General features: G+C 42.0%; 4 protein-coding genes across 4 annotated transcripts; 3 read left to right on the top strand and 1 right to left on the bottom strand.

Annotated features, from left to right (window-relative positions):
* Nucleotides 1-84,070: 84,070 nt before the first annotated feature.
* Slc35g1 (solute carrier family 35 member G1) lies at nt 84,071-94,907 on the top strand. The gene is made up of 3 exons (XM_045141938.1): nt 84,071-84,275; nt 89,063-89,243; nt 91,638-94,907. Exons 1-3 carry the CDS (start codon nt 84,071-84,073, stop codon nt 92,374-92,376), a joined length of 1,125 nt encoding a protein of 374 aa, XP_044997873.1. The 3' UTR covers nt 92,377-94,907.
* A 3,205-nt stretch (nt 94,908-98,112) lies between these two features.
* Nucleotides 98,113-103,116, top strand: LOC123460756 (graves disease carrier protein-like). The gene is made up of 3 exons (XM_045149785.1): nt 98,113-98,254; nt 100,049-100,101; nt 102,139-103,116. Exons 1-3 carry the CDS (start codon nt 98,113-98,115, stop codon nt 103,114-103,116), a joined length of 1,173 nt encoding a protein of 390 aa, XP_045005720.1.
* Nucleotides 103,117-177,423: 74,307 nt separating this feature from the next.
* Nucleotides 177,424-178,131, bottom strand: LOC123460750 (translation initiation factor IF-2-like). Its single transcript, XM_045149685.1, has one exon. It carries the CDS (start codon nt 178,129-178,131, stop codon nt 177,424-177,426), a length of 708 nt encoding a protein of 235 aa, XP_045005620.1.
* Nucleotides 178,132-223,082: 44,951 nt separating this feature from the next.
* On the top strand, nt 223,083-551,675 carry Plce1 (phospholipase C epsilon 1). The gene is made up of 32 exons (XM_045149602.1): nt 223,083-224,543; nt 342,607-342,892; nt 370,139-370,455; nt 445,595-445,740; nt 452,539-452,797; nt 454,442-454,647; nt 464,268-464,943; nt 466,054-466,236; nt 467,772-467,889; nt 469,282-469,438; nt 472,556-472,678; nt 473,025-473,161; nt 475,781-476,019; nt 478,384-478,445; nt 478,531-478,696; nt 482,614-482,721; nt 483,443-483,559; nt 485,395-485,553; nt 494,688-494,817; nt 498,973-499,094; nt 500,008-500,125; nt 503,763-503,894; nt 504,886-505,176; nt 510,012-510,175; nt 512,323-512,584; nt 515,590-515,708; nt 517,435-517,563; nt 523,408-523,617; nt 531,971-532,129; nt 534,230-534,448; nt 534,943-535,152; nt 550,758-551,675. Exons 1-31 carry the CDS (start codon nt 223,401-223,403, stop codon nt 535,126-535,128), a joined length of 6,843 nt encoding a protein of 2,280 aa, XP_045005537.1. The 5' UTR covers nt 223,083-223,400; the 3' UTR covers nt 535,129-535,152; nt 550,758-551,675.
* Nucleotides 551,676-554,827: the final 3,152 nt, after the last annotated feature.

The following is a 554,827-nucleotide window of genomic DNA, read 5'->3' as shown; positions in this document are numbered from 1 at the left end:
AGAGGTTTACTGTATTCTAGCTATGTGCCTTTGGCTATGTATCCTAGACTAACTTATGTTATTCACAAGGAGAAATTCTCCAGTGAGGAAAACACACTCCTCCTTCCTGTCATCAAACCCAGTCCAGTCTTGGGAGTGTAGCAAAATTATCAGCATTATCCCACATGCACATGACTATTTCTCAATCCCAGATTCTGATCCCAAGGAGTCATGATGGGCAAGGTTCTGTTGGTTGGAAGTTACTGAAACCTGACTAAGCTATGTGAAACGTGAAATACATCTAGCTTAGAGACACCTGAACCAGATACTCAGAAGCTATTTTCATAAATCTGTTATTCTCTGACCTTGACTATTTGCCTCTACACTATACTGGCTAAATCGTCTTCCTTCTGTGGTGAAGAGACACTCATAAGCAACCTGGCATATTAGCCCTGCCAATTTAGCCATGCCCAGCAGAAAGACTAGGAACTGTGTTTTCCCAGTAGTTCTGGCAAAAGCTCAGGGCTAATGTTCATTGGCACACTGCCTATCTCTGAGAAAACCATCCTGGCTAATGATAAAATGCCCTGATTGGCCAAGTGTCAGCCATGTGGTTTTCCTGGAATTCATGGACAAGAAACATGTGGACTGAAAGTGAGGTAAGGGTGATTCCCTAAAGTAAAATTAAAGTGCTGTTAAAAAGAAAGGAGGAATGCTAGGCGGACAAAACAACACACATCATCTGTGGGAGGTCTGCTTTCTTCTGACAACTGCTACCAGAGCTAGGCTTGCTCAAGTTGGGCCACGCCCTCTGATGTGTCAAAAATCTCTTCACTAAGGAATTGCAAGATCTCTTCCAGCTACCATAGTGTGAAATGTGACAACATAAAATAGCTCATTGTCTATTATTCATGCTGACTCACTGTCGCATTTTCTATATACATTTTAAGATTGTGTTCTCTCAAATATTGTTTTTAAATATTCAAACTGATAATTCTTTATTTCCAAATGATGTTCTCCCAAGTGAATTTAAGCTTCCAAAGCTGCTTGAGTGGATGTTCAGCCCTGGGAGGGGAGCGCCAGTGTTCCTAGATCACAGTCTGTTCCTGGCTCTGCTTCCATTTCAGATCAATCTTCCCTTGGCAACAGCAATGCCATCTGCCTTCACTCTTTATCCTGAGGTGGTCTTGGTCGCTTCATGGTCCTTGCCTTCTCCTAACGTAGCTGCCTGCAGGTAGCTAGTTGTGGCTGGGAATGATCATAAACCAGTGTCAGCAGGGAAGACTACCAACACTGACTTCTGAGAATGTGTTGAGATGTGTGCTATGAAGCCGAGGAAGATCACAACTTCCTGTTGACTGGGGCCTGCTGGGTTAAGGATCTGCAAGCAGCATTTGGTATGTTGCTGTTCAATTAATTTCACTCACCAAATGGAGACAGGATATTCTTAGCACAGAATTAACCCTGAGCAGAGGGTGGACATCACCCCCTGGCCAACATAAGGTGGACAATAGGAACAAGAGAGGGTGCCAAACACTGGCATGGGGAAACTGGCTATAACACCCTCAAACCCACCCCCAACAATACACTGCCTCTGGGAGGCTTTGATTTCCAATCTCCATCAGCTGGGAATCTAACATTCAGAACACCTAAGTTTATGGGGGACACCTGAATCAAACCACCACAATAGTATTGTGTTATCTCACACTTTAGCCATGTGGAAGGAAGAAATTGGCAAGGGAGGCCTAGAAGATACTGTGAAAGAAAGTTATGTCACCCAGCCTAATAATAAATCAACAGATGCATATCTAGAACAGACAATGCTAGGAATTTTAGCCCATGCAAATTCCTGCATTTAGAACACAGAGGTAGGTATCATTAGAAACAGCCAGAGCAGCTGCAAGCATCTGTCTCTGCAGGAGAATAGAGGGGGTGGGGCAGGGACCTGTTGTTGCTGTGGGGATTCCTTTGTTTGGTTTTTAAAGCAATTCTCATAGCACGCTTGGATAATGTTTTTAGGGGAAATTTTCCCCACAACAGAGATGAAAAGGGAGTAGATTCTCAACTCACCCCAGCTCAACCATCTCTTAGAAATCACGGTTGGTTTGATGAGGGATTTCCTGTCCTATGCACCTAATTGGAGGCCAGTATGCCTTGCCGTTTGCAATGATGTGGGCCAAATGTTCACATTTGTAATATTTACACTCGTGCATGCCACATCCAGACCACTTACAGCACATCTATCTGCTAGGAGGCTCCTGGTGGCAAAGACAAGCTCATCCACCCAGAAGCCACCTGAGAGCCCAGGCTGCCAGCCTGCATCAGACTCCCAAGTCATTGCTGGGCGTGGTGGTGCACGCCTTTAATACCAGTACTCGGGAGGCAGGGGCAGGAGGATTACTGTGAGTTTGAGGCCACCGTGAGATTACATAGTGAATTCCAGGTCAGTCTGAGCTAGAGCAAGTCCCTACCTCAAAAAAAAAAAAGAAGAAGAAGAAAAAGAGAGAGAGAGATAGTCATTATAGAATTTAATTTGACATGTATTACTGCAACAGGGTGTTAGGGGTCCAGGAAAGTCCTTGAATCCAAAACTGTAGGTTTGTTTCTAATTTTAATCAAGGAATTGAATTTAAAAAACAGAATAATTATTAAATTTTTATATAATGACTCAGAAGGCATCATGGTGCTGGAAAGAAGTGACAGAGGAGTGCTCAGCACTGCAATATCTGTATCACACCTTCCAAGGCTCAGGGTCCATGGCGGAAGAGGTGGCAGAAAGAATGTAAGAGCCAAAGGAAGGGTAGGACTCCTTACAAAGTGCTCCCTCCAGACATAAAATGGCCTGGATATCCATGACCTCACAGTGCCTGACACTACCTACACAAGACCACAATAATAGGAGGAAAAGATCATGACATCAAAATAAAAGTGAGACTGATTGAGAGGGGGAGGGGATATGATGATGAATGGAGTTTCAAAGGGAAAGTTGGGGGAGGGAGGGCGTTACCATGGGATAGTGTTTATAATCATGGAAGTTGTTAATAAAAAACTAAATTTTTTAATTTTTATATATACTGAGGGAAGTACAGAGCCAAGAAAAGCAACCCACATGACTAGAGATCCTATGTGGAAGGCCTGGAGAAAAGCATGGAAAGAAAAGAGAAAAGCCCGGAGTAGTGGCACATGCCTTTAATCCCAGCACTTGGGAGGCAGAGGTAGGAGGATGGCCAAGAGTTCGAGGCCACCCTGAGACTACATAGTGAATTCCAGGTCAGCCTGAGCTAGAGTGAGACCTTACCTCGAAAACCCCCCAAAAAAAAGAAAGAAAAGAAAAGAGAAAAAAGTTCAAAGAGCTCCTGCCACGTGAGGAGAGGAGGGGATGAAGAACCCCTGTGGAGAGTAAGGCGCAGCCCTCCCAGCTGGGCCTGAGTCTGGGCATGCACAGAGCCAGCCCAGGCCCAGCAGAGGGGAAAATCACCCACAGCTGGAAGTTCCCAAGTGGTCCAAGAACCTGCCCTCTCCTTCCAAAGATATTTATAACCTTTTAGTGGAGGTGGAATATCTTTAGGCTCAGGTGAACCAGAGGGACAGGGCTAGGGGCTGCCTCAGGAAGAAGTTAGCCCTGGCACCAAGTTCTGGGGACTGAACTTGACCAACCACAGTGCTTAAATCCTATAAAAGACCTCCCTCCCAGGAGAGGGTCCTGATTGTGGAAAAACAGGTCTAGGGAACTGGGCAAGACATAAGTCAAAACATCTTTGATTTCTAGCAAGTGAAGACTTTCCTGCCTTTTTACCTTCTGGGGTTTAGTCACCCTAACTGTACCCCCTTCTCATTACTTATCTGTCATAACCCAGCACGTTGGTCTATCTAAATTCAGTCTCCATTATGTCCAAGTTACCATATTTCACTCACTCCTTTTAGCATCTTTCAAACCTTTCCCCTTTAACTTTCAACTGAAAAAGATCAGCTTTATGCTGACAATTGAGATTTCTGAAATTCTCAACGACCACTTCAAGGATGTTCTCTAGCAGGTGAATCATAAGAAAACTAATAACAGCTATTATTATGTTATAGCAAGTTGCTTTGTATTTATAAGGCCCTTAAATTGGAACTACCATAAAAAGTAGGAACAAGGTCGAAAGATATCATTGACAACCAATTGAATGATAACCAGACATAGTTGGTGATCTCAGACATTTTCTGACCATGTTTCAGGGCAGAAACAAACCATTATCTGCCATAAGTGCCAGAATCATGGTAGATACCTCTACCTCGAGGCTACATTATGGCTTCATGCCGTGCTTCTTCAGAATGGGAGTCTGGTGCCTGCTAAGAAATCTGAGGACAATAAGCTGGACAGAGAGAACCATGGTCTGCTATGGAAGGGGCTATGAACCATAGTTAACGGGCAGCACAGGTCCACTGTGTCGAGCAGAGCAGTAGTACCAGCCTTCTCTGTTGGTGGCCACAGTGACCATGTGCCAGTTGCTATAGAAATCCACGCTCCAGGAAACCGAGACCACAAAAGGTGGAACCCGGAAAAGACTTGTCTCACACGGGCAGAGATGCAAGGGAAGATAGTTCTTTACCAGAGTGGTCACCAGATCTGTTATGGAAATTCCAAAAATAGGCTCCAATGCCACCAAGACTCAAGAATTGGAATGAAGTTAATTTGGCTGAATAATGTTTGCCAAGGTCCTGCGTCTGCCAAGTAGATAAGAAGAACAGTCAGAGGCACAGGAAAAGTAACATTAAGCAAAAATGCTTATAGAGGGCTGGAGAGATGGCTTAGTGGTTAAGGCGCTTTCCTGGAAAGCCAAAGGACCTTGGTTCGATTCCCCAGGACCCACAGGGTGGCACATGCGTCTGGAGTTTGTTTGCAATGGCTGGAGATCCTGGCATGCAATTCTTTCTCTCTCTCTCTCTTTCTCTCTCTTCCTCTGCCTGTTTTCTCTCTTAAATAAATAAATTTAAATTTAAATTTAAAAATAATGCCAGGCATGGTGGCACATGCCTTTAATCCCAGCACTTGGGAGGCAGAAGTAGGAGAATCATCATGAATCCAGGGCCACCCTAAGACTACATAGTGAATTTCAGGTCAGCCTGGACTAGACTGAGACCCTACCTCAAAAAAAACCAAAAAATAAAAATAAATTTAAAAAATTTTAAATACATAAAGAGCAACTTGCTTTGACATTCTTTGTTTGTTTGTTTTAACTTTTTTAAGATAGGGTCTTGCTCTAGCCCAGGCTGATCTAGAATTCACTATGTAGTCTCAGGCTGGTCTTGAACTCACAATGATCCTCTTACCTTACACACTGGGATTAAAGGTGCATGCCACCATGCCGGGCTTGCTTTGACATTCTAAAACACCCACATTCAATCCCTCTGGAAATATGTCCTTCACTGAAACCCACCCACTGGCCTGTCTTTTGAGAGATTAGTCCTCTAGACCCTGGTCATTTCCAGAGGAACCTTGCGAGTGACCATTCCAATCAGGCAAAGCTGATGGTTGTAACATAGACTCGTGTAAAGGTTTCTTTTGCATTTCCATGACCACATTATCCAAAGAAACAACTGAAGGGAAATTTTTACTGACAGAGTCAGAGGCGCTTGCTCCATCATGGGAGCTAGGCACAGCGGGCAGCTTAGTTCATGGCAATGGGAGCGAGTGCAGAGACTGCTCATATCACAGTGGACCAAAACAGAGGGTGGCTGTCATCTTTAAAGGCACTCACCTCATGAACTACTTCTGCCAGACAGGCCCCACCTCCAAACTAACTGTTCCAGAGCCTCCCAAAAGAAAGCCTCCAGCTGGGAAGCCAGCATTTAATACATGAATCTGTGGAGGATAGATAGATAGATGATAGATAGATAGATAGATAGATAGATAGATAGATAGATAGAGATAGATAGATATTTTTTTTTTGGTTTTTTTTTGTTTGTTTGTTTTCCAATGTAGGGTCTCACTCTGGCCCAGGCAGACCTGCAATTCACTATGGAGTCTCAGGGAGGCCTCGAACTCATGGCGATTCTCCTACCTCTGCCTCCTGAGTGCTGGGATTAAAGGCGTGCGCCACCACGCCCGGCTGTGGAGGATATTTTTGATTCCAATCATAAAACTCATGAGGTTTCAATCAGGTTACAAATAATTAAATTCATCCTGAAACAATTACTCAGTTTTCCCTACATGTCACAGCCAATTTATCACGGCATTGTCAGGATCACCCACCTGTCTACTTCATGCACCATGAAAGAGGGAATCACAGAAACGCTTTCTCTCTGCCTCTCACCCCCTTATCAGAACACTGTTCTCTCTCGGGTGATAGTGAGAGTGCTGGCTTCCTAGATAAGTATAAATTGCCTCTCTCCTTTGATTAAGGGCACAGAGACCGAATGTGGTTAAATTTACAACAGAATTCATGCAGCCTCAAGGGCAGCGAGTTACTGCTAAAAGGTTATGACTAGTTAGGTGTCTGGCCAATGCAGCCTGGACAGATGTTCTTCCGTTCCCAAGAGCTGTTTTGGGGACTCCTGTGAAGTAGAGTTGAGAAAGACAGAAGAAAATAGCACACAGTAAGGAAAGGCTGGAGGAGGGCTCAGTATTGTTTTGCAAGGGAGAGACCCAGAAAGAGCTTTGCAAGAGGAGACAATGGGCGGGGACCAGGGGTGAATTTTAGGAGTGCTGCAGCCTTTATGCCATTTTGAAATGTGTGGCTGGGCTGTGTACATCAGATGCAAGTCTCCTTTGAGAATAGACCCTATGATTCATAGATTCCACAGAATTATAGAAGAGATGAGCATTATCCTGCTGCTTCCTTTGAATGAGCTTGCGTAATTTGAGCAGGTTATCTTGCACCTCAAGAGAAGCATGGAAAATTACCTAGCTCACAGAATCTTCAGTTGCCAGAAAGCTAACAAACCAAATCAAAACACTGCTGTTTCTGATCTTCCCATCTATGTGATTGTACCCAAAGCTTTCCAGAATCATCTTTGCTGTTTAAAAATCCTTAAAAATGTTTCCTCTCCATCTCTCTGGGAAAGTTTCTTACCCTGGTGGCTTTGGTTTTAATGCCTTGTTGCAAGACTCTAGGCTGTCCTCCAAGAGGGCTCCCTGTGACCTAGACTGGCTTGGTTGACATTTGTTGACATCTCTCCCATGTGACAAGAAGTGTTCTTAGTTCAGTTCATTATTCTGTCATAAAGGGATCCTTTAAACTTCCAAATTGAAAATATTTTAAAAATAGAGTTACCTAGTGTTATTGCAGCCGCACGGCCAAGGTTAGTTAATAAGTATTAAAAGTAGATTTAGGTTTATAGCCCAGTAAGAGGCTCTGAAGCAGCCCTCCTCATAAAGAATGAAAACAAAACAGAACAAAGAGAAAACAGCTGTAGAAAGTCTCCTGATAACAGAAAGAATTGTGGTATCTGAGCTGCAAGGATCTCTCTCTCCCTTTCTTTCTCTCTCTCCTCTCCCCGGTTTTTTTTTTTTTTTCATTGAAAGAGATTAAAACAGAGATAAGTGAGAGCAGTTGGAATTCACTGGGGAAATTACCAGAAGCACACTATAGAACAGGTCCCCACGTAACCATAGTGACAGAGCTGGGGAAGGGTGGGAGGTGTAGGGAGAGGAAGCCAAGAGCAGTGCCCGCAGAGGACCAGAGACTCTGCGCAGGGGAGGGGAGCCAGCCAGGCCCGTGGTGAGGGTCAGGAGCTGTGAGCAGCTAAAGCCAAATTCGGGTTCTTAAAGGAGAACTAATAACTGCAACTCATCAGGGAGGTGGGCCACACATGATAGTACGGATTGCTTTCACATTTGACTGTTGAAATGTTTCTGCAGAACTCTGATTGAAGCAAGGGCAGGAGCAACCGAGGGGATGCCCAAGGAATTGCAGGACAAGGTGGTCAGAGCACCTGCCCGCAGTCTCTAAGGAGGCCCTAGTATCCGTGACCACGGCACAGGGCTGCCCTCTGGTGGCCACAGGAGATGCTGAGGCTGCAGTGGCAAAACCACAGCCAGGGGTGAGGGGCTGGACAGACAAGGCCTGCAAAGGCAGGGTGCTCTGATAAATGCAGATGCCAGGTAAGGGGCAAGTCACACATTGGTATGTGTTTGTTTCTTAGCAACCCTAGAAGGAGGCACACACAATGATTGCATTTCTTTTTGCTGCCTCATCCTCTGGATATTAAAAAAAAAAAAAAAAAAAAAGAGGGAGGGAAGGGGAAAAGTAAAGGAGGGAAGAACAGCCATGAGTTCCAAATGGTTACTTTCAGTAATTTTCCATCCACACCACATCTCTCAATTTCTCTCTCTCTCTCTCTCTTTCTCTCTCTGTTCTCTCTTTCCTCTCCTCTCTCACCTCTCTCCCTCTCTGCCATTTTAGGGACTCTTTATAACTATTCCCAACAATATGTTGCCAAAAAGTGGTACACAGCTCAAAACAAGAGAGGAGGTAGGCTTTAACCCTGCCCTGGACTGTAAAATTCTTGAAGGTCAGACTTGTGTGGATCTTCACCTGTATTTTGGGGACTGCCAAGGATGTCTGGCACACTCAACAGGCCCACACTACCTGGATGGCTCCTGTGAGGCTCCTGTCCACGGAATCCCCAGGCGGTCTCCTGCCTTGCCCTTCCTGCAGGATCTGATCCTGGCTCCTAGTCACGGGCCTGTAAACTATAGCTTCTTGCTCTTCCATCTCCACCTCCATGTTCCGTCTCTCCAAACTGTTGCCACATGTCCCCTGTTGTCAATAATGGTCCCATGATACAGAAGCCATCCCTGGCACCTGTGGCCCCAACATGAATCAGCGACTTTGTGGCATTCTTGATAATAATTACAAGAGTGAGCCAAAGTTCCCAGGAAGAAGCCACACGGCATGGAACACCCTGCCAGGCTGGCTGGCAGAAACTCACTGATACCAGAGGGCTGGGAACGTTGCAAAACATCTTGGGCTACTTTAGCCTCATCCTCAGCCATTTTTTGCCCAACTCTGGGTATGACCTATCATCCCGTGACTGTTAGGTAAGGTCTTTAGGATGCACTAATAGACTCCTAGCTTTCACCAACCCAAAAGCTAAGAATGTCATCAGACAGCATCTGAGACCTAGAGCCCAGGTCTAGAGGCATCCTTTCCTATGGCACACCTGTCTGATTGTAACAAGATGATAAGGGTCCAGGAAAGTCCGTGCACCCCAAGCCCTAGGTTCATTTCTAATGTTAGTCAAAGAATTGAATAAAAAAGCAAACTAAGAAGGATAATTATTAAATTATTATATTTGTTGAGGGAAGTACAGCCAAGGAAAGCATCCACATGGCTAGAGATCCCATGTGGAGGACCTGAGGGGAAAAAAGCGTGGAAAGAAAAGAGAAAAGAAAGTTCAAGGAGGTCGGGCCATGTGGGGAGCTGGAGGGATAAAAAAACCCATGTGAAGAGTAAGGGCTATGAAGGCCTTCCCGGCTGGGCCTGCTAAAGGGTTCAGCCCAGGCCCAGCGGAGGGAAAAACTCACCCACAGCTGGAAGTTCCCCAGGGATCAGAGAGCAAGAGCCTGCCCTCCCCTTGCTGTGGTATTTAAGATTAGGGTGATGGGCTGTGTTTTGGCCCAGATGAACCAGAGGGCCAGCTGATTGGTTAGGGCTAGGGGGTCTCAGGAAGAGATTAGCTCTGGCACCCAAGTTCCAGGGGCTGAACTTGACCAACCACAATGTTTAAATCCTATGAAAGACCTCCTTCCTAGGAGGGGTCCTGACTGTTTGCAGAAAAACAGTTCCATGGAGCTAGGCAAAAAATAAGAAGTCAGATCATCTTAGATTTCTGGCAAGTGCAAACTTTCCTGCCCTTTTTACCTTTAGGGATCCAGTCACCCTAACTACACCCCCCTTCATGATGAAGCCACAAATATGTATTTGAGAAGTGTTTAATTTCTTCCTTTGCTTTGATAACATAACAAATTAGGGAAGCTGTGACCACGTTAGAACATGATATTTGGGATAACCTGAATCTGTGTTTCCAGGCCATGGTTACTCATATTTGGCTGCAGAATAAATTATCTCTTGAGGTGAGAACTGTGTTTTTTGCATGTCTATCTTACAATTTATTCTTTTGTCACTTATCTTTTTGTTGACATATTTATTAAGATTTCTTCCATTATAAAAACAACTTTTAAGCCAGGCATGGTGACACATGCCTTTAATCCCAGCATTTGGGAGGCAGAGGTAGGAGGATTGCAGTGAGTTCAAGGCCACCCTGAGACTCCATAGTGAATTCCAGGTCAGCCTGGGCTAGAGTGAGACCCTACCTCAGAAAACCAAAAAAAAAGCCTTTCACACATAACATAAAATTTGAAAACTAAAGATGCAACAAACAATTTGATAAAGTAAAAAAAAATGTCCAAGACATAACCATTTTTAGCATTCTTATGTGGTTTCTTTTTTTTTTTTCATATGTGGTTTCTGTTCATTCTTTTTATGCTTTTCAAAAAGCACAGTTATATGAAGCAACAACAACAAAAAAATGATGTTTGCCTAGCATGTATAAGGCACTGGATTTTATTCCAGCATTTTAAAAAAGAAAAAAATGTTTCGAAGTTTCTTCTCTTTCATTATAACAAGGATTTTATATTATGCTTTTCCTCAAGTTATTTTAGTAGCTATAAAATATTACAATGAGTGGTTATAATCACTAAATATTTCTCTATTGGAAGTATATCCAGAACTTTATCATGAAACCTAAGATTTACATGAACATCTTTGTTTTTGAAAGCTTCTTTTCCCACAACTTGGATTGATTCCTCAAATAAGATTTCTAGAAGCAAAATTACTGGATCAAAGAACATGTTTTAAAGTTCAGACTGTCATTCTTAATTTTTTTTAAGGCTTGAAGAACTCAGGATAAGGTCATCTCATAAAATGCATTCGTAATCTTTTTTCCTATGTTCTAAGTTCTTAGGAATAAGAAGCAAGACATGTATGTGTTCACATATTTCTCCCAAAACGTATGGAAATTTCAGTGGCTCACAACTGAGAGTAAAACTTAATAAGCAAAGTGTAAAGGCACAGGGACAGATGGTAGGACAGGAGCCAGGGACACAGGTTAAACCTCAGTGCTCCCTGAGGAAAGACTGGATGCTCCTCCCCAAAATGGGAAGTCCTCCCTGGCTCAGAACACTGACCATAGAAACTCTAGAAATAAGCAGATGCCCATCCTGTTCTACAGAGCTGAGTCTGCCCCTTGTGCTGGGAAGAAAGTTTTCTTTCCTGCTTTTAAGTTCAGAGACTAAGATCCTGAGAACTTAAACTGACAAAGGACAGATCAGCACGAGAAGATTGTATTGGCTTGCAACAGGAGTATTCAGAGGTGCTTCCTTGAAGGGGTAATTAGATCTGGGGCCAAGGAAAGAAGAGAAAGGGTGCCCTTAGGCAAGACAAATGGGTTTTAAGAAAACAAATAGGAGATAAGATAAAGTTTGTAATTGTGTGTGGGGGGTGACTTTGAGAAGTACAGAGCATATCTCAGCTATTAGTTGGGCCTTTAACTTGGTACTTAGGGCGCCAGACATTCCCCATTACACAAAAAAATCTCTGAGCCAGCCGTGGTGGCACACGCCTTTAATCCCAGCACTTGAGAGGCAGAAGTAGGAGGAGTGCTGTGAGTTCAAAGCCAGCCTGGGATTACAGAGTGAGTTCTAGTTGTCATCCTGGGCTACAGTGAGGCTTTGAAACAACAAACAAACAAAACAACCTTCTTCTGAGTCAGTAGCTTTCAGGTTCTTGCCTTGTGAATTTGAGGAATAAAATCCACAGACCATAGAGGGTGAGGTTTTGAAAGATTTTATTATGGGGCTTAAGAGGAGGAAAGAAGGCAGACCTTCCGTATAGCAGGACAGGTCCCCAGAAATGGGACACAATTGAAAGTTACTGTCTTGCTGGGCATGATGGCGCCTACCTTTAATCCCAGCACTGAGGTAAGAGGATCTCTGTGAGTTCGAGGCCACCCTGAGTGAGACCCTCCCTCAAAAAAGAAAGAAAGAGGAAGGGAAAGAAAGAAAGAAGAAAGTTACTGTCTTGGCATCAAAAGCTTTACTGGATGAGGGTAGGGGAAGGGTGGACCGGTCAGTCCAGTTTCCATGCCAGGTGTCAAGAACACCTTATAATCTAGTTATCTTTTCAAGTTTGGTGTTTTTTTTTTGTTTTTGTTTTTTTTTTTTTGAGAGCGACAGACACAGAGAGAAAGACAGATAGAGGGGGAGAGAGAATGGGCGTGCCAGGGCTTCCAGCCTCTGCAAACGAACGCCAGACGCATGCGCCCCCTTGTGCATCTGGCTAACGTGGGACCTGGGGAACTGAGCCTCGAACCGGGGTCCTTAGGCTTCACAGGCAAGCGCTTAACCGCTAAGCCATCTCTCCAGCCCAAGTTTGGTTTTTTTTTAAGGGAAGAGAAACTGCTTTAGGGGAAAAGATAAGGAAAAGCCAGACTTTCCCTTTGGCATTTATAGCCTTCAGCAAGGTGGAGGCTAGAGGATTTCCTTAGGGAAAAAGAGATAAGGGATAAAAACTAGACCTCCAAGCCCCTTACAGGCTCAAGGACATTCCCACTGTTAACCAAGAGAAAAACAAAATATGTTTTGTTCAATTTGGGAGCCCTTTTCCCTTAAACTGACAATTTCTATCCCCTGTTCTTCATTAGAGTTCTCACCCTAGAATGATGAACTCTAAGAAAGCTGACAATAAGGACATAGGTTTGAGGGTGGGTCAGGTTAGGCAGTGGCCCCTGAAAGTCAAAAGGCAGAAAAGTCTGCACTTGCTAGGGATCAAAGGATGATCCTACTTATATCTTCCCTAGATCTGGTTTTCCACAAACAACTTGGGCCTCTCTTGGGAGGGTGGTGTCTCCTAGCTAGTATTTAAATCTAATCCTAACATTGTAGTTGGTCAATCTTAGGCCCCAAAATTTAGCTGGCCTCTTCCTGACACAGTCCCTAGCCCAAACCACTCAGCTGTTCCTCAGCTCACCTCAGCCCGCCACCATAAGGTTATGAAGAAGTATGTTTGTGGAGGGATGGCAAGGCCTCTGCGCTGCCTGACCTCTCCTGAACCTCCAGCTGCTGGTGGGTTACTCCTTGGCTCAGCTGGACTGGGCCTAGCCACGGGGAGAGCCCCCTAGCCCTTACTTTCCACCTGAGCTCTTTCTGCACATGCAGGAGCTTTTTGAACTTTCTTTACTGTCCTTTCCATGTTTTCTCCAGGCCCTTGGTTCAGTACTTCCCTAAATTACAATAATATCCTTCTCAGTCTTATTTATTCATTTTTTTGTTTTGTTTAAAATTAGACATGAACTTAGGATTTGGGGTTCAAGGACATTGCTAAACCTCTAGCACCCCACTAAAGGTTGATTCTACACTTCCCTTAAAACCAAAACTAAAACAGCCAAAGCCAGAAAGTGCCTCTCAGGTTAGGGAAGTGTGAGGAAGTCCAAACACTAAGCTTTCCAGCAAACAGTAAAAAACAAAGAGCTGGGCTGGAAAGGTGGCTTAGAGGTTAAGCACTTGCCTATGAAGTCTAAGGACCCAGGTTTGATTCTCCAGGACCCATTTAAGCCAGATACACTCGGGAGCACATGCATCTGGAGTTTTTTTTGGTTTTTTTTTTGCAGTGACTAGAGTCCCTGGTGCGCCCATTATCTCTTTCTCTCTTTCTCTCTATCTGCCTCTTTCTCTTTCCCTCCCTCTCTCTAATAAGTAAATAAAATAAAATATTTTATTTAAAAAAAGACGGTCTGGAAAGAGGGCTTAGTAGTTAAGGCGTTTGCCTGCAAGGCCAAAGGATCCCGGTTCAATTCTCCAAGACCCACATAAGCCAGATGTACAAGGGGATGAACATGTCCGGAGTTTGTTTGCAGTGGGTGGAGACCCTGGTGCACCCATTCTCTCTCTATATATATATCTGCCTCTGTCTCTCACTTGCTCTCTCAAAATGGATAAAAATAAAATAAAAAATAAAAGGGCTTTTGCCTTTTATCCCAGCACGTGGGAGGCAGAGAGGTAAGAGGATTGCCCTGAGTTCAATGTCACACTGAGACTACAGAGTGAATTCCAGGTCAGCCTGGGCTACAGCAAACTTTACCTCAAAAAAAAAAAAAAAAGAAAGAAAGAAAGCTGAGTTAAGCAGTAGGGTTATAGGCCACCACACCCTAGTACTTAAAAGACAGTCAGGAGGATCATTTCAACCTTGAGATCACTGGTCTGTATAATGAGACACTATCTTTAAAAATTAAGCAAATCAGACAGCAAGCCTATAGAATGGAGGCAAAAATTTTTTCAAGCTACTCCTCAGACAGGTCATCGATATCTATAATATATAGAGAACTACAAAAACTAAACAAAGAAATAAAACTGCTAATCAATAAATGGAATATAATTAAATGGACAGACAAACCTCAAAAGAAGAAAAAATATGGGTGGATATTTAATTAACTATCCATTTCACCCTAAGATAGTATCCATCTTTTATGGAAAGGTGAGTCTCTTATATTTAATTAAATATGAATGAATATTTAATACTATTTAATGAAATGTTCACCATCCTTAGCCATCAGGGAAATGCAAATTAAAACTATTTTGGGGATGGAGAGAGGGTTTAGCTGTTAAGGTACTTGCCTGCAAAGCCTAAGGACTCATGTTCGACTCTCCAGATCCCATGTAAGCCAGGTACACAAAGGTGAGGCAAGCACAAGGTCACAGATGCCCACTAGGTGGCTCAAGTATCTGGAGTTCAATTGCAGTGGCCAAGGCCCTGGTGCACCAATATTCTCTCTCTCTCTCTAAAATAAAAAATAAATAAATAAACTATACTGATATTTCATCTCATCCCAGTCAAAATGGACATCATCAAGAAAACTAGTGACAACAAATGCTGATGAGATTGTTGGGGGCTAGGAATCCTTACTTATTATTGGTAGGAATGCACACTGGTACATTCACTATGGAAATAAGTGTTCAAGGATTTTTTAAAAATCTGAAAACTCAGCTAGAGAATGGCTTACCAGTTAACACACTTGCCAGCAAAACCAAAGGAACTAGCTTTGATTCTCCAGTAACCACATAAGCCAGATGCACAAGGTGGCACATGCATTTGGAGTTCATTTGCAGTAGCTAGAGTCCCTGGTGCACCTATTTTCTCTCTCTCTCTCTCTCTCTCTCTCTCTTTTATCTGCATCTGTCTCTCTTTCTCTCTCTCTCAAAAGGTAGTTGATACAAGAGAATAAAAGGAAAAGCAGGAAGAACCACAAAACAAGAAAAAAATGGCAAGAATAAATACATACCTTTCAATAATAACTCTTTTTTTGATGTTAATAACTCTTATGGCCTCAATACCCCAACCAAAAGACACAGGCTTGCAGATTGGGTTAAAAGGCAGGGTTCTTCTATCTGTTGCCTACAAGAAACTCCATAAAAGATGGACACTATCTTAGGGTGAAAGGATGGAAAATGGTATTTCAAGCAAATAGGACTAGGAAACAAGCAGGTGTTACTATCCTAATATCTGACAGGATAGACTTCAAACCAACATTAGTTATGAAAGATAAAGAAGGTTACTTTATATTATTACAGCATCAGTCCAGCAAGAGGACATTACAATTCTAAATATATATGCACCTAACATGGGCTCCCAATTTCATCCAACAAACATTATTAGACTTAGGTCTAATGATAACATAATAATAATAAGATAACACCAAACACAATAGTAGTGGGTGACTTAAATACTCCACTCTCATCAATTGACAGGTCATCCCAGCAAAAAATAGAGAAGCATCTGGATTAAATGAGGTCATAGAACAAATGGACCTAACAGATATCCATATAACGTTCTATCCAAATGCTACAGAATACACATTCTTTTCAGCAGCATGTGGAACATTCTCTAAAATAGACCATATATTAGGACACAAAAAAATATTAACAAATACAGAAAAATTGAAATAATTCCTTGCACTTTATCTGATCATAATGGAATTAAACTACAAATCAACAGCAAGAAAAGCTATAGAGCATACAAAAAATCATGGAACTAAGCAATATAGTACTAAATGCTGAATAGGTCAATAAAGAAATTAAAAAATTCATAGAATCACATGATAATAAGAACAAAACATACCAAAACATTTGGGACACAATAAAGGAAGTCCTAAGAAAAAAGTTTATGGTTTTAAGGGCCTATATTAAAAAATTAGAAAGGTTGCAAGTAAACAACTTAAGACTTCACCACAAGGCCTTGAAAGAAGAACAAGGCAAACCAAAAATCAATAAATGGGAAGAAATAATAAAGGTTGGGCAGAAATTAATGAACTAGAAACCAAAAAATAAAAACAATACAAAGAATAAATGTAACAAAAGAGTTCATTCTTTGAAAGGATAAACAAAATTGATAAACCTTTAGCAAAACAGCCCAAAAGAAAGAGAGAATATACACAAATCAATAAAATTAGAGATAAAAAAGACACCATTACAACAGATATCAATGAAATTCAGAATATCATGAGGACATACTTTAAGAACATATACTCCTCTAAATTTGAAAATCTGAAAAAAATGGACAATTTCCTTGATTTATATGACTTACCAAAATTAAATCAAGATGAGACATACCAGTTAAATAGAACTATAACAAGTAAGAAAATCCAAGAAATTATTAAAAAAAAAAATCTCCCAACTAAAAATGTCCAAGCCCAGATGGATTCATGGTGAATTTTGCCAGACCTTCACAGAAGAACTAGCACCCAATGTGTCTCAAATTTTCCATAAAATAAAAAATAAAGGAATTCTACCAAATTCCTTCTACAAAGCTAGCATCACCTTCATACCAAAATCAAACAAAGACAGAGCAAAAAAAAAAAAAGAAATGGAAAAAAGAAAGTAAAAAAATTATAGACCAATCTCCTTCACAACCATAGATGTAAAAATTCTCAACAAAATATTGATGAACAGAATACAAGAATATATCAAAAAGATTATTCACCCTGACCATGCAGGCTTTATCCCAGAGATGAGGAATGGTTCAACACATGCACATTGATAAATGTAATATACTAGATGAATGGACTAAAAGACAAAAAATCACATGGTCATCTCAATAGATGCAGAAAAGGTATTTAACAAAATGCAACATCCCTTCATGATAAAAGAGCTGGGTAAAAAAATAAAAGATCTGGGTGTGGTGATGCATGCCTTTAATCCCAGCACTCAGGAGGCAGAGGTCAGAGGATCAACATGAGTTCAAGGCCACCATGAAATTACATAGTGAATTCCAGGTCAGCCTGGACCAGAGTGAGACCCTACCTTGAAACCCCCCAACAACAACGAAAAAATTCTAAAGAAACTGGGAATAGAAGGAATATATCTCAATATAAGAAAGGCTGTTTACGACAAAAGTACACCCAACGTAATACTAAATAGGGAAAATCTTGAAGCTTTTCTACTAAAATCATGAACAAGAAAAGGGTGTCCACTCCCTACTTTTATTTAATATACTACTGGAAGTGTTAGCTATAGAAATACGGCAAGACACACAAATAAAAGGGATACATATTAGAAGGAAGGAGATCAAATTATCATTATTTGCAGATGATATGATTCTATACAAAAAGGATTCTAAACACTCTACCAGCAAACTGTTAGAGCTGATAAACACTTTTAGCAATGTAGCATGATACAAAATAAACACACAAAAATCAGTAGACTTCCTATATACTAACAACAAGCATGCGGAGGCGAAATCATGGAATCACTCTCATTCCCAATTGCCTCAAAATAATAGGAATAATAATAAAGTACCTTGGGATAAACATAACCAAGGAAGTGAAGGATCTCTACAATGAAAACTTTAAAACACTCAAGAGTGAAATTACAGAAGACACTAAGAAATGGAAAGACATCCCATATTCTTAGATTAGAATCAATATTGTGAAAATTTCAATCTTACTAAAAGCTATGTATACATTTTATGCAATCCCCGTCAAAATTCCAATGGCATTCTTCACAGAAATAAAAAACAATCATAAAATTCATCTGGAAGCACAAAAAATGTCAAATAGCCAAAGCAATTTTGAGATGAATGAAAAAAGGTTGGCAGTATCCCCATACTTTTAAAACCGTATTACAGACCCATAGTAATAAAAGCAGCATGGTACTGGCACAAAATAGACATGTAGATCAATGGAACAGAATAGAGAAACCAAATGTAAAGTCCAGGTAGCTACAACCATCTCATTTTCAAGAAAAATGCCAAAAGTATTCATTGGAGAAGAGACAGCCTCTTTAACAAATGGTTCTGGAAAAGTGGTTATCTATATGTAAAAGGATGAAAATAAATCCTTATCCCTCTCCATGCACAAGAATCAAGTCTAAATGAATCAAAGACCTTAGTATCAGACCTGAAACTCTGAAACTGCTAGAGGAACAAGTAGGTGAAAACTTCAACATACTGGCATAGAAAATGACTTTCTGAATATAACCCCAGTTGCTCAGGAACTGAAACCACTAATCAACTACTGGGACCTCATAAAATTGTAAAGCTGTTGTACAGCAAAGGACACTGTGAATAGAGCAAAGAGGCAGCCTACAGAATGGGAGGAAATACTTGTCAGCTATGCATCTGACAGAAGATTACTGTCCATAATATACAAATAATATACATACATAATATACAAAGAACTCAAAAAACTCAATAATAAGAAATCAAACAACCCAATTAAAAATGGGCTATGGAACAGAGTTCTCAAAAGAAAAAATACAGATGACATATAAACATATAGAACATCCTTAGTCATCAGTGAAATGAAAATTAAAACTGCTTTGAGATCCCATCTCACTCCTGTCATAATGGCTATCATTAAGAAAACAAACAACAATAATTGCTCATGAAGAGGCAGAAAAAGAGGAACACTTTTACATTGTTGGTAGGAATGCAAACTGGTACAGCCATTATGGAAATCAGCATGGAGGTTCATAAGAAGCTAAAAATAGATTTACCACATGATCCAGGTATACCACTCATTGGCAAATATCTTAAGGACTTGACTCACAATGCAAGAGATGCTTACACATCCATGTTTATTGCCACTCTAATCACAATAGCTAGGAAATGGAATCAGTCTAAATGTTCCTCAACTGATGAATGAATAATGAAGATGTGGTACTTTTATACAATGGAGTTCTATTTAGCAGTAAAGAAAAATGAAATTTTCAGGGAAATTGATGGATCTGGAAAAGATTGTACTAAGTGAGGTAACCCAGACCCAGAAAGCCAAATGCTGCATGTTCTCATTCTTATGTGGATACTAGCTGCAAATGTTTAGACTTGTATGTGAGAGGAAAAAGTGGTAGCAGAGACTAGTAAGCTAGAAAGGGGCTGTAAGTGGGGGAGGAGTGGGGAGGACTTAATGGAATGATATTGTATATATGTAAGTAGATGAACAGATTACTGGGGGTATAAGGGCCTAAATGAGGTCATGGGAAGAGACTGAGTAAAGGAAGGGGAGGGGGAGGGTTAATTAAAATTATGACTAAGCCATATGGAAACCAACTTTTTTGGACAATGGCACAGAAGCCATAGATTGTTACTAGAAAAATTTCAATGCCAAGGATCAGATATCTTACAGTAAATTATTGACCAAAGAGGTCCCTGATGCCCCCAAAACATTACAGACCATTGCCAAGGTTCTTGGTTTCCCCTCAGAAATAGATGGCAAGACCCTATTGCTAAAGACTCCACATGCTTGGGTTGCAAGGTCACTGAGAAATCAAGCTAGAAGTGAGCTGAAAACCTCCTCCCTATACCAGCTAACAGAAAGCTGGAAAAAGCTGCACCACATGCAACCATGTGGGACACAGAGGTCTCAGCAGTGATAAACAACAGTGGACACTGCAAGGCTTACATTTGGCCAGCCAGGCCAAATGACCCAATGGGTGCAATAGTGGCATGTCTGTTATATGGGAAACCAACTGCTCTCTAATTAGACTGCAGGCCTGCTCCACAAGAGAGAATGCATGCCTGATACTGAAACCTAGTCAAAAGCCTATGACATGAGAGGTCATGAGATTTAGGGATGTAACACCTGCTGTTGTCTGGCTAAATGCATTTTTATGCTCACCAAACTGCCCTATAAGCACTTTTCTTTTTTTTAATATTTTTTTAAATTTTATTTATTTATTTGAGAGCGACAGACACAGAGAGAAAGACAGATAGAGGGAGAGAGAGAGAATGGGCGTGCCAGGGCTTCCAGCCTCTGCAAACGAACTCCAGATGCGTGCGCCCCCTTGTGCATCTGGCTAACGTGGGACCTGGGGAACCGAGCCTCGAACCAGGGTCCTTAGGCTTCACAGGCAAGCGCTTAACCACTAGGCCATCTCTCCAGCCCATAAGTACTTTTCTTAACTTTCATACCCATATATTAATGATGCTCTCACTTTTGGTTAGAAAAGCTCCCCTTTTCAGATGGTGGTGACCTCTGGGATGACTCAAAAGGTAACATAGAATTGAGAGGAAGAGACAAAGGAGTGTTCAAGACTAAAAGATCTCTATCCCACCTTCTAAGACTTAGGGTCCATTGTGAAAGAAGTGGCAGAAAGAATGTAAGAGTCTTAGGAAGAGTACAACTGCTTACAATGCAACCTTTCATGCACAAAATGGCCTGGATACTCATGACCTCACAGTGTCTGGTACTATCGATATAAGACCCTCATAATAGGATGAAAAGATGATAACACCAAAATAAAAGAGAGACTAATTGAGAGGGGGGGATATGTTGGACAGTATGTTTGTGAGTGGAAAGTGGGAGAGGGAAGGGAATCATCATGGTTTATTGTCTATAATTGTGAAGTTAATAAAAATAAGACAAAAAAGTGCTCTCCTATATACCACAGAGACACTTGCTCAACCATTTTTTATTTAAATATTTTATTTTATTTAGAGAAAGAGTGGAGAGAGAGAAAGAGAGAGAGAAAATGGGCACACCAGAGCCTCCAGCCTCTGCTAGTGAATTCCAGATGCATGCACCACCTTTTGCATTTGGATTACATGAGTTCTAAGGAATTGAACCTGGATCCGTTGGCTTTTCAGGCAAGTGCCTTAACTGTTAAGCCATTTCTCTAGTCCTACTCAACCATTTTTATTGCTGCTCTGTTCATAAAAGCCAGGAACAAGTGTTTTATAAAAAAAAACAAAAACTGTTTTGTTAAAAGAAAATTAAGACAGTAAAAAAATTCCACCTTACAACTTAAAACAAATAAAAGAAGCTATCCCTTCAGGGACTGCACTTCACTACACTGACAGAAGAGGGTGATCTTGAACTAGAAATGGTAATTACTCTAGACACAGTAATGCAGTGAAAAGCATCCTGAAGCCATACAAAGCCATCCACCCTAAGGGGGAAAGAGAGCCAAAACATGTGAACTAGCAAAATTCTTCCTCCAAACAACCACAACATAACACAAAACACAAATTCAAATGGAATTGATATTTTTCAAACAAACGTTTGGAACTATGAAAAACCAACTTGGAACAGACATTCAAAAATCAAGAAAAAAAATAGTCAAAGCAACTGATAAGTAAATAAATTGATTGATTAAAACTCAGGGAAGGGGCTGGAGAGATGGCTTAGCTGTTAAGGCGCTTGCCTGCAAAGCCAGAGGACCTAGGTTCTATTCCCCAGGACCCACATAAGCCAGATGCATAAGGTGGTGCATGTGTCTGGAGCTCATTTGTAGTGGCTAGAGGCCCTGGCCACCCATTCTCTCTCTAACTGACTCTCTCAAATAAATAAATAAAAATAAAATATTTAAAAAAAAAAACTCAGGGAAGGGAGAAACAAAATCAACTTCCAATGAAGGCTAACTTACAAATAGACTCAACAAAATTTTAATTGGGGAGAGGGAAGAAAAGGAAAATGAACTGAAAGAATTAAAAAGACTCACCCAGCATGGTAGTGCACACCTTTAATCCCAGCACTCTAGAGGCATAAGTAGGAGGATTGATGTGATTTTGAGACCAACCTGAGACTACATAGTGAATTCCAGGTCAGCCTTTGCTAGAGCAAGACCCGACCTTGAAAACAAAAACAAACAAACAAAAAGAATTAATAAGATTCATAGAAAAAGTGGTTAACTTGAAATCTGACCAAAGAAAATCAAAGGTGCGGATCACTAGAGTCCTTAAGGGAGACCTAAAATAACAGGACATTTGAACCTATCAGCACCATGGAGAGATGTACCATGTTTAGCTACCAGAAGACTCTATTGTGAGATCAATTCCTCCCAAGTTAAGCTATAAATTTAACTCATTTCCTATCAAAAGCAAATAAGCAATACTGTGCAAATTGGTAAACTATTTATAAAATATACATAGAAATATAAAGATCCTAGAAGAACCAAAACACCTTTGAAGAACATTGAATGACTTGCATTACTTGATTTAAAGAGTTACTGTAAAATGAACAATAATCAGGAAAGTGTGGTATGGCAAAAGGACTGCTTACTGGTGAAGAGACCCACACATATATCCATCATTTTTTGTAATTGTCAAGATAATTGAGTAGTCTTTCAACAAAAGGTGTTATTGTCCTAATCAAATATCCATATGAAAACAATGAACCCCAACTCAACTTTAATTTACTTTTATTTAAGACAAAGAGGGAGAGAGAGCAAGGCAGAAATAAAGAGAGAGAATGTGCGCATGCCAGTGCCTTTAGTCCCTGTAAACAAACTCCAGATGTATGTGCCACCTTGTGCATCTGGCTTATGTGGGTACTGGGGAATCGAACCTAGGTCCTTTGGTTTCACAGGCAAATGACTTAACTACTAAGCAATCTTTCCCCAATTCAACTTTCTATCACATAAAAAATTTACTTAAAATAAATTAGCTGGGCATGGTGTAACACACCTTTAACCCCAACACTCAGGAGTAAAAGGTAGGAGAATCGCTGCAAGTTCATGGCCAGCCTGATTCCACAGAGTGAGTTCCAGGGCAGCCTGGGTTAGAGTGAGACTCTCTTCAAAAAAAAGAAAGAAAGAAAAAGAAAAATAATAATAAAATAAATCATAAACCTAAAGATAGTATTTAAACACATAAAACTTATAGAAAAAACATAGCAACAAATATTTATGAACCTGGAGCAGGCAAAGATTTCTTTTTCTTTTTTTCCAAGTTTATGTATTTATTTATGACAGTGAGAGACAGAGAGAATGGATGAGACAGGGCCTCTGGCCACTGCAAATTAACTCCAGACACATTCACCATTTTATGCATCTAGCTTTACATGGGTACTGGGAGATCAAACCCAGGTCATTAGGCTTTGCAGGTAAGCACCTTAACCACTGAACAATCGCTCCAGCCAGCAAAGCTTTTTTAAACATTTTTAAAGTTTATTTATTTATTTATTTGAGAGAGTCAGAGAGACAGACAGAGAGAATGGGCACCCCAGGGCATCCAGCCACTGCAAACAAACTCCAGATGCATGTGTTACCTTGTGCATCTGGCTTATGTGGGTCCTAGGGAATCAAACCTGGGTCCTTTGCCTTTGCAGTCAAACACCTTAACTGCTAAGCCATTCTTCCAGCCCAACAATTTATTTGTTTGTTTGTTTATTTATTTATTTATTTAAGAGCAACAGATAAACAAAGAGGCAGATAGAGAGAGAATTGGTGTGCCAGGGCCTCCAGCCACTGCAAACAAGCTCCAGATACATACGCCACCTTGTGCATCTGGCTTATGTGGGTCGCGGGGAATTAAGCCTCAAAGTGGGGTCCTTAAGCTTCACAGGCAAGTGCTAGGCAAAGATTTCTCAAATGAGTCTCAAAAGGCACAAAATAAAAAAATTGAATAGCAGGGCATGATGGCCCCTACCTGTCATCGTAGTGTGGGGGGCAGAGGCAGGAGGATCACAGCAAGTTTGGGACCAGCCTGGGCTACATAGTGACACCCTGCCTCAAGAAATTTGATAAATTGAATTCCAAAATTATAAGCTACTCTTTCAAATACACCATGTAAGAAGGAATAATCCAGCCATATAAAATCGAACAACAATTCACAATACGTATGTGAACTGAAAGGTTTGTATGCAAACAAATGAGTGTTCTTGTAACAAATAAGACGGGGTACCCAATGTTAGAGATTGGTGATGTCTCAATACCTTGCAAAAGAAGATATAGCAGATGTCCCAAACAGACTCATGAAAAGATACTAACCATTGTTGGCTATTAAGGTAACATGAGATACAAATACAATAAGATATCATTGCACTAGAACGGCTAAAATTTGCAAAGCTGATGATACTATTGACAAGCTCTGAAGCCACTAGAACTCTCATGTATTGATGTTGAAAATGTAAAATGGTATGAAAATAGTCTGTTCTTGCAAAGTTAAGCACATACTTATGATACAATACAGCAGTTACATTCCTGTGTTTCATCTAAGAAAGGTGAAAAATTGTGTCCATACAGACTTAGATATAAATGCTTAGAGAAGTTTATTCATAATACTAAAAACCTAGAAACTCAATGGCTATCAAAAGTTAATGGAGGGGCTGGAGAGATGGCTTAGTGGTTTAGCACTTGCCTGTGAAACCTAAGAAGCCTGGTTTGAGGCTCGACTCCCCAGGACCCACGTAAACCAGATACACAAGGTGGTACATATATCTGGAGTTCATTTTCAGTGGCTGGAGGCCCTGGTGCACCCATTCTCTCTCTCTCTCTCTCCCTCTCGCGTGCACGCACGCGCTTTCAAATAAAAAAAAAATAAGCTTTAAAAAAAAAAAGTTTAATGGAAGCTGGGCATGGTGGCGCACACCTTTAAATCCAGCACTCGGGAAGCAGAGGAAGGACAGTCATCACTACAGAGTGAATTCCAGGTCATCCTGAACTAGAGTGAGACCCTCCCTCGAAAAACCAAAAAAAAGTTAATGGAGGCATAGTGGCACATGCCTTTAATTCCAGCACTCAGGAGGCAGAGGTAGAAGGATCGCTGTGAGTTCGAGGCCACCCTAGGACTACAGAGTTCCAGATCAGTCTGGGCTAGAGTGAGACCCTACTTTGAAAAACAACAACCACCCAAAAAAAAAAAAAAAAAAGCAAATGGAGGCTATATAGCTCCGTGGTTAAAGGCACTTACTTGAAAAATATGATGGCCTGGGTTCAATTCCCTGGTACTCAGAAAAAGGCAGATACAGAGTCATGCATGCATCTATGATCCCAAAGAGCCTGTGACAATGGGACGCAGAGCCAGAAGAATGGGGAGCTCCCGAGCCAGTTATCTGACAGTGAGCAAAATAGCAAGAGATCCTGTCTCAAAGGGAGGCACAGACACCCCTGATCTCCACACATGTACCATAGTACACAAGCCCCCCACACACAATTAGTATTTTTTAAATGAATTGATAAACAAACTGAGCCATATCTCATCAATAAAGCATAATGAAAAGCTGGTGCTTGCAACAGCAAGGAGGAACCTCACCAAGCCTCATTCTGTGTCAGAGATGCCAGATACAAACAAGTACATACTGTATGATTGCATTTGTATTAAGTCCTTAATAAAGCACATCTAGGGCTGGAGAGATGGAGTAGCGGTTAAGGTGCTTGCCTGCGAAGCATAAGGTCCCAGGTTCAATTCTCCAGATCTCAAATAAGCCAGATGCACATGGTGGCACATGCATGTGGAGTTCGTTTGCAGTGGCTAGAGGCCCTAGCTCAGCCATTCTCTCTCTCTCAAATAAATAAATTAAATTAAAGAAAATCTAGGGCTGGAGAGATTGGATTGGCGGTTAAGGAACTTGCCTGCAAAGCCAAAGAACTGAGGTTAGATTCCCCAGAACCAGTGAAAGCCAGATGCACAAGGTGGTGCATGTGTCTGGAGTTCATTTGCAGCAGCTGAAGGCCCTGGAGTGCCCATTCTTTCTCCCTCCCTCTCTCTCTCTTTCATAAATAAAAGCAAATCTAATCTTCAGTGTGAAGGCTACCAGGGATTACTTGGATAGGAGAATGGTGTCAAAAAAGAAGTAAAGAATTTTTTTGCTTGTGTGTGTACATGTGTGTGTGTGTGTGTGTGTGGTATAGGCACATGTATGTGCCCATGTTGTACCTCGTGCACTGTGCCACACAGGATGTGCTCACCTGCAGTGGCCAGAGGGGAATGTCAAGTGTTCCACCTCATTGCTACAGCAGGAGGCTGGTTACATAACAGCCCCAGCAAAAAATGATGAGGTTTGGTGTTACTGGTGATAGCGAAAACCAAAGAAAGAAGGGAGAATGCAGACATTCTGAGCCACTGTTGGGAAGAAAATGCAGGGTTTTTTTTAATTAATATTTTATTTTTATTCATTTATTTGAGTGAGAGAAAGAGGCAGAGAGGAGAGAGAGAGAATGAGAATGGGCATGCCAGGACCTCTATCTAGCCACTGCAAATGAACTCCAGACGCATGCACAACTTGATGCATCTGGCTTGCGTGGGTCCTGGGGAATTGAACCTGGATCCTTTTATATGCATCAGAAGATGGACAGAAACAACCACTAAATTGATGAAGTCACATTTAATGTTTTGCAGGCAAGCACCTTAAACACAAAGCCATGGGTTTATGATTGTCAGGTCAGGACAGGCTCCTAAAACTGGAGTCACCAAGGACAGCAGGATAGTGACAGAGACTTACCCACATTCCTCAAGAAACCATCCAGCCATTATCTCTTCCTTACCTAACAATTCCCCCCCCCCCCCACCACGCCAGGTAATCATTTCCTTCCCCCTTATTTCCTAAGTCGACTGCTCACTGTTCTGGTCTCATACCCTAGCTATTTGAAATGGCTAATGTAAAGAACAAAGGAGTTATTTTCCCTTCCTCATCTTCCTCCAACTGAAGAGCCCTATAAAGCCCACTATCTGGAATCTCAGGTTGGCTGTGCTCCACTCCTGAGATCAGTCCTGGCAGCTCGTGTTTTTCCCAAATAAAAGTTTTCATCTTTGCCTCAGGCTCCTCAGGAGTGGTCTTGGTCACTCCCAGACCTCACTGCAATATAGTTACATCTTACATGACCTAGAGTGTTACACAGAGACTAGTAAACAGAATGCCAGGCTCTAGCTGTTTCACAAAGAAGGTTGGCATCTTGTTTTCCTCTGTAAAATGACATGCATCAGAAGATGGACAGAAACAACCACTGAATTGATGAAGTCACATTTAAAGTTTGGCATTGGCACATGTGCTTCACAACCTGCTAGCTCAGAAAGGGAATTTAAGTTCCCCAAAAGTGCTCCATGTACCTCAAACAGGGCTGAGTGAGACTCTGATGATCACACAAAAACAGAATGTGGCAGAATCAAAGCCAAATCACCTCGGGCTGCCTTTAGCCCCTTACTAGCGCCTCGGTGGCTCACCTATAATCCTTAGGGTTATCGGGTAAGCAGCTGAGACCTTTTTGGAATATACTTATGTACCACCAGCTTCCACCAACCCCAAAGCTGAGAGTGTGTTCAGAGCATCTGAGCCTACACCAGACAGTTCTCTGCTTTGCTGTAACCTGCCTACCTGATGCTTCCACCAATTTATTTGGGGAAAAAAGAAAATGCCTTGGCTTACAACCTTCTTTCTTTCTGTAACTATAAACCTTTCATGAAATTGTTAACATGTTGGAACCTGGAATTTGGGATAAACTAAACCTGTGTTCATAGGCCACATCTCATTTGAGGTGAGAGCTGTGTGTTTTGTGTCAATAAGAGTATTAGTTACATGACGTCAGTCTTCACTCCTTAGAACACCAGGATGCCTCTTTTTAATATGTTCAACATATATTATATTATTTATTTATTTGAGAGAGAGAGAGAGAGAGAGAGAGAGAGAGGAGAGAGAATGGGTGCTCCAGGGCCTCTAGCTACTGCAAATGAATTCCAGACACATGTGTCTCCTTCTGCATCTGGCTTACGTGGGTCCTGGGGAATGAAACCTGGGTCCTTCAGCTTCCCAGGCAAGCACCTTAAGTACTAAGCAATCTCTCCAGCCCTCAGTATGTACTTTAACTCTCTTCATTCCTGTTTATTTCAAATTCTTTCTGGTTCAGTGTGAGTCAACTAGAAGCAGATGTTAAAAAGAACCAGCCACACAAGATAATAATGAAGGGACAGAAGAAGGTTGAGGTTTCCAGCTGAGATACAGACCTGAGGAAGGAGTGAAGAGGAAGGGAGAGGGAGGAGGAGGTGGATTGTGACAATCCAGCTCAGCTCATCCCCTGTAGTCAAGTTCTCAAGTCAAATCTCCCTTGTCCTTTGCAGTGCCCAGCATTGGAGGGAGTAACCCATGGGGCGTGACCTTAACTGTCATGGAGGTGAATCCAGAGGGCCAGAACTCAACCAGTCAGGCAACTTTGCTCTTCATGAAAGAGAATCTGAGGGGTACATTTTCATGCACACCCTCCCCTCCCTTCATCTCTGGTATTTTTTTAGCTTTTGATCTCTCAAGTATCAATTTCTGTAAGTCTATATTCCTTCTCTGGAAATCAGATTAATATTTGATCCTTAAGTGTGCTCCTACATCTCAGAAAAATGAAGTACTTCAACCTTGTGCCCCAAGAAGCCCTCTGGAAACTTTTTTTTTTAACTTTTTTTTTTTTTTTAATTTATTTGAGAGTGACAGACACAGAGAGAAAGACAGATAGAGGGAGAGAGAGAATGGGCACGCCAGGACTTCCAGCCACTGCAAACGAACTCCAGATGCGTGCGCCCCCTTGTGCATCTGGCTAACGTGGGTCCTGGAGAACCGAGCCTTGAACCGGGGTCCTTAGGCTTCACAGGCAAGCGCTCAACCACTAAGCCATCTCTCCAGCCCCCTCTGGAAACTTTTTAAAGACAAGGTCTCACTGTGCAGCCTTGGATGGCCTGGTACTCACTATGTAATTCATGATGCTCTACACTCACCGCAATTCTCCTGCCTCCGCCCTGTGAGTGCTGAGATGACAGGTGGAGTCACTGTGCCTGGCTGCAACCTCCTGAAACGTTCTTGCAGAAAAATATTATTCTCTTTGTTGCTATAGCTGCCTCCTTTTCTCTAGCCCTGCATCACCTAGCAGAGTGCTCTGTTCACGTCTCTCAATGATTCTGTCCATTTCTACACTATGATAAGGTGTTAGTGTGCACAAAGCCCAGCAATGCACCAGCAGGCAACTAACGTGTGTGCCTGTGTGTGTATGTGTGTGTATGCATGCGTATGTATGTGTGTATGTATGAATGTGGGAGTACATGTATATTTATGTGTGAGGGAGTTTGTGTTTACTCAGTCTTGCTGTTTAGCTTTTAAATGTTCTAAGCAGCTTTCTTTTTCCTTAGAACACCTAGCGATTCTATGATAAATAGTCTCTGAACATCCCTCTGGTCTAGCTGAGTGGTGAACCTTTGAAGTTGCTATGGGAACCAGTGGATTTTTAATAAATTATTGATGTAGAGGAAAGAGAAGCTGGGTGCCTGTCTCAAGGAAAAGTAAATGAGGTATGAAAAGATGAAGAGATTTTTTTTAAAGAATCTAAATATATTAAGAATAGCTTTTTCATCTTCACTCAAGCTATACAGTAGAAAACTCTCAGAAATCTTATGTGAGAAATAAGAGCTCTTATCCTCTGCCAGTTAGTACTTGTGTGAATAATTAATGAGTGAATGAAAAATGGGAGACAGGGTAATCCTGTGGAAGTGTTAGGTAAATGGTCCTGGTCAATTAAGGGTGTTTTTTCACCTTCATGATCAGCCAGAAATCCTAGCTTCTCATCAGCTTGATTCCTTCAACTTTGCAAGACTTCCCTGTGAATCACTCTCGGATTTCTATTTTCTGGATTGTGGGGGTGTGAACATTAGTATCTACAAAAATACTCCACTGTGAACCAGCTCAGATGAGCCCTGGTAACGCGTGACTGTCAGCCAGGGTATTCCTGCCAAAGCAGTGTCCCGGCCATGTCCATTTACTGAGCTCTCTCAAGCATACCAGAAGATGCATTCATTGTTTATGTCTGGAACCCATGCACACTTCATTTCTAGGTCTCTGACTCTTAGGGTGGACACAGAATTTCTCCACCTTCAAGGAAGAGGGATCCCTTGCCAGGAAGGCCTTGCTTGGCTACTGAGTGTACCGTCAGCAGAACTTCCGTGGGGCTTCAGATGTAGAGGGGTACCTCACTTGAGGACTCTCCCACCCCAACACATTCCAGGGACAGTTTACACCAAGAGCAGATGGAAGCCAGGTATAAAGTTCTGGCCATGCCAGCATGAATTTTAGCCCTCCACCTCAGATTGCATCTTCCTCAGCCTGAGCTGACTTTTTCTCCTGCCGCACACGTGCACATCTCCAGAGTGCTTCCTTAGAAACATCCTGTCCTTGACCTTCATCTCATGGTCACAAGCTCCACCTGCAGCAACTTCCCCATTGATGTCAGCTGTCGCTGCAAGGTGATGCACACTGCCCAGATAAATTTGAGTTTCAGAAAATAATTCATCATTTTAGAATAAGTATGCTCCAACTATTTTGATGATTGTGCTCTCTAAACCCCATAAAGTGTTTGGTTTAAATAAACATTCTGGGATGCATGAGAACTTTATGTTCTCATCTTAAAATAGGGCAAATATTATGAGGAAGATGTAGGTAGACAATTGCCACATCTTTCAGCATTATCCCAATTACCTGAGCTTGTTTGTGACCGACACTGATCCCAGGGACTCATCAGATTTAGTTACAGTCCCAGTGCTGGGACAAAATAACTGAAAAAATTCAGTTTAAGGAAGAAAGAATTTATTTCAGCTTCCAGTTCCTAGCTATAGTCGTTAATGCAGGGAAGGCAGGAGCTGGTCACAGTCAGTCCAACAGCGAGAAAGCAGAACAGAGTGGTGAATGCCCGTGCCCATTCAGCTCCCTCCTTTAAAAAAAAAAAAAAAGTACTTATTTATTTGCAAGCAAGGAGAGATAGAGAGACAGGCAGAGAAAACAGGCACACCAGGGCTTCCAGCCACTGCAAACGAACTCCCAGATGCATGTGCCACTTTGTGTACCTGGCTTTATGTAGGTACTGGGGAATCAAACCTGGGTTGTTGGGCTTTGCAGGCTAGTGCCTTAACCCCCGAGCCATCCCTCCAGCCCCAGATCTTTCCTTTTTATGTAGTCCAGAACCCCAGCCCATGGAATAGTGCTGCCCACAGCTTAGGTGGGTCATCCAACCTTTATTAACCACATCAAAATAATCACTCACAGACATACTCGGAATTTAACTGAATCCACATAACCATTCATTGGTGATTCTAGGTCCTATCAAATTGGCCATCAATATAACCCATCACACACATCGTTAACATTTATTAAGCACCTGAGACATGTAACCATCAATGCTCAATGCTTGCACCATTCTTCAGAGTCCATGCCTCTGGGCTCCTGAAATACCGTGGGAAAGCTACTGGCCTATATAAAAATTATATTTGTAAAAAATACAGAAGTTGAGCTTTTATAAACTGTTGATGGCACTGTGGCAGACTTCTGATTTAACACAGAGAAAGACAGCATGTCATTTATAAATCCAAGACCTTTGAACATGAAGAAACTCATAATACTGATGTGTGGTTTTCTCTTCAAGTTTATTTTATTTCAGAACAAACAAACTGAAGTGAGCATTCTAATGAATAAAAACTCATTTTCATAAACCTAAATAAGCCAGGCATGGTGACCCATGCTCACATTCCCAACACCTGAGGGGATCTCTGTGAGTTTGGGGACAGCCTATTTGTTAAGCCAGTTTAAAACCAGCCAGGGTCACATAGTGAGAGCCTGTCTAAAAACATATAAACAAACAAACTAAATAAAACATGAGACAATCTGATGTCCAGTGGAAATTTTTGTTAAAGGTTAAATGGGGAAGAAATCAAATATAATTGACCACTCAAAGCTCAGAGTTGGGCTGGAGGGATGGCTTAGCAGTTAAGCGCTTGCCTGTGAAGCCTAAGGACCCCGTTAGATGCTCGATTCTCCAGGACCCACGTTAGCCAGATGCACAAGGGGGCGCACACATCTGGAGTTCGTTTGCAGTGGCTGGAAGCCCTGGCACGCCCAGTCTCTCTCTCACTCTCTCTATCTGCCTCTTTCTCTCTCTGTCACTCTCAAATAAATAAATAAAAATGAACAACAACAAAAAAAAAAAAAAGCTCAGAGTTCAGTCAATGATAAAATTGACTTTCAAAATCTCCCATGCAGAGAAATGAAGCTTCCAAAATGATGATAATATTCCACATTTTATTTACTGTGCCCCTGGGTTTAATTCTCCCATGTTTTAAACATCACAAAGGATTTTTTTCAGACCTGAGAACTGTAGATTTTTTTTCAAAAACAGGCAACTAGAACTTGTAAAAATTCACCAACCTGCTCTGTGTGTCTATAATTACAGCTAAAGTGTCTACACTCTTCAAAGAAATGTTCAGAAGGGTGAATGATGCCACCTTTAGAAGATGGTTAACTAGCCTGTTACAGGGCATTAGGTCCCTGTTATTTTACCTATTCGTTTGTTCTTTCATTAGTTTACTTTTTTTTTATTTATGAGAGAGAAGAGAGAGAAAATATGGGTGCTCCAGGACCCCCAACCATACAAATGAACTCCAGACACATGCATCACCTTGTGTATCTGGTTTATGTGGGTTCTGGGGAATTGAACCTGGGTCCTTGGGCTTCACAGGTAAATGCTTTAAGTGCTAAGCCATTTCTCTAGCACCAAATCATTAGTTTACTTTTTTAAAAGTATTTTTATTTATTTATTACAGAGAGAGTGAGAGAAAGACACACAGAGCAAGATGGGGGATGGGGGAGAATGGGGATACCAGGACTTCTAGCTGCTGCATATAAACTCCAGATGCATGCGCCACCTTGTGCATCTGACTTTACATGGGTACTGAGCAATTGAACTTGGGTCCTTAGGCTTTGCAGGTAAGCATCTTAACCACTGAGCCATTTCTCCAGCCTTCATTAGTTTACTTTTTTTTTTAAATTTTTTATTTATTTGAGAGCGACAGACACAGAGAGAAAGACAGATGGAGGGAGAGAGAGAGAATGGGCGTGCCAGGGCTTCCAGCCTCTGCAAACGAACTCCAGACATGTGCGCCCCCTTGTGCATCTGGCTAACGTGGGACCTGGGGAATCGAGCCTCGAACCGGGGTTCTTAGGCTTCACAGGCAAGCGCTTAACCACTAAGCCATCTCTCCAGCCCATTAGTTTACTTTTAATGCTATTTGAGTTGTGAGTCTTTTGCCCATCACTGGATAATATCATGTTCCTCAAATTCAGAGCCTCTGAATTCCTAGCAAATCCTAGTATTGTGTGTATTCAGGAAATACTTTGTTGCTCTGATCGAGGCACTGTAGCAACAAATGCCTTCAGAATGGAGCTTGCTTGCTAGGTAGGAAACAGACACTAAATAATAAGAATTAGTAAAATACATGTTCTGTGTCTTGTTATGACAAAATACCCCAGGCTGGGTCACTTATAAAGAAGAGAGGCTTATTTGGCTGACAGTTCTGAAGGCTGGGAAGTCCCAGAGCATGGTACCAGTTCCTGCCTTATACCTGGTGAGGGACTTCATAAGTTTTCCAGACCAAAGCAAATGTGCTATCTCAGATGTCCCTCTTCCTAGGTAGCCACAGATATCCCCATGGGACCCCACCCTCAGGGCCTCATGTAATCCTGGCCACCTTCCAAAGGCTCTGCTTCCAAATACCACTAACATTTAAGTTTGGGGAATTAGTTTCCAAACACAAACTTTTTGTGGACACATTGAAATGATAGCACTTACTCTGCGAGACTGGGAAGGGTTCATAGGAAACATATATATATGGGTAGGGAAGAAGATTTTAGGTAGTCTGGTGTTGTGGTTTGATTCCATTATCCCCTATAAACTTGTGTTCTGAATGCTTAGGTCCCCAGCTGGTGGCAAGTTGGAAATTGAAGCTTCCTGAAAGTGATGTATTGCTGGGTGTGGGCTTATGGGTGTTATAGCCAGCTTCCCCCTTGCCAGTGTTTGGCACACTGTTCTGGTGCTATTGTCCACCTTATGTTGGTCAGGAGGTGATGTCCACCCTCTGCTCATGCCATCGTTTCCCCTGATATGGAGCTTCCCAAGTCTGTAAGCCAAAATAAACATTTCCTCCCACAAGCTGCTCTTGCTCCAGTGTTTTTTGACAGCAATTCGAAGCTGACTGCAACATATGGCTAGAAAAGACCTCAGGGCAAGAAGATACCTCTTGAGTAAAGAAGGGAAGAAAGAGTTAGGCGTGGTGGCACACACCTTTAGTCCCAGTGCTCGAGAAGCAGAGGCAGGAGTATTGCTGGGAGTTCGAGGCCACCCTGAGACTACATAGTGAGTTCCAGGTCAGCCAGGGCTAGAGTGAGGCCCTACCTCAAAAAAAAGAGGGAGGGGGAACAAAGAAGGGCATGCCAAGTCTATGATACAATCTTTACATATTACATATGTGTTGACTAACTGAGCAATGGCTGATGGGTTCTGAAGTCTGTAGTCTCCATTGTGGGGACTGAAATGTTTATTTGTAAGAGGCCATCCCTTCCCATAACTTTTCAGTATTGTCTTTATTCACAGTGGGCTGTAGTTACCTTCTCATTACTGGGACCCAACCAAAACCAGCCAAAGGGAGTTAAAAAAAGAGAAGCTTCAGGCTGGAGAGATGGCTCAGCAGATAAAGCACTTGCCTGTGAAGCCTAAGGACCCAAGTTCAATTCCCCAGTACTCAAGTGGGCCAGAAGCACATGGCGGTGCATGTGTTTGGAGTTTATTTGCAATGGCTAGAAGCTGTGGTGTGCTCAGTCTCCTCACCATCCCTGCCCGTAATAAATAAATTCAAAATAAAAAAAGAGAAGCTTCAAAATAGCAGGAAAAGTTGGTAGGGCAGCAGCTGGACATCTAGCCACAGCAGGTAGAAGCTAGCAACAAGAGAGGAGCTGAGTGCTGGCAAGGGAAGCTGACCATAGCATCCCAACCCTGTCCCCAGGAACATACCTCCTCCAGCAAGTGTCCACCTTGGAACAAAGCATCCAGAACACATGAGTTTTGGGGAACAGAACATCTGATTCAGCCTCCACATGGTCTACACCTAACAGATAGTACTCCTACATGTAGCTGATGTTCATCTCCACACCCTCAAGAATGAACGAGTCTGCGCTGTCAGAACTTCGATGGACGGGTCGAGAAAAGGGAAGAAGAAACACCATCCACAGTTGTAGGATAAGTGATAGTGACACACATAAACAGAGAAAACGGAATGGAAGGAGTCTATGAATTCAAAAGACAAGGCAAAAACCACAGGTCTTGCTCCAGAGAATGAAGGGGAGTTGTGTTGTGTCGTGTTGTGTTGTGTTGTGTTGTGTTGTTTTGCTTTGTTTTGTTTTGAAGCACAGTCTCACAATGTAGCCCAGGTAAGCCAAACTGTTGGTCCTGGTGCCTCAACTTTCTGAGAGCTGGCATCACAGGTATGAGCCACCACAGCTGGCAGAAGCTTAGCTTTTATCACCCCCAAACAGTGATTCAGAACCAACGTGCAAGCTCTGAACTATGAGCTACGGCCCCACCCCTGGCATGAGGCAGGCTCCTCTTCTGTTGGCTCTTCTCCAGCCTCCTCTGTTGGTCAAAGGGGAGCCTTGGGCTATTCTTGTGACAAACAGATGCCACAGGCACTTTTATGCGCTTTGTACATTCTGCGCATTCCTGACCTTTGGCCTCCTGGCCATTCTTCCAAGAGCCAATTCAATATTTCACTTGTTCTATCAAAACTTCCTGAATTCAGGCTGGGGAAATGGCTTAAGGGTTAAGACATTTGCCTGCGATGCCCAAGGACCCCGGTTCGATTCCCCAGGACCCACGTAAGCCAGATGCACAAAGGGGCACATGCATCTGGAGTCCATTTGTAGTGGAGCAGTGGCTGGAGGCTCTGGCATGCCCATTTTCTTCTTCTCTGAGTCTCTTCCTCTCTCTCTCTTAATTAAATAAATAAATAACTTATTTTTTAAAACTTCCTGAATTCTAATAACTAAAATTGATGCATGCATCTAGAGACACGTTATAGCACACACACAAAAAATAAAAGTTATAAAAGAAAAACCTATTTCCTCTGAGAATCCTTCCTGCTGCCATCTCCCACCCACCTCCACCTCGCAGGGTTCCTATCAAGCTTGGCAGTTCCAGAGTCTGGGGGTGACCTTCTTAGTGAATCAAGGGATGTTAGTTCTGTCAACAGCAGGGAAACCCTTCCAGCCCCTTGGGCTTTTGTTCACTAATACTATTGACTTATCAGCAGCTAAACATAAATTTAAATTTTGCTTAATCTTACTCCCTCTGGGAGCACTAATTCAAACTTTGCATTCTAGTTCTGATATGTCCAACCCATTCATCTATTTTTTTTTTATTTTTACTTGTTGGATACAAGATCTTATTTTGTAGCCCAGGCTAGCCTGGAACCCACCATCCTTCTGCCTCAGACTCCTGAGTGCTGTAAACACAGGCGTGTGCCATCACACCTGGTTCCATCTATTTATTTATTTATCCACACACAACACACAGCCTCCAAATCCCAGCTGCCTAGGTTGAAATTGTGGCTTCATAATTTACCAAACTACACTGGCCACGTTACTTAACAATCCAAATCTCAATTTCTCATGGTGGGATATAGATAATCTATATTTCGTAGAATTTCTAGGAGACTGAAATTAGTTAATGCATTTAAAATACAGAGGCGATACCCAGTATATAGTGAAAATGCAATAAATGTTATTGTTAACTGCTCCTTAATCATTCATTAACCATTCACTGCACTGAGCTTTGATACCATGGAGAAATAAATTAATCAGATGGGGACCCTAACCTTAAGGAGCTGAGCGTCTGATGGTAAATAGGCTGGCCTATGGGCAAACACTAAATAGCTTGGAGCTGTGATGAGACAAGTCCAAGTGCCTGAAGGGCCCACTGAGTGCTTGACTCTCGTGGGAGATCCTTCAGTGAAGCCCCCTCCCTGCACTGGAGGTCGGGAAAGTTGAACCACATCCCTCATTCTGGCCCTTTCTGTTTGCTCCCTCAACTTCACCATCATGCTGACATCTTTGTCTCTGACCCAACTTTTCTGCTTGCTGCTCTGGAGCGACATCTGGTCTTAGGCATTTGATGTCCTAGATCCCCTGTGACTCTGTAGGGACCAAGCCTCTTCTCTCAAGAGTGGGCTAATAAGACCGCTGCTATAGTAACAGGACAAGAAATATTCTAGTTCCCATATCATTCAAAAGTAAAAGCAAAGGTCACTTCTCTGACCCCTCCCTGCTCCAGCCCATAAATCTGCACGGCTTATCCTTCCACCTCTGAATCTTTGTTCACATGTCCACTTCCTGCTGACTCCTACCTGCAATGCTCCTCCATAAAGCCTGGCCAACAATGACTGTTACACTTAGGAGGAAGACGTTCTGGTGTGCTATTGCACAGTAGAATGACTTTAGGTAACAACAATGTGCTAAGACATTTTGAAAAGCAAGAGAAAAGGATTTTGAATGTTTTCACAAAAAAAAAAAATGATAGGTGATAGATGGTGGAGGTCGTAGATATATTTAAGTTGATTTAAACATTAAAGAATGTATACATGTAGGGAAATGTCCAATGGTACTCCATTAATACGCATTACTTTTTGTTTGTTTGCAAGAAGTAGGGTCTCACTCTGGCCCAGACTGATCTGGAATTAACTATGTAGTCTCAGGAATATGCATAATTTTTGTTTTGGTTTATCATTTTAAATTTTTAAATTTTTTTTCCCAGGTATTGTGGTAAACGCCTTTAGTCCAGGCACTTTACAAGCTGAGACAGGAGAACCAAAAGTTTCAAGTCTACCTGGGCTACATAACTAGATCTTGTTTTAAAGAACAAACAAATAATTTTTTTCTTTTTTTATATTTTTAAAAAAATTTTTGTTCACTTTTATTTATTTGAAAGTGACAGACAGAGAGAGAAAGAGGCAGAGAGAGAGAGAGAGAATGGGTGCACCAGGGCCTCCAGCCACTGCAAATGAACTCCAGACACATGTGCCCCCTTGCACATCTGGCTAACGTGGGTTCTGGGGAATGGAGCCTTGAACCAGGGTCCTTAGGCTTCACAGACAAGCACTTAACCGCTAAGCCCTCTCTCCAACCCCAAACAAGTAATTGTAATTTAAATTAGTAAATAACCAAAGGACTCCATCTGAACTCCCCTCAACCCTTGTGCTATACTTTGGACCTTCAGTGTCTCCCAAGGGCCCATGTGTTAACGTCCTGGTCTCCAGCCTGAGGTACTATTTTGAGATGTGTGGAACCTTTAGGAGGTGGGACCTAGTGGGAGGAAGTTCAGTTATTGGGGGTGTGAGCTAAAGTTCCCTCCAAGCCCTGTATCTACCTCGAACTAAAGGCTAAATGAACTGATATAACTCCTGTGGTCCCAGAGATGGAATGTAGTGGGATCCTCTGATTACCTTTGGCTACCATTAGCTCATTAGTAGCCATTTATTGTCTACCTGAGTCTGACCTAACATCCTGGTGATTATTAGTTGATCAGGTGAAACCTTTTCAGAATGTACAAGCTTCCACCAACCCAAAGGCTCAGAATGTCAGCAGATGGCATCTGAAGCCTATAGCTTTGCTGTAACCTACCTATCTGATGTTTCCACCAATGCACTTGAAAAGTGCCTTCATTTATGCCTCTTTTGTTCCATAACTATACAAGGTTCATGAAATTGTTAATATGCAGGAACATGGGGATTTGGGGCAACTGTGCTCTTTGTTGGCCATGGTCACTCATAATACATTCAGGATCAACCATTTGTCATCCTCTTTGAGGTGACAGCTGTATGATTTGCAACTACAGGGAACCCTTGGGGAAGGTATTCTGAACCTGGCCCCTCCTCTTTCTTTGCTTCTCAGCAGCCATGAAGTAGACAGGCCTCCTCAGTCATCACTTCCACCATGGCACACCGCCCCACCACAGGCCCAGAGGGACAGGGCTTAGAACTGTGGACTGAAAAATCTGAAACCACTAGCCAAAACAAACTTCTCCTTGGAAGCTGGTTTATCTTGGCAACGTTGTACGCTAAAGGAAGCGTGACTACAACTCCTTCCTCACTAGACTGAGCTGCAGAAGAGAGACATGTGCTTGTTCTAACCACTGAACTGCCCACGCCAGCGCAAACACATTGTGGGTACTCAAATACTTAGTAAGAAAGAAGAGATGTAAAGGGAAGAGAAAGGAAGGGAGGAGGGTACTTAATAGGTTGATATTGTATATATGTAAATACAATGATTGTTAAGGGGAGGTAATATGATGGAGAATGGAATTTCAAAGGAGAAAGTGGGGGGGGGAGGGAGGGAATTAACACGGGATTTTTTTTATAATCATGGAAAATGCTAATAAAAATTAAAAAAAGAAAGAAAGAAGATATGCAGCCAGGTGTGGTGGCACACATCTGTCGCCCAGAACTCAGAAGAGACAGAAGGATCATGAATTTGAGGATAGCCTAGGCAACGTGAGACCTTGTCTCAGAAAAGAAAAAAGAAAAAAAAAAACATAAGAAAAAGTGAAACACTGCTGGAGACGGCCTTCTGGGTAGGTAGATTCGAAAAGAGCCCCTGGGAAATTAAGATGGTGAAGGCAAATGGCTCTCCTTCCTCCGGGCCTTGAAGACTATTCCCCACGCTGGCTTGGCGGGCACCGGTGGCCTCCTGAGACCTGCTCAGGACTGCGTGCGGAGTGAACCAATCAGCCCCTCGCACCGTCACTCAAGCCAGCCAATCACATACTCAGGATGGGCGGAAGCTCAGTTCCTATGGAAACTGCAGGTTCTCAGAGCTCCGGAAGCCCCTCCCCTCTGAGGAGTCTGCTTCCTTTCCCTTTCTTACCCTCTTACTCTAAAATAAACTTTATTCTTTTAAAATAGGTTCCTGCCTCTTAATTCTCTCTTTTTTTGGCTTTTCGAGGTAGGGTCTCACTCCAGTCCAGGCTGACCTGGGATTCACTTTGTAGTCTCAGGCTGGTCTTGAACCCTTACTGATCCTCCTACCTGTGCCTCCCCGAATGCTGGGATTAAAGGCGTACGTCACCACACTTGGCCCTTTTAATTCTTTAACTGGCAGAGCATATGAACCCTGAGCACCTCTAGACACTCCCTAGATATCAGCATATGGGCGTTAGCAATCCTACAGAAAGTTCATCTGAAGCTTCACTCGTTAGAAAGCACAGACAATCTCTCTTTGCCTTTTAATTATTAAGCCACACAAGTGTAGAAACTCATTTTCATTCCACCCTTCAGTCAACAAAGCAGTAAAGGTCCTTGAACTTGCTTAATGAGTGCATGAGAATGATGGCTAATTAAGGTCTAGCTGCCCTGCTGCTTCTGGCTCATACCACCCAGGGACTCAGAAGTGGAGTAGGCCACTCTTGATTCCACGTGCATCTGCTTACCTGTCTGTCCAAGACGTGAGGGTATCTGAGGTCTTCCAAGGAGAACAGAGCCAGGTTCTACCAGATCCCAGATGTTCTCTTGCCTATGTAAAGGGGCTGTAACTGCTACTTTCAGTCTAAGATCCTGGTCCCAGGCTCTGGTTTACTGGATTCCTCAAATACTGCCCATGGAACTGTTTAACTGGAACTCAGTCCTGTGGTTCCATCACAGGCTCACAGGTCAACTCAGTTTGGAACTGGCTGTCTGGCGCCTTCCCTTTGCTTGGTTTTTCTGACTAAAGAATATTGTTTCTCTGTTTACAGAAACTGGTATTCTGGCCACAAATCTAGAATGGATTGCAACAGTCAATCTGGGTCTGCTACTTACTGCCTGATTGACCTTGGATGTTATTCAACCTTATGACAACCTTGAATTTTACATGAGCCCAGAGAAAATAGCAAGAGTTAAGAAATCTCCCCCACCTTTTTGTATTCCTCAGAACAGTAAAGGACCTAAGCCCTCACCTGGGTCTTGTCTCCAGTCTTCCTCAGAACTGCTGTAAGGCTCATGCTACCTCTTTACAACCCTGGGCCTTTGACATTCTCAGAGATGATCCTCACAAAGGAATGTTCTCCCTGTTTCAGTAACTTGACTATAACTCTCTGAAATGTCCAAGGCATTCATTTTGTCTTTCATAGGTTGCGCATGTGTGTGTTTATGTGTGTGTGTGTGTCATTCATATGCATGTGGTGCACATGTATGTGTGGAGGCACATATACATATATATACACGCATGTGGAGAGCAGAAATTGATGTTAGTGTCTTCCTCTATCACTTTCCATCTTATTTTTATGAGACCAAGTCTCTCACCGAACCTGGAACACACCAATTCAATTAGGCAAGCTAGCCAGCAAGCTTTGGGGATCCTCCTGTCCCTGCATGTCCAGTAGCAGCACTACAGGCATGTGCCACCATGCCCAGCACTTTACATGGTGCTTGGCTTCCAAACTCAGGTCCTTACGCTTCCAAAAATCAAGCACTTTATCCACCAAGCCACCTCCCCAGATCCCATGTCTTTCATACTTTAAGCCTCAGTTTTCAAAGTAATTAAAGAGGTGCTCACAGCTACTTCACAAAGCTACTTTTCACAGAGCTACTTATTAAGATTAACTAATTAATGTGAAATATAATGAACCATTTACAATAAAACATTTTGATGGACTTATTTCTGTAGTTAATTTTTTCCAGCCCAGTTCTACCTGGCTCTGGTCCTTATGATCTTCTATGCTACATGCCTGAAGGAAGTACACATTTTCCTTTATTGACAGAACTTCTCAAGTAGTTTCTATTGGGGTTTAATCACATCTAGTGAACTTAACTACTATCAACCACAAACATGTTCTAATAGCATGTGCCCAAAACAGTGCCTCAGCAGTCTCTCTTCCTTCATAAATGGGAGAACTGAATCATTGCCTCAGCCTGTCCACATGTTTGTTCTGCAAGATCTGGCTCTACTTCCCCTTTGAATTTGATTCTTGGTAGTTTTTCCTTCTTTTCTTTTCTTTTTTTTTTTTTTTTTTTCTTCAAGGTAGTAGCCCATGCTGACCTGGAATTCACTATGTAGTCTCTGGCTGGCTTCAAACTCACAGTGATCCTCTTACTTCTGCCTTCCAAGTACTGGGATTAAAGGCGTATGTCATCACGCCTGGCAGTTTTCCTTATTTTTGAGAACTGCTCCTTACCTATCAGTGGAGGGTAGAGGACCATATTGATTTGGGGAACTGCTAGAACCAAGCATATCTGAACTGTTCTTCTGCAGAAACTTAACACTCCTTGGGACTGGCATCTCCTGGGAAACCTTTTAATGACACTTTTGGTATCCAGCAAACTCTCCAGACCTACTAACGGAGAGACCTGCCTGCCTTTCCTATTAGATCAAAGTTCTCAACCTTTAATCCAGGAGTAGAAAATCTGTAACCAGAACATATTAAGAATCACTCGTGGGCTAGAGAGATGGCTTAGTGCTTAAAGGCAAGCCCAATGACCCAGGTTTGATCCCCAGTGCTCATGTAAAGTTAGGCGCACAAAGTGGCACAGGTTTTGTAGTGTCGGGAGGACCTGATGTGCTGGTGCTTTCTCTCTCTGTGTCTCTCTCTTTCTCTCTCTCAAATAAATAAAAGAATTATTCATCTCTAATCATCTTGGGAACCAGATCTGTGTCTTAACTACTGTAACTATAATGCAGGATTTTAGGGTTCATTGAGGGCCTGTGAAACCCAACTTTTGAATCCTTATTCTATAAGCAAAGAATTGATGAAATAGACTCTGAGAAGGGTAAAATATGAATTATGAGGTTTATTGTAGCAGAATTAAGATCCAGGGGGAGGCTGGTTGAAAGACCCAAAGAAGAGAATTTTCCATCACAGAGAAATCTCTGGGAGTAAAAGGGCTCGTGGAGGGGTGCACACACATGTGGCAAAGCACATGAGCCAAAAAATCCCCTTCGCATAACAGACCAGAGCGAATTCAGAAATAGTGAAGGACTTGAGGATCAAAGTAAGATCATATATGTAAGAAAGCACCCCAAAGCAAGACACACCTTGGAGGCAAGCAGGAAAATGCCCAGGCTGTGCCTATGTCCCAGCTGGAAGGGGAGAGAGTCTTACACACTGGTGTTCAGGTGGAACCACAGGGAGAGGGCTTACACACGTGGTTAGGCTACCTTATATGGCTCAGACATCCACTTAGGATGAGCCTTATTGTCAGACTCAGGTGTATGAGGAAAGACCTGATAATGATAGGAAGGGAAACATCACAATTACCCCTCCATAGGATTTTTTTTTAAATTTTGGTTTATTTTTATTTATTTATTTGAGAGCTACAGACAGAGAGAGAAAGAGGCAGAGAGAGAGAGAGAATGGGCATGCCAGGGCCTCCAGACACTGCAAACGAACTCCAGTCGCGTGTGCCTCCTTGTGCATCTGGCTAATGTGGGTCCTGGGGAATCGAGCCTTGAACCAGGGTCAAGCATTTAACCACTAAGCCATCTCTCCAGCCCCTCCATAGGATTTTTCAAATACCATTTGAAAGGGAAGAGCTACTTGCTTCTGACTAGATGAACAAAGACCTCTGCTCCTAGGTAGAGCTTGTCAATCACTCACCTGGTCACGAGACCACCCTTCACCTACAAACATGCTGGTTGAGTGGGGGAGGAATAGATATCACTTTAAAGAGACAGTGTACTATGCTCCGAGAGCCTCCTCCTTTGGAGCAGTTGCTCACAGACCTTCATAGATCCTGCCAACTTTTATAAATTCTAACTCAAAAAGCAAAACTCCTCCCTTTTCCACCTTTCTTTCTCTTCTTTGGATGCCAGCCAAAATCCTAAGCATGCTGGGCCTGACACTTTGGGGCTCTCCACCTTTTTCTCAGTAAATCTCCTTTCCTCATGCCTCATTGTCCATGTGTCTAATTGTTCATGCTTACTAGACAAAGATTCCAACAACATGAAAATCTTCAACGATACCGTTACCATTTTCCTCACCAGAATTTAAGAGCATAGAGCAGATTATCTCTTGCAATACCAACAGTGTCATAAAACTAAAGTAAAGCACCAAGAGGTTTACTAATGATGGAGAAATAGGAGAAAGCTAAATTCTTTTAGGCAGTTTTAGTTAGAAACATGCCCAGAGAGAACCATGCCAGTGCACCCTGGCATGAACAGAACTTTTGGCAGGAATGGAAGTCATTTCTGATCAAAACTCAGCTACAGTGCCCTCTACTGCGTACATACTATCTACATAAGCTGCCCTCTGGCATCCATCCCTCAAATCTACAAACTAAAGAATCTACTTACAAACATATGTAGGGTCCTGTCTGTGCTGTTTTCCAATCTCTATCCCTCTCTGTATTCTCTCATCTCTGCTTGGAGACATGTGAGTGGCTTTGCCTCTCATCCAGCCTGGCCGTGTGTGTGAGGGCTCAGCAGAATACTGCTTCTTGGTCTGGGTGGTTTTTCTGCTCGCCTCTGCTTTATAGTTTGAGGTAAGTTCTCACTTTAATTATGTGTATGATTCTCCACTGGTCTCTGAATCTACCTCATGCATGTTTCCATTACACTCCAGATGGACCACATGGGTACTTTCTCTAATTCCAGTCCAATTACCTGTGTAATTTCTCTACACTCAGGGTAACCATAGGTATGCCTCTTTACTACTCTTTGCTCATCTGCATGTCTTTGTCTCTGCTTTGATATTTTTTCTCTGCTATTCTTCCTTAAGCCCTCACCATTTGCCCTATGAACCATACACTGTTTTCCACATGACAGCGTGTTTCCTACTTCCCATGTGTTTATGACTCTGCTGTAGATCCCAATTTCCCTTAAATAACCCCCACAATTTGTGATTTCTCCCTAAGCAAGCTTAATAATTCATAATTTATCCTTCTTGAGTTCATTTTTATCAATTCTTTGTTAAAAACAGAACAGGACCCAAAATTGGGATTCATAAACTTGAGGGACCCCTCCTTAGCCCCCAAATCCTGCATCAATTCAAGCTACAAAGAGTCTCCTTCCCAAAGGAGTTCATTAATTCAAGGATCACAGCAGGGGAGAATTGAGAATGAAGTAAAAGGGGAATTTGGCTGAGGGCTGTAAGAGCAACTGGGCCCAAGAAACCAAGGTTCACAAAGGGACTGTGGGATGCTTGTTAGCTCTTAAGTGGTTTAGACCAATTTATTTCTTGCCTCAATGTTTTCTTTCCTCAAATCAAGAGCCCTAATGCATCTCAATAGCCATGTGCCTTCATTTCAAAGAGCAGCCATTTGCCACCTGCAGGTTTGTAGTAACATAAACTATGCAGATAGCATTTTTTGTTCCATGGAGAAAAAAAAAGCAGGCTTTTTAGCTTAAGACAATCAGACATTGTGCTTAAGAAAGGCAGAATTAATTAACTGTGGAAAATAAACTGACATTCTGCTCCAACAGAACTGCTGAAGAGAAGTAATCTTGAATGGAATTGTAACTGGTTCATTTACACAATTTTTATTGTTTTAGAAGATTCAGTAAGCTCTTCAAGGTCAGAGGCTGCAGGAGGAGATGTGAAACATCCTCACAAATGTACAGCATCCTTATCCTTGTTTGGTGCTCACTACATTCATGGTACTGCTGATGATTCCTTAAGGGGCACCAAACTATTAACCTTCAAGCATTATTTTCACATTTCCAAAGCATTTTCTTAATTACCTCTTATCAGAAACTTAATTTTTTTATTTTTTCATTTATTTATGAGAGATAGAAAGTGAGAGAAGGAGGCAGATAGAGAATGGGCACGTTAGGGTCTCCAGCCACTGCAAATGAACTACAGATACATGCACCCTCTTGTGCATCTGGCTTACATGGGTCCTGGGGAGTTAAGCCTGGGTCCTTTGGCCTTGCAGGCAAACACCTTACCCACTAAACCATCTCTCCAGCCCAACAGAACCTTTTTGTACTTGACCTTCATCAACCCACTGGCAATGGGGAAGATTTCAAAGAAAACCCATGTTTAAACAGACTCTTGGATTCCAGTCTACTTGGTTGTTGGCTTGACAAAAGCCTAGATGGTCTGATAGAGACAGTAACAGTGTTACTGGAGTTACTAGGATCAAAGCCTGGGCTCTGGCAGCCTAAATAACCTAAGCTCTGTTATGGGGTCCGGTGTTGCACAAGGAAGACCATCGACTCACAGAATGTGAGGCAAAAAGTTTTGTTGGGTAAAAAAGAAAGAAAAGAAAAAGAAGAAAGTCTGGTATATCATATCTGCACCCCAGAGGTCGGAATCTCAGGGTGCAGCCCCAAACTGTCCAGAGTGCCAGCTTTTATAGGAAATAACCACATGATGTTTATAGAAAAAAAGAAACACAGGGCTGGAGTTAAACCATAAATCACAATTCACATGTGACGGTTAAAGCCATGAAAGTAATTTTAAACATAGTGGGGAATTCTTAGAAGATGATAGGGAAGAAAGAAAAAAAAAGGAACTTGTAAATAGGTGTGCTGGTCAGTTACAGGAAGCACTTGAGGGTTGTGAAGTAGGCCTGGGACCAGGAGTCTCCTGCTTATCTGCTCTTAAGGAGTTTTTGCTTAACAATGCAAGGCCTGGGTAAGGCTATTCAGACCAGCAGAGCCTCCTGTTTATCTACCATCTGCTTAAACAAGTGTTTCATTCCAGTCTTTTATGAGCTCCACCAAGGAAGTGACTTCTATTTTTTTCTCTAAACTAGGTACAAAGACATGTAGAGAAATATAACATTTTGCTCACTTTACAGCTCCCAAGCCATCCTAAATAGGTCAATTAAAATGATGGGAGAGCCAGATGTGGTGGCACATGCCTTTAATCCCAGCACTTGGGAGGCAGATGTAGGAGGATTGCTGTGAGTTCAAAGTCACCCTGAGACTGCAAGTGAATTTCAGGTCAGTCTGGGCTAGAGTGAGACCCTGCCTCAAAAAAAAAAAAGATGATGATAAATACTGAAAAACAGAGAAAGGAGATCTATTAAATGTGGTCACATAAGAAAGAGAAACAGGAACCCAGTGGCTCCAGTCCCACCCTCTGCCCATCTCTGGAGTCCTGATATGAAGTTGAGATTTAAGTAGAAGGCAAGAGGTGCTAATAAAGAAAGAACAGGAGCAAGATTATTGTAGAAATTTGGATTTTTATGCCTTTCCTGGCTGTGCTCAGGGTACAGAGACCCTGGGCAAAAATCATTCACAGCCTCAGGCTTGTGAGACTCACACACACACACACACACACACACATCACAGTGCCTCTCCCCTTATATTCACAAGTTCGGGTCTCTCTGCTAGTACTACAATGCCTCCCCTTTTCTTGGTATACCTTCAGATTTGGAGTGACCCAGTAGGAAGAGTATACCTTTCTCTCCTACCTGGAGGCGGGACCTAGCTGCAGGATGATGGCTAGAACTCCCATAGGACCTTACAAGAGGGGGCAAAGCTCTTCTTCCACTTGAGACATGGGACTTAACAAGAGATTGTCAGCATCCTCTCCAACCTATTGGGAAAGGTCCTAGCCTACTATGCAGGGCCTTGCCTTGTCTTGAAGTGCTGCCTTGAGTTGTGAATTGGTCCATCTCTCTGGAATCTGCTTGGATGAGGGCCACATGAACCAGGAGAGCTTTGGTTCTGAAGAAGCCCCTTATAATCCCTGGGCACAGCTGCCTCCTTCATCCCTGGAGCTCTTCCTGCTCTGATGTGGACTCCCACCGGCCCAGGAGCTACCAGGACTCAAATGGTTGTCATTCCCACGGCGCACCGCAATCTGTGTCATACAGTATCAAGAATGTTGCAGAAATTTGGGGTTGAGTCAGAAAGAAAGCCAAATGCCACTCAGAAAGGACTGGAAAACTCACAAATTTGTTATTACGCTGGCAGCCTGGAGAGAAGAAGCTTTTGCTTCAAAAATATCTCCAGTACCCAAAACATGGCCACTGTATGTTTTTTTAGTTGGCTTTACAGAGCTAATGACCTAAGGACACATATGGAACAGTGGACAATAAGCTTGTAAAGTGGGGAGGGAGCTGTGTGACCTTTGATAAAGTGTACACAATTGCATGAGGAGGAAGATAGCCTGTTCCTAGAATTTAGTTCTTTTCCCTAGAATTTAATTCTCCCTAAAATAAACCTCATAATTTATAATTTACCTTTTACAGTGTCCATTTTTTCAACCCTTTGCTAAGTTGGGTAAGAACCCAAAAGTTGGGGTTCATAGACCTGGGATCTCCTACATCTTTATGGAATCCCTCCCTAGACCCAAAACTCCTGCATCATTAGAACATGAATGTGGTCATTTTAAGAGGCCTTTCTGGGTCAGCACAACCTTGAATTATAACTCTATGAAACTCTATTATTGAGTACATTCCTATGAGCAGGAGCAATGCAACAGGGCAGCAGACAGACCCCTCCTTCCTTAGAGTCCTTGAAGAGCTAGCGGCCTTATTTATCTCCCAGTCTCCATTGCTTCTCTGAGCTCTGTTACACAGCCTATTATTGTAGGTAGGAGGACATTAGATTTGGAGGTCATTGAAAGAATGATCTCACTCTATTTCCCTGGGAACATTTGGAAGGAAAGAACCACTTCACCCTAAGCAGAGCAACAAAGTCCTTTGTTCCTAGGTGAAGCCCATTTAAAGGATAAGACATATCTATTTTCTATGCTTCAGATGTGGCCTGTGCTGCCACAGGATAACTAAACTTAAAGGTTGGACAAAATGACTTTAAGCTATGTGCCATTCTTTTTTTTTTTAATTTTTTATTACTTATTCTTTTTTTTTGTTTGTTTGTTTTTGAGGTAGGGTCTCACTCTAGCCCAGGCTGACCTGGAATTCACTATGTAGTCTCAGGTTGGCCTCGAACTCTCAGCAATCCACCTACCTCTGCCTCCCAAGTGCTGGGATTAAAGGTATGCACCACCACGCCTGGGGCTCTTGTGCCATTCTTTAACTAGACCTGTTTCAGTAATCAAATGTGATATATATATATATATATATATCTCCATCAAGGTTAGCATAACTTCCTTTCAAAGTGTTATAATAACCTATGTAGAAGCCAAAATCAGTTGGATTCACCAGAGTTGAAAAAGAAAAAGAACAATATTTTGGCCCCTGCTCCCAGGTCATGAGGTCACTAGAGATGATGGGACATTTCTATACTGTCCCCCTAGTAAGTCACCTATCTTCCTGATCAGGGAAGAAAAAAAGCAAACAAACAAACAAAAAAAATCAGTGTGCAGTCTGAAACAGGTGAGTCACAACTGAGGAAAAATTAGTCCTCCTGGCCAGCATGGCCCTGACGCATCCTAACAGACAACCCCAATACTGGAGAAACCATAGAACTCCTCCCGGGTCCCTAAATCTCCTTTGGAATACCATTAGTGACCTCCAAAATTAGTCCTTGATTAAATTTTTGGTACCCACTTGGTCTTAAATACTCAGAGAGAAATGTATAACAAAAGAAGAAGGGATACCTCAAATACTATATGAATGGCCTATTAGGTCTACCAAAAATAAAAAGAGATACAACAAGCACTTTCCAAAGGGGGAAAAAGTAAGGCCTAAGGCATGGTGCCCCCACCCCTCTCTAATACTTGTAATTCTACAATAAGAGAAAATGACCATAGATGTTGAAATGGTTATTTTCAAATCTAAAATCAATATATGGATGATCAAGGATTGCTTAGTTCAAAAGACTTCCTTACACTGGGAACAATGGTGAGTCCTTTCAAACTTGTGTCAGAACATCATTTTACTCCAACCATAAAGATGATTTGCAACTAAATAAGTCCTAAGGCCAAAAGTACACCAGATAGCCCCTAATAATACCTATTGGCTCTATGGTACCAACTGCTGGTACCAACCCTGGCTACCCCAAGGACAAATTAAAATGGGTACACTCTGGGAGGCTATTATACAAAGTATGGTATATTCACCATTATCAAAGTTAAATGTTATGTATATGCTCCTAATAACTCTTCTAATATCTCATCTGTTTTACAAGCCATACAGGAACAGATTCAGACTATGTCAGATACTACTGTGCAATTCAGTGAGTGGTTCAGGGAGGGAATCTCAGCCAGCTCATGCTCAGATATTCCTGAAACAACCCAACTCCATCTACCTGGGTTCTCTAGAATGCTGTCCAAGGCCTAGAAGACCACAAAAATGGAAACTCTAAAGGTGACCAGTTTGCTGTGTGTCCACCCCCCCCGACTCCTTTCTTTTATTCTTTCTCCCCAACATTTTCTTCCAATATTATCTTCCTTCCCTCCAACAATACACTTTCAGGGTCATTTAGAATAGTTCCCCTCTCTGGGAGAAACTCTCTAACTGCCATATTTCTATACCCCGGTTCAGTTCGAAGCAGCTAAACACATCCTCTTTTGTCTAAGAGCAGTTAGAGCATCTTCTCAGGAGGGCTGGGGGAAGATGAGCCTGGTCAGGTAGCTCTTTTTGGCAGTTAGAGTAACTGGAACCCTGAAAGTATCCTTGCAGAGAGATCATGGCATACTATGACTTTTTATCTCTTTCCCCAGATCTGTTTTTCCACAAACAACCAGAACCCTCCTGGATTCCTAGGATTTAAACATTGTGGTTGGTCAAATTCAGCCATGAGAACTTGGTGTCATGACTAGCCTCTTCCTGAAACAGCCTCTAGCCCTAACCAAGCAGCTGTCCCTATGGTTCACCTGAGCCAGAATGTAAAGCCCACCACCATAAGATTATAAATGTTTGGGAAAGGTGTGCTCTCTAAGTACCTGACCACTTGGGAACCTCCAGCTGCTGGTGAGTTTACCCTTGGCTTGGCCCAGGCCCAGCTGAGCCAAGCTGAGGGGAAGGCCTCTTAGCCCTTACTCTCCACGAGGGCTCTTTTCCTCCTCCAGCTCCTCACATAGCAGATGCTCTTTGAACTTTCTTTTCTTTCTTTTCTCTTCATGGTTTTCCTAGGCCCTCCATATGGGCTCTCAAGTCACGTGGGTATCTTTACTTGACTCTGTACGTCCCTCAATAACTGTAATAATTATCCTTCCCAGTGTTATTTTATTCAATTTTTTGATTAAAAGTAGACACAGGGGCTGGAGAGATGGCTTAGTGGTTAAGCGCTTGCCTGTGAAGCCTAAGGACTCCAGTTCGAGGCTTGATTCCTCAGGACCCACGTTAGCCAGATGCACAAGAGGGCACAGGCATCTGGAGTTCATTTGCAGTGGCTGGAAGCCCTGGTGCGCCCATTCTCTCTCTCTCTCTCTGTCACTCTCAAATAAATAAATAAAAATGAACAAAAAAGTTTAAAAACAAAAAAGTAGACATGGATCTAGGGTTTCAGGCTCAAGGACTTTCCTGAACTCTTAGCACCCCATTACATTCCTTCTTTGGGCTTCTGTCCCTGACTACCTGAAAATAAAACTGCCTTACTTCTGTTTCTTTTTCACTAGGCACCAGCATTTTCCTTCTCCCAACATGAGATTCCCAGGAAAAATTCCAATTCCTTGGGGATTATTGTTTCAGTAGTCTGATGACCAAAGGGAGGGGCACAAATTTCTCCTTAGAACATCTTTATTTCTGCCATGAAAAGTATAATTGGGAGCCTGGGTTTAACAGAGCTGGGCTACTACAAGCTTAAGTTTGTGTGGGCAGGACTAATCAGTTAATTTATGGCTGACATGGAGAAGAAAGACAAAGTGGGCACACCAGGGCCTCCAGCCACTGCAAATGAACTCCAGATGCATGTGTCCCTTGTGCATCTGGCTTACATGGGTCCTGGGGAATCAAACCTGGATCCTTTGGCTTCACAGGCAAACACCTTAACCGCTAAGCCATCTCTCCAGCCCCCTATCCTTCTATCCTTAGGTTTTATAATGAAAACAACAACGTCTTGCTCTGCTAGTTGTAGAGATACATGTAAATAAACGTTTCACATTGTAAACATGATAAAAAGTGAGATTTCATATTTGATAAAGTAAAGCCAAGGGAGAGAGACTGAGCCTGAAACAAACTATGCGCAGAAATAGAACTTTAAGCACAACCTGCCCAGGAAACCTTCCCTTGTCTACAGTAAGCAGCTTAGGAAATCCGCCTGCTGTAAGTCAGACTTGCCAGATTACTATGACTTGTCACAGGGCAGGAAGCTGAGCAGTAGCTTCTGAATCATCTGCCCAAAGGGTCCAGAACTTGACTCATAACTGATACGTCCCTAGTCCCTGATTTCAACTTAGGATCGACAAGTGACGCTAAGTTAAATGGATGTTCCTAACCAAGTACATAGGACACCTCACTTCAAGGTAGCCCACCTACAGCTACCCCATGCCATAGCCTCCATTCAGGCCGTACCTCTCCCACCATTTCAAGCTTTCCTGCTCTTGTGAGCAAGCACAGGCTGGTAGCTCGCCCTTTTAGTTCAGCAGCTCTGAAGAAGCAGCTTTTGCTTTCCCCACTCGGTTGCCCTTCATTTATTTTCATATTGATATTTCTTCTGCAGGCCCTTGGTCCACAGGAAACTGAATGGGGCTTTCACTGTCGTCTTGGAATTGCCAAGTTTGAAGCAAAAACTGAGTACTTAGGTGTTGAATTCATTCACAGAATTGACCAAGAAGCAGCCCAGCAAGTCCTGTTGCTAGGCCAGGAATCCCTCCAACCCTGAAGAACAACAGTGGATGTAGCCCCAGCATGGTAGAATTGTCCCAGAGGAACATGCCAACATTTCTCAAGCAAGAATATTTGAATTTCCTGCGATGTGGCTGAGCTTCACAAAGCTCCACAAGTTCAAGCAGAGCTCAAGCCTTCCCACTAGCACCCCGAGAGTGGGCAGCTGCCTTTTAGGTGAGAGGACCCAACACGTAGGGATCCAAGGTGGCGGTCAGAAATGTCATTCCCCCTCTGGTGCGTGACCATTCAGAATAACAGTTACATTTCCTACCCACTGCTCTTTGCACTCAAGTGTGCAAGTTCTGGCCAATGGATTTGCAAAATCTGAGTAACTCAAATCTCTGGCAGGGCCTCCTTTCCTACTTAGGCTTTTTGCTCCTTCTTTAATCCCCGCCCTCACCTATTTGTTGTTGTTTGAGACTGAGTCTCACATAGCTCCCGATATAGCTGAGGCTGGCCTTAAGCTCCTAATTCTCCTGCCCCACTTCCCAAGTATGGGGTTATAAGCATGCATAACCATGTCCAGCACAGGCTATACTTTTAAACCTGAGGTGCCTAGGAAGTTGTGAGATCTAACCTGTCATTAAGGAACAGAAAACAGGTGCTTGTATGCCCCAGCCAGTGGGGAGTTAAACAAGGACCCGAGGGGAAATTAACCTGGATGGGAGACAAGAAAAGAAGGAGACCAAGTCTATATTCTGATCAAGGTCTCAGATTTATTCAGGCAAGCACAAGCTTATATACAGAAAATAAAACTTTCTAGACAGTGCCTACGTGCCTAAAGTCTGCTCCACAGATGCCGCTGGGTCTGAAGACTGTTTGCCAAGGCGGTACGATAAGGCCTCTGTGCCTGGAGATCCAAAAACAGCTTCAGTTCTCATGGTCAAAGAGCAGCTACAGCTCCCAATACTTATAGGATACTGATTCAATGACACTGTGCAGTTTAGTACATTGATGTTCATATGTTACGTTTCTTCTTATTTATTTACTTATTTATTTATTTTTAAGATAGAGAGAATGGGCACACCACGGCCTCAGACCTGTGAACCAACTCCAGACGTGTTCGCCCCCTTGTGGTGCATATGCAGCATTACTTGCTTGCATCTGGCTATGTAGGACCTGGAGATTCAAACATGAGTTCTTAGGCTTAACCATTAAGCCATCTCTCCAGCCCCATATGCTACATTTCTTAAGAATGAGAGTATAATTTGACATTGCACAAAATATAGGTTGGGAAAACACCAGAATTAAAATAAACATACACCCAATAAAGGCATCATTAGCCAAAAATGCCTCATTTTAACCTTAAGAATGCAAGATTGGGCTAGGGATATAGCTCAGTGGTAACAACACAAAAAAGGCCAGAAAAGCAAAGAGCATGCATGATCATATCCTATACTGCATTGACTTATTCAATCTTGCTGTGTCTTCAAAGAATGCAAAATAATATTGATAAAAATTGATGTAATAGTAAATGAACAATTTTATATAAAATAACTTTCCTAAAGCTTTTTCATCTAGTAGGCACTTTTTACCTCCAAACTTTTCTCCTAATTTTTAAAGACTTGGACTGTAGTTTCTGAACATATACCCAGTAAGATGTAAAGTTAGAAATAAGTATCAATAAATAAAATAAATAAATTATAAATAAATAAATTAATTAGAAATAAGTATCAATAAATAAAATAAATAAATAAAACTGAATTTGCTTAATGTTAATTTCAGTCTTTGAGTTTAAGCAATAGCTCATGTTGTAATACATGCTGACACCTACTGGCCAAACTTAATATTAAATGTTTAATAAATACCTTTTGGCCATGTTTCTAGTTCTCAGGGGCATTTGGGGTTTACAGGAACAAAGGCAGGAGCAAGGGCAGAAGGAAGTGAGGGTATCTTGGCTGCTGGAGTTCAAGTCCAGTACAACCAGACACTGAGAGTCTCCAGATTTTCCAATTCCACCTCTCTAGCTGGACAGAGTAGCCAGGGAACACTTCCATCCCAGGCCAACAGTGCACTCCATGGTAGCCCGTGCATAGCCCTAGTATATCCAAAACATCTTTGGGTCTCCATACAAACAATGGCGCGCCAGGGCTTCCAGCCTCTGCAAACGAACTCCAGACGCGTGAGCCCCCTTGTGCATCTGGCTAACGTGGGACCTGGGGAACCAAGCCTCAAACCAAGGTCCTTAGGCTTCACAGGCAAGCGCTTAACTGCTAAGCCATCTCTCTAGCCCCACTCCATTATTTTAATGTAAAGTAGTTGGGCCATCTTCCTAAAGATTGCTAATGTGTTGACAATAGCAACTTCCATAACCTAAAACCAGTCTCAGTGCCTATAATTTTAATAATTTTAACTGGCTTGAGGTTTTCCCACTTAAAATCTTAAATCTTTCAGTCCAATTTCTTTAGCCAAGAACATCAGACCATTACAAATTAAACCTTGATCAAACTCTCTGGACCTCAGCAGCAGAACACAGCCAGCCCTTATGCCAGTAGCCCAGTTCCAAGAAAGTCCTAAGCAGTCTTTGCTTCCCCTTTGAAAGCTCATAAGCCAAACTTCAAAGTTCAATACTGTTTGCACTGAGCATTTCCAAACTCTCATCAGAATAGCCCATAAAACTTAACTTACCACTCCAGAAGGCATCTTCAGTTGCAAGCACCAAGTCTGTGCCTGTTGCTCCAAAAAAAAAAAAGTTCTAAAAGACCAAAATCCACATGGCCAGGTTCATCTCACCCCACTTCTGGTACCAATTTCTGTAACAGACAGCTTCAGGTTTGCCTAGATGAAATTCCAGACCAGGCACAGTTATGGAAGGAAAAGACTTATTGAAGGTTATAGATCCAGTTCCGTAATGACAGAAGAAGTTGGCTGCCTCTTAAAGGAGCAAGCAGAGAGAGAGAAGCCCCAAGCCAAAAGCCATACTTCACACTTCAGGAACGCCAGGCAGGAACTAGGCATTTTGCATATCTTTAGATTGGAATCTCAAATATACCACTACACCTTAGGGCTGGACCCTAAGATCCACCTCCTCCAGTCAGTTGGCTGCAAATCCAAACTACAAACTACTAAAACACTGAATATATTGGGGGCATCTATCCAAACTACCACATCCTCCTCCCTCTGCCTCCTGAGTGCTAGGAATAAAAGTGTGTACCACCATGTTGGCTGCTTCAAGTAGTGGAAAACTTGGTGGCTTAAGTTTCTTGTTTCTTCTCTCTAGTGTAATGAATATAATAAGTGACCCAGAAGTGAGTGGCTGCTGAAATGAGTTCATGGCTCAGTGATGTCAGGACAGAGCTCTGTAGGCCTTTTCTTCATGCCCCAGTCCAGGTGTCAATGCCTTCAGCAAAATCAAGAGCAGGGGAGTCTCTCTCTCTTTCTCACCTACACACTTACTCACCCCACCCCTCATGTAACTTAAGCCTATCTTCAAACTATTTATGCATCAAGGATGACCTCAGATTCTGGATCCTTCTGTCTACACCCTGCATGCTGGAATTAGAGTCATGTGCCACTGTGCCTGTTCATGCAGCACTGGCATTGAACCCAAGGCTTCATGAAAGGGGAGCATTCTGCCAACTGAGCTACCTCCACAGGCTCCACTTACTGGTATTCATGAACACCTCCCCTTGGATTCTTCAGGCCTGGCAGTAGTACTAGTAGTAGTAGTGGCTTTGTACTTTTGGCAATGCTTGAGAATGTCATCACTTTGTGTTAATTCTCTTAAACTCACCATGATATCTTAACATACCATCTATTTCCTGTCAGGATCCTAGCTGATGCTGACACCTTACAGTTAAACAGTGTCTAGCAATATGCTTTATATGCACTCTTCAGGGCTTTTGTTCTGTTAAGATTTATCCCTATAGTTTTGCCCCCACTTTGGGTACCACAGATTCTTAAGAAGTTACACTCCTTCATACAGGCATGGCCACACTGCTTTAGAAGGGGGAAATTTTTATTTATTTATTTATTTTCAAGGCAGGGTCTCACTCTGGCCCAAGGTGATCTGGAACTCAATTTGTAGACCAAGCTGGTCTTGCCCTCACTGTGATCCTCTTACCTCAGTTTCCCAAATGCCAGGATTGAAGGTATATGCCACCATTTGCAGCCCAGAATGAAGAAAGTTTGCATTCACAAAGCACATGAATTATGCGTTCAAGGCTTCCATTGATAGCTAAGCTCAGCATGGTTTCGTTTATAGTATCTGATTCTCAGATGTTCTATCTACCAAGATAGTTCAAGTTTGTCTGAGTCCCAGTTCTTGGTCAAGTGTATCTGACCAGAAGTCTCTCTGTCCTCTACTTTTATTCCATTTTGTTTGTCCCAGTATAACTCTTGAAAGTCTCACTTTCTTCATCTGTCTGGGTGAAATTTCCCTGGCATCTCCTCTTCTTAACTGTTTCCCTCCTTCCCCATTTTCTGTTCCTGCTCCTTTCTTGCACCTGGAATGAGTCACCTCTATAAACCCTCTTTGCTTACAAATCATTTCATATCATGGAGTACAAAAGAAATAATATACTTTTAGATTTTATTTGTAAGTACTTACATGTTAACATGATGAGTCTTAAGTAAAGAAAATGTTACTGAATTCTAAAAGAGCAGCCATGTGAACAGGAGGCTATTCTGCTCATTCATAGCCATTTTATTGTGATAAAATATACATATGACTGATCACTTCATCCAATGTTAAGTGAATAGTTCACTGGTGTTCAGTACATTCACATCATCATGTAACCATCACCACTATCCATTTCCAGAACTTTTTCACCTTCCCTAACTGGACCCCTGAACCATTAAATATTAACTTCTCATTCTACCCTCTCACCAATCCTGGCAACTACCCAAGTACTTTCCCATTCTATATTTTGACAGAGTAGCCTTCTTTCGGGCTATTCAGAAGAACATGCTTAGATGAGCTACAAATGCTACACAATGCCCTGTGTCCGTGGGCAGGTAAACCCATACATACATGGGTGGACAGTGAGCAGCCTGCTTATAGCTATGGTGTGATAAGCCATCTGTAAAAATGCCAAAGAGGAGAAGCTGTATTAGATGACATTCGTACCTTCATACCCACAAGCTCTCTCCTGACTTGTTAAGTCTTTACTCTCATGAAAAGGAAACTTAGGGCTGGAGAGATGGCTTAGTGGTTAAGTGCTTGCCTGTGAAGCCTAAGGACCCCAGTTCAAGGCTCGGTTCCCCAGGTCCTATGTTAGCCAGATGCACAAGGGGGCGCACGTGTCTGGAGTTCGTTTGCAGTGGCTGGAAGCCCTGGCGCACCCATTCTCTCTCTCTCCCTCTATCTGTCTTTCTCCCTGTGTCTGTCACTCTCAAATAAATAAATAAATAAAAAGAAAAGGAAACTTAAACTGATGAATATGAAATGTATTTATTGAAAACACTTTGGGTAAGCTATTGTAGTCAGCCTGTCCATGCATAAGTTACTGAGAGTTAAATCCAAGTTCAAGGATAATAGTGTTGTTAAAACATAGCTTTTAGGGGCTGGAGAGATAGCTCTGCAGTTAAAGGCACTTGCTTGCAAAACCTGGTGGGCTGGGCTCAAGTCCCTACTACTTACATAAAGGCACACAAAATGGTACATGTGTGTGGAGTTCATTTGTAGTGTCGGGAAGTGCTGGTGCATTTCTCTCTCCTTAAAATAAATAAATAAAAATATTTTTAAAAACATAGCCTTTTGATTAAATCCCAAGCCTAGTAAAAGCAGGAATGATCAATGTAGGATTGTGGTGAGGGTGTGTAGTATTCTCTATGGAAAAATTCACAGACAGAAAACCTGTAGGCCAGACTCTGCTCATACTTGTCTTGTTTGGCCTGCATGAGGTATTTTTAAATGTAATTAGCTGGCAGATTTTAAAATCTAATTTCTGGTTTCACATGAAAAATCTGGCAACACTGGCCTGGAGTCCTGCCTGGTAAAAGAAAGTGCCACACTCATTTCCATACATCCTGGCCCCAGGGGCACTTAGGTTTTCAGATTCCAGAGCCATCTTCTAGGGCACACTTAAAACACCAATATAAGCCGGGCACACATCTTTAATCCCAGCATTTGGGAGGCAGAGGTAGGAGGATCGCCGTCAGTTCGAGGCCACCTTGAGACTCCATAATGAATTCCAGGTCATCCTGGGCTAGAGTGAAACCCTACCTTGAAAAACAAAAAACAAACAAACAAACCATATATATATATATATATATATATATATATATATATATATATATACACACACACACACACACAGCTTTAAGATAAGATAATTTTTAAACAAATAGAGGAAATCCTTGAAAATGAATAGATACTATGGGTTTTTCAAAAAGAAAGACTAAACTTCATCAAGCAAATTTTAAAATCTGTATTTTGGGAGTACTTGTAACACCTCTCCCACCCCCAGGGTATTCAATCTAAACTTTATTTTCCCATAAAACTTATCACCATTTTGTTTTCATTATCAATTATGTTTTAATATGCTACCCATTATAGAATAATAAATATTATATCTTAGAGTTAGTTGCTCACAACAATTGATTTTTTCTTTTGGCTCCACTAGCTTACCAAGAGTCAACTTCTTTCATCTGTTTTATTTATAGTTGTATTTCCATAGCTGAGGATAGTTCATGACACAATAGCAGATATCCAATAACTATGTTAAGTAGACAAATTAATAAATCTAGTATACACAACATAGTATTGAACCAGACATTGTAGGGATTCAGGATGCATAAGCCCCCATCCTTATAGTTAGAGAACTCAATCTAATTAGAAAAATAAGATGTAACGACAACAGACAGTAATAATAAGGTTTATATATAATTAACAGATTATTAGAGCAAGAAAAATACCTCAATAGTCTCAGAGAAGAGATTGTTTGGTTTGGGGTGAATGCTCAGGAAAATCTTATAAAGAAGGTAGATTTAATACAAAATTGGAAGAGAAGATGAGAATTGTGGGGCAGTAGCCAGAAGCCCACTCAGAACAGATGGAGGGAATCCATGCTGGAAAAAAATTAGCAACAAAATATTGTTGGATAATATATTTTTTCTATCATTCTGTACTCAGAACAAGTTTTTAATAAGCATGTATTCTATTAGAATAAGTCATTGTGCTTTAGACAGTTCAGCTTCATAGCTGTGTAAAAGGTGAATTCATAGGACATCGTAGTTGGGGCTTGCAGAGCAATGAAAAAAAGTGGAGATTTTACAGCTTAATAGCTAGAAGTATCACCAACAGAAATGGGGAAGTCTGGGAAGGGGAGGAAGCTGCTCAGGATTTTGATCACAAGTAATGGAAATACAGTTTGAACTCCTATGAGCAAAAGAGAGGGTTTATTGGCTCATAAAAGAAAACTGCAGAGAGAGTAGGTGTGACAGATACTCTTGGCAGCAAAACCCAAAGTTCGTCACATTCTCCATAGACATCTCTTTGCTGTTTTGCTTTGGGTTAACTTCCTTTATGAAGCTGAACTATTTCTGCCAGCACCTCCCAGGCTCACAAACTCCTCCCTGACCCCAGGCAATAGAACTTGCTTGCTTAGTGCTAAATAGAAGTCATATGTTTTGGTTTGTTTTGATGTTTTAAAGTTAAGTAAAAAGAACAAATATGCAGTATGGAATCATGTAATCTCAGAGAGTCATAAAATCATCCGATCCTACAATCTTATCCAGTGTATTAATCATTTTGGGTAATATTTCCAACAAGTATCTTCCATCCCTGAGCACTCTATCCCACTGTAAAAATGTTCCTAGTTGTCAAAGAATTGTTCCTTACAATTAGGTAAAATCTGCCACTGTGGACCTTCCACCAGCCAATGATGGCTTCCATAAACCTCTACCATTTTGCACACAATAGTTCAGCAAATATTTGAGAAGTGATTATGTGCTCCAATGAGTCTTTTTGTTTGTTTGTTTTGTTTTTCGAGGTACGGTCTCACTCTAGCCCAGGCTGACCTGGAATTCACTATGGAGTGTCAGGGGCCTCGAACTGATGGCGATCCTCCTACCTCTGCCTCCCAAGTGCTGGGATTAAAGTCGTGTGCCACCACACCCGGCTTTCAATGAGTCTTTTTTATGCTAAACTTCAATTTAATTTCATTATTTCTCATGTGGCGTAGGGTTTAAATCCCCTTGGGCCTTTCCGGTGAATTCTTCCAACATTTAACAAGTATTTATTGTACACTTGCTTTGTAGGAAGGAGGTAACTAGATATTAGGAAAACAATATTAAGAAAAACAGATTCTTTAACATCGGCTGATGTCTGGAAAAATGTATATACTATGCTTAGCAAACTGCCCAGTAAGCACTTCTCTTAACATTCATACCCTTGTATTAACACTACTCTCACTTTGGGTAGAGAATCTTCTCTTTTCAGATGGCAGTGACCTTGGGATGACTCAGAAGGTATCATGGTGCTGGAAAGAAGTGACTGGAGTACTGAGTAACATCTCGATCACACCTTCCAAGGCTCAGGGTCTAATGTGAAAGAGGTGGTGGAAAGAATGTAAGAGCCAAAGAAAGGGTAGGACTTCTTACAACATGCTCCTCCAGACACATAATGGCCTGGATATCCATGACCTCACAGTGCCTGACACTACCTATACAAGACCATCATAAGAGGAGGAAAAGATCATGACATCAAAATAAAAGATAGACTGACTGAGATGGGGAGGGAATATGATGGAGAATGGAATTTCAAAGGGGAAAGTGGAGGGGGGAGGGAGGCTCTTACCATGGGAAATTTTTTATAATCATGGAAAATGTTAATAAAAATTGAGAAAAAAATTTAAAAAATAGAAAAACATTCTTAGCCAAGTGCAGTATCTCATGCCTTTAATTCCAGCACTTGAGGGACCAAGGTTGGAAAATCACCATGAGTTTGAGACTAGCCTGGGCTACAGAGTAAATTCTAGGACAGCCTGGACTACAGTGAGACACTGCCTCAAACAGCCAATCATCATCATCATAGTAATAATAATAACAAAATAAAATAAAAAAGAAAGAAAAATAGGGTCTTGACCTGAAATAGCATGTGTTCCAGGAGAAGAGATAGCTATCATATATGTAGTCCCCCAAGAGGGTTATTTACATGTGTCTCCTTAAATTTCAGTGGCACTATTGCATACACAATATAAATATACACAATATAAATAGTGGTCTGGGTCTGGAATGTCTTTCAAAGGCTCATGTGTTGAGGCTTGGTTCCCAGCTGATGGCACTATTTTGAGGAGGTGTAAACCTTAGAAGGTAAAGCCTAGTTAGAGAAAGTAAGAATATATTGGGAACCTGTTTCTCTCTCTCTCTCTCTTTCCCTCCCTACTTTCTACATGCTATAAAATGAGCACTTTTCTCTACCATGACTTCTGTCATAGTGTTCTGCCTTACCTCAGGCATCCCAGGCCCAGAAACAAAGGAGCCAGCCGAGCCGACCACAGGCTAACCTCTGAGACCATGAGCCAAAAGAAATATAACCTCCTTTAAGTTGGTTTTCTCGGGTATTTTGTCATGGCAATGGCAAACTGACTCACACACATGCCAAGGGGAATAATGGGTTGGTAAAATACTCTGCAATTTCTTTGATGCAGCTTTCAAAAGGTGAAGTGGAGATCTTCTCTTTGTGTTTATCTTTTCATGATTATCTTTTAGCAAATGGAGCAGGGGAATGTAAGTGACAGAATACAACCTCACAAATATCCTACGGGCCTCTCTTTCTGACTAGCATGAACAATCCTAACCAGAAGGGAACCTGAGAAATCAGGTATTTGGCTTTTTTAGACTCTCAGCCAATACAGAGAACAGCTGGGAAACCTGATTGAGTTAGTACTTAAGTGAAAGCATGAATCAAAGATGAATATATAGTCCAGACTAGCCAATAAGCACATTTTAATCTCAAGTCGCAGGATGAGTGTGTGGATGAACAATTCATCTAAAGTCAGAAGTACTGTAGCTGGGCTGGACAGATTGCTCAGTGGTTAAAGACACTTATAAAGTCTGATGGCCTATTGCAGTCAGGTTCACATTCCTGGCAGAAATCACATGTACAAGAGCAGCTTGTAGGAACAAAGACTTATTCTGGCTAAAGACTCAAGGGGAAGCTCCACAATGGCAGGGGGAAATGATGGTATAAACAGAGGAGGCGTTAATTCCCAAATCTCCATCAGCTGGGAACCTGCCATTCAGAATATCTAAGTTTATGGGGGACACCTGAATCAAACTACCACATTCCATCCCTAACCACCATAAACTGATAACCATTCATGATGTAGAATGCAATGCATTCAATTCAACTTTAAGAGTCCCCATAGTTTTTATCAATCCCAATGATGTTTAAACATCCCTACAATCCAAGGTCTTTTAACTGAGTCATAATATCAAAAAATCACCCCCCAAAAAACCCATAATGGCACAGAATAAACATTCACCCTGCAAAATATGGCATTGGGCATAGCAAAGAAATATTAAAACAATACAAGATTTAAACAGGGCAAACATCAAACTCTGTAGCTCCAAGTCCAACAACTCTAGTCAATGACAAATCTCCAAGTCCGATAATTCTAACCAGCAACAAGTCTCTGGAGTTCTAATTCTGCCCCTCCAGCTAGGCTACTCAAAGTCCTGGAAAACTTCATCTGGACCTAGAAGCTCTCCTCAGCAACCATCTTCACAGTCCAGGCATCTCTACTTGGTCTCCACTGCATCCCACGGTTCATCCTCACGGCTCCATCAGATCTCCATGTAAGCATCCAGCAAACCTGCTTCACACTGTCCATGGCTATTTCCAAAATACAAGACGATGTTACAAATTCAATGATCCTCTCTTTCTTGCATTTCTTATGCTCCATGATATCAGGTAGGGTGAAAATTTGTTAATCCAGGGGGGAATAAAGCAGACTTTGCAGAATAGGATACTCCTTGATCATTCAGACTCCTTCAAAAGACTGCATTCTTTCTGTTGTCCCAATGCAGGTCGTCTGGCCCAATCTCAGTGGTTGTAATCTCTCACACAATTGCAGCTGAACAGGCAGCAGTTTGGGCCCAAAGATTTCATTTTTTTCTGTGCCATATCCCTTTGTTCACACCAGTCCATTTCTACACAAAGAACCCCTGCATAAGTTCTCAGGACACAGGCATAACAGCAAGCTTCTCACACAAACTACTTGTAGCCCAGTCCAGGCAAAGCTCTTTCTCACCCTCATATGCCAAACTTCACAGTCCATAGTTCTTACTGCATTCAGGTCTTTCAACTCTGACCAGAATAGTCCATCAGGCTGTACTTACAGCACTGCAAGGCATCTCTTAGGCCAAAGTTTCAAATCCTTCCACATTCCTCTTGAAAATCAACTCCAAAAGGCCAAAGCCACACAGTCAGGTGTCTAGCAGCAATTGACACGACTCCTAGGTACCAACATTACTGTTGCAGTCAGGTTTGCATTGCTGGCAGAAATCACCCAACCAAGAGCAGCTTTTGGTGAAAAAAGGTTTATTTTGGCTTACAGAATCAAGGGGAAGCTCCACATTGGCAAGGAAAAACGATGGCATGAGCAGAGGGTGGACATCACCTCCTGGCCAACATCTGGAGGACAACAGGAACAGGAGAGTGTGCCAAACACTGGAAAGGGGAAACTGGCTGTAAATCCCATAAACCAGCCCCCAACAATACACTGACTCCAGGAGGTGTTAATTCCCAAATCTCCAATAGCTGGGAACCTAGCATTCAGAACACCTGTGCTTATGGGGACACCTGAATCAAACTACCACATGGCCCAAGTTCAATTCCCCAGTACCTACGTAAAGCCATGTGCACAAAGTGGTTCATGAGTCTGGCGCTGGCTTGTAGTGGCAGGAGGTCCTGATGTGCCCATTCTCTCTCCCTCACCTCTCTCTCTCTCTCTCTCTCAAATTAATAAATAAATAACAATATTAATAATAGAAGTACTATAGCTGTCTTGCCACACTCAACAAGAAGCTTATCTGGGAATGGTGTCAGCACAGAGGGAGCAGCAGTGAGAAGCTAAGGGAAATTTTGTCCTGTTGACCTTACTTCGTCACTGATGTGCTTAAGCCAGTTCTTCTACTTGGAGTTGCCAGAAATGTGAACACATAAAATCTCTAGTCCAGTGTGGTTACAACACTATTTCAGCAAATGCCAAGGAAACATGCCTCCTGGTACACATACCACGTTTGAGTCTGGACTGGTCTTTTGCCTCATCATAACCAATAAACTGTAGTGAAATTAAGCTCTTCATATTCCAGGAATAATCCTTAGGGTCCAAGTTATTCTACTTTCCGGAAGCAGCCACTGTAGTTACCTGAAACTACTGCTATAATAAGGGAGCCCATGTGAACTACATGGGAAAGTCAGATGAAGGATAACTGTCTGGAACTCAACTAGCAGCAGGAACCGAGGCTCCCAGCTGAGAGTCAGCACAAAGGTGCCAGCCAGGGGAGGCAGCCAGCTTGGAAGTGGGTACTCTGGCCATAGCTTTCTCCACTGGGCTCTTCTCGTTGCAAATAAATACAATGGTAATTATTATTTTTTTATTTTTTCAAAAATTATTTATTTGAGAGACACATAGAAAGAAAGAGGCAGATAGAGAAAGAGAGAATGGGTGCACCAGGGCCTCCAGCCACTGCAAACAAACTCCAGATGCATGTGCCACCTTGTGCATCTGGCTTATGTGTGTCTTGGGGAATTGAACCTTGGTCCTTTGGCTTTGCAGGCAAGTGGCTTAACCACTAAGCCTACAATGCCTCTTCAGCCCTACAATGGTAATTATTTTAAGCTATGAAGTAATGCTTTCTACAGCAATTGATGGTTTAAAAACTCAGTAAGTAGGAGAGGTTTTAGTGAGAACACCAGACATGGCACCTCAGAGCAAGGGTCATATCTGTCTGCAATTCAGTCTTTCCAGTTATGACAGGGCTGTAGTTGACATTCAGTATATGTCTACATTTTGTTTTTCCCTATTCATTGAGCTGTTTTAGGAGGAAATGAAATAATGCATGTAAAAGTAACTGATAATTCTTTTTACTGATTCCAGATAGCCACTATTTCCCCCCCACCCCCATGTTTGGCTAAACTCCAGTAACACTCTTGTCTTGTTCATCCAGCTTCATGATTCATCACACAAAAGACAGGGTTAGTTTAGTGAGTGAATTATTTATTTTATCCCCAAGGTAGGGTTTCACTCTAGCCCAGGCTGACCTGCAATTCACTATGTAATCTCAGGGTGGCCTCAAACTCACAGCAATCCTCTTACCTCTGCCTCCCAAGTGCTGGGATTAAAGGCCTGCGCCACCACGCCTGGCTCAGTGAGTGAATTCTTGCTGACTCCCAATGACCACTGCTTTCCCACTGGTAAAAGATTCATTAAATGGGTCTTTCTGGAGAATGGCCAAACAGAGAAAGCCTGTGCATGAAACCTTCAAAGCTCATTTTGTTCACTCTTGCCTTGTTTCTGTGTTTCTTCCTGTTCCCTCACTTCTCTACTTCCTGTCCTATCCTACCACCTTCTACCCTCAGACTGGAGTTTCTCTGACCTCGATTAGTGAATACATTGTTCTGATTGGTTTAAAGAGAAAAATACTTCATCATGCTTCTTCCCTGGGCAGTCACAGTATGAAGTTGGGAAATAGCCGAAAATCTACGTAGGTTTTAAAAGTTATTTATTTATTTATTTGCAAGGTAGGGAAAGAAAGAGAGAAAGAGAAAGAGTAAATTTTCTCCCCAAAAATAACCATACAGTGGCTACTGCTCAAATCAGAATGTGTGCTCATAACAGAAATAAAGTTTATACAAAGCTAACCTTCCATAATCTGCGTGCTTGAGCTTCTGCATCAAACTAAGAGCTGAAAAAAGCAAAAATTAAACATTAGCACAATGCAAAAGGAAAGGAAGGAACTGTAGACAAAGAGAGAAGCATGTGTCATTTTGTTTTCAAGAAATTGTGCCAATTGTCTTAAATGAAGTCCTATCTAAAAGAAGTTGGTTGTCTACATTTAAAGGCTACTAAAGGGACAACTCAAAATCCATCAAGGAGCTGAGGAAATTGTCATTGGTTAAAGGCACTTGCTTACAGGGCCTGATAGCCTGGGTTAAATTCCCTATGACCCACATAAAGCCAGATGCACAGAGTGGCGCATGTGTCTGGAGTCTGTCTGAAGCAGCAGTCCCTTCTCATTCTCTCTTTCTGTCTGCCTCTTTCCCTCTGTCTGTGTCTCTCACAGATAAATAAATAAGAGTATTTTTTTAAGTCTATCGAAACAGGTCATTTCTGGGTAGCTAAGAATAACTCAATATCGTTTATGTAAATAATAACCAAAGGCAGATTCTTCAAATAATATTTGCTGTTTGAGGGAATAGCAAAGCAGTGGAACACTATATGAATGCTGTAGTATGAAATAGGCATGTTCGAAGAGGATGGAACAAGGGGAAAAGCATAAAGGCAGAAAGGAAGAAAATTATGTAAATTACTTGAATACTAACTTGGATACCAAGTTTATTGGTTTTGGTCTCAGGCAGAGATTGGCGTAAGGTCAATGGAAGTACCATTGCTGGGCCGCAAGTAACCCGCCCAGGCCCTTGGCCCCTGAGATTCATCGTGTGTGTGCTTACCCTCTCCCCACTTTTCCTCTCTGACGCTAGTTCAGTGAATCGCCTCACTGGGCAATGAAAGGGTTCAACCATGAATGCTTGTATGCTGTTGCTTTCCAGTGGGGCAGCCAGTAGCTGCAACATGCCAGAGCAGGAATGTTGCAATCTCCACTTAAGAGTATCCCCATTTCAACGGGTCTGCTGTGACTCAGCAGTTTTCTTCTCAGACTTTTCAGCAAAGTCCTGGGAAATCTCAGAAAACTCTCTTCGGTTCCCAGTAAATTATGTTGGCCACTTCTGTAATTTCAGGGCACACACAATTGAGTAAGTCATCTAACACACAAAGATTCAGTGATGAAGACAGGCCAAGTCTCTACTTGCCTAGGGTTGCTAGCTATTGGGAAACACAGGCCATTAAACAAAGAATCATAATTCCCTGGACTGGAGTGATGGCTTAGCAGTTAAGGCGCTTGCCTGCAAAGCCTAAGGACTCATGTTCAACCCTCCAGGTCCCACTTAAGCCACACAAGCACACAAAGTCGCATATGTGCCAACGGGGGGACACGTGTCTGCAGTTTGATTGCAGTGGCTAGAGAACCTGGTATGCCGATTCTCCCTCTCTATCTCTCATAAAAAAGCAATCACAATTTCCTTAAATGCTGTTTAGACCTAGAAGAGACATTATATCACACAGGCACAAGGTAGGTGGGCTTCTAGTGAGGGAAGGGTCACACAGCAGTGGAACAAGTGACTTGTCAAGAGGGAACACAATCCTGAAACAGAGTCATCACCTATGCAGTGTTTGCTGTATACTATACAAAATGTTCTAAGCATTTGACATATACAAGCTACTTAATCCTTATAAGTCTTAGTACTATATTGTAAGTGTACTTGTGGATACATACACAAGCAGTAGTCAGTGAAGCTGGGATAAAAAAAACAGAGAGTTGGTCAATGGGTATTTATTCATTGATTGATCGCACAGCTACAGTCTGGACAAAGTATATAATGCTGGTCTTCCCTCGCACTCCATTGTTATTTCCAAAGTGTAAATGTCTTTAGGCTTTGAAATATGTATGCAGAGTCAATGTCAAGACACATAAGAAGATCATGTGTAGACAACTCTGCCATGTTATTACACCCTAGAAAATACTGAATAGCCACCTCACTATTATCTGTAATGACCTCTACACCTCAGGGAGTAGGGAAAGCAAAAAGGGCCATATCAAGGTTGCACCAGCTGCCAGCTGAAATCACCCCATTGCAGGGAGCTCCAGAGGAGGGTTGCTGAGGGACAGAAAATGGTTTTTTTTTACATGCAGTTATCTTTTTTGATAAAATCCCTTCATGCAGATTTTTATTTTAATATTTTTAAGGTTGTTTATGTCATTTTGCCAGAAAGTGCATATTTAGTTCATTTACCTAACAAAATGTACAGCTGCAGTTACTTGTAAAGCTGTCATAACTTCCAGCTCAGAAGTGTAATTACTGGAGTTTGGCTGGCATTTGACTACACTGTATTTTTCACTAAGAGAAAGAAAGATAGGAAGGAAGGAAGGGAGAGAGGGAGGGAGGGAGGGAGGGAGGGAGGAAGGAAGGAAGGAAGGAAGGAAGGAAGGAAGGAAGGAAGGAAGGAAGAAAGGAAGAAAGGAAGAAAGGAAGAAAGGGAAGAAGAAAGAGAGAGAGAGAGCGAGAGAAGGAAAGGAAAGAAAGAGAGAAAGAGAAAGAGTAACTTTTCTCCCCAAAGCAACATGTTTGCATGTTTTTCAAGTACATTTAGGATTAATTTATAATGTATAATTAATTTTGTGTATTTAAGATAAAATTTTCCTATGTAGCCCAGGATGGCCTCAAATTTAGAATCCTCTGGCCTCAGCCTTCTGCAGGCTGGAATTACAGGTGTATTATAACATAGTCAGCTGAAAGCTGTTTTGTTTTTTTTTTTTTCCCTGTATTTTCTTTCCTCTTGGCCTTTTCCTTTCTCATCTCTTTTGTCTCACATCTGTGCCACTATCAGTGATTCTGTGTGTTCCCTTCTGGAAATGTTCTAGTATTTAAGAGATAGTAGCCCAATTTGTGCATATGGACTCAGAGGGATGATGGGTTTGTTTTGATTTGATCTCTCATCTTTCTTGATATTAACTATGTAATAGTCATGAGTATCCAGCACTTTTCTTTCTGACACATCACAAAACTGTGTCTCTCCCCTCTCTTGAAGCTGCACATGGTCATGTTACTTTAGTCGATAAAATATGAGGAATGATGTGAATATATCAAGAATATATGTAGGTTCTACTAATAATGACAATAATTCCTTCTTCTTGTTTTTTTGTTTGTTTTTGTTTTAGTTTTGTTTTTTGAGGTAGGGTCTTGCTCTAGCCCAGGCTAACCTAGAATTTACTATGTAGTCTCAGGCTGGCTTCAAGTTCATAGCAGCTGGTTCCTACCTCTGCCTCCCAAGAGCTGGGTTTAAAGGCGTGTGCCACCATGCCTGGCCGACAACAACTTCTTAATGGAAAATAATGGGTGGTGATGAAAATGTGGAGAATCTAGAACCTTCACATATTGCTGGAGGCAATATAAAATGGTGAGGTCACTGTGGAAAACACTTTCATTGTTTCTCAACAGATCATTCATAGAATTGCCATATGACTCAGCAATTCCACTTCTAGATATATGCTTGAAAAGTGTTCAAACAAACATTTGTACACACGTTATAGCAGCTCAGCTCATCATAGCCAAATATAGAAAAAAAATACCTTTTGTCAACTAATGAATGGATATATAAAATGTAATATTACTTATCCATAAATGGGAATGAAGTACTGATATGTACTACAACATAGATGAAACTTAAGAACATGCTAAATGAAAGAAGCTAAACACACAAGGGCACATAATGTATGATTTCATTTGTATGAAATGTCTAGAATAGGCAAAGCAGATTATGATTGCCAGGAGTTGGGGAAAGTGGGCATAGAATGTGACTGCATAATAAGGAGTATGTTCCTATTTGGGGTTCTGAAAATTTTCTAGATATAGATAGCAGTGATGGTTTCCTGTCATTGTGAATATAATTGATGCTACTAAATTATATCCTGTATAATATGATAAAGTATGTTATATGCACTATATCATCACATATTAAAAACAATACATACAAACACATAAGCACACATAATTCTCCAGAATGATTACAGGAATATGATTTGATGAGGAACATTCATCATCATGATTAACACTAGCCTGACTAGGAAATAGAGCTTTTTTGTTAAGTCACTTACCTAGCAGCATAACCTAGCCCATTTTAATTATAGATTATTATATTGCTGTTGGTTCATCTAACCTTTTCCTATACCTCCTCTGTGTCAGTAAAACAATTACCAAAAAAGCCTCAAACAGCTTGCAAACTAGCAAAGGAAATAAGCATGTAAACTAAAAGATGCCATTCTGTATGATCATAACATATGTTCACAACATAATCAAGGTGTATTATAAGTTACAGGGAAAGCACAGAATGTTGATTACAAGTTACAACAAAAGCATATATAGAAGTAGGGCTGGATAGATGGCTTAGCAGTTAATCGCTTGCCTGTGAAGCCTAAGGACCCCGGTTCGAGGCTCGATTCCCCAGGACTCACGTTAGCCAGATGCACAAGGGGGCATATGCATCTGGAGTCCGTTTGCAGTGGCTGGAGGCCCTGGCGTGCCCATTCTCTCTTTCTCTCTCTCTCTCCCTCTCTCTCTCTAATGGCCTCTTTCTCTCTTTGTCTGTCACTCAAATAAATAAATATACAAAAAAGCACATATAGAAGTAGATTATACGCTACCGAGGAGGTACTTAACAGAGGAGATCATGAGTTGCAGTGAAAGTACATATGACAGCCAGACTGTGAATTTCAGTGGCTGCAATGGTCAGTTTCATCCTAAAAACTCAGAGACAGCTACCCAAGAAGACAATGCTTGTACTAAAATTCAAAATATGTGTAGAGATTTGCCAGGTAGAAGAAAGGAGTTCATTTCAGGCTTATTGCCTTTATACAGCAATAAAGGCAATAAAACAATAAAGGTTTCTAATAGCTTGACATGCAATTAGAAATGTCAATACTAGAAGAAAGGTATAAAATGATGAGGGCTGCTGACGGGAACAGAGAAATTGTCAAGCAACTGGAATTTGGACTAAATCATGTGGCAAGTCCTTTCTAATCCTTCTATTCATTCCACACTAAGTAAAACAAAATGTAAACTATACTCAGGACTCCAACACACTTGGCCATACCTGACACATCTGAGTTCATGGCCACACAATTAGGGGCTGCATTTTGGGAAAGTACTACCATACATAAAGGAGAGACATGGATAGAACATAAGCTAAGAAATAATATGATAGGGCTGAAGAGATGGCTTAGTGGTTAAGGCATTTGCCTGTATACCATAATGACCAGAGTTCAATTCCCCAGTACCTCATAAAGCCAGATGCACAGAGTGGTGCATATATCTGGTGTTTGTTTGCAGTGGCTGGAGGCCTGGGCACACCCATTCTCCCTGTCTCTTCTCTCTCTCTCTCTCTCTCTCTCTGTGTGTGTGTGTGTGTGTGTGTGTGTGTGTGTGTGTCTATAAATAAAAATATTTTTATTAAAAATTAGAAAAGAAACAATATGATCATATCCTCCTTCTAAGTCATAGCTTATAAAACTAATAAGTATCACAAATAAAGAGTGAAGTCAGAAAGATCTGGAAAAAGACCATGGAAATAGCCCATGGTGAGATGACAGGGGCCTAAGTCAGAAGAGTGGCCATGAAATTTTGAGGTGACCAAGCTGAAGATGTGGTTGGTTATAACATATGGTCAACATGTCTGATTGATGGGTTTGATATAGATGGGAGAGAAGAATTTAAAATGGTCCCAGCCTGTGTGATTGGTAAGGCTTCTGCTGGGACTGAAGAGAAAGGAAAGTTTGGTTATGGATGCTTACATCAGAGTAAATATGAACTCAGGGAGAGGGCTGGACTAGAGTTAAAGATGGGGGTAGGGGCTGGACTGAAACAAGAGATAGTTAAAGCACAGAGAATGCATGAGCAAGCTGAATGAAGATGTAAGTAAGAAATTAAAAGAGTATTTAAGGGGAACAGAGGGAGGGAAGCCTACGGGAAATAACATTGGCATTTCTTTGATGCCTAACGGGATCTTCTCAATTGACTGAACATTGAGACCTTTGAAAAGACTGACTCTTTAATCTTTCTAAATCTGATTAAATGATCCATAAAGGTACCCCTGGGAATTCCAGAGATTGGTCCCCTAATACAGGCTGAGACCTTTTCATGAAATTAGAATGTTTAAAAAAATAGACAATTTAAAGTAATTTTAACAAAGCCATACTTACAGTTATCACAAACACTTTAGTATATTGTTCTTAGCTCCTTATATTTCTGACCCTTTGCAGGAGGCTGTGCAATTAATTCTCAAAGGCCTTTTGTCCCAGTAGCTGGCACAGTACCTGGTACGCAGTACACAGCTGGCATATATTTGTGAATGAATGTAAGTTTTAGAGTTCAATACCAAAAGAATATAAGTTTTTTCTATACCTCAGGTCCAACAGTCTCTCCAAGGTTGAGCAATGTTAAGTGGACAAAAGGGAATAGTTCTAAATTTAGCAGTGCCCTTCAGAATAGTCAACAGAGAATGAATCAACTAAAACCTTACAATTCCACAGATGACTATCACAAATACTAGTGCAAGAAGGCATTAAAAGAATGATGTCTTAATCCATCTTGTGCTGCTATAAAATAAATGAGACTGGATGTGGTGGTTTGATTCAGGTGTCCCCATAAACTTAGGTGTTCTGAATGCTAGATTCCCACGTAGGGGAGATTTGGGAATTAATGCCTCCTGGAGGCAGTGTGTAGTTGGGGGCAGAGTTATGGGTATTATAGCCAGTGTAGTGTCCCCCTTGCCAGTGTTTGGCACACTCTTCTGTTCCTATTGTCCACCTTATGTGGGGCAGAGGGTGATGTGCACCCTTTGCTCTTGCCATCATTTTCCCTGCCATCATATCGCTTTCACTTGAGTCTATAAGCCAAAATAAACCTTTTTTCCCCACAAGCTGCTCTTGGTTGGGTGATTTCTGCCAGCAATGTGAACCTGACTGCAACAGTAATGTTGGTATCAGGAATGGGGTCATTTGCTGTTAGACACTAGACTGTGTGATTTCAGCCTTTTGGAGCTGATTAAGAGCAATGTGGAAGGATTTGAAACTTTGGCCTAAGAGATGACTTGTAGTGCTGTAAGTACAGCTTGATGGACTATTCTGGTCAGAGCTAAAAGGCCTGAATGCAGTAAGAACTAAGCACTATGAGGTTTGGCTTCTGAGAGTGAGAAAGAGCTTTACTTGGACTGGGCTAGAAGCAGCTTGTGTGAGAAGCTTGCTGCTATGCCTGTGTCCTGAGAATTTGTGCAGGGGTGCTTTGCATAGAAATGGACTGGTGTGAGCAGAGGGATGTGGCACAGAAAAAGTTAAAATCTTTGAGTGAACTGCTGCCTGTTCAACTGCAATTGAGAGATTACAACCTTTGAGATTGGGCCAGATGACCTGCATTGGGGCAACAGGAAGAATGTAGACTCTTTTGAAGGAGACTGAGTGCTCAAGAAGTATCCTGTTCAAAGTCCGCTTATTCCCCCTGTATTAACAAATTGACACCCTACCTGGTATTATGGAGTATAAGAAATGCAGGAAATAGAGGGTCATTGAATTTTCAACATGGTCTTATGTTTTAGAAATGGCCATGGGCGGTGTGTAGCAGGTTTGCTGGATTGCCTGCATGGAGACCTGATGGAACAGTGAGGATGAACCATGGGTTGCAGTGTAGACCTAGTGGAGGTGCCAGGACTACAAGATGGCTGCTAAGGAAAGCTGCTGGCCCCAGATGATGTTTTCCAGGACTGTGAGTAGCCTAGCTGGAGGGGCAGAATTAGAACTCCAGAGACTTGTTACTGGTTAGAATTATCAGACTTGGAGATTTGTCACTGGCTAGAGTTGTTGGACTTGGAGCTAGTTTGATGTTTAAATCTTGTTTTGTTTGAATATTTCTTTGCTATGCCCAATGCCATCTTTTGCAGGGTGAATGTTTATTCTGTGCCATTATGGGTTTTTTTGGGGGGGGAATTTTTGGTATTATGACTCAGTTAAAAGACCTTGGATTATGGGGAGTTTTGAATCATTGGGATTGATAGGGATTGTGGGGACCTTTAAAGTTGGACTGAATACATTGCATTTTACATCATGCATGTTTGTCAGTTTAAAGGGACCAGGGGCAGAATGGGGTGGTTTGATTCAGGTGTCCCCCATAAACTTAGGAGTTCTGAATGCTAGGTTCCCAGATGATGGAGATTTGGGAATTAACACCTCCTGGAGGGAGTGTATTGTTGGGGGCGGGCTTATGGGTGTTCTAGCCAGCTCCCCCTTGCCAGTGTTTGCCACACTCTCCTGTTCCTGTTGTTCACCTTACGTGGGCCAGGGGGTGATGCCCACCCTCTGCTCATACCATTGTTTTCCCTGCCATTGTGAGCTTCCCCCTCGATTCAGTAAGCCAAAATAAGCCTTTTTCCACAAGCTGCTCTTAGTTGGGTGATCTCTGCCAGCAATGTGAGCCTGACTGCAACACTGGATAGCTTATGAAGAATAGCAATGTCTTTCTAATAGCTCCAGAGGCTGGAAATTCAAGATCAAGGGCTAATATTTGGTGAGGACCTTCTTGCCATCCCATCCCATGAGAGGAGTCAGAAATGTTGCAGTCAGGTTCACATTGCTGGCAAAATTCACCTGACCAAGAGCAGCTTTTGGGGAAAAAGTGTTTATTTTGGTTTACAGACTCGAGGGAAAGCTCCATGATGGCATGAGCAGAGGGAGGACATCAATCCCTGGCCAACATCAGGTGAACAACAGGAACAGGAGAGTGTGCCAAACACTGGCATGGGGAAACTGGCTATAAAACCCATAAGGCCACCCCCAGTAATACACTGCCTCCAAGAGGCTTTAATTTCCAATTGCCATCAGCTGGGGAGACTAGCATTCAGAACACCTAAGTTTATGTGAGACACCTGAGTCAAACCACCACAATAGGATAGGAGGACACATGCACTAGAGACAGGGAAGGAAGATGAACTCATCTTTATCTGGAACCCAATTTTCTAATAACTGTCTCACTCTATAATAATGGCAGGGAACCAGTCAAAGAGAGCAGATCTCTCAGGGATGGATCACTTCTGATGGGTGACCTCTCAACACTGCTGCATTGAGAATTCAGTTTCCAACATGAAATTCAGGGGACACATTCAAAGTATAGCTAAATACTGCATCTAAAATACTCATTATATGAAGTTTAAAAACAAGCAAAATGAAGGTAGAGCTTTAGAAGTCTGAAGCACACTGTGCTCATGTTTGGTGGTTGTAGTAATGGGACAGATACATGAGATGGACTTTTAAGAAACTGTATTTCATTTTTTTTTAATTTAATTAATTTATTTATTTGACAGAGAGAAAGAGGGATAGAGAAAGAAAAAATGGGCATTCCAGGCCCTCCAGCCACTGCAAACAAACTCCAGATACATGTGCCACCTTGTGCATCTGGCTAACGTGGGTCCTGGGGAATCAAACCTGGGTCCTTTGGCTTTGTAGGTAAATGCCTTAACTGCCAAGCCACCCCTCCAGCCCATCTTTTAATTTTTTAAACTATATTATATATTTGCAGAGAGAAAGCCATACATGGATGGAAGAAAGGAAGGAATGAAGGGAGGGAAGGAGGAAGAAAAGAAGGGAGGGAAGGAGAGAGGGAGGGAGGGAGGGAGGGAGGAAGGAAGGAAGAAAGGAAGGAAGGAAGGAAGGAAGGAAGGAAGGAAGGAAGGAAGGCAGGCAGGCAGGAAGGGGGGAAGGAAGGAAGGAAGGAAGGAAGGAATGGATCACTGAAAACAAACTCCAGGTACCTGCACCATTTTGTGCATCTGGCTTTACATGGGTACTGGGGAATCAAACCTGGGTCATTAGGCTTTCCAGGCAAGCACCTTAACCACTGAGCTATATCTCCAGCCCTGTATTTTATTTCTTGATGATCATGCTCAATGTGTGGCCATTCATATAACTGCGCATTTATAATTTCTACATTTTCCTGCATGAGTGATACATTTCCATAGCATTTTACAAAATAATTGTGGTACATGATGCTCTAAAATATATCAGTGGGTTTCAGAAAGAATGGTAAACTTGGGTGATTTATAGGATAAACACTCAGTGGTTGCTGAGAATACAGCTCAATGATAGAACATTTGACTCGAATACTTGAGGCCCTGGGTTCAATCCACAACACTAAAAAAATAGATAAAGGGATAGGTTTAAGGGTCTTCTGGTAGCTGTGATTTCTGTCGGAAATTATGAATCCTGTTAATGTCATTATAAAATAAATTTTCTTCTGTATTTCATAGTATTTGATTTCAAGAAGGTTCAGAGGTTAGAGCACAAACCACACAGAACCACTGTCACAGTAAAGCTGGCTCAGTGTTGCCAGCACAGTGAGTCAAAGCACAATACCAGGTGGAGAAAACAGCTCTAATGAAGTGCTCTCAGAAGCCAAAGAACCTGGTCATTAGATGCTTTGCCTGAGTAGTAATGCAGAGAAGTCAAGGCCACTCACCTGGGTGTCGAACAGTCCTGGGATCCAATTCTATCTCTGCCCTTCCCCATTACTGTGACTTTGGCCAAGTTGTTCCTCATCTCTGAGCTTCACGTTCCTCATCTGTAATAAAAGGATGATAAAATGCATACTCAAGAGTGCATTTGCTATTGGGTGCTCTGCATGTATTATCTCATCCTCACAGCAGCTAGATACTGTTATTATTCTGTTTTATAGATGCAAAAGAAAAATGCTGAGAGAGAGAGAGAGAGAGATCAATTTGAGTAAAATCAAAGAACTGGTAAGTGGTGCAGCCAAAATGGAGCCATGGGTGGTCAGACTCCTGAGCCCTGCTTTTAGCACTTATGCTGAACTGCCTGGTAGACTTCACCTGAGGATTAAATGAACCGACACACCTAACAGTGTGTGACAAATCTGGGGTATTTCATAAATGTTAATTATTAAAACAAGAACTGAGTGGAATCCAGAAACCAAACCATAACAAATCTGAGGTTCTCATGAACTACATAGTATCATCTAGGTCTAAGTTGAAAGCTCAGGCTTACTAAAGTCTCAGGGAATCTATAAACAAAGAATGGAGGTTCCCCAGAGGTCAAGAATAATTAATATACACAGGAGTTACTTTTGTAGTGTGGGAACAGAGCAGAGGGGAGGAAAATGAGAACTGCAGAAATTGCCAACGTGGAGGAAGATTGCTGGCAAAGCCCACAGGGTGCCCCTCCCCCCATCAGCGACTCCAGGGGAGGCAGCCCTGTGACTTCAGAGCTGAGGACATGGAGATCAGATGAGTACCCTGGCAACCATCAAGAGCTTCCAGCCACACAGACCCAGCACCCTGACTCCCAAGCCAGTCTGTCAGACTATCAGAGAACAGAAAGCAAGAGCTAAATGGATACTTAGATGGAAAACATTGAAAAGCTTGGAAGGCTCTAGACCACATTTCCTTTCTACTCCTATTATTTCTTTCATAATCTTCCTCTCCTCTGTAATTATGACCCAGAACTGAAGGGAGATTAAGACTGGCACTAAGGAAAATGTATTGCAAGTCCCCAAAGAAATACAAATCCAGGTTAAGGACAACTTTTAGCTGCTTCTTTCAATTTCTCTCTCTCTCTCTCTCTCTCTCTCTCTCTCTCTCTCTCTCTCTCTCTCTCTCTGTGTGTGTGTGTGTTTGGTTTTTTGAGGTAAGGTCTCACTTTAGCCCAGGCTGACCTGGAATTCACTATGGAGTCTCAGGGTGGCCTCAAACTCAAGGCAATCCTCCTACCTCTACCTCCCAAGTGTTGGGATTAAAGGTGTGCACCACCACGCCTGGCTTTACTTTTGTTTTTTGAGATAGAGTTTCCTAATGTAATCCAGGCTGCTCTTAATCTCCCCACCCTCTTGTCTCAGCCTCCCCAGAATGGCATGTAATGTGGAATACTATACTACATTGAGAGTTTGTTAGTTGTCTGCTGTACAACCTCAGAAGTTTTAAAATTAATTAATTAATTAATGTACTTATTTATTTAAGAGAGGGAGAAAGAGGCAGAGAGAGAGAATGGTCACACTAGGGCCTCTAGCCACTGCAAATAAACTCCAGTCACATGTGTCACCTTGTGCATCTGGCTTACATGGGTACTGGGGAATTGAATCTGGGTCTTTAGGCTTCTCAGGCAAGCACTTTAACCATTAAGTCATCTCTTCAGCCCTCAGAAGTTTTTTATTCCTGAGAATTTTTAACCTCTTAAAATTATTTTGGGGATGTAACACATATGGGTGTGAAACCCTGGTTCCATTCCTAGCACTACATAAAATTAGGCATTGTGGTACACATTTGTAATCCCAGGATTTGGAAGACAGAAGCAAGAGAATCATAGGTTCAAGGAAACCCTTGGTTCAATAGCAAAGCTAGCCTGGATTACATTAGACCCTGTCTCCAAAGTAAATTAATAAATTGAATAAAATGTACATTATCATTTTAACCCTTTTAAAAATATACACTTCACTAGCATTAGTGTGTTCATATTGTTATCCAGTATGTCTGTCCACAGAACTACTTTGTCCACCCAAACTGGAACTCTATGCCCATTGAATACCAATTCCCTGTTCCTCACCCTAACTCCTAGCAGCCACCATTTTATTTTCTATCTCTATGAACTTGATTATGCTAGGCCCCTCTACCAAGTAGATAATGTTGTCCCTTATGTTTTATTTCATTTGCATGATATCTTCAAGGCTTATCCATGCTGTATCTTGGGTTATAATTTATTTCCATCATAAGGCTGAATAATATTTCAGTGTATGGTATATGCCACATTTCATTTATGTATTTATTCATTAATATGCCACTAAATTGTATTCATATCTTGGCTTTGTGAATAATGCTTCTATGAATATAAGATTAAAAATATTTGGGCTGTAGAGATGGCTTAGCAGTTACAACACTTGTCTACAAAGCTTAAGGACTCGGGTTTGATTCCCTAGTATCCACATAAGCCATATGCACAAGGTGGTGCATGCATCTGGAGTTCATAAGTAGCTAGAGGCCTTGGTATACCCAACTTCATTTTCTCCCTCTCTCTCTGCCAGGCGTAGTGGAGCACGCCTTTAGTCCCAACACTTGGGAGACAGAGGTAGGAGGATTGCTGTGAGTTCGAGGCCACCCTGAGACTCCACAGTGAATTTCAGGTCAGCTTGGTCTAGGGCGAGACCCTACTTTGAAAAATCAAAAAAAAAAAAAAAAAGAAAGAAAAAGTTATTTTGAAACATGATCATATGTTCCACTGTATTGTTTTGTTTTGTTTTTTCCAAAGCATAAACATTAGGCTTCACTCTTTGGAACAAATTGCCATTTTCCAGGTCATGGATAAGAATCTACACTTTAGGAAAAAGGGGAGCAGTCTTTCAAATCAGTATTAAGATACTAGTATAGCCTGGCATAGTGCAGCATGCCTGGAATCCCATCTACCAAGAAGGCTGATGGGGGACAACTGCTTCAGTACATGAGCATTAGACCACCCTGGGCAATACAGTGAGACCCTGTCCCTCTTCCATCCAAAACCAAACAAAGACACCAGCCTGATATGCTTTGGGTGACTTACTAGAACAATATATTTCCTAATATAGACACACATCACTCTTGTGAACACCCTTGATGTGAAAGTGTAGTGGAGCAGGATTATAGCTCCTGCAGTTCCAAAGTCATTTGCTGCCCCAGAATGGGTGGATGGTAGACCTTTTGTTGTTGATGGGGTCAGGCAGAACCTACTTTTCCTCCACTTCATATTCCTTCTTGTCACTAGAGCTGTGGATACCACCCCCCCCCACACACACACACACACTCTGTTTACTGACATCACCCCAGAGCTCCTTTTCTCTCTGGAAGATTCTGGGCTGGGAGGACGATTCCTTCAGGCAAAGAACAGTTCTTATTGGAACACTGCAGAATTTGGCAGACAGAAGCACTGCTCTTTCACTTCTAGTCAGCAACCCTGTCTGCTATATCTCCTGGTGGAGGTCACCCCTTCCTCCGCCTCCTCTAGCTGGGATCAGAAGTTTATTTGGGCTGTAGTAGTGGGCGCAGAGATGGTTTCCAACCATCCATCACACTATAGGGGGAGGGATCCACTTCTCACCAGCTCAGTACATTTGTCACCAAAACCATGAAATAACACAGCTCAATAGTCCATGCCTGTCCTGATGGCACTGCAGCTCAGCCAGGTGCACACTATCAATTGCCGTTTACACCTCCATGACTTTTGTTTGTATGGTGTGGTGGTTTGATTCAGGTGTCCCCCATAAACTTAGGTGTTCTGAATGCTAGATTCCCAGCTGACGGAGATTTGGAAATTAACGCCACCTGGAGGGAGTGTATTGTTGGGGGCAGGCTTAGGGGTGTTATAGCCAGTTTTTCTATGCCTGTATTTGGCACACCTCTCTTGTTATTGCCCACCTAATGTTGGCCAAGGTATGATGTCCACCCTCTGCTCAGGCCATCATTTTCCTTTGCCATCGTGGAGCTTCTCCTCGCCAAAATAAACCTTTTTTCCCCAGAAGCTGCTCTTGGTTGGGTGACTTCTACCAGCAATGCAAACTTGACTGCAACATATGGCTAAGATAGGAGAATGAATATGATTAATACCATATACACACCAAGGCCAGCAGTGTGGTGGGGGGAGGAGAGAAAGTTAAAGGGAACAAACTGCAAGCCTGAAACCATCCCTTACTCATTCATCAACATCTGTGTGGTACCCATTTACTTCCCTTAAGCTTTTCGCTTTTTGAGGATGGTATTGTAAGTGGAATAGCCAGGGTACTTCTCCAACCATCACATTTCCTTCTTCCTGACCATACTAACTACATCTCCACATTTGCAGAGGGGACTCTTCAAACCCTCCCCACATCTAAATCCCAGAATGCAATTGTAAAACTGCACTTCTCTTTCTGGATGTGTGGAGAAGCTTCTTGGTTTTACTGCATAACCGTCCATTTAGATTTTTTTGCTGCACCCAACTGTTGGCTTTGTGAATAATGCATTTATGAAGTCAGAACATATAATACTTGCTCTGTTTCCTGCTTAGTGATAATTCCAGACTAGATGTGAAACAGCATTGCTTCCATATGCCCCATCAACAGGAATTCTTCTGGACTGAAGGGATTCCATTTTCTTTTTTTAAAACTTTTCTGATTTATTTACTAAGTTAGAGACAGAGAGAGGGTCAGAGAAAGAGAGAATAAGAAATGGGCATGCCAGGGACTCTAGCCATTGCAAATGAACTCCAGATGCATGTACCACCATGTGCATCTGGCTTACATGGGACCTTGAAAATCGAACCTGGGTCCTTAGGCTTTGTAGGCAAGTGCCTTAACTACCAAGCCATCTCTCCAGCCCGGGATTCCATTTTCTAGGGAGAACAAAAGTTCTGGTTCTGATCTATGATCTTCACCATCCCTTCCTGACATGTCCTCATGGAAACAACAACAAAAGCTCTTGTACATATATTTGTAAGCAGCCTTCAATTCCTTCTCAGACAAGGCAAAGGTATGCTCATCAAGTAATAATTCAGGTGATCACTTGTCCTGTAATGGGAGTTTGGGGGGGTTCCTTGCCAATACACCAATATGCTAGTGCACTAATAAACTGAAGGTACCCTAGACCCTTGTCTTGTGAATTTAAAGAATTAGAATCCATAGACCAGGGGGTAAGACTCAGATAGACTTTAGTAGATTAAGAGAAGGAAAGTCCAGAGAGCTCCTGCCATGTGGAAGGCAGGAGGGAGTAGAGAGCCCGCGTAGGAGTAGCAATCTCCCCATCTCAGCCCAGCCAGGCTGAGATGAAGGGGGGCTTACCAGAGCAGAAACCTAAAGGTTCCGGATAGAGGCTGGGTCCAAATGATAAGCATCTATTTATAATCTTATTGTGGTGGACTTTACCCTCAGGTTCAGGTGAGTTTGGGAAAGAGCTGATTGGTCTGGACTCAGGGATCTGGCTCAGGAAGAAGTGAGCAGAGAGGTCAAGTTTGAGCATAACCAATCACAATGCCAGGATCAGATTTAAACCTTAACTCTAGGAAAGGGAAATTTCTTTTTAGGGAGAGACTGAGGTTGTTTATGGAGAAACAGATCTAGGTAACTCCTTCAGTCAAGAGATAGGAAAAGAGACTATGTGGCAACTGCAAGGGCAGGCCCAAGGACATACCCGCTTTTTTACTTTTAGGACCTAGTCACCATAAACTGAGTCAGTCCCAGTTTGCTTTTAAGAGTTCCCCCTCATGATCTTAACATAAAGAAGGTTCTATTTGAGTATGTATCCTAGGTCCACCCGAGGTAAAATACTTATTGGTTTTCCATGCTCTTGCTCACATCCTTGCTTTCCATTTGCCTACTCTCTGCAAAGTAGGAAGACAGCATTTTGCCTCCATTCAGTGAAGAAGGTAATGGAGGCATTATGAGGTACAGTGATGAATGAGGTCTTGCAGTCAGGCCAGATACCTAGGACTCCTGACTTCAAGACCAATGCTGTTTTTTATTATGAACCCATATGTGCCAATGTGTATGCAGAGGTTAACCTCGCTTGCTTGTTTGGTCACTTGCTTGGGGACTGGACCTAGAACAGTTTAGAGAAGCTCATCATTGCTCAGAACCCAGGCAAGCCTTAAAGCAAGCAAAAGGCTGGGGAAAACAAAGGGAATGTAAACATAAAGAGCCAACACTGGGGAGGAATGGCTTAAACAGATTTTGAATTTTACCAAATCCACCAGATTGTTTGAATCTTACCTCTAATAATAAGTGGGGAGGGGTGGAAAGGGAGAGGAGGTGAGAGAGAGGATGAGAGAATATGAATGCATGCCTAGTACTGTAAAGAATACAGAGGTAGGCCGGGCGTGGTGGCGCACGCTTTTAATCCAGCACTTGGGAGGCAGAGGTAAGAGGATCACCTTGAGTTCGAGGCCACCCTGAGAGTACACAGTGAATTCCAGGTCAGCCTGAGCTAGAGTGAAACCCTACCTCAAAAAACAAACAAAAAAAAAAAAAATACAGAGGTTAAGTTCTGCCCCGTTTTAGAGACAGATTTTTTTTTCCTATGACAACTACTTAACTTTTCTGATTTTATAAGGCTTTTATTTATCTCCTTGGTCAAATAGAAATGAGAAAACACTTTTAATTCGCTGAAGAAGGGGGAAAAAAAAAGACACAATGCTATGTAGTCTCCAGGTATCCCACAGGTGCTGAACACAGAGCCACATCAATAAGTAAAAATAAACACACACACACACACACACACTTTCGCTCTCCCTCTCTGTCTCTCTGAAAGTCAGCAGAAGGCCACAGGACCCGTGGCGCCGGGGCACCTCCCATTCTGCAAAGACACAGGGAGGTCCAGTGTGCCTGTCTGTCGCGACCGCAGCCGAGCAAGCAGCCCAGGGACGGTCGCCGGGCAGCCGGAGCGCAGGGCGGAGGTGGCACCGCTGGGCGCCGCAGGCGAGGGCGGCAGAGGACGGGCGCCGGGTGCCCGGGCGGGGGCGAGGCGAGCGCGCGCGCATGCGCACGGGCCCGCGCGGCCGGAAGCGCTGGGCAGCCCCGCGGCTGCTGCCGGCGCCAGACGGCGCGCGGCTGCGGGCAGAGCGCGGGCCGCGACATGGGGCCGCAGAAGAGCGCGGCGGAGCCCGCCGGCGAGTCGGTGGAGCTGCGGGATCCCGAGCTGCCGCTGGCGGAGCCCGCGCCCCCCGACGACGACGACGACGGAGGGGAGCCCGCCGCGGACGCCGAGGCTCCGGGCGCCCCCGGCCGCGGCAGGTGCTGGCGGTGCCGAGGCTCGCCGTGCGGCGCGCGCGCGGAGCCGGGTGAGTGGCCGGCGGACCCCGCGCGGGGCGCCCCCGGGCGGCCTCTGGACTGCAGGGATGCCCTGCCTCCGTCCCCAGGCTGCCTGCGCCAGGGAAGACCCGCGAGCTCTCTGTCACCCCGGGGTGGGAGCTGCTGCCGAGCGCAAGGCCCCCTGCGCCCCTGAAGACCTGAGAAAGTTTCCGGGTGCTTGCAACCTTTTTGGGGGGTGGGGGTTAAGGTTGTCCCTGTAACGAATGCTGCGGACAGGAACTGGGAGTCAAATTGCAATGTGCTGTGCCCGCCAGAGGTCGAAGGCGAGAGGTCACCTGGCCCAGGTTAGGAGAAAGCTGACCCTGGAAACTCATCTCGTGGGCAGAGGAACCCCCGAAGAGAAGTGGGAAAGTGTGTGTTCCAGAGTCTTAGCACCTCTTGGAGAGGCGGAGTTGAGTGGGACCACTAATACTTACTCTTTGGTAGCAAAGACCTTTTGGCAACATGCACAAGGCATTCCTTCTTAGGAGCTCTCCATCCTGTCCTCAAAGCCAGGGACCCCTTGTGAAGAACACGATCTGTTCAGACCCTTCCTGACAAGCAGAGGGAGGTCCTGGGAGGTGAGAATGAGAACTCCGAGTTCTTAAGTTTGTTTTGGCCCAAGTGTGGCTGTGTTGGTGAGATACAGTGGAGCTGGAGGGTACTAGGGTAGGGATCTGTTTGGGATCCTGTCCATCGAAACGGTTTTCTAGAAGGAAGCATAGGGACCACTCCTTTGAGGACCAAGTTACACTTTTTGAATGTCTCAACCCCTGGGTCTCCCTCACCCCCACCCTAGTAAGGCCTGGGGTTTCTGTGCTTAGACCAGCTTAATTTTCCCTCCTTCTGGGTGTAGGGAGCAAAGCCTAAGGAAGATGATTCTCTCTCCATTTCTATCCTAAATGCTTTTGATCATTTCTGCATGGGCTGGTGCCTCCAGAAACCGCAGTTAGCCCCTGCTGGGCTCAAAAGATAGGTGCCCTTAGAAAAGGCCTGTGTGTCTCATCCTAAGGCTGAATGTCAGCCATTGCGGCTTAATGTTGAGTTAGTCCTTGCAGAGTATCCAGTTTTCCACTTGTGACTCTGTGACAGTGTGCAGTAGCACATGGCAAAACGGCACAGCTGTCTTAGTGCATCTGATAACCAACTTCAGAGAAAGTGTCTGACTCGGTCATTGTTATTCTGGGGGGAAAAAAAAGTCACAACCTACTTTAAAACCCTGCACTTTTATCACTGAACTTTAGGACAGTCTTGTTTTGGACAATTTTTGTTTTGTTTTGGTATTGGGGAGGGCAGGGTCTTAAGGTTTGGTTCCAAACTCAGGTTCCTCTTGCCTAAGCTTTCTGAGAGCTTCCATAACCAGCACTCAACAATGCCTGGCCTTGAGACACTAAGTGATTATCGTAACAAAGGTCATTTTCAAGTTCAGATTGGAACTGTTCATTAACATTCTTGGATGACCTTAGCGGTGTACATTTGTCCTAAAATACCTATTTGTGATCTCTCTCTTTTGACTTATTTGCTTCCTTCAACAACAGTGTAGAAGTTATCTTTGTCCTGTGCCTCACATCCTCCTGGCGGCAATGAACTTTTTGGTTCAACCTACTTTTCCTGTTCCAGATGTTCTGTTTCAGTAGTCTGGGTGGGCCTTTCGAAATTGAATTTTTTTTAATTTTAAATATTTTTTATTCATTTATTTGAGAGGGGGAGAGAGGAAGAGTCAGATCGGGAGAGAGAGGAAGAAGCAGATCGAGAGAGAGAGAGAGAGAGAGAGAGAGAGAGAGAGAGAGAGAGAGAGGGAGGAAGAGAATAGGCATTCTAGGACCCCAGCCACTGCAAAGAATGTGGGCCACCTTGTGCATCTGACTTACATAGGTCCTGGGGAATAGAACCTGGGTCCTTAGGCTTCACAGGCAAGTACCTTAACTACTAAGCCATCTCTCCAGCCCAGAAATTGAATTTTTAAGTTACTCAGGTAATTCAGATTTCCACCCAGCTTGGGAACCATTGGTTTAAAGCAGACCAGAGTAGCTGTGTGAATTTTCACTTTCCTTCAGGAAGTTTCCTGGTGACCACTTTATTGGAATTTTGACCTTTAAAACTTTCCTTGTGAGCTTGGCGTGGTGGCACACGCCTTTAATCTCAGCACTCGGGGAGGCAGAGGTAGGAGGATTGCTGTGAGTTCAAGGCCACCCTGAGACTACATATTTAATTCCAGGTCAGCCTGGACCAGAGTGAGACCCTATCTTGAAAAACGGAAAAAAAAAAAAAAAAAAACTTGTTTAGAGTTGTCACATGATCAGATATGCATACAGTGCAGTATGAACATGGGAATGCATTGCATGAGCAAATGGATTACCCTCTCCCCTGCTCATCATCCCTGAGCTCTTCCTTGCCCTCACAAATTATCAAGTGTAGCTACAAATTATCAAGTGTAGATAGACCCTCTGTCATCTGTCCTGTCCCAGTCAGGAATCACAGGACTTCACTGTTGATAGGCCATAAAAGAAAAATAAAGAGTGTATGTGTTTTAAAGGAAAAGGTCATTGGGACCAAAGGTACAGAAATATATTTTAAAAGAGTTAAAATATTACATTAAGTTGAAATTCCTGAAGAAAAAGTAATATGTTTAAGTTGGAGACGATCCTTGAATTAGTAGACCAGGAAGATGTTTTCATAGGACTTCTCATTCCGTTCTGTCTGAGGGTGGAGGTTCTGTGTGTGGGTTGGGTTTGTTTTAAGAAAACTTGTTTTGTTTGGACCTGAATTTCATAATTCCAGAAGCCAAACTCGAAGGCTCACCACAGCCAAGGCATGCATTCAGTGGTGCTTCACTGGGAAGTATTCAAAGTTTCCTCCTGGTGGCCTGAATGAGTGCGTGCAGCCTATTTCTGTAGTGTCTGAGCCTGTGGGCACAAGGCAGCAGGACTGTGTGGGGGGTTCCTGTACCTGCCCTGGAGTAACAGACCCCAGCTGTAGAGCAAGCTGTCCAGGAACAAGAAGGGGAAAGTCTCCCAGGAGCATGGTATCTTCCTACAAAGGTCAGGCTGGGTCTGAATAACTGTTTCATCATGCTTTGGTCATGATTGTAGTCACTGTTGGGCAAAGGTATCTAACTAAGGTGAGTATGTAGAAATATAGTGCCTGGTGTAATTATCAGAGTAGGGCATTATTAAACAAAATAGAATTATGCAATACTGTTCCATAGCTGAGTAACACTGTGAACAGTCCCAGATTGGAATGATAACCCTCATTTCCCAGTACATTGCCCATGTTCACATAGGCTCCGTCTCCACTCAACTCTTTTTTAAAAAAAAAATATTTTGTTATTTATATGACAGAGAAGAGAGAGAGAGAGAGAATGGGCATACCAGGGCCTTCAGCCACTGTAAAGGAACTTCAGACGCGTGCGCCCCCCTGTGCATCTGGCTAACGTGGGTCCTGGGGAATCAAACCTGAGTCCTTTGGCTTTGCAAGCAAACACCTTAACTGCTGAGCCATCCCTCCCACCCTCAACTCTTAAATGACATGAGACAGTTGTGTTTCTTTCTTATCCTCTTCTGCTTTTGAGTTAAGGTTATACTCTTGTGTGCAGTGCATGGCCTGTCTTCTCAGGAGGTCTCTGTCTGCTGCGCTTTGCCCTGTTGTTACTGACAGCGGATTGAGGTTGAAGCAGGCTCTGCCTCCATGGTAGGAATAACACCACAGGCAGATTCTAAACAAAAGATAATGACTCACAGATCAACAGTAATGGATTGAAAATTAATTTTTTTTTTTTTTTGAGGCAGGATCTTGCTCTATCCCTGGCTAACTTGCTAATAACTCTGTAGGCCAGACTGGACTTAAACTCACTGAGAGTCCCCCTATTTCCAGTGTTCAGATTATAGGTGTGAGCCACCACACCCAGCTTGGATTGAACTCTTGTTTTTTTGAGGTAGGGTCCCACTCTAGCCTAGGCTGACTTGGAACTCACTCTGTAGCCCAGGCTGGCCTAGACTTTCTGGCGATTCTCCTTTGTCAGCCTCCCAAGTGCTGGAAGTAAAGGTGGGCATTGAGTGCTGGATGGTATACTGGAAGCACGAGTTCCCTGGTTCAGATGAAGGCAGGAAGTAAAGACGTGTGATGCAAGATTAGCAGTTCATATCCAGCAGAGCACCAACACAGGTTATGTTGTTGCCAGCAGTATTAGACTCTTAAGTCTTTCTGTGAGGCTCTGGCACCTTCTTTCCTTCTCCACATATTTATTTAGGTCTTCCGCGTGCTAAGCATGAACAACATAGTGGAGGTCCCAGCCCTGGAGGAGTTCACCAGCTATGGGGAAGTCAGATAGACAACAGATGGCCAGATAACACTGCTGTGAACTGCTTTTTGGGAAGGAGGGTGTCTTCCTTTCCTAAAGCCAGCCTGTGCAGCATGGTAGGAGATGTTATTGCGAAGTGTGTTTCACTTCCATCTTGTCATGGGTTTCTTGACGATTTCCCTTGCCATCTTGGCAAGATTTCTACTTTGACTTGTCAAGTGAGGGATGATTCTCCAGTGAGCCAAAGGAAATCCATTTTAAAGGGTGGAACAGTGTTTTTGAGACACAGGTTTAAATTGTTGCCCTTGTCTGTGGCTTCTTCATAATGGACAGGGAAGACAGCCCCGGAGCATGCAGTGGATATGACATGTTTGGAGTCTATTAGCCTTGATATGGTTCATTTTTCTGAATTTCTAAGTGAGAGTGATGAAACGTGTACTTGGAAGCAAGGACTAACCAGCATTTCATCTTTTTCAGAAGCCAAGAAGAAAGCGCCCTGTCCTGGACTTGGCTTGTTTTACACACTGCTGTCTGCCTTCCTTTTCTCAGTGGCCTCTTTATTTGTTAAGAAAGTGCAAGACATCCATGCCGTAGAAATTAGTGCATTTCGATGTGTGTTCCAAATGCTAGTTATTATCCCTTGCCTAATATACAGAAAGTAAGTATTTCTTAACACAAAGTAGAAGATACTAGCAAATGTGTGCAAATATTTTGAACTGTCTCGTTTTCTCTACAGTAACGAATCTATCATAGGACTAATTTCTGTCCCACTTGCTTCTGATGAATGGCATGTCACAAAGTTCTAGTTGATTCTACCATAAGCATATACCACATGCACAACAAAAGAGAAGAAAGACATTTAGGTACTTACCACCTCCAGTTTTGTTTTTTTTTTTAAATTTAATTTATTAATTTTCTTTTCAGTAAATACAGGCAGTTTGGTACCATTATTTAGGCTCATCTGTGATCTACCCCTTCCCATTAGACCCTCCTTGTTAATGAAAATGGGTCGTGCATTGTGGAGTTAGCCCCCAGTTATTAGTATGATAAATGTCTCTGCAATCATGACCCAACATGTGACTCTGACATTCTTTCCGCCCCCTCTTCTGCAAAATTTCCCTGAGCCATGTTGGGTTCATTTTTGGTCTGCTTCAGTGCTGACCACCTCCAGTTTTGAAAACCCAGCCTTCTTTGGATAATTCCAGTTATCTTATCCCACTCCTTTCTTTCCTTTTGCATGACTAGTATTTAGAAGACAAAAAAGTAGATGAAAGGGAATCATAGTGTCTCCTAGTGCTGAAGGTTTCTTTTTTGTTGTTGTTTTGTTTTTCGAGGTAGGGTCTCACTCTAGCTCAGGCTGACCTGGAATTCACTATGGAGTCTCAGGGTGGCCTCAAACTCAGGGCAATCCTCCTACCTCTGCCTCCCGAATGCTGGGATTAAAGGCATGTGCCACCACGCCCAGCTCCAAAGGTTTCTTTAAGTGGAACAACCTGTTCCCTTGTTAGGATAGTCAGAGGATGGTGGCAGTTAAAGGTTAGGTGTTCCCTGGAAGGAGACAAGGCACAAGGTTTTTGACTTGCTGTCTGTTCAGTTTTCTCCCGTGTAAACTGGTGGAGGTAATACTCTTAAGTTTGTGCCCCAGAATGGGTTGCCAGGGTCAAATAGGAATTATTGTAGGTCCTGGTGCTTTCTGTAGAACATAACAATATGTAAGCACCATATTCACTGCTCACTACTCTTCCCTCTACCCTTTCTCCCTCTTGTTCCCTGTGGAATCTACCATTCTCCCTGGGGTTAAAATTATGCCTCCACCCCTACATTATAACCTAACTAAGCACACCACACCTCAGTGTACTTTGAACACGGGAGGAGACGTCAACTGGATCCCTTCTGCCTTTCTGGCTCTGTTTTTTGGGAAAGACCACTTAAACTTCAAATCAGATGCTTCACTTGCTTGCTGCCAAAGTCTCCTTATACCTGATAATATGACACAGATCCACTTAATATAGTCTCTCGATATCCCGAGAAACAGGATGAAAAGTAAAAGTTTGCTGTGGTTTATAATGTCAGAAATTTCTGTGTAAATGTGTACAAGCCACAGCACTTTAGGAAATGGTAAGACTTCAGAAATTCCTAAAGTTGTCAATAGAACACTGAGGCTAATATCACCATCATCTCCACTTTGGAATAAAAATATACTCAGGACACTAGACAGGATTTTCTTCAAATCCTTGGCCTTCATCTGTTTTGATACAGTTATGTTTCACTATCATGAAAGAATGATGGCTTTTCAACATATGGGCCAAAGATGACCTTGCTTTCATTTATGACTCCAGATATCCAGGGTGTCTATGGCTGCCCTGGTGAAGCCTGGCCCTAGCCCAGCTCAGCACATTGTACTTAACCAAAAATGTATGGAGTAGATTCTCAGCCAATATTTACTTGAAAAGATTTTACTTAGCAACAATTACTTACATCCAACTACTACATAGTTCAGTGTGTTTTAACTCCTCATGAGAAAGTGAAAAGTTATCTCACATTCATTAGCTAAAGTGAGTTTTAACAGTGCTTCAGGCTTTATAGAAAATCTCATGGGATTGAGAGTGCACACTAGTCAGGTTTCTTCATATGGTGACACTAATACTGAAATTTATTAAAATTTTTTATTATTTTTAAAAATTTTTTCATTAGAGAACTTGAGGTATATAAGGAAGGAAAATTATGTGAGTCTACCCATTAAGACATAATAGCTACAATTAATATCTAGTCTATCTCCCTTTATAAAGTATGTACATATATAGGGAAAATGATATCTATCCATATTTACTAACTTACGTTTTTTATGAAGTTCTTGTGTGCTGTTTTTGCTCATGCTTTGAACACTTTGAAATGTTATTACTCTCTTTAATTGTATAATCAGCTGTAGTCATGATGAACTATTCCCTGATTTTTTTATATTTAATACTTTGGAAATAATGCCTTTTAAACATTTTATTTAAAAATAAATGCCAAGTTCATTTAAAATGCATTTCTTCATTTAAATTTGCAGAACTGGGTTTTTAGGCCCAAAAGGTCAACGAGTTTTCCTCATTCTCAGAGGAGTCTTTGGTTCTACTGCCATGATCCTTATATATTATGCTTACCAGATGATGCCCCTCGCAGATGCCACAGTGATTGCGTTTAGCTGCCCAGTGTTTACGTCAATATTTGCTTGGATATTTCTCAAAGAAAAGTATAGCCTTTGGGATGCTTTCTTCACCTTGTTCGCAATCACTGGAGTGATCCTTATCGTGAAACCACCATTTTTGTTTGGTTCCGGCACTTCGGGGATGAACGAAGGCTATTCCGTACACCTTAAGGGAACGTTCGCAGCAATTGGACATGCCATGTTAGCTGCAATGACGCTAGTCATCCTAAGAAAAATGGGGAAGTCTGTGGACTACTTCCTGAGCATTTGGTATTATGTCATACTTGGCCTTCCTGAAAGCATCATTATCCTCTTTATCATAGGAGAGTGGAGTCTGCCCTACTGTGGCTTGGACAGGCTCTTTCTCATCCTCATTGGGCTGTTTGGTTTGGGGGGTCAGATACTTATCACAAAAGCACTTCAAGTAGAAAAAGCAGGACCTGTAGCCCTAATGAAGACAATGGATATAGTCTTCGCATTTATTTTTCAGATTGCTTTCTTTAACAGGGTGCCAACCTGGTGGACAGTGGGTGGTGCCCTCTGTGTAGTAGCCAGTAGTACCGGAGCAACCATTCGCAAATGGGTTCAGAGTTCCAAGTGAACGTCTTTCTGAAAGCTGCATACTTTTTCAAGTACACTATCACCCAACTCGGACCTAGCCCACACATGCATGCACACCCACACCTGGGACATCTGTTTTCTTCATAGATTGTATTTAATAAATTTCATAAAGTACCATTTTTGAATATGGTATGTCTTTAAGATTAGCTAGTCTGGTCTAGCACATTTTTTTTGGTAGCTTTTATTCTTGCTTTTTTTTTTTATTTGTATTGGTGAGGGGTGCTCATTTGAAGAAATATTACAGACATTTTTATGACTATAATTTTTTAAATATATTTTTGGCACAGATGGGATATGGATAGGGTAATTTTTAGATACTCAGTTAGCAGTGTAGAGCCTAAGAAACTTAATACTGATAATGCTTCTGCAATAGTACTATGTTGTTATTTCATTTGCAATATCATTCCACTCAGGGTGCCAAAGCTGGAATAGTGCAGGTGCCTACTTGCTGGGATTAATAGTGCAAATGAGTTGGCCTTATTTTTAAGGATTTTATTAATGACTGTCAATACTTTAAGTCCTGTTTGTGCCTTTTCATTTTAATGATGGAATATTTGTATGTAACCTTGAAAAGTCTTTAAGTTACCATTTATGGTCAGTAGCTTTCTCTTTCAGGTGACATTTGCAATTGTAGTTACTTTATCATTTTTTGAAGGGCAGGTTAAGAAAGGTTTATTTTAGTAAGGAAAGAAAAACAGAGAGCTTCCAGGTTAAAGGCATCCCTAGCAGGTAATCCCTCATTTTGTAAATTTAATTGTTCTCTGTTTTATTGAAACTGCACTATTTTTTTTTAACATTCCAAGATTTCAAATCTCTAAGTCTTAAGATAGAAATCTTGGCATGGCCAGTGTGCACATTTCTCTCCTGAGGTGTTTCCTCCTCACTTGAAATGTGATGAGTTTCTATAAATTCTCCTTGAATTTATAGTGTGATGCCAAATAAAATTTTCTCAGGATCTTATTAAGGTTGAACTATATGAAATTGCCCAGATTTTATCATTTTAATTTACAAAACTCATAGTTCCATAAGGTTCACCCTAATAGATACTCTCTTTACCCACTAAACCAGATACTTAGTGGACTTTGGACTGTATATTTTAAAACTAAGTTTTTAAAAGTACAGTTCTTCTGTTAGACTTTTTCCACTATGGAACTTACATGTAATAACGCTTGTGTTATATATTCAATGTAAAAACTTGTTAACCCATAGTTGATTGACTTTCATAGTTGCTTGCATGGAAAAATAAATCACCGATGAATGTAGTTTGTCAGCATGGTTTTGACCGTCAAACTGTATCATGACAGCAGTGGGAATTCAGACAACGCATTCTGTACCCAGAGTACCATCAGGCCAATGCCCTGCTGCAGAACAATGTGATGTCTAGGAAGTGTGGGAGGTTGGCCGGGATCTCAGGAACACATGCACATGACTCTGGTTCACAGGGCACCCTTTAGGGTGAGGCCATTACTAATGGCCTTCAACTCTTACTCAGTCTGACCCTGCATCTACCAGTATTTTAAACAGTAGAGTTGAAAGGCTATATCAACTCTTCCTACCTTCATAATTCAAGGAAAGGAACTTGGCTCCTGGGACTTAGGCTTTGTGAAGAAGAAATATTTTCTAATAGTTCCAGGGAGAACTTTGAGCTTACTGGATTTAAATAATGCTCCTCACATGATAAAACCCCAAATGAGCCGGGCGTGGTGGTGCACGCCTTTAATCCCAGCACTTGGGAGGCAGAGGTAGGAGGATTGCCGTGAGTTCGAGGCCACCCTGAGACTACATAGTTAATTCCAGGTCAGCCTGTACCAGAGTGAGACCCTACCTTGAAAAACAAAAAAAACAACAACAAAAAAAAAACCCAAATGAAAAAATTTATGGTGATTCATCCCAGTTACACTTTGAGCCGACTCATATTACTGGAATTTAGATTTGTAAAAGCACCATTCAGTAAGCATCTTGGACAATGACAGAATCAAGAGCATGTTAGAGCTCAAAAGTATCTTAATAGTGATCATCTTGTAGGAGCCATGCTCCACAGATGGCGAGGACAGGAAGGAGACCTTCACAAATGGGCTTTCCACGGCCTCCCGTCCCCCCCCTCCCCCCCCCCCGCCTTAGCTCCATGATACGTCAACCACTCCTGGAGCTACCTAAGGCGGATTAATTTTCCTGTTTTTTACCTTATGCAATAAATGAGACTCTAGGACCTTGAAGGTTAAATCCCTTTGGATCTATGTAGTAAAGACATGTTTATTTCAATAGTGGCTTAAGAGCTTGAATGTCACGACATGTGACTAATGTTGAAGACAGTGTTTCTTCTCCCAACTTTCACAGGGTATGTTTCTTAAACACTTACAATGTCCAAACTGTATACAAGACTATGTATTGTAACAATTATGGGTGTGTATATTTTGCAAAGATTGTAGTTACTATATCTTGAAAAGGGAAATATTTTCGTAAGTTGTTTTTATTTTATAAGCAGTAATAAAAACATACAAGAAAGCTGTATGTTGGTTTTTATGATAATAGAAATAAATAACATTTCCATCCATGTGCTTCAAAATTCACTTACTGAAGATAAACCACTAGTCATTCAGCTAGGCTGTAATGTCGGGTTTCACACTGTAATCCATTCCTTTTATACTGTGACATCAAGTCGAACATTTCCAAAGTAAAGCGACTCATCTTTCATTCCTGGAAAGGCCATCATTCTTTTAGACCCTCAGAACATGGAGGACCTTGATCTGTGCTTATCCTTTTTATTTTATTTCATTATTTGAGAGAGAGAGGCAAAGAATGCCAGGGCCTCTAGCCACTGCAAACTCCAGACACATGCACCACCTTGTGCATCTGGCTTACTTGGGTACCGGGGAATCAAACCTATGTCCTTAGGCTTTGTAGGCAAGCTTCTTAACCACTAAGCTATCTCCAGCCTCCTGTGCTTGTTTTTGTTTTTGTTTTTTTGTTTTGTTTGGCTAATCTGTGACTAAATCCTAGTGTCCTCTCACTGTCTTACGAATTCATTATTTCCTCACAATTTCTGCTGTTGTTACTTGGTTCCAAGATTTCCCACCTCACACTGGGTTTATTACAACTGTATTCTGAATGAACGGCTTCTAGATATCCACTTCCAATGTGACCCATGTCAGTGTCAGTGCCAGGTTCATCTTCCCACAGCCCTGCTGCTGTTGTTACTCGGGTTCTCACAGAGTCCCAGTGCTTGCTGATCACACACCATCATGCCCACATGATGCGTCTGGTCCTTCTCCCACTCAACCTTGTTTCTCATATTCCAACACGAATGGGGCACTTGGATCAGTCTTTCATTGTTTCCCACCTTTTCCCATAAAGTCCTTTTCTTATTTTCCCTTTTTCCCTGCCTTCTTTTATTTGCCTTGTGGCAGAGCTGGAATTTTTCTTCCACTGCCTGTAGCTTCTCATCCTCATCCTCTGCTTGGAGAAGTGGGCAAAGTAGGGGGGTGGGAATCTGAAGGTCTGAGTGGTTTTGTCAGTTTGCAGTGATTCAGATGTAATGTACCTGGGCTATGACAAAACATTACCCAAATTCATCCAACAGTGCCACAGTTAAGTGCCACAGATATGCACAAAGCAAGTTAAGTATTGAACTGTAATTAATGCCATAGAGTTAGGTACTCACTATCCCTCTCGTCCTGATGCCTACCCCAGGATCATAAGAACTGGGGGTACACATCCTTCAAAATACGCACCCTACTGGCCCCTCTTCTATGCACAAAACTGAATTAGACAGCTTTCCTATTCTGACTGATCTGTCAACAGAGGACTGCCAAGAGTCACCATTCCTTTTATCTTATGCGTCAGTGTTGCCATCTTTTCAGTTGGCTTTAGTGCTGGTCCTCAGTGGGTATGATGCCTGGCTCTGATTTGGGAAATGGGCCTGGTTCTCCATGTTCCCCATGCACTATCACTATTAAGCAGGACTCCTCTAACCTTGTTTACCCACGGCACATCATGGGTCTCTTGAGGGTCACCTAGAGGTGCATTTCCACGGTAGCTCCTGGTTTTTGGTCTAGGTGTGTGCGCATTCATAGTCAGCAGTTGGTATTAGAACTGGGTTATTATTGGCATCATTTGGACATGTCAAGCCTGGGTACTAACCCAAGCATATTTGGTGGGGGGGACTTTTGGTATAGTTTTGGTGTATATAATTTAGCCCCCTAACCCAGTACTTTGTCCACTCTTTCAAGTCTAGTATCACCCAGAATTTTGCAGGATGTCTTCTTGCCTGTGTCACACAAGGAAATAACTCATCCACATTTTAGCTGATTTGAAAACTATGGAGTTGGGTTTGGAAAACTTCACAGGAGGCTTATGGGTTGTTTTTTTTTTTAATCTCCCAGAAATTGGGGGTTGGAGCTTCATAGCAAGAGAATAAAAGGACAAACAGATCATATCAAGCCTGGGCAGGAAAGGTTCTAACACCACAGTCCCGTCCACAGGAAGAGGTTCCACTGAGTTCAGGAAATACCACTCCTAGGGAAAAGAACCTAAGTCTTTTCTACTAACCTTTTATGACTAATAACCATTCAAGATTAATCCCAGCAGGCATAGCCATCGGGCAAAGAAAGTGCCCCATATTTGTGACGACTTGCCAGGCTGATGTCAAGAAAGCATAGATCAACACTTGAGAAAGGAAAACACAAACGGCAGAAAATGTGTTTAGGTAAATAGCACAAAAGCAAGGTATGACACCAAGGTCAGATGCAGATAGAAAGGCCAGGGCTAGTCAGAAGGTCTGTTTCTGAGAATGGGAAATAAACACCTAGCCATTCTTCAAGGTATTCTAGTGTGCCTGATCCTGATTTGAAGGTGGAAGTATATGTACCAAAAACATACAGATGAACTATATATTTTTCTTTTCTATACTAGGTGTTACCATGTTAACATTTGAATTAAAATCAAAGCATATGGGTTTCAAAATGGACTAACCTTTTCTCTCATGTGATGCTCCCCTTGGGCCTAGCCACACTGCTGCAAGGAAGCCAGGGCTATGTGAAGAGGAATGAGGTTTCCAGCCCTCAGGCCCATCTGCCCTTCAGGTGACAGCTCATATCAGCTTGCCAGACACGTGAGTATGCAGTTGTGGGCGGATCCTTCAGTCTGAGGTGAATAACGCCAGCTGATAATGGGTGGGACAGACAAGCCTTTTCCTGCTTCCTGAGTTCTACTCAAATTACAAATTTGTGAGGGGAGAACATGTTGTTTTAAACTGCTACAAATAAAAAAATAACTATTTTGAGGATGTACATACCCAGTTATGCATGATCATAATTTCATAAAGTAACTCACTTGAATTTGAAACACAAGATCAATAAGAAGGAAGAACAATTCAACAGGCCTCTCAGCCTGCGATAAAACTGGCAAAAGCTAAATATATAGGGAGTAAACATAATGAAGGACAATAAAGTTATCTAAACTGACTAATCCAATGCCAAAACGATTTTACTATTAATACTGAAAATACTAGTCTGTTCCACACTTTTTCACGAGTGTAGCAAGTTTTCTAGAGGCTACAAAACATTGATGTTGTAACAGGTATGTTGTAGGAAAACAGATAGGAGATGCTAACTCTCTTCTATTAGCTAACTTTGCAACATATACACACACACACAAAAAAAAAAAACAGTGCCATATTGGAGAGATGGGTCAGTGGTTATGCACTTTCAGTACCAATATGAGTCTTGAGGAGGCCTGCAACAAGCCGAGTTCAAATCCCTATTTCCCATCTAACAATAGCGGGACATGGCCACACTCACTCCAGTCCTGCAAGGAAGCAGAGAACAAGAACCAAAGAGGCCTTGCAAGCTTTGGAAACGGTAAGTGGAGACTCAAATTAGACCAAGCGGAAGAGTAGCATAGTGGAGCATCCCTGGTTCCACTCTGGCCACCATAGGCAAGTGACCCTGTCCACAGGCAAGCATACAGGGTGCCTGAAGGGACATACATATGATGCTGCACACACATCACAGTACATTCCACATACCACACACTATGTCACACACACACATACACAAATTAAAAAAAAAAAACTGTTATTGTCCTTACTTTTTTGGAATAATAATTATTTTAATAAAAATAATCTAACATGAAATTGAGTTGTTTTATTTGTTTGTGTGCAGTGTTGAGTAGCCAAACCTAGGATCTTGTGTGCTCTACCACTGAGCTATATCACCAGCCCTGTAATGAAGTTTTTTCATCTTTGCTTTCAAGTACAACAAATGATATTTATGTAGCCCACATAAACAAACAAAAACTCTTTGGAGTCTCCAGTAATATTTGAGAAAAAAAGGATCCAAGAACTAAAAAATGAAAACAGTACATTTAACAGACAACTTAGTGATAGGGTGCTTGTCTAGCATGTGCAAAGTCCTGGGTTTGATCCCCAGCACTGAAAAAAAATCACTAAATTTGAACCCTTAAAAAATAAAGCTTAAGCCAGGCATGGTAGTGCACACCTTTAATGCCAGCACTTGGGAGGCTAAGATAAGAGGATCACTATGAATTCAAGGCCACCAATGAATTCCAGATCAACTTGGGCTACAGTGAGACCCTACCTTGAACCCCACCACCACCACAAAAAGAAAGAAAGAAAGATTAAACCTATCACCAAGCCTTCTGACTGCTTCATAGTCCTCTGAATGTATGAAACACCAATAACAGAAAAATCTGTAGTATGATGTTCCATTTTGGAATTATGAATTTAAATCTACAGAAGCATTCCAGATTATCCATTCCAAAGAGACTGAAGGAAGAACAAAAGGCCAGCTGGCCTGTGGCCACAGGATGACAGATGTTTCTGTTGTTTCATATTTTGTGCTTTGATTCCTTTGTATATATTGTTTTAAAAAATCAAGACTTTGCAGGATGTGTGTCTTGGTGCAACTTCCATGAAATAGTTTGTCAACATCTGTTAAATTTACACATGCACATACATTTTTACTCAGAAATTTCATTTAAGTATAGACTTCCTATGTGCAAAACATGTACAAAGTTACTCACTGCAGCTTGATTTGTTTTTCTTTTGTTTTTCGAGGTAAGGTCTGACCTGGAATTCACTAAATAGTCAGGGTGGCCTCGAACTCACGGCAATCCTCCTACCACTGCCTCCCAAGTGCTGGGATTAAAGACATGCACACCATCATGCCCAGCTTCAGTGCAGCTTGAATTGTAATAGCAGAAAATGGAATCAGCTCGAATGTTCTGGAGGGCACTGGTGGGATAAGCCATGGTACCTATACAAAATAAACTGTCATGCAACTTAAAATAAGTTAAGACCAAGGAAACATTTCATGCATGGATATGGAAATCTCCAAGATTGCTAAGTGAAAAAAGCAAACAAGGGTTATATCATAGCAGTGTGTGCTCATCTCTATATTCAAAAAGGGACTATTTCAGGAAAATACACCAGAAAGTGTTGCTTTGTAATTTAACATTGACTTCTTTGGGAACTTGCCAGCTAAAGGACTGAGAGGACATCACTGAATCCCCACTTTTACCTTGCCCCTTGAGCTATTTGCTATATAACTATGTCAAAATAATTAATACAACAAAAATAAAGAGATGTGGAGATAAAGACATGCACAGCAATTTCTGTGGTTTACTGCTTTAAGGTGTTGTCCTGCCCACCTTTCTGGTTCCTGCCTGCTCTCCTCCGTCTCAGCTGGTCTGTGGGCTCAGCTTTACCCCATGCGCTCCAGGCCTGAAGGACAACACTGAACTGAGCTTTTTCAAAGGAATAGATCTTGCACGATACCAGAAAGCATTGCCTAGCCCTGAGCCAGGTATCTGTTTTCCTATAGAGCTAAAATATTATATTTTCTTGGACAGGAAACTAACATTTATTAAGTCCCATCCATGCCAGGAGTGTCACGACCTTTCATCACTTAGAATCCTCAGAGTCTAGAGAGTAGGTCTATTGGGAAACTGAAGTTCAAAAGATAAGTTTCCAGTCCCCTCACTTAAATCAATATATTTTAGGCAGACCGCCTGACCCAGAAATCTCACCCTCTCCAGTACTCATAGCAACTTGAGATAAAATGCAAGCTAGGAAGTCACTGTGGTCCCAGGATTATTTCTTTGTGATTTGGGGGTATGTTCTCCCACCTCCATCCTTCTCACATGGGAGGATATGGAACAATGAAAAGGATGACCATACACCTATGTTAATTTTGATCTGGAGTGATAGCTTAGTGGTTAAGGCACTTGCCTGCAAAGCCTAAAGACCCAGGTTCAGTTCCCCAGTACCTACATAAGCCAGATGCACAAGGTGGCACATGTGTCTGGAGTTAATTTGCAGTAGCTGGATGCCCTGATGTGTCTATTCTATCTGCTGATCTCTCTCTCAAATAAGTAGATAAATATTTAAAAAGATATTAGGGCTGGAGAGATGGCTTAGTGGTTAAGCGCTTGCTGGTGAAGCCTAAGGACCCCGGTTCGAGGCTCGGTTCCCCAGGTCCCATGTTAGCCAGATGCATAAGGGTGCGCATGCATCTGGAGTTTGTTTGCAAAGGCTGGAAGCCCTGGCGCGCCCATTCTCTCTCTCTCCCTCTATCTGTCTTTCTCTCTGTGTCTGTAACTCTCAAATAAATAAATAAAACATTAAAAAAATATTTTAAAAAAATAAAAAAATATTAATTTCATTTCTCCCAGTCTACTGGTGAATAAATAGCTGGGCAGTAACCATATACACTCAGCCAATGTAAGGATGTTCCAAATGCTGCCAAGCCCTGAAATCAGCCACACCTACAAGGGAACATGGCCTGTTTGCACGGTGTAGCATGCATGGACTGCAGTAAGATGTTGCTGCACATCTAGATCAGGGGTGGCCTTTTCAAGCAGGAAAGACTGAAACTGTGCAGTCACAAAGCACATCAGTGAACCCAAAGGAACCCAGGTACAGCCAGTCACCACCTACCTAGATACTCTAAGAACACTGCCAAAGATGCAAAGCAGAGAAGCCATCATGTTAGGAAGTGTAAAGGGACAGCTGTGGCCGATATGGACCCACTGTAGAGAAGAGATGCATCAAGACAGGGAGACCCAGTTCTCCCTGCTGGAGGCAGAGCAGTCACCACAGCCTTTCCTACTCTGGCTCCTTGGGCCCTTGCAACAATTCTCTCTCTCTCATTTTCTTGTTGAGGACGTAGAGACTAGGAGGAGTTAGTAACTTGGCTAAGGACACATGGCTAGTATAGATCAGAACTTAGTCTCCCAGCCCTGGCATGGCAAGCTCTGAGCCTGCGTTCTGATTCTGCTATTAAACCACTTGTACTTAGCCTAAAGCTACATGCTTCAAGCTCAAGAGTTCCCCAAGGCTTCACGTTTGTTTTGTCAGTTCATGGAATGCTTAGCAGTCTGCCTAATACACACATCTCTGTGCTTCAGTGTAAAGAAACTATTTTTGATGACTAATTAAAGGTACTTAGCCTACTATTAGCCAAACCATTTGGTATACTATGAAGGCAGGTCATGTTTATTCCCTATCTTAAGGAACTTTGAACTCCATTTGAAGGTCCATGGCCCAGTGATTTATTAGGTCCTTCAACTGAACATTGCAATTATAAAATTAATGCCCCTTGGGTTTTTGTATCTTGTTATCTTCATGTTATTAAGAAACTATGGGGCGTCCCCGCCCCGCCCCCGCGGCGGCCGGTCCCTGTCACCGCCCGCCCCAGCCATGGTCCTGCCCCGCGCTCCGTAGGTCGGGCAGCCGCGGCCTGGGACGCGGCCCTCGTCCGGATGGCTGCGGCGGCCGAGCCCGCGGTGTCGCCGGCGGGTAGCGGGGGGCCCCGCGTCGCGCCGCGACTTTTACTGGCTGCGCTACTTCCTGGCTGGAGGTATTGCTGGTTGCTGTGCCAAAACAACAGTTGCTCCTTTGGATCGAGTGAAGGTTTTGTTACAAGCACACAGTGAGCATTACAAACACTTAGGAGTGTTTTCTACATTGCGAGCTGTTCCCCAGAAGGAAGGGTACCTAGGATTGTACAAAGGCAATGGTGCAATGATGATTCGAATCTTTCCCTATGGGGCAATCCAGTTCATGACATTTGAACATTACAAAACATTCATTATTACAAAGCTGGGAATTTCTGGTCATGTGCACAGATTAATGGCTGGATCCATGGCAGGCATGACGGCGGTCATCTGTACTTACCCTCTTGACATGGTTCGAGTGCGCTTAGCATTCCAGGTGAAAGGGGAGCACACCTACACAGGAATTATTCATGCTTCTAAGACCATTTACGCAAAGGAAGGTGGTTTCCTTGGATTTTACAGAGGTTTGATACCCACTATCCTAGGAATGGCTCCATATGCAGGTGTTTCATTTTTTACTTTCGGTACCTTAAAGAGTGTTGGGCTTTCCCATGCTCCTACCCTTCTTGGCAGACCTTCATCAGACAATCCTAATGTCTTAGTTTTGAAAACTCACATTAACTTACTTTGTGGTGGTGTTGCTGGCGCAATAGCACAGACAATATCCTACCCTTTTGATGTAACTCGTCGGCGAATGCAGTTAGGAACTATTCTGCCAGAATTTGAGAAGGGCCTTTTGCTCTACCTGGGGATTGAACCTATGACTTTGTACATGCCAGGCGAGTGCTATACCACTGAGCTGTACCCTCCAGCTCTCTTTTTGTTAACAAAATTAATGTGGTATTTAAAAGCAGAAACTCCATAAATGAAGAAGTATCAGGTTTTTCTCACATGTTATTTCCAAGTACTTTGATCTGAGTTTTAAAAAAGTTATTGTATTTCCCAAAGGCAGTAATAATGAATATTGAATATCCTTGCTCTCAAAAGCAAAATAGTACTATATGTATGTTTTTCTTTGATGATTGGGTATGTAGTAGAAAACTGATTAAAGTGGACCATAAAATATTCATGTAGCTTTGAGTATCACAGGTTTCTGAGGAGTTATGTTGACACTAGTTCTTCCAGGTGAAGTGACTGTACTGTATTGTAAGTTCAAGTAAAATTATACAATATGATTTGATTGTGATCCTTTGTGTTGAGGTCATTTAAAATGTGGGAACTCAAATCATTGAATTTAGAGACTTTCTATGTTCTCCGTGCACATGACAAGTGAAAGGAGACAGTTAAAGTTCCATCTGTAGCAATAGTCATTTGTAGAATTGAGGTGACTTTTCAAATGTTAAAAACTAAGTTGCAAGTGTTAGTTCTGCATCAATTTTGATTTTTTTGCATATCTTGGTAAAAATTTGATGTACTGGTTTCATCTTAAAAAATCTTTATTTGAAAAATAAATATGTGTCTTTTTATGATTTGTAAGTGTACCGGGATATAGAAATACATGTGTTTATAAAACTATTTTGTATATTTTCACTTCTCAATGACAATGTAGCTAACTATTGTCATTCAATCTTAAGATAAGTTAAATGTATCTCTTATGTTGTCAATAAAGGAGAGCTTAAAATTTTTAAAATAAAAATTTACATTCTAAAAAAAAAAAAAGAAACTATGGGATTTTAATTTGGTTTCTTATATATATCAGTACAGATAAGAGTGAACTAATGGGAAAAAATGGATACCTGGTTCTCTTACCTGTTAGATTTTTTTAGTTATATATTAATAACAAATGTATTATACCATAATTGGATTCTCTGATTATTGTGACTCTTCCTATAGAGATAGAATGTATTTCCTTTGTACCCTTTTTTTTTTTCCCCTGGAATAGTGTCCCTGCATTGGTCAGAGTAATTACTAGCTGCTGCTACAACAGAAAACACCCCAAATCTCAGAGGCTTAAAAACTAAAGCTTTATTATTTATTTATTTATTTATTTTTGGTTTTTTGAGGTAGGGTCTCACTCTGGACCAGGCTGATCTAGAATTAACTATGTAGTCTCAGGGTGGCCTTGAACTCATGGTGATCCTCCTACCTCTGCCTCCCAAGTGCTGGGGTTAAAGGCGTGCGCCACCACACCCGGCTTAAAGCTTTATTTCTTATTTTTATCCCATTCTGATGTAAGTTGCCATCTTTTATGAGTTGAATGTGAAATGTCCCCACCCACCCGTGTGTTTGAATCCTTGGTCCCCAGCTGATGGTGCTGTTTACAAGGTTGTGGAAACTTTGGGATGAGAGGCATGAGTGGCAAGGATGAGTATTGGGGGGCTGGCCTTTGAAGGTTATAGCCTGGTTTCACTTCTGGCTTGCTTGCTATCTCTCTCTTTCGCTCTGTCTCTCATTCTGCTTCCTGATCTTCCAAGATGTAAAGAAGGTGGTCTGCAAGCTTCTTCTGTGCCTTTGCTGTCATGAACTTCTTCCGTTGAGTTGCTTCTGTCATGTCCCAGTGATGATAGAAGTAACCAGAGTACCATCTGTCTTCTCTTACCCTTAAGTGGTGACTTGGGATTCCAGCTACCTCCTATCTCATGATTCAGACTTCCTGACATGTAGCTACCAAGCTTGCCTATATATGATGTCTACAGGGCTTGGGAATGGGCATGGAGAAACATTTCCACCTACATCCCTTTGATTTTTAATCTAACAGAAAAGAAGGCGGGAAATAAAGTTTTAGTTCATGCTTGGGGACAGGAAAAGGAAATATTTTGGTCTTGATAAATCATTGCATTGTTTCTTCCATATATCCTTCCCCTGGGGAACTGTCCAAGCTAATTCTCTATAGTTCTGGTGGGGCTGGTGATACAAATGCCACGTGTGAGTTGGTTTCTTGTGATGTGAGCTTAGTCAGATGCATCTCTCTTCGCATGGCAGAGGATGCACCACCTAGTGTTCAGTGACGGCACCCAAAGAGATGGGCCTTCAGTGCTGGCTGGGCTGGGCTGCGCTGAAGTCTGTCCGTCCTCATGCCCCTATCATCTTGCTCTTCTGTCAAGACTATGAGACCTTGCTTGCCTTCCCATTTATCCCCTACTTGTGATTCAGTTAGAATTCGTTTGTGTTACTTGTACCAAATATTTGCCACCTATATGCTGACCCCCCCCACACACACATGATTTGACCCTGAGCTGTGCTCACCAACGCTATGTGTCTCCTGCTGGATTTCATGGCAGTATTAAGCAGCCTTTTTCAGATGGCTGCTCATTTTACCTGATGCCCTTAACCTTCTAAGCACATGGAAAAGCAAGCAGCTTTTTACATAAAGCAGGTGTTTTACGCCGAGTGAGTGGCAAAGACGTGGCACCCTCAAGTGGAAGTCAGGCAGGCGATGGAATCGTTTTCAGGAATGATCTCTAAAGGAAGATCCCAGGCAACAGCCTGCCAGCTTGTTTCAGGATTCTCCAATACAGTGCTATACAGTAGAAGAAATATATATAATGTAAACGAGATGTGAAAATTTTGAATTTCCTGGAAGCCATATTAATGTATAAACACATGAAATTTTTAATATTTACTTAACCCAATGTATCCAAAATATTGTCCATTGCAACATGCAATCACAGTAAATTATTCATGAATTGCTATTTATGCTTTTAGTTACTCAATGTCTGGGGTGTATTTTATAGTGACTACATGTGTCCCTTAGGACTAGCCACATTCCAGTGCTGAGTGACCACATGGAGTACAGGGAAGAAAGGAACATCTTGCAGGTACCGTCTCCCAAGCCTGTATGTGCTAGCACGTGCCAAGCTCTGTGGGTACCTCTCCTGTTGCATCCTGGGAAAAACCTTTGCTGGTGGTTATTTTCCCTGTGTCCAATGAGAAGGATGCTAGCTAGCAAAGAACAGAGAAGAGAGTAGATCATACATGAGTCTGTTTGATCCAAAGCATTTTCCAGTTCTTAGCAGAGATATGAGAAGAATTGCCTGGGACTTCTCCTGGGAGACTGCAGGTCAGGAAGGGTCTAAGCAAAGCTCCCAGGAAGCATGGAGCCAAGCCAGCCATCCCCTGTGAAGGCAGGTGGCACCTAACACACAAACCAGAGAAACAGAAGCAGGTGCTGATGAGTTCCCCAACCCGAACAAACCTGAGACACACTGGTGAGGAGATGACCAAGGCAAAAACCAAACTCATTGGGAAGTGATAAATGAGTTTGAACATTAACAAAGGCAGAGTGGGTGATATAACATGTGATAAACTTGGTAAATAACCAGGTTCAATAAAGTGAGTGAAGGTGGATATGCCACAGGTGCCACCTATGAGGTCGCCCTTGGGAGGAGATACCAGGAGCTTGGAGCCAGGGCAAGGTGGGCAGCTAGGATCAACAATAAGGACAAAGGGAAGTGCTGAGGAAAACCAAGGCCAACACGGAGAAGGTGGGATTGGGCACTGAGAGGTCTGCATGGCCTGCCAGGGGATACAACTGCTCAGCCAGGACCAACCTGGAAAGCTTGAGCCTACAAAAGTTCTCAATGATGAGAACATCATGGCAAATTTATTAAATGCTTCTAATATGCCTCTTCTGTATGTAGTGTTTGTCCTTTATGACGTGATGGTGATAGTGGATAGCCATTAACTGGGTGCCTTTTTATTTCTTCCCTTGGCAAATACAAAATTTATCAACCTGTGACATTTTTATATTAATTCTCTGGTTTTATAACTTTTTTGGAAAAACTTTATTGACAACTTCCATACATATGTGCAACATGATAGTCCCTTCCCACCACCCTTCTTTTCTCCCTCTCAAATCCCCGCTCCACTTCTTCTGCCTCCCGAGTGCTAAGATTAAAGGCGTGCACCACCATGCCTGGCTCCTACTATTTTAAATACAAATCAAACAAACCCTTCCCTGACTCTAATTCTTGTTCTTAGCCTACTTTGTCCCATCAAGCTAGAGTCCTATGCCTGCCTTGCTTTCTTCCCCTATCACTCTTTGATTTTAGTGCATCCTATTGGCTACTTACCCAAATCCACCCTCTCTCCATTTCCTTGCTTAAATAACTCCAGTTTTATTCCCAGGCCATGTTTAGGGAAGGTAACTCCAATGCCGCCTTGTGTAGAGGTGCTGCTCAGAACTACTGCTGTGTCATTGTGACCATAGGCTTCTAGATAAAGGAATCCCCAATGATAAAATAAAGCACCCTACAGAGACGGTGAACAGTTTACAAGGCAACAGCCAGTGATTAGAGAATTAAATAGCTATTTCTCTCCTTGAACTCAAGTCAAAAATATATTGTTCAGGGCTGGAGAGATTGTTTAGTGGTTAAGGACCTTGTCAGCAAGGCCAAAAGACCTAGGTTCGATTTCCCAGGACCCATGTAAAGCCAGATGCACAAGGTGGTGCATGCATCTGGAGTGTGCCCTGACACTCCCATTCTCTTTCTCTGTCTGCCTCTTTCCCAAATAAATTACATATATAAATGTATAATATATATAATGTGTAATATATATATATATTTATTTATACATTACAACTTTAAAAATATATTGTTGCAGGGCTGGAGAGATGGCTTAGTGGTGAAGGCACTTGCCTGCAAAGCCAAAGGACCCAAGTTCAATTCCCCAGGACCCATGTAAGCCAGAGGCACAAGGGGGCGTGCGTATCTGGAGTTCGTTTGCAGTGGCTGGAGTACCCATTCTCTCCCTCCCCCCCCACCTGCCTATTTCTATCTCTCTCAAAATAAATAAAATATTTTTTAAAATAATCTATTGTTGGGCTGAAGAGATGGCTCAGTGGTTAAAGGTGCTTGCTTGAAAGACTGACAGTCTGGGTTTAATTCCCCAGTACCCACATAAGGACAATGCACAAAGTGTTACTTGCATCTGGAGTTTGTTTGCAAGGGTATTCGCCCTTGGTGCACCCATTCTCCCTTCTATCTCTCTCTGCAAATTAATAGATGAAGTATGTTTTTAAAATCTACTGTTGGAAGCATTCACTTTCCAATTTTAAAAAAATTTCACTTACTAATGCTACAAAGCATTCTTATTCTTTTAGTTCTCATTTACAAATACACAATATTTCAACTATGTTGTATAAAATGACCTTTGATGGATACTTTAAGAATTTAATCACTTGAATGCCACATTAGACAAAAATTCTGAACATTCATATAAATTAACTTCTGTTTATTTGGTTTTATTTTCTGAGACAGTAGCTCATGTATCCCAGTATGGCCTCAAACTCACTGTGTATGAAGTTGAACTGTTGATACTCCTGCCTCAACCTCCTGAGTGCTGGGATGACAATTGTGTGCCATTACATCTGGCTCATAAATTAACTTTTAAATAATAATTTGTGAGCTGAAATGGTGTGGAAGTCACTAGTGCATGACAATGTTTTTTCACTCATGGCTCACAACCATTCCATTACATGTAACTTAGTTTACCTGCAGGTTCCACACACTGCCTCACAATGAGCCTTTGAAAGGGCTGCCTGGCAGCTCCCTCCGTCAATGACTTCCCTGCAAAGATAACACTATTTTTTCAACCAGAAAAGCTTTTAGGATTCAGAAATCATTAACAAGGAAGTGAATTTAATACAGTGGCTTAATGCTGCTTATTATCAAAGAACGCTGATTTGGACATTTGCCTGAACTAAGCTTGGCAAGAAAAGTCGTCCTGATACCCATTGCTCATAATTCCGTCAGTTAAATTTAATTCTACCAGTAGATGTCGCTGCAGTCAGGCATTATTTTAGACAAACTGAAAACTCAGGAGTATTTAAAGGACATGGGGAGGGAGCAAATAAGTTCTTATATCTAAACAACACATGCTTTTCTTTTTTTAAGAAAACATAATAGGCATCTAGTAAATATTTGCTGTGTTAATTAATGAAAACTCAATGTATATGGATTATTCTTGATATTGTGATTGAGAGTTCTGTTCTAATATGAATATCAGAGGAAAATCTGCACCCTATTGGCAATGCACCTGATCCTGCACCTGATCCTGCAGGCACCAAGGTCTACTAGACACAGAGGGAGGTGTAGTGCTCAGAGCTCCGTGGGGAAGAGGCAGGAGACTGCTGTGTTCTCCAACAGTGGGATGGAGGACAGGGACAATTTTCTGGTTCCACAGACAGACAACAGTTCTAAAATCAGGTGGAAACAGTCAAGAGACAAACCCACCAGCTCTTTTTCAACATCTACTTTCCTTTTCTCCTTTTCACACAAAGGAACTAGCAATACAGGTTGCTGCTGTGGCAGCTTATTCAGAGGGTTGCTACGCTGAATAAATGTGACAGTCTACCAGCACTACCTTGGGCACTTAAGCGACACATTAAGTGCCAAGTCCCTTCTCTTATTTAACTCTCCCACAAGCTCTACGAAGCAGTTTTTATTATCCTCATTTTAAAGTATGACAGGTTAAATGACTCATCCAAGACTATCCAGCTAATGAGTGATGAAGACCAGGGTCAAAGTGAGGGCTACTGGAGGCACTCTGTCTTGCTGGTTCTTAGTCCCTTAGACAGGGCAACAGGCTCAGTCCAAGAAAACCAGATAAAATCTGGAATCTATATTGTTTAAATTAATTTTGCGAGCTGGAGAGATGGCTTATCGGTTAAGCACTTGCCTGTGAAGTCTAAAGACACCAGTTCAAGGCTCAATTCTCCAAGATCTATGTTAGCCAGATGCACAAGGGGGCACACATGTCTGGAGTTCGTTTGCAGTGGCTGGAAGCCCTGGCATGCCCATTCTCTCTCTCTCTCTCTTTCTCTCTCTGTCTGTCACTCAAATAAACAAAAATTTAAAAATATATTTGCTTAAGTTAATTTTGCCCCATTGACTTTTTTTTTTTTTTTTAATCTGGGGTTATTAGAGAGATGGCTCAGTAGGCAAAATGTTTGCCATGCAAACCTGAGGACCTGAGTTTGGATGCCATATGAAGTGGCAGATGTGTTGGCACACGCCTGTAATCTCAGTACTGGGGAAACAGAGGTAGGAGGATCCTTAGGGCTTGCTGGCTGGCTTGTCTAGCCTAACCGGTGAGCTCTGGGTTTAGTGGGAGACCCTGTTTAGCAAAGTAAGGCAGAGAGCAGTTGAATAGGATGCCTGACATCAACTTCTGGCCTATACACACACACACACACACACACACACACACACCCCTTCACACATGTGCCCACTCATATGTACACATTCATGACACACATACACATGCACAAAAAAACCTCAGTGAACTTTTCCTATGAACGAGGCACTCTTCTTTGTACTGGGAGAAGGGTAAGCAATATAAAGGGAAGAAACTTGGCTCTTTTAAAAGAACTTATAATTGACTAGAAGGGGTGGGGCAGTCCCAGATGATGACGAAGGTCCCCAGAGTCTTTCTGTCTCTTTTGTCTATAACTTAAGAGGGTTTGGAGAAAGTGAGAAAAGTTTAGAACAGTGGCTTGATGAATATGCTAAGTTCAAGAATATATCTGGAGAAGAGAGGGCTATCTAAGAATTCTTCTGTCCATGTCTGAGAGTCAATGGTGCTGATTTTCTCCAATTTTCCAAAATAAAGTTAGTCTTTAGCTAGAACTCAAGCTTAAAGAATCACTACAGAATTTATTCTCATTTCTTTTTTTTTTTTTTTTTTTTTTTTTTTGGTTTTTCAAGGTAGGGTCTCACTGTAGCCCAGGCTGACCTGGAATTCACTATGGAGTCTCAGGGTGGCCTCGAACTCATGGCAATCCTACCTCTGCCTCCCGAGTGCTGGGATTAAAGGCGTGCGCCACCACGCCCGGCTTATTCTCATTTCTTAAAAACCTGTCAGCCCTTACATTCATGTTTTTATCACAAACAGTGATAAAATGATCACACCACCTAAAGAGGCTGAAATGCTGGCTTGCCTTTCAGCGTTGATTATCTATGCAGTTTGCTTTCTCTTAATGTCACTGTGTCTGGAAGAGGAAAACAATCAAGGAAGAAATATTTTTAAAACTACAATTTAAATCTTGAGACAAATGTTACCTTAGGGATGTCTGTGCTTGTTAATGTCTCCAGTGTCCATGGGTTGTACTGCCCGGACCCTTGCATTCATTTTACCCAATGTCATCTGCCTACGTTGTGTTTCTTCATAAGTCTGTGGGCATTTTCAGGCTCCACCAGCATGTTTTTGTTTCTGCTATACTCCACTTAAAATATTTTGTTAAATTATCTCATTTCATTTTATCCTTAGAAGTCCTGTCTTTGAGGCATTCCATCTCATCCCTGGTGTGGGAGGCAAAGCTAGTTGGGTGTTAATTACTAATGGAATTTCTGTGGACTCAAATCTGCCTCCTACACTTTGGCACAGTGAAGATGCTACTTGGTAGAAATTGCAGGACAAATGTCTCCAAATTAAGGGCTCTCACTAAGTTCATATTCACTGTAATATTTTTCCAGTATTGCTGTCAAAAACTGTTATTAAAGCCATAAAAGGGGGGTGGGTGCTAGAGCAATGGCTTAGCAGTTAAGGCTTGCCTGCAAAGCCAAAGGACCTAGGTTCAATTCCCTAGAATCCACATAAAGCCAGATGCACAAGGTGGCACATGCATCTGGAGTTCATTTGCCATGGCTAGAGGCCCTGGTGTGCCCGTTCCCCCCACCCCCACCATTTTTTCCTCACTTTCTCTCTCAAGTAAATAAATAAAATAATATAAATAAATTACAAAAAAACAAGAAAACACCCCCAAACAGGAAACAAAATGACTAGTAAGTGTATGAAACAATTCAGCTCTATTATAAAGAAAAGTAAAGTAATGGAGCAATGAGTTCTTTTTTCCTTAAGTAGAATTTAATAGGGCGGGGTGTTTGAATAATATTGGCAGGAGAGTTCCAACTACCAGCAGGCACTGTGACTAGAAATATAAATTGTTTGAGTCTTTATGAACATAAATTAGTTATATTTGTCATATTCTATGGCCCAAGAACTCCACTTTCAGATTTTTTTGTTGTTGTTGTTGTTTTTGTTTTTGTTTTTCTAGGTAGGGTCTCACTGTAGCCCAGGCTGACCTGGAATTCACTATGGAGTCTCACGGTGGCCTCGAACTCACAATTCTCCCACCTCTGCCTCCCGAGTGCTGGGATTAAAGGTGTGCGCCACCACGCCCGGCAACTTTCAGATTTGTTTGTTTGTTTGTTTGGCTGACCTGGAATTTACTATGTTGTCTCAGGGTAGCCTTGAACTCACAGTAATCCCCCTACCTCTGCCTCCCAAAGGCTGGGATTAAAGGTATGTACCACCACACCCGATCTAGATTTTCTTTTTAATTAAAAAAAAGAAAAAAAAGAAAAAAGAAAGGGCTAAAGAGATGGCTCAGCAGTTTAGGTGTTTAGGTACAATGCCTAAAGGCCCAGGTTCAATTCCCCAGGACCCACATAAGCCCAGATACAGAGCAGCGCATGCATCTGGAGTTCATTTGCAGTACAGGAGGCCCTGGAGTAACCGTTCTCTCTCTCTCTTTCTCCCTCTCTCTCTGCTTGAAAATAAATAAATAAATAGCAGGGGGCTGGAGAGATGGCTCAGAGGTTAAGGCCCTTGCCTACAAAGCCTAATGACCTGGGTTCAATTCCCCAGGACACACATAAAGCCAAATGCATAAAGTGGTCCATGTATCTGGAGTTCGTTTGCAGTGGCTGGAGGCTCTTGGGTGCCCATCCAATTCATTTTTTCTCTTTCTCTCTCTCCTTGCAAATAAATAAGTAAAAAAATAATTTTTAAAAGTGAAAAAAAAGTGGCTGGGTATGGTAGCGCACGTCTTTAATCCCCAGCACTCAGGATGGAGAGGTAGGAGGATCGCTGTGAGTTCGAGGCCACCCTGAGACTACATAGTGAATTCCAGGTCAACTTGAGCTAGAGTGAACGAACCCCTGTCTTGAAAAACCAAAAAAAAAAAAAACAAGTAAAAAGGGAATGGAGGTTGAGTCTTCATCAATAGCTTAGAGGTCTCGACTTCTCTGAGATGTATTTTCCTGGGAAAAATAAATTAGTGGATTCAGTTAATAAAAGGTCCTGACTGAGAATGTGCAGGAATTGCATTCAAAATTCAGTGAGGAAGACGAGGAGAAGGACCAGGTGAAAGAGGAGGTCGGGGGAGGACGAGGGGGTATTTTCTAGGATTAAAGTGCCTATCTTCTGTCTGATTCTTTAAGGACAGGGTGAACCAAGAAGGCTGACTTGCAAGTTTTCCTTCCCTCCAAGACTCTGATAGTGAGTGCCAGAGAGATGTGGGCCCAAGGAGGAGGCTAAGTATGGGCCTCTTTGTTCTAGTTTGGCAATATAATGGATTTCAGCGAGGATTCTTTGGTCTCACCTTCCAGGCAGTGGGCCCAAGACCCTCTTGCTTTTTAAAAAAAAAATTATTTTTTTGTTGACAACTTTCAAAATTATAGACAATAACCCATGATAGTTCCTCCCTCCCCACACTTTCCCCTTTGCAACTTCACTCTCCATCACACCCCTTCCCCCTCTCAATCAGCCTCTCTTTTATTTTGATGTCATCATCGTTTCCTCCTCTTATGATGGTCTTGTGTAGGTAGTGTCAGGCACTGTGAGGTCATGCATATCCAGGCTATCTTGTGTCTGGAGTAGCGCATTGTAAGGAGTCCTACCCTTCCTTTGGCTCTTACATTCTTTCCGCCACCTCTTCTGCAATGAACCCTGAGCCTTAGAAGGTGTGATGAAACCTACATTCTTTTTTTAAAATCTTTTATTTATTTATTTTTTTATTGACAACTTCCATAATTGTAGACAATAAACCATGGTAATTCTCTCCCTCCCCACTTTCCCCTTTGCAACTCACTCTCCATCATACCCCTTCCCCCTCTCAATCAGTCTCTTTTTTATTTTGATGCCATCATCTTTTCCTCCTATTTTGATAAAACCCTCTTTCTTTCTTTCCTTTCTTTTTTTTTTTTCTTTTCTTTTTTCCAAGTAGGGTTTCCCTCTAGCCCAGACCTGGAATTCACTATGTAATCTCAGGGTGGCCTCGAGCTCATGGCGATCCTCCTACCTCTGCCTCCCGAGTGCTGGGATTAAAGGTATGTGCCACCACGCCTGGCTAACACCCTCTTATTCTCATAACCATGTCTTTTCATCTTCCCTACTGTGCTCGGGGAAGGGTGGATGTTCTTTTCATTTTATAAAGGAAGCTGCCAGCATGACATGACTCATTCATGTGGTATGAACTGAAATAGCCAAGACTTACTGCAGAAACCAAAGGCTTTTAAAAAAAAAAATAGTGGGAGGGGCAGATTTCTTGAAAATATTTTTTCCTTTTTTTCTTTTTTGGTTTTTGAGTTTTGGTTTTTGGAGATAATCTCACTCTAGCCCAAGCTGACCTGGAATTCACTATGTACTCTCAAGGTGGCCTTGAACTCATGGCAATCCTCCTACCTCTGCTTCCCAAGTGCTGGGATTAAAGGTGTGTACCACCACGCCTGGCTGAAATATTTTTATTATTAAGATTATCCAGGGTTGGGGATTTAGCTCAGTGGATGAGCACTTGCCTAGCAAGCACAAGGCCCTGGGTTTGGTCCTCAGCAATGGAAAAAAAAAAAGATTATCCATTGATGTTGCTCTTCAAAAGTGCTACTTACAAACACCTGTACTCCCAGCATTCTGGAGGTTAAAGTAGAAGGCTCATGTATTTGAGGCCAGCTTGGGCTACATAGCATGACCTTATCTCAAAAATAATATTGATACTTTATTTTTTTTAATTTTTTAAAAATTTTTATTAGCATTTTCCATGATTATAAAAAAAAAATCCCACAGAAATTCCCCCCCCCACTTTCCCCTTTGAAATTCCATTCTCCATATTACCTCCCCATCTCAATCATTATACTTACATATATACAATATCAACCTATTAAGTACCCTCCTCCCTTTCTTTCTCTTCCCTTTATGTCTCCTTTTTAACCTACTGGTCTCTGCTACTAATATTGATACTTTAAAACGTCAACAATAAAGAACATGGAGGAAGCTGAGCACGGTGGCGCACGCCTTTAATCCCAGCACTTGGGAGGCAGAGGTAGAAGGATCACCTTGAGTTCGAAGCTACCATGAGACTTTTTGTGAATTCCAGGTCAGCCTGGGCTAGAGTGAGACCCTACCTCAAAAGACCAAAAAAAAAGAAAAAAACATGGAGATAAGGAAATTCTTCTATACTGATGGGAGGACTGTAAATTGCTGCAACCACTATGGAAAAGAGTCTGGTGGTTACTGAGAAAATTAAAAACAGACCTGCCATATAGCCCAGCAGTCCCACTTCGGGGGTTATATATTCATAGGAAATGGAATTTACGTTCTGTGCATTGAAGACATACTAGCCTCCTGTGCTTCTTGTAGTGCTTTCCACAGTAGCCAAGCCACAGAGGTGTTCAATGTTCCAGTTCTGTGGGGAGACACCAGCCGCCATCCTTTTTCTCCCTTTCCGACATCTTCATGGAGATCATAGAGTTAAGTGCAAGAAAAGGCTCATAGGGTCAGATGAGCGAGGGCTGACACTGACCTGGAAGATATCCATGCCCCGTGCCCTTGATCCTAACCTGATCGGAAGCAAGGGCTTTGTGTCCAGGCTGAAATCCAGAGTGAATTGATTCTTTTCTTTTTAATGAAGTGATATGTTGTGTACTTAGTGAAGAAAAATATTTCAAAGTGCAGAGAAATAAACCATTAAGTCTCCTGACCCCAAACACGTCTAGTCCTAATTCCTCACTCTATTTTAACTACTGGGTTTAGGGTCACCTCCACTGGAGGTGAATTGTATTCTTCTTATAGATATACAAGAGAACTTGTGACTTACCTAACGGGAATTTGAAAGCTGATTAAGGAATTGAAATCAATCCATGCTTATTTTATTATGATCCAGTGCCTGAAAAATAAACCTCAATTGTCATTATGTACCCACAAAGGGAACAATTTCACATGGACCACAAAGTATTTAATTATACTTTAGATGTATTGTGGCATTCAATGTTTTGTTTCATTATGCTTCCAGTTATTGACAGGCCAACATGACCACAGAAAATGTGAAGTCCCTTCCCGTCCTTGATTGACCTCTAGAAAATATTGAAAATTGGCTGTACAAGGAAGAAGTCAAGATTTGCTTTGCTAACTAGATTTCATGTGATGTGGTACAAATAGAGAAATTTATTTAGAGGAGGAAGGATGAGTTTTGTTTAGCACATAAGTGCTCTGAAATTTCTCTCCCTTCAGAAAGACCTAGACTCAGCCCTACTTAGTCTTTCACTTCTCAATTAGGGTGAGTCATCTTCTCTTTCTTACACTGGAGTGCCCTATTCTCATTGAAATTATTGTATTAGAATGTGTTCTACTTAAGACTTTCAAAGTCTGTCTCTCCCACTGATTAGTGAGCACCTTGGAGAGCAGGAATTGAGCTCAGCAGGGCACATCCACACGAAGATGTCTTGCTATGGTTGAAATGATGAGGCATCAGGCACCAGGGAAATGAAAATCAAATCCACAGTAAGGTGCTGCTTTATACCCATGAAGATAGCTACAATCAAAATACCAGATACTTAGAAGTGCTTGTAAGGATGTGGAGGAATCAAAGCCCTCATACTTGACCATGGGATGTAAAATGGGGAAGCCACTACATTAGTCAGGGCTCTCTAGAGAAAATGAACCCTCACTAGGTGGGCTTTCAGGACGGTTGCTGGTAGTCCAACGATGGCCATCTGCATGATGAGAGGCTGCAAACTCAGTCTCTCAGTCCACAGTCTCACAGGCCATCTGCATGATGAGAGGCTGCGAACTCAGTCTCTCAGTCCACAGTCTCACAAGGCCATCTGCATGATGAGAGGCTGAGAACTCAGCCTCTCAGTCCACAGTCCCATCTATCTGCATGATGAGAGGTTGAGAACCCAGTAGTCTCTCAATCTATACAGCTGGATGCCTAAGCTATCTCAGTGGCACTCCAGAGGCCTGGAAACTTCCTGAAGAGTTGCTAGTCTTCAGTCTACATTGTAAGACTGAAGAATCCAGAGTTTGAGATCAGTGGAAGTTAGCAAGTTTAGACACTCATACCAGCAAGAAGCAAACACAGGCAGGGAAGCCACACTAGTCTCCATGGATTTTTTTTTGGGGGGTGGTGAGGTCTTATTCTAGTCCAGGTTGCCCTGAAACTTACTCTGTAACCCAAGCCAGCACTAAACTCACAGTGATCCTCCTACCTCAGCCTCTTGAGTGTTAAGAGTAAACACATATGCCACCACACTTAGCTTGGACCCCTTTATATCTGGGCCACCTGTTGAAATGTGTAGCCCACTCTGAGAGGAGGTCTTAATTAATGCCACTTCAATCCTTCATGGAAATGCCTTCAAAGACGTTCACCAAGTGTAGAAATTCTGAAAGCATTTTGTGAATATTGTAGAACAGAGCAGCAAATGACTAAATTTGTACTAAAGTTTTGGAAACCAAAATATTTTCTGTTTGAAAACAAATATGTAGATATGACATGAAGCTAGACATAAAGAACCCATGTTACTAATGCTTGGCATTAAAAGAAGCATGCTAAAATTACGATTTCAGAATGTGTAGGCATATATTTCCTATCTATATCAACTGAGTCTAGAAGCCACCACAAGCCTGTGGTAGTAAGCACACAGCATCTAAATCTGGTTCTCCAAGAAGACCTGCTTCTTGGGAAAAAATGGTCTGTTCCAGAACTGGGTCATGGAAAATATAAATAAGTGTCCCAAGAATGATAAGGATCTGTAAAGAGGTCAGCTTGAAGGGACTCCCCAAACTGGACAGCTTGAGCATCAAAAAAGTATCCTTAGTAACAGCTTATAGGAATCTATGAGCTGATGATGGTAATTATTATTTTTTTATTAATTTGAGAGACAGAAAGGGGAGAGAGAATGGGCATGCCAGGGTCTCTAGCCAGTGCAAACGAATTCCAGATGCATGCACCACCATGTGCATCTGGCTTATGTGGGTACTGGGGAATTGAACCTGTGCCCTTAGATTTCACAGGCAAGTGTCTTAACCACTAAGCCATCTCTCCATCCTAATGTTGGTAATAATTATTAATTAATAAGGAGGTTGGTAGATAACAGGAAAATCTCTCCTCTGTAGTGGAACATCAACTGATGATCCAGGCCAGTGATGAAACTAGAAATCACTATTTGCTACTATTATAGCATATGAATGGGTGAATGTTTGGTACTTATGTGATCTCAAAGATAACACTCCACAAAACATTTGTTAACTGTACAGAGAAAGACGATAACAATAGCAGAGAACCTTTGAGACAGAACCCACGTTAATCAAGTAGTGAAGTGTAACATCACCCTGTCAGACAAACCAAGTTATAATGCCTCATAAAATGCATCAAGGACGTGCAGCATCACTTCTGTGAAATCCCAGCATCACTTCTGTGAAATCCCTGCCAAGATGCAAAAAGGTAGAGACATGGTACAAGATAATTGGCCTGTAAGAGTGTCAAGCTCATAAAAGGGAACTATAAATAGATACAGCAATTTAAATGCAACATGTACTAGTATGATACTCTTAGAATAAGGAACAAAAATGGAATAACTGGAGAAATATGAATGAGGGTTGTGAATTAGATGACAGCAACTTTTAGTGTTAAATTCCTCATTTAAGAGATTATAACAGGCTGAGGAGACAGTTTAATCAGTAAAATGCCCTGAAAGCCTAAGGACCTCAGTTTTGTTCCCAGTACACACATAAAAAATGTCAGCTGTGGTGACATGCAGTTGCAATTCCAGTACTGGGGAAGCAGAGACAGGAGAATTGCTGGGGCTTGCTGACCACCCAGTCTAGCCTACTTGGCAAGCTCCTGACCAATGAGAGACCCTGTCTCAAAACAAACAAAACAAAACAGATGAGTTTTGTTTGAACTCCTTGCTCAAACTCAGATGTTGCCAAAGTGATAATGCTAAAAGGTGGGGTCTTTTAGAGGCGACTGGGTTACGAGGGCCACCTGCCTTGTATATGAGACCAAGGTCCTTATAAAAAAAGGGCCCACACAGAATTTGCCACTCGTGCCCTCTCCCTTCTGCCATGTGAGGAGGACCCATCCAGAGGACACAGCTGCAGGATGCCATTCTGCAAGCAGAGAGCAGCAATCACTCACCAGGCAGCACTTGATCTTGGATTTCCCAGAACCATGAGAAAGTAAATTTCTCTTGTTTAGAAATTATAGACTCCTAGTGCTCTTGCGATCACTACAGCCCTGGTCACTCCCACTGTTCTGACACCCAGCCCAGTGTCTCACTTCTGTGACGTGAGGGATCCTTCAGCATGTGAGCGACAACAAGAAGAAAACTTGCTAAATCCCTCTGAAGACACACTGCCTTCTTCCTTAGCCCTTCTTCAGTCTTCTCTGCTTCCATATGTCTGAGAGCTTTTTGTTCTCAGAAATGAGTTTACTCAGAAAATAAATAAAATTTAAAAAGAAGTCAAACGACTAAGAAATTTGGCCCAACTATGTGCTTGACAACTATGAAATGAAGAGTTGGGAAATAAGTGCTGCAATTAGCCTCAAAGATTTCCCCTAGTCCTACGTTCCTCTCGCCGCCCTCTCCTTTTGCCACTTCACATGAAGTCCTAGGACTACAGCCTTCTAAAGGACACCATTGGGATTTTTTTGTTATCTTCCTTCTCTAGTATTTTCAGAAACTTAACACATGCTGGATGTGGCAGGTGGGATGCTAATTTTAATAGGGCTGGGAATCCACTGCGCCTAGCTGCTATTTCAGAAGGGCTTGGAGAATTGCATCAGAGCCTCAGGCTGGTTGGCGCGGTTGTGCTGCCTGGTCAACCGCCCATTTGGATCTAAGTCCGTGGAGTGTCAGCCTCCTTCTAGCTGCTTAAACCCTTGTGAGCTCTGAGTGATTAAGAGGCCAAAAGGGAGTCTGCACCTGTCCCAGCTTTGGCAAGAACCCTGAAATAGATGGACCATCTCTCATGAAAGCTGAACTCCAGTATTTGCAGCTGCTTACTTTCTTATCAAAAATCAATTCCTGCCTATTATATAACAGAACGAAGATGGCCCCCCCTTCTCGCTAGGGCACTCCTAGTTTTTTTGTTGTTGTTGTTTTTTTTTGGGTTTTTTTTGGTGGAAGGAGTCCTTTTGAGAACTTTTGTGAGAATTTGGAGTCAATGGAAGAGCTTTTTTTTTTCTCTCCTATCAATGACCCACTAAAAATATTCCACTGTAATTTTTTTTTTCACTTGGCACTTTGTAGCAATAAGCATAGAACTTATTGTGTTTTTGCTTTTGTTTTTTTATTCTTCCCCTAACCCAGGCAACTTGCAGAAGAACAAATGGAACAAAAAAAAAAAAAAAAAAAAAAAAAACAGAGCTAGGCATGGTGGCTCATGCCTGTAATCCTAGCACTCAGGAGGCTCAAGCAGGTGGATTGCCATGAATTCAAGGTCAGCCTGGTTTATATCATGACTTTGGGACAGCTTGGGCTACAGAGTGAGATCCTATCTCAAAAACATACACATATTTATGTGGACAAAACTTTGTTCAGTAAATAAAATAATTAACAAAGTAGGATCCAGTTTAGTATAACAGTATAAACAGACTGACAGAGAAAATGAATCAGAAGGAAAAAGGACAAGAGAGACAGGAAAAGAGATGTAATGAGATGGTTCTGTGAAGTCAAAAGCAGGAGGGGAAAAGTTAAAAGTCACATTCAAAAACTCTGATCCCTAAACTCATAATTTTTACTATGTATGTGTGTAGACATGAATGCAGAGTTCAGAAGAGACTATCAGGGGTCTTCTTTTGTATTGCTGCTCCAGTGTCTGTGTGATACAGTCTCCCCCTGGACCTCAAGCAAGCCCCATTAATTCTCCAGTCTCTGCTTCCCACAGGACTGGGATTACAGGTGTGTATGGCCGCCCCCAGCTGTTTACGTAGGTGCTGGAGAATCAAAGTCAGGCCCTCATATGCTTGCACAGCAAGTCCTTTTACTTGCTGAACCATTTTCCCAGCCCTGTTATTTCTTTTTCTGTAAGTAAATTCTAGCTGTCAAAACAAAGTTGCATAAGTAGAATGCATCTTAGAGGAAAACATCATGTACTTTAAAAAGGGTAATTTAAGATAATAGGTGTTCTCTAAATAATTTGATTTAAAATAGGAAAAAAATTAATAATAGTTTTGAAAGTCATTGTGGTAAGTAGCACCATGCCATCTTTCTGTCTCCTTTTCACTCTATCAGTGTTGTAATATCTCTTGGTTTATAGCACTATACAGAGAGAAGAATGTTAAGGGCAGATAGACATCACAGTCCACGAGCTCAGTGCCTTATCATCCCTCCACCACCTTTCATTTAGACAGGAGTTCCCAGATCAGTTTCCACTCCACATCCCTTTCCTTGGTCATGACCCTTACGGTCACATCAGATAATTCTTTTATGGCCTGACTTTATTCCTATCAAGTGTAATTACTGGTTCATCTGGTGACTGGCTCCACTCACAAAGAAAGTGTCTGTAAAACTTGCCAAGAACAGATGATATTGGGTCTGATTCAGCCTCAGTACCCAGGCTTCACCCTAGCTCCAAAGTCTGACCATGAAGGTGGGGTCATGCTCTCAGCAGACCTGGGTGTAGGACACCCCTGCCCAGCTCTGTTTATGTTCTGGGCTCAAAGCCAAGGAGTGAAGCCAAAAGTTCTTCTGACTACTGTTATGAAACCAGGCGATTTTATAATCTATACGTACAGTGGAATGAATTGATATGACCTGGTCACTCACCTCACTCAGAAAAATGCCCAGTCTTTCAGTGGTCAATAAGCCCTGCCAACATGACCTCATCTATCCTGTTAACGTTAACCATCCATCTCTTCTTCCTTGCTATTCCTTCAATGTTTCAGTCTTTTACTCTTCATGGAGCTTTTTTTTTTTTTTTTTTTTTTTTTTAATTTGAGAGCGACAGACACAGAGAAAAAGACAGATAGAGGGAGAGAGAGAGAATGGGCGCGCCAGGGCTTCCAGCCACTGCAGACGAACTCCAGACGCGTGTGCCCTTTTGTGCATCTGGCTAACGTGGGACCTGGGGAACCAAGAACCAGGGTCCTTAGGCTTCACAGGCAAGCGCTTAACCACTAAGCCATCTCTCCAGCCCTCTTCATGGAGCTTTTGCATGTGCTATTTGCTCTGCATAGGATGTTCTTCTCATATACACCCCCAGATTTTTCCCTCAGTTCCTACAGCTTCTATTCAGGTGTCACATTCTCAATGAGATCTCTCTTGGTCACCTTTTATAAAACTATAGCAGTCCACTCCTCTGACAGTATTCCCCATCACTTTAATGATAAGTTTAAGATCAAAGTCACATAATTTACAATTCACTCACCTAAACACTGATGAGTTCATCACCACTATCAACTTTAGAATAGTTTCATAATCCCTAAACAAAAAATTGTACCCTTTAGTGATAACTTGTCACTACCAATGAACCCAGTCTCCCAACCCTAGTTACTATCTTCCAATTACCAGTCGATTTTCAATCTCTATATTTGTCTGTTCTTGGACTTTCATGCAAATGGAATTATACAGTATAAAGTCCCTTGTGATGGCTTCTTTCCCATGGTGTAATGTTTGCAAGATTCATTCTCATGACATATAATATCAGTACTTCATGACCTCTTATTGTCTGATAGCATTCCTTTGTATGGTTGTACTATATTTTATTTCTCCAACCCTCAGTAGAGGAACATTTGAAATTTGACACTTTTGGACTGTTATGAATAATGCTATCAAACTCTCACTTTTTAAAAACTACATTTTTTAAATCAGCTAACAAAATGTAGGTTTTCATATAGCTAATTAACAACATCTTTAGTTTTGATTAGCCCTCTTCCCAGTCCTCTTCTAATAATGCTGTTAAGAACATTTATAAAGCCGGGCATGGTGGTGCACGCCTTTAATCCCAGCACTTAGGAGGCAGAGGTAGGAGGATCACCGAGAGTTCGAGGCCACCCTGAGACTACATAGTGAATTCCAGGTCAGCCTGAGCCAGAGTGAGACCCTACCTCCAAAAAAAAAAAAAAAAGAAAGAAAAAGAAAGAACATTTATAAGCTGGACGTGGTGGTAAATGGTTGTAATCCTAGTACTCAAGAGGCTGAAGTGGGACCAATGAAAATTCAAGGCTAGCCTGGGATATCTAGTAAGACTTTATCTCAAACACACTAGAGGTAAGGCGATGGCTCAGTGGATAAAGTGTGTGCCATGCAACTCTGAGTATCTGAGTTTGGGTCCCCAGGCTCCCCGTAAAAGCAGCGGCTGTGACAGGCTTCTGTCATTCCAGTGCAGAGACAGAAGAATTTCCTGAAAGTCTACAAATGGAGCAGACCCCACCTCAAAATATGGTAGGAGGACCAATCCAACAGTTGCTCTCTGCCCACCACATGTGCACTGTGGCATGGGGGCACCTAGACCCATGTACACATGCACATGGGAATGAGCAGGCATGCGTGCACGCATGCGCGCACGCGCGCACGCACACACACACACACAATTTTTTTAAAGTACTAATTAATAATTCAAGTTTTTAAATTAATGGAATAAACTGGAAGACAAAAAAAATCAACATAAATGTAATAAGCGATTTTTCTTCCCCAGTGTGTCCTACGCTCTCACAGATACAAGAGTATCTACTAGCAAAGATGGAGAGGGAATAAATGGGGTAGGAAACTCTCTGTCAGACTCCCAGCTCGGGCTATTCCTGGAAGGAACCAGGGCTTGTATTCTGAACACTTGCTCTCAGCAGTTGCTTCCCCTTGTGTTCACAGCCTTCATGTGCTGAAGGTTTCCCTGCAATGAGACAAGCTTCTCCATTATTCCTTCCTTCCTTCCTTCCTTCCTTCCTTCCTTCCTTCCTTCCTTCCTTCCTTCCTTCCTTCCTTCCTCCCTTCCTTCCTTCCTTCCTCCCTTCCTTCCTTCCTTTTTCTTTCTGTAGTTTTTCAAGGTAGGGTCTCACTCTAGCCCAGGTGACCTGGAATTCACTATGTAGTCTCAGGGTGGCCTTGAACTCATGGTAATCTTCCTACCTCTGCCTCCCAAGTGCTGGGATTAAAGGCATGCACCACCACACCTGGCTTCAAGCAGTGAGACTCTGAAAACTAAAGTATTTTTCTTTTGTTGGCAATATGTTGATGGGCAAGTTACACACCATCTCCCTTTGGAACTTGGTTTCCTCCTCAGTAAGATGTGGTTTAGACTTTAATCCCCTGTCTCCATCAGGTTGATCTTGACTATCTTCAACCCATGGTAAACAAGCCAAAGGAATGAGAGGTTCAGCTGCATAAAGGCCTTATTTTTGCTGGAGAGATATGCTTTCAAAATCATTGGCTATGTTCCTGGACCAAATACCTCAAAATGTGCTTTGTCAGAAGAGTTTTCGATGATTAGGTCCCAGAGATAGTTTTACATAATCCTCCTACTACATCATTAAAAAAAATCATTGTGGGAGATCAGAATGGGCCTGGGAAGTAATGAGGCAAATGCCTCACTCAATGAAGCTCGGAGGCTGCACGCGCCAGGCTTCATGTTTAACATTTCCCATCTAATCTGCTTGGGACTCCAGGAGAGGGGCATATCTGGCTTGCTGCTTTACAAAGGAGAAAGCTGGGGTTTGGGGATGGTAAGCAATTACCTTGTCTATCTTATAACAGACAAAATCTCTGAGATCCCAAATACTTGGCAGCCTTTCCACACTGTAAAGTTCCGCTTCAGTTGTGTTTTTCACACTCATGATAGAGCTAGAATGTTACCTTTGCAAAAGTAATACATATTAGAGATAACACATGCTAATGATTATAACAGTTCCTTTCAGAACAAAGAATGGAGATTTTATTCTTCTGGAACTGAGAACTTTTATGGAAAATTGAAAAATTTGAACACAGTTCTTATTGTCAACTACCAAATAAAATCATAAAACTTCATTAAAAAAAGAAATAAACTCTAGTAAAGGTCAAAGCTCTTAGATGTGGCTTTTGAGTGGGAAATGGTTCCACACTTGAAAATGTTTGCTTGCAAAGCCTTCTGGCCCAATTCAGTCTAGGCTCAAATCCTCAGTACCCATATAAAGCCAGATGTACAAGGTGGCACATTCATCTGGAGTATGTTTGTAGTGCCAAGAGACCCTGGCACAGTCCTTCCCTCTCTCTTTCCTTGCAAATAAATAAATATTCTTTAAAAGACATGGTTTGAATGGCTTATTTATATTTTGTTAAGCAAGGACCTCCAATATAAACACTCCCCACTCATCTAAAAGTGAATATTAGACAGCACTTCTGAGACAGGTAGCAAGTTAGGCTGGGGATGTAGATCAGTGGTAGAGCACTTGCCTAGCATGCATAAGGTCCTGGTTTGACCCCCAGCATTGCAATAGAACAAAATAAGATAAGAAAATAATAAGATAAAATTAAAAATAGGGTCAGTAAGTAAATGATGAGAGCACCTCATGTACCCTACAACCTAAAGGTACTGGCTTTCTCATCCACACACGGTGTTGTTGTTCAGAAAGATCTTCACTCTAATTATGTTCTATAGCCCTTTAATGATATCTTGTAATGTAAATTATCTTTACAAAATAACTTAAAGTCATAGAAAAAGTTGTAAAAATGAAAAAAAATTCTTTTTGTAAAAATTTTATTTATTTATTTATTTATTTACTTGAGAAAGAGTGAGGGGCAGAGGGAAGGAGAAATAGAGAATGGGTGCACCAGGGCCTTCAGCCACCTCAAACAAGCTCCAGATGTATGCGCCCCCTTGTGCATCTGGCTTACGTGGGTCCTAGAGTATCGAACCAGGGTCCTTTGTCTTGTTGGTCACAACGAATTATATCATATTTTCAGTTTTTAAGAAAGGAATTAAAGCAAAAATGCTATATCATGTCAAAATGATGCCTTAGAAATGTCAGGAAGTAGTTAAGAAACCCTAAGTGCTATGACAATGAGTGCAAGCTTCAAGATATGTAGACTTGATTATTTCTCACCATCTTAAAACTTGCTGCTCTGGTTGCTGGAGATGTAGTCCAGTTGGTAGAGTATTGGCTTAGCATGCACGAAGCCCTGGCTTCCATCTCAGCACTGAATAAACTGGGCATGGTTAGGGATAATTGTAATCTTAGCACTTGAGAAGCAACAGGATCCTTATCTTCCTAGAGATGGAGGCCAGTCTGGGCTACACGAGGCCCTCAAAACAAAAGGTTGAAAAGAAATACCTTGCTGCTTTGTCATTCAAGTCTATAAGAAAGTGTTGAGTGTTGGAATGGTGTTGATTGGGACTTCTGCCCACTCCTTGGTCAAGGAGGGACACTTTTCAATGTTTGTATGTAAGATGGAGCTAATGTGATTTTTGGCTGGAGGTGAGCACTGATTGCCTCAAAGCAAAGTAAGGGTGCTGTTAGAGGAACAAGGGAGTAGAGAGGTTGGACAGGCAAGAACTACAAGTGTCCATGAACCTTACATCAGAAATTTGGCAGGGATCTCCGCCATGGGCTTGAGCTAGAGACAGATATAAACCATGAATAGACGGGAAGATTAGCCCAGGATCAAAGCTGTGGCCCAGGCCAGGAAGAAGTGGGCCCCAGTCAAGGGGAGGGGCACATGCTCTGAGGTCGAGCAGCTGTATTTTCTGGTACACACTTCATCTAGCCTCCTAAACTGAGAATGCAGCACATGGTCAGTGGAATGGAATTTGGGGCAGACATCAGCCCCTCAGAAGCACACAGAAACCTGATACGATGGCTTCAGCCCAGTGCTCTTCCAGGCATTTCTCTCACTTAATTCCAGTTTGTCATCATGCCCAAAGTTACAAGGCTTGTCAGGCCAGGTCAGAGGGTGTAACTGGACAGGGCAGAGTAATCAGACCCAAACTGTACACTTAAATAAGATCAGGAAGGTTAGCCCAGTTAGGAAGAAACTGTCCTGATTCTTTTTATTTTATTTTATTTTTTTTGTTTTCTAAGGTAGGGTCTCACTCTAGCTCAGGCTGACCTGGAATTCACTATGTATTCTCAGGAGGGCCTTGAACTCTCAGTAATCCTCCTACCTATGCCTCCCGAGTGCTGGGATTAAAGGCGTGCGCCACCATGCCCAGCTGTCCTGATTCTTAACCTGGGGCTCACACTGCTGGCACTAGAGAAGGGTTGTGATCTTGTTGGAAAGTGCTGGTACCAAAGAAGGGAACTAGCTGGGGTACAAATATGCAGTGCAGCTGTATTGGAAGCCAGAATCTGAACCAAAGGAACTGTAGTAGCTTTCATATCCAAGAGGCCAGTTTGAGACCATGATTATGAAGTAACTAAGAGATCAGTAGCTGAGACTAGGAGAAGGTCTAGAAAAAGAGTTCAGGGTATAGACTGAAGGAATAACCCCAGAGCCGAAAGCTTTGTTCTTATTAGGTGCTGAACACGTGATGAAGGTGAGAGGGCTAGTTGACCAATCAGATTTAGTTTAATGGTGTATACAGCTGGGCTGCAAGAACACAGACAAATAGGGCTGGAATGTAGCTCAGTAGAAGACCACTTACCTAGCATTATGTGAGGGTGTAGGTTCAATCTCTAGCACCACCAAAGGAAAGGAAGGGAGGGAGTAAGAGAAGGATGGAGGAAGAAAGGAAGGAAAGAAATTGACAAATATTTCGATCTTACCTCTGCACTTGGTCTAGAGAGGTCAACACCTGAATGAACTGTAGGCAGGAGCTAGAGGTCTAAAGTGCAGATTCCAGAGTTCCAAAATCAGGCACTTAAGCAGGTGGCACTAGCTGGTAAGACAGACTTCTGTTTCCGGTGAGGACAGTAGATGTGTTGGTGTGGTCATTGAATGTGAATGTATGTCCCCCATTGCCTCAGGGATTTTTGATCAAGATTGATCTTCCTACTTAAGTCTCCAGCAGCCTGCTGGAGAAGGTGTCACTGGAGGCAGCCCCAAGGTGAGTAGAGAGAGCCAGTTTGAGCTCTGGCTGTTGGTGTTTGCTGGCATTTAGTGCTGTCTCTCTGCTATGAATCTGTGAAAGCAAGCCAGCTTCTTCCACTACTGATGATGCTTCCCCTGGGTTCTGCAACCCTGAAATAAACCCTTCCCTCACATTAACCTGCTTCTGGTCCATTGTTTGTCCCAGCAACCCAACAATGAGAAAGGAACTGCAACAGTTGGTCAGTTTTCTTTTGCTGTGACAGAATACCTGAGATAAACAAGTTAAAATGAAAAGAAGATTTATTTTAGCTCAGAGTCGCAGAGGTTTCAAGCCATGTCACTTGGCCCTGATGTTTCTGAGCCTGTGTTGGAGCAAAGCTGTACTCTTCATGGCAGTCTGGCCCACAAAAAACAGTGAAAGGAAGGGACAAGGATCCCAGCATTCCTTCCCAGCGCATATTTTCAGGGACCTAGCTCCTTCAAACCAGGCCCTGCCTCCTGCCGTTTACAACACCTCTCAGTAGCAAGGCCAGCTGCGGATCAAGCTTTATCCGAGAGCCTTTGGGGAAAATACTAGATATATCTATACAAACACGTCTTTGGTCTTGATGGTAATATTTATTAAATGTGAGCCATAATTTAACTGAGTAAATGTAGACACTTAAAAGTGATTTTCCCCATGGAACAGTGTTTCTCCACCTGGCTGCACAGTACACTTGAGGTTTGAATAGGTGATGCTTCACTTCCATCATGAGTGTAGTTTGTCTAGTCTGAGGTACAGCCTGGATTTTATTTTTATTTTTATTTTTTAATTTATTTAGAAAGAGGGAAGGAGAGAGAAAGAGAGAGAGAGAATGGGCACTCCAGAGCCACTGTAGACAAACTCCAGACATGCCCCCTTGTGCATCTGGCTAACACGGGTCCTGGGGAATTGAACCTGGGTCCTTTTGGCTTCACAGGCAAATGCCTTAACTGCTAAGCCATCCCTCTAGCCCCAGCCTGGATTTTGGATAGAGGCCACTTTTAAAGCTTCCAAGTGAAACCAGGGTTTAGCCAAGCCTAAAGGATCTCTCTTTGGCCATTGGGGCCTGAAGAGCATGCCACAGATCATAGGTTTTCATTAAAAAATAGGTTTATGAGAGGTAAAGTGTCCCCCTTTGGCTGGCCTTCATATTGCTGGAGAGCCCTGTGGGAGCTGCTGGAGGACAATGGTCACCAACAGCATGAATAACCAGAGGACCCTGAAAACTAAAATCAACCAGCTAGGCAAGTACACACTTGTACAACAGTAGTATGCAGCCTCTGTGGGTAACCAACTATTCTGTGATTGGACAAGGGGACTCCTATCTGGTGCTGAAAACCAAAGCAGAATCCCATGGTCAGGACACTCAGATCTCAGAAGAAGCCCTCACTGCTCTCTGGAGTAGAAGAGTGGGCTTGCATCCAAAAAATGTCTCAAATAATTTTGCATACCTCCTTTAGCACAATCTGTTCTCACTCTAGGTTGGAGAATCTGTTTTATTTTACAGATGGCATATAAAACAGAGGAGAACCAAGATCCACTAATCAGACAAGAAGATAGCAGACTGCTCACCCCAGAGATTTACCACCTCTACCACATCTGCCAGGGCTCGGGAGAAATTGTAGAGGAAGTGACTACGTGAACACTGCTCTTACCGGTAGCCTGACAACCAGCTAGAGGGTGATAGTGACAGGCAAGGTAATTAATCAAAACCTATAAAAGCCTATCAGAGGCTTCAGAGAACTCAACACTAAACCAAATGCCAATGGGCCTGCTATGGCTCAGGGAATGTTGTGGAAGAGGGGGCGGAAAGATTGTAAGAGACAGAGTGGGTAGGAATACCTTGAGGGATAGTTCCCCGCTACTCCACAGGAACTGACTGAGACCTTCATGATCCCACAGGGAATACCATACCCCATTGCGGAGGGCCCCGAGGTAACAGGAGCTGTGGCAAGGGAACAAAAGAGCATACTATGTTATAATATATGTCAATAAATTTTTTTAAAAATAGGTCCAACCAAAAAATAATAGGAAACCATACACAAAGTATATATCCCATTCCTTTGAGGATGCAACAAATTCTGAGTTTTCTTTTTTAGTAAAACAGCCTATTCCTCTCTGCCTTAATAACTATTACAGCCAGTAAAAGGTCATGATTCTAAGCAGTTTCAACAATAAGTTTTGGCAAATGTATAAACCCAGCAACTGGAAAATCTGGGTGGAGGGAATATAGAAGCACCTTGTCCTACTTAGAAACTTTTTGTAAGTTGAAAATTATCTCAAAGGTAAAGTTACCAACAGATAGGGCAATTCCATCTCTCCACAAAGTTCTCTTGTGCCTGTATCCAAGTTATCAGCAGCCCTTCCACCAAGGCACTCCTTAGTACATATTTCTGTCACATGTCTTGGTTTCAGCTGTTCTTGTATTTTAAAAGGACAATATCATGTGGCAACTATTAGTTTGTGTAAGCTTGATTCCTTTGACACAATGTTTCTGCTATTTTGTGAATCAGTGTTCCTATGTGTGAGGTTCATGTATGTGTGTGGAATCCTTAGCTTATTGCCATTAAATTGTGAACATTTTTTTTTTTCAGTTTTTTGAGGCAAGGTCTCACTCTAGCCCAGGCTGACCTGAAATTCACTATGTAGTCTCAGGGTGGCCTCGAACTCATGGCAATCCTCCTACCTCACCCTCCCAAGTACTGGGATTAAAGGCATGAGCCACCATGCCAGGCTTGAACATTCTTTTTTTTTAATATTAATTTTTATTTATTTATTTAAGAGAGAGAGAGAGAGAGAGAGTAAGTGAGCACACCAGGACCTCCAGCCACTGCAAATGAACTCCAGATGTATGTGTCACCTTGTACATCTGGCTTACGTGGGTCCTGGGGAATCAAACCTGGGTCCTTTGGCTTTGCAGCCATGCACCTTAACTGATAAGCCATCTCTCCAGCCCTAGTGAACATTCTTTACACCAGGGGATGGACTCCTTCATTTCTCTTAGGTGTAATAAAATCTGTGTGTGTGCGTATACATTTACATGCAGGTTGGGGCATTAACCTAAGAGTGGAATGATTGCTATCAGTAGCCATCTGTTTAGTGGTAAGCTTTCCAAAGCAATTGTACCATTTCATATGCCTACCAACAATGTATCACAACTGATCTGCATCTTCATCAATGGTTGACATTGAAATCTTCTTTAGGCATTGTAATCAAGGTGAAATAATGCCATCTTATTTTTTTTTTGGTGCTGTCACATTTGTTTTTTGGATCTTTAAAATAGTTTATTTATTTATTTATTTATTTGACAGGGAGATGGAGAGAGAGAGAGACAGAAAGAGACAGAGAGAATGGGCTTGCCAGCGCCTGTAGCCACTGCAAATGAACTCAAGATTCATGCATCACCATGTGCATCTGGCTTACATGGGTACTAGAGAATTGAAACCTGGGTCTTTAGGCTTCATAGGCAAGCACCTTAACTGCTAAGCTATCTCTCCAGCCCGTTTTTGTTTGTTTATTAGTTTTTTGTTTTTTGGGTTTTTTTGTTGGTTTTTTTTTTTTTTTTTTTTTTTTTTTTGGTTTTTAGAGGTAGGGTCTCACTCTAGCCCAGGGTGACCTGGAATTCACTATAGAGTCTCAGGGTGGCCTCGAACTCATGGCAATCCTACCTCTGCCTCCCTAGTGCTGGGATGAAAGGCGTGTGCCACCACGCCCAGCTGTGTTTTTTTTTTGTTTTTTGAGGTAGGGTCTTGCTGAAACCCAGGCTGACCTGGAATTTACTAAGTAGTCTCAGGCTAACCTTGAACTCACAAGGTATCCTTCTACTGTGGCCTTCCAAGTGCTGAGATTAAAGGCATGCTCCACCATGCCAAGCCCCTTCTTATAACTTTATTGACTGTTTCCATAACTATAGACAATAAACCATGACAATTCCCTTCCCCACCCCATTCTGTTTTATCTTTTAAATTTTCATTTCCTTGATTTCTGAGGATGTTAAAGACTTTTTCATGTGCTTAGTGACAATATTACATTGAAAGACCACATATGTTCTTATGTTAGGTGATTCTTTTGCCTAATCTTTTTAAAATTTTGTCTCTTAATTATTGGTTTCTAGCTCCTTACTCTTGAGTACTTTGTCAGCTATACGAATTGTGGATATTTTCTTTATGACAGCCCAGACTGTCCTTGAACTCACTCTGTGGCTGAGAAGATCTTGAACTTCTGATCAGCCTGCCTCTACCTCCCCAGTGCTAGATTACAGGCATGTGTCACCAGTCCCAGTATGTGCAGCGGATGCAGTGCTGGGGAACACACACAGGGCTCTGGGCATGCCAGGCAGGCATTCTACCAACTGAGCTACATTCCTAGCCCCATCTGCTTTACTTTTTTTTTTTTTTACTTGTTTGTTTGTTTATTTTGAGGTAGGGTCTCACTGTAGCCCAGGCTGACCTGGAACTCACTCTGTAGTCCTAGGCTGGCCTCAAATTTACAGCAATCCTCCTACCTCTGCCTCCTAAGTGCTGGAATTAAAGTTGTGCATCACCAAGCCTGACTTACTCTTTTTTAAAATTTTTTGTTTATTTTTATTTAGTTATTTGAGAGCAACAGACAGAGAGAGAAAGAGGCAGATATATAGAGAGAATAGCCATGCAAGGGCCTCCAGCCAAACAATCTCCAGATGCGCGCGCCCCCTTGTGCATCTGGCTAATGTGGGTCCTGGGAAATCAAACCTTGAGTCGGGGTCCTTAGGCTTCACAGACAAGTGCTTAACCACTAAGCCATCTCTCCAGCCCCCTGACTTACTCTTTTTATTTTTTATTTATTTACTTATTTTTTTTTTTTTGAGATAGGGTCTTGCTTTAGCCCAGGCTGACCTAGAATTCACTTTGTATTCTCAGGGTGGCCTCGAGCTCATGGTGATCCTCTTACCTCAGCCTCCTGAGTGCTGGGATTAAAGGCACACGTGGGATTAAAGGTGCGCACCACTATGCCAGGCTGACTTACTCTTTTTAAAACATATTTTTGTTTATTTATTTGAAAGAGACAGAGAGTGAAAGAGTGAATAATTAAGTATGGGTGTGCCAGGGCATCCTGCCAGTACAAACAAACTCCGGGTGCATGTGTCATTTTGAGTATGTAGCTTTATGTAGGTACTGGGGAATCAAACACGGGTCATCAGGTTTTATGAGCAAATGCCTTTCACCGCTGAGCCATCTCTACAGCCCTATCCCTTTAAATTTTTAAACTATATTTTAAAATATGTCCTTTGTGTCATGTGTTGAAATATGTTTTTCTTTTATTTATTTATTTTTTGTTTTGAGATAGATCTCACTATGTTTTCCAGGCTGGTTTCAAATGTGTGATCCTCCTGATTCAGCCTCTTGAGTATTGGTATTACAGGTAAATACTACCATTTCTAGCTGCTCAGATCAAATTTATCTTTTTTAATGTAAAAAGTGATTTTATGTAAAAAAAAACTTCATCTTTTGTGAAAAAAAATCTTTGTCTGCCTTAAGATCATAAAAATTTTCTTGAGAGTTTCAATAATTTTAGCTTCTGCATTTAGGCCAATCACAAATTGATTTTGTGCTATGATGTTAATTTTAATCTTGAACTTCCTTTAATTTCCAAGACTTTTGGCCATGATTTGTATTTCCCTATATACCACCTTCCTCTGTCTACAGAGGCTGGCACATAAACACTGAGAGATAGGCTGTTCTACTTCTGGTTAAGATGGCAGCGTAGGTACCACGCCAAAGCAGCCTAGGGGGGGAAAAGACAAAAAAAACTCAGCAAAATACACACTTTTACTAAAAAGGGAGGTGTATAGGAAATTGAAGTGGCAGCAAAGAAGTAGAAGAGATCCAGAGCATCCAGAGCCCACACAGGCCAGCAAAAGCGGCCCCGGCAGGTCTGCTGACCAGTGGTGGCAGAAGCACACCAGAAAGCCACCAGGTTCAGCTCGAGCCACAGGAAAAGCCAGATGCAGGAGCTTCCACTCACACTGGAGCTCTCCGCAACTCAAGAAATGTGAAGGGAGAGTGGCAGTGAACACCGGAGGAGCAGATCACAAGGTAGAAGAACACATGGAACAGCGAGAGAACTAGAGCAGCTGTGGCTCCCTCCCCTCCCCCACCACCTGTGCCCAGCTCCAGCAAACAGAGCAGGGATCCGGCCATGCCAACTTGACCCAACAGTGGGACCCAAGCAGAGGCAGAGTCCGGCAGCAACATCAGCGGCTCCAGCACCAGTAACAGCTGCCCCAGCAGTGGTGGATCCAATAGAGGCAGCCTCAGCAGCAGCAGCTGCAGACCTAGCAGCAACAGCTTCAGAGGCAGCAGTGGTGGCTCCAGCAGTGGCAGCTACAGCAGCAGCAGCAGCAGCAGCGGTGGACCCAACAGCAGCAGCTTCAGCAGCAGCAGCGACAGATCCAGCAGTGGCAGCTCCAGCAGCAGTGGCAACAGATCCAGCAGCAGCAGCTTCAGCAGCAGCAGTAGCAGTTCCAGCAGTGGGAGTGCTGATCTGCAGGGCCACAGTTGCCAGGCTCATTTTTCCCCACAGGAAAAGCCAGGGCCCAGCTCCAGAAATCAGAACAGCAGCCCAATGACCCAGCCAGCAACTTGACTAGACCAAAATCATCCAAGGTAACTGGGATTGCACCATGGCAGGGTCTCACTTGGTCACAAGCTGACTTGAATCCCTCAACAGACCAGAAATCTTAACCTCTTTGTTGATAGAGGATCTGGTTATTATAGTAACTACTCTGGCATACATACTTGGGGTTGTTTTTGATTGAATGGGTACAGTGTTTAGTTAAATTTTAGAATCTACCTATATTTTATTCCACTCAGCCTACTTGAATACTCCCATAGCAGGGAAACTCAACCCCTAGGAGCACCTTTGCAGATACTCTGAGAGTCTTAAGAGCCACACCTAACACCTTAAGCACCTACCCTGAAGATATATAACATCAAATCAATTTATATAGCTAAGAATACCCAGCTAGCTAGAAAATCCAAGCATTAACTTAATCCAAGATGCAAAAATATATACATTATAACACAAGAAACACTAAAAAGCAAGACAATATAAATCCACCTAAAAGTATTAATGCATCAGAAATGACCTCCAGTGAGAATGAGTTAGAAGAAATGCCTGAGAAATATTTCAAAAGAATGATTGTAAATATGTTCAAAGAGGTCAAAGAACAAATCAAAGGAATCAAAGAGGAAATCAAAGGAATCAAAGAGGAAATCAAAGAAGATGTAGGACACCAATTTAATGAAATAAAGAAGGCAATACAAGACATAAATAAGGAAATAGAAATAATAAAGAAAAACCAGTCAGAATTACTAGCAATGAAGAACACAGTTAATGAAATAAGAAACTCTGTAGAAAATCTCACCAGTAGAATGGATGAAGGAGAGGACAGAATATCTAAGCTAGAAGACCAGGTGGCAGATCTAATACAGTCCAACAAAGAGAAAGACAAACTTATAGAAAAATATGAGTGGGAATTTCAAGATATTCGGGACACTATGAAAAGATCAAATATTCTTATATTCAGGGCATAGTAGAAGGAGAAGAATTCCACTCCAAAGGCATAGTAGGCATCTTCAACAAAATCATAGAAGAAAATTTCCCCCAAATTGGGAAAGAGGTGCCAATGCAGATACAGGAAGCCTTTAGAACCCCAGCCAGACAAAACCTGGAAAGAACCTCTCCTCGCCATATTATAATCAAACTTCCAAATACACAAACCAAAGGAAAAATATGGAAAGCAGTTAGAGAGAAAAATCAAGTTGCCTACAAAGGCAAGCCCATCAGGATTACAGCAGATTATTCAACACAAACTTTAAAAGCCAGAAGGACTTGGGGTGATATATTCCAAGTTCTGAAAGATAACAACTGTCAACCAAGGTTATTTTATCCTGCAAAGCTATCCATTCAAATAGACAGAGAAATAAGGACATTCCATGACAAAAGCAGGTTAAAGGAGTATTTGAAGACAAAACCAGCTCTACAGAAAATACCTGATAGAATCCTCCATACCGAAGAAAAGGAAAAGCACACATATAAGGAACCTGAAAAAAACAAGCAATACTCACATACTAGTTAACACAAGAGAACAAAGGTAGAACTGGAACCACACACACACAAAAAAAAAAATGGCTGGGCGTGGTGGTACACGCCTTTAATCCCAGCACTCAGGAGGCAGAGGTAGGAGGATTGCCATGAGTACAAGGCCACCCTGAGATGACAGAGTTAATTCCAGGTCAGCCTGGAACAGAGTGAGACCCTACCTCGAAAAACAAAAAAAAAACAAGGCAAACATAAATACACGCCTTTCAATAATATCTCTTAATATTAACGGCCTCAATGCCCCAATGAAAAGACATAGGTTTGCAGACTGGGTTAAAAAGCAGGGTCCTACAATTTGTTGTCTCCAAGAAACTCACCTTTCTATAAAGGATAGACATTATCTTAGGATGAAAGGTTGGAAAACAGTGTTTCAAGCAAATGGGCCTAGAAAACAAAGCAGGGGTTGCTATCTGACAAGGTAGACTTCAGTCCAACGTTAGTCAAGAAAGATAAGGAAGGTCACTTTATATTGATTAAGGGCACACTCCAACAGGAGGACATTACAATCCTAAACATATATGCACCTAACATGGGGGCTCCCAAGTTCATCAAACAAATACTATTAGAACTAAGGTCACAGATAACACCAAATACAGTGGTGGTGGGTGACTTTAACACCCTACTCTCATCAATTGACAGGTCATCCCGGGAAAAAAATAAACAGAGAGGCATCTGGACTAAATGAGGTCATAGAAGGAATGGACCTAACAGATATATACAGGACATTTCATCCAAATGCTGCAGAAATTACATTCTTTTCAACAGCACATGGAACATTCTCTAAAATAGACCATATATTAGGACACAAAGCAAATCTTAACAAATTCAGGAAAATTGAAATAATTCCTTGCATTCTATCTGATCACAATGGAATTAAACTACAAATCAGTAGCAAGAAAGGCTATAGAGCATACACAAAATCATGGAAACTAAACAGTACACTACTAAATGATGAATGGGTCAATGAGGAAATCAAAAAATTTATAGAGTCAAACGATAATGAGAACACAACATTTCAAAATCTCTGGGACACAATGAAGGCAGTTCTAAGGGGTAAATTTATAGCCTTAAGTGCCTATATTAAGAAATTAGAAAGGTCACATATAAATGACCTAATGCTTCACCTTAAAGCCTTGGAAAAAGAAGAACAAGGCAAACCAAAAATCAGTAGACAGGAAGAAATAATAAAGATTAGGGCAGAAATTAATGAAATAGAAACAAAAAAAGTCCAAAGAATTAATGAAACAAAGAGTTGGCTCTTTGAAAGGATAAACAAGATTGGTAAACCCTTAGCAAATCTGACCAAAAGAAAGAGAGAAGAGACACAAATTAATAAAATCAGAGATGAACAAGGTAACATCACAACAGATTCCAGAGAAATTCAAAAAATCATAGGGACACTATAAAAGCATATACTCAACAAAGTATGAAAATCTGAAAAAAATGGATGATTTCCTTGATTTATATGACCTACCTAAATTAAATCAAAATGAGATTAATCACTTAGATAGACCTATAACAAACATGGAGATCCGAACAGTTATCAATAATCTCCCAACTAAAAAAAGCCCAGGCCCAGATGTATTCACTGCTGAATTTTACCAGACCTTTAAGGAAGACCTTACACCATTGCTTCTTAAGCTTTTCCAGGAAATAGAAAAAGAAGGAATTCTACCAAACTCCTTCTATGAGGCCAGCATCACCCTGATACCAAAACCAGGCAAAGACAGAACAAAAAAAAAAAATTACAGACCAATCTCCCTCATGAACATAGATACAAAAATTCTCAACAAAATATTGGCAAACAGAATACAAGAATATATCAAAAAGATCATTCACTCTGACCAAGTAGGCTTTATCCCAGAGATGCGGAGATGGTTCAATATACGCAAATCTATAAATGTAATACATTATATAAATGGGTAGAAGAGATAGGCTCTTCTAGAAGAATCAGTGCCACAACCCAAACCGAGACTTGATACATAATCCTCAGATCCCTTTGCTACAATCTTGGCCAAATAAGATACAGAATTGTAGGTATGTTAGATTGCAGTGGTCTCAAAAAGGTTGTTTTGCGTACTTGAGAACAGTTTTCAACTACATTTTAACTCTTAAGGATTCAAAATATACGAAACAATTGAATATCAACTAATTTGTTTATATATGTGTCATATGTGTTAATTAGCGTTCCATGACCTGGACAAAATACCTGAGACAAACAACCTAAAAAGGAGAAAGATTTATCATTTTACTGGCTTATCATCTCAGAGGCTTCAGTTCCTGGTGGTTTGGCCCTGTTGCCATTGGGCCTGTGGTGTGGCAGGAGCACTTGGTAGAGGAGGCTGCTCACATCATGACAGCTACAAGCCAGAGGAGGGGGGCGAGGGGGACCAGCCAGTCCCATCAGACTCTCCAAGGACATGCCCCCAGTGACCTTTCTAAAGCTTACTAAAGCTTCTATAATCTCTCAGTAGCATCCTGGGCACTTGGACCTCTGGGAGATAGAGAAGATCCAAATCATAACAACCAACATACTAACTCTGGACCAGAAAAAATAGTGCCTCATTTGTAGGTCCATAGAGTCCAGGACCATGTCTTGTTCATCTCACTGTCTGAGCACCTAAAACAGCTCTGGGCATATACTAAGTGTTCAACTGCAAGCACAAGCATCTATATAGCACAGGTATGATCTCCCTGCCTCCACCCCCTAAATACTGGGATTACAGGTATACACTTCAGTGCTTGGCTTATAAATATATTTTTGTTTGAAATTTAAAGTTTTTAGGGGATATATATTTAAATGTTAATTTGTCCTTAAGGATTGGGACTACAACTTTTATTTTCATTTGTAATCTCAATATTTGTAGTTTTCTCTTTTTATGTTTTTACTTATTTGCAAGAACAAGAGAGAAGAAGAGAATGACTTACCAGGGCTTCTTGATGATGCGAACAAACTACAGATGCATGTGTCACTTGGTGCATCTGGCTTTATGTAGGTTCTAGGAAATCAAACCCTAGCTGTCAGGCTTTGCATGAGAGCAGGAAACATTAACCACTGAGATATCTCCTCCGCCATATTTCTTAATTTTTCTATAGCAAACATAAAATGTACATATATAGCACTCAATGGGAGGACAGAAATTTCATATTTGCAAATGTTCACAGGCAGCAATAGTAGATAGGGAGATGGGAATAGAATGCCTTATAGAATAAGTGAGAAGTGTTGATTGCTGCAAGATGAGAACATTTGAACAGTTGTCTGATTTGCTGTTTCAACATCTAATTTACCTCCAAACTTCAATGCTCATAGTAAAAGAACACAGAGCTGGGCATGGTGTTGTGGGCTATAATCCCACAGTCAAGCCACTAAGGAAGAGAGTGCATGAGTTTGAGGCCAGTTTTGTCCGCATAGGAAGATTGTCTCAAGAAACCAAGCATACAGAACAAAATTTTAAAAAATACTTCTCATCAAAATTCTTCCATCTCAGACAATTCCTTTAAAATTAATAATACTTTTTTATTTTTACAATCTTTTAGTGGCACTAACCAATGAGACCCAATTGTGGCTCAGAGTATTCTTGGCATTTACTCTGTCACTTGTAAATTATTTTAAATGTTATTAGACTGTGTTTAACTTTTTAAAAAAAGACACTCTAGAGGCTGGAAAGATTGCTCAGTGGTTAAGGTGCTTGCCTGCAAGACCTAATGACCTGGGTTCAATTCCCTAGTACCCATATAAAGCCAGATGCACAAAGTGGCACGTGCATCTGGAGTTTGTTTGCCACAGCTAGAGGTCCTGGCACACCCATTCTCTTTCTAATTGTCTCCCTCTGCTTGCATATAAACAAATGCAAATATTTTTAAGAGGACATTCTATTTGTACTAACTATAAAACTCCATAAGTCAAACTGGGCATGGTGGCGCACTTGAGAGGCAGAGGTAGTAGGATCACTGTGAGTTCAAGGCCGCTCTGAGTCTACATAGTTAATTCCAGGTCAGCCTGGACCAGAATGAGACTCTACCTTAAAAAACAAAACAAAACAAAAACACAACAACAAAAAACTCCATATGTCAGACAATGCAATATAGAGAGGACGCCCCAGCCAACCCTTGCCAATAAGTATGAGTTGACATAGAACAACTCATCACTAGATTAGTCATTTTCTGTTACCAATAATGCAATGCCGCAGACCAAGTCAGCCAGGAAGAAAGGAGGTTTTCTGGAGACAGAAGGTTAAGAGGGCACATCCAGTCATGACCATCTTGCTGGCAGATTCCAGAGGCAGCACAGGACATCATATGTCAAAGATGGGGGTGCATATATCCTTTAGATATTTGTCCTTCTTTACATAAATTATGGGGGTCCATCCTGATGACCTTTTCTAATCCTAATCACCTCCAAATCCCCACAACACCACAGTCAGAATAAATTTCCATCCCCTAATACCTCACCATTGGGATTGAATTTCAACACGTGAAACCTTGGGGGACACAATCAAACCAAACCCAAACCATGGCAGTTGCCAAAAATGAAAATTTTCAACCACATGTGAGGAGTATTCTTTTCCCTTCAGAATGTGAAGCAGTTTTCCTTACTTGTTTTGTTATAAACAAAGAATATTTTTAACCTAAAATGAAAAAGATGACAGAGAATGAAGTAAAATGATACACATTTTGTCTGTTGATCCGTTTAGTAGACTATATGTTGTGTAATCGTTGTTGGACTACCTAAGTCCTTGCTACTTATTTTATAATTAACACGAGACAATACTTTTAGATCTGAAAGGAGCATTGCAGATGACAGACTTCATTAATTGCTACAACAGACCACAATGGGCAAGTTTTATGACAAGACATGTGGGCTGAACTGGCTAAATGTCTCCTTCATGTGACCCAGCAGATTGGGGCAGGGTGGCCAGGATCGGCTTGGCAGCTCAGGTGCCTTGGCTGGATTGGGGATTTGTTGCTTACTCATGACCTCAGACTAGGACAGAGCCACACCTCCAGCTATGTGTTCCACTGTGGCATTTGTGGTTTTGCTCCATTGGTCCCACAGGTCAAGGCCATCTCAAAGTAGCAGGAATAAACAGCAGTCTAAAGTGGTCATTTCAAAGGAGAAGACTGGGGCTTTACCTCCTCCTACCTAACACATCCTGGAGCTCTCTAGACTTTCTTCACTTTCCTTCTCTTAATCTAATAAAGTCTCTGTAAACCCTAAAAAAATACAGAAATTAAAGGAGAAAGGCTAGAGCCAGGCATGGAGGCACATACCTGTTATTCCAAGCACCTGGGAGGAAAAAACAGGATTGGGAGTTCTATGTCAGCCAGTGTGAGGTCAGCCTGGGCTACTAGTGAGACAAAAAGAAATAGGATCTGGGCGTGGTGGCGCACACCTTTAATCCTAGCACTTGGGAGGCAGAGGTAGGAGGATCGCCATGAGTTTGAAGCCAGCCTGAGATTGCATAGTGAATTCCAGGTCAGCCTCGACTAAAGTGAGACCCTACCTTGAACCCTCTTTCCCCACCAAAAAATAAATAAAAAGACAATAGACAATATAATAAGAAGAGAACACGGGAAGAGGATGATAGAAGGGACATTAGAAAACAGTAAGTCTGGGCAGGTCCAGAAACAGGGAATGAGAGAGATGATAGTGTGTCTGTCCATCCCAGCCAGACTTTTTTCAAGCATCTTTTTTATGAAAGTTCTGCTTTTAGCTGTCCTCCTTTCATCCAGTGGAGCGGGTGTGGGAAGCAGGAGTCAGAAGAAATGAGACTGGTAAGGACCTGAAGAGTTAGGAGGGTTTTACAATAGGGCATAATTTCTCTGCATCCAACTCTTCCAAGCATATCTAACCATTTGATATTGCAACACCATGTTGTCATCTAAAAGTTTATATTCAAAAATTATACAACTGCGTCACAAAAAAGTCTCAGGATGTTTTCAGTAAGTTTATAATTTAGTGTTGGAATGCATTCATAGCTATCCTGAGATGGATGTGGTCCATGAGCCGTAGATTGGACATGCCTGATAGGGTCTCTAAACGTTGAGTGCTCATTTGTTCAACAAACTAACCCAAGGTATCAGAAAATGTATCATCTTGAATACTCTGAAAATTTTCTATACTTTCATACAGCACTTTAAAAATATTTTTAAACATATTTATTTATTAGAGACAGAGAGAGGGGTGGAGGAAAGAGAATGAGTGAGAATGGGCATGCCAGGGCCTCTAGCCACTGCAAACAAACTCCAGATGCATGCGCCACCATCCACATCTGGCTTACATGTGACCTGGGAAATCAAACCGAGGTTCTTAGGCTTCTCAGGGATGTGTCTTAGCCTCTAAGCCATCTCTCCAGCCCTCATACAACACTTTTGACAGCAAAATGGCCCGGGAGGTGTTCCTCTCCTCAGCTAATTGTCAAGAAACTGGTTGAGTGTCCTACGATTTAAGTTCTGTCGCAATGTACCTGTAGTGAGCATCTGACCCCAGCAGTAATAGCTCAGCCTCACAAGCCTGCCCTCACTTCAGATGGCAATTGCCAGTCCAGGCCTCCCTCCCATATTTCTGACCAAATAGACATGAAGTAGGGGTTCCTAAGACTCCCATCCTCAGATCGAAGAAATTTCTAGAATGGCTAACAGAACTCTGGAAAATACTTCAGTTACTGTCAGTATTATTAATTGCTTTAATGATAATCATTGAGTACTGGAAAAAATCACTCCATCAGTAAAGTGCTTCTCTTGCAAGCCTGAGTACCCGAGTTTGAGCTCCAGGACCCACGACATAGTTGAACATTATGGCATGCTTGTAATCCCAGCACTGGGAGTGGAGCCAGGTGGATCGCTAGAGCTTGCTGGCCAGCTGGTCTAACTTATTTGGTGAGTTCCAGGCCAATGAGAAGACCTTATCTCAAGAAAGGTGGATAGTACCAAGGAACAATGTCTGAGGTGGTCCTCTGACTTTCACATACACACTCACATATGGGCACACATACCCACACACACATGAGCACACAGTCAACAATAAATAAACTTATTTTGTATAAGGGATATGGCTTAAGTAACAGCCAGTGGAAGAGATGCACAGGAGGTTGGGGGTAATTACGGCTTTCATAAGAAAATTAAAATCTGAGCTCTCCTAAATTACAAGGGCCAAAAGATGTAGGAGAAAGAGAGATAGGGGAGGTTAATTAGCTAACAGCTTTGAGCCAAACCAACAACTGACTGTTTCACATTCCTAAATGTGTGTTGAAATCTTGACTAAAATCCCATCATGACCGCCAGGCTCCACTGCTCTCTGTTCAGTATAAACTTTCCAGACCATTAACCCCAATCAGCCCAGAGCAACAAGTGCTTCCCTCTCGTGAACGCCGGCCCCTGCTATCACAAACCTCCTCCTCCTCCTCCTCCTCCGTGTTATCTCAGCCCTCTTATCTATAGCCAGTGGAGACTCAGCGTCATCAATTGATGCTTCCTCTCCTACATTCTGTCATGGAAAGGCTCTTGGCTTTTAAGTCAATGGCATATTTTCGAGGTTGTTGAGCCCCGTTGCTGGCATTTGTGGAACTTGTTTTGGGGCCTGCTCCTTTTTCTGGCTAGCACCTGGGACAACTTTTGTTCTTTATTTCCACATTTTAGTGCTCTGTGGGTGGGTGCACTATACCACCAAGCTACACCTTAGCCCCTGTAGCTGCTCTTACTAAATTCCTTTATTTCAGAGATCCTTGGGTTGTAGTTCTTGGGTTAATGCCTTCTACTCCTTCTTCAGGTGTTCTTCCCAACCAGTTCTGTAATATGTTCACCAACCTAGAAGTGTATCCAATCTCTATATCAAAAAGGTTTTATATATACAGTTTAATCCAGTGATCATTCTCTGCCTAGTGATCAGTGGACTAGGTCGAAAGTTACAATCTTTTTTTTTTCTTTCTTTCTTCCTTCCTTCCTTCCTTCCTTCCTTCCTTCCTTCCTTCCTTCCTTCCTTCCTTCCTTCCTTCCTTCCTTTCTGAGGGTCTCATGTAGCCCAGGCTTACCTTGAACTTGCTATGAAGCTGAGAATGACCTTAAACTTCTGATCCTCCTGCCTCCCCTCTAGTGTGCTGGGATTACAGGCATTCCACTGAGCTTTATATAGTGCTGGGGCTAGAACCCAGGGTTTCTTGCATGCTAGGCTATATTGCCAACCCCCAAAGTTCCAGCCTTCCAATCACATGGTCTTTGTGGCAGCTGGCCCCATCCTGGGGCTATCTAGTCACCAGTTCTGGTCACCTCAGTAGCATAAACTTCTATGTTACCAAAAGGCACTCTTCATGAAGAACAAAAGTACATCTATTACTCAGGAAATTCCAAGGGTTTTAGGTGCTCTGAGCCAGGAGTCAGGTACAAAGACCAAAAATATTTCATATTTTGCCACAAATACTTTTTCGGTGATGGAACATTAATGCTTTCAAAAAGCACATCTGATTTTTGATAATACAATTGCCAAACCCATTCCATTCTGGTCAAGGAGGATCAATAATAACTTCTATTTGAACAGTGTTTCATGTCACATGGTTTGCATGGCATGACCTTCAGTGTGATCATGGGAGGAGGTAGTTATTCTCAAATTACACAGGAAAGAGAGGTTTAGAGGAGTCAAGGGATACAGAGCTGCAAACTAGTAGGTGGAACAATAACAATATTAAACTCGAATCCAGATTTTCTGGCTCTTTTTAAATATAAAATATTTATTTATGTGAGAACAAGAAAGAGAGGGGAATGCCAGGGCATCTTTCCACTGCAAACAAACTCCAAATGAATGCATCACTTTGTGCATCTGGCCTAATGTGGGTACTGGGAATAGAATCCAGGCTGTCAGTCTTTGTAAGTAAGTGTCTTTAACTACTGAGCAATTTCTCCAGTTCCGAAACCTACTGTTGTTTACTCTATATCAGAACTTGTATTTTTCATTTCTAAAGTATCCAGTAGGATCTGGGGAGATGCCTTACTGGATAAAGCCCTTGCAGAGCAACATGAATACACACACACACACACACACACACGAAGCGATACTATTGGGTATTTAAAAAAATGACAGGAGGCCATTGCATCATTGCTCTTGATTAAGGTCCAAGGCACTAGACCCCAATAGACCAAGTTAACAATCCACACTGAGTCTCACTTGCTATATCACTTAAAACTATAAACTGATTATCTGATCTTCTAAGAAATCAGGGTAGTATTGATGTGGAATTAGAATGAAGCTAAGAAAAAAGGGAAGTAAGGAATGAGAGGAGGAGGGGCTACTTGACAAGCAAGTTGAGGGGGCAGAAAAAAGGAAGAGAATACAGGAGTTGGGAGGGTCTTCAGAGGAGCAGGGGGAAGGGAGGATGGAGAGGAATTACACAAAATTCATGACAATATAAATCAGTACCATAAAAATAACCTTCCCCCTGGATAGTATTCTTCAAGATATGTGGAAAGTGGAGAAAGCTTAATCCTAAAGCCATGAGCTCTGGCTGGTAAACCCCAGGGCCCAACTTGGGTTATTGGTTAGGGAAACCCATGAGGTCATCAAAACAATGCAGGCCATTGCCAAAGCACTTGGTTAACTGCCAGAGCTAAAAGGTAGAACCCTATTGCTGAAGACACCACAGCCTGCAGTCACAGGACACTGAGACAACATGCTGGAACTGAGAGAAAAGCCAGTTCATATTTGGCTATTTTACAGCCAGAGGAGAGGGAGAAAGACTGAGAATGGGCATTCCAGGGCATTCTCACAGCACTGGAAAGTGCTATAGGAGCTGTTGGGAATAATGGTCACCAGCAAAGTGAAAGAGCAGATCCTGCAGGCTATGAAGTCAACCAGCTGGCAAGAAATACACACCTGTGCACACAGCCTATGTGGGTAGCCAACTGTCCTGAGATTGGACATGAGGCTTGCTCAGTAGGAGAGAACTCATGCCTGGTATTGAAAACCAAGTCAGAATTTCATGGATAGGAAAGTCATAGACTCTAGATAGAAACTCCGTTGCTCTTTGGCTAAGAACAGTGGGCTTACACATCAAAAGTCTCTCAAATAACTATGCATATCCCCTTTCAACCAAGCTGTTCTCACTCTTGGTTGGAGAAGCTTTCATTTTAAAGATGGCAGAGACTACTAGGAAGAAAAAAGATCTGTCAATATGACAAGAAAATATAGCCAACTGCCTGCCATGAGATGTGTCACCTCAGGCACAGCTTCAGGGGCCCAGGAGACCCTGAAGAAGACGCACTGCTCTCACGAGCAACCAGCTACCGGGAGAGGGTGACAGACACTGGGCTTACTCAGAACTTACGAAAGCAGAAATCCAGAGGCTACAGAGAACTCAACACTAAATCATATTGCTAACAGGTCCCCCTTGGATCAGGGAACATTGCAGAAGAGGGGATGAACAGACTGTAAGAGTCAAAAGGTGGACAGGAATATCTTGAGACACAGTCCCACACCCCAGAGTCTGAGACCTTCCTTCAGGACCCCATTGAGGGAGTCCTCAGTGAAGGGAGGGCAGGGACAGAGAAAAGGGGATATACAGTATAACTGTTTAGAAAACAAAATTAAATGAAAAACCAAAATATTTTTTTAAATCAGGGTTAGTTAGTTACAGCCAAAGTTAGTAACAGCCAAAGTTCACAAATAGGCGTTTCACTTGCATGAAAATGAAATTCCTTCCACCTTCACTCTTACATACAAAAAGGCATAACCAGAGGCAATCTGATGTCAGTCTGTTATTTTTCTATCATTCAATCTCTCAGACTCAGCTTTATAAAGACCAATCTGCCTTTTGTTTTAGTTTTTACTTTTTTAAAAACCTTTCTTGTGTATAAAACCAATCTCTGGGCTGGAGAGATGACTTAGCAGTTAAGGTGCATGCCTGCAAAGCCTAAGGACCCAGGTTCAATTCTCCGGGTCTCACGTAAGCCAGACGCACATAGTGGCGCATGTGTCTGGAGTTCGTTTGCAGTGGCTGGAAGCCCTGGCATGCCCATTCTCAGTCTTTCTCCCTCTCCTCTGACTGTAATAAATAAATAAAAATAAAATCTTTTTAAAAAATCTTCTCTCCTGTCGCAACCTGTTAGAACACTTACTCTATTTTATGGAATTTAGCGTTGCCCAAGTAGAGAATCAAAAGTAAAATTAATTAAGACCTTAAGATCTCTAAGCTTTTTTCTTTTGAGATAAAATTTCATCACATAAACCCAGTCTATCTAGAAACTCACTATGTAATCCAGGTTAGCCTTGAACTCATGACACTCCTGTTGCCTAAGTCTCCAAAGTGCTGGGATTTACGTGTGTGAACCACCATGCCTGCCTTTGTAATTTTGTCCCTTGCCAGGGACTACATAATGAATTTCAATTCATACTTCATACTCCTGTGCTAAGGACAATTCAAAGAGAGAACCACCCAAGCATGTGGAGCTTAAGTGCCCTCATTCGAATGAATTGTACTTTTCTAAGAAATAAGTTCACACCTCTCCTATCTTTCCAGATACCTGGTTGGATTTCTAAAGTTCCATTATTTTATTGTCACGACTGGAAAGACTTTAAATGCTTATGGTATTAACTCCCACAGAAGTCATTATGTAGGAAAAAAAAACACTACAGGCATAAGCGATTTAACAGCTGTGAAAGGGAAAATGGCAAAGAACACCTAATGGATGTTACTGTAACGTAAAACCAGCCTTGTGGGCTCTTTATATTTATCATGGAAAAGAAAAAAAAATTGTCAGAATAATATTGATACCTGTACATCTACAGAAGAACCTCACCACACTTGCAGATGCATGCTAGAAATTTCAAGTTTATGAAGAAATATGAGACAAGTATTTCCGCACTTCACTTTCTTCCCTCCCATTTTTGGCCCTCAGTCATTTATTCCATGTATATCTACCTTTATTTTAGGTGTGGCGACTGTATGTTTGGACTCAGACTGGCAATCATACTGTATCAAGATAAACATGTCCGTGGATAGGTGCCATGGTCACCACTGCAGGACCTGGTACTGTTGTTCCACAGTAGCTCAGCACTGGTCAGTATATGCACCCAGGCATCTGGTGAGCCAGTTGTTAAAACTGTTGATACTTGAAACCCGCCGTGGTGGGAGTGTTTACACTATAGGAATCAGCAAACCTACAAATCAGGGCTCCTCCTCGCACCCCACCCAGGCTAGTTTAACCACACACGCTGGCCTGAGACTGGGAGAACTGGGGCGGGAAGTTGCTGTTCAGTGCCACACAAATGCTAAAAGCCACAAGCAGGGATTTCGCTGTACCAGCAGAGATCCAGGATTTTGCCAGCTTCTCTGATTACTTTGGATTTTTACATATAAACAGTTTTCCTGAAGCTGGCACCACAGGGCTCCGTGTAAGAATGCTTCTTCTCTACTGCTGTATGAACATTTGGAGTGACAAAGGGATCCACAGTGCTTCAAATGGATTATTCGGTTTACCCTTTGGTTAAAATAGTGTAATATGGTGATCATATGTTGTTAAATGGAAAATTTCAAGTTGTAAACTGCATATATATGTTTGTTAGTGAAGATAGTTTTTAGATATGTGTATTTTGGGGGGAAATGTGCCAAACTGATTGTGTTTTAAAAAATATTTTTTAGGGCTGGAGAGATGGCTTAGCGGTTAAGCGCTTGCCTGTGAAGCCTAAGGACCCCGGTTGGAGGCTCGGTTCCCCAGGTCCCACATTAGCCAGATGCACAAGGGGGCGCACGCGTCTGGAGTTCGTTTGCAGAGGCTGGAAGCCCTGGCACGCCCATTCTCTCTCTCCCCCTCTATCTGTCTTTCTCTCTGTGTCTGTCGCTCTCAAATAATTAATTATTTGAGAGCGACAGACAAAGAAAGACAGATAGAGGGAGAGAGAGAGAAAATAAATAAATAAATTAATTAATTAAAAAATATTTTTTAAAATTTTTTATTAAAAAATATTTTTTTAATTTTTTTTCTTTTTTTTTTAATTTTTTTTTAATTTTATTTATTTATTTATTTGAGAGCGACAGACACAGAGAGAAAGACAGATAGAGGGAGAGAGAGAGAAAATGGGTGCGCCAGGGCTTCCAGCCTCTGCAAACGAACTACAGACGCGTGCGCCCCCTTGTGCATCTGGCTAACGTGGGACCTGGGGAACCGAGCCTCGAACCCGGGTCCTTAGGCTTCACAGGCAAGCGCTTAACCGCTAAGCCATCTCTCCAGCCCCTGATCGTGTTTGAATAGAGAGAAGATGGAGAATGGCTAAATGGGGATATTTCCTCTTTTTATTTCTGAATTGCTTTTGATTGCTTTCTTCTTCTCCGTCTCCTCCTCCTCCTTCTTTTCCTTCTCCTCTCCCTCCTCCTCCTCCTTTTTTAAAATGTACTTAATTTTCCTTTAGCAAAATAGTAATTTTTAAAGGAAAGAAAAGATCCAAACGCTGTCACTTAAGTTTGGTCACGCTCACTGAACATTGGCCTCTTCAAAGCTTAGAGCTGATCCAACCAATGATGCCACTCTTGTTCTCATAGTCTCAATCTCTTTTCCTTTCTTAAATGATTTGACATGTTTTTCAAAGGTGAATTCATTTCTTTTTTTTTTTTTAATTTTTTATTTTTATTTATTTATTTGAGAGCGACAGACACAGAGAGAAAGACAGATAGAGGGAGAGAGAGAGAATGGGCGTGCCAGGGCTTCCAGCCTCTGCAAACGAACTCCAGACGCGTGCGCCCCCTTGTGCATCTGGCTAACGTGGGACCTGGGGAACCGAGCCTCGAACCGGGGTCCTTAGGCTTCACAGGCAAGCGCTTAACCGCTATGCCATCTCTCCAGCCCTGAATTCATTTCTTGATAACTGAACCTTCATTGTTATGCTCGCTTCAAAATGCTTTCAGATTACTTCTGGCATTGCACTGGCACAACCCAGTTCTACTCCAGGGCTTGACTGGGGCTTGGAGTTCCACTGATATGTTTACTCATTCGTAAACCTCACAGGACTGTTTCCAAGTGCTGGCAGAATGTACATCTGGAAAGATGTTTTTCTGACACAGCATTGGGACACTGGGCAGTGCTTGCTTGACCACAGGAGAACCATGTGACCTTGGACAGATTACTTAATCTTTTAAAGCCTTAGGTGAATTTCATCCTTATCTGACTCTGTGACTCAGAGACACACATTCCCCCTCACAGTTTATTTGTCCTGAAAATGGATTGTATCTAAATGAATTTGCCAGATCCGGATCCAGTGTGGATACCCTAATATGAGATAGCTGTGGCTTATAGGGGAGTTAAAGGGTGGCAGAGTCTAGGTATGGTGGTACACACCTGTAATCCTGGCACTTAGATGCAGAGGCAGGAGAATGATGAGTCTGAGGCCAGCCTGTTGTATATAGCAATATCCTGTCTAAAAACAATACAAAAAAAATGCTTACAGAGAAGGCCTCCGTTCATTTGCCATCACCTCAGAAGGGTTATTGCACTGATATTACTCCATGTGTTTATCTGCATTTTATCAAAGTAACAGAAAATTTATGTTCCTCCTAAGGAAAGAAAATCTTTGTCTCTGGAGGACGGATGAAACCTCCACTGTCTCCTGTCAGCTATCAGCAGACTCTCCTAACTGCTAGTAAGTTGATGATAGTCTTCAACCAGTGACTTATTGTAGTCAAGGAAAATGGAAAATGATGTGAGCAGGCTAATGTTGACCATTAAATGAAATTACACTCATAAAAAAAATTAGCATGGCGCCTAGTACACAGGAAGCTCGCAGGAAATGTCCTCATCACTGTTGTCTTCATCATCCCCTTTAACACATCAGCCGGCAACGTGCCCCATGCACACTCCACGCAGATCCTGTGCAGGGAGGGCAACGCAGTGTCAGCTGATGCATCTTGGCTTTCACTGAATTTCAGGATTCCCCTTGAGCTTCTGAAAAAATATATCAGTGCCCCGAGTTCTAGATCTATTATAGACTCTCTAGGGGTTGGCTCTTCAAGCATCTGAAATGTTATCAAAGCACCCCTGGGGATGAGTGTAATGTGTATTATTTTACATTAGTGGTTTTTTCAGTCTTAGCTGCACGTGACGGGTCCCCACAGCTCAGACTGAGCACATCAGCATTTTAAGCTGGGGCAGGGATCTAGGCAACAGGATTTCATGTGGGGTGCTTATAATTAAATCCAGACCCCTAAATCCTTAGGTTTGGATTGAATTCCCTACAATCTGTATTTTTAATTATTTTTTTAAAAAAATTTTGGTGTTTTGAGGCAGGGTGCCACTCTAGCCCAGACTGACCTGGAATTCACTATACCATTTCAGGGTGGACTTGAACTCAGATGATCCTCCTACCTCTGCTTCCTGAGTGCTGGGTTGAAAGGCATATGCCACCACACCCAGCCAGTCTATTTTTAGTCTGTTTCCTTGCTTCTGGTGTGGTATATAATTTGGGAATTGTCAGGGTTTGTTAACAAGACTGTCAGAAGAGTAGGAAGCCAGTCTTGGTGCCTCTCATTTTATGAACATAGCTTGCCTACTCTGTGAGATAAGGAGAATGCACTGGATGCTCTCAGTCACAGCTTATGTCCCTTCTGGCTTTAAACCGGGGAGGTTGAGTCATGGTTTTGCTGTAAGGCTGTCTTTTGTTTTGTCTGTTGAAGGCATCACCTACCCACTCTTCTGGGATGTTCACTTTTCTCCATGTGCTACCAGGGGAGACAGCTAGCTGCCAATCTTGTTGTAGCAGTCCACTCCTGGGCTTCTGTAACTAGCTCAGGATGCATGCTGTACTCATACTGGGCCAGCTGGAGCCATTGATAAGCAGTTTTGGGCCTTCAGGCCAGAGAAGCAAAGACTGACCCTTCTCTGGTGACAGAGAAAAAGCTGGTTGGGGAGCCTGGCCACAGCTAACTATTTCCCCTGATACAGCAAAGGGAATGAAGGTGATGGTGCTCAGAACAGCCAAGATGAAGGTGGGGAGAGGATTTTGGCTCAGTTGAAATCCCTCGTTCCAAGTCCCTGTGATGCTTTCTCTCTGCCTCTAAAGCACAACACCTTCTACATTAAAAGGGGGGGGGGGGGTCCTGGAGAGATGGCTTAGTGGTAACGGCGCTTGCTTACAAAGCCTAAGGACCCAGGTGACACATGCATCTGGAGTTCATTTGCAGAGGCTAGAGACCCTGGTGTGCCCAATCTCACTCTCTCTCCCCTGCCCTTCTGTCTCTAACAAATAAATGAGATAAAATAAAATAAAAAGGGATGTAATTCATAATACATAGAATTCACCATCTTACATATATAACTCAGTGATTTTAAGTATATAACCATAACCACTAATTCCATGACATTTTATCACCCCAGCAGAAACCCTGCACTCATTTGTAGGCACTCATTCCCCCTTGCCTCTATCTTAAACAACCTCTGACTTTTAACAAAGGTGCCTCAAGTCACCTCCATTTAAGTGAGGAAACAGATCTGTTAGCTTCCTTATGGTTTTTTTTTGGTTGTTGTTTTTTCAATGGTAGAGCTGGGGTGAGAACCCACTAACTCACCTTCCCTCTCTTTCCTGGGTATACTTAGGCCCAGTTTATTCCACAAGTTACTATATTTTCTTGCTTCTGTTGATGGGTTGAAGTAATTGCAGCCTTTTGAAAACAGGTTATTGTGAGAAATCCTTACCCAGGCATGGGTGCTTTGATTTTGATAACTTATGCTTTTGATCACTTTTGTTTACTTTTCTGCAATTGAAATCCACTTGACCTCTCCAGGAAAGAAAGGGTGTCGCTGAAGTCAGACCAACTGAGCAGTAAATGACTTATAAATCCAAGGAACAAAATAAGCTTATATCCTTTAGAGAGCCATCTATCTTGAGGTGGTAATTCTGCTTAAGTTTATTAAGCTGAACAAGATGAATGTACCTGATACAAAACTAAGACATAATTCAGTAAGATCAGCAAAGGGAGGTCAGAGAGAAGATGGGGGTATTATATTTTGAATCATTTGGAACTCCAGCCAACTTAGAAGTCCACCTTTTGCCAGATACTATTTTAATAAGAGTAATTGTCTACTGATGACCTTAACCTAATTTTGGAAACCAATAAGTAGCAATCTGATTGTTAGATGATGAAAGACAGTGATTTGGAGAAACTAGTTTGGTTGCATGCAATTTCCTGCCCCTCTTCACCCAAGTGAAATATAAAGGGTAAAAATGCATCAAGGGATACACACCCATCAAGTTGGGTTGATGTCCCTTGTGTGGCCTTGTGTGGAATGCCAGGGAGTCTATTTCTGTTCCCACAGATAATACCAGGCCTGCTCACCCCAGGCTCAGAGCCCCTCGGGGTAAAAGGCTGGAGAACAGCATGTCCTTTCAACAACTGGGGAGCCTGTTTGCAGTTTTGGCTGCCCCTGTGACTGTCCTGCCAGTTTGTCTGAAGGACTTGGGGGCACACCCACTCATTGCCAAAGCTGGAGCTTCATAGTAGAAAAAAGTGAATAACACAATATTCTTGGAAGCTAAGATCTGGGACCTTCACTCTGCTAAGTGATTTTCCTGCCACCCAGGCATATTTACATGAGAAGAGCCTTGCTCTTTAGCACTCAGACTCTTTCTCATCCTGGCCTGAACATCCGGGTCTAACGGTCTCTCTGATGAACAATGTTAAAATATTTTAATTTATTCATTTTCAAAACCATGAAAGTCTCTAGGCTAAGCTGCGACACATCTGAGGCAGTTGTACCTCTCTGCTCTCTAAGGTTGATTCCTCTGGCTTGTCCTTGTAAACCTGGCTTGTGCTTTTCTGCTTGCAAGTCTTTTCTAATACCTTCACCACAGTTGTTAAGTGGCCTCCTTAGGATAGCTTCTCCAGTGTCCACCCAATTCTATTTATATCCTCCTATTAGAATGGCCGCTGAACTGGTTCTTGTCATCATTTTAAATCTGAATGATTCATTAGATGGTATCTGCTAGGTCTGGCCTATCAAAATTATCTCTGTATAGCTTGGACCTGATATCATCCTTCACTTGTAGCAGGTATTTCATTCATTCAAAAATATTTATTCGGGGCTGGAGAGATGGCTTAGCGGTTAAGGCACTTGCCTGCAAAGCCAAAGGACCTAGGTTTGAGTCCCCAGGGCCCATGTTAGCCAGATGCACAAGGTGGCACACATATCTGGAGCTTGTTTGCAGTGGCCAGAGGCCCTGATATGCCCATCCTCTCTCAAATAAATAGATAAAAATAAAATATTTAAAAATTACTTATTTGGTTGGGGGGGGGGGCTGGATGGATGGTTCACCAGTTAAAGGTACTTGCTTGCAAGCCTGCTGGCCTGAGTTCAATTCCTCAGCATCCATGTAAATCCAGATGCACAAAATAGCACTTGTGTCTATAATCCTAATGCACTTACACCAATGTGAAGCAAAGCCAGGAGAATTCCGAAACTCATAGGACAGCTAGTGTCACATACGCAGGGGCAAAAAAAGAATTTACTCATGTGCACTCACAGTGGCAGGTGAGCCAGCACACACACACACACACACACACACACACACCCCGCGCGCGTGCGCATGTGTGCACTGAGTGCTGTTGGGTGCTGCCATAAGCAGCACATGGCTATTGCTCAGAGAACAGTCTCGCAGGCTTTGCTGTCTTGCCATCTGCCACAGAGAGTGCAGCAGGGAGCTTTCTTGATAAATTTGAATGCAAATGCAGATAGAAAAAGTGAGAATGCTCTCCCTCACTACTCTTGCTTACATTTGTTGACATTTCAGTGCACAGCAAGGTCTGTGCTTCAAGAATTCATGCATTGTATTCTTTAGTCCTGGTTCCATTGTAATTCCCATTTTCTAGGTAAGGAAACTGAGATCAAGATGTTACTTCCCTGAAGTCCCAGGTCTGGTAAGTGTAGTTGGATTCAAAGCTAGCCCAACATCTTGATATTACACTATGGGTGGAGGATGGAGAAGGGGCTGTCTTTTTTGGATCTACATAAATGGCACTTATTTTTATCCCAAAGAGGTATATTTCAGATGGAGACAGGTTTGGGGTACGGGTTCTGAGAAAGCATTTCCAGCTAGCCACCACTCTACCATGGACCAGCAAGTAGCTAAAGGGGTTCTCAGTAATTTAGAAGGCGGCACAGCATGAGAGTGAAGAACAGGCTCTAAATTAACTTGCTGCAGGGTGTTCTAGGTCTAAGACTGTGAGTGATTACTTTAACTTCCATTTCCTCATCTTTAGAATGAGAAGAGAGAGAGAGAGGCAGACTCTGAAACTGAAAGAGGGTGATAAACTCTCCCAGTCTATCAAGGACTGCTCTTGGTTTAACTGAAAGTCCCACCCTAGGAAACTCCTTGGTTACAAGCAAACCAGGATAGTTGGCCACCCTATGTCACATATTTTGATTTGAGGTTCATGGGCTATGAGAGCCCCATTTGAGTTCAGTGTCATCAAGTTATGGCCGTTTAACAGTCTCATGCAGTGTCTCTCACAAGTAGCCTACTCCCGAACCAACTAGAAGGCTTATTGAAAAACAGATCTCTAGATCCTACTCCTTCATTTTTGTTTGTTTGCTTTTGTGTTTTTTTTTTTTTTTGAGGTAGGGCCCCACTCTAGCTCAGGCTGGCCTGTACTTCACTATGTAGTCTCAGGGTGGCCTTGAACTCACAGCGATCCTCCTACCTCTGCCTCCCAAGTGCTGGGATTAAAGGCGTGCGCCACCATGCCCAGCTCCTACTCCTTAATTTTTTATGGATAGGATTACCTCCTAGGTCACTATTCTACTTGTGACAGGACTGCTCTGGAACGTCTATAGTGACTATATTTATGTGTCTGATCCCTTAGCTGAGATAGTCAGAAAGCAAAGCTTTTCTAGCTCCCCGTGGGGTCTTTGGGCCACTCCAGGGGATATTGCACTGCTTAGATGGAAATTCTGTGCTCCAAGAGTAAATATGCCAAGATAACTATGCTAATGCTGCATGCCTTAGTATGAGATCGTCTTAGCAGTCCCAGGCAAGCTTCACATTTTCTTGCAGTGTCCACAGCTAGCTTCATCAAAACAGGCTAACAAGGTGGTGCAATTCCCTTAAGCAATTACATCATGACATCAGGACCAAAACAACAGGAGCTTCCTAATGAAGCTCCAGAAGGTGGCAGGTGAGAGATGTGGGAGAAAAGCTAGCTACACTGTCAATCCATGCTATACCTTCTGCATTACATGGTAGTTATATAGCCTAAAATTAATAAAACACGTAAGTTGGGCATGGTGGTGCACACCTTTAATCCCAGCACTTGGGAGGCAGAGGTAGGTAGATTGCCATAAATTCAAGGCCACCCTGAGACTACATAGTGAATTCTAGGTCAGCCTGAGCTAGAGTGAAATCCTATCTTGAAAAAAGAAAGAAAGAAAGAAAGAAAATGGAAAACACATAGCACATAGCAAGACCATTTAGGACATAGTTTTGAGCTTTTATACCTTTTAGCCCATATATCCCTGGCATATGCATTTTGTTGTGTGTGATAAGTAATTTGATCATTAGAATATCCACACAACCTGCATGCCACAAATATGGTGCTTTTATGATAGTCTTTTCTTTTAGGTGGGGGGTTCAAAGTAAGGTCTTACCCTAACCCAGGCTGACCTAGAACTCATGCTGTAGTCCCAGATTGGCCTCAAAGTCATAGTGATTGTTTTATCTCTGCCTCTGACTGTTGGGATTAAAGGTGTGTGCCACCATGCCTGGTGTAAAAGTTTATATATAAATAAGTGATGTAACTTATTGAGGTATTTTTATTGCATAAATTGGTATAGTTTCTAATGCCTTTAAAGGAGAAAAGCATCCACACTTCTGCATGATTCATACACTAAATAAGATGTTTACATATAACCTGTTAGTGTTTGTTTGTGTTTTTATGCTTTTATGTTCAAAGTTGCAGTTACCCAGTTTTATATTTCTTTTTTTTCTTAAAGAATTAAGTGCTAGTCAGGGAGGCTCTTGAGAGTCTCCCTCCAAACAATAGTCTATTGTCAATGTTCTTGGTTGACCACCAGAACTAATGATAAGACCCTATTGTTGAAAACACTACATACTTTGCTTGCAGGACACTGAGAAATCAAGTGGAAACTGAGCTGGAAGTCTCCTCCTTGCTGTCCTGCAAATGTTGGAAAGTGCTATATGGCTTGCTGGGGAAGAAAAGTCATCATCAGTTTTAACCAGTAATAAACCCTGTGAGCTATGCAACTGACCAGCCAGACAAGCTGTACCCATTGGTGCAATCATGGCATGACTGTTATGGGAGTAACTTACTGCTCTCTACTTTGATTTGTGGCCTGCTACACAGAAGGTTGACTCATGCCTGGTTCTAAAAACCTAGTCAAAAGCCTATAGCTATAAACCCCAGTGGGAAAGCTACTCCTGTTGTTTGGCTAAATGGATATGTTATGTCCATTATTGCCCTCTAAATGCTTAGGTATATGCCTATAGCTTAGTGTTGCTCTCACCTTTGGTCAGATAAGTTTCTTTCTGCAGAAGGTGCCAACTAATGGGGAAACTTAAAAGCCCAAAATAATGAGAATAATTGACTGTTGAGTGTTCAATGCTAAATGAGACATCTCTATCACATTTTTCAAGGCTCACACAATGTGGAAAAGGGGGCAGAAAGAATGTAACAGCCAGAGGATGAGGAGGAGTACTTTAGGATGCTGTCTCCTGGATACAAAGTGGCTGTTGGATTCATGTTGAATTCATGGCTGTGCACAAGACTCACATAATATTGGGTCTATCACCATTTATCATGGATAATGGAGGAGGACCAAAAAAAAAAAAAAAAAAAAGCAGGACATCAAAATAGAAAGACTAGCTGGAAATAAGGGATTCAGTGGAACACAGAAAGGGAAAGGGGGCAAGAGAATGCAACAGGACGGAATTACACTGAAAATGCATTATGTGCACATATGAAAATTGACACAAATGTATTTAAAAAGAAAACAATTAAATGCTAGTCATAATATCTTGCTTTTTAAACTTTATTTTTACTTATTAATTTGAGAGAGAGAAAGAGGCAGAGTGAGGGAGAGAGAGAATGGGCACACTAAGGCCTCCAACCGCTGCAAATGGACTCCAGACACACGTGCCCCCTTGTGCATCTGGCTAATGTGGGTCCTGAGGAATGGAATGGAGGTCCTTTGGCTTTGCAGGCAAATGCCTTAATTGCTAAGCCATCTCTCCAGCCCCAATCTTTTGTTTTTTATTTCAGTAAATCTTAAAGCCTATGTTTAGTGCTTATGTAATATTTCATCTAGTAAGGCAGCATCATTTCTTAGGCCTACCCTTATTAGAATCTTAAGTTGTTTTCATTTCCTATTGTCAGGCATAGCTTTGTTACTCTTATTATTATTTTACTGTTGTCAGCCTAATTCCTTGAAAAGAACCCTCAGGCAAATGACTGCCTTAGTCAGTGTGAAAGTACATGGTCGTCCAAGCCAGTTGAGCCTGTGGTCATGCCACTGGCAATTGGAGTGCACCAGCTTCCCCAAGACCTTGGCAGCACTCATGTTGTTTTAAAAAACAAACCACAGTGAGGTGGGAGGAACTGGTTTAATAGACATAAAACAGTATTTTCTTTTCTTCAACTGTTTACTTTTCTACTGTTATTTTTCTCCAATATTTTATTTTGAAAAAAATTAAACTTATGGAGAAGTTTGACTGGTGCACTGGTGTATCCTCTATAGCTAGGTTCTCCAGTTGTTAATATTCACTGCATTCGCTTCCTTTCTCTCAGTACACACACTATATTTTTTCTAAACCATTTGAAATTCGCAGACATCATTAAGGGTTACTAATCCCCTACATTGTTCATCACGTGTCTCTAAATAATTCAAATAAGCACCATTCCTGTTACATACAGACAGTTTCAGAACCGAGTGTAGTGGTAAATATCTGCAGCCCCAGCCCTTGGGAAGCGGAGGCTGGAGAATTCAGTGAGTTCCACGCCAGACTGGGCTACATACATGGGGAGAACTTGTCTGTGGTGGGAAACTCTTGCCTCGGGGAGACACGAACACATGTCAGTTCATCCCAGACAGGGCTCGGACAACCCAGCAAGGTAAAATTGCTCCAACAACAGTTTGGTGAACCAATGAATTTATTGGGGTTACTTACAGAGCAGGGTACGAGGTTGCTTACGGGAGCATGGATGACTCAAAAGGCAACTGCATTACCGAAATGCTCGCTCCGTCTGCGACAATGACAGAAGCTGCGTCCCCTGCAGGCAGCTCTGGTGGCTGGAGAGTCTGAAGCACACCACAGGACTCCAGGTAGCTTGGCAGGGCAGGTGGGCGTCTCCCTGGGAGCAGGTATTTCCTCTTTTTACAACCTTAAGAAGGTTTTTTTTGTGTGTTTTAGCTCTCCTGAGGAAATGTTTTAATTCCAAGAAATTGCTACAAAACATTGGTGAATCTGCCTTCAACAGCTGTTGATCTTGTTTTGGTCGGGGGACCTCTTACGTTTCTGCTCTCCCAGATGTGCTGACCTCTTCGACTTCCTCCTTCCTCTAGGAGGGAGTATTTCAATTTGGAGGAATTTTCTCTAAACACTGTCAAAGAAGAGAGAGAGAAAGGGAGAGAAAGAGGAGGGAATGAGGGAAGGCTGGAGGGAAGGAAGAAAGGAAGGAAGGAAGAAAGGAAGGAAGGAGGGAAGGTGCCAAAAGATGTGAGCAAGTAAAACCTGGCTGCAGATAGATACCAGGTAAAGACTGCTAAGAGAGACACCAGCTGAAGAGGCCAGTCTTGGCTGAAGGAAGTTCCAGCTTCAGTTCCAGCATGCGAGTGATTCCAGGTGACACCATTTGGATGGAACCAAAGTACCACTCCAAAGTCATGAGAAATTATGAAGAGCCAGTAAGTCATGAAATTGATGGTGGTTGACATTAGCTGCAGTTAGGGAGCCAACAGAAAAGATACTGGTCAGAGAAGTGGCAGCCCTGTTTGTTTCAGATGGATTTTATTTCCCCCTGTGCTGGGGATCAAATCCAGGGCATCCAGTAGTAGAAAGTGTATCATTGCATAAAAAGTCTACTGCAAACGTTTGAGGCTAAAATAATGATTTATTATTATATCACCTGTTTGAGTTGATCTAGACTTCAGACAAGATCCCTTGGGTTTTGTCACAGCAGGGTGACTTTATGGCAGTTCTTTCCTCCATGGCATTTTAGAGCTGTGCAGGCCAGTGTGAAAGCTCTTCCTCATGAGCTGTCCTCCTCTGTGCAAGCTGGCAGTGCCACTCCCTCTGAGCTGAGCATAGCTCTAGCCCATCTGTTTTGTTTTATTTGAGATACGGCATCACTAGACTCACTATGCACCTCAGGCTGGCCTCACTTCACAGCAACCCTCCTGCTTTGCCTCACAAATGCTAGGACTATAGGTGTGAGCCCCCATGCCCAGCTTCTTGCCAACTTTTGTAAAAAATATATATTGGGCTGGAGAGATGGCTTAGCGGTTAAGCGCTTGCCTGTGAAGCCTAAGGACCCTGGTTCGAGGCTTGGTTCCCCAGATCCCACGTTAGCCAGATGCACAAGGGGGCGCACACGTCTAGAGTTCATTTGCAGAGGTTGGAAGCCCTGGCGTGCCCATTCTTTCTCTCTCCCTCTATCTGTCTTTCTCTCTGTGTCTGTCGCTCTCAAATAAATAAATAAAAAATTTAACAAAAAAAAATTTTTTTTTAAATATTTTTTTTAAGTTATTTTTAAGCAGAGAGAAAGATAGAGAGAAGAGAGACAGACAGAGAGAATGTGTGTGCCAGGGCCTCTAGCTGCTTCAAACGAACTCCAAGTGCATGCACCACTTTGTGCATCTGACTTTACATGGGTACTGGAGAGTCGAGCTCTGGTCATTAGGCTTTGCAGGAAAGCACTTTAACCACTAAGCAATCTCTCCAGCCCTGCTTCCCATCTTTTGGTAGAAGATGTCAGAGAATTTGTGGTCATTTTTGTCACACTACCTCTTCTTTTTGATCCTATTCTTTTTCCCTGTGGGAGACTATTTGAATTTCTCTTATTATAAATAAGGGGAAATTTCCTCAAGGCAATGGGAAGCATAATTTAACTATTCTTTTGTAAGTTGCTTTGTCCTAAGCAGCTTTATTGGTGTATAATTTTCTTACAATAAGTTACCCATAACCAAAATGCAAAATTTGATTGATTTTGCTGGTCTTTACACCTGTGAACCACCAATACAATCAAGATAGGCCATCACCCCAGTTTCCATTTGCCCCTTTATAATATAATCCTTCTCTCCTATCTCTGCCCATCCTCCCCCTAGGCAAATCCTGATCTGCTTTCTGTCACTGTAGATTAGCTGCCATTTTTCAGCATCCTAAATCCTTTTTTTTTTTTAAAGTTTTAATTTATTTATTTGAGAGCGACAGACACAGAGAGAAAGACAGATAGAGGGAGAGAGAGAGAATGGGCGCACCAGGGCTTCCAGCCTCTACAAACGAACTCCAGACACATGCACCCCCTTGTGCATCTGGCTAACGTGGGACCTGGGGAACCGAGCCTCGAACCGGGGTCCTTAGGCTTCACAGGCAAGCACTTAACCGCTAAGCCATCTCTCCAGCCCCTAAATCCTTTTAACAATGCATGCACACTGTTTATTAACATATTGTTTGGGAAGGGACTCAAGGAAACATGTAGATGAGGAAGACACCTGACATCTTCCTGTTGTCTCTGCATGTGCACACAAGGCACACATATCTGAAACACATGGTCATATATCTATATACACACACACCACAGAAACACACACCACATCACACATACTACACACACACACACACACACACACAAATAAAATTTTGACATAATCCAAAGTCACTAAGATTTCCTCATTACTGCCTTTTTGCACAGCTACTGTGTGCCATATACTAATCCAGTTACCATGGATACCAGTTAACAAGCAAAGTCACTGAACTCATAGAACTTTCAATGGAGGTGACAGAAAGCAACCAAGTCAATAAATAAATCAGTATACATTTGCTGGAGACACTATGATGAAACATAAAGCAAGACAAAGAGGTTCTAAGTAGGGTCTCACTCTAGCCCAGGCTGACCTGGCATTCACTATGTAGTCTCAGGGTGGCCTTGAACTCACAGTGATCCTCTTACCTCTGCCTCCTGAATGCTGGGATTAAAGGGATGCACCACCACGCCTGGCTTAGAATAAAAACATTTAATACCTGTGTTTTGAAAGGCTTATTCTGGTTGCTGTCTGGAGATCAGAGAGATTTTCTGTCATCGTACAGGTAAAATCCAAAGGCAGTTATGGCAAATGGAAGGACTGAGAAATGAACGCCATCTTTGGAGCAGTAACTGAGTTTCCTTGTTTATTTCCTGGGGGCTTTTGAGCCTCAAGAACTGACTAATGGGCTTATCCACAAAGTATACAAATCCTACATCCAGAATTTCCAAATACCCACCATTTCAGACTGGGAAGTGCTGGGTGAAGGAAAGTATGGAGTCACAGGAACAGCTCTAGGTTGGCTGACATACCAGACTGTTTAGTTTAAAGATGAAAAATGAAAACCTTGAACGAATTATGGCAGAGCCTCCTCTAGTTCCTAATAAATATGAGCATGACTGCTTTTTCAATGGTAGAATTAGACTCCCAGTTTGGAACAAATTGCATTAACTGTTGCTTCCACGTACTCAATAAAAACAGAGGTATGAGTCACGTTCCCACTATAAAAGCAGTACTTCTCAATACTCAGTGAAGTCTTCAGGTGTGGGTCCTGCCAGATCTCAAGAAGTGATGCTTGGTGGAGCTCCCATGCTCAAGGGATGGTCCTTAGCTTTGAGGGGTTAGAGATTTAAGATGGAATTGAAAAAGGTTCTTGGTCTGCCTGAGGGGTGTGTGGTGTATTCTGGAGGAAGCCAGAGTCCAAAGAGGATTCTGGGAGATATCAGGCTGGGACTGAGTCATCAGCTCCAGAAGAACTTTCTCTCCATAATTCTGCTATGTCCCACTTGTGCTTCATCTTTCTGTGATTAGACTGAGTTAAACTAGAGCCTGACACATGCATATTATATCGTAATAATATAGTTCAGAAAAAAACACAAAACAACAACAAAGATAAAGTAAGTCAGGAGAGCTGACTTACCTGAGGGATCAGAATGTAAAAGAACTCAGTGTTTTATGCAGTGAGCCCCAAAACTAATTCTCTCTGGTTAAGGTGTATCTGAATGGACATTTATGTCCCAGGCTTAGGCACACACAAGAGGATCGCTGTCAGTTAGAGGTCATCCTCTAACTACATAGTGAATTCCAGGTCAGCCTGAGCTAGAGTGAGACCCTATTTCACAAAAACAAACAAAACGTTTTTGCAATACTCTTTTATTTTAACAATTTTCTAAATCAAGATTTGATTAACAGCAAATCAATACTTGAACCTCATCTTCCAATTATAATTGTGTTTATTGTCTTTTTTCCTTTACACATTCATTTTTTCCAGCTAACATCTGATTGTGAAATTGACTAATAACCTTGGAAAATAGCATGAGAATGAGGGGAGCCAGACAGTAATGGAAATACAGCAGCCTATCAAAAATTTATGAAGGTATAAAAACAAGATAATGCGAAGGTTTCTTCTTGCTGCAAAAACAAAATATCACAGAATGTGTAATTCACAAACAATAAAAATTTATTTCTTACTACTCAGTCTGGTGAGGGCTTTCTCTCTCTCTCATTCGGCTTGGTATTTTGCTATTGTAGTCTATGGTGGGGACGCACATGGTAAAAGAGTCAGGAAAGCCAATGGGCCTAGCTAGTTCCTTCCAGCCTTTTTATAAGGTACCAACTCCATCCATGATGATGGGGCTTTCCTAAAGATTCTGCTCTTCATACTGTGGCATTGGGAATTAAGTTTCTACATGAATTTTGGAGGGACATTCAACCCATACCCAGTGGTGTAGTAAAAATGGAATATGCTTGAAATACTCAGTGTGGGGTGACTCATAATAGGACAGTGTCCTGAGGAATGCCTTTTCATCTGGGAAGCCCTTAGTACAATCTAGAGATATGATCTAGGAGAGGCCTGGAGTGTTTTCTCACATTTTAATCCTGTAAGTTAAATTGTTTGTTCTTTCTAGGACAAATAAATAGATTGCTTCCTAGTCTTTGGTCAATGCCAAGGTTACAGCAAAAGAAGAGAATGTGTTTTATGTTTCACTCAGAAACCTTAGTTTATTAAATAAAAAATTCTAGTGCCTGTGATCCCAGCAATGAGAGGGGAGGAGACAGAAAAATTGCTTGGGCTCCCTGATCAGTCTAACCAAAAACCAAGGTGCTCTAGAGCCAGTGGGAGACTTTGTCTTAGAGAAATAAGGTGGAGAGCTGGAGAGATGGCTCAGCAGTGAAGGTGCTTGCCTGCAAAGCCTAATGACCTGAGTTTGATTCCCCAGTGTGCATGTGAAGTCAGATGCACAGTGGCACATGAGTCTGGAGTTCGTTGGCAGAGGCTGGATGCACTGGCATGCCATTCTTTCTGTGTCTCTTGTCTGTCTATCATTCCCTGATTGCAAATAAATAAATGAAAATTTTAAAACATGAAATAAGGTGAAGGAGGGATAGAGAAGGAAAATATACTTCCCTGTGAGTTGTTGGTCAGGGTGGTACCAGATGCCCCCAAATCAATACAGACAGTTTTCATTGCTCTTGGTTACTACCAGAACTAGATGTTAAGACCCTATTGCTGAAGATACTACACACTTTGGATGCAGGACACAGAGGAATCAAGCTAGAACTAAACTTGAAACTTCTTCTTGGCTGACTAACTTTCATAGTGCCAGAAGGTGCTATGCAGGCTGCTGGGGGAGAAAAATTAACAATTTTACTCAGCTATGGGTTCTGCGTGCTCCACAAACAACCTGCCAGATAAGATGTGTCCACTGGTGCAATGGTGGCATAGCTGTTATGGGGGTACCCAACTGCTTTCAGATTGAGTTGGTGGCCTGCTCCATGGGAGGGAATTTATGCCTGACACTGTAAACCTGGTCAAAAGCCCATTCTCTCTGTCTCTGTCTCTGTCTCTGTCTCTCTCTCTCTCTCTATATATATATATATATGTGTGTGTGTGTGTGTGTGTGTGTGTGTGCCTCTTTCCCTCTCTTGTTCTCTCAAATAAATAAATAAAAATTAACTTTAAAAATTGTTTACACTTATGCCCATAGATTGGTGCTGTTCTCAGTCTTTGTCAGAGAAGCTTCTTTTTGCAGTGGCTATCAGTTAATAAAGAGACTTTTTTAACTAGTCAAATTTTTGATAATAAGTGGAGGTTGAGTGCTCAGTGAGACATTTATCACCCCCTCTAAGGATCAGAGGACATCACAGAAGATGCGGCAGCAAGAGAGTAAGAGCCAGAGGATGGAGAGGAATTCTGTGAAATGCTGTCTTTGTGGCATGCCTGTTGCCCTCATAACGTCACAGCAGCTGTGGGTACCTGCACACAGTCTGCACAAGACTGGGCTTCTTTACATTACGTCATGGATGGGAAGGTACTCATGAGACCCACCCTGCCTGAGGAGCAAACCGCCGACACTTAGTGGTTGCTGAAAGAGGGAGTTGTTTTCTTCAGTGGTGTAGTCCCTGGTAAGTTGTCTGTGCCCCAGTAAATAACACCCCACCCATGCTCATGTTTGTGACCCTAATTAAATTCTGGAGGTCACAAAAAAAAAGACATAGAAGTATGGAGGGGAACTTTTGGAGAAGAAGAAAGGGTTCAGTGATATGGGAGAAAGGACAAGGGGGTAAGAAAGGATGATAGGGAGGTGAATATAATCAAAGTACATTATATGTATGCATAGTGTTCAAAGAATAAAAAATAAAGACTTTTATATAACAGACTCACAATAAGTATTTATTTGTTTTACTCTTAATTTGTCAATGCCCTGCTCTCTGGTGTGTACTTTGGTTTAATCAGCAAGTGAAGTTAATAGTCCATGGAAATTGGTGTCATTTACCAGGGCAGTGATCTGCGGCAGGCATTCATGGTTGGATTGGAAAGGTCATTTGAGTCCTGTTGGCAGCCCACTGCAGTGACACATGGCAGTGTTCCCTCCTCAGAGGAAGGTTCCTGCATGCAGTCAACTGTCCGTGCCCAGGGAAACTGCTGTCACATGTCAGTGCTCAGGGGGAAAAGGTGCTGCCCTTGAAATGCGCATCTCAAAACCATGGCTCCAAATACAAACAAGGAGCTTCCTATGCACGCGTTTGCATTTTCTCAGTTGTCTTCAACTTTGGATTGGACCGTCAGATCCATAGTTACAATGATGACCTTGACTTCTCCACCTGTACTGTCCCTTCACGCTCAGATTGATTCCAACCTTCTGAAGAGGCATTTCCACAGAACCCTCACGTGCAAACAGCCAAGCCCCCAAGCTTTCCCGATCCCTTTCCATGAGCTTGCAAAGTAAGAGTTCACAGTTCCTCAGAGAAATCTACTAAAAGCAGTACAGTTATAGAGGTTAACAAGCGGGTTTTGTAATAGGGCTCAGGGGAAGAGAATGATGGCCAGCAGCTTCTCTGACAGCTTCAGAAAGAAAAAAGAAAGCGCTGGTCTTTAGCTAAGAAGGTATCTCAGAGGTAAAGTCCCTACGAGGACCTGAGGTTGTAGTCCCAGCCCGCATGTTAAAGACAGGTGTGGTGGTATATGCCTGTAGCCCCAGCACTGGGGACGTGGAGAGCCAAGGATCTCTAGTGCTTGCTGGCTGGCAAATCTAGCCAGGCTGGTGAGCTAGCTCTAGGTTCAGTGAGAAACCCCATCTTAAAAGCCACAAGCAGGGACTGGAGAGATGGCTTGGCAGTTAAGGCATTTGCCTGTGAAGCCAAAGGACCCAAGTTCGACTTCCCAGGACCTGCGTAAGCCAAATGCACAAGGGGCACATGTATCTGGAGTTCGTTTGCAGTGGCTACAGGCCCTGGTGCACCCATTCTCTCTCTGTCTGACTCTCTTCTCTTTCTCTGTCTCTGCTTGCAAATAAATAAATAAAAATAAAAATATATCTTTAAAAAATGTCACATGCGGCCTGGAGAGATGGCGTAGCAGTTAAAGCACTTGTCTGCAAAGCCTAAGGACCCAGGTTCGATTTCCTGGTACGTACATATGTAAGCCAGCTGTACAAGGTGGTACATGCATCTGGAGTTTCATTTTCAGTGGCTGGAGGCCTGTGTGCCCATTCTTTCTATCTGCTTCTTTCTCTCTCTCTCTCCCAGAAATAAATTTAAAAATATTTTTAAAGACCACATACATGGAAATATGTATATGTACACACACAAGCATATGACATACACATACCTATATACAAAATTATTTTTGAAAAATAAAAGTAGGTGTATCACTTCTCAGCTGTGTAAACTTGTAAAAATTACTCGTGTAAATGTTATCCTTCTCATCCAATCAAAGGGGAGATGACTCAGCAGATAATGCTCATGGCCTGGCACCTAAGGAACAAATATAGGCACTACCAGTGCCACTCTTGGTCCTTCAGCACAGATTAACCCAAAGATAGTGACAACCAAGTTTCTAAAGGTATCTACTTCCATTATAGTGTAATGTGTGTACTCATGGAATTATAGAAATTTCTAGAGGAATTTCATATAAACATATTGAAATAAGAGTTCTTTGCAATTTGCTTAATAACTTCAAACATTGCTTGGCATTTTATCACATGATTAAGCACAAACATATTAATCTATTCCCCAATAACTGGATATTCAGGTATGTTTTAGTCTGTTGACTTTGTTCTGGAAATTACTAAGCAAATTGCAAAGAACTCATGGTATATTTCAATATGCTTATGTGAAATTCCTCTGATAATTTCTAGAACTCCAAAAATTCCTTTGGCATATGGACATAGAAATGAAATGGATTTTGTAGTGTAAAGATACCTGAAATATTACTAGATATTACCCAACTGCTCTTCAAGTAGTTGTGCCAGTTTAGACTCCTACTGATAGGTTTATTTAACCCCCTTACCTTGTACTTTTAATATTTGTTCTTGCCTGACTTAGAGGGGTTTTTTATCTTATAGTTTTGTTTCACCTGTTTGTTTTTACAAGTGACTGTCTTTTTATTACTTTTATTTTATTTATTTGAGAGAGAGAGAGAGAGAATGGTCACAACAGGGCCTCTAACCACTGCAAACAAACTCCCAGATGCATGTGCCACCTTGTGCATCTGGCTTACATAGGTCCTGGGGAATTGAACCTGGGTACTTTTGCTTTGCAGGCAAGCGCCTTAACCACTAAGCAATCTCTCCAGCCCTCCAGTAACTATCTTAATGAAATTATTTTCACTTATTTTTCCTAGAATATAAGTGAAGATTATCAGGTTTGCATATGTTTATATAATTTGCCTGCCTTCGATTTTTCCTGCTGAGTTCAAGACATTTGTTAAGGGATAGTCATCATTTGTTAGGCATGTTTTAATACTCCTCTCCCAATTGTTGGGTTTTCTTTGTTAATTTACTTTGTTAGTGGGATCTATAGTTGTAGAGATCATATGACGTACTAGTTACTTTGGTGCTGCTATGACCCAAATACCTGACAGAAACAAATGAAGGGAGGAGAGATTTATTTTGGCTCATGCTTTCAGACGATTTCAGACCATCACAGATAAGTTGGCCGGGTGGGGCAGCTGAGCCCATGGTGGTGGGAGTGCATGGGGGAGGACAGCTGCACAAATGATAGCAGACCAGGAAACAGACTTGTAGCAGAACTGGGGAGCAGGGTGAAGCTAGAACCGTAAACATCTCAACAGAGCTACTTCCACCAGCCATGCTCCACCTCCCTAAAATTCCCCTGCCTCCCAAAATAATGACACCAAGCTGAGACACAAGGTTCAAAACATGAGCCTGTGGGAGACATCTCAGATTCAAACCTTAACACACAGTTAGAACCAAACTTTCCACTTCCTTATTTTAATTAGCTTTTAAAAAGTCTCAGGCTACAGAGATTGCTTAGTGGTTAAGGCACTTGCCTATAAAGCCTAAGGACCCAGGTTTAACTCTCCACTACCCACATAAGCCAGATGCACAAAGTGGCACATGCATCCATTTGTAGTGACTGGAGGCCCTGGTAAGTTTCTCTCTATCTCCCTTCTCTCAAATAAATAAATAAAATATTAAAAAAAATAATTTTTAAAAGCCTCATGTATGTTCTTCTTTTCAACTCACAGACCATATTAGTAGCATCCTATGTTTTTCTGTGGAAGTTCTAGAGTTTTTGTATTGGTAGTGCATGTCTCCTACTTTTACCCAATGTTCAGGAGTCACCTGACTCTTGTATATTAGACTTCAAAGCAAATGTAGCCCTTTAGACATTCAGAAAAATAATCACATCATCTCAAAGAAGAAGTAAGTTCAGATTGGCTTTAGACATCCCTTACATATACATAGAAAAGAATCCAAAAACACTAAAGGCTGAACAGGTGAGGAAAGGTCTCTAGAGAGGACTCACAAGCCTGTAAACCTCCCACAAAGGAGGCAGGATGCCAAAACAAACGGTACACCCTGAAGGGAGCTCCAACACCCCCTGTTGGAATAGCCTCAAGAAGTTTGAAAAGGACTTTGTTGGCAAAGGGGAAGGAGAACAAGGACTCACATACATTGCCAGAGGAAATATAAACTGTTACAACCCCTATCATGCTCAATTTGGCAGCAGTCTTTAAATATAAAACTTCTGATCCAGCAGTTGAAATTCTAGCAATTTGTCCTATAGAAATAATTATGAATCTGTAGGTGAAATGATATATGCATAGGAATATTCATTGCAGCCCTTTTTGTTTTTTGTTATTTTTAACTTGTTACCAACAGCTTCTTTAAGCAGAGACAATATACCATGATCACAATCCCCTCGCACCCTTCGCATGTCCCCCTTCCCAAATCTGTCTCCACTGAACCCCTTTTTTCCATTCTATTTTTAAGCAATTCTAGTTACTTTTACTATGAGCTAGATATTTCATACACATTTTTTCATTTTTTATTTATTTGTGTATTACAGACAGAGAGATGTGTGTGAGAAAGAATGAATGGGTGTGCCAGAACCTCCAGCCACTGCAAAGGAACTCTAGATACATGCACCACCATGTGCATCTGGCTTACGTGGGTACTGGAGAATTGAACCTGGGTCCTTAGGCCTTGCAGACAAGCATCTTAATCACTATGTCATCTCTCCAGCTCCTCTCTTCTATTTTAATATCTTTTTTCTTGCTATTACTTGTTAGGTAGTGACAGCCACCATGAAGTCATGAATATCAAGGCCACTTTGTATCTAGAAGACAGCATTGTAAGCACTCCTCTCCTTCCTTTGGCTCTTTCACAGCCCTTTTTGTAATAGTAAAAGGTTGGAAACAAATTAAATATTTCACCAGGTCAGTAAATAATATCATGGCTACAAAAGAGAGCTCAGTTGCTAATGAAGGAGGCAGTAACCCATGCATAGTTGTAGGACTATCACTGCTGTCACAGTTACCTTTTTGTTGCTGGCACAAAACACCCAGTCAAAAGCAGCTGGTGAGAGGAAAATTGTTTTGGCTTAAAGTCTTGAGAGGAAGCTCCAGGATGACAGAGGAAAGTGGTAGAGCAGAGGCTGGACATCACCTCCTTGCCACAGCAAGTGGCAAGAAGCAGCAGGAGAGTGAGCCAAACTCTAGCAAAGGGGAGCTGGCTATAACACCCCTAAGTTGGTCCCCAGCAACACACCTCCTCTAGCAAGCTTTCACCTTCCAAAATCAGTTGGGAACCAAGCATTCAAACATATGTGTTTATTGGGGACATCTGATTCAAACCATGATGCACTGTGAGGTTAAAAAAAAATCTGAGCACATACAATATAGCAGGTGACTAATATATTTTAAACATAAGAAGGTGCCAAATATTCAAATGTGCACAGAACAAGCCAAGAAAGGTACCAGGGTACCAGGGATGATACCAGGGTATCAGGGATGTGGTGATAAAGGTTAATGAAGGAGGAACATGTAAAAACTTTATGACTATTGACTTTATTACTTTTCTTGCTTTGATCTTTCTAAAACCATAGACTTGGGGCTGGGGAGATGGCCAAGTCAGTAAAGGGCTTGCCATGAAAGCATGAGGTTCAGATCTCAGCACTCATGCTGAGCATGGTGGTATACACTTCTAATCTAGCATTCAGGAGACAAAGACTGTCAGATCTCCAGAGCAAGCTGGTTACCTACACTAGCTGAATTGGTTCTGGATGTAGTGATAGACCCTATCTCAATAAATATGATGGAGAGTGGGCTGGAAAGATGGCTTAGCAGTTAAGGCTCTTGCCTGAAAAGCCTAAGGGCACAGGTTCGATTCCCCAATACCCAAATAAGTTAGATGCACAAAGTGACACATTTGTCTGAAGTTCATTTGCAGTGGCTACAGGCCTGACATGCCCATTCTCTATCTGCTTCTTTATCTCACTCTCTTAAATAAATAAATAAATAAATAATTTTTACAATATGGTGGAGAGTGATTGAGGAAGAGAGTTGATGTCAACCTCTGGCCTATGTACCAGCATACGCATGCATTCACACATACATAAACACATATGCACATTCATACCACACACACCTAGAAAGGAAAAGAAAATCTTCGTCTTTTTTTCTTTGCATGTGTGCAATGTGTGAGTGTGTGTTTGTGGATGCCAGAGGACAACCTTTTGTGAAACTTCTTGCCATCCACCTCTTTTTTATTCTGGGTATCTCATTTACTTGAAGTTTACCAACTAGGGTAGACTAGCCAGGGAGCTGCAGGAATCTGGCCTCCACAGTACTGGGATTATAGCTGCTAGTCACCATACCCAGTATTTTACATGAGGACTGGCGATCAAACTTAGGTCCTTGTGCTTATAAGACAAGTATTTTATCAACTGAGCTGTCTTCACAGTCCCCCAAATCTTAATACATCTTGCTAGAATTTCACATAATTTCTTAATCTTTACATAGATTTTATTTTCTCTTTAAATAATTCCTTCTGCATGTGTTATTTCTTTTTCGGTGTTTACACCATTGTTCTATAACTAGTTTCTCATTTCAAATATTTAAGTAACTCTTTGTAAGCCTTTCCTTTGTTCTGATAAGTACATAAACTATTAGACATTTACAATTTGCTTCCAATGTTGCTTTACTTAACAGCCAATGCTTTTGGTATGCAATTTTCTTTCTTTCCTTCCCTTCCTTCCTTCCTTCCTTTCTCTCTTACCTACTATCCTTGTCCTTCCTCTTTTCTTTCTTTCTTCTCGTTTTGTCTTTCATTTATAAGTACTTTAGTTTCTGTTATAATTTTTCCTTTAGCCTATGAATTAATGGGGAGTTCACCACCCTTTAAACTGACTCGGATTTTGTTTGATAGAAAAAAAGAAAAGGAACACACACATATCAGAATCAGTAGTAACCATATGTCACCTGATATACTTACACTTGACTTTCTTCTGTACCTCACAGTCTACTCCTGCAAGAATATCACTACATGAAGGCAGGCACTTTACTGTCTACTGTGTTAACTGCTCTACTCCTGGCACCCAGAGCAGTGCTTGGTAAATGGGCTAAGTGCTCAATGCTTTTTTCATGACATAAGCATTCTCCAGTGAGAACTGGGAGTGCTCACACATGCCTTTAAGGATAATGAGGGAGGTAAGAGAATTGCCATGAGTTCAAGGCCAGCCTGGGCTACAGAGTAAGTTAGTTTCATAGCACCTATCAGAGTGTGACCCTGCCTCAAAACAACACAAACATGGTAAGCACTGGGTGGTTGCCATTCCCTCGTTATCACTATGGCAGGAGTGCTGAGATGTGAGGTTGTTTTTAGGATGGCGATTATTACTAACAATAGTTTTAGGAATGCTAACAGAAGTGACATCTAAGTGTTCCTGAAGGAATTTTTTATTTTATTAGTCTTTTTTCAAAATCCATTTATTGGGGCTGGAGAGATGGCTTAGCGGTTAAGCACTTGCCTGTGAAGCCTAAGGACCCCGGTTCGAGGCTCGGTTCCCCAGGACCCACGTTAGCCAGATGCACAAGGGAGCGAACGCGTCTGGAGTTTGTTTGCAGTGGCTGGAGGCCCTGACGCACCCATTCTCTCTCTCTCCCTCTGTCTTTCTCTCTCTGTCACTCTCAAATAAATAAATAAAATTGAACAAAATTTTAAAAACTTTTTTAAAAATCCATTTATTGTCTTTTGTTTTGCTATTCAATAATTTATTTTATTTATTTATATGTGAGCAAGAAAGAGGCAGAGAGCAAAAGAGAGAGAGAGAGAGAGAAAGAAAGAATGAATGAATGGGCATGCCAGGGCCTCCATCCATTGCAAACAAACTCCAGACGCATGTATCACCATGTGCATCTGGCTTAGGTGGTTCCTGGGGAATCAAACCTGGATCCTTTGGCTTTGCAGCCAAGCACCTTAACCGCTAAGTCATTTCCCCATTCCTCAATGATTTCTTTTTCTTTTTTCTTTTTATGAGGTAGGGTTTCACTTTAGCTCAGTGTGACCTGAAATTCACTATGTAGTCTCAGGCTGACCTTGAACTCACAGTGATCCTCCTACCTCTGCCTCCCAAGTGCTGGGATTAAAGGCATGCCACTACGCCTGGCCTCAATAATTTCTATTGCATGTATTATTTCCCCTTTGGCCTTTCTCTCTCTCTCTCTCTCTCTTTCTTTCTTTCTCAAATACAGAGCAAGTAATGGATGGGATTGGCTGTAAACCAGGTCTGAAGTTCCAGTTGGAGAATCAGTGAACAAACTAGTTCTGTCTAATTACATCTAGCTTCCTGTATAAGAGAATTCTAGAAAGCCTGTTGAGGGTTCTCCTCTGTCTGAACTCTGTAACCTATTTGCAGAATAGTAAGTTCTCTATAGTCCATGGAGTGACTCCAACAGGGAGGAAATGGCACAATGTGTCCTAAAGATAGGGGTTAGCTGTTTCGTCAATCCTTCTTCTAAGCCTCTCAGGTCCCCAGATGTCTGTTGATAGATTCCTCTGCTTGGTAAAAGATCAATGTAGTAGTCAATGGTATTTGCACTGACCACTCAATCCCCAAGCTTGGGGATTCTGTAGAAGTAGGTTAGCAGGAGGCTGGCTTGTTGAGTGTAACAGAGGGCCTACCCTTTTGCTATAGTATGTGCAGTTAAGAGAGTGGGGTCAGGCTGGAGAGATAGCTTAGCAGTTAAGTGCTTGCCTGTGAAGCCTAAGGACCCTGGTTCAAGGCTTGATTCCCCAGGTCCCACATTAGCCAAATGCACAGGGGGTGCATGCATCTGGAGGTCGTTTACAGTGGCTGGAGGCCCTGGTGTGCCCATTCTCTCTCTCTACATGCCTCTTTTTCTCTCTGTCACTCTCAAATAAATAAATAAAAATTTAAAAAAAAAAGAGAGTGGGGTTTCTAGCTGGAAGCCATAGCCACAAAGTCAGACACCAGTCTCCCTCCCCACCCATCTGAAAATTACAGGATGTTTGAGCTGGAAAGATTGCTGTGAAACCTAATGTTCTAGGTTTGATTCCCTAGTACCCATGTAAAGCCAGATGCATAAAGTGGCACCTGCATCTGGTGTTCATTTACAGTGGCAGGAGGGCTTGGCATGCCCATTCTCTCCCCCCCTCTCTCTCTCTTTGCAAATAGATAATAAAAATTAAAAATTTAATAATGAAAATTACAGGATGAGTGAGATAGAAAAAAGAGAGGAGGGCTGGAGAGATGATTTAGCGGTTAAGGCACTTGCCTAGAAAATCAAAAGACAAAGAACCCAGGTTCGATACCCCAGGACCCACGTAAGCCAGAGGCACAAGGTGCACATACATCTGGAGTTCATTTGCAGAGGATGGAGGCTCTGTCGCATCCATTCTCTCTCTCTCAAATAAATAAATAAATAAAATAGTTCTTAAAAAGAAAAAAGAGGAGAGATGGTTCCACTACTTAAAATGACTTTATGACTTGAATTTCTTCATCTTGGTGCACATCACTTACTAAACCCATTTCCACTTAATGTTGACCATTCTGAAACAAGTTCAAAGGACATTATATGACAGAGCATGGTAGCACACACCTTTAATCCCAGCACTTGGGAGGCAGAGGTAGGAGGATCACTGTGAGTTCAAGGCCACCCTGAGACTACATAATGAATTCTAGTTCAGCCTGGACTACAGTGAAATCCTGCCTCGAAAAACCAAAAAGAAAAAAAAAAAAGACATGATTTCTTTTCTTTTGCACTTTCAAACATGGATGCACTATATGCAAATAGCATTTTCTCCATATCACCTCTCGGGACTGTTGTTTACTGCGCAGGATGGCCTTCCGTACCGAGATGCATAACTTGCTTTTCTGAACTGAATTTTCCATGGAAGTTGTCCAGCGCTCCTCTCGTTCTCAAGCCCTTTATCTGACAGTCTTTTTTCTTCCTCCAGATAATGGCTGGCAGCAACCCACAGCGCAGAGGTTATATGCTGCACTTTTGAAAGAGTCTTGAATGGAGCCATTGTGCCCCTGAGATGGTCTGCATGTTTCACTGAGCAGAGAGCAGGGTGTAAAAAAGGCACCTTGTATGCAACTATTGGCGAGGTTGGGGAGTGAATTAAAAATCTCCAGAAAGTCTGGGCAGTGCTGTTCAGAGGAGCAATGAACCCTCTGGAAGTACTGTTAGCTCAGACATTCCAATGCGGTGAGGCAGCTCGGGGACTGGGCTCCCTCCAGTCACATTTACAGTGGGAGTGAGGGGGCAAGCACAGTGCATGGATCTGGACCCCTCCCTTTGTGAAGATTTGGGGAAGGTGTCCCTCTGCAGGGGTGGGACCTGTTGAGTATCACGCCCAGGTAACTGTCCTGCTCAGGGGACCTCCATTAGCTTTGGTTTATAATGGTGCAATGACTCACTTGGAGGATTTGATGGTAACTGCTTGTGCATGCACCAATTTGTAGAAATCTAATTCCCACATCAAATTTCAAAGAAACCACAACCCACCAGAAGGTTGAGGGTATGAGGTGATGATAATGCTTGATATTACCAGATTCATTAAATGAGTTATAAAACCACAACACAATAGTATACATGAAATAAGGTCCACCGTGCATATTAGCACTGAAAGAACATCTGCTGGCTCCGTTCACCTGTCCAGGACAATGTACAATAAGGGATTTGGGTAAAGGACCATTTATTTTCCATTGATCTAACCGTAGTATCCTGAGTGCTTAGTGAGCAAAGAATTTTCTCTGAGCCCTCGGCAAATGCCTTCCCAAACCAGCTCTTTCGGGGGAGGGAGTAATGTGACTTTTCATTAAAATCCTAGAGTTAGAAAACAGCAAGAGTGTAAGGAGCAGGCTGGCAGATTTTTCTTATGGGCAGAATTCTTTGGCTGTCTGGTGTATTCGTATTCCAGCCTCTCCTGAGCTCTGGAGGCTCCAAGGAGGGGAGATCACTTTTAAGAAGGACCCGAAAGGGCTGAACTTACCGGAGGAAAGTGGGTGGGAAGGTTCATAGATGTCTCAGCTAAATGCAGGTTCGGGGTTGGAGCTGTTGTGTGATCCGTCCTGGCCAGGGCAAGTGGGATTCCTCAAGCCATAGGGATGGAGGGGGCTGGCAATGGGGAACTGTTGAAGGGTCCTACATAAAGTTGTGGAAGAGAAAGAATAGGCTGGTCTTGGTGGTTTGATTTGGTCCAAGGGGAGGAGGGATGGTAGGGGATGCAGGCCACAGGAATTGGTCCTCACTGAATGCGGAAGGCATCAGGTTCAGGATCTTTGTAGAACAGGTACAGAGGGGAGGCAGGCTGGGGGAGGGGATGGCACAGTTTAGGGGAAGAGGAGGAGGCTCTCCGAAGAATGCGTAAAAGCCAGGCATCAGTGGCCAAAGACGCTGCATGCAGAGTCTGTAGGGCCCGCGGCTGTGCTGTGAAAACCTCCACTCTATTTGGAGCCCACAGACAAACTGTAAAAGGGGAGTATCTCCAGAGCTGGGCACACTCACGGAGCTCTGCAAGTACTTGCTAAATGAATGAATGCCTGGCAGTGAGTTGAGTCTCCATGTTGCCAACTACAAAGGATGACCTTGGTCAAGTCCTTGAGCGCTATGGGCCTCAGTTTCCAAGATTGCCAACGAGAGAGCTGGTTCCCGCCCACCCACCCCCATCACTGGCTCCCCCACTCCCAGGCCCGGGCCTGCAGGGGGCTCCCGGGAGGGGGTAGTGGGTGGGGGCGCCGGGCTCCATCGAGGGGCCGGGCCGGGGTGGCCCGGGCGGGGGGTGTCGGGCCCCAGGGCTCCGCGCGCCCGCCTTCCCCGCGCCGCCGAGTCGGGGGCGGGCCCGGCCCAGGCCGCTCCCCCGCCGGCTGCCGGGCGTCCCGCGGCGGCGCTCGCGGCCTCTCGGCGGGCGGGCGGGCGGGCGGGCTGGTTCTGGGAAAGGCCGGCCCAGGGCGGGGGCCGCTCGCCTCGCCTCGCCTCGCCTCGCCTCGCTCGGGGCGGCGCGGCGCACAGCTCCGGGGGCGCGGGCCGAGCGACGGCGCGGGCGCTGCCCGGGGCGCGGCGGGCACTCGCCCGGCTCCGGTCCTGCGCGCTCCGGGGCATCTCGCGGACACCCAGCCGGGAGCGGGCGGGGAGCTCCCGACGCCGCTGCGGACGGACGGACGGACGGACGGGCGCGGGGACCGACGAGGTGAGCAGCGGCGCGGAAGCTGGGTCCCCGGAGGATCGCGGACGGACGGGGAGAGCCGCGCGGGGGAGCGCCGGGGCACGAGAGCGGCCCATCCGCGTACCCGGCGCGCGGTGCCCGCCGCCTCCCGGGAGAGCGCCCGTGGGACTGTGTGTGCGTGGGTACACCTAGCAGTGGCATTTCAAGGAAAGTGCTCAGAGATTGATCCGCTTCGAGCCCTAGGAGACAGAGCACTGGACACGGTCCCACTCTTACCTGATGACTAGGGGTACACCTCTTCCTTCGAAATATCCCCGACCTACCAAGTCTTTGCAGAGTCGGTGTTGAAGTGCACAGTACACGTTGGCTGGGTTTCGCCCCTCTCCTCGAATTTCAGCCATCCGAAACTGACTCCGCCAAGTATTCCGTGTAGGAAACATTTATTGTTCGATGGCTGGTCGGTGTCATTTTAAATGACGAGCTCCCTGGATAGATAAGCAGGGCTGACTTGGTTGGAAAGTTGTATATATGCATTGTTCATAATTTCATCTGCATTATGCAAAATTTGCCCGTAGGATTAGTGGTCCCCCTTCCCCCGCCCCAGGCTGTCTTGTAGGAACCCCCGGTTAGGGAAGAGTGAGACCACTGTTACAGAATAGGCACAGCCAGTCCGAAACACTGGCGCCCAGAAGGAAGACTGTCTTGGGATGTGGTTGCAGGTGACACCCTAGGAGCTGCACACGTGGCCGGCTGCCACTGCAGGAAGGCAGCCGTCTCTCCGAGTGTGACCACGGCCTGAAGAACCTTCTCTGAACAGCGCCCCACAGTGTGGTCTACAACATCCTTTCCTCTTCTCCCCGACAGTTAGCTGTAAATGCTAACCGGCCTTCACACTAAGGTCTGCTCTTTGTGGCCTCCCCTGATAGCTAGCCTGAAAGAGCCAACCTCCCCCGGGCTGACTTCCGTAGCATTTTACCTCAGAGAACCTCTCTGCTCTCTACCTATGAGATTTAGGTCAATGTCACATTTTTCCTACCAAAGGCATTGGTTGTGTCTTTCTTGGCGAGATACTTGTACCAGGCTCTCTCATAGTTGTGGGGCGGTATTAAATGTTAGGACTATGGTTCTACAACATTAAATCCTTATTTTGGAGAAGATAATATAATCAAAAGGATTTAAGCCTAGAGAACGCTCCCTCACTTAAGCCCCAGGAGTGACCGCTGACCATCGTTGGTCTAGGTCTCAGGACCAAGTCAGAGGTGAGATTAAGCTGGAAGAACATTCTTCCAGTTCTTCTAGCAAGACAAGCTCTTTGGATGTGCTCCAAGTTTGACCTGTGTCATTAAAAATTTCATACTCACAGGGTTGGGATGAAGCTAGCAGGATTCCAATGAAAGTGGCTATTTTATTTTTCTATTGGCAACAATTCTTGGTTAGATGTTTCTTTGTGCTTTTATTTTAATGACATTTGTTTGATGTACAGCTTATATTAAAACTTTCTAAATGAAAAAAGAAAGATTGAGAGGGACTGCTCACGGTGAAAGAGTTTACTAAGCAAGGCAAGGGATGTTTCCCATGCGGGGGCAAGAGGGGAAAATTCACCCAGAGTGAGGCTGGTTCTACACACACACACACACACACACACACACACACACACACGGCCCACCCTGATGGCTGAAAATGTGGATTTGTCTCATGAAGTTGCTTTCCTCCTGCACTTTGGTTGAGGTCTTTGGCAGTGAGCAAGTTGGTGCCACTGGAGGAGAGCTGTAAGGAATGGATAGGGCTTAGGTATGGCCCAGTTAATGTGGGGTCCCAACAAGGAAAGTTGAAGGTGGTGGCGTGGGGAGTATGGAATAAGGAAGCAGATCAAAGATGCACTTTGCTACCATGGAGCCTGGCAGGGAAGCCGCAACTCTCCAGCGTTGTGTGGCGACTTTGCTTTTTAGATGCAGAACTAAGGCCGGCTGGTATTCAATTCTAATTCAGCAGAGTTATGATTTAAGTAGGTTTTTCTGAGCCAGATTAGGAACCCTGCCCTCTACAGCTGTACTGTCAATATGGTGTCCACCAGCCACATATGGCTAAATTTAAATCAGTTAAAAAAATAAAAATTACTAGGTACTGCCTATATAAGGCCCTCGTAAGGGGAGAAAAAGATGATTACATCAAATTAAAAGAGAGACTAATGGAGAGGAGGGTATATGATGGAGAGTGGAGTTATGTAGGGGGAAGCGGGGGAGGGGAGGAAAATACCATGGTTTGTTGTCTGCAAGTATAGAAATTGTCAATAATATATATATATATATATATATATATATATATATATATATATATAAATTGGCCCTTTTTCAAGTGCTTGAAAGCTACATGTGGCTAGTGGCTTCTGTCTTTGACCGTGCAGATAGAGAACATTTCCATCATCTCAGGAAGTCTTGTTCTGCAGCTGGGTGTGGCAGCACATGCCTTTAATCTCAGCACTTGTGAGGCAGAGGTAGGAGGATCTCTGTGAATTTGATGCCAGCCTGGGCTACAGAGTGAGTTCCACGTAGGCCTGGGCTGTAATGAGACTGCTTCTAAAAGAAATAAAGAAGGAAAATAAAGAAAGAAGGAAAAAAGGAAGGGAGGAGGGAAGGAAGGAGAGAAGGAAGGGAAGAGGAAAGGAAGAAAGCAAGACCTGGATTTATTCCAGAGAGTTCATGTTTGTTAATCTCCAAGATGGACTGATTTCCAAACCAAATGTAATTGTAAATTTAAAGTTCCTTTGGGCTGGGGAGATGGCTCAGCAGTTAAGGTGCTTGCCTGCAAAGCCTAAGGACCCATGTTCGATCTCTATCCAGATCCCACTTAAGCCAGAGGCAAAGGTGAGGCAAGTGCAACGTGGCACATGAGCACTAGGTGTTGCAAGCATCTGTAGTTTTTTTTTTTTTTCTGGTTTATTTTTATTTATTTATTTGAGAGCGACAGACAGAGAAAGAGGCAGAGAGAGAGAGAGAGAATGGATGTGCCAGGGCTTCCAGCCACTGCAGATGAATTCCAGATGTGTGCATCCCCTTGTACATCTGGCTAACATGGGTCCTGGGGAATCGAGCCTCGAACCGGGGTTTAGGCTTCACAGGCAAGTGCTTAACCACTAAGCCATCTCTCCAGGCCTGTAGTTTGATTTTCATGGCTGAGGCCCTGGCATGCCAATTCTCTCTTTCTAAAACAAATAAATAAAAAATTTAAGTTCTTTTTTTTGTTTGTTTGTTTTGTTTTTCGAGGGTGACACCCTCTCTAGCCCAGGCTGACTTGGAATTCACCTTGTTCTCTCAGACTGGCCTCAAACTCACAGCAATCCTCCTACCTCTGCCTCCCAAGTGCTGAGATTAAAGGCATGCACCACCATGCCCAACTCAAGTTCCTTGTTTTAATCCCCATTGGTGCGTTAAGATGAAAATGATCAAGCTGTTATTGATAATACTTATACACCACAAACTGTTGCAAAGACTTTACATCTATGAATTCATTTAATTGTTATGGAATTGAACAAGAAGTCCCTTATCCCTTACCTGTAATTATAAAATAATAATAATAATGGCCCCCTGAAAACTGTGATTTTTATAAGTTTGGTAACAAAACTGGTCCGAACTGATGTGAGTTTTGATGGTCTTACCTTTTCTCACCTGGTGACAACTATTCATATACGTTGACTTTACAACTCCTATTGGAGGTGTTATGCAATTAATATGCATAACATGCATACCTTCTTTTAACGAAACCAAAAGATTCCTAACATAATTGGATTCTCAGTTTCTGTTGAGGAGTGTGGACTTCTCTTATCATGCTCATTTTGAAGACAAGGAAACAGAGTGGAAGATTAACTTGCATAATTTCATAGCAAGAAAGTGCTTGGGCCCAAGAAAGTGCCTGAGCTGAGCCCAGATTCAATCAAAGGAGCCTGGCTCCAGAATCCATTCTCTTGACCACTGTGCTGCAAGCATCTGCCTCTGGCTTCATGATCTATACAAATGATTAGGTGAAACCTAATCACTTTAACTCAGCTCATTGAAAAGTTTCAGATAAAGCTAAGGCTAAATTGTTTGGCATTTAAGGTTTGAAAGCTGTGGGTACTTAAGCCACCACAATTGGCATCTGTAGTGATTATTCAGCTTGTGCCCCTTTCCAGCCTCTGCCAGTCACACTTGGTTTCCAGCCATTCACAGTATAAGTACTGGGAAGAAAAGAGTAATTCAGTGTGGACATGGGTGGCACCATTAGGCTATGTTAAAACCTGTGGCACATGGGTTCTTGCATAGTCAAGCAAGAGTCTCTAACCACTGAGAAATCTGCCCATCTTGGGTACTTGCATATTCATAACTGCTGTGATGGAGGGGATGGTTTGGCCCTGGTGTAAGCCAAGCTGGGCTATGGACAGGGCCATTCTCATGGCCCTTCAGGATCCTGAGCCTTTCTGTCATGGTTCCACTTGTCAGTTCTTTCTTTTGCAAGATCATCTGGAACTGGAGGATTGTTTTAGTGAGGGACAGAAGTAGATTCTGTGTGTGTACGTGTGTGTGTGTGTGCGCACACATGCGCATGCAGTATGTATATAGCATATGCACGTGTGTGCAGATGTGTGCACTTCATGCACATGCATGCAGAGGCCAGAACACTAGGTTTGGCATCCTCCTTTATCACTCTTCTGCTTTATTTCCCCAGAGACAGGGTCTCTCGCTTTTTACTTAGACTAGCTGATCAGGGATCTGCTTGTCTCCACCCAGTCACCAAAGGAAGGATAACCATGTGCATCGCTTTTAGCAGTGGAGCTGGGGGTTGAACTCAGGCTTGCACGCTTGCACAGCAAGCTCTCTCACATGCTTGGCCATCTCCTTAGCCTCAGGAACAGACTTTTCATTCTTCCTCATGTAGTGGTAGGCCTTGGTGGCTTTTTCCTAGAGATTTAACTCAAACCTGTCTGGGCTTGTGTAACCCTAAAGTTGCATGTGAACATGTTCTGGTGCTCTACTATCTATATATTCTCTTTCGCATGGGCTCTGCAAGATGTCATCTCTATCCAGGGAACATGGGCACCCCTAGGGACACAGTTTTAAGGTTCCCTAAGGGTTTTAGTGTCTCCTCCCCACTAGTTATCAGGTCTTAAAGCATGGACTCAGACATTCTGTCAAATACAAAGGCTCAAGATCAATTCTTTCTTGGGTATCCTAGGCTTTGCCTCCTACTAGCTCTATAACCTTGGACAAGCAATTAGCTGTTTTGTAAGCTACTAAAAGTAATTTTTCAGGATTGCTATAAAGCGCAACAAGATAATTCACCTAAAGCAATGTACATAATACCAGAACTTAAAGTGCTCTTTAAGTTCAATTCCCATAGAAGCCAGACATAAATGGCCTAAGTATCTGATGTTCCCTTGCAGTGGCAAGAGGCCTTGGTGTATGTGAGTGTGCATGTGTGTGTGTGCATGCGTGCCCTTCTCTCTCACACATACACATATAAAAAATAAAATTAATTAATTGATTAATTAAAAAGAGAAGTTCAAGGATGAATTCCTGGAAACTATGAATGTACTACCTTATATGACCATATTGAGTTTTCAGGTGTGATTAAATTAAGGGATTTAAAATAGTACGTTGTCCTGAATTTCTGAGTGGGTTCGTTCAGTCTAAACGTATGGTCTTTAAAAAATTATTTATTTTCATGTGCGTGTGCTCGCGCATGCACACATGCGTGCTGGGGCCTCTCACTGCTGCTAGATGCTTGAACCACTTTTTGTGTCTGGCTTACATGGGAGTTTGGAAATTGACCCCAGGACCAGTAGGCTTTGCAAGCTCCTTTAACAACTAGCCATTTCCCAGCCCCATAACCATACAGTCTTTATAGGAGTAAGACTGAGGTTCAAACTCAATAGAGGGGGGTAGTATGAGTGATGTGAGAAGAGGTCAAAGGATGCCAGGGACAGATGGGGACACAGCACTAGACTAGCCTGTATGAGGCTCCGTGTTCAGTCCCTAGAACAGAGGGTGGAGAAAAGGTAGAAGACGTAAGAACACAGTTTTTGTTTTTGCTCATAAGCTGCTCTACAAAGAATTGTCCCTACCAACCCATCTTAGACTTCTGACCTCCAGAGCTATAAAGGATTATTTAAATCACTAAATTTGTGCTAGTCACAGCAGATAGGAAACTAGCACAGCTTGGGGGAGAAAAAGGAGAGTGGTTAGCAGTGAAATTAAAGCTACCACAATAAAAGAACAATAAGCCAGCATTTAGGACTCTATATGAATTAGCTTGTTTAATCCACAGTCATCTTCTGCTGAGGTTCTACTATATCATCTGCATATTACAGAACCAGGCAGGAATCAGGGGCGACAAGAGGTTAAATAACTTGCCCAGGGTCCCACAGCTCCAGTAAGGAGAGACGGGCTGTGGGTCCAAGCCTCCCAGTGCCATTCCCATGAGCACTACTTTTCCCAAACAGGCATCTGCGATAGTCTGACAGTGTCCACCTTCCTGTATGTAAGGGAAAGGCAATATTGGTTCAAGTGAGAAGGACAATGTAGTTGTTTCTTCCCCCCCTCCCAATACTGACTGTTAGAGCCCTTGCCATTGCTCTCACAGTGCCTCTGGGTAGCCTGCAGCCAGAAGAACTGGATGGGGGAGCAGGGCCTGGCCGCCTGCTCCCACCTCTATTCCTGCAGAGCCTCCCTCCTCACCACAGACCGCTGGCCCTGGCGCCCTGCTGGCTCTGCTTCCCACCTCTGCCTGTTTATTGGATTTGCCTCATTCCTGATTCTCCCTCCAGCCCTGAACTCCACCTCCTCTGGCCCCTCTGCTGCTCAGACTGGAGCTGGTTAGTGTCAGGACTGGGATGGGGGTGGCCAAGGTCCTCCATAATGGCAAATGGGGGTATTTTTGCCTTTCCATCACATTTCATGGTGACTGTTGGTGTTCTGGCTGGGTTTCTCTTGCCCCTCAAGCATGTCATTCTGACTGATATTCCACTGGACCAGGGGTTTTCAAACTGTGTTCCAGGAGTGTTTGGGACCTCTCCCGGGTGAGGAGGGGGTAGGGATGAAGATCGTGGCCTGAGCAGCCCTGCTGTTATTTGCCTTATATGTTGGGGCTCTGTCTCACATTTTGCAAGGAAGAAAGTTGAGACAGAGAGAGAGAGAGAGAGAGCCAGCCATAGACTTAGATGAGCAAGAAATATAACTTTGAATTTTCATTAATTTCACTTCGCAACTTTGGGATCTGGAGCCAGGTTACTGGATCTGTTTAGATCCTGGCTCTACTGCATACAATTTGTGTGGCCTTGGGTAAGACACTTGATCTAAATGCCCTCATTTACAGAATGGAGGGACAGTAGTGGTACCTATCTAGCTGAGAGAATTAAATGAAATAATTCATGTAAAAGGCTCAGACATTACATAGCATAAAATAAAAATGCAATCAAGGTCTGTAGAGATGACTTAGCAGTTAAGGTGCTTGCTTGCAAAGACAAAGGACTCAGATTCCCCAGGACCCATGTCTCTCTCTCTCAAGTAAATAAATAAATACAAAGACTGTGCCAGGCGTGGTGGTAAAATCCCAGCACTCGGGAGGCAGAGGTAGGAGGACTGCCATGAGTTTGAGACCACCCTGAGACTACATAGTGAATTCCAGGTCAGCCTGGGCTAGAGTGAGACCTTACCTTGAAAACAAACAAACAAAGAATAAAGAATGCAATCCACATTAGCTTCTGTGATCTTGTGCTGTTACTGAGTCTCTCAGGGATATAGCTGAAAGATAATTAAACCTCATCTCTTTTTAAAAAATATTTATTTATTTATATTTATTTATTTGATAGAGAAAGAGAGGCGGGGAGAGAGAGAATGGCTGTGCCAGGGCCTTCAGCCACTGCAAATGAACTCCAGATGTGTGTGGCCCTTGTGCATCTGACTAACGTGGGCCCTAGGGAATCAAACCTGGATCCTTTGGCTTTGCAGGCAAATACCTTAACCTCTAAGCCATCCCTCCAGCCTTAAACCTCATCTCTTTAGGGGCACTGATCCCTGCTTTCTGGGGATATTACTTCCACTTTCCTTGTCTGGGTGTCACTTGACTATGTGTGACTTTGGGTCCAGGGACAGTGGCTGCTTCTCAGGGTTATAGCAGCCACACCTGCTTTCAGAGCCTATAGGACATTTCTTCTTTCCCTACTCACCAAACAGTTGGTAGCACCTGGGATGAGAGAGGCAGTGTGTAGCTGATCCTATCCAGCTTCTTCCCCAAATTTGGAATATAATATAGACCTAACACACTTGGCTCTATCCTCTAGCCTTAAGGCATAAGTTTTTAAAACAGAAGCCAAAAAGGCTCTCAGGTCTCTTCCCCACTGACATCTCTCCTTTGAAGCAATGAACACTGGGCCAGTGGGTTAAGAGAAAAGTACCTAAGATAAACAACATAAAACACAAATAAGAACAGGATAATTAATCTTTAAAAGAAATGCATGTGCAGGTGCACATGTATGGTTTATGTGTGGTCGGAGGACAACCTCAAGTGTCATTCATTCCTCAGGAATGCCTTTTTTGTTTGTTTTGTCAAGGCAGGGTCTCATTCCAGCCCAGGCTAACCTGGAACTACTCACTTTGTAGCTCCAGGCTGGCTTTGAACCCATGATGATCCTCCAACCTCAGCCTCCTGCATGCTGTGATTAAAGGTGTAAGGCACAATGCCTGGGCTATACTGCCTTTTTTTTTTGTTGTTGTTGTTCATTTTTTATTTATTTATTTGAGAGTGACAGACACAGAGAGAAAGACAGATGGAGGGAGAGAGAGAGAATGGGTGCGCCACCACTGCAAACGAACTCCAGACATGTGCGCCCCTTTGTGCATCTGGCTAACATGGGACCTGGGGAACCAAGCCTCGAACCGGGGTCCTTAGGCTTCACAGGGAAGCGCTTAACCGCTAAGCCATCTCTCCAGCCCATATACTGCCTTTTTTTTTTTTTTTTTTTGAGAAAAACTTCTCATTGGTCCATAGGTTGCCAGTTTGGCTAGACTAGCTGGCCAGTGACATTTGCCAATATCTTTCCCCATCACTGGAATCACAAATGCACGTCCCTGCCTGTGACATTTTATCTAAGTTCGCTACATCAAACTCAGGCCTTCATGTTTGCACGGCAAGTGCTTTTCTAGCTAATCCCCTCTTCGTCCCAGGAGAGCTAATCATGACAGGTTTAGTAGGCAGTACTGACCAGTCATTATCAGCCAAATTCATCATCAGTTGACCAAGACCTGTTCTCTTTTTCTGCTTGGCAGTGGCATTTCTGAGGCCTGCTTTGCTGACGCTTCCATGAGGTGTGCGCCACTCAGTAATAGTGAAAGGCCTCTGTCAGAGGAGCTGATCAGGGGTGCAGTAAGAGAAGTCAACTAGCATTTGTGTATTTTTATTGCTTGGTGGGATCAGTTAGCTCCATAATAATAATAACAATAAAACAGTAAGGCTTCAGATTAAAGAAGAGCAAAAGCAGGGAAAGCCTCTGTTTTGATGACTTCATTGTGAGTTTAAACTATATAATATTACTGACTATGGAAAATCCAGGGAATGGAAAGAAAATCTTCTGGGAAAAACACATGTGACCAAGTACATGCTATACACATCTGGGCTTAAAATATCATATAACATAGTTTAATTTGGATATCATTGGAATTGCTTCAAGTTACTGTCATTTCTAAAGAAAGTTTCAATTTGTTTATTGTTGTACATTACCAGAACTCAAATTTCATTGATGAACATATTTTCTCCTATGAAATGTTTACCTGGATGGATTGAAGTATTCTCTACGAGCCTGTTTAGTCAGTCTCTGGGAGGTGAATAATATTCACAGAAGTTAAACACTTTTGGCATGAAATTTTATCTCCCTCTCCTCTACCTCCCCCACAAGACAGAATGAATTTGGATTACAGGGCAGAGCTTGAGCTCTTTGTTAACTGCTGGGGTCTGAGCTGATTCACTTCTATGCTGCTCAGCAGGGTATTGGTTCCTAACTCTGCCTGTTCTATTGGGCTTGTGGTTTTTCTTTCAATTGTGGCTTGGGCATGGTTTAAAAATTCACAGTCTGAGGAATTGGTAAAGCGAGATGTGGTTGTGAAAGAAATATGCACAGTTATGGTATGAATCTAAGAGAAGGGACAAGACCTTCTTGAATTTGCAAGAAAGCTACATCTGCTTGCACAAAGATCTCCTGTAATGAATCTCTGGAGCTATCAGTGCAATGTAGCGGCCTGGCCTGCCAACTTGTGTGTTCTCTGCCAGCATCTCTTGGATCTAGGATTTTGACTGTCCTGTGCCAGCTTGAGAGTGGCCTGGGGTTCTCCAAAGCCAAGTCATGGGATGGCTGACAACAGGTGAAGAGTGCTCATATCACATCCAGATCCAATTGCTTACGGAGGATGAGAGAGTGTGTGCTTATTTCTGGCCATGCTATGCATTTCTAAAGAAGTGTCACTATCTAAGCAGTCACATCGAAAATATGTATCTACTTAGGAGTTTAAAACATCTTTAATACAAGGCTGGGGAGGTGGTTTAGTGTGTAAAGTACTTACTGCACAAGCATGAGGATCTGAGTTTGGATTTCAAAACCCACATAGAGCCAGACTCAGTAGCATACATCCATAATCCCTGGGTTTTATGTCAAGATGGGAGATGGAGAGGACAGCCAAAAGCTTGTAAGCCAGCTAGCTTGGCATATACAAAAAAAGAGACACTGGAGCTGGAGAGATGGCTTAGAGGTTAAGGCACTAGTCTGCAAAGCCTAATGACCCTGGTTTGATTCCCCAGCACCCACATAAACCCAGATGCACAGGGTGGCACATGCATCTGGAGTTCACTTGCAATGGCTAGAGGCCCTAGTGTATCCATTCTCTCTCTCTCTTTCCCTCTCTCCTCTCTCTGTGTGCATGTGTGGCTCTCTACTTGAAACAAATAAATAATAGTACTTTTAGGAAGATAGATCCTGGGCTGGAGAGATGGTTTAGTGGTTAAGCACTTGCCTGTGAAGCCTAAGGGCCCCGGTTAGAGGCTCAATTCCCCAGGATCCACGTTAGCCAGATGCACAAGGGGGCGCATGCGTCGTCTGGAGTTCGTTTGCAGTGGCTGGAGGCCCTGGCGCGCCCATTCTCTCTCTCTCTGTCGCTCTCAAATAAATAAAACAAATTTAAAAAAGGAAGATAGATCCTGCCTCAAGCAAGGTGGAAGAGAAGGATCAACACCAGCACCAGAGATTGTCCTCTGACCTCTACATGCATGCCATGGCATTTGTGTGTATGCCCACATTTCACACACAAGTGAACATACATCTCTCTCATACACACACACACAGATAGAGAGAGAAAGAGTGAGTGAGATAAAAAAGGGACATTGATTAAATGAGTCTTTAATATAAAATTATTTTAGGAGTTGGGGAGATGGTTCAGTGGTTAAAGGTGCTTACTTGCAAAGCCTGATGATCTGAGTTTGATTCATCAGCACCTGTGTAAGGCCAAATGTAAAGTGCACATGTGATCCTGATCTATCTACAACAATAGAGGTAGGGCCAGAAGAGTCTGAAGCTCATAGGCCAGCTAGTTTGGCATTTGTTTGCAGCAGCAAGAGACTGTCTCAAAGAAGGTGGAAGCCAAGCACAGATGCCTTGAGGCTGTCCTCTGACCTCTACATGCACATGCCAATACACATGTATACACTAATGAAAAGAACTCCATTTTAGCAACTAAAATCCTATATTTTATTTTTTAATTATTAATGAATTAATTCAGACTTCACAATTCTGTTTATGATTTACTGGTTTTTGACTATATGCTATGTCATCTAATGATTAAAATTGATGAATAGTAAGGAGAGATATATTTTGCTTTAACAGTTGAAGGAACTGGTCACCTGAGAAACTCAATGGTTTATCCAAAGCCTCTAAATTGGAGAGAGATGGAACTGGGACTTTTGTTTTCTAAAACAAAATTAAGATAATCCCATAAATATGTAAATATGCCATACAAAATTTGGACCATGGATTCCTTGCTTCACATTCCATCATGGAGACAGTCCCAAAACCATTATATGGTTCCAAACCTTGATGTAGTTCTAGGTTCATATCTGGCCCCACTGCCTTTTGAACACTTTATTGACAACTTCCATAAATATAGACAATATATCATGATTATAATCCCTCCACAGCACTCCCTTTTCCCCCTCCCAAAATCCCCCTCCACTGAATCCCTTTTTCTTTCCAACTAGTCTCTTTTCAATTTTGTTTTGTTTTGTTTGTTGAGTTAAGGTCTCACTCTAGCTTAGGCTGACCTGGAATTCACTATGTAGTCTCAAGGTGGCCTCGAACTCATGGCGATCCTCCTACCTCCACCTCCCAAGTGCTAGGATTAAAGGTGTGCATCACCATGCCCGGCTTCTTTTCTATTTGATGTGATCGATTTGTCCCTTCTATTATGTAGGTCTTGTGTAAGTAGCATCAGCCACTGTGAGGTCATGAATATTGAGGCCACTTTCTGTCTGCAAAATAGTATTGTAAGCACTCCTATTCCATCCTTTTATTCCCACACCCTGAGGATTGAACCCTGAGCCTCTCGCTCTAACATGCTATCTGCCACTAAACTATATACCCAATGCTTTTTTGTTTGTCTGTTTTGAAACAAGGTCTTGCGATATAATTCAGTCTGACCACAAAATTGCTAGCGTTCTGCTTCTGCCTGCAGAGTAGCAGGGGCTTAGGGAGTGTCTGGGATTGCAGATGAGCTGCCGCACTCAGCCTCCTGACGGGCTTCTTTGTCCTCTGATTTTGGGATGCTTTGTGGCCCATTCCCACTTGTTTTTTTCTGTGACTAACTCTATTTTCCATATCTCTACTTCTTTCTTTTTCTTTTTTCTTTTCTTGGAGGGGGAAATACTGGGGGCCTTGCATGTGCTAGGCAAGCTCTCTAACATGGAACCATGTTCCCAGCCCATTTTTATTCCCTTTAAAATAATATTCTTATTTATTTACTTGCAAGCAGAGAGAAAAAGAATGTTTGTGTGTGTTGCAGTCCGGTTCACATTGCTGTTAGAAATCACCCAACCAAGAGCAGCTTCTGGGAAAAAGAGATTTATTTTGGCTTACAGGCTTGAGGGGAAGCTCCACGATGGCAGGGGAAAACGATGGCATGAGCAGAGGGTGGACATCACCGTCTGGCCAACATAAGGTGGACTACAGCACCAGGAGGGTGTGCCAAACACTGGCATGGGGAAACTGGCTATAAAGCCCATAAGCCGCCCCCAACAATACACTCCCTCCAGGAGGCATTAATTCCCAAATCTCCATCAGCTGGGAACCTAGCATTCAGAACACCTAAGTTTATGGGGGACACCTGAACCAAACTACCACAGCGTGTAAGAGAGAGAGAGAGAGAGAGAGAGGAAGAAGAAGAAGATAGAGAGGATAGGTGTACCAGGGCCTCTAACCACTGCAAACTCCAGATGCATGTGCCACTCAAGTAGTTAGGCTTTGTAGGCAAGCACCTTAACCGCTGAGCAATCTCTCCAGCACCTCCCATTTTTATTTTCTTTTGTTAGATGGTATAGTAGACAGCCTCAGGTCACTGAGATGAGCTTCCAGACAAGGCACAGTTATGGAAAAAGGGATTTATTGAAGCTTACAGATACAGGGGAAGTTTCATAATGGTAGAAGAAGCTGGCCTGTTTTCACAGGTCCAAGAAGAGAGAGAAAAGCCACAAAACACCTCCAACACCACAAGCAAGCACACAACAGGAACTCCAGGCTGAACTCCAGAATTTTGCGTATCTTTAGACTGGAATTCCAAATCCACCACCACACCTTAGGGCTGGACCCTAAGATCTGCCCAGTGATACCTCCTCTAGCCCGGGGCTGCAGATCTAAATTACAAACTGTGATAAAATCCTGAATATATTGGGGACCATCTATTTAAACTACCATATTCCACCCTTGGACCCCAATAGATTCATAACCATCTCACATTGCAATTCAGTGCAAGTTCAAAGGTCCACCAAGTCTTTACCAACTTAAGAAAGTTCTAAGTCCTAAGTCTTATCTGAGATTTAAGATTGTCTTTAGCTATGAGTCATATAAAATCAAACAAGTTAGATACTTTCAACATATAAAAGCACAGAGTAAACATTTTCAACTGGTATAAGGCATAACTGGGAGAGACTGGAACAATGCAAACTCAACCACCATCAGGCAAACATCAAACTTCTGCATTTCAAGTCTGATATCATAACCAATGACTGACAGTCTCTGCATTTTCCAATTTTACCCCTCCAGCTAGGCTGAATAGCGAGGGAAAATGTCTATCCTAAGCCATCAGCCTCCATGGTAGCCCTTGCACAGTCCTGTTATATCTAAACATCCTTGGGTTTCCATGAAAACCAAGGTCCATCTTCTTATGGCTTTGCCAGCCAATTTTTCATGCTTCCAAAAGCCAATACCAGGTGTGCAGGACAAAGCCATATCCTTAATTCTGGGATGAAATAAATCTTAACTTTAAAGAGCAGGTTCCTTCTCCAGTCAACTCTTTCTAAAAGAGTTTGCATTTCTATCGTAGTCTTTTCTCAGGCATCCTCTCCATTGTATTAATGTAAAACAGTTTGGTCATTGTCACAGTCAGGTTCACATTGCTGGCAGAAATCACCCATCCAAGAGCAGCTTGTGGGTAAAATGGTTTATTTTGGCTTTCAGGCTAGAGGGGAAGCTCTATGATAGCAGGGGAAAATGATGGCATGAGCAGAGGGTGGTCATCTCCTCCTGGCCAATATCAGGTGGACAACAGGAACAGGAGAGTGTGCCAAACACTGGAAAGGGGAAACTGGCTATAATATCTATAAGCCTGCCCCCAACAATACACTGCCTCCAGGAGGTGTTAATTCCTACATCTCCATCAGCTGGGAACCTAGCATTCAGAACAACTAAGTTTGTGGGGGATACCTGAATCAAGCTACCATAGCCATCTTCCTTAAGATTGCTATTGTGTTTGACAATAGCAGCTTCAGTAACCTAAAAGCAGCCTCAATGTCTTTAATTTTTACTTGCTTGAGTTTTCCAACTTAAAATCTTAAATCTCTCAGTCCAATATCTTTAGCCAAGCATATCTGTCCATTATAAATTTGACCTTGAGCAAACTCTCTGAACCTGAGCAGCATAATGCAGTCAGCCCTTATGCCAGTAGCCCAGTTCCAATAGTTTTCTGCCCTTTCCTTCCCCTGAGAAAGTTCAAAATCCAAGCTTCCAAGTTCAATTCTCTCTGCACTTAGCATTTTCAAACTATCACAAGAATAGTCCATAAAACTTGGCTTAGTGCTCCAGAAGGCATCTTTAGTTATAAGCATCAAGTCCCTACCCATTCCATACAAAGTCCCATCTGAGATTTAAGACTGCCTCTTAACTATGACTCCTATAAAATCAAAACAAGTTGCATACTTCCAATATATAATGATACAGAGTAAACATTTCCATTGCAAAGAAGCATAACAAAAGAGAGACTGGAACAATGCAAAATCAATAATCATTAGGTAAATATCAAACATCTGTAGTTAAAGTCCAACATCCATAACCAGTGATGAGAATCTCTGGATTTCCAATTTCCATCCCTCAAGCTTGGCTGAGTATCCAGGGGAATACTTTAATTCCAAGCCAACAGCTTTCCATGGTACCTTTGCACAGTTCTGGCATATCAAAAACATCTTTTGTTCTTCACTACAAACAATAGTCCATCTTACAATGGTCTTTTTGGCCTTCAATACAGCAATATCATCATGTTCCCCATGCCCCATCTTAGCAGTGGCTTCTGAAACCATGTGCACGTTATGACTAGCTTTCATGCATTTCTCATGCTTCCATAACTAATACAAGGAGTGCAGTGACATAGACATCTTGTTAATCCAGGGAGGAAATGAATTGTGACCTTGAAGAGTAGGTTTCTTCCTTCAAGTCATCTCCTTTCAAAAGAGTTTGCATGGGCCATTTGTGGTGGCACGTGCTGGTAGAAAATTGTGGAAGAGGCAAAGGCAGAAAGAAAATAAAAAAGATTTTGCATGGTTTTTGTAGTCCCAGTGTTGGGGAGGTGCAGACAGAAGGATCTCCAGCCTTTACTGATAGCTTTAATTAGTGAGCTCCAGGTTTAGTGAGATGCCCTCTAGCCTCCACATACACTTATACACACATGCACACATACCTCTACACACAGACACACCTATATGCACACAAACATGCATATACACACACACTAATACCAGACACACATGCAAAAAAAATGAAAATGAGTTGAATTTTATAAAATACTAAAAATGTTATCTTTTAGATGATTTATGCTTTTATCATATTGGATCTACTGATGTGTTATATCATCATGTTAAAAAAATTTCTTACCCATCAGCTGTGTTTGCCATTTGGTTGTGGCAGTTTGTTATGATTTTATTAACGTATTATGTCTTTAATAAGGAGATTTAAATCTAGAGTTTATATATATACATACATACACACACACACACACACACACACACACACATATATATATATATATATTTTTTTTTTCTTTTTCTTTTTTGAGGTAGGGTTGTACTATAGCTCAGGCTGACCTGGAATTCACTCTGTAGTCTCAGGGTGGCCTCAAACTCATGGCAATCCTCCTACCTTTGCCTCCCAAGTGCTGGGATTAAAGGCGTGTGCCACCATGCCCAGCTAGAGATCCTTTATATTTTAATTGGGATTTAAATAAAGCTAGCTGCATTATATTCATGATCATGATCATCATAGGTGAGAATTAAAATCAGCCTGGGGCTCCTGAGTATACATAGATTGAATTGCAAAGGTCCCTGGCACTTTCATAAGGGTTCTGGACAGCTTCAGATTGGTAATGAGCTGGGGCCACTGTTTCTGTGGGAGATAGGCAGGAGTGCACAATGTGGATTGGTTAATTGGGGCTTGTACTTTTAGAAGTTTGGATTCATCCAGGGTGACCTCTAAATTTGCTTCCCTATGAGGTAAAAATGGAATGTCCTTTTAAATTTTTTTATGTGTTTAGTTGTTTTTAGTATACTTGTTCCTGTGATCCTCACAAGATAGGAAGAATTATAACTACCATTTCATGGTTAGGCACCATCCTTGTGATATGGATTCTAGACCTTCTTTTTGGAGTGAAAAAAAAATGCTAATGAGCAAGGCAGAAAACCCAGGAGACAGAATTGGGCCCCAGCATTACCTTAGAATCCAATAACAGTCAAATGTAGTGTCAAATTTAGTTTAGGTGAAAAGTTAAAAAAAAAAGAAATGGTCTTTCCTTCACCCTTCTTTTCCTTTTCCTTTTCCTCCCCTTCCCTTTCTTTTTCTTCCCATTTTCTCTTGTCTTTTCCATTCTCCATTCCTTTCCCCTTTCCCTCCCTTTCTCTCTTGTTTGGACAGGGTTTCATGTAGCCCAAGCTGGACTCAAACTGGCAGTATAGCAAAGGATGACCTTGAATTTATGATCCTACAGCTTTCACCTCTCAAAACCACCACATGCCCAGTGTATGTGGCAGCTGAGGACCCAACACAGGCTTTATGTATGCTAGGCTAACACTCTACCAACTGAGCTACAGCCCTGTCCCTGTAAGTTATAAAGTTTGATAATATTTTGATAAAGGGGCTTGACCTAAATCTCTATAACTTGACTCAGGAAAGATGCTTCTATTACTGCAACTTACTGTTTTCTTTTGTAAAACATTTCCACTCTCATTTTTTCCTTTCTGCAGAAGTTTTTCAATTTGAAGAATTCTGAACACAAGGACTGCTGGGTTTGAGGCAGTACATTCCAAGGAGTAAAACTAGAGTGCACAAGAGAAAGAGAATAGAATGCTCACCTTGTGACTAATTCTCTGTAGTGCAAAGGCTCAAGGGACAACTTGGAAGAGTGCCCAGGTCAGTGGGGCTGTTGTTACTGAGGAAGCCACTCAGGTTCATCTGGAGTAACTGGTTCTCATAAATACTCTATGATTGATTTATTTCCTTGTTATTCTTTGAAATAGAGTCCTTTGGTTAGTTCTATAATGAAAATGTTTACTAGGGTCCTAATTCTATGCCCAGGTTATGCCCTCAGTTACCTTTGAGTCCAACTGTTTACCTGAACATTTCAATGATCTATCTCTTAAGTCCCTGGCCAGCCCTGTCCTGGAGTTTGCTACTGCAGAATATAGGGTGGAGGGGAGGCAGAGTATGGCTTGATGGGGAGGATGTAAAAGGCTCCTCTTGGGGAAGAGGTGGAGAATCTTTAGAAGGCTTGTTCTCAGGAGAGTATTATTCATGTAGGCAGGGTGTCCTTTGAGGCCCTCTATTTTCCTGTTTTTTAAGGTAGGTTCTCTCTCTGGAATTCACTATGTACTCTCAGGGTGGCCTTGAACTCACAGAGATCCTCATATGTCTGCCTCCTAAGTGTTGGGATTAAAAGTGTGTGCCACTAGGCCCGGCTCATGAGGCCCTCTCTTTTCTTGTTCACCTCAAATACATGTTAGGGCTCCTCAACTCCACCAGCCAAGTGTTACCTTTCCATGATGACTACAAACTACTCTGCACCTCACACATTTCTTGCCCCTGAGTGGCTTCCAGCTGCCTGCAAGGCATCCTTTCAAAACTTGTATTCAATCTTTCCCCAGACCTATTTCTCCTGTGTTCTCTTGTAGTGAAGACAGCCTTTATCCACTCATTTGCTGGGCCCTCAACTCCCACTGGGGTCAAGGTTTCTTAGTGCTGAGGCTCCTTCTGTCCAGCCCTCACCACACTCTGCTGCCTTCCATCTGAACGTTTGTCTTTCCCGGTGAAGTATATGTTCCACGAAGCCAGGGCAGAGGCTTCTCTTCTATTTTTTTCTTCTTTGAGCTCTTGCACAATATAGAACCTGAAATAAAGGTAAATAAATGTTGATTTAGTATATGAATAGAAATTCCCCTGTGTTCTACCTCCTAAATATCTCTTCAATCAGGCAGGCCTGGATATAGTCCAATTTTGCAGTTTATTGGAAGGTTGCCTCTAAGGAAGCTATTTTTTAAAAATTCATTTTGAGATAATTTCTAAATGATTCCTAATTTATAATTCCCAATTTATAAGTTAGGCTTATTTCAATCTCTAAGCATTAGTTTCTGAAACAATAACATAGTCATTATAGTATGCATATCATAGAGTTGTGGTGGGGATTAAATGAAATAGAGTAAATGAAACTTGTCACGGTGTTTAACACCTGACATAGTCTGTTGTTGCAAAAGTAGGATCAGCCCTGGGATGTAGAAGTTCATTAATGTAGATGAGGAGGCATATTCCTCATCTTTTATTTATTTTTATTTTTATTTTTTTTAAATTTATTTATTTGAGAGCGACAGACACAGAGAGAAAGACAGATAGAGGGAGAGAGAGAATGGGCGCGCCAGGGCTTCCAGCCTCTGCAAACGAACTCCAGACGCGTGCGCCCCCTTGTGCATCTGGCTAACGTGGGACCTGGGGAACCGAGCCTCGAACCGCAGTCCTTAGGCTTCACAGGCAAGCGCTTAATCACTAAGCCAGCTCTCCAGCCCATTCCTCATCTTTTAGAAGGTAAGGATCTGTGAAAGGTTCCAACTATGTAACATAAAAATCATGAACCCTGGGCCAGGTGTGGTGGCGCACACCTCTAATCCCAGCACTCAGAAGGCCAAGGTAGGAGGATTGCTATGAGTTCAAGGCCAGCCTGAGACTACTTAGTAAATTCCAGGTCAGCCTGGGCTAGAGTGAGACCCAACCTCAAAAAACAAAACAAAACAAAAAATCATGAACCCTTGAATCAGTAGGTGGGTTCAAATGAAAACTTTACCACTTAGTAGTTTTGAGAGTTTTCAGAATTTACCTAGCAATTCTCAAGCTCATCTTCAAAATTCTCCAACACTGGGGTGCCAGTACCGTCTACTAAGGATTGTTGTCAAGTATAAAGGAAAAGCCCCCAACTCTAGGCTTCTGTTGTTATTTTCTTTTCTGTGGGGAGAAGCTCTAAGTTGTCTGTAGTCAGAGCTTTATTCCTGACCCATTTTAATCAGGCATGGACAAGGCAAAGAGCTGTATTTTCTCTATTTGCAGATGACTCAAAGCTGGGGAGATCACTAATAAAATAAGTAGTACAAAGGAGGCTCAAAAGAACCTTGATGGCTGGAATTTTGGTCCTTCAGCCAGTCGGACAGGTAGCAAGTAGAAGTAGATCAAAGCAGGCACAGGCAAGAGGACTACTTGAAGTAGACTCTCCTGGTCCACACCTTCAAAAACTATGGGTGGGCTGGAGAGATGGCTTAGTGGTTAAGCACTTGCCTGTGAAGCCTAAGGATCCCGGTTCGAGGCTTGGTTCCCCAGGTCCCACATTAGCCAGATGCACAAGGGGGCGCACGCATCTGGAGTTCGTTTGCAGAGGCTGGAAGCCCTGGCACGCCCATTCCCTCTCTCTCCCTCTATCTGTCTTTCTCTCTGTGTCTGTCGCTCTCAAATAAATAAATAAATAAATAAATAAATAAATAAATAAATAAATAAATAAAAACTATGGGTTATGGCCTGTTTGGGTTGAATAACTGCATGTGAGAGGTTAAAATTTGTCACACTAAAAGATTTGAATGCACTACGTTGAAAATTAATTTAATGTCAAGTTCTGGGAACAGCTGGCTATGTTGTATCTTGTAGTTTTCCTGCAGCATCGGTTCTGATCACACAGCACATGCACTTTGGAGTGCCCACATCGTTACTTCACACACCAACAAATGCTGCCTGAAACACCTTAATTCAGACTCAAGGCTGTTGCTATATTATGAATTAGTGTGTGCTATGAATGTTGATGTTTTTTTTCTGTACATGCAAGGTTTTTATGCTTTTATAGAAACAATATATTTTATGGAAAAGAAAAACTTTTAATATTTGAATACTGTTAGTCCTCAGAATGTAGATATCAAATTAGTCTATATTTGGATTGAATGGTGTTAGAATGTTTGACTTTAAAGATTGATGGTTGAATTACTAGCTTGAGTTTCATTAAAAAATCATTAAATGAATTATGATTTGGAATCAAGACAGAAGTTCCAATAGTTTCTGAACTGTCTTAAATGTACTTCTGCCATTTCATACTAAACATGTATGTGAAATGGTGTCTTTAGCATTGATGATTATAAACTCAAAATATCAATCAGTTCTGAAAAATGTTGAAGATGTTCTGTGTCCTACAGTATCAAATATTCAGCCAAGATTTAATTCTTCTTATAAAAACAAGTAAACACACCCATCTCATTAGTGTGAAAATTTACTTTTGTGTTTAATAAATGGTAAGATTCTATGTATACCAAATAATTGTTTTAAAATAAATTTCTTCATGATCTATTATCAGCTAATGACCTATTTTATATACATATAAACCTGAGATTATATAAAACTTTTTTTAAGTGAAAGAGGACCATGAATTGAAAAGTTTAGGAAGCTCTGCTTTAGTTCAGATGATATGTGAAAAAGATATAAACTGGGACAGGTAGTGACAATGAAAAGGATATAAACCAGGATAGGTCATTGGCAATGGAAAGGAGCTAAGGATGGGGAAGAGCCTTTTAGAAGAATCACCAGAAGGTAACAACTAAAATACTTGGGGTTGGAGACACGGATAAAGAGGTCCATAGATGACTAAGAAGTTTCCTTTATGGGATGGTGGGGGCTGGGGAGGCAAGTACAGTTAATGGGCAGAAGGAAGTAGGTGGAAGAGCAGAGTTGGTGACAGGAGGCAGGACAGAAGTCTGGCTTCCTAAGTGGTATGTTGGCTCTGACCAAAAGGAAGTTGGAAAGTCAGGGCCATAGTGCCGGGAGAGGCTGTGTCTGGAAACAGGCATTTGGGAGTCATCCATGGAGGTGATAGTGGAAGCTGTGGGAGGGAAGGGATGGGATGGTGCAGGAGTGGCCAGGCTACTTAGAATCATTAGCATTGTTGGCCCCAACTTGAGATAAGCAGGACAAATAAATGCTTGCAGAAGTGGGAAATAGTTCTACTGCCTTCCTGGTTCTACTTAACTGATTAAAGTTGTGCAGAGTGAAAAACAGCTCACAGAAGAATTCAGGTTTAAAAAAAATTATAGTTTTAAAATGTTTAATCCTACAATAATATGTAGATACGGATTGTGAGCACTTTGGGTGAGCCTCTCTTTTATCCTTATCTGAGTTTCTTTGTCTTTTGTGTGTGGTCACTCTGTGAGCATTCTTACAGGTGTTTTCCTATGTGATTATGTTGGTACACATGCATGCACATAAAAATACACTGTTGTTTTCATGTGTGGTTTTGTTTTTTATTAATGATCTCATACTATTTTTGTTCATCTTTAAAAAATATTTTATTTATTTATTTGAGAGAGAGAGAGAGAGAATGGGTACACCAGGGCCTGTAGCCACTGCAAATGAACTCCAGCTACATGTGCCATCCTGTGCATTTGGCTTTATGTGGCTATTGTGGAAGCGAACCAGGGTCTTTAAGCTTTGTAGGCAAGTGCCTTAACCACTGAGAAATCTCTCTAGCCCTGTTCAACTTATTTTTATTTTAAAGAATGCAACCTGGGGATATATAGCTCAGTGGCAGATCACTTGTCTAATATGTGTAAGACCATTGGTTTAATCCCCAGCATTGCAAAAAACAAAAAAATCAAGTAACATGATGAATAAAAATATTAAAATGCATTAAAATATAATAATATGCTTTAGAAATCTTTCCAGTAAATTTATCTAACCTTAAGTTTTTAAAACAATGAATCCCATTTTCCTGGGTCTTAATGTACTATGTTTTACTTACTTACTTACACCTCTGTAGGTGGAATATACCTGGTTTCCAACTTTTGTATGTGTCTATCCTACAGGAATTCACTGAGTTGACTGCTGAGCAGGGAGAAGGATACTATGAAAAAGAGTAAGTCAGGGGCTAAAGTGATGGCTTAGTGTTTAAAGGTGCTTGCTTGTAAAGCCTGACAGCCTAGATTTACTCCCCAGTACCCACATAAAGCCAGATGCACAAAGTTGCACATGTGTCTGGAGTTCGTTTGCAGTGGCAGGAGGTCCTGGTGTGCCCAGCCCTTTCTCTCTCTAACTACCTCTTTCTCAAATAAATAAAAATATATTTTTTTGTTTTTGTTTGAGGCAGTGTCTCCTTCTAGCCCTGGCTGACCTGGGATTCACTATGTAGTCTCAGGTTGGTCTCAAACTCACTGCCATCCTCTTACCTCTGTCTCCCGAGTTCTGGGATTAAAGACATGTGCCACAACTCTAGGAAAAATACTACGATTATTATTATTAGTATTATTTGTTTTTTGAGATAGGGTCTCACTCTGGCCCAAGCTGACCTGGAATTCACTATGTAGTCTCAGGGTGGCCTCGAACTCACAGCGATCTTCCTACCACTGCCTTCCCAGTGCTGGGATTAAAGTCGTGGTCCACCACACCCAGCCTAATATTTCTTTTTTTTTTAAAGTAAGTTATAAATTTATAGTTACCAGGGGCAAAAGGAAAAAAAAAATAAGAAGAAAGGAGGCTTGGAATACTTTTAAGGCTGTTGATGTGGGTTGGGGGAAGGACATGTTCATTTGAGGATGCAGAAGCAGATGGAAGAGGTTGAGCCATTTGCCTGAGCTTTGCAAGGTAGAAACATGAATGAGATGAACCCTAACGATTGCTCACACCCCAGGGGTCAATTACGATTGTGCTGTTAACCTCATTCTGATAGCAGAGATGTCTGCTTCAGATTCAGTCACATGCTGTGTTCCAACCTTGACAGGATCCTCTAGGTGCCATTAAGCTGGAGGAGCTGTGAGCTGTGGGGTGAAAGGTGAAAGGGGTATGTGCTGATGAGATGGGGACCCCTACCTCCATCCCTTTGGTCCACAACAAAGCTGGATGGCTTAAAAAGATGGGGGGTTTGAAACATTTTCTCACCTACAATTAGAATGCCTGGTATTGAGGCAGCTGCAGTAAGGGCAGCTGGGAAGAGATGTGGAGGGGACCCTTTTCTTCACCAGCTTCCTTTCAACTTAACCAACCCTGGTTCTCTCTCTCTCCCTTTCTGGTGTTCCTACCTTTCATCTTCTGAATCACATCAAATCTTATCAGTAATTTGGAGGCATAAGTACTTATTTTATTTTATCTTTTATTTGAGAGAGAGGAGAGAAAGGGAGGGAGAATAGGTGTTCCAGGGCCTCCAACCACTACAAACAAACTCCAGATGCATTCACCACCTTATGCCTCTGGCTTACATGGGTCCTAGGGAATCAAACCTGTGTGCTTTGGTTTTGCAGGCAAGTGTCTTAACCACTAAGCCATCTCTCCAGCTCTGGAGACATACGTATTTTTTTCATTTTTATTTATTTGCAAGCGGATTGAGAGAGAGAGAGAGACAGACAAACAGACAGACAGAGACAGAATGGGCACACCAGGGCCTCCAGCCACTGCAAACAAACTCCAGACACTTTGTGCCCCTTGTGCATCTGGCTCACGTGGGTCCTGGGGAATCGAACCTGGGTCCTTTGGCTTTGCAGGCAAACGCCTTAACTGCTAAGCTGTCTCTCCTGCCCTAGAGACATAACTATTTTATACAAGCCATAAAGGCCTTCATTGTCTTGCCTTCATGTCTGCTGCCTTCTGTTGCTTGGGATTAAGAGAAAATTCTCCCTGGGGCTAACCTGCAGGGAGCCCAGCTGGTTCTTTCTCACAGCACCAAGCTAGGCTGTGGAAGCTGCTCGATCCTGGAGGAGACTACTTGGTGAACAAGCTTCAGAACCATTGACATCTTTTATAGAGAAAGCCTTCCTGGGAATTTCTCCCCCATCTGGTTCTCTGAGCTTAGCGTCTCCCAACCCAAGTCTTCCCTGCTTTCAGCCTGGTGAGGTCTGGTTTGTCTTAGTTTTCTCTGCTTCTACTCTGGCCAAACTAGACTCACCCTCTAGGCTGCTTGGCCAGTGAATGGGCTCATTGTCTGCACAACCTCCACTGGTGTGTGTCTGCATACACCCATCTGTGGGAGAGTGGCTGCGCCCACCCCTGCTGCTGCATCCTCCAGGCCCTTGCTCTGTGCCTTATCACTCCCCTCCCTATCCTGCTGGCTGCTCCAGCCACAGATGCCCCGTTTTCGCTGCCTGGAGCTCCATGAACACACGGCATCTTTCCATCCTGTGCTTTCTCTTGGGTGGATCTCTCTTCCCCACCCAACTTTCCTCTGCAGTGAAAATTAGGTTAGGCTTCACTCACCCTAGACAGCTTTCTGTGACACCCCAGCTCAGACAGTGCACACTGCTTATGTTTTGTGTTTCATGTCTGCCTCCCCTATTCCACTGTGGTAAACTGTTACTTCTCTCTCTCCAAGGCTGAGCCAGGCCTAGTATCTACTGGGGACTCAGTCCATGCTTGTTGAACCCACCAAACCCAGGGCAGGGGCCATTTTTGTGGTCTTCCTATAGGCTTACCCCATGGTAGGTCCCTAACTTCATAGCACCATCATAGTATTTGAACCACATGTTAACAAAACTCCCTGAGAGGCCTCCCTTTGTACTAATTTGATTGTGTTCTGTTTGGATGGTCTGCAGGTACAGCACCATCCCTTATCTTTATACCTCAGACTATTTCTGCTTAGGCAGAGTGGAGAAGTGAGGAGAGGGCACACTACCCACTGTGCAAGGCCACAGGAGGCCTCCGAGGTGCTTGAGGTTTCCCAAACTTACCTGTGCCCAAGCACAGTGACCATAACACAACTGGCCCCTTTCCTTTTACCAAGCACCTTGGCATGCTCAATCTCATTTGACCTTTCTTACAAATCACCTTGTGAGGTAGATGGGACCCATTATACAAATGAAACAAACAAGGTTGATTCATTTATTTATTTTACAAATAGTTATTAAGCTCTTACTATCTCCCCAGGGGAGGCCTTGAGAACATAACAGAGAATAAAGCCAGCTCTTAGTAAGTTTTGGTTCTAGTTAGGGTCAACAAATAAAAAACAAGTGTGCATATAATTAATAAATATGGTTTATAGGGGCAGCACATCCTAGGAAGATAAGCAGGCAGGGCAAGGTTACAGAAAGCCATGGCTGTGTGGAGAGGGACTGCTTCCTAGCAGGCAAAGCCTTTCTGAGGAGATGATGGCTGAACCGAGTCAGAAAGTGAGATGGAAAAGCGCTGAGGTCCCAGGGTGCAGTTGTGCCTGGGCCCCTAAAAAGGGCTCTTTCCCAGCATCCTCTGAATTCTTTCCCTCTTTACCATGTTTATAGGTGCCCCTGAGGTATGTCAAGTTCAAAACGTGTATTTACTTAATGCCCCCTTAGGCAGGCAGTGGATGAGATGTATTAGAAAGTCTTGGAAACTTACTATGCACAAACCCCCATTCCATCAATTTGAGTATGTACAGACAGCCTGGAATCAAAGTGCCCACCAAGGGTTCACCTTTTGTTTTATGTAGTACCTTTCTCAAAGACTCCTTAGGATTAAATTTTACCTCTTTGCAGGTCATCACAGAGGGTGTCAGAAACACTTTCCTCAAGGCAGCTAAGAGATTAGCATCCTGACACTTAAAAAAATTTATATATGACATAAAATTTAACATCTTAGCCATTTTAAACTATGCAGTATAGTGGCATGAAGTATATTTACATTGTTGCGAGACCTTCTCTGTCATCCACCTCTCTATTTTTCTTTTTTCTATTGCTTGTTTTGAGTCAGTCTGACACAGTGACAGAGGCTGGCCTTGAACTCATTATGTACCCCAAGTCAGACTCAAACTGATGGCAATCCTCCTGTGCCAGCCTCCTGAGTTACAGGCATAAGTATTGTGCCCAGTTCTTTTACTTTTTCATCATCCAAACCAAAACTGTACCCACAGAACAGTAACATTTTCTTGTCATGTTTCGAAAGCCCCTTGTGGACCATGACCAGTGAGGGACCGGGTGCCATTTTACTGAGCCCTTTCCTGATGGTAGGGCCTCCCACACTCAGTGCAATGTCCTTTAGATTAGTTCAAAGAGCACTGGAGCCAGAATACCCTGGAAGTGATGATGGTGGGGAACAGGTATGGGTTACAAATGCATGCCTCGCCATCCCTTCCTGAAGCAGGATCCCTTGGGTTCCATCCTAGCAAATATGTTCTTACCAGGTTCCTTCACCCCATCACTGTGCTGCTGATCGAAATGTAAAGCTCACTGTCTCAACCTCATGAGAAGAGCAAATGAGAAAGACTGTTAGTGGGGTCATGAGGTGGTAACTTGCACAACAAGCCTCTATGCAGAACAGCTTATTTAATTTGCTCTACTTTAGCTTCCTTAGGCTAACTGTACAACTTGAGTTTGCCTAATATCTCTGTAACTTGGTCTTATATTAATTTAAAAATTATAATACTGGCATGGTACTGCACAAAAAGAATAAGATTATACACATGAGGTGTTTATCATAGTGCCTTATGAGAAGTAAGATGTGGGTCTGTGTGTGTGTGTGTGTGTGGATGGTACACAGGCATGTGTGCATGCATGTTCATTATGTGTGGGTGGGGACACGTGTGTATCTACACTTTATTTCCCTACCTTATTTATTGAGGTGTACTCTAGCACTGAACCCATAGCTCACCCAATTGGATAGGCTAGCTAATCAATTTGCTTTGGGGATCCACCTGTTTCCACTTTCCAACTACTGGGATTATAGGAATGCAACATGACACCTGACATTTACATGGGTTCTGGGGATCCCAACTCAGGTCTTCATACTTGTGTGGTGAGATTTTTACTAACTGAGCCATTTCCCAAACCACTCTCTTATTATTTGGAATTTTTTTGTTGTTGGTTTTTCAAGGTAGGGTCTCACTGTGGCTGAAAATTTGTTTTTCGTTTTTATTTTTATTAAGTAGTGGATTTTATTGTAATGTTTTCATACATATATGATATTATACTTTGTCCTTCATCTTCTTTATTTCCCTTCCCACCTTGCTAGGCCCTCTTGTCCCCCAAAATAGTCCATCCTTTTGCTTCCATGTCATTTATAGTCCATGACTTTCTCTTGTTGCCCTCTCCTCCTCCCTTTAGACCTCTTCCTTCCTTCACTTAGTTCCTCTGCTATTTTCACACACACACATACATGTATATAAATATAGATCTAGATTCCACATATGAGAGGGAATGTGATATTTGTCTTCCTGAGTCTGGCTTGCTTCATTTAATCTGATCTCCAGTTATATACATTTTCCCTCAAATGTTATAATTAAATTCTTCTAAAAATATTTTTCAACATTTTATTTTTATTTATTAGAGAGAGAGAGAGAGCAGAGAGGAGAAAGAGAAAGAGAGAGACAAAGAGAGAGAATGGGCATGTCAAGGCCTACAGCCAGTATAGTTGAACTCCAGACACATGTGCCACCATGTGCATCTGGCTTATGTGGGTTGGGAATTGAATCTGGGTCCTTAGGCTTCGCAGGCAAGTGCCTTAACCATCTCTCAAGCCCATAACTTAATTATTATTATTTTTTTTTCTGAGGTAGGGTCTCACTCTAGCTCAGGCTGACATGAAATTCACTATATAGTCTCAGGATAGCCTTGAATTCATGGTCATCCTCCTACCTCTGCCTTTCAAGTGCTGGGATTAAAGACATGTGCCACCATGCCCAGCATAACTTAATTCTTTACAGCAGAACACAATGCCATTGTGTATATGTGTCACATTTTTTTACCCATTTTTCTGCTGTTGGACCTACAGTCTGATTTTATATCTTTGGTGTTTGTCAATAGTGCAGTGATAAACAGGATGCACAAGTGTCTCTGTGGTCTGGTGACTTAGAGTCCTTCAGTATATACTCAGGAGTGGTATGACTGTCAGCCAAAATAGCTCAGTTGGGAGAGTATTAGACTGGGGGAGTGATATGGCACCATATAGCAGTTCTATTTTTAGTGTTTTGAGAAACTCTGTACTTATTTCTATTGTGACTGCACTAACAGTGTATAGGTTTTCCACATATCCTCACCAGCTTCATTGTTACTTGTTTTCTTGATGGTAGTCATTCTGAGTAGAGAAGATGGGAATCTCAATGTAACTGTATACTTCCTTGGTGACTAATGACATTGAATACATTTTCAATTTTTTTTTGGAGGTGGGGGAGATTTGTGTTTCGTCCTTTGAAAGTTCAATTAATTCATTAGCCCATTTATTGAGAAGATGGTATGATCGCCCATGCTTGTGGATTAGCAGAATTGTGAAAATGGCTATATTACCAAATGTAGCAGACAGATTAAATGCAATTCCCATTAAAATCCTAATAGCATTCTTCATACAACTAGAAAAAAACAATCTTAAAATTCATATGAAGCCACAATGACCATGAATAGTCAAAGAAATTTTATGCAGAAAAAGCAATGGAAACACCATATACCAACCTCAAATTATAGAAGATAACAACTATAGCAACCAAAACAGCATGGTACTAGCAGAAAAACAGGCATGCTGACCATTGAAATTAAATAGAGGATCTTGAAATAAACATTGAGCATTGATAATGTCACCTAGCTTTTGACAGTAATGTCAAAAGTACATTGAAGAATAGAGTTTTTTTTTTTTGACAAATGATGCTGCAAAAAAAAAAAAAAAGGATAATCACATGTAAAATAATGAAACTAGATCCATACCTCTTTCCATGCATAGGAAATCAGCTAAAGTTCTTAATTATCATAGAAAATAATAGGCTTGCAAATCAGGAAAAAGAACACTTTCTTGAAAAATCTTGCCAATGATGGATTCCGGTGGAGGAGTTTCTAAGAGGTATGGTTAACCATGTATTACTGAACTGCAGGAAGTGATAAAAGAAACAAGGCTCTGACATAGTTACTATCATTTTACTTGGGAACAAGGATCATCTGGGGTATCTGAGAATATTCTGAATGTTTGAAACTTGCAAGAACATGAGAATAAGACTCATAGACACTGATCAAAAGGACTTCCTATTAAAATGTGGTTTTGCAGGAAGGAAGGTGGTAGGGGCTCAAGGGTGGTGTTCTGTATACTGAAGTAGTCAATAGGCTAGGCTCAGGGAACTGGGTGGGAATACTAGACCACCATGAGTGCAGTGTCTGTCTGTCTGTCTGTTGGTGGATAGAATAGGTGAGTGTTGATTAGATCAGCCTTAAACCTTGCTCCATTTGGCCTACTTAAATATGACATGTTACCCCAAGTTAGCAGATATCCTTTTGATAAATATTAATTAGTCTATTAGAGCACACTTATAGAAAATTTATATTCATTGCCATTATATGGTTTGGGCTAGAGTGATAGCTTAGCAGTTAAGGTGCTTGCCCTAAGAAGCCTAAGGACCAGATTTGATTCCCCAGTACCCATGTAAAGCCAGATGCACAAGGTGGTGCATGTGTCTGGAGTTCATTTGCAGTGGCTAGAGGTCCTGATGTGCCCATTCTCTTTCTCTATCTGCCTCTTCCTCTCTGTCTCCTAAATAAACAAATAAATAAATTACATGTATATGTGTGTGTGTATATATATATGTATATGTTAGGTAGTTAACCAGGTACAACTTGAGTCCCCAACTACTTGAGACAGCTGAATTCCTTGATCTAAGGCAATAGAATCCCTTGGAAACCACTGTGGGCCCCACAGAAAGAGCCTATGTCAATATTTAAGAGAAATTGTCATGTGGGTACATAAATGAATCTTAAACTTTGGCTGATACAAGTTTGAAGATCAGGCAGTATTCACAGATTAAGATAGATGAGACTGTACATAATTTTAGGGAGGCAGGGAAGTGTGATTTTTCTATTCGCTTCCTTTTAAAGCTAACATTTTGATTCAGTAAAGAAATTGATATTTATGATTTTATTATGCCCCAAACTATTTTAGAGCACATAATAGCATTATATAGTACTATATTTAGGTACATTGTTATTGTCTTTAAAAGCAGGATAAAATATATGCCATAATTTCTTTTTATTAAAATATCCCTGGCATTATAAAATTAATCACATTAATATTTGTAATAATGGTATAACTACCAAAAGTGAGCCACACTTCCTATTCTTAGCAAGTCTAGTCCTCCCTGGGCTGTAACATGTTGATTTGTGAAGGAGCCACCATCATCTAGGTTCTGGGATTTGCTACTTCATGGTCCCACCCCTGTACTTCATGTCACTCTACCTCCCTGGGCACCGTCCCCACCACTGGCAGAGTCTTAGGAAAGACCTGAAGGCTGGTCCTGCAAATCAGCTGGTTGCAGATTGTGGACTGTGCAAACAGCTCTGTATGTTTAACTTGGGGTTACACCATCTTGAAAAACAGCAAAAATGCCAGAGTATTGACCTGCAAATCAAATAAAAGTAGACTCCAAGGCAAAATAAAGACCCCAAACTTGTGTGCTTACCCCTTTTTTTTCAGTCAGATAAGAGGTATTGTTTCTCCTCTTTAGAAGAGGACTTCTCAGTGGGTAAGTCAGAGGCACAACTAAAATGAACTTTGAGTTTTAATGAGGTGTTCTATTTGCATTTTAAACTTGACTCAAAACAAGCTGTTAGAATGACATCAACTGTTTGAGTCAGCTGTTGGCCTGGGCATCCACCCAGAATTTGAGGTCACTGGAGGCATCCATGAGGATGACTAGAGGGCCCTTCAAGGTCTTTGTTGGTGCTGGTGTCAAATGCAATATGGGTTTAAAGAAGAGCATGGCTGCAGATGACCGTCTTGTACATTAAATACGTGGATTGAAATGCTTTCCATCTGCCAGGGCTTTATGGGAGAACCCCAGTGAGACTGGAGAGTCATTTGATCTGTGAAATGTTTTACTTGGTGGGGTGATGAAATGTAGGCTCGGTAATTGTTGGTAAGGACCCAGCCAGAGGGCGAGCTCAGTTCGCCACAAAGAAAAGTTTGCAGAAGCCGAAACATACCTTCCTGTGATGAAATCAGGATCATTTTACTTAGAAACGGTAAGGTGAGAACATGTTAGGTTAGTAGAGAAGTTCTATTGTGTTTATCTCATCCAGGCTGAGTTTTCATCGCATGTATTTTTAATTGTTTGGAAAACACTTAGAGTAATTTGAAAAAGAAAATCATTTAGCAATGGGTGTATTGGTGTTGCTTGTCAACTAAAAATTGCTTATCCCATGAGCAGCGGTTGCCCTGGCTTCTTATATTTTATATGCATAGAACACGTGATGCGAGGCCTGCTGGGAAGCAGCTCAGGGGTGTCTACACTTTCTTTATCCCCATCCTTTCCAAGATTCCATAATGAGCTGCCTTCCCCTGGAATGGAAACCTTTCAGGGCTTGTCCAGGTGGTTCTGCTGCCTCTGCTGAGACTGTGGTTAGCAAGGAAGGGCAGAGGCGTACCCATGAGCCAAGGTCAGCCCGCAACCTTCCATCTCAGCTGTTGGAAGTGAGTGTGACCCCACTTAGCAGTTGTACCTTGTCATAGTGCCTGAAGTGCTTTGGGAAGTCTTCTCTGCTGCGTTGAGTCCATTGCCAATTGCTGTCATCTCTATCTGTAATTTTGATCACAAAGTACACATACAATTAGTCATGATTAATATGCATACTATTGAGTGATTCCCTCACCTTCTAGCTGTCTGTGCTATAATAGTGAGTATTTTATTGTGTTCATTTGTGTCCTAATTTTTTCTTTCTGACTCTGTAATCATGATGATTGCTCTGTAGACAAGGAATACTCCTCTGGTCACCTACTCATGTGGTACCTTGTAATGTGCTAACTGCCCAATAAGTCTCTGGAACTTGAAGAACTGCTTGCTTACTTTGCTATATAGGATGAGATGTACCGCACACGAGAGAGAACTGATCTAATACAGCAGTAAGGGAGCAAATATTTATTGAACCTTTATTATTGCAGTGCTGAGGAGTGACTTTAAAAAAATGATGTGAGCCCATAATGGAAGCATATGATGACTTCAGAAAGCTTTTCAAAATGATGAGAACTAAAGGTAGTCTTTTCTTGAGGGATTACTAGTGCACAGGATAATAAGGAAGGTTACACAACAGTCTACTATTTTCTTCCATTTTACAGTGAAGAAACCCGGGCTTAGCACAGCTGAGTTGGCTAATATCAGTGCGTTAAGTGGTCAAGTCAGGCTCTGAACCCAGATGGATTCCACAACACTGCTGCGGAGTGGCCATTTGAAAATGCCAGCATCATCTCCTGTACCCGAGCAGGCTGTTTGCTACCCAGTTACACAGCCAGGGAGCAGTTGTGCTGCAAATGCAGTCCATTCCAAAAGCTGACGTGGGATGAAGCTTAGCGTTGGGAGAGTAAGCCCACATGGTAGGATCACCTCAGTCAAGTATTTCAAGCTGGGTGTGAGGATTCATACCACATTCCCAGCATTTGAGAGCCTTAGGCAGGGAAATTTCCTTAAGTTCAAGGCCAACCTGGGCTACGTAGTGAGACCCTGTCTCAAAACAAAACAAAAAGATGTGTAGTATTTCTCAAAAAACATCTCTATCATTTGGGAGCCCTTCTACTTTATGCTCTTACTCCTTCAGTCCCTGGTGACTACCAATCAGATTAGATTGTATCTTTTTATTTATTTACTTTTAAAAAATCTATTTTTAGTTATTTATTTATTAGAGAGAGAGAGAATGGGTACGCCAGGGCCTACAGCTACTGAAAATGAACTCCAGACACATGTGCCACCATGTGCATCTGGCTTATGTGGGACCTGGAGAATCGAACCTGGGTACTCAGGCTTTGCAGGCATGTGCCTTAATTGCTAAGACATCTCTCCAGCCCATCAGATTGTATCTTTACAGCCCTTTCTTGCATGTATTATAACAGTATTGTCCTACGGAATTTGAGGACATTATGTATATATATATATATATATATATATATATATATATATATATATACACATTCTATATATCTGTATATATGTCTCTTTATATATATATATATATATATGTTCTACATATATGAACTTTCCAATAGAGTTGGTAGTAAACACATGTGACTCTTGAATACTTGAAATGTGGCTAGGATAACCAAGAGACTGGATTTTTACATTGTTTCTAATTTTAGTTTACTTTAAATAGCTACATGTGGCTGGGAACTAAGTCCACAGCACAATTTTAGAGGTTAAAACACATAGAACAATTCGGTGTCTGGTTTCTTTCATGCAATGTAATATTTCTGAAATTCATCCATGTTTCTTGCATGATCAGATCATTCTTTTTATTGCCAAGTTGTTTATTCATTTGATGGTTTAATGTATTATTTACAGTTTGAGGATATTGTGAATAAAGTTGCTATGAACATTTGTTTACAAGTTTATTTGTAGATGTATGCTTTATTTATTTATTTGTTTATTTATTTGAGAGCCACAGACAAGAGAGAGAAAGAGGCAGAGAGAGAGAGAGAATGGGCGCGCCAGGGCCTCCATCCACTGCAAACAAACTCCAGATGCATGCACCCCCTTGTGCATCTGGCTAACATGGGTCCTGGGAATCGAGCCTTGAACCAGGGTCCTTCGGCTTCATAGGCAAGTGCTTAGCCGCCAAGCCATTTCTCCAGTCCTGCTTTTATTTTCCTTCTGTGTTTTTGGATCAGTTGTTAAGCATAAGTACTGTCTTATATTTTCAACAGTGGTGTAGGATCTATGCCACATGAAAATTTTGGTATGGTTAATCATTTTAATTTTAGCAATTTTGGTGGCTGTGAAATGCTACTTTATTGTGATTTTGACTGGCATTTCCCTGATAGGGGGTGATATTAAACATATTTTCACAGGTCTTGAGACCATTTATATTTTCTCCTTTATTTGGCATGTATGTGCATATGAGGTGTGTAAACTTGTGGGTATGTGTGTTTGTAAGTTTATGGGTGCACATCTGTAGGGAGCATGTATGTAGATGTATGCTTGTTCATGTGGAGGCCAGAGGTAGACCTTGCATATCTTCCTTAATAGCTCTTCATTCTTTTTGGGACAGAGTCATTCACTGAACCTGGAGCTCACTGATTTGGCTAGATTAGCTATCCAGCAAGCTCCTGGTTTCCTCCTGCCCCCAGCACTGGGATTTTGGTAGCTTGCTGTCATGCCTGGCTTTTATAAGTGTTCCAGAGATCTGAGTTCTTCATGCTTGCATTATATACCTGACCTATGGACCTATCTCCCCAGTCCCTCAGTGATTTTTTTTTGGGGGGGGGTGAGAATAAAAGTTTTCGATTTTTACTGTTGTTTTGGTTTTCAAGGTAAGATTTTTCACCCAGGTTGACCTGGAATTCACTATGTAGTCTCAGGGTGGCCTCAAACTCACAGCAATCCTCCTATCTGTGCCTCCCAAGTGCTGGAATTAAAGGTGTGTGCCAGCATGCCCAGCAAAGTCTTAAATTTTGATTAAGTCTCTTTTATTTCTTAATGGTCAGTACTATTTGTGTCCTAAGAAAATGTTTTGTGTCTCAGTGTCATGAAGATTTTTCCTGTTTCTTCCTAGAAGTTTTATAGTTTTGACTTTCTGCTTGGGTCTGTAATCCACTGTGAATTAACTTTTGTAAATGATGTGACATAGTAGACCACATTGCAGCTAAGGAGTGGGAGTCCTGTGAGCATTGTGGGCCATCACCCTGTCCCTCTCCATCCTTGGCTTCAAGTTATTCTTATGCTTTCAGCCCCTATAATGAAGAGACAACTGAGTTTACTGGGGTGGTTTCCTTTCCTTACCATTTTACAAATGAGCATTAACTTGATATAGACAAATTTTTGTCTATGAATTATTGTTTGGATTTTGTGTCTCCAAATCTCTTTCTTTTTTTTTTTTAATTTATTTATTTGAGAGCGACAGACACAGAGAGAAAGACAGATAGAGGGAGAGAGAGAGAATGGGCGCGCCAGGGCTTCCAGCCTCTGCAAACGAACTCCAGACGCGTGCGCCCCCTTGTGCATCTGGCTAACGTGGGACCTGGGGAACCAAGCCTTGAACCGGGGTCCTTAGGCTTCACAGGCAAGCGCTTAACCACTAAGCCATCTCTCCAGCCCTCCAAATCTCTTTCTAAGTAATACAGGTATGTGCTACTATTATCTCCATTTTAGAGAAGAATTATGTTATATCATTTTATGATATTGGCAACCTTATTAACATATTAGTTAAAAAATATTTCTGTAGCTTTCTCATCTGTATATCAACCAACTTCTCATACATAACATACACAGCATACAAAGATTAGGGCCTCTCTAGGTTTTGTGCATCTGAAGACTGCTATTTCTGACTCTTAAAGTTTTCTGATAGAGATGAAGTCGTGAAGGGTTAAATCTTTGTGGTCTTGGATAAGGACCCAGATGAGTACACCAGTGCCTTGGGGGAATGTTTAAAAAGCTCTATTTCCTGTGAGTTATGGAATTTCCATCGTAATAGTTCAGAGAAAGGAGGTCAAGAAGGAGTGGAGAAGCAGATACTTGGAAGAAGAAATAGTAGATTCTGACTTGTGTGCACACTTCTACCCATGTGCTCCATAAGCATGCGACAAGGAGAAAGGGAGGGAAGAGTAGTGAAGGCAAAAATATTTTCTTTAATCTCTTTTCTGAGTGGGCCTTGGGGTAAGAGAATGCATAAACAAACGACTGTCTTGTGGTTTGTTGTCTGTAATATATAAGTACTCAGAGCAGCTCTAAATGTGCAAGTAGGCCGATTGAATTGTTATCAACTTTGACAGTTACTTCAGTGTTTTCTCTTCCATGATGCTGAAATCACAGAGCAAATTTAACTTTGTTAGCTAGGAGGAAATGTTCTGAGTCCTTAGACAAGCTATGGCTATGCACTGGGTATCCCTCCTCCTTTATCTTTTGTTTTACTGTTCCCTCCGTTCAAAGTCCCCTACCTCTCTGTAAAGTCACATCTTCAGTCCCCTGACTGTCAAAGCTTTTCTGGTTTCCTGGTCTAGAGCCACCTTACTCTCTGACCTATACAGAATATAATAGGTATATGATAAAAATGGACAGTTAGCTGATACGTTTTTATTGGTATATATTCATTTTACATAGCACCGGATGTTACATTTTCAAAAAATATATGCATGCTGTACTTTAAGTGTATACCTCCTAATAAGTCCGTTTTGTTATTTTTAAGCTCTATCCCTTTCTAATACCTATGATAAGAAAAGATAGCATGTTTGTATTGAATGTTTTTCTCACTTAACTATTCTTTATGATATATAGGATTCCATGTAGCTTAGAAGAACAATATTAGAAAAGTCCTAAGAATTAGTGAATATAACTTTCATGCCAAAGCAGGCATTTTCCATGGAGCTTCCTTGTATCACAGCTCTGTACTCCTCTATAAATCATCAAGTACACCGAGCTTCTTCTCTAAAATGGAGATAATAGCAGCACACACCTGTATTACTTAGAAAGAGATTTGGAGACACAAAATCCAAGATAGTGGTGGCTTATAAGAAGATAAGAATTATATTTTTTTCCTTCCCAAGATCCAGGAAACAGGTACTGAGGTTTTCACCCTGTTTCTTAGATATACAAGGCGTTCTTATGTTCACCTCATCATCAGAGATCCCTGTTCTGGATCCAGCCATCAAGTCTTCCTTCAAACTAGCAGGAAGGAAAAAGAAGAGAAAGGGGCGATCTTCAAGGACACGTCCCAGAACTTGAAAACCACTTTTGTTTTTATCTCATTACCTATAACTGAGTCACATGGCCACATTTAGGTATAGGGGGCAATCGTAGGCTTGCTTGACGTTCAAGGTTATTATATTAAGTTCAAAGTCTATTACTGAGGAAAATTATGAGCACAGATGTTGGAGGCAACTAGGAATCTCTGTCACCTTACTGATACTGTTATTGTAAAGATTAAATAAGATAGTATATATACAATAATATGTACATGGTGATTAGAATGTCTTATACATAATACATAGTCAAGAACTATTAGCTATTATTTTTATAGTTAAACTTGTTAGACAGCCATCCATTCACTCTATTAATTTGTTCAACATGCTAGAACACCCTTGATGCTGAATGTAGCTGTGTTGAAATCCCTCTTCAATCAACAACTAAAAGAAGACCAACATCAAAGATGGCTTCCCCTTTGTTGAACAGCTCTAAAAGTCAGGAAATTGTATATTTGAGTAATCCAAAGCTTTCCTCCCTGATAATTCATATGGCTCAGCTCTTATCTTGCCATTTGAGACAATATGAAATGAGTCCATTCCTCATTTTGATTCTTCAAATAGATGAAGACAGCTATCAAGATTCTCACTTCATTTTCTGACTTTAAACATGCATCTTATTATTTCATTTTTTTTCTCTAATACAAAGTTTGTGGATTTCTTTTGTAAAGGGCCAGATGGTAAAAATTTTTGGTTTTGTGGACCACATGGTCTTTGTCACAACTTCTCTGTTCTACCATCATAATGTAAAAGCAGACATAGATATGACTCAAATGAGTAGATGTAGCTGTGCTGCTATAAAATTTTATTTATAAAATCTGGTGGAATGCCAGCTCTGGGCCTCAGGCTGTAGTTTTCTGGCTCACAATTTAGCCCATGAAAGCTCATAAGCACCGTTATTCTTGGCTGATATTCCTCATTCTGAAGGCAAAAACTTCCTCTGTCACTCTCAAATCTTAATATATTTTATCAGGTTTTCTTATCTTACTGCTTTGTCTGCAATTTTCAATGCCTCCTGCACTATCCTGGCTCTACATTTTGGTCATTCAACTTGGACATGCTGCCTTGACCCCCGCCCCCCAAGCCTCACCACCACTGTGTTCTTCCGTATCTTTAGCCTATACATTTTTTGTTCTCTTCTAGTGTGGTCCTTTTGTCTCCCCCATAAACTTGCCCACTTTAGAAAACAGAAGAATATAAATTTATATCTTTTTCTTCAAACTTATTAGGCTATGGTCTACATTCAGTGCTTTGAGTTTTCTTTAGCCATAGTCTAATGCTTACTATTACTCTAATTGTAACCTAATCCAAGACATCTTTAAAAGTCAACCCAGGACTGCCAAAGAGGGAGTACATTGAAAATTAATATTTATTGATTGGCCTGTCACTTCTGATATATAAAAAATGTGTTTCCTTTCAATACTATAGATGTTGAAACCTTATAACAAGAATGATAATTGAGCTCATTTATAGTCATACCGCTGAGATTCAAGAAACTGAATCTAACTATAGAACTGAGATGAAGATCCAAATGGACCTGGTGAGGGATGGATGTCTGTTTGGCAAAGGCAAATTTAGCACCATGTCACCCAAACCACGGAACTGCTCATCGTAGTTGTCCTTTCTCATGAATAACATAGAAAAACAAACGTTTTCCCTGGTTTGATATCTTTCAAAGCATATCTTTTACAACCTATGGGAAAATTATTTTATTTTTATTTTATAGGAAAAGAAATCAAACCCCAAAAGCAAAATATTTGCCTCAGGTGCCAACTCCTATATTTGGATTTTTTGGTCATTTCAATTCACATTGCTCTTTCCTGGGAAGTATACCCACCTCTTAATTTTTCTGACTCTTATTTACATTTAAAAACTAAGCTGTATCATCATCATCATCATCATCTCTAAGAGCTCACCCAGGAAATCATTCCAGCCTTATCCTGACATCTGATTTAGGTGTTCTTCCTTTGTGTTAACACAGATCATAGCCCTCCCAGTTTGTAGCATACCTAGACTAATAATTTATTAGCTTGTAAAGAAATCAAAGGCAAGATACTGCCTCATTTAATTTTGCACCCAGTAAACATTGTTGAAGAAAAGGAATGGTCTGAGATAGAGCCAAGCATAGGAAGTCATGCCCTTGTGATGTTGCTCATTCCTGAATACAGCTGGAGGCGAAACAAAGATCATTGCTTCAACAGTCTGTCTATAATCCTCAGCCTTCCTGAGAAACAAACTCATAAAAAATAGATTACTCCCACCAGTCATGAGGCCTTAGAAATCTCAGAAACCCAAACCCATGGGCTTTCAGACTGGAAGGGAAAGAAAGCATTATAGTTTATGAATAGAAGAATTTTTGGAGTGAGGCTTCTTAGATTTGTGTCCTGTCTCCATCATAGTCCAGCAGGATTACCTTCAGTAATTGACTTAGCTTCTCTAAACCTTGATTTCCAGTTTTTCAGATATGGATAGCAGAACTTATTAGTTATCTGTTGCTGTGCAACAATATGCCACAAAACTCATGACTCAAAACAATAAACATTATTATCTCACATCCCTCTGTGGTCAGGAATTTGGGAAAGGGCTTATGTGACTGAGGGTCTTTGGCAAGGTTGCAGATGTAGGCTACAGCTGGAACCTTTCAAAGCCCTTACCTGAGGTCAGAGGAGCCACTTCTAAGATTGGTACACTCACACAACTTGCAGGAGTCTATAGAACTTGCCCCAGAGACCTTTCCTTACAATATAGCAGCTAATTGCTCCTTGAAGAAGTGAGACAGGCAGAAATAAAAAGGAAGTCCCAGTAACATTTGTGACCTATTCTTAGGAGTTCATACTTCCTTCACATTCTAAATGGTAAATGGAAATAACTAGTATAGCCCACATTCATGGGGAGAGGAATTAGGTACCAACTTCTGAAAAACTTATCAAAGACTTTATGGACATATCTAAAAGCCCGGATTCCATTGGGTTGTATTACATCATAATTGCAAAAATACTTAGAACAAGGCTTAAGCAACAACAAAAATGTTTTCCCCTCTCTCCTGCCTTGAATTACTTACCTTTATCATAGATGAAAAAGGATAGATTAGATGTCATTCTGAAAGCATTAGCTGAAAAAAACTCTTTAAAATAAAAAGTTGTTCCTAAATATATAGTGTGAAATTAAAAAAGAATGTATAAAATCATGTATAACAAGAGTTGTTGTTTGGTAGTTGTGGTGGTTTGAGTCAGGTGTCCCTCATAAACTGAGGTGTTCTGAATGCTAGGTTCCCAGCTGAAGGAGATTTGGGAATTAACATCTTCTGGAGGCAATGTATTGTTGGGGGCAGGCTTATGGGTGTTATAGCTAGTTTTCCCATGCCAGTGTTTGGCATACTCTCCTGTTGCTATTGTCCCCCGATGTTGGCCAAGGGGTGATGTCCACCCTCTGCTCATGCCATCATTTCCCCCTGCCATCATGGAGCTTCCCCCTTGAGCCTATAAGCCAAAATAAACCTCTTTTTCCCCACAAGCTGCTCTTGGCTGGGTGATTTCTAGCAGCACTGTAAACCTGACTGCAACAGTAAAGTGGTATGGAGGAGTGGGGTTGCTGCTAGACATCTGACTGTTTGGCTCTGGCCTTTTAGAGCTGATTTTTAAGAGGAATGTGGAAGGATTTGAAACTTTGGCCTAAGAGATGCCTTGCAGTGCTCTAAGTACAGCTTGACGGACTATTCTAGTCAGAGTTGAAAGACCTGAATGCAGTAAGAACTATGGTCTGTGAGGTTTGGCTTATGAGGGTGAGAAAGCGCTTTGCTTGGACTGGGCTAGCAGTTTGTGTGAGAAGTTTGCTGTTATGCCCAGGTACTGAGAAGTTGTGCAGGGTTGCTTTGCACAGAAATGAACTTGGAAGAGGCCTGAGTGCTCAAGGAGTGTCCTGTTCTTCAAAGTCTGCTTTATTTCCCCCTGGATTAACAAATTGGCACCCTACCTGGTATTGTAGAGTATAAGAAATGCAGGAAAGAGCGGGTCATTAAATTTGCAACACGGTCTTTTGTTTTGGAAATGGCTATGGGCAGTGTGAAACAGATTTGTTGGTTGCCTGCATGGAGACCCTATGGGGCCTTGAGGATGAACCATGGATTGCAGTGGAGACCCAGTGGAATGCTGGGAACATGAGATGGCTGTTAAGGAAAGCTGCCAGCCACATGAACTTTTGCAGGGCTGTGAATAGCACTAGCTGGAGGGGCGGAATTGGAATGCCAGAGACTTGTTGCTGGTTAGAATTATCGAACTTGGAGATTTGTCACTGGCTAGAGTTGTTGGACTTGAAGCAAGAGAGTTTGATGTTTGCCCTGGTTGTTTTAAATCTTGTATTGGCTGATTATTTCTTTCTTATGCCCAGTGTCATCTTTTGCAGTGTGAATATTTACTCTGTGCCATTATGTGTTTTTTTGAGGTTATTTTTTGGTATTATGGCTCCGTTAAAAGACCTTGGATTATGGGGATGTATGAACATCATTAGGATTGATTAAAAAAAAAAAAACTATGGGGACTTTTGAAGATAGACTGAATGCATTGCATTTTACATCATGGATGGTTAACAGTTTATGGGGCCAGGGGCAGAATGTGGTGCTTTGATTCAGGTGTTCTCCATAAACTTAGGTGTTCTGAATGCTAGGTTCCCAGCTGATGGAGATTTGAGAATTAACGCCTTTTGGAGGCAGTGTATTGTTGGGGGCGGGCTTATGGGTGTTACAGCCAATTTCCCTTGCCAGTGTTTGGCACACTCTCCTGTTGTCCATCTTATGTTGGCCAGGGGGTAATGTCCACCCTCTGCTCATGCCATCATTTTCCCCTGCCATCATGGAGCTTCCCCTCAAGCCTGTAAGTCAAAATAAACCTCATTTCCCCACAAGTTGCTCTTGGTTGGGTGATTTCTACCAGCAATGTGAACCTGACGGCAACAGTAGTTAATAGTCACATCTCTATGGATACTGATACATTCAGAGTGTTCTGAAAGGAGGGTCCTCAAAGCACCAATGATACTCATCTCTTGATTGTAGTATTTGTGCTAAGTTTCAAAAATCTATTTTCCCTCATTTTCCATACTTTTTGAATTTTTATAATGAGCATATTTATAAAAACAAAATAGCCATCAAAACAAAACGAAGTACAACAAAGTTGGGAGGAACATGTGAAAAGCAGAAAGGGTTGGGGTGTTGGGCTAGGTGGTGCCGCACAGAGCTATTTTAGTCCCCTGGAAAACTGTGACTGCCAGGGTAGCCCCTCATTCCCCAGGCTAGTTGTTAAGTTCTGACCCTGCTGGGAGCTGGTAAGAGTCTATGTGGTGCCCAACAGGAAACATATGTATGGAAAAGGGGGCAGTTGATGACATTTTGAAAGAAGAGGTTATGAGAAAGAGGAACGTCTGTGCTGAACAACAAAGCAAGGCGAAGCTGGTGCTGGCCTTGGGGTACGAGCTATTCCCAAGAGTTGCCTCAGGAAGAAGAGGAAGGAATGATCTACCTGTGAAGAGCACCTACTGGGCTCAAGGTGCCTTGCTCATCCTTTCTAACCGCACCTCCCATGTCAGATAGAAGCTTGAGTCCCTTTCTTTATCAGTAGAGTTGTAAGCAGGTACTGGCTATCTAGCCTATACCCCAATAACCAACATAGAGAACAGATTCAAAAATTTGCTGGGAGAATAAATATAAGCTGATACCTTTCATAAATAAAAATATTTTGTTTTATGTCCACTGATATTCACCTGAAAAATTTCTAATTCAAATGAAACAGAAGGATTCTTTTAATATGTTGTATATTTTGTGCAATGTGGGGGGAGAGAATAACTAGGAATGCTGCTTTAAAGGTATATTTTGAAATATTTAAATGTATTATTTGTTTCACATTTGTTCCCTGTGTTCTTTATCTTTTGTTTCTCTGGCTTTTGAAAATTAATTGAATTTTTAATTACTTTATTTTTTCACCTATTATCTGTCTTTTTTCTAAGTGATTGCTTCAGGATTTAAAGTATATATCTTTAGTTACTTCCACCTTTAAGTGATATTGTAATGATTTGTGTAGGAATTAGCTTACAAGAATATAGCTCCACTTCCCTTCTCTCTACATGTGTGCTGTCTAGTCAGACAGTTCATTTCTACATTAGAAACTCCACAATACAATGTAACTATTCTGTTTGATATTGTTAAGTGGTTTAGAACATGAGAAAGTGTGTTTATATACAAACCGTCCTTTCAGGCCCTTTATTCCTTTACATAGATAAGATTGATATATGACATTTTCTTTCAGCATAAAAATCTTTCTTTGTTATTTCTTATATTTCAGACCTGATACTAATGAATTCTTTCAGCTTTGCTTGTCTGAACATTGTTTTAAAAAACTTCATTTTCACTTGTAGAAGACATTTTTGCTGGATATAGACTTCTAAGTTAACTTTTTTTTTTTCTTTACTCTCCTTGTTTACATTGTTTCTGATGAGAAGTTGGTTATCATCTGTGAACAGATCTTCTCCAGCCTCCTTGGCCCTCCTGAAGTCACAGGTTTTTCTCCTCTGCTCAAAGAGACTGCTGGGTTCTACCTGGGCCTGGAAACTCTCTAAGCAGTGAGCCAGGGTGTTATTGTGGTCTCCTTGTTTTTCTATTGATTCAAAGATCACGCTTCTGGGCTGGAGAAATGGCTTAGCGGTTAAGCACTTGCCTGTGAAGCCTAAGGACCCCGGTTCGAGGCTCGGTTCCCCAGGTCCCACATTAGCCAGATGCACAAGGGGGCGTACCCATCTGGAGTTCGTCTGCAGAGGCTGGAAGCCCTGGCGCGCCCATTCTCTCTCTCTCCCTGTATCTGTCTTTCTCTCTCTGTCTGTCGCTCTCAAATAAATAAATAAAAAAAAATTAAAAAAAAAAAGATCACGCTTCTATGTTGCATGTTGACTGTATGAAAAACATAGTTTCTCTCCCCTCCCCTGATTTTTAGAAGTTACTTAAGTCAGGAGGATAAATATGGTACTTGTTACTCCATTTTAGGCAGAAGATAAAGTTCTTAATTGTTAAACCAATGCAATAAATACTTAAAACATTTAAACTTTTTTTTTTTTTAATTTTTAGGTAGTGTCTCACTCTAGCCCAGGCTGACCTGGATCTTACACTGTAGTCCCAGGCTGGCCTTCAACTCACAGCAATCCTCCTACCTCTGCCTCCACAGTGCTGGGATGAAAGGCCTGCACCATCACACAGGCCTAAAACGTTTGACTGCAAAACTACTTTCTGAAACTTCATCTCTATTTTCTATTAGCTTACAGTTATCATTTTTTAAAACCTATATAGAGTCACAGTGTTTGACATTATCTGTTTTCTTACAGGAAACACCCAAATTGGATTTTTAAGCTGTCTGGTTAATAATGAACCACAAGCTGCAGAATGCGATCCTGAATAAAATCCTTCCAGAAATTAGCTTCACGTCCCAGGGGAAAGAAAATTGATCTGCCGCCTTAAAATGCTGGTCTAGAACAAAGTATTCACGGGAAGAAATTACTACTGGAGAAGTGTATTTGGCTCTAACTGCACCTGAATGAAAGGAACAACATTCAGCTTGCTTCTCGGAAGGCCTTGAATTCCCCGAGATCATCCATTCCTAGAAATCTTGACATGGCCATGAGGAAGGAGGAACAGAGATAACTGGAACCCATGAGTTGGTCAGGATGACTTCTGAAGAAATGGCAGCTTCCGTCCCCGTGCCTGCGACGCTGAGAAGAGCGGTGTCTGTGCAGTCGGCGGCGGAGGAGAGGTGCGAAAAGGCCGCAGACAGTGGTTTTTCCACGGCAGCGGCCGCCAGGCAGACTGGGCCGGCTTCTCACCCCGTCTCCCAATGGAACCCACGCACGCCAGGCCCCTCGGGAAGGAATGAGCCCCGGGTTCTCGCGGGGCCGCGCGGGGAATCAGCGGGCGACGGGAGCCGCAGCCCGGCCTGCCGGGAGGAGCGCGTCGCGGAGCCGGCGAGCAGCCCTGCCGCCCACCGCAAGGGCCCGGGTGAGAGCCGCCGGGGCGGCCGCGCCGCCGGCCAGGGTTGCCAAGCCTGGGACGCTGAGGAAACCGGAATTCCTTCCCCGCGGGAAGAAAAGGCATTCCCTGGAATTCAACTGGAAGTAGACGGCGGCCCCGGGGACGCCACCTTGGGTGGGCTCACCGAAGCCGGAAGCTCTCGCCCTGACGGCGGAGGCGACATGGCGCCGTTTCGTTTTCCGCGCGAAGTAGAAGTCGACGGGAGCGTGGTGTCAGCCCCGGTTCACACTCTGTCAGAAAGGTTCCTTTTGGACGACGGTGGAAGCTGTGTTGTTCCACTTCCGGGAGGGCAGCAAAAGACGAGCCACGCGGCGAACACGTGCAGACTCACGGCTCTGGCCCAAAGCTGTGGCCCCGCGAACGGGCAGCTGCCCTGCGGTGGGTGCCTGTGCTGGGCGGGCGCCTGCCAGGCCCGCGCGGCCGCCTCCAGCCACGGCCTCTGCGGGGAGGGCCTCGCCCTCGGCGCCCCCGCCCAGCACGCGTGCCCCGAGCACTGCGAGGACGTCGACGAAGAGTTTCTCAAAGGCAAACGGGAGCGGTCTACGTGGCTGGTCAGGAGATTCTGCAAAAACGACAGAGAGGTTAAGAAATCTGTGTACACCGGCACGAGGGCCATCGTGAGAACGCTGCCTTCTGGCCACATTGGGCTGGCTGCTTGGGGTTGCGTTGAGCAGAAGAGAGACGGTCTCCCACTGCCTCGCGGGAGAGCCACAGAACCTCTGTCAGCGATGGACACGGGGCGGAGTGGGAGCCAGCATCTGTCAGAAACCCGGTGGCGTTGGGTAAGAGATTGTTTCTGTTTCTTTTAGTCGTTTCTTCTTTCTTTCTTTCTTTATTCTCCCTTTTTCTTTTTTTTAAAGTAGGGTCTCACTGTAGCCCAGGCTGACCTAGAATTCACTGTGTAGTCTCAGGATGGCGTTGCACCCACAGCGGTCTTCCTACCTCCCAAGTGCTGAGTGCTGGGATTAAAGGCCCGTGCCACTACGGCTAGTCATTTCTTTTTATCCTTTCTTTCTCTCTTCCTCACCCATCCATCCATCCATCCATCCCTTCCTTCCTTTTTTAATCAAAATTGTTTTCAGATCTTACAATACAACCCAGGCTGGCTTGGACTTTGGATGTATCCCAGGGTTGGCCTTGAATTCATTACAGGTGTACACTGACTGCTCTCGTCATTTTGTTAAACTCGGTTATTTAGTCCAATTTGCCATTGTTTGAATCCAGGGAAAATATGAAGTAAGATTTGGAAAATCATGATTCGTAGGGGAATCACTTGTGGTTATTGGAAAGTAGCTGTTCTACAATACAGAGTTGTCTGTGCAGCCATTTAAGTAACAAAATGTTCTCATGAGCAGAAAGAAGAATTAGAGATTCCTGGTAGTAGGAAAATGGCTATCCACTGTCTGTTTTTGGAGATAAATGCCCGTTGTTCCCTTTATGTTTGTAGACCTAAAAGGACATAAATCTGGTGGTTTACATTTTCACATCAATGGTCTCTGTGTCTTCTCTGTTAAACTTTCTTGCTCCTTTGCTGGTGCCTAAATTGTATTAAATGAAATTGAAACATTAATGAAGGGTAAATTGTGTTGTCATACATTTATCAAGCAAGATCATTTTTGGAAATGTGATATAAACACCCTCTTAGCGCAATAGGCAGTGTGTCAGCCTCATAAACTGAAAATGTGATATAAAAATCTAAGTGCTTCTTCATTAATATAGTAATTGATATTGTCTAGCAATGTGATAACTACCATACTTTCCAAGCAGTAATGAATGTAAGTAGGAGACTTGTTTGGGACTTTTGGTTTTGGTGTAGGTGTGTATCCATATGTGTGGTGTGGTGTGTATGCATATGTGTGTATGCACGCATACATACCCCATGCACACACATGTGGTAACCAGAAGAAGACATTGGGTATCCTTTGCTATTGCTCTTCCACTTTATTTCCCTGAGACAGAGTTGTTTCTTGGTTAGACTGTCTGGCTAGGGAGTCACACAGTCCTCCTATCTCTGCCAACCTTGGTGCTGGGGTTACTGGATACACAACCATGCCTAAAGTACTGGAGATTGAATTGAGGTCCTCATGCTTATTTAGGAAGCTGAGCCATCTCACTAGCCTCTAGTACGTTCTTAATTTTAGCATTGTAAGCTCTACATCCTAGGAAACCCCCCAGTCCTAGGGAAATTAAGTTGGTCACCTGAAATATCAATGGTATTTTAAGATGTTTACCACAACTGTGAGATGATGTGACAATATCTGTGATTTCCATTGAGTACAAGATCACAGTTACTTCTGCTTGTACTGAGGCTTTCTGCCTGTGTCATAATGGACAAGAATGTTACATTTCCATTTAAAATTAGTTTTTTTTAATTCTCTAAATTTTTAGGTCTTCTGAGTTCTTTTCACAGTCCTCTCTCTTTAAGAATCTCATTCTAGGGCTGGGGAGTTTTCTCAGTGGTTAGGGTGCATGCCTACAAAGCCTAATAATCCAGATTCCATTCCCCATTACCTACATAAAACCAGATGCACAAAGTGACACATGCATCTGGAGTTCATTTGCCCTGGTGTGCCCATTCTCTCTCTCTCTGTCTGACACTCTTCTCTTCTCTTTCTGTCTACATACAAATAAATGAAAAGAATCCCATATTAGATTCAATGGAGATTTGGGAGAGGGAAAGGGATAGTGGTGGGAGGGGATTTTGAATGTGATATATTGTTTATATTTATGTGTTGCAGTCAGTTCTACACTGCTGGACAAACACCCAGAAACAGTTTTGGGGAGGAAAGAGGTTTATTTCAGGCTGACGAAACACCATCAGTGGCAGAAGAAGCTGGCTCATTTCCATAGATTCAAGCAGGGAGACACCACCAACAGCCAACACCACAAACCTGTCAGAACTCACCTGCTCTCCACATACCTTAGGGCTGGACTACTAGATCTGCTGCCTGTATCATACCTTTTCCCCAGTAGGGCTCAGTCCACTGGAGATTTAAGTTACAAGTCTGAGTCTATTGGGCCATACATTCAAACCACAACATTATGGAAGTTGTCAATTAAAAGGTTTTTTTTTTTAAAGAATCCCATTCTAGAACATACATGATCAAGCCATCTGCTCTAAAATTAATGTTCACTGCTAAAGACTGTACCATACAACGTCTTACTTGATTCTTTCTTTGGAGTTGGGGTTGGGGTAGGTTGAGATAGGATCTCATATATATAGCCCAGGTTGGCTTTGAACTTTCTAGGTAGCTGACAATGAGCTTTAACTCCTGTTCCTCCTGCATCTACCTCCCAAGTGCTGAGATTATAAGCATGTCCTACTGTGATGGCTTGAATGTAAATGTCCTCCATAGCCTCATAGTATTTTTTAAAATATTTTATTTATTTATTTATTTGATGGGGGGGGGAGGAAGGGAGAATGGGTGTACCAGGGCCTCCAGTCACAGCAAATGAACTCCAGATGTAAGTACCACCTTGTGCTACTAGCTTATGTGGGTCCTGGGGAATTGAACCTGGGTCCTTTGGATTTGAAGGCAGGTGACTTAACCACTTAGCAATCTTTCTAGCCCTTCATAGTATTTTTTTGATTAAGCGCTCTACATAGTCTCCAGTAGGCATGTCAATGGGGAGAGGGTCTTGAGTTTAGCCCTACTGTGTGTGTTCAGAGCCAGCTCATGCTTGCTGGTGCTAGCTGAATTCTCTCTGCTATGGATGTATGATGAAGTGAGCCAATTTCCTTTGTCATGATGCAGCTTCCCCTCAAAACTGTAAGCCTGATAAAAACCCTTTCCTCCTATAAGCTGCTTCTGGTCAGGTAACCCCAACACCCACCACACCCCACTCACCTGCTTATTATCCTGCTTAAACAGACTTGCTTCCTTCAGCTTTTCTTCATGGGAAGTCATTTCTAGAATTTTCATGTTTGAGTTTGTCACAGTTGTTTCAAAACCTGTCCTATAGATAAATAGTCCAGTAAAACACCAGCTTTTATAGAAATATCACTAGTGTATTTTCACTCTCGTTATCATTATTGATCATGGCAGTTGAAGTTTTTGAAGCATTTAACATGTGCCCCTTATGGCTTAGTATGTGCTCAGTGTCATGCAGTCCTCTCAGCTACCCTGTGATGTTGTGATTGTTAACCCCACTTTGTTGTTAAGAAAGCTGTTTCTAGGAAGTCTTGTGACTTGTCCAAAGTCACACAGCTAGAAAATGGCATAACTAGAATTCTGATCTTAACAGTTTGCTCTTAGGTGGTTTCTCAACATCATGAAAGACAATTCAAGTAAGCCTTTAATTTTTTTATTTATTTTTGCATGTGCATGTGTAGTGTGTGATATGTGTGTGATATATGCACATGTGTGTACAGATGCATGCATCCCATGTGCGCACATGTGGGGCCCAGAGAAGACTGTCCAATGCTCTCCTCTATCATTTATCTGCACATTTCCTTGAGATACAGTCTTTTCAACCCGGAGCTGCAGTTTTCTTAACTCCCAGTGATTCTCTAGTCTCTGCTTCCCACAGAATTGGGCCTATTCCCAACTGTGTATGTGGGTACTGGGGAATCTTAACTCCATGGTCTCAGCCCTCAGCCCTTGAGGCAGGTGTTCTTAACCACTGGGCCATCTCCCCAGCCCTCACAGCAAAGACTTCTGTTTATTTCATTATCTGCTGACTGAGCCATGCAATTTCTTGATGTATGTTTCATTTCAGACTTGGTCACATTATAGTGATGATAACCATGGTTGCATATTGCAGTGTTAAAAGTCATAAGGTCAGACACATTATAAATATATATTTTTTAAGTTCCCTTGGTGAGTCTATGGGTTCTGAGTTTCGAGCCATTGACTTGGAGTTTACACTGAGTTCTTTGCTTTTGCATCAGGACACAATGGGATAGTTACTTCTGCCTTATAGATCCTGACATTGTCTGGGCTCTCAGAACATTGGGGACCCTGCGTGATGAGTGAAAGCTTGAAGGCTTTTCTCTGTTTGCTGACCATTCCCACTGTGGATTCATTACCCCACCCCTTCATCTGATGCCACCTAAAATCTGTGTCACAAGTGAGTCACTCCCCACAGGCCTGTCTGTCCTGCTCTGGACTATGAAGCCCTGTCCAGTGCCTCTCACCATGGAACTGCTTCTGAGGACAACACAACCCCCTGAAAGGGTACAGGTCAGGCTGGAGAGATGGCTCAGATGTTAAAGGCACTTAATTGTAAAGCCTGACAGTCAGGGTTAGATTTCCCAGTGTGGTGGTTTGATTCAGGTGTCCCCCATAAACTTAGGTGTTCTGAATGCTAGGTTCCCAGCTGATGGATATTTGGGAATTAATGCCTCCTGGAGGGAGTGTATTGTTGGGGGTGGGCTTATGGGCTTTATAGCCAGTTTCCCCATGCCAGTGTTTGGCACACCCTCCTGTTGCTGTGGTCCATCTTCTGTTGGCCAGGGGGTGATGTCCACCCTCTGCTCATGCCATCGTTTTCCCCTGCCATCGTGGAGCTTCCCCTCGAGCCTGTAAGCCAAATAAACCTCTTTTTCCCAGAAGCTGCTCTTGGTTGGGTGATTTCTACCAGCAATGCGAACCGGACTGCAACAGTAAAGTGGTACCGAGGAGTGGGATTGCTGCTAGACACCTGACTGTGGCTTTGGCCTTTTGGAGCTGATTTTCAAGAGGAATGTGGAAAGAGTTGAAACCTTGGCCTAAGAGATGCTTTGCAGTGCTGTAAGTACAGCTTGATTGTCTATCCTGGTCAGAGCTGAAAGACCTGAATGCAGTAAGAACTGTGGACTGTGAGGTTTGGCTTATGAGGGTGAGAAAGAGCTTTGCCTGGACTGGGCTAGCAGTTTGTGTGAGAAGCTTGCTCTTGTGCCCATGTCCTGAGAAGCTGTGCAGGGTTGCTTTGCATAGAAATGAACTGGTGTGTGCAGAGGGATATGGCACAGAAAGAAAAATCTTTGGTTGAACTGTTGCCCATTCAGCTGCAACTGAGAGATTACAACCTTTGAGACTGGGCTAGCTGACCTGCGCTGGGGCAACAGAAAGAATGTCGACTCTTTGAAGGGGCCTGAATGTTCAAGGAGTGTCCTGTTCTTCAAAGTCTGCTTTATTCCCCCCTGGATTAACAAATTGGCACCCTACCTGGTATCATGGAGTATAAGAAATGGTGGAAAGAGGGTCATTGAGTTTGCAACACGGTCTTGTGTTTTGGAAATGGCCATGGGCAGTGTGAAGCGGGTTTGCTGGTTACCTGCATAGAGACCCCATGGGGCCATGAGGATGAACCGTGGCTTGTAGTGGAGACCCAGTGGAGATGCCGGGACCATGAGATGGCTGCCGAGGAGCTGCCGGCCCCGATGAAGTTTCCCAGGACTGTGAGTAGCCTAGCTGGAGGGGCAGAATTGGAATGCCAGAGACTTGTTGCTGGTTAAACTTATCGGACTTGAAGATTTGTCACTGGCTAGAGTTGTTGGACTTGAAGCTACAGAGTTTGATGTTTGCCCTGGTTGTTTTAAATCTTGTATTGGTTGAATGCTTCTTTGCTATGCCCAATGCCATCTATTGCAGTGTGAATATTTATTCTGTGCCATTCTGGGTTTTTTGAGATTATTTTTTGGTATTAAGGCTCAGTTAAAAGATCTTGAACTATGGGGATGTATGAACATCATTGGAATTGATAAAAACTATGGGGATTTTTAAAGTCAGACTGAAAGCATTCTATTTTACATCATGTATGGATATCAGTTTATGGGGGCCAGGGGCGGAATGTGGTGGTTTGATTCAGGTGTCCCCCATAAACTTAGGTGTTCTGAATGCTAGCTCCCCAGCTGATGGATATTTGGGAATTAATGCCTCCTGGAGGGAGTGTATTGTTGGGGGTGGGCTTATGGGCTTTATAGCCAGTTTCCCCATGCCAGTGTTTGGCACACCCTCCTGTTGCTGTGGTCCATCTTCTGTTGGCCAGGGGTGATGTCCACCCTCTGCTCATGCCATCGTTTTCCCCTGCCATCGTGGAGCTTCCCCTCGAGCCTGTAAGCCAAATAAACCTCTTTTTCCCAGAAGCTGCTCTTGGTTGGGTGATTTCTACCAGCAATGCGAACCGGACTGCAACACCCAGTATTCATGTAATGCCAGATGCACAAAGTGGCACATGCATCTGGAATTTGTTTGCAGTCAAAAGACTCTGGTATGCCCATGCTCTCTATCTCTCAAATAAATAAATGAACTTACAAAAGAATTAGATATTTAAAAAAAGAAAGGGAGTATGTCTCAAACATCTTGTACATGTGAACATTAAGAATACATGAGAAACTTCAGGGCAGTGGACTGAATGGAAGTAGATCACTGAAGAGCTATTGTCATAGGCATCTGGAGTAGATTCCTTCTAGCTTGCTTCTCTTGGAAACCCTTGGGCAGCTGCTTATAAATACCTTCACTGTTAAGGCCCTGGGCTTCTTAATTTCCAGTGAAAAGAACTGATGAGATGATGCAAATTGTCTCCTCCCTGCTTGGTCTCTGGAGGCTGGGAGAGGTCAGCCCAAACCATCCGAGCAGACTGCAGGAACTTCTCTCCTCTTTGTCTTCACAGACCTCCAGCAGCCTGTAGGCACTTTTTATTAACCCTTAAGATTGATTCAGTTAGGGATGGGTCACTGTCCTTCTGTCCTTTCTCAGGGGCGATTTCTGAAAGGATGAGCCCCATGCACACCACACATGGCAGCAATCCACCAGCCTTTTCTAAAGTATGGTTTTCCCTGCATCTTTTTCTGTAGTTCAGAACCTGGCAGAAAGTTTGCACAGATGGAACCCCTGCTTCTGTGAATGACTTCCTCCATCGGAAAGATCTGTCCTAATTGCCTGCTCTCACTCTCTTTTCTGATTATTTCCTTCCTGGTTTGCCAGTGAGATTACCTTGTTAATGATAGGAACTAATTAATGCTCTTTTGCTGTCCATAATACAAGGGTAATGCTAAGTATGTAAAAACAAGGGCAATGCCCATGGTTAAAAACAGTCCCTCAAGTTAGTCAACTTGAGTTTAAATTATGACTGTGACTCTATAAGTGATTGGCAGGTTGTTTAATCACGTTATTCCTAAATACTTTCATGCAAATCAGGAATGACTGGGCTATTGTGAGTGGCCAGTGAAATGTGCCCTCAGCACAGGCCTGCAAACAGTGAATGCTACGGCCCCCTCCCAGCCTTTCACCAGTTTTGTGGTGGATTCATTCTCACCCTCATTCTGCTCTCTGGTGGCCTCCCACACAGGGGAATTTCCAGTGGTATGAGTTTGAATGTAGGTCCCTGGCTGTGCAGGCTCTGCATGGCAAACTACCAAATGCAGATTGAAAGTACAGGAAAGAAAACAGCTGGCACTATAGCTCAGTGGTTGTACTCTTGGCTAGTATATTGAAAGCCCTGAGTTCAATCCCCAGCACTACCACATTCCCCCAAATTACATTTGGCTAGACCTGGTGGCATTGGCTGATAATACTAGATGCTCAGGAGGTTGAGGCAGGATGATTGTAAGTTCAAAGTCAGCCTGGACAATTTAGTAAGACCCTATCTAAGAATATATATATTTTTTAACGGGGCTGGAGAGATGGCTTAAGTTCAATTCCCCAGTACCTATATAAGCCAGGTGCACAAAGTGACACATGCATCTGGAATTTGTTGCAGTGGCTAGAGGCCCTGACATGCTTATTCTTTCTTTATCTGCCTCTCTCTCTCATAAATAAATAAATACATAAATAAATAAATATTTTTAAAAGCCTGGAGATATACCTCAGTAGTATGGTGCTTGCCTAGTATGCATGATGATGTAATTTCCAATACCTAAAAAAGAAATTGTTCTGAACATCTATAGGTTCTTTTTTCTTGCCATTATTCCATACAAAGTATACTTAAATAACACATCATATTAATTATTATCATATAATAGTAGTAATGTGGAGATGATGAAAGGTGTGTGGGAGGTTGTGTGTGGGTATATGCAAATACTATACAATTTTTTGTTGCTGTTGTTTTTCAAGATAATATCTCGCTCAAGTCCAGGCTGACCTGGAATTCACTCGGTTGTCGTATGGTGGCCTTAAACTATGGTAGTCCTCCTACCTCTGCCTTCCAAGTGCTGGGATTAAAGATGTGTGTTACCACACCTGGCTCTAAACAATTTTTTATAAGGGACTTGAATATCTTGGGATTTTGGTTTCCATAGGCTCCTGAAATGAATCGCCCACAGATACTTATTAGGTGCCTGAACAATCCTTCCCAAAAATTGCAAGAATGTTACCTCTCCAATTAATTCTCTTAATGTTGTTTTTTTCCTTGGATGTCTTCGTCAAAATGGGCCAGTTTATGTTTTCACAGCTGTGTAAGGAAAAATGGATTTGATGCAGACATTAATGAGGATTAATGCTTGCTGGCTACCTAGATTGCTAGCCTCCTCCTGACTGTAAAAAATTAAAACCCCACCCCATTATCCAGTTACACTTGTACTCCCTTCTGCTCTCAACTTATTGGCTCAACAAAATGAGGTATTTTGGCAAATGGTTTAAGCCTCCAGGTCAAAGGTTAGTTACGGGTGTTTATCCTCCTAAGAAATTCTTTTCCTGTCTGAATTTTGGGGAGTTCAGATGCCTAGAGTTATCTTAAAGGTGAATTTCAAATACAAGAAGTTCCAGCTTCTGCCCTGGCTGATCTGCCTGTGTAACCTGAGCTGTACCCACTAATGGTGGAACTCTCAGAACAGGGCTGGGCTGGCCAAGGCAGAAATTCCACCAGCTCCTCTTAGCTTCATGGATTTCCTTTTCTTGATTCACAAGAGGATTCACTATATAAGAATATGTATGGAAAGGTAGAAAAGGATCATATTGAATAAAAACAGTAAAAACAAAGAAAATAAAAAAGATAAGACCTTTTAAAAAGACTAGAAAGTCTGTAAACAAAAAGGAAGTCAAAACCAGCTTTTTAAAAAATGAATAATAACTTTTACTTAACCCAATATACCCAAAATATTATTAGAGGGTAACAATTGTTAGTGAGGTATTTGACATTGCTTGAAATCCAGTGTATATTTATACAGTCTGCATATTTCAATTACACCTAGTCACATGTGATATGCTCAGTAGCCACTGGAGGCCCTTGGCTTCAATATGACAGGTAGCTCTGTCTTCGTCTCATTTTTTTCACAGTTCACTAAGAAAGTGTACAGCACCTCTTCACCTGAATCATAGCCACTCATTCACTAGGCATTTGTGTTTGGGTATAAATAAAAAGAGCTGTAGCTGGTTGCCAAGCCTATAAGCCTAACTACTCCAGACCCTGAGGCAAGAGCATCTCAAATTGGATGCGTGAACTTTAAAGCATGTTCGAGACCAGCCAGGCAACTTGGTGAGACCTTGTGTCAAAACAAAAAGAAACAAGAGATGTGGGTTGTCCACTCTTGCTTAAACAGTTGCCTAACATATGAAAGGCCCTGAATTCAGTCCCTCGAAACCAGCTTTTATATCAACTACTTGCTTCTTTCTAAATTGTTTTTTCTTTAGTGTCAAGCACAGAAAATTAAACTTAGCAGACAATAATATGTTGAACAATAATATCTTTTTCAGAATACATGTGCTTGATTCAATGTATGAATTTTCCATTCTCCTGGCACCTAAGACCTTGTACTTGCTAGGCAGGTGCTACACCAGTGAACTATATTCACAGCCCTGTTCTTTTTTTTTTTAATATTTATTTTGGGTCTGGAGAGATGGCTTAGCAGTTAAGCGCTTGCCTGTGAAGCCTAAGGACCCCGGTTCGAGGCTGAATTCCCCAGGACCCACGTTAGCCAGATGCACAAGGGGGCACACGCATCTGGAGTTCGTTTGCAGTGGCTGGAGGCCCTAGCGTGACCATCCTCTCTCTCTCTCTGTATGTCGCTTTCAAATAAATAAATTAAAAATAAACAAAAAATTTTTTTAAATAGTTATTTATATATGTGTGTGAGGGAGAGGTAGATATAGGCAGAATGGGCACACCAGGACCTCTAGCCACTGCAGATGAACTCCAGATACATGTGCCACTTTGAATATCTGGCTTTACATGGGTACTGGGTAATTGAACTCCAGTCCTTAGATTTTGCATGCAAGCACCTGAACCACTGAACCATTTTTTCAGCCTCCTATTCTTTTTTCAAATTTTTATTTGTGTATTTTTACATAAGCACATGCACACGCATGCATGCGCATACACACACACATGCACATGCATGCCAGGGTTTCTTGCTGCTGCAAATTAAAGCCAACACATGTGCCACTTTGCATCTGGCTTTACATGGGAGCTGGGAATTCAGCCTTGCTAGGGAATTGAGCCCCGGCCAGCAGCGTATGTGTTTAACTGTTAAGGCATTTCCCCAGCCACTCCCCAGTCCTGTTTTGTCTCTTTTAAATTGTGCTTAACTGAACCTTGGGAAAGAGATAGTGTCTCTGATACGTGTAATGGGTCCTTGTTGGTAATAAATTCATCTTCTGAGTTGTAACACAAATGAGCAAGTCCACTGAGCTGCCCAGCTCAAGGTCTGAGGCAGCTGTAGAAACAGCACCAAGGCTTTGTTTCCTGCTCTGGGAATTTACTTGCCCTGGAGCTCAGGGCCAATTCAGACCTTGAAATAATTAAAATTTCGTGAGGTGCTTAGGCTAATCTGGAAGCCAGTGCCTAGAGAGACACCGGCCTTCTCCTCCCTTCCTGAGGCTTCTGTGGGCTTCATGACATGGGGTTAGGATGACGCTGGCCTCTCTGGCAGAGTGCAGAGAGAGGGGTTCCACACAGTTTAGTCACGTTCAGGGCATCAGTGGAAAATGTGATGAGCTGTCCAAAGCCAGCTCTGGAACTGTTGAACTACTTTCCTTTACTAGCTGCCTGGGGACAGTGTGGAATAATTTACTTCCTTGTCTCTGTCACCACATCAGACCTTCAGCTAGGATTTGATGGGATGAAAACTTTTACCTTGGGCTCTGGGGTTGATACATTTATGGCCACTGCTGTACTCAGGCAGCCTTAGGGCAATATCAGCATTAGTAATTTCACTCTTCTTGATGTCCTGAATAGGGCTAAGCAGTGGGAGAAATCCATCCCTTAGAATGACTATGAATATGTGTGGCCTGAGAAGGTTCAGAGCCTGTGGGCAAGGACATGCCAGCAGGGGGAACCCTGATCTCATCTTCCCTCAGCACTTTCCTCCCCAGAGCCACAAGCTGCCCATGGAATGTGGCCACTGAGTCATGAGCAGAGGAGTTCCCCCTCTGGGGATACAAGGATGGCAGACTCATGGGGCTTACAGTCATTGGGGTGGGGGAGAAGTTTCCTCCTCGATGACCAAGTGATCCAGCATTCAAGGATTTGAAGCGTCAGCTTGGGGCTGAGTGTGACGGTCTCTGACCCCCATGACTAGACTAACAGGCAGCTTGGGCAGGCCATCCCTGGAATACTGTCAGTGGTGCTCACTCATGTTCTAGCCTCCAGAGAGCCCATGACACCCATATGATATCCTTTCAGTGGTTCTTTGTTCAAGAAGCTGGCCTGGACACCTTCAGAGCCGCACCTTAAATACAGACCCTTGGCACTAAACTGTGCAAAAGCCTAATCCCTATATTAGGTCTACTGCTTTGAACTCCAGCTCCTTTCCTTGCATGGACTCTGATCCCTCAAACCCTCAGAAAGCTTAGCAGAAAACAGCCTCAGTCTTTAGCAACATGAAGACCTATGGTTCCTTCAAGGTTAAGAAGCACCCTTGTCCTTAGAAGCACAAAAGCCGACCTCCTTGTAGAGAGGAGAGGGACTCCGACTTCTCCTTTTTAAGCAGTTTCATTGAGATCCAGTTTATCCTTGAAGTATAGTGTATTCGCCACAGCCAATTTAGAGCACTTTCATCACCTCCAAGAGACGCCTTGAGCATCATGCCTCATTTTCCACTTTTTGCCTTCTTCCACAGCCCTAAGCAACCACTAATCTTTCTATAGAAATCTCTCTTGTGGACATTCATATGAATGGACTTAAATAGTGACTGGCTTCCCTTGGCTTAGCATTTTCAAGGTTCATCTACACCATTGCATGTATTGCTGCTTTATGATTCTTACTATATAGACTCACTGGGTCATATGATAGCTTTGATGTTTTGAGGAATTGCCAGACTGTTTTCCTAAGCAGCAGCACCATCATACATACTACAGTAACGCAGGAGGCACTGATTTCTCCATACCCCTGCAGTATTTGTAATTGTCTGTATTTTTGTTAATAGCCATCCTAGTTGCATATGAAGTGACATTTCATTGTAGTTTGATCTTCATTTTTCCAGATGGATGATGACTTTGAGCATCTTTTCATGTGTTTGGTGGCCATTTGTAAATCTTTGGGGAAATACCTAGTCAAATCTTGGGACTGAATCCAGGGTCTCATGCATACTAGGCAAGAGCTCCTGAGCCACTGTAGCCCTTTACCCATTTTAAAATTCAGTTATCTTTTTATTTTTGAGGTCTTTATATATTGTGGATATAAGTCCATAATCATATATATGATTTTTAAAAATATTTAATTTATTTATTTATTTGAGAGAGAGAAAGAGGCAAATGGGGGGAGGGGAGAATGGGCACACCAGGGCCTCCAGCCACTACAAACAAACTCCAGACATATGCGCTACCTTGCGCATCTGGTTTACGTGGAGACTGGGGAATTGAACCTGGATCCTTAGGCTTCACAGGCAAGTGCCTTATTTGCTAAGCCATCTCTTCAACCCCAGATATATGATTTTTTTTGTTTATTTATTTGAGAGCAACAGACAGAGAGGGAAAGAGGCAGAGAGAGAGAGAGAATGGGCATGCCAGGGCCTCTAGCCACTGAAAACAAAACTCCAGATGCATGCGCCACCTGACATGGGTGGAGAATTGAGCTATGAACCGGGGTCCTTAGACTTCATAGGCAAGTGCTTAGCTGCTAAGCCATGTCTTCAGCTCCAGATATATGATTTTTAATGTATACTTAGATGAAGGCAAAGGAACTATAAATGAAAGTCAAGAATATGGCAAAAAAAATGGTTGACAGCTTTAATATACAGTGAAGCTTGCTAAATATGTTCTTTGGACATTATATCAGTTGCCTTCTTGCTGCTGGAACAAAACACCTGACCAAAAGCAGCTTAGGGGAGGAAAGGATTTATTTCAGGCTTAAAGTTTCCAGGGGGAGCTTCATTATGGTGGAAGAAGCTGACTCACTTCATCACACATCCACAGCAGACTGAAGCTGACTCTCAACACAGTAGGTTGCACTCCAGTGACAGTGCTCCTCCAGCAGAGCTTCCCCTGCTGGGAAATCAATCAGGAAGTGCAATCCCAAGACACCTGAGGCTATCGTTAACATTGATGTACATTCAAACCACCACCGCCATCAGGCTTAGCCTTAAATTACACAGCAAGCAGCAACTTTCAGTTACAATCCCTTAAATAATTTTACTCTCCCCCAACCTCCTGTTTATATAGCTTTTTGCTTTCTCCCTCCTTGCCTTTGACCTCAGCATTTTATTATATAGATTATTTTTTTTATTATTACTCCAAATTCTGTATCCAGAGCAGTGGCTGGTAATAATAATTTCAGTGTGTGGACTGGCACACCACAAGAAAGGCATCAAATGCTTGTGGTTGACTTGGAGCCTTCATGACAGAGTATGCCCAGCTAAAGTGAGGCAAGTGAGGTGCCACACTCTAAGGCCTCACAGTGCTTATGCTTCCGAGTGACTGCTCCCTGAATGCTGGGCAGCTCATGTGTCTCACTTTAGTCCCAGCTCTGGGCACAAGGATCAAGGAAGTCTGTGGTGTGGATATTGTTTCCTTAATTCAAGAATGGCCTTGACTGAACTCCCACACACCTTAACACAGATATTCTTAAAATACTAACAAAGAGGGGTTTCTACATTTTTATAGGGTGAAAGGAAAAAAAATTTTTTTATGGCAAGTGAAAATATATGAAATTCAAATAGTATTGGTAAACTTAGGTTGTTTGAGTACAGCCTTCTTTTCTACAGTTATTCCTTTCCACCTTGTCTGTAGCTGCCCCACGCTGTTAACAGTGGACTTGAGGGGCTGCAAAGATGAAAACATCTGTGATCTGTTCCTTTGTGGCAGAGGTTTGCCTATGCTGGCATAGAGAATCTTCTAGACCCGGCTAATTCTGCCCATCCTCAGCCTTGAGCTTAGGGTTGCATCCTCCCTTTGGTATTCTTCCTGCCCGCCCCACTCCCACCAGCACTCTAATGCAGAGTTCCTTGGCAGGTCAGGCTCCATATGCTATTTCTGAATTACAGATGAAGGGAGTTTCTGTGTCCTCCTGATCTCTTCTTCCCAGGCCCATGGTGTACTTGTTAGCTAACCTCTTCCAGACGGAGCGCATGTTGTGCACTACCTAGAACAGAATTGGGATTTTCCACTGAGATTCAGAAGGTTCTTTCGCAGGCTTGTGAACCCAGACAGCCATGCTCTCACTCCCCAGACATGGCCATAGAGACAAAGAAGGGTCACGTTTGCATGCCTCTCTCTCCAGCTGTCCTTTCAGCTGACTGTCAAAACCCTGGGAAGGTTTCCAAATGCTTTGTGCAATGGCCCTGTGTTGCTGTGGTCATGTCTGGGACAAAAGAAGTCCTCTTCTCCAGGGGCACTGTGGGCTGCCCTTCAGTACCCCCAATCCTGGCCAGGCAGGGTTGCCATGTGGACCAGAAGGAGTCCAGCGTCTGCTTTTCAAGGAAGGTCAAGGGCAAGGGATAACATGATATGCTTGTAAGTTGTAAAGCTCATTCTTCAGGTTCCTTAGACCACCTGGTCCTGGTACTTTTGATCATAGACCTAAGGCAGGTTTTTCCTAAAAACAAACAAAAGACCCAAATACCCAGATAACTATTCCAGCTCTGCCCCCTAGTTGATGTGTGACCTTGAGCAATTCATTTTAGGTCCTGAAATTTTAATATAACATGTAAGGTCAGCTGTATGTATATTAATTGGCTGGCATATATCAGATACTATACATTTTATTGGCATATGTAATCTAATAAATTGTAAGTTACGTATGTCTTCCTGACTGTAGAAACCCACCCATCTTGGACACCTTATTTAAATCCTGACCTCCTTGGGGTTTGACTTGAAGTGAATCTTGTCCCTTCTCCACACTTCATGTAACAGAAAGGTAGGGGAGGGTAGGATGTTCTTTATCACAGGATAAGTCTTGACAACTCTTAGCCAGGTGTGCTGGCACATGCCTGTAATTCCAGCACTCAGGAGACTGAGGCAGGAGGATTGTGAGTTCCAGACCAACCTGAGCTACATAGCAAAACCCTGTCAAGAGAGAGAGAGAGAGAAAGAAAAGGCAAGCATTTTCTGGGTGTGGGTTCTTTCTGTGTTTTAGGGCCTATCCTTTTCTTTTTCATTTTCAGTGACTGTCTACAAGGCAGGGATTATTAACATTCTCACTGAATACCCAGTAAGAGTCACAGGACTTCAGTCAGTGTCAGGACTTGGAGCTAGGTCTGGCTGCCTCTAAAGTTCATGTCCATAGCCTCTCTTCAACTCCTCTAGAAGGTTCTGATGCAACTTGCTCCTGTAACTTGGCAAAGGTACTCTTCTCTTATTAAATGTGCAAATGCTGAGGTGGAGGAGCTTTTGAGCTCTTTCTTTAAATATGAGCTGGGTGTGACCTTGTTGGCTATTGAAGTGGGAGAGTGAGGAACAATACCAATTCTTAATGTGAGGGGCGGGTTGGCTATTGAAATGGCTCAGATTTATTTTTATGACTCAGCCTACTAGGGGTGGAAACCAAGCCCTAAAGTTTGATTTATTTTTTTTTTTTACTGAATTGCTGTAATTTAGAAGCACATTTAAGAAGTTTTCTAAGTAAGCAAGCAAGAACAAAGTCCAAAGCAAACTGCACACATGTGAGTCAGAATCTATAGCTTCTTCATGATCAGCTGAAATACCCCAAAACTACTGGGAATGTAATTTAGTATTTTTCCATTTTAAAGTTTTCTGGGATCTTAAGGATTCTGATCAACTGACCAGACAATGGAGAAATGACTCAATAGCTTTTCTTTGCTGAGTCATGCCATTAGATGCAGTTGCTACTACTGTTGCTCAAAAGATTGTAAAGCAGGAGAAAAAAAAATTGAAACTGGTTGTGTATTTAAGAAGTTCATAAATGTAATAAAACTCCCCTGCAAGAATAACTTTTCTCCTGTTAGCCATGCTCTGAGGATCCAGAGTGTAGTGTCTTGGGGAGAAGGGGACACAAAGCAATTGCACTCAAGCCAGAGACAGCCTGTTTTGTCTTCATAAGTGCTGCAAGCATCAAGTCAAGCCTGCTCCCCCACCTGATTCATGGGTTTTCATCTTTCATGGTGCTGGTGTGAATGAAAATGACTTCATTTCCAGCTTAAGATTAGATAACTTTTATCACTGACACCTACTTGGTCTTTCCCTATATTTTAATAAGGAATCGGTCTGTTAGGAAACCATGTTGAGTAGCTTAACTTCAGAGAGATTTAGCACCAAATTACAAATGGTGACACTTTAATAGTGATTGTGATGTGCCTTGAGAGCCAGCGTGTGGGAGTCTGGCAGTTGGAAAGTCCCGTGGCTTCACATTTTCCAGGCTGTGTACCCTTCCATCAAGTAGTAATTCTTTAGCATTGAAAATTTCTCCTCTAGGACAGAGAAAAGTTCATCTGAGTTCTAAATTATTTAGTACCACATGCATTAGTTTCCTTTTTAATGAGACCCAGAAAATGGTCCTAGTTCCTGAATGGACCAGCCAGTTCTCCTTTTGATGGCCACAAACCAAACATGGGCACCACAATGATGGTGTGTCTCTGGCACCACTGATATTTTTTGTGAAGAGAATGCCATTATTATGGTGACCATATTTTCCAAATAAAAAATTGGGAACTTTTTATTTACAGGAAAAAAAAGGGCAGAATATTTGAAATTGAGAGTAACTTAAGAAATCAAGAATAAATGTCTTTGGTAGCTGTTTGTGGTAGTTTGACTCAGGTGTCCTCCATAAAGTTAGCTGTTCTGAATGCTTATTGTTCCCAGTTGATGACAATTTGGGAATTTAATCCTGAAGGCAGTGTATTGTTGGAGGTGAGCTTATGGGTGTTATAACCAGCTTCCTCTTGCCAGTGTTTGACACACTCTCCTATTGCTGTTGTCCATCTGATGTGGGCCAGGAGATGATGTCCACCCTCTGATCATGCCATCATTTCCCATTCCATCATGGAGCTTCCCCTCAAGTCTGTAAGCCAAAATGCCCCCCCCCCTTTTTTGCCACAAGCTGCTCTTGCTTGGGTGTTTTCTGCCAGCAATGTGAACCTGACTGCAATAGTAAAGTTGGTACCAAGAAGTAGGATTATTGCTGCTAGACATCTGACTGTGTGACTTTTGGCCTTTTGCAACTGATTTGCAGGTGGAATGTGGATGATTTTGAAAATTTAGCCTAAGAGACACCTTGCAGTGCTGCCAAGTACAGCTTGATGAACCATTCTGGTCATAGTTGAAAGACCTGAATGCAGTAAGAACTAAGGACTATGAGGTTTGGCTTATGAGGGTGAGAGAGAGCTTTGCCTGTACTGGGCTAGAAGCAGTTTGTGTGAAGGCTTGCTGTTATGTCTGTGTCCTGAGAACTTGTGCAAGGTCGCATTGCATAGAAATGGACTAGTGTGAGCAGAGGCATATGGCACAGAAAGAAATGAAATCTTTGGGCTGCAACTTTTGCTCATTCAGTTGCAAGTATATGAGAGATTACAACTTTTGAGATTGGGCCATTTGACCTGCATTGGGACAACAGGATGAATGCAGACCCTTTTGAAGAGGCCTAAATGCTGTAGTATTGTACTATTTTCCAAAGTCTGCTTTATTCCCCCCTGGATTAACAAGTTTGTAGCGCACCCAGTATTATGGAGTATAAAAAATGCAGGGAACCTGTTGGATCATTGAATTTGAAACATGGTTTTGTACTTTGGAAATGGCCATGGGCAGTGTGAAGTAGGCTTGTTGGATTACCTGAGTGTAGGCCTGATGGAGCCATGTGGATGAGCCACTGTTTGCAGTGGAGACACAATAGAGATGCCAGGACTATGAAATGGCTGGCAAGGAGAGTGGCCAGCCCTGGATGAAGTTTCCTGGGACTGTGAGTAGCCTAGCTGGAGGGGCAGAATTAGAACTCCAGAGAGTTGTTGCTGGTTAGAATACTGGACTTGGAAATTTTATACTTGTATTGGCTGAATATTTCTTTGCTCTGCCCAGTATCATCTTTTGCAGTGTGAATGTTTATTCTGTGCCATTATGTTTTTTCTTCTTGCTGTTTTTTATAATGGCTCAGTTAAAAGATCTTGGACTACAGGCATGTTTGAACATCATTGGGATGGATAAAAACTATGGGAACTTTTAAGTTGGGCTGGGTACAATGCATTTTACATCATGGATGGTTCCATTTATGGGGGCCAGGGGTGGAATGTGGTAGTTTGATTCGGGTGTCCCCCATAAATTTAGCTGTTCTGAATGCTTAGGTTCCTGCTGTTGGCAATTTGGGGATTGAATCCTAGAGGCAGTGTATTGTTGAAGGCAGGCTGGTGGGTATTATAGCCAGATTCCTCTTGCCAGTGTTTTGTACACTGTTTTGTTGCTATTGTCCATCTGATGTTGGCCAGGAGGTGATGTACACGCTCTGCTCATGCCATTGTTTTCCCCTGCCATCATGGAGCTTCCCCTTAAGTCTGTAAGCCAAAATAAACCTTTTTTTCCCAGAAGCTGCTCTTGGATGGGTATTTTCTGCCAGCAATGTGAACCTGACTACAACACTGTTGATCACAATAAGAGGGAAAGAGAATATGAGCAAACCAGTGCAAATATAACTTATTGCTAGAGACATCAGGTGTTTGATAGCTCACTCAACACTCAAGTGGGCAGGGTGAGGCAGAAGAATTGCACATTCAAGGCTTGTCTAAATGACGTGCTCTTGGAGCAGGGACCAACGTGTAAAGTCAACACAGCAGAACGCCAGAGAATACAATGAGTGTTTTCCTCAGCTTTTCTGTATTATTTTGTTTTTGCCAAATATATTTAGTAGGCACCATGTTCTGGAAGTGTGAAGGTAATGAAATAGATCTGTTCTATCCATGAAGGTATGCTTAATTAAATAAGGGTGTCCCATTCCAGGGCCTCTCCTTGAAAGGGTGACCCTGTTTTCTACTTACATTGTGATTAAGTGACCTTCTGTGAATGGTTTGAGATTTGGAAAATAGTCTATCCAGCCATCTAGGATAAAGCTGTCTTGGGTCAAACTACTGTCTATAAAGGTTGGTTATATTGGGTCATGGTTTTTTTCAGACTGAGTAGAGGGAAAAAGTATTTAGAAATATTTTGAGTAAAAGTAAAATGATAAGTTCTATATACAACATAAACGTGAATACAAACTTAGCCATTTCCCAATAATTTCTTTTGATGGGACGTTCAAAGGCAGCACTAGGCCCATAATGCACTTTTGGTTTGACTTGAGCCTCATGGGCATGAAGCTCATTCTAGAAGGTATATTGGAATTCAGCCCAAACTACCCTACCATGTGGATGGGTGCCCTTATGCAGGGCACAACACATCCAGGTGGGCACAGTGATGCAGGAAAACACCACAGGGAACAGAATCAGAAGAGGCCAAGGCAGCAGTTGTTTTTCTCTTTGATTCCACTATTTATTATGTGCTCAGCTCAGTGGAGTCCATTAAGATCTAGTGGCCTGAAGGACAAAGAAATTAAATTATCCTCTGCAACTGCTTTTCTAGGTGAATGTTGAACAAGTACTTGGTAACTTCTTGAACTGCAAAAATTTTCTAGTTGGAAGACCATGCTCTATGACCTTAATCAACCCTTCATTTTATTTTCATTTTTTGTCTTTGTGTGTGTGTGTGTGTGTGTGTTCATGTGTTAGTGTGGGTGTGCATGTGCCACAGCATGCATGTGGAGGTCAGAGAACAACAACTTTGGGTTCCATTCCTCACCTTCCACCTTGTTTGAGGCAGGGTCTCTTATTTCACCCCTAAGTAGGCCAGGCTAGATGTTCTCAGAGCTTCCTGGATTTCCCTGTCTCTGCCATCCCTCTCACCTTAGCATGCTGGGATTACAGACACGAACCACTACATCTGGCTTTCACAGAGTTATTTTTGGAATTTGAACTCCAATTCTCATGCTTGCCTGGAAAGTGTTTTAGCCACTGAGCCATCAAGGATCCTCAATTTTTATTAATATATTTGTATTGCCCCAAGTGATAGATTCATTATGACCTTTTAATATATACAATGTACTTTATTTTCACCCCCATTGTCTCTTTTTAAAAAATGTTTTTATTTATTTATTTACTTGCAAGCAGGAGACAAAGAAAGTATGGGTATACCAGGGCCTCTAGCCACTACAAAAAACTCCAGATGCATGCACCCCTTTGTGCATCTGGCTTTACATGGGTACTGGGGAGTTGAACTCAGATCATTAGGTTTTGAAGGCAAGTGCCTTAACCATTGAGCCATCTGACCAGATGTGTTGCTATTTTTGTCCCGTCTTTTCTCTTTCCTTTACCACATCACTGATAGTATTCATTTTACTTCCATGACCCATTGTCTCCTAAACTTGTTTGTTTTTTGAGGTAGGATTTCACTATAGTCCAGGCTTACCTGGAATTCCCTCCGTATTCTCAGGGTGGCCTCAAACTCACGGTGATCCTCCTACCTCTGGCCTCTCAAGTGCTGGGATTAAAGGCGTGTGCCACCATGCCAAGCTCTAAATTGTTTTTATTTATTTATTTATTTTTGTGTGTAGTATATGTGTGGTTTGGTGTGTATTATGTGTGGACTGAGGTTACAGGAACTTATGCCACGTCCAGCTTTTTATGTGGGTTCTGGGAGAATCAAACTCAGGTGGTCTCAGGCCCTCCCAGGCCTTCATGGCTAAGCAGCAAGTGCTCTTAACCATTGAGCCATCTCTTCAGCCCTGTTATTATTATTTTGTTAGTATGTAAAGTTTCCCCTAAAGTTAACACATGAAGGCAAACGTGGTACTCACCTTTGTCAAGCTGTCTATTAAAGTTAACATGATGTTCTCTAGTTCCATCCATTTTCCTGCAAATGAAACAGTTTTGTTCTTCTGTGTCAGCTTACCATTTCTCAGATAAAGTGGCTGAGGCCCTGGGCAGGTAAAGTTATTTGACGTTACTTGACAGGTTTAGAATCTGGATCTCCATCAACTAACTGTCTCCTTGGCTCTAAAATAGGATAGAGCTGTAATTTTCTAATAGAACTGTCACGTCACAGACACTGCTTATGTCAGATTCCAAACCCTGTGGTTTTAGGGCTTCTGGGATACCTTGATCCCCAAGATCCTGCAGCAGCTAGAAAGAGTTCATGGAGGGCTGGGGGGGGGGGGGGCAAGGCGTAGTTTCTCTATTTTTCCCAACGTTTTCCAATGTGTCATAGGCCTTAGTGCATGGCTTATCAGATTTGTCCATTTTGGTTTTCACAGCACATCCTGGCTCCAGTTCAAACAGCTTGCTCATCTTGCAATAGCTTGTCAGTGCTTTGAGTACTTGGAGTTGCCTTTTTCATATGAATTAGCCAGGGTTTGTGAGTTCATTTCTCCCCTTCATCTAGTTTCTTTCCATCTTCCATCTGGCAGGTACTTCTCCCTGGTTAGTGACTGTAAGTTCTTCAAAGCATGCAGAGCAGCAGTAGGATCCCTCCCAGTCTCTCAGAAGGATATTTTCCCTTATTCTTTTTCTCTTATTTATGGGAAGCAGAGCCAAGTGTGAGACATGGCCCAGCAGGAGGGACCAGACCTGGCCCAGGAAGAACCAGCATAGCCTGGGGTGCATGGACTGGAGGCAGGAATCCAGGCTCATAAAAACAGCACTAGAAGGGTCTTTTTGAGACCATCAGCTCCAGACCTTCATCTTATGAGAAGGAAGGTGAGGCTGAAAAGAGAGATAACAGTCTTGCTCAGGAGTGGTCAAGCATTGATTTATGAGCCAGGTCTGGAGCTCTGGTTGATCTCAAGCCAACTTCCTGCCCTGCACCAGGCTGCCAAACACCATTCCTGACCCATAGAGGTGGAGCTGAACTGATGGGATTATAACAGCTAAGTTACTGAGGGCTCACAGCTGCATGGTGGTTAAAGTATGAGCTGGGAGCTATCTGCCTGGGTTCAAATTCTGATCCTGCCCTCAGTGATCTAGTACAAGTTACTTAACCTCTCTCTGTCTCTATCTCTAAAGTGGGGATAATAATTTAAACTACTACTTAGGGTGGTTGGAAAGAGTAATAGATTTTTATATGTTAAATGTTAACATCTGTTAACAAAAAAAAAATTCTAAAATTTTAAGCACTTACTATAATACCTGACATTGAGCAAATGTTGTTTTTCTATGATTCCTACTCCTCGGTTTTAACCACAATGCTATATTACCTTCCAGTCAACATAGTTCTCTCTAGGGGCCCTGTGAAAGAACATTTTGTGGGAGACAGTGTGTAAGCACTGTGGGAGAGTTGGTGTGGTCTGAGAAAGACTTTGGGAGGAGGTGGATTACCAGCTCTTGCCAGGAGATAGAATTGCTTTTCTTCCACTAGTGAGAAGCTGAAATGTTCCACCATGAGAAAGCTGACCACCTTCCCCCTTAGTGAGAGTTCATGTGATTTATTCCAAATATGTTGTTGATTTCAGCAGCCTTTTACCATTGTGTTTTAGCCATTTCTTTCCCTCCTCCACATTTTATTACTTCACATAAAATTTAAAGTGAAGCAATGACTGCCAATAGAATGGGAATTTTCCCCTTTTGCTTTCAAGTACCTATTGTAAAAATCACCTTCCATACTTGCGAAAAGTTGTTTACAACATCTGTTGATATGAAGCAGAGAACAGTAAACAGACAAAATATTTGCTGTTGGTCATTTTTCAGGAATAACATAAGCAAGCACCCATAAGGTTATTATCACAAGTAAAGCTAGTACTGTTTTACGTCCTACACCTAGTCATATGGGCCTCCTCTCTTGGCCACCCAAACATCTGTCTGTCCCTCTCAGCCCAGGTACCACTGTGGTGAGTCCCATGTGGTGGTTTGATTCAGGTGTCCCCTATAAATTTAGATATTCTGAATGTTAGGTTTCCAGCTGATGGAGGCTTGGGAACTAATGCCTCCTGGAGGCAGTGTATTGCTGGGGGCCGGCTTATGGGTGTTATAACCAGCTTCCTCTTGGTAGTGTTTGGCACAATCTACTGTGGCTGTTGTGTATCTGATTTTGGTGCCATCATTTTTCTCTGCCATCGTGGAGCTTCCCTTCAAGTCTGTAAGCCAAAATAAACCATTTTTTCCCACATGCTGCTCCTGGTTGGGTGTTTTCTGCCAGCAATGGGAACCTGACTGCAACATCCTATTTCTGTCCTTCCCTTACAGAGCATATTGCATCTATATGCACTCTTAGGAACAGTACCTTTGGAATAAACGTCACTGAATTGTACACTTCAAAGTGGTTACTTTTTTATGTGAATTCACCTCAACAAAAATAGATTTTAATTTTAGTCATTTTCAACTTTATATAAAGACAGTGTGTCATCTGTTAGGACTTCTTATGCAATGTTGTGTTTCTGTTCTGTTTGTTCTTGTATGCATTGATGTAGTTCATTTGTTTTGATTACTACATAATGTTCTTGCCTATGAATATACCCTAGTTATTTACGCATTTTCCAGCAGATGACCATTTAGACATTTTACAATTTTATGTCACCCTTCTTTGACCATTTTTGGATCTATTGTTCTTCTGTGTGCCCAAACATTTCTCTTAGTTACATACCTATGAGTGTAATTGCTAGATCATAGAGTGTGTGACTGTTCCAGTTTGTAAGACTGAGGTATAACACACCTGCAGAAGACTATAGAAACCATACAACATGTCCAGGTCAGAGTATTTCCTGAAGTGAACACTGATTAAACCAGCCCTAACCCAGCAAATGGAGCCTTCACACCACAGAGACTTTCTTGATCCCCTTCCAGTCTCTCTCCACTTAACCATAAAAATCACCGAACTATCTTCAAACACCATACATTCATTTGGCCTAATTTTGAGCTTAACCTGAATGAATTTTGTAAGTCTCATACATTATTTCTGTGAGACTCATGTGTATTGTTGCATGTATCTGCAGTTTGTGTATTCACATGACTGTTTTCCACTCTCTTTCATGAATGGCCTACTTTTTCATCCATTCGTCTGTTACAGTGATTTGGGTTGTTTCAGTGTGTGTGGTGGTGAGGGGTATTTTAATAGTGCTAGTCTGTTGCTTATGTCAGTGGGTTCCCTTTTCTTGTCATGCCCCTATTCACTCCACTACTTAAAATCTTAGCTATTTGACAGAGTGTAAGTATATGTCATCCCACCTGTGAAGATCTCTTTTGTGTTCTCTGCCAAGGAATCTAACCATGTGCCCTATGAGTTGAACTCTTGACAATTTTTTTCAAGGAGACATTCTCTCTCTCCCAGGCTAACTGGGAACTCACTCTGTAGCCCAGGTTGGCCTCAAACTCATGCTTATTCTCCTATCTGAGTCTCCTGAGTGCTGGGATCATAAGCATGAGCCGCCATACCCAGCTGAATTGAACTCTTACAAACAATACTCCAAAGCCTTTTTGAAAAAAAAAAAAAGTTTTAAAAATAATTATTGTCTAGGGCTGGAGAGATGGCTTAGCAGTTAAGCGCGTGCCTGTGAAGCCCAAGTACCCCAGTTCCAGGCTTAATTCCCCAGGACCCACGTTAGCCAGATGTACAAGGGGTTGCATGTGTCTGGAGTTCATTTGCAGTGGCTGGAGGCCCTGATGCCCCCGTTCTCTCTCTCTCTCTTTCTCTGCATGCCTCTTTCTCTCTTTGTCTGTCGCTCTCAAATAAATAAATTAAAATTAAAATAAAAAATAATTACTGTCTAACAAACATAAACTAAACTAACAGGGACTAACTAACTATATTTGCCAAGAAGAAATTCAAGTAGATTTTCCTGAAAATATAAACAGTGAGTTCCCCTGTAGTCTTATGAAAGGACATATGGGGATAAATAGCTTCCAAGAATTTACTCAAGTCAGGATATGGTTGGCATTTTATCATTATCTGGGTGAAGGTGCATGCCAGATTCTAAGCATGACATGATGGGAAAAGAATCAAGGTTGCCAGTGACCTACGTGATTCAGCCCTTAATTATTGCCAGCTCATAGGATGGGATATGTGGAAGAAGTTGAAGCAGAGTACATATTGGTATTAGTTTATTATTTAATTTTTTTGATACTAGTTTATTTTAATCTCATCAGATAACTAGGCAAGGGAAAGTTGTTCACAAGATCTACTCATCTACTTGGGGGTCCAAGGGCTCTGTGACTAATTGTTCAACATAAAAATGTGATGATGAAAGTAAATTCCAAACCAAACAAATATGGCTTTCAGAGTTACTTAGAAGAAACTGCAGTTGTAATTGCAGAGCAACAGATTCACAGCTCTTCATAAGAACAATGCTGTCATATTAGCCTTGGCCTATTTAGATAAACACCAGCACCATTGTGGCTCCCTTGAAGAGAAACTGATCTCTCTGAAAATGAAATGTGCTCATCCCAGAACTGGTAAGAAATTTCTGATAATATTGTCAAATACTGGCCAGTGTTGGAGGCCAAAGTTATCAGAGAAGTAAAATATTTACTTGTGTGTGTGTGTGTGTGTATGTGTGTGTGTATGTGTATATGTGTGTATATATATATATATGTATATATATATATATATATATATATATTTTTTTTTTTTTTTTTGAGGGAGGGTCTAGCTCTAGCCCAGGCTGACCTGGAATCCACTATGTAGTTTCAGGGTGGCCTCACACTACAGTGATTCTCCTACCTCTGCCCTCTGCCTCCCATGTGCTGGTATTAAAAGTGTGCCACGCCCAGCTCAAACTCTTTGAGAAAACAAAATAACTACTAGTGAAATAAACTTAGATTCAGAATTAGAATGTGCTGGGTGGGAGTAAGTACATACAGTTCACAGGTCTTAAATTCATTTTTTGCTGTTGGTTTGGTAGTGCTGGGGATCTGATTCAGGCCATTGCACATGCTAGCCAGATACTTTACCAACTAAGCTACATCCCTAGTCCCTTGGTGGTTTTTCTTTTTCCCTGATTCATTTTATTTCTTGTCTCACTTTGTAACCCAGGCTGGTCCTGACCTACAAGCCACCGGCCTCAGGCTCCCAAGCCCTGGGATAATAGGTGTACAACATCACACCTTGCTTCGGGTATGGTTCTTAACAACAGCTCAGTCTGCTAGCATCAGCATCCTTATTAGCAGGACCCAAGCTGTCCATGCAAACTAAGACCTACACACAGGCTTTGGGTCACCAGGCTCCCCCACCCAGCCCTGACCTTGAACGTCTTAATTTTGAATTTGTTTTTATCTTCTCTAACTAGATTTCTTCATACATTAAAACAATACAAAAGTAATACACTTTTATTACAAAATAAAATTGATGTATAAAATGCAAAAAAGGGATTGTTTCTCCTTTCATAATTCTCTGGACTCATATCCTCCTCCTGAGTTAAGCTTTTTGATCTGGTTCCATTATTTTTCCTATGAATTCTTCGGGCATAGATTTCTTACTAAATGCTGTTCCCTTTCTTTCCAAAATAATGCATTGAAGAAAACAGGTTCCCAGTGTGTGCTCATCTGTCTAACAGTTGACTTGATTGTGGCTGAATGGGAGACTGTCCAAGTGGAAACCCAGAGGCTCTGGGAACCCACAGCAGGTTTTTTATTGTTCATTTCAGTTGCATATGACAAGAAAAATTGCTAGAAACCCAAGCACTATGATTGCTATTTTTCTATTTTCTTCTTCTTCCCAAATATCTAAAGAAAGAATAAATAAATCTTTGAGAAGAGACAGCTGTGATTTCCTCTCCCTTCCTCCTTCCTAGAGAGTGAAAGAAAGGCTAGGAGGATAGGTACAAAACACTCCGTAAATCTGCTAGTTTGTATTGCCTCACAGTAAAATTTGCTGTGGTGTTATTTTTTATGGCTAATTTCTTTTACAGACTTTTTTTTTTAAAAGACAGTCGAAATTATGCCGGCAAAAACACACCTGGACTCCACACAGCAATTTAAACATATTGTATCTTATTTCTTAAGTACAAAGACAGGCAACTTTTTCCTCTCTTCCTTTCTCTCTCCTAATTAAAAAATATGAAGAAAGTTTTAATTGTCTCTTTTTACTTGGACTGAACTTTAATTCTTGCTTTGGGAATAAGGGCAATAAGCATCTCTTCTCCTTCCCAGCTAACCAGTAGTTGCCTTTTGAACAAAGTACAATGACTTTTGAAGACTGAAAAAATATATAGTGGTAAGGTGTGATTCATATTATTTCCCCAAGGTTTCATTTTCATTTTTATTTTATTATTCTCTGACTCCATGACTAAACGTTTATTTGGTGCTTGCAAATTGAAACAGGCTGAGTTGGAACAAGCCATTTACTGTTGCCATGAATGGCCTTGGGTAGGCTTTTCAGTCACCACTGAACCTGAAGTGTACTGCCCCAGGAAGCATTTCTGAAGAAAAATCTTGTAGAAAGGCCTTCATTTCTGGTAGTTTTCATGGTACTGGCACATATTATGCAGGCAGCTGAGCAAGCAGTGACGAGCTGGGCACTGGACGGCCCCCAAATGCCCTGCTACAACAGTGCTGTCCTCGGCAGTTTACTAGATTGCTTCAAGCCTGTTTTTCCTCACCTGCAAATGGGGAATAATGAAAATCACACCTAATCCAGAGTCCTGAGGACTGGCTAACTGAAATAGCTCCAAACATGGCAAATAGAAATTTCTCCACAAAACTGAGCTGCTAATATCATTATGATCTCCATGATGACTGCTAGTATCCATGGAGTGGGACGTGCTGGAGAAAACACAGCGCCCTCTATACCCAAATGGGAATTGTACTCATTACCAGTCCTGGTTTCTTAGCATGTGACATGTTTTAACTCTGCCTTCTGGGAGTTATTTATGATCACCTCTCTTGAACTGTAAGCCTTCCAGTCAGAGGGACAAGCTCATATATATTAATATTATAATTATATTTTATAATTATACAATAACAACAATAACATATATTACTAATATATATTAATATTACCCACCAGTGGGCTCCCAGGGTACCTTGCAGTTAGCAGATACTCAAGAAAGGTTTATAAAACTGCACTGGAAATGTTATAAGTCGAGCACTGGGTCTTGCTTTGGTGAGGGCTGGGGGCTGAGGTTCGGTGTTTCTCATTTCTGCCAGGAATTGGGGCTGCCAAGGTGCTAGTCACGGAAGTAGGAGCCAGCATTGGAGTTTCTCAATGAGGTTGAAAAGTAGAGCAAACTTGGAAAACAGATGTGAGTCCAGTGGCCAGATTTGTCTCTGTCTCTCTTTAATCTCTAGTAAATATTTTAAATTATATGCTCAGAACTTGAGATTCAATTTTGTAAACTTTCAGAATCCAGACTGACGAAACAGTAGATTCCTATTGCCAGTCTAAGTGATCAGATCACCAAGGGAAACAGGTAAGCCTCAGAGTCTTTGGGCGATATGGAGGAAGCCTTACTGTAGGAACCATCAGCCTGCACTTTCACGTGATGGCCCCAGGGCTGCTGATCTTCCCCAGCCAAGAGGAAATCACATCTCAAACATGTTTGAGAAATAAACTAAGAGATACATGCTCTCTGGAAAGTTCTGCAAAGGCAGAGGTGTTAGGTCCTCCCTGCTAGGCCCTGGGCACCAGGAAAAAGAGGAACCAACATTAAACCCAATTTCACAGTTGGTCTTTCTTCTTACAGCCAGCGCTTTTTCCCCCTTGCTCATCTCTACTGCAGCACCCATTTCCACATTCCCCCAAACAGGCATGACTTGGGTGCACACTTGGTTATTTTCTTTTAAATTAGCAGAGGCTGGGTCAGAAGGTATAGACACATTTGAGATTCTTTATGCTTACGGCTGTCCTTTCATCTATAAGAAGTGTTAGTGTACTAGTTGTCTTTCTGGTCACTGGGATGAAATGTCTGGCCGATGCAACTTAAATAATGGGGATGCTAAGGTTTGTGAGGATATAGTACCTTGAGGCAGGAATGGCACAGCACCTGGGATTCTGTGGTGGCAGCTTGCAGCATCTCTTGTTAGGTGGTAGTGGCAAGGAGACCAAGAGACTGGGGTGGGGAATGGCCCGAGCTAACCCTTGAGACCACGCCCCATCTGCCTACTTCCTCCGGTTAAGCCCCACATGGTAAAGGGTTCCACAGCCTCCCAAAACAGCACCACCAGCTGGCAACAAGTGTTCAAGCACATGAGCCTGTGGAAGATGTTTTCACATCTACAGGGTGCCAAATTACCCCCAGACTAGGGACTTTGAAAACAACATGGATTTAGTGTCTTCCATTCTGTAGAACAAAAAATGGCATGGTGTGGCTGAGCTCTTAGCTCCGGCTTTCATCTGGCCAATGCCGAAGTATCATCAGGGACTGCAGTTCTCTTTAGGGTTGGTGTCCTCTCCTTCACTGACTGACTTGGCAGAATTCATTTCCTTCTAGTGCTTATCAACTACTCATCAACTTATCTGTACTGTGAGACAGGGAAAGACACACTGTTAGTAGTGAATGACATGGAGACATTTTTGAACTTTTTATTAAAAACTTGCATAAATACAAACAATAAACAGAGATCATAATCCCCTCCCACCACCCCAACCTTTTTTCTTTCTCAAATCCCCCCTCCACTGGATCCCTTCTTCTTCCCAACTAGCCTATCTTCTGTTTAGATGCCATCATTTTTGTTCTTCCTATTATGCAGGACTTGTGTAGGTTACTACACCTTTGTGAGGTCATGAACATCAAGGCCACTTTGTGTCTGGATGACAGCATTGTAAGCACTCCTCCCCTTCCTTTGGCTCTTACATTCTTTCCACCACCTCTTCTGCAATGGTTCCTGCACCCTGGAGGGTGTGACAGAGATGTCTCACTTAGTGTTGAACACTCCACTGTCACTTCTCAACACTTTGGTGAATTTTGAGTTACCCCAGTGGTCTCCACCATCTGAAAAGAGAAACTTCCCTAACAAAAAGTGAGAATAGCATTATTATATGGGCATAAACATAAGTGTTTAGAAGATAGTGTGGTGGACATAATATATGCATTTAGCCAGACAACAGTAGTAGTAACCCCACTAAGGCTTATGATCTTCCCAGCCATAGGCTTATACCTAGGTTTTAAGTACCAGGCATGAATTCCCAACATAGAGTCATTTTTGAGTGCACTTACCATTCCTGATTGCTTGCTAGCACTTTTAAAACAATTTTTTAAATTGTTAAGTACTCCATGAACATCAGTTGTTATTATCATTGCTGTACATCTTTTGGGGGGATCTGGGCATTCTCTCAGCATTCTTTCCTTTTAGGACTGTGTTGGTTTCTGGAACTGGAAGATTCCCCAGCAGAAATATCAATGTCTATCACAACCTTTTACAAGAGTGCTCAGTAAACTATGGAACGCTAGCCCTAGAAGGTTTTTTTTTTTTTTTTTTTTTTTTTGGTTTTTTGAGGTAGGGTCTCACTCTAGCTCAGGCTGACCTGGAATTCACTATGTAGCCTCAGGGTGGCCTTGAACTCAAGGCGGTCCTCCTACCTCTGCCTCCCAAGTGCTGGGATTAAAGGTATGCACCACCATGCCCAGCCCTAGAAGGTCTTTTTATGAGCAAACATTTCATGATAACCATGTTTGAGAAACACTGTATGTCCTAGCCCCTCCATGCTCTTCTGGAAAGGTAGCATCTGTTGCATAGGAAAAGTTCTTCAGTAAAGGGCTTGCATCCAAGCTTTCTTTGACTATTGAATGAGCATGCACGGCTGGTGCTCATTCATTCATGGCTTTCCCTCCATTGATCAGGATTGAGTGTGTCCTCTAAAATGTGATGGCCAAGAGCCTGAAGTCATGAGTTCTGGTGACCTAGGACATAATCCCTAACCTGTGTGGGATATTAGTTCCTCCTTGTTAAAATAAGAATGAGGAATTAATTACACTGCAGTTACTCAGTTCTAATATTAAGGGATTCTGTCATTTACTATAAAAGAATAAAGGAAAACTTTCATGTAAACATAACCTTGGCAGAAATGAAATAATAACAAAAACCATGCCATATGCACAAATTAAAGTCATCTGCTTGGCTTCTGGGAAACAATTGAATCACTTGACTCTCTCCTCATGAATTTTTGAATTGCATACACATAGCATGAAAATATGCACATATGAATATACAGCTTGTGTGGCTCTACTTGACAGGTTCAGGTGCTCATTCCTGTGTTATACTTGACGGAAACAAGGGAGTAAAGATTTATTTTGCCTTGCAGTTCCTGAAGACTTCAGCCTATCATTATGGAAAATATGGTAGAAAGCACAGCCCAGCTTATGATGGCAGAAACCTGTGGTTGAAGCTGTTCACACCACAGTGGACCAGGACGCACAAGAAGTGGCCAGGATTGTGTACCCCCTAGGACCTTCCCATGGTGAGCCATCTTCTCCAGCTAGGACCTACCTCCCAAAACTTTTCAGAATCTCCCCAAATAAGTCTACTAACCCCAAACCAAGCATTTAAAATATGAGCCTGTGGGGGTTAAAGTTATAACACAGATTGATGGCAATCTATGAGGGAGAAGAGGAGTGTACCCAGACATAGGCATGATGGAAAGGGAAAAGTCAGACATGAGAAAAGGATAGAACAGAGAGCCTGAAATGATGTGAGGCTAATAGGTAATCCCTATTAGTTCTTGAGAATAGAAATAACCTTAAGAAAAGTATGATTTGGGGCTGAAGAGATGGCTCAGTTGTTAAAGATGCTTGCTTGCAAAGTCTGATGGCCAGGGTTTGATTTCCCAATACCCACATAAAGCCAGATGAACAAAGTGGCACATGCTCTGGAGTTCATTTGCAGTGGAAAGAGGCCCTGGCATGCCCATTTCCTCTCTCACTCTTTCTCCTTTCTTTCTAGATATTTTATTTTATAAATATAAATATAAATATAAATATAAATATAAATAAATAAAGATAGATAGATAGATAGATAGATAGATAGATAGATAGATGATTTCAGGCTTGAGTGCATAGGAGAGAATTGCCACAAAAACAGGGATTGAGGCCTGAACAGCAGTGTGGTGGGGAAAGATGGGGCAGGGCTACCCCAATATCTGAAGAAATGTACAGGAAGAATTGTAATGACATGACTCATGAGGTCTGATTTTTAGGAGATAAGGAAGAACCAGCTGTGGAGGGTGGAGATCTCTGAAAAGGAAGGTGGCAGTGCAGCCGCTGTGTACAGAGATCGTGAGTTAGAGGTAAGAGGACAGGTTGAGGTGTGGAAGGGCAGTGAGGCAGCCAAATGAAGCTGACCAGCTGAGCACCTTGGAAAGTGGGACTTGTAGATTTGTTCATGAGAAATGTTTGTGTTACATGCCAAATCTGACTTACTCATGTGCCACTGGGCAGATACCCAACACTTTATCTGATACTTGGATCTTGGTCAGGGGGGAATTTATTGCAGTCAAAGCACCTGGCATATATAGTGCTTTTCTAGTTCCATTTTACTTACTTTTTGAAATATTTTTATTTATTTATTTGAATGAGAAAAAGACACATGGAGAAAGAGAGAGAGAGAGAAGAGAATGGACCTCCAGCCACTGCAAATGAGCTCCAGAAGCATATGCCACCTTGTGCATCTGGCTTACGTGGCCAAGGTCCTTTGGCTTTGCAGGCAAATGCCTTAACCGCTAAGCCATCTCCCCAGCCTTGCTGGTTTATTTTTCGTGAATGTAATGAGTAGTCCCTGTTTCACCTCAAGCCCTTTGTATTCACTTACTGCTCCTAGATGTCTTCTGTTTGTTTATTTCCATCATGACTTAAAGAAAGTGCCTGGGTTTGATTAAATTTGGGCACAGTGTTAAATTCTATCAAGTGGTAGTGGAAGTGTTATGTGTATTTTGTTTCTTCTTGGAATAGCCCCTAAAATCAATGTTCACATAGGCACATCTCTGATTTTCATGCATTTAATGGCATGTGTGTGATGTGTAAGTGAGGGCTTAGGTGGGTGTCAGAGCCAGTCTGCCCTTGAAATTGAAGCTCACTACATACTTCTTGGTCAGGTTTCTTTCCCCATCTAAGGTTCAGCTCTATACAATAGAGATAGTCATGCTATATTCTCCCTAATGTGGTGGTAAGACTTGAGTGAGGTGATATGTATGAGAGCTTAGCACAGTACTTGGCACCTAGTAAGTACTCAATAAACAGGGATTACTGTCATCATCTTATTATTATTGGAAATGTAAGTATGGAAGGTCTATAACTGATACAAATGTCAAGAAATTTTAGTTATTTAGAAAAGAATAAAGGATCATGTCAGAAAAAAAAAAAAACGATTCCCTTGCTCTTAAAAATCTGCTTTTTAGTTTTGTGAACTTGGCAAGACTTTACTTCCTTGCACCTTGAAGAAATGAGTACTCCATGGCTTGCCTTACAAGAAAATTACAAGGATTAGTGCATTTATATTGAACTCCTGGATTCTCTGATTGCAAAGTAGGAAATATTTTTCCACAGCTGGAATGTATTAATGTTAGCATGAACCCAGGCACAATGACTGAATTTAGAATCCTTTTTTTCTGCCTGTTTACAACTTTTCTAAAACTTCTGTGCTTCTTGGTCTCTGCTGTCTCTGAGACTTAAGAAATGGAAGAGATCTTGTCTTCAAAGGTTCTGTGAGGAAGAAACCATGGGGCAAAAATGCTGGGTACTTGGGTGACACAGCACAAGCAAAACCAGTTTTCTGGGTTTTTCTTCTGATCCAAGCAAACTGGTCTCAAAACTTTTCTCACTGAGACAAACTAGAGAAGCCAGTTGTGTAGGAAGATTGTAACAGAATGAGGCTCCTCATTTGGTGATCAAAAGATTAGCTTAAGCAAGTGGCTTCCAAACGACAGTCCTCAGAACTGCATGGAAAAGGCACACCAAAAACTAGCCAACAGTATTGCCTGTGGGTAGCGACTAAGGACACCAAGGTCCCAGTTCTGAGTAAGGACTCCAGGATGATGCGCAGCAGCATTAGCATTCAGTACACCAGCTGTGGTTCTTCCAATGTACACAGCATTAGGCAAAGTGAGGCATTAGCTATTCTTAAGAAGACAGTCCAGGGCTAGGGAGCTGTCTCAATGAGTAAAGTACTTACAGTCAAGTATGAGGGTCTGGGTTTGTATTCCAGACACTATAGTGGGGCTCTTTAATTTTAGCCACAGCCTACAGAGAGAAGGGAGGGGGAGACAGGCGAACCTGACACAGCTGGCAGGCCAGCTAGCCTGGTGAACAGAGCAGTGACCCACAAGAAACCCTGCTTCAAACAAGGTGAGAAGTGAAGACCAGAACCTGAAAGCTGTCTTCTGACTTTCACATGCATGCCATGGCATGCATGTGCTCGCATTCACATTACACACACACACACACACACACACACACACAGGCCCTAGAATTTTCTATTTTTGTTGGTGTTTCTTTTATTAGGTAAGAAAGTAAAAGTTTTATCCAATTGTATTTTTTGTCTGTCTGTCTGTCTGTTTGTTTTGTAGTGCTGGCAGTAGAACCCAGGCCTTATGCATGCTATACAAGTACCCCACTCCCAAGCCACATCTTTAGCCCTTAATGGCATTTAAATTGTAACATATTGAAAACTCAAGCACAAAAATTAGATTTTAAGTTTACATGCCTCCCTGAAAACTCAAGTAAAAAAGGTAGATTTTAATTTCATATGCCTCCCATGACACTTTGTGGAAGGGCAGCTTATATGAAAGGTCAGTATCGGGATTAAGAACAGATTCTTGCCAGGTATGGTGGCGCATGCCTTTAATCTCAACACTTGGGAGGCAGAGAAGTAAGAGGATCACATTGAGTTTGAGGTCAGCCTGAGACTATGTAGTGAATTCCAGGTCAACCTGGGCTAGATGGAGACCCTACCTCCGAAATCAATCAATCAATCAATCAATCAAAAACCAGACTCGTGCACCAGCCTGAGTTTGATGGCTACATGCCTTTGTGCAGGTTTCTTGACCTGTGTGTCTCAGCTTCCAAGTGTTTAAAATGGCCAACTAACAGAATTTATCTCATCAGTATCAGGAATAAGAGCATTAACAAACATAAAGTTTAGGCCTACTTGATACATAGAGTTAGTACTGGGTGCTTAATTTGTTAGCTGTTACAAGTTTGAGCTGGAGGTAAGGGGATGGGTGCTGGACTCAGATGGCTTGAACTTGTGTTCTTCATGCTCTCCAACTTCCAAGCTGACCTTATACAAGTTATATCTAGGTCTTTATATTTCCTGTTGGTTACACAATTTTCACCTACTTGATTGGACTGACATGAGAATTAGAGGAGAATTTGCAGAGCACTTCATAATTTTCATTATGGGCCAGGTATATATTAGACACTTAGTGTGAGGTAGCTATTGGTTTCTTGGTTTTTCTTATTTTTGGATAACAAAGACAACATTTTAAGCATTTAAGCAGAGAGGTGGGAAATCTGAGCATGACGGCTTCTGGAGGCTCATGTCCATCTTCCTGTGGAAGTTCCTTCACAGCTTTGGAGCTGGCCGCTGAACAGTTCAGTCGGTTGTTTCTGAATTCACTCTCCAGTCCATGGTGTTCTGCAGCAGATCTTGGCAACACATCAGGTTCTAGGAAAGTACATGAATCATCACAGACTCCCGACTCTGCACTTCTGAACCTCATAAAAATATGTGATTCTGTTAGCAGATCTCCTAAATATCCATCTTCCCTGATGTTCTCACCTCCTTTCATCTCCCCTTGTCTCCCTTGGGTCCCTCCACTGCTTTTTCCTCTCCTCCCTGGTCCTCCCTCCTGCTGCCTTCAGCCAAATCCTCAGACAGGCCTAGCTTTTCATACCTGGACTTCTTCCACCTCATTCCTCCTGCTGCCTCTGCTCTTCTCTGCTTAAACAGTTGCTCTGTGGCAGCACTCTGTGTCTGCTTCACTCACCACCCACATTCCACTCCTCTACTGTATGGGCGTGTGGTGTATGCATTTTGTGTAGAGATGTGCAGGCCCGTATATGTGTGCAAGTGGAGGCCAGCAGAGCATGCCAGGTGCCCTTTTCTTATCACTCATCTCATGTAGTTCTTGGAGATGGGGGTCTCTCTCTCTACTTAGAGATGCTGAACCCCAGATTCTCTGGTCTCTGACCCCTCTGGACTGGGATTACAGATGTGCATGATCATGCCCAGCTTTTTATGTTAATTCTGGGGAGTTGAACTTAATAGTTTCTAGCCCAAAAGGCTCTCCTGGCTAAGTGACAAGTGTGCCTAACTGCTGAGCCATCTCTTCAGCCTTTGTATGACACTTTTGTCCTTAACTGAAGACATCCCATATGCACTGTCTTCATGTGTGGAAGCCTTGCCTGCTTTGGGAAGGGTGGACGAGGGTATATAATTGAATTGCCACTTCCTAGGACAATCTCAGTATGTTCATGTCATCAGCCTGAGGTCCTTGCTATACTTTTTCCAAATCTCACTGATGTCATCCAAGACTAACACTTAGAACAGAGCCTGGCACACGATTGGTGTTGTGACGTTGCCCAAACAGAATGAATGGGCTCTTTTGTATTTTTGCTGACCCTGCCCTGTGTAGACATTTGCAGGGATGCTTAGGGTGGCTCACCATGGGGAGTACAGAGGTGAACAAAAAGATGTGGCCTGACCCCTCTTGGAATGTGACATGAAGGAGGGGAGGGTGATACCATGCAGTAAGCTTGGAGGGAAAAACTGAAGAGTTTTGTGGGGACTAAGGCATGGGGGTTGAGGGTAGCCCACGAAGTACTTTGTTAGGAAGTGAACTTTCCTTTGTACCAGCAACATCAGTAACAGCTGTTAAGTCTAGGGCATAGGAGGAGGACAGGTGCTCCAGGCAAAGTATCATCTGCTAAAGATCCTGAGGTGGGCATGATGGGCTGAATGTGCAGGAACAAGAATGAGGAAGCAAGTGAGGACACTGAGAAGTGGGCGAGGGTCAGGCTGGGGGCTTCAGAATTCATTTGATTGAACCTTGATATTTCCTTACATCATGGCTATAGGCTCTTTACACATGTCTCCTTGCCCTGTGCGTTTCTGTACATCATGTATTCCAGTCCCTATAAAATCCTCTTTTCCTTGTCTCCAACCCCATGTTCATGTTGAGGATCAGGCTAGTCATGGTTAGAAGGCTTGTTGGATGACTAGTTATGATGCTTGCACTGAAGCAGAGATGTGATTCCCATCCTAACTTTGTCATGTTCTGAAAGGATGATGTTGGACAAATTTCTTAACCTCTGTGGATATCCACCTAAAGATGAGAATGTTAGTCTCTATCCTCATGGATTTTGTAAAAAATAAATAAATGAATGTAGTAGAAGCACTGAGTACAGAGCCTGGCTGTGTGAATTGTTTGTGGCATGGTGGTGCTTCTTGCAGGCAAAGGAGTCGTTAGTGCCCCTGCACAGCAAAAACCAGGTAGCCCTAGTGCTGCTCATGCTTGGTCTGTCTTGGCATATCCCTGAGCTACAACTGGGGCCAGAGTCCAGGTTTGTGTGTATGTGTGTGTGTTCTGGTCTCTGACCACTTTTGTAAACAATGATCCAAAGGCATTTTTCTCATTCCCTGTTGTACCTTCTGAGCATGTCATATCCATGCTTATAGTCCAGGTCTCTGCTTCTCGCTCAGCATCCCTCAGTGAAGCCATTCAGTTTTGGGTCTTCGACTGGTTTGTCTCTGATGGTAGCCCCCCATGAACATTCCCACCCAGCCTCTGCCTTATTTTGGAACTTTATCTGCCCTGGTCACTGGGATCTGATTTTCCTTGTTTCAGTCATCCGTCAATGTGGCCCAGAACCTTGATTATACTGGGTAGGTGGTGTAATGTATTCTTTTATTTCCTTGTAGCTGGGGGAAAACCCTGTTTTCCAGTTCTAGACCCACACTCATTTCTGGCCTTCTCATGGCCTCATACTGTTGCTTATCACCAATTATGCATTCACAGATCAAAAAAAATTTACCTTACCATGCCTCATTTTCTGTGTGTTTTGTTTTGATATAGGATCTTATACTACAGTTGAGGGTGTCCTAGAACTTACTTTGTAGCCCAAGCTAGCCTACAACTCATGGTAGTTGTCCTGTCTCAGCCTTCCAAGTGCTGGAACAGGTGTGTTCCCACATACCTGGCCTTTCTGTGTACTTTGGCCAGGTGGGAATAGAACTCACTATACTGTGTTTTACCTTTCTTGAGACATCATGCATTCTTTAAGGACAGTAATTGCACTTAACACTTTGAATCAAAGTTTCATGTGGGCCCAACAAATATAGGTAGATATTTAATCAGTGATTTTCAAACTTAATCAGAGATTGTTATCCTTCCAGAAAAGTCGAGGCAGCCTGCAACACTGATAAGTGCAGTTGGCTGCTACAGGGGAGCAGGGAACAATCCCAGAGATGGTTATGTGTACAGAGGCTCCATGGACAGTTGATGGATTCAGGGAGCTGGCGGGGGAGGGGGGGGTGTCTTTCAAATAGCATCATGGCACAAAATTAGTGAGTAAACAACTTTTCCTTTCAGCTGCCAAAGTCTCTGTCTACTTTTCAGTGGCTTTCTTATTTTCTCTTACCAGATAGGTGGTTCTCTGTGTGGTTGAGAGAGAAGGTAAGCTCACCTGTAGGATAATAACAAAGTGAGAGGAGAGAGTAACAGAGGCCACAAAGATCTGTGTGGAGATAGAGCAATCTTGGGGGAGATTTTTGTGTGAATGAAGAACATTCTATAGCCACTGAAGGCTGTAAAGAAATAGGAGAAGAAAGGAAAGGGGTGAATGGATCCCTCCAAAGATATGACTTAGGGATGAAATGCCTCTCTCTTTTTAAAAATATTTTTTTTCACTTGAAGCTAGCACAATGCTTAACACATAGAATGCTCTCAGTAACTATTTACTGAATTCCTTGAGTGGTAGTTTTGATTGTAGGAATCATACTCTTACAAATAATAATATGCAGACTGAAGACCCCATATTCACACCATTTTTAGCATTAAAGGTCTGGAAGCATGATATTTGACAACTTAAGTCTAGAATGGTGGAAATGTTTAGTGGAAACGCAGAGGAACCTGTACTACTCTATCCCCAACTTCACAGTGTAATGGGCATGTCCCTTGTGCAATGCTGGTTCAGGACCAAGGACAGCATCTTGTGTCGGCTTCCCTTCATATTTTTGTGCTGCTCCTCCTAAGCTCCTGTATGATTTTAACATCCTGGGGCCCTGTATTTCCATTGCACATACTCTGCAACCATCTTATCTGGAGTCACTCTAACTAGTGCCTTTTCCACTTCCTGGAATGGGCTACTAAGCTCTGCTGGAGACAACTGACACTTGACAGTTGACTACACCACAGTCTGGCCTCAGCTCCACTAAATAGTCCCTTGCCATCATTCTTTACCCCAGGTCCAAAATAGCTATTTTAAACCTGCATTGCTTTTTCTCTCTATGCCTTAGCATTCTCTTTCAGTCTCAGTATATATTTCCATGAAAAATCAAAACTTAAAAGGTGAGAATTCCTGTAACTACCTTACACAGTTTCTGTTTTGTCTGTCCTCAAAGAAAAGGTGTTCTTTAGTTTCCTTAAAAAAAAAAAAAAAAACTCCCTCATTCTGCATCTTCTTTTCTTCCTTATCCCTCAGGTCCCCACATATGCTCCACCTTCCTCTGTCCTCTCTGGATCCTGCATAAAATACTGGTCAGTGTTCCCAGACAACTGTGAGGTTCTCTAACAATCACTTGAGCCTTATTTGAAGACATGGACTTAGGGACCCTATTTCAGGCCTAATGAATCAGTCTTTGGCAGTGAGGTCCTAGAAAAGTATAAATATATATTTAATAATATATGTAAATATATAAGATCACCTGTTGATGGAGAGGTGTTAAAACTCTGCCTTTGTACTTGCTAAACCCTAAACCACCCTCTACCTAAAAGTAAGAAATCTCTCTCCAAGATTTTCCCATCATTCCCTGTTAAAGTTCAAGACAGGGTACATACACACGGCACATGGGAATGGACAATTAGAAGAGTGTTAATGAAAGGGACATTTACAAAGGTGTGGCAGCATGTGGAACACAAGTGAGGGCCAGGGAAAGCAACCAGGACTGACAATAGGGGGCTTGAAGGTTAGAAGAGGGAACTGTTTCTTGTTGAGAGAGATAGAGCCGGCTGATCAGACTTGTAATTGATGTGTAGAAGCATCTAGCCTATAGCAAGTGGTAGAAATGGCAGTGGGAAAAGGAATCCTCCTTCTCTGCTTCCTTCTTCTGATCCCTTGTGAGTGCTCCCACTGGATGGGGCAGCGGAAGCTGTGGTGAAAGCTGATCACTTATTCTCCAGAGCATGCAGAAGGAGAAGGAGAAGGAGAAGGGAGGAGCGTGCATACACACAACAGAAACACAAACAGCAGTTATGCGCCATGCTTTCCAGCCATTGCCCCTGAGAATGGCCAAGCCCTCATGCCAGCTGCAATGTCCTCCTCTATCTGACTTCCTCCTCCTCCCCTCACTTTGACCCTCCCGTGTAGCCTTTTCACAGACTTCTGGGGCCCCAGAAATCTCAGGCTGTTTCTTTGCTTGCATCTTTGTTCTACCCCTTTACTCATACAGCCTCCTGTGTCTGGAATGTCCACTTTGCTCTTACCTACCCAGTAACTGCTAAGCTTTCTCTCAGAACCAAACCCAAATGCTATGGTTTGGATATTGAATGTTGCCCAAACGCCATGTGTACAAAGCTTGTTCTCCAGGGAAGGAGGAAGTGGCAGACCTTTGAAAGGTAGGACTTTGTGGGAAGTCCTTAGGTCATTGGAGATGTGCCCTTAAAGGAGGCTATGGAGCCCTGGCTCCTTCCTCTGCCTCTTTGGTCTCTTGCTTACTATGTGAGTGTTTTTTGCTGCACCGTGTGTTGTAGTTACCTTTTCACTCCTGGGACAAAACACCCAACCAAAAGAAACATATGGATGGAAAAGCTTTATTTGGGCCTGCAGTCTTGAGAGGAAGTTTCATTATAGCATGACAGAGCAAATATATCTTGCCATATATTTGAGTGGAAGTAGTCAAAGTATCAGGACTTGGAGCTGGGCCAAGAAATCCTAAGGTCCACCCTCCAGTGACATACTTCCTCTAGCAAGGCTCTACCTCCCAAAGGCTCTGCCAGCTGAGGATTGACTCCAAGGCTTAATAGTAAATATAAGTCTATGAGTGTTGGATTCAGAAATCACCCAACCAAGAGCAGCTTCTGGGAAAAAGAGGTTTATTTTGGCTTACAGGCTCAAGCAGAAACTCCACAATGGCAGGGGAAAATGATGGCATAAACAGAGGGTGGACATCACCCTCTAGCAAATATAAGGTGGACCATAGCCATAGGGAAGTGTGCCAAACACTGGCATGGGGAAATGGGCTATAACACCTATAAGCCTGCCTCCAACAATACACTCCCTCCAGGAGGCATTAATTCCCAAATCTCCATCAGCTGGAACCTAGCATTCAGAACACCTAAGTTTATGGAGAACACCTGAATCAAACCACCACAATGAGGGACACTGTATATTAAAACTGGCACATTCTGACCCTGGCCTCCATTGACTTACAACCATCTCGTGATGCAAAATGCATTCAGTCCAACTTTAAAAAAAATCTCCATTATCTTTCCCAGTCCCAACACTGTTTAAAAGTCCAGAGTCTCATCTGAGACAGTCTCTTAACTGTGAGCCTGAAAAATCAAAACCTAAGTTACAATTTCCCAACACATAATAGCACAGAGTAAGCATTTCCATTTCAAATAGGAGGAATTGGTCATGGGAAGGAAAGATTAGACCACTGCAAGATCAAAAACAAGCAAGACAAGCCAGGTGTGGCGGTGCATGCCTTTAATCCCAGCACTTAGGAGGCAGAGGTAGGAGGATTGCCATGAGTTCTATGCCACCTTGAGACTACATAGTGAATTCCAGGTCAGCCTGTGCTAGAAAAAGACCCTATTTCAATAAAAAAAAATATAAATTAAATTTAAAAACCAGCAGGACAAACACCAACTCCTACAGCCCCAAGTATGGCATCTGGAACCTGTGATGAAATGCTCTAAAAGGCTTCAAATTCTGTCCTCTAGCCTTGGATGCTTCCTTTCTGGTAAGATCCACATGAGGCAGAGCAAGCAACTTTTCTCTGTGGCCATCCCATACTCATGGCATCTCCCAAATCTTGGGATCTCCACTGCAACCCACAGTTCATCTTCACAGCTCTGGCCTTGGTCTCATAGTATCTCCATGCAGGGGCTGAAACCCTGCTTTCCCATTGTCTGCGCTTATATTCCATGACCCTATTTCCTGTTATATTTCCAAAACCATTACCAGGGGAGCTACCAAATTTGTTAATCCAGGAAGTAGAAAAGGCCAACTTTGATTATTGGGAAACTCCATCCTTTGGAGCATCTCCTTTCCAGAGAATCTGTACTCTTCCTTTTTTCCAGGGTGGCTTGACAAACATCAATGGTGATAATCTCCTAAACAATTACATTGGAAGAAGCCAGTCTCCTGATCCAAACATGGTCACATTTTTTCTACCAAAAACACCAAGCCATGACTTTGCTTAAGTTCTCAGGACATGAGCAAAACTCAGCCAGTGTCTCTCCAGAGAGTTTCATGAGCTGAGCCTTCATAAATCCACACTTCTCTATGCACTTATGTCTCTCAAACTCTCACCACAATTGCTTCTCAAGCTCTGGTTACAGTGCTGTAAGGTGTTTTTAGTCTAAAGTTCCAAATCCTTCCATATTCTTCCTGCAAACCAGTTCCAAAATGGCAAAAACCACAGAATTAGGTTCACTGAAACAATGATTCCACTTCTGGTGTCAATTTTCTGGTACAGTACCTTTTCATTGCTGGGAAAATGTTTGACCAAAAGCAGCACATGGAAGGGAAATATTTGCTTTGGTTAACAGTCTTGAGAGGAAGTTTCAACATAGTATGGGAAACATGCTGGGGACTAGACACAACATCTTGTCACATATATCCAGGTGGAAGTAGCCCCCAAGGTTGCCACTCAGTGGCACACTTCCTTCAGCAAAGGAGCGACCTCCCAAAGGCTCTACCAGCCAAGCACTGAGCATGAGGCTAAATCACAAGCACATGAGGCTATGGGAGACACTTTACATTGAAATTACCACACCATGTGTCCCTGCCCTGGTGTGCTGCCTCACCACAGGCCAATTGACCATGGGATGAAACCTCCCAAACTGAGCCAAAATAAACCTTTTCAGTTTGTAAATTCTTTGTTTCAGATATTTCATTATGGTGAAGGAAAGCTGACCAATCCACCAAGTGACCAAGTAGGACTGGCCACTGCTTCCTTTGTGCCCCACATGTACCTGTTGATATTATGGCAGTTGACATGTGCAGTGTGTACTATGCTTGGCACTGAGAAGTTCGCATGTGCCAACAAATTAGATCCTGGCAACAGCTCTGTTGTTGCTATGTCCCAGCTGAGGCTCCCGAGACGCAGCATGGTCAAGTCGGGTCACTGTGGGTCACCCTGGTGATACCTGGGGGAGTCAGAGTTTGAAGCCCAGAAGCCCAGGTGTACACTGCTCAGCCACTGTCACAGATCCCATGGCAGCATTGCTGTTCATTGCATTGATTTGCTCAGGTGCCTGTCTTCTGCTACTAAGCTGAACCCTTCACCCAAAGCAGTGTGGCTCGATCTATCTTGGACTCATTATCCCTTTGCCCTGGCCCAGCATTAAATGCAGAGCTTGTTTAGCAGGCGGTGAATGAAGACAGAGTGAAGGGAAAGGAGTCTTACAAAGCCCCTCTCTTGCAACTGAGAAGGTTGCAACTCAGAAACTGACCCATGCTACCATTTCAGGGCTGGTTTGCCTGACTATGAAACTCATTGTTTCTGCACTAATGAGGCTGCTCTCAAGAAGATAAAACTTGAGAACTATACAGTTGTTGCAAAGCAATTATTTATTTAAGGAAGTGATGTAACTCAGATTGAATGTCACTTGACATCAAGACCCACAGCAGTGAGATGTGGAGAGAGGGTGCAGTGGCGTTTGCAGTGAAGCATTTTGATAGCATCTGACTGAATCTTACCTCTTCTAGAAGCGGTGACCTGAGCAGACAGACAGAAGGGGTCATGATGAAGGATCTTCTTTCCAAGGTGTAGAGGAGGACCTAACTAAAGCCAGGTCAGGTCCAGAGGCCAGCTTTGGGGCTCTGGGTGCTAAGATATGAACAGAATACTTGGAAATAAAGTATCACTTTATTCTATAGGCAATCCTTAAGGAGGAGTTTGTCCTTTTTTTGTAGACCACTGCTTCATTTAATTAAGAACTGTGTCCAAAGCATGCCTACCAATTCTGGCCAGTCTCCAGAGGGAAGAAGTGTGTAGACACAGGATTCAGCATACCATACTATGTAGTGTCAGTGAGTCGTAGTCATGAAACTAAAAAATGCATGATAACTATCTTATCAAACTTTTTGTTACTAGTTCTGGAGCTTGTAGGGTTCTGAAGATTCTTGGGACCCTGCTCCCCTGAAGACTGGGGTTACAGGCACATGGTGCCACACCCCGATGTTTTACATGGGTTCTGGAGATTCGAACTCAGCAATCTCAGGTTCCCTCAGGCTCTCATGCTTGTGCAGGAAGTACACTTAACCACCAACTCAGCCCTACAGCTCCTTATCTAGCTTTTAAGCAATTTAAATGGTGGGAGGGAAACAAAATAAACCTTGAAAAATGCCATAAAGAAACCTAATTATCTGTATGTCCACATGGTAAAAAAATCTTAAAAAAGATATCCAGCCAGGAAAAGCACTGCAGCCAATCAATTAATTAACCACAGATATCTTATTTTTGAGCCCTATGTGGTGGTACATGCTTAGAGGTGAAGAATCAGGAGTTCAAAGGCAGTCTTGGCTGCATATCTCCTTTGAGACCATTATAGAAAGAAATTTCTTATTTTTAAATATAAAGTGTAAAGTGTTTATTTTGTTGTTTGTAGAGGATCAGTTGTTTGCCTTAACCTCAACAAATACATGCTAATTGGATATATTAACCATATTAATGAAGGGATGGGGAGACCTGAATTTGATTTGCTGTACCCATATAAAGAGGCCTGGTATGGTGGCTCAAGCCTGTAATCCCAGCTCTGGGGAGGGGGAGAGAGCCTCCTGAAGCTCTCTGGATAGCAGGTCCAGCCGAATTGGGGAGCTTCAGGTCAAATACCTGAAGTTGTCCACCAGTTTCCATGTGTACATACACACATGTGCATATGCATAGACACATGCACATCACACACACACACACACACACACACACCAACTAAACTGGACCTGATAGTGCGTACTTGTAATCCCAGCACTCAAGAGATAAAGGTAAGTGAGATCATTGAGTCTGAGGCCAGTCAGGGCTACATGGTGAGACCTCAAACAAAACAACAAATAGAGAAGCACATGTTTGTAAGGGTTGCCTGATGCCTGTGATTCCTCTCACTGGGACTTCATCCTGCTCAAGGCTTCATCCCAGGGAGGAAAAGCTGAGTTTCCACTTGTCATCAGGAATGTTGGTCCCCCAGCTCAGGCTGACACATTCTTTGTGGTATCTCTCATTTCTTTTTGTTGCAGTCCGGTTCGCATTGCTGGTAGAAATCACCCAACCAAGAGTAGCTTCTGGGAAAAAGAGGTTTATTTGGCTTACAGGCTCGAGGGGAAGCTCCACGATGGCAGGGGAAAACGATGGCATGAGCAGAGGGTGGACATCACGCCCCTGGCCAACGTAAGGTGGAACACAGCAACAGGAGGGTGTGCCAAACACTGGCATGGGGAAACTGGCTATAAAGCCCATAAGCCCGCCCCCAACAATACACTCCCTCCAGGAGGCATTAATTCCCAAATCTCCATCAGCTGGGGAGCTAGCATTCAGAACACCTAAGTTTATGGGGGACACCTGAATCAAACCACCACATTCCGCCCCTGGCCCCCATAAACTGATATCCGTACATGATGTAAAATACAATGCATTCAGTCTGACCATAAAAGTCCCCATAGTTTTTATCAATCTCAATGATGTTCATACATCCCCATAGTTTAAGATCTTTTAACTGAGCCATAATACCAAAATATAACCTCAAAAAACCCAGAATGGCACAGAATAAATATTCACACTGCAATAGATGGCATTGGGCATAGCAAAGAAACATTCAACCAATACAAGATTTAAAACAACCAGGGCAAACATCAAACTCTGTAGCTTCAAGTCCAGCAACTCAAACCAGTGACAAATCTTCAAGTCTGATAATTCTAACCAGCAACAAGTCTCTGGCATTCCGATTCCGCCCCTCCAGCTAGGCTACTCACAGTCCTGGAAAACTTCATCGGGGCCGGCAGCTCCTCGGCAGCCATCTCATGGTCCCGGCATCTCCACTGGGTCTCCACTGCAAGCCACGGTTCATCTTCATGGCCCCATGGGGTCTCTATTCAGGCAACCAGCAAACCTGCTTCACACTGCCCATGGCCATTTCCAAAACACAAGACCGTGTTGCAAACTCAATGACCCTCTTTCCAGCATTTCTTATACTCCACAATACCAGGTAGGGTGCCAATTTGTTAATCCAGGGGGGAATAAAGCAGACTTTGAAGAACAGGACACTCCTTGAGCACTCAGACACCTTCAAAAGAGTTGACATTCTTCTTGTTGCCCCAGCGCAGGTCAGCTAGCCCAGTCTCAAAGGTTGTAATCTCTCAGTTGCAGCTGAACGGGCAGCAGTTCACCCAAAGATTTTCCTTTCTGTGCCATATCCCTCTGCACACACCAGTTCATTTCTACGCTAAGCAACCCTGCACAACTTCTCAGGACATGGGCATAAGAGCAAGCTTCTCACACAAACTGCTAGCCCAGTCCAAGCACAGCTCTTTCTCACCCTCATAAGCCAAACCTCACAGTCCATAGTTCTTACTGCCTTCAGGTCTTTCAGCTCTGACCAGGATAGACCATCAAGCTGTACTTACAGCACTGCAAGGCATCTCTTAGGCCAAGGTTTCAACTCCTTCCACATTCCTCTTGAAAATCAGCTTTAAAAGGCCGAAGCCACACAGTCAGGTGTCTATCAGCAACCCCACTCCTCGGTACCACTTTACTGTTGCAGTCCGGTTCGCATTGCTGGTAGAAATCACCCAACCAAGAGTAGCTTCTGGGAAAAAGAGGTTTATTTGGCTTACAGGCTCGAGGGGAAGCTCCACGATGGCAGGGGAAAACGATGGCATGAGCAGAGGGTGGACATCACGCCCCTGGCCAACGTAAGGTGGAACACAGCAACAGGAGGGTGTGCCAAACACTGGCATGGGGAAACTGGCTATAAAGCCCATAAGCCCGCCCCCAACAATACACTCCCTCCAGGAGGCATTAATTCCCAAATCTCCATCAGCTGGGGAGCTAGCATTCAGAACACCTAAGTTTATGGGGGACACCTGAATCAAACCACCACACTTTTGCTTCTCCTTTTCCTTTATTCCCTTCTTGTCCTGTGCTCTAATTGCTCAATTACTATATGATTGGCCCAAAGAATTTTCAGCAGGTTACTCCTTGGAGTAGAAAAACACCCTTTTGAGCTAGACTTCCAAGTCTTTCCACAACTGATGCCCCTACTCATTAAGCATTTTCCCCAATACACCCCTGTTCACTTTAACTGGAGAGGTTTCCCACTCAGGTCTTCAGAGACAGAGGATCTAAGTTCAATACTGCTTTTGTGCTTTCAAGCCCCATTTCCTATCCTCCCTCTACCCTCTCTCTTCATCAAATCCTACCTGTCTTCAGTACTTCCCTTTTCTATAAAGTCTTCCTTGACCATACAGGCCTATAGCATTGCTTTCCTCTTGATGGTGACCTGGTACATGCTGTGTGCTAGCACCATGCTAAACACTACATTGTCTGGCACTCTTTTTAAAAATTATTTATTTATTTATTTGAGAGAGACAGAGAGACTGGTAGAGAGAGAATGGATATGCCAGGGCTTCTTGCCGCTGCAACTGAACTCCAGATGCATGTGCCACTTTGTGCATCTGGTTTTATGTGAGTCCTGAGGAATTGAGTCAGGTCCTTTGGCTTTGCAGGCAAGCTCCTTAACCGCTAGGCCACCTCTCCAGCCCTCATTGTTGCTGTTAATCTTGCCCACAAATCTGGGACATGCTCCCATCCTCATTTCACAGAGGGGAACAGCGAAGGTCAGGGAGGCTAAGCAGGTTGCCTGGATTGGATCAGACGGTTAATAAGCTTTGCACCTGAGCCCTGGTCTCAGAGGACTGTCAGGTCCATTAAACTAGCACCTCTCTGCCAGGATGGGGCCATCAACCTAAGCATGTCCTGTGCTCAGACTGGCAGGGCTGGTGTGGTGTCCTCCTTGCAACCTGACTTCTTGCTCTTCTCATACCCTGAGGCCAGCCTGGCACAGCATATGTTTCCTGTGAGCCAGTGGCATTACCTTAAACCTGTTGGAGGCTCTTTATCCTCCCTCTCCTGGCAAAAGGAGCCCATTACCTAACTACTCATTGTGCCTTTTGCCTTTTACTCTCTGAAGTCCACCTCAGACAGTCCTGTCCACAGTGTGCATACTCACATTTCAAAGTATTTATTATATTTTTAAACTTTTTCATTGACAACCTCCATACATATATGCAATGTACCCTGATCATAATCCCTTCCCACCACTTTCCCTTGTCCCTCTTCCACTGTCTCCTGTTCCCTTCTACTGAACAGTCTCTTCTTTCCACCTTGCACACATCTTAAACCTGCTTCCTTCTTCTTCTCTCCTACCCCTGCTGGTTACCTGGATATCTTCCTCCTTAGTCACCTTGTTGCTTCTTCTGCTTGCTGCCACATACTTTGCCTCCATCCACTCTCCACTCTACTAAATCTTGTCTTCCCATTTTTGTTCTCTTACCTCTTCTCTTTCACCTATTTCCTTCTACTTCAAAGTCCCTAGATGGTGGCAAAGTAGGACAGCTGTGCTCCAGGGCTCAGTTCAGAGGGTGAGAGCCATTCTGCCTGGATATGGCACTACCACTTTCAGCCTTTGGACGTATGGTCAAATTCTCTTCCTCAAGCTCCTCATCTGTAAAATGGGCTTACATGTGATGCTCCTTTGATGTTTGACTGCTGCTATCATTTGACTGTAAGTGCTTTTGGACTTGGGCAGGACCCCTAGTCCTCACATTTCATCTTTCATATTTCCACTGCTTTGCACATATCTGCTTGACTCTTGCAATCATCTGAAATTTTGATGGTAGCTTAGAAAGTCTCCAGCATATCTCCTCACATTTCTATTTGTTTCTTTCCTCTCCTAGGAATGAGCCAGGTGTTTTTTTTTTTTTCTGACGAGTTGGGGGTGGGTGACACTTCCGTATTATTTTCCATTATATTTAATTGTGAAAAGTGCAGGACGTTTCCTGCCTTTGTTTCTTATGTAGTGAGTAGAATCAGGTGAATGTGACCTGATAATGTCAGGTGGCCTCCTGCTTGAACTCTCTGAAGATGTGCCCTCGCCTGCATGGGAGCACTGGTAGCAGTGTGAGTATGGTGAAAGTCCCTTGTAGGAGAGGCCGGCACCTCCCAGCACTCCTCTGGCATCTCCAGCTGCAGGGTTTCCTCTGTCAGGTGACACCAGGATTCTCCCCAGTTCCTGCCCCAGGGAGCACCTAGCTCTCCTTGATCTGTCTTCATCCTCCTGTGCTCAGTGCCAACTCCGACTCAGCAATTTCTGAATTTAACTCCCCTCACTCCAATCCATTCACTATAGCTTATCTTTAAAATATTATTTATTTATTTATTTATTTGCAAGGGGAGAGGAAGAGAGAGAATGAATGAGCACACTAGGGCCTCTTGCCACTGCAAAAAATCTCCAGATACACATACCACCTTGTGCATCTGGTTTTATGTTGGTACTGGGGACTTGAACCCAGGCTGCCAGGCTTTGCAAGCAAGCACCTTTAACCACTGAGATATCTCTCCAGCCTCATAGATTATCTTTTTTAAAAAAAATCATTTATTTATTTATTTACTTTTTAGAGAGAGAGAAAGAGAGAGTGAGAGAGACAAAGAGAGAGAATTGGTGCACCACCAGGGCCTCAGCCACTGCAATTGAACACCAGACACATGGGCCACCTAGTGGGCATGTGTGACTTTGCGCTTGCCTCACCTTTTGTGCATGGGTCCTTAGGCTTCGCAGATAAGCGCCTTAACTGCTAAGCCATCTCTCCAGTCCCCCACAGTTTAAATATTCTACCAAATTCATTTTCCCCATGCTATTATCTTGATTTTTATGGATTAGTTTAGAATACTAATATGCATATCACCTTTTCTTTTTTAAGCGCTTTACTGTATGCATATATTACATATTGGTCATATTTCCACTGGGTTACACTCTTATATCTCCTCTTCCCCACACCCATTCCACTGAAGGTCCTTCTCAGTTGGGCTATTGGTATTCACTAAGGGGTCATGAATTCCTTAATCAGTTTTGGTGGAAGACAGTGCCTCAGGATGCTCCTTCTCACCCTCTGGGTCTTACCATCTTTCTGCTCCCTCTTCCACAATGTTCCACACCTTGCTGGATGTGTTATAAGTCTACTTCTGTGTTAAGCTCTCTGCATCCTCTGAATTTTTCTGGTGTTGTGAGATGAATTTTGAATCTTCTCAGCATCTCCTTAAAGCAGGTACCAGGCTAGCAGTGAGAGCAGCACTCATGTATAAATCACCACTTTCTCTGTAATGTCTCCTGGGCCCAGTCAGATGTGTACATCACCTTTCCTATGGGCACATAGTCTGAACTACAAATAACTAACATGTGAACATGTAAGTGACATGTCTAAAGTCATGCAGAGCTCAGAGGAGGACTAGAGCTTGTCAGGGTGGCGTCATGGAAAGGGAGCTTTATGTTAGTGTATGAAGAGTGTGTAGAAGGAGGTCATGCAGGGGAATATGTGGTAGAGAGTGAAGTTACAGAAGCTGAGTTGATAAGAAGCTGTGAAGAGAACAAACACTATTGGGAGTTTTTACTACTCAGTAAATAGGAGCCATCCAACTGACTTAATTCAATACCTTCCCTTCCTGTCCATTTCGTTGATGGTTTTAAGTCAGGGATGGCAAAATTGAGCATGCCCAATGCTTCTGTCTACCCTCTGTGCTCACTGCAGACACTACCAATAATCATATCATATTTGTCTTGATGAATCAAGGACCTCTCATCACCCAGCACCTCTAAAAGTTATGCTAACGGATACGTTGACATGGCATATGAAATTCGTTTGCTTTGTGTACTGTGTTTAGTCAGTCTGGTGATGGTTTTTAACTGGGGTATCTTTGTGAGTCACTTTATTGAGGAGTTTAAATCGCATAATAGCAATGATATAATTGCTCACCTATATTATGATACTGTCCTGCTAGGATGTACATTTTATCATGATCCTTTGTAGAAGACATTGATCCATTTATTGAAGTTAATTGCTTCTTTTCACTGGGTCACAATTATGCATTGACCCATTCTGCAGAGCTGGACATTTATTTTCCTAAGGAACACTTCACAATACTAAGTGAGGCAATTATATTAATAAGTTCTAGTCCTTTCTTATCCAACAGGCAATTTACTCCTTCACAAGATGTCTGTCTATACAGTGTATTTTTTCTCGAAGTCAGTAAGATTGTCAACATCTGGGCCTCTGTTCTTGCCTCCTCTGGACTCTGTTCTTGTCTTGCCTTCTTCCCCGTCTCTTGGCTTAATTCTTACCTTTCATGAACTGTTATAAGAATCACCTTTTCATGAAGTCTTTCCTGAAATTCCACCTCAGCTATCAGAATCGGCCTGTTTCTCCTCTTGGTGCTGCAGCATTTTTTTGTTGTTGTGTTGTTTTGTTTTGTTGTTGCTGTTGGTGGTGCTGGTGGTGGTAGTGGTGCTGGTGGTGGTAGGGTGTGTTTGTGGGAGCATGCACATATGTGGGCATGCCAGGTTCTCCTGCCACTGCAAATAAATGCCCATCCAGCTTTCCATGGGAGGTTGGGGAATTAAACCTCTGACCAGCAGGCTTCATTCACAAACAAGCTACCTAAGCCACTGAGCCATCTCTGTAGCCCCAGAACTTGGGTTTGCTCCTTAATGGGATGCTGATGAACTGTAGACATGCTCTTCTCTCCATCCGGGCAGCTGCCTGCTCATTGTCCCTCCCTTACTTTATCACAATGTGGGCTCCAGATGCATCATTTCCTAGTAATTGGCACTAATGACACATTTTTAATTAGCAGCAATAAATCATTTTATAGAATTAGGCCAGTAGAATTTTCATTTTTGTTCACGCCCATTGCTCTTTATGCTGGTGTACTCAATGAAGCATACTTAGTTGTAAAAGTAGGTGACAAGTCCATAAATGTGGACTTGGGGAACCTGTTACTTGGAAAAATGGCAACTTTTGCTGATTAAAGTGCAGGCTTGCTATCTCTTACACTGGCCATGCCATGCAATGGAAGCACTGTATCTGTGTCAAGCTCTTTCCACAGAGCCTACCCTCATTTAAGGAAAGGGCGTTCTTGGATCCTGGACTGGAAATGTGCCCATCATGAGAAAAACACACGTTTCTGTTGGGACACCAGGTGATGTCCCCTTTCTGAAGTGGGAAGCCAGGAGTAGGAGAGGCCTGTGCTCTGACCTGGGGTCAGGGGTAATGTTCGGAATGTTCCCTGCTTTTCAGAGCTCCCTTCCTCCCGAGCCTTTGCCTCACTTCTCCATGTAGTAAATGGGTGGACGTCAGTGGAATTAATGTGTAAGCAGAATAGTTGATGTTTATTTCCTGAGTCAAGCCCTGAATACATGAGCTCACTTAAAATTTTCCAACAGCGCTATGAGGCTGTAGCGTTAGGACCCATGCTTTATAGGAGAGGAGCCTGGCTTGGGGAAGTTGAATGACTTGCTCAAAGTTGCCTGCTTGTCAAATGGAAAAGTCTGACCACATAGCATGCGTTTTTTTTTCTACTTTGACATTTTCATATGTATATATGATGCAGTTTGATGTTATTTCTCCCAGTTACCCTCTCTTATTTCCTATCACCCTCCCATTAATACTCTGTCTTCTCCATTAATTTCCATCTTAGTTTTGTGATTTTCTTTAACCTATTGAGTGAAATCAAGATGGCTGGCATGATCGTGAATAGAAGGTTATTTACTGTGGGCTGGGCAACTTACCAATGGATACACCACTGATGAACCTGACTTTTCCCACCCAGCAATCATTAGCTGCCATTCGCTATTCTTGGAGCTGTGGGGTCTCATGTTTACTTCCCACATTGATGGTGATGTATTAACTGTCTAACCACAGCTGTTGTGAATTCATGAGTGTAACGACCATGTCCTAACCAGAAAATAGCATTTGGTAACCCTCCTCCCCATCCTTCTGCTCCTACATTCTTTTTGCCTCCTCTTCCTTTGAGCCTTGGAGAGGGTGGTTTAGATATTCTGCTTGATGCTGAGCACACCATAGTCACTTATTCTCAGCAACTTTGCCAGGTGTGCATCTCTAGGTCATCACTATCCATTGCAGTGAGAAGCTTCTGTGACCAAGGCTTCAAACAGGACTAATCTATGGGATCAGATGCAGGTATTTAGAAGGTAGTTTAGCAGTTTGTAGAGTGTATGTTTCTTTACCTTCTTACTGCTGCCTCTCGGGTAGCCCAGGAGAGCCTCATACAAGAACAAAGTAAATAAAGGAGTAGAGAATCTCTTTATTAGAGAGCACTCAGTAATAGGAATATTGTGGCCAGGAATGGTAGCACACACTTGTCATCCCATTACTCAGAAGTCTGAATCAATGGGCTTGTGAGCTTAAGGCCAGGCTGGGCTACTTAGCAAGTTCAAGGCAAGCCTGGGTACAAAACAAGACCCCGACTCAAAAAAAAGAAGTATTTTCCTAAGAGAATACTCAGGCTAGAGGAAAATGGACATAAAAACTATGCAATGGTTGATGCGATTGGCAACTTGAGATCCTTTGCATGTTACTGACAGGTGACTTCGGGGACATTGCAGCACAATGATTTAGTCAAAGATTTAGTAGGTTTGGAGGCACCTCTGGGAACAGCATATTAAGTGCCTGGCTGCCTTGTCTGAACCACACAGTGTTGTCTTTTTTCCTGCCAGTAGGTGGAAATAGAACTGAATCTTTCAGCACTCGCTCTTTCAGATGAATCTTGGCAGGGTTGCTTTAATGCCTCCCCCTCTCCAGCAAGGAAAATTTTTAAAAAATGAAAGAAAAAAATTCTCAGGAGAAGTTCAGAGCTACAGTTAGACGATCGCAGTCAGATGGGAACACTTCCTCCAGTCTAATGGTTTTTACCTCTGAGAGGTCAGGGTGCTTGAAGCAGCTGCCAGTACCTTGGGTATCCTATGGGCTCTGCTGGATACCCTCCTAGGTGGGTGCTTTCCCCTGTCCTGACCACACATTCTTTTCTAAGATTTTTCCTTCAGTTTTAAACTCTAGCCCTTATTGTCAAGTTGTATCTTATGTTTATTGTCAAAAACTGTAGTATATGAATGAATAAAGTAGAAGAGGAACACCAGCCACTCTTTATTCCCTCACCTTCTCAGTGTATTCTTTTTAATTTTGTAGTATATTTATTTGGAAGGAGAAACAGGGAGAGAATGGGTATGCCAGGGTCTCTTGTCACACATTGTACATCTGGCTTTATGTAGGTACTGGGGAATTGAACCCAGGTCATCAGGCTTTGAAAGCAAGCACCTTTAACTGCTGATCCATCTCTCCAGTCCCTCAGTATATTCTTTGAATATTTTTTTTAACATGGTTATCCAGTTCTTTTTTTTATATGCATACAATCACAGTTTGTCCCTTTAAGTAAAGGTAACATACAGGTGTAAGTTCTCTGCTGTATCTTGCTTTTATGACATCATTATATTCAGGGCTGCCCACAAATATGATTAATTCTAGTGGTTTTCACCTGGGGACAATTTTTCCCCCCTCTGTGACAAGTGACAAAGTCTGAAAACATTTTTGGTTGTCACAAATTGGGTGGAGCAGATGCTACTGGCATCTGGTAGCTGGAGGCCAGTTGCTAAATATCCCACATTATATAAGGTGAGCCCACTGCCTCTAAGAATTAGCCAGCCTGATGTCGACTACTGAGGTGGAGAAACCCTTTCTACAGAGTCCTAGTCTTTTCAACAGGTGCAAAGTAGTCTACACTATGGGTCTTGTTCCCTGTATTAATCTGCTTTCCTCCTGGTAGTGTTTTAATATTATTTCCAAGTTAATGATGGTAAAACCAATGTTGCACAGTTCTACAACTGAGTTCTTTAAGCTTTTATTTTTCAAGATAAAGGCACAAAAATAAGCTTATTATAGGGACTTTATTTTACAAGTAATAAACTAGCCAGGCATGGTAGTGCATGCCTTCAATCCTAGCACTTGGGAGGCAGAGGTAGGAGGATTGCCAAGTGTTTGAGGCCACCCTGAGACTACATAGTGAACTCAAGGGCAGCCTGAGCTAGAGTAAGACCCTGCCTCAAAACAAAAAACCTAGAGACGGCTTAGTGGTTAAGGTATTTGCTTGCAAAGCCAACGGACCAAGATTAATTCCCCAGGACCCACATAAGCCAGATGCATAAGATGACACATGCATATGGAGTTTGTTTTCAGTGGCTGGAGGCCCTGGTATGCCCATTCTCTCTCTCTTTATTAGCTCCTTTCTCTCTTTCAAATAAATAAATAAAAATTAAATCTTTCAAAAAGTAAAAAACTGATACTTTACACCTTTAAATGCCTGATCCATGGTTCCAAAAAAAGCAAAAGATTAAGAAATAAAGTTGTTGCTTATTACAGCTCACAGTTAATGCAGGTTGTGGTGGCAAAACCTAACTAGAACTGCCATAAGGTTGTTCAGTCTGTTTACTCCACTTACTGTGAAAGTTAACACATTTTGTTGTAGTAATGTTATAACAAAAACATTACTGTGTTTGGTTATGTGATGCTGCCTCAGTCTGTCATCAGAATGTTATACAAGGTATTGTATCAGTTCCTCACCCATTTTTAAATCTGAAACACAAGTCTGAAAGCATTTTAGCTGTATGTGTGTGCATGTGTGTATGCATGTTCATATGTGTGTGGGCACACACAAGTGTGTATGGGTATGTTTGCATGTGTGTGTGTATGTGCGCGTGTAGGACAGAGGTCAATGTCAGGTATCTTCCTCAGTTATTTTCCACTTTATATTTTGTTTTGACGCAAGGTCTGTCAGTGAACCTAGAGTTTCCTGATTCAGCTGGACTAGCTAGCCAGCAAGCCTTAGGGATCTTCCTGTCTCTGCCTACTCCGCACTGGAATTACAGGCACATGTTCCCATGCTCTGCTTTTATGCGGGCACTGAGGATCTGAACTCACGTCCTCATGCTTGTGGGACAAGCACTTTACCTGCTGAGCCATCTCACCCCCTTTAGCTTTTTTATTAATCTTTTTTTTTCAATTTTTTTATGAGAGAGCAAAAGAGAGAGCATTGGCTCTCTGGGGCTTTATCCACTGAAATCAAACTCCAGATGTGTGTGCCACCTTGTGCGCATGCATGATCTTGCACACTTGTGTTACCTTGTGTGTCTGACTTATATGGGACCTGGCGAGTCAAACATGGGTCCATAAGGCAAGCACCTTAACCACTAAGCCATCTCTTCAGCCCCCCTTTTAGCTTTTATTGCTGTGTAATAAATCTATTTGTATTATCATGTTCACCTCAGGTATTTGATATTGTAGTGACATGTAGCATTTAGCGCCTAAAATTATTATATGTTGGAATAAGCACATACTGGTTCCTTTAATGATGTTGTTTTCAGTATTTAAAACTGCTTTTAGGCTGAGGATATAGTCCAGTAATAGATCACCTACCTAGTATGAACAAAGCTTTGGCTTAGATCCCCAGTACTAAAATAAAATATGAAACAAACTAAAACACCCTTTTAAAGGTGAGTTTATTCTTTTTTTTTAAATTAATTATTTATTTATTTGAGAGTGACAGACACAGAGAGAAAGACAGATAGAGGGAGAGAGAGAGAATGGGCACGCCAGGGCTTCCAGCCTCTGCAAACGAACTCCAGACGCGTGCGCCCCCTTGTGCATCTGGCTAACGTGGGACCTGGGGAACCGAGCCTCGAACCGGGGTCCTTAGGCTTCACAGGCAAGCACTCAACCGCTAAGCCATCTCTCCAGCCCGAGTTTATTCTTATATGGAGAAATTGCAAGCTTTCTGGTCATTATTCTTGCCAGTGCCTTGTGGTATTTTCATGCAAATTAGACTCTCAGGAGACCACAAAGGAGAGCTTTGCAAAGCACCTCTTGCGTGTTTGCAGTGTTGCCAATGGCTAGGTCCATGATGAGAGCTCACTGCATTCACACTTTGTAACATTCTCATATCTGGTCTTCACAATGACACCTCTGGGAGTTAGTCTTTTTGTTTTTATTTTAAGAGAGTTGGCTTTAAGAAACTGAGGACTTGGACACCAAGTAACATACCTGGGAAGACACAGAATCGCAGCTTGCAGTTCTGTTGGCGGCATCCCTCCCCAGTGCTTTCCAACTCAGTTACCTCCAGCTGAACAGTTTTAATATTTCTGTATTAATGGCCATGGATTTTTGGAGAAAATCAAATTCATCCCAAATTGGTTTTGCCTTTCAAGAAACTGTGCTTGGACACGGGGGCAAACAGACAAATGTCACTTGAGTAAAGCAGATATTTTCATCACAACATTAAGAGGAAGTCATTGGAGCCAATCTGAGGTCACAAAGCTCTACCATCCAAAAACTCCAGTATTGAGCGTTATTTGAAACAAGAAAACATTAATGTCCTTTTTGGAACCTGAGTTGCTGGGGTAGTATGGAAAAGTTTCAATTATGTTTATTTCTCTTGGCTTAATTCCAAGAAATTGTCAGTTTCCATTATATAAATTGCAGGTGTAAAGAGCATCTTCAGTTCTCTACAACAGAGCCAATCCAGGTACTCTTCATAGAAATTCTTCTCTAAAGTCAATTGTTTTTGACGCCTGATTGGGATGTGTGTGTGTGTGTGTGTGTGTGTGTGTGTGTGTGTGTGTGTGTGTGTCCAGAACCTAAGAAAGATGCTTGTAGGCTGGTTCTATAGCTGCCACTGGCATGATCTGCTCTGTGCCTCCTCCTCACTCTAGGGCTTTCTTCTGAAGGAATACACAAGCTGGCTTCCAGCATTCAGCAGTCTTCAGTGCCTCTTTCCTACTATGTCCTGCGCAGCCAATTTGTTAAATGTCATGTGCATAGTGGACTGTACTTTGGTGCAAGGGAGTTGCAGAGTATGGATTGTGTGCCGTCCAGATCAGTAATCCTGTTGTGCCTTTGCTTACCAAGCTTTCATTTTTGCTTTTAGATATCTTTAAACCCAAGGTCTTTCACCCTTTGTAAGTTATATTGAGTTCTTTGTCCTTCAGAGAAATCCTAAGGGCTAGGAAAGTGGCTCAGCTTACCCCATAAGAGCCTGAGAGGGCCTCATTGACCTGAGGTCATGTAAACAACTTACCTGTAACCCCAGTCCTGTGAGCAGTGGTGACTGGAGATTGGAGCGGGGCTCACTAATCAGCCAGTCTGACTGAAAATGGCAGTACCAGGTTCAGTGAGAGACTGTCTCCAGGGAACATGCACATAATTGAAAAGAGGACATCCAGCCTCTACTCTGGCCTCCACATGCATATACATGGGATGTGCACATCTTACACTCAGGTGCACACAGCACACATACTGTACACACACACACAAAATAAGAAAAGTAAAGAAGATGTAAGACATTTCTGTGACCCCTTACAGAAATACCCTCCCTGTCAGTCTCCCTGAACTTTCTGTCTCAAGACCTTGGAATGTACTCCTGCTCTCTGGAACATTCTCCTCCCTACAAGCCTTTTCTTACCTGAAGGTTAAACTTCAGTTCATGTCCTCAGAGAAGGTTTTCCAGACTACCACATCCTTCCACTAAGAACAGCTATTTGTTGTAATTATCTCGAGTCTGTCTCTCCTATAAGACAGTGCGAGTTGTTAGGCCAGGACAAGGTGCACTGCTGCAGCGCAGTAACTCTCGGTGCAGTGAATGAAAAGAAGGGCCTGTACAGCGCTGGCCTCCCAGCCGTCTCTGTTTCTGTTATTTCTTCATTTTATTTATTTGTGTGTACATGTGTGTAATGTGGTGTATATATGTGCATGTGTCCTCGTGGTGCCGCATTTGCTCATCTGTGGAGGATTGGAGGCAGGTTTCTCACCTGTGGAGGCCAGAGTGGAACCTCTCTGTGGCTTGGTTTTGTTTTGAGCTGGAGTTTCCTTTTACTAATCCTAGAGTTTTTGGAACACCAAAGATTCTCGGGTCTCTACTCCCCTGAGAGACTGGGGTTACAGGTGTGCGTGATAAAGCCCAGCTGCTTTTCATGTGATCCAGAGATCTGAACTTGGGCAGTCTCAGTTTCTCTCAGGTCCTCCTGTTTGCACAGGAAGCTCATTTAACTGCTGAGCCATCTGTCCAGCTTCCTTCTACTTCTAGACATTATTTCATGGATCAAAGTGTGTGTTTCACATCATTCACCTGTCCTTTTGTTGTTGATGTTGGGGCGTGTTAGTGAGTGTGAGTGTGTGTGTGTGTATGCGTGTGTGAGTGTGTATGAGTCATGCATATGTTCCAGGGCACATGTGTGGAGTGAAGGACAACTTTAGGTGTCAGCCCTCATCTTCTGCCATGTTTCAGGCAGGGCCTCTCATTTTCATTTTCACCCTTGCATTCACCAGGTTAGCTGGCTGGCAAGATTCTTCTGTCTCCGCCTCCCTTCTCACATAAGCATGCTGGGATTACAGACATATGCTGCAGCATTTGGTTCTATGCAGGTTCTGGAACTCCAAACCCAGGCACTCACACTTTGACAGCAAGCATTTGATCCACTGATCCACCTCTCTGGTCCTCAGATGTCCTTTTTTTAAAATTAGTTTTCTATTCAGCAAATACAGGCAGTTTGGTACCATTATTAGGTTCATCCTTGACCTACCCCCTCCCCAATGGCCCCTCCTTGTTGATGTATATGGGTCGTGCATTGTGGAGTTAGCCCACAGTTATTGGTACAATAAATGTCTCTGCATATCAGATGTCCTTTTTGCTGGTCTTATCTTCTGGCCATCACACCGTTCTACTCTAGGACACCTTGCTTCCCATTCTATGCTCAGCCAACTTGCTCAAAAACTAACTTACATAGGTACTTCTTGAGACATCTTTTGTTTTGCTTTGTACTTACTTGTGAATGTCTCAGGCATAGCACAAAAGTGCAAAGAAACTTAGGACAAATGGATAAGTACCTCAACCCAAACCTATGAGTGTCAGTATTTGCCATGTGTACCTTAAAGATTATTTTTAAAGAAGCAAAATGTTACAGAGATAACAAAAGTGCCATTCCCTACCTTTTCCTCTCCCTGCCAAAGGAAATGCTGTAAGTACCATTGCTAGAAGCATTGTGAAGTCTTGTAAGTAGACAACAGTAAAATAAATAAATAAATAACTTGCCATTTTGCTAGCCTTATAAGTTGGAAATACAGTCTCATTCATGTTTTTGCTTCTATATTCCTGATTACTAGTAAAGTTGAACACTTCTTGTATTTACTTAATATTTGAGCTACTTCTGTAAATCCCCTATTTATATCTTTTGTCACCAATTTCTTTATTGATTTTTAAAGGTATCTGCACAGTTGGATTGCTCCTTTGCCTATTATGTGCATTTCATATAGTTTTTATAAACAATAACTTTTGTCTAGCTTTGTTTATATTTTTATCTGTTACAGAATAGTTTTAATATTTCATGTGATCTAATTTATCTCCTTGAGCATTTTAAGGTATAATTTTCATTAGTTATTTGCACATGTAGGGAGTGGTGGGGCTTTAGGTTAGGGTCTCTTCCCGTGTTGAATGAATGCCTGTCCAGTTTTACGTGGGTGGCTGGAGAATTGAACTTGGACCAGCAACTTTGTAAGCAAAGACCTTTAACCACTAAGATATCCCTCCAGACTCTAATTAATTTAGTTTTTCCTTTGTGGTTTCTTTGATGAAGATATCCTTTCTTTAGACAATAAGGATATTTTACTCAAAGCATTTTTTAACGTTTTCCTTTTCACATTTTGATCTTTCATTCATGTAGAATTTACTTTTAGTTTTTTGAAGTAGGGTCTTGTTCTAGCCCAGTCTAACCTGGAATTCACTATGGAGTCTCAGGGTAGCCTCGAACTCATGGCAATCCTCCTACCTCTGCCTCCCAAGTGCTGGGATTAAAGGCATGTGCTACCATGCCTGGCTGGAGTTTATGTTTCTGAGGTAGAAATCTATTTATTTTAAACCATGGTGACACAATCATTTGAGAATATTTCTTCCTTTGCTATATTTATACCACTTACTTATTTTTCTTGTCTTATTGTACTGCCTAGTACCTCCAACGCTAATAGACATGTAATGCCCTTAGCCACGTGCTAAATCTCATTTCATCTGATCCCAGTAATAACAGCAATGTAGATGTTATTTCAGCTTTATAGATGAGGTAAATAAAACCTAGAGGTTAAATAGGCTTTCCATAATCACTCAGATAGTTGGTAAGTAACAGTATGAATTAAAACTCAGCTTGGAGTGACTTCTGAGTTTAACTGCCTCTTTCTCACTGAGCATTGGAAGAAGCTATCCTTCCTTTCCACCTTGCCTGCTCATGTCCAGATTCTCTTGTTTCTAATAAGGAAAGAAAATTTTATTGAAGAGATGCCAGAAAAGCACTTCCAGTGTGTCTGAACAAAACTAATAGCCTTTGTTTAATTTAGACCTGCCAAGAGCAGATTAGAAAGCCTTATAAGTATGAAGCAGTTCTTCTTCCAGATGGTATAAGAATTCACTCAGGTAAGATAATCACATCTTAGTGCAACTTCAGAAATGGGGAGTAGATCTTCATAGATGTTAACATTTTGAGGAATACTCACAAGTAACTGAAATGTCTCCTCTTCCTTCTTCCTTTCCCAACCTTTGTGCATAAGAACGCCAAGACAGCATACAAAGATCTACCCGATACAAGGTAGAGCAAGATGAGAAAAATCAGGGCAAAAAGAAAATAAATATGGCAAAATCATTCTTCCTTAATGCCTTTGCTGGAGTTTGGCTGCAGCATAGCTTTGGGCTTCCTAGCAACTGAAGCAAAGAAAACCTGTCCAGCTGTGTTCAAAGTGGGTATGGGATGAAAATAGAATAGTTGCTAAGGGGACGCTCAGCATTTCCTGATTCGGAGACTGGTGATAAGCTTTAGGACTATGGGTGACTCCATGAACAGTGATGACCAGCATTTTCTTATTAGTAGGAAGTGCACCTTGCTTGGACTGTGTTCTTGAACTGCTAACCCCACAGCTGCTTGAATCAGCTAGATTATTATATATCAGGGCTCAGCACAGCACCTAAAATAATAGGTGGGTGGCACATGATACAGTTTTGGAATGAATGTTATTTGTAATGTTTATTAATAGAAACAACTGGCCAGGATAATATCATATGTAACAATCCAGTGTAGCTCTACACCATCAGTTAACTCCCTAGAAATGATATCTTAAGGGGTAGCTTTTAAAATTCTATGAACAAGATCATCAAAATAATTAAATTCTTAGTAATGAATTTAACAAAAGACTAGTGAGATTTATACACTGAAAATTAAAGAACACCATGGGAAAGCCAATGGCAAGTGTTTGGAACATGCATACAAATGCATTCTATGTGAAATTTAAAAGGCTGAGGTTTTAGGAAGGTGGCTTTTTGATGGTCTCTCATGGTCAAGGGCTATAATTTAAAAATCTAAGAAGACTATTTGGGTCAGACACACTTTGGGGAATTCTCTAGGTTGATTAATTTTTGCAACTAGGAACTGAAGATCCTGGATGTACATTCTTGGTCAAGAACCTGAAGTGTGAGTATTATAGGCTGCCAATAAATGGCACTGCTAGGGACTTAGGGAAATCCATGGTATATATGCCACAATGCTTTATGTATTGTAAAAGCATGTGTATACACACATTGAATATGTGTAAACATATACATATGCATTTTTGACACCGCTAGGCATCAAACCAAGGGCCTTGTACATATATAGCAAGTGCTGAAGTAATGAGCTATACCTCCAGCCCAGAAAAATACACATTGTGTAAAATAACATCACATTATGTTTAGAAAATGGGAAACTACCTCAAATATTTAACACTGTGTAATTCATATGAAAGACTCAGTTGTGCTGATCTCGCATAAACCTGCAATCTGATAGTCATTGGATATTGTCATTAGCTAATTTTCCACTAAGCTCATGCAGTGCCTGCCACCCGCCAGAGCAGCACTGTTGATGCGGTTTCATGCAGTGCCCCACAGTTCTACACAGGAGATTGTCTGTTATCTCCTTTAACTGAAAGGCAAGTGAAGGGTGGAGAGGTTCGACCTTTTGTCCAGGGTCATTCTGGATCGTGTAACAGATCCAGAAACTGACCTAGGTCGGGAGACTGTGCTGTGTATGTGTCCACTACCCTGAACTTCTCCCCATCTTCTTTTAGACTCAAAGCAAATCCCAGGCTCCTATGACTGACTGGGAGTACCTCTCCCCCTAGTATGGTATGGGGATATGCTTTTGGGGTCATGTTTTGATCCTGTCATTGGGATGTAACAAACAACTATCCCCATTTTAAAATCATCTTTCCAGTCAGCTTCCTAAAACTTCAGAAAAACCAGGTACCAAGGTGAGTATGCTGGCACACACCTGCCTCCCAATACTGGAGAGGCTAAGGAAAAAGGATTTCTATAAGTTCCAGGCCAGCGTGGGCTACATGAGTTCCAGGATAGCCTGTGCTACAAAGTGAGACCACATCTCAAAAACAAAACATAAAAATAATCAAGTACAGTTTATATGATATTTGCCAAATTTTGGCCTTAAAAATTTTTGTTGCTTAAGCAGGATCTAGTCAATTGCCCAACCTTGTTCCTGCCTGAGCTTAGAGTCCATTGGTGGAGTTCAAATCCTGCTTGAGTATCAGAACCTGCATAACATACTGCAAGGACAAAAGAGGCTGTCCCCTAAGGCACTTGGATCACTGTGGGGCCTGGAAGAAGGTTTTAAGAATAGTAGCTATTGGGGCTGGAGAGGTGGCTTAGCCATTAAGGCATGCAAAGCCAAAGGACCCAGGTTCAATTCCCCAGGACACATATAAGCCAGATGCACAAGGGGGCACATGTATCTGGAGTTCATTTTCAGTGGCTGGAGGCTCTGGCACACCCATTCTCTCTCTCCCTCACTCTGCCTCTTTCTCTCTCTCTTTCTCAAATAAATAAATAATAAAGATTTTTTTTTTAAAAAAATAAAAACCTTTAAAAAAAGAATAGTAACTGTAGAAACACAACCTGGCAAAGCTGGACTCCATTAAGCATTTTCACAGAAACAGTAGCCACCAGCAGTTGAGAGCCATGAGCAGCTAGCTATGTGCTGCAGAACTTCCAAAGCCACTTGAATACTCCCCAGGCTGGACTTTGGAATCTTAAACATTTTTCACATGCATTTTAAATCAAACCCAAAGGAAGAGATTCCCACAGTACGAGGAGGCTACAGCAGCTTTGCATTCACTGGGGGAAGGACTCTGTAGTGCTCCTCTTGACTGTTGGGAGATAGGAGAATAAGGGCAAGAGTTCAAGCTAAGAGGACAGGCATGGACAGAAAGTGGAGTCTGCGTCTTCAGCCAACGGCCACCAAGGCATCTGTGGGCTATGCTTTCCACTTCTGTAAGAGCAGGTGGCTCAAATAACAGTCCCTTCTTGTAATGACATTTTGTGAAACCATAAACACCTGCTACACTTTAATGTGAACACTCCATGTGGAAATCTCTGTATGTGTATGTGTGAGCGGCATACATACATGTGCACACATGTGTACACACCATGAGCACATGTGCAAGGACCAGAAGAAGATGTCAGATGTCTTCCTCTATGACTCTCCCACCTTATTTCCCTGAAGTGGAATCTCAGGGAACCTGGAACTCACCAGTTTTCGATTAGACTGGCTGACCAATGAGCTCCAGTTATCCTTCTGTCTCCACTCACTCAATACTGAGGTTGCAGGCATGTGCAGCCATGCCCAGCTTTTTACACGGGTACTGGAACTCAAACTCAGGTCCTTATATTCGCATAGCAAGCGTCTTACCCCAAGTCATCTCTCCAGCCCCATCTGATTCATGCAAGACTCGGGGAAGGCATTTTCCTGAACACCAAAGCTTATGAAGTCCTCTTAAAGTCCTGTACCAGGAGAAGGTTCGTGCTTCTGCTTGCACCCCTGCACTACTTCCAGTTGAGCAACATCAGTGATGCACCTTGGGGTATTCCACTTATTGTTCCATCTTTTGAGCACCTCAGAGCCACATGCAATGATCCCAGAGTAGCTTTTGTCAAACAACCAGGCCTCCAAATCTATCTTAGAACTAGATGTTGATATTTATGTATACTATAGAAGCCATGACAAATCTTTTCATGGCATAAGCAGAATAAAGGATTCCTGCAGAAGGCCATTGTACGTGGATGCAGAGACCCATGACTACCCCTCACTGTCCATTGCACCCAGGGCCCTGAGCCTTTTCCACTCCCAAGAACGGTGAGGGGACAGCTAAATGCACTAGAGACCTACTCTGGTCCAGACACTGTTCTAAATACTTTACATGCATTTTCTCATTTAACAATCTTGTGTTTGGGATTACTACTGTTATTTGAAAATGAAGGAAGTAAAGCAGCTTAGATAGTCTGGCAAGACTTTGTAGCCAGGTGAGAGCATCTTTTTCTTTTGCTTTGGCCTTGAGGTCTTAGCAGTAAGGAGGTCTTGGCTTATCTGGTGTTAGCTTATTTTGTGGCTAATTAGCAAGTGAAATAATCAGGAAGAACAAAAAGAAAGGAGAAGACTACAACCAATGCCCCCAAAAGACTGGAGAACCCTCACTGGCTTCTGCTGATCCCTAGATCTGCTCTGTACTGATGCTGGTTCAGCAGAAGTCTTTGGGCTTCCAGAGACATCAGCCCACTTTGAGGGGCATGTTTAGGGGAATGGCTGTGCTTGGGAAATTCTTGCTGTGCCATTTCAAGTTACTGCACACTTAGGTGTGTTAGGAGGCCACTTCAGGATGATCTGCATGCTTATTGATATGTAGAAACATCTAGAAGCATTCCCCAGGGATTGTCTGGCTTCTAGAGTTGGCACTGAAGGAGGAGCCAGTTTTGACCACAAGTCCTAAGTAGATCTTGTGTGGAGGCATCTTTGATGTCTAGTGCTCACTTTTAGGACTGAATACAAGAATGGCCAAGAGGATGGGCAGAAAGGGATATTGTAGTGGTCAGTCATGGGCTAGGCCAATCATCCAGGTCTTGGCTGGAAGACAGACTGGTCATAGTAGTCTTAATTTGGTTATTGGGCTCAACTGGAAATGTACTAAACTCAATATACAGACATCTAAGTTTGACTAAATAAATATGACCATTAGAACAATCTAGAACCAAGTGTAGTGGCGCATGCCTTCAGTCCAAGCACCCGGGAAGCTGAGATAAGAGGATTGTCATAAATTTGAAGCCAGTCTGGGCTGCAGAGTGAGTTCCAGGTCAGCCTGGGCTAGAGTGAGACCCTGCCTCAAAAAAAAAAAAAAAATCTAGAATTTGTACTTTTAAAATTACCTTTGCCTGTTAACAAATACTTACTGAGCTTTCCTCCTTGTGCCGCTCTGGGCTCGTAGCTGAAAGCAAGCTGATTCAACTTGCCAATAGGATGCTCAGAGGGAGTGGAAGATTCTTCAGGCCTTGGCTGGCATGGGCAAGTTGCTGTTTTGGGGAAGCAGTGCCTCTCAGAATCACTCTGGGTGGCTCTGACTTTAATCTGGAGATGGTGTCCTTGCTCAAAACATCTTTTTGGAACTTCCCTTTAGGAATTGCCTTTGCAGCTGCTCTGGGCCACACAGGAAAATCCATCTCAGTGTTTTATTTTATATCCACACCTAGCTTGTGACCAAACATGGTATTGCCCAGCTTGATGACCCACTTTGTCCCCAGACTTGGCTCTGATGACTTGCCTGTGAGCCAAAGTTGCATCCACCCTATGAGGATGGATATTTACCACCACCACGCATCTTAGGAGTAATCTGGATCATTTTGGACATAATTTTTCACTGGCTCAAGCTCCCATCGTGCTTTCTATTTCTATTGTAACACTTGCCCATTCTTTCCTGTGGCAGAACCACCTCCTTCTGCCTCCCTTTCCCCAGGTTGGCTGGAGTTCTGTGGAAGGCAGGACCATATGTCCACACCCTCTGCAAGTTCAAAAATGTCTATTTATTAAAATTGAGCATATGGAAGTTTCCAAAGAAGTGTCTCAGAATTGATCTGACCAAGGGGAACCTTTTCAGTTCTGGAATATACCAGACCAGACCTGGCTTCAATCCCTTTTATCTCCTTTACCAATTGTTTGGCCCTCTACTTTCTCCCCTGTGGAAAGGGGATAATTATACTTGCTTTATACAGGCTTTTAGAGACAAATGAGAATTCTCTATGTAATGCCCTAAGCATAGTGCCTAAATGGGAATGATTATTATTGTCATCATATTGTGGTAAATTCTCATTCCATACACATATTATTCTGACTTTTTTTTAATTTGGGTTTTTGAGGTAGGGTCTCACTCTAGCCCAGACTGACCTGGAATTCACTATGTAGTCTCAGAGTGGCCTCAAACTCAGCGATCATCCTACCTCTGCCTCCTGAAGTGCTTGGATTAAAGACGTGCGCCACCATACCCGACTTATTCTGTCTTTTATAAAACAACAACTCACGGGCTGGAGAGATGGCTTAGCAGTTAAGGTACTTGCCTGCAAAGCCAGAGGACCCAGGTTCAACACCCCAGAACCCATGTAAACCAGATGCACAAGATGGCTCATGTGTTTGGAGTTCATTTGCAGCAGCTGGAGGCCCTGGTATACCCATTCTCTCTCTTTCTATCTGCCTCTCTCTCCAAAATAAATAAAATAATTTAAAAAATAGTAACAATTCATCTAATAGGCACTTCTTTTAAAAATTATGTGTAATAGAAAATGTGTGCTGGAAGATTGAGAGTATAGTGAAGCAGTTGAGTGTGTGTTTAGATTGTGGTACAATCCTAAACACCAGACAAAACAGAAAAGGAGAGCTGGAGAGATGGCTTAGCGGTTAAGCGCTTGCCTATGAAGCCTAAGGACCCCGGTTCGAGGCTCGGTTCCCCAGGTCCCACGTTAGCCAGATGCACAAGGGGGCGCACGCGTCTGGAGTTCGTTTGCAGAGGCTGGAAGCCCTGGTGCGCCCATTCTCTGTCCCTCCCTCTATCTGTCTTTCTCTCTGTGTCTGTCGCTCTCAAATAAATAAATAAATAAATAATTAAAAAAAATAAAAATAAAAATAAAAAAACAGAAAAGGAGGAGGAGAAGGGGCAAAGAAAGAACAATTCACGTTGAAAGGGGCCCTAGAGTTCATCCTAATGTTACTGAGATCCAGAAAGGGAGGTGGACATGGATTGATAAGGTCACCCAACTGGTTGGTTCATGGAAGAACAGGGTCAGGCTGGAGCATGTGTGTGTGTGCGTGCGTGCGTGTGTGTGTGTAGCATTTGTTTTTTTTCACCATATTTGGAACTGCTGAGTGGTTATTTCCTCCAAATGTAAACCTTCCCTCTTGGAAGGATAAAAGAACATAAGAGGGAGTAAACAAAACTTATAAGGGTCAGGAAATAAAGGAAACTTGCAGGGCTCAGGAAGCTCCTACAACCTACAAGATTCACAAGGCCCCTCCCCAGAGTTTCAACAGTATGAAACAATTGCTGGGGAAGGGAGACTGTCCATCCAGCATTGCTGAACTGCCCACAAGTTGTACAGTGAGCTTCAAGGATGCAGTCTTTGTAAGTCATTACTGATGCTTTTCAGTGATTCAGTCATCCATGGTCCTCTAATAGACCCTAATAAACTCACTAGTTCACTAAGCTAGATTTGGGTAAAATTGTTTCTTTGGTCTGTCTTCAGTGCCATATCTGGAATGAATAGATGTTTGTTCATGTTCTGCCTGGGAAAAGTTACACAATAGGAGGACTTAACCTCCTTGCACACAAGACAAGAACTCGGGGTCATGTTGCTCATGGACAACAGCAGCAAGAACTTCAGGTCTGAATTTAGAGAGCCACAAGCACATGCTTTCCACAGCCTTGTGAAGTGACACTTTGTCCCTCTGCGAAGTACAGAGCACAGTGCACACTGTGGTTGTGTACAATGCAAAGCAGGCAGAAGCAATCCACAGGGGTGGCTGAGGAGCCGTCAGATAAACTTGGTGCCACAGCATACCAGCTTACCTGTTCTTTGTCCTCTAAACTATGCATGTTCCATCTATAGAAGAACAGTGATAGTATATATACCTGCTAGTGCAGTTGTAGGGGTTAAAGGAGCTAATATATGAGCATACTTTGCCTGGCACATGGTAGAAATTTTTGAAAATAGGACTATTACAATCAGCAGCATATGTACAAAAAAAAGTCTCCCCACCCTCACAAGCTAACTTCTCGTACAGTCGGAAGCCTTACCTATTCTCTTTCCAAGTCAGATACTGCTGACAAGCTTTCTCTTCCTGCATCCCTTTCCTATCCAAAGCAATGTGGCCTCTCACCTCCACTGTCTCACCCTGATTCAGAGCTTCTATGATCTTGAAGCGATCAATAGAAATTGCTCATCAAGAATTGGGGGCTGGAGAGATGGCTTAGCAGTTAAGGTGCTTGCTTGCAAAGCCTAAGGATCCAGGTTCAATTTCCCAGGACCCACATAAGCCAGATGCACAAAGTGGCACATGCATCTGGAGTTTGTTTACAGTGGCTGGAGGCCGTGGCACACCCACTCTCTCTCTCTGCTTCTCCCTCCTTCTCTGTCTCTTTCTCTCTTTCAAATAAATAAATAATTTAAATTTTTTAAAAAATATTAAAAAGAGGGCTGGAGAGATGGCTTAGCAGTTAAGGCATTTACCTGAAAAGCCAAAGGATCCTGGTTTGCTTCTCCAGCACCCACATAAGCCAGATGCACAAGGGGTCGCATGCATCTGGTGTTCATTTGCAGTGACTGGAGGCCCTGGCATGCTTATTCTCTCTCTCTCTCTCTCTCTCTCTCTCTCTCTCTCTCTCTCTCTCTCTCTGCCTTTCTCTGTCTCAAATAAATAAATAAATAAATAAAATATATTTTTTAAAAATGTTAAAAAGAATAATTGGATTGGGGGCTGGAGGGATACCTTAGCAGTTAAGATGCTTGCCAGCAAAGCCAAAGGATCCAGGTTTAATTTCCCAATACCTACGTACAGCTAGATGTACAAGGTGGCACATGCATCTGGAGTTCACTTTCAGTGGCTAGAGGCCATGGTGCGCCTATTCTCTCTTCTATCTGTCTCTCTCTCTCTCTCAAATGAATAAATAAATAATAAAATTGGATTTGGGGCCAGGGACATTGCTTAGTGGTTAACGGCACTTGTTTACAAAGCCCATCGCACCAGGCTCAATTCCCCAGCTACTCACATAAAGCCAGATGAGCATTTGATTGCAATGGCAAGAGACCTAGACACACACACGCGCGCGCGCACACACACACACACACACACACACACACGCACAATAAATAAATAATTTTTAAGTAAAATAATGGGGTTGGGCACTCTGCCCATGGGTTTTCTTGCTTATCAGCAGATATAGAAAGATACAGTACTGCCTTGAATAAATGCTGCCTTAGCTGGGAGGTGCTTATGCTTCGAAGGCATTTACCCTCCTTGAGGACTCTGGTGTTTTGTGGCATGACAGGAACCCACATCACTCCCCACTTGGTATTCATTTATTCACATATGAAACGCCGGGTCTGTTTGCTGCCTCTTTTCTTCTTTTTCCTACTTGACTAAAACTATGAATAATCGAAAGTTCTCAATTTTTATTTAGAAAATATGATACTCTTAATGAGGCCAGAAGAATACAAATGACATTAAAATCACAGAGGCCAAATGAATGTAACCCAAGAGTACTTTGTTTTTTTCAGTACAGAAGTTGTATTTCACAGCAGTTCTTGCAATGCCCTGACTCTGGACCTCAGCCCTCCCTTGATTCTGAACATTACATCATTTCATTTGGGCTAATGTAAACACTCATCACCCTGCACGTTACAGGATTCTTCACAATGGTTTAAGATTGACCTTCGGTGGGCCAGTCGTTGTGATGAGTGATTTCAGAAGGAAGTACAGCAGGACGAGGCCTTAGAGGAATGGAAGAGGTGAGGCAGCTCATGCGAGATTCTGCAAAAGGATTAAGATTTGGCACTAGGCTGGGTTTCTGTGAAGCCTCTTAGGCAGAGAGCCCCAGGAGAGGGAAGCAGACTGTCAGCTGTGGTTCTGCACGCTCCCAGCCGGCCTTGAAGGGTGGGTGGTTCTCCTCTCCCTCTCCTTCGGAGGTGACCAGTTTCACCTTGTTAAAGGATGGATGTGGATGCTGGAGGCACAGAGACCAGGTAAGAGTTTCCGTTGTCTAAGAGGTATGCCAGGGCTCTTCACGCCTGCACTCTGTGCGCTGCTCCTTCACAAGTCCCACTGCGCAGTATTAGCCAAATGTAATTCTCTGAGACATTTTACAGAGTATCACTGAAGTTTCCTTCCATGTTAAGAAAATTTCTAAAATGTTTTAACCCAAAATATGTAATTATAAAGGTGCAAGTTTTCCTTTCCCTGAAATCCCAGCTTTGAGTCACTTTTTTGTAGATAAAAATAATCTATAAGACCTTGAGGAGGGCCTGAGGATGTGTGAGATGTGTGTTTTCAGCTCTTTTGTTTTGTTTTTTTACAAGTGTCTAGAGTGTGTTATAGTTCAGTGAAAATATAATCTATGAAGTTCTTTAAGATACTAGTTTTTGATGTTGAATGAGCTACCCTTTTCTGCAGATTTTGTTATTTTTTCTCTCAGGTTTTTTGTTAATATTATGATGGTGAAGAATATCTTCAAGTCTAAGTAATTTTTAAGGAAAAGGACTATATTTAGGAGTTCAGTGAAAACATGATTGATAGCATTTCTGATATTTTAAAATAATTTTACATATGTCCATAGTTTGTGCAAAGGATGACACATTTTATCTGATGAGTTAAGTATTTACCCACAAACATTAAAAGCCTGATAGATGTTTCATAAGATCAGCTCAATAAGAGATCTTTAGAAGAGTAGTTTTTTGCTCACCACAAACTCAATTCCAAATGCTGTTCCTTTTCTTTAAGAAAAAAATCAGAAGTTAAAAATAACCTAGGATAAAACTTGAAAACTGTTTTGTTTCTCTGTATTTGGCTAATTTCATTGCAAAGTACTGTGTTTAAGGAATTTAAGCTATGAAGACTACTCTCGAGTCCACTCACAAAACTCTATCTGCAAACTTCTATAACCCTTTGCAAGAACATATGTTTTACGGGTATTAGGATTAAAACTTCCAGTTAAGTCTTTCCTCCTTCTTCAGCCCTGGGCAATGGATAACAGCCATAAGAAAATAACTTGAGAAATTATGTTCACTCCCTGGCCGAAGTTCATATTCCCTGAGTTCAAAGTCATGTAGAAAGAGGGCATTTGGCAGATCTCATTGTAGCCAGGGTGTGGGGTGACTTGGTAGGAGTGAATGTCTGTGATCTGTGGCAGGCAGAGAGATGCATTGACTCTCAAATACATTGATGCATTGAAAATAAATGTTTTCATTAAATGTCGAGGACTTGGATTACAGCTTTGATTTGATTGTGTGGGAGGGTGTCTGTGCATCCATTTCTTTTTATTGTTTTTGTTTGAAGAATCCTTTTACTTCATACAAACCCGTTTTTCTCGTGAGAATCTGAGTTTCACATTGCTTTCACATTTTATCCATTGCAAGTATTTTTATTTAGTGGAATGACTACTAATAATGGTTTTAGTTTGTTAGTGGGATGCCTAGTAATGAGGATGGCTTAAGGCTTAATCTGAGAAGGTGTCAGAACACCTATAATCTTTAGAAAAATTATTTCCAAGGTTAAAATGTACAAGCTTAATTGTGCTGTGTCCATTCTCTTATCATTATAAGAGAATCTAGACAGGACATTATAACATGCTTTTCATAATTGATCTTTAAAAAGACGTCCTTATAATGTGAAAAAAACAGTAAGTCATGATTTTATTCTGACTTTGCTAGCTGTCATAATGATAACATCTTAGGAAGTATCCTTAGTCTTCAAATATTTTTAGAAGACAAAACCAAAATATAACTTTTTTTAGTATATTATTTTATCTTCATTCTACCTTCATCCTCTCACCCTCCATATTGGGAAGAAGAAAAAGCATACAGGTAAACAAGTTAGGAACAATTTTGTCAGACGCATGAGGGAATAATTATTATTAGTTTTCTTTTCCTTGTTAATATCTTTTTAAAAAATTATTTATTTGAGAGAGAGAAAGAGAGAAAATGGGTGCACTAGGGCCTCTAGCCACTGCAAATGAATTCCAGACGCATGTGCCACCTTGTGCATCTGGCTTATGTGGGTCCTAGGGAATTGAACCTGGGTCCTTTGGTTTTGCAGGCAAATACCTTAACCATTAAACAATCTCTCCAGCCTTTTAATTTGTCCTTGATAAAGGCTATTTTTTGTTTTTATTTCTGTTGAAGTAGCACTTCAATGAAAAAAAAAATCAAACTAAAGAAAAGTAAACCATGTAGCCTCTTCCATGGAGTAAATTTAGAATTTTGAAATTGAATAAACAACACTTTTAGAACAATGCTTCTCCAACTTGACTATGTATCAGCAACATAGCAGAGTTGGCTAAAAGACAGCTTACTGGATTCTAATGGATGTAGATAGATAGGTGATAATGACCATAGATAGGTAATAGAATAGATAAATGATAGCTTATAGATAGGTAATATAATAGATAGGTCCATTGATAGATGATAGATAAATGAGAGACCAGCAAAGAGTCAATTATGCCTGTAGTTCCTAATGAGGAAGGGGGAACTGGAAAGTCCTGGTGAGAGCAGGAGACAGAGGTACAAAGAGTCTTTTGAGTTTCCCAGGAGCCAAAGGCTCTCTTGAGGTAGTTAACAAAGAAGGATAAGAAAACAGGGCATGCTACCTTACAAGCAACTATTTTAAAGTGATTTTAGTGCATTTAATGCATTTACTGTGTGAAACTGTAAGCTTGTAGAGCTATGTGCCTAGATTTTATGTTTGCATAATTGAAGTCATATGAATTTTACACATGCAAAGTGACTAATAAGTGCTCTATTTTATACAATATTCTTTATATATGAACTATCAACATATAAAATGTCCAGTATATTTCTTTTAAAGTTTCTGCTGTTTTTAGTCAGCATCACGCAGATGAAAACCTGCCATTTAGACGGTCCAGCTATTTGAAATTCTGGCCTATATCTATTTGCCCTGACTAAATAAGTATTTTGTAATTGTATGTATGAGCTACTCTGGTACATTAAAAAAATGAATCTGTTTGTGGTCAGTCACTAACATTATTCAAAGCATTTGTAAGAGATCAAAAAAGAAAAAGTGTGTCATGAAACAGATATTAGAGAGGTGGTGAGATCCAAGGATGTTCAGTACAAAAATGCTATTGGGAACTGTCCAGTGGGTGAAAATGGTCAAAAGTTAATGAAAATATGTCAGTAGAGAGGAGTTATGGGCCACCTGACAGGGATAATAAGATTGTACTGGAAACTGGAATCCGACTGCTGAGTTTGAAAATCAGGCCAATTAGTAATAATGAGGGTGTTTACTCACTTATAGGTTGGCAAAATACCTCCCTGAGATGAATTAGGACAAATGAACATTTCCTGTGCTAATGATTTTATAGCAGAAAAGGGAGAGGTGCTCTGTGGAAGGAGCAGTGTGCCTGTGTGTGAGCTGCTATTATTTGATGATTTAAGTTAGCAGACGGCCACAAGAACAGAAAGCCAAAATAATGTGCACATGACAAAACTGAGTAATTGTAAAAGACTTAATGGGCTTTTAGAATTTCACCTGATAATTTTTTTTTAATGAGGTTAACTACCAAACACCTTATGGGAAGCATAAAGTGTGACAAGATTTGAAAGAGCCTTTAGGGAAGAATAGTTGAGAACTGGGTTCCTTTTCTTAACCTACCTTCTTAGTCCAGTAAGAGCAAAATAACTCTTTGCCTAACACTTTGTTTCTTTCAAGTCTTGTGTGGAACCCTCTATGTGCCTCAATTTATCTTACTGCTAAGCCACTTCAGGTTAGAGTTTCACCTGGGGTAATAATTGTCATTTACACATGAGCTCAAAGAAAATTACCCAAGGCAATGACACTTCACAAGAAAGAAGCATTTTCAAGAAAATAGAAAGTTAATTTATTTGGAAAAATAGGAAAGCCCACCTAGAAAGTGCATGAAAAAGACCCACACATAGTTTAAGGAACATTCTTTTGATATTAAGACAAACATAACAGAGCCTTTGTTAGAGGAATCTTTGTGGATGATCAGAATATTCTTTGGAGGGTAGGAAAATGAGCCAATAGGCACAATAAATTATTTGGCTTGCCATTTTCAGAAAAAAATATGTTAAAATGAGTACCATACTCAAATCTTTATAAGCAGAGATAGCAGATCAAGTTGTGGTAGATGCACAGAATGTTCTAGACCTAGTTGACAAACTGGATTTGAATAAATCACAGGGACAGATTGGCCTTCATCCAAGAGTCATAATGGAATTCCAGACTGAAATCATGGGACTGTGAGAGAAAGCAACTAATTTTTACCTTCAAAAGTCTAGCAACCCCTCAACTTTAGTTGCTTGGTAAAACTGCCTGGCTTCGTTTCTTTGAACATAAGTAGATTATGTATATAAAATATAATCAAATAATATATTTGGGGTAGCAATGATTTTGAATTCCCAAGCCCTATATGTCACTGTCATGAAGGTCTTTGTGAACATTTCATTCTTTAAATTGCTGAGAATTACCAGCCCTTTACGATCATGGAAAATAAGCTTATCATAATTCATGGGAATTCAGTAGCAAAGGCACAGAGAAGCAAATGTGTAGTGACTCTCGTGTCTTAAGGATATATTCATCATACAGTGCTGCTTCATGAAAGGGCAGAGGATTTTTCCAGGCTCCCTGTCCATTAACTAAATAAATGGCCCATGGAGGAGTTGAAAGGTAATCAGCATTTGGGCCCCTAACTGTGACATCCAGCTACTTGATTTTCTTGGTGGCCTGGTTCCACTCCCAGCTGTCTCTGGCCATCTTCCCCATTGTGATCCCTGCGACCTTTGACCCTGTAGCCCAGGTGTGCTGTGTTCTGCTTTGCTGTTGGTAGTTCTAATCTGGATTCCCCATGACCTGCATATCATGTGGCAGGAATATTGTGGGGAGGAGTCCTATACAAAATTAGACAGAATTTGGGCTGGGCAGAAGAGAAAGCTCAATACAGAGAGCTGGTCATGGTAGAGAGCTAACAGGAGTAAATAAAAGATGTGACTTTCACTCCCAAAGGTTATTCAGTCATTTAATGTATATTTTTGAGCTCCTGGAATGAAATACACTGGGGTTATAAACATGAATAGATAGCTGCAATGTGAAAGAAAAATACAGTTTACTCGGAGAGGGCAGGGCATCTCACCCCAGGACCTGAGACCATGAATTTTTGTTGGGTGGGAGCTGTCCTGTACAATGCAAGATGTTCAACTGCGTCCCTTAATTTCACTAGATGCTAGTAGCATCCCCCAACCACAGTTGTAACAACACAAAATATCTCCAGTTAATGCTCTCACTGTCCCCTGGGGCCAAAGTCAGATCCACCTGAGGACCACTGCAGTATACTCGGATAGGTGCCCAAAAAGAAAAACACAGATTGCTGTGGGCACTCATGGTATGTGCCCCTAACCTAGCCCTGGCAGCCAGGCTAGGCAATGAAAGACACGTGCAGGGCAAGAAGCCCATAGAGCCCTTTTGTAAGAGGAAGATTGAAGTAGAAGAAATAGCTAGGCAGGGAGACCATGGGGAGGAAACCCTGGGCAGGCCTGAGTTAGTTATTCTTAGCAGTGGTGGAACCCACATTTGGAGCAGCCTGCTCACAGTTCACACTGAGCATCCAACAACAGGTTAAAACCTTTTTGGTGCTGCACAGATAGCTATCAAAGGTGTGATGTTGACTTAGAGGGTCATATTTAGGTCTGTTGGTCTCAATGCCTAAAAGGAAGAAATGGGCACCTAATCCCCCTCTTATTCCCCTTCTTATTGTCTTTAAAAGTAGAATTCTGACTATATTCACCACCCTTTAGCTCACAGTCTGTTTTTGGTTAGCTAGATCAAGATTCAAAACTTGTTAGAAAAGAATTTTTCTTCATGCACTGCTACAAATTGTGTCCGTTTTTTAATAACCACACATTGTTTCTGAGATGGCTCCATAAGTACTATTTAATGATCTTTAAGATGTCTCCCTTACCCTCTCCACTTAACTCTTCATGGACTCCTTTCTGGAAGGAGACTGGTTTATATTTCTGCCAGCAGAGGCCTGTGTGTACCTGTTGGGGCTACCTGCAGGATCATGGGACAATGACCACCTTTACGTAAAATGCATCTGCATCTTTCTGTGCCAGAATCCTCTCTTTACATACTCCTGTTGGCTCCTTGGTTACCATTTCACCTTAGGGGCTCTTCAGTTCCTTACCAACAGTCAGTGACATTGAGTTCCTGCTGTGTTCCAACAGCAGCAGGCTACATAGAAAGAAAGGCAATAAAAGGTGAGAGAAGGCAAGATAATTGATTCTAGGATCATACTAGCAGCTTCCAATATAAGGCATTTCATTTGATACTCCCAGAAACCTTTCTAAACCAGCATTATACCCCTCACTTTACAGGTGAAACCATACCTGACTTCATCCAGCAATGGAATATTGGTGGTATTTGAACCAACTGTGTGCTAGGTTCTTCTGCACTTTAGAGGAATCACCAATGGGTCTGTCTTGCTGTGGCTCAGCTCCCATGCCATTAGGACAAGCTTGTCAGAAGTCATATCAGGCTACAAGGCAGATCTGGACTTGAGTGACTTCCAAGTCTAAAAGTGAGACTGTCATCTCTAGATGTCCTGGGGGCTTCTGATTATCTGGGTACATCCTTATTTGGTTGGCCACATCATTGCCTAATTCCAAGCTTCTTGTGAGTGTCTCACATGCAGGGACTCCAGTGCCTTCTATCCTCATAGCTCTCCTGCTGCTTCCAGGACAGTACAGAATGAAGCCAAGGAGTCCAGAACAGGATTCAGGAAGTCTAGATTCTGGGTCCACTGCCTTTCACTTTGCTGTTTGGTCTTGTGTGTGTTGCTGATTGATTTGCAACAAGATAAACCAGCCATGAACCCTGCTTGTCTGTCTCCACTGCTTGCCCCAAGTATATTGGCTATAGAGGCAGGCGGAAAAGATGCATAACTTATCACTAGAAAGTGGTACTGTCAGCAGCAGCAGGAAACAAAACTTAGGAGATAAATATGTGTTTATCAAACAAAGGAATGAAAGTGACTCCATGAGTAAAGGAACCTTGGAACAAGAATCCAGCTTCCCTACTAGGCAAGCTACTAGAACTTTGAAAGGGAGCTTTCTGCACTTTTGTAATACGACATTTTAAATACAGGTATTTACGGCTTCTATTAAAAAGAAAGTATCAGGCTACAGAGGGACTCAGTGGAATAGTACTTACCTACCATGAGCAAGGCCCCAGGTGTGATGTCCAGCACCACAAAAAACCAGAAAACAAAGAAGAATTGTCAAGGATATTATGGATCTCACTGATTACCCAGCTACTCTTTCTCATTGATGACAAAACTGAGGCTCAGAGATATTGGTGGTAGGTTAGTTCATATGTAGACAGAGATAAGGTGATTTAACCTGTCAATTATGTTTTGTGTAGACTGTGAGTATAGGAAAAAAGAAGCCCTGAGATATTTTTTCATTTATATTTTTGAATAATCTTTGCTGTAGTCTCCCAACAAAACTTATTAAAGATTTAATCATGGGGTTGGGATATGACATGTTAACAAGATGAGGACCTATTCTAAAGTCAGCACTTCATAGTTAGGTGTCCTTAGAGAGAAAACTGAGTCAACAAGTTCTTACCGTATCTGTCCACAAGCGAACCTGGTTATTCATTCAACCAATATTTCCTGTCAGCAGATTTATTCTAAAATGATTGTGTAAGAGTGTGCAAGGGTCTCTTGCCACTGCAAGAGAATACCAGATGCTTACACTAACCTTTTTTTTGCAGATGGCTTTATGTGGGTGCTGGGGAATTGAACCCAGGCCAGCAGGATTTGCAAGCAAGTACCTTTAACCACTGAGTCATCTCCCCAGACTTTTATTCCTTTAAGTAAAAAACATATCCAATTACATAAACTTCTAATATAAAATACAGAGAAAAGTTTATATTCATCATAAGCCCACCACCTTAGTTTCAACATTTGTGAACATTGGTTTTATTTTTCACCAACCTCCTTTAAGGAGTTTTTCCCTTTGGCTGGCATAAGGTAAATCCTAGAATTTTACAGCCCATTTCATAGTACACTTGTCTCAGACTCCGAAGTACTTGGAGTTTTGGGTATGTGCCACCATCCCGCCCTGGAATTATCTTCCTTGTATTCCTCCTGCCCTAGGACTCTCATTTGTCACAGCTGATGCTGCTTAGGGTTCTGCGGTTGGGTCAGGTACCTGGTTGCCCAAGCACAATAAGGAGATGGGCATGGTGGCACCTGCCTATAATCTCAGCACTTGGGAGATGCAAACAGGAGGCTTAGCTACATAGCAAGTTCAAGGCCAACTTGTGCTACATGATACCCTGTCCTTAAAAAACAACAACAACAAAAAGAAAAAAAAAAACACTAAGGGCAGTATGGATTTTCTTTATCAGTGCTGTATTGGGTTGAGGGCTCAGCCTGTGGGCTCCTGTGCCAAGCCATCTAAGAGATTCAAGGGTTGTGGCTTGGCTGAAGAGTTTATCACACTGTTGGAAGGAACTACCAGAAACTCACAGATTAATACAAACAGTGCTGCGGGAAAGTCAGGTAAAGCTACACTTGGCTCAGACCCCAGCTTTGACATTTAACAGCTGTGTGTGGTCCTGAACAACTTGCTTCACATCACTGAGCCCAATTCTTCATCTTTAAAAGAGGGAAAGAAACTGCTGACTTCAGGATCAGTTGAAAAGCAGGAAGCATGGGTCTGGCATTAAACAGACTAGACGTGACAATAACCCTGTGGAACTGCTTCCCCATGACAATATGCATCCATAGTCACCAGTGCTTTGCTGCATGCCAGTCCCATGCTCAGCACTTCCCAGCAACTTTGTTTTATACATCCCCAAACTGAAACTTAGAGGACCAGACTATGCACAGTGACCTCCGTAGTGAATTGGGATTTGAATCCAGATACACTGACTCAGAGTTCACATTCTACACTGCTGAGATGGGATGCTTTCCTAAACAGGCTAATAAGGCTCAATATCTTTCTGAGGATTTTTTAAATCTGAAAATTGTTATCTATTTTGTGGAATAATCATAAAAATTAAATAAAACAAGACATATTTTACAGATAGCAAATGCTCAAAAGTATTGTTTTCATAATTGTAAAGCACTCAATTATATTGGTGGTTGGACAATTCTGTGAAATATGAATTGTGCAAAATCAGCCATAAACATGAAATTAACATGGACAATTGAGAAAGTGACATGCATTGAAGCCTTTATGATAAGAGTAGGGAGGTACAATCCAGTTATCCTTTATGATGAGGTTGGAGATGTATGATCCATTCATCATTTATGATGAAGATGGGAGGTATGATCCAGTCATCCTTTATGCTTAGAGTGGGGAGGTATGATCCTCTGAGGCTTTGGCCATCATAGGAGCTAAAAGTCATTCACCTGGCTGGGGGAGGTTGTGGTGGTTTGAATGTAAAATACACACACACACACACACACACACACACAGCACAGGCTCATATGGTTGAGCATTTGATCCCTAGCAGATTGACACTGCTTAGGAAGTATTTGGAACCTTTAGGAGGTGAAGTTTGTTCCTGGAAGTGGACTTGAGGTTTTGTAGTTCTGCCCTGTTTGTTCTGTGTGCTTCTCTCTTTCTCTCTCTCTCTCTCTCCCTATCCTGTTGTGACAGTGTGACACTGGCTTTCCTCTCCAGCCTGCAATTTCCTCCTGTAAGTTGCTTCTGGTTACACATTTTGTCCTAGAAACGAGAACATAACTGAATTGGGGACATACTGCTTTAAACCTCCTAGTGGTCCTGTTAATCCAAGGGAATGTTTAAATGGTCAGAAAGAAAAGACCTATGTGCACCAGCCCATTTCAAGGAACTCTACAAAATTATAAAGCTCTGGGTGAAACTCAGTACAACTTTCTTCTGGTCACGTGGTTTCCACCAGTTTTTGACTGTCTTTGCATCTCATTTTTATTCCAAGCTAAAAGGGAGATCTGAAAGAACTTTTATTTCAGGGTTGTTAACAAATTATATGAGATAATGCAAGACCTAGGGCAGAACTAAGAGATGTCGAGAATCTAAGTGACTCCAGTCCCACCACCAGGCTGTCCTCCCAACCACTGAAACATCAGGTGAGGGCTCACTCCTTTCTGCAGAAACAGGACTCTAAGTAGCAAAAAGTGAAAATCAAGGAGAGGTCTGATGTGCCATCTGGGTCACTGCTTCTGCTCATGTTTCCTGGAGGGAGAAATTGATTCCTGATTTCTTAAAAACTTAGGAAAAGACCACTTGGTCTGAAATCATGAAGCCATTTGTGTTTGGGATTCTAGTTACTGTTAAAATTCTTCCCTTCTTCTTGGGCTCAGGGGTTGAGTGCCTGGGTTTCTGCAGGTAGTAGAAATGGTCAAGGTTACTAACCCTTTGGAAGGAGTTCATTGTGTCTATTCTTTTAGCTTCATAAAAGCCACTGGAGAAGATGCATGTACCAGGAATAGTTTATGGCAAGGCAGGTGAGTTATACCAGCTCAGGAAGATATAAAAGGTGCCACAGGGAACCCATGAGAAGCTTAGGTGGGACTTCCTGGAAAAGACCCTGAGACCCTGAGTATGATTTAGCCATAGTCACCAAGAAGAGGAAACAGTATTTGCAAAAACCTAGAAGTGAGTAAGAAAAATGAATTCCTGATGATGTTAGGCCCTCTGAGGTGAGCTCTTTCTACAGTGCTACAAGGCTCCTGGAACTTTCCATAGCGGAGATGTCATCACTGGCAGAGCCCTGGGAATTCTGGCCCTGGCTTACTGGTGGAATAGGGAGTGGGGCAGGTGAAGACACTGAACCCACTTGCAGGAGTTTTTTACCTGCTCCTCCACATTGTATAAGTAGCGTATGCTTGCTCCTCTGGCCTCCGTTTTCTCATGAATGAAATGACTCCATGACGTCTTTTTCGTCCCATAGTTCTACGGGTATCTGAAATTATTTTTAAAGCTGAGGGGAAAAAAAAATCAAGTAACGACTGAAAACAGATTTCTGCCCTTATTAGGTTGCAGAATGGAAACAGAGACAGAACCTGGTATTGAGAAAGAATTCAAAGAAGCATTTGAGAAGAGGCATCTTTGATATTGAGTAGACTAAGACTTTGTGGCCATTCTAGTCAATGCTGGTCTTGAGCTACCAACAAACAAGAAATGAATCACAGGAGAAACCTGAGAAAGGGGAAAAGCCTGCTTAGAAGTTGATAGAAAATAAGTGATGGGTCCTCCGCTGGGCGGGGTGACTTGCTTAGGAATATGGTGGCCAGTACAGTAGGATGTGCCAGAGGTATGGTAGTGACTAACAGGCTCATGACAAAGAGCTGCGCCCCTGGAGGCGCAGCAGAGGTTGTGAGAACCGGAGTATGATGGATGCTCCCTGCTCTGGATGGAGATGCTAGAGGAGTCTCGCTTAGAGCTGAGAAGGCAATCTGTAGAGCTGTGTGAATGCTAGCCACTGGGCAACACTGGCATCACATGTGTGGTGGTAGCTTGTGACAGGAAACGTCTGTGTGAGGCGTGTGCTTGGAGCTGCCTAGCTGACTGTTTGAGTGCATCAGAGTGACAAGGATCTAGAGCAGAGGGCTTCAGGTGCGTGCTTGTCTGCTGAGAATCTGACAACGTATCCTAGAACACAGAGCAGAATGGGTCCTTTCCTGTGACATTCCAACATGAGCCCAGTGTGTAGGATGAAACACTGTCACCAGAGTCACAACAGCAGCAACACCATCTATTGGCTGCCAGACATCAGGCCGGGCTCATCATCTTCCCAATTTCCAGACTTCACAGCCCCTCCCAGAGGAAGCATTTTTTATTCATTTCTATTTGACCTTGGGCTGTAGTATATCAGATAGATCTCTGAGCCTCAAAACTATTACTAAGTTTTTTTCTTTTTAAATATTTATTTATTTGTGAGCAAAGAGAATGACAGACAGACAGAATGGGCACATCAGGGCTTCCAGTTGCTGCCAACAAACTCCAGATGTATGTGCCTGTCTGTGCATCTGTCTTTATGTGGATACTGGGATATTGAACTCAGGTTGTTAGGCTTTGCAGGCAAGCATCTCTATCACTGATCCATCTCTCCAGCATTACTTTTTATTTATATTTTCAAGGAGATTCACCAGTTTTTTTCATTCTCATCACAAGACACACTAAGAATTATGTTTATCAGCCCTAAGCAGATGTGCCAGCTCATCATGCTCACAGGAATGTAAATCATAACATAGGATATTGCTATTTAAAATGTTTACTTTAATAAATGTAAAAATGTATTTTTGTAATAACTAGTCCAAGTATATGGTCCTCCCAAGTAAATGATCTTTAGGTTTTATCATCCGTGGTAGGTTGCTAAGCCCTTGTGTCACAGAAAGACAGTATACTTCAGCACACTTAAAGAACCCATCCAAGGACACAGCTAGTTATCAGAAGGGCCAAACAAGAACTGGTGAGCCAGCCCTCACTGCTCAGGCTCTGGTGTCTGACCACACATCACCACCCTGGGCTATGCGTCTGCTCCTCAGCCCACCATGTGAGATGAGAGGCTCCTCATTCTCTGGGCTGTCCATCTGGGAAAGATGCAGACCAGACAGCTCTTGGACCAGAGCATCCCCACATGAAGTCCTTCTTGTAGAAGGCTGTGGGAGGTGAATAATAGACAATCATGCATAATACTTTAAAATAGCTGCTCTGTTTTGAAATTTTGTACAAAAGCAAAGAAGAAAAGCAGTGGAGGAGGCAAATGGCATATATTAAAGAGTAGTCATTGGAGGTCTGTAAAAGCCAGTATAAAAACAAGAAATAAACTGTCCATTACAATACAAAGCTTAATGCACCTAAAATCTCACTTACTTAGGGACTTGAACAGCTAGCATTATAAAATCCATGTTTATTGCCCACTGCCAAGCATCATACTAAGTTATTGACTATTCACATTTATTCCTCACAACTACTTGATAAGATGTACTGTCATGTTGGGGTTGGGGAAGATGGCATTTGCTTGCAAAGCCAAAGGACCCTGGTTCAATTCCCCAGGACCCATGTAAGCCAAATGCACAAGGGGGCACATGCATTTGGAATTCGTTTGCAGTGGCTAGAGGTCCTGTCACACCCATTCTCGCTCTCTCTCTCTCTCTTCCACTCTGTCTTTCTACCTCTTTCTCTTTCCCTCTCAAATAAAGAAAGAAAATATAATTTTTTAAAAAAGATATGCTGTCATATTATATTATCATGTCCACTTCACAAACAGGCAAACTGAGATTTAGCTTAAGCTAAGAGAATTTTCCAGGGTTACAAAAGAGTGAGTGGGAAGCCAGACATGGTGGTGCATGCCTTTAATCCTAGTACTTGGGAGGCAGAGGTAGGAAGATTGCCATAGCTCAAGGCCACCCTGAGACTACAAGTGAATTTTAGGTCAGCCTGGGCTAAAATGAGACCCTACCCGAGGAAAAAAAAAAGCCAAAAGAGTAAGTGGTAAAAATGGGCTCAAACCTGGACCAGCAATGATGCCTGACCTCTTCATTGGCTATGCTGCTAAGACCCCAGCCATCAAGAAGGTGGTCTAAATCCAGGGTTAGGACAAAGGCCTCAGCCTTTTGACTTACCTAATATGAAATGGGAAAAAAAAAAAAATCCTAGCCCTTTGAATGATCAGCCTTGATCTAGAAGAGGACACTCAGGCCGCTTATCAAGATCCGTCTTTGAGATTGTCCGTAAAACCACTCTTCTGCTCTAATAATCAAGGCTCAAGAAATTTTCTGCAGGTAACAGCCCTTAAGTGTTGTAGCTGAAATGACCCAGAACACACCTTGTCCCCTCCTAGGTCATACTTTCCACCACCACATTGTGCATGCATATGCATGTGGACACTCATGTGTAGACACAGAAACAGACAGACAAGTACACACCAAAACAGCTAAGAATAAAATAGGTTCATATAATTCAAGCAAACAGTTGGTTGAAATTATAGACTGCAAGACTGGTGGGCACCATGCCAAGGCATTCTAGCTTCATCTCTACCAACAAACTGCTATCTCCTTTTTCAAGAGAATAGGCATTTTGTTTTCAGCGATCCTTGCCGCAGGATTTCTAGTGTAAATCCCCCTTGGCCCTTTGTAAATACAAACACAGATTAGTTAGCTGAGACTTGTCTTACCTAACGTATGGTTTTCCTTGGTACTTTCATGCACTGAAGAACTAAAAGAATCTGTGTGTCTGTGCTTAGTTGCCTTCTGTTGCCTCTGGCAACAGAGGTTTATTTTATAAACACATATACGATGCTCTTTATACAGCAGGCACTGGACAAAACAATGTGCAAATAGCAACTAACTTCACCAAAACCTTGCAAGGGGAAACTGAGGCAAGGGGGAGCTGAGTTGCTTGTCCTACATTTTGTACCTGACAGGTTAAAGAGCTGGGCTCCAGACTCAGATAGCCTCTCTCCTGTGTGCAGCACTCATGAGTCATGAGAGGTGGCAATTTCTTCCACCATAGATCCCGTTTGTTTTGTTGTCTTTATACTGGGCTTTTCTCACACAGAGGGTGAGCCTGAAGTTCATGTATTCCATGACCTTGGGGGCGCATGGAGAACTAACCACAGCAAGCAATGGGAAATGAGTCAGTGCCTGTTTATGTTGATGATTTATTTCGTGAGACTGATTTGTTGCATAAGTGAATAAGTGAAAAAATAGCTGTTTGTGGCTTCTGTTTGTCACTTTGATATTCCATGAGTTATTGCTTTTTATATTCTAAGCCATGCAATTTAAATACCTACCAATTCCTATATTATGGTTCATAATTGACCTTCAGCTCCCTTCTGCATCTAGGACAGAGGTCTCAACTATACTTTCCTTCTTGTGCATTTCACTCCCTGTGCTAAAAATAAGGGTCAAGAGAACACTTGGCTTCCGTATAGGACAGATGGCGGCTTCACTACTGGAGTACCGTTTACACTTTAGAACAGCTGCATGTATGGAACGAAGTTATTTGAGTGACCTATTTTCAGACCTTGACACATACATTTTGGCTTAAAATTCTGCATGCACTTTCTCAAAGAGAAAGCAAGTATAAACAGTCTCATATATTATCCTGCACGTTGGAACCCTGTGTTTTAATGGTTTGTTTGTCTTTTGACCTGCAACATAACATGTTAGTCGTGGGAAAGAAACTCCCTTTCACTGGTGTCTTTGTGGGGAGAGGGAAACTGTAGGAAGCTAGAGTTCTATGTGCCCTGGACATCATATGGGAAACTCTTACCTTGACCAACATTTCTGGGAGTTCCTTTCCCTGGGGTCTCAGGTTATGGTGCTGAACATGGGTCTAGAACCAACTCACTTGATTCCAGGCCAACTAAGTAGGGCAGTGCTGGGCAACTGGGGGTTCTCTGTTCATCAGAACTCCCTTCTTGCCTCTTGCAGATGCAGAGCCAATTCCAGTGTCTCCCTCAGTCATCTTACCTCTCAGACCTCTCTTCCAGGCTTCAGGCTCTCACCACCCTTCACCCAATTAGCATGCTGACTATCAGTCCCAAGGCACAGTATACTATGGGTACCCCAGAAAACAAAAACAATTTCGATTACCTCAGTACTTCTCTAAAATGCTGTCATTGCCATTGCATCCATTGATGACTCCCAACTACCTAAAGAATGGTCTCTGTTACCAGCAGGCAATCAGTATATACCTGGCAAATGAATTGGAAATGTCATCCTTTCCTGCTTTATTAATGAGTTTGTACCCCTTAGCCTCACATTCAAAGCTCTTTTGTCATCTAGCACTAATCCTTTCCCATTCTATTAACTTTTCCCTTTCTATCTTTTGATAATTAAAAAAAGTCATTTCTAGCCAGGTGTGGTAGCATATGCCCTTAATCCTGGCACTTGGGAGGCAGAGGGAGAATTGCTACAAGTTTGAGGTCCATCTGAGACTACATAGTGAATTCCAGGTTAGCTTGGACTAGAGTGAGACCCTACCTCAAAAAAAAAAAAAAAAAGTATTTTCTAAGCTAGTGATTTATTGGATGTTCATGTCAAACTTTTCAAACACTTTAAGAATATTAACTCATTTAATTGGTGCAATGACCCTACGAAATCTGTGCTATCATTGTTACCATCTTACAAATGAGGAAACTGGGTTGCAGAGAGATTTCCTTACTTCTCTCAGATCGTATTTCTGGGATGGGGTAGAGCTTTGATTCAAACAATTATATGGCTTCATAGCCCATGTAAAATCACAGTGCCATGGCTAGCTTTTCTATTTGTTTACTTTTAGTTAGAAATGTAAACAACCTAGAAATGTGGAAAAATGGCATTTCATCACCTCTACAAAAATTGAGATAAATAATGTATACAATTTCAGATAATTTTTATATGTATGTAATTTCAACACTAAATATGTATGTATATATGTTACATCTTGTCTATTTTGTCTTAATGTATTTTATTATTTTTAATATATTTTATTTATTTATTTGAGAGAGCAAAAGAGGCAGAGAGAGAGAGAGGGAGAGAGAGAGGAAGAGAATGAGCATGCCAGGGCCTCTGGTCACTGCAAACAAACTCCAGATGCACATGTCCCCCTGTGCATCTGGCTTACTTGGGTCCTAGAGAATCAAACCAGTATCCTTTGACTTTGCAGGCAAATGCCTTAACTGCTAAGCCATCTCTCCAGCCCTGTCTTACTTACTGTATTTTTGAGAACTTATTTTATTCTTTTCCACTATTGCATACACAGTGTATTTCATCAATCCCTGTTGATGAACACTTAAGACATTCCAAAGAATTTCATCTTCAGAACAGTTATGGTCTGAACAACTTCACATATTTGTGTGCAATCTGAAATATTTCTATAGCTTAGATTCCTATAAATGAGGTTACTGAGTCTAGGAAGGATGCTAATAGCTAGTCCTCTCAAAAATCTGTGAGCATATCCTCTCACAAATAATGTCTACCAGAGCCAGTAATTGTCTTGTCCTCTGCACAGGAAGTGCAGCAGCTCCCTTTCTTACCATTCCCCTGGCTTCCGAGAACTTGCATTCTTGACTTGTGTCTCTTGCTTTCCCACCACTGCTTGCGTACATCAGCTACTTGCTGCCCGCTCACTCTGGCTCATGCTTCTTTTTCCTCCTCCCACTTGTCCCTTCCTTCTTCACCTCTCTCTCTCTCCTTCTCACCTCCTATCCTTCCTCCTCCCTCCATCCTCCTGTCCCTCTTTCCCTCCCCCTCAATTCTGTAAAACCACAGTGAAGTGATAGGTCTGGGCTTCTTTGCTGAAATATTTGTACTAAAGGAACATAGGGACTCTGTGGAGAAGCCTGGGTTTTGTGTGCTCCTGGATGGGACGGTGCTTCAGCCAGAAGGGCTGGTATGTGCGTCTGTCTGTGTTGGTAAAGATGAGACCACCTTACATCCATTATCTGAATCAAAACTATGAGTGGGATTAAGAAAGGACCACGGGAGGGCTGGAGAGATGGCGTAGCGGTTAAGTGCTTGCCTGTGAAGCCTAAGGACCCCGGTTCAAGGCTCGATTCCCCAGGACCCACATTAGCCAGATGCACAAGGGGGCGCACGCATCTGGAGTTCGTTTGCAGCAGCTGGAAGCCCTGGCACGCCCATTCTCTCTCTCGCTCTTTATCTGCCTCTTTCTCTCTCTGTCACTCTCAAATAAATCAATAAAAATCTTAAAAAAAAAAAAAAGAAAGAAAGAAAGGACCAAGGGAGCTGAAGCAGTGGCTTATTCAGCAACATGTTCACATGACACATGGAGGACCTGAATTCAGATCCCAAGAGCTTGTGTAAATGCTGGGTGTTATGGCATATGCCTATAATCCTAGCACTGAGGAGGCAAAGAGGGCGTCCTCAGGGCTTACTGGATAGCTAATATAGCTGAATTTGTTCAGGTTCAATGAGAAACTCTGTCTCAAAAAATAAGATAGCATCTAAAGATATCCACCATCATCCTCTGGCCTCCATACACATGCACACATAGGTGCATCTTGCACTAATAAACACACACACACACATACACAAACATGCACGTATGCACACACCATCTTAAAAAATAATGAAAAAAAATGGAACAAAAGGTTAAGATGACAGATAAGGCTAGATACCTTTTATTCTTTGAGATATGATCTTGATATATAGCCCAGGGTGGACTTGAACATGATCATGATCATCCTGCCTGAGCTCCCTGGGTACTGATTATAGGTGTGCACTGTGTCTGACCTGGGAAGGATCTTTCAGAGATGAAGTAGATGGAAAAAGAAAGGACAGGACAGAAAGTATTTGAACTCCTTCTCCATGCCCAACCTCCAGTCTGGGTCTCTCCATACCTTACAACATTTCATCCCCAGTGAAAACAGACTAAACAGATCAGGAATGTTCTGTCTGGAAGCAAGGAAGGGGACATGAACAACATTTCTAAACTCATAAATAGTTCTCATATCACCTCCTAGAAGACACTCCTTGAAGTTCTAATAGTAAGTTTTGGATGAGAAAAGGAGAATAGATAGTATTTCTAAGTAATAGACAAAAGTGTGTTACTACCGGGTATGGTGGTACATGCCTTTAATCCCAGTACTCGGGAGGCAGAGGTAGGAGGATCACTGTGAGTTCAAGGCCACCCTAAGACTACATAGTGAATTACAGGTCAGCTTGGGCTAGAGTAAGACTCTACCTTGAAAAACAAAAACAAACAAACACAAAGTGTGTTCCAGATGCACAATTTAAACTGAATTTTTAGAAAGTTTTTTAAATGGTGGTAATAGATTATAATTGGTTCACTGAAGGGAGTTAGGACACTTGGCCATTTGTGTTGCTGTCAGTGGCCCACCTGTTCCTGCTATGCTAGGGCTCATGAGGGTGTTTGGTAATAAAGGGAGAGGGCAACAACATTCTGAACACCATCTCTCTTTTAACCAGAATCTCACTACTTCACATCCCCAGTAAGTTCTGGGTTTTCTGGGGAAAAAGTTCTCTGTTATTGAAAAAATAGACTCTACAAACCATTACATTTGTTGCTTGTATTACAGGAGACGAGCCCTGGGCTGTGTTTGTGGTGGACTAAGTTCTGCAGTTGATTATCAATCAAAGTGCAAGCTGACCCCAAGAGGCTGTTAGACCACCTAATAGAGTACATTTCTCAAGCACTTATGTAAAAACAGTCGGTCATAGCCAGGTACATGTGTAACCGCAGTCCTGTGGAGGGTGGAGTCTGGCAAGTTGCTGGGGCTCACAGACCAAAAATGGAAGCTACAGATTGAGTGAGGGACTCATCTCAAAGAGGTTAGCAGATGAGTGATAGAGAAAGCCATCCAATGCTCTTCTCAGTCCTCTGCACATCCATCTGCACATACACATGCATGCACCACACACATGCATACACCACACATGTACATACACCACACACACGTGCATAAAAAAAAAAAGTGCAAGCTGGGCTTCACCAGCCTTGTAGGCCATCCCAAACTCTGGCATGGAAGAAGGCAGGTGAAGGAGGGGAAGTGAAGGTGCAGCATGGCGAACTGCCCCTGGTATTGGTTACTGGAGAACCTGTTGCCTGCACCCCACAGCGCCCCTGGCAAGATCTGAGCTCACCTGCAGCACAGGGCTCATGACTGCTTTGCCCACTGTGTGCCACTAGAGACAGGCAGGGAGGCAGGCAGCCCCAGCTCAGATTCATCTCTCCTGTACATCACCGAGAGACTTCTTCAACCCTAAGACCCCAAGTCAGAAGAGAGCAGTTGATGTCTCTGCTTAGCAGTTTTCCATAGCTGTAAGATCTTGTAGCACTCATCTGCATATCTCTTTAAGCCCTGGTCTTGTCTGTAGAACATTCCTATTGGGTTGTTAGGAGGCCTGGCTAAGATAATGCAAGTGAGACATTTTTGCAGAATGGCTCAATAAGTGGCAGTGGTGTTGGTGGTCTTAGTAGTTACTGCAGTGTGAGGTCATGGTCAGGCCTCCCATTGTTGCTGATAGCCTGTTCTCTGACTGTGAACATGGAACGAACTTTTGATTCCTGCCACGCTACCTGCTGCAGAGGCACTAATTCCCTATGGGATATCTGCCTGCTCCTTTCTTGTCCCAAAGCTCACCTCATCAATGCTGGTACATCTGTCCTTGCCCACACCTGAGCTGTCAAAACAAAGACCAGTGTATAATTAATTCACAGTTGCACATAGCAGCAGATCTCCTCATATGTTGTTGCTTTTAGAGAAGCACATTGTCTTTGAAAGCACATGTGTTATCTCTAGCTTGAAAGTTGTCCTTTGCTGCAATTGAAATGTAGAAATGTCCATGACTTGCCCTGCCTAGTGGGCTTGCAGAGCCATAGACAAGCAGAAATCCAGGTCCTTTGATTCCCACTTTATTATTCTTTGCCATTAAGTTTACATATCGGGATATATTGTTCTGTTTTGATTGATGTAAATATGGAAGTGTTGCTTAGACTCTGGAAGCAGAAAGACAGTAAGAACTTGACTTCTCCATGGTGACAATACTGAAGGAGGTGCCAGGACAAGGGAAAACATGGCAGGTATTAATGAAAACAATTTATTTTTAATCTGCTCTTCTTTCAGAGTTCTTAACTGATCCCAGCAACTACAGTGTATCAAATTTATTATGCTCCCAAAGGCCACAATACATAACTAAGAGGAGGAGAAAACGTGTCAAAAAAATAAATTTAAACAATAGCTGAACTGTTTGAATGAACAGAAAATTGTATCATGCTTAAAAGAAAGACATTTTAAATGAAACCATTTTGCCTCTGTAACCAGTAAATCCATCCATTTTAAGGACATATTAGCCTTGTCTCTGTGCCAAAAATCCCAAGACATTTCATTCTTGTTCTCACGATCCATGCAGTGTTCTATTCAGAAAGTTCTAGGGAGATTTTTTTCTTCCTGGCTGCTTTGATGTTTCTCTGATGGATACACTTGGGGTTGCAGGTGCCCTGTGTTTTTACGTTAGAGCAGAGCTGGGAGAGTGTTTCACAGACTTTCAGGTTGTGTAGAATCTGTTAGCAAGTCCTATTTGCCCCTCAAAATGAGGTCAGAAGTACATACCTTTCAGAGGGATGTCGAGAAAATAATTGCAAATGTAGAAACAGTTTCATGCCCAAATATGTATATCAACACAGCTTTCACCACAATAAAGAGCTGGAGTGACTTAAATTTACACTGATAAGAGAATGGCTCATGGCACTGGGGTTTGGTCATGGAGAGAAATCTCACACAGCAAGTCTAGAAAAAATTAGAGCTTCTAAGACCATGGAGAAAAGCTTAATTAACACATAATGTGGAAAATATAGGCTGGGCCAAGTGGTACATGCCTTTAATCCTAGTACTCAGGAGGCAAAGATAGGAGGATCGCCATGAGTTCAAGGCCACCCTGAGACTACATAGTGAATTCCAGGTCAGTCTTGGCTAGAACAAGACCCTACCTCAAAAAAAAGAAAGAAAGAAAAAAGAAAATGCAAAGTATGGGGCTGGAGAGATGGCTTAGTGGTTACGGTGCTTGCATGTGAAACTTAAGGATCAGATTCATTTCTCCAGGACCCACGTAAGCCAGATGCACAAGGTGGTGCATGCATCTGGAGTTTGTTTGCAGTGGCCAGAGGCCCTGGCACACCCATGTTCATTTCTCTCTCCTTCTCTCTTTCTCTCTTTTCCTCTTTCTCTCTCAAATAAACAAAAATAAAATATAAAAATTTTTAAAAAAGAAAATGATAAGTATGAATTGTATTTAGTGACCATAACTCTACATAAAAGTATAGTGATAGAAACATCACCTATTGTCTTTTGCTTTTAACATTTCTATAATAAGCATAGTTAATAAATAGACAGGAAAGATTTTTTTCTTTAATAAAAACAAAAGCAAATTCATCTGTTGGTAATTTTCAGTTCTGTTTCTGTTTGTTTATTAGTGCTACCTAAGGTTAGTGGAGATTCCTAGACTTCAGCCAGATATGGGAGCAGTCTTACGCACTATAAGATGTTTAATGGGATCCTTAGTATCTATGCATGAGATAACAGTAACTTGTTCTCATATATGACAGTCACACATCACTGAATGTCACTTGAGGGGCAAATCCCCTGGTTGAGAACCATTGTTCTAGAATCCACATACCCATACTTTCCCAACTGCTTACTCCATAGGAAACCGCTGCAAGTAAAGTGCAAGTGACTATTTGGTTATCAGATTATTTTTAATGGAATATGTGAAAATCCAGGGATTCATTCACTAATGCACAAAACATTTTTGCCAACAAGGGGTTTAGTATGAAAAAGTCATGTCACTGGGTAAGCCTAACCCTTCTCACTGCAGACAGCAGGGTGGGCCACCACGGGGGAATTTAAGCAAAGGCTGAGTGAGGAAGGCAGCCGGCAACTGACAGGGCTCGTAAGAACTGAGACATCGGCAGTTTGGGTCACAGGAAGGACGTAGAAGCCAAATTCCCAGCCTGAGAGGAGAATGAAAGCAGAAATGCTGTTGACTAGACATTGTGGAGCCTGCACCAGAGAACTAAAGCTCCTTAAATTCCTCCTGACAGGGCACAGGCTTGTCCTCAGAGCCGGGGCCTTATTCAGCTTGCTGGTGGGAGGAACAGCTCTTTGGGTGAGAAGGTGGAAGAGTGGGCAATTGGAGAACCCCTGAAAGGTGCAAGCTGCGCCAGGGCTTGGATTAAGACAGACAAGTGTGCTTGGTATGGAAGGGAGAGAAGAAATAGAACTGATTTTTCTCTAGGAAAGATCTGTGGAAGTGAGTCAAATAGTATGCTCTTTGTGATTTGATGAGTGATACCCAGTTACCTTTCACACTTGACAGCATAATGATATATGGGTAAGATGTAATTTTGCTACTTCATAGTTCTTGAGTAATATATTTATTATTTTAGATGTTTGTAGAAATTGATGGCTGTGGAAGTTTTGCTTGCATGGCCTGTTGTTGATCATGTCTCTGATTTAAATGAGGTCTAGCCCAGAACACAGCCCCCACTCATAAATTTTTTTCTATGGGAAAATATATCTTGCTTTATGACAATGAATTGCTAGGTGTATTTTCTAGAAATACTGTGTGGCAAGAAAGATCATCTATACAATTTGTGTTTATTTTCCCTGTGAGATTTCATATTCTTGTCCTCCTCAATAGCTGGCTTATTTTCTATCCTCTGATACATATGAGAGGTTCCACTGTTGTTGTTTTTGAGGTACAGTCTCACTCTAACCAAGATCCTCCTACCTCTGCCTCCCCAGTGCTGGGATTAGAGATGGGCACGTGTGATGGCATATGCTGGTAGGAAATTGCTGAATGGGTGAAGGCAGAAGGATCAGGAATTTGAGGCCAGACTGGGCTACACACGAAGGAAGGAAGGAAGGAAGGAAGGAAGGGAGGGAGGGAGGGAGGGAGGGAGGGAGGGAGGGAGATAGATAGATAGATAGATAGATAGATAGATAGATAGATAGATAGATAACAGATAAATGGGTAGACAGATGATACATACATACATGGAAAATGACTAGAGAACTAGCAAGATAGTAATTCAGATTAAGAATTATGTGTAAATATATTTTATTTTATGAAATAAATGATTCAGTTAAGTTGAATGGTATTAAATTTCCAGTCAAGAACCAGCAATTTCACATGCCTCAGCCTAATACTAATGTTGGCTATGAGGAAAATTTTTGTGAAGTGAGTATTTTGTTTTTTATTGCTTTCTTAAAACTTCAGAGGTTTATTTCCCTGAAGGCAGACTTAAAAACCTTGGCTGTGTGTCATGTTGGGCATGGCTGGAATTCAACACATTGTTATTGCTTAGGATGTTGTTTCCACTGGAACAAGAATTCCCAACCCTGGCTGCTCACAGAATCACTGGGGAACTCTCAAGATACCAGTTCTACTCTGGGCTGAGAAGTTGGTCTTTGGAGAGTGGTGTATGGAAGGGCAAGCCTCTGCTTTGGGGAGTGTTGACCTCAGGTGACACCAAGGTACAGATGGGTTTAGAACCAGCAGGCAAGGGTTTTCACATTGAATAGGTGACATAGCTTCTCTGTGCCTTGGAAATATGAAGACATCACCTCAGCTCCTGGACTATTCCCCAAAAGACCCAAAGATGAACTAAAACATAAATGTCACTTGATCAAGCTCCTGTTTTGGTTTTTATTCAACGGAATATTGGTTGAGTGCTTACTATGAGCCTATAGCTGGGTATTTTGTGGAAATCTTGACAGTCTTAAAAATGTTTTACCCATTTAGAAAGCAAGGAGGGGCCTGGAGAGGTGGCTTAGCATTAGGATGCTTGCCTGCAAAGCCTATGGACCTAGGTTCAATTCCCCAGTACCCATGTAAGCCAGATGTAGAAGAAGGTGGCACATGAGTCTGTATTTCATTTGCAGTGGCTAGAGGTTCCAGTGTGCCCATTCTTTCCCTCTCTCTTATTAATAAATAGATTAAAAGAAAGGAGAATGACTGGGGTATAGCTTAGTTAGTAGAGTGCTTACCTAGTATGCATTATAAAAGCTATCATGGTAGCTTATGCCTGTAATTCCCAGTACTTGGGAGGTAGAGGCAGGAGGATCAGAAGTTCAAGATCATCCTCAGCTACATAGTGAGTTTGAGGCCAGTCTAGGATACATTAAATCCTGTCCTTAAAAAAAGCCAAGGAATTTCTAGAAAAGACACATGTCTAAGAACTGAAAGCTGAAGAGTAGCAGCTTAGGTACAAGAGAATGGAAAATGGAGAGTAATGTCTAATTGGTATGAGACTTCTTGGGGTGATTAAAATGGTTTGAAATTGCTTGTGGTGATGGCTGTCTTGAGTATGTGAAATACCATTGACTTATACACTTTTAAGTGAGTGAATTGTATGGAATGTTAATTATATCTTACTAAAGCTGCTGGGTTTTTTTTTTCTTAAGCCAAGAGTTCCCTTGGCTGGAGAGTCCAAACACAGAATAAGTGAATTAGTGACAGCAGAGAAAAAAATGCTATGCAGTACACTCATTCCTTTCAAAAGTGACAGAGCTTAAAATAGGGACCATAACTGGGACCAAAATAAAGCACACTCAATTTGGAAGCATTTAGTTGTCACCTGTATTCCAAATAGCTGCTGAGTGTCCCAAGGGGCAGATGGGGTTGGGAGGCATGAGATGTCCTAGGCTATCCTGTGAGAGAGGCAAAAACATTCAAGGACCTATCCCAGACTCTGCTGCTGGTCACTTCTATGGATTAATTCATTAGTTGTCTCATCATTGTCTACATTTTACCACATTGGGACTGAGGTGCCCAGAAAGAAACTGTCCAAAGCCACAGGGTGAGTTAAGTAGTGACATTAAGGTGACCTTAAAGAATGGTAAGGACTCTGATAGGAGTATGCAGAGGGCATGTGGGGCCAGAACAAAGAAGTGAATGTAAAATGACAATGGGTTCAACTTGGATAATAATGAGGTGGCTACAAGGATGGACAGGGAGCAGGGAAAAGTCACTGAGCTCTCCTGACTGTGCTAAGGCATCCAAGTGCATCACTGAGGTCAGTGGGTCAAAGCACAGTTTAGAAGGTCATGCTCAGCTTTCTAAATACACAGACATGTGCCTGTGTGGCAGAGCTTTTCACTGGGTCTCTTCTTGTATCTCACCTGGTGCATGAGTGGGAGCACCAGAGGACCTGCCAAACCTCCTGGTGCTGTGACCTGTCCACTTTGGAATAGCCATCAATCAGTAAATCACAATGGCCTAGGGAGGACTTGACTCATGATTCTAAATTCCTTGCAAAGGACTGATTGCAGGAACACCTGAAGGAAGCAGAGGACTCAGAGTGCTTCCTAGCCAGGCAGATCCTCTAGGGAGCAAAGGAGAACCTCTTTTCACATGCCCATTCTCTTCCTTCCTATTGGGATCCCAGTAATGAGTAGGAGGAAAGGGAGACAGTGAGCCTGTGTCCATCCAGGATCTCTGCTTCATGTCTAGTTTCCTGGTAGTTTTTCAACCCTATGATTACACATTGACTCTCTCATCTTAGCTTGTTCCATCTCAAGACAGATCATTCATGAGGCGTTTGCCAAAATGTCTTCCTGTTCTGAATTGCTGTCCTCCTTAGATTTGCATATCATGCCTGCAGCACCTTTCTTGTAGTAGCTTTGCTTGGCATTATAATCTCCACACTACACCCAAACAATATATACTTCACAGTATAGCTCTTCTTACTCTCCTTCTTTGTACCCCGAGGCTCACTATGGGTCAGTTCTCCTATACCCATAACACCTGCACGACCCGAGGTACCTAGCAGCCCTTCCTCCCAGTGAAGTCAACCTCTTTCCAGTGCCCTGGCCTTCTCTGATCTCCTGGAGTCCCAGGCACCTTCGCCTCTCTCCTCTCATTATCTGCTGCTTGTCTTATGTTTTGTTTTGTTTTATTTATTTATTTGAGAGTGACAGACAGAGAGAGAAAGAGGCAGAGTGAGAGAGAGAATGGGCACGCCAGGGCCTCCAGCCACTGCAAACAAACTCCAGACATATGCGCCCCCTTGTGCTTCTGGCTAACGTGGGTCCTGGGGAATCAAGCCTCGAACCAGGGTCCTTAGGCTTCACAGGCAAGTGCTTAACCACTGAGCCATTTCTCCAGCCCTTCTGCTTGTCTTCTTACTTCACTTTCCTTCTTGCCTGCCTCCCCAGTGATCCCTGTTCATGTGAGAGACACTGAATAAAGCAAAGTGCATTACTGATTAATAGCAAACACTTCCTGGTGCAGGATGAAGGGTGATAATGATGTACTGATGTTCAAAACCAGGGCGAGCAGCAGGTGGCCCTGAAGCACTAATCTCAGACATGCCACCTTCAGTTCTCCCCATGCCCCGCCTCCCCTTTCTCTGCAGCTTCAAACATTTCTCTTTTTCTCTTGAGAACATCTTCACCAAATCCTTCCCCCTCACACACACACTCCTTATCTACTCACAATCTAATCCAGATCTCATTCAGCCTCTTATTTGCTATATTTGCAACCTTTGACTTTTTGCTTTGTTTTGAGGTAGGGTTTCACTCTAGCCCACCTTGACTTTTTTTAACTTGTGTCTGAAAATAGTAATAACTATGATTGTCTGGTGTGTGTGTGTGTGTGTGTGTGTGTGTGTGTGTGTGTGTGTGTTTTCTGATTGATTGTGAGGTGGGGAACAGATCCATAGCATTGAAAAAAAAGATTACCAAGCCTGCTCTGGAGTTCTGTGGAATGTGTGCAGGGTGAGATGGAAGAGCTAATGATTACACCTGTTGGATGAACTGCTGGAACCCCGAGTTCAGACAGCCAAGGATACCCAAGCCATCCTTCCTAGCACAGAATATGGTCCCCCTCACCTCTTAAGAAATTGCATGTGCCTCTCTGTGGAAAAAGGGTGAAGAACTAGCAAGGAGCTATTTAGAAGAAGGGCGTCAAAAAGCAAGTGAGATCCTCTGTGATCAACCCTGCACCCTGATTCCCCAAAGGCAGATGCTCTACTCCATGCCCAGGCCCTCTGCCTTCTGTTCTGCAGCATGTCACCATCACTCCTGAGACAGGAGCCAGTCTGATAGACTCGTCCCTCTGTGTGAACGCTCTCTTGCTGTGAGTGCTCTTGCTCATGCTCATGAAGTGGATGGCTACGCTAGGCTGAGGTTCTTGTAGTGAGTACAGAAGATCTTGAAAGAAGAGTGTAGAGAAGTGCCTTCTGGGGAAAAAAAGGTGGTCTGACTCTTGGGACATGTATGACAGGCAGAGTTCTCTAGCTGAACTGCACTGACTTCTTGAAAGCCATCCATTGACATCCAACGCCCAGCTGTGGAAACTATTGGTATTTAACAGAGGTGTGGCACAATCATAAGACCCCTTTTGATACAGTTCAGTACTATATGCACTGTGTCTTTGGCTCCTGTCCACTGTGCTAGGAGTGAGCCTCAGGAGTCCTGTACCTCCATGTAGGGTACTCATCCCAGGGACTCATGCCAAAGGCTGGCTGCAATGACTTTGTTTGCCCTGCCTTTGAAAAGATGGTAATATCAACTTGCCTAGTAAATACTGATGCCACAGGCGAACTAAAATCAAATCAAGGATCATTGCATGAGTTCCAGCAATAAGCCAGAGACCACTGGACCATGGAATGCACAAAAGGAGAAAGTCTTTGGAATCCCACAAGTGACTGATCCCATTTGGCTGGTCATAACTGAAATGAATATGTGTACAGTTGGCATTGCCCTTACTTAGGCACAATCACATCTGCATAATGCCCTTTGTAAATGCTTAGAGAACAAATACTATATACAATTGTTTAGGACTGCCTCAAAGTGAAGGACAATAGTATAATAGTATTTTATTTTATTACTTTTTAAATGTGTGTGTAAGAGAGATGTGGGGAAGGGGACACTTAGGAATGCCATGGTGCACATGTCAAGAGGACAACCTCAGGTGTCAGCCCTCCCCTTCTACCTCATTTGAAGCTGAGTCTCTTGTTCACTGCTGTGCCCAACAGCTAGCTGGCCTGTGAGCTCCTAGGGATTCTCCTGTCTCCACCTCGTATCTCATTCTAGGCACAATGGGATTACAGATGCTCATACAAGTATATCCAGCTTTACGAGGGTTTTGGTTCTAAACTTCAGTACTCACATTCACACATCAAGCACTTTATCCACTTAGCCATCTTCCAAGCTATGACAATAGTATTATAATTTGCTGTAAGAAACCCAAAGAATCTGGAGACAGGGAAAGCTCTTAAGTCTACTTTTTACACAGTAGGGTTTTGTACAATTATTTTTTATACCAAACACTGTCGCCTGGTGCTTTCAACAAAAGACCTCTTTGTTTTGATAGCCAAGAAAAACCTTAAACTCACTTGAGACAACTGAACAGGCATTTTAAAATTACAAAATGTAAGAGCTAAACTGTTGTGTTTAGGGAATGTAAATTAGAAAATTTTGTAATAGTTTTGTTATTTTTTTAAAAAGCTACATTAAGCCAGGTGTGGTGGTGCATGCCTTTAATCCCTGCACTCAGGAGGCAGAGGTAGGAGGATTGCTGTGAGTTTGAGGCTGCCCTGAGACTATATACTGAATTCCAGGTCGCCTGGGCTAGAGTGAGACCCTACCTTTAAAAAAAAAGCTACAGGGCTGGAGAGATGGTGTAGCAGTTAAGCGCTTACCTGTGATGCCTAAGGACCCCGGTTCGAGGCTCGGTTCCCCAGGTCCCACGTTAGCCAGATGCACAAGGGGGCGCACGCGTCTGGAGTTCGTTTGCAGAGGCTGGAAGCCCTGGCGCGCCCATTCTCTCTCTCTCCCTCTATCTGTCTTTCTCTCTGTGTCTGTCACTCTCAAGTAAATAAATAAATTAATTTTAAAAAAAAGCTACATTAAAAACATAAAACAGCCTTTAATCCCAGCACTCAGGAGGCAGAGGTAGGGGGATCGCCATGAGTTCAAGGCCAGCCTGAGACTACATAGTGAATTCCAGATCAGCGTGGGCTACAGTGAGACCCTACTTCAAAAAGCCAAAAAAAAACCAAAAAAACAAAAAAACTATGGTTTGTTGTCTATAAGTATAGAAGTTGTATATATTTTTTAAAAAAAAATAAAACCTTAAGTTTTCATAGGATTTCAAGTTTTGTTCAACTTGAGGGTTTCCTAGAATGGTGTGTGTGTGTGTTTTCATGTGATTTCTATGGAGTTTTTTGAAACACAGTTCATGGTGACCATATCTTTCTTATCTGTCTACATAATGGGGATAGATGATGTGGAAGATAGTAACTTTCTCATACCTTTTAGTCCCCTCAAGGTCAAAATATTTTCTTTTTGACCTTCAATGTTGCAGTATAATCCTAGCCCTGAACACATGTACTCCTACACAAACAGAGCTGGGCCTCTGTAATAGGACAGAAGTATGCCTGGCATGGGTGGATAGACAGCCCCTGACTTGTTCTCATGAGTTTGAGTGCAATTCTACTGTCATCACCTACTTACTATGATTAGCATTTTAGTTCTGCAATAGAATCTCAAAGGTGGAAAGATTTTCTTTGTTTTCAGATTTATACCTCCAGCTAGACAGCCATAAACGAATGTCTGTGCTGTGGGACATTTCTGACACTGTGAGTGCAGATAAGGTAGTCGCCAGTTACATGCTGGGGGCAATGTGTACATTATCCCTTCTCAATGCCAACATATATATATAAATGCCAAGTTATAAAAATCTTAGCTCCATTCCATTGCTACCATAGGGGCAGAACCCGTGTCTGGAGTTGTGTTCTACATTCAGCACTATACTTCTGGAAGGTGATAAGTGTCTTCAGGCACAGAAAATATACCCTTGCCTATGCTTATAGGGTTGTTTAGAAGATATTTGTTAAACTAAATTGTTCTGGGCCAGATTACATGTACTTTTAAGGACTCAGAAGGGCTTCAACCATGTGGCACTATGCTGGTCCCTTTATTTAGGACAGTTGTGCCTCTCGTAACCTCCTTAGCATTGCCCAGCCAGCTCTTACATTAGGTTGTCCCTTAGGTGTTCCCTTCTAGAAGAAGCCACCCATGGCCTGCTAAGACTCCCCCTGTATTTCTAAGGCACATTTTGCTCATTTGTTGTAGGACATACAACGCATGCTGTATTATAGCCGTCAAACGTCTTTTCCACGTTCCCTGATTCTCAGTAACTTTGTTGAAGGCAAAAAGCTGTGTTATGCATCATTTTGTCTCCAGCCCCTGGCCAGCTAGACATCCAGAAAGTACTCGTTGAATGAATGGATGGATTGATGAATAGATGAATGAAATCCAAGGAAGGTAGCATTTTTAGGCATAAATTTCTTCTTCAGAAATTCAAGTGCAGCCAGAGATTGTGATCATGTCTGCATTGTATGCTTCATAGACTTTTCAAAGACCCACCAAATTGGCTACATTGCCTGGGTCTGGGTTGATCCATTGACCCTCCCAGAGGTTGTCCTTTTCATGCAAGGCTCTTCAGTCTCCCCATCAGGCTGAGCTGGTTTCCTATTTTGCACTGTTCTCAGCTCCTACATCTTGTCTAGTCCCCATTGCTGTCTCTCTTTTAGACCCAACAGTTCCTCTTCCATAGGCTCCATGTCTTCCTGACCAGTCTGAGTTTGGTGAACAACTCTGTGTCCCATAAATGAAACACTCTATGCACTGGTCACTATCTATTCCATTTGCTCTGCATGGAATGGGTTCATCAATATTTGTTGAATCTGGTTCTACCACTGGGTAGCACTTGAACTTGTACTGCAGTCAGAACAACTCTCTGGAGAGATGGCTTTGTGGTTAAGGTACTTGCCTGCAAATCTTAAGGACCCAGGTTTGACTCTCCAGAACCCATGTAAGCCAGACACACAAAGTGACACAAACGCACAAGGTGGCACACATGTCTGGAGTTCAGTTGCAGTGGTTAGGGGCCCTGGCACACCAATTCTCTGTCCCCCTCTGCTTTCTCATAAAAATATAAAATAAAAATAGACAACTCTCAAGTCTCCCCAGTAGATGTGTGGCTGTGACATAGGTGTTGTTCCTGCAGTAGCTAAATTAATCAAGAACTTCAAAGTACACTTGTATTGAGTCCTGCTTTGAAGGGTGGTGCCCCATCTTGGCTCAACTACCTATTTCTTAGGAATTTGGGGAAGGAAAGTCTCTGGCTTCTCTCTGAGGACCTTTCACGTAGCTCCCATCAATGGGAAAAGGAAGGTCGGATAGTGAGGAAGGTAAGGAAAACTAGAACAGAAGAAAAGGCAAAATGAAACTCACAAGAAAGAAAAATGAGAGCTCTGCAACTGGGGAAGGGCAAGAAATTGTGAGAGTGAAGAAACCATGAAGCACAAGAAGAAGTTGGAGAAAATACTTCCTAGAGCAACTTAGAAGAGAGGAGAAAAATGAGAGAAAGATAGCTATGAAGAGAGAAAGGGTTGTACATTAAGTGCTATATTAACCAAAGGGAGTAATGAACTCCCACCTGTTGAATGCCTATCCACAGAAGGAGCACACAAGCCCAAAACTGAATGCAGAGTTTGGCTGTTCACCTATGCCACCGAATATACCCAGGCATCTCTACATAGGTTCATTTGCAGCTGCTGGGAGAAGGTCATCCTTCAATGCCTGTAACCTCAGTCCCAGCCCAGGAGGACAAAGCATGGATATCAGTAGGCACCAATTCAGGTGGCCTAACAAAGGGAAAGGAGTGAATAAACAGAAGGAAATGTATCCATGAAAATAGGGATATAGTGGAGTCTCCACCACCGTGAGGGTGAGTCACGGGTGGAAGGAGAGGTAGGTGGTTTGGGGAAGAAGAAGTTGTCTAAGGTCCTGCAAACCAGCAGTATGGCCTTGGCATTCTAAAGGTTCAGACATAGATGCTATTATGACCATATGGATACTGATGAAATTGGAGACAGTCTTACAGCTAACTGCTTTTCTTAGTCATAAGAATCCTGTAATTATATCTACTAAAGAAACAAAAGAGTCTGGCATGATTAATATGACACAGTGATCTCTTACCATACTACCCTAAGGCCTTTATCTCTGCTGACCATCCCTAATTGTCAGAGCACCGTTCTAGAAGGTCCACCTCAGCCTCAAGCCATCCTCAGGAAGACTGGGGTTAAAAGTCCAGGAGGAGGGCTAGTGGGATGGCTTGGCAGTTAAGGTGCTTCCAGCACCCAGGTTCGATTCCCCAGAACCCATGTAAAGCCAGGTGCATAAGGTGACATGCATCTGGAGTTTGTTTGTAGTGGCTAGAGGCCCTGGCACACCCATTCTCCCCCCTTCCCCCCCCCCCGCCACCTCTCTACCTTTTTCTATCTCTCTCTCAATATAAAATAAATAAAATAAAAAATACATTTTTAAAAGTCCAGGAGGAACCAAGACAGCCCACACCATAGCACTATTATGGAATTCGATACACAAACCAATGGAATGGGACAGAAACCCCAGAAATGGATCTATGTAGGTCCAGCTAAATCATAGTCTACAAAGGTACCAGAAACATACATTGGAGAAAGGACAGCCTCTTCAACAAATGGTGCTGGAAAAATGGGTGTCCATATGCAGAAGAATAGAATTTCACTCTTCTCTCTTACTATATACAAAATTCAAGTTAAATGTAAGACTGATGAACTGGGAAACTACAAGAAAAAGTAGGCATGGACCTTCTGGATAAGATGCCCCAATGTCATAAAGCCTCTAAGTCTAACAACTTCTTTGCAATGTACTTTTCTACTTCCTATGCACATAAATATTAATGAAAGTTGTATATGTCTTCAAAAAACTGCCTAAATGGACAAGAGGAGCAATAAAAGCTTCTGTAAAAAATGGTCAACAGAATGGGAGACAATATATAGGATGAGGGAATATACTTTATCATTGTGTCATTCTAACTGTCAAGGAATTAGAATCTGGAATAAAGAACTTTAAAAACTCAGCATGAAAGTGATAATAACCCATTAGAATAGGCATATGATCAGAACAGGCATTTGTCTTACAGGAGGAAAGGTGTATTTTGTCTCATGGTTTGAAGTTACAGTCCAGCATGGTGAGGAAAGTGTGACCCGCTGAATGAGACATCCAGAGCAGTTTGTGGCTGTGGCAGCAGGACGTGAGGCATCTTTTTCAGATCTTGGCAGAACAGGAAACAAAGAAAAGGAAACAAGGCCAGGCTCTGAATCTCAAAGCCCATTCCCCAGTGACCTACTTCCTCCAGTCTCCCAAAGCAGTGCCACCAGCTAGTGACCAAGTCTTTAAGTACACATGCCTACGGGTCACATTTCATATCTCAGCCATAACATTCTGTCCCTGTCCCCAAGAGGCTCATGGTCATCTCTTAATGCAAAATGCATTAGTTTCAACATCAAAAGTCCCCACAGTCTTGCAGTTACAACACTGTTCAAACAGCTAAAATGTCTTCTGACTCAAGGCAATCTTTAAACTGAGTCCTATAAAATAAAAACAGGGCTGAGGATGGTGGCACATGCTCTTAATCCCAGCATTCAGGAGGCAGAGATAGCAGGATTACAGTGAGTTCAAGGCCACCTTGAGACTACATAGTGAATTCCAGGTCAGCCTGAGCTATAGGGAAACCCTACCTTACAAAAACAAAACATAAAAATAGTAAAAATAAAGAATACATATGTTAGATTTACAGAGTAGCACAGAGTAAACATTCCTATTCCAAAAGGGAGGAATGGAGCCTAGCAAGGAAAGATCGTGGCAAACACTAAATCTAATGGCTCCCTGTCTGACATCTAGGGCTCCTGTGGCCCCATGTGGGCTACCAGTAGGCCAGGGTAGCCCCACTACTCCAGCTCTGTTGCATTTGGCATATGAGACCCCTTAAGTCAGTGATACTTGGTGTGTGAAGCTTTCTTCTGCGAAGACCCCAGGTTTTGGGTGTCTTCAATATCCTGGGGTCTCCACCACAGCCTCATGGCCTCACACATAGGCCACTCAGAGCTCTACATTGTTTCCTGGCCTCAGCAGTCATCTGGAACCTTGACACATGTTTTCACGACTCCCTCACTCTTGTACTTTGCATGCCTATAAAACCAGCACCACTTCAACGATGATGCCAAGTTTTGCTGCCAGCTTGAAATGTAGCCTGGCTCTTGGGTCACATCCTTGTGGGCTTTTGCAGGTGAACTTGGGAAATACTACTCATGTGGCTGTTGCAGAACAGGGAATACCTTGAGCCTTAGATGAGTGGGCTCGTGTCCTTGGGGTACTTTTTGTGTTGTCCCAGCAGAATAGACATTTCTCAAAGGAAAACATAAGTATACGAATAAAGTGCTCAATAGCACTGACCATCAAGAAAATTTAATTCCAAGCCACAGTGAGGTATCACCTCAGTCAGAATGTCCATTAGCAAAACAGCAAAAGATAATGGAGGCTGGCAATGATGCAGAGAAAGGAGAAAAAGGAACCCTTACACACTGTGGCTGGGACTGTAAGTGAGTATTGCCATGATGGAAAACAGTATGTGACTCCTCAAAAACAATACTAAAATAAATCTTTCATATGATCCAGTTATCCTACTTTTGGGTATAATCTATAGGAAATTAATCAACATATCAAAGAGAAACTCATACTTTTGCATCTATTGTTCCATTATCCACAATAGCTGAAGATAAGGAATTAAAGGAAATGCCCATTTATGGGTAAATGGTTAAGGAAACATACATATACACAACACTTTTATTCAGCCATGACAAAGAGTAAAATCCTGTCGTGTAGCAAGATGGATAGATTGGAAGCACATCATATTTATGTGAAATGAGCTAGGAAGAGAAAGACAAATGTCACATGTTCTCTTTTACATGTGAAAGCTAAAACAGCTTGTCTGAAAATAAAAGAGAATGGGAGGTAATTACTAAAGGCTTTGAAGAGCTAGAAGAGGAAGGAAGAGAGGGAAATTGGCCAATAGGTACCAAAATACAGTTGGATAAAGGGAATAAGTTCTAGTGTGCTATAGCATATTAGGGTGATTACAAGTCACGGTAACCTATTATATATTTTATGATGATCTAGAACAGAGGAGCTCAAAGGCTCCAAACAGAAATAATGAGATACCAATACTAATTCCCGGCATTTGATCATTGCACCTTGTAAACACGGAGTGAAATTTTTGCATTGCACCCTACAAGTATGTTTAATCTTATGTTAGTTTAAAAAAGAAAACATAAAGCAAATATCACAGGAAACAAGAATGTTGGAGAGAGCTGTGGTGTTGGTCCAGAAGCAATGAGCCAGGCAGGAGGGCGCTCCAAGCAGCAAAGGTAGAGGCATCTCTGCTCCTTCCCAGCTGGGGAGAGAGAGGGAAGTTAGACAGCAGGAGAAGGATAGCAGGAATTCAGGCATGAGAGGGTGTCACACAGGAAGCAAATAGCTTGGTCTTGTGTTTGACATTGGTCCCCTCCATGGACCTATAGCAGCCCAACGTGGCAGAGTGTCAGGAACTTTCTGTCCCTAACAGCTTCCCATGTGCATAGCTTAGCAAGATCCCTGCCCTAGAGACTCTGAGCCAGGCAACACGCGCACGCACTCTGTAGGATTTGTGGAAGTTTGTTTTTGTCCTGAAGGGGCTTTGTCCTTGTGTGTTTCATCAGATGACCCACTGTTCCTTAGAGCTGCAAGAAGCCTGGCAGATCAGGCCATTAAGTTCCTTCTGTGGGCCTAATTCATAGCCTGACATCACGAGCCTAACAACATAATCCATTTGTCCTGATTTGATTTTTTCATTTCAAGAGGCTCCCTTGGCAGCCAGGTTTTCTCATTATGACATGACATGATTCATCTGCATGGTAATTCCCATTAGAATAAGCATCTCTGGCATGATTCATCTTTGCAGATACTAAGCTGAAAGCATCTCTTAGAAGAAGGCTTGTTAAATTCGCAGCCACAGGGAAGTTCAGGGAGAGGTGCTCCTTCCCTTGCCTCATATAGTTAGTTTTGTACTGTATTAGATTCTGACGTAGGGGTGTTGAAAGCGTCTTTTGTGGTTCTCATTCTAGAAAGGAGATGACAATGTTTTGAATATAGAATATACCCCATAGATTCACGTGTTTGTAATTAAGCTTCCTACTTAGTCCCCAGCTGGTGGCGCCTTTAGAAGGGAAAGTCTTGCCGGCTGAGGGGTGTCACTGAGGACGGACCTTGAGGTCTTACTCTAGCTGCTGCTGTCTGCTGCAGATATGTCAAGTAGTGAGCTGCCTGCCAGGCTTTCTTCTGCCATGATGAAACTTCCCCTTGAAACTCTCAGCCTGAAGTAAGGCCTTTCCTTCCATAGTTGCTTCTGGTCAGTTGTTTTGTCCCAGCAATGAGAATGTAACTGCAACAGACATGGACATTAAATGGAAAGAATCACTTAAGGAGTACAATCAGAGATCAAAGATACTATGTTTTTCTTAAGGTTCTTTGTAGTGGTTCTGAAATCAGGAATCAGAGTCCTCTGGACAGCTGATGAAATACAGATTGCTGGGTTTCAGTCTGAGTCTTTGACTCAGCAGATCTGGGGCCCAACAACTTACATTTCTTTTTTCTTTCTCTTTATTTGCATATATATGTGAGAAAGAGGGAGAGAGAGCAATGTGCATGCACAGAGGATAGCCTCAGGTGTCGTCGTTCCATAGGAGCAGTGCTCACCTCCTTTGAGACAGGTTCTCTCATTGTTCTGGAGCTCATATATTGGGCAAGAGTGGCTATTTTTCAAGTGCCAGTCTCTGCCTCCCCAGAGCTGGCATGTACCACCATACCTAGCATTTACATGGATGATAGGATCAAACACAAGTCCTCATACTTAGAAAGCAAGCACTTTACCAAAAACACGCTGGAAGATTCTGCCAAAAACTTGTTGAGGACATAGAATAGACAGGCTCCTTCGTTACATCAAGAGCTATGTATTGAGAAGCTATAATGCCAACTACTGTTCTGGACACTGGAGATTCAGCAATTAAAAACAGAAAAGGGGCTGGAGAGATGGCTTAGCGGTTAAGCGCTTGCCTGTGAAGCCTAAGGACCCCGGTTCGAGGCTCGGTTCCCCAGGTCCCACATTAGCCAGATGCACAAGGGGGCGCACATGTCTGGAGTTCGTTTGCAGTGGCTGGAAGCCCTGGCGCGCCCATTCTCTCCCTCTCCCTCTATCTGTCTTTCTCTCTGTGTCTGTCACTCTCAAATAAATAAATAAAATAAAATGAACAAAAAAATATTTTAAAAAAAAAACAGAAAAGTCCCCACAGAGCTGAGCTTCTCATGGGAGGAGAAAGGCAAAGAGATGGAGGGAACCTTACTCCACCTAATCCTTTCTTAAAAGTGCTTCATTTGACATCTATCATAGATTCCCTAGGGTTCAGCTTGGTAATTGGCAGCACTGGGTTAGAGAGCCCTGACACTAAATCCTAACCATGTACATTTAAGTTCCTTACGTTCAAGTGTTGATCATAGCAGGGCCTCTTCATTGAGCTGTTCTGATGCCTACCTGAAATCATGTCTCAGTGCTCAGTGCCTAGCTCATTTCAAGCAACCCATAAATGTTGAAGCCATTACCAGTATTATGAAGGAGCTAATGGGTCACCTAAGTAACTAGTCCTCTTCCTGCTGAAAGATTTCAGAAGATATGCCATCAGATCCTAAAGCATCATAATTTTCCTTAACTAATCCTAGAAATAGAGCTTAAAAACAAAGCAAGAACAAAATTGGTTCCCCTTGACCATCCCTTCAAGTTTCAAGTGGAGACAAAGCCCCTCGGGCGATCTGGAAGACTGGGCCTTCTTCCTGAGCAGGTGCTGGCCACTCCATGCCTTTCAGGACATGACAATTGTTTTGGGTTTTTCAGCTTCAGTATGTTTGCTCTATTTTGTTGTGGATCTGTACTAGTGCTTTTTTCTGCAAGACAGCCCTCTTTCTGGAATCACAAGGAGCTTTACTTGTTCCTGTGTTTCTGCAGATGTCTAAGCATTATTAATGTTTCAGCCAGTAACTTTATAATATTATGGTTGCCTTCCTTCAACCACTCATCCAGGCCCCGCCATCCCATAACACCTGCCATTATGGGAGGAGTGTGAATCCATGGAGAGGATCCATTTGCAGTTGTTGTTAACTTTAGGAACCCTGAGGAGCACTGATTGCAGCATTGATCTTGCTATATATAATTTTAAGTCTTTCAGAACTTAACAATGGCTAAATGTAAATTCCTCAATTACTCTCCTTTCTTTACCTCCAACAACAATGTATAATCTATATTCAAATTAGCTTGACTATATAAAACAGTATGGGGTGTGTGTGTGTGTGTGTGTGTGTGTGTGTGTGTGTGTGTGCTGGAGATGGAGTCCAAGGCCTTATATAAATACTAAGGAAGTGTTTTACCACTAAACTGTACCTCAGCCCAGTCTGTGACAATGGGAAAGAGGAGAGCAGCCTGGCCCAGAATAGAGGAACTGAGGCCAAATGCCCTGTTAAAGTTAAAGCTGTTGTTAGGAGAGTTGGAAGCACTGTACCAAGGTGGCATAGTGGGATCTAAAATCAGAGATGTAGGGCAGAGTCTGGAAATCTGAAGAACAAAACAAAGTGGTCCCTTTTACGGACTTCTGGTGGGGAGAGAGTGCATCTAGGCACAGACTGCTAGAAGAAGTCACAGAGGCAGATAAAGAAAGTCTCTACTCCTTCAGGGTCTCTGAGGGAAAGGAACTATTCTGCCAGCATGCTCTTAGATAGGACCCAGGGCCTTAACTCAGGCAGCTTTGGGTTTCCCTGACAATAGGGAGCTCATCTTGCCTCTTATTTTCCCAGACAGCAGGAGGGCTGGTCTTGCATGTCTGGCCTTGGACCTCAGGGAGCAGGGCCTCATAAAGTGGCAACATATTTTCCAGCAGTCTGCAATTGATAATGAACTTATCTGGTGCACTTATTTACTGCCTATTTTCTCCACTAACATGAAGATCTTCTTGTTCACTGTTGGGTCCTCAGTAATTGGGCCAGTAGATGTGAGTTGTTGAAAGAGTGAACAATTGAACAAACAAATGAAGACATAGCTGCTCGGCAAGCTGGTCTCCTGTGTTGTAACGTGTTCATTGTATCCCAAAAATAATATTGGCCCACATGGGGCAGGAACCTCTTCTTTTCAGCTCCATCTATTTCTACATTAATCAAGTGGAACAAAGTTTATGTCTTTCTTCACTTTCTGATTTAAAACTTTAAATCTCCATATAAAGGAAATAGATTTGGTCATTCCTTAGTCATAACTTGACTATTTTCCTCTTGTTGTTGTTGTTGTTGTTGTTGTTGTAGAGGCAAGCCCAACAGTCTAGACTGGCCTTTTTTTAATGTGAGAAAGTGAGAGTGACAAAGAGTGAGTGAGTGAGAGAGAGAGAATGGGTACTCCAGGGCCTCCAGCCACTGTAATCAAGCTCCAGATGTGTGCACCCCCTGTTGTGCATGTGCAACCTTGTGTACTTATGTTACTGTGTGTCTGGCTTATATGGGACCTGGAGAGTCAAACATGAGTCCTTAGGCTTTGCAGGCAAACGCCCTAACTGCTAAGCCATCTCTCCATCCCTGACTATTTTCTTTTTAAAAATGTTTTTTGTTCATTTTTGTTTATTTATTTGAGAATGACAGAGAGAGAGAGAGAAGGACGCAGATAGGGAGAGAGAGAGAGAGAGAGAGAATGGGTGTGCAGACGCGTGCGCCCCCTTGTGCATCTGGCTAACGTGGGTCCTGGGGAATTGAACCTTGAACCAGGGTCCTTAGGCTTCACAGGCAAGCACTTAACTGCTAAGCCATCTCTCCAGCCCATTCCCTGACTATTTTCAAAAACAATTTATGTCAACAATTATGAGTAAAAAACAACTGCAGTGTAAATATCAGTGAAGCCTCTTGCCCAATAATAACATGGTCTTGAATAATGATGTGGTATTGAATCTCACCATTGAGCCATTAGTGTGACCATACTTAATACAATGATAAATCTGGGTCACATAGTTGGAGAAACATGTTTAATCTTGGCTTAGCCTCTTACTAGCTGGGTAAGACTTGCTGTATTTCTCCAGCTCTTTGGGCTTGCTTTCTCACCTGTAATATGAAAGCAATATGATATAGGGCTATTTTTGCAGGATCAGTTGAAATTAAGTAAAATACTTGTTGTGCCCAATACATTATTATGTCAGCCATTGTAGTGACCTCATGACTGAAATCATGCAGTCCATGATTCTATAAATTGGCAGGAGGTTCTCCTAGTCTGAATCAACTAGTACCTGCCTGGCTGTCTCATCCATCTATGGTGGTACCTGGACTGGCAGTGGAGGATCTGAGAGTTAGGGTGGTCTCACTGTGTGGCTGCCTCTTGACAGACTATCAGCCAGTAACTGGGCCATGGTATCTCATGGTATCTCATCCTCCAGAAAGCTAACACAGGCTTCTTCACATGATAATTGTTACAAAGTTCCTTAAAGCAATAAGAGAGGAAAACCTTCATTGCAGAAATTTTTCATGATCATCTTGCAGATTTCTACTGGCTAAGCAAACAAGGGTAGAGAAAGTTAGTAAGGAGACTGTTTGTGCCAGTTTTTATATTATGACCATCATTGTTAACACTGTTTGCTGAGCATTTACTAACTGTCAGATGCTGTTTAATCACGTTATCTTTATCAGAGCTTGTCATTATAATCACAGCTGTATGAAGCAGATACTTCCATGTCAATATATTGGAGAAAAAAGGTAATGGAGGTACAGAATGGCAAAGCAATGAGTCCTTAGGCTTTGCAGGCAAACGCCCTAACTGCTAAGCCATCTCTCCATCCCTGACTATTATAGCTGGGAGGCAGGGTGGGGAGCTAGGGTTTAGAGCATCCTGAGTGATCTAGTAAGAAGGAGTAACCTGGTTTTGACACGACCCCTGAACGTCACCAGCCCTCCCACCACTTTGTTCATGCTTCAGCTTTTTATCCCATAACAACCTTGAATTCTGTTTGTGTAGAATTGTATGACTTGTATTTATTGTTCAAACCTTGATATAAACTTGTGATCTCTTTCCATATCTTTATGGTGGAGGTGTTAGTAATTGTGGTGACAGGGTATGATTCATTCTTACAGTTCCTTACTTTCTGTTTCTTTGCACAAGTTTGAGGTGAGTTGCAACCTTTTCTCCTTATCCTTAGCAATTAACATGAGAATAGCACACATGAAACATACTTGAGTGACTCAGTATATGTTTATTGTATAAATTGTAATCCTTATTCATGTATCACTAAGGCAAGGACCACAAACACATATACTACTTACATCCAGATATTGGCCAGGTGTGATGAGAGAGGTGGGGACTGGCACCAACTGGAAACTGGTGGTTTACCAGTTGGTCTGTGTGTCCATGGAAAGCCTGGCCATTTGATACCTGGTGGGAATTCTCAAGACTATTAAATCATCCCAGTGTTCAGGGGTGCTGTCACTTCAGATGTGTATGTAAACTTTAGTGATTTGAAACTGTGTTGGATAAAGTCAATCTGTTGGATGAATCTCGTTAATGGCCATCAGTTTGTAACCTCCCTCTATTAAATGTTTGTTGGCACTTCTGTGTTACATTATAGCTGTCCTGAAGGTCAGAGATGGAAGGCCAATAGAGATGATGAAACAGTAAGATGACAAGAAGAAAGATTTTAAGAAAGATGGGGAAGCTGGGCATGGTGGCACAAGCCTTTAATCCCAGCACTCAGGAGGCTGAGGAAGGAGAATTGCTGTGAGTTCAAGGCAACCCTGAGACTACATAGTGAATTCCAAGTCAGCCTGGGCTACCATGAAACCCTGCCTCAAAAAGTAAAAGAAATAAAGGAGAAAGAAAGAAAGAGAGAGAAGGAAGGAAAGAAAGAAAGATAGGGTCTTGTGTATTTCAGAGATTCTGCGGAAGCAGGAATAAGAGAAGTCTTTTAGAGGGTTGAAGTGATGGCTCAGGTGTTAAAATACTTGTCACTCAAGCATAAGGACTGGAGTTCAGATCCTGGCACCTGGTGGTTGTAACAGTGACCTGTAGTCCCAGTGCTCAGCAGGCAGAGACAGGGAATCCCTAAGGCAAGATGGCTGGCTAGACAAGCCAAATCAGTGAACTCTGGGTTCAACTGAGACACTCTGCCTCAGGAAATTTAAGGTGGAAGGAAGATACCCAAGGTCAACCTCTGACCTCTACCTAGACAAGCACACATGTGCATGCACACCTGCATACATATGTACCACATACATACCCACTCACATATGTACATGCATTCACCACACATATACCAATACACATATGTACATGCACATACCATGCACACAAAAATAGGGGAAAACAGTCTATTAGACCAAAATGAAATTATTGCATGCAGCACTAGATATACATATCTAAGTGCACTTTAGAAAACAGTCAGATAACATGAGAAATGCTCAAACATTCAAGTAAAATAAAATAAATTTCTGTACTCAAATACTTCCAATTGTCTTTAACATTCTGTTCAGCAATATAAATCCCCAATAGGGAAATATTTACTGCTTTCAAGTTTCTATGATCATGAAGTCCTTATGTCATGCCTTCCTTTGAAGGTCTTAGGTTTTGAGGACAATACATTGTAAAGGTTGATTAAGGGACTTAATGAGCCACTAGAAATCTAAGAAGATGCAATGTGAAACACTAAATGCATGAAGCTTTGAATGAGGGCACAGTGGGCCAGTGGGGAAGCTTGGCACATCAATGGCATAAGCAGTCCATTAGTGAGTAGGGTTGTCTGCATGCTAATCATTTTTTTCATGTGTGTGTAGAGTATCTGTGGTGTGATGTGGTATGTAATGTGATATGTGTGTCATATGCACATATAGATACAGATGAGTGTACCCCAGGTGTAAGCATATAGAGGCCAGAGGATAACATGGGATATCATTTTCTTTTCATTCATTCACCTGTTTCTTTGAGACAGAGTTTCTCAGTGAACCTGGAGCTGTGGTTTTCTTAGTCAGGGAGCCACAGTGATTCTCTACTCTCTGTCCATGTCTGCTCTGAGGACTAGGGTCACAGATATGTATGGCCATATCTAGCCTTTCCCGTGGGCGCTGTGGAGTATAGCTCGGCAGACTCTGGCTCTCTCAGACCCTTATGCTTGTGCAACAAGTGCTATTACTCACTGAGACACCTCCCCAGCCCCACATTAACCTTTTTAAACAAAACATTTTTTAGCCTCATTCCTCTGCTGAAACCAAATACAAAGCATTAGGGCTGCTCATATGGGTTGAAGCTCTTTGCTTTGACATTCAGGGCTCTTCTTTATATGACCTTCCTCGTTGTCCACTTACACCCGCCCCTCACTCCCTGCCTTCCACACACTACCCTACTTGCTGCTAATAAGGCATGTCCACATTCTCCAGCCTCCCCACTTGCACATCTCTCTTGAGTAACTTTCTTCACCTGTTCCATTGAGAACCATCCTGCTTTCCAAGGCTTATGCCAAACCTGGATTTCTCTATAAAGCATTTCTAGGCCAGCATTCTCTTCCTCCATGAACTTCTAAAGCATTTACTAAAGGATTTATATGAGACTTGCCATTCTGAAGAATGCCTGTATGACGTGTATCTGAGAAAAAAATCATGTCCTGAGTGCTGTACTTGCCCTGCCCAGGGTTAGGATGACTTGATCCAGCCACACATAAAAGCCCAGGTATAACCCCATTACCCTGAACATCATAGCCTCAGTTCTATGGTTACACAACCTCCTGTCATTTCTTAAGGGTGGAGGAGTGCATTTCTTGCTGTAGACTTACCCAATAGTAATGGGTGCCATTTCTAGACATTAAATCAAGCATGTTAAATGTGTTGTCTTAATGGATTTAAAAACACCCCTAAAAGGGATGTTATTATCCCCACCTCACAGAGGAAGAAACTGTCTCAACACATCCAAGTTACTTGTTCATGTTCATTACCAGCTCTGACTGGTCAAGGCAAAGCCAAATATCCAGTCTCACATACCTCACTCCAGTGCCTGGGATATGTCCCTGCATACCATCTCCATGGCCTCACTGGCATCCAGAAATTTATGACAGAGAAGAAAATCTAAGAACTTACACTCAGCCTCCAAGTGCAAGTACATACCAGCTAGCAAAAGAAAGAAGAGTAGAAGTCTAGTGACGTTGAGTCTATTTTGAATGCTACAGGGCCTCTGGATTTATTGTAGGGTCTCATAAGGACTTAACATAGCTAAATAGAAGGCCTTGGCTAAGGTGAAATCTGGAAGGTACAGCACCATGAGGGGCACATGAATCACCTGAAGAACACATGCCAGTCTCCTTTTTATCCAGATGTTGATGTCATCAAAGAGGGCACACACCATTGCCACCCTACCCTAAGCTCTTTGATGTTCTTTGAGCTCTGTGGTAGGGAAAGCAGTTTGATTTGCCTATGTTAGATGCAGTGACTGCATATAAATATGTAATAAGTATTTATGGGTTTGAAGTCAATCACAGCAAGCTGGTAAGGAGACATGATGGATATAACACAGAAAGCTGCATATTCTGCTACATGGGACATGTATTCATTTTTGTTCACACTGTAGACTGGCTTTCTAGAATAATTGAAAAAAAACTAACACAGTAATTTCAAACCTCCAAATATTCAGGCCTCTTCTTCAAAACCAGACTGAAATCGCGAAGCATCAGAAGCGGGTAGCATCCTTTACAGTTGCCCCATGTTTTGTAACATAGTGTGTCATACAGGTCATGGTCTGTCTTCACGCTTGTTGAATGACTGGATTAGAGTAGACAGGAGACACAGCAGGGAACCTGTCCTAACAGTCCACTATTCCTCAGATCATCTGGTGAATTCAAATGATAAAAAGAGAGGAACTCGTGAAAACGAGAGCAGAAAATGAACAGAAGCTGTCAACTCTGAAGGTGGGAGGCAAGGAAGAGGGAAGAGAAAAAATTTCAAAGATTTGATCTCAGCCTGTTGATGGGAGGAATATACCAGAGAGAGAAATAGAGAAGTGCACCTTCATGTGATCCTCTTATCCTCACTTCACTTTGAAAATTGGAGCAAGAATTCCCTGTGAATTTCAGACTGAAGCATTTATGGAGACAGATAGATAAACCGTCATGTAAAAAGACAAGCGAGAGAAATTTGTCCTTGCAATGTGCAAAAGAGCTCTGCTCTCCTGTGAAGGAGGAGAAATTTGAGAAATTTGAGCTGAATGTATTTTTGGTTGGTACAACTTTAAGTGCTCTGTTTGATAGCAAAGTTGTTTGAATGGCCTATTTCATAACTACACATAGCTTCTCCAAATAAATGGTGTCTGTAGAATGTTCAGGTTAATGCATGAGTCCAGTGCTCCAAAGTGTTTGCGCTTAGAGCAACTGAGCCTTCTTTCTTAATAAGTCATCTTGGCATTTTGTCAACAAGCTAATTTGCTTTTCTAAGAAACTAGATTAATACTTCCTGTGCTTTGTGCTATTCGTAGATCTACAATGCAGTGAGAAGAGAAGAAACAGAAGATACAGTTGGATCTCATCTCCATTTCTTCACAAAGCTCCCAGCCTCTGAGACAGCCCATGGAAGGATTAGCCGTGGTCCATGCTTAAAGTACTGTGTCCGAGACGCCGGGTGTGAATACCGTGCCACCCTCCAAAGGACATCCATATCTCAATACATCACTGGTTCTCTCCTTGAGGCAACCACATCTTTAGGAGCAAGAAGTGGGCTTCTCAATACTTTTGGAGGATCCACTGGACGAATGATGCTGAAAGGTAATGTCTGATATTTTGCTTTTTGTTTTTAGTCTTTAGAGAATAATCTCAGATAAAGTAAAATACATCTCCTGATGGAAAATTGAGTTCACAAACAGCAATTCTAAGTAAAAGTAGTTGCTTTAGAAGAGCCAGTCACCTATTAAAATTCCTTAAGACCAGCCCAAACACTAAGCATTAAGATTTTGAAGCTTCTGGATTGGGGAGGTAGCTCAGCAGGTAAAATGCTTGCCTCACAAGCATAAGGACCTGAATTCAATCCCCAGTACTCACATAAAAATGCCAGGTGTAGGCTGGAGAGATGGCTCAGTGGTTAAAGGCACTTGCTTGCAAAGCCTGATGGTCTGGGTTCGATTCCCCAGTACCCACATAAAACCAGATGCACAAAGTGGCATGTGCATCTGGAGTTCATTTTCAGTGGTGGGAGGCCCAGCATGCCCATTCTCTCTCTCTCAAATAAATAAAATAAAAATATTTTTTAAAAATTCCAGTGTACTGCACATTCCTGTAATTTTAGTGCTGGGGAGGTGGAGACAGGGGATCCCTAAAGCTCACTACCCAGCCTAATGGGTAAACGTCAAACCAGTGAGAGACTCTATCTCAAAACAGGTGGACGACATCCCTGAGGATGACAGCACATGTTGTCTTGAGGCCTCCACATGGACACACACATACATACACCCCTACATTTTTTTTAAGTTGAAGGTTTATTTTCAAAAACAGTAAATGGTTAAAATACTATCTTTACTTTTTCCTATTATTTTATTTTATTTTTTATTTATGAGAGAGAGAGCAAGAGGAAGAGAGATAATTGGCACAGCAGGGCCTTAGCCATTGCAAATAAACTCCAAATGTGTGCGCCACCTGTGTGCATGCCCCACCTTTTGCATCTGGATTACGTGGGCTCTAGGAAGTTGAAGCTGGGTCGTTGGGCACCACAGGCAAGTGCTTTAGCAGCTAAGCCATCTCTCCATCCCTATCTTTACTTTTTAAAAATTTATTTAAGCAGATGGTTTCTCCTAATGATAGTCTTTGAATAATTTTAACTACTATTACAGGATACTAGTAGACAAACATGAGAACATGTGGTCACACTGAAAACCAGCAGTGGTTGGTAGCAGAGTAAAATGTAGATATCCTTCACATACAGAGTGAGTAGTTTCACAGCCAAGAATCACTTTTCCATCAGTCTTATCTTTAAGGACAAGCTGAAAAATGAAAGCCAATGTAAAATGGGGCCCGTGAGTATCCGAGTTTCCCTGCTACTTTCCTGCAGATAGGCAGGTCAGAAATGGCACTGTGCCTGGGAGCCTCAGAGGCTGGTTCACTGCACAGTTGTCACAAACTCTTTGGCAGCCTTCCCTTGGCAGGAAACAAGAAGCCAGACAAGGGCTATGCAGTATGTGTTCCATTGCCTGCAGGCTGCTCAGAACTTCAGCTGACATCCGGCCAACCTATCTAGGAGAGTAGCTAATGTCCCTCCGCAGTAAGTCCTGAGATCAGGGCTAGCTGGCCAGTGACCTTCATCCTTCTTCTCTTGTGCCACCTCCCCCCGCCCACACACACTTCTGAGAAAGCCTAAGAGGAAGGTTACTCCCACTCTGTGCACCATACTGGGTGCCATGCTGCATGGTTTTCAGAAATCACTAGCTTTCTCTGGGGAATGGGCTCAAATGAATGAAAGGAAAATGCACAATTTGGGAACAGTAATACGTGACATTAATAGGGGAGAAACTTAGTTTCATTGTATTATATGACCCTTTCTAGGTGCTACATGTAATAGCTGGGAAGGGAAAAAAATATAATTCCCTCTCTCATGGAGTGTATGCTGTTGACATGGTAAAGCCCTTTTCCCTACTTACAAAATTAAAGGTTTCTCCACTCAGATGAGGCTCCCAGAGATTGTGAGGCCAACATTCTCCATCAGTGCTCTTCCCAGAACATTGAACTGAGATTAGCATGTGGAATTGGAATGGTTTCAATGCATGTGACTGTATTCTGAGAGGTCACCAATCTGTACTTATCAGATACTCTGTACTTATCAGATACCCACAGTACATTGTGCCCAGCAGAATGTAGGTGTTATGGGAGAATTCTACTGAAGTGTTGCTAGGTTACCAGCTTGTAATAAATATATTTATGAGGAGGCCAGACTAGAATGTATCAAATAATAATAGAATAATATGAAATTACAGAGATGAATTAAGCCTCATATAATGGATGTGAAAGGCTCTGTAAGTGTTCAGAGTAGGAAGTGTAGAGAGGGAGTTGAAATACAACAGATCAAAAATGATGCCTTTTCTTTCTTCTCCCTGAATTTAGTAAGGGATAGATCTCTAGGGTCCCAACTAAGACAGGAATGCCTCCAGTCTTCCACAGGTCTGTGAGAGAGAAAAAGAAAGGCCAGTGCTTCTGCTGATCTGATGGCAGCTTGATCTAGATTGCTGTTTGTATTTCCTTGTTCAGAGTAGAGTCTCATAAATTATTATTTCCAGCCCAGAGGGTCATTGGACTATCAGCCTATGTGTGGTCTTTCAAGTGGTGTTTTAAGCAAGCTGGGAGTTTGTTTAATTTTCTGTTTTACCATTCCATAATGGTTTCTGATAACCCTCTAACTAGCTCCTCCTGAAGAGTACAATTAGCTGACTGCCTTCTGCTCTGAGCTTATTTTTGTAGTTTCTAATTTGCTCTCCTGGAAGCCATTTTCAACTTCAGTTCTTTCTTTCAAAGAGTTTTCAAAGTGTTTGTGTATCTTAGCTAAATATGTTTCTTCAACTTGTGATAGAAAATATGCATAAAAAATTATATGAGGGGGCTTGAGAGATAGCTTAGCAGTTAAGGTGCTTGCCTGCAAAGCCTAAGGACTCAGGTTCAGTTCCCCAGTACCCACATTAGACAGATGAACAAGGTGGTGCATGTGTCTGGAGTTTGTTTGGAGTGGCTGGAGGCCCTGAGACACCTATTCTCTCTCTCACTCTTTCTCTCCTCTTTAAAAAAAAAATCATATGAGGGGCTGGAGAGATTTTAGTGGTTAAGGCTTTGTGTACAAGCCAAAAGACCCAAGTTTGATTCCCCAGTACCCATGTAAGCCAGATACACAAGATGACATATATGTCTGGAGTTTGTTTGCAGTGGCTGGAGGTCCTGGTGCACCCATTCTCTCCTCTCTCTTTCTGCCTCTTTCTCTCTCTCCCTCCCTCTCAAATAAATAAATTAAATAATTTTTTAAAGTCATATGAATTTCTCACCACAAAAATATGTATGAGGTAAATAATATATTAATAATCTCAAAAGAGCCATTCCATAATATATGTATATTTCAAAACATTGTATTATACACAATAAATGCACAAAGCCCTTGTCAATTTAAAAATTAAAAGAAAAGCCGGGCATGGTGGCTCATGCCTTTAATCCCAGCACTGGAGAGGCAGAGGTAGGAGGATCACTGTGAGTTCAAGGCCACCCTAAGACTACATGGTGAATTCCAGGTCAGCCTGAGCTAGAGTCATACTCTACCTCAAAAAACCAAACCAAAAAAATTAAAAGAAAAACTAGATGAGTCTTCAAAGTCAAAGGTATTGACAGAATTATAGGACAGAATGTAAGATCAAAATATTAGCTAGTAGATCTAGAGCCCTATAGCAGTATGCTGTCACCCGGGGGTCTGGTCCTTATAATTTGGTTGGCTACATCTCTTATTGCTCAGTGTGTCTCCTGTGTCATACTTTGGTTGACATCTCTCAGCTTTGAATTGTTAATAGAGGCTTAGGTTTAAGGATACAAGCTTGGTGGCATGCACCTATAATCCATATACTAGGGAGGCAGGAGGATTGCAGGTTTGAAGCTGGCCTGGACTACATAGCAAGACCCTGTCTCAAAACCACCAAGAAGTTTGCCAGGCATGATGGCACACATCTTTTTTTTTATTATTACTTATATTTATTTATTTGAGAGTGACAGACAGATAGAGAGAGAGAGAGAATGGGTGCACCAGGGCCGCCAGCCACTGCAAATGAACTACAGACATGTGTGCCCCCTTGTGCGTCTGGTTAACATGGGTCCTGGGGAATTGAGCCTCAAACCAGGGTCCTTAGGCTTCACAGGCAAGCGCTTAACTGCTAAGCCACCGCTCCAGCCCAGTGGCACACATCTTAATCTCAGCACTTGGAAGCCTGAGGTGGAAGTATCACTGTGATTTTAAAGCTAGCCTGAGACTACATAGTGAATGCCAGACCAACCTGGGCTAGAGTGAGATCCTACCTCAAAAATCCAAAGAAAAGGAATAAAAGAAAAGAAAACCTACTTAAAAAAAAAAAAAACTCTAAAAGAAATATCTACCATCTATTCAGCTTCTGGTTTATAAGTGGGTAGTTTATGTTCTAGAAATTTATTTCTCAGAGCTTTGTGGAATTTAGGCCACTTTCTTAGAGAAGCAGTACTAAATATGATTTTTCCTGAGCTATCAAAAACCTCTTTAACCCGTACAAAACTGAAATAAACATATTTCCCATGGGCATGTGCAACAATACTAGCAAGTTAAAGGACATTTCTTGGGCTGGAGACATGGCTTAGTGGTTAAGGCACTTGCCTGCAAAGCCTAAGAATCCAAGTTCGAGTCTTCAAAAGCCATGTAAGCCAGATGCACAAGGTGGCATATGAGTCTGGAGTTCATTTGCAATGGCTACAGGCCCTGGCACGCCCATTCATTTTTTCTCTTTCTCCCTTTCACTAATAAATAAATATTTTTTAAAAAGATGTTCCTTGCTGATAAGAAAGATTTTTTTATATTCTATTTATTTATTTAAGAGAAAGAAAGAGGGAGAGAGAGAATGGGTGTGGCAGGGCCCCTAGCCACTGCAAACAAACTTCAGATGTATTCACTACCTAATGCAACTGGCTTACGTGGGTACTAGGGAATCAAACCTGGGTCCTTAGGCTTTGCAGGCAAGCAACTTAACCACTAAACCATCTCTCCAGCATTATAAGAAATATTTTTAATTGAAGATGGGTAAAGAGTTAAACTGATTTTTTTTTTTAGGGAGAGAGATACAGAAATAGGCAGGTAGAAAGAGAGAGAGAGAAAGATACAGAAATAGGCAGGTAGAAAGAGAGAGAGAGAGATACAGAAATAGGCAGGTAGAGAGAGAGAAAGAGACAGAATGGGCGCACCAGGGCCTCCAGCAACTGCAAACAAATTCCAGATGAGTGTGCCCCCTTGTGCATCTGGCTTATGTGGGTCCTGGGGAATTGAACCTGGGTCCTATGGCTTTGCAGGCAAGTGCCTTAACAGCTAAGCCATCTCTCCAGCCCTAAATTGAAATTTTTATTATGAGGTTTTGAAAAGAACTTTTAGCCATTGCTGAGATTTTAGATGTTGGCAGTATAAGTTCTTACAGTTAATTACTGTTTGAATCTCATACTTTATATGAAATAATCATAAAATTAGCTCAGGTTTTTAATGTAATGCTTACAAATGAAATAAAAGGGAGAGAAGATAACAGTACAAGCTTCCATCCTTCCCCCCCCCCACCCCGGAGAAAGGGAAAGGAAGCAAGTCCAAAGGATGACCTCTTCCATGGGAGAAATCATGTTTGAAGTTTATTAAGTGGAATTTGGGAAGGTGGAGGCAAAGGAAGCAGAAAGATTCCACTTGCATGAGGCACAGTGGTAGGAATAGAAAGTATGGCAATAGCTACAAGGAGCCGGAAACAGGGAGTGGAGAGTTAGTGTCTGATGGGTACAGTTTCCCAAGGCCGGGATCCCGAAGATGGGTGGGAGCACAGCAGTGTGACTGTACTTAATACTGTGAACTGAACTTCAAACACTGGTACAACACATTCAGTGTCACTTAAAGGAACGGAAAGTTGTAGGAGGGGCACAGTACGTATATCTTTCTTTGCAGGTCTATATGAGCTTGCAAAGGACTAAGAAATTTTTCTCCTGGAAAGCGCTGATCACAGTGGGGATTGCATCATCCCATAGGAGAAACTAAGAAGAGATAATGCCCAACAGTTCATCATTATTCCCAAATCAGGGGCTGCTCACTAGGGCTTGCCTGTCCAGAGTTCTTCAGGGGACAACAGAGAGCTAGCCAGCATCAGAGCACAGGCACGCCTGGCTTCCTGCCTTCAGGCATTTCCCAAACGCATTGACCAGTCAGGATCTGCTCTTAATTGCAAGGGTGCACTGCCTCAAAATGGGAAAGCAGAGAGCTTATGGCCTTGGGTCAGGAGCTTCTATTGGTTTGATAATTAAGCTCCTTTTACTTCCTGTTTCTATTTGCTTTCCCTCTCCTCCTTGTTAGGATCTGAGAACTAACACTATACATCAGGAACAGTCAAAAGAATCACTGGCTTTGGCATAAGCATGAAACAATCAGGTATAATGGTGAACATCTGTAATCGCAGCACTGAAGAGGCCCAGGCAGAAGGATGGAAAGTTTAAGGCCACCCATAGGTTATATAACAAGGCCCTATCTCTCAAAAACAAGCAAATAATCAAAGTAACAGAGACCAAATAGACAAAACTCTACAAAATAAAGTAAAAAGTAATAAGGTGAGATACTCCACAGTAATACCAAGTTTTGAAAGGACAAAATCAAAAAATAAAATCATGATATAATGAAAATTATTTCAAATAATGCAGCAAGTGTTCTAAAATGTGTACATGGCACCAGCTGGCATAATAAATTTAATGCAGCAAACAAAATTATTCTTCTCACATTGTTGCTGAGTAAAATGTATAGATTAAGGGACCAAATATTACAAAGTATGTAGTAGAAAAGAAAAATACACTCTTCATTTTAACAAGTTTGATTACATGTAGAGTATGTATAGAGAAAAATATATTAAAGTTATTATTCATATGCTATAAGTAGAAACTATGAATGCAAAACATGACCTATAGATTTAATATTATTATTCAAAAAGAAGAGATTTCCTTCTGTAATTAAATGTACCTTTTCCAGGATAAATACAACTTATTCTAGCTTGTTTTTTCTCCTGAAATATTTAATTACAATACTGGAAATCCATAATAGACAAGTCTGATAAATTTTCAAAATATTTTTCTTTTAGCACAAGAATTATATCTTATTTGCATCTTTTCCTAAGGTTAATGGCTTTGCATATTAAAACAAGTAGTCATAGGAAAACATACAGAGAAATGCATGACAATACCTCATAAATAGTTTAGTTTATAACAGCTGTCTTGGTTGACTTCCTCATAATCAAAACAATTTTATCCTTGACATACCTACCAGGCAGAGAAGGTATGTACATAGTTCTGATTCCAAGGTTCCAGTTTGTTTGAAGAAATATCCCAACTTATTAGTTTTGTTGCCTTGAAATTATATTTTGGTGTTTAAAAATAAACTTTGGGGGTTGGAGAGATGCCTTAGAAGTTAAGGTGCTTGCCTGCAAAGCATAAGGACCCATGTTTGATTCCCCAATACCCACATAAAGCCAGATGCACAAGGTGGTACATGCATTTGAGGTTCATTTTCAATGGCTAGAGGCTCCACTGTCCTCATTCTCTCTCTCCCCTCTCTCATAAATAAATAAAACATTTTTAATTTTTTTTTTATTTGAGAGCAACAGACACAGAGAGAAAGACAGGTAGAGGGAGAGAGAGAATGGGCGCACCAGGGCTTCTAGCCTCTGCAAACGAACTCCAGATGTGTGCGCCCCCTTGTGCATCTGGCTAACATGGGACCTGGGGAACCAAGCCTCGAACCGGGGTCCTTAGGCTTCACAGGCAAGCGCTTAACCGCTAAGCCATCTCTCCAGCCCAAATAGAATATTTTTAAAATAAAAACAAACTTTGATATAATACTGGTTATATTTCTGTACCAGTTAACCAATTAAGAAATATTCATTAGCTGCCCAGTGTGGCCTAGAGTTGTGTAAACTATGGGAAGAATGCAAAAGGTCACATTTGGAAGTCTTCAGTTTGTAAAATAGTGCTTCTCATTCCAGAAAAAAAGCCATGTAATGTTGGGCTTCAAGCCTGTGAAGTTGCTCTTACCACCTAAAGAGAATGCATAAGCACCAGACTACTGAGTTGAAGCAGGGCCAGTGTGTCATAGTCAGGAGTCTAGTGGGCAGAGGACAAAACCCCAATGCTTTGGGATTACAAGTAGTTCAGTATCATTCAAGAATGGGATTCCATACACGCACGAGGTAACCTCAGAGTATGACTCCTCCCCAGCTGAAGTCTAGAAGTGTGACCCCATGAACAGGTGTGCCCGTACCACCCACTCCATGCCAAAGTAAGAATAAGTCTAGTTTGAACAGGATACTTGGTTGCAGTCAACTCTAACTTGGGTACATTTTGCTCCAGAGACTTATTAATGCAAAGAAAACATCCTGTCCTGAATCTTGGTGAGTGTTTTCTCAGTGAGAGGGAGAGATGCAGGGAATAAATCAGATGACTAAGGCTGGGCAAATTCTAATCAGAGAATTCAGAAAGGTGATTAGTGAAGACAGTAGTGCCAGATAGGCACTCAGGGTTTCAAATAAAACTGTCAAGTCTTGATAACATATTCCAGAAATTCATTTGCAGGATCGTTACTTGAAATGCTACATTCTAATCTAATCTCATAGTGATTAGATTCCAAGGCTTCCTCCAAAACTTGCTGAATATTTAAAGCGAAAAACAGTGCTAAAAGATGAATTTCCAGGTGATGGAGAGATGGCTTAGCAGTTAAGATGCTTGCCTCTTTCCCTCAAATAAATAAATAATTTTAAAAATTGTGCTGCAGAGTTTGCTTAGTTTTTAAGGTGCTTGCCTAAAAAAGCCTAAGGGCCCAGGTTCGATCCCCCAGCATGCACAAGGTAGTGCTGCATGCATCTGGAGTTCATTTGCAGTGGCTAGAGGCCCTGGCACACCCATTCTTCTCCCTTGGTCTGTGTCTCCTCTCTCTCTCTCTCTCCATCTCTCTCTAATTAATTAATTAATTAAAATATTTTTTAATAAAGGAAAGAGTCGGGCATGGTGATGCACATCTTTAATCCCAGCACTTGGGAGACAGAGGTAGGATTGCCATGAGTTCGAGGCCACCCTGAGACTACATAGTGAATTCCAGGTCACCCTGAACTAGAGTGAGACCCTACCTTAAAAAAACAAATAAATGAATAAATAAGAAAATAAATTTGGAAAGGGTCTGTGGGTTCAAGTCTCTCATTTTTTTCCCCAAATCCTGTTGTCAGTAGTCATAATCAATACCATTTGGGCCTCACATTCAAATGAAAAAAATCAGAAGAGAAGAGACCTAGTGGTTTTATGGAAGTAAGCGATGGTGACGGGGGCTCAGAATGTATAATTCAAATGCTATTTTAGGCTTTCTCAGTAGCAATATTGGGAATATCAATTTCTGACTTGCTTCATGGTTGAAAAAAATTGGATGTGAGCATCGCTGAGTCTTGAGATTGATTCTTGACATCAACACTGTCATCTTAAAGGAAGCTCTATACTTCTGGGCTTCAGTTTCTTTACCTGTAAAATGAGAATAAGATCAATGACTTGATCCAGTTGTTTTCGGGATTGTGTCATAATGTACGTAAAGAACTTAGCATGGTATCTTGTACCAAATATGTCTTCAGTGAAGCTTGAGACAGAGATGGTCACTGGAGGTGATGATGGTGGCAGTAATGACTTTATTATACAACATTTACACACCAGCTCCCTAATGTTGGCTTTTTGAGGCAAGCCCAACAGACTGGCCTTTTTATGATAGAGAGAGAGAGAATTGACATGGTAGGGCCTCAGCCACTGTAATTGAACTCCAGATACTTGTGCCACCTCATGCACATGTGTGACCTCATGCTTGTGTATGCATCACCTTATATGTCTAGCTTATGTAGGATCTGGGGAATCAAACATGGGTCCTTAGGCTTTGCAGGCAAGTACCTTAACCACTAAGCCATCTCTCCAGCCCACCCCCCCCCACTGTTTTATTTCAGAGGCTCTACTGCTACTCAACCATAGGTGCATAGCAAGAAGGAAAAGTACCCCCAGGTTTCCCTGGCTGTGGGCACCCAACACTGGCCACTTAAGGGATACCTGAGAGGAGGTATTGAGTGGTTGGAGGCTGCCCCTTGTAACTCCATTAGATTTTCCTTAGTTCTCATGCATTAGGCCATTTATTCATCCACTTAACATTTATTGAACACCTATCCGGTACCAAGGGAAGAGCAGTAAAGTAAACACAATGTGGTCTTTACTCTCAAGAAATGCACTGCTAATGGAGGAGGTAGGAAGATAAACATGTGCTTTTAGCATGATATAAATGTTATAGTTGAAACTTGCATACCACAAAGGGGCACAGAGAAGCCCCTGAAAATCACAAGTGAACTCTGATGTTTCTAAAACTACTTAAGAGCCTGGAGAAATGTGAACAGGTACTTAACCAGGGCGGCTGAGCCCTGATTTAAATTTTAGAGCTTCTGTTATCTCTGCCTAATCCTCTACTGATGTTAGCATGATAGGAAAGTTGCCAAGCATTCACTCTTATTACAGGGAGCCTTGTCTAAAATCTGTGATTATTATGAAATGTAGCATTCATGTTAAAATTTGAACTTTTTAAAAAAATTATTTATAAAAGCACAGATAGAGAGAAGAGAGACAGACAAAAGAGAGAATGGGTGTGCCAGGGCCTATAGCCACCGAAAACAAACTCCAGATGCACCTGCAATTTTGTGCATCTGGCTTTGCTTGGGTACTGGGGAATCAAACCTGGGTCCTTAGGCTTTGAAGGCCTTAACTGCTGAGCCATCTCTCCAGCCCAAAATTTGGATATTTTTTTTAATTTTTTTTTAAAATTTTTTATTTATTTATTTGAGAGTAACAGACACAGAGAGAAAGACAGATAGAGGGAGGGAGAGGGAATGGGCGCGCCAGGGCTTCCAGCCTCTGCAAACGAACTCCAGACGCGGGCACCCCCTTGTGCATCTGGCTAACGTGGGACCTGGGGAACCGAGCCTCAAACCGGGGTCCTTAGGCTTCACAGGCAAGCGCCTAACCGCTAAGCCATCTCTCCAGCCCTGGATATTTTAATTGAGATGAATTACTCACTACAATAAATGATTTTTTTCATTATATGAAACTAATCCTTTTTAGAGTTTCTAAACTGTTTATTAATTTAAAGAAGTAAAACTCACTTAAATGAGCTGTGAAAATTCTTGCCCATGGGAACATTTATAGAACATAATGGAATATGCTTATAATCTGTTTATAATAACATGTGAGTCAGTAGCAAATATTTAGGAGTTAAAAAAAAGAGCTCTCAAAATAGTCTGATTCATTATTTAAGCTTCTGTTGGAATTGAGTCTTCAAGAAATAATGAAGCAACCAGCAGTATAGTTAAAGGCTCATTTGTAAGAGTATTATATTTTCAATTAGTTTTAACAGAGATATTTCACTGTCTTCAGGAAAGTCTACATGTGTGGTAATTTAAGTTTTCTTAATGTCATATTTCATCTGACAATTTTTGTGTGTGTGGTGCTAGGGATTGAACCCATGGCCTTGTATACACAAGGCAAGTACTCTACCACTGAAGCTCAAAAAAATGTTCTTTTAAAAGTAATTTCTGGGCTGGAGAGATGGCTTAGTGGTTAAGGCACTTGCCTGCAAAGCCAAAGGACCCAGGTTCAATTCCCCAGGACCCATATAAGCCAGATGCACAAGGGGGCACAACACATGAATCTGGAGTTTGTTTGCAGTGGCTGGAGGCCCTGGCATACCCATTCTCTCTCTATCTGCCCCCTCTCACTCATAAATAAATAAATAAAAAGCATTTTCCAAGCCAGGCATGGTGGCTCATACCTTTAATCCTAGTGCTCCAGAGACAGAAGAAGGAAAACCTCTGTAAACTTAAGGCTAGCCTGGGCTAAAGTAAAACACTGCCTCAGAAGAAAAAGTGGTTACACATATTAATTCCACAAATGCTTCTGTGGAAGCTTGAGCAAATAAATGTGTGCTTCAACATTTCTGAGGTTTTCCTCCTGACTATGGTAGATTCTTCCCTAACCATACACAGAGTCATATTTTTGCATTAATAAGCATGCATCTAAATAGGGACATCAAGCAGATATTCTTGCAAATATGGAGAAGAAGTGGGAGTGCAAAAAGTCTCAGAGATCCTGGAAACTCAAGGTCTAGGCTGGTAGACTACTCAGTCTAGAATCCAAATCCTTAACTAGTGTTTACCAGCCAATGAAGACAAAGCCAGCATTGATCCCAGCCCTGCTGATTCCCAAACCATGTTCTTAACCTCCAGGACAGGGTTTCTTAAATTCTTCCATTTGTGGCCCATTTTCATCTGAGAAAATTTTATGCAATACAGGGATGGAGTTATATAACATAAATATACAAATCATTCATCTAATAATAAGTAAATCATAATGAAATTTATTTTAAAATAATTCTTTGGGGGCTAGAGAGACTGCTTAGTGGTTAAGGGGCTGGCCTGAAAAGGCTAAGAACCCCAGTTTGACTCCCCAGATCCCATGTAAGCCAGGTGCACATGATGGTGCACATATCTGGAGTTCATTTGCAGTGGTCCTGATGTGCCCATTCTCCCTCTCTCTCCCTCTCTCTCTCTCTCTCTCTCTCTCTCTCTCTCTCTCTCTCTCTCTCTCTCTCTCTCTCTCTTTCTCTCTATCTCTTCTATCTCTTCTATCTCTTCTATCTATCTCTCTCTGCTTGCAAACAAGTGAATAAATAAAAATATTTAAAGGAGTAGAAAACTATGTGTGTGCAATTAAAACATTGCTGTTCATAGCATACAATAGCTGTGACCCTGAACTGAGGTGTTTCAGACAGTGTTGGTTGGTGTTGTGTGGTGTGACAGCATGCATCATGCAAAATGCACATGCTGTGAAGTAACACGGTACAACAGGGCAAGAGTTGCCAGACACACATTGGATATATTACGTGTTTGATATGCAATTAATTTTTGCTCATTGCTTATTCAGAAACCTTTTACTGTTGCTAAATTTTTCACAATTTTACATTTTATTACATGATCCCAAATGGCATCAAGACCTATAATTTAAGAGGCTGGGCTCTAAAAATACTCTAGATTATCTTCCACATAGGGATCGTGTGCTTCATACTGTGTGTGTATGTGCGCACGCATGCACACACACATTGTTCATGCATTAAAACTGAAGCACTCCATAGTGAGATTCTTAGAACACAATACGGGGCTCACAGATGTGGATGCCTACAGAACCAGGCTGGTAAAGGTATGGTCAGGTGTAGTGAGGAGTGGGGCTAATATGTCTCATCTACCTGTCAGAGACAGCCCATTGAGCAGAGGGAGCATGGTGGTGCTGCATTGCCAGGGAAATCAGAATTCCACGTCTTTTTTTTGTTTGTTCATTTTTATTTATTTATTTGAGAGTGATAGAGAGAGAAAGAGGCAGAAAGAGAGAGAGAGAATGGGGACGCCAGGGCCTCCAGACACTGCAAATGAAATCCAGATGCCTGTGCCCCTTGTGCATCTGGCTAACGTGGGACCTGGAGAATCAAGCCTCGAACCGGGGTCCTTAGGCTTCACAGGCAAGCACTTAACCACTAAGCCATCTCTCCAGCCCAGAATTCCACGTCTTAATGAAAAGATTACCATCCTGAATATACACACTACAGCTGTCACAAGAAGACACACATAGTCTGGATGTGGCCTGCCGCAAATGAATTTTGCTCATCTGATAAAGTAAAATGGTACTAGGACTCAGAGCAATCTGCATCATGTTCTGAGCATCTCACATACCATGGAGTGCTTTAGTTCAAGGGTTCAAGAGGCTGGTCTGGGAGTTGGGACAAAGTTGAGACTAGCCAAGAACAGGTACAGGTCATCTTGGCACAGGCTTGTGCTTGAGGGCTTCCTGGAGATACAGGAAGTGGACCATGCAGGGCCGGTTTGTGAGAAAGTGTGATGCCCAGAAAGCCTGGGAGACAGGAAGTGATCAAGGCGCACCTTGAAAGGAAAGGTTCATTTGGCAGGTGTGGCTGTAGGTCAGAGAGAAAGGCAAAAATCTGGTCCTAAATGTCAGAGATCTCCTGTAGGGACCTACTAGGTTGGATCTTAGGAAAGTGGTCTGTGGCCCAGAACCCAGAGGCACCCTCTGCGAGAGGGTGGCAGTCACAAACCTGAGTGAGTATTTCTGAGTTAGGAGCTGGTGTGCTCTAAATAAAGGTCCAAAAGCCAGTGTGAGTGCTCTTAGTTTTCATTGGCATGAGTCAGTGGTGGCAGAAAAGGGGCCAGATTTGAAAATTCAACATCACTGGGAGAAAAATGAAATGTAATAAAAAAGTACAGTTGGTTAAGAATGGAGGCATTTTTACTACAACACAGCACCACTGTAAAATAATCTCTACACTTGTGCCAAGGGGTAGATGCTGCTCAACTTCTCCCCTGAGTCAGGGCACTTGCTGCTCCTGGTGAGGCTGGCTCAGCCAGAACCTCTGAAAACAAGGCCTCCTTGGGGCTGACAGGAAGTATAGATCTTGCCCAAATGTGGAAAACCTTTAGGGATGCTAAAACCATTAGGGATCTGTAACCTTGACTTGAACCAAGCAGAATAAACAAACCCCTGCCCAAATTGGAACTCGCTGAACGCCTTGCAGCTATCCAAGGGGAAAGGCTGGAGCCTCCAGGGTCTTCGAGTGGGTTAATGTCTTATTTCAGCCATTTAGCTTGAGTCTGATGAGACTTTATGTGAACTTCACTTTGTCCCTTTTTTATTGTTGTTGCTTTTTTTAATATCTTAACATCTCATTTGCCAAACTACAGATGACTTGAACTGTGAGCCCATAACATACACTTTTCCTTTCTCTGAAGATGGGATGTAAAACCAAGCTAGACCCATTGGAAGCATGTTGCAAATTCAGGAACAGGGTTGGAAATGCTCCAGACAGCATTCACAGTTTCCATGGATAGAGTCTTGGTGCATTCCCAAACTCGATTGCTATTTTCCATGCCCTGTGTTGCTCTTTCCAGCTTAACAGTTTAGTTTTCTATATGCACAGTGTAGTCAAACTGTATGACTTATCTCCTCCTCACAGTTAAGTGACATCATTTGCAAACTCTGTTTTGATCTCAGTTTTAAAAAGTAAGCAGGCAGAGCCAGGTATGGTGGCGCACGCCTTTAATCCCAGCACACAGGAGACAGATGTAGGAGGATCGCTGTGAGTTTGAGGCCACCCTGAGACTACATATTTAATTCCAGGTTAGCCTGACACAGAGTGAGACCTTACCTCAAAAAAAACAAAGTAATAATAATAATAATAATAAGCAGGCAGATTAGAGAATTATGAAGGTTTATTCTTTCAGTAAATAGTTACCTTAGTACCCACTGTGGGCTACACACTGCTGGGTACTGTTTTGGGACAGCAGAGTGGAGAGAATAAAACACCCCGATCTGGCAATGTTCACAGCTCAGTGAAAGGTAGAAATGCACATTTATATAGGAAATCAAGGCAAAGAACAGCTAAAACCTGAGTGCTCAATGGATAACCAATCCAGAGTTCACCAAAGTATAGTTGGAGCTCTTCTAGAGCTGGATTCAAGCCATTACCCTGTTTCTGGTTTACCTGTAGGAAATCATTGTAATATAATGAAATACAAAAAACATTTGCAGAGTACCTAAATCCCTATTCTAGCTAGGATGAAACAATGGAAGAAAGAACTGATTCCAACTCTGGGAGTTGATTATTTATTTGACTGATAGACAGAGAGACATGAACAAGTAACAATTTTGTTGAGTGACACACCAAGGCAACTGTCAGTGATTAAGAATGTGTGACTTGTCCTTAACACCTTTCTCCATAGCTCTTCTTGCCCTCTCATGGTCTCCTGTTCATCTTCAGAGCCCATTCCTGTCATCACATCCCCTTACATACACATTTAAATGCACACAAGCATTCAAGGCAAGAATTAGAGCTAAATCCAAAGTGTACCACATACACATAGAGTGATCTGGACAAGTTATTTAATTCTTCTCTTCCTAAGTTTCATCATTGTAACTTAAAATGGGTCAGTGCACTTGCCTTGGAGAAGTATAATAGGATGAAATAAATGAAATAATAAATATGAATTGATTAAAATATTGACCAAAAATGTGAAGATGGAACCAATAAGACATTTAGAAATAATAAGAACAAAGTTTTAGCATCAAGAGGGGTCTCTGGAAGGGACTAATAGGGTCAAGTTTTGCAGAAGGAGGGAATGTGGAGTGTCTGGGGGTTTCTGGAGCTATTCTGGGTCCTGGGTCAAGGCAAACTTCAGGAGGACTGGGATCTGAACAGCAGTTCTGCCTGGCTCTTGCCTTCAAGATTCATGTCGCCCATCCACACCTGTCCCTGTCCATGATCCCAACGTGTGTCAGCTCTGTGTGGCACGTCCCTGCCACAGGTTCTCAAAAGCTGATATTTTTAAGGCATTTTTTTTTTCTCGTGCAAGCCCGTGACTCACACATGCGTTAGACTCCTTGATCCATGTTTCAAGACAGGTCAGGTGGGTTCGGTCAGCTGAAAATTTTTTCTCTAAACTAAAGAGAGAAAAAACTGGAAGGAAGGGAAAGTGGGAAGTAAGGTAGAAGAAGGCCAAGGGAGGAGGAGAAAGGTAGGGAAGACAACCTCCTTGGAGTTTACATGGAAGCACACAAGCCTTCCATTTGTTGTCTGTGCTAGGCATTTTATTTATGTTTGATGATCTTCTGAAAACAACCTGATGAGATAGAGTTGTGATCAAGGATGAGAAAACTACAATTTACAGTCTTGAAGTTGGTGCCCCTAGAAATATCAATGATGTAAAGAGACTGAGAAGAAGAAAGATAGCTGGCAGCTTTAAGTCCCTCTGTTACACAGAGCTGTTCTTTTCTTGTCCCAAAGTAGCTTGTCTAGTCTGCAAGCCCAAGGCCTATGGTTAGACTGCAGGCTATTAGAAGACTGCATTGTGATATCCACCACCCCCCACACATACATACACACATATCTCAAACCTTAGAGATGTGCTGAAGACACACATAGAATGTGTTCATAGTTGTGAAAAGTTTAGGACTATTGACTAGTACCATCATCCAGTCAATAGGCCTGGTTGGTTTCCTGTACAAAACATGATGGTAGTTTTGTACAGGAAACCGACCAGGTGAGTTGCTCTGAGGCTGAGGACAGGGTTAAGAAACAAGGGAGTAGTAGCCAAGCAGGATTTGAAGGTGGCTTCATCCCACTGTGGAACACACACTGTTTTTTTTTTTTAATTATTTATTTATTTATTTGAGAGTGACAGACACAGAGAGAAAGACAGATAGAGGAAGAGAGAGAATGGGCGCGCCAGGGCTTCCAGCCTCTGCAAACGAACTCCAGACGCGTGCGCCCCCTTGTGCATCTGGCTAACGTGGGACCTGGGGAACCGAGCCTCGAACCGGGGTCCTTAGGCTTCACAGGCAAGCGCTTAACCGCTAAGCCATCTCTCCAGCCCAAGGAACACACACTCTTGATCACATGTTATTGGTCATGGATCCCTAAGGAAGTCTGTGACAAGGAAGCCTCTTCAGGAAGGAGGGTGCCTAGGACTCTCAAGCCTGAAGCCCTGGGTGCATAGCAAGCAGTGGCAGCGGTACAGCAGTGGGTCGCAGACACCAGATGTTGCCAGCCTAGACTGTCCAACACATTCCTTAACAGACCCCAAAGAGAGAAGCCAACAGCTTTCTTTCCATATCCAATGACTGTTTTACACCAAATCAGAAAGAAACTGACCTCAGGAAGGAAATGTGTGGTCCCCCAGTCTGATAGAAGTCATATTGTTTACTTTAAACTTCTCATTGCACTGGCCTCCATCCTTCTGCCTCCCATTGTGATCATGGACGGCATATCACAATGACAAATGGTCTTTATGATCCCCTAGACTTTGGTCTGATGGGAATTTTATAGGAATTCTCTTTGGTCTTTCATAGCACAGAACAATCATAGGCCATTGCTAACATATCCAGGTTGAAGTAAAAGGAAAACAATGACAAAGGAAAGAGCCAACCTCTGAGACAACTGCTGGATAAATGAATGCAAACTTGTACATGGAGGAAGAAATAACAGATGCCTCCCGGATTTAGGACCTGAGAAAATATTGCTGTTATTTGAAAGAAATAAATTGAAACTTTGATACAGTTTGGCTGTATTGACTTTGAGAGGCTGGGATGTTTGAGTAGACCCTCTCAATAGATGCTTCTGGACTTGATCAGAGCAAGAGATCAAAATCAGAATTACATATTTGTAAGCTATCTGCTTACCTGTAATAGTTACAATTTGGAAGTGAGCCTTCCTAAGACAAAATTAAAATGAATAAGAACTAAAAACTGTGAGTTCTCAGGAGTTGAAATGAGGCCTAGAAACAGGTATGATGGGCATAGAAATAAGAAGAAAACTACAATAAGTGCACTGACCCGAGCCACAACTAAAGAAAAATCCATAGTTTTTTGAAGTTATAGATTGATTACCAAGCTCCCTCCACATGACAACTCGATGGTGATTTTTTTTTTTTTTTTTCCCAAGGTAGGGTCTTGCTCTAGCTCAGGCTGACCTGGAATTTGCTATGTAGTCTCAGGGTGGCCTCGAACTCATGGTGATCCTCCTACCTCTGCCTCTCAAGTGCTGGGATTAAAGGTGTGTGCTACCATGCCTGGCACCATGGTGATTTTTTTGAGGTAGGGTCTCACTGTGGTCCAGACTGACCTGAATGGAATTCACTATGTAGTCTCAGGGTGGCCTCAAACTCGTAGTGATCCTCCTACCTCTGCCTCCCGAGTGCTGGGACTAAAGGTGTGCACCACCATGCCCGGCTTCACTAAATATTTTTTTACTTAAATCATCAAATATAGTCAAAAACAGATCAACTGAATACAAAATAGTTTTAGAACAGCTTTGTCTATTAACGGATTAGTTAGATCATCTGCGTTGAATTTGCATAGTAGACACACAGTGAATCCTTAGCTTGTCATAGCATTTGGTCAACAAATGGAATACTGCAAGTCCTATAACATCCTAGGACTTTTTTTTTGTCCCATTTCAGTTCAAATGGGAAATTAACAATCTTTTCTCCCCAATATCAGAAAGTCTTTATGTTTTAATTTTTAAAGTTTTTAAAATTTATTTATTTATAATGAGTGAGAGAGAGAATGGGCATGCCAGGGCCTCTTGCCACTGTAATGCATGTGCCACTTATGAACAATTTTGAATTTGCACATAAATTAAATTCTAATACCCAAACCATAAGAAATGGGCCTAGCATTCAACTATGTCTACATTAGCATTCTCACCTCATTTTTTACTACCTATGAATATTTAAGCAAGCTGCTTATCCTCTTAAGTTTCCTTAGCTATAAGATGAAATGCTAATTTTATCTTTTTAGGACTAATAAGATAAAATTTTTGTAAATAATGTATTTAGCTTTAGTGTCAGGTCTATAAATGTTAGTAAATAAAGTTATGAGCACAATTATTATTACCTTTGTGGGAAAACATAGTTTCTAGGTATGTATATGTTTTCTTCTTAAGTAACTTCTACATACCCAAAGTTTGGTACAGGTCATTTTTGCAATGATATGCTCTAAGACAGAAATTATCACTCATGGGATTTCATTTAAGTTGTACAATTATTTTACTTGATATACACTGTCAAGGGTTGAACAGTAGTGTTCATGTTTAATATTAATATAAATATATGTTCAATCTTTTAAAAAATATCAGTTTGTAATTTTAAGTCATTGATATAGTAATGTCTTAATTTGTCATCAGTTCTGTCCAACATCAGGTCCAATTTAGAGCCAGGACTGCAAACAAACAGTAAATGTCTTTTGGTGCTCTATTCAAAGCTCTTCTTAACATATAGTATATTTATATAGGAATGAATATACAGTTAAGCAAATGACCAAGTAATGTAATACTCCTATGAATCAAACAATGAGCAAAAACCCACAATCATTTCAATGGCCACAGAAAAATCATTTGATGAAATCTAGCACTTTCACAAAAAAAAATCAGCAAAACAGTAATCCAAGGAAACTTTCCCAAACTTATAAAGCGTATCTATGTTAAACCCATAGATAAAATAATGCACAGTGGTGAAGAGGGACCAAACAAAGATATCTACTCTTGCCACTCTGACATAGTACTGGAGGTTCCATACAGGCAAATTATGCAAGAAAATGAAATAAAAAGTGTCTAATATTGGAAAAGAGATGTGAAACTATGTTACCAGATAGCATGATCTCATGTATAAAGATCCTCCTATGCAGTCCACTCAAACAGTTTTAAAGCTATTACATGACTGTGTTCTATACACAAATCATGAACAAACCCAAGGTGAAATCAACAAAGCAATACCATTTACAATGGCATGAAAAAGAACAAAATACTTAGGAATAAATAATAAAAGAAGTAGAAGAGTTATGTCTTAAATGTTACAAAATTTTTTGTTATAAAAATTTTATAAGAAAAATTTAAAAATCCAAATAAATAAAAAGATACCTGCTGTTTATGTATTTTGACACTGAACTTTATAAGATTACATTAGTCTCTGAAGTGATCTATGGATCCAATGCAATTATAATCAAAATTTCAAGTCTTTTCCAGAAATTAATAAGCTTCAAGTTTTATATGAAATTTCAAAGATCTAAGAATAAGCAGAATATTTCTGACTTTGAAACTTACTACAAAGTTTTAATTAATTGAATTAGTCTGAGATGTAGCTTGTAGTAGAGTACTTGCCTAGTATCCACAAGGCATTGGATTCAGTCCTTAGCACTGCAAAGAAAACATTATGACACTGGCATAAAGACAGACTTGTAGGTCAGTGGAACAGAAAAGAGTTCAGAAATAAACATCCATATGTATAGGTCATGTAATTTTCAATAAAAAATACCATTTAATGGAAAAGGAGCAGTCCTTTCAATAAATGGTCATAGGAGAACTTGACATCCAAATGCAAAAGAATGAAGTTATTCTCTTACCATATACATATATAAAAATTAACTTAAAGTAGATCAAAGACTTTAAACATAACACATAAAATGATGAAAGTCTTAGAAGGAAAAATTAGTCAGAAAACTTCATGCCATTTGATTTGGCAAGGGTTTCATGGATGTAATACCCAAGAGCACAAGCAACAAAAGGAAACATAGATAGTCAAAACTAAAAAGTTAGGCTGGAGGACTAGAGAGATGGCTTAGCAGTTAGGGCACTTGCCTGTGAAGCCTAAGGACTCATATGCAGCTTTTCAGATCCCACATAAGGCAGACACACAAGGTAGCCAACCAAACAAGGTCTCACATGCACACAAGATGGCCCACATGTCTAGAGTTCCACTTAGAGTGGCTGGAGGCCCCAATATGCCAATTCTCTCATACACACTCACTCTTGCACTCTGTCGGATAAAAAATAATTTTAAACAATGTTAGGCTAGAGATGTAGCTCAGTTCATAGAGTGCTTGCCTAATATGCACAAAAACCTGGGTTCCATCTACAGCACCACATTAAGCTGGGCAGAGTGGTGCACGCATTTAATCCCAACACTCGGGAGGCAGTGGTAGGAAGATTGCTTTGTGTTCGAGACCAGTCTCAAACTACAGAGTGTGTTCAAGGTCAGCCTGGGCTAGAGTAATACCCTATTTAAAAAAATCAAAAACAAAACAAAACTCAATTCAAAATGAGCAAAGGACTTGAATAGACATTTCTCTACAGGAGATATACAAATGGACAGTAAGCCCATGAAAATATGAGTCAAAACCAAAATAAGTTACCACCTTATACCCACCAGGATGAGAAATAAAAATAAAAGAAGTAAAAAGACAACATGTGTTGACAAGGATGGAGAAGTTGGAGACATATATGTACATTGCTGAAGGCATAGAAATTGTTGCAACCACTCTGGACAACAATTTGAGCATCCTCAAAGCCCTAAACACAGAATTGCCATATGATATAGCAATCTGCTACTGGGTAAAAAGCCAAGAGAAACTAAAAATTACCCACAAAAAAGTGTCTAAAGGACCATAACAGAATTGCTCATAATAGCTGAAAATTTAACCCAAATTCCCATTGTCTGCAATTAGGTGCATGATGCATAAACAATGTGGTGTGCACACAGAATGGGCTATTATTCAGTTATAAAAATGAATGGAGCACTGGTATACAAGCTTGGTAAACAGTGAAAACATGCTAAGTGAAAGAAACCAGATGCAAAGAATATGAACACTAGTTTTTACTATACTCACAACATTTCTGACACCAAACTTATGAAGGATTTCCACAACAATACAGAATTCTCCAACTCCCCCCACAAAAACTGGGTGTTCAATTTAATTTAATTCTGTCACTTTCTACATGGAGTTAAGGCACTAAAGGCTTAGTTTCATAAGACAGCCCCTATGTCCAGTTATCAACCAATGAACTACTGAAAATCAAACACAAGGTTAGTTTTAGGGCTAGAGAGATGGTTTCATGGGTAAAGTGTTTGCCGTGCAAGCATGAGGACATAAGTTCAGCTCCCAGGACCCACATAAAATGCCAGGCACAGTGGAGAGTGCTTCCCAGCACTTGGGAAGCAGAGATGGAGGATCACCAGGGTGAGCTGGCAAGCTAGACTAGAAGAATCAGTGAGCTCTGGGTTCAGTGAGAGGCATTGTCTCAATAAATAAGGTAAAATGTAATAGAGGGAGACACCCAATATCTATCTTTGTCCTCTACATATGTGCACACTCGTATACACATACATATGTACACAGATGTGCAACCACATGTGTACAAACACTCATGCATACATGTACACACCACACAAACATATACATGCAAAAAAACTAGATCACTTTTAGAGTTGAGGAAATGTGTACTGTAGTGGGTTTTTTTTAATTACAGAAAAATATGGATTTGAGAAGATGACTAAGTGGTTAAAAGTACTTTCTGCAAAGCTTGCTGACCTGGGTTTGACTCCTAAGTCTCCCATGTAAGCCATATGCAAAAAAAAAAAAAAATAGCACAAGTGTCTGGTGTTCATTTGCAGTGGCAAGAAGTGTGCCCATGTACACATGAGTGTGTGTGCATGTGCACACACACACACACACACACACACACACCTACAAATAAAATAATTTTAAAGAAAAAATGCACTTTTCTTATCCTAACTTTGTAAACACTGTATAATAGACAACATGAAATGCTACAACAAAAAATGTTAGGAGAAATTATTGGGTGGTGAATTGTTGGTTAATTTAATTTTTTTCTTTGGGTTTCTTTATATCTTCTTTGGTGCATTTCTTCAAAATCAGAGACAAAAGGTCTCATTAGTGAGACTTTAGTTGGATCTTTTTCTCTGAGATGCATCAGTCCAGTAGATACTTTTATCTAACCAGGTCTTAACTTATAGTCTAGATACATATATATGTATATATTCTTTTTTAAGTAGTGGCTTAAAAATGGTGTGATTCATTGATTTTGTAGCTCACTTTTTCGGGGGAGGTAGAGAACAAGCCAGACACATTTATTGCAAGATTTATTTTGATACTCTGAAAACCAATAACAAGTAATGAGGAAAAAATATCAATTTACTAGCCTTTTTCTAAAACCATCACTTCCCCATGAAAGCAATTTTCACTTTGTCTGACCATTAGTGTTTTAAAGCCAACTTTGAATCTTTTATTAAAAAAATCAATATCCTTCTCTCTGTGTTATTTTATATAATTGGAAGTGTACTATCAAATGTGCAATTGAGAATCTGAAACTTAACTTTTTAAAATGACTACAAAATTCACTCTGCATAGGGTAACAGAGAATACTGGGCCAGGAGCCCGAATCTTCAGGTTCTCACTTAGTTTTTGCCAATTCCAGGCTGACCACTCACAAGTTGGATTGTTGAGCAAATCGTGTGACAAGTTAGCTCAAGGCTTATAAAACATAAGAATAGAAATGTCTGCCTGTCACGTGAGCAATGACCCCCTCACATTATGGTGAGGTTGCCTTGTAAACTCTCTGCTGGACTTTGGGTCAATCTGAAGACACTTGGGTCAGATCAGGCTCTGAACAGCATTGTTTTCCTGAGTGCAAATGCTGCCGGCTTTCCCTAAAGGCCCAAGATAAACAGTTACTATGAGAAAACTCTCAGAAAGTGTAGATGCTTTGTCCCTTAGGTCCACCCGGGTGTGCACAGTTGTTCAATTTGGGGCCATCTCCTGGGAATGGTCACATATAGACAAGGACGGAGGCTAGAAACCAAAGAGGAAGGATGGAGAGAGGAGAGAAGAGGCCTCTGGTGATGTGTCAGCTTCTCAGAACAACACCTCCCAAGAGCTTTGCCCTGGGGTCCCCACCCTCCACAGTGAGGTGATGCCTAGACCCATGATAAGACAGAGAAATCTAGATTCATGTTTCTCTGTTCCTTCATGAGCCATTCCTGGTCTGTGATGTTTCCAGGAAAATAAAGCTTCCTTGTTCATTTCCTACAATGACATAGGCTTTATCAATGAAGCATAACTTTCATTTTCCTAAATAGACACAGCCTCTCTCTCCCATCTCTAAATGAGATTCCAGCAACATGGCAGGCAGCTGCGGAAGATCCCCAGGCCTCAATTGCCCTGCTGGGAATCATGAGAGTGTTGAGCAACATTTTGAAAAGATTGTAATTCCCATGTAAATTATATAAAGACAGACAACAAGGTTGGGGAGAGCTACAGTGTGATATGTCATAGTCCCCTTGTGGGAATGAGTAAAGGTGTTGAGAAATTCAGCAGTTAGGGGGAAGTGCCTATTTAACTTTATTTAACCCAGGATTTCCCCTAAATTGTTAATCCAGAATCATGTTTTGCATTACTCCCATAAAACACACTTTGAAAAATGCTGACTTGAAGCATGGGCATTCTTAGGAACTCCTGGGAAGGAAAGCAACAGGAGCCCAGGGCTCTGTGTGCTCACTAGACAGGAACCATCCATCCTCCTTTTGGACACCTGAAGAGGCTATTCACTGGATTACTTCAGTAAGCACAAATAACTGATTCACATAACTAAAATTTGTTGAGGTGCATCTGTAAGTTGGAATGTTAAGGTGGCAGTGTGCTGAACAATCAGGACAGGAGGCCTGCAGTCAAGCAGACTCTGCTCACGTGCCAGCTCTCTGACTGCTACATACAATCCCCTCATGTGAGGTGCCGCTTCATGAATAAAATATGGGTAATAATGCTGCACCTGCTGAATCACAATCCAGAAAAAGAACTCAGTTCAGGAAGCTTTAATTTGAGCAGAGAATTAGAATTCGAGGTAACTTTGTCTCATGGCACACATGTAGGCATGACAGTCTCTAGAGCTCACTGTTGACCAAGTTGCTGCTGTAGAGTAACTATTATAGAGGAGCGCAGCGCTCATAGCACTGCTGAAAATGAGGCATTCATTTTTGTCTGGTTTCATTTTTGTTTTGTGAGACAGGGTCTCATGTGACTCAAAATGACCTCAGACTTGCTATGTGGCCAAGGCTGATTTTGAACTCCTGATCCTCCTGCCTTCCGTTCCCAAGTGCTGGTATTATAGACATCATGCCTGGCTGAGACAGACCATTTTGTTCAGCAGAAATTTTCTGAAAATGCTTTGCAAGAGAATATCTGCAGGACCTTTGGCCACACGAATGAGAAGGAAAGAGTAGGAGTCATATGCTCCTACCTCCGTAGTCCATCATCAGGTTCTACAAGGGACACAGGGCAGAGGGTGACGGGCAGCTGAGGGTGGGGCAGTGAGGCATCCAAAATGAAGAGGAGCAGGAGGTCTCAGTAAGGGTGAGAGAAAGGAGTGAACAACAGCTGCTCAATGTGTGAAACACGGGGAACAGAAAAGTATATCCCAAGAAGACCTACATTGTGTTTAGCCCTGGTACATGGCATAAAATTCCTAACTAACCCAACATTAAGAAAATCTACGGCAAAGGCTGACACACATTTTAAGCCCTCTAGCCTTGATTTGTGTTGTTTTCTTTGAGTATGATATGATGGGGCCATTATGTTTATCTGGGTTACCCTGACTAGCGTTCTTTTTCTTCTTTTGCTATTATTTTTTCAACCCCCTTTGTTGTTACTGCCTACCAGTCAGTCATTAGATCCTCAGTTATTGTATCAATACATGATTTACATCTCAAGATATCATTGTTTAAAATATACCATCTTAATGTTATTTAAGTATTCTATTGCATTATCTCTTCTTTATTATGTTAGACAAGAGTTTGTTTCCTAAGTTTTACTAGTTATGCTTATTTCTTCTACAGAATACTTTATTTTGCAATCTTGTCTTAGAGTTGGTTACTTCTGAGAAAAGTTTCCATATATGGCTAATTCCACCATACATAAATTATCTGCATCCAAAAATGCCCCTGTCATCAGGATGTAGTCTTACTCAATTTTCTGGAAATCTAGTTATTTTCTGAGCTATTCAAAATATTAGAGTATGAGGCCATATTGTCTAGATTTGGGCATCTGCCTTATTTTTTTAATAAGAGCTTAGAGAGAACCAAGTATTATTTGGTAGTACCCACTTCTTACTGAAGTTGATTTTTGGTAGTTTGGTTCACCACACAGATAAAGTATTGGAAGAAGTGAATTCCCCTGTAACATGTCTGCCTTTAGAAATCAGATAGAATCAGGAGTTACAATGGATACTTTGAATTTTGTATGGAAGACAAGAGAGAATGTGTTGTCTGCAGCACGTTTAAAACAGTCCAGACTTGCATTAATGGGAGCAATGTTATTCAAACTTTAAATATTCCTTTACATAAGTTTTCTTGATTAGAGTCTCATTGTGCAGTCCTAGATGGCCTGGAACTTACTATGTAGCCCAGACTAGCCTTGAACTTGTGAGATTTGTCTCAGCCTTCCTAATGCTGGGGTTATAGACAAGCAGCACCATACCCAACTTCACATTTTTTACTAGGCTGAAAGAATTCCTCCAAAGGGGGAGCAGTTCCCATTCAATTGGCTCTGCCAAAACTCCCTCATTTATTTTCACTTTGATGGTTAATGAAGGAAGGTAAGGAAGCAAATGATGCTCTTCTAGGGTGATAGAGAACTTGCTGGACAATAAGTGCTAAATTAATCCCGTACTCCACATTGGTGCAGGGAGGTCAGACCTGGGCTAAGACATCTCCAAGGCCTTTAATGGCTCTCAGTTACCTCCTGTCAGTGATAGCAACTTTGATATAATGGACATTTGCTTTATTTCAGAGCGCCAGCCAGGCATCCCCATGGCCACTTCCAACACCCTCCCTTCAAGTTCTGCCGGCATCAGCAAGGAACTGATCGAGCTCCAGCCCCTCATCCAGTTCCCAGAAGAAGTTGCCAGCATCTTGACAGAGCAGGAGCAGAGCATTTACCGCAGAGTCCTGCCTGTTGACTACCTTTGTTTCTTAACCCGGGACTTGAGTTCCCCGGAGTGCCAGAGGTCCCTGCCCTGCCTCAAAGCATCCATCTCAGCCTCAGTCCTCACCTCTCAGAATGGAGAACACAGTGCCCTTGAAGACCTTGTGATGCGATTCAATGAGGTAGGAACCACTTCAGATGCTTCTGCACTGGAGCAGCTACCTATGTGCATTTTTTTTTTAATTTTTTTTTTGTTCATTTTTTTATTTATTTATTTGAGAGCGACAGACAGAGAGAGAAAGACAGATGGAGGGAGAGAGAGAGAATGGGCGCACCAGGGCTTCCAGCCTCTGCAAACGAACTCCAGATGCGTGTGCCCCCTTGTGCATCTGGCTAACGTGGGACCTGGGGAACCGAGCCTCGAACCGGGGTCCTTAGGCTTCACAGGCAAGCGCTTAACCGCTAAGCCATCTCTCCAGCCCGTGTTTTTAACATATAAAAAAAATAGGTCTTATTATGGTTGGTTTTTTTTTCAAGTGAATTTTTTTTCCTCATTTCCTCCTTTCCCCCTACCCCCTTGTGTCCTCCTCCACTCACCCACACAATCTAGCCTCCTTTATACTTTTATACTACATGCTTCCTTTTGTCCTTTCCCCTGTCACTTCTTGTTCCTAACTTTCAATGTTTGTATGCACGTATGATTTTTAAATGCATTTCTTGTCTTGGGTTTGCCTGTCCTGGATAGATCACCCACCTCCCTATCTTACCATTTCCAACAACAAACAATGGCTGTGTTTCTTCCCAGAAGATGAGATCAATGCCATGCTATCTTCCTCCTCTTCACTGCATTCCACCCCTCACAAGTCTGCTCCATCTTATCTTCACTCCCTATCTTTCGTGCATCCACCAGTCCTTCCCTTTGGACAACCAGACTTTCAACCCCTAGACTCTTTTTATTTTTATTTATTTCGATAGAGAAAGAGAGGCAGAGAGAGAGAATGGGCGTGTCAGGGCTTCCAACCACTGCAAACAAACTCCAGAGGCATGCACCCCCTTGTGCATCTGGCTAACATGGGTCCTGGGGAGTCAAACCTGTGTCCTTTGGCTTTTCAGGCAAATGCCTTAACCGCTGAACCATTCCTCTAGCTCTCCAAGCCATAGTTTTAAGACTCTTGTGTATCACTTGTGAGCTTTAGCAACAATTCCCTGGTCACACCAGCATCTCTAGTCACCTCCCCTTCCGCCACCAGTATTTCCTCAGTAGAACCTAAAAACCCAGTGCACCTGGGTTCCCTCACATGGGTACCATGGAGCAAGTCACAGAGAGGAATGAATCACACCACGCCTCTCTGCATTCCATCAACCTCAGCCCCACCAAGTCACCTCCTAAAGTCCCTGAAACCAAGCTAGAAGCAATTTATGAAGAGAACAGGTATGGCTGAGGTCTGAGAATACAGAGAATGAAGTCTCAGTATGGAGTCAAGGGATTCAGTGCGATATCAAAGAGAAGGAACAAAAAGGAGATGTGGCTCTTTGTGAAGGATGGGGTCAGGACATACCGTATTCTTAATATGGGGTCCGAGGGTAGTCCAGAAACCCCATGTCTCCTTTTACCCAAAGAATTTCATAAAAATAAGACTGAAAAGGATATTATTAAATTAATATATTTATCTAAGAAAGTACAAAATCAGGAGAAAGAAAATAGATGCATTCCCGAGGTCTGAGAGCCTATGTGGTAGGCCTGCAAGAAATGTAAAAAGATAGTTCGAGAGGAAAGAAGAGAAAGTACAAAGAACTCCTGCCATGTGGAAGACAGGAGGGTAAAGAGCCCATGTGGGAATAGGGATAGGTGTTCTCCCCCCATCTTAGCTCAAGTGGGCTGAGCAAGGGGGAGACTCACCAGAACCTGGAAGTTCATACATGATAAACAGGCTGCCAAGAGAACTTGCCTTACCTCTTAAATGTATTGATAACCTTACTGTAGAGTTCTTTGCCTTCTGGCTGAAGATGAGCCACAGTGAGAGTTGATTGGTCTGGGCTAGGAGTTGGCTCAGGAAGAGGCTAGCCATGGCGCCAAATTCTGGGGGCTGAATTTGGCCAACCACGATGTCAGAATTAGATTTAAATTCTAGGAAAGGGGATTTCCCTCCAAGGAGAGGCTCCAGTTGTTTGTGGAAAAACAGATCTAGGGAAAAGATAAGAAGTCACATCATACCTTGCTCTCTTGAAAAGTAGAGACTGCAAAGATAAGCCCAAAAACAGTCCTGTTTTTTTTTACTTTCAGGGGCCCAGTCACCATAACTGCCAAACAAAGCTACCTTCTCACTCATGGGCTTAAAGGACCCTTTCTTTCCCTACTCTGTCCCATACCTAGAATTTTCTCTTCTACATTTTACTGGTTTTAGATTTAATTTCTTTTGTCTTGATTAAATCTCAAATTTTTTATCTGAGCGGTGTTTATAATTGGTGTGGGTTAGACTACACAAGTAGTTTCTTCTGTGGGTTATTAGCAAACTCTAGTTAATGCTACGAAGATCCTCCTGTTCCGCGTCATGAATATTCTGGTTGGCCTAGGACCAATCGGTCTGTGTTGCTTGTACCCTTTCTTATGCCCTTTCTAACTTTTTGCCACACTACTCTACAGCTTTAGAGCTTGCCAGTAAAGATTCTGGTATTGGTGGCAAATGTCACTAACCAGAATGAGGCCCAATGCAAAGTATTACAGTCTGAGCCCACATGGCTGTGTCAAGACATGTCTCACGGGCTGGAGAGATGGCTTAGTGGTTAAGCGCTTGCCTGTGAAGCCTAAGGACCCCGGTTGGAGGTTCAATTCCCCAGGACCCACGTTAGCCAGATGCACAAGGAGATGCATGCATCTGGAGTTCGTTTGCAGTGGCTGGAAGCCCTGGCATGTCCATTCTTTCTTTTTCTCTGCCTGTTTCTCTCTCTGTCTGTCACTCTCAAATAAATAAGAATAAACAAAAATTTTTTTTAAAAAAAGACATGTCTCACATAACATCCCTCGGGGAGAAGTCTGTTATCCTTAGGACTGGTTGACCAGGGTCATACTAAGCATTTGACACATACTACTTATTAGCTTTTTGCAACAGTCTTGGGCAACAGCTATTGTCATGAACCCCATCCTACTAATAGGGAAACTGAGAGTCAGCAGCTCAGGCCTGCAGAGATGGCAGTCCGAGATCCAAACCCGGTATTCAGACCCTCCTGGAACCTGGGCTTTTTCGCCCCGCAGTGTCCCACCTCACCTGCATCGGGCTTCTGTGGCTCCCTGACCCAACTGAGTAGAACAGTGTGGTGGAGAGTTCCCAGCAGGGCTTGCGAACCACACTGCCCCAGAGCTGTTTTGTCATAAATCTCCTGATAGTCTTAGGCTCCCTTACTAATAAAAACAGACTGGAAAATGAAATTTCTCATAAGGTGAGGGATTTTATTGTGTTTTGTGATTTTAAATTTTCATGTCACATCTTTAGGATCCTATTCTTTTCTCTTCTTTTTCTCTCTCTCTCTTAATTATGCCAACTAGAAGTAAATTGTCTCAACTTTAAAATCTAATTTTAGATCAAACTTGTACTTCTTATGCTCACTACCACCGCCTTGGGAATCAAAGATGAATCAATGATTTCAGAATTCAGAGTTGCTGCTGGCGTGACGCACAGCTGTGTTGAAGCACGCTCCACAGTACCTCTGAAAGTAGTTGAGCTAAGCAATCTCAGAATGTAAGCAAGATTTCTGGGAAACCACTTAAGCTACTTAAGAGAACAGTCTTTTTTCAAGTATTCTCAAGCATCTATTTCAGTCGAATTACGGTCATGTTGATTAAAACATTGGTCTATGTGGTCATCATAAGCAGATTCCAAGTGTTTGCCACTGGGTGGCCTGGATACCTGAGCTCTGACCTCTTTATACCATAAGGTGAGAAAGCTATGCTATATTAACAGAGAGTTATTGCATTCAAATTTTCACCTATTTACCGGGGTCTTGCCTCCAAATTAGCATGGCTTTCCACACAGGACAGGATAGGAGAGGGGAAGAGAGAAGAGGGGAAGAGAAGAGAGGGGAGGGGAGGAGGATGAAAGCAGAGAAGGAAAGAAAGGTGAGGAGAGGGGAGGAGAGAGAGAGGAGAGGAGAGAGAAGAGGAAAGGAAAGAGGAAAGAAAAAAGGAACACACATATTTTAGAAAATGATCTTTTTCTATGGACATTTTCACACTTCCTAATTTTTTTTAAATTTTTTATTTATTTTTATTTGAGAGCGACAGATACAGAAAGAAAGACAGATAGAGGGAGAGAGAGAGAATGGGCGCGCCAGGGCTTCCAGCCTCTGCAAATGAACTGCAGACGCATGTGCCCCCTTGTGCATCTGGCTAATGTGGGTCCTTAGGCTTCACAGGCAAGTGCTTAACCGCTAAGCCATCTCTCCAGCCCTATTTTTTTAAATTTTATTTATTTGCAAGCAGAGAGAGAAAGAGACAGAGAGAATGGGCATTCCAGTGCCTCCACCTGCTGCAAATGAACTCCAGTTGCATGTGCCACTTTTTCTTGCAGCTTTACATGGGTACTGGGGAACTGAACATGTGTTGTTAGCCTTTTCAGGCAAGCATCTTAACAACTGAGCCATCTCTCTAGCCTCCAATTTTTGTAGTTCTGTGTGTGTATGTTTGCATGTGTGTGGGTGCAGTTATGTGTGTACACATGTGTATGGAGGTGAGAAGACAGCATCAAGTGTCTTCCTTGGTCACTCTCTACCTTTATTCACTGATACAAGGCCTCTCACTGAACTTAGAGCTCACTGATTCAGCTGGTATATCGAGCCTTTCTACTTTGTAAATTATAAAGCCAACTTTGTAGTGAAACTAGAATGGGTAATTGAGAATTGACTTTGCCTTGGATATCGTTTCCTTCTTCCCCTTATTCTCCTTCTATTTTATTTCTCTCAATCTTCTGTGCATCTATCCTTTTGCTATTTCTATTTTTAATCTAATTTCCTGTTGCCTAGAGTTTTGCCAACACTTCCTTCTTTGTTCATTAGCTTTCTCAGGGAGTATTTACTGCTCACCTACAATGTTTCCACCACTTTGATCTTTCTTCCCAGTAATGTGCCAAAGATATTTCTTAAAATAAGAGATTAATAATATTTAAGGGAATTTGTCATTATTAACTTATATTATGTTTTGTCAAAATTAAATACAAAATAAATAAGTAAGTAAATAAATAATTTAAACTTGGTGTGGTGGCACACACTTTTAATTCCACCAATTGGGAGGCAGAGGTAGGTGGATCACCATGAGTTTGAGGCCACCCTGAGATTACATAGTGAATTCTGGGTCACTCTGAGCTAGAGTGAAACCCTACCTCAAAAAAAAAAAAAAAGAAAAGAAAAGAAAAGAACAGAACAGAAGAAAGAAAGAAAGAAAGAAAGAAAGAAAGAAAGAAAGAAAGAAAGAAAGAAAGAAAGAAAAAATTAAGGGCTGGAGAGATGGCTTAGAGGTTAAGGCGCTTGCCTATGAAGCCTAAGGACCCATGTCTGACTCTCCAAAGCCCATATAATCCAGACACACAAAAGTGAGGCAAGTGCAAGGTTGCACTTGCCCACCAAGTGGCAGCAGCATTTGGAGTTCACTTGTAGTGGCTGAGGCCCTGGTACTGCTGTTTCTCTCTCTCCCTCTCTCTCAAAAAAGTAATTAATTAATTTTAAAAATTAAATACACTTTCCTCAAAAAGAAAGAAAATGTTTATTTCTAAAATAAGACCTTAAAGCAAGTTCTATTTACAATATGTAAGAATTGGAATCTTAGTTGAGCATGGTAGTGCATGCCTTTAATCCCAGCACTCAGGAGGCAGAGGTAGGAGGAACACTGAGTTCAAGGCCACCCTGAAGACCACATAGTGAATTCCAGATCAGCCTGGGCTAGAGTGAGGAGATCCTACCTCAAAAAAAAAAAAAAAAAAAAAAAGAATTTGAATTTTTAAAAAAAATTAAGAATTTGGATCATCCAGGTGTGGAGGTGCATGCTTTTAATCCTAGCACTTGGGAAGCAGAGGTAGGAGGATCACCAAGAGTTTGAGGCCACTCTGAGACTACATAGTGAATTCCAGGTCAGCCTAGACCAGAGTGAGACCCTACCTCAAAAAAAAAAAAAAGAAGAAGAAGAAGAATTGGTATCAGCCTATAGCCCATCAACAGAAGACTAGAAAATTAAAATGTTATACATATACACAATAAAATCTATCCAATGGTAGGAAAAATGAAATTATGAAATTTGGAGGAAAATGGTTGACTAGACAGAATTATATTAAGTGGAGTAACCCAAGTTCAGAAAAACCAAAACCTCATGTTCTCTCTGATACATAGAGCCTAGCTTGTAATATCTATAAGTATGTACATATAGAGGGCAAACCATGAGTAAAACCTATAAATATATAACAGTAACCAAGAGGAAGTACCAGGAGATAAGCAGAAAGAGGAGTTAGGGAGGGCAAAAAGAAGATCGTGATGTGTCAACAGAGGTGAGAAGAATATTCCAGTAGGAGAGAAAAGTAGGAGAGGAGTAGGGGGAATGAGAATCAACTAAAACAAATTATATTTGAATATGTGAGAATGAATTAAATTTAAATCATTGTATGCAAATTTAAAAAAAGATTTCACAGCAAAAGAAACACCATATTGCCAACATGTCTATCAGAGGACAAGCATGTACGCATGTAGTCAGTCATCCTGTGTCATGTACTCATCATTTATCCATGCAGTCAGTCATCCTGTGTCAGGTACTCAGCATTTATCCATGCAGTCAGTCATCCTGTGTCAGGTACTCAGCATGTAACCATGCAGTCATGCATCCTGTCTCATGTACTCATCATTTATCCATACAGTCAGTCATCCTGTGTCATGTATTAGCATGTATCCATGCAGTCATGCATCCTGTGTCATGTACTCAGCATGTAACCATGCAGTTATGCATCCTGTCTCATGTACTCATCATTTATCCATGCAGTCAGTCATCCTGTGTCTTGTACTCAGCATGTATCCATGCAGTCAGTCATTCTGTCTCATGTACTCAGCATGTATCTATGCAGTCAGTCATTCTGTCTCATGTACTTAGCATGTATCCATGCAGTCCTCCTGCCCTGCGGACTCAGCATGTATCCATGCAGTCAGGCGTCCTGTCTCATGTACTCAGCATGTATCCATGCAGTTAGTTATCCTGTGTCATGTACTCAGCATGTATCCATGTAGCCAGTCATCCTGCCCCATGTAATCCACACCTTTCAGAGCAAGGTTGTTCGTAGATATTCTCTAAGGAGCATAAATAATTCTGCCACAAGCTATTAGGCATGAACCCAAATAACTACCTAAAAAAGACAAAAAGTCCATGTGGCATGAGTGGCACAGACAGTGCAGGCTAGTTTCTCAAGGTGGGCAAACAGGGCCCCTTCTGCTAAGCTCTGGATTCTAGGGCTGGGTCTTGAGGGATGGCCCAACAGTTTTTGTCATGAGCAAATGGAGGTGGTTTGTTCTGGTCACTATCCAGTCATACTCATGGGCTAGAGGTTTTCCAAATTTTAAAACTCTGACATGCTTACCTATCTGTCATGAGGGGAGAGGGCAGAAAATTCCTAATGCTGTGTGTTGCAGTCCGGTTCGCATTGCTAGTAGAAATCACCCAACCAAGAGTAGCTTCTGGGAAAAAGAGATTTATTTTTGCTTACAGGCTCGAGGGGAAGCTCCACGATGGCAGGGGAAAACGATGGCATGAGCAGAGGGTGGACATCACCCCCTGGCCAACAGAAGGTGGACCACAGCAACAGGAGGGTGTGCCAAACACTGGCATGGGGAAACTGGCTATAAAGCCCATAAGCCTTCCCCCAACAATACACTCCCTGCAAGAGGCATTAATTCCCAAATATCCATCAGCTGGGAACCTAGCATTCAGAACACCTAAGTTTATGGGGGACACCTGAATCAAACCACCACATTCCGCCCCTGGCCCCCATAAACTGATATCCATACATGATGTAAAATACAATGCATTCAGTCTGACTTTAAAAGTCCCCATAGTTTTTATCAATTCCAATGACATTCATACATCCCCATAGTTCAAGACCTTTTAACTGAGCCATAATACCAAAAAATAACCTCAAAAAACCCATAATGACACAGAATAAATATTCACACTGCAAAAGATGGCATTGGGCATAGCAAAGAAACATTAAATAACCAGGGCAAATATCAAACTCTGTAGCTTCAAGTCCAGCAACTCTAGCCAGTGACAAATCTTCAAGTCCAATAATTCTAACCAGCAACAAGTCTCTGGCATTCCAATTCCGCCCCTCCAGCTAGGCTACTCACAGTCCTGGGAAACTTCATCAGGGTCGGCAGCTCCTTGGCAGCCATCTCATAGTCCCGGCATCTCCACTGGGTCTCCACTGCAAGCCATGGTTCATCCTCATGGCCCCATGGGGTCTCTATGCAGGCAACCAGCAAACCTGCTTCACACTGCCCACGGCCATTTCCAAAACACAAGACCATGTTGCAAACTCAATGACCCTCTTTCCAGCATTTCTTATACTCCTCGATACCAGGTAGGGTGCCAATTTGTTAATCCAGGGGGGAATAAAGCAGACTTTGAAGAACAGGACACTCCTTGAGCACTCAGGCCCTTTCAAAAGAGTCTACATTCTTCTTATTGCCCCAGTGCAGGTCAGCTAGCCCAGTCTCAAAGGTTGTAATCTCTCATTTGCAGCTGAACGGGCAACAGTTCACCCAAAGATTTTTCATTCTGTGCCATATCCCTCTGCACACACCAGTTCATTTCTACGCAAAGCAACCCTGCACAGCTTTTTAGGACATGGGCATAAGAGCAAGCTTCTCACACAAACTGCTAGCCCAGTCCAAGCACAGCTCTTTCTCACCCTCATAAGCCAAACCCCACAGTCCATAGTTCTTACTGCCTTCAGGCCTTTCAGCTCTGACCAGGATAGACCATCAAGCTGTACTTACCGCACTGCAAAGCATCTCTTAGGCCAAAGTTTCAACTTCTTCCACTTTCCTCTTGAAAATCAGCTCCAAAAAGGCCAAAGCCACAGTCAGGTGTCTAGCAGCAATCCCACTCCTCGGTACCACTTTACTGTTGCAGTCAGGTTCGCATTGCTGGTAGAAATCACCCAACCAAGAGTAGCTTCTGGGAAAAAGAGATTTATTTTTGCTTACAGGCTCGAGGGGAAGCTTCACGATAGCAGGGGAAAACGATGGCATGAGCAGAGGGTGGACATCACCCCCTAGCCAACAGAAGGTGGACCACAGCAACAGGAGGGTGTGCCAAACACTGGCATGGGGAAACTGGCTATAAAGCCCATAAGCCCGCCCCCAACAATACACTCCCTGCAGGAGGCATTAATTCCCAAATATCCATTAGCTGGGAACCTAGCATTCAGAACACCTAAGTTTATGGGGGACACCTGAATCAAACCACCACACTGTGTTTCAGCTCAAAGTCCAATTGGAAAGGTTTTGCTGGAAAAAAAAAAAAAAACAAAAAAAAAGGTGGCCAAGAGGTAAATCACTGAGAAACAGCTTGATGTGGCTTAGAAGCAGTGTCCCTCCCCCACCCTCTCCTCCTGCACTACCTGACGGGGTACACACAGAGGACCTTTTTATAGGCATCTGCTTTCTCTTTGAAAATACCCAGAAGCCCATGGCAAGGAGTCCTGGCCCCGAAGTGTCTAAGTCTCAGACTCTATTGCTTGGTTTGGGAGGTAGATCCTTCTGGACCTTTCTCTCTAGCTATCATCTTGACCTAAATCTCCAAGGAGCTAGTGTTCTCTCCTCTCTGGGTGAGGCACCTCTATTCTAGCCCACACACGAAGCCTGTGGCCCTGATGGCTTCAAATCATGTCTTTCCTCCTCCCTTTCCTTCTTCTACCCAGCTTCTATCGCTAGGCCACATTCTCTTTGATCTTGCTTTTTCATGCTCTTCTTACATTCAATTCCCCCAGCCACTATTCATCTTCTCTATAAGAGGCAGAGGCCTTCTTCCCCTGCACTTTTATTGCTAACGAGCAGCAGAAAGAGATTGGAATGCCCCTCACTCTTTTTGCTCCCTCATTCTTTTTTCTTGTCAGAGCCGAGATGGGATACAGAGTGCAGGGAGTATCCTAGCATCCCAGCCCCTCAGGCTTCCTTCTCATGGCCTCTGCCTAAGTCCTGTTATTTGCTGTGATGATCTCTGGGGTTGGAACTTGTCATTGTCTGTGTCTTGTCCTCAGAATCTGTCATCAAAGCAAGCTTTTGGCTTCGTAGCCCGTGATTGTCCACACCACAGCCTGCTTTTCTTCTGTGTCAGATAGTGCTGTTTCTGATAGGACAGTCACCCTTAGTTTAAAGAGACCAGAGTAGAACCACTTTTTCCTATGTCCAAGAGGGCAGATTTTCTCATTGTATGGATTTTGGCAAGTCTGTTTGTCTGGATTCTCTTTGAAACCAGCTGGTATGAGGGAAGGGCATGAGCTGTGCTTGAGGCTCATGGTAGCACGGGGACCCCATAAGCCTCTGCAGGGCTTCACCTGACTCTGGGACCTGGCTCCCTTTTCCCACCCCTCTTCTATGTGAACAGCTGTGAGGTACCTGCCATGTGCTTTCTATTCCACACAGTTTTGGTAGCCCAGAATGACACTCCCTCCAGTTGAAAGGCAGTACTTGTCTATAAAAATTGTCAGGTATAGCTCGGCCAACACACAGGAACATAAAGAGAGAAATGGTAAGTCATCTATCTGCCTAAAGAGATGGGCCCTTCCCTCCAGAAGTCCTTCTGTCCGCTTAAGTGATGGCCATCACCCTGGAAGCTTCTAACACTGAGAAGTCTGGCTGGTGGTAGCTGAGGAGAGACCATTTCTGCACATAAAATAGAATGCAGAGCACAGGATAGTGGTCTGGGCAGGAAAGGTGTCTCACATCCAAGAATGCTTCTTCACTTGGAATGTTTTCACAATAACCCTTCTTGTATTTCAATATTCAACTGTGCTATGAAATGTTTTCGATCAAAGTCACCACCATAGTACAAAAGCAGACAGCCAAGCAAATCGTCTGTTCAAAGCTACTGTACAAATTTTCTTCCTCAAAGGGTTGTGCCCATAGGGGAAGGCCTTTGAGAGAAGTGACATTTCCTGAATTCTTCTTGACAAAAGCACATTTCCCCAGAGGTACACAGTTCCTCAGAGGCGCTCCTCTTCCCCACATGCTCATGTTTGATAGCATATGTTGTATTATAAGATTGTTTCACTGTACTTCTTAGACTAGCACTCATTTTATTCCATAAATTTCTGGACTGAAAAGAAATACAAGCCAGGCATGGTGGTGTACACCTTTGATCCCTGCACTCAGGAGGCCAAGGAAGGAGGATCACTGTGAGTTCCAGGCAAGCCTGAGCCTATATAGTGAATTCCAGGTCATCCTGGGCTAGAGCAAGACCTTGCCTCAAAAAACAAAACAAAAAATAAATAAACACAATATCCTTGACTGGGCTTAGCAGTACACATCCGTAGTCCCAGCTATTCAGGAGGTTGAATTAGGAGAACCACATGAACCCAAGAATTTGGCAACAGCCTAGGAAACAATCTCATGTGGAAATTATATATATTATATACTATATATATTATGTATTATACACACACATATAGGGGGAGGGTACAATGACACCATAGAGGTTTAGTTGTGTCATGCAGCTTAATTGCCAGGGCCTCTACCCACTGCAAACAAACTCTAGATACATGCATCACCATGTGCATCTGGCTTACATTGGTACTGAGGAATAGAACCCGGGTATTTAGGCTTCCCAGGCAAACACCTTAATCATCAATCCATCTCTCCAGCCCCAATCCCTCATCTTTAAATGAGGTAATAGGTTAGTTTTATGTTCCTGTGATCAAATACCTGAGAAATGTGAAATTTAAAGGAGGATTTTATCTCACAGTTTCAGAGAACTCAATCCATGATCATTTGGCCCTTGCAGGCCTACCCAGAGGTGTGCTTTAATAATCTAAATTCTAAATTCTTTTCAGTCTAATCAAGTTGCCAAGTAAGTATATACATGACAGGAAATGGCAATATCTCCCTCAAGTGCTCTATGTGCATACTCAGAGATGATGTATGTCTTTAAAGGGAACAAAGACACAACAGTGCTTCAGTGTTGTTTACCAAAAAAAAAAAAAAAAAACAACTAAATTGCATTTTTCAGAATAACTAATAATAAATTCCATTGTAAGATTTTAATATGATCACCAACCATTTAGCAGATAAGGAAATATAGGCATAGGCTGTCTAAGTAAATGATCTAGTTTCAGAGCTTTAATTTGAACATAGGGATGAAGGGACTCTGGCTTCCATAGCCTGTGCTCTTGGTGTACATGCTGCTATTGTGTCGAACACTGAAGGGGCCATTATGTCTAAGCTTGGTTCTCTTCTTCAGAATGAAGCCACCTTCTTCTCGAGAGCAATCAAACCATTGCCTTCATTTCAACACGCCTGTAACTTTTTGGCCTCAGCCTCAACCATCCCCCCGCCCCATACTGAAAATGTGGCATCTCCTTCCTACTAGGTGCTTGAAATGAGGGGACCCATTAGAGTCCTGTTTTTTTCTGGTTTAAAACAGGCCTCAAGGTGACCCTTCAACCTGGAGAGTGGTAGAAATAACAACGTTTCTAAGCCAGGCATGGTGGTGCATGCCTTTAAACCCAGCACTTGGGTGGCAGAGGTAGGAGGATCACTGTGAGCTCAAGGCCACCCTGAGACTACATAGTAAATCCCAGGTCAGCCTGGGCTAGAGAGAAACTCTACCTAAAATAAATTAATAAATAAATGGAAGAATTGTTCTGGTGGAAACTGGAAACAATAGAAGATTTTGTCATATGTATTATTATTACTGTCATGATTATTATTATGAGAAATAGTAAATGTGGTCAGAGAGACTTGCAATAGCCCCTCAGGACCCCTGCCATTTGTAAGGTATAAATACACTTCAAGGACTTTGAACACCATGGGAAGGACCAGGTGAGCTTCAGTCAGAGACTGGGCTTATGAGACTCTATCCAGGACCACACCAACTTACCCTATTAGGATGTTTAATTCAGCCCTTGAAAAACCACTGTCTCAGAGATCTTTACTGCACATGCAAGAGCCACAGAGGAATGTATTTATGACTTGCTGAGGATCTACATTTGCCTAAAAGATTTAAACAATCATAAATCCAACTGCCTTCTCAATGCCTCTCCTGGGCTTTTTAAAAAAAAATACCAAGTTACGTACTAAATGCTGTTTTGTGCACAAATTACATCATAGAACAAAACAGGCAAAGCCTCTGCCTCACAGAGCTTATGTTCTAATAATACTTACAAAGCATCTCAAATACGGCCAAAATACAAGTACTGCCCCTACCTCTCCAGTTCACATCCTCCCAGTATCCTCCTCACTCACCCAACACAGCGGTCTTCCTCACCTTAGCTAACAACTTCACCATCTCCCCAGGTGTTCAAGCCAACAGCCTAAGAGTCATCTTCGACTTGCTCTTTTCCCAGACTTCCTACATCAAAACCTCCAGAAAATCCCATTTGTTCAACTAGCAAATGCACTCCAATTGTACAACTCTTTCTCGTTTCATGTGCTGCCACCACAGAGGCAACTACCACATCCCCTCCCTGCTGCTTGGAGGCTGGCTCACCCTGTAATCCATTCCCCACCCAGCAGCAAGAATATAAGCATAAACGTGTCGCTCTCTTCCTAGTCCACCCAATGGCTCAAGACCCTACTTGAGTTTGCTCCCAGCTCCTTCTACTGTCTAGCTTAACACTATCTACTGTTCATCTCTCTGGCTCTGTTCCAGCCGCACAGACCTTCATTCCCATCCCTGAGCATGTAGACTCATTTCCCTCATATGACCACAGTGCGTGCTGTTCTTGCTACCTCAGACCTGTTTCCCTGGGTCACACTGCAGCTGCAGCCTTCTCTTGATTTTATCTGAGCTCAAAACTCAGGAAAGGTATTAACTTGCTCTTTTCCCATCTCTTCAAGCTAGAAAGTTTTCTGTTTTGCTTGGGTCATAGCTCTCATTCTGTACATATAATGGCAGCCATATAGTACATGCTCAACAAATGTTTAATGAATAAATGATGCTATTTGGTGTTATCAATCTTTCATTAAAATATATGCTGTCAGAAATAGAAACAAAAGTAAGACATGCTCCTTTTTTGAGAAATTTACAATCTAGTTTACAGCACATGAGATCTAAACAATGCCAAGCATCAACAGTTATGGGGGGGAAGGTCCTCAAGTGCTCTGGGTTATGGAAAAGAGGATGGTTTTTTCATGAAGTCCAAGTATGAGCCCAGGTTCTGTCACTTTCCCCCTGTGAAAAGTGAGAATCATTGAGTGCTTGTCACTTTTCTATCTCAGGCTTAAAATGTCTGAGCAAAACAACTTAAAGGAAGAAGGATTTATTTCGACTCCTAGTTGCAGAGGTGTGAGTCTGTCATTTGGGGTGGGCATGATAGAGTACATGGGTTCATGTCCTGATGACCAGAATACAGAACGGGGGAAGCAGGAACAAGATACCCCCGAGGATAGGTCCCAGTTACCTGCTTCCTCCATCAGGCCCCACCTTCCAAGTAGTTCTCAGTCCAGTAGAGTTGACAAAGTTAACCACCACCTACTGCTTTATTTTGGAAATAAAAGAACTGAGGTTCAGAAAGACTACACAATTTGCCCAATATTACACAGCCAAAAAGTGGCTAAGCCAAGATGAAACTTGGTTTACTCCAAAACCTAAATTCCTTGCTATGTTGTCATAAATACATAGAATATAGCATCTGTCACAAAATAAATACTTGTCATGGGATGCGATGAATAAATAAATGTGGGCACAAAATGCCAGTTTGTTTAAGTCATTTTAGAAGACACCCAGTGAGATCAGGGTATGGTCTCCCATCATGAGTCCTGTGGGATGTTGGTGTGCTTTCTGTGGAGGAACAGTCCTGTGGTCTCACACAGAAGCCACAGTGTGAGCAAACAATAAATTAACTATGTTTGTTTCCATTGAGGAACTTCACATGTCATTTGTTATGTCAGGCACTTAGGGACTCTCCCATTTGAACATTTCACAAAAATGAGTACTGAGTACCTGTAAGGCTATACTCACTACAGAGCTGGCTTTGGGAAGACTTGTGGCCCAGGAGGAGGAAGGCCTTGGCCTTTGGGCCTCTGCCTGCCAAAGCAGCCTACCCACAAATCCCTTGAGAAGTAAGGAAGGTGCCACAGAAGGGGTAAGCACCCACTGCAAGTCAGAGTGGGACAGATGTTAAGGGCTCTGAAGCTCAGGTCCCTTTTGCTTTGACATACGGGTAGACCATGTTGATTTACATGATGAGATCTTAATCCCATGATTCGGATTCCATAAGCCTCACGCAAGCACAAGTTTCATTCTTTCTCATCACACCTCATACATTAAAAGTTAAACAGACACTAAAATCGTGTGTATATATCATTAGGGTAGAAAGCATGCAGGGTGGGCCCTGGGCAAAATGAAGCCAAGACATTTGTTGACATCTCCAGTTCTAACACTCCTCTCCCCTCTGCACTCCAAACACCCCAACTCATGTTAAAATTTCCAGTAAGAAAGACACCTTTTCCCCCAGTACTGGGCATGGAACTCAGGATTTCCTGCATGCTACACAAATACTGTAACAGCTGAGCAGAAAGACATTCTGAATTTACCAGCATCTCAAAGCGCATTTAACCTGGAGCTTCATGTTTCTGATTCTTCCCCAGTGGTACAAGAGCACACTTCTCTTAAAGCTTCCAGAGACCAGGCTGGAAAGATGGCTCAGCAGCTAAGGTGCTTGCTTGCAAAGCCTAATGACTCGAGTTCAGTTCCCCAGTACCCACATAAAGCCAGTTGCATGCACAGCGACACATGTATCTGGAGTTCATTTTTAGCAGATAGATGCCCTACAATACCCATTCTCTCTCCCCTTCCCTCCTTCCCTCCCTCCCTCCCTCCCTCCCCCCTCCTCTCTCATCTCTCTATCCCTCTATGCTTACAAATAAGTAAATAAAAATGTTTTTTTTTTTAACTTCCAAACACCAAAACCCTTAAGGAACTTAAGATATCCTGTGACATATCAAATCACCCAGCAGGTAGATGCTTACTTACTCCACAGCAAGGGCCTAACAGTGCCAGCAGGAAACAGCTGGGAAGACATTTCGGGGAAGGTCTGCAGCTTGCTTACATGTGTTGGGCAGGAATATGCATCATGGACTGAAGAGGAAACAGGCTTCAGGAGGACCAGAAGAAGAGCTGTGGTGTACCACAGAAGATGACCAGGAGATGCTTACGATGAGAGTGGGAATGAATAGAGAAAAGGATCCTAGGTGATTAGTACAAATAATCACAGTCAGCCACTGACTGATTGGGTAGGGATGTTGAATGAGAGGGACGGGTCAAGACTGACTTCACATTTTCTAAACAGGCTGTTTATAGTAAGTGGGTGCCTGTGACATCATTCAGATACTTACAAAGACCATCAAAGGTAGTTTATGAACATACACTGTTTCCAGACATACCAGGGTTTAAATCCTGACCCTCTAACTATTAGCAGTGCATCGGGTCATATTATGTCTCTGAGCTCCCAACTGCAAAGGGGGGTTAACAATAGTTTCCTCACAGGTTGTTAGAAAAGGTTAATAATAGAATGCTTAGGATAGTCCCTGGTACACAGTAGGTAGCTAACATTTCTGCTGCTATGACTATCATCATCACTGTCACTGTCACTGTCCTGTGAAGAAATATCCTGCTGGGGCCTTCAGATTTTACAGTGATTGTAAAGTAATGTCTTGAAGTTACTATTCCCTAGGCAGGGGATAGGTCTGGAACCCATGTGTTAGGACTTTAGACTTGTCTGTAAAATTATCCCTTTAGAAGGGATGAACAAGCCGAGAGAATCTATAAGACATCAAGTGTGAGACAGCCACAGGCTTCAGGGGTCAAGCTTTGATAACATCCACTGCTGTGGTGGGTAATAAAAGGATCTCATATGTAGGAGAAGGTAGGCATCACAAAAGAATCCAACAGTGTGAAAAAAAAAAACCAAAACAATTAAGGAAACTTGAACAATAAAGTATGGTGGTCTATGCGTGTAATCCCAATGCTTGGGAGGTAGGGGCAAGGAGGTCAGGAGTCCAAGGTCATCCTCAACTATATATCAAGTGCAAGGCCAGTCTGGGCTACATGAGATCCTATTACAAAAAAGAAAAGAGATAGGAAGGAAGGAAGGAAGAGAGGGAGGGAGGGAGGAAAGGAGGGAAGGAGGGAAGGAGGGAAGGAAGGAAGGAAGGAAGGAAGGAAGGAAGGAAGGAAGGAAGGAAGGAAGGAAGAAAAAAAGATGGGAGGCTTCTGAGGTGGACAGAGCAGGTACATTTCAGCATGAAGGACAGCCATGAAGATGAGCTTCAGTTATTCTTTGCCACTGTGGCTGGTGCAGCTAAACTGCTGTCATTTTGTGTTAGAACAGGCTGCCTCTGGAGGTAGCAAGCTTCTTGTAATGAGAAGAACCTGGCTGACAGGCTGCAAACGCTTGGAAAAAACTCATGGTTTGGACGGGAAGCTTGACCTAGATCAAACCACATCCACCCCAACACCTATTTTTGCACATCCGAGAGCCAAGGACAATGTTTATAGTTTTACTGCTTTTTAACAAAAAAGAATAATATTTTGTCACCAAATTGCTGAGAAGCAACAGTGGAGTGTTCATCACTAAATGAGACATCCTATATCCCCCCAAGGCTCAGGGATCGTTGTGGAAGAGAAACATAAGCAAAAAGAAAGGAAGAGTCAACGGAAGAGAAAGAGTGCTTACATACTGTCTTCCAGACACAAAGTGGTCTAGATATTCATGACCTCACAGTGGCTGATGCTACCTACACAAGATCCACATAATAAGAAGAATAAAAATGATAGTAGCTGGGCATGGTGGCACATACCTTTAATCCCACCACTTGGGAGGCAGAAGTAGGAGAATCACCATGAGTTCAAGGCCATCTTAAGACTACATAGTGAATTCCAGGTCAGCCTAGGTTACAGTGAGACCCTACCTCAAAAAACAAAACAAAAACAACAAAATGATGACATCAAAATAAAACAAAGACTATTTTGGTCTGGAGAGATGGCTTAGCGGTTAAGCTCTTGCCTGTGAAGCGTAAGGACCCCCGTTAGAGGTTTGAGGTTCAAGGCTCGATTCTCCAGGACCCACATTAGCCAGATGCATAAGGGGGTGCATGTCTGGAGTTTGTTTGGAGTGGTCGGAGGCCCTGGCGCACCCATTCTCTCTCTCTTTTCCTCTCTCTCTCTCTCTCTCTCTCTCTCTTTCTCTCTCTCTTTATCTGTCACTTTTAAATAAATAAATAAAAATAAACAAAAAAAGAGAGACTTTTTGGAAAGAAGGGATCAGTGGAAGGGGAATATGGGAGGGGGAAAAGGGAAGGTGTTGGGAGGTGATTATGATCATGTTATTTTGTTTATAGTTGCAGAAGGTGTCAAGAAAAGTTTTTTAAAAAAAAGAATAATATGTTTTGATAGGTGAACATTATAGAAAATAATTCCAGGGGCCATCATAAAGTTTTACAGGAACCCAGCCATGATCATTCTCTCCTGTTGTTCATATGCTACAGTGACAGACATAGTAGTTGCAACAATGATTAAATGGTTTGCAAAGCCTAGAGTATTTCTCATGTAGCCTTTTCAAGAAAAACTGGAGCCAGGTGTGGTGGCACACACCTTAATCCCAGCACTCGGGAGGCAGAGGTAGGAGGATCATTGTGAGTTCGAGGCCACCCTGAGACTACATAGTGCATTCCAGGTCAGCCTGGACTAGAGTGAGACCCTACCTTGAAAAACCAAAAGGAAAAAAAAAGTGGGCCAACTCCTGACTGAAGTACTCCGGTGGTCTTTTTACAACTGCAAGATTCTGGGAGGGTGAAAAGTGTGTGCCTGAGATTTGAGTAGGAGGTGAAGGATCATCGGGAGATGGTTGTCAAGACAGACTGACCGCAGGGTTGGAAAACTGGGAAGGAAAGAGAAGGAACTATGGAGAATGGATGAGAGAAGCCTTGTCTGAGAAGGTGGAGTGAACAAAGGTGCAACTGGAACAGGAAGGGGCTTGGGGCGGGGCTAGGAAGACACCAGTTGAAGTATGAGAAGCAGGAGCATTAAGCTTGATGAAAGCAATAGTACCGGTACCTGCTTTATTTTACAGTCTCGTTAAATATATCTGTTGTCATATCTCTCAGCAGAAAGGATTTTCTAAATGTTCTTGTTTATAAATGTGCAGAAGACTTTTGCACAGAGAGCTTGGCTTTTTTGGCCAAAGAAAGTGAGCACTTGCTGGTTTTCAGGCAATCCTCACAAAAATACTGAAGTGTATTTATGCTCTGGGGCCAAAACGAATTTCAAAATGACATTGCTCAGATATGTAATCAGCCAGCTTTCCTCTTCTGCCTCCACTCGGTTTAACAACTTTGTCAGAACCCTTCCTCTGAAACCTGCTTCTGCAAGTCAGCTAACTAATGCTGTCTACTGTCCTGTAAACATAAGCGCCTTTCCTGCTGGGGTGCTCCATGCCTTGCTCATAGGCAAATGGGTGAAATTAGCAGGCTAGCTCCACTGAAAATATGCTATGAACTTGACTTCTTACATTTTACCATGTGATCTTATGAACATCTCATCATCATCAAAGAACATTTACTTCTCATTGTTTTACAGTATGATGGGCGGGGCTAGGGAGATAGCTCCCTTAGTAAAACGCCTGGCCTACAAACCTGAAGACCTGAGCTTAGGTCCCCAGCATCCGTATAAAAGAACAAAAATGGGGCCATGTCCCAGACCTGGAAAGGCAGAGCTTGAGAGATCCCTGGGGCTTGCAAGCCAGCTAGTCTAGCCAGATTATAAACTCCAGGTTCAGTAAGACAGCCTGTTTCTAAAAAGTAATAAGAATTTGGAAGATGATTCAGAAAGACATCCAGTGTTGACTTCTGGTATACACACACACACACACACACACGCACACACACACACACACACAAACACACACACACATTCATATAAACATGAATACACACAGGCATACCTCATACATACAGAGAGAGAGATGGAATTGGAATAAAGTAGAATAATATTCAAATATTCAGTTTAATATGAGGGAAAGGTTTTAGGGTGTAAGGGGAGGATCTCAAACCAGCTTTTTATAAGAAAGATTTAGAAGGAAGGGTCCCACTCTGGCACAGAGAAGTATAGCACCTGAGTACCCATACCTAGTTCTCTCTGCCTTCTGTGCCTTCTCTTCCAGCAACACTTTTTCATTTGTTTGTTGTTTTCAGTTTGATTTTTATAACGGCTTTATTGAGATAATACCACAGAAGCCTACACGTTTGAGTATACAGATAATTTTTTGTATATCCGTAGATTTTGACAACAATCACCACAGTAAATTTTAGCAATATGTTCACTATCCCAGAACAAAGCCCATTTCCATCTGTGGTCACTCCCCATTCCTCCCCGGAGAGCACTCGTTTCAATTCTGTTGCTGTGGATTTACCTCTTCCAGGTATTTCACATGAATACAATACACTTTGATTCTTTACACTTACCATATGCCATCAATATCCACTCATGGGCTGGAAAGATGGCTTAGTGGTTAAGGCACTTGCCTGCAAAAAGGACTTAGGTTCAATTCCCCAGTACCCACGTTAAGCCAGATGCACAAGGTGACACATGCATCTGGAGTTTGTTTGCAGTGGCTAGAGGCCCTGGTGCAGCCATTCTGTCTTTGTCTCTCTCTGTCTTTCTCTGTCTCTGTCTCTGTCTCTCTCTCTCTCTCTCTCTCTCTCTCTCTCTCTCTCTCTCTCTCTCTCTCTCTCTCTCACACACACACACACACACATGAATGAATAAATAAGTAAATATTTCTTAAAAGATTCACTTATGTTGAATGCTTGTGGCTGAATAATATATCCATGTGTGATTATACCATATTTTGTTTGTCTAATCCTCCTTCCATGGGTAAACTTTTGGATGGTTATGTAGTCACACTGGATAATAACAAATTCTCATGAATATTTGGATAATTTTTTGTATTCACGTGTTTTCATTTTTCTTGGGTAGATACCTAGAAGGAAAGTTCCTGGGTCATATGGTAATGCACTTGTTTTAACCTTTTGAGAAATTGCCAGTCTGTATTCTAGAATGACCACACCATTTTGCCTTCATATCAGTGCTGATGAGGACTCTGACTTCTCCAAAACTTCATGAGCACTTCTATCCATTGTATTGTGTTCATTTTGGCCAAGCCCAGAGGCGTGATTTTGGTATCACTTGGTTTGGACTTGATTTTTCTGGATGGCTACTGATGGGCATCAGTTTGTAACTCTTTCTGGATAGATCTTTATTCAAGTCTTCTCTGACAATATTTGTGACAATCAAACAGGAGATTAAGATACAGTCTCACCCTTCATATACTGGCTACTATCCTCTTTAGTCCTGGAGTGTTAATTTGACACCACAGGTGGGGAGAGTGAAAGCTTCTACTTCCAAGTGTGGGCAGAGGAGCAGACCCACCACTTAGGAGGCCCTCATGATCTGGAATTTTGTGTATTAGCAAAGAAAATAGAAGACACTTAGTTTCTAGGCATATGTCTACTCTCAACTAAAAACAGCACCAGTCTTAAAGGTAGGAGGATGTATTTTTAATTTGCAGTTCTACTTGGTGACTATGAGCAAGTTGCCTATTAGATTACTTAGTATCCTTCCACCTACTCCCCCTTTTAAAAATATTTTATTTAATATACATATAGCAGGTTATACATTTTTATGCCCTTGCCCCGGCTTCCGTCACCCTGAGGGACCCGCCTCTGTGGGGCTGTGGCATTCACTGTGGGGTCATGAAGGCCCATCGTGCCTCAGGGTACCCCTACCCACTCTGCCACTCCCCCCTTTTGATTCTTTTATTCCCTCTTAGAAGTATAATTTAAAGTTCACTCTTTGACATTGAGTTTTGGCAAAGGTGTATGTTATATAATGACCACTGCAATCCTAATAAAGAATACTTCCCTCATTCCAAAATTTCCTTTTGTGGCTAATCGTTCTCTTATCTCCCACCTCTGAGAATTGCCTGCCCTGATTTCTTTCTTCTTGCCTTTTACAGAATGTCATGTAAATGTAATTTACAGTAGGCATTTTTCATTTAGCATGATGCATTGGAAGGTCATCCATATTATTGTCAGTAATTGGTAGCATTTGATTTGTAATCCACTGTATAGATCTACTACAGTTTATCCATTTATGAGTCAGAGGACATTTGGGTTATTTTCAGTGTTTTTACAATTAACTCACTAATTCATTCTCAGTCAGGTGACTTTAGGTTTGTATTTCTCTTCAGTAAATATTAGCTGTTTTGTAGTGCTGTACAAAGTGTCTGCGTCATTTAGCATTCCCAACAGCAATATGTGGCAATTCCAGTGCTTCCATGCCCTCACCAGAACTTGCTGCTGTCACAAACCTCTGTTTCTTGGTCTATAAATGGGACTGAATTCCCTGCCTTACTAGTCCTTCAGGATTGTTGTAAAGATAGAAACAAGGTAAAAGAACATGGGCAGAAGTGCATGGTAAACTGTGAGGTGCCAGGGCTAAGGAAGAAACCCTCTGTGTGATGATGATCATGCCCACTTACATAGAAAAGCTGTTTCCCACAGGAGCTAAAGTGCTTCATTTCCCCCATTACATCTTGGCAAAGCGAGTTATGACAAGTCTAAAACAACAAGCAGTTTTGTCTGAGATATATTCAGGAGTTTGTTTTGGCTCCTGTTTTTGAACTTTCACAGAAACATAAATGACCAAGATGTAAATCATCAAGTGGGAGTCAGTTTTTTAAAGAAAAATGACCCTTTGTGATGGAAGTCAGCAGGAATGAAGTGAGCACAACAGACAGGGTGACGTGCTACAGAGAAATAAATGCAGACCCAATCAGGCAACGTCCCCAGGGAAAGTCCTTCAGAATACCTGTTCAGCAGTGCACAGGAGTGGTGTCCACACCTCCTACACTGATAAGGACGATGACAAAGCTCCTTTAATTATTTTTATTAGAGAAGAAAAAAGATGAAAGAAACAGTATCTCTTTGACCTCAGTAGGAGCTAATATTTAGTATGAGAGATAGTTATGTATAGAAGTATTTCTAGATCTGTGTGTATAAGCATATTAGTGTGCACATGCATATTTTCTTGCTATGTCATCTGAGAAAGCATAGAAACATCTAACCTTACAGGAGCAAGGAGCACACCTAACCCCTAAATCTTGGTCTCTAATACCATACTCCAGCACAAGGAACCAGGGTTCCTTGAAGGCTGATTTTAGGAGCAATACAGAAAATATACAGGATGAGCAGGGTGCATCTTGGAGCAGTAGACAGTAAGGAAGTGCTCAGACAAAAATACAGTGATGGAATATGTTAAAAGGACACAGGAGCCAACTGAAAAAGCTGTGGCCAAAACTGGAGCAATCTGAGGGATAAAAGGAATATTAGGTTATAGCCCAAAGTACAAAATAAACACTCATGGATCTTCACTAATGTGGTTGAATAAATCATAAGGGAAAGAAAATAAATGGAGGAGAATAAACAAATCTCCAGTGAAAGTGCTCTAAAAGCTTATCATAACTGTTCTCATGGTGACTTCCTTCCCAAGAGTACAATATGGAAAGTGGGGGAAGGGAGAAGCGTAAGTTGAGCAACCTAACAAATCATGCCTCAGCCAGGTGATCCCGTTAGCAGGGTGCATTACATTATTAGTATATTGCCCTCAATATGATACAAATGGTGCTTTACCTTTACAGTCCCACAAAACCATAACACCAGCCTAGCTAGCCATGAGAAAAACACTAGACGAATCCCAATTTACAGTTAAGGAAGATGGCTCAGTTGGGAAAGCATTTGACACATAATTAGGAAGACTGAGTTCTATCCCTAGCACCTACATATAAGGCATACATCACCGTGCCTTCAGTACCAGTGCTCAAGAGACAGGTAGATGGATCCCTAGGGTAAGCTGGATAGCTAAACTAGCCAAACCTTTGAGATCGTGATTCAATAAGAAAATCTGTCTCTATAAATAAAGTGGAAAGCCATTGAGGAAGACACCTGACATGGACCTCTGTCCTCCACACACATATACACATTTACATACACACATGAAAAAATACCATATGCACATATACATGTGAAAAACACACTAACATACACACAAAAAGCATATTATTAAAAATTCCTGTGGCTGGAGAAATGGCTTAGTGGTTAAGGCACTTGCCTGCAAATCCTAAGGACCCAGGTTTGATTCTCATGGTCCCACATAAGCCAGATGCACAGGTAGGGCATACATCCGGAGTTCATTTGCAGTGGCTACAGGCCCTGGTATGCCCATTTTCACTATCTCTCTCCCATTAATAAGATTTTAAAAATTAAAAATAAAATCCCTGAGCAGTGCTTTGCAAAACTATTAAGGTCATGAAAAAGAAGAAAAGTCTGAGAAGCTACTATATCAGAGAGGAACCTAGGAAAATAATAATTATATGAAATGTGGAATGTTGTGTTGTGGGAGCCTATAATAACAACAACAAAGGTATTAGGTGAAAACTAAAAAGAAAAAGAGATAAAAAGAAAAAGAATGTAGTCACAATGGTTTGAATATGCAGTATGCCCCACAGGTTCATGCACTAAATGCTTGACACTATGTTGAAGGTGATAGACACTTTGAAAGGTCAGGGCCTACCAGAGGAAATAGGTCAGTGGGAGCTTGCCTTTAAAAGATACAACTGGTCCCAACATTCCTCCCCCCCCCCCATTCTCTGTCTCACTTCCTATCTGTTATGAGGTAAGTAACCACTTCCAACACATCCTTCCACTACCATGAGGTTCTGCCCAATTTCACAGATGAAACAACCATGAACTGAACCCACTGAATCTCTGAGGCAAAATAAATCCTTCCTCCTTTAAGTTGTTCTCTTGGGTATTTGATCACAGTGGTGATAAGACCAACTAATAAAATGGTTAGTCCTAATGTACAAATATTTATTCATTAATTACCAAATTCATTATACTCAACACAAACAGATATTGACTTTTAGATACATAGAATTCTCTGTACTAGTCTAGTTACTTTTCTACAAAATTTTATAAATATTCCTAAATTAAGTGTATTTATTTGTATCAATTCAATTTGTTCTATTAAAATCTGAAATTCATAGTCAAAGGAGAAATAATCTGCCAAATTTTTGTGTGTATACATTTGTGACAACCCTCTGAAGTAAATTTTATAGCTTACAACAGATTTTCAGATATTAACTACACATGTATGCAAGTATTTGATGATATCTAGACCGGAGGAGTGTCCAAGGATCCTAACATGAATCAAGACGATGGACATATAATAGAGGGCTGTCTTACAGTTGGGTGAATGTGTAACACAGGGCTGTCTTACACTTACATGAACATGTAATACAGGGCTCTCTACAGTTAGGTGAACTTGTAATATAGGGCTGTCTTACAGTTGGGTGAACGTATAATACAGGGCTGTCTGACAGGTGAATGTGTAACACAGGGCTGTGTTACAGTTAGGTAAACATGTAATACAGGGCTGTCTTAGAGTTAGGTGAAAGTGTAATACAGAGCTGTCTTACAGTTAGGTAAACACGTAACACAGGGCTGTCTTACACTTAAGTGAACATGTAATACAGGGCTGTCATACAGTTACGTTAATGTGTAATAAAGGGCTTTCTTACAGTTGGGTGAGCATGTGAAACAGGGTGGTCCTACACTTAGGTGACCATGTAATAGAAGGCTATCTTACAGTTAGGTGAACGTGTGATACAGAGCTGTCTTACAGTTACCTGAACGTGTAGTACATGGCTGTCTTACAGTTGGGTGAATGTGTAATACAGGGCTGTCTTACAATAAGGTGTACATGTAATACAGAGGTGTCTTACAATTAGGTGAATGTATAGTACATGGCTGTCTTATGGTTAGTTGAATGTGTAAGATAGGACTATCTTACATTTAGGTGAATGTGTAATAAATGGCTGTCTAACAGTTCAGTGAACGTGTGATACAGGGATGTCTTACAGTTATATGAATGTGTAATATAGAGCTGTCTTACACTTAGGTGAAGGTGTATTGCAGGGCTGTCTTATAATTAGGTGAATGTGCAACACAGAGCTGTCTTACAGTTAGTGGAACATGTTATAACACTTGGGTGAGCATGTAATACAGGGTTGTCTTAAAGCTGGGTGAACGTGTACTACCAGGCTGTCTTACAGTTGGGTGAACATGTAAAACAGGGCTGTCTTACACTTAGTTGAACGTGTAATATAGAGCTGTCTTACAGTTAGTTAGCTGAACCTGTAATACTGGGCTATCTTACAGTTGGGTGAATGTGTAATACGGGCCTCTCGTACAGTTGGGTGAACTTGTAATACAGGGCTATGTTACAATTTGGTGAATGTGTAACACAGAGCTGTCTAATACTTAGGTGAATGTGTCATAAAGGGGGGGTCTTACAGTTAGCTAAAGGTGTTATACAGGGCTGTCTTACAGTCAGGTGAACATGTAGTACAGAGCTGTCTTTCACTTAGATGAATGTATAATAGAGAGCTGTCTTTAATTAGGTGAACATGTAATATAGAGCTGTCTTACAGTTAGCTGAGCATGTAATACAGGGCTGTTTTACAATTAGGTGAACATATGATATAGGGCTGTCTTAGAGTTAGGTCAATGTGTAATACAGTGCTATGTTATATTTAGGTGAAAGTGTAATAGAGGGATGTCTTATAGTTAGGTGAACATGTAATACAGGGCTGTTTTAGAGTTATATGAATGTGTAGTACACATCTGTCTTAAAGTTAGGTGAACATGTAATAAAGGGCTGTGTTACAGTTGGGTGTATATGTAATACAGGAATGTCTTAGATGAACATGTAAACCACAGCTGTCTTATATTTCAGTGAACATGTACTACAGGGCTGTCTTACAGTTAGCAGAATGTGTAATACAGGGCTTTCTTACAGTTGGGTGAGCATGTAATACATTCTGTCTTAAAGTTAAGTGAAAGTGTAGTACCAGGCTATCTTACATTTCAGTGAATGTGTAAAACAGGGCTGTCTTACAATTAGGTGAATGTGTAATGGAAGGCTGTCTTACAGGTTGGTGAATGTGTAATACATAACTTTCTTACAGTTAGGTGAATGTGTAATGGAAGGCTGTCTTACAGGTTGGTGAATGTGTAATACAGAACTTTCTTACAGTTAGGTGAATGTGTAGTACACTGCTCTCTTATAATTAGGTAAATGTGTAATAGAGGAATGTCTTACAGTTGGGTGAATGTGTAATACAGGGCTGTCTTATAGTTAGGTGAACGTGTAATACAGGACTGAATTACACTTATGTGAATGTGTAATACAGGCTGTCTTACAATTAGGGAAACGTATAATAAAGGGCTATCTTACACTTTGTTGAGTATGGAATTCAGGGCTGTTGTACAGTTAGATGAACATGTAATATAAGACTATTCTACGTTTGGGTGAACCTGTAATATAGGGCTGTCTTAAAATTTGGTCAACATATAATACATGGTTGTCTTACACTTAGGTGAACATGTAATACAGAGCTGTCATCAAGTTGGGTGAATGTGTAATACAGAGCTGTCTTACAGTTAGATGAACGTGTAATACATGGCTGTCTTACAGTTGCATGAAGTACAATACTGGGTTAGTTGGGTGAAGGTGTAACAAAGGGCTGTGTGATGGTTAGGTGAACATGTAATACAGAGCTGTCTTACAGTTGGGTGAACGTGTAATATATAGCTGTCTTACAGTTGGGTGAACATGTAATACAGGGCTATCTTACACTTAGATGATCATGTAATACAAGGAATTTTTACATTTAGTTGAATGAGTAATACAGGGATGTCTAACTGTTAGGTAAATATGTAATACAGGGCTATATTACAATTAGATGAACATGTAAGACAGGGCTGTCTTACACTTAAATGTGTAATACAGAGCTGTCTTACAATTAGTGAAACATGTAATACAGTGCTTTCTGTGGGTGAGTATGTAATACAGAGCTGCCTTACAGGTGGGTAAACATATAATACAGGGCTGTCTTACTTTTGGGTGAATGTGTAATACAGAGCTATCTTACAGTTAGGTGAATGTGTACTACACTGCCATCTTATATTTAGATGAATGTGTAATAGAGGGATGTCTTACAGTTAGGTGAACATGTAATACGGGGCTGTTTTACAATTAGTTGAACAAGTACATGGCTCTCTTACAGTTAGCTGAACATGTCATACATGTTTCAGTTTGGTGAATGTGTAAGACATGGCTGTCTTACTGTTAGGTGAACGTGTAAAACCAGGCTGTCTTACAGTTAGGTGAATTTATTATACAAAGCTGTTTTATAGTATGTAGACTGTGTAATACTAGGCTTTCTTATAGTTGGGTGAGCATGTATTCCAGGGCTGTCTTAAATTTGGGTGAACATGTAGTATCAGGCTTTTCTACACTTAGGTGAACTTGTATTACAGGGCTGTCTTACAGTTACCTGAACATGTAGTACAGGGCTGTCTTATAGTTGGGTCAATATGTAATCCAGGGCTGTCTTACAATTAGGTGAACGTGTAGTACAGGGCTGTCTTACAGTTATGTGAATTTATAATATAGAGCCTTTTTACAATTAGTTGTATGTACGATACAGGGCTGTCTTACAATTAGGTGAACGTGTCATAAAAGGCTGTCTTACAGCTAAGTGAACATGTAATACAAAGCTGTCTTAATATTAGCTGAACATATAATACACAGCTATCTTACAGTTAGGTGAGTATATAATATGGGGCTGCCTTACAGTTAGATGAATATAGGACTGTCTTACAGTTAGGTGAACCAGTAATACAGAGCTATCTTACAGTTAGCTGAACTTGTAATACAGGACTGTTTTACAGTTGGTTGAATGTGTAATACAGGGTTGTCTTACATTTGGGTCAAATGTAATGCAGGGCTGTCTTACAATTAGATGAACATGTAATACAGGGATGTCTTACATTTACGTGAATGTGTAATATATAGCTGACTTACAATTAGGTGAATGTTTGATACAGGGCTCTTACAGTTGGGTGAATGTGTAATACAGGGCTATCTTTCAATTAGATGAACATGTAATACAGAGATGTCTTACAATTACATGAATGTGGAATATAGAGCTGTCTTACCATTAGGTGAATGTAATACAGGACTGTCTTACAATTAGGTGAATGTGTAACATAGGGCTGTCTTACAGTTAGGTGAATGTGTAATACAGGCCTGTCTTAAAAATAGGTGAATATGGGCTGGAGAGATGGCTTAGCGGTTAAGCACTTGCCTGTGAAGCCTAAGGACCCTGGTTTGAGGCTCAGTTCCCCAGGTCCCACGTTAGCCAGATGCACAAGGGGGCGCACGTGTCTGGAGTTCGTTTGCAGAGGCTGGAAGCCCTGGCGCGCTCATTCTCTCTCTCTCCCTCTATCTGTCTTTCTCTCTGTGTCTGTCGCTCTCAAATAAATAAATAAATAAAAATAGGTGAATATGTAATACAAGGATGTCTCACAGTTAACTGAATGTGTAATACAGGGCTATCTTACAGTTGGGTAAAGATGTAGTATAGAGCTATCTTATCCTTGGGTGAAGGTATAACACAAGGCTGTCTTATAATTGGTTGAACGTGTAAAACAGGACTGTCTTACTGTTGGGTGAACATATAATACAGTGCTGTCTTAAACGTGGGTAAACATGTAATACAGGGCTATCTTACACTTAGGTTAACATGTAATACAGGGCTGTCTTACAGTTAGGTGAACATGCAATACAGGGCTGTCTTCCACTTAGGTAAACATGTCATAAATGGCTGCCTACAGTTAGCTGAACCTGTCCTAAAGGGCTGTCTTACATTTAGCGGAACATGTCATACACGGCTGTCCTAAGGTGTGTGAAAGTATAATACAGGGCTGTCTTACAGTTTGGTGAGCTTGTAATACAGGGGTGTCTTACAGATAGGTGAAGACATAATGTAGGGTTATCATGCAGATGGGTGAACATGTAATACAGGGCTGTCTTATTTTTGGGTGAATGTGTGATGCAAGGCTGTATTACAGTTGAGTGAAAGTATAAGACAGAGCTGTCTTACAGTTAGGTGAAAGTATAATACAAGGCTGTCTTACATTTTGGTGAATTTGTAATACAGGGTTGTCTTACCATTAGGTGAACATGTCATAAAGGGCTGTCATACAGTTAGGAGAATGTGTCATACAGGGCTGTCTTATAGTTAGATGAACTTGTAATACAGGGCTGTATTAAAGTCAGGTGAATGTTTAGTACCAGGCTGTCTTACATTGGGGGTGAATGTGTTATACACAGCTGTCTTACAATTAAGATAACATGTAATACAGAGCTATCTTTCAGTTAGGTGAACACGTCATAAAGGGCTGTCTTACAGTAAGGTGAATGTGTTATACATGGCTGTCTTAAAGTAAGGTGAATGAATAATACAGAGCTGTCTTACAGTTAGGTAAACATGTAATACTGGGCTGTCTTAAAGATCAGTGAGTGTATAATACAGGGTTGTCTTGCAGATGGGTGAACGTGGAATACAGGGCTATCTTACACTTGGGTGAAGTTGTAATATAAGACTATCATACTGTTATGTGAATGTGTCATTAAGGGATGTCGTACAGTGAGCTGAATGTGTCATACAGGGCTGTCTTACAGTTAGGTGAATGTGTTATACAGGGTGGTCTTACAGTTAGGTAAACGTGTAATACAGAGCTGTTTTACAGTTAGGTGAACTTTAACACAGGACTGTATTACACTTGGTTGAACATGTAATACAGGGCTGTCTTACAGTTGGGTATTTGGGTAATTAAGGGCTGCCTTACACTTAGGTGAATATGTTATACACAGCTGTCTTACAGTAAGTAATATAGGGCTGTCTTACAGATGGGTGAACATGGTAATACAAGACTGTCTTGCAAGTGGGTGAATGTGGAATACAGGGCTGTCTTACACTTGGGTGAAATTGTAATATAAGGCTGTCATACAGTTACGTGAACGTGTCATAATGGGCTGTCTTACAGTGAGCTGAATGTGTCATACAGGGCTATCTTACCCTTAGGTGAACGTGATATACAGGGCTGTCTTACAGTAAGGTGAACATGTAATAAAGAACTGCCTTACAGTAAGGTGAATGTTTAGCACAGGGCTGTCTTAGGTGAATGTGTAATACAAGGCTATCACACAGTAATGCTGGGTTGTCTTTAAAGTTATGTGGATGTGTAATACACAGCTATCCTACATTTAGCTGAACGTGTATTACAGAGCTGTCTTTCAATTAGGTAAACATGTCATACAGGGCTCTCTTACAGATTGTAAACTTTAAAATACAGTGCTGTCTTAAACGTGGGTAAACATGTAATACAGGGCTATCTTATACTTAGGTTAACATGTAATACAGGGCTGTCATACAGTTAGAGGTGAAAGTATAATACCTGGCTGTCTTACAGTTAAGTGAATGTGTAATACAGGGCTGTCTTACAGTTGCATGAATGTGTAATACAGGGCTACAAGTGTGTGAAAGTGCAATACCTGGCTGTCTTACAGATAGGTGAACATGTAATACAGAGCTGTCTTGCAGGTGGGTGGGCGTGTAATACAGTGATGTCTTACTGTTGCATAAAAGTGTAATAGAGGGCTGTCTTACAGTTGCATGAAAGTGTAATACAGGGCTGTCTTACGGTAACATGAATGTTTAATACAAGGCTAACTTACACTTAGGTGAATGTGTAATACATAGCCATCTTACAGTTATGTGAATGTTTAATATAGGGCTGTCTTATGATTAGGTGAACATGTCATAAAGTGCTATCTTGCAGTTAGATAAACATGTAATATGGGACTGTCTTACAATTAGGTAAATGTGTAATATAGGGCTGTCAAATTTCAGTGAATTTCCCCTAGTCCCAGCCCGCCAACTTTTCCCACCAAAATACCAAGCCAATCAGAAGAGTACACTGTTTAAATCAACCAATCATCTACCCATCCCCTTCTTTTATGTTCAAATCCCTATAAAAACCCTACCCTCCCACTACTCGGGGCTCTTGTATGGATCCACTGCATTGGTGAAGTCAAGAGACCGAGCTTAAGCCTGAAATAAAGCTCCTTGCCCTTGCAAAAAAAAAATTTTAAGTGAATTTGTAATACAGGGCAGGTTTACAGTCAGGTGAACATGTCATAAAGGGTGTCTTACAGTTAGCTGAACATGTCATCCAGGGCTCTCTTGCAGTTAAGTGTTCAGGTAATACATGGCTATCTTGCATGTTGGTGAACGTATAATACAGAACAGTCTTCCAGTTTGGTGAATGTGTCATAAAGGGCTCTCTTACAGTTAGCTAAACATGCCATTCAAGGCTATCTTGCAGTTAGGTGAACGGTTAGTACTGAGCTGTCTTACAGTTGGGTGAACATGCAATACTGGGCTTCCTTATAGTTAGGTGAAATTGTAATACATGGATGACTTACAATTGGGTGAATGTGTAATACAGGGATGTCTTACAATTATAGGTGAACATGTAATACAGGGTTGTCTTACAGTTACATGAATATGTAATGTAGAACTATCTTACAATTAGGTGAACGTGTAATACAGGGTTGTCTTACAGTATGTGAATGTGTAATACACGGCTATCTTACAGTTAAGTGAATGTGTATTACAGAGCTGTCTTTCAGTTAGATAAATGTGTCATGCAGGTCTGTCTTACACTTTGATGAACTTTAAAACATGGCTGTCTTACAGTTAAGTGAATGTGTGATACAGGGCTGACTTACAATTAGGTGCATGTGTCATAAAGGGCTGTCTTACAGTCATCTGAACATGTCATGCAGGGCTGTCTTACAGAAAGGTATACAAGTAATACAGAGCTGTCTTACAGTTAGATGAACATGTAATACTGGACTGTCTTGCAGGTGGGTGAACAAGTAATACAGGGCTGCCTTACAGTTATATGAAGGTGTAATACAGGGCTATTTTACATTTGGTTGAACATTTAATACAAGGCGAACTATCTTACATTTAGGTGAATGTGTAATATAGGGCTGTCTTATACCTAGGTGAATGTGTCATAAAGTGCTGTCTTACAATTAGCTGAGAGTGTCATACAGCGCTGTCTTACTGTTAGTTGAGAGCATGTCATACAGGGCTGTCTTACAGGTGCATGAAAGTGTAATACAGGGCTGTCTTACAATTGGGTGAGTTTTTAATATATGGCTGTCATATAGATAGATCAACATGTAATACAGGGCTGTCTTGCAGGTGGGTTAATGTGTAATGTAGAGCTGTCTTACAGTTGCGTGAAAGTGTAATACAGGGCTGTCTTACAGTTGGGTGAATGTGTAATACATGGCTATCTTATAGTTATGTGAATGTGTAATACAGGGCTGTCTTATGATTAGGTGAACATGTCATAAAGGGCTGTCTTACAGTTAGGTGAATGTTTAATGCAGGGCTCTCTTTCAGGTGTGTGAACATGTAATACAGGGCAGCCTTACAGTTGCATGAAAATGTAATATTTTGCTGTCTTACATTTTGATAAACGTGTAATAAAGTGCTGTCTTACAGTTCAGTGAGTGTGTAAAACAGGGCTGTCTTACAGTGGGGTGAATGTGTAGTACAGAATTGTCTTACAGTTAGGTGAACATGTTATATAGGGCTGTCATAGAGTTGAGTGAACTTATACAGGGCTGCCTTACAGTGGGGTGAACGTGTAATACAGGGCTGTCTTACAGTTAGGTGAACATGTAATACACGGCTATCTTACAGTTAAGTGAATATATTACAGAGCTATCTTTCAGTTAGGTAAATGTGTCATGTAGGTCTGTCTTACACTTTGATGAACTTTAAAACATGGCTGTCTTACAGTTAAGTGAATGAGTGATACAGGGCTGACTTACAGTTAGGTGAATGTATCCTAAAGGGTTGTCATACAGTTAGCTGAATGTGTCATTCAGGTCTGTCTTACACTTAGGTGAATGCTTCCTAAAGGGCTGTGATACAATTAGCTGAATATGTCATACAGGGCTGTCTTATACTTACAAGAATGTGTACATCACAGCTCTCTTACAGTTGGGTGAATGTGTATACTGGGCCTTCTTACAGTTAGGTGAACATGTAACAGAACTGTCTTACAGTTAGTTGAACATGTAATACATGGCTGTCTTACACTTAGGTGAACTTGTAATAATGGACTGCCTTACACATAGGTGAGCGTGTAAAAATGTCTAATTTACAGTTACGTGAACATGTAATACAGAGCTATCTTACTGTTAAGTCAACATGTAAGATTGGGCTGTCTTACATTTAGGTGAACTTTTAATTCAGGGCTGTCTTAGAGTTAGGTGAACATGTAATACAGGGCTGTCTTCCAGTTGGGTGAACATGTAATACAGGACTCCTTTAAGTTTAAGTGAATGTATAATACAGGGCTGTCTGACAGTTAAGTGAACGTGTCATACAGAGCTATTTTTCAGTTAGGTGACTGTGTCATAAAGGAGTTGTCTTACATTTAGCTAAACGTGTCATACAGGGCTGTCTTACAGCTAGGTAAACATTAATACATGACTGTCTTACAGTTATTTGAATGTGTGATATAGAGCTGTCTTACACTTAAGTGAATGTGTAATACAGGGCTGTGTTATGGTTAGGTGAACGTATCATAAAGGGCTGTCTTACAGTTAGCTGAACATGTCACACAGGGCAGTCTTACATTTAGGTATACATGTAATACAAGCTATCTTACTGTTAGGTGAACGTGTAAAAAGAGTTGTCTTTCAATTAGGTGAGAATGTCATAAAGTGCTGTCTTACTGTTAGCTAAACATTTCATACAGGGCTGTCTTATAGTTAAGTGAACATGGTTGTCTTACAGTTAGGTGCATGTGTCATACAGGGCTGTCTTACAGTTAGCTAAACATGTCATACAGGCTGTCTTACAGGCACATGAAAGTGTAATACAGGGCTGTCTTACACTTGGGTGAACATGCAATAAAGGGCTATCTTACATTTAGGTGAACTTGCAATACAGAGCTGCCTTTCATTTATGTAAACGTGTCATAAATGGCTGTCTTACAGTTAGCTGAATGTGTCACACAAGGCTGTCTTACACTTAGATGAACTTGTAATAAAGGGCTGTGTTAAAGTTCGGTGAATATTTAGTACCAGCCTGTCTTACATTTGGGTGAACGTGTAATACATGGCTGCCTTACAGTCAGGTGAACTTGTAATATAGGGCTGTCTCACAGTTGCATGAACGTGTAATACAGGGCTGTCTTACAGTTGGGTGAATGTGTAGTACAATGCTGTCTTACTGTTAGGAGAACATGTCATAAAGGGCTGTCTTATGGTTAGCTGAACATGTCATAAAGTTATATCTTATTGTGAGATGAACATGTAACACGGGGCTGTTTCAGGTGTGTGAACACATAATGTAGGCATTCTTACATTTGCATGAAAGTATAACACCAGGCTGTCTTACATTTTGGTGAACATGTAATAAAGGACCGTCTTACAGTTGGATGAGCATGTAGAACAGGGCTGTGTTACAGTTGGGTGTACATGTAGTACAGGGCTGTCTTATGCTTGGGTGAACATGTACACTGTTGTCTTACAGTTAGGTGAATATGTAATACATGGCTGTCTGACATTTAGGTGAATGTATAATACAGGGCTGTCTGACAGTAAGGTGAACATGTAATACAGGGCTGTCTTACAATTACGTGAATGTGTCATACAGGCCTGTCTTACAGTTAGGTGAATGTATCATAAATGGCTGTCTTAGAGTTAGCTAAATGTGTCATGCAGGGCTGTGTTACAGTTAGGTGAGTGTGTAATACATGACTATCTTACATTTAGGTGAACGTGTAATACAGAGCTGATTTCAGTTATGTGAACGTGTCATAAAGGGCTGTCTTACACTTAGCTGAATATGTCCTACAAGGCTGTCTTATACTTAGGTGAACTTATGATAAAGGGCTGTGTTAAAGTTGGGTGAACATATAGTACTGGGCTGTCTTACAGTTAGGTGAACATGTAATACAGGGCTATCTTACACTTAGGTGAATGTATAATGCACGGGTGTCTTACTGTTAGGTGAAAGTGTAATACAGGGATGTCTTACAGTTAGGTGAAAACTAATGCACAGCAGTCTTATAGTTAAGTAAACGTGTAATACATAGCTGTTTTACAATTAAGTGAATGTGTAATACAGGGCTTTCTTATGGTTAGGTGAACATGTCATAAAGGGATGTACAGTTTATGAACTTTAATACATGGCCATCTTACAGCTAAGTGAGCATGTGATACAGGCCTGTCTTACAGTTAGATGTCATAGAGGGCTCTCTTACAGTTAGCTGAATGTGTCATTAAGGGCAGTCTTACTGTTAGGTGAACATGTAATACACAGCTATCTTACCATTAGGTGAACATGTATAAAGAGTTGTCTTTCAGTTAGGTGAACATGTCATAAAGAGCTGTCTTACAGTTTGCTGGACATGTCATGCAGGGCTGTCTTATAGTTCGCTGAATGTGTCATACAGGACTGTCTTACAGATAGGTGAACAGGTAGTACACAGCTGTCTTAAAGTAAGGTGAATGAGTAATGCAGAGCTGTCTTATTGTTAGGTGAACATTTAATACAGGGCTGTCTTACACTTAGGTGAACATGTAATACATAGCTGTCTTACAGTTAGGTGAACGTGTCATAAAGGGCTGCCTTACAGGAAGCTGAACATGTCATACAGAGCTGTGTTACACTTAGATGAATGTGTAATCATACAGTCATACAGGGCTATTTTTCAATTAGGTGAATGAGTAATACAGAGCTGTCTTACAATAATGTGAACATGTAGTACAGGGCTGTCTTACAGTTGGGTGAACACATAATACAGTGCTGTCTTCCCATTGGGTGAACCTGTCATAAATGGCTGTCTTACAGTTAGCTGAATGTGTCATAAAGGTCCATCTTACAGTGAGGTGAGCATGTAATACAGGCCTGTCTTTCAGGTGTGTGAACATGTAATACAGGGCATTCTTACAGTTGCAAGAAAGTATAATATTGGGATGTCTTACATTTTGGTGAATGTGTAATACAGGGCTGTCTTAGAGTTGGGCGAACCTGTTATATAGGGCTGGCTGTCAATGGGGTGAACGTGTAATACAGAGCTGTCTTGAATGTGTAATATAGGGCTGTCTTACACTTGGTTAAACATGTAATATAGGGCTTCTTAAAGTTAGGTTAACATCTAATACAGGCCTGTGTTATACTTAGTTGAGTGTTTAATACAGGGCTGTCTTACAGTAATATGAATGTGTAATTCAGGGCTGACTTACAGTTAGTTTAACGTGTAATTCGTGGCTATCTTACCATTAGGTGAACGTGTAAAAACAGTAGTCTTTCAGTTAGGTGAAGGTGTCATAAAGGGCTGTCTTACAGGTAAGTGAACATGTGATACAGAGTTCAATTACACTTAGGGGAACATTTAATACAGGGCTCTTACAGGTGCATGAAATTGTTATATAGGGCTGTCTTACAGTTGGGTGAACATGTAGTATAGGGCTGTCTTACAGTTAGGTGAATATGTAATACAGAGCTGTCTTACAGGTGTGTGAAATTGTTATACAGGGCTGTCTTACAGCTCAGTGAATATATAGTACAGGGCTGTCTAACAATTAGGTGAACATGTAATACAGGGATGTCTTACAGGTTCATGAACATGTAATACAGGGTGTCTTGCATGTGGTTGAATGTGTAATACAGGGCTGTCTTAGAGTTGCTTGAAAGTGTAATACAGGGTTGTCTTATTTTGGGGTGAACATGTCATAAAGGACTGTCTTACAGTTAGCTGAATGTGTCATACAGGGCTGTCTTACAGTTATGTGAACTTTAATACACGGCTGTCTTACAGTTAAGTGAACACATAATATAGGCTTGTGTTACAGCTAGGTGCACATGTCATAGAGGGCTGTCTTGAAGTTAGCTGGATGTGTCATACAGGGCATTCTTACAGTTAGCTGAACATGTCATACAGGACTGCTATATGGGTAGATGAACAGGTAGGTAATACATGGCTGTCTTACCATTAGGAGAACATGTAAAAAGAGTTGTCTTTCAGTTAGACGAACATGTAATACAGGCCTGTCTTACAGTTAGCTGAATGTGTCATAAAGGGCTGTCTTACAGTTTGCTAAACATGTCATACAAGGCTGTCTTACAGTTAGGTGAACTTGTAATAAAGGGCTGTCTTAAAGTTGGGTGAATGTTTAGTACTGGGCTGTCTTACAGTTGGGTGAACATGTAATACATGGATGCCTTACTGTTAGGTGAACATATAATACAGGGCTTTCTTATAGTGGGGTGAACATGTAATACATGACTATCTTAATGTTAGTATAGCATGCAATATAGAGCTGTCTTTCAGTTAGGTGAATGTGTCATAATGAGCTGTCTTACAGTTAGGTGAACATTAATACATGGCTGTATTACAGTTAAGTGAATGTATGATACAGAGCTGTCTTACAATTAGGTGAATGTGTACTAGCTATCTTATGGTTAGGTGAATGTATCACAAAGGGCTGTCTAGTTAGGTGAACATGTTATACACAGGTTTGTACCATTAGGTGAATGTGTAAAAAGAGTTGTCTCTAAGTTAGGTGAACATGTCATAAAGTGTTGCCTTACACTTAGCTGAACATGTTGTACAGGGCTGTCTTACACTTAGGTTGACTTTAATACATTGCTGTCTTAAGGTTAAGTGAACATGTGCTACAGGGCTGTATCATACAGGGCTGTCTTACAGTAAGGTGGATGGATAATACAGAGCTGTCTTACAGTTAGGCGAACGTATAATACAAGGCTATTTTAAAGGTGCATATAAGTGTAACACAGGTCTGTCTTACAGATGGGTGAGATTCTAATACAGGGTTGTCTTACAGATAGGGGAATATGTAATACAGGGCTGTCTTGTGGGTGGGTGAATGTGTAATACAGGGTTGTCTTATAGTGTATAAAAGTGTAACCCAGGGCTGTCTTACAGTTGGGTGAATGTGCAATACAGGGCTGTCTTACAGTAGGGCAAACATTTAATGCAAGGCTAGCTTACACTTAGGTGAACGTGTAATACACAGCTGTCTTACAGTTAGGTGAACGTGTAATACAGGGCTGTCTTAAGATTAGGTGTCTTAAAGGGCTGTCTTACAGTTAGCTGAACGTGTCATACAGGGCAGTCTTCCAGTTAGGTAAAGATTTAATAGAGGGCTGTCCTTCATTAGATGAACATGTAATAATACAGTGCTGTCTTACAGTTGGGTGAACATGTAATATAGGGCTATCTTACAGTTTGGTGAACATTTAATACAGGGCTGTCTTACAGTTAGGCGAATGTGTAATACAGGGCTGTCTTACAGTTGGGAGAATGTGTTATACAGGACTGTCTTACCATTACATGAACACATCATAGAGGACTGTCTTACAGTGAGCTGAATGTGTCATAAAGGTCTGTCTTACAGTTAGGTGAATGTGTAATACAGGGCTGTCTTACACTTAGTTGAATGTTGTAATACAGGGCTGTCTTGCACTTAGGTGAACACGTCATAAACAGCTATCTTAAGTTAGATGAATATGTCGTGCAGGGCATTCTTACAGTTAGGTGAATGTATAATAAATGGCTACCTTACTGTTAGGTGAAAGTGTAAAAAGAGTTGTCTTTCAGTGAATGTATCATAAAGGGCTGTATTTATAGTTAGCTGAATGTGTCATACTGGGCTGTCTTACAGGTACATGAAATTGTAATACAGGGCTGTCTTATAGTTGAGTGAATGTGTCATACATGGCTGCCTTACAGTTAGGTAAATGTGTAATATAGAGATGTCTTACACTTTAGGTAAATGTGTAATCCCGGGCTTTCTTACAATTAAATGAATATGTAATATAGAGCTGTCTTAAAAATTAATTGACCATGTAATACAGGGCTCTCTTACAATTGGGTGAATGTGTAATACAGTGCTGTCTTACACTTGGATGAACATGTAATACAGGGCTGTGTTACAGTTGGGTGAATATGTCATACAGGTCTGTCCTACAGTTAGGTAAAATTTAATACATGGCTGTCTTATTGTAAAGTGAACATGTGATGCAGAGTTCTCTTACAATTACATGAAAGTGTAAACAGAGCTGTCTTACAGGTGCATAAAATTGTAATACAGGGCTGACTTACAGTTGGGTGAACATGTAATACAGGGCTGTCTTACAGTTAGGTAAACGTGTAATACACAGCTGCCTTACTGTTAGGTGAACATGTATTACAGGGTTGTAATACTGTCAGTGAACGTCTTACAGTTAGGTGATCATGTAATACAGGGCTGTCCTACAGTTAGTTGAACCTGTAATACAGGGTTGTCTCACAGTTGGGTTAAATGGTAATACCGGGCTTTCTTAGAGTTGGGAGAATGTTTGATACAAGGTTGTCTTACAGTTAGGTGAATGTGCAATATAGGGCTGTCTTAGATTTGGGTGAATGTGTTATACAGGGCTGTCTTACAGTTGGGTAAATGTGTAATACAGGGCTGTCTTATGGTTAAGTGAATGTCTCATAAAGGGCTGTCTTGCAGTTAAATGAACGTGTCATACAGGGCAGTCTTACAGTTACGTGAACATGTAATACACGGCTATCTTACCATTAGGAGATGTGTATAATGAGTTGTTTATCAGTTAGGTGAATGTGGTCTACAGGGCTTTACTATGGTTAGGTGAACGTGTCAATTCACGACGGTCTTACAGTTAGATGAATGTGTAATACAGGCCTTTCTTATGGTTAGGTGAACATGTCATAAGGGACTGTCTTACAGCTAGATGACCGTGTCATACAGGGAAGTCTTACACTTATGTGAACATGTAATACAGGGCTGGCTTACAGTTAGCTGAACGTGTCATACATGGCTCTCTTACTGTAAGGTGAACAAGTAATACAAAATTGTCTTACAGTGATGTGAATGTGTAATACAGAGCTGCCTTGCAATTCAGTGAACATGCAATACAGGGCTGCCTTACAATTGAGTGAATGAGTAATACAGAGCTGTCTTACAAGTAGGTGAATGTGTTATAAAGGGGTGTCATAGTTTTGTGAATATGTAATACAGGGCTGCCTTACAGGTGAATAGGTGATGCCTTATAATTAGGTGAATGTGAAATATAGGGCTGTCTTACATTTAGGTGAATGTTTAATACAGGGCTCTTTTACAATTGAGTGAATGTTTAACACAGGGCTGTCTCACATTTAGGTGAACATGTCATTAAGGGCTGTCTTACAGTTAGCTGATTGTATCATAAAGGGCTATCCCCCCTATACTTAGCTGGTTGTATCATAAAGGGCTATCTTATATATAGGTGAATGTGTGATACAGGGCTGTCTTACAGTTAGGTGAATGTGTCATATAGAGCTGTCATACTGTTGGGTTAACGTGTAATACAGGGCTGTCTTACAGTGATGTGAATGTGTAATACAGGGCAGCCTTACAGTTAGATGAATAGGTAATAGAGGGCTGCCTTACATTAGGTGATTGTCAAATACAGGGCTGTCTTACAGTTAGATGAATGTGTAATACATGTCTGTCTTACAATTACATGAATGTGTAATATAGAGCTGTCTTACAGTTATGTGAATGTGTATTACAGAGCTGTCTTACACTTAAGTAAACATTCATAAAGGCCTGTCTTACAGTTAGCTGACGGTGTCATACAGGGCTCTCTTACAGTTTGATGAGTGTTTAATATAGGGTTGCCTTACAATGAGGTGAACGTGAAATACAGGGCTGTCTTACAGTTAAGTGAATGTGTAATTTAGAGCTGTCTTACACCTAACTGAACGTATAATACAGAGCTGTCTTACAGTTGGGTGAACATGTAATACAGAGCTGTCTTATAGTAAGGTGAATGCATAATACAGGGCTGTCTTACATTTAGGTGAATGTGTAATACAGTGCTGTCTTACAGTTAGGTGAACGTATAATGGAGCTCTTTCTTACAGTTATGTGAATATGTAATACAAGGCTATCTAATGGGTGTGTGAAAGTGTAATACAGGGATATCTTACAGTTGGGTGAATGTTTAATACAGAGCTGTCTTACAGTTGGGTGAATGTGTAATACAGGTTAGTGTTACACTTAGCTGAACGTGTCATACAGGGCTATCTTACAGTTGGCTGAACATGTCATAAAGGGATGTCTTAAAGTTGTGTGAACGTATAATACAGGGCTATCTTACAGTTAGCTGAACGTGTCATACAGGGCTGTGATACACTTAGGTGAATGTGTCATAAAGATAACTGTCTTACAGTTAGCTGAATGTCTCATCCAGGGCTGTCTTAGTGTTAGATGACCATGTCATATAGGGCTGTCTTACAGTTAGGTGAACATGTAATACAAGGCTGTCTTAAAATTAGGTGAACATGTAATACAGGGCAGTCTTACAGTTTGGTATATGTCTCATACAGGGCTGCCTTACAGTTAGGGGACCATGTTATACAGGGCTGTCTAACAGGTGAACATGTAATGTATGGTTAGGTGAATGAGTAATGTGGGGCTGTCTTACAGGTGTGTGAAACTGTAATACAAGGCTGTCTTATAGTTGGGAGAACTTGTAATAAAGGGTTGTCTTACAGTTAGGTGACCATGTAATACAGGGCTGTCTTACAATTAGATGAACGTGTAATACAGGGCTATATTACACTTTGGTGAACGTGTAATACAGTAATGTATTTTATTGGTTGAACCTGTAATACAAGGCTGTCTTATGGGTGCATAAAAATTTAATACAGGGCAGTACAACAGTTGGGTAAACTTGTAATACTGGGCTTACAGTTGGGTGAACGTGTAATAGAGAGCAGTCTTACACTTAGGTTAATGTGTCATAAAGAGCTGTGTTAGAGTTAATTGAATGTGCCGTAAAGGGCTGTCTTATAGTTAGGTGAACATATAATACATGGCTATCTTACAGTTAGGTGAACGTACAATACAGAGCTCTCTTACAATTCGGCAAACCTGTAATACAGAGTTGTCTTGCAGTTGCATAAAATTGTAATACAGGACTGTCTTACATTTGGGTGAATATGTGATTCAGGGCTGTCTTACAGTTGGGTTAACATATAATACAAGCCTGTCTTACAGTTAGGTGAACGTGTCATGTAGGACTATCTTACAGTTAGCTGCACATGTCATACAGAGCTGTCTTACCACTAGGTGAACATGTAATAGTGGGCTGTCATAAAGTTAGGTGAATGTGTAATACTGGGCTTTCTAGTATTGCTGTCTTACCATTAGGTGTAATACTGGGCTGTTTGTTCACCATTAGGTGAACTTGTAATACAGGGCTGTCTTATAGTGGGTGAACATGTAATACAGGGGTGTCTTATAGATGGGTGAACATGTAATACAGCTGTCTTAGGTTTAGGTGAACATGTAATAAAGGGCTGTCTTACAGTTAGCTGATCATGACTTACACTTGGGTGAATATATAATACAGGGCTGTGTTACCATTAGGTTAACCTGTAATACAGGTCTGTCTTACAGGTAGGTGAGCATCTAATACAGGGCTGTCTTACAGTTATATGAATGTGTAATACAGAGCTGTCTTACACTTAGTGGACTGTATAATACAGGGCTTTCTTACAGTTGGGTGAGCGTGTAATATACAGCTGTCTTAAAGTTGGGTGAACATGTAATATCTGGTGTCTTAGGGTTGGGTGAACATGTAATACAGGACTGTCTTACAATGAGGTGAGCGTATAATACATTGTTGTCTTATAGTTATGTGAATGTGTAATATAGAGCTATCTTACAATCCAGTGAACTTGCAATAAAGGGCTGTCTTACAGTTAGATGACTAATATAGGGCTGTCTTACAATTAAGTAAATCTATAATATGGGGGTGTCTGACAATTAGGTGAACGTGTTAATACAGGCATGTCTAACAGTTGGGTGAATGTGTAACATAGAGCTGTCTTACAGTTGGGTTAACGTGTAATACAGGCCTGTCTTAAATTTATTTGAACATGTAATACAGGGATGTCTTACAATTGGTTGAATGTGTGATACAAGGATGTCTTACAATTAGGTAAACATATAATACAGTGTTATCTTACAGTTAATCGAATGTACAATATAGAGTTGTCTTACAATTAGGTGAATGTGCAATACAGGGCTGTCTTACAGTTAGGTGAATGTGTAATTCAGGCTGTCTTACAGTTAAGTAAATGTTTATACAAGGCTGTCTTACAGTTAGGTTAGTGTGCAATACAGGACTGTTTTACAGTTATGTCAACATGTAATCCAGGTTTATCTTACAGTTGGGTGAGCATGTCATACAGAGCACTCTTACAGTTAGGTGAACATGTAATACAGGGGTGTATTACACTTGGGTGAACATGTGATTCAGAGCTGACTTACCATTGGGTGAACATGTAATTCAGGGCTGTCTTACAATTAGGTGGATGTGTCATAAAGGGCTGTCTTAGAGTTGGATAAATGTGTAATACAGGGCTATCTAACTCTTAGGTGAACATGTGATATAGAGCTATCTTACAGTTGGGTGAACTTGTAAAACAGTGCTGTCTTACAGGTAAGTGAACCTGACATAAAGGGCTGTCTGACAGTTATGTGAACATGTAACACAGGGGTGTCTTACAGTTAGGTGAATGTGGAACACAAAGCTGTCTTCCATGTAGGTGAAAGTGTCATAAAGGGCAGTCTTACAATTAGCTGAATGTGTCATACAGGGCTGTCTTACAGTTAGGTGAATATGTAATGCAGTACAGTCTTACAGTTAGATGAACGTTTAATACAGGGCTGTCTTATGGGTGCATGAAAGTGTAGTACAGGGCTGTCAAAGAGTTGGTTGAACTTGTAATGCAGGGCTGTCTTACAGTTAGGTGAATGTGTAATACAGGGCTTACAGTTGCATGAACGTGTAATACAGGCCTTTCTTACAAATGGGCTCACTTGTATTACAGGGCTGTCTTATACTTAGGTGGATGTGTCATAAAGGGCTATCTTACAGTTAGCTTAATGTGTCAATCAGTGCTGTCTACAGCTGGCCAAACATGTCATAAAGGGCTGTCTTACAGTTAGGAGAATGTGTAATGCAGGGCTGTCTACAGGTGCATTAAGGTGTAATACAAGGCTGTCTTACACTCTTACTGTCAGGAGAACTTATTATATAGGGGTGTCTTACAGTTAAGTGAACATGTAATAGAAGGCTATCTTACAGGTGAATGAACATGCAATACATGTCTGACTTACAGTTTCTTGAAAGTATAGTACAGGAATGTCTTACAGTTTGGTGTACATGTAATATAGGGCTGTCTTACATTGGTTGAACATGTAATACAGAGCTGTCCTACACTGGGGTGAATGTATAATACAGGGCTCTCTTATGGGTGCATGGAAATGTAATACAGGGAAGTCAAACAGTTGGGTGAAGTCATAATACAGGTTTGTTTTACACATAGGTGAATGTGTAATACAGAGCTATCATAAAACTCAGTCAACGTGTAATACAGGTCTGTCTTACAGTTAAGGGAATGTGTAATATAGAGCTCTCTTACAGTTAGGTTAACATGTAATACAGGGCTGTCTTACAGTTAAGTGAACATGTAATACAGAGCTGTCTTACAGTTAAGTGAACATGTAATACAGGGCTGCCTTACAGTTAGGTGAATGGGTTAAACAGGGCTCTCTTACATTTAGGTGAATGTGTAATATACAGCTCTTTTAAACTGATGTGAATGTGTAATACAGGGATGTCTTACAGTTAAGTGAACATGTAATACACAGCTGCCTTACAGTTAGGTGAACGTGTTACACAGAGTAGTCTTACACTTAGCTGAATGTGTAATACATGGCTGTATTACAGCTAGGTGAATGTGTAATACAGAGCTGTCTTAGAGTTAGGTGAACGTGTAATACAGGGCTGCCTTACAGTTGGGTGTGTATGTAATACAGGGCTGTCTTACAGTTGGCTGAACTTGTAATACAGAGCTGTCCTACAATTAGATGAATATGTAATACAGGGCTGTCTTACAGGTGGGTAAATGTGTAATTCATGGCTGTCTTACAATTATGTGAATGTGTAATACAGGGTTACCTTACAGTTAGGTGAATGTGTTATATAGGGCTGTCTTACAGTTAGGTAAACTTGTAATATAGGGGTGTCTTAGAATTGGGTAAATGCTTAATACAAGGCTATCTTACAATTAGATTAACATGTCATACAGGGCTGTCTTGCAGTTAGGTGAATCTGTAATATAGAGCTGTCTTATGGTTAGGTTAATGTGTAATACAGGCCTGCCTTCCAGTTAGGCGAATGGCTAGTACAGGGCTGCCTTAGGAATTACATTAACATGTAATATATGGCTTTCTTAAAGTTGGGTGAACGTGTAATACAGGGCTGTCTTACAATTGGGTGAACATGTCATTAAGTGTTGTCTTACAATTAGCTGATTTTATCACATAGGGTTGTCTTACAGTTAGATGAACATGTAATACAGAGATGTCTTACAGTTAGTTGAACATGTAATACAGAGATGTCTTACAGTTAGGTGAATATGTCATAAAGGACTGTCACATAATTAGGTGAATGTGTCATACAGGGCTGTCTTACACTTAGGTGAACGTGTAATACACGGCTGTCTTACAGTTGGGTGAACGTGTAATGCAGGGCTGTCTTACAGTTAGCTGAATATGTAATACAAGTCTGTCTTACAGAGTTAGGTGAACGTGTAATATAGGCTGTCTTACTGTTCAGTGAATGTGTAATAAAGGGTTTTCTTACAGTTAGGATAATGTGTAATACAGGTCTGTCTTACAGTTAGGTGAATGTGTAATTCAGGGCTGTCTTACACAAACGTAGGGAGGAGCAAAGATATTTCAAAAGTAAACAGAATTACAACCCCTCTCCCAAAGAAGAAATAAACAAGGATATTTGTAATATTTCTTAACAGGATAGTGTTGGAATCCATGTAAAGAAGTTCACTTTAAAAAAAAAAAAATAAAACTATCTCCCTTTCCAAAATAGAAAGACCCACAATGTCCTTTATTTATTTAGAACACTTTGCCCTACTGAAAATTTTTTGATGAATTTCAGTTTAATCTTGATGAACGTTTTAATAAGATGTATTTTTAAAGTCTGAATGGCTTTGAATTTACATGAGCCTCATGTGAAATATTCATTATGCTTCTTTTGCTTGTGTGTGTGATGAATGCATGCTTGTATGTGTGCATAAAAAGGGGTGTATGGGGCTGGAGAGATGGCTTAGCGGTTAAGCGCTTGCCTGTGAAGCCTAAGGACCTCAGTTCGAGGCTCGGTTCCCCAGGTCCCACGTTAGCCAGATGCACAAGGGGGCGCACGCGTCTGGAGTTCGTTTGCAGAGGCTGGAAGCCCTGGCGCGCCCATTCTCTCTCTCTCTCCCTCCATCTGTCTTTCTCTCTATGTCTGTCGCTCTCAAATAAATAAGTAAAAAAAAAAAAAGGGGGGGGTGTATGTGTTACATGCACATGTCCACTGTAATGGAGCTACTAGCTTTAGATGGCCGGAGGGGAATGTCAGGTATCTTGCTCCATTGCTCTTTTGCCTGGTCTTGTTTTTGAGTTAGAGTCTCTCTTTTCACTATTTCTGGACCTTCCAGAGCTCCATCGATTCTTGGGTTTCTGCTCTCCCATTGGACTGAGATTACAGGTACACATGTCCACCCCTAACTGTTTTATGTGGAATCTAGAGATTTGAACTTGGGCAGTCTGAGGCAGCTCAGGCCCTATGCTTACAGAGGAAGTGCACCTAACTACTGGGCCATCTCTCCAGCACTGAGCACCAATGGCCCAATGAGGAAGGCCCTCAGGGAAATGGGGACCAAGGGAGAGGGGATACAAGACTATCACCCATGTAAAATAAATATTTTAAAAGAAATATCCAAAGAAAAAGATGATTAGAGATATTTTAAGGGTATTCCATAAAACAAAGAAACATGGAGAAGAAATTTTCTTTTTAAAAAGCCAGCAATAGCTGGGCATGGTGGTGCATGCCTTTAATCCCAGCAATCAGGAGGCAGATGTAGGAGGATTGCCATGAGTTCGAGGCCACCCTGAGATGACACAGTGAATTCCAGGTCAGCTTGAGCTAGAGTGAGACCCTACCTCAAAAAACCAAACAACAACCAAAAAAAAAAAAAAAAAAAAAAGCCAGCAGATAATTCTGAATATTCAGCATAAAATCTAACTGCTCTTTCTGACAGATTCAAGTCAAAATCCAGGTTGGCCTTATCTCATTATTCTGAACATTAGTTTTCTTTTCACATTAACAAATAAGAGCAGAAAGATCACCTTACCAATGTTAAAGAAGCCAGTATTGATTAACGTGACTGCCACAGGTAGAATAGGCTTACATAATCAACACTGGAGGAAATCTCCCATATTTTATTCCTGGACACAGGCACCCTGCCCCTGTCCCCCAAGTTAACAGTATGTTCATAGTGTGTGAGCACATGCGTGTGTCAGTACAAGTATGCATGTAAAGAAGATGACTTTTGGTGTCTCCCTCAATTGCTGTCCCCCTTAGTTATTATGGTGTTGTCCCCTTTATTTATGGAGACTGGGTCTTTCATTGAACCCAGAACTCTGATTCAGCTAGTCTATGGCTTACCCCAGTGTGCACTTCCCCAACATTTTCATGGGTGCTAGAGATCTGACCTCAGGCCCCCATGTTTGCATAGCAGGCGCTTTACCAACTGAGCCATTGTCCCAGTTCCTAACAGCAATACCTTTAAAGGCCATGTAGCAGTTTTGTCTTCCCTTACTTTCTGGTGAGCTTCCTGTAACAAAGTTTCTGGCAGCATGCTTTTCATTCAGGTCCAGCTGGGACCTGTGACAGACTGAACTAAGAACTCCCCACTGCCCCGGCCCAGAAGCTGGCACTCCTCCACCGTCCCCTCCAGCCCACAAGGTTCTGGCTGCCTGGCAGGCCTTCTGCTGGGTTTCTTCTCCTGAGACCACACCTGAGATCTGTGCGCAGTATTTTTCTCTAGGTCACTTTGCCACTTCTATGCTCAGTTACCATTTGTTACTTGGTGACAGTGTGAAGAAGTCTTGGGGATAGTTAGTATAAGTACTACAGAAGTAGACAGTTACCAGGTATGTGGCATTCATCCATTGGTTTGTTTCGCCCCGATGGAAAGCTGTCTCCTCACGGTGGCAGTCTATCATCTCACCCCTGCAGCTGCCTGACCCAGGGAATCAAGTCTGTCCTCTTCCAAGTTTACCCAACATCTGCTCAGTACTTTGCCTAAGTAGTGTATCCTCCAAGATTTCTTCATATGATTCCTGCCTAGTTGATTAAGTAAAATAGTTATGGTCTGACCATGATAGTTGCTCTAACCTGATTCATAGCCATAATAGCTACAATTAGTTGAGTACTTGCACAAGTGAACACCATGCAACGTGTTTCACTGCTCTCTGTCAGGCACCATCACAGCCTCCCACATCAAAGCTCCAGCTGCTCCTAGTGGATAGACAGAACTTACTAAACATTTCCTAGTTCACATTACTGTAAGTGGGAGGACTCGGGTTCAGGGCAGTCTGTGTGCCTCCAAAGCTCGCACACACAGTGACACTCCAGGTGGATCGTGGCTTTGTCCCACACTCTGCTCCTCACTGTGACCTTCTCTCTTCTCCACAGCAATTCTAACTCCCTCATCCACCCCGCCCATGTAGCCACACCAGCCCCTCCTAGACGGTTACGTTTGCTGTGTTCGCCCATACACCGAAACATAAAAGTGCAACAAGGAATGCTTTCTTCATAGCAGTGTTCTAGGCAGAAATTATGATCTTCTAAAAATAGTTAAAATAGTTTTATTTATTTATTTGAAAGAGAGAATGAGGGGGGCAACTTCTTGCCACTGCAGGACACATGTACCATTTTGTGCACCTCGCTTAATATAGATATTGGGGAACTGAGCCCATGCCAGCAGCCTTTGCAAACAAGTACCTTTAACCACTGATCCATCATCCTAGCCCCAGAAATTAAGATTTTTTAAAAAAAAATACAATCAATTGATCACACTTAGTTTGTGAGTCTCAACCACATGTGTGTTTGTGTTGTACATGTATGTGCAGTTTTAGGAGTTGAATTCAGGGTCTCATACATGCTAAGCACACACTCTTAACATAGAGCCATCACCTCACCCTTTAAAATGCCATTTTAAAAAACTTTAGAATTCTTTAGGTTGCATTCAACTATTGTCTCTTACTTTTTGATGAATGTATATTTTATAATAAAAATGCCATAATCTGGAATGCCTTGATTCCTAAAACTGTTTCATCCATGGCCTCATAATTCTGTTTAGTTTGCAGTGGCCAAGAGACTCTGATGCACCCATGTGCGTGTTCTCTCTCTCCCTCCCTCTCTCTCTCTCTCTTTCTCACACACACACACACAAATAAATAAATAAATAAATAAATAATATTGTTTTGGTTTTTTTTAAAAAAAAAAAAGATGTGAGGCTATATCTGCCTCCCTCCTGGACTCTCAGTTTTATTTATACCCTGATGTCAATGACTAGAGGAAAAAGCACTTGGACCCCAGGCTTGGCTGCCCTTCTAAGAAGCAGAGCAAAAAGCAAAATAAATGAAGGTTGAATTACTGATCTTTAATTTGAAACAATATTGGGTACTGGAAGGAACAAGAGTCCTCAGATTTTAATCTGAATCTTCCATTAACTGGCCATCTGTGGCTTTAGTAAAGGCACCTCTCTGCCTCTTATTTGTCTTGCCTCTAAATTGCAAAATGTCAGCATAGGATTATTTGTTAGTCTTATTTATGTTTCCTTCTACTTGCAAAGGGAAAAAGTACTTGAGGAATCTTTCAAATGGCAGAATAAAAAAGGGTTACAATCATGCAAGCAAGACTATGTAAGCAAGGAAATAGATGCCTCCGACTACAAAGTTGTCAGAGCTTCCTGATTGCCTAGGCCAAGAAAAAAAGGTGAGATGGTGTGTAGTGGTGTTCTCAGCATTGCAAAAAGAAGTGGGGAGTGGGGAGTGGAGAGGAGGAAAGAGAGGGAGGGGCAGAGGCAGGCAGCAAGGATGTAGAAGAACACGAAATCAGAAAATTCTGCCTGAGTCCTGGAACTTCAGGAGCAGCGACGACCAGCTGCTGTGTGTCTTGGGGAAGACGGATGGTGTCTTCCAGGGCAGAAACATTTGCAGAAACAATGTCCACTGGGCTGTATTTTATATGGACCCTTACGTAGGATATAATTCAAAAGCATGACTCTAAAGCTATGGTGAAATGAAGTTATCCAGTCTAGGTGTTGCTGACTGCATTCTTCCTGAGCACAGGGATAAAACTTAGAGAATATATGGAATGAATGCCTGGCATGAAGCTTAGAGTATCTTTCTGGATTTCTAGTCACCTTAGTCTTGACAAGTGTGACATGCTATAGGCAGCTGAATATTGGCCTTCCTGATGAGTTCTTTTATATGCTAAAGAATTCAGATTTGCGAAAGCGATCCTTTCTTCCACTCCTTTCCTGTCTCCAGGCGATTCTCACCTTGGACTTGCAAAGAGAGCCAAGAAACTTTATTTTTTATGGTGACCCATGGTGATGGAAGGAGGGGGAGGATTTCATTTCCTACTGTATAAAATGCTATATTGTTTAAGTTTTTTAGAAGCATGTATTTCTCTCAGTGATAATGCTTAAACCAGAGAGAGACCTTGTGACGGGGGATGGAAAGAATGAAGTTGAAGGACCACTCCATGGAAATGAGTTTGGAAAAGGTCTTTAACAAAGAGAATAAAACAATACACATAATGCTGTGGCCAGTCTGGTCACTTAGATGTTGTTCCACATACAGTGGTTGAATAACTAAATAAATGGAAAAGGGGGCCAACTGGCAAGAGTCTGAGGGTAGACAGGGCCACCTGGCCATCTCACCTAGGAAACAAACTACTATGGTTTCTTTAAACCACTTTGCTATGAGTAGTGTGGCATCCCAACACTGCTTCCAAAATGAGCACCCCAGGTCCCCATGTGGATTTGTCTGTTAGCTAGAATCATGTTTCAAAGGCAGGCTGCCAAAAATAAGAGTCTTCCAACCCAGCATGGTTGGAAACGAGCTCTTCCTCCTGTCACCAGCCGGCTAGCAGTTGTGGTTGCTCTTGAGGCCATGCCTGGAATGTCACCCATTTGTTCCCTGAATCATCCATCCAGAAATTTCATTTGATTGCTGGGCGTTGGTCTAGGTTCTGGGGATCCGGCTGTGAAAAGCCAGATAAAACCCCATGCCCTCATGGAGCTTACCCTTAAGTTAAATGGAGACAGTTGATTTAAAAAGTTAGAAAAGGGGCTGGAGAGATGGCTTAGCGGTTAAGCGCTTGCCTGTGAAGCCTAAGGACCCCGGTTCGAGGCTCAGTTCCCCAGGTCCCACGTTAGCCAGATGCACAATGGGGCGCACACGTCTGGAGTTCGTTTGCAGAGGCTGGAAGCCCTGGCGCACCCATTCTCTCTCTCTCTCCCTCTATCTGTCTTTCTCTCTGTCTCTGTCGCTCTCAAATAAATAAATTTTAAAAAAAAGCTAGAAAAGGGCTGGAGAGATGGCTTAGCAGTTAAGCGCTTGCCTGTGAAGCCTAAGGACCCCAGTTCGGGGCTCGACTCCCCAGGACCCACGTTAGCCAGATGCACAAGGGGGCACACACATCTGGAGTTCGTTTGTCCTGAAGCGCCCACTCTCTCCTCTCTCTCCCTCCCTCCCTCCCTCCCTCTTTCTCCGTCTGTTGCTCTCAAATAAATAAATAAAAACAAAAAAAGATTTTTTTTTTTAAGTTAGAAAAACACATTGATTGATGAGTATGAGGGTGAACCCAGGGAGAAAATGATGACTTTCTGGTGGAAACACCTGGTAGACACCAACCCAACCAAATGATCAAAATTCTCTTGCAAGTGGTATAAGGGCCTCCATCACCTGCCCTCCATCATGTGCCCACTGGGAGGATGCAGGAGCTCAGCTTCATCCTCCACGTTCCTGGCAGCATGGCAGTGGCTTACTATGGTCATGAGGAAATTTCAGACATAACCAGGCTGGAGGACATCCTATAAACTACAAGGCCTATAGGCTTTGAAATTACATGAAAACATGAAACTGACTTGGAGTAACATTGCTGAGGGGGCTAAGTGAAAGCCTGCTTCTTTTCTTCAGGGTAGTCAGTGTGTCGACAGACCTGTGAAAGTGGAAGACCCACTGAGGGATGGGTCCATCATGCCTGGCAATCTAAGAGGAGAGAGATTCTCCAAGTCGAAAGAGGCCTAAGAACAAAATGTAACCATCAGCGTCATTGAGGAGTTTGGGGGAAATGTGGAATCTTCTGTCTCCATACCTACCCATCGAGGAGTTGTCTACATTTTAACAAGATCCTTAGCAATTCCTGTACACATATAAAGTCAATGATAGCCAGAGGCCAAAGGTCTCTAACCACAAATATTCATCAGAATCACTTAGAACAGTACCTATTCTATGCTCTCCAGATCTGAATTCATGCCAAGTGGTAGGGTATGCAATTAGGTATTTTTTTTAACTCTCACAAATGGTTCTAAAAGTGAGCTACACTTAAGAATTCCTGGCCATCGAATGCTGTTATCATTTACATAAGTTGCCAAAGCAGGTTCAATTCCACTTGGGCTTCTAATCTGTATTAGAGAACCAGGCTAATCATAACTACAAGTCCTGCTTCAAGCACCAGTCTGTGACCCCAAACGAAGACTGTAATGCAGGGCTGGAATGTAAGAAAATATTGCTGGCTCACAGTTCAGGAGTTTTCTAGAACATTTAAGTGGACTTGAAAAATACTTTTTAAACAATCGTTTGCACAAACATCGTTCTCTTTCCAGTCCTTGTTTGGCATAGAGTTTAATCAGATTTGAAATGTTGAGTGTTCTTTGTTGTGTATTTCTTTTCTTCCAGGGCATGTAAACCAGGACATCTGGATTTTATCATTAAAATACTAAAACATGTCCAGCAATTTTAGGAAATTTAGGCCAGAGTTTATATGCTACAGGTGTTGGACATATTCAATAGAAGGCTTAAATTTATTTATTTAGAGTTAAAAGGTTTGAAAAAAGGTATGCATACCAAGTTTGTTTCAGCAAAATATTTGAATAAAACATTTAAATTTTTACTCTGTTGTCAAACACTTAGAAAAGTAGGAGAAAGTGCAAAGAAATCTCTTATTTGCTTGTGAAAATATCTAGTTTTTATATATTCTTTATTTTATATTATATATTCAACTCTCATCAACCTATAGCAAAATTTGCTTTGGCTTTCTCATTAGCATTTGTCAGTCTGCTTCTAGTGTTTCATGCACCTTAAAAGCATCATTTACTAACTTCTTCTCTATCCCCAGAAAAAAACATACATAAATTTGAATTTGAAGCCTGGGCTGGGTATAATGTAGGCATATTCTAAGCATGTGTATGAGAAATGATGCTGTCTAGCAAAGTGCCCAGGAAGGTACAAAACAGAGAGAGCCAGTGAGGAAAATACAATAAGAGATTTAAAAATTGTCATTCCCAAGTTCAAAGAAACACCATGTGAAATGTGGTTGCTTTAAAGAACCAACTCCCATTAGAAATCATTGGCTATGTGCTTATTAATACTAATAAGATTGAGTAAACGTCCTACTATGCTTATAGACATATAGAACATGTTCACATTATTGCCTTTAAATCTGTTATTCTGTAAGATAGGTGCTATTCACAGACTAGCTTTATTTGACCTTATTTGACCTTATTTTTATTTATTTATTCATTTTTTGATTTATTGAGGTAGAGTCTCACTCTACTCCAGGCTGACATGGAACTCAGTCTGTAGTGCCAGGCTGGCCTCAAACTCACAATGATCCTCCTACCTCTACCTTCTGCATGCTGGGATTAAAGGCTTGTACCACCACACCCAGCTTATTTTACTTTTTCTTTCTGTTTTTTTTTTTTTTTTTTAATTTCTTTATTTCAGAGAGAGAGGAGAGAGGGAGAGAAAACAGGCACACCAGGGCCTTCAGCCACTGCAAACAAACTTCAGATGCATGTGCTACTTTATGCATGTGGCTTATATGGGTCCTGGGGAATCAAACCTGGATCCTTTAGCTTTGCAGGCAAGCACCTTAACTACTAAGTCATCTCTCCAGCCCTTATTTTACTTTTTTATTCACAGTTTCATACATGTACATAATGTATTTTGATCATAATTCCACCTTACGTCCTCCTTTTGTCCTCCCTCTTCTTCCTTCTATTGAACCCTTTCTTTCCAACTCTTGCCCTCCTCCATAATCCATGAGTCCCAATACTGTAGGCCCTTGTATAGGCCTTGACAGCCACTGTGAGGTCCTGGATTGAACCACCACCTCATGCCCAGATGACAGCACTCCTCTCCATACTTTAGCTCTTACATTCTTTTTTGTTTGCTTGTTTATTTGCTGTTTTTCGAGGTAGGGTCTCACTCTAGGCCAGGCTGACCTGGAATTCACTATGTAGGTCCAGGCTGGCCTTAAACTCATGATGATCCTCCTACCTCTGGTATTAAAGGTGTGCTCGACCATGCCCAGCTGGTTCTTACATTCTTTCAGCCACTTCTGCATCTGAGCCTTGAAGGGTGGTATAGAAAAGAGCCACTGTCACTTCTACTTAGGACTGGGGCAAGATTTGAGTCTTCCCATCTGCAAAATGAAACTTCTCTGACCAAAAATAAGAGCAGCACTAGTCTATGGATATAAACATAAATATTTAGAGGACAACTTAATGGGCACAATATGTGTATAGCCAAACGACAGTAGTAGCTTCCTCTCTAGGGCCTCTCATCTCCACAGCCATAGGCTTTTGACTAAGTTTTCAATACCAGGCATGAGCTCCCTCCCATGAAGTGGGCCTCAAATCTAATCAGAGAGCAGATGGTTACTCCCATAATAGATATGTCTCTATTGCATCAGTGGGTACATCTTGCATAGACTAGATTTAAATCAAAGGCATGGGAAAGAGAAAGAAACATGGCATAGTTAGTAAGTATTAAGGTTGAGCCTTAAAGCCAGCACCTCAGACCTTAAACCTGGACTCCCCACAGCATCTGGTACAGAGTATTTATCCAGTCAACATGCCAAAAACCATACAACAATCTTTTGTGTTTTTTTAGCTTTGGCTTGAGGGTTTTTTTTTAATTGATATAAGATGTATCACTTTCTAATAGTTGAATGTCATTTCTTTTTTTTTTGAGAGCGGCAGACACAGAGAGAAAGACAGATAGAGGGAGAGAGAGAGAATGGGCACGCCAGGGCCTCCAGCCTCTGCAAACGAACTCCAGACGCGTGCGCCCCCTTGTGCATCTGGCTAACGTGGGACCTGGGGAACCAAGCCTCAAACCGGCGTCCTTAGGCTTCACAGGCAAGCGCTTAACCGCTAAGCCATCTCTCCAGCCCGAATGTCATTTCTTATTTGTCAGTTTCTGTCATCTGCACCATAAACGCCTCCCAAGAAAATATTTCTTTAAAGTGATTGCCTGAACCAGACATAAAACGTGCCTTTCCCTCTCTATAATTAATACTCACTTTCTGTTCTAGAAAAGCAATGAGCATGATGATGCACACCTTTAATCCCAGCACTTGGGAGGCAGAGGTAAGAGGATCACTGTGAGTTGGAGGCCAGCCTGAGACTAATTCCAGGTCAGCCTGGGCTAGAGTGAGACCCTCTCTCCAAAAAAAAAAAAAAAAAAGGAGCCGGGCGTGGTGGCACACACCTTTAATCACAGCATTTGGGAGGCAGAGGTAGAAGGATTGCCATGAGTTCGAGGCCACCCTGAGACTCCACAGTGAATTCCAGGTCAGCCTGGGCTAGAGCGAGACCCTACCTCGAAAAACCAAAAAAAAAAAAAAAAAAGGAAAAAAGAAAGAAAGAAAGAAGGAGAGAGAGAAAAGCAAGGCTGCTCTCTGACTCCTCCCTCCTCTTAGACTGCCAGGCATGATGGACCCATCCCTCAGTGGGTCTTCCACTTTCACAGGTCTGTCGACACACTGACTACCCTGAAGAAAACAAGCAGGCTTTCACTTAGCCCCCTCAGCAACGTTACTCCAAGTCCTGCCAGCTGCATGTCCTGTATCCAAATAAATCCCCCCACCACAGCACCACTGCTGGCCCAAAGTTCACATTAGCCTCTCTCCTTATGAGCGAGGTTTTGGATTTCTGCAAACCTAACCTTGAGTGTGCCCACAGAGCTTATCACTCATGTCTCCAGGCCCTAATTTACTTTTGGTGGTGACCGTGGCTCCCTCCCTTCCTGAAATAGAGCTTGACCAGAATGTTCCCCAAAAGCCTCTTTCTGCCACCTTCCTCCCCTCAGGGAAGCATGGAGGTTTCCTTCCCTTGGTCTCTCCCTCTCCTCCATCCCTAATGAAGATGAACAACCACCACACCATTATTTCTGTCCTGCATCTCCTGGAGCCTCCCTTCTAGAATTCTGCCCAATCTCCATCTTCCTCTCTCTACTCCCTCCCAAAGCCCCGTCTGCAAGGGCACAGCTGGTATCCCTTTCTGGCCGGAGCTCCAGAGGGAGAGTTCAAGCCCCAGCATATCTGAAATTCTGCAGAAAGGTCTGCCTCCACAGCTACCTCTTGGACCCCCTCCAGCCTATGGAGGGCTGTGTCCCCACAAGCCCTGAGCCCCATGGGCACTCTTGTTTTCATTGCCCTCAGTCCTAGGCTTTTGCCTAGCCAAGACTCCCTGCCACCATCTCTGAGTTCATGTTTGCAGCAGCTTCCAAAGTTCCTGGCCTTCCCCTTCCTCCTTGCCATCAGACCAGGGTAGCTCCTTTCCAGCCTTCCCCACACCCTCACCAGCTGAGCCTGCCTGCTTGTGAGCACCCACGGAGGGATACATCAGAGCATCTTCACAGCCAGAACTGAAGCCCAATACGCCACAACTATAGGATGACCCAACGTCAGGAGACCTAGGGTCTAGCCCTGCGCTGCCCCTCCTTTGGTGAAACTTTACATCATCTAACCTTTCTCCTCTGTTTCTTTATCAGATAAGGTAAATTAGTTAAATAACAGCTAAGGGGTTTGGGGGGGGAGGGTTCAACTGCAGTATCCTAAAGTCCATTCACTTACTAGTTGCTACACACAGTAGGACCACATGGTAAAAGATGTGCTCTGGACAGCTTCTTCGTGGTAGCCTTAGCTATGAAATAACAGTTTTCCTTCTGTGTGCCATAATCCCTTCTTAAATTATAAGACAGAACCTCCTTTGTGTCTTTCTTTTAGAGTTCCTCTAGTGACATTCTGGTTCTGAATATAGGACACCAATTATAAATAAAATCCAATGCTATCCTTTCTACCTCCACCTCTCACAGTTCACCCACCCCAAACAGTTTCTAGAGATGAAGGGATGTGTTTTCAAGTGACCAGCTACAAGTAGGCATTGGGTTTGAAAAACTGGAAGTGGACATAAGCCCAAGGGAGAGATAAAGGACTGAGATTCCATCACATGCTCAAAGGAACATACACACCATCATACGAAAGCCTCCAAGACATCTTGTCAGTAACAAAGCTTTGTTTTAATCCCTGTATTTCCTGAGTTTATATGGTGCCAGACACTTTCTTCACAAAATGTTTAACACCTGACAGAACATGTGCCCTGGAACATAGTTTGGGAAACATTACCTCAAAGCATGGATGACCTATTTCTGTCTGGGGCCTGCAGAGCAGGAGGAGATAGCAATGGCTATTGGGATATTTATTAAGAATCTACTACTTAAAGAACATGGGGTAGTAACATAAAAGTGGCAGGTCAGGTGTCTTGCCCATCAGTACTTCAAAATTCACTGTCTCTGAGTGGCAGGCAATCAACAGAAACAAGACAAGTAAGTGTCTGGAGCAGGCCACTGGACAGTTGTTTGACACCCCGAATTGAATTTTATGCTCCCAGCTATGAGAAAATTGACCACTTACCAGCTACATGATCTTATTGAAGGATGCTCATTTTACAGGTTAGCTTGTTAGTGGAACATTCTGAATGATTTTATCCTGAGCAAAACATTCTAGCTGCATTCTAGCATTTATAGCTCTGTTTGTTTTTACACAAAATTGGGATGTGTTCTTTGCCCCCAACCAAAAAAAAAAAAAAAATGATTTGCCTTTTTATAAACAGGTTTTATCTATTTGTTATTTACTTTTGTTGTTGCTTATTTGTTAAGGTAGGAAGTCACTATGTTGTCCAAGCTAGTCTGGAACTCATGAATTGATGTGGCCCTCCCACCTCAGCCTCTTGAGAAGCTGGGACTATAGACATGCACCAGCATGCTCAGCAATGGCTTTCTTTTCACAAAGCAGGAAAAATGTTAAAATGGCCACTGTAACATGAGTGGTTGAAGCTTACATCATCGAGTGCCGTGTGAGCTTTCCAGTTCACTTGCTCTTGCTGGAACACGGGCCTTGGCTTTCCAGGGAAGCTGTCCTTTGAGAACCTATTTGTGACTTACCACCACCACTTCCCCAGGATCTCCTTCTTGCCTAAGTCATCCCCATGTGTCCCCTCGAGCACACCTCCTGCTCTGCCTCTTCCAGCCCCACACTTCCAGCTTTCTTAGACCTTCTATTGATAAGCTTTTTCTGAGCATTTGTCTCATCCCTCTTCTGCCTTCCTCCTCCCTCTCCTTCCTGGCCTCTTTAAGAAAAATGAAAAAAATCACTCCTCTGGCAGCTCTTGTCCTTGGGAAATCCCTCTTTGCTAATCAGAGGAGGGAAGGTCAGGCTGTAATAAAAAGTCACAATGTTTCCATAAGGGCTACAGCTTAAGGGGGAGCTGCTGCTTATTGCTGTTTTAATTCTCAATATTGGTTGACATTTATTGAGCATGTTCTTGGCTCACCATACTGGAACCCTTCACATATATTATCCCTTTTACTAGTTCCCACACCCCTTATAATAGAGGACATTTGATTATCCCTACTTTACAGGCAAAGATATTGAGTCTCAGGGTAATAAAGAAACTTGCTCCAGGTCAGAGAAAGAGTAAAAGGCACCAAGGAGTGAACTTGCATGTTTTTGGCTCCAAGTCCTGTGTTCTGACATACCTACTCCCCTGTCTCCCAGCATACTCCTTCACCCCCAGGACAGACAAATTAAGGGGAGAGTATGTGCGGTTCATCAGATTGGTTTCTCCCAGTGAATTCCATTCACAAACGATCACCTACATACATGCACTGCACAGACAGAATGGCTTCTTCTCAGAACACTATTGCATTTACCGTGTCCAACAGGCCTGGGAGGCAATTGATCTCTGGGAGCTATCAATATCCTTCATTTCTTCCCATAGATCTGTCTTCACAGCGACATCTGCCAACACAGACAGATGACTTGATTCCCTTCCCTTCACCCCTTCCTGACTGATCATTGGTGCTTCCTGGGCTTTTGGCCAACAGCTCCTTGCTCACCATCTGTAATCGGTGGACACTTGGATTTCCTGCCTTCACTTCCCTGTGGCAGGTGCCCACCTTCCCTGAGTCTCAGTTAATCACAGCACATCTCCAAACGTCTTGATCCTGCCCAGTCAGATAGTTGTCACTCATTCCCTTTACCTAGGTGGTTTGGCCCCTGGCCAGTGGTTTCTCTATCCAAGAGACTTATTCAAGTCACTTCAAAATGGGCCCCTTCCATTCTAAAGCAGATGAGAAGTCTTCTACTACCCTCAGTCTCCAGGGCCCAAATGTCTCAAGGAAATAGAATCTTCTGGGCATGGACCAAACTATAGGATTTCTTTTCTAATATTTTTTTTAAAATTTTATTTATTTATTTATTTGACAGAGAAAGAGGGAGAGAGAGAAAATGGGCATGCCAGGGCCTCCAGCCACTGCAAACGAACTCCAGACATGTGCGCCCCCTTGTGCATCTGGCTAACATGGGTCCTGGGGAATCGAACCTGGGTCCTTTGGCTTTGCAGGTAAATGCCTTAACTGCTAAGTCATACCCCTAGCCTCCAAATTATAGAATTTCTGTATTATCCCTGGGTGTCCTTCCCCAGCCCCAGCCTTTTGAGCTTCCTGGGTGAAGAGCAAGCTGACAAGTAATTGTGATGGGTCATTGGCTGTGGGGTAAGTGACCACACCTTACTTGTCACCTTGATGCCCTGGACATTCTCATCTTCTAAGAAGGATAGAACTAAAAGGGAGGTGGTTGTTGCATTTTGTGCATAACTTAAAGCAAGAGGTGGATCTGCTCTTGCTATGCAGTCAAAACCTGTGTGAAGAGATCTGAGTTAACAGGGCCTCCAGGGAGCTCCTTCTCCAATGATGGCAGCCAGAGGGCATGTTACTTTCTCATTTCCGTGAACAAACACCTGACCAGAAGCAGCTTGAAGAAGGAAAAGGGTTGGTTGCAGCTCAGTTTTGAGAGTATACTTTCCACAGGGCAGAAAAGGCAAGGCAGGCCAGCTATCAAATTACAGCTTTAGCCAGGAAGCAGAGGACAATTAGGAAGTCTGGAAGGCTATAAAACTTCAAGGCCAGCACCTCCCCTTCCCCTCACCCTGTAGGAACCCACTTCCTCCAGCAACGTTCCACCTCCTAAAGATTCCACTACCTTCCCAAACATCACCACCAGCTGGGGAACAAATGTTCAAATCCATGAGCCAGTAGGGGAAATTGTCTCTTCAAACCACAGCAGGAGGATAACAGTTACAGTGCAGGTTCATACTTGTAGCAGGACGCTCTGTGAGCACAGAGGCCCCACTAGCTGTCTCAATTCCAGGGAGACATCCTCGGGGAGGTGGCATCTAGGATATCTAGGATACTGGAAACCTAGTGGATGGAAGAATGGAGGGTGAAGAGGGATTAAGAACTGGGGTCAGGATGGGTTTGATGAGGCTTTGAGTCCTTCAGGTAAGAACCTCCAGTTCACTTTTGGATATTCAAGACAAGAGAAAGCTTTGAATGCAGCTACAAAAAGGTGTTGACTAAATCCAGGTGAAGCACATATGGAAAGAATGCAGGAAAAAAGAAAAAAAATCAAGATGATTCAGAACATCAGTGTTCAAGCACCAACTCACACCAGCAGCATCTAATATTATAGGTGGGGGCTCTGGACAGGCCTGCCTATGCTGTGACCCTACCTCTGCCATTGTGATCCTACCTCTGCCATTCACAAGCTTCGTGATCAAACCTCTCTGGGTTTCAGTTTCACTTATAAAAGGAGAGTGATAATGACAGACCCAGTGAGAACTCCTTGAGATGAAGCAGCAACAGTGATTTCCAGCACTTCCCCAGCTCCCTGGAAGGAAGATGCCACAGATACCAGCCATCCTTCAGGGACAGCATAGACACCAGTCATCCCTCAGGGACAGCAGCTCTGTGAGAACTCCCCTTTGGGTCTGTCCTGACTGACCTCTGCCCAGAGCACCTCACTATCCAGGAGTAAGATGCAGCGATGTGTGCCTCTACCACACATTCTTTCATCTTCTGGATTCTGGGATTCAGGAGATCCATTCCTATTCTGCAGGTCAGAGATAGATAGGTGACCAGATAGGAAAATCAGTAATCAACCAATAAGTCCAGTGTCACCTTCTCTGTGACTTCTCAGAACACTAACATTCTATTTCTAAAGGAAACCTGATTGGGTTGTATTTATCAGTTGCTAAATTCCCCATAGTCTTTGCTAAGAGACTTCTACACCCCCACTCCCACCACGCTAGCCCAGAGTGATTGTCTGGGGCCCAAATCTGCAAGCAATTCACTGTTAATTAATCCCTTTAAGAGAAAATGGAAAGTAGCAGAACCAAGTTAAACGCATGAACTTTTGATTTGTCTCATCCCTGGTTTCATAGGTGTCCAACCTTGAGGCTTGCTTGTGTAGTCACTCTGAACCATAGGTTCCTCATCTTAAAAGGGGAACAGTATTAGTATCAGCCACATTTAGCTGAGACAGTTAAATGAGACAAATAGTGTCCTTCTCAAATATATGTCTGACACATGAAAGCTTTTATTCTTTTTTTTATTAGAGAGAGACAGAAGGAGGGAGAGAGAGAGAATGGGTGCACCAGGGCCTCTAGCCATTGCAAACTAACTCCAGACACATATGCCACCATGTGCATCTGGCTTATGTGGGTCCTGGGGAGTCAAACCTAGATTATTAGGCTTCACAGACAAGTGTCTTAACTGCTATACAATCTCTATAGCCAAGATTTTATTCTTATAATTATTAAAACCATGGAAAGATGGTCTAGGGATGTAGGTCAGTGGTAAGGCACATGTTTAACATGCACAAGGCTCTGGATTCAATTATTGGCACCAAAAAGAAAACTCATGTGAAGATAAAATTGTTTCATAAGTGACCCTAAAGTAGGATTAGGATAATTTTGAGCTGGCAGCTCATGTGCAACAAGACTTTTTATGTAACAGTTATGGATTTTAATCACATTATATTAAAATGGGATAAAAAATGACTAGGTTTTTCTAGGGCTGTCAGTAAATTCTTTCACAAAGGAGAGAATCTGTGTGAGAGGAGACTTACTTTAGAATAACATTCCATGATTAGCTTTAGAATGAATGATCCATTCAACTGGGAGTAAACAACTGTCTTTTGCTAACTATGGGCAAGAAATTCTGCCAACAGTAGGACCATGGCTCTAATATATGCTGTATCCTCAAGGATTGACAGCATGGAGTAGGTATATATATGTGCCTCTGACTTACTTGCAGTGTATAATGTCTTGGTTTTATTGGTATTTTTTATTAATTATGTACTTTACCATATGACTATATTGCATGTTGGCAATATTCTCCTAAAATTATTTCCCCCTCTTCTGCCCCATTCCACTTATATCCCTCCTCAGTGGTACTGTTAATATCCAATGTGGGGTCATAAAGGCCTCAGTCTTTGTTGGGGCCACCATACCTGAGGATATTCCTACCCACCCCGTGGATCTAACAGTCTTTCTACCCCTCCTTCCACAATGCTTCCTCAGCTTTGGTGGACGTGTTAGAATTCTGACAGTGTTGAGTTCTCTGCAGCTTCTGAATTTTTTCTTTGATAAGTCTTGAGTGATTGCATTGTCTGTCACCATCTAGAGCTGGTTGTTAGACTAACAGTGAGAGTAGTACTTGTGTTAAAATTTCTACTTCCCCTACAATCTCTTGGAGCTCAGCAGCTGTGGTAGAGGTGGTCTCATGGTAATCAGTGGGCTTTCTTTTTTTAACATATTGATGGGTCTTGGTTCTCCCCAGTATTCTGTCCATCTGTTAAAAAAAAAAAAAGCAGATTGTCCAACCAAGAGTGAGAGCAGCTTGAATTAAATGGGATAGGCATGGTTATTTGAGGGATTTTTTTTTACGTGCATACCCACTCTTCTTAGCCAAAGAGCAGTAGAGGCTGTCTCTGGAGTCTATGAGTTTCCTATCCATAAAATTACAACTCAGTTCTCTGTAACAGGTATGGGTTCTCTCCCATTGAGCAGGCCTCATATCCAATCAGAGAGTCATTGATTACCCACATAGGCTGTGTGCCACTATTGCACAGGTGGGTACTCTTGCCCAGTTGTTTGATTTTGTAGCTTGCAGGATCTCCTGCTTGTTCGTGCTGTTGGTGACCATTATCTCCCAGCAACTCTTATAGCACTTTTTAGCCCTAAGAGGGCTAGCCAGCAGGGAACTAGATTTCTTCTCAGTTCTGGCATGATCTCTCAGTGGACTGTGACTCAATCTGTGGTGTCTTCAGTAGCAGGGTTATACCTGTTAGTTCTGGTGGATAACCAAGTGCTTTGGCAATAGCGTGCATTGTTTTGGGACCTCATGGGTCTCCCTGCCCAACAGCTCACTGTGAGATAACCCAATTCTGGCACTGGGATTTACCACCCACAGCCCATGATTTTAGGATTAAGCTTTCTCCACGTTCTACAGGGCGCTTCCGCCTGGACGATCCCCACATCCCGCTTATTAAGGGGCTGTAGATTACTATCCAGGAGAAAGATTTCCATGGTACTATTCATGCTGTAATTAGTTCTTCGTAATTCTCCCTACCCCCAAAAACCCTTATACTCCCTGTCCCTCACCTAGCCTGTCAAGTATCCCCTCCTCTCATCCATCCCTATTTTTGCTTTCTCGCAGTCTCATTATAGTCCTATATGCCAATATCCCTAATGCTTACTGCCACTTACAATCAACTCAGGTTGGTCCAATGCAGGCACATGAGAGGAAATGTGGCATTTGTCTTTCTGACACTGTGTGACTTCACTTAAAATGATTTTTTCCAAGTTTATCCCTTTTCCTGCAAATTTTATTATTTTATTTTTCCTTACCCCTCAGTATAACTCCACTATATATGTATAGTACATCAACATTATCCATTTATCAGTTGATGGGCATATATAGGATTCCAATTCCTAGTTATCACAAATAGAGCAGTGATAAACATGGCTGAGCAACTATCTCTCCAGTAAAAAGTGGAAGTATTGGGGTATAAGCCCAGGAGTAGTATAGCTGGATCAGATGGGAGATCTATTTTTAGCTTTTGACAAGTTTCCATATTGCTTTCCATAGTGGCTGTACAAGTTTGCACTCCCACAAGTAGTGGATGAGGGCTCCTCTTCTGGGCTTTCTTTCAACTATTTTTTTTGGTGGGGGGCTTCAAGGTAGCATCTCAGTTTAGCTCAGGCTGACCTGAAATTCGCTCTGTAGTCCCAGGCTGGCCTCTAACTCACAGTGATCCTCTTACATCGGCCTTCTAAGTGCTGGCTTAAAGGCATGCAGCACCATATTCAGCTTTCTTTTAAATTGTTTTACAGCCTGCATACATACAGACAATATACCATGATCATAATCCCTTCCTACCACCCTCCCAAATCCCTTCTCCACTGAATCCCTTCTTTCCAACTAGTCTCTCTTCTATTCTGACATCATCATTTTTCCCTCCTTATTATGCAAACAGCATCAACCACTGTGAGGTCATAAATGCCATTAGCACTACTTTGCTTCTGGAAGAGAGTATTGCAAAGCAGATCCTGCCACCTCTTCCACAATGGTCCCTGAGCCTTGAAGGGTATGATAGAGACGTCTCAATGCTGAACACTCCACTCTCTTCTCAGAACTTTGATGCATTTTGAGTCCCCCCAGTGGTCACTGCCATTTGAAAAGAGAGGTTTCTTATGCCTTTAGATTGAAATTCTTTTTCTTGTCTTAGCCTTCTTATGCTTGTTCCATCATTCCTGTCCCCATGCCTAGCATAGTTCCTGGCAAGTGGATAGGCATGCAGAAGCCATAGAGAGAAGAAGCACTGTTACAAGGATAAAAATAAAATGTCTAGGGAGGGACCAAGCACTTGGAGACTCCCCAGACATCCAGAGTTGCAGCACATAAATGCCTAAGGTTGGCCTCACATTTATCCAATGAACTGACTACTAGTCAATGGTTTGCCTGTGTGATTCTCTCCCAGAAAACTTCAAGATCTAATTTTGTTTCCTAGTGCCCAGCATGCTTCAGGGCACACAGTAGGTATTTATTAGAAGAGAAAGAGTTCTCTCAAGACAGTGTATGTTTGTCAAGGCTTTTGTTTTCAGTCACCCTTTAGCAGCAGCACAATTCAAACCTAAGTGAAGAAAAAGGAAAAAGAGAAGAAAAAAATCTGTTTTTACATAGGGGTTGTCAGAAGGTTTTAGTATGACAGAATATAGGAATCTGCCTCTGTCCACTGGAATCCATCTTTGTCTTTCTGTTATGTTGGCTTCATTTCTAGGCTGGCTTTCTTGATATTATAGCAAACATAGCTGTTGACAGTCTCAGGGTCATAGCTTTTTGATTCCAACAACAAACGAAAAAAACTGTGTCTTTTTCTAGTGACTTCAACAAAAGCCTCACAGGGGGTTCTGGTTGGCCTGACTTCAGTCAGATACTTATCTTTGGACAAATTGCTGAGACCAGTCTCAAACATAATAGTATGGTCAGCCTCATTTAATCTGTATAGATTAGAAGATGTGATATAGCTAAAACAGAACAAATATATCAATGAAATTACTAACATATTCATGACTGGCATAGAACTAGAAATAGGAGAGAATAAAAAATTGAATCATGGAATACCATTGGGATGTCAAATGGGTAAGTGGTGGGCAATAGTAAGAATCAACACTGGAGATTTAGCTCTTGTTCTAAAAACAATGACGATGTAGTTGGTAGGGGGAGGGATGTGTCCCTGATACTTTCCCAAGCTTCCGAAGAAGCCACCTCAGTCCCCTCCCTCTCCCCTCTGTCTCGGTGGTTCCATGCCCACCTATCAGCAAGGCTTTTCTACTCCCACTTCATGTCAAGGAGGGTGTGAAAGAGTAGGGGACATCCTAATCCCTGTGCTCTTGTGGTCTCAGCCTCTGGGGAACATACATTTTGGGGAAATTAATATTTCACAAGATACTATAAAGCTGAGAAAGAAAGCCAGCATGGTGGCTCACCCCTCTGATCCTAGCGCTCGCTCAGGAGTGAGGAAGAGATGACCTGTGAACTTTCCTCCTGTTAGGAAGGATTTTGCTCAGGGCACTCCCTTTTCTTCTGGTCCAGCCATGACATAGTTAAATTCTGTATCTGGAATTCAGCCAGTCACCAATCACATAACAAGGTTAATAGCAGTCACAGCAGCTGCCACTGCCTGGGTCTAGCAGAACACATCATCCAGCTCTTATTTACATTCAGTGGACCTGTTGAGATCTATAGATATCATTGCCCATTTCACAGTAACACTAATTTTCTGAGGCTCAGAGCAGTTAGGCAGCTTGCCTGGGAGACAAGTATAGGGAAGCAGCTGAATTGGGAGTCGGATGCAGCTTTGCCCACCTCCAGTGCCCTTGACGTGCACTGGGCCACCTCACTGTACTCCTTCCTGGTTCCAAAGGGGCTACAGCCTGGACTCAGGTACAGTTATCACAATGAGGCCAAAGGGACTGGTTTACTTCATGGGACAGGCATAGTACTGGAGCTCTGACCTGCCCCACAGGGCAGAACAAGGGCATTGCACCCCTGCCTTGTTCTTAGACTCCAGTACAGTTAGGAATCGCCAAAGACCTAAGCCCTGCCCTTAGAGAGTCTGGTTTCTACCTCAGTTTGAGTGAAGCCTTAGAATCTGTATTTGAACAGACACTTGATGCCACTACCAGTGTCCTGATATGTTTTCCACATGCGAGGAGCGCAGCCTAGACATGGGTGTGGCTGATATATGTATGTTAAATATGTGTGCTTGAATGCCCTAGTCCATAGAGGGTAGGAATGTGTGTATACTTTGCACAAACTACTCAAGAACAGCTTTGTTAGATTTCATTGTCTTCTCTGTATTTCACCATCTGAGCCCAAACTTCATAGCATGGTGACCAGAAGTCCAGGGCAGTTTACTAACTTTCTAACAAATCCCTTTTTGTACATGTGTATGCATGTGCATATGTACAATATGTTTGTATGTGTGTATTATGTTGTTGTGTGTGTGTGCATACTCGTGTGTGTGAGCACATGCCACAACACACAGGTAGAGGTCAGAGGACAACTTTGTGTCAGTTCTCACCTTTTGCTTTCAGACAGTCTCTCAGTGTTCACTGCTGCAAATGCACTGGGCTAGCTGGCCTGTGAGCTTCTGGGTGATTCTCTTGTCTCCTTCCCTTCTCATCCTAGGCCCACTAGGATAAAGCATTCTGGAAACCTGAAGTCAGGTACTCATGCTTGTAAGGCAAGTACTTTATCTACTGAGCCATCTTCTAGCTCTTTTGAACAAATCTTGTACTCAGAATACACAAAAAGTTTTGGCAGAAATGCATTTGTCTCCTTTTTCTGGACCTGGGAACAGCAATAGGACATGTTCGGGCTTTTCCACAAATATAATTCCTGAATGCTGAGAATCCTCCCTGCCCATGGCCTCTGGGGACTCTGGATGGCCTGCCTGTTGGCCAGATCCTGGAAATGTGGGAAAGATGGTCTCTATCCTTGAGAACTCAGGGTTTGCTAGGGCAGACAGACCAGACCATGTGAAATTCAGGCACACAAACATAACAAAAATAAACCAACTGCACATCCATGCAGTAGAGAGAAATCAAGTGCAGAGTATGGAATGAAGGTCCTAGTTTAAGTTAGAGACTATGAAGGAACTGAATGTAAGTTGTCAGGTTAACCATCAAAAAACACCTTCCTGACCTGGAGACATGGCTTAACAGTTAAGGCACTTGCCTGTGAAGCCTAAGGACCAAGGTTCGATTCCCTAGTAAGCATAATGCACAAGGTGGTACATGCATCTGGAGTTCATTTGCAATGGCTGGAGGCACTGGTACACCCCCATTCTCTGTCTATATCTGTACCTCTCTCTCAAATAAATAATAAATAAGTAAATAAAATGCCTTCCTTGAGGAAGTAAGCATTCATTTATTCGTTCACTCATTTACTAAGTGGAATTCACAGAGGGAAGATCTTGGCTAGTCACTGATACGGTTACTGCTATAGGCACAGCAGACCCAACATCTGCCTTCATGGGAACACAGCACCAGATGTGTGCTGTGGTGAAGGTGGTGTGGGGCATTATAGCATACAGATGTTTACATAGTCCAAGAGGAAAGTCAAGTAAATGCTGAAGAGGGATTCCCAAAGAGAGGGTTGCCTCTTCCTGCTAGGCCAGGGACACAAGTTCAAAAAAGAATAAAGGCTGTTGGCCTACCCACTTTGTCTTCCCATCCAGGCTCATGTACCACCATGTTGACACAAGTTCAAGCTTTGTCCATACAGCACTCCCACCTCATGGGCCATTATGATCTACTCTCAGGAGGACTGAGCCTGGAAATGGTCTTGGGGCCATTTGACTAGAGAACTTGGAAGGCCTGGGTCTACAAGAGGAGAATGATCCAGAAATAGGTACATAGCCCATGGGCAGTCATGTGTTCTCCACCTACTCACTGTGCAAAGAGGCACAACTGGGCAAGCATCAGGTAGGGCCCTTCTGACATGTAAAGCCCACAGATACCATCTTAATGGCAAGTCAAGGAGAGGTGGGCCTGAGGGATGAGGAAGCATGGGCTAATAAAATAAGCTGAGCATGGAGGAGCCTTCTGTGGAAGGAACAACATTCCAGTGTCTCTGACATGGGAAGGAACCTAGTTTATTTCTCTAAAATGAAGGGCATGAGAGAGAGGTGAGGTGATGTAGAACAGGTATGGGCCTGGTGAGTCAAGTGAATCATTAGAGTTTATAAAGGACCATAGGAAAATGGAAATGTCACTTTAAAATTGAAAGAATATTCTTCCTAATTGATCTCCCATGCAGCCAATATGGCATTTGATATGGAAAGAGAGAAAAGTGTTTAAAGTTTGGCTAGACCTACAAGTACCTAAAAAGGCAAAAGAAGTGAAGATGATTGTGCATGGCAGCAGACCGCTATTATTCCAGCTGCCGGAGCAGCTCAAGCAGGAGGATTATAAGGTTAAGTCCACCCTGAACAATTTAGTGAGGAAACTAATGTCAAAGAAGGGGTAGGGATGTAGCTCAGTGTGAAGAGTGCTTGTCTAGTGTCAGCAAGGCCCAAAGTTCAATCGAGAGAGAGAGAGAATTGAGAGGGAGGGAAGAGGGGAGGGAAGGAAGAAGGGAGACTGTGAAGGGTCTATGGGCATGGGTCAGGGTTCAAGATCATCAGGATAAGGCAGAATCTTCTAGGAGAGGATCTTGAAGACCTGAGCTGAGGGTCTAGAAATTGGGCAAGATAACCCGCTACAGGAAATGCCTGCATGCTTTAGGGACAGTCTCTATGCTGGGGAAATAGTACACTATGTGATATTGATATTTTTCTTTATGACTTATTATCCTGAAATTCCTTCTGAATTGGCATCACATCTCATTTTCCATTTAGCAAACATAGCCACAATTTATGCTGTGAGCAACATTTTCACATCATTGAATCTCTTTTTTAATCTCATTTATTTTATTCATTTGTTTTGTCTTAATGACACTCTAACTACTTAACCAATAAAATTATGAATCCATTAGGCCATAATAAAAATTGTCCCTGAAGTGTTTAAGCAGATGTTACTCTGTGTGTGTGTGTGTTAACAGTGCTTACATAATCTCAACAACCAGGGGCCCTTGGGGACTCACACTCACGAATGGAACAGTTGGTTTAAATTAGGTTTCCATGTGAAATACAGTATCGCTATTTTTTCCTTAGCATTGTGGGAAAGTGTATGGAAAATAATTGACTGATAGTAAATAAGTCTGTATGCATGATCACTATTGAAACATAAACCAAGTAGTAGTGGATGCCTACTCTGTGAAGTCTGCCTCTCCCATGGCAGAAGTTAACCCTTTCCTGACACTAAAAGAACACTGCCTTTCCAGAGAGCTTGATTTCTTCAACAGGAAAAGCACTAAAGCCATGGGAAGTTTCAAGCCAGAAGCCTCAAGCACTGAGCTGGGTGACTCTGAGGAGTCATTTTAACTTGTCAAGATCTCATTTCCATTTGAAAGGAAAATGATTTGATTTGTTGCCCATTGTAGAGTGGGGCCTATCAAAAGCAAATTAAGCTAAAGAAAATTGGATTCTGTTGGAAAAATAAGTTTTTGATCTAAGAAAGCCAGGGTTTTATAAAATTGACTTTTAAATGTATGAGGGGACAGGACATGGAGATGATGAGTAAGGGGTTGCTTGTAGCTGCAGGAAATGTCCTGGGCTGATCTGCACGGGGCTTATTTTAGAGGCTTGATTCCAGGTCTGCTTGATGATGCCTGAGGGCCAGTATTCTCCAGAGCAAGTAGAGCTCCTGGGTTCAGGCCAGCAATTTATTCAGAAAGGAATTACCAGAGTCCTTGCTTTACTATCCAAAGTATCATGACCTCGGAAAGTCACTTCTCTGTGAGACATAGATTCTTTTGGTTGGTTGGTTGGTTGGTTGGTTGGTTGGTTGGTTGGTTGGTTGGTTTTGTTCTTGTTTTCATTTATTTTGTTTGTTTTGTTTGTGGTACCAGAGATCATACCCAGGGCCTTGCAAGCCACAGATTCCTGACCTGGAAAAATGGTGTAGGACTGCCCTCTGTAGTTGCTACTGGCACTAAATGTCATTAATTCTTATGGTTTTCCATTTGGGAGCTGTATGCCTTCTTCGTTGGGCTGCTATTACTCAGTTGTCTGGGTCACTGTGAGTTCTATCTCAGCCTCATCCGCTCTCAGGCTGGGGAAAGTATTGCTCCCTGGGTTTCAGCACTGTTGGTGACCCATGTCCAACTAATGGGGTCACGTAGGGTCAAGATCACTGCTTTGTGGTACCAACTGAACTCATCCACCCAGATGTTAGCCAGGGTAGAGAAAGCAACTCAGATGAACAGCCCTGTTCAAGCGCCACACGGCAGCACTTAAGCCATCTTAGAACTTAAAGAGATGACTGAGAGACGAGCGAGGTGGCTCACGCCTTTAATGCCTGCACTCAGGAGGCAGAGGAAGGAGGATCGATGGCCCTGAGTTTGGGGCCAGCCTGGAACTGCATAGTGAATTCCAGGCCAACCTGGACTAGACCGAAACTCTTTCACCAAAAATAAACAAAAATAAAGAGAGAGAAAGAGAATTTAAAGGCTGCCTGTCATAAAGGAAATATAAATGTGAGTTATTAAAATTGATATGCTAAACTGTATAGTAAAAAAAACAAATCATATTATAATAACTTTATTCCCAGAACTAGTAAACATTAGAGTTCCTGTGTGCACATGCAGCATGAAGTGAGGAATTCCTAGTGAAGCCTCTGAAGTTCAAAGCCAGCCTTCACTACCTTGTTTTAGGACCCTCAGCAAGCCTTTTGGATTATGAATCATCCCTGACTCAGGATGGTAGTGAGAGATAAATGAAGTGGCATGGATACAATGCTTAGAGTGCTTCCTGGCACATAATGAATGCTATGTAATTATTTGTTTTTATTATTTTGTCACTGAGAACATAATGATAATGTATTGTAAAAGATTATTCAAAATATTTTTGGATTTTTTTTTTTTTGAGGTAGTGTCTCCCTCTAGCCCAGGATGAGCTGGAGTTCACTGTGTAGTCTTGAATTCACAGAGCCCCTCCTACCTCATCCTCCTTTGTGCTGAGATAAAGGCATGGGGGGTCACATCCAGCTATTTCTGTATTTTTCTTATTTATTTGTTATTTATTTGAGAGAGAAAGAGGCATATATAAATAGAGAGAGAAAGGGTATATGAGGGCCCCCAGCCACTGCAAAAGAACTCCAGTCACATGTGCCACCTTGTGCATCTGGCTTACGTGGGTTCTAAGGAGTTGGGCCTCGGTCCTTAAGCTTCACAGGCAAGTGCCTTGACCACTAAGCCATCTCTCCAGCCCCATTTTTGTCTTGTTTGGGTTTTTTTTTTTTAATTTGTTTGCTTGCTTTTTGAGGTAGGGTCTCACTGTAGCCCAGGATGACCTGGAATTCACTATGTAGTCTCAGGGTGGCCTTGAACTCACAATGTTTCTCCTACCTTGGCCTCCTGAGAGCTGAGATTAAAGGTATGCACCTGCCCAGCCATTTTTGTATTTTTTTTATTTGCAATCCACATTTTATTGTTTGATAAATGTTTCAATTTATGGGATAAGTACATTGATTGTATTTAACATACTTTTTGTTTTATTCTTGTTTTTCTTTTATAAATACTTTATTTATTTATTGGAGAGAGATGGAGACAGATAGGATGGGCACAGCAAGGCCTCCAGCCACTGCAAATGAACTCCAGATGCATGCAAAACCTTGTATATTTGGCTTATATGGGTCCTGGAGAATCGAACCTGTGTCCTTTGGCTTTGCAGGCAAGCTCCTTAACCACTAAGCCATTACTCCCACCCCTTGTTTTTGTTTTCTGGGATAGGGTTTTGCTCTAGCCCAGATTGACCCAGAATTCACTATGAAGTCTCAGGATGGCCTTGAACTCACAGTGATACTCCTACCTTTGCCTCCCAAGTGCTGGGATTAAAGATGTGCACCACCATGCCCAGCATATTTAATCTTGTGCATATATATGAGGTATTTTAATCATCTTTACCCTCCATTATCCCTTCTTATCCCTTTCTCATTCACACTAACCCCTTTTCTCTTCCCAACTAGTCTTCCATCTACTTTTATATCTTTACCGATGTTCGTTTTGTTTTTGTAACCCAATGCATTTAAAGAGGACTGCTTACAGGAATATAGGTTAGGAGTTATTGGCAAAAGCATGAGCAACTTACCAGTGGCTACACCACTGAAGAAAGTCCCTCCCTAGCAACCAGTAACTTCAGAGAAGGGCCTCATGAGCCCCTCCCCACTCCATGACGGAATGTTGACAGGCCCACTTTGGTACAGGTAATCACATCTACTGAGAGTTTAAGAGTTCAGGTGGTCATGGCATACCCAGTAACACTGTTCTACAATACTCCTCCTTATCCTCCAGCTGTTATATCCTTTCTGCCCACTCTTCTGTGATATTGTTCCCTGGGTCAAAATTGTGCACTCGGGGCTGGAGAGATAGCTTAGTGGTTAAGGCACTTATCTGAAAATCCTAAGGACCCAGGTTCGATTCCCCAGGACCCACAAAAGGCAGATGCACCTGGTGGCACATCTGTCTGGAGTGTTGGCAGTGGCTAAAGGTCCTGATGTGCGCACGCACTCTCTCTCTCTCTCTCTCTCTTTCTCTTCCCCCCCCCTTCTCTCAAAGAAATAAATAAATATTTAAGAAAAAACTGTACACTCAACAATCTCTTATTGTCAGCACTTGGACCACTTGAGTTCTTCAGTAACTGCTACATGACCATAATAGTTTTAGTCTCACAAAGTTGTCTATAAGGAGGGATTTTACCACTGCCTTTAAAAGTGAAGATGAAGGTGCAGAGAGACTGACGGCCTGCCCCGAATCCTGTGCCAAGTAGTGATTGGGCTAGGTTTGCACTCCAGAGCTCTTTGCTGAGTTCTTCTGTTTCTAATACCAAACTACTTAAAATAAAAAAGAAATTCTTTTGGAAACGTATTTATCAAGCCCCCAGGGCATGGCTGCAGTGACTGTCCCTCCTCATCTTCCAGGTAAGCTCCTGGGTGACATGGCTGATCCTCACAGCGGGCTCCATGGAGGAGAAGCGGGAAGTCTTCTCATATTTGGTCCACGTGGCCAAGTGCTGCTGGAACATGGGCAACTACAACGCCGTCATGGAGTTCTTAGCTGGCCTCAGGTAAGGCAGTGTGAATATGGGGATGTGGTGGTTCCTCATACCACTCAGGTGACTCTGAATTAATTCCCTGGGTAGCCACACTTAGAAGGCTAAGCAATGGTTGGCGATGATTTTGGAGAATGCCCTACCTGTCTTCTCCCAGCACCACAAGCCCTGCCCCTCAAAGATACTGCAGAAAACAGCCTCTATAGGCCCATTACAATCCTGCCTCACTATATCTGCTGTGATCTCAGGTGCTTGACCAGAGTAAATAGAATGGTTGCAGAACCCGTTGATCTTCTCACTGGTCCCTCTCTTTCTGCCCATTAAACCTTACTGATATAGTCCTCTCTCCTGCTCTGTCAACTGCCCAGAACTGTGAGCTCTGGACCACTACCTCCCTTTAGCAATAACAGTGACTAACACTGACAACAAGCTTCCAATACTGTTAGCTTTCCTTAGTACTTAGCATCCATTGCATGTCCAGTTCAAAATAGCTCACTACATTCCACATAATATATCTTTTAATTCTCAAAACAGATTTTTGTGGTAAGTAGGAACTAACGAGAAATTAAGTCGATTATCCAAGATCCCCTGGCGTGGTGGGATATAATCCAAGCAGCTGGGTGGCACAGGGTTCCACTTAGGCTGGCCTCAAACTCACCATACTCCTGCTTCACCTCCCAAGTGCTGAGATTATAGGGATATGCCACCATGCACAGCTGACTTGGATTTAAGGGCCCCATAATCTTGATCCCTCTGATACTGATAAAGCTGAAAACAAAACCTCCATCCCATCATAAAGCCTCGCCTTTCTTACTGCCTTTCTTCCTCTTCTACTTGACGTAAAGTAAGTCCCATTCCTGTGGAAGGAAGCTTGATGTATGAGAAAGGACAGCCTACTTAATAAGAAATACAGTATTAAAGTTTTAAATAATTGAATAATTAGGGCTGTAGAGAGGGCTTAGCAGTTAAGGAGCTTGCCTGCAAAACCAAAGAACCCAGATTCAATTCCCCAGGACCCACGTAAGCCAGATGCACAAGACTGCACATGCATCTGGAATTTGTTTGCAATGGCTGGAGGCCCTGACACACCTATTCGTTCTCTCTCTCTCCCTCTCCCTCCCTCTCTCTCTCTCTCTCTCTCTTAAATAAATGAATAAATAAATAAATAAAATTGAATAATTAGTATAATTAGTAGTAGGGAATCAACTCTTGGTTGTCCAGTGGAATAGCTGTATGATCTGGATAAGACACTCGACCTCACTGAGCCTTGGTTTCTTTGTAAAATGAAGAAATACCAAAAGAGTACCTAGCTCTCCAGGCCAGTGGACCTGGCATGTGATAAAGGCCCCATCAAGACAAGCTACTGCTACTGTTTCCTGAGGCTCACCGTCCCTATGAGGGTGCTCACTGCAGGAAGGTGTTGCTCCATGACAATATTTTTCTTTGATTCTCCAGGTCCCTACATAGGGATTCCAGTTTGAAGAAATGAAAATTTCAAGAGGATCTTTTTTTTTCCTTTGAACTTTCTTTTTATAATTATTTTTATTTTATTTATTTATTTGAATGAGTGAGAGACAGAGAGAGAGACAAGAGAGGCAGATAGAGGCACCTGGGCCTTCAACCAAATGAACTCCAGATGCATGTGCCACCTTGTATATCTGGCTTACATAGGTCCTAGGGAATCGAACCTGGGTCCTTTGTCTTTGCAGGCAAGCACCTTAACCACTAAGCCATTTTTCCAGCCCTTCTTTCAACTTTCTTAACTAGGAATAAACTCATATGGCCATGTTATCAGCTTGAAAAATGGCTTTGTACCAGGCATACCTCAAAGAAGAAAAACTCAGTGGTAGAGCGGGAGGTTATATCCATATGACCCTGGTCTTATGGGTGATGGGTTTCCTATAAACGAGTCTGTTACATTTATTTTAAAGCTGGGTGTGGTAGCACACGCCTTTAATCCCAGCACTCAGGAGGCAGAGGTAGGAGGATCGACGTAAATTCAAGGCCACCCTGAGACAACAGAGTGAATTCTAGATCAGCTTGAGCTAGAATGAGACCCTACCTAGAAAATGAAAAACAAACAAACATTTAAGAAAAATATTGTGATAAAGTGTCTTCTTTGCTGGTGCCTATACTTGTATTTCATTGGCAATGTGGTGCTGGCTGGTGTCTGGGACCACCCCTTCTCTCCCTACTGATGTGACAGTCCTCTTAGCAAATGAATGTCCCAGAGACCAAAGTACAAGCTGTAATGCCTTTTCTAAAAATATGTTTTATTTATTTATGTGAGAGAAAGAGGCAAAGAGAGAGGGAGAGAATGGGCATGCCAGGGCCTACAGCCACTGTAAATGAACTCCAGATGCGTGCACCCACTCCCTTGTGCATCTGGCTTACGTGGGTCCTGGAAAGTCAAACCAGGATCCTTTGGCTTTGCAGCAAACACCTTAACCACTAAGCCATCTCTCCAGCCCTGTAATACTTTTTATATCCTAGCCTCAAAAGTTATCCTCTGTCACTTCCTCCATGCTGTATTGGTCACTCAGAATCATCTCTGAGACACTGTGGATATATCCCACACAAAAGCATAATACCAGGAGCTATGACCATTGGTAGCCATCTTAGAAACGGACTGTCATGTACCATGTTTCATATTCTATCCATATAAGAATAACCTCAAAATGACACTTGGAAACCTAGAGAGAATTTGATTTTTAGACCCAATTTAGTTTGAATTAAGAATTCAAGAAAGCCTTACACCCAGGAGATCCTCTTAGACAAAAACTAACCTCATGGGGCTGGAGAGATGGCTTAATGGTTAAGGCACTTGCCTGCAAAGCCTAAGTATTCAGATTTGCTTCCCCAGGACCTATGTAAGCTAGATGCACAAGATGTTGCATGTTTCTAGAGTTCATTTGCAGTTGCTAGAGATCCTGGCATGCCCATTCTCTCTCTCTATCTATCTATTTACCTGTCTCTCTCTCCCTACCAATGCTCCTGTATTTGTCTCAACACTAAAATTATCTTTATGAATAGTGGGAAGTGTACCAGGTAGAATTAGCTCTTTCCTAGGAACAATATATACAGGAGATGAGTTTTCAGTTATTCTCTTTTGTGCATGTACATGTGTGCAACATATGTATTGGAGTGTGTGTGGTATACATATGTGTGTTATATGCATATGTATGTGCGGATGTGCATACCTCATGCATGTATAGAAGTCATATGGCCTTCCCCACACCATCACTCATGCATGTGTTTCCTTGAGATGGGATTTTTCACTGATTCTGGAGTTTTCCATTTTCATGTTCCCCCAAAAGTCTGTCTCTGCTCCCCACAGGACCAACATTATAGTTATAGGCATGTGTGGTCCAACTGTTTATATGCATGCTGGGGAATTTAACTCAGGTTATTTCAGATCCTCACCCTTGCATCAGATGTGCTCTTACTCACTGAGGCATTGCTCCAACCTCCTCATTTGTTTGTTTGTTTGTTTGTTTGTTTGTTTGTTTGTTTGTTTTTGGAGGTAGGGTCTCACTCTAGTCCAGGCTGACCTGGAATACACTATGTAGTCTCAGTATCACTCAAAGTGATACTCCTACCTCTGCCTCCCAAGTGCTTGGATTAAAGGTGTATGCCACCACACCAGGCTCCAACCTCTTAAATATTCTTTATTTTAAAAAGTATTATTTATTTATTTGAGAGAAAGATAGAGGGAATGATGTAGACAGTGAGAGAGTGAGAATGGGCACACCAGGGCCTCCAGCCACTGTAAACAAGCTCCAGATGCATGTGCTACTTTGTGCATCCAGCTTTATTCGGGTACTGGGGAATCGAATCTGGGCCTTCAGGCTTTGCAAACAAGTGACTTTAACCACTAAGCCATCTCTCCAGCCCTTTACTATTCCTTTGATGTGAATACATGGCTTATGTTTGTATTTTGGGTCTTGAAAAGCCCTGTGATGCCAAATAACTTAACTACATCAAGATAACTGAGGTTTTTCTCTTTATAATTTCTCTCTTTTAGCAATTAGATGGGATGTAACATCCTCATTGTTAAATGGCTTTTGATTTTTTTTTAGATATTATACATTTGGCTTCCTCTAACTGAGTTTTTTAAGGAAACAATTAGAAGTTCAAAGATGTTTATTTAGTCATGCTTTTAATTCAGAAGAATCTAAATTGACATCAGTGGGAAAATAGTTAAAGGAAATAATATGATGTATCCAGATAATAATATTTAGCCATCTAAAAGCAAGATGAAACCCACTCCCTGCAGAGACTGACTGAGGCTTCTTGGTGCCCACGATGACTACCAATAACCCCAATGAAGACCCTCAGCCAAATTGGAGCAGGGAAAGCCTAAGAGTACAACCTTTTTATTTTAAAAAACCAATAAATAGGGTTGGAGAGATGGCTTAGCAGTTAAAGCACTTGCCTGCAAAGCCAAAAGGACCCAAGTTCAATTCCCCAGGACCCATGTAAGCCAGATGTGCAATGTGGCACATGCATATGGAATTTATTTACAGCAGCTGGAGGCCCTGGCATGCCCATTCTCCCTCTCTCTCCCCCCTCTCTCTTTCTCTCTCTACATATATATCTCAAGTAAATTAATAAAAATATTTTTAAAGTACCAGTAGTAACAATTCTCATTTTAACAAAAAGTAATTGATTTTTACTGATTTGTCTTTTGTCTCCAAGTATAATTTGATGGCTCCATTACTCATATAGGGAGATTATTATTAATGAAAACCATATCTCATCTATTTATTCATTACATAAGAATCCATTTATTTATTTATTTATTTTGGTATTTTGTTTTTGTTTTTCGAGGTAGGGTCTCACTCTGGCTCAGGCTGACCTGGAATTCACTCTGTATTCTCAGGATGGCCTCGAACTCACAGTGATTCTTCTACCTCTGCCTCCCAAGTGCTGGAATTAAAGATGTGTGCCACCACGCCCGGCTAAGAATCCATTTATAAATTAAGCTGGACTTCTTCCTGGGTTTGAGGGCCACCTCATCTGACAGGCAGGCCTTCCAAGACACCTCAAACCCAACTCGTTCCATAGTACCTGCTATGGACTTAGAGGAGACACCAGCATTTTGTCAACTCTGCAAAAGCAAGACATCCACTGGAACTTTCTCTCTCTCTTTGCCTTTGGGTAATTTCAGCCTGTTCGTCATCTTTAGTCAAGGGCCATATACCAGGGCATGTGATGAGAAAACTGCTCAGGACATAGAACAGCATCTCCAGGAAGTTCACTTGAAACCTCCTACATTTGGGGTAAACGTCTTTCTCACATAAGCCCTCCCACATTTCTTTCCTAAGAAAGAGTCCCAACCTATCTGCTCAGATCTTCTAGTGTGGACTGAAGGAGAGTGAGAGCCCACTGAGGGCAGAGCAGTTTGGACCCTCCTCATGATGACATAACTCCTCCACTTAGAAGGTAGGGTACAGTGTCTCCTGTTGACTTCAGTAACAATTTCATAGTAGGAAAATTTCCATTTAACATCTTCTTATAAAAATAATGCTTCAAAATGAGGTCCTTCAAAGCAGGCTGGCAGCTTCATGTCAAACTGGATTTGATAAAAACAAATTCTTCCCAAGAAGTCAAAAGATCAGGCTTCATGAGTCTGCCTAAGAGATTCGAAGATGAGGAGGAGTAGAGAGGGCAGGTTTTCTGTGGACAACCCTACATAAACATGTGGACAAACCATGTTACTATGAACTGGCATTACCTGAAGAAGCCATGTCTATACCAAAGAGCCCACAGACTGATCTTGATTGTGAAGAGAAGTAATATTTTAAATTGAGAGCCAAAGTTCTCTTGGGCTATGTTTAGTCTTTTATAGCCACTTACTATCAACCCTATATTTGCCCTAATTTCAAAGTTTTACTAGGTAAAACTGGGGATGTATTACAGACCTCCAGCTTCCACCAACCCCAAAGAACATGGTAAGATGACATCTGAAATCTGCAGACAACAGTTCTCTGCCTTGCTTTATCTCACCTTCCTGAGGCTCCCAACAGTAGGCATTGATTTATGACTATTTTGTTCTTTGACCTCTTTCACAGTGGAATATGTCATTCAGAGAACTTGTGTCCCTGTTTCTGGCCCTCGTTAACTAATATTTCACACAGAATAAACGGCAGAATTGTTATTTTACATCAACAACAGCCATTGTGGTTTTCTTTTGGCTATAGCAGCCAGGAAAACTGCACCAGCGCTCAGGGTCTAGCTCCCATACTTAACCTATTATTGTGTATGTGTGGGGTGTATGCTTGTGTGTTTGTGTGTATGGGTACATATGTGAGCACATGAATGCAGAAGCCAGAAGCCAATGTCTGGTGTCTTCCACAATCACTCTCCAACTTTTTTTTTTTTTTTTGAGACAGGGTGTCTCACTGAACCTGGAGCTCACCAATTCAGCTAGACTAGCTAGCCAGCAAGTCTTAAAGATGCTCCTGTCTCTACCTCCCCAGTGCTGGAATTATAGGCATGCTACCTCACCAGGATTTACATGAGTAATGGGGATCTGAACTCAGATCTTCATGTGTGCACAGCAAGCGCTTTACCAATGGAACCATCTCCCCAACCCCTAGTTAACCTATTTTTGTTTGTATCTATCCTATTTTATTTTGTGGTTCAAGTTACATAAATAATAATACTCTTGTCATTTGGGGAAATAGAAATCCTAAATAAATATTAACAAATAAAGAACACTAAGGAGGTAAAAAGAATGGATCTATATGGACTTTAGCCTATGTTAGCTCTTGTTCAGTCTTAAAAGAGAATGTCATTTCTTTGCAATAGGTCAAGAAAAGTTTTAAAAATGTGGCAGTTCATGGACCAGTCTGACATTGAGACCATGCGGAGCCTGAAGGATGCCATGGCTCAACACGAGTCTTCCCTGGAGTACAGAAAGGTGGTGACCCGGGCCCTGCACATCCCTGGCTGCAAGGTGGTTCCCTTCTGCGGGGTGTTTCTGAAGGAGCTCTGTGAAGTGCTTGATGGAGCCTCTGGCCTGCTGAAGCTATGCCCACGATACAATTCCCAAGAAGAGGCTTTAGAAGTAAGCCTTTCCAAACCAGCAGCTCTGAGGAGTCCCCTCTGGCCCTTTGTGGACTCACTGCCACAACAAGAAATGCTTCTGAGCCCAGAGTAATCCTTGTTAGGTTGTTTGTGAGTAGCAAGTAGGTTCTGGAAGGTTTTAGAGAAAATGATGTCAACTGGCATGAGGCTCAATATTATTACATTTGCTTTAATGTGACACTTTGAGCACAGGTGGAAAAGTATGCTGTTTTGGATTTTAATTTTACAAGTTTTTCTAACTGGGCAAAACTATCTAGATTCAGAGGATAAAGACAGAGTAAGAGCATTAACTTTTCAGTATCAGTGGAGGAAGGAGGGGGAGTAAGTCAGTGCTTTGTGGAGGAAGCCAGTGCCTCACATTCCAGGCTCAAAACTCTGCTCCCATCTGCCCAGGCCCAAGGCTTTTATTCTTGGTGCTGGAAGTGGAGAAGCTAGTGTCAGCTGAGGGCACTGGGCTATAGGAAGAGAGGCACTGCAAAGATAGAAGAGAAGCAAAAGGAAACCTCCTCAGGCATTTAAAGGTGAAAGATCTGGGCTGGAGAGATGGCTTAGCGGTAAGGCACTTGCCTGCAAAGCCAAAGCACCTAGGTTTGATTCCTCAGGACCCACGTAAGCCAGATGCATGCATCTGGAGTTTGTTTCCAGTGGCTGGAGGCCCTGGCATGCCCATTATTTCTCTTCTTCTCTCTCTCCCTCTTTCTCTCGGATAAATAAATAAATAAATAAATAAATAAATAATATTTTATTTTAAAAAATGTCATAGAGAATTTGAGGTGTCCCATATTTGGAAATCCCAAGCCCAAGTCTAGGGTCCCTCTCATAATGACAGGGCTCATGACTGACACTTCACATGCATGCACACACACACATGCACATACACACGCGAGCACACACACACATACACACACACAAACAGCTTATTGTTGAAAGCCGGAATACTCAGAACTTCCTCTTATCTCATGTCCCCTGCAAACAAAAGTGTCAGTGGTATCAGGAAATCTTGACCACTAGCTTATCCGTGGGGAGAGAGGGGGAGGAAGACTCCCGCGCTCCACTCTCAGCTCCCTTCTGTCCTGAGAAGAGGGAACACCACATCTCTTGGCCCAGCTGTGGCTCTCCCTTCTGATATGAGAAAATTCAGCCTCAAGAATACAGACAATAGCAGCTTAAAACCCAGCAAGAAGCCACTGTCTTCCTGTAGGGACACATGGGCAATTAAAAAAAAAGGCAGCTTTCCTTGAGCCCTCTTGTTTCATCTCATTCCGTAGCATAGTGATCTTTTGTCATGGTTTTTCTCAATTCTCAGCACAAGGAAAAAAATAACTCTGCCTCTCCTCTTAAAGTGGATAATCTTCCCCAGGGAACCCTGAAATAATGTTACTTTTTGTGTCATGAATTTGAAGTGTGTTGATTCTTAAGGGTCCTGAAATTGAATTAGTAGGAACAAGTGTGAGTTTTGGTACTTCGTGTGGTGAAATGAGAAACTGTTTTTCCTGGAGGTTCTTGTCCATAATGCAGACACAGATGCTGTCACACACAGCTACTAGGGTTGTTTCACTAGCCAAGTAGACTACTCAGACATATTCAGTTGCAAGAGCAAATTCTTGATCTTTTTTCCCTATAGTTTGTAGCAGATTATAGTGGACAAGATAATTTCTTACAACGAGTGGGACAGAATGGCTTAAAGAATTCGGAGAAGGAGTCCACAGTCAATAGCATCTTCCAGGTCATCAGGAGCTGCAGTCGAAGGCTGGAGGTGGAGGATGAGGATAGTCCCAGTGAAGGGAACAGCTCCAGGAAAAATTCCTTGAAGGACAAAACCCGATGGCAGTAAGTTTAATATTCTAATGGGGGAAATGAGCTTTTCTTCTTTTTTTTTATTTTTCTGTTGCTAAGTTCTATTTCCCTACTTCAGTTTAGTTTCTCAAGGATACCTAGTAGAAACTCATCATTTTTTTTTTTTTTGTGAATAGCCCATGCTGTTTTATCTTCTAACCTTACTAGTTCCTTTATAAAAATAATATTTTGTTCATTTATTTATGTGAGAGAGAGAGAGGAAGAGGCACACAGGGAGAATATGGACACACCAGGGCCTCCTGCCACTGCAAATGAACTCCAGATGCATGTGCCATTTTGTGTATCTGGCTTTACATGGTTACTGGGGAATCAAACCCTGGTTGTAAGGCTTTACTGCTGACTGCTTTGACTGCTGAGCCATCTCTCCAACCCACTTATCAATTCTTTTTTAATATTTTATTTATTTATTTGAGAGAGAGAGAGACCAGAGAGAAAGGGGCAGACACAGACAGAGTGCATATGGGTGCACCAGGGCCTCCTACCACTGCAAAGGAGTTCCAGATACATGCAGCACTTTGTGCATCTGTATTTACCTGGGTACTAGAGAATCAAACCTGGGCCATCAGCCTTTTCAAGTGTGTGGGGCACAGTGATTTGCAGATGCTGAAGGCCAAAGGAACTGTGCTTTGTTGACTCCACAAATAATAGCCTGCAGCCCCATTGCTGTGGCAAAACCTGACTCCATGAAAACTGTCACAAAGAAAGAACAATCTCATGGTCCACTGGTTCTCCTGGTGGGCACGCTATCCTTAGGATTCCTCTCAAAGCCATCAGTCACTTCTGCCAGAAAACCCATGGGAATCACTCCCAGAAACCCTGAAAAGCGATCCTAAAAGTCTCGAGCCTCAGCAGAAAGGGAATAGAGTTGAGAGAATCTCAAAGTGTCATCTTAAGGCAGTCCATCCTCTGCATAGGTGAAAAAGTGGTTCCCGGAGAACTGAGGTCAATTGCCTAAATAATAACAAAGCCCAAGCATGATCCTGACCATGCACCAGGGCTTGGACAGGAGTCTTTGTCCTGTGGTAGTGAAGACTTCTTTTTTGGCTGGAGAGGAGCTAACCCTCAGCCTCTTTTTTGTATCTAATGCCTGTGGATTATGAAGAGCTGACCTCGTTTTCCAATCTTGTTTGTATTGTATGTGTGTTATGTATATGAGTACAGGCAGGAATGTGGTCAGAGGGCAACCTCAGGTGTCATCTTTCACTTTTTTTTTTTTGTTTTTTTGTTTTTTGTTTTTTTGTTTTTTGAGGTAGGGTCTCACTCTGGTTCAGGCTGACCTGGAATTAACTCTGTCATCTCAGGGTGGCCTTGAACTCATGGCGATCCTCCTACCTCTGCCTCCCGAGTGCTGGGATTAAAGGCGTGCGCCACCACGCCCGGCTATCTTTCACTTTTTTAAAATTATTTTTATCTATTTATTTGAGAGAGAAAGGGAGAGTGAGAATGGGCATACCAGAGCCTCCAGCCACTGCAAATGAGCTCCAGATGCATGTGCCACCCTGTACATCTGGCTTATGTAGGTTTTGGGGAATTGCACCTGGATCCTTTGGCTTTGCAGGTAAGTGTCTTAATCGCTAAGCCATCCCTCAGCCCTCTTTCACTTTTTTAGAGGCAAGCTCTCTTTGTTGTTCTCCACTACGTATACCAGGCTGCCTGGCCTGCAAGTTTCTAGAGATTCTCCTGTCTCCATCTCGCATTTTGCCATAGGAGCACTATGCACACTGCTGCATCAACCTTTACGTGAGTTTGGGGATTTTAACTTAGGACCTCACACTTATACAGCAAGTACTTAACTAACTGAGCCATCTCCCAACCCACAACTGAATTCTTTAAAAAAAAAAAAAAAATCCCAGAGCTGGGCATGATGGCGCACACTTTTAATCCCAGCACTCAGGATGCACATGTAGGAGGATCACCATGAGTTCAAGCCCACTCTGAGAATGCATAGTTAATCCCAGGTCAGCCTGGACCAGAGTGAGACCCTGCCTCAAAAAACCAAAAAAAAAAAAAAAAAAAAAATCCCAGTTGTATTTTATACAATCTATAAAGCTTATTTATAATAACTTTTTTTATTTACCAGCATGAAAATAAATAACCTATGTCTGTATGAATGTTTAAATGACAGAAATGTAAGAGTAACCTGAGGCTCCATTTCTGGAAATTGGGAAGGAAGAATGGAAAAGTAGGTAGAGAAGTGTGGTGACTCCGATGGATACTGCAAGTGCTTATACTAATTTTCAACGCTGTTGACCATCCTTGGTGTGTTGCTGCCTAAGTAAGATATACAGAAGTAGGATATAAGTGGATACTGAAGTCAGATGAAACTTTGGAGTAGAGGCTACTGAAAGCTTACAGACTTACTGCCTGGGACTGCATCTTGGCCGAACTACTTACTATTTGGTTATCTTATAAGACTAACTTAATCTTTCAGAGCCTTGGTTTTTGTCTTCTGTAAAATGGGATTAGGGGGCTGGAGAGATGGCTTAGCAGTTAAGCGCTTGCTTGTGAAGCCTAAGGACCCCAGTTCGAGGCTCGGTTCCCCAGGTCCCACGTTAGCCAGATGCACAAGGGAGCACACGCGTCTGGAGTTCGTTTGCAGTGGCTGGAAGCCCTGGCGCGCCCATTCTCTCTCTCCCTCTATCTGTCTTTCTCTCTGTGTCGCTCTCAAATAAATAAATAAATAAATAAATAAAATTTTTTTAAAAATGGGATTAGGAATGCTGCTTCATAGGGTTGATGTGAGGGGTTGTGTGAAGCCACAGGAAATAGCTATGACAAGTCACTTGGAAAAGGTGATTTTCTTCTATATTAAAACATCATATTTAGGTGTCACTTGATTCACATGCAAATAATCATGACAAATTTGGAGAAGGTAATGAACACTTACAAAGAAAATGTATAACCAAGTTGACAAATAGCTCTTTGTCACATAATACAAGATTTCCATCAGGGAACATTAGAAAGTGCTTAACCATCAGCCAGGCGTGGTGGCACACGCCTTTAATGCCAGGCAGAGATAGGAGGATCCTCATGATTTCGAGGCTACCCTGAGACTATACAGTGAATTCCAGGTCAGCCTGGACTAGAGTGAGACCCTATCTTGAAAAACCAAAAAAAAGAAAAAAGAAAAAGAAAAAGAAAGTGCTTAACCATCAATTTTTGCTTTCTCACTAAAGAATGCTCTAGAAGCTCTTCTGTGATAGAATAAATGCCTTCCTGTAATGAAGTAGGTTCCAGTTTCGTTGCTGGCTGACCACATCTTTGATCTTTGGTTAACATTATTTGGTTATTAAATAACTCAGTGTTCTACCTTCAATCTGTCTCCTGAGAGAATCAGGCACAGAACCACACAAAATTCACTGTGTCATGTGTCATCTAACAGACAGAAGCTACTACTAGCTTCCTGCTTGAAATGAACTTATTTCATTACAAACAATTGTCAATTTTATTTTGTAAATTATTCCCTGGAAGAATGCTCTCTAATAGGATTATTACCATCTGGCATTGGTTCCTTTTGTGTTCTAAAATAAAAACTGACGCCAAGAAAGACAATGTCCCCTCTTGCCAGTTTACATCATCTCTGGGAGGCAGAAACAGACTTCAGAAAAGCCATATCATGTCGTCTTCCCAGATGCTGTTTTTCACAATGACTACTTTTTCACTGGAAAATGCCTGATTTCTCTCAAATAAATTAAATAAAATATGTAACCCATATTAGTTTTCTTGCTAAATTAAATCTGTTTGCTCGTTTGTTTGTTTTTGAGACAGGATCTCTCAGGATGGCCTGGAACTAACTACTATATAGCCCAGACTGGCCTCAAATTCATATCAATCCTCCTGCCTCAGCTTCCAAAATGTTAAACTTATAGCTTTCTTCACTCTTAAAAATCTAGCACTAAAGTATGATGTAAAGAATGTGATAATGCAACTGCCAGGGCCCAAGAAACATTGCAGAGAAAGTAGCAGATTAAATATGAGTTCTGGGCTCAACAGATGGCTCAGTGGTTAAGGAGCTTATCTTCAAAGCCTAATGACTTGGGTTTGATTCCCCAGTACCCACATAAAAGCCAAATGCACAAAGTGGTACATGCATCTGGAATTAGTTTGCACATGTCCCCAGCATGCTCAGTCTCTCTCTCCTTGCAAATAAATATGTAAAACAAATAAATAAATATGAGTTCTGCTTTCACTGCTAGCCTGACTGAGAACCTTTTCTAGGGAGATGGCAGATACTGAAGAGACTCAAAATTCATCAAAGCAGAAAATTAGAACCTACCCATAGCTCAAAACTAAAGGAGACTTACAACGTGCTCTCAAAGGCTCAGGGAACATTGAGGAAGAAGGAGTGGAAAGAATGTAAGACCCATAGGGTAGAAAGGTGTACTCTAAGGTATTGCTGCCCCCCCCTCAGGGACTGACCCCACAATGAATAACAATTACCCCAGTGAGGAAGGCCATCAGTATAATGGGGAGGAGGAGAGGGAACAGAAGAGAATATAGCCCAATAGGAATATGTACAATTTATAATATGTTCATATATTAAAGTTCCCAATAAATAAATAAATAAAAATTTAAGTTGGTAATAATAGTCCCAGAGAAAAACTTGGAAGTGGCCTCTGAAGAAAAGACCTCTAGATCTGGGTGTGGTGGTACATGCCTTTAATACCAGCACTCTGGAGGCAGAGGTAGGAGGATCGCCATGAGTTTAAGGCCACCCTGAGACTACAAAATGAATTCCAGGTCAGCCTGGACTAGAGGGAGACCCTACCTCAAAAAACAAAAACAAAAGAAATAGCTAGACTGGTCAGCCTGGAAAAGAGGAAGAGAGGTGAGTTGGAATGAATGACCCTTAATCTTCCTACATTTTTTTTTGAGGTACAGTCTCACTTTATCCCAGGCTGACCTGGAATTCACTATGTAGTCTCAGGGTGGCCTGAAACTCACAGTGATCCTCTTACTTCTGTCTCCTGAGTGCTGGGATTAAATTTGTGCACCACCATGCCTGGCCCTTCCTACATTTAAATATAGCAGTGCCTTTTGCCAAGCCAGACATTGGGTTGGGCATTTTCTAAGCATTATAGTTTTTGATCTTCATCATTACTGTGTGAGATGTGCATTGTCTTTGTGTCATTTAGCAGATAAGTGAGGAAGACTCAGAGAGTTTGACTCTTTCACACAGAGACAGGTGGTAGAGCCAAACATCTAGCCCAGGCGCCTACAGAGGCACTGTCCTAGCCCCCATGACAGAAGTATGAGACAGTTGTGTAGGTGAACATAAGCATTTGCTTTCGAAACATTGTCGTTGAGAGCAATTTCAGGGTAGACCTATAGGAGCATAATTTTCTTTCTTTTTCTTTTATAATGACATATAACAGTAGGAAAGTGCATAAATGTAATGTGTTTTCACCTAGCATGCAAGTCTTGGTTTTTATTTTTAAATTTTTATTTATTTATTTGTAAGCAGAGGGATACAGAGAAGAGAGAATGAATGAGCATATCAGGTCCTCTAGCCACTGCAAACAAACTCCAGATGCATGTGGCATAGTGTGCATCTGGCTTTACATGGGTACTAGAGAATTGAACCAGCTTTGCAGACCTTAGCCTTAACCACTGAGCAGTATCTCCAGTCTTTAAATCTTGGTTTCTAATTCCATTCTTCTGTAATTTTTTTTTAAAAGCAAGCTTTCTTGGAGAAATGGCTAGGGCAGAAAGTGATGAGCCTGGAGCAACTTCTTGTGCCAGAAAATAAGAAGTGTTCAAAAATAAATCAAAAAGGGCTGGAGAGATGGATTAGTAATTAAGGTGCTTGCCTGTGAATCCTAAGGACCCATGTTTGACTTTCCAGATCCCACATTAGCCAGATACACAAAGATGAGGCAAGGTTGAACATGCCCACTAGGTGGTGCAAGCATCTGGAGTTTGATTACAGTGTCTGAGGTCCTGGTGCACCAATTCTCTCCCTCTCCCCCCCCCCCCCTCTCTCTCTCTCTCTCTCTCATGTGTGCATGCTTTCACTGTCTCTAAAATAAAATAAAAATAATATCTTTAAAATTTTTAAATAATCAAAAAGACGAAAGCACCTGATAAAACTGATGGAAGGTTGTGAAAGAAACACATACCTGAAGAGCTCCCAGTGACCAAAGCAGCCAAATAAATAGAGTCATATTAAATTATAAGGTACTCAAGGAATTAAATAAATACCCATGTGTTCATATAGTCCTAAGCAGATGTATAAATGAAAAGCAAATGAGGAGAAGAAACAAATTTCCAATGCAGAAAACTTCCAAATATGTAATTTGTTCTTTCTTTCCCTCTTTCCTTCCTTTCTTCCTTGTTTCTTTCCTTCTTTCTTTTTTCTTTCTTCTTGAGGCAGGGTCTCACTCTAACTCTAGCCTAAGTTAACCTGGAACTTACTTCCAAATATGTAATTTATAATACCTCATAATACCTCACTCCTTAAGTGTAATCTGGGCATAGTTACTTGCTTCTGGAGAGAATACCACCCCCGTCCCACTCAAGGTCAGCATCAGCAGGATAAGTCCTGTTGGCAGTGTGAGCAGCTTGTAAAGTGTGATAGGAATGGCAATTTATCCTGTAATCTTCCTCACCAAAACTCATAATCCCAAAATGTTGAGAAAAATATCAGACAAATCCTAATTAAGGCACTTTTAACAAAATGCCTAATTATGGGCTGGAGAGATAGGTTAGTGGTTAAGCACTTGCCTGTGAAGCCTAAGGATCCCGGTTCGAGGCTCAGTTCCCTAGGACCCACGTAAGCCAGATGCACAAGGTGGTGCATGCATCTGGAGTTCATTTTCAGTGGCTGGGAGGCCCTGGCACACCCATTCTCTCTATATATCTGTCTCTTTCTGTGTCTGTCACCCTCAAATTAATAAGAATAAACAAATTTTTTAAAAATACCTAATTATATTTCTCAAAACTGTAATGATCACCAAAAGTAAGGAAAGTTTAACAAATCATTATAATCAAGAGCCAAAATGCACTCTGGTAAATAATTTCCCACCCATGCTCATTCAAGCAACACAAATCAAACTCATTGGGACACACAAACACACACACACACAGAGAGAGACAAAAAAGACAGCAAAGTAGAAGAGGGAAGAAACTCAGTGAAAGGAAGTGAAAAGGGGGACAAAAAAGTAATGGATGATATTATGATCAAAATATGTACATGTACAAAAATTGTCAATAAAATGATATTCAAGAAGAAAAAAGAGAAGGCTAAAGACATGGTGAGTAAATGTAATACGATAATTTGAGGTATAGCCTTGGAAGAGGAAGACTTTAAGAAAGAAAGAGAATCTGAACAAACTGTAGACTAATTAGCAATAACGTGTCAGTAATGATTCATGAGCTATGCAGATACACCACACTAATGTAAGATGTCCACAGTAGGAAAAGTTTGTGTGGAAAATATTACATTTGCAGTTTCTCTTTAAAACTAAACTGAAATAAAAAGTTAATAAAATATGTGAGCGGGGTGTAGTAGCTGAGGTAAAAGGATAAACATGTGTTCAAAACTAACCTGGGCTACGGAGTAAGTTCGAGGTTAACTTAGGCTAGAGTTAGAGTGAGACCCTGCCTCAAGAAGAAAGAAAAAAAGAAAGAAGGAAAGAAGCAAGGAAGAAAGGAAGGAAAGGGGGAAAGAAAGAACAATGTCTGAACAATCAAGTGACTGTGTGTAACTTCCACCCAGAGCTAAAACATTGCCAGCACCTAGTAATTTCTTGTTTCCCTTCTCAATTATGTCATCACCTTTCTCCCTAAAGATGACTACTGTTAGGGATTTATGATAACAACCTGCTTTTTTGCAGTTTTTCCACTAATTTGCCTCCCTGAACAAAATAAAGTAGCTTTGGCTAGTTTGGAAATGAACATTTACATGACTATAACTGTGGCAGATGCATTCTTGTCTGTTTTGAAATTCGTCTGTATAGCTCCATGTGGGTAGCTGTTGCTTATTCATATTCGTGGCCATACAAGGTTACATTACATTACATACCTAGGCCAAAATTTGTGTTTAAGTCTTGTTGGACATTTAGGTAGTGAGACTTCGAAAATAATTTTATTCTATATTTGTGAGACAGTCAAAATGGGAATGTCATGTAGACTTTTTTTTTTTTTTTTTTTTTTTTTGAGACTATGTTTCTGAGGAGCAATGAGGAAGAAAGAAGCCACAGTCTGAGAACAGGAATGGTGATCTTCAGTGGTCATAGTCTAAATGAGAGACTCTAAAATCCTGGGGCTCACAGCTGGCTGAGAGGAGCCCACTGCCCTAGGACCTTCCTTCCCAGAGAAGCACGGGCCAGCTCCTTCAGTTTTATCCACCACTTTATTAGTGATATCTGCAGACCAGGCAGTAGAAACCTTGATCTCACTAACAACTTCTTTAGCTTTGGGACAATAAATCTGTGTTGGGTAGGTTCTAGTTGGCCATATTTTTAAATAGAAAAAGTGTGGGCAGTAAGATAACCTTTGCCTTCCCTGCAGATCCTCCTGACAACCCTGTTTCCTAACATAAACTTGTTTCTCACAAATGAAGAAAGAAAGATAAGGCCACAGTAGAACAGGTTTAGTACAAAAGTATTTAGCAGAGTTCCTAGCATAAGAGGGAAGACAAATGTACAGTGAAGATTGTTATTGTTGATAATGAAATTACAGTAATTTCTCTACCTACTTCTTTTCTTATGCCCACAGTCAGACACTTTGCTAAACAAGAGATTTTAGAATATTGCTGTAGCAGACAGCTTCAGGTTCACTGAGATGAACTTTCAGACCAGACACAGATATGGAAGAAAGGGATAAGTATTGAAGCTTACAGATCCAGGGGAAGTTCCATTATGGAGAAGAAGCTGGCCTGCCTTCACAGGCCCAAGCAGAGAGAGAAGTAAAAGCCAAAAAGTCAAAAGCCACAGCACACTTTAGGAACTCCAGCTAAGCACACTTTGCATATCTTTAGACTGAAATCTGAAACCCACCACCACACCTTAAGATCCACCCAATGACACTGCCCTCCAGCCAGGTGGCTGCAGATGCAAACTACAAACAAATAAAAAACTGAATATATTTGGGGCCATCTATTCAAACCACAGCAACTGCTATTAAAAAAAAATTCTAGGGCTAGAGAGATGGCTTAGCGGTTAAGCCTTGCCTGTGAAGCCTAAGGACCCCGGTTCAAGGCTCAGTTCCCCAGGTCCCACGTTAGCCAGATGCACAAGGGGGCGCACGCGTCTGGAGTTCGTTTGCAGAGGCTGGAAGCCCTGGCGTGCCCATTCTCTCTCTCTTCCTCTATCTGTCTTTCTCTCTGTGTCTGTCGCTCTCAAATAAAAAATAAAAAAAAAATTCTAGGATGGGAATCTAGGTCAGTGTTAAAGTGCCTGCCTAGCACACACAAGGTCCTGGGTTCAATCCCCCAGCATTGCAGAAAAAATACCCTGTTATGTTTACCCCTTTATATTTTCTATGCGAATTTGAATTTGCACAGGATGAAAAATTCTGCCTCGTGTATGAAGAAGGCTTTGTGTTGGTCTCCTTTCTGATTATAAAACACAGCCAATTTGTATCTCTGTCAGGTTTATAATTGGGGATTTTCTGGATTCAGAAAATGACATCTTCGAGCAGTCCAAAGACTGTGACCTTCAAGGACCAGAGGAGTCACAGAAAGCCTTTGACCATGGGACAGAACTAATCCCATGGTATGTGCTGTCCATCCAAGCTGATGTGCACCAGTTCCTATTGCAAGGGGCCACAGTCATCCACTACGACCAGGATACACACCTCTCTGCCCGTTGCTTTCTCCAGCTGCAGCCTGACAATAGCACCTTGACCTGGACAAAGCCCCCCACCACCTCGCAGGCCAGCACGAAACCCAAGCTTGGTGTACTGAATAACACAGCCGAGCCCGGCAAGTTCCCATCACAGGGCAGTGCTGGATTGAGCGGCCTGGCGGAAGGGGTCCTGGATTTGTTTTCAGCAAAAGCTGTGTACATGGGACACCCTGGCATTGATATACACACCGTGTGTGTTCAGAACAAATTGGGTAGTATGCTTCTGTCAGAGACTGGAGTGACACTGCTCTATGGGCTTCAGACCACAGACAATAGGTTATTGCACTTTGTAGCACCAAAGCACACAGCTAAAATGCTCTTCAGTGGATTGCTGGAACTTACCATGGCCGTGAGAAAGATAAGGAAGTTCCCTGACCAAAGACAGCAATGGCTGCGGAAACAGTATGTCAGCCTCTATCAGGTAAGGGTGCCCTGTGCCTCTTACTCTGGAGCCCACACTCGGGAATAGAAGTGATAGCAATGCCTGTTTGAAAGATGTCTATGAGATTTAACTGAGTTGACATGTATAAAGCCTACGTGTAAGTTCATGTGTGTGTGTCTGCTCATATTTTTTTATATTTTTAAAATATTTATTTCTTTATTTGTGTGAGAGAGAAACACACGGAGAAAGAGAGAGAGGCAGATAGAGAGATAAAGAGAATGGGCACATCAGGGCCTCCAGACCCTGCAGATTAACTCTAGACACATACGCCCCTTGTGCATCTGGCTTACATGAGCACTGCGGAATTCGAACCTGGGTCCTTAGGCTTCACAGGCAAGCACCTTCGCTGCTAAGCATCTCTCCAGCCCTCTTTTTTATATTTTTATGAAAATAGTGACTGTGGTAATTGCAGTTCTCACATCTGGAGAGAAAAACAATATAATATTTTCACTAACTCAAGCTTTTAATTATATTATAAGCCTGGTGTGGTAGCACAGGCCTATAAGCCCAGCACTTTGGAGGCTGAGGCAAGATGGTTGTGAGTTTGAAGCCAGCCTGTGCTGTATAGCAAGACTGTGTCTTATGAATTTGATTAAGTTCCTTGACACTAGGAATGTAATCTGGTGAGTGTTTTGTTAGGTTTGGTTTTGGGTGATTTTTCTTTTCTCTCTCTTTATCTCTGTTTTGAGGTAAGGTCTTGCTCTAACCCAAGCTGACCTGCAATTCACTGCAGTCTCAAGGTGGCCTCAAACTCACAACGATCCTCCTACCTCTGCCTCCTGGGTGCTGGGATTAAAGGTATATGCTAGTACTCCTAGTGGGTTTCTTTTAGTATATTAATGACTGCCACTTTGGAAACTTCCCAAAGTTCTCATTTTCAATGTCTTTATGAATTTTCCCAGTTGATGGGCTAAAGCACATCACTGGGACTAACAGGACAGTTGGAGACACAAGGAAACCCTCAATAGGAAGTCCCAAGAGTAATAAAGTACAGTCACTTGGGTGGCCACATCTTTATTCTTTGGTGGTTGTCTGAACTTATCCACCTCTGGGAATTTACTGGAACAGGTATTAACTACTTCTTCCTAGGAGGACGGTCGGTATGAAGGCCCAACTTTGGCTCACGCAGTGGAGTTGTTTGGCGGCAGACGGTGGAGCACTCGAAACCTGAGCCCTGGAACATCTGCAAAGAATGCTGAGAAGCCCAATATGCAGAGAAACAACACCCTGGGCCTAAGCACGACCAAGAAGAAGAAGAAAATGCTCATGAGGGTAGCGTAAATTTGTTTATATGCATTGCACAGCCTTCAGGGGCTACTGTGTGGTCTACATTATCATAAAGCATCTTTGTCATTTGAGTTGAGGACAAGATGAGGTATAAAATAATGACACAAGGGTTTGCCACATACCTCTTGAATGCCAAGGCTAGAGGCAGTAATCAAACCAACACTAGGGGAAAGACAAGGTCCTTTAAATGACGCAGAGTGATAAACACAATGTAAATAGGAAGCATTGTAAGTCGTCGTCGGCACAGTGCTAAGTGAGCAAAGAAATGGAAAGTATAGTACTGAGAGGCAGGCAGTGAAGACCCAGAGCAGCTGACACGGGGTCTTGAAGCATGTATGGGAGTTTACCAAACAGACAATACACAGGAAGCATCTACAACTGAGGAAACAGCAGAGAGGCATGTGCAGGTTGGAGGTCTGGAGCATGAGTTCTGTGGTGAACAGGAAAGAACTAGAAAAGAACAGAGATCATAGGCAGGAGTGGGGTCTCATGCTTGTACTCCCAGCACTTGGAAGGCTGAGGTACAAGGATTGTGTTAAATTCAAGATCAGCCTGGGCTGCATAGTAAGACACTGTCTCAAAAACAGAAAAAAGGGAGGGAAAAAAAAAAAAAACAAGAAGCCAGGCATGATGGCCTGCCCAAGCTTTTGGGTTGGTTTTTTGGTTTTTTTGTTTTTTGTTGTTTTTTTTTTTTTTTTTTTTTTTGTTTTTTTGAGGTAGGGTCTCACTGTAGCCTATGCTGACCTGGAATTCACTATGGAATCTCAGGGTGGCATCAAGCTCATGGCAATCCTCCTACCTCTGTCTCCCGAGTGCTGGGATTAAAGGCATGTGCCACCACGCCAGTCTGCCCAAGCTTTAACTGCAGCATTTAGGAGGCAGAGGAAGGAGAACTGCTGTGAATTTGAGGCCATCCTGGGACTACAGAGTGAATTTCAAATCAGCCTGGGCTAGAGTGAGAATATACCTTGGGGAAAGAAAGAAAGAGAGAGAGAGGGAGGGAGGGAGGAAGGAAGGAAGGAAGGAAGGAAGGAAGGAAGGAAGGAAGGAAGGAAGGAAGGAAGGAAGGAAGGAAGGAAGGAAGGAAGGAAGGGAAGGGAAGGGAAGGAAAAAAACAGGGATCACATTATGAAAGCCTTCAATGCTATATGCAAAACAATGCAAAACATATATTATTAATTATATTATATAATATGTATTGTCGCTATGCCATAATACATTGTTTCATAGCTATCTAGAAAAGCCCCACTCTTTGTACATAGGAGGCTGTTGATGATGTGTGGCACTTTATCTCTTCTTAGCCTGTCAGTACAGGGATTCCTGGAGTGGGTGTGCCTCTCTCTTCTGCCTCCCTTGCTGGGGAGCATTATGTGACCTGAGACCACTTGGGCAGCCTTACCTAGGTCTTTACGGGTCTCATCAGGGGAGACAGGATTAAAGGGCATAGGTTAGAAAATAGACTCCCACCAGAGGAGAAGAGAAATACAGACCAGGAACCATAGTGAGTTTTCTGTTTTCAGGGAGAGAGTGGAGAGGCGACTGACGATGAGATGGCGACCCGAAAGGCCAAAGTGTATAGAGAGTGTCGAAGCCGGAGCGGTTCTGACCCTCAGGACATTAATGAGCAAGAGGAGTCAGGTAACCCAGCATGTGCACATCTGAGATTTTTATGTTTTAATTTTAGAAGAAAATACCTATTTGGCTTTGATCTGTGATTTTAAGATTGTGAGTGTTCCGAATAAAACTCAGGCTGGAGAGATGGCTCAGTGGTTAAAGGCTCTTTGCAGTGCCTGGAAGTCTGATGATCTGTGTTCAATTCTCCAGTACCCACATAAAGCCAGACACATAAAGTGGTGTGTGTATCTGGAGTTTGTTTGCAGTGGCAGGAGGCCCTGGCATGACCCTACTCACTCTCTTTCTGTCCACTTCTTTCTCTGTCTCCCTCTGTCTCTAAAGTAAATATTTTTTTAACAAATAGCTGGGCATGGTGGTGGTGCATGCCTTTAATCCCAGCACTCAGGAGGCAGAGATAGAAGGATCATTATGAGTTTGAGGCCAGCCTGAGACAACATAATGAATTCCAAGTCAGCTTGGGCTAAAGCGAGACCCTACCTCATAAATAAATAAATTAATAAAACTGTTTTTCCGAGCATGGTGGTGCACACCTTTAATCTCAGCACTTGGGAGGCAGAGGTAGGAGGATCACCATGAATTCGAGACTACCATCAGAATACATAGTGAATTCCAGGCCAACCTGGGGGAAAAAAAAAAAAAAAGCTGGCTGTGGTGGCATATACCTTTAATCCCAGCACTCGGGAGGCATAGGAGGATTTCCATGTTCAAGGCCACCCTGAGACTACACAGTGAATTCCAGGTCAGCCTGGGCTAGAGACCCCACCTCAAAGAAAAAAAAAATGTCTTAATTGCATGATGAAACCTGAGAGGTATTTCCACAAGCACACTACACTTGGAAGAAAATTCTGATTAGTTTGATATTATGGTCAGAGAATATTAGTGATATAAGGTACACCTTGTTGGAGGCCAGTGACTCTCAAATCTGACTACATGCTAGAACTTTTAAAAAGATGCCTGAGGGACTGGGGTGTGGCTCAGTAGGTAGAGTGCCTACATGAAGTTTTGGGTTCAGTCTGAGCACTACATAAAATCAGGTATAGTGACACAAGCCTATAATCCCTGCATTCTGGAGACAGAAAGAGAGATTCAGAAGTCCCAACTCATCCTTAGCTACAGAGCAAGTTTAAGGCCAGTCTGAACTACATGAGACCCTATCTCAAAATATAATAATAATAAATATGTGGGTGTCCCAGCCATAACCATGACCAAGAGATTCTTTGCCTGGGACTTAGGCCTCTGTGTTGTTCTGTAAGCTCCAGGTGATTCTAATGTACAGCCAGTTGGAGATCTATGGACAGGCTATTCATAGATTGGTTTGCCAACTTGCTTTGTGTGGTTTGTAAAGGAAGAACAATGCGAGTCACTGCCTTTTCCCCCTCCCTTTCATTATCGCAGAGATGAATGCCGTCGCTAGCCCTCCTGCCCTCATCCCTTCCAGAAGAGCCCACTCTTTGACTACAGCTGGGTCCACCAACTTGGCTTCTGGGACATCATCCCCCATCAGGCCAGTCTCCTCCCCTGTGCTGTCTTCTTCAAACAGGAGTCTGTCCAGGTGGGGCCTTAACATGATGAAACAGAAGGACCCTTCCTATCACTCGAGTTATGTGGAAGGGCATGCACTTCCATAATCTATGCAGAAACCATTTCTTAATTGTGACTTACATTTAAACTGAAAACTAAAAAACCCTCCATTTGATAGACTTTCTCATGTTGCTGATGAAGCTAATGCTTCTAATGATTTGAGAGAACAGTAACAGTAATGAAAGCCAACAGGAATCCCTAAATCTGCATCATCCCAACTGACTAATATCAGTGGGTCAAATTAAATTAAGTTGAAAATTCAGTTCCTCAGTCACATTTCAGCTACTCTACAGCCACAAGTAGCTAATAGTTACTATACTGAATGCCACCAGCAGATAACATTCCTACACTACAAAAAGTTCTATTGGATAGCACTAGTCTAAATTTAAAAAAAAAATAAGTCAAATCTTACTAATTGGTGAAATATATTTATTTCACTGCTACTCTTGCCACTCTTCTCTAAATTTAGATTTATAACTAAACTAAACATGCAAGTTGTTTACATTATGTTTTCAACCTATACAGGCTCATGGGTAAATGAAGTAGCCAGATGACCTGCATGAAGGGAAGGGAATTTTCCTTTAATATTAGTCACTCCTGAGGAGGAAAAGGCAGGATGGGGTGAGGGGGGAAGAATCTTTTGAAAGAGAATTGAATGTGACAAGTCCAAGGCCAGAGGGCCTAAACCCAAAGAGAGAGCAGTCCCTGCCCACTGGAGTCTCTAGGTCAGAAAGGGAAGGCAAGGCAGCAGAAGTGTCAGGCTGAATACTAGTAAAGGAGAAAGCAACCCTGAGCCCGAAGTTTGATCAGGGAGCGAGTTTCCTAGTGTGAGAGGGACACTGAGTCCCACCGACAGGAGCTGGATGGGCAACTGCAAGGAAGACAGGGAAATCACTTTTGAAATGGCACAGTGATTAAAGGCAGTTGCTTGCAAAGCCTGAAGACCTGGGTTCAATTCCCCAATAACCATATAAAGCCAAATGCACAAAGAGGTACATACATCTGCATTTCTTTTGCAGTGGTAAGAAGTTCTGGAGTGCCCATTCCCGCCCCCTCCTCTTCCTCTCTCTCCTCTCTTCTCTCTCTGTTTCTCCTTACAAATAAATTAATAAAATATTAAAAATAAATAAGTGCAACTGGGCATGGTGGTGCACACCTTTAATCCTAGCACTCGGAAGGCAGAGGTAGGAGGATCACTGTGAGTTCAAGGCCACCCTGAGACAACATAGTGAATTCCAGGTCAGCCTGGCCTGGAGTAAAACCCTACCTCAAATAAATAAATAAATAAACAAGTGCAAGATATTTAGATAATGAAGACATCTTTTCTCTTCCTGAACCTCTCTACCCTGGCTTCCTGCCCTACACAGTACTACTGCAAATTCGTCAGTTTGTAATATTCTTCCACTGGGAGAGATGACCTTCAGATGTTAACACTAAATAGTTGAGAAAACAGTGTTAGTGGGACTGGGAGTAGACCAGCTATTAATTATATTTTCTGTATTTTCTTATGTACTAGATATATCCCCTTCCCTAAAAAACACAGGAAAAAAATATCCTGTTCATCAAGCTAACTAAAAGCCATAGTTGAAACATTTCTTTTACTACTCTTTGAGTAATCCACATGCACAATAAAAATAAACAAAGTTGTGAAACACCAAGACTAAATTTCTGACTGAGTGGGATGGTATTTTTATGTTGGATGGATGCAGCTTGGCAGGTGCAGACATAATCATCGGCAGAATTGGCTTTTTTCCACCTTAATATTTTTCTGACTCACATTTTCCATTAATATTAAAAGCTCGTCCCTATTTTCATGGAAGAACTGGTTAAAAAGGGAAAAAGTAAAGACACTGATTCACTGAAAACTTTCTTCTTAACTGTGTTTCTATAATTTATATATTTTATAATTTATATTCTATAATTATTTTTTATAAATACAGAATACACAATACAGAAAAGAGTATGCATTATTTCCCATAGATTAGGACTAATCTTGAATCCTTGTTTTATATGACCTTGTTTCAGAAGGCTTGAACTTTCAAGGGTTTTTTTCTCCTTTTGATCTGTGCTTACAAAGAACTGTTTAAAAAAAACTGAAAGTTTTTTATTTGTTTGTTTGTTGTATTTTGTTTTGTTTTGCTTGTTTGTTTCTGAGGTAGGGTCTCATTCCAGCCCAGGCTGACCTGGAACTCACTTTGTAGTCCCAGGCTGGCCTCAAACTCACAACGATCCTCCTTCCTCTGCCTCCCAAGTGCTGGTATTGAACGTGTGCACCACCACACCTAGCACTTTTTAGCTTATTCTTTTTTTTTTTTTTTTTTTTTTTTTTTTTTTTTTTTTTTGGTAGTGGTGGGGGATGCTGACCTGAAATTCACTATGTACTCTTAGGGTGGCCTCAAACTCACGGCAATCCTCCTACCTCTGGTTTTCAAGTGCTGAGATTAAAGGTGCGTGCCACCATACCTGGCTACTTTTAGCTTTTCAACTGAGCCAAGTTTTATACATGTATGACATAATCATGTACCTAATGTGTTTTTATCATAATCCCCTCTCCTACCTCCTTTTGTCCCTCCTCCCAGTACCCCTTCCACTGAACCCTTCTGGTCCCTCTAATGTTTCAAAGCACCAGCTTAATTGGTGGAGGAGTATTAAGCTCAATGCCATGCCCTGATTAAATAAGCTGGAAATAGGCTGTAGAGGTGGCATAGCGGTTAAGGCTTTTACCTTCAAAGCCAAAGGACCCTGGTTCGATTCCCCAGGACCCACATAAGCCAGATGCACAAGGTGGCACATGCATCTGGAGTTTGTTTGCAGTGGTTGGAAGCCCTGGCATGTGCCCCCCCATCTCTCAAATAAATAAATAATAAAATATATTTAAAATAAATAGATAGGCTGGAAACGTAGCTTCCATACACAGTGTTTGATTCTATCTGACATAAGATAGATAAAGGGAAGTAGATGGAGTCTGGGGAATAGCATCAAGTTTAATGACTGGCCGTCCCTCCTTTTGCTCTCATGACCTGTTTTTAAGAGCAGAATGACTTCAGGTATCCATTTGGCAATGATGGTCTTTTTTTTTTTTTTGCAGTGCCTGGAGCAGCAGCAGCTGGCACGGGCGAGTCAAAGGCGGAACGAAGGGATTCCAGAACTTCATGGTTTCAGACAGTAACATGAGTTTTGTTGAGTTTGTTGAGCTGTTCAAATCATTCAGGTAGGACACAGAGTTACCTCTTTCTCTGGCCCACATGTTTTTTCTTTTCTTTATTGACAACTTCCATAATTATAGACAATAAACTATGATAATTCCCTCCCCCACTTTCCCCTTCATAAATCTACTCTCCATTCATATCTCCTCCCTCTATCAGTTAGTCTCCCATTTATTTTGATTTCATCATATTTTCCTCATTTTATGAGGGTCTTGTGTATGTATGTGTCGGGCACTGTGAAGTCATGGATATCCAGGCCAGTTTGTGTCTGGAAGAAGATTGCGTTGTGAGCAGTTGGCCCAAGGTTTTATAGCTGTCGTAACTTAGGGATGTTTTCCATTCCTCTCTCAGTATAAGGAGCCGCAAGGACCTGAAGGACATCTTTGACATCTACTCTGTGCCCTGCAACCGCTCTGGCTCCGAGTCAGCCCCCCTGTACACCAACCTGACAATCGAGGAGAACACCAGTGACCTTCAGCCTGACCTCGGTTTGTTTGCTTAAAATTTTGGGGTTTCCCTTCGAGAGCTTCTATCAACAATTAAAGGTGGGACATACAATCAGACAAGCTCTCAGTCTGGCTCCTACTGTGTGTGATTACCTTGAACTTGGTAAAAATCCCCTGATTTATTTCAAAGGGACATTTGGTACCGTGAAGTAAGTGCTGCGGGCATGTTGGGCCAGGAAATTCATGATCACATGGCTCTGCCCATGCATTCATTCCAGGATATTAACCAGAGTGCCCTCCAGTCATTCTGACACCCTTTCCCAACCATTTGCAAATGTCCACAGCTATGGTTGATGTTCTAATTGAGAAACACCAGTGCTTTCTCCCACTTACAGCTGGACAGGCAAGCCCAGGGCAGTGGATGCCTGCTCTTTGGCAAGGAAAATCTTTGGTGACCTCAGTAGAGAAATCCTGTCTGAGTGTCCAGGGCATTTTTCCTCCCGTATAAATCAGAGTATCTCATTCTTCTACCTCACTCGCCACTACCACCATTACCATCACTACCAAAACCTTTTCTAGTCACCCACACATGTTAAGCCTATTGTTATTTTTCTTTATTCTTACCAGAACTACAAACACTGTAAACACAAAAGAGCACAAGAAAAAGCTTTCCTTTTTCATGAAGTTGCTTCATAACTATTTTTATAACCTTATTTTGTTTTATGGGAATACTAACTATTATACAGCTATCAAAATGTGCATGCCTATGGATTTGTCAAGTAATTGTACTTTTTAAAACTCATCACATAACATTTTGTGGAGCAATTCTGGGTTTGTAGAAAATGTGCAGAAAGTATAGAGTTGCCATATAATTACCCCACATCTCTGCATAGGTATATGCTCCCACACAAATTTTTCCTATTTATAATGTTATGCAGCAGTAAAGTACATCTGTTACAATTGAGTTAATATTAACACATTATTATTAGCCAAATAGCATAATTTTTGTCAAAGTTATACACTATGAGTTTTGAAAAATGTGCAGTGGCATGCATCTACCATTAGATTATGCAGAATAGATCCATTACCTTGAAAACTTCTTCTGTTCCACCTTTTCATCTTTCCCTCCTTCCCTCTAAATCCTTGGCCACTACTGATCATTTTACTAGCTCCATAATGTTGACTTTTCCAGAATGATTATCATTGCAAACATACAGTATGTGGCTTTTTCAGAATGACTTCTTTGAGTCAGCAATGTGCATTTATGTTCCCCCGTGTCTTTTTGCAACTTAATGGTTAATTTTTTAATAGACTATTATTCCATTTATGGACTTACCAGCTTGTTTATCCATTCCCCTTCTGAAGGACATCACAGTTGCTTCCAGGTTTTAGCAATTATGAATAAAGCAGCTACCAAGATTTGTATGCATATTTATATGTGGACATAAGTTTTTTAATTATTTGGTTAAGTACGTAAGAATGCAATTGTTGGATCATATGGTAAGCCTGTGTTTAGCTCTTTAAAACACTGCAACATTATCTTTCAGAGTGGCTAAAATTAAAAGGAATAGCCCTACCAAAGTTAGTGTGAAGGTGAAAAAATTAGAACCTTGGAACATTGCTGGTAGGGATGTAAAATGAATGTATGGAGATTTCTTACTGAACTCACCATGCCCTTTATATATGATCCAGCAAGTGTGCTCCTTGATAATTTGCATAAATGAGTTAAAAATCATATTCACACAAAATTGTACATACAAGCTAGAAAGATGGCTTAGTAGTTAAGGTATTTGCGTACAAAGCCAAAGGACCCAGGTTCGATTTCCCAGGACCCATGTAAGCCAGATGCACAAAGTGGTGTATGCATCTGGAGTTTGTTTGTAGTGGCCAGAGTTCCTCATGTGTCCATTCTCTCTCTCTCTCTCTCTCTCGCTCTCGCTCTCGCTTGCTCACTCTCTCTTTCTCTCTCCAATAAATAAAAATAAAATACTAAAAATAATAATAATAAAATCCTACATACAGATGCTTATAGTTAAAATTAAAAGTATAGAAAAGCTAAAAGTGTATCTATCTTCAGTCTCTAAAAAAAAGATAAGCATGGTTTTTTCTCAAAAAAAATTTTTTTTTAATTTATTTATTTATTTATTTGAGAGTGACAGACACAGAAAGACAGATAAGAGGAAGAGAGAGAGAATGGGCGCGCCAGGGCTTCCAGCCTCTGCAAACGAACTCAGACGCGTGCACCCCCTTGTGCATCTGGCTAACGTGGGACCTGGGGAACCGAGCCTCGAACCGGGGTCCTTAGGCTTCACAGGCAAGCGCTTAACCGCTAAGCCATCTCTCCAGCCCTCAAAAAAAATTTTTTTAATTTGGCCTCCAGTCCACATTTGAATCTACATTTAGTTTCCATGTAATACTAGGACTCATGGGATTGTAATATTATGAATGTAGTTATATCTTAGATTCTTTTTTTATGCGTTCATCCAACTTTTTATTCCCTCACCTCTGTGAAACCGGAAATGAGCACTGAGCTTGGCCCCTGGTTTGGATAGATAAGTAAAGAGCTTCTCCAGTGTATTGACCATGGCACCTTTGTCTCCAAATGAGTTTTATGAAAGACGACTGTGACGAGTCCATGTTTTGTGGGTGACTGTGTTTCAGATTTGCTGACCAGAAATGTCTCAGACTTGGGATTGTTCATTAAAAGTAAACAGCAGCTCTCTGACAACCAGAGGCAGATATCTGATGCGATTGCTGCTGCAAGTATTGTGACCAATGGCACTGGGATAGAGAGCACATCTCTGGGAATATTTGGGGTCGGCATACTCCAACTCAACGACTTCCTGGTGAATTGCCAAGGAGAACACTGCACGTACGATGAAATCCTCAGCATCATCCAGGTCTGTGTGCCTGCGTGGCATGCCGCTGACTAGCCTAATAACTTCCTCCTAACACACTCTCTTGCTGAATTGCTTTCAAGATCCTTCACATCTGGAACAAAATAGGTTTTGTTTTTTGTTTCTATTTGCAAGGAGAGAGAGAAAGGAGTCAGACAGAGAGAGAATGGGTGCACCAGGGCCTCCAGCCATTGCAAACAAACTCCAGACACGTATGCCCCTTGTGCATCTGGGTTACGTGGGTCCTGGGGAATCAAACCTGAGTCCTTTGGCTTTGCAGGCAAGCGACTTAACTGCTAAGCCAGCTCTCCAGACCCCCAAATAGTTTTTTTTTAATTTACTTATTTTTTATTAGCAACTTCTGTATTATAAACAATATCCCATGGTAATTCCCTCCCCCCACTTTCACCTTTGAAACTCCATTCTCCATTATACCCCCTCCTCCTCTCAATCAATCTCTCTTTTATTTTGATATCATCATCTTTTCCTCCTGTAATGGTCCAGTATAGGTAGTGTCAGGCACTGTGAGGACATTTTGTATCTGGGAGGAGCATGTTGTAAGGAGTCCTACTCTTCCTTTGACTCTTACATTCTTTCCACCACCTCTTCTGCAATGGACCCTGATCCTTGGAAGGTGTGATAGAGATATTGCAGTGCTGAATACTCCTGTCACTTCTTTCTAGCACCATGATGCCTTCTGAGTTATCCCAAGTTCACTGCCATTTGAAAAGAGAAGGTTCTCTATCAAAAATGAAAGTAACATTAATATATAGGTATGGTTATTAAGAGACCCCAAATAGCTTTTTAATACTACATATATATTCTTATTTAACATATAACTATCATAGATCCAAAGATATTTCTGACTCAGTGACAATTATAAGGAACTTGTATATGATTCCTCCTTGTTATTCTAATACATACAACAGAATTCGTCTGCATTTTCAACCTTTTTGTGACTTAACAAATATTTATTAGTTCTATTCTGCCATGTCTTTCCCAAGCATTGGGATGAATATACATTTGGATTAAAGTTCTCATCCTCCATGTAGTTTACACTCTTATCAAGTGGGGCAGAAAATAAACAAAGATAATTTCAGGAATGGGTCATGAAAAAATGAGCAAGATAAGAAAATGGAATGTTGCAGGAAAACTGAGTCACTATGGGGAGGGGGATATGGGCTTAGCTCTAAGTGACTCAATCAAGTAACTGTAAGGGATTCCAGACAAGCAAGCTGCAAGACCAGCGCAAGAGTGACCTAGGTATTGATAGGGAACACCAAAAAGTCCAGTGCAGGACTGGGGAGATGGCTCAGTCATTAAGGTGCTTGCTTGCAAAGCCCCATGGCCCAGGTTCGAGTCCCCGCTAGCCACATAAAGCCAAATACAAACAGAGCCACATGCATCTGGAGTTCATTTGTAGTGGCAAGATGTCCTAGCATGCCTGCTCCCTCTCTCTCTGTCATTCTTTTTTTGCTTACAAATAACTAAACCTGGTAAGCTGCACACCTTTAGTCCTATCATTTGGAAAGCTGAGGTAAGAGGGTAGCTTTGAGTTCAAAGCCAGCCAGGGGCTACAGAGTGAGTTCCGGGTCATCCTGGGCTAGAGTGAGACCCTGCCTGGAAAAGACCAAGACAAGCAAATAACAGAAAATATATATATAGTGATAGAGGAGGTACATACCCCTCACAGGGAATGGCAGACCTTATTTCAAATAGATACCCAGAGCCCAAACCATGGAAGCCTTTTAGGTCATGGGAAGAATGCTGACTGTCCCATCAGCCCAAGCAAGAGGTGGTGGCTGTTTACAATAGAGGGTGGCAGAATATGGGGTAGTGGGACCTCAGTGTGGCTGTGTCACATGCAACAGAATTGTTTTCATCACCTGGTTGGGGATCAATAACTGGCAAGTCATTGGATTTGATTCCTAAAAATGCTAATGCGGTGAGGGTTCTGCCATCTTGCTTGAGCATCCACTGGAACATGAGTACAAACATGGTACTAAGTACTTTGTAGAATCGGCTCGTTTCACCTCCCACCACTTTAATGGTAGCTGTCACCATCAACCACATTTTCACCTGGAGAAACTGATACACATGTTTTCACGTAAACCCACCTTAGTCTTTCTCTTGCTCCTTTTTTTCCCTTTTAAATAAATACGCTTAGTATAATAAACTTACATATGATAAATATTTTCTTTTGGCCTAAAAACTACATCTTACCACTACATTACTAAATTAGTTCAAATATTTGGTTTAGACATTTCCTGATGAAAACAGAACAGCTTTAACAAATGATGTGGTAACTTTTTTTTTCTCTTCTTAGTTTCCTTTACCTAAATAATACTTTTTTTTAATCCCTTGCAGAAGTTTGAGCCTAGCATCAGTATGTGTCATCAGGGTCTAATGTCATTTGAAGGATTTGCAAGGTAATTTTTAAAATATTATTTCTACATCATTTATAAGTGTAAAATGAGCCCTCTGATACAATCTTAATAAATATGCTTCATCTAGGTTTCTGATGGATAAAGATAATTTTGCCTCGAAAAATGATGAGTCACAAGAGAACAAGAAAGAATTGCAGCTACCCCTGTCCTACTATTATATAGAATCTTCACACAATACCTACCTCACTGGCCATCAGCTCAAGGGAGAGTCCTCAGTCGAACTCTACAGCCAGGTACCAAAAATGTTGTTTGGGATAGGGTTTTCAAAGAGCCTTATGTAACCTACAAAGCCACAAAAACCTGACCCCAGACTCCTTTGAAGAACTTATGAACTATGCTATGAAATATGAGGAACCACGATGTGTGGGAAATTGGATATATATCCAGCAGTTGTTTTCATTGCTTCTTTTTGCTTTGGTTTCTCTCTATCTATACTTGACCTTTATTGTAGAAAGAGAGAAGGAAAAAAAACAATATTTGTTTGAGACTCAGCTTTTAGATCCTAGTCTGACCTACTCCGACTAAAATTAGACTTTCCCATGGGAAAACTATCTAATCATTTTACTAAATGCTAAATAAATCAATAGATTGTAGTGGGAAAGCATAATAGAAAATGCAACTTTCTTACGAAGCCAACCCCAAAATATTGTTTGTTTTGCTTTGCAATTTGTTGGACAATCAATCCATCCCTATGGTAACCAGCTTAAGAAAAAATTCTGCACAGACCAGAGACACAGTCCTCCCCACCGAAATTCATGGGAATGTTCTCTGAACTAGTGGGCTCTCTGGACTGGGAAAAGCACATCCTTTTGACCTAGGCATCTAGCTCCTGATGAGTTACATATCCCTTGCCTCTGTATTACATTGTCTATGACTCTTTCTTCTATACTATTTTATGAATTTCTACAAGAAATCAGGAAATAACCAGGTTAGGTCCAGGGACTACAAATGTACAGTTTACAAGTTTGAAAATTATAAATACATTATTTACAAAACCAGAGCAGCAATAAGATTCCTTTGTTCTCCAGACTGGTCCGGATGTTTATTTTAGAATGAGGTACCATTTCCTCACCAAAGCTTATTTAGCATGGAGTGCGTATTTTATTTTATTTTTTTTATTTTTATTTATTTATTTGAGAGTGACAGACACAGAAAGACAGAGAGAGAGAGAGAGAGAATGGGCGCGCCAGGGCTTCCAGCCTCTGCAAACGAACTCCAGACGCGTGCACCCCCTTGTGCATCTGGCTAACGTGGGACCTGGGGAACCAAGCCTCGAACCAGGGTCCTTAGGCTTCACAGGCAAGCGCTTAACCGCTAAGCCATCTCTCCAGCCCTGGAGTGTGTATTTTAAATGTGGAACTCTAAGGAATCCTTATTATAGCACAAAGATGTACCCTTAGAGCAATGATTTTCAAAACAGGAATCTGCTCCTTAGCTGCTCACACTGTGATGAGCAAGCCACCAGCCAGGAAGGGTCTTTACTGCCCTTCTGCTAAGGTGCTGCTCTCTTACGTGTTGTACGTGTTGGTGTCCAGTGGCACATAGGATGCCAAAATCAAAAGAAGTTTGAAACCACTGTTCTATAAGAAATATATGTATGTAGATTATATATAGTTCACATGTATACCTGTACATACATGTGTACACATAAATATGGGTTTGTACATACCCTTGGTTATATATCCATAGCTCCATATATCTATATTCTTGTGTGTGTATTCCTTCCAGGAAAATAAGCAAGGACCAATTTCTTTGCTTTAGTTCCCAATTCATTGTTTGGTTTTGAAAATTTTTAAACTCTAAGGGCTGAAGAGAAGGCTCAGTCTATAGTAAAGTCTTTGCCATGCAAGTGTGATGCCTGGAGTTGAGATCCCCAGCACCCACATAAATGCTGGGTGGGTGTTGTGGCCTACTTGTACTTCAGGAGGCAGAGACAGGGATCCCTGGGGCAAGCTGACTAGCTAGACTAGCCTAATAGATGAGCTCTGGATTCACCTGAGAAACCCTGTTTCAATAAACAATGTGGAGAACAATGGACCTCATCCTCTGGCCTCCATACGCACACAGAGAAACATATGTGCTTATGTGCACACATGTGCCCACATACATGCAAACACACATACACATGTGCACACACATACAAAAGAAGTTTTAAACTGCCTAACATTATACCTCGAGATTATCACAGCTTGTGAACAAGCCACAAAGACCACTCCCATAGACTCACAGATGTGATTAAAACACGTGCCAAAAAAAAAATTTCTGCCAGGTGTCATGGCGCATGCTCTTAATCCCAGCACTCAGGAGACAGAGGTAGGAGGATCACCATGAGTTAGAGGCCACCCTGAGACTACATAGTGAATTCCAGGTCAGCCTGGGCTAAAGTGAGACCCGACATCCAAAAACCAATAGGAAAAAAAAAAAAAAAAAAAACATGCAGACCCCTTTTGCCTAATTTCTAATCCTTTTCCACTCTCCCTTGGCTCTCTTGCTTACTTCCCATGATTTCTCTGTGGAGCACATAGAAAATAAGGGGAGCCCTGTTCTCCTTACCTGGAATTTCTACCCCTGGTTTTCCTTTTCTTTTCTTATATGGAGACATTAAGGTCATACAGACTTTGGCAACAACTTGTAACCTTTTCAAGCGAACCATCCTTGCTGGTCTCGTATGCTCACCGCAGATACAAAGCTGTCTCACGCCCACGTGCCATACTGCTCAGCTGTCACCTGCCCAAGGCAGTGTGCTGTAGATACAGTAGCTCTGCCAGACAGCGATAGACTTGGAACTTTAGGCCACAAGTACACTGAATCTAGCCAGTGGCTATATAAAAATATTTAAATAAGAGACATTCCACTATCTGAGTTGTGTTGCAGAAACTCCAAACCACGTAGAAATAGTTATGTGCCTTCTCAAATCAGTGGTCAGCTCAGTCACAGAAAAATCCACCCCTTGTCTTGGGTTACCTTTCCATTAAGTGATCATTTTTCAGATGGTCTATAGATAGAGTCTCTAGCAGTCACCTTCTCATTTCGGACAAAACAGCAAACCAGAAGGGGAGGAAAGGGCTTATTTTGCCTTACAGTTGTGCAGAGCACCTTTGTCACAGTGGGGAAAGCATGGCAGAGCAGGCATCCAGGGTTTCACAGCTTGTCACATCAGTGAGAAGGAGACAAATGGAGAGGCTATCTCTGAACACCCAGTGTTTAGCCTCAGGTTGGCCCTCAGTGATATACCTCCTCCAGAAAGGCTCCACTTCCCAAAGGCTCCACCAGCTGGGAACTAAGGAGGCCTAAGTACAAATACTTGAGGCTATGAGGGACATTTTCTATTCAAACCACCAGAGTTCATGGAGGGCAAGATTGTGCCAATCAGATAGTACAGAGCTACAGCCCATAAACATGTATTGGGAATCCTGCTTCCAGAATTACATTCAGGATGGCAAGTGGGTGTCATCTCAGCTGTTCACTGCAGTATTTCCTGGAGTCCTTTGCTGAAAAGGTTGTGAGATGATCTATCAAAGCTTAAGGAGTAAGTGTGTGATTACTGGTGTCTGCTGTGCCTAGGGAAGAGGGGAGTTTATGGATTATTTAACATCTCTACTCCAAATACTACCCTAGGATTAAAGAGACAGGCAAATCTTTAATAATGCCTTGCTTCTAATCTTACTTGCTACATTTTCATAGCAAAGATGCTTCATCATTGCTGCACTTGGGACTTAATGGTAGATTTTATCCTTATTGGCTTCATATAGATGTTTAGTAAGCTCATTAAGGGATCAGTGGCCTAATTCCTCTGGGCTATAACATCAGTACTTTCGGCTCCACTGTTACCTACCCAGGAAGCTGGCCTGGATCTCTCACTTGCTTCAAGATGTGTCATTTCAAAGCCCAAAAAAATAAAAATTTATTTTTTAAAGAAAATAAGGGGCTATGGATTTTTGTGTCATATTTTACCTTCCAACAGTATTCAGTTCTCTCCCTTCCCCACCCTCTATTAATTGTGCCCTTTGCCCGAAATACAATACTTCTTTTAGTTGTTATGCCCTTCTTTATCCCCAAATGAGAATGCTAACTGATGTAGAGCTATGTGGGGTCAGTTTGAGGCTTTATCTTCAAGTGCTCATTCATTCTTCATTCATTGGTCACACAGGTCCTCTTACAAGGCTGCAGGAGCATCGAACTGGACTGCTGGGATGGAGACGATGGGATGCCTATCATTTATCATGGACATACACTGACAACCAAGATTCCCTTCAAGGTAATGCTTCACATCAAGTTACAATATATATTGATTTATTCAATTCAACCTGTCCCTTGTAGTTGGAAACAAGGCTTGATATGGACAGTTTAATGTCTTTATGTTTACTTTGAAAATGCATTCAGGAGGCTGGAGAGATTGTTTAATGGTTAAGGTGTTTGCCTGCAATGCCTAATGAGCCAGGTTCAATTCCCCAGTACCCACATAAAGCCAGTTGCACAAAGTGGCACATGTATCTGGAGTTTGGTTGCAGCAGCTGGAGGCCCTGGCATACCCATTCTTTCTGTCTCTCTGCTATCTCTCTCTGCTTTCAAATGAATAGATTTTAAAAAAGAAAAATATATATTCAGCCCTCCTTAGCTATTGATTTTGCATGTATAGATCCAACCAATCAAACCATGGGTCCAAAATATGAAAACATTGTGCTTGTATATCACATTGGGGATCATAAGTAATCTAGAGATTATTTGAATTACATTGGAGGATATATGAAGATTATATGTAAATGTTAGTCCATTTTATATAAGAAACTTGAGTAATATATACATTTTGGTATCTTTGGAGGTCCTAAGATTCAATCTCCCACAGATCTTGGTAAATTTGAAAAGTTTAACACTATCTTTGGCTAGAATCTGCTGAATGCAACAATTAAGATGCTCTCTGTGGCTGTGCACCTGCATTCTCACTGATCAGACTCTCATGAGCTGTCTGGCTCTCACAGGAAGTGGTGGAAGCCATCGATCGCAATGCATTTATCACCTCTGACCTGCCAGTCATCATATCCATTGAGAACCACTGTTCATTGCCACAGCAACGAAAAATGGCAGAAATTTTCAAGGTGAGCTCCCATCTAAAAGGGAGAATATTATTGTCTATTTCCTTATAGTTGTCATTGAATTTTATATGGGGCCACAGTAGACCATACCACAGCTGAACTTTGGCCATAAACATGTACTGTTAGGTTCCCACAAATCTGAAGAATGGGTTTGCATTGGGATGTTAGACACTTTTCTAGAATGTTCCTTCTTCAGCTGAAGGGATACAAATACTATCCTCTGATCTCCAGACCCTTTCTGGAAAGCCTTGGGGGTACACTCTAACATGCCTGGTGCCATAAGTCAAAGATCTAAAATGTCACCTGGCAGGAAAATTTGAAAAAAAAACTGAAAATATTTCAGAGCAAATCAGATACTCAGGAGAATCACACTATATTAGAGGGATCCACATTAGCAAAGAGCTTAGACTGGTCAGAATAGTTATGGTGTTAACAGTCAGCCTTCCTTATACAGTGTAATGGATGCAGATTTGAGAGCAGAATTTCCACTAGACTTCTCCCTTCCTCCAGTGTAAGAAGTATCTGTAGAAACATAGCTCTCATGGGAAGATGGGATGTTGACAGAAAGAAAGGTCCCTAGTACTAATTAATGACAACCAGACTTCAGATTTCATGTTACTTTGGCTTCCACTTAATTTTTCCTCTTATTTAATTTAAAAATAACTAGAGGTAAAAAATGCATATTTTTTGAGGTAGGGTTTTACTCTAGCTCAGGCTGACCTGGAATTCACTATATAGTCTCAGGATGGCCTCGAACTCATGGCAATCCTCCTACATCTACCTCCTGAGTACTGGGATTAAAGGCATGTGCTACCATGCCTGGCTCAAAATTTTGATATTTTGTACTCACATCTTCATTGATCACCTGTTGTGTACCCTCTACCCATCTACCTCCTTGAAAGACATAATCTTCTTTGGAGACCAATGCCCAAACATCTGTGAAAATGGTGTCTGTTTTTCTTTATCCTATGCTGGGACAGAGTCTTCCTATTGTCTTTCATCTTTATCCTTTCCCTGTCAGCTTCAAGGTTTCTATGTTGCTGACTTCTTATTCTCACTGGGAAACAGACCATTTTACAACCACAGCCTCTCACTGAATCACTACTCTTCCCCCCCCCCCAATTGGTTATTTAAAAAAAAAAAACTTGTTATTGACAGCTTCCATAAGTATAGATAATAAGCCATGATAATTACCACTCTTCATCCCATTCTCTCTATCTCAAATACACCCTCCACTGAATCCCTTCTTCTTTCCAATTAGTCTCTATTCTATTTTGATGTCATCATCTCTTCCTCCTATTATGGTCTTGTATAGGTAGTATCAGGCACTGAGAAGTCATGAATATCAAGGCCACTTTGTGTCTGGAAGACAGCATTATAAACAGTCCTACCCTTCCTTTGGCTCTTTCATTCTTTCCATCATCTCTTCTGCAAGGGATCCTGAGCCTTGAAGGGTCTGATAGAGAAGTCTCAGTGCTGAACACTCCACTGTCCCTTCTTCTCTGCACTGTAGTGACTTTTGAGTTACCCTAGTGATCATCACCATCTGAAAGAGAAGCTTCTCTAACCGAAAGTGATAATCCACTCTCTTCTTTAATACATCAGACCCCAGAACATTTTTTTGAATCATCGGATCTTGTCCCCTCTACAAAGTGACTGAGATCTTTCCCTTGTCCTGAACACTGGGAGAATAAACAATGTCTTCCCCAGTCCCTATTGTTGGGATCTATAAAACAGCCCAGCCAGGCTGAAATATCTACTATATTTAGGAACTATGAATGCACTTGTCAATTACAGATAGGAAGCATTAATGGCATGTTTTCCTTTATTCCTTTCAGAGTGTGTTTGGGGAGAAGCTGGTGGCAAAATTCTTATTCGAAACTGATTTCTCTGATGGTCCGATGCTTCCATCACCAGACCAACTCAGGAGGAAAGTACTTCTTAAAAACAAGAAGCTGAAGGCCCACCAGACGCCCGTGGACATCTTGAAGCAGAAGGTATTCCTCTCTTGTTAAGCAGGTTAGGAAAATGCTGTGGCCCCAGATCAAACTTTCCATTGACCAGCACAGCCAAATGCTGAAGATTAAGTTCTACTAAATGATATATTTTATTTTTGATTTTTACTTCATAGACCAATAAATTCTCTCATTCCTCTCACCTGAAGTTTCAACTTATATAGCTGCATGCATATAGAATATACCTCTATTTCTTAATTTATTCTGAGTGGGTTAATGAGTGACTGTTGTCTCTGGAATGAGCCTTCAGGATTTTCGGCCCCATAGCAGTTGCTATAGTAGTCCCTTTGAGGAAAGCCTGGGCTCCAATAGCAGCAGCCATCTGACCCAGGTCGTGTGTTGGCCATAGGTACCTTAACTTCATTTCATACAGAGGTCTGTGCAGGTGGGTCCAGGATACTGAGTGCATATGCCAGCCATAAGGTGGCCACCAAAATGACTGGTCCTTTTTAGGAGGGAACTGGTGGCCCCAGAACATTGCTTGTCATACTTACAGCAATCACGTGTTGCTACATGAACCTCCACCCCATGCAAGGGCAGGCAGCTGCGCACCAGGAACGCAGCGTAGCCTAGAGCTTCAAATGTTTCTCTGCAAGCTTCCTGGCCTCATTCCACTTCTGCTGTAGTGGTTTCCAGAGAACACAGAGTGCCACACAGTGAATTTGGAATCTTTGTCCTAAGTCATTAATAAAAAAAAAACTGTCAAGTCAGATGAAATCAAGTGTCCAGTTGATCTAGTTGAACTGTCTATTTGGAGCACATCAAACCCCAAAGCCTTAATTTGTAGACTTCCCAAACAGAGCTCGAATTTAAAACCTGAATGATACACAGCACGAAGGGGAGGGGACCACAGGTAGGGAGCTGAATGACCAGGTGCTAGCATGGTCTATGTAGGAACAAGCCATGGGACCTTGGGCCACTCAGTGTTTCCACATCTCCATTTCTTCATCTGTCAAGTAAGAATCAGTAACTGGCCTCAAAGGGCCCTTCTGATATTGAAATCTCACAAAATCTGTCCCATGGTACATTACACCCCAATTTACCTCCATACTCAGTGTTCCTACCATTCTGGAACATGAGGGGCTTCTCCAAGGGCCCTGGAACATTCCATTACCTGTTCCAATAAATACCAAGAAAGTCCCAGATTGTCTAATACTCCTCTCCTGGGGTTTCAGGTAGCCCAAAGTCTTAGCTGAACTGTAGGTTATATCACCTCTTCTAAATGTCCTCATGATGGAGAGGAGAAAAAGGCCAGAGGCTCCAATTTCTTGGAATAAAAGTGTTATTTCCAGGATGATCTCAAACCAGCCTAGCCTAGCAGGCCAGGGTTGCCTTAAGTGAACAGCACAGGTCATTGTGGAGCCTCTGGGCCAAGTCTCTGCTAAAGTATCAAAGCTTTTGAAAACCTGAACTTTTGGATCTCTTTATTTTCCATATATACATATAGAAAGATAGATATGTATATATGTATGTATAGGGTTTTTTTGAGACAGAACCAAGCTATGTGATCCAGTGGAACTTGCAGTCATCCTGCCTTAGCCTCCTAAGTGCTGAGATTCAATGTTACCCACTGTGTCCAACCTCTCATGCATTTTGTTTGTTTTTTGAGACTGGCTCTCAAAAACCTGGCTGGCCTTAAACAATCCTCCTGCCTCAACTTCCTGAGTACTGGAATTACATGCATGAGCAGCCACACCCAACTCTACATTTTTGAGAACATTAAAAAACCTACCACAAGCCAGGCATGGTGGTGCACGCCTTAATCCCAGCACTCCGAAGGCAGAGAGAGGTAAGAGGATCACCATGAGTTCAAGCCTGAGACTACATAGTGAATTCCAGGTCAGCCTGGACTGGAGTGAGACCCTACCTCGAAAAACCAAAAACATAAAAAAATAATAATAAATAAACCGGGTGTGGTAGTGCACGCCTTTAATCCCAGCACTCAGGAGGCAGAGGTAGGAGGATCGCTGTGAGTTCAAGGCCACCCTGAGACTCCATAGTGACTTCCAGGTTTATATATATATATATATATATATATATAAAATTAAAAAATCCTACCACAGAGGCTCAGAAAATGACTCAGCAGTTAAAGGCACATGTTTGCAAAAGCCTGCTATCCCAGGTTTGGCTCAGGTTCAAATCCCCATATAAACGCAGATGCATAAAGTGGAGCATGCATTTGGAATGCATTTGCAGAACCAAGAGGCCCTGGCATGCCCATTATCTCTCTCTTCTCCTCTCTCTCTCTCCCCCAATCTCTCTCTCTCTTTCTCTTCCCCCCCCCTCTGTTTCTTTCTCTCCTTCCCTTCCTCCCTTCCTCCCTTCCTCCCTCACCTCACAAATAAAATACTTTTCCAAAATCTTACCACAACAAGAGCCAGGCATGGTGGCTGGCTCTTTTATTTGTTTGAGAGAGAGGAGAGAGAAAGTATGGGTGCACAAGGGCCTCTTGCCACTGCAAATGAACTCCAGGTTCATGCACCACTTTATGTGTCTGCCTTTACCTGGGTACTGAGGAATCAGGCTCAAGGCATCAGGTTTTGCAAGCAAGCAGCTTTAACCACTGGGCAATACCTTCAGTGCATCCATCATTTTCTTCATCCATTCATTTGTTTTAGACACCCTAACTTGGTTATAGTATGCATGCATGTGCATATGCATGTTTATGTGTGTTGGCATATGTATGTCTGGGTGCATATGTGGGTACATCCATACGGAGACCAGAGGTTGACATTGAGTATCTCCTTCAATTGCTTCCCACCTTAGTTACTGAAGCAGGGTCTTTCTCATGAACCCAGAGCTCGCTGATTTGCCAAGTCTAGCTAGCCAGCTGGCTCTGAGGATCTTCCGTCTCCACCTCACCTCCAAATGCTGAGATTACAGGCAGGCTGCCACACCCACCCAGTATGTCAGTGGATGCTAGTGGGCAAGCTTCAGTGCCTGTGCTTTCATGGCCAGAGCTTGTTTCACTGAGTTGTCACCCAGCCCTGTTTCTAGCTTTGTGAGACACCACCATGCTGATTTCTATAGTGGTTGTACCAGTTTACATTCCCACCAACAGCTTCTGTCCCTCCCATCCTCCCAGGCATTTGCTGTGTACTTTCTTTTATCTTTGTGGGGGGGGTGTAGTGTGGTATATGCACTGTGTGCGATATGTATGCCTCCCCCCACCCCCACATGAGAAGGCTAGAAGTCACCTAAGGTGTCCAGTTACTGCTTATCTGCATATTTCTTTCTTAAGACAGGATTTCTCACACCTGGAGCTGCTGTCCATCAGTAAGCCCCAGGGATTCTGTGGTCTCTGCTGCCTACAGACTAAGGTTACAGACATGTGTTGTTACAGCCAGCTTTCTTTTCACATGCATGTGCTTGTGTGTGTTTGTGTGTGTGTGTGTGTGTGTGTGTGTGTGGTGGGGACTGAACTCATGGCCTTGTGCATACTAGAGAAGGGCTCTCCAATGAGCTATATCCCCAGCCCTACACACCCAGCTTTTTACAGGGGTTCTGAGGAATTGAAGTTGGTGGTCTCCAGCCCTAGAATTCTTCATTCTTAAACAGCAAGTGCTTTAACCATTGAGCCATTTTCCCAACTAACTACGTGTTTTCTTTCTTCCTTCCTTCCTCCCTTTTTCTTTCTTTCTTTGGGAGACAGAGAATATGTGTGTGCCAGAATCTCTTGTTACTACAAAAGAACTCCCAACATATATTGTGTATCTGTCTTTATGTAGGTACTGGGGAATTGAGCCTAGCCATCAGGCTTTGCTGCTGATCCATCTCACCAGTCCCTATCGTATGTTTTCTTAATATTAGTATTCTGACTGGGGTGAGATGGAATCTTAAGGTATTTTTAATTTGCATTTCTCTGATGTCTAAGGATGTTGAATTTTTTTTCAAATATTTATTGGATATTTATACTTTGTTTTGAGAAATATCTGTTCATATTTGGTTATTAGAATATTTGAATATTTTTGTGCATTTTTGTTCTTTGTATAGCCTAAAAATAAATCTGTCAGATGTGTACTTGGCAGAGTTTGTTTTTCCCCCATTTTGTAGGCTGTCTCTTGACTTTGTCGATTGTTTCTTTTGCTGTACAGAAGCTTTTTAATGTCATGCAATCCCATGACCATTATTCCTGAGCTGTTGGAATCCTTTTCAGGAAGTCTTTGCCTGTGCCTTCCTCTAACAGTTTCAAAGATACAGGTCTTACAACAGGTCTTTAATCTATTCTGATGAGGTTTTTCTGCAGTGTGTGAGATAGGAATCTGACTTCCTTCTGCATCTGGACAGACAGGGTTTCTAGTTGGATAGGCTTTTCTCCATTGTTTTTGGCTCCTTTGTCAAAAATTGGGTGGCTGTGGCAATGTGGATTTTTCTCTAGATTTTCTAGTTTATTCCATTGATCTACATATCTGTTTTTGTGCCAGTGCCATGCTTTTTTGCTACTATGGTTCTTTAGTAAAATTTAAAATCAGGTTTCTCTTTGCTCAGGATTTTATTGGCTATTTTGAGTCTTTTGGGCCTCCATGTCAAGTTTAGAATTGCTTTTTATACGTTTGGAAAGAATATAATTAGAACTTTGATGAGAATTGCATTGGACCTATATTTCATTTTCAGTAATATAGACTAGAAATAGAAATGAATTCTGCCAATCCTCAAGCATGGGAGGCAACTCCATGTCTCATTGTCTTCTCAATTTCTTCCTCCAGTGTTTTAAAATTTTCATTGTAGAGGCATTTTTAGTTTGGGGGCTTTTTGTTTGTTTTTGTTTGCTTCTTTTTGAGGCAATTATGAATGTAGTTTTTTCTGAATTTTTTTCTTAGCATTTTTATGGTTGGCACATAAAAGAGTTATTGATGCTTGTTGGTTTTTACTTTGCTGGAGGTATTTGTCAGATCTCGGTTTTCTGGTGGAGTTTCAAGGGTCTTTTAAGTATAAAACCGATCATATTTTCTACAAATATAATTTTATTTCTTTTCCTATTTGTTTCCCTTTTGTTTCTTTCTCTTTCTTATTGGTTTGGCTAGGATTTCAAGGTCTTTTTTAATGTTTTTATTTTTTAAATATTTTATTTATTTATTTGAGAGAAAAAGAGAGAGAGAATGGGATCACCAGAGTTCCAGCCACTGCAGATGAACTCCAGATGCATGCGCCCCCATGTGCATCTGGCTTACGTGGGTCCTGGGAAATCGAACCAAGGTCCTTTGGCTTCATAGGCAAGCACCTTAACCACTTAGCCATCTCTCCAGCCCTTCTTTATTTTTGAGAGAGAGAGAGAAAGAAAGAGAGAATGGGTGTGCCAGGGCCTATTATCACTACAAACAAATTCCAGATGCATGCATCACTTTGTGCATCTGGCTTTATGTACTTACTGCAGGATCAATCCCAGGCCCCATGAGGCTTTATAAACAAGCACCTTTAACCACTGAGCAATCTCTCCCACCCTCAAGCTCTTTATTGAATAAGAATAGAAAGAAAGAATACCTTTGTTCTGTTCTTGAGTTTAGAGGAAATACTTTCAGATTTTTCTTCATTCAATATAATGCTGACCATAAGTTTGTCATATTTAGCCTTTATTTTGTTGAGGTGTATTACTTCTATTCTTAGTTTCTTTGGGGGTTTTGTCAGGAAAGGACATTGAACTTTGTCAAAGACTTCTGCTGCATCTACTGAGATGATCATTGTGATTTCTGTCTCCTGGGTTCAAGCTCAGCACAAGAAGAAAGTAGAAACGAAGGAAGGAAGGAACAAAGGAAAGACAGAAGAAAGGAGGAGAGGGAGGGAGGGAGAGAGGGAGGAAGGAAGGAAGGAAGGAAGGAAGGAAGGAAGGAAGGAAGGAAGGAAGGAAGGAAGGAAGGAAGGGAAGAAGGAAGGAAAGAAGGGAGGGGAAAGAAAAGAAGGAAGAAAGAAAGAGAAAGAGGAAGCAAGGAAGGAAGGGAGGGAGGGAGGGAGAGAGGGAGGAAGGAAGGAAGGGAAGAAGGAAGGAAAGAAGGGAAGAGAAAGAAAAGAAGGAAGAAAGAGAAAGAGGAAGGAAGGAAAAAAGAAAGAAAGGAAGGGAGGAAGGAAGGAAGGAAGGAAGGAAGGAAGGAAGGAAGGAAGGAAGGAAGGAAGGAAGGAAGGAAGGAAGGAAGGGGCAAAGAAAAGGAAGGAGGGACAAAGGAGGGAGAGAGATAGAAAGAAGGAGAGAGGGAGAGGGGAAGGGAAAGAAGAAAAAAACTACCATGTGTTTCCTGGTCTCTTCTCCAAGCCAAACATTTCTTGTTGCGTCAGCTCTTCCTCATGGAATGTTTACTAAGACTCCTTACTTTCAATTATGAATATTTTGGGTATTGCTAAATTTTTAATGTTGAATTTATCAGTCTTTAAATACAATTTCCATAAGTCACACTCTAGATGACACCTGACAGGACAAAAACAGTGACTCCTTCACACACACACACATTTGAGCTTAAAACCTCAATTATGGGTTTGGAATATAGTTCAGAGGCAGATTGCTTACCCACCATTTGCAAGGTCCTTGGTCCCATTCTGAGCTCTGCAAAATAAATAAGTAAATAAACAAATAACGTGTCTAAGTTAATGCAACTTTAGACTATCCTCTTTTTAAATTCTTACTCTTTTTTATTTTATGCATTTGTTTGTAAGGAGAGAGAATGTGTGTGCCAGGGCTTCTAACCACTGCAAATGAACTCCACATGCTTGCACCACTTTGTGCATTTGCTTTATGTGGGTTCTGAGGAATTGAACCTAGGTCATTTGTTAGACATTATAGGCAAGTGCCCTAACCACTAAGCAATCTCTCCAGCCCTCTTTTTTAATTCTTGAGTATACACTGTGCTCAGGTTGAGTTCATATAAAACAGAATTCAACTTTTTTTTTTTTTTTTTTTTTGAGGTAGGGTCTCACTCTAGCTCATGCTGACCTGAAATTCACTCTGGCTTCTCAAAGTGGCCTCGAACTCACAGCGATCTTCCTACCTCTGCCTCCTGAGTGCTAGGATTAAAGGCATCTGCCACCACACCCAGCTTGGAATTCGACTTTTTTTCATATGGACCATTGTGAGCTTCATCTCCCTATATTTCCCAGTTGATAATAAATTTTAACCTTTTGTAAATGAGAGCAATATATTTACTTTTCCTAACTTGTTTCTTCCTGGCTTGGGGGTTATGTTTTTCAGCCTATAAGTATCTTTTTATTATTTTTTTAATTGTTTCTATCATCTGGTATGGTTTTTCAAACTGGTTTCATCCCAAGTGCCCTTGTGTCATCAGTTGCTTGGAGGGACCTGTGGCCCTTGAGAAAGAGACCCTGGAGTTGGAATGATAGATGTAGTCTCTTCATCTCACCCCCACCTCAAATCCCCTAACCTGTCTTTATGTCTTTATGGAAATGTCTTTATGGAAAATGTGTTTTTATTTATTTATTTATTTATTTGAGAGAGAGGGCCTCCTACTGCTGCAAACAAACTCTGGATGCATATGTTACTGTGCATCTGGCTTAACACAGGTACTGGAGAATCAAACCTGGATTGTCAGGCTTTTCAAGCAAGTGCCTTTAACCACTGATCCATGTCTCTAGTACCTGAATGTCTTTTATGAAATGATGTGGACCCTATTTTTCTATATAGGTAAGACATTGCAAAGAAGGATATTAGCTCATAGCTGCTTGACCACCTCTCCTAATCTTCCCACTTTGTGGAAGTATTTGGGCCTTGATATACCACTTTCTGACATTGCTGCCCATGGTTCTTGAATACTATCATTTCTTCATAGAGTTTTGACATTTTCTGCAGGGGGTCTACCAAGCTCTTTGCATCATCATTCCTACTATTTGACCTTATATAGATATGTGTATGTATTTATTATAAACAAAAATTCTATATCCTTTATTCAGTAAATTAACTCTCCTGTATCTGTTACTTTCTTATTATTGCAACAAAATACCTGACAAAAGCAACTTAGGGAAGGAAGTGTTGATTTCAATTTACTGGTGCAGGTTACAGTGTCCCCTTGTGTGCATGTGCAATCTTGAACACATGTGTCACTTTGTGCACCTGTCTTAGTGGGACCTGGAGAGTTGAACATGAGTCCTTAGGTTTTACAGGTTAAGGCGCTTGCCTGCAAAGCCAAAGGACCCAGGTTCCAGTCCCCAGAACCCACATAAGTCAGATGCCCAAGGTGGTACATGAGTCTGGAGTTTGCTTGCAACAGCTGATGTGCCCATTCCCTCTCCCCTCTCTCTCTCTCTCTCTCTCTCTCTCTCTCTCTCTCTCTCTCTCTCTCTCTCACACACACACACACACACACACAAATAAATAAATAAATAAATAAATAAATAAATAAATAATCTTTTTAAAGCAGAGAGATAGTATTTATTCAATGTGGCCACATTGGAAAGAGGAACAGATAAAGGATTCAATGACCTTCAAGCCCATCTTCCAGGTACTAAAAGGAACTTAGGTTACACAGAGGTCAGGAGGTACATAACTAGGCAGTCCTGGTAAAGGTGCACTCCTGCCCATCACTGCCTCAACCCCAGTTCTATAAAGTGGCCTTGTTGTTTGAGAGGACAAGGTGGTTATCGGGGGATTACTTCTGATTCAGGTGGCAGCCTCCTCATCATGGATAATCACCCTTATTAGGAAGGGGAAGAGGGTGTCCTACAGGTTCCATTGTTCTGGGAATCCAAAGTGACTCAAGAGGAAAGGTTATAGACAGTGAGTTTTCTCTTCCTCAGCCTTGAAGGTGAGGGAGGTGAGACAGTTTAGACAGACACCTAGCACCTTGAGTGAGTAACGTGCCTTTCTGCAGAGGTAAGCAAGTGTCCCAAAGGAGACAGACACAAAATAAAGCAGAGATGTCAAGATTCTATTTTGCTTTTAGTTATTTTGTGAGCCCAAGTGAGGTGTGAATGCCTTTCAGCAAAAGCAGCTTCTAAGTGCCTGTTTTATATTGACATTTTGTTTTAAATCAATCTAGGCACTTTCCTCTAATGAATCCAAATGAATTATCCCCTTTTAATACCCATGGCAAGCATCAGAAGGGTGGCGCCATCAAGGTTGACAGTAGATGCTGAGGAAGTTGGCACATGCAGCCCTAACTATTGCTCTTCTCTCATAGGCTCATCAGTTAGCATCCATGCAAGCACAAGCTTATAATGGAGGGAATGCCAACCCCCTACCCACCACTAACGAGGAAGAGGAAGATGAAGAGGATGAATATGATTATGACTATGAATCCCTTTCTGATGGTAAGAGAAATAGAACCCATTTTTTTCTTTTCTTTTTCTCCAAAACAAATGTTAAGCTCCATGACCAGCAGTAGAGATTACTATAATATTGTTGGAGCTTCTGAATCTACTTGCTTAGAGGGGACAGAGGACAGAGGAAGGAGGACAAGGAATCTAACAGAACAGCACCATTTTCACCTTTTGAGGTTCTGTTGCAACAGAGGCTCTTGGCAGGGGTTTTGGACTGTGGCTGAGTCCTTTCTTATACACCTCCGGCAGAGGACAGCATCACTTCACTGTGCTCTCTTTTCCTCCTGGTTAAGCTGTCACTCTGGTATTCTAGTACAGAAAAGAAAGGCTCATTCCCTTTCCCTCCCTGGATCTCAGATCACCAAACCAACAAGACATTTCCTTCCAGCTTCACAAAAGGATAAAAAAAAATGAGTGATGGCTAATAACACAATTTTTAAAAAGTCAAATGAACTAGGTTAACCACAGGTTACTAAATGAAGGGTTCTTCTTACATGAGAATTAGGTTTCATTTGCACCAAATTAGTGTCATTTTCCAGAGTTCACAAAATGTTTTCTCCAGCACCATTTCTGATGTAGACTTTGATTTTGGTGACCTCTAAAGACAAAAGGATAGTAATGAGAAAATGCCAGAGTTCCTAATTATATAAAATGTTCTCTTTTTTTTCCTTCCTTCTTTCATTACTCCTTCCCTCTTCCCCACCCTCTTTCTTTCTTTCAAGACAGGGGTGTCCTTATATAGCCCAGGCCAACCTGGAACTATTGATCCTCCAGGTACCACCTCCTATATAAACATTATATATTGGGATATATCAAGATATGTATATGTATGTATATATGTATATATATTTGTGGCTCAGTGGTCAAGCATTTGTCTAGCATGTATATAACCCTAGATTTGGTCACTAACCCCCATAAATGTGCTTTATGTGGTCTAATTGTTCTGATACCTATGCAGTTATCCCACACAAGCAACCATTTACTACTGGCATGAATACAACTAACCTACTCTTCACATCTAGTCTTATTCTATCCCCAAATAAAATACTAGACAATGCCCACTTAATATTTATCCTTTGTAATAATTGTTTCATGTCATTTGACCTGAAACTCCATGAGATAATAAAAGGAGGAAATTTTGACAATCATGCAATTTACAACCTCTTCCTGAAATGTCATGAGAATATGGAAATTTTTATGTTCACTTATTCATCGATGTAGACTTACACTGTACTTGTGGATATGCCCTATCAAGGAACAAGTTGATTCAGAGATGAAATGAAATCCACACTTCTGAAACAGACAATCCAGATGTTATTTGCCCCCACAAGAAGTTAGCTCACGAGAATATACATTTACTCTTTATCATAAACTAATTCTGTGCTTTTTCTGTACTTTTGAAAACAGGAAAGGAAACTTTTCAAAATTATTATTATAAAAAAAGTCACTATAGAGCTTTCATTTGAAATAATAAAATGTTTTGTTCAGAATGAACAGGCAAGAGAAGGATCTTTCTTATTGATTTTCCTACACACTGAGTTTCTGAAATAGTTGCATGCATTTAAAAAAAAAGTACATGGTCTTGGGTAGAGTATCAGTGAGAAGTGGGTCCCCACCAGGCTTTGCTCAAATGGTCTCTGGGACCTTGGGTAATGTCTCTTCACCCCTGTAAGTACCTCTGATATGTCATGAAGCGATTCAGTCAAGTGTTTGTGATGTTCTCCCCCTACTTGAACACTAATGTCTCTAATCTATGACAACTAAAGTCCACTGTCACCACATGGTTAGGTCCCATTTCATTGAAAAGTCTAACTGATTCCCAAACAGGCCATTGCAGTTCTCCATGCCTTGTGAAGGCTGTCCTATGCAGCTTCCATAAATGGCTTTTAATTACCTTGCTAAGCATATGCTTTTGATAATAGTTGTGGCAGCTCACTCATCATTCTGCTTTCCTCACCACTTTCTCCATCTGGGATGAAAGGAAAATAAAACTTCAGCTGTGACAAGAAGGAACATTTCCATCCTCTTAGGAAGACTGCAAAGGTTTCTAAGTTTCTTGTAAGCCCTGTTGAGAATCAAAGTATCTCTGCCCAATTGCCTTCCAAAAGCAAATGTGCTTTCAGAGTTCTGTATGCAAGTTCAAGAATTCCACAAGAATTCCTGAGGCACCTAAAGACACTCAGGTTAAGAACCCGTCTCTAAGACCAGGGTGCCCAGTTCATCACTGTGACACCCAGTCCCCTGTTTCCATACACATAAGATGAAGGAATTAACCTAAAGCCCCTCTTAGCTATAAAAATGAGATTATGGAGCTGGAGAGGTGACTTAATGGTTAAGACACCCACCTGTGAAGCCCAAGGACCCATGTAATCCAGATGCACATGGTGGCACATGCTTCTGGAGTTTCCAGTGGCTAGAGGTCCTGGTGTGCCCATTCTCAATCTCCTTCTCTCTCTCTCTCTCTCATTCTCTCTCTCTCTCATTCTCTTGCAAATAAATAAACTGATAAATTAATGCAACTAAAAATTGACAATTTTTAAAATGAGATTATGCCTAGCTACAGAGTTCTTTAAAGATAACTCTAAGGAAGTTAAAAGGGAGGGTAATGTATTTTTGGAGTTGCCACTCTACCTTTTGGATAATACATCATTAGTGAAAATTTATTTCATTTAATTCAATGAAATAATAAGTATGAACCTTGTTGTTTGCCTTGGTTGGGTGCTAACATACATTAAAACACACATTTGCATTCACAACTTAATGTAGGCTTATTCCTAACATTGGCTGCATGGGTCTAACTATTGGATAGATTTCTATAGATTTAAATTAAAGTTATATGAGAAGTATTACAATGTTCAGTAACTGGAAATATATAATGCAAATATAGCATGTTTGGTATAATTATCATTAACATTGTTTGCATGTTTTTCTTTGGAGATAGTGTTTCATGTGACCTAAACTGGTCTTGAAATCCTAATGTAACTGAGGGTGACCTTGAACTCTTGATGCTCCTGCCTCAGCCTCGAAAGTGCTGGGATTGGCTTCATGTCTTTTATTGCCAATCCTTGCATCCTTTAATAGTCAAAATATTAAATTTATATGACATTTCTTGTTTGATTCATCCTATAATCTAAGTTCTTGTTGCCTATGCTGCTCTTCATGTCTCAGCGTAATTCATTTGGCTCTTTGTTTGAATCCTCCTTACCCATACACCCATTCTGACTCTGTTTCTCTATAGCAGATGTCCTTCCTGCTTCCCCTGCTCCTAACAGTCAGGAAGGTAACATCATTTGAACTTGCTGTTTTAACTGCATGAATGTCAGCATTCTGTGTCCCATTTCATGGGTCTGATTAGCATGACATTGTGACAGTTCTGTGCATATAAACATAGTGAAAAGACTGATCTTCTGGCAGCCTGCATGGCCAATTTGCTATAAAGATATTTTGGTCTAAGCATTTGCGGTCTGGTGAGATAGTGAGATGCAAGCTTTCCTGTTTGTCACTTTAAAGGCATTAGCATATACCTCTTATACCTCCGCACTCCGTCAGAACGAAGATGCCAAGAGGCAGAATCTTTGATTAGATGTCACACTTAGATATATTTAAACTCCGATTCTTCATGGTATCATTTAATAACAATCATGAAAACTTTATTTTCCAGTTAATTAAAATTGGGGAAACCTTGCATTTTTACATTACACTTAGTCTTCTCTCACACATACTGGTTTTGACATTTCTGGAAGTACAAGAAGCAAATACTTGCATTCCAAAGGAAGAGTGATTAAGTCATGTCTGTACCATCTGGGGCTTCTCACTGAATCCTTTCCAAACTTGTGTACCATCAGCTTGACACAGGATAGCGCCCTAATGTTTGCACAGTTCTGATTATCAGTGTGAAAACAAGCCTTCTTATTTTGCTTATGTCTGAATGGTACCAAAACTGCTGGTAAGTGAGTCAATTAAACTGAAGTCAAACACATTACCCCCATTTTAAAACTATGCTTCAAGCCATCATTTTGGTAACATGCAGCCAGAGCCTCAGTCTAGCAGCTATAAGTGAAAGTTTATGTCCACACAATGATGCACGCATGGCCCTCAAGGAATGCATGTGGTCCTTTTCACTGAAACCAGCTGACTTATTTTCAGACAACATCCTGGAAGACAGACCAGAAAACAAATCCTGTGCTGACAAGCTTCAGTTTGAATATAATGAAGAAATTCCCAAGAGGATAAAGAAAGCAGAGAACTCTGCCTGCAGCAAAGGAAAGGTGGGTGCAAGTTGTAGTTACCTGATGCTTGGACCTTGACATGCTGCCACTTTCAGGTGGGGTTCCACTCTGCCCCATTCCCTCCCTTCACCTTTCCCCTCACCTTCCTCAGATGCCAAAGTCCACATCGTAATGTGATGGGACACCCACTGCCAGCTGTGGAAGGTTGTCATTAGTTCACCCAGCCAATGCCGACTACAGGTATATGTGTGACAGGCACTGAAGTGGCACAGGAGGTGGGTTAGAGGTGGAGACAGGCCTGTAGACCATGTTTGTAGGAAAGCAAAAATAGTAGTGATCACACTGTATTGTCAAAGACTCAGGGAAAGGATCTCAGGAAAATGCTGTTTGAGAAGGCAGATTTGGTCAAGCAGAAGAAACAGGCCATTCAGGACAAAGGGACGTGCCTAGTGGTTCAGGAACTTACAAGAGGTTTTAAAGGCATTTACACCAAGATCATAAAGAGGTTGTCAAGAGTTATCAGGAATAACACAGAAACCAGAAAAATGCAGGAGACAGCCACATCTTGCCCTCATATGCCTCAAAGCATAAGGACACTGAGCAAAGCTGTCATGCAGTTATAGTACCATTATCGGAGGATAAAATAATAAAATGTTAAAAACTTGGGCCAAAACATAGATACTGAATCCTCTACTAATTCAGTAAATATGCATAGACTGTTCCATGTGTACAACAGTGGATTCTGCCCTGAGGGGCTAAAGGATAAATTAGATTCATGCTAATTCATCCTGACCTTTGGGAAGCTTTTCCTCCAGGCAAAGTGAATGTAGAGAAAGGCTGGACAAGAAGAAGCAGCCTGACAACACCAGAGAAGTAAGGGGAAGAGCTTTGGAAATTTGGAGCGAGTAGATTATTACACTTCTGGGTGAATCGTACCATCTTCCCTTGATAGGTTTACGACATGGAACTGGGAGAAGAATTTTATCTTCCTCAGAATAAGAAAGAAAGCAGGCAGATTGCACCAGAGTTATCTGACCTCATCATCTATTGCCAAGCAGTAAAATTTCCAGGTAAGAGTACGCAGTATCATCTATAATATATAAAGTTACCAGACATTGTGAGTGCTCTAAAATAACTAAGTTGTATGGCTGAAATCATGTGTATAATACTTTCAAAATATTTATTGTTATCATTTACTTTGATATACTTGAAAAAAATCATAAAAAATGTTTGTCAAATGACATATTGTCTTTTCACAATACTTAATAAGAACAGTAATAATTATTATAACACCAAACTAAAATGTATTAAAGACTTAAATGTCAAGATCTATGCTCAATATTTTACATAGATCAATAGATTATTCTAATTATTCTAATTATTCATAATACATCTCTTAGATTAGTGGTACTACTGTTTATTTATTTACTTATTTAAAAGGCAGAGAGAAAGAGACAAAAAAGAGAGTGAATATATGATGTACCAGGGCTTCCCACTGCTGTAAAAAAACTCCAGACATATGTGCCACTTTCTGCATGTGCCTTTACATGGGTACTGGGGAACTGAATCTGGACATCAGGCTTTGCAAACACCTTAACTGCTGAGTCATCTCTCTAGCCCTGCCTATTTTTTAAATTTATTTATTTATTTATTTTCAGAGAGAGAGAGAATGGGCACACCCTCCAGCACTGCAAATGAACTCCAGTCACAGGTGCCACTCTGTGCATCTGGCTTACGTGGGTTCTGGGGAATCGAACCTGGGTCCTTAGGCTTCACAGGCAAGCACCTTAACTACTAAGCCATCTCTCCAGTCCCCTAGATATGCTTTTACAGAGAATGAGAGACAGAGAGAGAATGAGAGACAGAGAATTGGCACACCTCAGCCACTGCAATTGAACTCTAGATGCTTATGCCATATAGTGGGCATGTGTGACCTTGCACTTGCCTCACCTTTGTGTGTGTGCATCTGGCTTACATGGGATCTGGAGAGTCAAACATAGGTTCTTAGGCTTTTCAGGCAAGCCCCTTAACTGCTAAGCCATCTTTCCAGTGCAGCCCCCAAGACACATATTTTTAAATAAAGCAAAATCTGGAGAGAGATCAAGTATTTGCCCAAGATTTCAGAGCATATCAGTAAAGATTATTATTTGAAAGGTGTAGAAATTGACTGGAAATCTATTGGATCGTGTCCTGAAAAACCTGGCATGAAGATAGACAAGTTTCAGGTGCAGCTCAGACCAGGGCACTTTTCTCCACACTTGTCAGTTTGTTGGCTTATTCCCTTTGCATTCACAAGTTGGCTCTGTAGACTTCCAGCGTCAGTCACAGTACAAGAAGTTCTTCAGAACTTTCATGGTTTCTCATTGGGTTCTTTGTCCAGACCTTAACCAATCCCTGAGCTACATAGTGAGGCTTCACCCAAGCTACAAGGATGGGATCATGAGAGGGAAGGAAGTTTTTCCAAGTGGCCCTTTCTAGAAGTACAATGAACTTATGTCAATGAACCACTTCAAAAATTTGCTCACCACACATCCCCTGAGCAGAGCTATTGGAAGTTAGTGCTTGCTGGGCGGTGGAGGGGTGGGGGGTCACCGTAAGAGGAGTCATTTTCTTCAGTGCTGCAGCCACTGCTAAGTCTCCCATGGTCCAGTAAATACACCCCTCACATGCTCATACAAGCAACCCTCATTTAACTCAGTAGGTTACAAAAAAGGAAGGGAAAGAGGAAAAAAACATGAAAGTAACAAAGAAGAGTTAAAATGCCAACCCTCATCATTTCTTGTTGTATTGGTGGACCTTAGATCTCATCAGTATTTTCTGCCATTTGTAAAATAAAACTGATTCTCATGGGCTGGAAAGATGGCTTATCAGTCAAGGCATTTGCCTACAAAGCCAAAGGATCCCAATTCGATTCTCCAGAACCCACATAAGCCAGATGCACAAGGGGGCGCATGCATCTGGAGTTCGTTTGCAGTGGCTAGAAGCCCTGGCATGTCCATTCTCTCCTTCTCTCTCTCTGTCTGCCTATTTCTCTCTCTCAAATAAATAAATAAATTACTTAAATAAAACAGATTCTCCTACCAAGAATGAGAGCAGCTTGGAGTAAAGGGGATATGCATAGGTATTTGAGAGACTTTTTGTTGTGTATGCCCACTCTTCTTATACATAGAGCAGTGGGGACTTTTCTCGGAGTCTGAGTTTCCTTTCCATGGGATACCAACTCAGTTCCCAGCACCAGGTATGAGTTATCTCCCACTTAACAGGTCTCATGTCCAATCATAGATCAGTTGGTTACCCACATGGGCTGTGTGCCACTATTGCGCAGGTGTGTATTTATGGCCTTACTGATTGGTTGTGTAGCTTGCAGGTCTCCCTATTTATTCATGCTTATTGGTGACCATTGTCTCCCAGGAGCTCACATAGCACTTTCCAGTGGCATGAGATCAAGTCAAGGGAGAGCTGTCTCCCCTCACAGCTCCAGAGGTGACTCAATGTCCTGTTATCACAGCCTGTGATGTCTTCAGTAATAGGGTCTTACCTGCTTAGCTCGGGCAGGTAACCAAGTGCTTTAACCAAGAGAAATAGTAAATGATAAGATCATTGAATAAGATCATTGGTCAAAGTCTTAAGCCAACACAAACCCCCACTCTGAACCTCAGTTTTCTGTCTCTATTGCCTATACTTTTAAACACAGTAATCTATATCATCTTTGATGATGTTCTTGGAAGGTACATTTTCTTTTCTTTGTTGTTTTTGTTTTTGTTTTTATTTTTTAAAGAAGGGTCTTTCTCTAGCCCAGGCTAACCTGGAATTCATTATGTAGTCTCAGGCTGGCCTTGAACTCACAATGATCCTCCCAAGTGCTGAGATTAAAGGTGGGTGCCACCACAACCCAGGCAAGGTACATTTTTGTCACAAAGACTTCCTAGCTTCTTCAGCTTAAGGCATCTCTGTCCAGAAGTACAACTGTGAATGACTGGAATGATTTGGAGTCAGCTTGCCTCATTGGAGCTTTTAAGTGGCTCTTTTGTGTTGGAGCCAGGTCTGTGTGGTGTGCACCATTTCCTCATTCAAAAACTATGTACTAAATTCCTGCTTTGCCCCAGGCACTGTGCCCAGCATAAAGGACCCAGTGAATCATTGCACCAGGAATGAAAAAGAGAAGCAATGAAACTTCAGCATTATGATAATATATATATATATATCACTGAACTCCCAGACTAATCCTATAAGTGAGTTGCTATAATCACACCCATTTTGTAGATAAGGAAAAGCAGAGTCTGTTCAAGGATCATTCCAGAAGAAATTCAGTGTGGACAATATAGTGCTAAGTAAGGCTCAGGGATATAATCAGTCTCCTATCTCTCAAAATTGAGTCGTTAACTTGTAGAAATTAAATATTGATGGTAGCACATTCTTTACATGCATTTTTTTAAAAATCAGGTGCACAATTAACTAGGTATGTATATGTAATTTTGTTATTAGTCTATAATAAGCATGCAATTCTTATTGCATTTGTCTACAGAGATTAAAAGCCCTTGCTGTGATTGCCTCCAATATGATTATTAACCATGCTAAAAATGCTAGTAGGTCTTCTTTGCTGGGTTACAAGGGAGTAGTAGGACTTCAAAATAAACACAAGGATGGAAAATGTTAAGTTCCCTTGCCTGTAGTTTTGGCTTATTTATTTTCATTTTATGAGAACAGGCCTGTCAACTCTAAATTCATCTGGCTCTAGCAGAGGAAAAGAACGGAAAAGCAGGAAGTCCATTTTTGGCAACAATCCTGGCAGAACGAGCCCAGGGGAGACAGCATCATTTAACAAAACATCTGGAAAAAGTAAAGTCACCTCTTCAGTATCTGCTTGGTCTTGCATGCCAGAGGATTCAGTGTTTTGCTGCTTGACCACTTCCCTTGAATTTTTATATTCATTATTTCCTTAAGTGTTTGCACTGCTCAAATGTGACACAATATTTTTAAATTGCTAATTTATCCTTTTAACTCACTAAAAATAACATTTCACTGGAGATTTTCTAACACTGTTTGCCTCAGAAGTAGAAACTTAAAGCACCTTAGACCATTCTAGTGATTCTTGGAACTGCACTCTTTATCCAGAAGATATATCCATTTTCCTTCTAATTACTTTTCTTTGTGAAAGTCATAAGTTCTCATAGTTAAAAGCTCAAACAATGTAGACAATTATTAAAATTCCTTTCCACGCTCAGTATCCTGATGCTGCTTCCCAGAGGTAACCACCGGGAAGTTTATTGTGTTTTGATCCAGGAAGATGAAATCCTTTTAAGATAATACAAGTGGAATATAATCCAACATACCTGTGTAATTCTTGTACTTGCTGTAAATTTTTGCACACCTTCTGTGTACTTACCTATCTGCTTCTCCTTCACACCTGTCTGGTATTCACTGATACAGTGTCTGGGTAGCTTCCTGCTTTAATTTTTCTGGGTTTCGTGTCCTTGTACAGGTGTTTTGGAAAGATATACACACAGAGAAAATGAAGTGCTGAGGCAGAGAACTTTCAGACTTTTAATTTAAATTGGTGTTGCTATCCTCATTTTCTTTCACTTACTAATTTTCCTTCTGTGGTGATGAGGATTGAGCACAGAGTCTTGTGCATGCTGAGTATGTGTCCTACCACTGCTGGCTACCCTCATTTTAAACTCAGTAGCCACCATGTTGTTTCAAGGTAGCAAACTCCCAAGTAAAATTCAAGGTGCATTTCCTTGTGACTGTTGATTGGCTATGTTGTTCAGATTTCTAAAATATTTAAAGCTGCAACACTAATTTGAGGCTAATCTTTTGGGGGGTTTAGGTTCCTATGAAGGAATTCGACAAACCTGGGAGGAATCTTCTTCCCCACTCAACCCAACCACATCCCTCAGCGCTATCATTAGAACTCCCAAATGCTATCATATCTCATCACTGAATGAAAATGCCGCCAAACGTCTGTGTCGCAGGTATTCTCAAAAACTGATCCAGCACACCACCTGTCAGCTCCTGAGGACTTACCCCGCCGCCACCCGAATCGACTCATCCAATCCCAACCCACTCATGTTCTGGCTCCATGGGATACAGCTTGTGGCACTCAACTACCAGACAGATGGTAATGGCCTGCATCCTTACCTCTCTCTGCATGGGTACAAGTGATTCCATGAACGGAAGTCCAGCTCCCTTCTCTCCCCCGCCAGAGGCCAGAAAGAGTTCAGCCTGGGACACACATAGTAAGGGGAAAAAAACACAGAGGATGGAAAATATAAGGAATTGGATACAAAATTGTGTCCCTAATGTTTTAGAATTAAAGTAATAGAAAAAATGAAGGGGCTCATTTTAAAAGGGGGTAATGAGCCAGGCATGGTGGCACACACCTTTAATCCCAGCACTCAGAGGGCAGAGGAAGGAGGAGCACTGTAAGTTCAAGGCCAGCCTGGGACTCCAGAGTAAGTTTCATGTCAGCTTGGGCTAGTGTGAGACCCTATCTCGAACAAAATGGGGGAGGGTGGTGGCACATTTTAAGGCCTTTTTTAAACACAAACTATTCCTTTTTTTTTTTAACACAAACTACTCTTGACAAGATTATATACAGTTTGATTTTAAACATCTTTGAGGTAAGAATTTCCTAACATCAGTTAGTTAACCTGTCTCGCTATGCAATTGTTCCTTATAGTCAGAAAGTAGGGTTGAGTGAGCTGGACATCACTACCTTGTGTCAGAGAAAACAAAGTAGTAGTATTGCTCCAAACATTGTGCAAATAGTCCCTTTGTTCAAGGTAGCAGGATAACTTGTAATAAGTTCAAATTTTTTGAGAATCTAGAGAACCAGGCATTTTGTTCTTTCTTGGCAATGAAAGAAAGTGAGGAAAGAGTTGATGAGGAATGTTTCCTAGAAGTTCTTGCAAAAAACCACAGTATTTCCTTTGAAGAATTGAGCAGCCAGCAGCCCGTCATTCATCTCACGTGAACTGAATCTGATCCTAACTAACCGTGCTGAACCATAAACCACAGTTCAGCCCTGCTTCCAGCTGAGGCCAGACCACAGCTTTAGCTCTGAGACTAGCTAGCTACCTGGCACTGGTATCGACCATGCCCACTGCGGCTGACCCCAAAGATACCTGTGTAGAGATATCAGCTTTTTTTTTTTTTTTTTTTTTTTTGGTTTTCTGAGGTAGCCCAGGCTGACCTGGAATTCACTATGTAGTCTCAGGGTGGCCTCGAACTCACAGCAATCTTCCTACCTCTGCCTCCTGAGTGCTGGAATTAAAAGCATGTGCCATCACACCCAGCCTGAGCTATGGTTTGTTGTTGTTTTTTTGGTTTTTTTTTTTTTCTGTTGTTGTTCTCAACTGAAATTAAGTAAGATGATGCAGGTGATGTTGATACTTAGCATGGCGCCTGGCACATGTAAGGCATTTCACAAATGTTAACTCTCCTTGTGTATGATAAGTTATAAAGACACTTATGCAGCCAGAAAGATGACTCAGCAGTTAAGGCATTGCCTACAAAGCCTAATGAGCCAAGGTTTAGTTCCCCAGAACCCACACTAAGCCAGATGCACAAGGTGGTGCACGCATCTGGAGCTCATTGCAGTGGCTGGAGGGCCTGGTGCACCCATTCTCTCTCTCTCTCTCTCTCTCTTTTCTTGAAAAATACATAAAATACCCTTTAAAAAAATGCTTATGATTTTCACTCACAAATGGAAATATTGGTGAAATACTTTCAGAGCTATAAAAGTTTATTCCCCGTTTCTTTTCAGTCTTTCACCAATGGCCTTGTGGGTTCGTGTCCCAGGCCCTGCCTGTATCCCTATGTCCCTTGAATCCTGGATATGTTAAGTATAATGAATAGCTAACAGGATGGTTTTCTCAAGGCAATAGAAGTGTGTTTGGCTTTGGATGTGCACCCTATCCTGAAACGCCAAAACTGATACAGATGCACTGGCTTCACTGACAGAAAAGAGTGCCCAGCTAAAGGGTACACTGGGAGCTGCCACTCCTTAGGCCACCCCACAATCCAGAACACACACTGCTTAGGCCGCCTCACAGCCCAGACCACACACTGAAGCTTCAGCTTGCCTTCCACTTACCTCTGAACCCTAAAGACCGATCAAGCCAGGAGGCCCTGCTGAAGCTTCCCCACAAAACGGAGGCCAATGACTATTGTGTGGTTTGTCCTCAAGGTTCTCTGCATAGCCTTCCAACCCAGCAGGAAATGTCATCTAACCTCCCTCAGTTCAAGGCTGCAAGCCTATTGTAAACATCTCCCTTAGCTCCCAAGCTACATGCAGTCAGTGAGTCCATCTGGAGAAATGGCCTCATTTATGCAAACTGAGAATAAAGCCTTGCTCCACACTTTGCATATAGTGGCCAATTAATAAATGCATGCTGCCTGGAGCTAAAGCTGACTGCCCCTATCAACCCCACCACAATAGAACCTATCTTTCGTGACTTTTGGTCCAGATATCTTCCAGGAACTTCTCTGTGAATTGCAAATCCAAGTACACAGATAAACGTTGACAATGGAATAACTATTTTTTTAATTGTTAGGTTAGGAAGTGCTTTATTTATTTATTTATTTATTATTTATTTATTTATTTATTCTAAGACCCTTCCTAGTTTACCTCCAGCCACCTAACCTTTCAGAGTGATCATGTCCTTCGCCATTTCCTGGATGTCAAGGGATTCTCACATACCAAAGGGCAGTCTTTTCTCAAGTGTCCTGCTAACTTGTCAATACTAAGAACGTTAGAAGTGACCTGGAACCACAAGAGTCACAGGTACACACTCAGTAAAATCAGACTCCAAACCAGCTTAAGTGTGAGCCAGTATTACTGTGGTTAGGGACACAGATTGAGTGTCCTTTATAAAAAATGCATCAAAAAAAAAAGGAGGGCCAGGCATGGTGGCACACGCCTTTAATCCCAGCACTCGGGAGGCAGAAGTAGGAGAATTGCTGTGAGTTGAAGGCCACTCTGAGACTGCATAGTGAATTCCAGGTCAGCCTGGGCCAGAGTGAGACCCTACCTCAAAAAACCAAACCAAAAAAAAAAAAAAGCTTGTGACTGGAAGTGTTTGGCTCAGAGTTCTCAGATTTTGCACTATTTATCCTATCACGTGGTCAGGCATGAAAGTGCTGTCATGTCAGTGTTCATAAAGTTTTGTCTTTTGAAGCGTTTTGGATTTTGTCTTTTCACATTAGGGTAAATGTCCATTTCACATTTGCCCACTAAAGCCGAGCTCATTTCCTTTATTTTCAAAGCCCTCTTAGCCACACCTGTGTTTCTCTGTCATAGAGTGGCCAGGAAAGAGACCTGTCTCTCACTTCGGGTGACACAGCACGGCCTCAATGACCCAGACACCTCAGCACTGGAAGGGCACTGAGATGGGGAGCTTTGCACTAACGTGACAGAGAGGAAGGCCGGGGCCCAGGGCACTTCCTATGTCTAATACATCTTACCCAGGAATTCCTGCACATAATCTTGGCCAACCCCATATACACGGAAAATTTTTTCACACAGACACAAGAATGAGGGCCAAGTTCTTGTTGCTCCAAGGCACTTACTACACTTTTCCTTGATGTTGGTTCATGTAGCAAAGTTCATTCAGCACATGGAAGGAATCTACCAGAGGGAACATTCGTCAGGTGTGTCTCATAAACCTTCTGCTCATTTGGGCCACTTTTATGCAGACTGGAGCCATCAGATGAGTGTGTGAGTGTTCAAGAGTCCAGAAACTTTGCGGGAATCTAGTCGTTAATCAAAAAATTGTGCCAAATAAAATTTGGCCACAAAACACTAAGAGCCTTTGTGAGAGTTCCTAAGGTTTATGATTGAGACAACTGTGGATGTGATGTGAATCATATGTGGGTTTTTTAATATTTAACTACAACAAAACAGAGGTAAAAGTAATTTATGGGTTGAAATGAGATTTCAACAGAAAGCTGTTTTTCTTGTTATTCTTCTTTCTTATATAGTTAAGATTTTATCTTACCTTTGAAATAACAATAATTGGCCATAAAATTGTCTGCATGGTTTGGTGTTTGGGGATAAGAAAATGGAATGATTCTTTTCCAAAACAATGTTTTGTTTTTTTTCCAAAAATTCAGTATCAAATGAGGGTTTTTCTTTTGTTTTTGTTTTTGTTTTTGTCTTTGTTTTTGTTTTACAAGGTAGGATTTCACTCTAGCTCAGGCTGACATGGAATTCACTGTGTAGTCTCAGGGTGGCCTCAAACTCATGGCGATCCTCCTACCTCTGCCTCCTGAGTGCTGGGATTAAAGGCATGCACCACCACGCCCAGCCAAATGAGGTATTTTACCAGTGTTTTCTGATGGATAAAGTAAATTTTGACTTGCAAAGGCAGTTTTTAAGTTGCAGAACCTGGTTTGGGTGGGAACACTGGGCAATTCCATAGACTGTGTGCTTTGTGAAGACAGGGATTTATTTATATTTATTTATTTTTGAGGCAAGCCCAGCAGACTGCCCCCCTTCTTATGAGATGGAGCAAGAGAGAAAAAGAGTGAGAGGCAGAAGAGAGAATTGGTGTGCCAGGGCCTCCAGCCACTGTAATTGAATTCCAGGCATGAGCATCATCTTGTACGCATGTGCAACCTTATGCGCTTGTGTCACCCTGTGCATCTGGCTTACATGGGACCTGGAGAATCGAACATGGGTCCTCAGGCTTTGCAGGCAAACGCCTTAACCACTAAGCCATCTATCTCTCTAGCTCAAGACAGGGATTTTGATCTCTTGTCACCTGCTGTATGTCTGATGCCTAACATCCCCTGGTACACAGCAAGCATTCATCATTCTGTGGAATAAATGTTTTATTCCCTCTTCTTCATGTTTGTGCTTCTGGAAAACAGATGCAACATTCTATTGAAGTACAAAGTAAATTTATGACACTCAAGAAAGCAGAAAGTGAACTGGGCTTGTTTATCTTTCAGATCTCCCTTTACATTTGAATGCTGCAATGTTTGAGGCAAATGGTGGCTGTGGTTATGTTTTGAAGCCCCCAGTTCTGTGGGATAAGGACTGTCCCATGTATCAGAAGTTTTCTCCACTGGAAAGAGATCTAGACAGCATGGACCCTGCCATCTATTCTTTGACTGTAAGTATGCCCCTACTGTAAGAATATGAGCTAGTTTAGAATTCAAGGCATTACAAAACTAGCATGCCACAGGTCTTACAGATTTAGGTTCCATAATAATTTTTAGCTTCCACAGAGCCGTGTCTAAGGTTAGGAGTGCTGTCATAGGCATGGTGTTTACCAGAGCTGAGTAAGTGGAGTTATGAGAGCCCTGCTTCAGCTGATAAACTAATGAAGGTCATTATGTTTTCCATAGAATCATAACCATGAGTAGCCCCCATAAATGCTAAGCTCCCTGTTAGATCAGCTTATCTTAGCTCCAGAAAGTTCTAGAATCAGATAAACTGGCATCAGGGTGCAAATACAGTGAGGCATCTTTTCTGCTTGTAGGTTAACCTGATCGATCCTGGGCCTTTCCTTTGCTTTTTGTAAAATTTTTTAACTATTTTTAAAAGTTCATTTTATTTTATTTATTTGAGAAAGATGCAGATAGAGAAAGAGGAAGAATGGACATGCCAGGGCCTTCAGCCACTGCAAATAAACTCCAGACGCGTATGCCCTCTTGTGCTTTTATCGCTTAAATAACTTATTGACAAAACTGGTCAACAAACTCTCCTTAAAAACAGAGATCTGAGCTGGGCATGGTGGTGCATGCCTTTAATCCCAATACTTGGGAGGCAGAGACAGAGGTAGGAGGATCACCACGAATTTGAGGCCACTCTGAGACTACATAGTGAATTCAGGTCAGCCTGGGTTACAGTGAGACCTTACCGCCGGGGCGAGGGGGGGGGGGACACCAGAGATCTGACCTGGTGAGATGGGTCAGTGGTTACAAGCACTTGCTATGCAAGCCTGATGACTAGAGCCCAAATCCCCAGAGCCCTCCTCAAACCAGACACAAGTAGCTCTTGACTATAATCCCAACATGCCTAAGGCAAGGAGAGGTAAAGTCAAGAAAATCCCAAAACTTGCAGGCCAGCTAATCTGGCATTCAGAGCAGCAAAAGATAATGAGAGACTCTGCATTAAGGTAGAAGGCAAGGACCAACACTGCAAGGTTTTCCTATGACCAACACACACACACACACACACACACACACACACACACACCTACCCACTCTTTACTCGTTCTGCTTCCTCATTCATTTACTCTCTCTTAGATAACAGGAAAAAAATCTGGACAGGAGATAGGAAAGAGGCAGAAACAAGGTCATTTCTCCTATCTTTAAATCTTGTTCTTCCCTGTTCAAAGTAAGCCTTCTCGTGACACCTCAAAGCCCTGCAGTATTCCCAGGTACACGTTGTCCTGCCATCAAGCTGCTTTTGCTCCTGCGCTAGGAGAGGAGGGCAGTAGCCTCTTTTCTATTAATGATTCTAGATAAAATATAGCTTATCTGTTCATAGGAAACTACAAATTTTTTTTTTTTTTTTTTTTTTTTTTGGTTTTTCGAGGTAGGGTCTCACTGTAGCCCAGGCTGACCTGGAATTCACTATGGAGTCTCAGGGTGGCCTCGAACTCATGGCAATCCTCCTACCTCTGCCTCCCGAGTGCTGGGATTAAAGGCGTGCGCCACCACGCCCGGCTTACAAATTAATTTTTAACTACCTTCTGTCACCTGCATGAGTATTCATCATGATTTCATAATATCAAATATATACCCTTGCAGAATTTTGAACAGAATATCAGTAGCAAACTTGTGTTCACATGGTGTGACGTTTTCTTTTTTTTTTTTTTTCTTTTTTTTTTTTCTTTTTGGTTTTTCAAGGTAGGGTCTCACTCTGGCCCAGGCTGACCTGGAATTAACTCTGTAGTCTCAGGGTGGCCTCAAACTCATGGTGATCCTCCTACCTCTGCCTCCCGAGTGCTGGGATTAAAGGCGTGCACCACCATGCCCATCTACGTTTTCTTTTAACTGTTTAGTTTTGATCATATTTGAAGTTTTAATTGTTGAAAGGTTATAACTAAGTGAATGTTGCTGGCAAAATAGGCTTTTTGTATGATTATAGCCATGTGACGGCCTGATGACATCCTTGGTTTGCTTAGCAGTTTTATTAACCACCGACCTTGCCTATCACAGTGTTCTTTGTGGACAGAAGCTGGGAAGTCTGGAGGTGATCTTTGCTTCTCTTTCATCTTCCATGACCTTGATCCCTTTTCTTCCTCTTCAGATTGTCTCTGGCCAAAATGTGTGCCCTAGCAACAGCACAGGAAGTCCATGCATTGAGGTCGACGTCCTGGGTATGCCCCTGGACAGCTGCCATTTCCGCACAAAGCCCATCCACCGAAACACTCTGAACCCCATGTGGAATGAGCAGTTTCTGTTCCGGGTTCACTTTGAAGATCTTGTATTTCTTCGCTTTGCCGTTGTGGAAAACAACAGTTCAGTGGTCATGGCTCAGAGAATCATTCCACTCAAGGCTCTAAAACGAGGTAGAATAAAATTCCTAATAACATTATAGGGCCCTGGACAATTTTAAAGCAGGGACTAAATTAAGAATAAGAAACCCAAAGGATGAGGGAGAGCTGGAGTGTGATGGTGGCAAGAGTGAGGTGTGGTTGGCAATGGAGCCTGCTGGGTGTCTGCTGCTGGAAGGAGGGTGAGTGTCAGTACACAGCAGGGACAGAATCCTGAGGACAAGTGAGCTTGGCTTGTATACTAGCTTTGGAGTATCCCTTGGGAATTTTGGCTTCTTACAACTGACCTGTGTACTACCCCACAAATTTTTGACATGCATAGGAATCATCTGGGGCTCTTGGCAATAGCATGCAGAAGAATTGAATAGGTCTGGAGTGGGACATAAGGGGTGTGTGTGTGTGTGTGTGTGTGTGTGTGTGTGTGTGTGAGATTTATTTACTTGCAAGCAGAGAGGGGGAAAGGGCATGTCAGGGTCTCTTGCCACTGCAAACAAACTCCAAATGCATGCTGTACTTTGTGCATCTGGCTTTACGTGGGTACTGGGGAACCGAACCTGGGCTGTAGGCTTTGCAAGCAAGTACCTTTAACAATGGACCCATCTCCCCAGCCCCAGATTCTTCCTTTCTAGCAGTTTCCAGGGATGCTAACTGCTGGTCTGCTCTGAATACTGAGTTTCACATGTGCACACACACTCATGCTGCTATTCTCTGAGCTTCACAAACATGTTACAGCCTCCTGCTTGCTTTCTTTCTTTCTTTTTTATTTTTGAGAGGAGGGGGAAGAGAAAGAGAGAGAATGGGCATGTCAGGGCCTTCAGCCACTGCAAATGAACTCCAGACTCATGCATCCCTTTGTGCATCTGGCTTACATGGGTCCTAGGGAATCAAACCTGGGTCCTCAGACTTCACAGGCAAATGCCTTAACTGCTAAGCTATCTCTCTAGCCTGTGCTTTCTATTATTTGTATGCAGACAGAGACAGAAAGAAGAGACACAGACTGAGAGAGAGATCATGGGTGTGCCTGGGCCTCTAGCCACTGCAAACTCCAGATGCATGTGAAACTTTGTGCTCCTGGCTTTACGTGGGTACTGGGGAATCAAATCCAAGTCATTAGGCTTTGGAGACAAGCACCTTAACTGCTGAGCCATCTCTCCAGCCCAGCTTCTTGCTTTTAATTCACTTCCTGCTTCTCTTGTCTACTGTACAAGTAGCCCCTGGTTATTTTGTGTTTGGCAGGGTATGCATGACAAGATCTCAAAGAAGAAACTTGTTTTCTCACAGTCCTAAAGGCTAGAAGGTAGAAATCAAGGTTTCAACAGGCTTGATTCCTCATAGGCCTCCATCCTTGGTGTGGCTTTTCAAGGGATACTTACATGGTCTTTGTGTGTCTATATCTGATGTCTGTCTCTGTCTTAATTTCTTCTTCTTTTATGGACATAAGTCAAATTGGGTCAGGATCTTCCCTCATGGTACCATGTTAAGTTAAATGGCCCATCTCCAAGTACAGTTACACTCTGAGGTACCAGGGACTAGAGTTGTAACATATCACTTGGAAGTGAAAGGTGGGAAGGCACAGTTTGGCCTATAACTATTATAGAAATGTGAGAAAGAACAGAGAAGCAAAAGCAATACTTTGGGCTGGAGAGATTGCTTAGTGGTTAAGGCGCTTGCCTGAAAAGCCAAAGGTTCCAGGCTTGATTCCCCAAGACCCATGTAAGCCAGATGCACAGGTGGAGTGGGTCTGGAGTTTGTGGACGCTGAAGGCCTTGGCATACACATTCTCTCTCCCTATCTGCCTCTATCTATCTGTCTATCTGTCTGTCTGTCTGTCTGTCTGTCTGTCTGTCTGTCTGTCATCTCTCTCAGATAAAATAAATAAATAAAATTTCTTAAAATGCAATACTTTAAAAATCACCAATCTTTCCATTTCTCAATCTAACTCTTCAGATGCACATCTTTTACAGGCTTTCATTTTTTGCCATGCACGACACATAAGATACAGTTTTAACAATTTTAAAGCTTAAAATCTTCAATTTCTACTATGTGTAATGAACAGCCCTTCATGCTTAATAACTATGTGTGTACACGACCACTTTTCCTGGCTATATATTATGTCTTATACTTGGAAAAACCAATCCTCTGTTGGAGTATCTATTGCTAATGCTGCTCTAAGATGGATTGTTACACCCTAGTAACAAGGGATGGTAGAGACCGCACTGTCAAAATGATCGCATTTGGGCTGGAGAGATGACTTAGCGGTTAAGTGCTTGCCTGTGAAGCCTAAGGACCCTAGTTCCCCAGAACCCACGCTAGTCAGATGCACAAGGGGGTGCATGCATATGGAGTTCGTTTGCAGTGGCTGGAGACCCTGGTATGCCCATTCTGTCTCTCTCTCCCTTCCTCCCTCTTTCCTTCTCTGCCTCTTTCTCTCTGTCGATCACTCTCAAATAAATATAAATTTTAAAAAAATTTTAAAAACTGATCACATTTTTTTAAGATATATATATCTTAGAACATACACACACACACACTCACATATATATATATGTATATGTATACACACACACACACACACACACACACACACACACGAGATAATGAGCACGCCAGGGCCTCCAGCCACTGCAAACAAACTCCAGACACATGTACCCCCTTGTGCATCTGGCATGGGTCCTGGGGAATCAAGCATGGGTCCTTAGGCTTCACAGGCAAGTACCTTAACTACTAAGCCATCTCTCCACCCCTCTACTATTTTTTGTTTGTTTGAGTTAAAGGTTTTCCCATTTGAGTCTAAGTCAGAAGCAATGCTAGTAAGTTAATTACTGCTCTGTGGTCCAATAACATTCCCAGGGGACACCTCTCTCCCAGTGTAAAGGTGTCTGATGGTCACATGCCTGTTGCCATCCACAGCCCCCTTGAAGGTTGTATTTCTACCTGACCTTTATTGATCTCCATGGAGAGCTTTGCATTGGTCGGTAGTGCATGTTAAATGGACTTTCTGCAATTTTACATCATTCTAGGGTATCGACATCTTCAGCTGCGAAACCTCCACAATGAAGTGTTGGAAATCTCTAGTTTATTCATAAATAGCAGAAGAATGGAAGAGAATTCCTGTGCTGGTACAATGCCAGCCTCTTCAGTAAGTAAATTCTTATTTCATCCAACATATTTGCACTACAGGTAGACTTTGTTGTGGTATAGAAAAGTGGTCAAAAAGTCATTACTTAGGTAGTGATGGAAATAATCACGGCTGGCTCTCGGCACTTGTGAAGCACTTTGCACATACACTAACTCATTAGTCAAGGCCCATGCCCATTCAAGCTTAAGAGCCCCTGAACCAAAGCTTATCCTTCTAATACAGAGTAGTAGTTCATTTAAACAAGCAGAAATCCACTATTTTAATGTACTGGCTGATTTCACTATGCTTCCTCTTTAAATTAAAACTGTATTTGACATTGCACTCATTGGTTTCCCTCTGTACATATTCATTCACTGATCACTTATGAATCAGTCTTACACTTTAGCATAAGGAGCTTTCAAAGGCCCCTGAGCTCACATTGGAGTTTTATTAGACCCCCTCTACCACTACCTCTAAATAGTCCTGCTTTCTTCTCTGACCTTTGCTTTCCCTCACTCCGTCTGTTTCCCTGGCCCTGTTTTCTTGGGTTTCCTTCCTTCCCTCCTTCCACCTTCTTTTACCGCTCCACAGCAAACTTGGCTATATATTCATATCCCTGGGGGCGCACACCTTTAATCCCAGCATGCCAGAGGTTGAGGTAGGAAGATCACTAAGTTCCAGTCAGCTTAGGCTAGAGTGAGACCCTGCCTAGGAAAATAAGAAGAAGGAGGAGGAAGAGGAGGAGGGGGAGAAGGAGGAGAAAAAGAAGAAGAAAAAGAAAAAGAAAAAAAAGCATTCTTGTGCCTAGGCATACCATACCATTTAATCCCTGACAATGGGCCCCAAGCATTCATCTTTTGAAGACCCTTAGGAATTCCAGTGAATGACCAGGAATGAGAGCAACATCAACATTTTTATCAAGGTAGAGGGAATTATGGCTTCCATTTTGCGCAGAAAAATGTAAAGATCTGCTTGACATAAAAGAGCAGGAATAAGGTGTTTTCAGAACATTTTATTTACCTTTATTTTGTTTTGTTTTCCCTCATGGGGGCTTTTTGTTTGTTTGGTTGGTTTGGTTTGGTTTTTAATTTTTATTTATTTATTTGAAAACAACACATGAGAGAGAGAGAGAATGGGTGCACCAGGGTCTCCAGCCACTGCAGACAAACTCCAGATACATGCACCACTTTGTGCATCCGGCTTACATGGGTCATGGGAAACTCGGGCCTCAAACCAGGGTCCTTAGGCTTCACAGGCAAGCTCTTAACCACTAAGCCATCTCTCCAGCCCATGGTGTTTTCTTGCTTTATTTTTTTTTAATTTTAGACAGATTCTTTGCTCCATAGCTGGTCTCAAATGTACAATCCTCCTGTCTTGAGTTCTGGACCACCATGTCCAGCTTTTATTTATTTATTCTAGCACAATTCCCTGAAGAAATATGGGACTTAATAGATATTATAGAATGTAAGTGAAGATTTACATGTGTTTCATGTAGCATCAGTCCCTAATTATAATGGAAAGAAACATTATACTTTAAAGTAAATTAACGGTGGATTGCTGCTAAGTTTTTATTGTAGGATGTACCATTGTCCCTTCCACCACACTAACATGAACTAGGTTATACATGGGTCCTCAACTTTTGTATTTAATGTCCCTGCACATACTTCAAAGCCCTAGTACTTCAGTACAGTCTAGAACTATCATGTAATTTAAAATGAATGAGAAACTTTGTGCTTTTCCTTGACAGATGTTTAATACAGAAGAGAAGAAATGTTCTCAGACCCACAGAGTCACGGTGCATGGGGCCCCAGGGCCTGAGCCCTTTGTGGTTTTCACCATAACTGAAGGCACCAAGGCGAAGCAGCTGCTGCAGCAGGCAAGTCTACCGAGCTCGTCGTTAGGGAGGTCTAATGTCCAATGTGCTTGGGGGTGTGTACATAAATACATGTGCAAGCATACACACATGCACACACACACACACACACACACACACACACGACAGTCATGCTGATATTCTTTTGTTTTTGTTTTTTTCCAGTACTAGGGATTGAACCTCGGGCACATGCTAGCCACGATCTACCACTGAGCTATAACCTTAGCCCTTTTTTTAACTATTGATTTTGAAGCAAGATCTTGCCAAGTCGTCCAGGGCAACCTTCGGCTTACTCTGTAGCATAGGCAGGCCTTCAGCTTATCATTCTCCTGCCTCAGCCTCCTGTGTTGCTGGGATGACAAGCCTATGCCACCAGGACCCACTATGAGACGTCTTCTTATTGTTTGTTTTACTAAACCTTGACATCCTAAGAATGAAGTGAGAGATGTTGGTACCACTAGACAAGCTACGTTAGCCACAGAGAAATTTAAACAATTCTTCAACCACATAAAACACTAGGTTCTAAAAGCATCTGAACCACAGAGAATGACCATGTGTCATCTTCCCCTCAGAACCTAGACACAGGGCTGCATCTTCCTACTTAATATAGTACTTACTAATCACAAAGAAAAGAAAAGAAATCTGTTTGCCATCCTAGAAGTTTGCCCAGATTCCTAGAGCATCAGCCTGGCCCACACGGGCTGAAAGTCTCATCTCTGGTCACTCTAACCTAAAGAGTAGGCTGAGCAATAACCTTCTTTTCTCTTTCCCTTTGGCACTTGACCTTGGCCTTTGGGGCTCTAACACTTTGGTAGTGCCAAGAAGCATAGAGACCCTAAAACAAGAAAATGAGAGCCTATGACCCCAAGTCCTACAGAAGAACTAGCTAAGCCCTTCATGCTGTGTCATTTCTGCCCTGGAGACTCTAACAAGTTCCGTGGTCTTCTGCAGGCAGAATCACTGTCCCGGGAAGACTTGTAAGAAGGGATAACCAGGAACAAAGAGCAGTATCTAGAAGAGGGAGAGCTTGTTTCCAAAGAGCAAGAAAGGACCCGTATGACATTCCTTTCCTCTGCACATTAGACTCTCCCATGCTTGATTTGGTGGCTTAACATGCTGAGGGATTCCTTTGTCCTTAGCACATTTCCAAACTCCTCCTCCTTGAGGTTAAAACAGGGACAGCTATGACCATGGGCGTGACTCTGGAGCTCTCTCTGAAGCTAGGGTACATGATGAAATGTAGTAGGACTCATAATGCACTGGGGAATTAAAAACCAATCAAGCAGCCATTTAGAAGTATTAATCAAAGGTTCTGTACTTTTTAAATGTTTTATTTATTTATTTGAGAGAGTGAGAGAATGAGTATGCCAGGGCCTCTTGTGGCTGCAAACTAACTCCAGGTGCGTGTGCCAATTTGTGCATCAGGCTTTATGTGGGTGCTTGGGAATAGAACCTACTCCATCTAGCTTTACAAGCAAGTACCTTAACCACTGGGCCATCTCTCCAGCCCCAGCTCTGGCCTTTGAAGGCACATCTCTATGGTCAGCTCTATGCAGTAACATCATAGAAGACTGCTTAGATGTCGCATTTCATAGATCATCAAACTTACTGACAGTTTTGGGGTTTATTTTTATCTTGATTTTGTTTTATCTTGATCACTTTTTAATCAGTCAGTCCATAAACTTCAGTGTATTTTATCATGAAAGACTACTGTTCTGTGGTTTTGTAAAATAAGGAAAACTTCACATTAATAAAAAAAAAAAAGCTCCATTTAAAAAAAATTTTTTATTTATTTACTTGCAAGCAGAGAGAAAGAAAATGAGAATGGGCACTGAGAAACAAACTCCAGACACATGTACCACTTTGTGTATCCAGCTTTACATGGGTACTGGGAACTGAATCCAGGCCATCAGGCTTTGCGAGTAAATGCCTTTAACCACTGAGCCACCTTTCCATTTCTCCATAATTTGCTATCCTGCAATAAGTCCACAGGGCTGAGAAGAGGTGGTACTGATCCTCCCATGAAAATGGCAGTGCTAACTGGCCTTATAATAGCAATTGTGCGCTTATTATTCTGTTTGCCTTGGTCCTGTGGACTCAACAGTATGGTATCTACTTTAGAACAAGGCCTGGGATGGGGTGCTCAGAGTCTTCTGAGAACCCTCTGCTCCCGCCCTCCCCGACACATTACACTGGGGTACTCCCGCCCTCCCCGGCACATTACACTGGGGTGCTCCCGCCCTCCCCGGCACATTACACTGGGGTGCTCCCGCCCTCCCCGGCACATTACACTGCGGTGCTCCCGCCCTCCCCGGCACATTACACTGGGGTGCTCCCGCCCTCCCCGGCACATTACACTGCGGTGCTCCCGCCCTCCCCGGCACATTACACTGGGGTGCTCCCGCCCTCCCCGGCACATTACACTGGGGTGCTCCCGCCCTCCCCGGCACATTACACTGGGGTGCTCCCGCCCTCCCCGGCACATTACACTGGGGTGCTCCCGCCCTCCCAGGCACATTACACTGGGGTGTTCCCACTCTCCCCGACACATTACACTGGGGTGCTCCCGCCCTCCCCGGCACATTACACTGGGGTGCTCCCGCCCTCCCCGGCATATTACACTGTGGTTTTCCTCCAAATAAGAAAATGTTAGCTGTGGCCATTGCAAGAATCTAGGAGTTGTTTTCTTTTTTTCCCTCTTTATTTTTGTTTATTTTCTTAATTAATTTTTGTTGACAACTTTCATAATTATAGCCAATAACTCATGGTAACATCCTCCCTTCCCCCACTTTCCCCTTTGAAACTCCATTCTCCATCATATCCCGTCCCCCTTCTCAACCAGTCTCTCTTTTATTTTGATGTCTTGATCTTTTCCTCCTGTTATGATGGTCTTGTGTAGGTAGTGTCAGGCACTGTGAGGTCATGGATATCCAGGCTATCTTGTATCTAGAGTAGCGCATTGTAAGGAGTCCTACCCTTCCTTTGGCTCTTAAATTCCTTCTACCACCTCTTCCTCAATGGACCCTGAGCATTGGAAGGTGTGATAGAGATATTTCAATGCTGAGCACTCCTCTGTCATTTCTTCCCAGCACCATAGTGCCTTCTGAGTCATCCCAAGGTCACCTCATCTGAAAAGAGAAGCTTCTCTCACCAAAAGTAAGAGTAGTATTAATATATGGGTATGAACATTAAGAAAGGTGCTTACTGGGCAGTTTGGTGAGCATAGTATATACATTTGGGCAGACACCAGCAAAGCAAACATTATACCCCTAGGGCTCATGACTACCCCTGTCTTAGGTTTTCAGTATGAGGCATGTATTCCCTCATGTGGAGTGGGCCTGCAGTCCAGGCCAGGGTTTCCCCCTGTTGCAGTCAAGTTCGCATTGCTGGCAGAAATCACCTGACCAAGAGCAGCTTGTGGGAGAAAAAAAAGGAGGGTTTATTTTGGCTTACAAACTTGAGGGGAAGCTCCACAATGGCAGGGGAAAATGAAAGCATGAGCAGAGAGTGGATATCATCTCCTGGCCAACATCAGATGGACATCAGGAACAGGAGAGTGTGCCAAACACTGGCAAAAGGAAACTGGCTGTAATATTGCTAAGCCCACCCCCAATAATACACTGCCTTGAGCAGGCATTAATTCCCAAATCTCCAACAGCTGGGAACCTAGCATTCAGAATACCTAATCACCACACCCCTATATCAGACATGCACCCATTGGCACATTTGGCCTGGCTGGCCATATTCAAGGCTTGCAGTGTCTATTGTTGAGTATCTTCACTGGTGATTTCTATCTCTCCCATTGAACTGCATGCAGCATAGCTTTTTGTCAGCTGGTCTACATGGAGGAGGTTTTCAGCTCAGCTCCAGCAGGATTTCTCAGTGACCTTGTAGCCCAAGTATGTGAGGGCCTCAGCAATGCCCTGTAATGTTTGGGGGACATTAGGGACCTCCATGGCCAACAACTCACTGGAAGGTATCCCATCACACTGAAATTTTTCTAGAAACAATCTATGGCTTCTGGGTGTACCTTTGTCCAGAAAAGTAGGTTTCCATAGGAATTATTCATATCCTCTTAGATTTTGGTTAGCCCTCCTCCCACCTTCTCTTTACTCAATCTCTTCCCCTGACCTCACTTTCCACCCCCATTAATCTGTTCTTCTACTTACATATATACAATACCATCCATTAAGACCCTTCCCTCCCTTTCTATTCCCTTTATGTCCCCTTTCGAGCTTACTGACCTCTGCCACTGAGTTTTGTTCCAAGGAGTTGTTTTCTTAATACAGGACAAGTGGTGGCAGCTGTCTTTCATCACCAGGCTGCTTCTCCCATGAAGGCACCAAGGGGATTTCTTCACTGTGTCTGTCCTTTTGTCAGAAATCTGTACCACAGGAGTGAGATCATATATCAGTAAGACCATAGGGATGGTTAGTATTCACTAAGTTCTCATACTGTACCCATGCTTAATGTTTCAGTCATCAAAACAAAGAAATTATTAGTATGAGAATTCCCATTTTATAGATGAGGAAGGTCTCCAAGAGGTTACATATCTTGCCCAACTCTTCAAAGACAGTAAGTCAATAGAGCCCTGTGCTTGCTAGGTCAGTGCTCTACCACTGAGCCATAGCCCCAGCTCAGGATAGCTAAGTCTTAAAAGGAAATCTCAGACTGAGAGATATTTGAATCCAAAGCACTGTCTCAGCCTCTCCATGCTGACTATACAGGGTCAGTGGCCAACAGAATGAAGCCCTTAGGCGCCGTATGAGGACTCTGCAAGAATCCCCAGCTGTTGCAGTTAGCTTCATACGCTGACACAAAACACCTGACCAAAAGCAGCTTGGGGGCTGGAGAGATGGCTTAGTGGTTAAGTGCCTGCTTGTGAAGCCTAAAGACCCTGATTGAGGCTTGATTCCCCAGGACCCACATTAGCCAGATGCACAAGGGGGTGCATGCATCTGGAGTTCATTTGCACTGGCTGGAGGACCTGGCATGCCCATTCACTCCCTCTCTCTCTCTCTTTCTCTCTCTCTCTTCTCCCATCTCTAATACCTAAATAAAAATCTTTTTAAAATATATTTTTAAAAAGCAGCTTGTAGGAGAAAAGGGATTATTTTTACTTATACACTCGAGAGGAAGCTTCATGATGGCAGGGGAAACCGTTCCATGAGCAGAGGCTGCACATCACCTTCTGGCCAACATCAGGTAGACAGCTACAGTACAGGAGTGTGCCAAACATTGGCAAGGGGAAGCTGGCTTTAACCTGTAAGCCCGCCGCCAACAACACATCTCCAACAAGGCTCCAATTCCCAAATTGCCATCAGCTGGGGATCAATCATTCAGAACACATAGTTTGGGGGACACCTGAATCAAACCACCACACCATCAACTTAGAGCAGATGAGAATCTAAGCCTGTGAGCCTTTCATGAGCAGACAGTTCTTCCCAATGAGAGAAAGAGATGGTGATAATAACAGCTGGACTGGGTTCTCTGCTCTCTGTCCTTTGCTGTGAGAATACAAAGAGCTAGGTTGATGGTATAAGGAACCTAAGGTTTTAATTCAGTAGGACTTCCTGTTCTAACAGTGGGACAAATAGTTATACTGTCTGGGAATTGTGGATAAATTATGCTATTGACCAGAGGGGACATAAACAAGCTTTTCTGGATGTGTGAAAATTCTTAGGCCTTATAGGAGGAACTATGCAACTTTGTGAAGGTTTTACTTAAACATTGTATTTCATGCCCATCTGAGAATCACAAAAACAGCCTTGTTTTCAAAAAATGATTGTGTCACCCTTCAGAACTGTGTCTCATGCTGCCTTTGCTTTTTTTTTTTTTTTTTTTTAGATTCTGACACTTGAACAAGACACCAAACTTATCACCACAGAGTATTTTTTGATGGAAGAAAAGTACTTTATATCTAAAGAAAAGAACGAGTGCAGGAAACAACCATTCCAAAGAGCTGTGGGTCCAGAAGAGGAAATCATGCAGATTTTAAGTAGCTGGTTTCCAGAAGAAGGATATGTAGGCAGGATTGTCTTAAAACCCCAACAGGAAGTAAGTACAACCTGGGCACAGCACAGTGATGGCTCAGTATATGATCAGGTATTTTGCCATTGACTGCCACCCTCAAATCCTGAACTCCTTGTATTCCAACTTGGTTTGCATTATTCGTAAGTAACTGGAAAAATGGCTTTATTCTTTTTTAGCACATATTCAGAAGGTTAACTCTAAGGTACAGAAATTCAGTTTAAAAATCCTTTTAAAAACAACAGGAGCAATAACTTAAAGGATGCTTATGTGTACTACCAGCTGTGGTCCAGTATTTTATTTATATGCCTGAAAAGACTATGCTGTGAAGGTCATTTTACTACCACAGGAGATATGGCTTAGGCCCCCAGTGGACATTTGAAACCTCAGATAGAACTAACATTTACTATACAAACTTTATGACATAGTGCCATTTGGTCGGATCACCAAGACAGTGAAATAAGCCAGGCATGCTGATGCACACCTTTAATCCCAGCACTCAGGAGACAGTAGGAGGATGACCCTGAGTTCATGAGTTCAAGGCCACACCAAGACTACAGAGAGAACTCCAGGTCAGCCTGGGCAAGAGTAAGACTCTACCTTGAAAAAAAACAAAACAAAACAAACAAACGGAAAAAAAAAAAAGACAGTGAAATGACTGATGGGCAAATAGTCCCCTCAAAATGGATATGTTGGTTGAAGGAATGGTTCACATCCCAAACAGGATGGATCAGGACACATGCACAAAGTTTTAAACTGAGAAGTTAAAGCTGGACATGGTAGCTCATGCCTTTAATCCCAGCACTTGTGAGGCAGAGGTAGGAGGATCACCATGAGTTTGAGGCCACCCTGAGAGTACAGAGTGAATTCCAGGTCAACCTGGGCTAGAGTGAGACCCTACCTCAAAAAAAAAAAACAAAAAAAACTGAGAAGTTATTTATTTGTGTCATTTTCCAATTTACCATTTTTCAGACCAAAGTTCTGAAACCACAGAAAGCAAACACTCAGATAAGGAGGCTACCACATTGTGTGATAGAGGATCTGTGGGTTTTCTATAGATGGAGGTTGATTGCCTTCCTGCTAAAGTGCCTGATAAGCTTTAGCTTAGCTAGAGATAGTAAGCTTGTTAAGTCTGTGCAAATATTACAAATTCCAAAAAACTGAAAAGTCTGAAACATGGGGCTGGAGAGATGGCTTAGCAGTTAAGGCACTTGCCTACAAAGCCAAAGGACGCAGGTTTGGTTCCCCACTACCCACGTAAAGCCAGATACACAAGGTGGTACATGCATCTAGGGTTCATTTGCAGGGGCTAGAGGTCTTGGTGTGCCCATTCTCTCCCTCTACTTACCTCTTCCCTCCCTCCCTCCCTACCTCCCTCCCTCCCCCCCCCCTCTCTCTCTTAAATAGATAAATAAAAATCTGAAACGTATCTGGTCCCAACCATTTCAGATGAGGGTTAATCAGCCTATAAAACATTCTGTGCTTATAAGAAAAAAGGTACTATTTCTTTCAAAATATTCCACAACTCCACACAAACTAATAATAATCTCTCAAAAAAAAAAAAAAAAAGAAGAAGAAGAAGAAGAATCTCTCATCCTTGCTCAGAATTAGGAAAACTTTGTATTATGTGTGAGCCCATGAAAGGAAGAAAATAACTACTTCCAAATTGACTGAACACTGGTTGGCTTCAGTCACCTTTGTTTATGGAGCACTTCTTTTCTGAACAAATTAGTAAGCCCACCTCTTTTTTAATATTTTTATTTATTATTTGAGAGAGAAAAAGAGGGTGAGAGAGAGAGAGAGAGAGAGAGAGAGAATGGGCATGCCAGGGCCTCCAGCCACTGTAAAAAAAAAAAAAAAAAAAAAAAACTCTAGATGTGTGCACCCCCTTGTACTTACGTGGGACCTGGAAAATCAAACCTGGGTCCTTAGGCTTTGCAGGCGAGTGCCTTAACCACCAAGCCATCTCTCCAGCCCAGGCCTCCCTTTACTTACTGCCATTTTTGAAAATATTTTGTTATTTATTTATTTGACGGAGAGAGAGAGAGAATGGGCACACCAGGGCCTCCAGCCACTGCAAATGAACTCCAATCACTTGTCCTCCCTTGTGCATCTGGCTAACGTGTGTTCTGGGAAATCAAACCTGGGTCCTTTGGCTTAACAGGCAAATGCCTTAACCGCTAAGCCAGCCCTCCAGCCCTTACTGCCATTTTTTTTTTAAATGTATACAATTATTTTTCCAATGTGCACAATCAGGCCTGATGGCAAGTCAAAATAAAGATGGGGGCTGCAGAGATGGCTCAGTGGTTAAAGGCACTTGCTTGCAAAGTCTGATGGCCTGGGGTTCACTTCCCCAGGGCCCACATAAAGCCAGATGCACAAGGTGGTGCATGTGTCTGAAGGAGGCCCTGGTACACCTACTGCCTATTTCTGTCTGCCCACCCTCTCATGAGAAAATAAATAAAATAATGGTGGAATCATAATAGAAAGAATTCGGTCTCAGGGCTTCTGATTCAGTGTTCTTTGTGCCATCTTGTGCTGCCCAGGCAAGAGCTGTGTCTGTCCTTGTGGATTATCTACAGCAGACTTGGGGGAGGCAGTGAGCAGGAGAGGAAGAAATGGGCAGGTTGGTGAAGAGGAGTCCAGTGGGATTTCATTACATGAGCAGAAGGATTGGCCAACTTATACATTACAGAGGCCTGTGGGCAATTTAAGTGGATGTGACAACCAGCAATGGAGACTTCAGGCACAGATGCCTAGTAGGGCTTGTTAAAAGGGGCATTGTGAAGAAAAAGGGAGAGAAATTAGAAAGGAATTTTAATAAGCTATTTGTGAGCATTAGGCTACAATATGTTCTTCTCTATAAACCTTTGTGAGAAGATTTTAAATGATTAAATAGATCTCAAAAGAAATCAATTCATATTTAGTGATTTATGTTTTCCTGGTATCTTACCAATGTTTACTGGCCAAGGATGAAGTTTAGTGCTAAAGCAAGTACTTAGCGTGCACAGGGCCCCACAGGGTGCAATGCTTCAATCTCTAGCACCCCTCCCACTACTGATTGAATAAGTGACTTCAGTAACTATGGTAGTTGATAGATTCAGACTATAAGTATTTGTATTTACTTCATACTGTGACACTCAAAAGCTATATAAGCAGTTTGTCCACATAATACATTAAAAGTTCTACAACTTCAGGAGCTGACTGGAGAGATGTTTCAGTGGTTAAAGAAACTTGCTTGCTTGTAAAGCCTGATGGCCCAGGTTTGATTCCCCAGTTCCTACATAAAGCCAAATGCACAAAGTGGCACATGTATCTGGAGTTTGTTTGCAGTAGCAAGAGGCTCTGGCATGCCCGTATTCTCATTCTCTGTCTCTCTCTCTCTCTGTCTCTCTTCTCCCTGCTTGCAAATAAAAATATTTTTTTAAAGTTCCCCAGTTTCTATCGGTGACCTCTTGTCTCTACTGCCTGCCTATTACGCTCCTGTCTTCTGACTGTGAGGCCGTCAGGTAGCACACATTCCTGGTCAATGTGTCTTCCTCAGCTGCTTCTGGACTTGAAATCACATAAGCCTGGGCTCTGCCCCAAACTAGATAATCCTAAACAAGCCACCTAACTTCTGTAAACTTTTCTGTCCTTACTTGTAAAATCTACAACAGAACCTATTGCACTTGACCCCAACAATTGTAACGAAGCTCATACTAAATGTGTAGACAACATGCAGTTTAAAAAACAAAGGGCTATCATGGGGGAGGGAGTACTGTGGCTGTCTTCTGTTTATGACCTGTGGTGTTTATTGCTAAAAACTCTTTCAAAATAAACTCAGAATGAGACTCTCAAGAGCCCTTTTAAAACTGATACTCTAACATAATGAAATCCATTATTTTGTATACTAATCTATAACTTTAAAAAGACATTTAGGGGACTAGAGAGATTGCATAGTGGTTAAGGCACTTGCCTGCAAAGCCAAAGGACTCAGGTTTGATTCCCCAGGACCCATGTAAACCAGATGCACAAGGCAGCACTTGCATCTGGAGTTCATTTGCAGTGGTTAGAGGCCCTGGCACACCCATTCTCCCATCCTCTCTCTCCCTCTCAAATAAGTAAAATAAAATAAAATAAAATAAAATAAAATAAAATAAAATGTTTTTAACAATTAAAAATAAATAAATAAAAAGATATTTAAAAACAAAATAGCGCTGAGTGTGGTGGTGCACGCCTTTAATCACAGCACCTGGGAGGCAGAGGTGGGAGGATTGCCATGAGTTCAAAGCCACCCTGAGTCTACAAAGTGAATTCCAGGTCAGCCTGGGCTAGAGTGAGACCATGACTTGGAAAAAAAAAAAACAAAAAAACAAGGCATGGTAATCCCAACCCTTGGGAGATGGAGGCAGAAGGATTAGGAGCTCAAGGCCAACCTCAGCTACATAGTGAATGTGAGGCCAGCCTGGGCTACATGACACCCTTAATCAAAAATATAATTAACTAGCTTATTAAAGACTACCATAGGGTATTTTTTCTCCAAAAAAATAACTTGCATTCTTAGTGGAAATTTTGGAAGCAAACTAGAAGTCCTACCCATTCCTTATTTTTTACTTCCTGGTTTTTGGGACAGTGAGATTAAAAATTCTATCATGTGGGGCTGGAGAGATGGCTCATCAGTTAAGGGGCTTGCCTGCAAAGCCAAAGGACCTAGGTTCAACTCCCCAAGACCCATGTAAGCCAGATGCACAAGGGGCACATGCATCTGGAGTTCATTTGCAGTGGCTGGAGGCCCTGGCGCGCGTGTGTGTGTGCTCTCTTTCTCTCTCAAATAAGTAAATAAAAATAAAATATTTTTTAATTCTATCATGTGAATGACCCCCCAACTTTACTTTCTCATGAAACCCCCATTCTATTATTTAGTAAGAACTTTTAAGAATGGCATGAAATGATGAACAATCTCTTTAAGTGGGGAGAAAAACAAATTGTCAACTGGCATATGTAGGAAGGTAAAATCTTTACATAACAGAAGTAGACAACAACTTTGCACCTCCACCCCCATTATTAGAATGAATAGGGTGTGTGTTGGGTTACTTCTCGTTACTAGGGCAAGTTGTCTGACCACAAGCAGTTCAAGGAAGGAAAGGGTCTATTGTGGACTTCAGTTTCAGAGGGAAGTGTAGTATGGCGGGAACAGCATAGCAGGAGCAAGAGGCTGTAATCACACTGTCACATAATTATGAAGGAGAGAGAGAAGAGTATCTAAAGGCCCACTCCCAGTGACATTTCCTCCAGCTAGGCTCAACCTCCTAAAGGTTCCTACAGCCTCCCAGAACAACTCAACCAGCTGGGGATTAAGTATTAAAACACATGGGATGACTGGAGAGATGGCTTAGCGGTTAAGCGCTTGCCTGTGAAGCCTAAGGACCCCGGTTCAAGGCTTGATTCCCCAGGACCCACGTTAGCCAAATGCACAAGGGGGCACATGCGTCTGGAGTTCATTTGCACTGGCTGGAAGCCCTGGCGTGCCCATTGTCTGTCTCTCTCTATCTGCCTCTTTCTCCCTCTCTCTCTGTCACTCTCAAATAAATAAATAAAAATTTTAAAAAAATTTAAAAAACACATGGGAGTCATTTTTTCTAAAAACCACCACAGGTCCAAAACTCCACTCATGTAAATCGTAGGGCTATGAGAGCAGGGTTGGTTATTTAAGAACTTGGTCAGGCCTGGCAGGCTGGCTCCAGCCTCCAGGAACCAGGCCTTTCTGGTCTTGGTTTGGCACCATCTGGTGGCAGTTTTGATTTTGACTTTATATCAAGGGGGACAATTCTAGGTTATGTGACCAGATAGACCTTCCAAGGAAGTGACAGCAGATCTCAAATTCTCTGATTAATTAGCGTCATTTTCAGTAGTCTAGTCTGTGGAACATAGGCCAGAAGAATGTTCAGAATATAATTTTCTAAGTCTTCACCTCTGACAGAATCACCTACTATTTACTTCCCTCCCTTCTCTCCATGTTCTCATCTTACAGAAGATAATGTTATGCTTCTATCATTTGACAGTGGAGAGGGGATGCCAAATGGACAGAAGTCCTATGAGAAATTGCGTCCATAGTCATATAATTCCAATATCTTCTGTATTTTTTAAACTTTATTTTTTATTTATTTTTATTATAATTTATTTGAGAGAGAGAGAAAGAGGCAGAGAGAGAATGGGCACAACAGGTCCTCCAGCCACTGCAAACGAACTCCAGACATGTGTGCCCCCTTGTGCATCTGGCTTACATGGGTCCTGGGGACTCGAACCAAGGTCCTTTGGCTTTGCAGGCAAATGCCTTAACCACTAAGCCATCTCTCCAGACCCTGTTGTGTATTTTTATTCACATATAGTGACATACATTTGTGCAGTCATGACATGCGTACAAGGGTTATATGACCTCACATCAGTGAGACTGTGTTTTCAGTTTGGTTTGTTTCTGAGAATGAGATGAGAAAAAAGATGAGAATGGGTAAAGTTTGCCTCATAACACTTCTGTACTATTTGAAATTTTTTAATCAGATTCATGTATTTTGAGAGAGAAAAAATGGATTTTACTGAAAGCTAACTTGCCAAAATATAATTCTCGTAATTATTGGGAATCCATAAGTATTCATTGCAATAAAGCTTACCTCCAGTCATTATGTAGTAAAAACAGTTGACCTTGTTCATCCTGCCTAGCTGAATACCTCTATTTCACATTTCATGTCTAGTATTCCTTAAGTGCTAAAATGTGTATGTGGGAATAGGTTTCTCCTAAATACTACTTATTTTTTTCTTATCCAACTCTTGATAGTCAGCAAGGTAGTATATTTTCTTTCTAAAAATTTATAGTTAATTTAGACTCTCAAAATCCTCAGTTAAGGGTCAGGGATAGTGACACACACCTTCAATCCCAACACTTGGGATGCTGAGGTAGGAGGATTGCTATGAGTTCATAGCTATCCTGGGACTACAGAGTGAGTTCCTAGTCAGCTTGGACTACAGCGGGTCCCTACTTCAAAAAAAACACAATCCATAACTTGGTGGGAGGCTAGGGAGATAGCTCAGTCAGTAAAGTGCTTGCCTTACAAGCATAAGAACCTGAATTCCATACCCAGGAAATCAAGTTAAGGGTACTGGTGTGTACTTGTAATTCCAATGCTGGGCACGTGGAAACACGAGGATCCCTAGAATTCACTGGCTAGCCAGTCTAGCCTAATTGACAAGTTCCAAGCCAAAAAGAGACCCTGTCTCAAGAATGCCTTGCAGGCATCTGAGGAACACCCAAAGTTGTATGTTCCTGCATGTATATACATGTCTGTGTGCAGACACATGAACATGCACACATGCGCACACACGCACTCTCCACACTAATAGGAGCAGGCCTATTCTGGGCCAGACCTTATGAGACTGTCAAAAGCAGCAGAAACAACAGCAGCTTCTTCCCTTCAGAAGGCAGGTATATCTTTTCTATAGTGTATGACATGTTAACTAATTTCAGAAGGCAGGTATATCTTTTCTATAGTGTATGACATGTTGACTAACACATGAAATGTACAACTAGAAGGCTGTTTTCACATTTTAATACAGCTCAGATTTTTGCTAGATTTTTCTGCCCCCTGAATCACCTTACTGTTTATTCAGACCTTTTCCTTTTTTTCTTTTTTTTTTTTAGTTTTGCCAAAGCAGATATTTTACTCTTTTATAGAAAAGTATAGTATTGGAAGTATTTTACATTTATACTCTGGCATGTCCTCAAATTCCATGTCTTCCTTTAAATTTACTTTTATGAGTGTGTGTGTATGTGTATGTATGTGTGTATATATAAGTTTTGTACTCAGTAAATACAGTCAATTTGGTACCATTATTAGGCTCATCCATGACCTACCCCCTCCCCTTGGTCCCTCCTTGTTGAGGTATACGGGTCATGCATTCTGGAGTTAGCCCACAGTTATGAGTAGGATAAATGTCTCTGCATATCATGACCCAACATGTGGGAAAAAATCGTCCAAGATGGCTTACATACCCAGCAAGCATCTCATGGACTAGACAATAGGATGGATGGGGAGGGAGGGGAGGGCAACAGGGGGGGTGGGAAACATAAATCTAGACCCAAATGGCAATGGTACCATAAAATTCTATATCCTAAAAGGCAGACCAAATGGCTGAACCTTCACCAGGCCCTTAGAGGGAACACCTGAACCACAAGACACTGGAGAGGGTATCATGAAGACTGACCTTAATCTCCCCCCCCCCCCACTCCTCTCTAACTCTTATATTAGTTATGTTTTTCTTCCTTTTCTTAGTGGGCACTGACCTGTAACTCCCAGTACCAGCATGTGGCTATCATCCACAATGAGCTTTTCCTTTTTCAATGTAGACCCTAGAGGAGAAAAGCATTGTCCAAGATGAGAAAGAGGTGATCTTGAGCTCAGAGGAAGAGAGTTTCTTTGTCCAAGTGCATGATGTCTCTCCAGAGCAACCTCGAACCGTCATCAAAGCCCCTCGTGTCAGCACTGCCCAGGACGTCATTCAGCAGGTAAAACCTCACCATGGGGCCCAGGTGTAGCTCAGAGGTGTGTACACTGCTTGCCGGGCATGTACCAAGCCCTGGCTTCAATTTCAGCACTAGTCCTTTCGTCAGTACAAATTATTAGAACAAATGTATGCATTGATGGCTCAAATTTATGAAGTTCTAGAACAGGGGCCTGGAAAGGGATAGTATGCCTCTTTTTTTTTTTTAATTTAATTTATTAGTTTTCATTTCAGTGATTACAGGCAGTTTGATACCATTATTTAGGCTCATCTGTGATCTACCCCCTCCCATTAGACCCTCCTTGTTAATGAAAATGGGTCGTGCATTGTGGAGATAGCCCCCAGTTATTAGTATGATAAATGTCTCTGCAAATCATGACCCAACATGTAACTCTGACATTCTTTCCGCCCCCTCTTCCGCAAGATTTCCCTGAGCCATGTTGGGTTCATTTTTGGTCTGCTTCAGTGCTGAGGTGTTGGGGACCTCTGAGGCTTTGGCTCTCTGATTTGGTAGGAGTTGATTTTTCTCTGCGTTGATCTCCTTCCCCTCTTAAGGGCAGGAATGATTTGTAGATGCTGAGCTGGTGCTACAAGGAGCCTGGTTCTCTACAAAGCACTGATAATAATGGACTGAGGAGGTGGCTCAACAGAAATGATCCCCAAAATGCCTGAGCCAGGACTCCAAGGCCACCTCTGAAGGCCCTCTCAGAAGACAAGCCAGAGCCAACTCTGACCCTAGACTGACTTCCTTCCTGTAGGCCAGACTCCTTTGTTTCTGTGGTTCCAGAGAATAGTTCCTTCACTTATGGCTTCCTCGTGGTTTGCACTCATTATACAGCCATTGAAGAAGAGAAGCAGCACAATGGTGAAGGGCAGCTCTGTTTCTTACTCAGGATCTTGAAGAAAACCTCCCTCAGGGGCTGGAGAGATGGCTTAGCAGTTAAGCACTTGCCTGTGAAGCCTCAGGACCCCGGTTCGAGGCTTGGTTCCCCAGGACCCACGTTAGCCAGATGCACAAGGGGGCGCACGCGTCTGGAGTTCGTTTGCAGTGGCTGGAGGCCCTGGCGCACCCATATTCTCTCTCTCTCTCTCTCTCTCTCTCTCTCTCTCTCTCTCTCTCTTTCTCTCTGTTTGTCACTCTCAAATAAATAAATAAAAATTTTTCAAATTATGCCAGGCATAGTGGCACAAAAAAATCTGTACCTAATGTATATTTATTAAAAAAAACTCACTCAGACCTGTGTCTTATACTGGGTGATGGAAAACTTCTTGTGTGGGGGAGGGGTGTGGAATCTGATTTATTTCCATTGTATAAATACTCCTCCTTTGTCTGATTTTACCAGCCATTTCCAGTTGCTATAGTAACACTATGTGGTAAGTCACCACATAGATAATATGGAGACAGTACAGTAGTACTTCCCTCATAAGTCTGTTGTGGAAATCAGCCAGGAAACATATGTGAGTTGTTTTATACAATACAAGCACCTAGCAAAAACAACCTGAGCATGATGATTAGGTGAATATTAGTAGCCTCCATAATTGATGCTGAATTCCAGATTTTCCTTTCTTTTGCTTATCCTATCTCCTCCCCAAAGTACAGCACAATGCCTTGGGCATAAGGTTGTGACTAAATATGAATGAATAAATGAGTAAATGGTAGTCTACTAAATGATAATAGAGACCATGTGACTTCTAAAATCCCTTTGACGTCAATATCTGAAACTGTAATAAAGAGGGAGCCTTGTGAGGAAGAGAGGCTGAGGGAGGGGAAGAATCTATACTTCACATAGCCTATATGTCTGTGAATTTTGATATGTGCAAGGAATCCAAATAGAATCTTTTTATTCTCTTACATAGCTTATTGTCACTAGCTGTGCTTACTCTGAAACCTGCTTAGGCTTTATGAGATTAAGTGCCTCATCGAAACCAGGCCTATTGGAGCCTCAGAGAGGCAATCTGAGAAGGCGTGCCGAAAGCCTAGTCACGGTGGAAAGGAGGCATCTGGAGACCTGATCCAGAGCTCTGCAAGGCTGAGTCACTTTTCCACCTTAAAGTTTTATGTAGGATGAATGCTTTACTCAACTGGTTGTAATTTATCTTTCAGACTTTATGCAAAGCCAAATATTCCTACAGCATCCTGAGCAACCCCAACCCAAGCGACTACGTGCTCTTGGAAGAGGTGGTGAAAGACGGCCCCAGCAGGAAGTCTTCTACCCCAAAGTCCTCACAGCGGGCACTTTCGGACCAGGAGTGTGTGTTTCAAGCACAAAGCAAATGGAAAGGTGCAGGAAAGTTCATCCTTAAGCTAAAGGAGCAGGTGCAGGTGAGGGTTATTGGCTGTCTTCATGAATCCCGTCACATCATAATCAGATTCGGGAGCTACTGAAATCAAGGAGAAAGTGACAAGGAGTTGTTGAAGAGTATTGTGTGACTTTGTTTTCTGGGGGGGTGGCAAACCAAACAAAAAAATGTGTGGTTAAAACCCTAAGGATGGACCATCTGTAGGATTATGACTTGTTGGGCATGGTGACACACGCCTTGAATCCTAACACTCAGGGCAGAGGCAGGAGGATTGCTGTGAGTTCAAGGCCAGCCTGAGAGTACATAGTGAATTCCAGGTCAGCCTGAGCTAGAGCGAGACCCTACCTTAAAAAAAAAAAAAAAAAGACCCTGAGAATGGAAACCTTTGGCCTACTTCCCAAAGATCGGCTTGCCAGAGAAAGGAGTATAAAAAACTCCCTTTGGCTTAATGTTACAGGACTCAGGAGCCTGGTTTACCTTTACATCAAACCAATTATCCACCCCCTCTCTGCACAGGCATCCCGAGAAGACAAAAGAAGGGGCATCTCTTTTGCAAGTGAGCTCAAGAAGCTCACCAAGTCAACTAAGCAGCCCCGAGGACTCACATCACCACCTCAGCTTGTGGCCTCAGAAAGTGTCCAAAACAAGGAGAAGCCTGTGGGCAGCTTGTCCTCTGGTGACACAATGGATTGTCCGCAGTGACTGAGAGCAGCATGTAAGACTCAGGTATTAATTTTTTTTTTTTTTTTTATTTATTTGAGAGGACAGACATAGAGAGAAAGACAGATAGAGGAAGGGAGAGAACGGGCGTGCCAGGGCTTCCAGCCTCTGCAAACGAACTCCAGATGCGTGCGCCCCCTTCTGCATCTGGCTAACGTGGGACCTGGGGAACCGAGCCTCGAACCGGGGTCCTTAGGCTTCACAGGCAAGCGCTTAACCGCTAAGCCATCTCTCCAGCCCTCAGGTATTAATATTACCTTGAAACAGCATTCTGCATTCAACTGAAACTACTTTGTATGATTCAGTCAGTAAGGTGGCCTTATGTCTCTTCCAAGATGATATCCCCTGAAGACAGGTGGGAATGGTCCCTTGAAACAGGACACAGGCTCATACTCCCATATAACCCAGGCTTTATACTTCAGTGTAAAGCTCTTGAGTCCTTAGTTATCTACAGAGTCCTTAATTTGTAGATAACTAAGCAAAGGCCCCAAAAGGGTGACTAACTTGCCTACAGGCTCATGAAGCTTTTTCTCATCACAGTGGTGTCTTAATTATTAACTCATATGAACATCTTCAAGGGCTCTGTGGATAACCCATTTTGCTCCTTTGGATTCCTAGTCTAAATTGTGTCTCATTTGGCCTCAATGACTGTAGCTCCATCTTCCTAAAACAGATGCCAGGCATGTTGATACACGACTATAACCCCAAGCCCCCGGAAGGCAGAGGAGGATCACAAGTTCAAGGTTAGCCTAGACTACAGAGCAAGTTCCAAGCCAACTTGAGACATGAGACCCTGTCTTCTTCATTTTTTTTACTATCCAGCAGATACTTATTAAAGAAATGAACTATTTTATTTATGTTGAGGATTTGAGTAAGTAGACATATAACTTCTAACTTCATCATAAATACAATATATAATTAAGAGTATTTAGTGAACAGTGGGCTGATTCTAGGTTTTGCCTTTGTGCTTAAGTTTAAAATGAATGTGAAAGTTTATGTATATTAATATATGTGTGTTTACATGTATATATTTTTTAATATTTTATTTATTTATTTGAGAGAGACAGATAGAGAATGCTCCAGGGCCTCTAGCCACTGCAAACAAATTCCAGACACATACACCACCTCCTTGTGCATCTGGCTTACATGAGTTCTGGGGAATTGAACATGGACTCTTAGGCTTCACAGGCAAGCTCCTTAACCACTAAGCCAACTCTCCAGCCTGTAGGTATGTTTTTTTCTTTTTGTATTTTTTAATTAACAGCTTCCATGATTGTAAACAATATCCCATGATAATGCCCTCCCTCCCTCCCCCCACTTTCCCCTTTGAAACTCCATTCTCCATCATATCACCACACCCTCTCAATCAGTCTCTCTTTTATTTTGATGCCATGATCTTTTCCTCCTATGGTCTTGTGTAGGTAGTGTCAGGCACTGTGAGGTCATGGATATTCAGGCCATTTTGTGTCTGGGGAGAGCACATTGTAAGGAGGCCTACCCTTCTTTTTGCTCTTATATTCTTTCTGTCACCTCTTCTGCAATTGACCCTGAGCCTTGGAAGGTGTGATAGAGATATTGCAGTACTGAGCACTCCTGTCACTTCTTTCCAGCACCATGATGCCTTCTGAGTCATCCCAAGGTCACTGCCATCTCAAAAGAGAAGATTCTCTACCAAAATTGAGAGTAGCATTAGTATCTGAGTATGAACGTTAAGAGAAGTGCTTACTGGGCAGTTTGATAAGCATAGTATATATATTTAGCCAGAGAGCAGCAGACATTACACCCTGGGCTCATAACCACCCCTGTTTTCAGTTTTCAGTATCAGGGATGTATTCTCTACCATGGAGCAGGCCTCCAGTCCACTTAGAAAGCAGTTGGTTTTCACCATGACAGACATGCCACTATTGCACCCACTGGCTCATAAGGTCTGGCTGGCAAAATTTAAGACTTGCAGTGTCCACTGTTGAGTTTCTTCACTGGTGATTTCTCTCTTTCCCATTGAACTGCATACAGAATGGCTTCTTCCAGCTTTCTGTCAGTTTGACTACATGAAGGAGGTTATCAGCTCAGTTCCAGCAGGATTTCTCAGTGGCCTTGCAGCCCAAGTATGTGTAGTCTTCAGCAATAGGGTCTTACCATCTATTCCTGGTGGGAAAACAAGGACCTCACCAATGGCCTGTAATGTCTTGGGGGCATCAGGGACCTCCCTGGCCAACTCACTGGAAGGTATCCCATCCCTGGCACTGAAAATTTTCAGTAACAATCTATGGCTCCTGAGTGTTCCATTGTCCAAAAATGTAAGTTTGCATATGACTTATGACATATGACTGCTAGATTTTTGATTAGCCCTCCCTCTACCTTTTCTTTACTCAATCTCTTTCTCTGACCTCACTTTGGGCCTTTTCACCCCATTAATCTATTCTTCTACTTCTACTATATAATACCGTCCTATTAAGTACTCCCCTCCCTTCCTTTCTCTTCCCTTTATATCTCTTTTCAGGCTTACTGGCCTTTGCTACTGAGTTTTCTTCCTACCCACACAGAAGTCCAGTCATCTGTAGCTAGGATCCACATATGAGAGAGAACGTGTGACGTTTGGCTTTCTGGGCCTGGATTACCTCACTTAGTATAATCCTTTCCAGATCCATCTATTTTCCTGCAAATTGTATAACTTCATTTTTCTTTACTGCTGAGTACAACTCCATTGTATAAATGTGTCATATCTTCATTATACACTCATCAGTTGAGGGACATCTAGGCTGGTTCCATTTCCCAGTTATTGTAAATTGAGTGACAGTAAACATGGTTGAGCAAGTATCTCTAAGGTAATGAGATGAGTCCTTAGATACATGCCTAGGAGTGCTATAAATGGGTGAAATGGTAGATCTACCTTTAGCTGTCTTAGCAACCTCCACACTGATTTCCACAATGGCTGGACCAGATTGCATTCCCACCAACAGTGTAGAAAGGATCCTCTTTCTCCACATCCTTGCCAGCATTTAAGGCCATTTGTTTTCATGATGGTAGTCAATTTGACAGGAGTGAGATGGAATCTCAACATAGTTTTAATCTGCATTTCCCTGATGACTAGGGATGTAGAACATTTTTTACATGCTTAAATGCCATCTGCATTTCTTCCTTTGAGAACTTTCTACTTAGTTCCATAGCCCATTTTTAATTGGCTATTTGATTTCTTATTATTTAATTTTTTGAGTTCTTTGTATATCCTAGATATTTATCCTCTATCATATGTATAGCTAGCAAAGATTTTTTTTCCCATTCTGTAGGTTGCCTCTTTGCTTTATTCACAATATCCTTTGCTATAAAAAAATCTTTGTAATTTCAAAAGGTCCCAGGAGTTAATCTGTAGTTTTATTGCCTGAGCAATTGGGATTATATTCAGAAAGTTTTTGCCATGACCAATATATTAAAGGGTTTCCCCTACATTTTCATCTAGCAATTTCAGAGTTTCAGGTCTGATGTTAAGGTCTTTAATCCATTTGGACTTAATTCTTGTGCATGGAGAGAGAGAAGAGTCTATTTTCATCCTTCTACAGATACATATCCAGTTTTCCCAGCACCATTTGCCGAAGAGGCTGTCTTTTCCCCAATAAGTATTTTTGGCATTTTTATTGAATATCAGGTGGTTATAGCTACCCAGACTTACATCTGGATCCTCTATTCTGTTCCATTGATCTACATGTCTGCTTTTGTGCCAGTACCATTCTGTTTTTGTTACTATGGCTCTGTAGTTATAGGTTAAAATCAGGTATGGTGATACCACCAGCTTTATTTTTGTTGCTCAATATTGTTTTAGATATTCAAGTTTTCTGTGATTCCAAATGAATTTTTGGATTGTTTTTTCTATTTCTGTGAAGAATGCCATTGGGGGCTGGAGAGATGGCTTAGTGGTTAAGTGCTTGCCTGTGAAGCCTAAGGACCCCGGTTCGAGGCTCTGTTCCCCAGGTCACACGTTAGCCAGATGCACAAGGGGGCGCATGCATCTGGAGTTCGTTTGCAGAGGCTGGAAGCCCTGGCGCGCCCATTCTCCCTCTCTCCCTCTGTCTTCCTCTCTATGTCTGTCGCTCTCAAATAAATACATAAAAAAAAATTTAAGAATACCATTGGAATTTTGATGGGGATTGCATTAAATGTGTAGATTGTTTTTAATAAGATTGCCATTTTCACAATAATGATTCTTCCAATCCAGGAATAAGGGATGTTTTTCCACTTTCTAGTGTCTTCTGCACTTTCTCGCTTGAGTCTTTTAAAGTTTTCATTGTAGAAATCCTTTACTTCCTTGGTTAGGTTTATCCCAAGGTACTTTATTTTCTTTGATGCAATTGTGAATGGGAGTGATTCTCTGATTTCATCCTCTGTGCGTTTGTTATTAGTATATAGGAAGGCTACTGATTTCTTTGTATTTATTTTGTATCCTGCTACATGGCTGTAGGTTTTTTATCAGCTCTAACACTGTGCTGGTAGAGTCTTTAGGGTCCTTTATATATAGAGTCATGTCATCTGCAAATAATGATAACTTGATTTCTTCTTATCCAATTTGTAACCCTTTTATGTGTGTCTCTTGCCTTATTGCTATGGCTAAGACTTCCAAAACTATATTAAATAAAAGTGGGGACAGTGGACACCCCTGTCTTGTTCCTGATTTTAGTGGAAAAGCTTCCAGTTTTTCCCCATTTAGTAATATGTTGGCTTTAGGTTTATCATAAATAGCCTTTATTATATTGAGATATGTTCCTTCTATTCCCAGTCTCTATAGGACTTTTATCATGAAGGGATGTTGGATTTTGTCAAATGATTTCTCTGCATCTAATGAGATGCTCATGTGATTTTTGTCCTTCAACCCATTTATATAATGTATTACATTTATTGGTTTGCATATGTTGAACCATCCCTACATCTCTGGGCTAAAGCCTACTTGGTTGGGATGAATGATCTTTCTGATATATTCTTGTATTCTGTTTGCCAATATTTTGTTGAGAATTTTTGCATCTATGTTCATGTGGGAAATTGTTCTATCTTTGCCTGGTTTTGGTATCAGGGTGATGCTGGCTTTGTAGAAAGAGTTTGGTAGAATTCCTTGTTTTTCTACTTTATAGAAAAGCTTAAGAAGCAGTGGTATTAGTTCCTCTCTGAAGGTCTGGTAAAATTCATCAATGAATCCATTTGGGCCTGGAATTTTTTTAGTTGGGAGATTTTAGATAACTGTTTGGATGTCTGTCTTGTTATAGGTCTATTTAAGTGATTAATCTCATCTTGACTTAATTTAGGTAGGTCATATAAATCAAGGAAATCTTCCATTTCTTTCAGATTTTCATACTTAGTGGAGTATATGCTTTATAGTATGTCCCTTTGATTTTTTGATTTTTTTGAATTTCTCTGGTATCTGTTGTGATGCTGCCTTTCTCATCTCTAATTTTATTAATTTGTTTCTCTTCTTTTTTTTTGGTCAGATTTGCTAAGGGTTTATCAATCTTGTTTATCCTTTCAAAGTACCAACTCTTTGTTTCATTAATTCTTTGGATTTTTTTGTTTCTATTTCATTAATTTCTGTCCTAATCTTTATTATTTCTTCCCATCTACTGATTTTCAGTTTGCCTTGTTCTTCTTTTTCCAAGGCTTTAAGGTGAAGCATTAGGTCGTATACTTAAGACCTTTCTAATTTCTTAGTATAGGCACTTAAATCTATAAATTTCCCTCTTAGGACTGCCTTCATTGTGTCCCAAAGGTTTTGGTATGGTGTATTCTCATTATCATTTGACTCTATGAATTTTTTTTTATTTCCTTCTTTATTTCTTCATTGACCCATTCATCATTTAGTAGTGTATTATTTAGTTTCCGTGATTTTGTGTATGCTCTATATAGCTATATGTATAGCTTTTCTTGCTACTGATTTGTAGTTTAATTCCATTGTGGTCAGATAGAATACAAGGAATTATTTCCATTTTCCTGTATTTGTTAAGATTTACTATGTGTCCTAATAGATGATCTATTTTAGAGAATGTTCCATGTGCTGCTGAAAAGAATGTGTATTCTGAAGCATTTGGATGAAATGTTCTGCAGATATTTGGGTTAGATCCATTTGTTATATGACCTCATTTAAACCAGAAGCTTCTCTGTTTATTTTTTGCTGGGATGACCTGTCAATTGATGAGAGTGGGATGTTGAAGTCCCCCACTACAACTGTGTCTGTTATTATTTGTGACCTTAGTTCTACTAGCATTTGTTTGATGAAGTTGGGAGCCCCCATGTCATGTGCATAAATGTTTAGGATTGTAATGTCCTCCTCTTGGAGTGTGCCTTTAATCAATATAAAGTGACCTTCCTTATCTTTCCTAACTAATGTTGGACTGAAGTCTACCTTGTCAGATATTAGGATAGCAACTCCTGCTTGTTTTCTAGGCCCATTTGCTTGAAACACCATTTTCCAACCTTTTACCCTAAGATAGTTCCCATTCTTTGTTGAAAGGTGAGTTTCTTTGGGGTAACAAATTGAAGGATCCTGCTGTTTATCCCAGTCTGCAAACCTATGTATTTTGGTTGGGGCATTGAGGCCATTGATATTAAGATATATTTTTGAAAGGTGTGTGTTTGTTTTTGCCTTTTTTTTTTTTTTTGTAGTTCTTTCGGTTTTACCTTTGCTCTCTTATATTAATTAGTATTTGAGTTTGGTTTGTTTTTTCCATGTTCCTTATATGTGCACTTTTCTTTCTCTTCAGCATAGAGGCTTCTTTCAAGTATTTTCTGTATACCTAGTTTTGCCTTCAAATATTCCTTTAGCCTTCTTTTGTTATAGAATGTCCTTATTTCTATTTGAATGGATAGCTTTGCAGGATAAAGTAACCTTGGTTGACATTTGTTATCTTTCAGAACTTGGAATACATTATTCCAAGCCCTTCTGGCTTTTAAAGTTTGGGTTGAGTAATCTGCTGTGATCCTGATTTTTCTCTTGGACTGCTTTCAATATATTTTCTTTGGTTTGCATGTTTGGTAGTTTGATTATAATATGGCAAGGAGAGGTTCTTTCCAGGTTTTGTCTGGTTGGTATTTTAAAGGATTCCTGGATCTGCATTGGCACCTCTTTCCCAATTTGGGGGAAGTTTTCTTCTATGATTTTGTTGAAAATGCCTACTATGCCTTTGGAGTGAAATTCTTCTCCTTCTACTATGCCCTGAATTCTTATGTTTGATCTTTTCATAGTGTCCCGAATATCTTGAAATTCCCCTTCATACTTTCCTATTGTTTGTCTTTCTCTTATTGGACTGTATTAGATCATCTACCTGGTCCAGTTTAGATATTCTGTCCTCTCCTTCATCCATTCTAATGGTGAGATTTTCTACAGAGTTTTTTGTTTCAATAACTGTGTTCTTCATTGCTAGTAATTCTGACTGGTTTTTCTTTACTATTTCTATTTCCTTATTTATGTCTTGTATTGATCTCTTTATTTCATTAAATTGGTTTCCTGTGTCATCTTTGATTCCTTGGATTTCCTCTTTGACTTCTTTGAGCATATTTGTAGTCATTCTTTTGAAATCTTTCTCAGGCATTTCCTCTAACTCATTCTCACTGGAGGTCATTTCTGATGCATTAATACTTTTTGGTGGATTAATATTGTCTTGATTTTTGGTGTTTCTTGTGTTATAATGTATATAATTTTGCATCTTGGATTAATTTAATATTTGGAATTTCTAGTTAGCTACAGTAATATTAGATGTATCAATCATTCTGATGTTATATATCTTCAAGGTAGGAGTTTAAAGTGCTAGGTATGGCTCTTAAGACTCTCAGAGCATCTACAAAAGTGACCCTTGATGTTGGATTTGCCTGCTATGAGTGTATTAAAGTAGGCTGAGTGGAACAAAATACAAGCAGATTCTAAAACTTAACTAAACAATGTACACATTCAATGAAAAACAGCACAGAGTATTCATGCAAGAGTAGGTATTATGACAACCAGATCCTCTAAAAAAAACCACTGTCCCTTAGGGTGTGTGGTGCCCCACACACTTAATCCTTTCAACAAGGAGGTTAAGATTTCTGGTCTGGAGGACTTCCGGTTAAGATGGTGGTATAGGTGTCATGCCAAAGCAGCCTGGGGTGGGGGGAAGACCAAAAAAAACTCAGCAAAATACACACTTTTACTAAAAAGTGAAGTATATATGAAACTGAAACAGCAGTGGAGAAGTAGAAGAGATGCAGAGCATCCAGAGCCTGCACAGGCTGGCAAAAGCGGCCCCAGCAGGTCCGCCAACTGCGGTGGTATCAGTGCACCAGAAAGCCGCCATGCTGGAGCTCTCTGCAACTCAAGAAACATGAAGGGAGAGCAGCAGTGAACAACGGAGGAGCAGATCACAAGGCAGAATGTGGAATAGTGAGAGAACCAGAGCAGCTGTGGCTCCCTCCCCTCCCCCACCACCTGTGCCCAGCTCCAGCGAACAGAGCAGCAGTTCCAGGACCCAGCCACGCCAACTTGGGCTGACAGCGGGACCTAAGCAGGAGCAGAGTCTGGCAGCAACATCAGCAGCTCCAACACCAGCAACAGCGGCCCCAGCAGCAGCGGATACAGTACCAGCAGCAGCAGCAAATCCAGCAGCAGCAGCTTCAGCAGCAGCAGCAGTGACTTCAGCAGTGGCAGCTACAGCAGCAGCAGCAGCAGTGGATCCAGCAGTAGCAGCTTCAGTAGCAGCAGCGGCAGCTTTAGCAGCAGCAGCAACAGGTCTACACTGCTGGTGGGAATGCAGTCTGGTCCAGCCATTGTGGAAATCAGTGTGGAGGTTCTTAAAACAGCTAAAGATTGATCTACCATATGGCCCAGCTATAGTACTCCTAGGCATATATCCTAAGGACTCATCTCATTTCCTTAGAACTATGTGCTCAACCATGTTTATGCTGCTCAATTTATAATAGCTGGGAAATGGAACCAGCCTAGATGTCCCTCAACTGATGAGTGGATAATGAAGATATGACACATTTATACAATGGAGTTCTACTAAGCGGTAAAGAAAAATAAAGTTATGAAATTTGCAGAAAAATGGATGGATCTGGAAAGGATTATACAAAGTGAGGTAACCCAGGCCCAGAAAGTCAAGCACCACATGTTCTCCCTCATATGTGGATCCTAGCTAGATTGGGCTTCTGTGTGAGAAGGAAAATACTTAGTAGCAGAGGCCAGTAAGTTAAAAAGGAGATATAAAGGGAAGAGAAAGGAAGGGAGGAGGATACTTAATAGGTTGGTGTTGTATATATGTAAGTACAATGATTGAGATGGGGAGGTAATATGATGGAGAATGGAATTTCAAAGGGGAAAGTGTGGGGAGGGAGGGTACTACCATGGGATATTTTTTATAATCATGGAAAATGTTAATAAAAATTGTGAAAAGATAAACAAAAATTTCTAGTCTGTTGAGGGTTACAAGTCAACTTGTGACCAAGTGAGACCCTTCCCTAATGAAGAGGAAATAAAGCCACTATAAATCAAGAAGCAACATATAACAAGCCCAAAATATAGTTTATTTAAGAATGGCAAATCCAGCCGGGCGTGGTGGCACACGCCTTTAATCCCAGCACTTGAGAGGCAGAGGTAGGAGTATCACCGTGAGTTCGAGGCCACCCTGAGACTCCATAGTGAATTCCAGGTCAGCCTGGGTAGAGTGAGACCTTACCTCGAAAAAAAAAAAAAAAAAAAAAAAGAAGAATGGCAATTCCAACCATCCCTCAGATTTAACAGATAATTTATCCTGATATGGAAAGTGCAATTAGCACTTCTAATTCAGGCTTATTTGGTGGGTCCTGACCTGGTATAATCCCAGTTACCTTTTGGGATGATTTTGGTCTCAGTTATGCTGCGCTCCTGCTGTCCCTCTTTGGTGCACCGTGGGTTCAAGTAGGCTGGCTGGGTCGTTGTATTACTGCTCTGGTCACCAGTGCTGGGTGCTGTGAGCTCTCTTCCCCTGCCTCTGGTGCTTGCTGGCGCTTACACTGGCAGTGGGGGAGGGGAGGCTGTGGATGGTGGCTCTAGTTCTTCCACTGCTCCACTTGATCCTTTACCTCGTGATCTGCTCCTTTGTTGGTCACTGAGGTCCTACTTTCATGTTTCTTGAGTTTGTGAAGAGCTCCGGTGTGAGTGGGAAATCCCTCACCTGGCTTTTCCTGCGGCTCAAGCTGAGCCCTGCAGCTGTGGCCCCGCGGACCTGGTGCCGCCACTGCTGGAGCCGCTTCCGCTTGCCTGTGTGGGCTCTGGATGCTCTGCATCTCTCCCACTTCTCTGCATCTCTCCCACTTCTCTGCTGCCTTTGGTGATTTCTTATACACCTCACTTTTTTGTAGAAGAGTGTATTTTTCTGGGTGTTTTCTTGTTGTTGTTGTTTTTTTTTGGCTTTTTCTCCCCTAGGCTGCCTTAGCATGGTTCCTACGCCATCTTAACTGGAAGTCTCAACCCTATCTTTCTTTTTAAACATTTTATTAAAACCTCCATACATAAAAGGCCTTGTCCTGTCTTAAAACTAAGGTGGCATATAGAATGTGCTGGTTAAAAATAAAATAGGGGGCTGGAGAGATGGCTTAGCAGCTAAGGTGCTTGCTTGTGAAACCTAGGACCCAGGTGTGGCTCCCAGGACCCACATAAGCCAGCTACACAAAGTGATGCATGTGCACAGGTGACACATGCACACAAGGTGACACACATGTCTGAAGTTCATTTGCAGTGGCTAAGGTCCTGGCATGCCAATTCTCTCTGTCTCATAAAACGAGGAGGCTTAGTGGTTAAGGTGTTGTTGCAGTCCGGTTCGCATTTCTGGTAGAAATCACCCAACAAGAAGCAGCTTCTGGGAAAAAGAGATTTATTTTGGCTTACAGGCTCGAGGGGAAGCTTCACGATGGCAGGGGAAAATGATGGCATGAGCAGAGGGTGGACATCACCCTATGGCAAACATAAGATGGACCACAGCAACAGAGGGGTGTGCCAAACACTGGCATGGGGAAACTGGCTATAAAGCCCATAAGCCCGCCCCCAACAATACACTCCCTCCAGGAGGCATTAATTCCCAAATATCCATCAGCTGGGGAGCTAGCATTCAGAACACCTAAGTTTATGGGGGACACCTGACTCAAACCACCACATTCCGCCCCTGGCCCCCATAAACTGATATCCATACATGATGTAAAATACAATGCATTCATCTCATTTTAAAAGTCCCCATAGTTTTTAATCAATCCCAATGATGTTCATACATCCCCATAGTCCAAGATCTTTTAACTGAGCCATAATACCAAAAAATAACCTCAAAAACCCATAATGGCACAGAATAAATATTCACACTGCAATAGATGGCATTGGGCATAGCAAAGAAACATTCAACCAATACAAGATTTAAAACAACCAGGGCAAACATCAAACTCTGTAGCCTGAAGTCAAGCAACTCTAGCCAGTGACAAATCTTCAAGTCCGATAATTCTAACCAGCAACAAGTCTCTGGCATTCCAATTCCGCCCCTCCAGCTAGGCTACTCACAGTCCTGGGAAACTTCATCCAGACCGGCAGCTCCTCGGCAGCCATCTCATGGCCCCGGCATCTCCACTAGGTCTCCACTGCAAACCATGGTTCATCCTCATGGCCCCATGGGGTCTCTGTGCAGGCAACCAGCAAACCCGCTTCACACTGCCCATGGCCATTTCCAAAACACAAGACCGTGTTGCAAACTCAATGACCCTCTTTCCAGCATTTCTTATACTCCACGATACCAGGTAGGGTGCCAACTTGTTAATCCACGGGGGAATAAAGCAGACTTTGAAGAACAGGACACTCCTTGAGCACTCAGCCCCTTCAAAAGAGTCTACGTTCTTTCTGTTGCCCCAGCACAGGTCAGCTAGCCCAGTCTCAAAAGTTGTAATCTCTCAGTTGCAGCTGAACGGGCAGCAGTTCACCCAAAGATTTTCCTTTCTGTGCCATAGTCCTCTGCTCACACCAGTTCATTTCTACGCAAAGCAACCCTGCACAACTTCTCAGGACATGGGCATAAGAGCAAGCTTCTCACACAAACTGCTAGCCCAGTCCAGGCAAAGCTCTTTCTCACCCTCATAAGCCAAACCTCACAGTCCATAGTTCTTACTGCCTTCAGGTCTTGCAGCTCAGACCAGAACAGTCCATCAAGCTGTTCTTACAGCACTGCAAGGCATCACTTAGGCCAAGGTTTCTTTCCACATTCCTCTTGAAAACCAGCTCCAAAAGGCCAAAGCCACAGTCAGGTGTCTAGCAGCAATCCCATTCCTCGGTACCACTTTACTGTTGCAGTCAAGTTCGCATTGCTGGTAGAAATCACACAACAAGGAGCAGCTTCTGGGAAAAAGAGATTTATTTTGGCTTACAGGCTCGAGGGGAAGCTTCACGATGGCAGGGGAAAACGATGGCATGAGCAGAGGGTGAACATCACCCCATGGCAAACATAAGGTGGACACAGCAACAGGAGGGTGTGCCAAACACTGGCATGGGGAAACTGGCTATAAAGCCCATAAGCCCGCCCCCAACAATACACTCCCTCCAGGAGGCATTAATTCCCAAATATCCATCAGCTGGGGAGCTAACATTCAGAACACCTAAGTTTATGGGGGACACCTGACTCAAACCACCACAGGTGTTTACCTGCAAAGTCTTAAGGACCCCGGTTAGATTCCACAGGAGCCATGTAAGTCAGATGCATAAGGGGACACATTTGTCTGGAGTTCATTTGCAGTAGCTAAAGGCCCTGGTGCACCCATTCTTTCTTTCTCTCTATCCACACACACATCTCCCTCTCTCTCTCTCTCTCTCTCTCTCTCTCTCTCTCTCTCTCTCTCTCTCTCTCTCTCTCTCTTAAATATATATATGTGTGTGTGTGTGTGTGTGTTGGTTTTCTGAGGTAGGGTCTCACTGTATGCCCAGGCTGACCTGGAATTCACTCTTTAGGCTCAGGGTGGCCTCGAACTCACAGCAGTCCTCCTACCTCTGCCTCCCAAGTGCTGGGATTAAAGGCGTGCACCACCACACCCAGATTTCAAATAAATATTTTTTAACTTTAAAAAAATAAGTACCAAACTGCCTGTATTTACTGAAAAGAAAACTAATAAATTAAATTTAAAAAAAAATAAAAAATAAAGCAAAATATGGGCTGGAGAGATGGCTTAACCGGTTAAGGCCCTTGCATGCAAAGCCTAAGAACACTTGTTCGAACCTCCAGGTTCTGTATATAGCCAGATGCAAAAGTGAGGCAAGCATGCAATGTTACACATGCACACAAGGGGGCGCACATGTCTGAAGTTCATTCACAGTGGCTGAAAGGCTGTTGCATGCCCATTCTCCCTCTGATTGTCTCTCAAAAATAATAATTATTATTATATTAAAAAGTAAAACATCTTGACAGCCTTCATCCTGAGACTGCAGTATGTTTGGGGCATCAGATAACAGTCCCCTGTTTGGCATTCACAAAGTCAATTTCATGCTATCTGAAAGCAGAGGGAATACGTATTTATAACATGAATAAAAGCATGTGAGGCAATTCAACAGAAGTTCCTTCCTTTCAGTTACTGTCTTTTTTTGTTGGCTTGCTTTTTCAATATTTTATTTTTTATTTATTTATGAAAGATGGAGAGGGAGAAAATGGCTTCACTAGAGCCTCCAAGCTGCTACCAATGAACTCCAGATGCATGCGCCACCTTGTGCATCTGGGTTACATGGGTCCTAGGGAATTGAACCTGGGTGCTTTGGCTTTGCAGGCAAGCACCTTAGCTGCTAAGCCATCTCTCCAGGCCATTTGTTTGCTTTTTGAGGCTATGTTGGCAGGCTGGCCTCAGACAATCCTCCTTCCTCAAACTCCCAAAGAGTCTGAAGATTATACTCTGAAATGTTACCATGTTCAACTTGACCAAATCTCGAATCTAAGGGATTATTAAAGCCCACTTTTCACCTGTCCCACTGTAGTTTTAAAATTAAAACTTCACGAGGGCAACAGCATAGTGAAGACAATGCTGCTTGTACTACAGAGCTTTGCCTTTTTTTTTTGTCCTACTCCAGAAGTTTCCATTTAAAAAAACATGAAACTATAGAAGCTCACAACACCAACCATGTCTCTAAGCTTAAGGAGAGTCTTCTAAATAATTGGTGCCCTAGGCTATACTTTCCAGGCTCTTCCAGAACACAAGCAAGGACACAGAAGGAAAATTCCCACTCCAAAGCCTGTCTGCAGACCTAACCCTTTGATTAGGGATTCTGAGATTCAATATGCAGAAAGAAATCTCACAACTTTGTCAACAATCCTTATCATGTAGCTTGGATAACAGTGGCTATGCATGAGCAGTGCAGAACTGTGTAGCCCTTAGGAGGTTCAGCACCCTTTTCTGTTAAGAATATCTGCTATCCTAGATTTTAAAGTTCCAGACTTACGTTCATTTCTGCCTCAATACTGCTGAGACAATCAAGGCCTCCTCTAAGGCCCAGTGAGCTTTAGGACTTAATGCCAATATTGAGCCTCTTCAACTTTTAGAACACGGCAAAACCCAAAATGCTCTCCATACTCAGAACTTAGCCATTCCCAGGTGTGGAGATGCAAGCCTGGCATCCCAGACCATAGAAGACCTAGGCAAGAGGATCAAAAGCTCAAGGCCAGCCTGGGTTACTTAGCAAGACTCAAGGAAAGGAGTGAAGGAGAAAGGGAACAGGGAATTAAGATAGGGAGGGAGGGAAGGAAGGAAATCTCAACATCAAATGAATTACCGCTATAATATTACATATACATCTAAATTATAATTTTTGTAATGAAAGAGTAAAATTAAACCAAGCCTTTCAAGTTAATCAGAAGTGTATCATTCCACATAGAATCGGCCTTCTATCTACTTGAAGACTACACTGAGGATGTAAGAAGACATACAACTCCACTGTCTGACTGAAAAGTGGAGTGTGTACTATGAATGCTTACATTTTTTTAAGACAGTGCATGAGAATGACAATGATTTAGATGACTGCCTTGGCAAGTAGACCTTGAAAACATCTAAATAACTTCATAGCTTTTCTGAATACTTGAGTTTTTCTATTAAAATAGCCATTGGTACAACTATACACCCCTATGTGAGCTCCCTTAGGATAGTGTTTCCAAGAAAGGGCACTTGTTTAAAAAAAGGTTCTCATAAGAAAACAAGTTGAGTATTTTTACCACTTTCTGAGTGACATAATATTTCATGTTATTTGTTCTAAAATGATTACATCTGAGGTTTCAACAATAATTTCTAAATGCTATGCATCTTTTATCTGAACTGGTACACAGTTGAAGGAATTTCAGCTTTTCTTAAAGTTGAACAGTTTACTTGATTGCAATAAAAGGGGTTTGCGTTGTTCAAGAATGTTGTGTTCCAGGACAGAAATAACTTCATGTTCTTCCTCCTAGGAACACCATGTTTTGATATTGATAGGAACATATCACATTGATAGGAAATAGATACTCCTCCAAACCAAAGCACCAGAGCTGTGGGTTTCTGTTAGCTGAACAACTCTGAGCCTTATTGGGCTGTAAGTATCTCTGCTTCTGCATTTTCAACATACTAACAAGCCTATGTATACAATGTCACAGGTGAAGATCTTCCGGCAAGAAGTTATCAAGAAAGGACACGGTGGAAAGAAATATAATTTCTGTATTTCCATTAGATTTAAACTGGAAACTGATGACTTCTGAACTCCAGCTTTCTTCACACATGATGTGAGGTTCATGCTGAGGACAAAATGGTGCAGGGCTGCCAACCCATTTACTGAGGAGGGAAGCGAAGAAACCCAGGGAACTGGCATTTCACAGATGTTACCAGTTGGACAAAAGCATCCCTAAGCTTGCAGTGATTGACTTAAGAACAAAAGTCAACAAGCTTTGTCTGTTAAGGGCCAAAGAGTAAATGTTTTAGGGCTGGGGCCCAATCTCAGCAGCGACTACTCAGCTCTGTCCTTGTAGTGTGAAAGCAGCCAGAAAACTGGTATGTGAAATGAGCATGGGTGAACAATAAAACTTTATTTATGGACACTCAAATTGGAATTTCATATACCTTTCACTTATAAATATTCTATTAAGTTTTTTCAACCATTTAAAACTATAGAAACTGCTGGGCATGGTGGCACACACCTTTAACTCCAGCACTTGGGAGGCTGAAGTAGGATTGATCTGGGTTCCAGGCCAGCCTGACAATTCTAGGTCAGCCTGGGTTAGAGCGAGACCCATCTCAAAAAAAAAAAAAAAACTGTAGAAACTGTAGTTCAAGGGCCACACAAAATTACAAATGGTAGGCTAGCTTTGGCCCAAAGGCCAGTCTGCCAACCCAATTTAAACAGAACTGAGAACAAGGGGCACAGAGATCTGAAAACAAGAAATTTCCCTTTTTATGGCTAAGAAGTGTAAATTTAGGGGCACTGCAAATGTAAATATGTCCATAAGATTCATTAAAATTAATCTAACTTAGTTCTATGTTGTATACCAGGGTGTACTCTAGAGTATCATTGTGCATATAGAAATACTTTTTAAAATGTTATTACTCATTTGTCCACAGATATTCCACTTTGGTTTTCACAGAATGAATTTAGAATGATTTATAATTTAATATGAGTTGTGATCTCTTAATAAGAAATCTAATCATTTTTTAAAAGCAAAAGTAGATTGAGTTGGTGTTTAGGTTTATTTATTTTGCAAAGTTTGTATTGACACTGTACTTGTGTATTTATTAGACATAGCTTTATTGATATTGCTATGAATTAGACACATTGGTAGTTGAATCTATTTCAAAACAATCCTTAAAATAAAATGTATGTTCTGGATACATGAAATTGGCTACACTTTCATGCAAAACCATCTCACCTTCATTTCTGAGGAGCTATTGATCCATATCATAGTGGCCACGTAATGTTACTTTTAAAACCTTATTATAGGGCTGGAGAGATGGCTTAGCAGTTTAAGGCACTTGCCTGCAAAGCCTGTTCAAGTCTCCAGATCCCACGTAAGCCACACCACAATGACCTAAGCACACAGTGTCACACATGAACACGGGGTGTGCAGGTCGAGTTCATTTGCAGTGGCTGAAGGCCCTGGCATGCCCATTCTTTCTCTTTCTCTCTCTCTCTCCAAATAAATAAATAAATAAAAGTGTTTTTAAAGCCTTATTTTACAACTATCAGGTAAGTACAGTGGATCTTATTCTTGGAATGAAATTGTGACTTCTAAAACTGAAATATGTATTCTTCTGAAATGGAACCTACATTTTATCTTTCCATGGGCACCATTTAATTTTAAGATATTTTTCTTCAATTTCTAGGATACACTAAAAATCCTGACCTTCACTTTACAATGATAGAAATGAATAAAATAATCTCCTTTTTGCATATTTGATCAGCATAACAAATGAAAGAAATAATCTTATTATTCAGAATACATCCAAGAGTCTCTAGTGTTATAATACCATTTTATACTTTGTTTTTTGTTGTTGTTGTTGTTTGTTTTTTTGAGTTAGGGTCTTGATGTAGCCCAGGCTAACCTGAATCTCACACTATAATCCTAGGCTGGCCTTGAACTCATAGCAATCCTACCTCTGTTTCCCAAGTGCTGGGATTAAGGCATGCACCGCCATGCTCGGCCACCATTGTATACTTTTTTTTTTTTTTTTTTGAGGTAGGGTCTCACTCTGGCTGAGGCTGACCTGGAATTCACTATGTAGTCTGAGGGTGGCCTCGAACTCTCAGCAATCCTCCTACCTGGGATTAAAGGTGTGTGCCACCACGCCCGGCCATTTTATACTTTTTAGGCTAAAGATATCTGGGTAAGAAGCTCTTAATCAGTAAAGTAGCTATGGGAACGAGTTTAGATATAAAGGCTAATTTTATTGCAATAGTTAAAAAACTTCACTAAAAGTATAAAAGAGGAGTGTGAACCTGTGTCAAAATTGGTCTGGAAATACAGGATGAGAGCAAGAATCTAGAGTGCTCTGTAATGTTCAGAGTAATCAACATTAGCTTCTCCTCAGTCACCTATTCATTTGGAACTGATAATAAAAGATTACCAGGAGATGTTAAGGAGATAGCTGGGAATTAATGTATCAGTCGTAATGACATTCTCTGGACACAAAGTACTCCATTGAAGTAAGGCTTCTTCAAATGTCATCCTGAGCTAAGTACCAGTTACAAATTCTCTAGCAGAGGATATGAAATCTGGACTTGACAAAACTGGAGTCACAGTGCCTTGTTAATTAAATTTTTTATAATGGCTTCCCATCTTGATGGCTCTGGGCTATAGTATGATTATATATCAAGTTCCTTTTTTATATATTTTATTTATTTATTTATTAGCAAGATAAAGGCACATAGAGAGAATGGGAGCGCCAGGGCCTGTAGCCAGGGCAAACACACTCTAGACACATGTATCACCTTGTACATCTGGCTTACATAGGCCCTGGCAAATTGAACCTGGGTTCTCAGGCTTATCCATAGGCCATCTCCCCAGCCCAAGTTCCTTTTAAAAATTCATTTTCCTCTTCCTCTGTGCTCTCCTCTTCTAATATCTCAGAAAAACTAAAACTCAAAGCTTAATCCTGTACCCGTGCCAATAAAGACGAAGACTTTCCTAGCTGGTGTCCCTGTCTTACATTTAGCAGAGTAAGAGGCAGTCTGCCAGGAAAGTGATCATACATAAGGCAGCAGTCTACCCTTTCTCAGTAGCTTCTCACATCCCTGAGACCAGAAAGGTGAACACATGGGCCCCCAAAAGTTATCAGAGAGCAAAGTATGGCTGCCTTTTAGACAGAGTCCAGACTGTTCTCATTTTTATGATCCATTGTTAGTAATACATGTGGTCTCTGCAATCTCTGCCTAGAAGCAATCACAGGCTGAGGGCTAAGTTTTGACACAGGACTACCTGAAACAAGTATCTATGAAATACACACAGAATCTCCATTATTAATAAGCTATTCTTACACATGTCAGGTTCAAGATGTACTATGCTCAAGCCTTATTTTATGGCTTTTTCAGTGTTTCTTACTGAACACAGGGCCTCATGCTTGTTAGGCAAGCATCCACTCTACCACTCAAGTAGATTCCCAGCCCTCAAATCTTATTTCAGATGACAGTTTCTGACCTTTGAAATAACTCATTTGAACACTGCATCGGATGTTGTGCGGGACTGAAGAGATAACTCAGCTGTTAAAGGCACTTGCTTACAAACCTGACATTCCAGGCTGATTCCCCAGTACCTATGTAAAGCCACATGCATTAAGTGGTACTTTGCATCTGGAGTTCATTTATAATGGCAGGAGGCTCTGGCATGCCCACTCACTCTGTCTCTTTCTCTGTCTTTCAAATAAGTAAAAATGTAAGAAGTGTTATATGAATTTTTTTTAATATTTTTTGTTCATTTTTTATTTATTTATTTGAGAGTGACAGACAGAAAGACAGACACTTAGAGGGAGAGAGAGAGAATGGGCGCGCCAGGGCTTCCAGCCACTGCAAATGAAACTCCAGACGCGTGCGCCCCCTTGTGCATCTGGCTAACGTGGGACCTGGAGAACCGAACCTCGAACCGGGGTCCTTAGGCTTCATAGGCAAGCGCTTAACCGCTAAGCCATCTCTCCAGCCCTGTTTTTTTTTTTTTTTTTTTAAATGAGATAGGGGCTGGAGAAC

Source organism: Jaculus jaculus, chromosome 1 (genome assembly GCF_020740685.1).
Source record: "Jaculus jaculus isolate mJacJac1 chromosome 1, mJacJac1.mat.Y.cur, whole genome shotgun sequence".
In the NCBI taxonomy this organism is placed as follows: domain Eukaryota; kingdom Metazoa; phylum Chordata; class Mammalia; order Rodentia; family Dipodidae; genus Jaculus; species Jaculus jaculus.
This window is presented reverse-complemented; position numbering and strand designations above follow the sequence as displayed.

Bases quoted from the DNA above. Each gene is read 5' to 3' on its own strand.
- Slc35g1 (XM_045141938.1), top strand. From the start codon at position 84,071: ATGGGGCCGCAGAAGAGCGCGGCGGAGCCCGCCGGCGAGTCGGTGGAG. The intron at 84,276-89,062 runs GTGAGTGGCCGG...CATCTTTTTCAG, and splicing joins CGGCGCGCGCGCGGAGCCGG to AAGCCAAGAAGAAAGCGCCC. The intron at 89,244-91,637 runs GTAAGTATTTCT...TTAAATTTGCAG, and splicing joins CCTTGCCTAATATACAGAAA to AACTGGGTTTTTAGGCCCAA.
- LOC123460756 (XM_045149785.1), top strand. From the start codon at position 98,113: ATGAGTCTTGAGGAGGCCTGCAACAAGCCGAGTTCAAATCCCTATTTC. The intron at 98,255-100,048 runs GTAAGTGGAGAC...TACTGCTTTAAG, and splicing joins CCTTGCAAGCTTTGGAAACG to GTGTTGTCCTGCCCACCTTT. The intron at 100,102-102,138 runs GTCTGTGGGCTC...CGCGCTCCGTAG, and splicing joins GCTCTCCTCCGTCTCAGCTG to GTCGGGCAGCCGCGGCCTGG.
- LOC123460750 (XM_045149685.1), bottom strand. From the start codon at position 178,131: ATGGGCCGCTCTCGTGCCCCGGCGCTCCCCCGCGCGGCTCTCCCCGTC.
- Plce1 (XM_045149602.1), top strand. From the start codon at position 223,401: ATGACTTCTGAAGAAATGGCAGCTTCCGTCCCCGTGCCTGCGACGCTG. The intron at 224,544-342,606 runs GTAAGAGATTGT...TGCTATTCGTAG, and splicing joins CAGAAACCCGGTGGCGTTGG to ATCTACAATGCAGTGAGAAG. The intron at 499,095-500,007 runs GTGGGTGCAAGT...TTCCCTTGATAG, and splicing joins CTGCCTGCAGCAAAGGAAAG to GTTTACGACATGGAACTGGG.